We start from the raw sequence: 449,569 nt of genomic DNA, 5'->3' as shown, positions 1-449,569 counted from the left end.
TGTTTTCTGAATTTGATAGTGTAAAGATATTGCCTGAATAAGTGAACCAGTGTTTACACAGGAACATTTCCCAAAGTAAACATATAAAAAAATATATTCTTGAATTAAAAATAATGATTGGCATGATAGTACCTAATAAAATAAATATCGCTTCTTTATTTGTAAGGACATATTTATTTGTACGGTCGAGTTTGAACATGTATTCCTTTTTAACATCACGTAAAAGTGAGAAATATATTAACGTAATATTACTGTATATATTGTATTGTTATGTATTGAACTTTTTTTCTGGTGTAGCAGTAATAAGTTTGAAGTGGTGCTTGGGGAGGAAGTGGTTGATTTATGCTAATGAGGGAGTCGGACTTCAGTGGCTTCCAGTGGGAGCCGCCCTTCATTGAGCACATGCTCAAACCCGGAGCCTCTTTACTCGCGCCACTTTCGCAATCTTACTACCATTCACAAACACACGGCCAAGCGTCATAGTGGGAGCACATGGTCGTGCTTGGCTCCTTTTACCTTTCTCTCTATGTGGCGTCTTTTTCGTCACTTTTTCCTTTCTTCTTTTTTAATATCTATTACAGAAGAGTGTGAGTAAACGGTAAGTGTTCAAGGGATGTTTCCCCTCACCCCATGTAAGCTAGTAGTTGTGTGTCCACCACGCGTGTTATTACGTGAAGAAACCTGTTGTTAGCCTTGTTCTCTTGCAAACAAAGTCAATTGTTTGATGTCTAAACGACATTTTTATTTTGCTTAAACGGACCGAAATGTGCTTTATTGGCCACTTTCCACGTTTGGGGAAGGAGTGTTTTGTGCGTGCGCGGCGCATGGTTACCTCGCCTCCATGGGTGAGGGAGATTTGAAAAGCATGTGTTGCTTTTTGCTTTCGCTCCACCGCTCGCTAGCGCCGTCCTCGCGTGCTACCTGCGTCTTTCCCCCGTTCTGTAGCCTACCGAATCCCGCGGCTCGCTAAAAGCCGTAGTGGACGACCTGTTTGGTGGATAACGCTCAAAATTCTAGCGAGTTTGTCCGCCGGATACTTAAAAAGTAGCTCCGGAACAAAGCGGCAGCACATGGGGGGTTGAAGCAGGCCGCGCGCAAAGCTACGTTGTTAGCCAGCTAGCGGCTAATGCTAATGGGCAAACACGAAAACAGCGTTGAATTACTTCGCAGTTTTGTGTAAACAACTATTTAAACCATGATTATGTGAACTCCCCATGTCACTGAAAGCAACCGAGATTTACAGTCTTTATAAGTACGTGTTGTCTCTTAACCACCAAGTTAGCTCCTTAAATTTGAAGTATGTGATTAGAAGCTAACTGGCTAATTAGCCAGCTAATTTAGAGCGTCTTTTAGTCAGTCGCTCTTCTTTTACAGCTCACTTTCCCACCTAACAGCCCTGATAAGCTCCACCAAAATGGCACAAGTGTGGTTTAAATAACAACGACGTGTTTGGCTAAAACATGCCCGCATATTCGCGTGTTTTGGTGAGCATGGAGTGGAGACACCCGCAACGTGTGCGCGTGTGTGGAGGCGATTCCACTTTCCACGCAAGCACGTCGTAGTGGTTGGAGCCACGCCGAGTTTTAGTGTATTGTAGTCGCGCACTTGTTCTTATTGACTGCATCCAGCCGGTGGATGGATGTTGCTCCCTATGCGTACGCGTGGGCGCCATGTTAGTGCGTGGGGGAAGGGTGCAAAGTGTTGTTCTACCACCCGCTTGTTTTTGCAGTCAGCTTATCTCGTGGATTTGATTGAGGTTTCAAATGGTTAAAAATCTGTCAGAAGATTCGGTAGGCAATTTTCAAGAAACTACAACATTATGTAACAATTCTGAAGGTTGTTTTAGAAGCACTCAAATTATGCCTTTATTTATTCCACCACTGGTAGAATAAAGGTTTGGGTTTCAAGTTTACATATAAAGGATGCCATTAACTGCTAATATAAGTCAGGAACAAAATGTATAGTTAACAAAATAAGTAAAATCAAAATTGAAAAAACATTTTAACAACTTAAAATGAGTGTTTTGGGGAAAAATACATATTATATTACTGTTTTTTAGTATTACTGTAAGGCCATTCAGAAGAAAGATAAGAACAGTTGTTTGGGGGTTGTAGTTTACTATATTGCACCATTTGTTGTTCCTTTTTATCCACACTTTATTCGTACACTAGATAAATGAAACATTTTCAAATTAAACACCCACAAAACCTCCCTGAAAACTAAAACTGAATTTAAAAAAAATCTAATCAAATTAAAAGCTACCTAATGAACAATTAGGTAGCTTTGTCTCTGGGTAGAAAGGACATTGGGAAGGATGGTTCTGATGCATAATAAAGGCTGAAAAGTGATGACTGAATAAAACGAAAAAAGCTATTTCTTCTGTATTTAAAGGAAAGGGAGAAAGGATGTGTGAGTAAAATGGGACTGGGAGAAGGAAAGGAGGTAGTCATGAAGGAAAGATGACATGAAAAAAAAACAGGTCAGCGGGGGTGGAAGTCTGGAAAAAGTTCAGAAAAGGAGTGAGGGAAGACAAGGCAAAGGAAGGGTACAATTACACTTGCAGGAAGGAAGGAACAAAGGAGGTCACGTGCTGTTGGCTTGCGTAAAGTAGACCTCGATATCATAAATTAGTAAAGTTGAGTAAGTGCTTGAACACTTAGGTTGGTTTTTAATCACTCAAAATTTGCATTAGTTTTATCATTTATGGGAATGGAAGTTTTGTTTTACGAGTTCCGTTAATTTTAATGGCGTAAACTGCAGCAGTTTGTCTCTTGTGGATTGTAAATTGATGGATCAAATATTGATTTATTAATATATAGGCTTTTAAAAATTACCACATTTGGACCATGTCACAAAATGTAATTGAATAAAGCGCCAGGCAGTAGAATAGTAAATCTGTTCCATGTCATTTTTAAGCATGCCCATATTGTTTAGAACCAATTTACCAACGGTAAATCTTGTATTGTCACTTTCATGCTGAAGAAATGCCTGTCCACATCTCAAAAGTATTTTCCCCTTTTTAGTTGACATTTTACAGCTGTATTTAAATCTTAAGGTGGAGTCGTGTATGTAAACATTCAAAAGGCCTACAGTGGAAGAGCGAGAAGTTTGTTTGCTAGCTGTTTCGGTTCTGGCAGAGTTACATCTAGGCCCAGGTTGATTTGTTTTGGTTAATTATAACAACGTTTATTTTTATTTGACAGTCATCAATCTAAACGATGGCAACAAACTCTTGATTCTGTGACTCATTTTCTGCTTTCAGGCGACGGAACGCACCTGGACATCACCAGTAATCATTTCAGGCCGCTTTAGTGTCAAAGTGCTTACAGTGCAGGTAGTCTTGTGAAATCTACTGCAGTGGAGGCACTTTCGGCACTATTGTGGTGCATGGACAGAAAAACTTCCCCAGTGACGGAGAGAATCACTGTCTTCGTGGCCATTGTGATGTCACTCCACGCGCTAATGACCTCCACGTTATGCACCCGAATGTCGAGTGACGTCCCCAAGCGAGACTGCCTCGGGTGCTTATGCTAAGGTGCATCTAGTGCAGATAGTTAAGTCAACGTGCACCTACTGCCCTAAGTGCCCCTTCTGGCATGAGCGGCCCCGCACCGCTCCATGTTGTGCGTCTGTTTGTGCAAACACACCGGCGGCGGTGCTCTGTTAGCTTTGCGTGGTTGCGCTGCAAGAAGAACAAGAGTTGTGCAAATCTATGCAAAGCTGATGGCGTCCTGTGTTTTTACAACTAACTTGTACCTTTTGGTGGCGGCCAATCGAAGAGATGTGAGTTTCAGCGGTATTAAAGTGCTTATAGTGCAGGTAGTGTCTTGACCTTCTACTGCAGTGTGAGCACTTCAAGTACTTCTCGATGCCATTCCAGCCAGGACGTAAGCAAAGAACGGCCGTGTGAACGTGACTTTGTGGTTAGTTTTGCTGGTTTGCTTTCAGCTATTTTCTGCGACGCTGTGCAAATCCATGCAAAACTGACCACGGAGCCAACACCAATCTCGGCAGATTTGATCCCGGTCTGAGCAGGTTGGGAGAGGTGGCAATGCTCTGGATGTGCTCGGTATTGCACTTGTCCCGGCCTGTTGATGACACTGGGGGGGCTTCTCCTGAGGAACGGTCCACCATGTTCTGTTTCTGTTTACATGTTGTAACACTCAAGTACTCTGCTTGTGTTTTATGCCTTTTGTCATATTGTATGTTAGATGGGAAGGTTTTGTATTTTTGTGACTCCACTGCTGTCTCTTAATAAAAATAATTTTAACCATTGCGATGTCCAAATAGGTCCTACACAAACATGCTCTATTACATGGTATCAAATGAGAAGCACAGTGGTTAGCATGTGTGCCTCAGTTTTCCCAAAAGACTCCAGTCACCTTTGACCCCAATAAGAACAAAAGCTATAGAAAATCTTTGATCTAAAAAAAAAAAAAAACTTTCTCCCATAAAAGTTATATTTTTCATAAGAAATGTGAAGATATTACAGGTCCATGTCAAGGCAAATAATCCTGTTTGGATCATCAGCAAATGAGACTATAACTATGCAGCACTTGCAACCTTAATTATGTTGGAAGTTTGCAGTTAACACATCCTCACAGAAGAAGCAAATGTGCTTTATAATGGGTATTTACTTTTCGCTTCCAAATACATTACAACCTGATTGTAGGCAAAACTAGTGCAGTATATGAAACACCTTTGTCACTACGTTTACGGTACAAGTACAGCGCCGTTAAATTAGGTTAGTAGCTCTGAAGAAAAAGGAAAATCAATTTCACAAATGCAATGTACAAGTGTATAATCTACTTATGGCTGAGCTATATTACGCACAAATTGCGAATTACAACATCAAATAGGGCATGAAGCCGTTTCATAATGCATCTCAACCAGCATGAGAACCACTTGACCGTCATTGCTTTTGCAGTTACGAGGCTGTCCACCAGAGGGAAGCACTTGTACACATTACTGTATAAGGACAGCAAACCTGTAGATGGCAGTAGGGTAAAACTATTTAAATATTATTAAAGTCCTGACAACGACCACATAGCCATCATGAAAATGTAGCACAATAATGAAACTCTGGAAAAGCTCATCTTTTAGGGGGTAAAATGGGGAAGTCTGAAAGCCACCATTTTGATGATACTGACTCACTTAACTTTTTACACAAAATTCACCTATTTATTCCAATTGGAGTTTAACCAAAACTCAGGCACTATAAATAAAAAACATATCAGACATGTCCTTCCAAGCAAGCTCCTTTTGACCACGGAGCATGTGTTATTGTGGTGCCAGTGTGAGAGATGCTCACTAGGGTGTACACCTTTCATTATCATGTCCTCTTTCCTTTGACAGTCAAGATAAATGGTACGCGTCCAGGAAGGACACCGACTCAAAGGATGCATTTCCGCTTGTCACCTCGAGCTGATTGCTAGAACCTCTATTTATCCTGCAGTTTGTGTTGATGTTTTCCCTTTATTAGATGTTAAAAATGCATCTTTATCGTGAAGATGCCAGATGTGTCACTCGGTGCTTTCAAGCACCGTTCATGTGGCCACTGTGACTGTTTTAACCCAAGCTAGCAGAGGGTCTTTAATTTATTTATCTTATTTTATTTACATCTTAAAATAGTTCCCATGTCTTGTAATAATATGTTTGTGGCATGCTTTTCTCAAAATACCCAAAGAATTTGCCAGAAGCACTGGTTTGTGTGGTGGAGTTAGCAAAAAAAAAAATGGCGGCCCAAATTAAAGGAAGCTTTCAGTTCTTTGTCGGATTTATCGAACTAATTGAACGTTTTGACATTGCACACTTGTCAATGTTGCGGCGCGTTTGCGAGTTGATCTAAATGAGGCAGGAAACTCAAAATAAATAAATAAATAAGAGCGACCTGTCAGCCATCTTGCTGAGGCGGCACTTCAACCGCCGGCCTTCCCTGTGACAGAGGTCCCGGTCCATTAGCTGACCCCTGCCAGTTATCCGGCTCTATACCCGACCGCCGGGTGAACCGCGGCTTTAAGTATGCACGCGGTACAGCGCCGCCGTCAATTTATGCTAATGCATCTCTGAATTGGCTGCGGAAAACAATTAATTTTCCCGGGGCAGGTTGATGAGGAGTTTTCACAAGAAGCTTCTTCGTGATGGGGTCTGCCTCAACACTTTGCTGACTGCGAGGCTTGTCAGGCGAGCAGACGTAAATGTGTGTACACGCTTTGTTTGTTTGCACGCAGCAATTAAAATGTCAACTTTTCATTGTGGTTTATTTGCAATATTAATTAACTTTGATTCCCCATTAGAACTGCCCACAATTTAACCCCGACCGCCTGCCATGGTAACTTGCATGCTTGGCAATTCAACATCATCCATCTGTCTAAATAAACACTATACTGTTTGAATACGAAAGAGGTCCAATAATATTCGTATCACGCGAATGGTCGGCCAAAGCGAATCAAGTACGTCTACTTTATGTTTCTTGTGAAAATCCGAAACAAAAATGCAAATTGTTTTCAGTTTTATTAATATTAAACTGAGTAAGATTTTTAAAAAATTGTGCCTGTAAAGACAATAAAGTCATTTCACTTGAAAGGCCAAGAAGTTATTTTATTTATTTCATTTTTTAAATTAATTGGCCAATTAATCAGGTCTCAGAATTCAGTATTCTGCCCAGTATTACAATCGGCGTCGGCCTAAAATAAAAATCAATCTCAGCCGGGCCCTGTTTATCGTCGCTTGGGTCGATTTGATGGATGTTTGGATTTAGACCACGAGTACACAACACTTTTAGTCATCCTTGTGCTGGAAAATGAGCAAATGGAATTAACCCAGCACAGTTCTCAGTGGTGCAACTGGAGCACAACATTTCGTTGTTAGACCTTAAAAGCTTGCGTATCATATCTCCTCTTTTAATGGATTTGGAGCAGATGAATGGGGATTAAATTTGCACAATCTCATGTGTTTGGATCTGCAAAGGCCACACCAGGCAAACCACAGGGGGAAATATGTGTCCTCCAAAAATGTTATATGGTGTAAACAGTCCACAATGTACCATCTGCGCTTTTGGTGTTGCTTATGCACCAGGCGTGGATTACTGTACGGAGAGAGGCGTGGAAAAAAAACAAACAGGAAGTGGCATAGAAAACAAACACTGCAAATATTTTGTGAATGACAGATGGAGGATCAAGCCAAAGCCAACACAGCAATCCCTTCAAAGTGTTTATTCCAAATCCCAAAAGTAAATTGTTTTATGCGGTCTTACATTTGATGGAGTACTTCTATAATAACAACGAGTAGGCCACTCTTTCATATTTATTTACAGAACAAACCAAACAGATATTTTCTTCTCAGTTTTTGGTTGTTTGGAGCTACATTCGATCATCTGCAAAAGAGCATCAGGGTCGGATCAAAATGAAAAACAATATTAAAGAAAACAACGTCATGTTTGTTTGGGGGATTTGTTTTCCCGAGAAGAAAAAATAGCAACATTGATAAAAACAACCCTCATGATGTCATTATAACGACTTACAAATGTTACAAAAACAGTAATTATTTTCTCTTATTTGTTTGGCGATTTCAGGCAACATTCTCCTACTGTCTGCAAAACATGACGCAGCCAATTATCTTCGCATGAGAGAAGTCATAGTGCTTGCCGATCAAGTTATTTTGGAGATGTGGACCTTTTCACCTGCGGTTCTCAACGTGTGCAGTGCAGACTCTCTTCAAAGAAGTGGACTCACTTGATGAAGCTGCTAAAGTATGACTCACTCTGGTTTGCACCATGCTGCTAGAAAGCAAGAAGGAGACACTTCAGCTTTGTTGATTCCACAGGGGGTAACACCCTTTACTTTTGTGCCATGGGAAATGTTTGATGTGGAGTTCTGTGGGGGGATGAAACATTTTTGACGGGTGAAATGACACATCTGAGGAAGCCATCGAAGAAGAGTAAGACTCATTAGCGAGAAATGGAAGGTAATGAAGGGCTATCAAGTTGCCGGCCCATTTGTCGACTATCATTACGGGACAACGTGATGCTTTACGCTCTGCCATATATCTCAACTCGATGTTGAGTATTAAAAACAAACGCGTATTAATAGTGACGCGTCAGCCGTGAGATGTTTACATCCCCACTGTGGCAAATAAATCTTGCCATTTGTCGACACTGAATTATTGAAATGTGCCCCACTGTGCAGCTCGACAGCAGTCTGCAAACTCAACTGTGTAGCGGACCAAAAGCGTCAAAATGAAATAAAGAAATACACCATGAAATGATGAAATAACAATCACATTAATTAATGAAATGTTTCAAGAATTAAATCAATTATATAAAGAATTAAGGAAATCAAACAAATGAATGCACCAATAAATAATGAAATGCACCATTAAATGGAATGGATATCTTATTATTTAAATGTTTGCGTGCGTAATTGATTTGAATTGACTTGACAAGCGAACAACCAATCAGGTTTGAGGACCTGTCCATCAAACTTTGATGGGAGAGTTTGACATACAAAATCAATTCATCAAACACTGCAACACAGGACCATGAAAATTTTAATGAATGAGATATAATTATATATCTAATTAATTAATAATTAATAAATGAAACATTCGAATAAGACCTATTGAATCATTTTATGGCCATATTTAATTATTTAACGGCATATTAATTTATTGTTTGATTAATGTAATCCCGTATTAAATTAACAATTAACTATTTAAATAATTAATTTAAAAAAACTAATGAAACATTTCATGGTGTACTTATTTATTTAATTTTGGCACTTTCGATCCTCCGTCCCACTAATCCTTTAAGCATTACCATGATCCATCTTTGCATTATTCTAAGAGATGTCATGGGTTCTCTACAAACAGGTCCTTAGAACGCATCCACCTTGACAGAGGTAATCACTCACACTGTTGTAGTATAAGTTAAGTGGCATTTGTGTCGAAAACATTGATAGATGCCCGCGAGCCTTCTCATTCATCCCGCTTCTTGTGTTCTCAAGGCACCGAATCGATTTCTGGACTGCTGCAGTCGTCTTAGGAGACGTTTAGCCTCTCGTCGTGCCGGGCTTTATCGGGTCATGCTGAAGGGATGGCGAAGTCTTTATTCTCCAAGGCTGGGGGTCACGGACTTACGAGGTAAGGATAACAAAAGGGGTGAAGCACATTGAGTTGTAGATTGGAAATAAAACTTGCTTTTTTTGAATGTTTATTTTCATAGTTTTGGATTTTAGGAGACTGGGAAGGTGTTCTGCAGCCAATTGGAGACTGTGGCACATAATACAACAGCTCTGTATTTTAGTTCAGTGTAGGCTTTTGTGGCTTCAAGCAGTCATCTGTCAGTGTTTGATTCTTTGACCCCACTTGTGTGAACACGACATTTGACACGGCCGCAGGCAATGTCAAATGAGACGGTGTTGGCCATACATACAAATACACTTACATGCACGAACACACACACATACACACACTCGCCGCTAAACACGAACCATTTGTCAGAGAAACTACGACTTCCTCTCAGCGACGAGCCTCTGTTGCATTGCTTCTCATAAAGGCTGCAAGGCAGCTCAATGGGGTTGCGTCTCAGAGGTGTGCACGGCGACGCCCTCTTTGTCCTACATTTAACAAACACCACTCCTTGTACTGGACAAGAAGAATTAATTTATCTTTTTGCTTCCAATTTTCATGAGTTGAACTCAAGAAATCGAACGTTTTTTTTTTTTTTTAAATGGAATACTTATGTTACTTGCTTTTATTGTGTAGTCATTGTTTGCTCTCATTTCAGAAACTTTTCTTCCTGTTCTGATGACTGATTGTCCCAACCTGTGTTCCATTTCCTCATGTAGAAATAGTCCAGGTCTACCTGTGTCTTCTCGCAGACTTGTCTTGTCTTCTGTAGCATCCTCAGACCTGACCCAGCATTTCTCGTAAGCATTCTTGCTTCACTTGAGTCCATGTTTTTGTTCCAAGTGCTTCCTGTTTTGTCTTCAACTTTGCAAAACAATGTTGCTTCTATTTGTTGCACGTTTTTCTCATCTTGGCTGTGATTTTTCATTGGTCCTAAAATAATGTGCTTTGTTTTCTGCAATTTTGCTTGTACTTGTCTTTTGAGATCTGCATTTTTGTTTTTAATCTAAGAACCATGCTTCAGGGACCTGTTTTGCATTTTCTGTCACATCGTAGGCTTTCTTTTTTATTTTTTGGAACACCTGTTACAAAGGGTCCATCCAGAATCACGTTGTTCCGCCCCTCCCTCAATGTGTATGCGTTAATGAACACGTTTGTTTTGAAACGTTGCCTCGTTATACTACATCTGCATCAAGACCTTGATGCAACGATGTTGGTCAAAGGCGCATTTAATATTCCGTGCAGTCCCTCTGAGCTTTGGCCTCCCCCTCCTAGCAGGGGCGCCTAATGCAACATAATGAGTGGCGGGCGCTTACTCTTGAGCGCACCAAGGTCCTCACTGCGGATCTATCAAGCTATCACGAAGAAATAGATGTAAGATGCCCCCCCCCCCCCCCCCCCTTCAAAATGTCAAGCGTGTTTTCAAAAGATGTTTACTGACTAATTACAGAATGTCAATTGCCAGGAGCTTTAGGGGGAGAAAGAAAATAAATGCCAAATGCATAACAATAACAAGGCTAAAATGAGAGTTGTGTAATGGGGCAGTCAAATGTCAGGAAATGAACAGATCATCAATTATCTGCAGGGCCAGATCGTTTACTTGTTTTAATCACACACTTGTCAGGCTTCGGCCATGTATTGGAGGTAACATCTTGACGATGTTTGTGTTTCTATTGAAAGGAACCTATTAATACTTAATCAGGCATGTTCTAGCTTTTTTTTTTTTTTTTCTCCAGATGGAATGTTTATGTTGGAATTTCTCGGTACGTTCTGGCTTCTTCGCACATTTGAAACTCATGCATGCTAAATTTATTGAAATGTTAAAATCCAGAAGTTTTGTAACTTTTAGGACCACTAACTATTTTCAAGGACCTATATACCTTCATAATCCTAATGGCAATTACATGGGCATTATTTTTTGCCCCCCAAATGTTTCAATCTACAGTAAATATTCTTGACTTGTTTAATAGAAAGGAACCAGACTAAATGATTATCCCTAATACTGTATTTAGTTTTACATGTTAATATTTGACATGCTCACTGATCTAAAGTCTTCCACAATATGCTGTTTGTTTCACTTGAGTCCAAATTTTCAATGTCCCATTTGTATAGCTTTGCTAAAGAAATGTCTGTGAACCTTTCTGAAGTTCCAGTGAGTTTTTTTTTCTTTTTTTTTCCTTTTCTCGGCTTTAAGTGGCTTTCTATCAAAATAGTGAGGCACCGAGGATTCACTCTCCACCGTCATGAGTCCAGGGGACCTCTGAGCCTAATTTGCCTCAAACTGAAAAGGCAGATAATGGTGCGTTTCAGAGAGGCAGCCGAATTCCCCCGTTTCCCTCATCCAATATATATTCCATTTTGAAACATCAAACTGTGGGTAGCAAATATGAAAAGAGCCTTTGAATGAACTAAAATTGGGTGTGAGGGGAAACATTGATAGCGCTTGATAAGTGCGTATAGTCTCTCCATATCTTGTAGGCAGGGGAAGTGAATTTTCTTTGTCTTGTATTGAGTTTTTTTGCTTTTGGAGATTTCTGCAGACAGATAAATATGAATACAATTTAAAGATATCTACTATTAGTTTTGCAAATTTGTGAATCGAGCTTTCTGATACCTTTTTGTGCATCCTTGTCAGCATTCTCGACTTTTTACACTGCACCTTTTACACAGCTTAATTTGTCGAAAGTGACTTGAGAGAGCGAATGGACTCATTTCATTCTGTGGCTGTTAAATGCTGCTGCAAGGGGGAAAAAAAATGGAAGTAACCAAAGGGCAAAAATATAATGGAATTTTAAAAGCAAATCAGTTATATTGGAAGAAGTCTGTCTGTTCTTAACCTTTTATTGAGCCAAGGGACACATTTTGCATTAGAAAAATCTCACAGCAAGAAAAAATGTCACAAAATGTATGAATTCTTAAATGATGATATATTTGTTGGTATTCCCAGCTGGATGCAAAAAAAATAATAAAAATATAGCCAAGCCCATTCACGAACAATCAAAGGGGGCTTCTCATTTCCTTTAATTACAAAACGCACATTTTACATGTCAACGTGTTTGACTATTCTATAATAATTAATATCAATTTATCTCCTCTAATATGCAATCTTAGCTCGCAAAGTTGGCCCAGTCCCACTGATACCCTCACCTTTTTAGCTCAATCACATCTCGGCTCTCATTTAGTCACCGCTCCATTAGCGAGATGCTTCTATATGGAAGCTATGGCTCATTAACTAAGCACCTTCATTACACTTAATGGGCTAAAGGAGGCTCAGACGGGCACACTCTTCCTTTGCAGGACAATAAATAGCCCTCCAAAGACCACGTCCCGATAACTTGGAGGTAGCAGTGTAGCGTTGTGTGCGTAGAATGTAGTTCTACATTTTCTTTTCACAGATGTGTTATTATGATGACAGCAATGCCGGTCGTGAAATGGAACATTGAACTTTGGCAACAAGCTCTATTTCAACAATGTCCACGTTTACCATTATTTTGCTGCTACTGCTTTGAAAAAGAAAAAATCCTCTTTTACTAAATATTAATGTCTCGTTCTTTCTGGTGTGTTGGATAAGATGTGGCTTGCGCAAGTTAGGAATCATCATGCTTGTCCACACGTGAAAAAAGTAGTTATAAAGCAAGGACAGAGGCAATTGAGAGGGAAGGGTTGTAATTTCGAGTTTAGAAAGTAATACAAATAAATGGGGGATTCAAGTATATTTCAGTGGGGGCAGTGCCCCTTGTGACCCCCCCCCCCCCCCTTTAGCTACATTATGGAATATTATTCGAAATGTGTCTTTCTGCACAGGTTGTATTGACTCACAATGTAGTGTACCTAACAATTTGTCCAGCTTGCACAGAGCTTGAATTCGAACACCATCAGCATATGAGGCGACATACAAAATGGGAGAATCCATCTGGCAAGTTCCGCTCTAGTGACAGTACACTTACCTTTAGCTGTCAGTCGATCGTGCTTTATTGCTTTGTCCTTGTTGCATGCATGCATCTCCAGCTATTTTCGCTTTGCTGTGGTCCAAGCCGACATTGGACTTCAATCTAGTGTTGCGAGCATGCTAATTGCATGCCCCCGGGGGAACTCGGCGCTTGATTTGTACAGCAAATCACAACATTCGGAAAGCTTTGCACAAACGTCTTATTTTCAACCTTTTACGATTCATGAGGGAGAAACTTAGTTTTCTTGTTTTCTGTATTTGCATAGTCATAGTGTAAGCGTTGATTGCTGCTCACGCCGTAATGGTTTCATTCTTCACTGTCAGCCCCACGGACATGTTTGTTGGCAACGCAATCAACGGCCGAGGTGATGAAGCATGAGCGATGACATTATGTTTAGGCATTGCCTCGCTGCAGGCTGCAGGAGACTGCGCGACACCTCTCGTATCCAGTCGAGCTTTTGCTAATTACGTAGTTTGGTGGCGGGGAAGTAAAATTAGTGGCGACTAAAACACTGTTTCGACTAAGATTTTTTTTGGGGGGAGAATTTATTTATATGGACAATGCATGATGAGGATTGTTTGGGACACCCAAAATATTTTTATCAAACTCATCTTACAACTTTACCATGAAATGACTTACAGATGGGAGCGGAAAAATTCCTCATTAGTTAAGGATTGGTTTTAAAATGCCACGTCTTCTTGCATTCTAGTTTTACCAAAAGGTAATCACAGCCTATTTTTGTTTCATTTTGTATAAAGGAGGTGAGCGTTTTGATGTGCTCAAGTAACTGGGTCAAGGAATGCAGTATATTAGAACAAATGGCACAATTTGAGGATGTACGGCATTGAAAATGTTGACCTTTTTCGTTTAGGCCGTATTGAGTAGAAGTGATGACGTGACATTATAAACACCCTGCCTTCTAACTTATTCCCACTAGCCTTGGTGTATTTCATTGGTTTTAAAAGGCAATTTGGAACCCTGATGGATACATTTCATCCTTGAGCTGGCTGGCATTATTAAGGAGACAGGCATCTTCATTATGCTTTCATTTTTCTCCAGAGTATAATGAAGTTCTATTAAAAAAAAAAAAAAAGCAAACAAAACAAACTTTCTGTGTTAATTCCTTTGTGCTAAAGTGACCCTTTCAGATAGTGCAACAGGAGATAATTAGTGTCGCCTATAGAAGCAAATGAGCCTGCCAACAAATCCTATTTAATCTGCTTTAATTAGACCTACCTTTTAAGCACTTTCATTAAAAATGGCCAATGTTCATTCTGAGCATCATATAAATCAAATTTACTCAAATACATGATACAAAGCTTAAATATTTATACTATGAGCTTTTTTTTAGACCGTTTATGGTCCATATTAAGCACTAATCTTTTTTTTAATTTGATAATTCCCCTGATCATATATTCCCTTTAACATAGGTTATGTTAAATTAATGAGAATAATGCCAGCATAATTTTTATCCTCTTTGAATTGAATGCAACGTCCCTGTATGGACAGAATAAAAAGTCATTTACATCACATTGAGTGAGAGCAGATGGTAGGATGTTCAATTGAGAGCAAAGTGGGCTCAGGTGGAGGTCCAGGCAATAGCAATTTAAGAAGCCATGTGCTGGTTCTTTCATAAAAACCTCAGTGATCCTCCATCTGAAAGAAAAGTGTCTAGATCCATCCTTAGCAATGACTCACACTTTTTATTTTTTTTTGACTGGCCTGTCAATATAAAGCCTAGTTTTACTCATTTAGCACCGTCAGAGCCAATATTGCTTTATTATTTCCCCTGCTGTGGGTCAAGCCGCCGTGCTCTGACTGCGACACAGAGGTGGCTTCCGCGAAGAAGGGATTAAGAGTTCGCCTCAGTGCATTCCCAGATATCGCATTTCGACAAACACCAATATGCAAATTTGCAAGCAGCCAGAATGGGGGCACATTTGCTCGCAAAATAGACACAGCACACAGTCTTCAATGCCAGAGAACACTGATCAAAAAATAACTGACAAGAATAACGGTGTCATGAATTTCATATTTTCCAGTTTGTGTCCCACAGTGAGGATCTGGCAACCCTGTTATTGTTAATAATAATTGTAACAATAATAGTACTTGAGGCATTTCTTTTGTTAGCCTACTTTAAATTGTAATCGTTAAAGGGAATATCAACCTAAAATTTCCTTTACAATATGTTGTATGTGCCCCCACGAGTCTAATAATGGCATTCTGATTAATATTGCATTTGAGTTAAGCAGCAAAATCGAACCGTTTTCAAAAACTGGTGAAAAACTGGTGAAAAAACGGATTATATTTTCAACTGGTACCCTTCCAATGCTGCCCAACAAGGGGATACAAAGTTTTCAATGTAAAAAAAATATATATATACTTCCTCTTGATCAGTTCAATTTGTATTCCCAAGTCTTGAGTCAACTTCAGGTTAGATTTGTAATATTTTATCCTCTTAATATAACAGCAATACACCATAACTGAAGTGGATGGACATGTTTTTGGGTTGTTATATTTGCAACATGATGTATGCTGTGCATCATCATTGAAAATGCATGAGGGTTTCCTCTTTTGCATACTTCCACACTCGATCCGCAAAGTCGATAAATGTCAGGCTAGCTGTAAAATCACTTGGTGAATATCGGATGAGCAAACAAACCACACGTGATGTATAGATGGAGTTCACTACAACCGATTCCCACCAACCATCCATTTCCCATGTGGCAGAACATCTCTGCGTTCCTTCAATGAACGTTATCATCTAGGGGAAATGGTGGTTCTTTTTTATACCCTGAGGTATCATTTACGCAGCCATGTTAATCCACTGCTGATCTACCCATTTCGGATCAAGATGCCCTACAATCGATAATGTCATGGAGGCTTTGCCTTCTGCTCTTCATCACAGCCTTTCTCTCTATCTCTGACTTAATGCACTTTGATACTGCGTTAATGGGATTTCCTGTTTGAACATAGAAAATGGAAGAAAAAATGTTTACAAAAATAACCTCTCATTGCACAGACATAAACTGAGAAAATGCATTTGTTCGTTGCAATTGGATTTCCACGGTTGTATGTCAATATGCCCCTTAGTGGCAGTGATTAGCATATATGACGTCAGGATCATCTGATCTCAATAGTGACAGTTTTAAACATTTTATTAGTTACAATCATTGTTTCTTGGCACTCGTAGAATATTTAAAACTTATTTATAGTGAAATTCTACACAGCATATTGCACATTTTAACGATCGAGAGCACTTTATAAATGTTTTGCACAATTATTGAAAATGTGCCTTTAAAGATGAAGTCAACACCCAAACTATCATCGTAATATGTTCTGTGCAACCCAACTAGTTGAAATACAGCGTTGCGATTCCTGTTTTGGTTGTTGAATATGAATTAAACAGGCAAAATCCACTTGTTTGTCTCCGTCAAAAATGGCGGCCATTTTGCCTTTGCTGTCGACTAAATATGACATCACAGTTGCCTAGATCATGTGCGTCACAAAATATGCAAACGCAAAAGCTTTCACACTAATCACTCAATTAAAATATTGCACATTTTAACGACTGAGAGCACTTTATAAATGTTTTGCACAATTATAGAAAATGTGTCTTTAAAGATGAAGTCAACACCCAAACTATCATCGTAATATGTTCTGTGCAACCCAACTAGTTGAAATACAGCGTTGCGATTCCTGTTTTGGTTGTTGAATATGAATTAAACAGGCAAAATCCACCTGTTTGTCTCCATCAAAATGGCGGCCATTTTGCCATTTGCTGTCGACTAAATATGACATCACAGTTGCCCAGGTCACGTGCGTCACAAAATACGCAAACGCAAAAGCTTTCACACTAATCACTCAATTAAAAAAAAAAGTGGCATTCCCGCACTGTTTCTAGGCAGCTTCAATCACTAATGAGAATAATGTTTTAGTTTCTCAGCATTCCTTCAAATCAACAAATAATACACTTATGACGTTTTATGTCGCACAATATTTAAATTACAAGTTATTCCCCAGCTTCAGTCGCCTATACTTTGGTGTCTGCAGTGAACTCCAGTCCACATTTTGTGGGCTGCTTTGCATCGCCGGAGCATCTGATACGCAGCGCAGTCTCTCCTCTGCACCCACTCGCACAGCAGTTGTACTTGAACGCAGCACGCCGGGGCTCTCAGTCCGTACGTCTGTTGCACTGCTGCGGGGCTCGGACAAGTTACGCGCAAGCGGTGGGAAGAGCGCTTCTCTTCTCCGGATCCATGTGGCACTTTTATGCGCGCCATCTCTCCAGCGGTGCATGGTGGGGGCTCTTAATTAAGCACCCCTTGCTGCATTTCAAACACATCTCATCCTCAGGGACATGCACTTGCTTGGCTTTGCAGGCGCAAACTGAGTAAAAGATCCAAGTACCAGTGGATCTTGCTGTTGTCATTGTTGTATTTTTATTTTTTTAATTAGCAGAGGATACAGCAGGAAAGCTCCTGGATCTTTTATCCAAGTCCACAATGCTCAGACTGGAGATGCTCGTTTACACTTTTTCTGCGCTGTGCATCGCATCCAAAGCAGAATTGAAAGCAAGGAATTGCACCGAGGTGAGGGAAGCTTGTGTAGCCAGGGGCTTCAACTTCACGCATGTTCCCCTCCAGGAGATTCCAGGTAAGAATCCAATGCGACGTTATTACCAACAAGTGTTTGTTTATGGCCGGAAAAAAACAAAAATAGTTTAATAGAGCTCATTTTTTGATTTGATGTTGAGTTTGGATGGAGCAACATCCTATCCACTTGTTCAATTTCCAATAAGAGTTTTAAACGTCAGCATTCAAATCTAAACTTGAATAGGGACTGCCTGTGTACTATGGAAAATACAATAAGAGAATAAAGTTGGAATTTTAACAAATAAAATCCTAGTACAACCCAAGAAAACATAGGGGGTAAAGTTATCATATATTGAGGGGGATAATTAGAGAAAAAATAATTTAGTTTTATGAGACGCAGGTTCTGATATGTGAATTTGGACTCTAGAGAGGAAAAATGCATGGTGGAATCTCAGTTCAGCAAAGTCAATTTATTAACAAAATATCAGATAAATTGCTTTGGTTCTGTAAGCCACAGCGTTTAAGTAACTCAATTGTGAGTTCTCTCACATAGCGTAAATGTCACATTTGTTATTAATTTTTAAAAATCAATATCAACACTGGTGTTGGCTCCCAAGAAGGTGAAAAGCACAAGTGATTGTGCTATTAAGAAGCCCTGCAAAGTGTTAATGTTTGGGTGGGTCATCCGCAGACCCCGCCCTCGAACTCCCTTGACGACCTTTGCGTCTGGCACACGCAACGGTGACAGGCGGGGATGGATTCATTGTGTTTCCATTCAGGGGTTTGCTTCCGTCTCTTCGGTTTGAGAAGAGATTCAAATTCCTGAACTTATTGAAGCGAATAAATTTTAAGAAAAAGTACAAATAAAATCCTGATTTTTTTTTCAGAATTAACTTGTAATATGACAAAATTATTTTATCATTATAAAAAAGATCTATTAGAGAAAAATGCAATTAACGAAAAAAAATTGTGGTAGTACAAGAAAAAAACTTTTTGAAAAGACCTAAAAATTGTGACACTCATGTTAAATCACAATTATATTATCTGTCATCGATTGGTGAAGGCAAACATTGCCACATCTTTTCTTTTTGTTTTCAATTGAATTGTGTCCCTAGTACTCTTTCGCAGAGGTCAATGGTCAGTGCTGCTAGCTTTACTTCCTAGAAGCACGCCACCAGTTAATTCCGCGCAAACTGCTCGACATGACGATAACAATATTTAATCCTAATGTGAAGAGTCCCCACAGGCGACTGCAGTGTGATTGCCTGCTTGCTCCGTGCTGTAGCCAATCCTGCGTGCATAGATAATGGATAATGAATGGTCAGCCATAAGCAGATTAACTAACCCGTTCTCGCGTACATTTTAGCGCCAACGCCAGGCGGAACTGTGGCTTCCGCTTGCTTAAGTATCTCCGACCACAAGAGACTCTTTTTCCACATGATTAAAAATGCCATAAAAGGCAATTAAAGCGCGTCTCGCTTCCAATTATATCTTACAGCTGACTGACTGTAAAGCTTACCAACTGGTGATGTGAGACTCTCCCACACTTGTAAAAAATCGCTAGGAATAAATATACAATTAGACTGGAGCGTTTTGTCAATGGCAACAAACCAGTGGTGTAAAAATCCTTTCTCATGAATATCAATACTGATACTAATATCGAAATTGGGGCAGCAGCAGTATAAAATGATAGTCTGCTTGCTGGCTACTGCAGAGGTGCCATTGAGCAAAGCGCCATCCTCGCGTCTCGACTCAAGTGGTGCAGCATCGTTGAATCTCTCCTCACATGCCTGCATGAGTGTGATGTGGTCCTCCCTGATATAAATTTTGAGTTTTGTGAGCTAAATTTCCCCTTGAGAGATTATAATGGTTATATTATTATACAGTTATCAAGATTGTCATATGGTATCATTAAGAATCAGTCAGAAACATTCTAATATCACAAATTTGTTCCAGGAATCAATTTCAGGCAGGTATTGAGTGAACAGTATTTCAGTATTGATCCACCTGACACGACGGTTCATGTTCCTCTTAACTGGGAACAAAGTGTAATTAGTCTGAAATCAGCACATTTTAGCCATGACATGTTTGCATTAATCAGATGTCTGCTCATAAACATGATGTTTACGATTCAAGTCTGCCAGCACTTGGTTTATTAAAACAAAGTAACGGCAACTGGCTCATGTATGAAGGAAGTTTTGGAAGTTAGTGGAGATACTCTGAGATTATATAACAAGAAATGTTTACACTGGTTATATGTTAAATCAGAAAAAAAGGAAATCATTTTCACATTGCTTAAGGAAACAGAAGCAGTATGACCGATTTTGCACTAGCGGAACTAGAGAGGGGGGCCGCGGGGGCACTGCCCCCCTCTGTAATATGCTTGTGGTTAGAATGTCTGCCTCACAGTTCTGAGACTCTGCGTTTGAATCTCAGCTCTGGCCTTACTGAGAAGGCCAATATGCAGTTTTATATGTATAATATATATGTATATAGATTTTCCTTATGTTGCTTGACAATAGTCCAATTCAAAGGAATTTAGTTTTTCTACGATTTCTCGTGACGTTCCTCGGGGAACAGTTTGCATAGTGTGAATATGGGAAATGTAATAATTCAAATTACCTAGCATGACGGGCCACTTTCCAATTTTTGCGTTCATTGGCACGATGAAACTCTATAAGAAACAGCTGCTAAAGCACGACGGCATTACCGGCGTGGCTCAGTTATGCGTTCAAAGCAGAAACAGCTGTGTTTGGAGGAATTAAAGTCTTCAGTAAAGCGTAAAGGTGAGTTTGCAGGAGAAGTGATGGTTTCATCTAAAAATCTTGGCACGCGGTGCGCATAGCGTGAGCGTTTTTCATCCTGCATCAGCAGAAGTGTCTCATGGGGAGACATTTTGTAGAAAACAAGCTAAACGGGATGAGAAGTCAAGAGATAGCACTTGTTTCAAATTATATCCAACATGGGACGTGTTAGGTTCTCCTAAATTCATTTCAAAGCACTACTTCACTAACCGGACACTTAATTAGGAACACAATCTCAAGTGCTGAATCGAAACTTCTAGAAACTTCCTGAAATGCGTTATTTTATGCCAAGTTTATTCTTGTGGTTGTAGATTATGGTTCGGTCACATTGCACTGTGATTTGGTCTCTTCCGTCCAACCATTTTATCCTCGTTAGAGTCGCTGGTGGGCTGGAAACGAACTCGCACTCACATTCACACTTAGAAAATTTACAGTCTTCAAAAAACCTAACATGCTTGTTTTTTTGGAATGTGGGAGGATACAGTATTAAACGGTGTGTTCGGTAAAAAGCTGTGCCGCTCTCTATCAAGTAAGTCTATTTATAGATTATTCAATTATTCCATGACATTAACTGTAATTGGCTGGCAACTAGTGAAATCGAAATGGACGGCTATACTGTAATTATACCGGGAGCTGCTACCTGTTGCCTGACATTTTTTTTATTTCTGTAATCAGGCAAAAATGTGCAATGTAAGAATAAAGTGTGTTTAAAGATAAATAATGCCTGTATTCTGGAAAAACCAAGTGGAGACTTTTTTACGGATCATTGGTTACCTTGTGTTGTGGCTTCCGTGCAGGTGACATTTAAGCCTACATTAAAAAAAAAAAAAAAAAATCCATGTTTTTAAAGTACAGAACTTAAATAGAACTTGCATTGCCATTGCATGTAATGGAAACTGTGCATTAGCGATTGTGGCAACCATATGAAGGCTACTTTTTGCTCCACATGACTTAATCGAGTGTGACAGCAGCTCTGAGCCAAACTCCAATAGTGCTGATTAGTTGGTCAACAGATGCTGCCGAGAGACAACAATGTGCGATGGTCATTTTAAAAAATTCATTGATGTTTTTAATTTTTAACTTGAAGCTTCAGTGAGAAGCAAGCAGGTTGCACGCCTCAAGGGCACGACGACCATCTCGCGCAAATTTGCTGAGGTGCTCATATAGCCTCGCCTCTATATGACTCATTTAAAGGCGTTGATCAAAAGGTGTCTATTCAAGAGATGACATCATGCGGAGATGAGAGATGAAATTGTTTGCTCAATGTGTCGTCGGCACGGATGCAAAGGTGCGAGCGCGTAGGTTATTCTAGGCATTGGGGAACAGGTGGGCCTTTCATCAAATATGCAACCCGGCTTCTTAGACACGGCTATGATAGACGTGCCAGATGGGATTATTCATTGTTTTTTTTCTTTGTTTAATTTGTTGTGTGCGAAACAACAGGGCTGTCAGAAATGTTGACACTGATAGTTTCTCAACTACTCAAACTGAAAGAAAAACCTTGCAAACCTTTGTTTGCACCTGAGTGACAAGGCATTGTATATAAATAATAAATTCAATGATGAATTAAATCCACTTTCAAGAAATAAACATTGCTTTATTTTGAGTCACTTAATTGTCAGTTTTGTGTTAGGCAGTTGTCAGAATTTTCTGAATGTAATGAATAATCTAATTTGTAAATTAAAAACATCTTACTTTTATAATCAAGTCATCATTTAAGTAACTAACTTTGGAAGTCAAGGCAACTGGCGACACTGTTAGCATACTAGCTGAGATTGAATTCACACCAATTAGCGCTCTTGGCCTCAATTGCTTCAAGACACGATTTGAGTAGATTTGGTAGATTTATTTAGAATCAAATAAGTGTTGAGTGAACTGGGCTGTGTGATTTTTCTTTTTTTTTTTTTTTATATACAAACGGGCTTATTTATACCAAACTCCAAATATTGGTAGCAGAATGTCATGCTCAACTGTGACCTCAGCATAATTGCACTCAAGTCATGCTCGCAATCCCGGAGTTTTATTGTGGTCAACGCGATGCCTTGGAGTTCGGCGGAGTCAGGGTTAAAAGGCAAAATCTAACAGCTCCATCGGTATAAACTTTTTGTCAGAGCAAGGCCACGATTCCGCCTGCGGATGAGCTGGCTTGAGGCTGTTTGCAGATGCATGCTCAGAATTCAAATGCTATTCCGTTATCGAACCTTTTGTATAAGTACAAAAATACAATGGAACCTTGAAAATTCCTTTCAAAACTGACTTAGACTGTCTGAGATTGCTCAAAATAACTATTATGGATGGATGACCTCATAAAAAAATTAATTGAACCTTCAGCCTCCCATTGGTGGAATATCTTATTTTCGTTGTACAATGACAATAAAGTCATTCTATTCTCATTCTATTGAGGGGAAATATTAGGTGAAGATCGCAGAATGGGAATTTTGCCTCATTCGGTATAACACATCGCCTTTGATTTTATTATTATTTACAATAATAATAATTATTTATATTAACATTTATTGATATTGGTTATTTTGATTTTAGCCTGTGCCTGAATTTAGCTCATTAAAATGGATTAAATAAAATTCTTCCACAATGTGAAATTGACGCTTAAAACAATTTTTGTACTGATTAAAAAATATATATATATTGTGATGACAGTTTGACATAAGGAATGGATTATTTCTATTTCCATATTTCCCTACCGAAATATAAAAGTGGTTGCTAGCTATATAGACAGCTAGATAGATAATTTATTTATCAAGTGAAGAAACTCAAAATGTTATTATTACGTGCAGCATCCTGGAACAAATTGTGATCGACTGCAGCTCCACCAAAATAAGCAAACTCAGCATCACTGTCACTTCCTGGAGGTGACAAGGTCCCCTTTTGTCATACAAACAACGAGCACAATTTGTTACCTGTATTCATTTGAAAACATGTCACATCGACGGCCAATAACTATTGTCTGGATTGAGCTAGCGCCAGAGATAAAACGTTCCGATACACAGGAGGCCACATCACAATAAAGTCGCATTCGATGTCATCGTTTGTTTACACTCAGCCATGAGCTCCCACTGAAATACGAGCGCTTATATTATTTGATCCTTGGCCGCTTGCATAAGGGCATAAATGAGCTTCGCTGGAGTGTGTAATGTGCACAGGTTCTCCAGCATCATGTAATGGAATGGAGAGGATTAGAAAGGTTAAATGGGAGTACCTGCACGGTGGGGCTGGGGTGATCAGGATTGGCCGATGATGTATTACCAGACCAAAGTGACCTTCCTGTCTGTCACAGACACCAAGACTGATCCGTGAAGAGCTGTCAAGTTGATGCTTTACGATGACGTCTTTGGGTTTCTACGCTATCCTTCTGCTCCAATCGCAAATCACCTGCTGTTCATGCTCCTTTATGGCACCGTCATTGTGAATGGGGACGCATTATTGAAAAGTGTCTTCTTAATTGCTTGTATAAATATAGCCGGAATGCCTGCCCACCTGTCAAGTAGGGAATGATGTAACTCAATTTTCGGACACTAGGTGGTACAACATAAAATTTGAAAGATTAGAAAACAGGAAGTATCAGGCTCGTTCTTTGCAGATGAGCTTGTCCTCTTTACTCCTGCATTTAACTTCAACAGAAAGTAATGGCTGTAAGTTCATTTTACAATATATATCTTTGGAAATAGTTATTAATTTATATTCCCGGATTGTAAAAATGGGATTTATTTACTGGAAACAGTGACTGGACCTCTTCTTGCGCTCAATATTTATTTTTGAATGTGGTTGTATTATTTTAAAGTGTGTTTGAAGACCTTCAAGTGCCATTCATGCTATAAAAAACATGCTTAGGTAGTATTTAGGGTGTTTCTATATTGCATATTTTTCTTGCAGTATTGTGGGGCTGGTGTGCAATATGACCTAACCCCCCTCAGTGGAGCAGGACTTACAGGATAAGTTTCAGATTTGGCCTGTGTTTTGTCTGTCGAGACACATTCGAACCAATTACACGTTTAACCAACTCCAAAACCAGAGAGCTGGTCTACGGATCAAAAAACAAGCTGAGAGTAGATGGCCTACCATTCAGAAACACTAACCAAAATACAATACAACCATTTGGAATGTCCTGAAGAAGAAAGAAACCACTAACAGCTAGCAAGTAAACAACCTCAAACAGTTAGATCAAGGAAACAAAGAAGCTGTTGATGACAGAAACATCGTGAGAGCGGTAAAGAATGCCAACAGTTTGTGCCTTTAGCAAAACATCCAAAGGTCAGGACTGAAGGTATTACAAACAACTGTATGTGAAATGAGAAAAAGTATAATAAAAGCAATGCCATCATAATCCAGTGCAATATGTCTACTTCAAGGGCTGCTCCTCTTCAATGTCATCTGATGATGTCATCCAGGAGGAGGAATTCAAACAAATGATGGCATTTGGTGCTGCCGAGGGGATTTTTATTTGAGCGCTGACTCCAACTCGCATCTCATCCGTCGTGACGGCCCAAAACGGCCCCGTGATGCTCGCTCTCCACAATGCTATTCCCAGACATTGTTTAAATGCTTTGTGACGATACTGTTCACGTATAAAGCAGGAGGAAGGGAATACTTGAATTTTATAAGGAGAGATAAATGAGCAGAACTGGGAATTGTCTTCAGTTTGTTTAATGTTGCATTAGTAGTTAATGTCCCAGGGAAGTCATGCATGCACCGTTAGAAAAACAATCAGTCATGTTCCTGTGTGCCATGTTTTTTCACAGATAGCATGCATATTGTTGACATTATATATATTCTCTCATGAGTCATGATTTCACCTGTCACTTGGCACTTAGCAACAGGAGCTCAGGGTCTGCTCATTTAATCCGGTTTTATATAACATTAAATGTCATCGACAGGATGTGGTGCGAGCGATTAGCACGTCTGACTCACAACTCGGAAGATGGTTTTTAAATCTCAGCTGTGGTTTTCCTGGATGGATTTTGTTCCCCCTCTCAGCGATGGCGCAAATGGTTGTCGGTCTTTACACGTACTTTGTAATTGAGTGGCGACCAGTCCAAGGTGTAATCTGTCTTTCCCCCGATGTCAGCTGGCTCCAGCTCACCACGACTCTGAACAAGATAAGCACAATGAGCAGATGGTTTTGCAGATGCGAGGGATTTAAAAGGTTTATTAGGGGGAAAAAAAAACATGCCTCATATTCTGTTAATCCAAAATTATGCATACTGAGAATAAATGGAGCTCTAAACATTGACACAATGTGTCAAGACTACAAGAAGAGAATATCGCGATTTTTAATGCATGTTATCAGTCAAGGCAATGAGGTGACCTATTGGGTAAGCACATCTGCTAAATAACTTTTAATTTCTGGGTTTGAATCACTACTCTGGTTTTTCTGGGTGGATTTGGATTGTTACCCATATCCCCAAAACATAAATTACCTTTAATTCTAAATTGTTAAGAAGAGGCGTGAAGCCACTAATGAGGACAAGTACTAATATATAGACGATGGATGGCTGCCCAAGGTAAATTTTGTATGCTCTGTAAATAAATTGCCGATCTGACATTACAAGGTGGCTCAGATTTGTGAAACCCTGATGGTGAGAAGACCTTGTATTCAGCATCTGCTCTATATGCAACCTAATTGTTAATTGTTTTTCTATTCGGGTTCCAGATGCCCGAAGAAATCTACATTCACTGATTGATTTCAAACTCATTATTTCAGGTTCAATGTTTTTAAGCAGCAAAAGTATCTCGTTGATGATGCATCCCTGGAACTTATCTGCAATGGAAGATTTGACTTGATTCTTTTTGTGGCTTTTGGTTCTAATCCAGTGTTCCTTAGCTCCAAACCCCAAGGCAGTGAAAAAGAGTTGGGGTTTTTTTTCTACTGTGTCAGCTAGTTAGAATTATATTTTAAGTTATGAAAACATCTATATTTACCCACCTGAAACTTGCTTTTTTATGCAGTGTAAGATTTGGGAACGTTAGAGAGATGGTCATCAGAAAAAGTGCTTCGAAAGACGTGGTCCCAAACACAGGGCTCGGGGGCCATTTGTGGGCCACAGAACGATATGTTGCGGACCCCTAGCAGACATCAAAGTTTAAAGGGAAAGTCAAGTACAAAATGTTCTTACAGTAATATGCAGTATGCACCCCCACTAGTCTAATATCCATTTCATTTTCTGAGTTTGGTCATTTGATGTTCGCAAGCCGAGCTGTGATTTCTTGACCTGAGCCATTTCAAAACCTTCCATGAACAAAAATGTATGGAAAGGGGAGCTTTGAAAAACAATCAGTTGTTTACTCGCTCTCTTTTTTTAATTGAATTAATTTAAAACTGTAGGCTGCCTGCACCACATGAATCATTCAGATCACTACGGTTGGACTGTTTCTATCATAAAAATCAATTTTAATAAAACGAAATCTCTTTGGCCCAAATCATTTTGACTCAGGGGGAGATGATAATATTTGAGGCAGGGTCTTCCATTGAAAATTAGAAATTTGGTTTCTCGCTGAGAACACTAAACGAAACAAAATATCCACTTAGAGGCAACTGGGCTATGTTGTATTAAAAAATGATAGACATGCTTTTCAGTAAAAAAAGACTTTTTCCACAAAAGACTAGCATTCCTAACTTTTCTTGTAGTGTCAGAAACGTCTGCTTTCCTCAAGGCCTCACCTAGCCATCAAATCAAAATGAGACAAAGCCCTGTCTCGAAATGCCTCGTTGCAACCGTCTATCTTTAGCAACCGTCTGTTAACAGCGATGTTGGCCCCTCGTTTTGTTTTGAGGCCAGGGGAATGCGGCCTCCGAGTGGAGTGCTGACGAGCGGGAAGTCCTGGCACCATGGTAAGGTTTCAGCGCTAATGAGGAAACCGTTAAATGCTGAGTGAAAGGTAATAATCAGTAAAGTGCCACCGGCTGCTGCCCTGCGCTGCCGTCGCCTCCGCTAAATGGATGCAGAGCATGTTGGCATGCATGTCTAAGCAGCGTGTGGACTGGAAATCCATAGCAGCCTCCTCCTCCTCCTCTTTTGAGTCCATATTGTGGAAAAAAAACAGAAAAAAAAAGGCAGACACTGTGTTCCATATGCTGATCATGGTTCCTAAATGTGCTGAAGATGCATACACACATTAATCTTAACCGTATTGATATTGGTAGGCCTTGCAGCGCTATATTGCCCATGAATATTCCACAGCCATTAGCCTCCAGGTCAAGCACGTTGTACATTTTATTTGTCTATTTGTCTTCTTGACTTTTATTTATACAAGGACCTTTGCTTGGTTTGTTATTTTTCCTCCAATTTTAGCCTCATGATAATTTATATATTTACCTTCATAAAAATAACTTCAGTGCCGGGTAATGCTCTGACAATATTGGCACGGCTCTGACATCTTGTGAAAAAGCCAAAATGACTTTTTTTGGTTGCCTGAGATGACCTCATGACTGCTAGGCATAAAATATGTATGCACGCTGGGCGATGAGGCCAGCAGCATTGGCACCCTGCTTAATTTGAACTATTTGGTGGCAGATTTGTTTTTTTTTAATATATTTATAAATGTTGATCTGTTTGCCGTAAATGGAAAAGAGAGAGAGCTATGTGTTCATTCTGCTGCATGAATTGCTTTTGAGTTGAGTCTAACTAACTGATGGTGTTTTTATCCAAAATACAGAAGAAACAGCACATCAAAGCTCTTTTGGAAAAGACAAATAATAACCAAACACGACTGTTAACAAAAAAGTGAAGTTAAGCACTGATTACATATTTTTGATAGAGGAACTGAAAATATCGTACAGAAAATGACTATTCAATTACACAAATCTTCCTTACTCACGAGTCAGAAAACTAACTAACCCACTAACTAATATAAACCAAACAAAACAAGTGAAATTAAGCAACCATCATCCAAATCTTAAATATTACGCAGACTCCCGCTTTGTAGCTAGCAAGCTAAACAACTAGTAGCTAATGAGTCAATGAACAGAACCTAAAAAAACTACTGAATTTTCATTTTTCTGACAATACTTTTTTTCTGCATTTAGAAATGTTTTTACATTGAAAACACCCACTCATCGGTTCAACATTTTTTCTCCCATTTTATTTTTAACACCTACATGGTGCATGTTGTTGTGGGATACTTTGACATATACATAAAAAACCTGACACGTTTGCTTGGTGGATGAAACCCTTTTTCTCTATATTGTTTTCCCCATCATGCCGACTCTCCCGGGGATAAAAAGAAGACTCCCATCCTACAAACGTATCGCACCGCTTTCATTGTCGAATGTTTTATGTCGCCGGGAATTCATTTCTGTCTGGAATCTGTCCTTTTTTCACACTCAAGGACAACCACATGCCCCTCTGTCTCTACCTGCAGAAGCCGCCAGTTATTTAAAGCACATCATGTCTTTCATTATGACTTGTGACATGACCCAAAATGTGATATAGTGTCACTGGAATTGATTTGATGCAAGCTTGAACTTGAGGAGGGAGCTTGGCGATTCTATACACAACGCCTCTGGAGACATTATTAAAACTGGAAAAGGGAGGAGTGTGTGCGAATGCATTGGCTTTTGGATGCATACTGATCTTCATGGATATTCCTATTCACTCTCATTCGATTTATTTCACAATGTTGTGAGATCTATTCAAATGTTAAAAACAGGATTTCCATGGAAATGTTTGGTCATGTTATAGTGCGGAAGCGCAACAAGCAAAATAATCCAAATATTACTACCTTGTACAACATATTTTAATGGCTCAGTTATAAAAATGACACTTTGATGAAATCCTAAACTGAAAACAGTAACTCACTTGCCAAACTATCAAAGCAGAGTATGGAGTACTACACCGTACCTTAGAACAAGACAAAGACTTGTGACCCCAATTGAGAACCAATAAAATAGTGTTTGGGTAGCAGCAGATGCCAGACACATATGCTGCACATCTTTGTGATCAGGTCCATCTCTCTGGCTGCTTTTTAAAGTTGGCAGCTTCAAATGCCTCATAAAAGGACTAAGCATAATGGTACTCTACTTATGGTGCAATTAGAGATAAGTGACAGTGGTGTCTTAATTTAGACTCCCTGAACAAAGCAGTTGTATACGTATGTGAAGTAGAAGAAAAACGATGGGAGGACAATATAGATGAGTGCTGCCCATCACGTTGACAGGTCATGTGACAAAATTTATGGAATACTAATATTTGTGTATTCGGCATATAATAAATAGCTGCCTGATGTTTAAGCTCCTAGTAAATCAGGCCCCCAATGTTCATGCTCACATTTGATTGACAAGGACAAAGTTTGCTGAGGGCTGTTTCTAATATTTAGACCAATGAATAGAATAAATCAGCAAATATGGTTGACAGCGCATAGGATCGCTGACATGCAAGTGATGCAAAGTAATTGAGCCCCGTGATGGCAGTTTGTAAACACACCAAAAGTGACTCTGATTCCATGCTTAAACTATTTTGCTGTAATTAAAATGAGTCAAAGCTCATTAGAAAGCTGTGCACGCTCTTGTCACGACGATTGGCTCAATACAGGAAGGTTAAGCAGGGATACATCTCTGTGCTTCAAGCCTCTTCCTCTGTCTGACTAATAAACAAGGCTGGCTATTCATGTGAAATAATTCCCGCTGAGTGCCTTGCTCAGGGTCGTAGACAGCTTCCCACGGGAATCAAACTTTACATAATATCGGCCAGAACAGTCATTAGCTCAGAAACAAATGATGTCTTTGCTATCAAAGAAATCACACGCAGTGCACAACCCTGAAGACGTCTCAAGGAGTTGAGAAACTGTTAAATAAGTTAAATAACTATCGCAAAGTGAAATAACTAGCAAATAAAAACTCATTATAATACCAAAACGATAACAAATTAGCATAATGAAAACAAAACACTTATGAAAAACTCCCATTCATAAAAACAGACTAACAAAACCAATGCCTTAATAAACTACCCAACAATTGTCACTCAATTGCGAAACGATGAAAACCGAATTAATTGACATACAGTTACTTGCTCATGAACACCACTGCAATTAGATAATTATGTCACTTAATGCACACCATCTTGCCACTTGTAAATATAGGTGAACACTGGAATCCCTATTACAATCTGGAATAATATAGTGATGTAGTATTTTGTGAGTGACAGAAGTTGTGTGAACATCTGTATACTTCCAAATGTATGATTCAGTTTTTTGTTGTTGTTGTTGTTGTTGATAGCCACGTACTTGGCCTTTGTAAGCACAAATGCTCCAGTTGCTAAGCCCAAATAACTCCCTCAATGGTGCTCCAAGATGCAGCAAATGCCTATTTGAGTCCAACATTAAGTTCCATTTTTGTTGTTTCTTGCAAATTTTTTTTTTTACAAACCACAAAGTACAAGGAAGTTTTTGTTTGTTGGTTGGTTGGTAACCTCAGGCCATTAAGATTGGGAAGATTGTGCTGAAAGCATGGATTAAGGAATTTATGGCTGTGAAGAGTCTACTCACATTTGTTTGAGTGGATTGAGCTATGGTGGAAAAAAAACCTTGTGTGGCACATAAATGATGTCTTCCACATCGTTCTGCTGAATTATCTAGAGCAGTGGTTCTTAACCTGGGTTCGATCGAACCCTAGGCGTTCAGTGAGTCGGTCTCAGGGGTTCAGCAGAGCCTCCACTGGGGAGGTCCGAACAAACCTGATTTATTAACTCTAGCTCTAACCTTAACCCTAGCTCTAACCCTAACCCCATGGTTTTATGGAACCATATACTATTTATCATGTAAATTTGTGATGACGCATATCTGAACTGGACTCGCAAAAGGCAACAGAAGTCACACTGATTTGCAGGTGTGTAATTTGTTGTGAGTTCATGCATTGTGTTGGTTTTGTTCTTTGAACAAGGTGATGTTCATGCACGGCTCATTTTGTGCACCAGTAAAAGACATCTATGTCTTGAGTTTGAAAAAAATAATTTTATTTTTCACTAAAGAGGGGTTCGGTGGATGCGCATATGAAACTGGCGGGGTTCCGTACCTCCAACAAAATGTAATATAGTACATTGATATCTGTTGATGCATCTGTTCTTGTCAATCATCATCTTCTCTCGCCCATTGACAGTGCAGTATACCCAATAAATACACATCCATTTCATATGATTTAAAAAAAAACCTGTACTCTATAATAAGCTCTTTATTCCTCCATCTTAGATATGAGGTTGTCAGGCAGACAGATGATCCAGTGAGGCCAAGCTGTTTTAACCTTGACTAGGAAGGGCACAGTGCTCCTCTGAGTGTTGGTGTCCCTTGAAAACCCTTTCCCCAATGTGCAGTTCATTGATGTACAACGGGCTTAGTCATGTTGGAGACTACCAGAGAACAATGAAGAGATGTTATGTCAAGATGCCCCCCCCCCACACACACACACGTACTCTCCACCAGACACAACTGATGAAAAGGTCACAGTCACTATTTGTTTCACAGTGAGAGGGTGCACCACTAAGGTGATCCCTGAATCATTGTTCTTTATTCTTCTGCATTACATTACATACCATCACAATGTAATAAGGACATTTAGAAGAAAATGATTGCAATTTTGCTTTCAACTTTAATCCAGGTGACTAAATATCATGATGTCGTTGCATGATTTAGACATCTGCCATACCCTATACTTGTTTGAAAAAGTATATATATATATATATATATATATATGTATATATATATATATATATATATATATATATATATATATATATATATATATATATATATATATATACATATATATATATATATATAAAACCCAGGACGGCAAATTAAAATTGACAATATGAACAATAAATCTTAGTTCCTTAGACTTTATGACTTTTCTTGATCTTTTCTTGAGCGATGCAGCAGTGTGTATGCTGTAGCTCACTTTAAGACGAGTACTAAATTGTATCTTGAAATGAAAAGACCGAAAATGACTTGATGCTGAGAAAATTGGCCTTTGGAATCTCCGCTGAGAGCACTTAGAAAGTAAATGCTGCTTTGTGGAGTAGTTCAACTGACAGTCATTAGTCACATGTCAATTCAACAATATTTATATTTAGCACAGTGACACGGTTCTTATATCGTCAAATGAGTGGCAGGTACTAACTTTAAAAAAAAAAAAAAACTTTTACTTCAGTATTTGTGTCACAGTGAAACACTTATACTCCCTTCATTGAGCTACTTTCTGCTGGCTAGTTCAACCACCAGCATCTGCTACATATCTTATCTGAATGTACAAAGCTGCAAAAGACGTTATGACCCGGATTGATCGGGGCAATTTAAAATCCCAGCAGAGCCAATAAAAGCATTAAAATTGGATTCTAATCTACCGTATTTTCCGCACTTAAGGCGCACCTAAAAACCTCCAATTTTCTCAAAAGCCGACAGTGCGCCTTATAATCAGGTGCGCCTTATATATGGACCAATATTGAGCCACTACAGCAGGCGTGTCCAAAGTCCGGCCCGCGGGCAAAATGTATATATCTTATATATGGACAAAGTTTTAAAATGGGCCATTCATTGACGGTGCGCCTTATAACCCGGTGCGCCTTATAGTGCGGAAAATACGGTATGTGAAAGAGACTTGTCAATGAAGACGATATTGAAATCGATTCTGTTAGCAGTGAAAGTGTTCGTCAAGTTTAGAGATAGAGCAAACTTCCCAAGATTTCTGTTGCTCTTTCTAAATCACTGCTTGAGGGAAGAGAATGATGCGCATCATTAACTTCTCCCCAATGTCATTAATTATGTAACGTGCAGCCGAATCTTCTAAAAGATTGTAGCGTCTCAGCTCGCGCTGATTTATCTGTAAGTTAACTTTACCTCTTGCCATCAACAATACAATTTATTCTCAGCCCTATCATGACGGCAAGATTGTAGCCTACATTCTGTCACACATCTCACTGTGCTACCTCAGTGCCAAAAGTTAAGTACCAGTTAGGGAAGTTGAACTTCTCTATAATTTATTTTTTATATATGCCTCCATTCTTTAGTTTTCCTTTGATTAATTTTTCACTTTCATTACGTTGTCAAATGATGTGTTGTTCCATCATGATGTATGGAGATTATTCCTGAGAATAACGTGCAAGAGTGAAAAGGCTTCTTTGTGCCACATGCCAAGAATGTCAATGTAATTCTTTGTGCTTACTGCTTTAGCTAAAGCACATTCAGAAAGAAAAGATGACAGCCATGGGAAAACTCATCCAATAAAAAAAGCTCCAATGTTTTTGTGTGGTGGGTCTTTATACAAACAAGTTTTTAATTAGTTACGGGCCTCACCTTTTTTTTTTTGCTTTACAATAAATAACAAGAAATAAGTTGAGCCGAAGCTGTTGAGTATGACCTTCAATATCTAGGCTACAACTCTACAATTTTAGAATTTGATGCTGTTTGGTGATCAGCATACTTGCTCTTACCATGACCTATTTCTTAATTGGTGTTTCTTTTCACAGGTGAAAATCTGCGAGTGTGTCCGCATTCGAACACATGTTGTACCCAAGAAATGGAAGACGCCTTTGGCCAGCGGATTAAGCAAGAGTTTAGTGATCTGGTGGATGAGATGAGTCACACCTTGAGGAGCATGTTTGTGTCTCGACATCAGAAGTTTGATGGTAAGTCCTCTCGATGAGGTTTATTTTGATAGTTTGTGTTTTGGACGGGCTCTGAAAATTGGTAGGTCAAGTCGGAGACTCGCATTCCAGTAGACATCTTATCACTGTGTTTTTTTTTTTTTTTAATGTAAATTTTGTTTTAGTTGACGAGCAAAAATGAAAAGACTGTCAGCGTTAATTTGATATAAGGTTAACTGTTTGTAGCGCTTCACTCGCCCCCTCGTATGGAGATAGGAGAACCCCCTTGTTAATATGCATGCGTGCGGAGTAGCTCCCCTCATCGGATTAAACAAACTACGGCTCCTTGCTCAGCAGATTGAAAAGAGCAGCCCAGAGCAAAACTTTGCATTATTAAGCTTTGTTTCATTGTCTTGCGTGCCGTGCCGTGCCGTGAATGCTGGGAGTTGAAGCCCCCAAAGCGACTGCCTTGACCACTGGGCTAATGTTACCTCACCCTCATCTCTTAAAGGCTCCTCAATGGAGTCAGCTCCTCTTAATGAGATATAATAATCCCACTCGCTACCGACATGAGACTGTGTGGGAAGGGATATCTTATCATCACCTCACATGCAGAGGTAAAAAGAAGTCTGGGGGGAAAAATAGCCACCTGTCTTTTTGATGTCTAAGGTGATTTGAATGGCGCGCCCAGTGGATTGCAGCATATAAAACTTTCATTTCTTATTAAAGTTGTGCCTATTAAGTTTTAATTCCCGGTTGACTTTGAAGCTCTTGAGGTTTCCTTGGTAACAGGATGGTTTTAAAACCATACCTTACGCTCAAGCTGAGTATTTGCCTGACGAGACGGCCATTAAAAGCTGCTCTTGTGTTCATAGTCGGTATCAGAGGAAACCATGTCGTTATTATCAGTAATTGAGGTGGTTTTTTTCCTTCTTTGAAATGTGCTTTTTTCCCCCGTTATTTCAGAAAGGCATTCAAAGCATCACATGGAGCTTCCTCTAAGATACAAATGAACCACAAATTGATAAATAAGTACCAGACAACATCTTGCTTCCTGCAGAGATTTCTTGCTGTCAATGTATCGGTAATGTCACAAGGAAGCCAGCGGCTTTGTCCAGCCGCGCAGTTTGCTCTCGGGGTTTGCTGTCACTCTCTGTAATTTCATCAGCAACAAAGCAGATTTTGTTTTGGAACTTTCAGCTTTTCTCCTTTGTGCTTCCACAAGTATCGATTGCAAAGTGACTACTGATTGATTAATAAAGACATTGAGTGTGATTGTCAGGTTTGAACAAAAGCCAGCAAAGGTAGACGTGGTGTTTTCACCTCTAGGAGATAGGAAAGGATAGCATAAATCTAGATGCTGCATTATTCAGTAAGATTGTGCATTTGCGACTTCATGCATTTCTTAGCTAAGCAGCACAGACGCGAGCGATACGAGCATCGATGTTGAGCCGAAACTTGCCAAACACGAAACTTGCCAAACGCGCTTTCTATTAGTTTGTTTTGATGTTTCTTGCCATTAAAACCTACCGTTGGAGTCTCACCTACGGAGTTTGCGTCTTGAAAGAGACTTCATAATGTGATTGTATGTTTATTCGTATGTTTATTAGAATGTCAGCATGAGCATATGAAAAGAAAAGTTGATTGTGAGGAATTGAATGTAGATGAATCAACTTCGATGTAACTGGGTCAAAATGGAGAACAAAAGAAGAGGCGCTGCAAATGAAGTGTCATTTCTGAAGAAAGCTTTATTCTGTCTGATGCATTGACATGGAAACAGGAGTTTCGTAAGTTCAAAAATAATGTTCCTGTCCATCGATTTACCTAGCACACGCTGTGTTGGATTAACTGTCAAAGACCGGTTTACATGTTCTTATCAACGATAACCAGGAAGCATTTTTATCATCATGCGCACAAAATATTTAATGACGTCTCTCATTTCACCTCCAAGGTGGAAAATATTTTTTTTTCACCATTTTAGGCAAACTGACATTCCTATCAGAAGTCTACAGTACTATGTCTTTAAAAAAAAATGTTTTTTTCGTGAGATACTGCAGAGACATCTTGATTCGACACTGTACAATAGATCTGAAATGAATTTTGACAGACGTGATCTGGACAATACGGACTGCAAACATTAAACTTATTGCTTCCCAGAACTAGGCTTCATGTGGAGCTCTTGTTTGTACGCGAAAGAATCAACAATGATTAAAAGTTAAGATTCAAACTGAACTTCCATCTCAGTTAGATGGACAACCTGTGGGTAAAATTCACACCATCAGAGTTAATGAGTGTTTTCTTTGCAGAATTCTTCTTGGAGCTCCTGGAGAACACTGAGAGGTCCTTGAACGAGATGTTCGTGCGAACGTACGGCAAGCCTTACATGCAGAACGCCGAGGTGTTCGAGAACCTCTTCGCCGAGCTCAAGCGTTATTACACTGGGGGCAATGTCAACCTGGAGGAAATGCTCAACGACTTTTGGTCGCGGCTTCTGGAGCGTATGTTCACTCTGCTGAACTCCCAGTATGTCATCACTGAAGACTACCTGGAGTGCGTCAGCAAGTACACAGATCAGCTCAAGCCCTTTGGAGACGTGCCCAGGAAACTGAAGGCTCAGATCACCCGGGCGTTCATCGCTGCTCGCACTTTTGTCCAAGGACTCTCGGTCGGCCGCGAGGTGGCTCAGAGAGTCTCTAAGGTAAACGAAAGAACAGCTAAGAATCAACAACTTTTTTTTTTTTTTTGCACATCATCTGCAGTTTTTAACACGCCCGAGGGCATGTTTGCTGTTCTTGTAGCGAGCTGACTTTCCTCTGCTGTTTCACTGTAAACAACTTCCTCCTTACTCAGAATTTTTTTTGTCTGGGTCTTCAAACAGATTACATTGTGTAGAGTTTCCAGAGATGACATGCAAAGGAAAAGATAATCCCAAAATTGGTCAGTGTTGTTTGCAAAGTTCTCCCAAAGCATCAAGCAACTATAATTAAGCTGTATGTCCTTAATATTCCGTTTGATGTAATGCACTGATTTAATGCCTCTCCTGCTTCTATACCGTACCGCCCCAGGAGTGTTTGCACTTTTGATCATATACAGGGGCGAGATTAAAGCAAAAGGCACTGAGCTAAATCTTGGATTAATTTACAACAAGTGTCACCTTCCAAATGCGCAAACATAACTCTCGTGTATTCATTTTCCTCCAACCAGCACTTGTGGTGATGTTATCTCTCGAGCAATCTCAGAGGACCTGTTCTAAGTGTTCACTAAAACCAAACCCAAAAAGAGAGATCACGACTTTACCAAGTCAAAACAAGAATGCTTTGCGCTTTTGCTTTCTTTGCACATCCTACAACACAAACAGTGGTGGTGTAAAATTTTATAATGCCGCTTTCCATGTTTTACCTGATTTGAGACTTATAAGATTTTAAAGCAATAGTTGTATTTATGAGCTACAACTGAAGGAATACATACAAAAGGCTTTTTTTTTTTTTTTTAAAACGTACAAGTTTTGTTGTGAAAACAACACAGTCTAACATCTAAGAGGAGCAGGCAAACTGTTTTATAATTTATGACTGACTGTCCTTTCAGCAGACTTTCTCAAAGCACATAGAGGATTGCCCTTTGGGCAACAGACGTGATCATGGAAGTAAAACATGCTTAGGAGTCTGAACACTGAGCGCTTTGTAAACGAAAAAGCACATCTTCTCAGTTGAAACTAGCAATCAGACACATCAATTATAATTGCCTTTCTGGTTAGAATTTTAATGAGTTATGATTAATCATCGCTAGGATCTTTAGAATGTGTAAACAGACGTCTCTTTGCTCTCTTTGAAAGAAAAGAAATCCCATTTTGCCAAATGATCTGTTGATTGATTGACACTTTTAACATCCACAAACAGATCCATACAATTAAAAATAGAAATATCAGAAACTAATAAGGACCAAGGATGGAGCCCTGAGGAACCACACACATATTTAAGCTCAATAAAATGTCACCAAATTCAAATGAAACTCAAAATATCCTGTGATGCTCGCTGAACCTTGTGACATTTTACTTAAGAAGTCGGACCGTCCTTTCGTTCCATCTCTTGCTCAGTGGCCTCTTTGCACATGCACATTGTCTTTGTCAGTGCCGCTGCATGCTTGACCTGTGTGACCTAATGGAACACTAATGTAGCAGGGAGTCGAGGTGCAACACACGCATCACTCAATAGCAATCACTCACAGTGACTGAGTCACAGGATGGAGAAGCACGGAGCAGACCGAGAGGCCGCCTTGGCAAATGTCCCCCTTCGTCCCTTCCTCTTTATGAGCGGCATGGTCATTTTGCTGCCGCTGCCGCTGTTCCCTGGCATGTTGACGCCCTAAGAGATGGATGTATGTGTATGCGGGAAACAGCCGGAGGTGAGTGCATGCCGGCTGTGTCCAATTCATCCCTGAGATATATGACAAGCTGGGAGGAGAGAGGGGGGAGCTCATCTTCTCGTTTATTGTGAAGAAGCGAGCCCACGGGTGTCACACATTTAACTCCTAGGTGGAGAAGCATTCTCATATCTAGCACCGTGGCGCCGCTATCTCCACTCGTCTGGAAAGAGGCAGCAGAGGCAGGGACAAGCTGGGAAAACGCGCACGGCCGAGATGCAACGATAGAATGCACAAAGCTTCTGCCAAGTCTTGGCCACACGCCATCATTCTGCCGTGACGGTTAGCATGTGCGCACATGGAAAGCATATAGATTTATTGAGCAAAGCCAGAGCGACAACTGAACCTTCAATAGGATACTCCCAAGGGTGTTAAGGGTTCATCGGGCCAGTATTGTGCAGGAGGATTCCCAAAAAGGGCCATTTGTTAATAACAAAGTAGGGTTATTATTTTTTTATTCTTTAAAATACCTGGACCGCAAATATCAATATCGACATTTATAATGAATTGTTTTGCATGGGAGTAGACAAATGACGCAATGATAAGTACGTGTTTACAATTTATCACACAAAAAAATGAGCATAAAAAAAAAAGACTTTATAATGCCTTGTGTATCTGTGTACAATACGTAAACAGTTCAACACAACGTGAACATGAAATTATGGAGGAGAATCTAAAGAGTGCCTGGAAAGAGGGAAAAAAAAACACACACAGAAGATTCCATTTTGTGGAATGAACGAGAGTGCGACTTCTATTATTGCAGCAATAGTCCTGTACGTTCTCTTCAAAGGCGCTCACATCTCCTCTCTTTGTGTGCTCTTACAGGTAAGCAGCACTCCGGCATGCATGCGAGCGCTGACCAAGATGTCGTACTGCCCCTTTTGTCAAGGCATGCCAGCCATTAAACCCTGCAAGAACTACTGCCTCAATGTCATCAAAGGCTGCCTGGCCAATCAAGCCGACCTGGACCCCGAGTGGAACCATTACATCGGTTAGTGTGCTTCATTTCTCACAGCTCTATTCAAGTTGATTCTTCTCTTGTGCTGCTGAGTGCATCTGACTAATACTGCGTGTGATGGAATTGGATATTGAGGCCAAAGGAGAAAGCTTTGCAGGTAATTGTTGGACTGCGGGAAGCACTGATTGAAATAAGGCCCGGGAAAAACAAATGAAGCAATATGACCTTTGACACTGATAGCTATTGTGAAGTGTCAACTACTGTATGAATTGACAGCCGCGTTGTACATGACATACACGTGGAAGCTGAAAGCATTCGGGTTCAACTCTACATTCATTGTAATATTTTGACAGCTTGTTTACATATGACATACATATTTACATGACATTTTCCTCCCAACATGTAATTTTTTTCTGTATCAAAATGATATCATTATTCATTAAAAAAAAGAATAATTTGAGTATAAATTTGAAAAATTTGGTGTTGAGACATGATGATAATTAAAAGAGAACTTTCATAAATAATCCCATAATATTTCACATTTTTGCGCAATTCCAGTTTTTTTTTTTGGTGATGGAAATTCTGTTAATTTCACATGAAATTTTACCAATGTTGGACAAAAGCTGATATCTGCTGCAGAATACACGTTCCAAAAAAATATTTTTGAGGCAGAATACTAATTTTGATTTAACTTTTCATTAATCTTATTATTATTTTTACATTTTGACAATAATTCATGTCCGTCATATATTCAGACGATTTTGAGAAAAACACAAAAACTAAAACCCTGGTAGCTTCATACGCTTAGAACATTGAATATAAATACTTTTTGGACACTAATCGTTTCATCAACATGTCAAACAATTGTAAATAGCCATCGCAAAAACAACCCATTAGTGTTTTGCCATACCGCTCTAACAAATGAAATACATAAACAATCAGTAACTTAAAATGTGGCCATAACGTAGAAAAACAAAACCGTAAAAACTAACGAGATGATAGGTTGAACTCGCATGAAAAATATTGATGTTACATATGCCCATGTAGGCTCAAATAGTTGGTATGATCATGATGGTTCTGACTGGTGAGGTTTGTGACAGTAACTCAATATGGATAAAAACAGATGGTCCATACCGCGATGCTCATCTCGTCAATTTGACACTTTGCGTAGACTGAACTTGACTTGGAGGAGAGCTTTGCTTTTTGTTTTGACAACACGGGCTTTGCCTCGAGTGAGAAAATCTTATCCCTCCACCCCTTCCTACCCACGTTCCCTCATTGCAAACGATTTTCCTCACTGGATTCTTCTCTCCCGTCGAGCCTAATGGGGATTTGTAACGGGGCGGGGGCGCAGCACGTCAACTTTAACGCCAGGAACGTGTTCCGCTGCTGAGACAAAGAGCGCAAACATCAATGTAGCATTTTTTCGATTAATTTCATATTCCATGAAAGGCCTCGCTGGCGTGCATGACTCCAGTAGTTAGCAACTCATGTTAAGGTGGCACACTAAAAAAAAAGGGTGACTGCTGACAGCCCGTGGCAAAGAAAACACTTAAATCCGAGTAGAAGCTGTTTCCTTGAAGTCATACCTCGTCTGCTTGCTCTCTGGGGTTGCTTTAGGTCGTTTTAGAGGAGGACAAAGCATCAAAGTGTGCATGTTTTATCAGACTATCATTCACCGTTGTGCGCTTCCACGGCTAGATGACTTTTTACTCCTTTTTTTTTGTCCTTACCTTTAAATCATGTGTTTGCAAGTGTTTCAGCCTGGCTCTGCACTGGGTGGGAAATACATATTTTACTCACATTTGATCACATCTATCTTCTGTAAATGTTAAATGGTGAAGGTTTTTAGATACGATTAGCATAAAACAAGGTTCATGCGGAAGAATGGAGAGAATATCAATAGAGGGTAAACATGGCCTTGGCTTGGTAATTACCATTCAAAAAGTTGCAATAGCCTGGAACAACCCTAAATGCATAGACGCACAGTTTGCCGTAATATTGTCTTGTTAGTGACAAAGAAACACCCGACCATTTTATTGCATCGTCCCAATTAGTCGTGACTGAGCGGGTTGGTCAACTAGTCACTCAGATGTTGAACTAACAGACAGACAAACAAGTACAAACATGTCAATTTGACGTATTTGTTGATGTCAGATATTGAGCCTTGGCAACGAGGAACATCTACGCTTTGCTGGGTTATATCCACTTTCGCATTGGGCCTCATTAATGCTGGAGCAGCTCTTCGTCTGTCTTCATCAGGCGTTATTGTGGTCAATGAAACGGCGCTTTTATGAGTTTTGCCTGTGACATTTCAAGCTAGCTTTGATCGGAAAGATTTTCCAATTAGCATACAGTCTCACTGTACAAGCTCTTTTGAGCATGGACAGACAGAAATAGGTGTGGAATTAGTATAAATTCAGTCGAAGTATGCAAAGTTGACTTTATTTGCTCTCGGCTTTGGGCCGCTGCACAGTGTCGGCTAACCTAAGAAATTCATCTTGATGGTGCGCCGTTCACACCAATGTCATATGTCTGCTCCACTGAACACAGAAGACAAGCTATTGGAGGAGGTGAAAAATAATCCAAGCAAAGGGTGCGAAAGCCTTTAAACTCTGAAGCTGCACCCACTGATAGATACATTTTTTTTTCCCACCAGACAACAATCTCTCACTTCAAATAAAATATAGCACTTGACATTAACGAGACCTCGCCTCTTATCCATCGTGTGTGTGTGTAGTGTTGTTTGTGTACATTGTTGACACCATCTCTAAGCTCTAACAGATGAATTGCTTCTCTCTGTACTTGTTTTATATATATATATATGTATATATATATATATATATATATACAAAGTTGCAAGCGTGTTCATAATACAAATAAGTTTCTTAATCATTTCCTCCCACTGCATTTAGTCTCATCAGTCCCACGATTATTCATGAAGAGATTTTCTTTTTTCACAACAATATGAAATCACAGTCCTCATACACAAGCTTGTTTTTCTTACCCTCAAGCAAGAGAATAATTAGACAAACCGATTAAATATTTCATTTAATAAATGCGCCGACTGGACACTCCAAGGTTCCATCACATGTAAATGCATATTTATTGGGAGCCTTATGATTGAGGAAGAGTTTGTGCCAGAATGCTGGTTGGCCAAAGGGGAAATATGGAAATAGAATTCATCAGTTCCAGGGTCAAATTGTTTCCATCATCAAACCTTTATTATGCGTGCAGGGAATGTTTTAAATAATAACAATATTTGACATTATGAACTATTGTACTGGCAGGTATCACTTGTTTTAATTTACATTAGAGAATGATTTTATCCGCTATCTCGCTAACCCTAAATCCCTAACACTAAAGAACATGATGCATGCATACATATTTTCCTCGCTAGGTTATATTTTTGCACATTTTTCTCAAAAGTCATTTAATCCATGTGTTTGTGCCCTCATTGCGATGAATAAATCATATCCCAGTGAATCATACAAAAGATTAAATAGGTTCTGCTGCGTAGCCTCTCGTTAATCCATTTTTTCCCGCCGGACGGCAAAGCATCCTCGCCGACCTCTCCTGCTCTTGCAAGACAACAATTGCTTTGTGCGTTAATTATGATAACAGCTGCGTATTAGACAACGTGATGAATTTCTGGTGAAACCCTTTTTTTTTTTTACCCCTCCCCATAACCGTAATAACATCTGCCACAATTGGATGTGTGCTTTGCAAAAGATGAACATTTAATGAGAGCAGCATTACAATTCAATTATGTTAATTTGAGCAGTCTGAAGCTGCAGCTGTTTGTCTTTAGTCTGTACCTGAGTGACACAGGATATTTTGAATTACTCTATATGCATGCATTATTGGAATAAAGTATGAATTTAATACACAGCAATGCTTCAATTTTCAAACAAATGTATAGGGGTAAAATTTAGAATCCCTATAGTGCATTTTTTGGGTGTTTTCTAATGGTGCAAAATTGACAAAATCAAAAATGGATTAATTAAAATGAAAATAAATGTTAGTTACCTGAATGTTGTCAGTCACTTAAATTAGCTGAGATCAACCAGAGTCAAATTCCCTGTTTGGCATGCACAATAAAGCTGATTCTGATATTTCACCAGCGCTAAAACATTTTCAAGGCTGCTCGGGCTCTCAGACTTTTGAGCACACCGCAAGGCAAGGGTTAAACGGTGTTACTGGTCTCGGCCTTCCAGATCCAGCCTGGCTCGGTGACCCTCCTTCCCAGCAGACTTGACTAGGATCCAATTATCAGCTCTAGCGAACGAGCGGAGGTGGAAATGTAATTGTGTGTTATTAATATTTCAAATGGATTTAGCCAACTCCCACTTTTTGCTGATAAAGAAAGAATGACAGGAGCACACTGAAGCTTTTTCATTGCCATTATGTCAAGTATTGTACTTTTGCAACACTACTCATTACATTTGCAGCTTTTATTGTACATGAACCTGTGTTAGCAGGATTCATTTTAAACTTCATGGTTTTGAAAATTGATATGGGTGGGAATCATTGGTATGTTTTGTTGGTAACTACGATCATAAACATCACAAATTAAAAATATAAAACTACAAACCAGGCATGCAAATCAGATGTGCAGAATATTTAATATCAAAATACTGTTATGCGGTTGAGTTTCGGGGTGCAGGTTCGACTCCTGATTCATTGCGATTCTTGGCCGATCAGGTTTGCTTTCGGGGCTTCTGCTGGAATGTTCTCCTCTCAAAAGTTTTTCTTAGGTGACTTCACCGTGTTACTTAATTTCTCGCCCTCGCTGCCAGAGTTCACAATTTCAAAGTGCCTTACAATTGATTAGCAACGGCTTCTGCCCAAACCCAGCTGGAATTGAATCCAACTCATCCTCGGTGTAAGGAAAAGTACAGTAGAAAAATGACAGAATTGGAAAAAAAGGCCGATATAAAGTTGTCTATTGTTTGACAACGTTTGAGCGGAAAATAATGAAAACGGCTTTTATTGATCATTCCAAGTTATGGCAATACATCAAGAATACTGATATTCGCAATGTATTTATGGTCTAACACTGTGCAATCATAGTATCTATTCTATAGTAACTATATTTGATGCATGTGTATGTATCATGAAAAATATTTGACTGTATTTCAACGTGACTATTTTGTCTCAGTCATTCTTTTTTTTTCTTAGTTACTTCTTTTTTTTGTTTTTACTCTCGTGCGATACGATTCCGATGCTACAGCATGTGAAGAAAATGTGGCCACAGTTGAAATAATTGGACTAAAAGCCGGCATTCAAAAGTATTTCTTTGAATCTTTCATACAATAAAAGCACCTTTCCACAAATACCAAATAATGTATGTGCAAGTCGCAGATTCTAAACTCAAGAGGAACAAAAAGAAACTAACTAACCGAACAGTACTTGGAGCTGAATGGAAGAAACATTATTCATACATGTATCTCAATGTCACCATCCGAAATCGAATTGAAGAGCTTGAAAGAGGTCATACAGCACAAGTGAGAGACAAGCACTTATCAAGCCGCACTCTTTGTTCAAGCGCAGTGTGTCCTTCGAGTCTGAAGTCTTAAACGTCGTGCTGAATTTCAACAAAGGTGCTGAAAGCGCCTCTTGAGTTAAATGTCTCTTTGGAATGGAATATGTAAAACCACATAACTTAGATAAGAACAGTATGTTCATGGTCTGTATTTTATGAGTGTAATACATAATACGAGGCGGGCGTTTGATTGATTAATTTATCGGTGATCATTTAGTTTCACTTCCAACTCTAAGTCGTTTAATCAGTGGACTGGCAAAAGTGGGAACTGAATCCACGCTGTCTGGAAGAAGTCACATTAATCAACCACAACAGAGACAAATATGTGCATTCAACAAAACACAGTGCAGCTCTGCTTACCTTACCTGCAACGGAATGACACCTGCGGGAAGCTACGATAAGCTAATTTAGCCAAAAACAAAAGCCACATGTAAGCAAACTGCAAAATTTCTGTTATTCCGGGCTAACCCTGAATCCTAAATCTGCAGATACAAAATTTACCAAACATTTTCTGTCAAATTGTGGCTCTAATAATCAGAATAACTGCAGTTTTTACAAATGAACGCCCCTCACTAATCACTAGTGACTGACTAATCTCATTCCAGGACTTTTACAGTGCTTGTGTGAAAAAAAGTTAACTTCTTCTGACACTCGTAGGCAGTCCTCTTGTATAAATAAAATCTTATTATAAAACATGATGCGACACTGAAGCAAATTATTTCTATTTCCCGCATTGCCTCTGAATTATTTTCATTTGCAAGTGTTTGACCGTCATATGTTCTCGAATGGATAATTTATTACATTTTATATTGATGTTCTATATTATCAGGCTACATTGTGTTGCCAACCAAACCTTTACTGCTTGATAGTGAAGTGTTTCATCAGTTCCACAGTATGTGTTTCATTTGCTGCAGAGTGGGTGATCTTCGTCGCTGCTGTGCTGGCCGTAACTGTAATTCAAAGTAGATGAAGGCAATTTGCCCGCAGCTTGCTTGCCTGCCTCAGCGCAGGCTAGTTTGTTTCAACTCCATTTAATCCCAAAGTGGAGCGCAATGGCGTTTGTGGACGTAATGTTTCTCAAGGTTCCGGTAAAATCCTGAGGAGTGGCGTGAGGTGCAGTACAAAACCAGATTTACGTGATGTATAGAATTAATGATGTGAAACGACTGTTTGGTAGACTCGGTGCTTCGCAATTATTTTGTGTTATGGAAGAAGAAAATATTTGAAAACCCTGAAAGTCTCTTCGGTGTCTATAAATATCTTTTGTCTATAAACTCTGCACGATTTGAGAAGGACTGAGCTCGATTTGCCGTTTTATAATACCGATGCAAAACACCGGAACCTCGATGACCCTTGAAGTTATAACATTTATAATTCAATCGCAATTTTGGATGGGTGACGGGTGGTAATTGTTTTCTTTCTTTGTTGCTTTCTGTCTTTCTTTCTTAATTTTCTTTTCTGCTACCTGTGCTGATAGAATGCAAAGTACTCTCATGTCTTTCCCCACTACACCTCTTCCTCTCGCTCCCTTGCTTGTCACCTCCATCCTCATCACTATTTTGCCAACACACTTACCGTATTTTCCGCACTATAAGGTGCACCTAAAAACCTCAAATTTTCTCAAAAACCGACAGTGCGCCTTATAATCCGATGCGCCTTATATATGGACCAATATGGATTCGTGGATGAGGACTAATTAAGTAAGCTTTACGTGTTTATTTTGTGTGTTGCGTGATATTAACGTTTGAGCAACGTTGAGTTATTGATATATTGTTATTGTTTTCACTATTTTGAGTGTTACTATATTGTGATTGCATTAACGTTTGAGCAACGTTGATTATTTATTCTATGCGCTTTATAATCCGGTGCGCCTCATATATGGACAAAGTTTTAAAATGGGCCATTCATTGAAAGTGCGCTTTATAATCCGGTGTGCCTTATAGTGCGGAAATTACGGTACTATCTCTTCTCTGGATATACCCAAACCAACTGCTCCCTCCAAGTTTGTCCGCCAAAACATCAAACCTTGGCTGCCCCTCTGACGCAATGAGCTCATTTCTAATCCAATCCAACCTAGCAACCCTCCACATGTTCATTTCCGCCACCTCCAGCTCTGCTTCCTGTTGTCTCTTGAGTGCCATTGTCTCTTATCTGTGCATCATGTTGAAATAACCATGGTTGTTTGTATTGGGAGGTTTATTGAAAATGCATGGTCAAAGCCTCAGGAGTCAAGACACCTCCCATCCTAGTTTCCAGGTCCCAGACTGGCAACTTTACTCTCTTGTAATCACATCGCCCCCCCAAAATGCATTAAAACAATATAAGAAGCATGAACAAGATGACAATCTTAACCACAGCAATGGTTAACTATTTTTTTTATTTACTCATTTTATATGACAGGTTTCCAAAGCAAAAATACTTAATGGTTGTATGATAGGGAAAGTTCAACTCAAGAATGGAATATTTCCTCTGGGAAAACAAATTGTGTTTGACCGTAGAAAGCAGTGAAACGCGTATAATACTGACTCATTAGACAGATAGGAAATTACTTTTCAGAGGAGAAAAGGGAGTCTGAGGAGGAGTCTGATCCTATTCTAAACTCTTGTTTGTTTTTTCCTTCCCATTTTTAGTCCCATTAGTTGGGTGACGGATCCACAGATGAGGTGCACAAACTAAAATGATGCCACAGCTATTTTTCCATCCCGATGAAAATATGCTTTCATAAATAGGCTTTTCTTGACTTGTCGATGTCTTTTATCTCTCCTATTTAAGTGCACATCAATATTGATAAAGAGCACAGACTAAAAGTGTCTGCTGTGATGTTCAAATAGGTGATGTGCATATTGGTAAAACCGAAGGTCTATTGTGCCGCTTCGGCATGGTGCTTGTGCTCTACATGAGGTACGGCTTCTGATGTTGTCTATAAAAGCCCGGGGCTCAGAATAGGACCTGTCTATCTCTAAGGCTGTGTCTGTATGATAAAAAGATTTCCCACAGCTGGATGCTCGCCTATCTCTGCATTGATGCAAGGAACATTTGGCTGGAAGTGCCAACTATTCATTGTGGTCCCAATGCAGACTGGGCAATCACAACGATCCACAGAACACAGCTCTGACACTGTCCTGAATTCAATGATGACATTTTAGAATGTTTTTTGGGAAATAGCATTGCCCTTTTAAAATGCTCTGGGTATCTGTATATGCGACACGTTATGTTAATACGTGAGGAAAGTCTAAATTAGTATTGATAAGGATGTTAGGTGTCAAAATAATCCCTAAATAATCAATAGGAACAACTTTATTGCTTCCAGATAAGCAATGTATCTGTATTAATTGTAAAATAATAGTACGCTTGTTAGCTCTCTATGAAATGTTAAATAATGTAATGTATGCTGGCATCAAACGTAAGCTGCCATGTTTTAGCTTGTGGACCAAAAGTGTAATTTGATTTTGTTTCGTTGTTGTTGTTTTTTTGTCACATATAATTAAGTTAGTATCCATGACTAGCTAAATGCTCCTACTATTTGCTTTTGAATGATCGTAGTTAGCTAGCTTTATGGAAATGTTATATTTATCCTCCATCTTTAGCCTTCTGTCTAAAATGTTCTTTCTCCATAAATTGGATGATATTTCACCATGGAAGTGCAGGCAGTGGCAACTCGCGTTGAAAGCTTGTCAGACTTAGCAAAAGTAACGAAGGGTGTGTCATTTGTCACATGCCATAAGTTGCGGACCAATGGTCTCTACACATTCTCTTACTTTGAGGAGACGGTCTGATAAGTGTCATTGGGAATGACTGCCATTATCTCCGATGCTAGAGGCAACTCCGTTTACTATGAAAATGACTTTCTTCCCCTAGTCGGCTCCTTTGACCTAAATTGTCGTTGCATGCACTTGACAGCTCATGTATTCCTGCTCGATGTTTCTAATTTTTCTGTGCAGCAAGCAGGCGAGCACAACAAGCCGAGCATATTTACACGGTAAACAGATTAAACTGAATGCTGAATGACACGTCAACCGCCGTTAAAAACAAAGCAATGCAGCGCGTTCAGAGTCAGGAAACGCGCCAAGATGACTGATTATCATCGCTGCTCGAAGGCGAGTTCAAATTTTTACTTTCCAGATGAAAGTGTCATTTACACTTGGAGCCTCGGTGGAGCCAACCAGTGAAGTGCTACTTCACACGGCCATTTGGCACTGATGCGCTCGGCATATTAACACCTCACAGGTGCATCATGGCCTATTTCCTATCCGTAGTATCAACAAACATTTTTTTTTAAGAGGCATACACATCATTTGGGAGGAAAATGAGTAAATGGAACCCAAGCTGAGCTAATGGGTCTCAGCCATTAGTGACCTCAAGCCCCGTAATAAAATGACTGGCAGAACAGAATCTCATCAGGTCTCATCTCTTTCAAGTCTCAAGTTTTGTGTCTCATCCCATTAAACTCTTGGGTTTAATCTGGAAAGCTCTCCTCAAAGTTTTGGTGTTCGTGTTGGGCTTCACTTGGGCTCAAATTGCTTCAGTTTTGATATCATCTCCTAAAATTTGTGAAACCGTCTCGCAATACAACTTGATTTAGTCCAAACTGTTGTTTACTTATTATTGCATACTTTGGGGGGTAACGTAAGAATTAATGCCTAATAAGAATGGGAAAACTAAGACACAAAAAAAAAAAAATCCAAAGAGAAGACAGCTCATGGGAAAAGCAGTATTGTGCTACTTAGCCATTTGAAGTGGGAGAAATCTGGGAATTTCTCCATTATGATTTAGTTGTTCATCTCAAAACTGCCATTTAAAAGCCAGTTCTGCATTAACATACACACCCCGTGGGAATTGGAGCACATTCAATTATCCACATTTTTAGCTTGGCTTAGTATTTGTGCAACTGTGCAAGGGACAACGATGTTTTGATTGTGAATGTCATTTGAGTACTTTACATAATTTCAAATGAATGTGCTGGTTCTTAAAGGGTTAAAGGGGTGTAATTGATGGCAATTAAAACAAAAGTTATCCGCACAGACAACGCCGCAAGTGTCTTGAATTCAATGATACTCTGACCCTTGTCCACACAGTGACATTAATGAGGCGATGACCTTCCCGTCGCGCCCGCAGTCGGTAAGAATAGGTGCTTAGCGTTTCCATTAAATCAATGACTCATCAGCGAGTTTCATCGCATGGCGCCAAACCAAATCTGCTTGACGTGGTGGGGTCAATCAACATAAAAATTTAATTTACCCTGAAAGGCATTCATGCCTTTTAATTTGGTCAGACGACAGGAACTCACAAGATAATGTGTGATAATGAAAAAGACTGAAACACACAGTGTGAGCCTATCAGCCTTATTAATTCAGAAAATCAGGCTGTATTTTTTTCACATTCATTGTGGATTCAATCCAAGTGTAATTTTGTATGTAAAACATGAATTGTATTGTAGATAATGTGAGGTGTTAGATAATATGTTGGCGAAGTCCAACCATCTTTTGAAATAATTGTCCCAAAGAAAAAAAAAATCCAAAAGTCAGAGAAAAAGCAAAATACATACACAGTTAATCATTCTCCAGTGTTAAATGAGACTTAATTTTCCCTTTTCAGGAACATGCAGTCAGAGTGTGTGAGTGAGGCACATTATATCAAGCATTTATTAACTAATTAGTGTAACAAAAGCCTTTCAGCGCTGCATCAAAATGACTCCCCACACTATTATGTTACATTTTTTAATTAGTATTGCAATTTATGCACAGCTCATCTATCTTGAGTCTCGTAACAAATGGACTTGTATTTATTTATGTTGCAACTGCTTTTTGCACAGCACAAAAGGATTAACTATACCGCTGTGTGAAGAGTGACGAGACGTGACGTTATATAATTACACATCATAATTATGTCATTTGGATCATATCGTTCTTCATTATGTCAGTGCTCACTTTAACTCATTTTGCGGCAGATGCTATGCTGCTAGTGGCTCTGCGGCTGGAGGGACCTTTCAACATCGAATCCGTCATGGACCCCATTGATGTCAAGATCTCAGAAGCCATCATGAATATGCAAGACAACAGCGCCCAGGTCTCCTATAAGGTATCGTACACCTTGTCGCCTCCGCCGCGCCGGTATGGCAGCTGTGAATCACACACCGCTGCTCTGAGTCGTAGGTGTGTAATTCACATTCTAATTAAATCCAAGTTTAGGTGTCGCATGTAAATTACATGTCTGAGTCTGGTTAGGTAATCTTAGGGTAGGCTTTTCTGAAAACAAGTAAAAAACTGTGAAAAAAAAAAAGAAGTCCCATTTAGACCTTTTGCGGAAATGTATTGAAACCTGTGGAGGGAAGGCATAATGTGGTTAAATGTTTACGAGTTTAAATTAAACACATATAGATGTCAAAGGGGAGTAGCAGTGCTGATTAAAGTTCTTTTTTTTTGCTTACTATTTGTATCATTCAGTTCTTTGTGGTCTTAATTTGATATCATCCTTCAACTCACTTAAGACAACCTGAAATATTTCAATTTAGGGATTAAATTACTCTGAGAGCTGCAGACTAAATTAGTAGTTGATATGTTTAATTGCATTTTCTACCAGCCACAAAAGAAAGAAAATTTTGAAAAATGCAGCATGCTATTCTCATGTAATGTTGATGTCACTTGGGATTCAAGCACCCTGCAGGGCTTTCTGCAGGGCTTTCCCGTACAGCACATACAGTCACGGTACACGGTATATGTGGTGTTTTCCCAAAGGCTATAAAACTTAAATAAAGTCGGTCGCAGCCCAGCTGAATCACCGCCAGCGTCACCGTGGTTACCTCAGCATCCAGCCCGTTATATACCAGCAGCGTGTGGCGTTCAACCAATCACAAAATCCTGTTTCTTCTCATTCTCTCCTTCCCAAAAAGTCACTTCACATCCTGACCGTCGGTCGGGTGCCCGTGTTTTTTTTTTTTTTTTGTAATTGTAGGCTTTTCAAGGTTGCGGTCAGCCAAAACCCGCAGGAATGACACGGTCTGCCCGTGGCGTTGCGGATGTGTTCAACGCCCGCTTCAGGCCCTACAACCCAGACGAGCGTCCCACCACGGCAGCTGGCACAAGCCTCGACAGACTGGTAAGGGCATCGAGCGCTACTTGCTTTTCGAGGCATAAACACCATTTATCTTCCCTCACGCCTGACACCGTTGATTAAAGCCAGTGATTTGTCGGGCTCCCGCCAACGGCAATTCATTCCACGGAGTCTTCCCGTATCTATCGACCGGCGTTTGTTAACCTATCAACTGCCTCCCCCCCTCCCCCTGAAGAGTGAGGCGTGTCACGACGTGCCCTTCTGCTGCCTGTCTGTGTGCTTGGCAAACAGAACAGACCAGGCTGAAAGGTTTTTTTTTCTTTGACCACGACTATTGTTTGCTGGAAAGCCAGCTCTTGATTTCATATCAGATGGGCTGCGTGTTTGCGGGATTGGACGTTGATACGTGCATTTACCATCTCAAACAACCTTGAGGGCTAAAACGCTGCAGCCGAGGAAAAGGCTAACGCTGACAGCCAAAGGTAGCTCAGGGGCCGTTCTCATCATGCCGTGAATACTTTAGTGGCCGCAATGCCCTCCTTGTAATCAAGAGGCAAATGGTTGACAACGTTTCTAGATAAAAGTGGTTTAAATTGACTGATTCAGTCGCCAGTAAACTTACCCATGCTATTAAAAACCCAAGCCTTTTACATTTTGTCAGTTTAATGATGCGTATACCATGTTTTTATTTGCCTGATTCAAGACTAATTACATTTTCAATATGTCTATTTGGACATTTTTGATGCTTTGTTCCATGCCTCCTTTTCTTTTCACTCCTTCGTCCACCTACACAATTAATTAAGACTTTCCTTTTTCTCCCCCCTCTTTCTCTCTGCTGCAAACCAGAGGATTATTTGGAATACTATGCAACACAGCGTAAGCTTCAACATTTTTCTCCCTTTGTGCTTGTGGGTGGGCATTTGAAAGGCTACGGGGTAAATGAAAGGTCAAGTCATTGCTGTTTTTTTAATTAGACTAATCTTTTGCTGACTGGTCATGAGTCGTTTTTGAAGTCAGTGTCTTCTATCTATCCATTTTCCATAGTACGTGTGCTCACTCGGATCATTGGTGAACTGAATTCAATGGTGACCTTATTTGAATAATATTTTTCCAAGCAAGTCAACATACTCATATTTTTTTATATCCGAATCCAGCGGAGTAGTTCTACACCAGTCATGAATCTCACCACACATCACTGGTCTTCAATTAAACTAACATCCATGTTTTTGGAATGTGGAGAACATGCAAACTTTGCTCGGGAGGACCTGAACTATAATTACCGACTGGCTCACTGAGCCGATTGATGCATAAGTTTATGTAACGCAACTACAGTGGCTGAGTATGAACAAAATTGAGTTGAGTCGTAGGGTCAATAAATTACCCGGGACTAGGCTCCAGCACGCCCGCGACCCCCGTGGGGACTAAGCGGTTCAGAAAATGGATGGATGGATGGATAAATTTAGACCGGCAAAAACACGGTCCTAATGCACAACGGTCGCCCAAATATTGTTACTGACTACAGCTGTTATTCAAAATGGGTGCAATTTTGTCTCCTTGGCTTTCTAACACAATGAATCCATACAATTGGCATCGTTTTGTGACTGATGAAATAAATTCTTATGCCCATACAACCTACTTTTCCTACTTTTGTTTAGAACTCTACAAAACATTAATTAAACATAATTTCCAAACGCCTATGAAAAAGGATTTGGCTTTTATTACTAGCGGCAGCAGTTCATATGAACTTAAAGTACAGTGTCAGCCTTTAAACTTTATTCCATTACAACAAAGTCATTAACTCATCGCGGATGTGTCGACCATATGCCGGCGTGTCCTCAGGTGGTGACGATCCCTCAGCACACACCTTTCTCAATTAACCTATCTATTCTGGAAATATCCCCTGTCCAATGTTAGTAATAGCACGGACAACAAATCAGGAGGTGACCTGGTCTGACAAAGCGCTGCGGCCAGCATCTGCTCTAATGGTACAACGATGCGGGCCGGCGGCCAGGCAGGCACGCGGGGGCCGCTCATGAATAATCAGCCGGCATTCAGACAAGAAATTGCAGGAACAGACAAGGAATGTGTCATATACGCAAAGTACACCGCTGAACATGCAGAAAATAGCACAGCCAAGGCTGCCAACTATAGGTGACACATCAACACAGTGATGAAATCGGCCTAAAAGCCAGAGTGTTATCGTAGCATCATATCAGGGGCGACAGTTATGTTCACGCCATCAAACACGACCTTCATCTTTGTAGTGAGTCATATCGTGAAAAATATTGAAGTTCGTTAATGATGCCAGAATTGTTTTTAATGTTGGCGGAGGTGTTTGAGGTCATATTTGAAATACCATGCACATCTGCTGTGAACTCACTCCGGTGGCTTACCTCCAGCTGCTAAATATTAAACAGTGAAACGTTACCGCCAATAACAGCAAGGACGTTCATGCAAAGTTAGGATATACTTGAAACTGTCCCCAAAGTCACAGAGTGGACGACTTCACATTTATATTTCTATTGCTGCCACTTTGCCAAAACTACTTCCTGTCCAGGACCTATGTAGGTGTCAGTTTTGGTGACGCAACTCACTTCACAATTAGTGTCAATCTCGCAAATATAATTAGCATCTATGTAGCGGTGTTGGATGGATATTTGAACACAAATGGTGCTGCAGCACACAAAGACAATCAATATAAAAATACTCACAGGGACATATTTATTCTCTGTGAAAAACAACTAATAACATTGCCATAGTGAGAAGCTATCTTATTCATGAACCGGTGAATTTGACAAATAAAAGTTGTCATCAAGGAGAACTAGTCCCATGTAGTGACTGAAAGTACAATGACCTGTAACAAAAATTGAAAGGTACTCTGCAGCTTTCTTTTTCCATTGAATCTCTTTTCTATTAAAATACAGCATATTTTATTCAGTGTGCAACTGCTATGGTTGAAAGGTTTTACCGGGACATTCTTTTTTTCATGCGCGACATAAAAGGAAAAGAAGTTGAATTACAGTGCCAGTTGAGGCTCTTTGAAGACAATATGACATCCTGTTATTGTTTTGTGTGGCTTTTTCTCGGTTACAAATAGAATTACGTGTCACGCAGTGTAGCAGATGCTTTTTGTGCAATCATTAGCGTAGCAGAATTTGTACATCTTCCATTGCATCAGAGGTAGAAATGGATTCCATGTGTAAAGCTCATCTTTGTTTTCCCTCACGCTGTCCTCCTATACGCACCAACGCTCCATAATTACCCAGGACGGTGATGCTGTTCCGCCTTGTGAAATGTTGACAAGAGTTTAACTTGCCCTTTGATAAGAATGTCTTGTGTGGATGTACAGCCATATGTTTATTTATTTTTTTTAGTGAAGGGATGGGGAGGGGGAGCAGCGGTGTCCACCTCCAGCTCAATGAGCCACAATGCTTTAATTGCCTGACATTCTGTCAGAGCACACCCCCCTCCGAGCAATGGTGATCATGAAACTTCTAAGCTGCGATAAAGGCACAACAGACTGTTAAATTCAGAGCCACATTGTAGATAAGGAGAGAAGTGTTTAATTTAGCAATTGTTACAAGTTTTAAAAGACTTTTGTGTCCTTTTGTGCAATACACTGTCTGGCGTTAGACGGCTCTACAAGGGTGACACAAAAAGTCGATAGACTTCAGATTCTTTTTTTTTAATCAAATAAATTATTACCACTTTAGCCTTTAAATAATTTGCCCTCAATATATTCAAATAACTTTCACAAAGAAGGTGTCACGAATTTGAGATGCTGCTTGACCTCAAAGTTCAAATTCCCAAACACTTACCAAAATAAAAGCATGCGCCTTTAAAGATGATAAAACCTTTTTCATTTGTGGGGACAGCTTCATGTACAATGTCCTAAATTTACAGCTCTATTCATCATCACGCAATTTCTTTCTAATGATATTACAAAAAAGCCAAGAAGACAAAACATTGTTTAGATTCCCACAAAGTCTTACACTGACTCAATTTTGGAGGTTCCAGTATATTTGTAATGATAATAATAATAATCCATATTGGCATTATTCTCCCTTTGTAGTTTTTTTTTTTTAAGTGTTTACGAGAATGGTCCAGTGCTTGATTATTGTGGCCTCACACCAATTGTAAAAGCTATCATTGCAGATAAATTATAGCTCCTTTTTTTTGTAAAGATATAATTTACTGCTGACTTTCTGCACTCGCCTCCGTGCCATGCTTTGCCATGTTAAACATTTTTTGGATCGCTAGATGAGGCTCACATTGTCGGTAAACAATCAGCAGCGGGTATCCACCGTGTATTTAGGCACACACCACAAGGTTTGTCCAAGCTCGCCACCGCAATTTGAAACTCAAAACAGACAATTCAAAAGAGGCACATGCTGCCAGACAGTTTTGAAAAAAAAACAAAAAAAATGACGTGGGTTCACTCGGTAGATGTGAAGATTAACAAGACAAACACAGTGAGTCCCTTTTCTGCGTCTTTCCGTTTTTTCTTCTCAAGACCCGCATGGTTTTGCTTCCAGTAAATAGATAAAACTTTATCTCCGACCAAACTTCCTTCGCTGTTACTGCGTTTTTCTGCCAGGCCCAATTAAAACGAAGTTACTAACCCCTGATGCCACCGCCACCCACCCTCACCAGATGCTTTGTGTTGAAAAATAGAAAACACGTGTTACCCTCAGCATTATCCAACCATGCACATGAACCCCTGAGATTGCACTTTTACCTGGCCTCTAGTCAAAATAAATATTCAATATATACTTGTAATGTTCTGTAGTGTTGTACAAAATAAGGAGATTCAAGCCAAAGGGTGGTAAAGTCCAAAAACAGAAGTGTAAAAATATTTTTTATTGATTTATGATTTCTAGAAATCTGTCATCCCGCTTAAATGATACAATGATTTGAAGGAAAGTTTTTTTTTTTTTTTAATTAGCCGCTTATGAACTTAGATGCCAGACCTGAGAAACAAACTAGCTTAGCTAAATCAGGCTAGTCGCGTGATCTCGGAGGTTAAAGTAACTTATGTAAAGTAACACATCACGATGGCCTTAAGGAAGAACTCTGATGAATAGAACTTTCAAATCAAATTTGAACTTGGTTCCGCTTCGTTAAAAAAAATGTACACTGACCAAAACCTTTAGCATTTTGTTGACCCTACCGCAAACTGTCCCACTTCTGTCACCATTAGTCACAATACTTTTGGAACTGGGGCTTTTGGGTTTGGAAAAACCTGTTCACGAACCACGATGCAAAAAAAGGCCAGACTGTCTGGGCATGGTAGCCATAACCCTAACTCTAACCCTAACCCTAACCATAGAGACAGCACGCATCCTTTCAGAACCACAAAAACAAAAGTCAGCCACCTTTAATTTCCCTCAGGGATTAATAAAGTATGTTTTAGATTTGAGTCCAAAGGCGGAAGTTTTGTTGTTTAGCTCTCTCCATGCAATAAGGTGGCGGCACATTGAATCATTATCTTCCTCACGGCAACACTTGAGCTTTCGTCTCAGTTTTCTGCATGGTTTGCCTTTATTTTGTGCTACTATGGCCTTCCTAGCTAATAAATGATTTTTATGATGTGTACTTGTTTGGGCTCCGTTTTTGTTCTTACTGTATATAGTCATGATTTGGCTGTTGAGTTTTCTGTGCTGCATGCAACACTCCTGTTCAAAGCCCAAATGCAGCATGTGTTGATGTAGATAGCTTAACGTTGCGTTAAATTTGCTACTCCTCTCGCTTCTCGCTTTCTTTCTCCCCACCGTGCTCAGCGGGAAACACAGAATAAAACATCCGAATGTGGTTTGTGAAGTCAGGCTAGGAAAAAGAACCCAGCCACTCCTTTCCCAAACATCTTGAACCTGACATTATAAGCTGCAGCCCAGAAATATAATGCTGCGTCAAGCCACTGGGAAATTCTTGTACTGGATCCAGTTTAATGGAAGTGAAGTGAGCCCGTCGCTGTCCACAGCTCAGTTCTCGCCAAGTTGTTGCACCTAGCGAGCCGTGTAATTATGTAGATTCCAAAGATTCTAACATGCTTCTTCATAGACCACGTAAAATAACTCGTCTATGAGCGCACATGTGGCGAGTGCGGTGTTTAATGTTCGCAGTTTCCTCTGTTAGGAAGTTTTATTTCAAGGCATTGCCTCGGCTTCCATAGAAATGAGAAAGACTTTCCGAATGGGGGAAGTCATTGCTTCCTATTCTGGGCTAGCCACCTGCGAGTTGGTATTTTATTTACCACGTGAAGGATCAGACAGAGTCTGTTACATTTGAACATTTTCATAGAGCATTTTTGTTGTGGGACAAAGGTTGAAAGACATTTTTACTACGAGGGTGTAATATACTTTAATACAGTATGACCAATTTGGCTACAAAGCACCATCTTTACTAAGCATCCATAGGCAAATTATTTAGAAATTTAACATTAGCATGTTGTGCTGATTGCTACAATGCAAGTAAGCTCTTCAAAAAGTAAGATTGCACATGGCAGCATACTTAGGTTTAGAATTTACAAGCGAGTCAAATCAAAACGCACTAGTTTGAAGCAAAAAGCTTTCGGTGTATTTGAGTCAATCCAGCAACTCCCATCTGTTATTTTCTTTCCAAGTCTCCACTTTTACCTCCCAGCTAATGCACATTCAGTGCAAATACCAGTTGAGCAGGTCACTACAACAAAAGACCTGACCTGCCCATAGGGGTTCACATAAGAATCACATTGATTTTGAATGCTCGCCAACAAGGCAGTCAAGATAGAGAGCAAAATGGAATCAGCACATGTCCTTTGACCTCTAGCTGCCCTAGTCAATGTTTACTCAAAGTCTGGCAATATTTGAGATTAGGGTCCCTGAATCTAGCAGCAGTCAAATGCTTTGAATTCCTTTATCATTTAAAAAGAAAAAAAAAAAAAAAAAAAATGTGAACCTTTATCTTGTGCAAAAAAATCCCAATGAACAGAATTAAAAATAAATGGACAGAGATTCAGTTAAACACATTTATTACAGTTCCTGCCACGGAAATGGACGATAACCTGAAAGCATAAAAGTTTATGAAGTTAGCTTACAGCTTTCAACAGACTGACCAAACTTAAATTTATTACTCACTTGCTCAGCTATAGCGGAGCCTACCAAGAATTCCAACTACACCCACGCCGACAACAATTTGAAAGACAAGGGCAAGGACTAAAGATCGGCACACAGTGAGGACGAGGGCATGGGAGGGGGTCGCACGGCTGGCAAGCGCAACTCGGGCAACCGCTTTGCTCAGGGTCCGTTAACTCAAGTTGTTGACTGTATTGCTGTGGATCCCAATCGCTTACTTGGCTTCCAAGGGAATTCCCATCCAACACTGGAGGAGCAAAGCCTCCATGTGATGAACCACCTCCTACAGAGAGGAAATAAAAGTAACAATAGTTTTGTGGATACACAAATTCACAGGCACTTACCCTTGGCGTGCTGTGCAAACGCTGACAGCAAGAGCACAAGCACCCTGGGGACAGAAAATACAGAACAATATGTCATCAGAGGGGGAAAAAAAACATCAGAAAATAAAAAGTAACATTACATCACACACAAGTTGTAAGCCATGGTCGCTGGATTCTTTTTACTGAACTTGTGTTCTGCTGCTGTTGTCAATATGCTGCCTCTATTTAAGTGCTCTCCAATTAACCAATCAGATTGCTGCTCTTGATCATTGCACCCAGGTGTGCACGAGTTAGCAGCTTAGGGACCGAGAATCAATGAACCCACACTCAAAGCACATATAAATCTAACCAGAAGTTCTCAAACGGAGGTCAAAGTATCCTCAAAATAATTAGCCTCAATTGTGAAGCTTTTAATTTTGATGGCATTCAGAGGTATGCATGCAGAGGTGGTCCTTGGAAAAAAAAATCTCCCTTGTAAGGTGTCCCGGAGCCAAAAATGTTCCGAAACCCAACATAATAAAACCGTAGTTTATTGCTTCACAGCATTTACCCCCAAGGAATTTCATGATGTAATATAATTTCGATGATAGAGTGCCTTCCAGTAAAAAAAAGTCACTCAACTTTGTCCTTCCTATTCCAAAAGAGCTGTACACATCTTTCTTTTTGTAACTGCACAAACCTAATACCCAAACTTTTCCCAGTAAAAGGGTTTGTTAGATATTATTATTTGGAAACCCTCCAAAATTTTTAAATGATACGCAGCTCGTTCCTTATCACCCGCTCACAACAAAAGATTTTCAGCAAATTTCCCTTGATGATTCTCTTAAAAAAAAAAAAAAAAAAAGACTATTGATTTTGCATCATACCCAACACAATATAGCTGAGGTCAAAAAATACACTATATGTCCCTCCACCCATTCTGGGTCGCTATTTTTAAACAATTATGAGCTCCTAGTGTTCTATTGTCAAATCAATAACTCTATTGATTTGTCTTTATATTGAGCTTAGAACAGTTCAAGTTAGCATGTTTGACCTCAAATCAGGCTTTGGATGTTAGTAAAAATGTTTGGATGACTTTTGTGCACCTTCTAAAAACATTTTATGTGCAGCTAATTAAAAACTAAATTGTCTCGAGGTGTGAATATCACTGTGAATGGTTGTTTGATAAAATGTACTTTGTGTTTGTCTGGCGGCTAGTTCAGAATGTGCGCTGCTTTTCTCAACCTCGCTGGTCATTTCACTTAATCCATGCTGTATTGTTCTGCAATCCACACAGTGCCCTGACATTTAATGGAACTTTAGAAATGTGTTATACGTTCAAAGATGCATGAGAGATGAGCGTCGGTAAACACAATTCCTGCGGCTCTTCGAAAATGCGCTGTGACATTTAGTCAAGAATAGAGACACAGCAAGGCAAAAATCATTATGATGACACATGGGCAAAGACTGAAAATGCTTTTAGAACTATTCATTTCAGTCAAACTATGAAATACAGTAAGTACGAAGAGACTCAAGAATGTCAAATATGCACACACTTCCTTTTTCCTAGCCAACACATAGACAGGTATACACAGTTTTTGAGTGAAAAGATTTGCAGCTGAATCTTCGGTTGCTCAATTTTAAAAAACTTTATTCATAACAATAAAAAAAAAAGGACATTATGTGGTCGAGTAATGATACCAACCATATTTTGAGGTACTAGAATTTGTGGAGGGTGCCGATACCCGCCACTGATACTTGAAGCAAATAAAATGTTACATCAAGTACTCATCACCAGCAGATGGCGCTATTCTACAGCAGTTCAATACATTTGCAAATCTTCATCTGCTTTTTGAAAAGTCCCTGAGATATCCTTTGCCCCCCACCCCCCCCAAGGAAAAAATGATAGCTCCGCCAGTGCATAAGCAAACAACACCCGTCTTTGTAACTCAAACTGACCCGACTAAAAGATAATCTGATCATACAGGAAGGTGTGACTCAAACAAAAATGCACAGCCGAGCAAAACAATATTTGCCATTTGCAGAAATCCCAGTAGAACTCTTTTATAGGCCAAAGAAGTTGACATGGCAGCAATTGCATTATCGCTCATTGCTGAAAAATAGTCATTAGCATTAAAGCTAAAGTCAGGGTATCAAACTAGGGTTAAGGTTTCAAACTAGGGTTTCAAACTAGGGTTTGACTTTTAAGTAAGGCATCATTCATAAACGCTCAGTTCAGTTACAACGTGTGGTTAACACAAGTCATAGTGAGGTAGCACACATGGCGACTGTGAGGTTGGTCGTGCTATTGTCTCCATATTCTGCACCTACATTGTCCGCATGTAGCTCATTCATACTCGTCATTGTGCTAATGAGGCGCGTTGGCCCTTGAACACTCCAGGCTGGCTTCTTCACAGGGGAGCTCCCGCCACGTGGCCCCATTGATGACGGCTCCGTTCTCGGCGGAGCATCTCTTCCCTTTAATCATCCCTCTTGTTCAAACTTCCGCTGTCATAGCCCCAGGCGAGTCACAAGTGCGAACTCACCACCGTTTCATCAATATTCTGTCATTTTTATTTCCTCCCCGCAGGACGGGACCGTGATACATTTTTCTCACAGTGATGGACTGTTCCGGCCATACGGGCTCGCTGTCACGGGACTATGTAAAACACAATTCGGAATATGACCTACACTGACAGCATGTAATACAACATAAAGAGGGAAAAAACGCTTCATTTTGCCTTCCAAAACATGATCAATCGCACTATGATCATATTTTGAGGATGCTTGCTGAGGTTATGATGACAAAGTATTTGTCTGCTCTCTGAGTCTAACAACACTGCAGCTCTGCTTAAGATCCCTAACAGATTTTCAAGTGAGGACTAATTATTGACTTAAGAGTGGTTCTGACACATTTTCTTATTTTAATAAGAATAAATAGACTTGGTTGTGTATTTTCCACTTCTATAATAGTGTCCCGTTTTAAGCAAGTAGTCAGTATAGCGCTTTCTCCTAATCCAACGTGCAGTGTGCTAATCCCAATCAAATTCCAGACAGAGCAAAGATATGTTAGTAGCGTTAGTCGCCGTCTATTTTTGGAACCAACTTTTTTTTTTCTTCCTTTTTTGTGTGTTTCAACACAGAGCTTTGCCGTCGCATTAAATTAAGGGCACGGTGACTCATTTTCAGCAACGCACTTTAGAGTTGAAAATAATGTTATGTCTCAAGGGTGTGACAATACCGTTCAATATTATTATTGGATGGAGAACGGGTTTGACAGCGAAGTCGGTGACTGCGCGGCAGCTGATTTCATTCTGTGCGCACTTTCTTTGAGGCAGCAGTTTTTAATCACATTGTGTGACAAGTGATAAATATGCATTAGTTAAAAAAGCATCAATTGAATCTATCATTTACTTTTAGATGTTTTGCTGAGATGCAGACATGTTGGTTTGAAAAAAAACTCAGTCTACACTTAGTATGTAAAATAATGTAATAATAATGTAAAATAAGAAGAAAAAAAAAAAAAAAAAACTCAGTTTGTCAAGTGTCCATTCCCAGGAGGCGGAGCTCTAATAGTCCCACAAGACTGTCATTGTCACCACTGTCAGCAGGAGCTATTAGAAGGAGGAATGTCCTGCTTAGGCGGGAGCATTGTTGAGTTCTCCGTGTTAAATTGTGTTTGTAGTCTTTCACCGTGGCAGATTAGAAATGGCATGAAAAATGAGAGAGAAGTTTAAGGCTTGCAGCTAAGTGTTGTTGTGATATAGAGCAGAAGCCTTTGCGTCAAGATGGCATCTATAAAACGCAATTTCTTAATGGCGGCTTTCATGGTGTTCAAGCTGGTAAAGTCACACTGGGGAGTTGGTGTTGACTGATATTGATTGGCCAGCGTCTCTGTGCGGTCTACTTACCTGCTGAAGTCGCTTTAGAGAGGGAGGCCATTGAGAGCAAGGCCCCAAAAAGCAAGTAGAACATCATCACGAGGGATCGTTTCAGTCCATTCGCTTTCTACTCAGGTCGTGATCGCCGCAAACCATTTCATCCAGTACAAATTGAGATTTCTTCTTGGTGGAACCCCCGAAGCCCAACACAATCCATTCCGTGATGCTGGCCGACTTCCATCCATCCATCCATCCATCCATCCATCCATCCATCCATCCATCCATCCATCCATCCATCCATCCATCCATCCATCCATCCATCCATCCATCCATCCATCCATCCATCCATCCATCCATCCATCCATCCATCCATCCATCCATCCATCCATCCATTTGCTGTAGGGCTCGTAATTAGGGTCACGGATGAGCTGGATGCTATCCCAGCTGACTTATGTAAGAGGTGGGGTACAAACATATAGACAAATACGCATTCATACTCATATTTGCACCATTGGACAATTTCCGAATCATGTTGCGGTTAGCTGACTTCCAAATTAATCAGTTACACTGATTGTGACATGAAATGGAATCATAGTCGATTAGGAAGTGGCCTGAAGCTTGTGTCACTCGACACAAATAAAGGAGCAAATGATTGTGTTTGGGTAATGTATCTCACAAGTCATTCTTTGCAAAAAAAAAAAAACATGATTAGAGTTTGCAACTGAGTTGCCAAGAGAAGCTAAAAAGTAGCTTAACTTCTTTTCTTCCTCTACTAGTAGATTTTCTTTTTATAACTTACCAACTGAGCTGGAAACCGAGAACTAGATTTGAACCGCTGAAAAGTGGCACAAAATAACCAAAGATAGTATTATACCCAAAATAAGCCTGCTTTATTTGCATATCAGCTTACATATAAAATAGCAGCTCTGGCCTAGAAGCTGCTATTTTGTAGTCTTGCAACAACAAGGAGAACGAGATAATACAAGACTGGACGGCTGACAATCTCAAGGTCTCACAACACGTCAAAGTCAATTTGCGCTCGGAGATCTTATAGCCGAGAAGGAGATTCATTGTCTGGACCAAAATTGATCAGGAATCTGATGAGAAAGCAAAGCTATTCTGACCGTGGCCTGTGAGAAACTATTCCATCTCTCCTCAGAGCGGTCGCTGGTCAGCCTCGAGGCCTGGCCGGGGGTCTGGTATGAACTCCGCCTTACTCGCTGACCTCTGTAATTGAGACGCAGGAAGAACACTGCAAACGCGTATCAAAAGGAAAACTATTTTAACGCAGAATGCCGTAGCGGTTGCCAGTGAAAACAAGTCCATCGAGGAGTCGTCTGCCCCTCGTGGTTTTGGTGGAGAGGCCTGCTGCGGACTCTGTGATTAAAAGGAACACGCACTAATTTAGCTCCAACTGGCCGCGGCAGTAGAAAGTCAGTGTCAGGCAGGCAGGACATCCCTAGATAAATGGCTATTTAAGTAGACGCTGAAAGAGGCAGAATGCCAGATGGAGTCATTCTTTGAAGGAGAAACTCCAAGGGTCATGCGTCAAGTTTTCGTCAGATAGCCTTAAGTCCCGTTTCTACCAGTTCACTTCGGTTCACCGCAGTGCGGTTCAGATCCATAAATCCCGATCAGGCTACCACCGCGGGTTGCGTAGGTAGGAGGCACACAGCTGGGTCAACTACGTCAATAGTGTGACATCATAGCAGCAAGACAAGATGTAATTCGCCGATGAATTATGGCTAGACGATATACGTACTTACGCGGTATAGTCGACAAACAACTGCCTGTTTGGCTCAACGCAAGATTACTTCTGTCTGGTACCCCAGAAAAAAAGCCCAATTATCTTTGTGTACCAGGCAGAATCATGATCTAACCTTATTTTTCATCACTATCGTGAAAACGAAGGGGCTCAGAGCTGAGCCCTGATGCACTCCACCTTAAACTCCTGCCACTCATGACTTCCTCATGCAGTGCCACAGTTCCTCTCAGAGTACAACGATATAATGCAGCTCATTCTCTGTATTCCTTAGACCACGGGTGTCAAACTCAAGGCCCGGGGGCCAGATACGGCCCGCCACATCATTTTATGTGGCCCGCGAAGACAAATTGTGCACCAAATTTGTGTCATTACTAGAATTGAAAATTGTCTTCACTTTTAATAATATCTTTTTTTGTAAATATTTGACCAGTTTTTACTCGTCTGATTTGAAAACGAGTTATTTGACAGTTTGTTTACTGTATATAATATAAGGTGCTCATACATTTATTTGGGTTGATAGTCATAATGGCCCTCCGAAAGAAGCTATGACTACAATGCGGCCCGCGAAAATGCGACTTCAAGAAAAGGGCATCCCCCTCAAAGTGTTCCTACAAAACGGGACGCGTAGACTCTGATAATGCTTAATTGACTAGAAGATGTTTCTTAAAATACTTTTACTTGAGAGTCAGCTATCTGAAAAGGGCACAGGAAAGCTGTCGGGTATCAGTGCCGAGCTGTCGCCTCACACGCAGAAATCCACAATGACTGATGTGTGTACGTGTGTTTGTATGACAAATATTGGAAGAAAGGCTGTGGAGCATCTGCACACAACACGCCCACTCTAAGAATCCAAACACAATTATCTCATTGGCTCATGGTGTTTTTTTCCCCTCGTAATTAATTATTCTCCTCAAACACTTCCCCATGTGTAATACAGTATGTAAATAAATACTCTTCTGTACTTCCAGTACATTGAAGAGAATGACAGTTTGAATCGTGGCAAGCTTAAGCCACCTCAGCGCTAAAACTTATCAAGCAACTTTTAAGTTGTGTTTCCTGCTGAACGAATCTTTGGAGTGTGGTTTTGTAAACATCTTGTTTCCTATCGTTTGAGGAAAGAAGCCATGCTAAAGAACAGGCTACTTTTATTAGTGATGCAACACCCATGCCCCACTTTTCTGAGAGAGGCAGAGCGATACTTCTTAGAATAAGAAGCTTTTTAGTGGAAGATCACAGGCCGTGAAGCGGCGGTACTTTCGCCTTCACTTAGGACAAAAGGCTACAGAGAAAAGCAAAGAGAGAGAACGCTCACAAGACACAATGGAGTCGTAGATACTTTATGATGGGCTTGCTGCACTTTTTCTTCCCTCAAAGCGGTAGTGAGAGCTTGAATTGTATATAACTACCGTCAATCACTGCCTTTGAACTAAACTCCTAATAGCATTTATGATTTCAGTCTTTGTTTCAATGACGAAAACCTGTTCTTTTCAGTTTTTGAGCCTTGGGAACCCGAAATTTAGGGTTGCGGGTGAGCTGGAGCCGATTCCAGCTGACTTTGTACAAAACGTACAAAACAGAATTCTCTAATTTGATATGTTGCCATGTATTTTGAAGAGAAAAAGAAAGACTTCAGTACGTTCCTTCTTAAATAAGTCTTCCGCTAGCACACAGTGATATCTAGTGGACGTTGACAGTAGTTGCACCCAGTCAACCATATTTTACTTATTTATTTATGGGGAATGTGAACGCAAGAGGGAGAGGGTAGGCTGACCTTTCCCAGAAGCGGCTTTATTGTTGTGTGAAAATGTTTTCCCTCCCGTTTAAATGATCTCCATTAATCATCAAATGCATAAGCGTTTCCCCTCAGCACATGATTTATTTGCCACTTAATCTGACTTCAAATATGTAAAGAAGAGTGAGAAATTTGATTTTTTTTTTTGTAACAGAGTGCAAGAAGCAACATTAAAATAATGAGCTGCTGAAATACAATCAAATCTATCCTTTGCATGCTTTAACCTTTATAATTTTAGATAATTTGTGTGACTTTATTAAAAGCTTCCAACCTACTTATTTTCAGCAGCAAATTAAAACAGAATACATTAATAGTATTCCCATTAAGTATTTAGACTGTTTACGCTTCTGCAGATAGAGGCCCAATCATCAAAACGAAGCAACAATAAGCCAAGACATCCCAAGTCGAGTCTTAGTTCACATATTTCTGCATATTTGCATCATTAAAATATCACTTTTTCACTCTGGGTTCAATCCACATCTTTTTCACGGACCCTGCAGATGTCGAGTGACGTTAAGCTAATCTTGAACTTGCAAAGGTTTTTAGTCCAACATCGCCCCATCGTCAATCTGTGGCAGCACAGTGCGTCTGCGGTGACCCTCTGGGCAGCATCGGAGCGGCTGAGGTGCCTTGGCATCAGTGTGACAGGATTAACACATCAAAAGCGCCGCCGAGGCCCACAGCGGCGTGGCGCGCTCAGCACAGCACCTTTCATGTTCTGCTCAGGTTCACCGCAATTTCACAAGCCAACCTGTAAACCGGGCACACACACACATACACAAAAATGATGGGGCCAGCCCGCCTTTATCAGACACTCTCCTCAACTCTGGCGAAATATGTCACCATTTGCATGCTCGATGAAAGTTTGGAGTTGAACACGCTCAAGTCAGAAAGCGCATAATAAAGTGAGATCTGAAAGAGTATTGAGCCTTGGGGTTGGGGGCGTTGTCATTGCTGCTATCCTACCTGTTCTAATACAGAGGCTTAAAAAAAGACCCTGGACTGTTTGACGGTGGAATAGTAATCAGGTCTATTTTGGAGCTTTATGTGGTATTTGGGGTCTTCGTCTGAAAAAGTTGGGGCAGCCAATGATACCAAGCTTTAAAGGTTAACGGTGACCACAAATGCAACCCAAATTTTAGCATTATCGTACAAGCTCATTTAAGGTTCCAAAGGGGCGCATTAGGAAGACGTGACGATGTGTAATGTTCTCAAGGGCCTCACTAAATGCTTTACTTTTTATTCTTTCTGCTTAGGTTGTTGACATAAAAGAGAAACTCAAGCAGTCCAAGAGATTTTGGTCTAATCTGCCTGAGGAGATGTGTGTGGACACCAGGCTTGCTGTTGGGAATGCTTCTGATGATCAGTGCTGGAATGGACACACCAAGGGGAGGTAAAAATTCCAGTTGACTGACCTATCTGCTCTTTCCGAGGGGAACAAATGGTGTTCTGACAAGCAAAAAAAAAAAAAAAACAACAATCCTCTGCTGCTTTATCAAAGAAGCCAGTGTAGTGTGTCAGATGTTTGAAACCGTATTATTTTTCTTATTGACTGGACGGAATGTTGTGTCATCTCGAAATGCTTTGTCTTCATACTAAGAAAGAAGCAACTCATGAGATTGAGGGTGACTCATCAATGGCCTCATATTTTTTTCTAGGTCAAGTTTCACAAGATGTCTTTGTGTGTTAGAGAGCACAACATTCACATTTAAAATGACTACTGCGAAAGCTGACTTGCTTTGACAAAAAAACATCCTGAGTGTTTTATCCTCTTCAAAAGGTATTTCCCAGAAGTGGTAACGGATGGATTAACCAACCAGGTAAACAACCCCGAGGTCAATGTGGACATCACCCGTCCGGACACGTTCATCCGTCAGCAGATCATGGCTCTCCGAGTGATGACAAACAAGCTGAAAAATGCCTATAATGGCAACGATATCTACTTTCAGGACTCAAGTGAGTTTATACCTTGCGCCATTTCTCTTTTTTTTATGTCATTTAGACTCCACTTATTTTACAGTATAAGCAGAAAAACAAATAAAAGAGGAAAAAAATAATAGATTAAAAATAAAAAGACCACAAGACATTCTGCGGAACTTGGAGTCAGCTTGCAAGCTAGTGGTTAGCGCGAGACGCTAATTTAGCAGTGTATAGGTGACCTCAGTGTACCACTTTGTTATTTAGTGCAAATGCATGCATCCAATGAAGTCCTATTTATTATTTTTATGCACAAAATCATTTTCTGTTTAATTAAATATTGTTTTGTTCTCTAGATCGCCAGTTTTAATTATGAATCCATTTGTTTGTCTCGCCGTAGGCGACGAGGGCAGCGGTTCTGGCAGCGGAAGCGGCTGCACAGAGGCCTGCCCCACAGAGGCAGATGTGGCCCCTCCCGAAGCCCCGGGCGTGGAAGCCGACCGGAGGGGTCCGGTAGACGGCACTTGTTCATCCCACGCTCCCCCCTCAAGCCTCTTAACCATAGTGGCCCTCTTGGCTGTGCTACTCCAAATACATTGGAGATAATGCCGGGGGAAACAGGTGGGGACGAGTTTTTCCACACAGGATTCAGACTGAACAAGTCAAGTCAGTCATGCATCAATTTTCCCATTTTCCCAAAGAATGCACATTTTATTGACTTGATAGTTCACACGGTTCCTCTGTTGGACGCTGAAGCCGGCCCCATGATCTCCGCTTGAGAGATTAAAACTATTTTTTATTCAAGGAAAAAAAAAAAGGCAACAACTTTTTGCACATATATGTCAGGCAGCAATGTCTGCCCCCAAGTGGAAGAAAATAGCACGCACTTTGATTGTTTTGACTTTTTGTGTTAAGGAAAAAAATATATGTGTGTGTTTAAGATCATTTTTAAAAATGTGCTTATTGATGACTTCAAGTGGTACAGTTGTGTTCAATGTAACATTTAAATCAGATTCAAACGATTTAATGGCAGGAGTGACAGAGTTTAACTTGCAACTTTAATTTCCATGAAATCATCAGCACTACTAATGAATTTGCTTTCATTTTAAATAGTTTTTTTTATTCATCTATCATATTCTCAAAAGGATTTCAAGTATGTCTTAATAGTCTGTCCTCATGCCATACAAAAGGGAAAATTGTAATATACTTGCATTTGCCATTTGCCTTGCAACACATTCATTAACCTTCTGCAAAATATTCCAAATATTATTTGTTTGTTTGTTTGTTTCAATTAACCTGTCTTAAGAGAAGACAGTCTTGGCTGCCGTGCCTCCATTGCCATTTTGTATTTATCCACAAGGCTAATTGTTGTTAGCGCAGTACAGACATTCTGTCCATAAAAATATAAATGCTGAAAATTGTTTGCTCACTATTAGTGAAGCTCTCTTCAATAAAATGCCCCACCTCCTCAAAAAAAAAAAAAAAAAAAATGAAGGCCGGCAAAACATTATTTACCGTAAATGGATCTTGCTATTCAGTAATTTGTATGTTTGAAATTCCGAGCGATAAGAATAAGTTGAAGGCTATTTCTATTATGATTCTGGAAAATACACAGAAATATTTCAGTGACGAGACACTGAATGAATATGTTAAATTAGCATCAGATGCTCATTGGTTAGATGTTTTGAATTTGAAAATTCAAACGCCCATGTCGAGCATCTACTGATCTCTATTTGTGCCATTTCTTGAGCTGCACTAGCACAATAATGCAGAATCTAAGGGGATTATTAAAGAGAAAGTGCAACAAAATGCAAAGAAAAGGGGCCCCTGAACGTGTTTTGTGAAGCCTGAACGTTGGTGTGTGTGTGTGTGCAGCCCAGGCAGGCTGGATCCACAGTCACCTGTGAAATGAGAATCTGTGGAGAGTGCAGAGCGGACAGGCCTGAATGGGTCTAGTCACTAGAGCGGATTGTCGAAGGTGTCGAGGGGCCTGGCCGACCAAAAGCAGCCTCTGTGGGCGTCCATTTCAGAACATATCAGCGAGGACTTTTCAAGTGTACAGTTGTGTCATTCAAAAAAAAAAAAGATTCTTTATAATGAATAGTGCTCTCATGTTTTGTATCATCAAACCTTTAATGGTCATATTTTTGCAATAAAAGGTTGAGGGGAAAAAAATATATCCAGAGATGGAAATGCTTCAAGTCACTGTTTTTATTTCTCATCAGTGCATTGTTGTTATATGACGTTACATTCAAATGAACTCGGCTTGACTTTGATTTCAAGCGGATGAGCAAATATGCCTTACAATGCAATTAATTAAAGAGGATGATTGCATTCAGTGTTTTTGTACTGTTCTTAAGAATAAATATTTGTAAAAACATTCCTATAGGTTCTCATTTGTGATGACTCCGGAATGATAAAATGATTCATTTCTTTCTAAATAGGTGACATAAATTTGATGTGATTTTTTTTTATTATTATTATTTCAAGCATTATATTATTTATGGAAATGTTCATTTATTATATGATTTTAATTGTTTCTACAGCAGTAACTCCCCATCACGATGAAGTGTGCCGTGAGAGCTCATCAGGTCGTAAAAATGATTTACTACAAATAAATGTATCGCCGTTCATCAATTTATGCCGACCATGTAGTGACAATTAATTGTTTGTCCACTAGATGGCAGAAGGCACAGATCCAAATTTCACACTAAAGTAAATCAATTTGTATTAAATCAGTGGAATACATTTTTGTAAATATTCTTAATGTGACTACTTTTGGCGTTGCACTGTGAAATTTTCTCATTCAAAATATGTGACTTGACAACAGGGATTGAGAACCTTGTTCTTATGAGGGACCATTTCAGTTTTTGTGTTGGACAAGTTTGATCTTGATTTCAGGCTGGATGTTTATATGCCCTCGGACCGTACGTTCTCCACCCCGGCTCTACACGATTAATATGTTCCTCTTGTTTCATTTCCCTCTGCTACTGCAAAGTGATAGGGATCTACGCTTCGTCCGTGTACTTCCTGTGTGTGAAGTCCGCTTTTATCAGGGGTTCGAAGCCTGTGTTTCTGCGCTGGCGAAGGTAGAGCACAAAGATAAGGAGGAGCGCCAGGAGCCCGATGAAGACTCCCCCAAGAGTTGATCCCACCACAAACACTGGTGATCCTCCTGCGTCTGAAAGAATGCAAAAATTATCATTGGCAATCTAATGCAGAAATTATATTTTATTGTCTCTCTATTTCTATGTATATATATATTCATATATAAATACATATATATAAAAAAGAAAAAGTTTCCGGTTTACGTATGTGAAGCGTGGAATTGCGTCATAGAAAACGAACACCTTGACCAGGTACATACACATCGAACATGTTAACAGTTAAACATGTTTTTATTTTATTTTTTTCTTCATGTTAATCGCTCATTTTCATCTGTTTAGCCCCTTTAGTTTTCCCGTGAACAGTTTCTTACGGAATTCATATGCGGTTTGTTTACAGGTGCGCCTTCAATTGGCAAGGAGCTGTAACGCCAGCGAGTCTTTGGAGGAGCATGACGGAAATATATTTTCTTCTTCTTTGGAAGGACTAGTGGATACAACTGTGCGTGCATGTGGATCATCTTTGCAAACATTTTTACACGGTAGGAAGTGCTTCTTATTTCTAATATGGGATTGCTGTGACGTCATGTCTCTATGACTATTTGAAAAGAGAGTTGCATAGATGTGGGTTGCATATAAGAGACGATTCTTGATAGTATTGAACATTTTGTGGCGTTTGGTTTGTTGCAATGACTTGGCCTGCTCACACTGCAAAACTGGTTGCAAGTAAAAAATACTTCTCCATGCATTTGCTTATTATTTTTGTGGTTAGTTTGGAGCAGAAAAAAATGTGGCTAGCTTTTGCAGGATCTGTACTGCGGGCATGAAGTTTGACACCTGTCCACTAGAACATATACTCTTTTTTTTTTTTCATTTTCTTTTCTAACTTTGCACTGATTATTTTTATAGTTGTGTAGGTTTTTGTGTTAAAATGGATGATGAATGTTGTGTACTATTTTCATCTGCGTTTTAATTTCTCCAGTTTTATTTATTTATATTTATTTGTTTATATATATATATTTTTTTTTTTCTAGCGTTCCCGTTCTGTCATAGTGGCAGTAAGTGTGAGGTTTTATCGTATGGGCATAATTGATAAATAAACTGACATTGGCCACTTGCTTACCTTCAAAGTCAACAGCGTAGGAATATCCCAACTGCTCTGATGGTATGTAGATCTCTTCATTTGTGATCGGAGGGAAGAACGGAACCATGTTGTAGTCTCGGTTATGACCGATGGGGGCCATTTCATCCGGGAAGGTGGCATTGGAAGGGACAAACCTCCTCATCCACTCATCAAAAATGGCATCAGTGAAAGCGTGGAGAACCTAAAAGGCAAGCGGTCAGAATTTAACACCCCCTAGCGTTTGACTTCTGAGCACGCTGTGAAATTGGACTCTGACCAGGAAGATGGGGTCGTTGGCTGCAGAGTGGGGCAAAGAGCTGGTTCCGTTGAGCAAAGCGTGGACCAGGTTGTGGAGATTGTTGACAGTTTCATCCAGTTCGCCGTCGGGCTTGTCATACCCTTCCAGGGCGTTTCTGTGTATCAAAACATTTGATAACAGAGTGCAGTGTAATCGCGGGTGGCTGAAGCTCTAATTTGAAAGTCCACCTGAAGCTGAAGGAAGAGTTGGTGAAGTATGGAGGGCTGTCAAAGTCCCGGATACCCAGGCAGCTGCGAACGTCACTCATGGTGGGCATAGTTGCGTTAGCTCCTCTCATCACACCTCTCTGAATCAAACCCTCATTGGTGCCATTGCAAAGGGTCACCAGACGATTGTAGTCATCTAAACTGCAATGAGCGCAATACGTTGTTTCTCGGTGCAAATTTATAATAAAAGCATGTAGGATATTTAAAAAAAAAAAAAAAACAAGAATACAGATCTCAGTGCATACCTGTTACACACCACGCCCCAATTCGAGAATCTGGACTGGCTACTGATGAGGGAGGGGTTGTCGGGGTTTCGGCCTCCCAGCAGAGCGTCTGTGCACACGTCACAATCGTTTTGCCCGGTGGCAAAGTTCCAGAAAGGTACTGCAAAGTTCTCATTGCCAGTCAGCCTCTGTGGGGAAAACAGGGAATTAGGGGTTTATGGCTATTAGCATGCCCTTGCAAGACACTTGTGTGTGTGCTTTCATTAGGCAAATTTGGGAGATTGACACAACCCGAACCCTTTCTGCTTTATACGTTGCTTCCATTTCTTTATTTTTAAAATAAACATCTTGTATGTAATAAGGAAACCATCCAAACTTTTACGTCGGGTGTTTCCAGCAAAACTATGTTGTTGTACCTGTAGGTCTCTTTCCAAACTGAGGAGGTGATACCTATGCCAGGTGATGAATGCAGGTCCTTTGTGTGAGAAATCAATGGCTTTGAATGGCCGACCGGGACCTATGGGGAAATAGAGCAAAAAAGAAAAATCTGATTTTATTCATAGCAAAAAAATAGGTTCAAACTTTCAGATTACAGCTCCTAAAGTTCTGTCACCTTGAACGACACCTATATAAATATTGATAGCGGCTGAGGACAGGCTGATAGCAACAGTGGATTATTTGCAGTAATTTATGCATAATTCATTTAATTGTTTTATATAGCGTAAAGTCATTCAAAGCAAAAAAAAAGCAGTTGCCTTCTATTCAACTTTTGTAGATTCCCTTGTCTGACGCTCCTTTTAATTAATCAATGATTTGGAATGCGACGATGATAGTGACTACTCACCAAGCAGAGTATCTCGTACAGAGTAGTAGTGTTGCCACACAAAGAAATCGTAAATGGAGATGTTGGCAAACTGAGGCTCTGTTCCATTTGGCCCCAGAAGGCCCAGCCAGTGCTGAGTGGCAATCATGTAATCTGGGTGGATGGTGGTTTTAGCCAGTTGCAGGGCATCCAGGAATTCCTGGAGCTCTGCAGAGCTCAGCGTCAGGATGTCCTTGCGGATGACGGCAGCTTTCCTCTGGTCGCAGTTTGGTCCCGTCCAGCCGAATTTACACTGCCCACAGTTATAGCCTGCAAAGTTGCCTAAAACACCAAAAAAGTATTCATTTAATCATGAGTGATCTGATTACTGCAATAATCAATAAATACAATACAATAATTTGACTCACCATTACACCTGCAAGTCTGGTTGAAGAATTTGGTGGGCCATCTCTCCCGGTCATCGACATTCCTGAGCCTGTACGGACCTCCCCAGGGTTTGGTGTCAACTCGGACAGCGGTGCAGTTTCCTCTCCCCGTCAGGGTGCCGCATATGTTTTCAGAATCGGAGCCCAGAGCAGGGCAGCACCGCTTGGACACAATCCCCTCCACGGTGCAGCATGCTCGAGGGAACTGAGCCTCACCGGGTTGCAGAAATAAGCAAAAAAGGCTGAAAAGTAAAACAATCTTCATTTTCCACCCACTTGTTTATTCCGGTCCGTAGGGAAAAATCTGCTTGTCGATCAACTGGAGTCCGGCTTCCCTCCCTGGTTGTGTATCTTCAAATTAGATACGGAGAAAATTTGTGGAAATGGCACTTAAAGTCGAGTCATCTTGTGTTGCAATTGGTTTCACACACATTAAGGACCACGCTATTTTGTGTTGGGGCTTTAGTAGAAGCAGAGCTGGGTGGGATTAGACTAGTTGGTCTTGTGACCATCACCTGACTGGCGAGCTGAAAAGTGAGACTGAGAAACATGTTTGCCTGAAGGGCCCATTAGCCATAAGACTTTAATGAACTTTATCAAGACTGTATTCAATAAGTTCTCTGAAAAGGATGAATCAGATTAAAGTTTTAGAAACAATAAGTGGGTTAACTTAAGTGCACAAAATAACAGGATCATTCTCTTAGCAATTGTTGTCCTTTCAATCAAAGCTTTGTAATGATAACCCAAGGGCAAGAAAGGTTTTTCCAAGAATCTTTCAGTTTTCAGATAGGGTGTGCATGATGCAAAGCGTGCAATTCATGTGATCCTTGATGATGGTGGAACGTTAACGTGTAGCTTCCGAATGTGTTGGGAATCACACTCATTTGTTTGCCATATTTTGATACATCAATATGCTAATCAATACATTTGATGCAAATCAATCTTATTCTGGAATATATAAAAAAATATGTTTATGTTGAATTTGATTTTTAAAAGATTACTGGATGTTTTTTTTTTTCAATCTGGCATTTTGTTGACCATAATTTGACTAGATTTTAGACATGCTAAAAGCAGGTCCTAATTATGGCGCAGATGGTGTAATGTAATTTTTGTTCTGATTTTATTTATTTTTTTTTCAATCTGGCATTTTGTTGACCATAACTAGACTAGATTTTAGACATGCTAAAAGCAGGTCCTAATTATGGCGCAGGTGGCGTAATGTAATTTTTGTTCTCTCACAACGGCGCACAATGGCTCAAACGCCCTTTTCTATCTGCCCTTGTCCAGCAAAATACCAAAAGAAAAAAGACAACTCCCTCCCCAATTGGACTATGTCTCAAATTCAGAAGGATTTTCTCCAAACTATACATACCAGTGTATTTCAAACCCACTAACAGCCTCCGGCAAAAGCTGGTTCACCCCAAAGACAAAATCCCAAGACGAAAGCTCAGCAATGTTGTTTTTGTGGTACAGTGTAGCGAGAAACTGAGTAGCCGTTACACAAGTGCATGGCACAACATCCAGCTTCTTAGATTGCAGAATCAGACGCTCGTTTGCATCTCAAAAGGAGGCGACATTTCTTTAAGGAAATATCTATTGTGAAGTGTGTGTTTTATCTGCACGCTTGTTTTTGAACACCAGCCAATTGTATGTATGTGGATTCCCTTCCATTTCAAAGCATCGTATCCTGAATTTTTTTTATCCGGCAGTGTTCTGCATATGCTCATGTGACTCACAAGACTTTCTTGAGCATCCCTTCTGTCGCACTTGTGACTACGTTTCGGTGTATGTAAGCAGCAAAGTCTGGTCATAACTCAGATGTATGACCCCCGCGTTTGTCTCTCGGCAATCACACTCGTTGCATTTCAGCCACACGCCTTGTGATTGCTGACGCTCTCACGCAGAATTTGAAATTCAAAGCAAGAAAGGCAGACTAGACCGCGTGACAATTACAAACAAGGAAAGAATCATTAAGACGTTTGAGCTCATTGCTTTTATGTAAAGGCAATGGCACGTCCACCCACGTTTCATTGCGACTCATGTCATCATTTGTTTTTGTATGCATCTGTTGTACAACAATAGTGCAATAATTACCAATCTAATGTTAAGAAAAGGTTACGGTCACAGCTTCACTCCTGATTGTGTTTCCTATTCCTACTGACATTTTTTTTTTAACCATAAAAAATAATTGCAACATAAAATAGTCCATCATCTCAGGATATAGTAATACCAAAAGACGATGGCGCCTTGGGAAAAGCTCTTGTGACCGCTGAGTTTTTTACCCAAGAGGCCTCATGAGCTTCACTGGACTGATGGGGATTAGAAGAATTCCTGCCCGGAGTCAACTGGAATGTTGATTACGTTTTTTATAAGGTGTGTGGAAGAGCAAAGACACTCTCAAGGTGTTAAAATCAACCGTGATTGTGATATGATTCGGATTGGTCACGGTTTTGCGGCTCACCGTGCCACTGATAAAGGTGTGAGCCAATGTGCAGGTTTAAGGCAAATCAAATTAAATTAAAGATAAGCAGCATTTCAAGTTAGATGTTAAGGTGAAATACAAGAACAGAAAATCTTTGATGTGCATTTAGGATTTTGCAAAATTGAAGCTAAAGCGCGTGTGTGTGCGTGCGTAAAAACAAATAGCTAAAACAGATTTCCAAACACAAAATTATATCTTGTCTATTGAAAAATTACCACTAGGCATTTCAAAATGTTGCCGTCCACTCTTTCCATAGTATTTTGCATATACAAAATATCTTTTGAACGGTGATGGCATGTAGCGTCTACATTTGTTGCTTTGGAAGAAAAAAAATATAAATGTATGTATATATTTTTGTACTAGTATGCAAATATATAGTGCATTTTTCTCTCACAGATTGGTGCCAAAGAGCCATTTGAGACATAATAATGAAGGGTGTAAATATTGCCTATATTTTTAAAAAATAGCATTCATTTGGGATTAAATAAATTGAATTAAATACAAATTAAACAAACAATCTTGGACTACTAAAGTCCTTCACATTAAAAACCCGATGTAAATGTTACAGCCACATGCTATGAATACTAATACTCAAGTGTTCAGAAATATTCTGTCAGTGGAATTAAGACGACTATAGATAATATAGATAGGCAAATAAAAAATAAAAATCTGCCATTAAAAAATTAATTCTGTTTTGCTTGACACTATTTTAGATATTCCTTTATGTATTTATAATCATAGTGGTTCATAGACAGTACATGGTAGGGCTGAAATATGGAAGCACCTCTCAGGATAATGTTAAGTCTGCAATCACAACAAACACTGTTGAATTTGTATTCACAAATAAGTTTAATTCATTGCTCTTGTAAATATTTTTTTGCTTTTTATTTAGTGTGTCAGTCTGTCCCTGAAAGGATAGCAACAGTGTTTTGACTGGGGAAGGGCAGGAAAAGTGGTGCAGTACCATAGACAGTCGCAGGAGGGCAGTGTTGCCGTGTCTGGTGCATGGCCACTCGTTGGCAGTGGCAGGGACAAGCGACCCTGACAGTTTGAATTTCCTTCAGGATGCTCGGGCCAAATATGCCATGAAATAGTCTGGGATTGGACATCTTTGTACTTTAACTGTCACCATTTAAAATGTCCACCATGCCGAGCGACGTCTGGGAGCGCAACACAGTAGCCTGGGTGGTAGGCAGCCATGTGAAATGAGTAGCCTGTATAGAGTTTTAATCCTCTTTAAGACTCCTATCCATCTCCAAATTAATATCTAGGGGCCACACACTCCACCACGAGCAGCCTGCCTGACTGCGTGTGTGTGCACGCGGATATTTGCGAGAGAGCCGTTTCCCAAATTATCCACTGGAAAATAAGATTAATAGTTATGCTGGGAAACACGCTTGAGGTCAATTAGTTGAGAGATCCGGCGATAAAGTCATTACGCTACGAAGCCAATTCGAGGACATGAAGAACCGAGTTGTTAGAGGTCAATATGCGTTAAAATTCAATGTGAAGATGCTATCCCGGCTCAGCAGTAGAACAGAAACCTATAATACTCATTACATGCGTTTAAATGAGGCTGTCCTAATTACTAATCAGTCTCTTGTACCATTAGAGATGGAAATTACAAGTACAAAACAGAGCCTTGGGCCTCATTCACTAAGAATATATTCCAAGTTTTCCTCAGTTGGGTTGGGTGCAAGTGTCGTTTTAACAGACTTTGGGATAAATTTGTTTAACTGTTGTTGTGGGTGGGGTTTGTTTTTCCACAAATGTAGGGATACAAGAGTAATGCTATTAAAACTTATCAGTACTAACAATACATATTCTGAATGAAATCATTCCACAAACATTGTATTTAAAAAACAAGTGTTTATTTTAGATAGCACATTAACTGTTCATTCACTTTATTTCAAAAGTCAGAGTATTTACAGAAACCCAAAATACTATATTTTGTAGGCCATTAAATGAATCCGTTGAAATAGGAGTTTTCTTCTTTGGGTCAAACTCTAAGTGACATTGACTCAACAGCGCCTCTGCTGGTTACAGCCAAGTAGCTCACTCAGTTTGGCTTCAATGGCTCCTAGACAATCAAAAAACAAATCAATTTCATCAATTCATTGCTCGATTAATTGATGGATTTTGATCATCTCTAGTCACACACGTTATTTCAATGAAAGATCTCAATCAAGGACAAGATTATAACAGAACAGTGCTACTGTAAGTGGTGTCTTTAAAGATAGAAAATAAATAAAACCATACTGTGTGTTGCCTTTTTTTTTTTTTCTGTACTCCAATCGGAATATTGGCTAGACCCCTTGAGTGAGTCTTTCTTGAGTGATTCCCGCCCACCACTCTGGCAGCTTCACCCATTTACATTTGAGCATAATGCCGGCATTAGAGGAAGCACAAGGAGGCCCTGATAAGTTACAAAGTGCTGCAGGGGTAAACCTCGTAAGAGAGGGCTTGGGAGTTATTTACAGCGTTCAAATCCTTAAAAAAAAAAAAAAGTGCCGTGTCTGTCTGCGGGATGAGATTGGTTTTTGCAGTCGACACTGTGTACACAAAGCAAACACAATGCGATGTGGAGGGTGTTTAGCTGTAAATGACCAGATGACATTAATTCTAATTGACTGATCTCATCCCAATTCTTGGGACCTCTGTGTGTGTGTGTGTGTGATGTCGCTATGTGAGCACAATGTTGCACGTAAAGCCCTTGAACCGCAACACTAAGATTGCTGCTTCTTTTAAAGATGAGAATTCTAAAAGCAATTTAATTTTAATTGAAGCAATGCTTTTAGCTGTGTGGCATTTTCTATTCAAATTCTCTGTTTTGATTGCCTACTTTTTTACAATAAGAGCACTCCAAATTTGCAAAGGCATTACAAACGAGGTTAAAGGCAATGGAACACACGCTCCTCCTCCTCCTCCACCTTATCTGCAACGTGCTCTGTACAGTTGTTCCATGTGAAATGCATTTAATTGCAAATAGAAAAGAGCGCAGAGAGAAAGGCAACAATGCGGCCGACTCAAGCGCTTCTCTCGTCTGCTTTTGAGCGAGCGCATTCAAATCCAAGCGGGCAGACAATGAGGGAAAGAATCGTGCCCTGAATAGTTTCTCTCTGTCCTTTTTTCACTCTCCTCCCGGCCAATCCTCATCCTTGAAAGGGGCGGGGTTTGAAAGTCTGCCGCCGCCGGAGCACCTGATAGAAGACTCGGCGAGGTTATTCATCACAAGGACTCTGTCGGTCTATCCGCATGACATGTCCATGCCAGAGGGCTACACACACACGTGATAAGGCCCTTATTCTACAGCAGTGGTGGGAAACCAGTGGCCCTCGGGCCATGTGGGGTCCAATGACTGCTCAGAGTAACCCCAAAACATTTAATCCACAAATGCTAAGAATTATTCATTTTCTCACTACAACAGCCACATCCAAAGCTGAAACGGTGTCTGATAGGCAAAAGGGTCCCCACCCCAACCCCTCAGTCGCTCAGAGGGTATGTGATGCGAGGGGTGGGGGGTGGGGGGGATCACGATGCACAAAGTGCTCGAAGCCCCTCATGGCTCTTTGTTGGGGCAGAACACGCCCAGCGGGTCTGCTGACAGCGTCACGGCACCAAGAGGATGAAGTTGAGGCAAGAAAGTGCACCCTTGAAACTTTCTATTTCCTCCCCCCCCCCCCCCCCCTGCTTAACAAAGATTTATACATATTTATACATGCCCAACTATACTGATAGCAAAGTGGTGTGCTGTGTGTTCGAGGGGGGGTGAAAAATCTTGGAATTGCAGAGGTAAACTATATGTAAATGCCATAAAGTAATAGACTTGTAGTGCAAATCACACCATTTTATCTTTAATTTTGCTTTCGTACCCTCCCCTGCCACTGCCACCGCCGCCGCCGCCACACCCCCCCACGCCGCCCCATCCTCTTTCCTCTGGCTTAAAGGTGCATCAGAGATATGCATTTAAGCATATTCAGAACACGGGGCGTGAAATTAAATGTGTGGCAGAGTGAGAAAAATATACAGACGCCCCAGATGCCTTAAAAATAGTCATTTATGCAGATGGAGAGGAATGGGATGACCCTCTCTCCAAGCATTTCTCCCGTCACTGTTCTTCCCCAATCTTGCTCTGTATCTTCATTTTTCATTGAACTCGCCAGTTTGCTGCTAAGCAGCCTTGTAGATAAGGCAAAGTGCTAAAAGGAGACGACAGAAGGAGCTCAGTGGGCCCGTTTCTATTGCACTTTCACCCAAGGCAATGGGCAGAATTTAACGGATTCCTTCCAACATATGTTTTTGCCAGATAAGTAAACAGTGTGTGTCGGAAATGAAAAAAAAAGCATTTGCAATTTAATGACATTACAGCTCCCAGCTTAGCCCGCCGTGCTGCGAGGCGAGGAGCAGAGAAAGGGGAGAGTGGAAGAATGGAACTGGGTGTCATCAATGTTTTTTTTTTCTTTTTCCCCTCTTGCAAGAAGCAGCACTGAATTCTTTTTATTCTTTTCACACACACACACAAAAACATTTCCTTTCTCCATCCCTCCTGCTATTTTGTTCTCCCTGTCTGCCCATAGTTTGAAATGAAATTATCTAATATTTTATTCAAGGAAAACTTGCCGTCTGCTCTTCTCAGCTAAAACACATTGACAGCGCCTGTGAGCACCCAAATTCACTAAAACCTCTTTTGTTAGGCTTTATCAATGCACACTAAAAGAGGCCAATGTGAGGACTTAGTAGGTGAGGGGCAAAGGGAAGAACCTTCGACTGTTACATCGGACTGGCTGTAAATAATCCATCCATCCTATGTCAAAGTCAGTGATTTTCCTCTTAGCCCACCCCCACCCCGCCGGCTGTCAGTCTACCGCCTTCTTCAAGGAGACTAATTGTGCAGGAAAGCAGATTAGTGCTCGCATGTACTCCTTGACCATGTGCTAATGTGATGACAAATTTGGGGACCCTGAAAGCGAAAGGCGTCGCACGCCAGGGCACTTTTGGCACGGGCTGTAATCTGGCTTTGGTATTAGCTCAGCAAACCGGCTTGTTTGAGTATGGATCAATCGCTCGCTCATTATATTATTTTTTTTTTGTACAGGAAAGCTTTATATTCAAAGCGCTTTGCTGCTGTTGATCTCTCATTAAGCATGCTTGCATGTAAATGCACCGGCAATCCTTGTGTAAGGGATATGTCACCCCGAGGCCCCGAGCTTGCACAAGCACGTAAAGGAGAAGAAGGGGCCGGGAAATTTGGGTCAGCCGCCGTCGCCAGGAACTTGAATTTCAGGTTTCGCTCAGAGCCAACCTGCATGGCTTTTCTGCATTTAATGTGTGTGTGTTTGGCAATCTTGTGTTTTAAATGTCAGCCCCTAGAGCCGTTCAGCAATTTAGGAGGCACAATGAGCTTTGTCTCAGTATCCCTTCCAAGTATTCATGTTACTTTGTCAAGTGCCCGCCGGCTTTATGTTCACACATGAGCTTTTATCACCGCTCGGCAACAAAAAGGTGAGATCGGGTCAGACCCGGACGATAATATTACTCAGACGACAGAGACTTATTAGTGTCTCGCTAGTAAACTAACTTGCTGAAAAGGAAGTGACATGTGACACGTGATCTTAACGCTACCTGAATGGAATTAACTGTCAAGATGCATTGAGCATCAAATTAAGAGTGGGGAATATTTTCAACTTGTTTACAAACATCCAACAATCCCGACGTCTGTTTGCGTGACGAGAGATCACGGCGCGCGAGCTGCGCTAAATAGAGCCCTCTGCCATATTTGGCCTCACGGTACACCGCCACTGTTGAATGACGCAACACGGAAACCAGGCTGACAGCACCAGGCGTCGGCTGTGTCTCTTTTTTCGCGCCCTACATACATAAATCTCTTAGTGCTGTCTGTTAGCTATGTATATTTTTACACCTTCTTGCCTTGTTACTGACATTTGTACGCTTTTCCTCATTGAAGTCCATTTGTGTCTCTGTTGTGAGAGCGTAGCTTCCATCTCTTTGGAAGGGAAGAAAACATATGGTGCTGTAATATTTGCAATTTGTTCGCTTCCCAATTGCCCCACTTCACCTGCTAAAAATTCCTGAGCCGTCAACAGCAGCCCTCAAACGTCGTGCCCTTTTATTTGACACCCAAGTATTTATTTGTTTGGAAGCTAAATAATTAGGCTGTAGCTTACTCTGGATGTTTAGCAGTTAGGAAAATCTGTAAAAGTCTGCCATAAGAAGTAAAAAAAAATTGACTTGGAAGTGTTGTTCGAACGTACACACGTTTGAATGACTTTACCAAATAGGTCCGAACGACTTCACTAAGTCATCAGAACGACTTTGCAGTAAAGTCAAGTGATTGGCCCTTGGTTGTTAGAAACAAATATCTCTATTGAATTTAAGAGTATTTGACATTCGGCAATTTGACAATGATTCAAATACTTTAATAGACAAAATGATAGCACTGCACACTTTTTATATACACACACACACACAAGTGATGCTAAATTGACAATCAGGGCATGTCAGACCTTGTAAGCCCATCTTGTCTGACAACACAACATGGACAAGGTTCAGTGCGACACGTTGGCTGAAGGGAATGCGTAAACTGTCAAGGTAGCCTGCTTGTGTTGTCTACTCAGACCATTCGTAATAGATTGGTTCTGAGGACACTTTGCATTAGCTCCCAATCAAAGTATGAAGTCATGCTTGTTCATCAGTAGAACTAATGGCATATTTTATGAGGCTTGCTGTGCGATAATGTATTCGCTGGGTTTTCTTTCAAATTCAATGAATTGCGACTAAGAAATGTTTTTTTGCCAGCAGGATTTTTTTTATATTTAATAAAGCTTAGTTTAATTATATTTATATTATTATTACATTTCTTTCATAAAACTACAAAGTCGTTAATACATAATCTGTTATTATGTTAGTTGGTCTTTGGATTTGGAATTTGGATTTCCATTAAGATTAATTAGATTGGGATTAATTTGTTGCAGAGTCACAATTGTCATCACTGTGAAAATAATGTAAAGCTATATAATTTCTAATTTCTCATTTAACAGGTACTAGTTAAAAGCCAGTAAGGAATTAGCCAAAAAAACAAAACAATAAAACTCAATTTACCTTATTGTCCATATTAACTGTCACACAAGTAAAAGAATCAAAACAACCATTAATTTAAAGTGAAACATGAAGAGACACAACTTTAAGAGGTGTCACAAAATTCCAGGAATGGTATTCACTCCTGGAAAAAAAATCTTCTGCATCTCCATCCTTCCTCCCATCTTGAGCTCATCTACGTCTTTAAATGAATTTAAAAAATGGCACATCTCTTCTAATTGATTTCTGTACTGTAAGTGTGTGTCTACGACATTTAAAAGTGCTAAAGAATTCCAACATGAAGTTGAAAGTGGCTAACAACAATAAGTCCGGCCTCTCCAAAAGCTTATCCGTGCGCCAACATATCTTTTTGGCAAGCATCTATTCTGTTAATTACAACAAGTCTGCAAGCATTTGACTGCTAAACTGCGATATTACAATGCGTGCGCTGCACTCCTGTAATCCTGTTAAAAGCAAAGAAATAATCTCTGTGAATGAATGTTGGCAATAGTTCTTCTTTGAGGAGTGAGCAAGAGGAAGCCTACACAACCGCTGGCATGAAGGGCTCACTCGCTCGCACGCTCGTGGATGTGTTGTCATTAAAGGTGCAGTCTTGGAGCCCCCCAGATCTTTTTGCGGTAATGGGCAAAATAATCTCCCGCTTTGATAGGCACGCGTCGCCGAGAAGTACGCCAAGTGACAGGTACTTATCTTTTTGCCTGTGTCCTGTGTTAAAGAAAGATATAATTCTTTGCGACTGCTCCTCAGGGCATCGGCTCTTCAACTTCATTATTTCTTCTCATGATAAATATATATATATATATTTATACACCCCCTCCTCCCCCTCCTCCTTGAAAACCTGAGAATTAATACCAAAGCGGGCAATCTTTGCCAGCGGTCATTTGGAAATGGAACAAAAAAATGTCACATCTGTTTAAAAGAAGAATTTTTTTTAAGGCTTCTCACATGACATTATTCTAATTTATTGATGGATTCATGGAATAATGCTATGATTCTCTCTCTACCTCTTGTTTGGGTTTATTAACTAAATTATTTGAGTGGCTATCAAGAGGCTATACAATCTTTTCATAAACTCTTGTCAAAATATTCCATTGAGCCTCTCACAGTGGACTTTTTTCCCTCCTTTCGAGTTATTGCATTTAAGTCTATGTAGTACGAAATATCAAAAGGGCTTGGTGTCTTAATGAAGTGGAGATATTGGCTGAATACAAATATGAAGTTATTACTGTAGTGAGCCATTTTTGACAGCAGTGGGCGCTGTAAAGTCTTTGCACAGACTAAAGACCCTTCGAGGCCGGCTTTAACTGTCCTTTATTTTTTTATTGACAATTAGTGATGTTCTTTTAAAGCCTTAGAAATTGATCTGGATAATCGAAATAGAATATTTTGCTCTAGAAATTAAACTCCACTGTGCGTATTGTTTTAAGTTGCAAATGTGGGCAGGTTATTATCACATATTGAATTAAAATAAAATTACAAAAAAAATTTAGCATAAGATAATTAAAATAGCATATACTATATGGTCTAGATATATCTTATATCAGCATAGGATAAAGATAGCATTTGGTGGAACGAAAATCGTAATGCAGGGACACCTTCTGCGCTCAAATTCAAGAATTATCCTCTCTGAACTCCGTGCACTTATTGTATGAGCTACTTTTAAACCAACTTCTTGAAGGCAAACCCTGACTTCAGAGACTTTGTACCATATTTATTGGGGGGGAGGGGGTCCTGTAGAGTACGCAGACACTTTTCATTTCTACCTGTGACCTTGGGCACAGTGACATGTACCGTCGGCAGCCTTCGATTTGCCACGTTAGGCTGTCGTGGTAAGGTGCAATGCAAGATAATTTGCCCTTTTTTATTTTATTTATTTTTTTACCCCGGCTTCTCCTCCTTCCCTCCTTGAAGCACGAAAAAGTCTGAAATACAGCAGTTCACAGCGTGGAGATTACAGGTAATATGACACGCGGCCTTCATAAACATTCTTGACCTGAGCCGATGATGGTGAGAGATATTGCTGCAGGAGAGACTTTTCACACTTTGATTTGCCTAAAATGAGCTGGAAGAAGTCAGTGATCACACTCTTTGAGCTTCCTCACAGTGTGTACGCACACACACACACATGCGATGATAACCTGGTGAGCATGCACAAACAAATAGAAGAAATATCCTCAAAGAAACCATATTGATGTTTTATTCATGTATGTGGAGGTGAGAGGAAAAAAAAGTCAAATAATCTATCTGAAGCCATTGAAATCAGGTGATAATCCACATGCTCACGGCGCGGCCTTGGGGCGAATTAGGGAACGGGAAGCTATTGTACTTCCATCTGAGGTCAACACGCTTGAACCGCTGATACCGATGTATGTTAATTTCCCTAATCTTACTTATACAAATGTCTTAGAAGGCTTTGACGGCGAATCATATCAGGGCATCGGAATGGGATTTTTTTTTTTTTTTGCATTGCAGTGAACTGCATTGTGAAAAAAAATACATTTATGGGTATTATTTTTGCTAAGTATACTTGTCCTAAATTAATGGTGAGGACTTTTTCCTAACAAAGACAATTTTGATTTTTGAAATCCTCTGGAGGCCATGTTAAAACGCGAACGGTTGAACACATTATTATATAATCATGCAATTTTTTTTTTCTTTCTTTTTTTTAGAATTACATTCTAAGACAGCCCAAAGAACTCAACCACATCTTGCTGACAGCTCATGATTTCTTGCTTCTGCTGAATAAGGTATGGAATTATGATTTCCAGAAAGAAAGAAATGTCATTAATAGAATTAGTCAAACGTGGGCATAATTAGCTCTAAAAGCAGAGCTTTAACGACAGCTTTCATTTCAAAATGCTGTGGCCAGTGGGAAAGATGACACATATGAAACTCATTTTTCTATTTAAATAAAGACAAATGTAAAATGGAGTGCTTTTGGCCTTTTAACTGTTTTGTCCTTAATTAAATACAAATAGGCATCATAATAAAATTACCAATCCTTCTCAGGTGACTTGACTGAATGTGTTTGCCTGCTCTCCATTCAGCCTTGACGCTCTGCTCAATGCAAGAAAACTAAATGCACTCGTTGCTGTAAGGTTGGCCATAAAAACGTACTTTTAAGAGTAAAACTGAATCATTTCCTGCGCTATAGAGCAACCACTTGAGTTCTTCCAATGTTCACCATCTTCACATCAAGGCCAAACGCACATTTAGCGATTAAGTGTGCAAAGGAAATCAATTCCCATTCAAACGTTTATGTTGACTGCTGAGAAAGAAGGGGAAAATCTAAAAAAAAAAAAGATTCTGATAGGGCTCAAGGTGAGTGAAAAGAGATGATGTCAAAATCATTTAGGCTTTGCCTTTTTCTCACGTGCCGTAGTGTGATTTGAGCTCGCAATGACAAGGTAAAATAAAATGTGGAAAGAAAGTAACATTGAGATTAAATTCTCATAGATGTAAAATGGTCGTAGCTGCAATGAATTCCTGAGAATGTTTTTAAACTGCACTTGAAAATGTGATTTACTACTGTAATCCATCCTGATTTTTGTTACCTTGGGTCTTTTTTGGCGTAACCTTATGACTTTTCCAAACATTTTTTTTTTAACTGTATTCTAGGAACATTCTTACACCCCCCTCATTCGAAACTTAATACTGACATTGTGCCTTTTAAGAATTTATTTCCGTGAAATTGCATCTTTGGTTTCCTAACCACTTTTTATTTTTAATAGTTTGAGATCATTTTATTTTTGGGAGTATAAAACATTTTGACAAAATCCTGATCTTGTAGTCTATAGTCTGACTACAGTTTTTGGTCCCAAAAGACTGTGCTCTTGCAACGTTAAAACTATTTTCATTTTTTTAAGTTTTTCATGCCAAAGAGTGGCCTCCACCGTTTCTGAAAAGATTGACTTGTTTCTGGCTATATATTTTTTTGGTAAATATTACTTTCTTCATTCTTCCAACTTTTTCCCATCACATTATGACTTGTCTTCTTCTCTTCCTTATACTTCTTCACATACATTTTTTCACCTGACGTTATAATTATACTCAGCAGTCGAAGTTGCAACTTTAGTCTAAAGAGTATAAACAACATCATTACTTTATTATGTAAGCCTTATTCTCATACCTGCAAGGTCTCACTTAACAATATGCCATTGCTTGAAACATTATGATTTTATTCTTAAAAAAAAAGAAAAAAAAACCTATCCTTGCAATAGAACTTGTTTTTCTGCCCTTGCAAGTTTTTTCACTTGTGCGTGCAAGACTGGTGTCACAAAAGAAGCCAAACTACGTTTGCCCTTAAGTGTGGCTCTGATAGAATAACTTCTCAACTCCGCCGACATAGTTTACGTGTAGTTTTTATTCGACCTCCCCCAACACCAACAACGTCATCCCTCAGTGGGATCTCGTTTGAGGACATGGAGAACATCAAGAGGGCCGCAGCGGCGATGGTGCTGTGGATGATCCCGGAAGACTTCTTTCAGGAATGCATGGAGGTGTGTGAGAGAAGGCTGGGAAAGTTTCTTTGACTCCAGGGGGAAAACTTATAGTTTGGATTTGAAATATATCTTTTGTGACACCAAACGTGGAACAAACTTGTAACGTCGTGCCTCTATTTAATTTTCATGTAGTGTTGCAGTCTTTTATTTTATTTATTATTATTTTATTCATCAGGCTTTTTTCCGTTATTAATATTTTGTACTCATCAGCATACAACTTTTTATTCATAACATGATGGCTTTATGGTTGTAACCCCCCCAATATTTAACTTTTTACACATTTATGCTCAGCCACTTACAACTTCAATATTGTAACCTTTTTTAGTAAGACCATGTTAGTGTCTTTTTTTTTCTTTGCCACAAAATGCCATTATTCCTGTCATTCATTTCCATTAATAATTTTCTCATATGCATAACCTTGGTGAAATGCCGATGCCGACACACACACACACACCTTCTCTTTCCTCTTATTCACTTGAAGACCTTGGAGCCAAGGCTGCAAAACGTTTTAATAGAAGGCCTTTTCTTCTCCCACTTCTTTCCATAGTTGCATGTCCACCTTACCCCATTCAAGGCCTGTCTTAGACTGAGAAAACATAGGCCATCTATTCAAAAGGCATTTAGTCCATTTCTTTCTTGGCCGGTAAACCCATTCATCAATTGTTCTGCTTTGTAGATGGCATTCTAATGCTAATCTAGCGTGTTAAATATCGTTTTGCCCCCCCTCCCTTTTCCATCATCTTCTTTCACCGTTTTGTCATTCACTTTATCCAGTTTTGGCCACCCATTTTATTTATTTATGCGCCTGCTTCTATTCATCCGCTCATGTATTTTTTATTATGTTGTTTCACTGTCATGCAGTGTCAACTCACTCCATTCAGGGTGGGCTACTTGAAGGGCTTGCGGGGACAAAGCGTGTACACATTGCACCGCTATTCACTCCGTCCAGCTGGATCGCTTGAGAGAGAGAGGGAGAGAGAGAGGAGGGGAGAAGGGAGGGGGGGGGGGGGGGGGGGCACAAAAACCTTGTGAAAAGAAATCCTGCACAATGGACACAGAAGAAGTGCACAATGCTAACAGTTTTCCAAATACCACTGATTGCTTCCATCACAATGAGCGAGAGCGGCCGCTTTTCTCCGAACTCCACTTCAACAAACAACGCTCGCACAAAACCTCCCGACCCGGGTTTTGTGCGCAAACAAAACCTCCTCGACCGTCTAAACGCTCCCAGAGAAGAGAAAAGGAAAAAAAGGGCTTTCACATTTCCTCCCAGGGAAGAGAAAAGAAAAAAAAAAAAGGGAGGGGAGTGCTTTCTCATTTCTTGCAAGATAAAACGTCATTAAAAATGGCTAAAAAGCCGAATTTTAATAGAATTTGTAGGAGAAAGATTTGAACAATTACAGGTATGTCAATTATGTAACTGGTCTTAAATAAACATAATGATTTAAATATCATTTTAATACAATTAAATCTTTATATATTTTGTCTTGTAAACGCAACTCGAGGTCACCTTGCGCATTCTTTTTAAGTGGGTGGTGTTGGTGGGATGGGTGGGCTGTCCCCCCAAGGAGGAAGTTCCACGGGTGTTGCAAACGCGGAGCGCCACTCAAAGGGTTTAATTAACCGCGACGGAGATAATTATCCCTGGACTGTCCAAATTAGTTTTGCATAATCGCACCGATCCTTATGAATTAATCTCCCAGTGTAATCTAGTAAAAGGGGGCCTGGATTGAAATTCAACACACACAAACACGTAGTTGAGAACATCAGCAGGTTGTACGTCCGTTTTAATTCAGATTATATAAATGCACTTTTAAGGGTGCATGCACTTTAAATAAATACACCCTCATTGAGACCGTACAAAAGCGACCGTTTTACGAGGAGGGGGTATTTTACACTTTACCTGGACTTCACAGAACGAGGGGAAAAAAAGATGTTAATCACATCAAAAACCGATTCGTTTTTAATTCTATTCGGGTTTATTATTATGATTATTACTTTCTTGTGATTCGTTTCTCAACAGGTGACACAAAAGAAAACACAGAAATGTTGTACGAGTTAGTTATTTTTAAAAAACGATTTTCTTGCAATCCCTGCACATGACACAAGAGGAAAGTGTGTGGGTTTTTTTCGGAGCGGGGGGCGTTTAAATCGGGGTCTGAAGGGCCATAAAATAAATTACGTCCTCTTAAAACGTCTCATGTGCAAATTCAGTCTTGTCCTTTTTATTTGCTCACCATAGATTCCACTAAACAATAAATATTACAGACATCTAGAAAAGGGTTTAAAAACTCTAAATCAAGGGTGGGGAATCCAAGGCCCGTGGGCCACAAACGGCCCAAGCATTGGATCAGGGCGGCCATGCAATTGTAAAGGAACCGTTATAAAAAGTCCCAAAACCTTTAACTGCGCATAAACTGGAATAATGAACATTTGTTCCATTGTACTGTAAATTTTGTATGGCCCTGGAGGACTTCATCAAAACTGCAAAGATTCCCCACCCGTGCTCTACACGTACACATGATGCTAGTGAAATGTCCTTGCTTGGGTTTCTCGGAACACTAAATAAACTGACTTTTTTTGTACATGTTTTTTTTGTTTTGTTTTGCAAGTGTGTCACAATCCTCCCATGATGAACGCACGAACCAGTCCCAGCTCCAACAGGTGCAAATTATAGTGTCACCTTCCCCCCTCCCTCTTTCGTGAGTTATTTGGCAGAAGTTTGGCGAGTTCTCACGGAGACCTTAAATAAAGGCAATCATCCATATACATGTGATAAATGCACACGTCATCACATGTTCAAGTTTGTGCATGCGTAAATCAAACCAATCGATAGTTTGTTTTGTTTTAATCTCGCGCGGGGTCGATCATAACGCCTCTGCGTAGGCGGGGTAAGGTTCGAGCTGTGGCTTCCCCATCCCGGGGAGCAGGATGTACGCGAGGGGCGGCTGGAGTCCGGTGGAGGGCCACGCCGTGCAGTTGCAAGGGATCATGTAGCCAGGGTTCCCGGGGGACGGGTGCGAGTGAATGTGCGTCCCGGCGCCGCCGCTCCCCGCGAACGCACTGGCTGCGCTCGGCGGGTAGCCCAGCGGGGACGCGTAGGGGAACGAGTGCGGCGAGAGCTCGCTCATCTTGGAGCCCAGGTCGAAAAAGGAGTAAGGGTTCGTGGACATGGACGGGTTGAAGAAGACCCGGGCCGCCGCGGCCGCCGCTGCCGCCGCCGCCTTGTCCGGGTTGCCGATGATACTCTCGGGTAGCCCTCCGGCGGAGATGCCGCTGACTTTGAGCGCGTCGTGCTCCCCGAGGTTGTAGGGCACCGGGAAGGAAAACTTGTCCTTTTTCATGAGGGTCTTAGGCTTCCGCCGGGGTCGGTACTTGTAATCGGGGTGCTCCTTCATGTGCATGGCGCGCAGACGCTTGGCTTCGTCGATGAAGGGCCTCTTCTCAGACTCGGTCAGAAGTTTCCACTCAGCGCCCAGCCGCTTGCTGATCTCAGAGTTGTGCATTTTGGGGTTCTCCTGGGCCATTTTCCTCCGCTGGGCTCTGGACCACACCATGAAGGCGTTCATCGGGCGTTTGACGTGATCCATCGGTTTAGACATACTTGGCACGAACTCTCTAGAGGAATGAACGCGCGCGCACGTAAATAAATGCACTCACTCTTAATAATAAGCGCCACGAGTGGTTTACTTACTTAATTCTTTAATTCTTCATCCCGATTATCTTCTGCAACAAAAAGAGAACTCCTTAAAATAAGTGTTGTATTCTCCTATTCATCCTCGCGTCCACGTTAAAGCAAAACAACAGTGGGTAGAAAAACACGCAGTCTTGTCGCGTTGTCCTCCGCGTGTCGTCCAGCACCAGAAGCAGCGCGCACGCAAGTGGTTGACAAGTCTCCGTAGCCCCGTGTGAAATACTGCATGTGTGGCAGGTAGTGAAAGTGCCTAGTGGCGCATGCGCACCAGAACGCCACCAGCACGCGATCGACGCTCCTTTTTACCCCCCTCTTTTTCCTCCCTCTAAATTCCCATCCTTCTGTTTTAAAAGGATGCTCAAAAGGCGCAGTGTTACCCCGATCACTTTATCCCCTAATAAAAGCGTCCGTTTTTATTTCTATTAATGCGCGCGTAATAGTCCATTACGCACGAGCGCGCAAAATCTTTTGGCGTGCTTGTTCACCTCGCATGGCCTCACCTGCCTTTAGCCCCACCTCACCCACCACCAACACCTTTTAAGTACTAACCCACTCTTTAATATTGTCACATTTGGCAACAATTTTGAGCCACTGAGGAGGTCTGAAGTGTTTCTAATCGGGTTCGGTGAAATTAATTACTTTCCTCAAACCACCAAAGCCCCCCCCCCCCTCCTCCTTCTCCCTATTTCCCCTCTTTTCACTTCAAAAGACCCTCCCAAGGGCAGCCATCCGATTCACAACTTCGCAATTATTACACTTATCAGCTCGGACTTGTGGGGTAAATTGTTGGTTGGAGTGGGCTTTTTTTTTTTTCCCCTCTCTCACTTTCCGTCTCTGCTCTCCATTATTATTTGTCCCCCAAAAAATAATAATAAAGGAATAGCAGAGGCCTTGGAAAATATAAACGCCAAATTATCTCTGCAGGTAAAACATTTTAATTAAATTCACAGTTGTTTCTCTTTTAAAATATTAAAATTCATAGTACAATAAAGTATGTAACCATTATGCATAATTAGGCGTTTTTTTTTGTCATGAGTAAGTCATAAGTAATCCTCTTGTTTACTAGAAATTATTTTAAAGCTTGCTCTCAGAAGGTAATAGTTTTATTATTTATTGTGTTTCAATTGCTTGGTGGAAAGGATTATCAGCATCTTGGGCAAGTGCATGTGAGACACACACGCACGCACACACACACACACACACACACACACACACACTATATGCGCACACGCACGCACACTCACAAACACACACACACACACACACACACGCACACGCGCACACTGAATTCCTATGAATTTCTCTGCAGGATGACACAAAACGGGAAAAAATGTGAATTATTTTCACTTCGTATCAGATGAGAGTTAATACTTTGGACTGTTTTTGTATGCATGATCGAGCCATTTAATAATGTTTTATTTATTATTTTCCCCCCCTACAAAGGTTCAAATTCAATTTCTTAATTTCAGACAATTCATTTCAGCCTTAAATTTTATTTGGTTTTTAGGCCTTATCATCCAACACTTTGCACATATTGAATTTCTTCCAGTTTTGGTCAGTGTTTTTGTTTTGCACGCACACATAATGACAGACACACACACACACACACACACACACACGCACACGCACACACACAAATACATTTCAAGTTTTTTTTGTTTGTTTTTTTAGAATCTATCACAGACAAAAGGGGGGGGGAAATCACAATAATAACATAAACCCTCCTCTCACCTGCGGTCTTCCCATCCTTCCAAGCCCTTGTTGTCAGGCCGGAAATAACACTTCAATAATTCACGATGAGTTAGTGAGCGCGAGGAAAATTATACCTGCATGGCTCCAGCCTCTGAGACGGAGCCACCTCAGCGCACACAAGGCTTGAATAGAAGAAAAAAAAAAAATAGCCTGCAAATAAATAGAGGGAGACAGCAGTAACAACAAGCCCATGGGGACTTTCTCCTCTATTAAGAGAGAAGATCACACACACGTTTGATTCCCCCGTCACTCCCTCGAAATGAAACCAAAAATCTCGCTAAAGCAAAACATGAACTGACTTTCTATAATGATGAGATACACGCTTAAAAAAAATTCTCACTAGTTGTTTATTCTATGTAGCACAAAAATAATTGCAGTTTTTTTTTTTTTTTTAAATACCCGTTCATCTATTTGTAGAATATACGTGCAGTTAAATAAAGGAGAAAGATACTGGTGCTTAAAAGAGAGAGTAAGTCAAAAAAGAAAGTGAAGAACACATCTGTTGGAGGTTGAAGTTGAAGGAGGAGGAAGTACAAGATGCCTGCCCGCACTTGAAGGTGTGAGGAGGAAAATGAAGAGAGCTGGTAGGCAGGTCCTTCAACTACCTCCCTCATCCTCCTTTGACTTCAGGTGCAAGCTGAACAAGTTGAAGCTTCTTCCAATAGCTTCAACTTCTTCCGCTTTCCCTCCAACCGCCTTCTCACGTCATCTTCAGCTGCCCGCATCGTCGTCATTTAACCGCACGTATCGGTCCTCCGTCTCCTTCAACATCCCACTTCTTTAAATTCCCGTATCTTCTCCTTAAACGACATACATATTCCTCCAACTGCTTTCCCCTTCTTGAATCCTCAAAAAAAAAAAAAAACGTTTTTCTCTTTTAGTTACCGACATCTCTCCTGCCCGCGTCTTCCTCCTCCTTCTGCTGCCCCCTCGCAGGCCGAGCAATAAATAGCAGGTATGCAATATTTCTTCTTCAGCAACCTTTAAAATTGATGACCCACTTTTACATCAGATTTCCAGATCCAAACAGATTTTCTGTTGAAAGCGCGTGGCTAATATAATGAGACTAAAGCTGTGAGATTCTAAATCTGCTTTGAATTGTTTCAAACATTTAGGCCAGTCGTTATAATTAGTTGATGGAATAAATTGTATCATGAAGATAAGAGGGCCATAAATAAAGTGCGGATTTGATTTTTAAAAAAGGAAATAAAATGGGAACATTATAAATATTTTTCTTCCACCCCGAAAAGCCATACACGTTGGACAAAAGTGCTCTCGGCGTGATGTGATCGGTATTGACAGTCAATTAGTCACCAACACATCCTATTAGCTGCCGAATCTTATCTTAAGTGAGCCTGTGATAAAGTGCGGATGACAAACAGTTGAAATATGTAAAGGAGCCAATGGATTGCTATTTAAAGATGACGGCGTGCAGATTAGAAGCCATTTTGTCTCAGGAGGTTTCTTTTACACAATACGCAGAAAGCTCGCTAAGGAGCAGGGCAACATAATGACGGGATTGCAAAGCAGACAATGTCGACTTCGGCATCACCTCCAATGAGTCACCCGTCTGTAATACGTGTGAATAAAGTTAGTTCTTTTCCCGCGCTTTAAAGATGTGACCTATTTTGAATAGTTGTGTTCTCCAAACACATTCACCGGCTGCCAAATTAGTTGTGCAGCTCTTTAATCATTCTAATTATACAGTCTTTATTACTCCTCGGGGCAGACTTTCGTGCCTTTGTCTAGGTGGGAATCATTTTGGTGGAGAACCAAAATATTTACTCAACCACAGCCTAAATATTACGCATATCAGGAGGAATTGAGAAAATAATCCTCTCATAGACCGCGGTATTAACTTAATCACATTAGTGTAAATACTATTGATGGTGGTCATGATCCTGAGTGAGCGTGTGTGTATGTGTGTGTGTGCGCATCACAATGTAGCAACGAATGTTGTTGAAAAAGGCCCTGAGGACTGAGCGGTGTCAGTGCCTATGATGTGGCGCTAAAGAGGATTGATAGTCATTTCCTTCATGGAGGAGCTGAGCCGGCGCGTACAAGAAACTTTGAAAGCACATTATGGAAGGAGAATGGCTCCACAGAAGGATGCGCCGCTCGGGAGCTTGATAAGACCTTCGTCTTTAAACCGCCGCTTGTCATCGTATTAAATGTAATCTCACCTTGCTTGAATATCTCCACAGCCCCCGGGAAGGTGGGGGTGGGGGGGGGGGGGGGGGGGGGGCACGAGAAATAGTACAAACGTCCTGGATCGGTTCAAAAACAACTATTGATAAAAAGTCCGATATATTTTTTATTTTTTTTTGATCTGAGATTAAAAGGGCTTGCTTGCGATCCGCCCCCCTGCAGGCTCTGACTTTTCCCATGATAGACTGTTTGGAACCATTTAGCAGATATATTATCACCGGTCTTTTCTTCCTCATTATATTCACCCCCCCTTATCACCACGGCATCGCTGCAAAGCCCCCAAATAGAGAGTTGTAATTACCAGCGCTGCCACCTGATAGCGACCCCTCCTATCGGCTTTTATCGCTGCAGCTCTTGCTAACTCATCACGGGGACCCGGGGAAGAAAAGACCCGCTTGTGGCACACATCTCGCCGATACATGTGGAGTTGCAGTTGGCGGATCAGAGAAAAGTGATGCACTAAGGCCTTTTCTTCACCCAACACACACTTCTATCCACCTCGTTTCCCGCGACCCCACAAAGACTCTTCTTTCCCTTTATGCGGAGGCTGAATTGAGGCGGTGGCACAAACAAAACGTGATCCAATCTCCTTGAACCCGAGGCAGCGCCGCGGAACACGCCGCGCTGGCTTATACATTGGCCGTCGTCCTTCGGCGGGGGAACGCGCGGCGCATCAAAGACACCTGTGTAAAAGTTGCCGGGGAAAGCGCTCCCGCCTTATTACCCGCCTCCGACCTCCAGGTTTCCCTCGTGCCGCTGAATAGACGACAGAATACGGAGTCTGTGTGGGTTTTTTGGAATTGAAACTGTGCATCTGTTTCAAAAGCTCTGATGAGGGGTCAAGAATGCTTATGTCTACAAAAAGAAAAGAGTGAAAAGACCAAATAGGAGGCATAATCAGAAGAAATAAGAGACAGACATCATTTAATTCCAATTCTAACCTTGACTCGGGGTGACGCTTGCATAAATGAACAAAACAAAATTCTCAATAGCAAGCTGAATTATGTTGACTCGTCTTTGTCTTGCTTCTATGATTACGCTCGGAATTGTATCGCACCGGGTTACTTGGGATTCATCTGCTGCAGTGATTTCTGTAAATGCACCGCACTTTAATTTGCAACTTTTTGTGTGTTATTATCTCGGAACATAAAAATACAAGTGCACTCAAAGGTGCTACATCAATAATGGTTGTATGCCTTGGAAGTTGACTCTTTTGAGCCTTCAGCAGATTACTTCTATAACATTCCTCAAAATACTACGATCTATTTATCATGATCTGTACTGCGGCCGTTAATGTTTGTGGCATGTGCATGACAACTGTGTGATCAATGAAAGGCCAAGTGTCCTGTCAGCAGAAGCCTTTTTAGGCTAAGAGAGGTGGGAGGTGGCCGGGCGATGGCTGTCTGCGCTTATTTCATTATTTTGATGAACGCAGCCTCAGCATGGTTACGCTCATGCTAGCTTCTCCGGTGCGGCTCTCCCCAATCGGGCCATTACTCATTGGCGTGAGTGAGGGAGGTCCGAGGTGACGGCCGCCAGGGCGTATTGATCAAATGTCAAGAGAGTATTCCCACCTCGCTGTCATCAGCAACATCACCACGCCGATCCGGCGACAGTCCCGACGCTCCCGCCGACGACTTATCAGCAAAGCAGGCGCTCGGTGTGTTAAGATGTTTGTCTAATGATTTGAAGTAATCTGTTTATTCCCCCCCCCCCCCCCCCACACACACACACACACGCTTCTCCCCCTCCCCCGTCGTTTATCTAAGCAGAGCAAAGCGGGGAACATGCCCGCTCAAAATCACACTTCAAAGCGCTAATCAGCGGCGTGAAGATTAATAAATTTACTCGTGCGAAAAAAAGCCTCCTCCAGTTTGCACTTTTTTGTTGTTCTTTGGTGAAAGTCAATATCCAAGCAAAGGTATACACTCGCAATAGATCGCTGCACAAAGGGCCAGGACCCTGGAAGTGTCACATCATCCTCCCAGGGGATGAAGGCTAAAGACACTGCCCCCCCTCCCCGTCCGCCCCCCTTCTAATGCCCGGTCATCCCCGAGGGGGCTGTTTGCATCCCATAGCAAAATATCTTCTCTGCTCAAATTAACTCCTGCCAAGAGTCAAGTGAAATCAATATGGTTAATCCATAAATTGTCCTGAGTGATAATTGCAAAGAGGAAGTGTAATTACAAAAGACATTAATTCACCTCCTTAGATTTTGTGCCACACAAGTCCAGCCACGCTGACAATTCACAAAAAAGTATTTTATGTTTATTTGTGGGTTTTTTTTTTTGTATTATTTTATAGTTGTTGTTTTTTTAGGAGAATTTTCTCAAAGCCACCTACATTTTGAAAAATAAAAACAGAAAGTAAGTTACATTACTTAGGCTTGACTTTGCTATCCCTAGGTCAGATTTAAAAAAAAAAAAAAAGTAGCAACTTTCCCTGTATGTTTTTGTATCATTGCCTTCAACTTTGTCATTTTCATGTCAATGTACTCTTGAGGAAGGTTGAATGCCCTTAAATTCTCTTTGCAAGCACATTTGGCTCTGCCGCAGCTTTGTGAACCCCCCGCTTGCTCCACTCCACGGGTTCTTACACTGACCAGTCATCGATGACAAAGGTTTCACAAAATCTACACTTTTGTTCCCGCCGACAGTGTGTTCCGAGTATTAGCATGATAATAACATGAAAAATCTACACGGCTCAAACCCTTAAAGAGCGACCTGTGTACATTTGGCTTTCTTTTTTTTTTTTTAAATGCACAAACATTGTTGAGGCATTCTTGTGTGCAGCCCCAGGTTGCAGCTGGCCTGTCTCTCACTGTGCACTTGCCAAGTGCAAGAAAAGGGGTCTCTCTTTTATCAGGACGGAGCGAATCTGGGCTAATGTGTCTGCTCGAGAGTGTCCCAGGGAGCCCCGCTCTCCCATTCTTTGGCCATTCTTTCCACTTTTCTCCTCTCCTGCACTCGGGATAATTGCAGTTTAATTGGGTGACAAGAAATGAAAACTGTATCCACATTATCTGGGATTATCTCTTTTTCCTCCAGCTTGCCATCAATTCAAAAGGCCCATTTATCAGCACGGAGGAAGCTGATGCTTGGTCAGCTTCGAGCACCAGTTAGCAAAATGAAGAGCGAGGGAGGGGTGGCCGCAAAGGGAAGGGGGCCCCCCGACAGCTCGGGAAAAAAAATGTTCTTTGCATCTGATTGTGAGCGCGCATTCATCTTCAAGATGCATATCTTGAAGCCTGTGTAAATCAATAACAAAAACTACAATCCTATTCTTCCATGAAAAGTGTGTTTCTTTTTGAAACACACAAAAATAGCACCAGCTCAAGTTCTCCAGCGCATTCACCCCAACAATAAGGATGCTTGAGTTGTGATTATTCCAAAACATCTCACAAAAGCTATTCGCGCATCACTTTAGTGTCACGGACAAAACGAGAAATAATGAATGCAAATAAGTTTCAGGGGTGCACTTTAATGCCTGCGTCATTCATTTACTCGGCATTCTTAAATTGTCTATGGCAAGGTTATAAACATTGAGTCAGTGCGGCCTAAGCTCTCCTCGCTTTTTGTTTGCGCTACACTCCAAATTAAAAGCCTCTTTCAGGATGCATTTAATGACGATCCGCTCTGATGGCACAGAGAGGAAGGTTGTTTGGAGAAAGGAAGCTCTTCGAGAGAAAGCGTCCCCATTATGGGCTTTGCTTTTCTATACGTACTGTACATTTTCTCTCACAATAAATTCTCCTTTCATGTATTTGCCAAACACTCAAGCTCCATTGAAAGTGGGCCTTGCATCAGGGTTATGCCATTGTAATTGCGAGCCGAATAATGCTGAGCCGATTGGAGAAAGCAGATCAGAAAGCAGTTTAATTGATAGCATCGTATTACAAATGGGAACGACCAGGGGCGTAGCTAGGAATTTTTCAGTGGGGTGGCCAGGGTGTTAAAACATCTCATTGCTCGTGCTTTCCCTGTAACTAGGAAGTCGTTTATCATACTACCCTTGCATAATACAAACAAGATCAAGTCTAAATCAATCAAAACAACGCAAAATGCAATCATTTTTGCTCTCGCTTTGCTTTTGTGTACTGTCTCTTTGGCAACTTATTTCTCATGTACCAATTTGCTAGCTAACAGCCAATCAGAATGACACTATTTTACATACCGCAATTGCTGGCCATAAAGGTGGTTTCTTTTAGGTAGCATTCACATCAGTTGGAAATGTGTTCTTTTAGTATCAAGGCATCTACACATACCACATCCATGTAAAAATGAAAGGAAACTCACAGGTATCAGAATTTTCCTCTAGTTGTGGAGTGGCCATAGTGACCAGGGGTGGCCATGGTCACCCCTTGCCACCACGTAGCTCCGCCCCTGAGTGGGACCTTGTCATTAGACTTGATGTAAATGAAGTACACTTAAATGCGTAGCTGTTGAGACTCAAGTGCGTTGATGGAACATTGGAGATGGTCTGATCTTCTTGCTGCTATTAATGGTGAGGTGGGGGGGCAGGACCAAGAAAGCACTTTATAGTCTCTCTACAAAAGTGCAGCAAAACACTAGAAATGTACGTACATTAAATCAAAAACGTGCATCCAAGAGCACTTTTGTGTCTCATTCATTCTGTATTCAATGTTAGTGTTCAACAAAACAAAACAAAAATCAACTCTTTGGATTTTATATAGAAGACGCACTTTATTGAAGTAACTTTGATGGTAGCGATTCATAAATAGTTGTTGGATGCTTGTGTAAAATGTGAATCTTATTATGACCGTCTACAGATAGCGAGGTGAATTTATCGACGTCGTCTATTTCATTCACTCACTCATTCATTCAAGAAGCAATGAATTGATACCTGACTCAGGATGAGAGCAAAGCAGAGATTTATTTGTCACGTTCACGCTGAGATCATTTTTACACTACAGGACGATTGCTTAAGACCGGTCAGTGCATAATGGGTTGGGTGGGCTGGGGTGGTTGCATTTTGTCTCATCAGAGTGCAAATAAGTTCTCATCACTGTCCGGTGTAATCTGGCGCGCGGGCTGCATGCGCCGCTTTAAATCAAGTGTCAGGAAAGCTGCAGGTGCTACCTCACAGACAGGCAACCCCCCGGGGGGTCATGAGCGCAAGGATAAACGGCGAATAAACGGAGGTGCTGGCAGAGCAACTGACTGATTAACTCACTGCGGGGGCAGTTTCTCATCCCCCCCCAATCACGCCTTAGTGATGGCCGAGCCTGGTGTCACTTTCGCTAGTGCGTACGCGTGTGTGTATGCCAGCCGAACCCACGTCGTCAGGGTTACAGTCGTAGCCAGATAGAGTTGGTATGTTTAAAGTGTGTGTGTGTGTGTGTGGGGGGGGGGGGGGGAGCATCTCTTGGGACCGTGCTAATGTGTCAGCTCCATGGCTCATTTCTTTCAATTACAGCAGCTGGACCCAGCAAGAGAGCAAAAGAGCCCACCAGCGGTCGGCTGACAGCCCCATATGGGTCCCGTCACTGCTTATCAGCCACCCACTCGTAAGCAAAAAAAAAAAACATGAATGTGACATATTGCCATCAACAAAAGCGGTTACACAGAGCACAATTTGCTTTTGTCGTTTAATGAGCAGGTGACTGTGACAGTCTTGTGAAATTATTATCTATTCATTTACCCCTGCTTTCTAAGTCACCCTCAAACCATTTTCGAAACGACAAAAAATATTTCAAATGAAATCCTACTGTGACACTAACTGTCTAAATATTGAAATAATAAATAAAAGTCACCCTTAATCATCTCCTACTCTCCGGCTAAATTGTCCAATTGTAAAATGTTGATTTAGAACGCCGCATGAATACAGAGCATCCCTCGCTCACATTTTCAAACAAGCTGCGTTGTTTTCTATTCTTCCCTCACTCACTTCCCTCGTGGTTCCAACCCCAAATTAATTAACATGATACAGAAATAGGTAGAATGCAAATGTGGGAGCCCTCACTTTGTGCCTGCGTTGCTCCTTTGTTTGCCTTTATTGTACCAAATTATTTAATTGGGTCTCTCCGATTGTGCGCAGACACAGGAAGGAACACGGGCCATTGTGGGCCTCCATACAAGTCACAATACGCTATCAAATTCAATTCCCATCAAAACGTCAGGCTGCCGGAGAGCCTGCAGCGGCCCCCGAGATTAATGAAGATCTGCATCAAGGCAAAGCTCGAGTCTGAGATTGGAGATGTTTTTTTTTCTCCCCCCCAAATAAAAGACCCCTTCACCAAGAACAAAGGAGGCCCTGAAAAGCGCTGGGATGTTCTGAGAGGGTGAAATACAACAAAACAAAGAGTTTGGCGTGGGGATGGAGGGGGGGTGGCGTGCTACACTAGAAAGACACTTTTTTTTCCCCCCTCCTTTCCAGTCACCCCATGTGCCTGAGTCAGTCAATAAGTTGAAATATAAAAAATAAAAATACAATTTTGTTATATATATATATATATATATATATATATATATATATATATATATATATATATATATATATATATGTATATATATTATTTATTAATTTACAGTAGTCTTTAATAGACTATTTAATTTTTTAAATAATATTTCCAATATAAACTATGAAGAATGCAGCTAGTTCTAAATTGATTGTAAGTTTTTTTCAATATTTGGTCATATTTAAATTGGTAAGGACTTACTCAAAAGCAATTTATTTCAAAATGCAACACAATATGAGTTGTACCCCGCATTCAACTACTCAAGCAGGAGAAGTGAATAGACTTCATGTTGCGTGTGTGTTTAAATGAGGGGTAAAAGAGCAAAACGTCAGGGTTTACCTTGACGAGTGAAAAGCGTCAAATTAAAACACTCGTCGTGTTCTTTCAAGTCTTCTGCCGTACACAGTGAGAAGGAGAGACGCGCCTCGGCTGTATTCACAATGTGTGAATAGATTTTGTCTGACTGCTCTACAACTGTGTGAATTTGTTTCCATGAAGGCTGCATGTCGACAGGTGGCCTCTTTCAACTCGACTTAGCGCGCCGGTTCTTATTTTTGCTTTGTTTTGATTTTTTTGAGAGATGAAAAGACTCTTAATGTGTGATGGCTCCGGTGACTGTACGCAGCAAAGTGAGGAAAATAGTTTGAAAAGTTTTATTGTTCACTAGACACAATTCTGGCTAACCCTGTAAAAGTGTAGTACAAAAATGATCGGGTTTGATTGACATTAGGATTAATTGAAAGGTTTATTTCATGTAAAGGTGACAGAGATTTTTTTTTAATCCTCTTACCATTCGACCTCCCAATATAATGCAACACCAGTTTTCACGCAAAATTTCAAAATTCATTTTCACCATTTTTCTCCCTTTATAGAAGCGAAGCCTTGTTGATGAAATAGATCCATTTCCCGCCAACAAACGCGCTAGCAGTATTTGGGCATTTTAATATCATGCATTGAAGCATTTCTGATTTGGGATGCGATGCTGCTCTCCGCACAACAAAAGCAGAGCCATGAAAAAGAAATGATTCCGTCCGGTGCCACCAAAGCATTGGGCTCGTTCACATTCCACCCGTGTTGTGTCCCAGCTCGCCGTATTTACTTCATTTCCCGCCATTCATAGATGCTGCTCGCCGGACCGGAACATTCCAGCTGCCACCTCAACATCTCATTATTTGGGGGAAATATCAAGCTTGTATCGTCTTGATAAATAATTCGCGCTAGTATAATGTATCGGACTAAAACATATTTTCAGGAGGTGCCAATCTCAGCTCCTTTTATTTATTTAATTTTATTTTATTTCGCCCCCAAGACAGAGATTTCCATATATAGAGTGACCGCGGCTCGTGTCGGGACGCGAGCAATCGGGATGGAGCGTGCGTCGTCCGCCCATATTGCTGTCACAGATTGGAAATGAGGCCTGCTAACCTGTGGGCAGCCTCCCCCAATCGGCTTTACGCATTGCCAATGCATTTGTGGCCGCTGCCTCTGAGGGGAGGAATAAAAAAAAAAAAAAGAAAAAGAAAAAAGAATGGTGAAGTTTTTATCTGAGCCGCTGACAAACATTACTCTTTAATGCAGTTTTGTAGAAATGCATTCTTATCCCTCTTGGAAGGAATTTATCTACTTGAAAGCGGCAAAATGGTTGCCACAGGGAAGGATTTCTTTTAATGGACTACAATAGGCTCAGTATGGGACGCGTCCCGATTTTTGTGATGGCTCGATAGAGGAGGCCAGACGGATATTCATGGGAAATTGTTTATCTGGAGCCAAAGGCCGCGTGACAATGGCAGTTGAACTTTTGTCGGGAATGATTCTTTTCTCGCGCTTTGAGATTGTTGTGTGCAATTTCAGACAGGTGCTTCAGGAATATCAATCTGCAAATGGAGATGTCACAAAACATGAATGCAAACTTTGTGTGGATGTATAAATAAATGTATTTGGAGAAAAAAATATAGCTGTCCCCCCCTCGTGGGAGGTAAACGTCCCACAGAGTTTACTATTCACACGAGGCTACACTGTCATCGTCTCTCAGTCCGCGTTTGTCTTGTGAGGTCCCTTTATTCCCCCCCCCCCCTGCACTTTTCCTCATCCTGTAGCATGGGCCAGAATGTGGGGACACAGTGTCAGAACCCGAAGATGGGGTTCGGGGTGGTCTGTGCGCTCTTAACGCCACTTTCAGGAAGCGCGGACAATAAATCAATAGACTGTCCTCTCTGGTAGGGGCCAAATGTAAACAAATTGAAAAGGAGCGAGAACAAAACAGATTGGCCACAGAAACAGACAAACTCAGTAGGGGAGTGGGGGGGCTGCAAGAAGACCCCCCTCCCCATCACCAACCCTTTGGGGCACTTCTCTTGCATAAGTCCCTATGTACTAGTCATTTGCAGCTTTATACTTTATATTAAGTCTTCCTGTTTTTAGTTCCTATTCTTTAGCCCTATTCAGGGCTCTTTTATATTTAATACAGAGCTGTGAGTTATTTATTTGTATTGAATACAGAGGAGTGATTGTCTGCAAGTCCCTTCCAACTAGTATTTTCTATTCCATATAGAGGATTTTCTTTTTCTTCTCTTTCTTCCAGATATCCTTTTGCTGTCTGACTTTGACTTCCTTGTAACTGTTCTTGTTCCTTTTCCTGCCAGCCCTAAATTTGATACTTAAGCAGACTAGTGGGAGTGGCTGTCAGATGCAAATGCAAATTTTTTTTTTAAAGGTCTATATGGTTGAGCTCTATATGCCCACACAAATGTTAGTCGTGAGCAGGGAAAAGAACTGAGGAATCGGAATTAAGACATCAGACCGTTTTCCTGATGTGCAGCTTGTATACGTGCTTGAAAGCACACACTCCCGCAATAGTTATAAATCCCGTTGAAGGTTTTGACAAGCTTTTTTGACCTCCATAACCAGCTTTCAAAGTGAATATCTGCAGGTGTCGTCTGATTCGGCGGCGCGCTTGTTCTCGGCAGCCGTCTCGCAGCGTGCCGCATTGGGCGCTCTAGGCCAAAGAACTTGCTGCGTGCCACAAGTTGAATTAATGAACCCCTTAAAAGGTTTTGCATATTTTTTTTTTTTTTTTGCTTCTCAAATGAGAAGATCTGTTGTCGGCTTTTTATCAAACCTCTTCATATTTCACTGAGGTGGAATGGCGCGCGCGGCACATTTGCGAGGCAGAACTAATGCTATATAAATCTCAAGTAATGAGCGGGCCCCGGGGACGTCATCTAAATGAAGATTTTACAGCAATTTCAACATGGCTGCGATTTGACTCCTGCCTTTAAGTGCATTTGTTTAACAGGTGCTTGGAGACGGCGGGTTTCAAAGTGTCGCTATGTCTGCTTTATTAATTTCTGGCGCGCTAGTGGGCGGGAGAAAAAAGGGGGAGTTGACAAACACTAATCAAAAGGTTGAGAGTGGGATGATTCCGCCATTGAAGCCATGTACTCGCGCTTCATTTGCAAACTAATGATTCTGAACCCCCGCAATCTGTTTGAGGTCAGCTCCTGTGTATTTTGGATACGCTTTGGCTATTAGCATCACTGAAAGCTTCAGATGTGTCAAACCTGCCCCCCCTCCAGTGATAGTCACCTACTTTAATTTCCCCGCAGGCCTCCGAGGGGGGGACGAATTCAACTAAAATCACAAGCTGTTTTGTTGGCAATCCTTTGTGGCCTATAATGAATCTAATGAATATAAAGAGAGGCGAGCGGAGGGGGCGATTAGGGGGGGACGCTGGGGGTCAACGGGATAGAGGCGAATACATTTCAACCACCGCTGTGTTGCTTTTACTTGACGATTTGTGACCCTCCACAATGGGACAATGGCGAGTGTTTTTGTCCCCTTAATTTGCCTTTGTGTTTCGGCCTCATCTCTTTCAACGCCGAGCGCTCAAAGTCATCAGTCCAGAGGGGGCGAGAGAGAGAAGGAAGGGAAAAAAAAAAAAAAAAAAAGCGCTGACCGCACGGTCGGCCGGACAAAGGGGAGGTTTCAGATGAATCCTATCAGCCGGCCAGAGGAGCAAAAAAAGGGACTCAAAGACAACAAGTTAAGGGTTGGAATGAGCTTCTGAAGCACTTCCTCTCTGGTCTATCGCGCCCCAAACAGCACTTCCAGCGTGCTCGCGAGGTGTTTGGCACACGAATTAAAGCGGCTCATCAGATAAGAGCAAAAAGGTCGAGGAAGGTGGCGACCGCGGCCGCGGCGAGGGAGTCGTGCCAAAGCCCCTCCGTGTCCTCCCCTCAGGTGGCAGGATGGAATTAACGGGACTATTGTTCTCCAGTATGACCCACATTGGACTTGATGAATGGCCGCGACCTCCACTCTAAACTTTTAAGAGCTCTCGGATAGAAAAGTTCTGTCTCACTGGTCCGTGCTGGTACGCTCCCCAGTCGCCGTAATGATTCCCATTCATAAACATGCGCTGCGCTACCCTCCACCTGGCAGCTGCCTCTGTGCGCAGGAGATTACAATTATGAAGCCCTCCAATCCCGAGGATAAACATCTCTCCACTTTTGAAGTTTGCCAGCACGAGGCATATTTTAGTGCCGTGCGACTTAAGCATGGCTTCAAGGTATCACTTGCCACATCTTCTCTCATTTTACATATATTGTTCAACTTTAATGGGGATCTAATTTGTGTTATCAGCTTACAGGGCAGTAAGTAATAATTTGCATGGCTGCCCTAAGCGAATATGCCTCCATAAGCATCCCGTGGTATAGACACAAGAATGGATTAGCCTCCATATTGGCTATGCCCCGGCGGTCAGTGGTTCCAAGAAGCAGAACAGATAGTTTAGTTTGGTGACAATCGCTCTACCTTGAGATGCCGCCTCGGATAAAATGAAAATGACGCCGGAAGCTAGATGACATCGACTCGCAGGAACGCTTTAGCCGAGCCAAGAATAGCAAATGCGAGAGCCTTGACAGAGATAATAATAATAAGCAGTTTGGATTGATCAGATCTTAGTGGTTCTCATCTAGAATTGTTTTCTATTAAGTCGACCTGTTCAGCCGAGATGGTTTCTGTGAACTTGTGTTCACAACATCTCCAGAGGAGAGGCGCTTGATGTGCTTGCGTCAGGCATGTGTGTTCCGCCTGTTAGCTTAGTAGACATTTAATTGCCGTGGTGGGTGGTTGGAGCGCTAGGAGCCTGATCTTAGGAATATGTCATATTTGTTAATCGGACATGCAGATGCAAATCAAGTGTGACAGACTGTGACCAACACCGCGGGAGCATAAATACCGTTAACTTCAGAAATGTTCTTGGCGCCGGAATAACGCCGCATAAAGGCGGCAGCGACAGCCCATCCATGTATTTATTTTGTTTAGCTATTTCCGTGCATAGGTCCATGCGACAAAAGAGCCGTGGTAAAAATAAAAAATATTAAAAAATGGAATACTGGGGTGCCAGATTGTGTCTTTTTGTGCAAATGGCAGCCCCACGCTAGGTGGGAATTGTCGGTGTGATTGCCTTAACTGCAAGGAATTCCTGTTAAGTGAAATGTTCGCCGCCAAAGAATGGAAGCGGCGGTCGGGCTTGCGCGACCTAATTCATATTCCTGGAAGGCTTTTTAATTTGCAAAACACGCCAGCTATCTGACAGGAGGGCACAGCCTCTTCAGAAAAAAAAAGACAACGCCATTCAAAAGTTTGTAAAGCTCGTCCGCAGAGATTGATTAGAGTTGTAAAGATTTTGTCTCAAAAGCGGCGCTGATTACAGCTCGCTCGTTGCTCATTTGCATCTCGTGTACAATCTCTCGCTCTCGTGCTCGTCGCGTTGTTAATGCAGAAATAATATCAATGCAAACTATATTAATAACCGCGCGGCGAGGTGTCACTTAATCAATGAAAACAAATCATACGCCTCGCCGTGATTATCTGGAGGAGGGCGAATATTAATGCGCGAGTCTGAATCAATGTCGGGGAGGTTGAATATCTTGCCTCCTGTTTACTGGAGCTAAGACGATTCTTTCTTTTATACGTCCTCGCCATCCCAGAAATCGATGGCAATGTGACAAACAAGAATAAGTTATTAGAGCAATTCAACAACAACAACAACAACACAGCCGATTGTATTATTCTAAAGTCAAACGAGGGGATGCTCAAATTTCAATTAACTAGTTTGTCTGTGTTATTAATTAGGCGGGACGCAAAAGGCTTATTGTGTGCCATTATCCTCTCGCAAGCGGTATTAGTATGTAGCACCAGGCGAGCAAATTAACAGGCAAGGGAGGCGAGACACGAGACGGGAAGCCCTTTTCGGATTCGCCAGGTAATAGCGACGGGGCCCGGACGCAGATTCTTTATTTCATTATTTGATAAAGAGGCCTCTAATGAAAATATCAGCCGGCAGCAACACAAGTCAGCGGCGGACGTGAAAAGAAAAGTGGCTCAGAGGAGGACGGCAGCGGATGGCCAATTACCTCATGACTGCGCTCTATTAAATCAAATGTGAAACACAGCTGGTGGGCTAATGGAGGTCAAATGTAGCAGCGAGCGCTTATGAGCAATGAAAGACACTTTTAACTAAGGAAACACTGTCACATAGTTGATGTTGCGGTTGCTCCGGATCTTTTTTTGACGACATGAAACGAAAAAAAAAATCGAAGCATTTCTGTCTTGACTCAATCGTTGTTGTGTAAATGCACCCTGAGGCTCCACTAGCCTCACGGATGGATCTCTATGTCCCAACATTCTCCTTGTTGGCTGAAGGGTGCTGGAGGCCATCACGCACGTACACACGCCAAATCTCACAACAATAACGAGCCAACTATCAGTTACGTCTCGCCTGTAATCAGCCATGCATTAAGAGCGTCATTTCCCCCCCCCTGTCCCACCTCCTTGTGCATTCTTGACAGCTTTTTTGACACAAGTCATGTGTGCCGCCTTCAGCTTCTACTTTTTTGTGCGTTCATCTGAGGAGTGAATGGTGTGACCTATCGGTTACTTTCTGGAGGTGACGTGTGGATGGTTTAAAGAACAATGCTGCAAAGGTATCAAAGCTCTAAACGTTTATGTTTATATAAATTTTACCGCATGGAAGAGTATAGCTATGTCTGTAGTTCTGCTCATTTTTGCCAATATGGGAAATTATTCTTCAAAACTTGCCAATAATAATAAAAAATGTAATACGCATGCCAGGCCACTAGTTGGCAATGATAAGCAAAACCCTCATAATTGCAATCTGCCTTCCCAGCGCCAAAAAACAGAAAACTGACGGGACTACTGAGACGTAAACTTTCCATTGGATCATTTTTGACATTATCATCCAGATTAACACGTTTTTATTCTTCGATGGTGATGTGTGTCAGATTAGCGAAGCTAGCTGCTGAGCCGCGTTGCCATTTTCACACCGATGGTTTTGAGAATAAAGACACAGCGTTTAAATAAATCTAGCCACGGTGGAGACATTCCGCATCAGATGTGAGGTTGATAGCGTCACGTTAATCTTGCAGCAGCCGCATCAAACTTAACTATGGAGTTAGCGCAAGACGCACCGTGGCAGCTCGGGCTTTAATTGGAATTTCTAGGATTATGATGTTTGACAATTACACATTTTTAATTTACGAGTTTCTCCATGGTCTCCTACATGTTTCTCTTCTCTGTGTAATGGCCACCCAGAAGTGTTTGATACCTCATTTACTTAAAATGTCTTTCTTTATTCAATTTTCATTTGTTAATATGTGCAACGCGGTAAAACACATTTGAGAAACTTGCGTACAAGATGTTTAGTGTAGCTCAGAGTTTGTGGCGTTAAGTTTTTAACTTGAGTTTTGTGTTTTCTGGTGCGTCGTTCAAACTTTGCTGCCATGCTCCACCCACATACCTTGATGGAAAATCTTTTGGCTGAATTTGAGCATCTGAGCATCCCTCCGCATTCATGATTGAAGTCAGAAAAGTCCTGATTTCTGCATGTCTCTATAACTGTGATTCTTGTAATGTGGTCCGAGTGTTGCCGGTGGCACGCAGGCTCCATGCTGCCCCTCACAGGTTGTTATTGGTACTATATCAGCCATCTCACGGTGGCCGATGAAGGTGTGGTTATATGGGGTTGTGTCGTGTTGGTCGCTTTGAGTACACCTCGCAGTATAGTACTGGTCATGTCATGTGTGGGGTCTCGCCTTTTAAAAATCGATAGTCCGCTTAAGGAGAGCTGCAGTTTTGTTGGATGCACAGCTTAGCATTTAGTAGCAAATGATGAAAAAGATTTGCACGTATACATCCTGGGTTCCCTTAAAATAAAAAGGCCAAGAGGCAACTTTTTTAAAATCCTCTCCAACCCGATTGGAGTTGTCCAATTTGTAAAGGAACGTGAAAGCTCCTTGTTGTCTTTGCATGTTCCACTTTATCAAGCATCCAGCAGTATTGTCTCATGGAAGTTAACTTTTTAGTCTGTTTACCGGCATGCATGTGAAGCCACATGGGCTAGATTATGTCTCGGGAGGGGGGGGGGGGGGCTCAAAAGCAGGCAAATCACTGTGCATTAAGACCAGACGCACAATGGACAACAATGGCTTGCATAAACACTATTTAGAACTATTCACATGGCATTGAAGAGATGGGCGTCGACTGGCCATTGCCGCAAAGCCGGCGCATTGTGGCGAGGTGAAAAGAAGTCTAATGAACAGGAAGCCTTATTTGAGAGAGCTGACAGTAACCGTACAACAGGCGCATTGTGCGCTTGCCACCAAGCCTGTGGCTCTCTACATTAGGAGAAATGATGAGAACGTAACCTGAAAAGACACACTGGGCCTTTGGACCCACGTAAATGCAAGCGCACAATAATGGAGGCTACGGACGGAGGGACACACATGCACACACACATGCACACACAGACACCACCTTGACCCAAAGCTGCACGTTTACATGCACACACCATCGACCGCTCTCATGGCCTCCCTTGAGTAAAACGCCATCATACACACACACACACACATCAAACCCCCTCCAAGCCCAATGGAACTTTGAAGTGCATTCCGGTTAGTTTGCCACCAAGGAGTCTCAATTTAAAATGTCGCAGTTAAAATGTCATACATTTGAAATGATATCAAAGTCTGCAGGGGAGTTAGCAACTTTGGAGCTACTTTGGAGTACATACACACACACACATGCACACACATAGTTGAACACCCCCCCCCCCCCCCCCCATCCCCTGCCCAAGCTTCATCAAATTTGAACAAAGGGATGACATCACCAATAAGCAAAAGGCCTTGAAGCAATAAGCCTTATTTACTGATGAGCCGAGCCCCCCTCGGGGCATTGTCTCCACACTTTCCCTCTCAGGCAGGAGAATCAAATGGTACTTTTAGAAGGTGGCGGAGCATGGCTCGGGATTTAAGGCTCATATAAAGTGTTTTTTTTTTTTCTTTTACATCCGTTCGGAGGGGTTGGGAGGGCTTCCGAAAAGGGGTTACATGCACTGTGGAGTTTAAGTTTAGTCCAAGGCGGCAGGGACCACTTGGTTTGGTTCTGGTAAAAGCACTGGAGGACATCAACTGGCTAGAGTGATAATGTTCACAATAATAAGCAGAATATACATATTTTATATTGGCAAAGTCACATGAGACTTCAGCTCAGTGAGTCTAAAGCACTTTTGATGATTGTACAGTCGAGTCAGTCGCTTGAAAGTGGCTCTGCATCTTCACCTAGCCTAGCCTAGTAGATTATATCATTGGTGCCGAAACTAGTTGTGGGGTTGGGTTTTATGTTAGTCGCATTGTGGCAATACAAGCTGGCAAAATTCAGATCAGCTTGCTCATAGACACATTTTTAAAAATAAGTGAAAGAACAAAATGATGTTGATAGTTTGGAGTTAGTCATTTCAAAATGGAAAATTGAGTTTTACCATTGATCAATTTGACCAGATCATTAACTGCAGAGGCATCGTGGCTGATGCATGCCAGAGCTTTTACTGCAAATAATGTGCCCACTTGCATTTATACTCACCAAGTTAGAAACTGACAAACTACCATCAATACAAACCTATTTTAAATACTGGCATTTTCTAGTTGTTTGTTTAGCTTTGCCACACACACACACGCACGTTCGCAAACACGCAAGTCAAATCAGGCCTTGGGAACTTGTCACATATCCACTTTGTAGTCGCTTTTAGAAAGACACAGTATGGCAAAGTCTCTAGGGGGCGCGACGCTTCCCCGTCTAACAACCCCCCGTGTCACCAACCAGGAACAAAGCCGCCATAGTCGATTCTCCTAATTTCAGCGCAGCCTGTCGAAATCTCGCTCACTCACTCACTCACTCGCTCACTCTCGCTTTCCGTCTCCCCTCGACAAGTTCTTGACGTTCCCTAAAACTTGCCGCCATTCAGACGCTTGTGCAATTTGTTCCCATTTGTCAAACGGAAGAAGAAAAGCTATCACAAAAGAAAGTGCTGGCAAAGCGGAAAGTTAACGCCCGGGACAAACCCTTAAACAATCGGCAAGCGTGTTTGCGTTATCGTCCATTTATCGAGTGTACGTCAGTAAATAGAGTTTAAGTGACAATATTTGTCATTTTTATTCAGGCATTGTGCTGAGTGTATTCATTAAAAGCACGTGTGTTTGCACACCTATTCAGCCTTATAAATGACACCATTATTCCCAGGTATCCTTCCGCTTCATAATACTTATTGTGCAAACTTGTGTGTAGCGGCTATCAGGCGGAGAGCAGAAGGAATAATATGCTGACTGTGATGTAGATAGTGCCATTAGAAGCCCCCTCCCCATTGTGGAGCCCCCCGCCTCCTTGTCAATGCTGCGTCAGGTGCTCCAGCTGCCACGAGGTCCCCCTGGCCGCCATCCTGACACGGCGACACAAAGTAATCACCGATCACGCTGTTTAATCACTGAAACAAGCACTCCGGACCCCCCTGCCCCTCTCCACCCTCCCCTTCTGTCAATATCCCACTGTCTCATTATCTGTTTGGATTGCACATCCTCACTGTCAGATAAACAGAGTGGAAAATTAAGATTAAAAATATGGTAATTTCATTTGAGGCAGCAGGCAGCCACTTCTCACTAGCCCATTATGCTATTGATTAACACTCCCCCCCCCCCCTCCCAGTCCCTCCACCCCAATTCCATTTCTCTTTTTCAATGTAAACTTTAATCTATTTGCAAGGCAACAATTCAACTCCCGGGGGGCTCTTTGAGAGTAAGTAACCATTTAATATGACGCTGGCTCAACACTGACTGGCTTTAATGAATTGTCTAAATCTCCCTTGTGTGTGTAAGTGTGTGTGCGCGTATGTGTGTGTCTTGTACTTCACCAGCCAAATGCGTGGCTTTTTTTCTAAATGTGGCTCATCCATTCTCAGCTCTTCCTGCCATCCCCAGTTATGTGCAGCTCGCTTGCTAATTGAGCCGCTAATGACAAAATCACATTGTAATCGGGTCGTTGTCATGATTGTGCCACTGACACGTTAGATTAAGCAAAGCGCACTCAAACATTGTTGGAGTCACTCAATGAATGCGAGGCAGGAAAGACCAAAAAAAAAAAAAAAAAAAAGTCAAGGAAGGACATTTTTATTGCATGTCCATTATATTTCATGTCAAGCATTTATAAGAATAAGAATAATATTTAATAAATAAATAATCCCAAAACAAAAGTTGGATTTTTTTGTTATGTGTATGTCCCATTACAACTGGCATAAAGGTAATAGCATTTCAGAAAAAAACATTGTACAAATAGTCAGGTAGTGGTAATGTGATGGTCTGGGGCTGCTTTGCTAAATCAAGACCTGGACAACATGCTCTGCATGTAGGACAAAATCTCCACAGAGACGTAAAAAGTGGTTGAACAAACTCTTGATTTGAGTTGTTGTAGCACATTTCAAGCATCCTGTTGTTTCCTGACCTGAGGTTGACATACAGTATAGTGGTCATGTTCAAAGTGCAGGAAGATTGAAAATTAAATAAAAAGTGCTCACACAAGAAGTCAAAGGCACAATCATTCGCTAGCTCTCCTTTTCCAAATAATTCCAAGCTCACTTGAGTGTAGCCCAAACAGGGAGAATAAAAACTGTCAATGGAATTAATCAATTCAATATGTGCACTCTTTCAATCTCCGGCGCAGGTTTGAATTCCCGTCGAGAAGCCCGCCGTGCAACGTAGAGTAACATAGCGAGGTGTTATCGGTAAACAGTCACGCTATCAATAAAGGCACAGACACACACCAAAGTAGACAGTCCAGCCAAATAAAAAAATACTTCCGCTAGGGATCGGTCGCCGACGACGGTCAAAGCCGCTCTCCAAAGTGTCAGAGCGACGTCTCAAAGACGACGTCCTGGAGGTGGCGCGCCTCTCGCTTTTTGTTCTCGTACACCTGCAAGCATACGAGGGAAAGCGGCGTCACGGAATACGAACGCGCAATCGCCACGCCGATCTGGCGGCGCCCGTGTTTATGACAGCTGCAGTCGGCACTGGCTTGAAGGGATTTGTCAGCCGCTCAAGCATGCCAGAGTGGCTTATTTAACGGAGGAAACGTCCAATTCCGCTGATAGTATGGACGGATTTATCTGGGAAACCTTGAATTCTTCATATAAACAGTCGGGAGCTGCACAACTGCAATGAAGACGACATGACCTTACCTTGAATATGATTTTATATTTACAGACTGCTGGAAACAGGAAAAAAATAATAATTGGAACTAATTAATTGACATTACATTGATTTTCTATGAGAAAAACATAAAATATAACTTTGCCTGCCATATTCGTAGAGTAGGTTGCGTCAGAATCATGGAGGGGGGGAAAAAAGCATCCAGCTCTGAATTTAATCTGACGCTTCCATTTGTGTGTGCTTTTCTATTAAATTCTATTGAGAAAAGAATGGCATTCACCGGCGGAGGAAAGTTTGACGGAAATAAAAAAGAAGCTGCAAACAGGAAGTCCGCAACGCGCGGTATCCAGAGAGGCAGCGAGAGAGCCTCTTTCAAAGCGCACAAAGCCGAAAGAGCTTGATATCAGATTATTGAACGTGTAGAAACTTGAGTGACAACTATAGAAACTTGTCACACAACATTTCAGTATTTAATGTAAAAGTGGTGCTAGACAGTAATCTGATGAAAGGGGAAGCGTCGCACAATGCAGGAAAGGAAAAGGAAAAGGGCTCGGACAATACGTCGCCGCCGCCGGTGGAGCAGTGTGCAGGCACGCTAACAGCGCAGCAAATAATAGCGCAGTGTGCTGACTCTTTCAAATCACTATTTTACTCATTTCACTCCTCTGGCTGACGAGATGGACGGGAGCTGATAAAGTTGTGAGAAAATGAAATGATGCCCACTTTTTCTCATTGCACAAAGGCCCGTTTGAAGTTGCAATGCAATGCTATCTGCGGCCCCAGACAGATGCGGCGAGAATGGCGCCCAACAATAACGAACCCGCTGCTCTTATCGCCCGTCGCTGTCCGAGGGGGAAATACATCACAAATGAATTTCACAGGGAAAAATATGGACGTTCTCTATGACAGTAATCCCCATAGAAAGTTTATCCCCAATCACCGTGAAGTTGAACTCAATATTTCTTCAAGAATCATCTCTAAAATGATCTCAAAATTATGTGGAGGGGGAGGGGGATTATATGGACACATTTTGTGATCATATCTGAGGATGATAAATCTACAAAGGGATCGTTTCTCTTGAAATTAATGTTCTGCTGGCTGTAGTACTTTTGCTGAAAAGCGTTCTTACATTGTCAGGGCTCATTTTTTGCTTCACTCGATCAATGTCAAAATGGAGTGTCGGGCCAACGCTTCATTATCATTTCTGATGCAACACCAAAACACTCGCTTCAAAAGTTAGCATTTGGGTGATTCATGCTAGGTCATATATTTTGAAAAGGACAATATTTTGAAACATTTTCTGTTTATATCTTATCATGATGGTCCGGCTATCATATCGATAAGATTATTAAACTGGTTGACGAGGAAACAGATCATGGGCAATCTAGGGCATACAAAACCTGAAATATATTCTCGCTAATATGGGGAAATATTATGCCAAAGTCGAATTGTAACACAACGGAGGGGCAATATTTTGATTACCTGTTTGGCCACGTGCAGCAGTGAGGCCGCCTCAGCTTGTCCTGTCTGCTGGACCATTTGATAGAAAAGCCCTTGGTGGTTCTGGAGCAGCACGTAAGGTTCATCATATTCGTGAATTTTGCTGGCATCCAGGACCTGCAATCACGCAGGCAACGGTTACTGTTTTGCTCGTGCCAGGCCAGCACCCGCGTGTTTTACTTTTAACCGCCCAAGCTGTTCAATATTTGTCCATTTTATGGTGGCCGGACAAGCGTTTGGTGCTGCAGAGCTGCAGACTCTTGACAAACACGACCACAAATGGCACTAATTGGCACCTCTGCAGGCAGTTGTAGGAAAAGAGCCAAAGAGAAAGTGGCACGAGAGTCGGCTCAATGAGAGGAAACAACGTGAGGGAGGAAGGCGGCAGTGCTGTGACAAAATGTGGTGATTGAATTCAGTCTCTGCGGAGGTTTGTTGAAAGCCCTTCAAAAATAAAAGGTGCCTTATGACCTGAATGTGTCGTCTTTAAAGGGCGAGTACTTTGTTTCAATTGTATAGTTCCGGTAAAATTCTACTTGTTTAGCTTAAAAAAAAAACTTTTAAGAAAGCCACAGTTCGACCTTGCAGGAAATTGTGATATTGATGTTGGATTGTGTTGAATTTGATAGACTCCACTATAGTATGCGTAAAAATTAAATACATCCATTTGACTAACGTCAAAGAGCAGGAAAATGTTTTATTCCAAATACAAGCAGAGGTAAATCTGAATATGTCATGAGAACCTTGAGGACAATGGAAAGTTACCGCCTTGCAACCTACCAGTATTCTGTCACAGTCAATGATGGTGTTGAGCCTGTGAGCGATGGTGAGCACGGTACACTCTTGAAACTTGCCCCGGATTGTCTGCTGGATCAGGCTGTCGGTTCTAAAGTAGCACGGAACACAACACCTGAGAACAAAACACTCTTCCAAAAGCGCCCCGAGCGGGGATTTTACGCGGTGCACTACAATGCAGAGAGGTATGCGTGGCAGGAGACGTGACAAAGCAAAAGGGTTATCGGAGCTCCTTTTGCAAAGTGTTGTCAGGATGTTTAGTGAGGGGGTAGAAAATGTAAACACTAAATAGCATTAGCATTGTCTGTCTGACATCGGTGTTGATGAGCCCTGTTGGAGTGCGACTTCTAAACTCTATGGTGACCTCGGGTCCACATTGGCCGTGGCCTCGTCGATGACAAGGATGCGGTTTTTGCGCAGGATGGCTCTGGCCAAACACAGCAGCTGCCTCTGGCCCATGCTGAAGTTAGAGCCCGACTCAGTCAGCAGCGTCTCCATCTTACTGGGCAGTTCCTCCACCGCCGCCTTCATCTGCACCTGCAGAGAGGCAGAGCACGGCCCCCGGCCCTTCATTACTCCCTTCTAAAGGCTTCCCGCTGAGATGCCTTTAAAGAGCCATCCAAACACACCCATTAACCGCCTGGCACAAAGCAAGGCCAGGTCCGCCGATGACCTTGGCCAGTGCTCTCTTGTGGCCAGCCTGGAGCTTTAATCCAGGCCACCAAACCCATTCAGAGGCAGGACCAGGAGCCGAAGCCCTTCGCTGTGGGGGGAGCCTTCATCCTGATTGGCCTGACTGCCCAAACACATCTTTGAATGCTTCCCAGTTACAAGCCGCACATTGAGCGGGGCCCCATGGCCCTAATGGGATTTCCCCCCCATGACTTGTGGCGAGCAGGGAGGCTGAATGGCGGCATTGTACGGGGGGACAGAGGGATCCCCCCCTGGGCCGGCAAGGGGGAATCATTCAGAGATGGGCTGGAGTACCTCTCGGAGTGCATTCCACAGGTCCTCATCTGTGTGCTGGCTCAAAGGGTCCAGATTCTTCCTCATGGTGCCCGTGAAGAGAACCGGGTCCTGTGGATAGACGGATATAGAAAGAGAAGGCCGTGGCCAGTAAAGATAATGACTAGGGCTCGGATGCGTGAAAGGGTTAAGACGGGCCTTTATGGAGCGCATCTAGGAAATGTGTGTGTGTGTGTGTTTGGGGCGGGGGGGTCACAAAAGGCTCGATACACTCAGGAGTCTCATTCAATCCTTGGGCCGCTTCGCTATGTTGATCTTTTACTTGAAGGAAAAATATGGCAGAGAAGTGAATATTATACATTTTGTACAGTTGCCAAATTGGTATAGATTGGTAAAATAAAAGTCATGTGCGCGTGTGAAATGACTGTTGCGACAGGTGGGACTCCATCCAAGCCACACACACACACACACACACCTGTAGCACGGATGGGACATGTATAGCCTTCTATATATTTCTTGGTAAAAGGTAAGGAAAGAAGTAAAACGCATGCTAGGTTTGCTAACTTGACACAGAGTTCTTCCTACTTTGATTGTGAGTCCGCTTACTTCATTTAACTGATGTGCACTACTTCAAGTGATTGTCGTGTTTGTGTGATTTTTAAAGGTTTGACTGTATGTGAGTTAAAAGGCGAAACTTCTGTGTATCTGTCAAGCACGGTGATATAAAATCAGGCATCCTTGGTCTTTTTATAACTCCTCTCAACATTTTTCTACGTGAGGAGACAAGACCACACCATCTTCCTACAAAAAAAAAAAGCACTTTTTAGTTTACCTGTGCTTTAGATGCTCCACTGCTTTATTTCCAGCACTCTTTTTTTTTCCCCATCCCCACCCCTGACAGCCAAAATAGAAGCGTGCCATTAAGTCAGCTGAAGTCCCAATTCAAACTAGTTTTGTGACATGCTTTAATTGAGGATTTGCCGTTCTGTCGGATAAAAAAACGCTTTCAAGCACAACTTTCCATTCTGCGATTATCTGCTTCACTAATTCCTCTGTTTGCTGCACACCTCTCTATATATAAATAAATAAATATATATTTATATATATATATATATATATATATATATATATATATATATATATATATATAATTTTTTTTTAAAAAGTAATTTCTGGGTAATTCAGTAGAATCTGCAATGGCTCCTTTTTAATGCCATATGCTAATAGAAGCTTATCATAATCACATCTGCGGCTGGCAAATAATGAAACTCCTCACCGCAGCATGTATCTCATGCATATCGCACTCGACATTCTAGAAGGGAAAATGAGGAAACCTAAAATTACGTCCCAATCTTTTCCACGCGACAGGTTGACTGCATATCATGTCATCTTTGACATATAGCGAGTAAAAGGGTTTTCAGATGAATGCGTGCGGTTTGTAAAACTTAGTGCTCTGCAGAGAGACATCTCATAAAAGCGTGTCGTTACACTTGGGATTTTCCCCGCAGGAGCGAGTCAACACAGTCACATCGCATCCATCTCATTAGTTGGGACCAGGAGGGAAAAGTTTCTCCAAAGTGGTGGCGATGCCAGAAAACGATCAAAACCACATCGATTCGTTAATGAACGCGTTTTGGGCTTTTTGGCTGCGACGGCGAGCTAAGTGACGGCATACAAGGGGGCTCTGACTGCGAGGATGGGGAGACTTCGGTCTAAGCAGCTTTCCCATGTTTGGGGGGGTAGAGGGCTAATCCCCTGTCAGGGATGCGGAGCTGCTCTCTTCGCGGTGCGGGCCGTGGGAGTCTCCTCCCCTGCCTCCGCTCGGCTGACACTCACCCGCGGGCTGGCATTTTCCTAATGCCGTATCGCTTTCAACAAGCGGAAATAAAGTTAAACTGTCTTAAGGCGTCCGTTTGTCTCACTTGGAGAAATCCTCTGAGTGACGACTCTTACTTGTGTTCGATTTTAGGCAAGGTGTATAAAGCCGCCAAAAGCATGAGGGTTTATGTAAGCAGTGACACAGAATGGTTAGAAACTAACAAGCTCACAATATGGCTTCATTTCACTCTAAATGTCATTTAAAGCACCGTAAAGAAAAATAGGGGAGAAAGTTTAAGGGGATCATGTCATAAAATGAGAAGGAGGAAGAAAGTCATTGTTTTGTTTTTGGTGTTGTTCAATTAGCACTAGCTTCGAAAAAAATTGCTGTATGCATCAGGATGCATGCAAACATTTTAGAATTGTAAGTCATCCAAATACGGTGCAAGCAGTTGTATCTCGACTTATCTGTTGGTTTATGTTAATGATGAAAAGTAGTAAGTGGTGATAACAAGCTGACCTGCGGGATGATGGATATCTTCTGGCGGAGGGTGTGCAGACCGATGTCGGACGTGCGAAAGCCATCGATCGTGATCTTGCCCTCGGGTTCTGCCAGCCGGAACAAGGCCGAGATCAGAGAGCTCTTACCGGCGCCGGTGCGGCCCACAATGCCCACCTATCGAGGACGGATAGAAAACTGCATTTGCACAATCAGAAAAAAATATTTTGTAAAGCCCAGCGTTACATACTCTTTATATATATTACAACATTTTTTTTTTTAAATGCAAATCTCATCTTTCATTTTTCTGTTTACATAAAAACTGCTTACACAGAACCGAATAGTTTCAAAATCCGAAGAATCGTGATTGACTGCGTTATACTTTGCGTGTGATTGATGTTTGGTCCGCTCCATGAAAAGTTCTCTTAAGTGAAACGGATCTGCGTGACAAAGAAGTTTGCAGACCACTGTATTGTGAAACATGGAGGGTGGGGTTTGCGCAGACTTGGAAATCCCCTTGTGTTTTTGTTGCGGTGGAGCTGTGTGTTTTCACACGATTCTCCAGAGGATGCGGGATATCAATGGCGTATGATGGCATTTTTTTTATTTTTTTTTATCACCTTCCATTGGCAGTGTGGATAGCCACTGACCAAGTAATCTAGCTTGTTATGAAAATTTGTCATATTTGTGTCAAGGCGACTTGGAAAATCAGCTTATGTGACCTTGGTGAGGAATGTTGTGGTTTTATGGGTGACATGCAGCAGAGTTGCCCCCACCACCACCACCACTGCCCCCTCCTTCCCTTCCCTTCCCTCCCTATGTCAGAGCCAGAACCTCCACACTTATCAACCTATTCATTGTGAAATCAGCCGCCCTGCCCAAGCATAGCCATGCAAAAACACACCCCCTTGCATTAAACACAATCCCAATCATCCTCAACCATCTCTCTCCATATGCCTTCCTTCTTCCTCTCTCTCATAGTGAATAAACACTTGTCACCGGCAGGTAGCTCAAAATGCAAATGTGGATCCACTTCAACAGTCTTAATTACAAGATATGTATTCCATGAATCACAAATGGTATAGTCCTGGAGAATCAGCAGCACAATATGCTGTCCTTTAATAATTGATTGGGAAAGAATGCCACGTAACAATGAAGCACATCCCACCTTCTACGCCGGCTGCATATCAACCCGCGTCACGGGCCGTGCACACCGCTGAGGAAGATCTCGTCTTTGGAAACAAGGACTATGATTATTTAGAAGGAGCTTAACACAGAAAAGCCATTTGTGGCATTTGTGGACTCGACCATTACGATGATCACTGATCTGAAGTCTCGTGGAATTTGATGACATCATGCATGACTATGTGGGCGTGTACCTTTTCTTTGGATTTGAAGACCACAGTCAAGTCCTTGAGCACTAAAGGCTCACTGGCACTGTAGGAGAAGTTGACTGAGTCAAATGTGATGGAGCCTCTCTTCGGCCAATCAGGCGGCGGCTTTGTGTCCGTCTCCCAAGGTGCTTCGCTCTTCAGCTCGGCGTACTCTACCACCCTCTCCACCGATGTCATCTATGAAAACGACTCCATTAAAATTAATTCTTGTCCACACAATGCTGATCTGCCTTTAGACTTTTGAACACTTGTTTGAAAGTTGTGCTTGAAGTCATCTCACACCATATTCTCGATCTCCGCGCTTTGTCTGACGCCCCACTGGAACATGCCAATCAGTGTCACGGCGTATGACAGAGCCAGACCAATTTTACCGGGGTCCATATCTGAAACGAATACACACGTGGTCAGATGTCGAGAAGGCGTCACATGGCTACGGGAAGTCTATTCTGTACCGTCATTGAAATAAATGCAGCCGAATGTCGTAACGCTGATGAAAATAGAGCAAATCCCGTCGAGGCGCACGGCAAGCCAGCGAGACGTAGTCAGGAACAAGAACCAGGCCTCTGTTAGCAAACATGGAGATTTTGTTAAAAATCAGTAAACGTTGCTTAGTTGAGCGAATACGTTTTGTGACCTGAGTGGAGATCTTGACAGTCATCAAACATCTCCTGAAACCGCCACTGAACTTTAAACGCTCGGATGGTGCTCAGACCTTGCAAGGAAGTCGAGAGGTGGGAGAAAACGGGACTCCTTGCTGCGGGAAATGGACAGAGACGCATTTCAACGTACACATTTATAAAAATGCTCATTCTGCACTTTCATGTATAATAATGGACAGTGTTTTAATGGAGCTCAGTCAAGCAAAGACTTTAAATGTTAGCTTGTGATAGTCTCGGCGTCTATATGAAAGCGTTTTATGGAAATGTTGCAATTCAGCTGTCTTTTGTTTGCATTTGTCAGGCTCACAAAGCCGAAATGTTTCCGCTTAAAAGCTTAATTCTTGAAGATGACACAAGCTATTGGAGCAGTGCGTATTGGAGCCTTTTGCGACGCGGCATCCGAATAGATGAACTCAAGCCCGGTCATGCCCACTTGGCATTTTCCCTATTGTATGTGATGTCATGAACTCCCGTCTCTTGAGGAAATTGCGTGTGGCCGAGTCAGAGGCCAGCGACACCTTTAGCCTTTATGCTAATGACCGTGGAGCTCCTCAATAGTCTATTAGCATTCCTGTGGTTCAGCTTTGTCTACCACTGCCAATAGACATGGTGACCCCCCCCCCCCCAAAAAAAAAAAAAAATTTACTGGTCGCCTCCAAGCGCTTGATGTCCCTGGAGGTCTGAAGGTAGTAGTGTCGCAAACACAGGAAGACGACGAAAAGAGGAACAAACAGGTAGAGTATCCAAGGCATGACGATGGCGGACACTATGACCACACCAAGCACTTGCAGGAACACCTGAGGAGACAAAAAAAAAAAACTTTGTCTGTCTGCACGCCACCGTCGTATAATAAGTAGCAGCAGGTTAGCCGACTCACTGCACGCGTGGAAGGAAAACCACGGCAGTGCTCATTCTCACTTAGAAGCAGGTGAGAATTTAACACTTATCCTCAGCTCATTTCCGAGCAGCCCCCTACGGTGGAGCCTTCAACACCTTAAGTGGAGGTGGCAGGCATGAGGCCAGACCACGCTGACTGTCCGCTGGCCACCAAAAACCACACTCTGTTCGACCATGACAACACACTGACTCGCCAGCTGTGGCTTTAGATCTGACAGCACAGTCATTTAACGAAGGGTCAAAAAATTTTCATCCCCATTATCCCCCTGAATTTAGGTCACGGTACATCCCTGCTTTCAGCCATTTTAAAAATCAACATAAAAAAATGATCCTAAATATGTACATTTATACTATACATATATATACCATGATCACATTCAGATATTATATTTATTTTTTGTATGTGATGAAAAGCCTCTCCGGTTCATTCCGAGAGGGTATTACCAGTGGAAGCACCGGCGTGGTGGAGCCCACACAATCACGCGGGGAGTGGAAACTACGAAGCACATCCGATCCCGAGAATTTCACACTACATAAGTTTCAATCTGAGCCTTGATGGAAGGCCAGCAGACTGCGGCGAGAGATGGCGCACGGGCCATTACTGCGCGCTATCAGGCCTCCTTCCTTGAGGGCAACACACATGAAGTGAACAAATATCTCCCCGTACTCGTCTTTACATCATGCTAACTGGCTTAGTTCATTTCAATTCTAATTGGGCCCATTTCAGTCGGGCTCGCCAGGGCCCGAGCCGAGGCGCCTTATCTGACGGCAGGGGTCATCAAAGGGGACGCATGAGGAAAAGGAAGCCTCAGATAGCACCCCCCCTCCGGGCCTTTCTGTCGCCATGTCCACCCGTTTGATGTCATCCATTTTGCCCGGTCTGCCGCTTATCGTGTCAGGATCGGGAACACGGCGGCTCCCGCCCACCACTACACACAGATGACTCCGATAAGTCATCCTCACCCTCTCGGCCCACGAGCATATCTCGCCGGCGAAGCCACACAGGAACAGAAAACTCCCAAAGCCACATCCCGTCGCACATAAAAGTGGATGGATGGAAGAAAGGTTTCGTGTACAAATAAAGAATTAGCGTTAATTGCTCTATAGCGAGGAAAAGAAAGCCACCGCACGCATGCGATTGATTCATTCAAGCACAAGCGCTGTGCGCAAAGTCCATTCGGATCCCCGCGGACCCTAATTGCTTTATTTGCTTTGACGATAGCATCTCCCCTTTGATGTCACAATAAATGGGCAAAATTGAAGTTAATCGTCATATTTGTTTGGGGCAGCGATAGCGCGATGCAAAGTAAACGCTGGGCTTTTAATGAAACATCCCTCCGGATACGAGGAGTCGGCTCGCTCGCCGGCCGCAACCTCTTTCTGGCTCCTTTTTATTTACTGACAGCGCGCCGCGCTCGCCACTGGGAAAAAAGTGCAAACAAAACAGGAAATGAGGGGAAAGCACGGCAAAGAAAACTCCTCAAAAGAAGTCCTCTGTCATTGCCGGATTTTTTTTTTCTTCCCCTCCACACTTTCTGTGACAGGGCGGCACAATAAGCTGCAAGGGTCAGTGGTACTGAAACAAAACAGGGCTGTTCTTCTCGGGCTGCGGAACAATGGCGGTGACCCGATCCATTCTGCTGTGTCTTTGGGCTTTATTTTAGCATTAAATGCCCAGATGCGGATGCCTTTCTTTGACTGTGGACACCTCCTTCACATTTGCTCCTTGTGGGCCATATTCACTTCATAAAGCTGCAGTCGATGCGTTTTGTTGCGTGATGGGTTGAGGCTGACACATACTGCGGTGGTCTCGGTCGCCGTCTACATTGGTGGCTCAAGTAGTCCTCGGATTAGGGCCTTTGTGTGCTATGAAAAGGTAAAAGAAGTCACTTATTTGGGCTCAGTCAAGCTGCTGATTTCCAAGGCCATCGTGGAAATAAGAGAAAGGCTTTGAAATAGGCTCCAACTATAAATCATTTGTGCCCACCATTCAGTCATCCCCGCCCTTTTCTCCTCCTCGGCGACACAAAACACATTTCTAACGACACGGGAAAGCTGTGATTGGTGAATCGCGGAAAGCCCGGGATTCATCATTCTGACACATGGGGAGGTTTTGGGGGCGAGGCGGAGACGGCGTAAAAGGAAGTTCCCATGCTTGAAGGACCCCTCCCGGACTGGGGTAGTGTGAGTCACGCCGGCTGAGAACCGTAGGACCACAGCATCCTGGATGATGCTCTGCATCATGTGACCTTGTGTCACTGATCATACAGTCACCTTGATTTTTTTTTTTTTGCTCCATTTTTTCCATTATTTATCAGATGTCACTTTGTACTTTCAGTTAGGGCAATTTAGGTGAGGCGTTATTTACTACGACCTACTTTCCTAAATTTTCCAAGTCTTCATCCGACCTTTCCAACATCACAGCTTTCTCCAACTTACATTTGTTGTTTTTTTATGATCGTATGGAGATGTATAAGGCGACACGATGTAGACATTTCCAAACAGAAGCATCTGCTATTCTTTCCCAAAGTAACCTTAGCAGTGCCCGAAGCTTTGCAGCGCATTCTTGACTTGTTCTGTCACTGGGGCGGTGAAGAACCAGAGAAGAGCCGGTGAAATCCCATCCCACTACACTGACGGTTACGTCAGCACTTCTCATATCCCACAAAGCCGATGAAGAAGCCTGACACACAATGTGCCGCCGTATGGGCGCACACACATGAACAAAAAGAAACAAGATCCACCCGCCAGTGTTTTTTAAACAATAGCCATCTTCTGTCTGTGTTTTGCGAGTGTCCTCTGTGCTCTGTCGGTGTCTATAGCACGACGAACAAACCCCGGCGATCTTCTCTCTAATGACTACTGCGGGCGTTGCTGTTGTGATGCTTGAATTAGGAGGCAATTTGTATGCTTTTATTTGCCTTCAATGAAAAATTGCAGTCACGGGAGAATGAATTTGCAGGAATGACATTCCAAAACTATTCCTTAATTAATTATTCAATTAACAAGCGGGTTCAGAAGTATATATACTTATGTTCATAGCAAGTGTGACGTGGTCAAGAGCTCTCAGAGGAAGTTCTGAACTGACAGACCTCCCCCCCCCCTTCCCACAACCCCCCTTTTTGTCCTGCTCTGCCCCCTCTGTGAAAACAAAGCCAACTCAGGATTTAAAGGTCAAGTCCGCACAAAAGCTAATAGTCCACAAAGCCTGAGGTGTTTTTAATTGACATTTCTCTCTTTGTCGCCTGGCTGTGAAGAGGAGAGCGAAGAAGACTCTCCCTTTCAGTATACTAAATTACTGCAAAATAAGACCTGTTTGGGAAAAAAACAAAATGGCCGGTAGGGTGTAACCAGGTTTAGGGAATCCCCTTGTTAGGTGGGCATGAGGGTGGTGCTGCTAAAGTGCTTACTTCAGCATAAAAGGGAGGAGGCTCCGGTGCAAATCCCCTCACAGAAAACGGGCTCTCCCTATAGAGGGAGATAAACCAGTTAGGGCTTTGTTTATGAAGTTTCACTTTATTCCTGCCTGACAACCATTTAGACAAAGACTATGGGGGAAATGTTCTCCCAGGAATGAGCAACAATAGTCAGGATCAGCAGCTTTTCTGTGCAGCTAATGCTTTGATTTAAAAAAGGGTGGGGGGGGTACCCTTCCTTCCTAAAAGCATTAATGATCTGTGGTAACACCTGCAAACAAGAACTGAAAGTTACCCAAACAATACAGCTTTGTCCAAAACGGGGAGTACCGAACTTAAAAGGCACTCAAGACTCAAATTTTGGTGCCTCCCCTGGACCAAAAAAACCCCAAACCAGCAGACATGAATTTGATAAAAAAAAAAAAAAAATCAAAACTATGTCCCAGTGCAAAGATAAGTTGGTGACCCAACAAAAATTCACTTGGGATCTGTTACTAAAATATGGCACATTTATCACACATTTTTTTTGTTTCCTTCTTAACAAGACTAATGATAATAACCAGCGTAATTGTCCAGTAGGTCAGGTGCAACACGAACATGCGTTTTTACTTGCGGCCTTGTAAACTTTTCACTGCTTTCAGCATCGCCGGCGGGCTCTTCTCTCAACTTATTATTTTACTTTTGCCATTCTTCACCTTATCAAAATGAAGTGGACAAAAAAAAAGCTTTTGTGCGTGCCATCTTTTGTGCTTTGAGCATTTTAAGATGGCTTTTGTCTAGCGGGAGATGGGTATCTGCCACAAACATCACTCAGGCATTGTGGAGTGGGGGGGATTCGTTTTCAGCGCGCCTTTGTTCCATTCTTTGGCCCTAACCAAGGAGCCACGCCTGCTCCTCTACCTCCAATTGTGCTGCGAACATTCCCTTCTTTGTGGAGCGAGGCGCATGAGCTGGCGCATCTCCGCGGGCTTTCGTGGGAGATGGTGGGGGTAACTTAACCTGCTCTTGCATCGGGGTGGCCCTTGGCTAGCGAGACCTAAGATGAGCGCTGCATAAAGCCAATGAGGACAATTGGAATGGATGAATCATTTCAAATTGAAAATTGAGTCAAAATAAACAGAGGCGTTCAACCTGTCATTTCCAGCGAGCTAAACCACAGTGACATAAAAATACGTGTTTTTTTTACTGTGCGAATTTATCCTCAAGGGTGCCCCATTGCCCCGTGGCCATCTTTGCAGCTCCACCCCTGCAAACACGACCTGACTTCCTCTCAACACCTCATCCCCGTCATCCCCTCCCGACTGTTTCCCTCCATATCTAAGCCATCATCCTTTGTCCATTATTTCCTCTGTGCCACCTTTTTCCTCTCCCAATCACTTGCTTAGTCTGCGTGGACATTCTGCGAAAAGGCCGACTGTGTTGTGTCGCACTACGGGAGCCACGCCCCCCACCCCCCCCTCGCACCCCTAGCCCATGAGGCACTTTTATTAAATCTGCGAAGGCGCTGGGCCGCGCTGGCAGGTAATCCCACAGTAATTGTTTCCAGATTAGGGGACGCGCACCACAAAGCAGGTTTAGCCAGGCATGAAATGGCCTCCCCGCGCTGCAGCAAGCAGACCTGGCGAGGTGAGACTCACCTGGGTGAAGTCCACAAACGTGCATGGCAGCATCGAGTCTAGGAAGCCCATGTCTTTGGAAAACCTGTTGAGGATTCTTCCTGTGGAACCACGCCACACAAAAGAACACATAAAAAGAGATGTTGAACATAATTGGAGGCATTTCTATAATTTCCCTCACAGTAAGTAACCCAAACTAAATAACTTGACCTACCAGCAACTTTATTTACAGCACACTTTAAAAAACTATGACGGTATAAACAATATACATTATTCTAGCGGCAGCCATTTTAATTACTGCGTTTTGTTTGTATTGAGCCAACAGAGACGAGTGTATCACATCTGGAAGAAAAAAAATCAGTTTATCGCCTCAAAACAATGACTCGTTTGTTTCTCCGATGAATAAGTGCAGGAGGCTTTTGTTTGGCAACAAAAGGTGTCTGGTGGTGAGGGCAACGCAAACTGCCTGTCTGCCTTGTTGTTGTGACGTTAATTGAGCTGCCTACAATCTGCTCAGGTGTTCATTATTTCGAATATTTTTTGTTTGCTTGCTTTATATTGCCACAGAGAACATGGTCATATCCTCCAGTGGCTCTCACATACTGTTTACTGCAGGGTCACTGAAAGTGACAATCCCCACGCCACTCTGCTTTAAGACGTTCTTTATCGCACCGTGACTGAAGAAGAAAAAAAAAGTGGCGGTGCCACCTATTCCACTGTCACTCAACAATAAAAGTGGAGCAAAATAATAATATCGTTGTATATAAAATGTTCACTCCCGATTTAATTTTCAATACCCAATGTCGGATATCAATATTTTTTGCAGGTGATGAACCAAAGTGTTTATTTAAATTTTTCTTTTCATTTTCTTTAGTTTCATAGATAATGTATGATGATTGTGGCGCATGAAAAATTCATATCAGGAGTTACTCTGCAAATCCCACCCATGACTAAGCAAGCAAATATATTTTGATGTGACTATATGAATGCAAGCTTTAAGAAGGCGGAGAGAGGGAGGAGGATGCGGGAGCGTGTGGCCCGCCGGTGGAGCCGTGGCACCACTGACCTAAAAGTTGCCTCCCAGTCACTGCTATGGAGGTGGGCCCTGTAATCACCTCTCTCCACGGCTGTAAGCGGCTTACGGCTTTATCCAAAATAGCGCTCCCGCCTAAAAACATGCATGCGGACGGGGCCGGGCTCCCGCATAACAGCCATTGCATAAACCCCGCCAAAGCATTATTCCCCGCAACGAGCCAGCAATGCTCCAAATCAGCGCTGATTCAAAGTCAAGTGGCGTAAGCATGTTGTACACTCGGAGGCAGACTAATCGTATTCGCGGTGCGAGTGCCCCTTTAGCATACAGACATCCCGAGGGGAGGGTTCAAATAAGCGAGGTAAAGCTTCGCTTAGCTGCTGCTGCTACTATGCTAGTGAGCAATCTTGCCGGAGCCTGGAAAAAACGGCTTGTCAAAGCGTGTTTGTGCAGGTTCCGATATTTTTTTATGTAATGTTACCGTCTAAGCCACAGATGACCCAAATTCTCGCAAGCCTCGAACAAACAATGCCGATGAGAAAGGGATATGTTTCTGCCGGTTACATCATGCGACGCTCCAAGCTGCAGACATCAGTCAACTATCAGCTGTTTGACGTGACAAGCGGCTCGGTGAACTGAGAGGGAATGAGCTAGAGATCCGGATGCATTACGCTCGCCGCGCTTATGTGAATGCAAATGCCTGTGAGGTGAGATCAGTGCGGGACAATGGCTTCAATCACTGGGAGCTTGTCAACAATATCAGCTTTTGTGCCAAAATGGCGATCAGTGTTTCAGCGATACGCGCTGGTATCAAACCATTTCTCATGCTTTGAAGACACCGGTGGTGATTTGCGCCACTTTTCTAGGCTCAGGAAATATCAAGCCCTCCCAGCTTAGGTGGAGATAGCAGGTGAGCGGGCCCCCCATCACATTTAAAGAAGTGGAACAGTGGGGTCCGGCTCGAGCGAGGCGTGTGGCAAATCGCTGTTCCCTGTAAACATCGCGATAAGGAAGCAACTCCGCGTGTGGGCACCGGCACACTTAGAGAGGTCTTTTCAAACAGGCAAGTGCAATAATGTCGTCGAGGGGGGAGGGGGGGTGTTGCCAAGGCTGGAGGTGGCACAGCTCACCTGCACTTTCCATGAAGGGCCCAGGGGGCCTGGGGCAGCCTCCCACCGCCGGCACCTTGCTGCCAATACTAATACATTCTAAATCCATTCTCTTCGCTCTCACCGCCAGGCTTGTGCAATCTCCCTGCCTTCCCTTTCATGCAATTAAATAGTGCAAGTGCCGAGCGAGGGGGAGCTCTATCAGCCACGCTGCACACACACGCGCGCGCCGCTCCATCTCCACATTCAATTTACACACTTCGATATCATCATCCTGCTGTCTGCAATACTTCCCCCACTTTGCATCCTGGACCAGGAATTCAGACATTTTGAGAAAGAAGAAGAAAGAAAAAAAACAGTTTCTCTGTAGACACAATTAGAATCTCACATGGAGGAATTACAGAAGATTTAATGTTCGGCACTGAGATGGACCACTGTGTTGGTGTGAAAGGCGAGTATAGTGTATGTGTGTGTGTGTGTCTGTGTGTGATGTGTGTGTTGACTGCAACTCAGCTCCTTAAGTGTGCTGATGAGCCAAGGCTCTGGCCTGCAGTCTCTGAGGGGATTAAGCCACTCAATGACACTAAATTACAGGGATCAACATCAGGCTCAGCACATCCACTGTCTGTGCTGCTCCAACTGGATCACCTTTGGATGAATGGTTCTGTTTCAAGTATATCTTATGCTAAACTCCAAATATTAACTTTCAGTATAGGACGATTAATACAAAACAGGGACCCTGTTCCTAGCAACCATTTGTATGAGGTTATGAGTAGCCTGAGTTAACCTGATTAATTACAATTTATCCCATCGATCAACACTGACACAAATTGGTACTGAATGTCTTGAATTTCTGATACGGAAGACATACAAAGCCTTACCATCGGTTCCGAGTCGGTAGTGCTGTAGTGCATTGTTGCTCGGCACATTCAAACAGCGACAAGTAAGACCTTTGTGCAGTGATGCCTGAAAGGGTAACCTTTACCTCCGAGGCCCACACTCCAATGCTCAGCCTGTGCACAGTGGCAGTATCGCTAACTCGCGTCAACTGTTGTCAAATCTCGAACGAGATCTCATACAAAAGCTAGATTGCAAATTTTGCCTTTACGAAAAGATAGACCCCCGTCAAGGTTGAAATGCTAACTAAAGCAGTTTGTATCTACTGAGGTTAGCATGGTTAGCGGAATTAGGATAATTATTGCAAAAATGCTCCATTATAATCTGCATTTACAGTCAATTTTAAATATATTTATTTATTGCTTTTACGGCCAATGTGCGGCGCATTTACAGTTCATTTTAAATATATTTATTTCTTGCTTTTACGGCCAATGTGCGGTGCTATGGAAAAGTTCCATCATGACCCACATGGCAAAAAGAAAATAAATTGTATGTAATAAAACGGTTTTGTTCATTTACTTTGTCATCAGCGGATTGCTTTCTGGTTCGTGTTACAGACTGACAGTATTCTACCATTTCTTTTTGTGGCAGTCAAAAAACAATTTCTCTATCTGTATTTTCTTTTTGGATATCCATCAAAACTAGATTGGATGATGCCAGGAAAATATGCTTTACCTCCTTTACTGAAAAAAAAAAAAAAAAGAAAAAATCTGATGTGTTGCTTTTGTGTACTGACTGAAAGACAGGCATCAAAACAATATCTTCTGCGTTCAAGCTTTAGTCGGATTAAATACCACCCAGAATTATAAACTAAATCTATCAACTAATACCGCTCTGAACTGAGGATTCTTGTTGTGTAGGTGTCATTTTGCTAATTCTATGCTTGCATGAGATTATGCAGGTGTTCCTTAAATATGTCCCGGCTGCCGTTGTAAACTGGCGAAGCCACGGCGTCAAAGCATCACGCAGGATTTGATCAAGGTTTAAATTCCATTATGCAGACGTATAAATATGACAAATCAATTAATAATGACTATCTTGATCTCTGAAGCATTAGCTTGAAAATCCAGTGCTGCTTTGTTTGCCCTCCTGCAGGCCAAGCTGTAATAATAAACGGACCGGTCACACAATAGTCGCCGATAGCTCCAATCAGATAAGCGTGTGTGCTAAGCCTCTCCAGTGCGCCAATGTAACACACACGATTACATTATTTCAAAGTGTTTGTGAATAGATTAAGTCACACCCAGATAGTCCCGACACGCCGCACGGAAGCAACAGCAAACATATCGGTGACGGATTGAAAGACCAGCAGTGTTTGCTATAGGAACACACACGTCTTTGTAAAAGGCGAGCTTTGACGCTACGACCGCCTCAAACACCCTTAAATCATATTGAAGCAGTTGACGGTGACTCATTAGAGCGATACGAGCCGCTCTCCTGTTGCACATTCCCACCAGGGCCGATTGGGTTGTAAATGCATTGCCTCTATCAAGAGATTAGACTGAGTAATTGTCTCCTGACAGATAAACAATGGCCAGGAAAAATTATGTCTTCAATTTTTCCTGCGCACTTAGCCAGCTGACTTCAGCTTAAATGACAGATTGTTAAAAAAAAGCCGATAATGAGAAGTTACACAGTGATTAGCAAAAAAAATTTGAATTTGTTGTTCGCAGTTGACATGTGCTTGAAAGCAGAGTCAGGTTTGTTTTTTAAAAGCACCTATTTTTTAATATAAAAGATTGAAAATACTACAAATAATATGTGTACATTAAAAAATGTACATATTTTCCATCAATATCTATGGGCTAAAACACGCAAAAATAGGTGCCTTTATTTTCCCTGCTGTCACATAATTTTTGAATCTATTTAGGAGAAATGTTTTAATGTGTATAAAATATTTTTATATACATATTTATCAAAATACCCTCAAATCAACTTTGTACCTATCGCACTTGATTCGGTGTAATTTCAACCTCAAATTGTAAAGAATTTTTTTTTTCAAAATTCAAATGTATGCGTTCACTATTTATAATAAAATACTTTTTAATTGTAGTTTCATTAGTTATATTTGTTGGTAAACATATATTTATTAAAATCAGTTTGTTTTATAAGAATGGCTTCATCTAAGGTAAAAACTTAAATTGTACAGTGTAAGCATGTTTTAAAGAAGCAAAGCGCAGTCTGCTCTCTAGTGTTGACTTGTCAGAATAACCTCAGTGCTATTTGAAATAACAAGTTGATGAACAAAGTCAGCCCCTTACCAATTGGATTGTTTTGGAAAAAGTGCACCGGCGTCCGCAGGATGGTACCAAACATTCGGTTGTGAAGGGTCTGGGCCGAGTTCACCAGGACATTGAAGAAGACCAAGTTGCGAACGAAGCCGAACAGCACAGCCGCACCTGTTAAACCTTTCGCAGCAGAGGAAAAAAAAAATAATATCAGAAAACTCTGATGCCGTCCTCATGCTTTTTTTTCGAGGACAGTCAAGTTTAAAAGGTCTTCTGTGTGCGAAATGAATGTCGTCCACTTAAGTGCCTCTTTTTTTTATCCCCTGTATTTGTCTGTGAGTTTAAGTACACATTGGGAGGATCAACGTAACCTGAGCGTAGACAACACGTAAGGGGTCGCCATCTCTCAACACAACTGAGGCCCGTGTAGTCGCACTTGGCCTTGAAGGCCTTGGGTTACTGCTAAACAACCGCCAAATCCTTTTTCTGAAAGGATGCTGTATTGTATAGTACAGAGACGTACAGTACTTTTTTTTCTTCAAAGGTGAACAATTAACAAGATTGACCTGCGTAAACACTTAGGTAGAGGTCAAGGTCCAGCGGTACGGGGAAGCTTCCATTGTGGAACTGCGTTACGTTGACGTGCTGCTGCTCGGAGGCCCTGCCGGAGAAAAGAAAAAACAAGGATACATAAAAGAAAAGAAGCGGCACAAACAGGACATTTTTCCCACAGTGGTAAAGGAAAAGGGCCTTCAAAGGGCGTCACATGAAGTCATGGTTAACATTTCATCCCTAAGTTTTCACCTCAACACAAAAGTACCCTGTCAAGGGGCTCCTTTTTTTTCTGCAAACAATTGTATAATAAGAATCTTACCAATGAGCAAGCCACCAGTCCTGCAGCACAAACGCCACCTTAAAAACAAATCTTCATTTTTATTGAAACAGCCAATACACAATTCCATTTGGCAAATTATCATGGACTCACGTGTGCGAGAACGTTAAGGAGCATGAGGAGGAAGAGAACCAGGAAGTTCGCGCCTGCTCTGAAATATTTCACATATATTTGCAGGCCGATGGCTCCCTGCGTGCGCCTTTCCTCCTCCGTGGGCTGCGCTGCCTGCACATACACATACAATCCATCATTGAACAGCACGACGCAAGGGAAAGGTAAGCCTGTACTGCCCTCTAGAGGAAAAATGGAAACAGCATAGTTGCATGAATACTGGTCATTTAAGAACGATGCATAAATATTAGCAATCTATTTTAGGCACAATGAAATCAATAAACATGAGTTTTAGTAAAAATAAAGTTGTAATAATTGGTGAGAATAATTGGAATTTTACAAGGGTCGGGTATTAATTAGCAAGAATAAGGTCTTAATATGAATGTCAAAGGAAGAAAATGCTTGAACAATTTGTAATATATTTTACAAGAATCAAGTTGTCTTCCTAGTGGCATCTTATTAGACTGCCTGTCAAAAAACGTCTTTGAACAGCCGATCAAAATAAACGACATCCGTAACCCAGTTGCACGTACCGCCGTGCATGTCTCGTCCATCAGCGAGTAGCAGGAGGCGGACAAGGAGGACATGGAGGACATGGACTTGTCAGAGAGAGTCAAGGTTGTGCCGGGTCTTTCCTCCTGGCTGTCCTCCTCCTTGAGGAGTGAGGTGAAGTCAACTCCAGAGTTTTGCAACTCTCTGTAGCTCCCCTTGGCCACCATTTGACCCTGACGCCATGGAAAAGACCCATGAGACACTTTAGTTCAAATATGAATGATCGTTTGTCTAATGTGCCCTGTGATTGGCTGGCAACCAGTTCTGTGCGTGTCCACAGTCACCCTTTGACCCTAAGAAGGGAAAGAAAATGATTGAATGGAACTCTGAATATGACTCCCTCACCTCCTTCAAGACTACAATTTCATGGGCGGCCTTCAGATATTGCAACTGATGAGTGACGAGAACACGTGGCTTGTCCCTGAGGAGTCCACAAATGCACCTGGGGTGAAAAATATTCAAATTGTTCAAGGGGAAACAGCTGAACATGACACGGCGCCGCTGTTTTACTCTTCAAAGATGTGCTTGCCGACTTCAGCGTCCACAGCGCTGAGGGGGTCGTCCAGGAGGTAGATGTCAGCATCCCGGTACACTGCTCTGAAAAACACAGTCAGCGGTCAAGTCAAAAGAAAATGCCTTGTATCTTTTGTGCACACCTGGCCAAGCTGACTCTCGCCTTCTGTCCTCCACTCAAGTTGGCTCCTCTGTCTCCGACGGATGCCAAGTCGCCACCTGGCAGCAACTCCATGTCCTGGGCAGAGTCCAAACTCAGTCCTTAAAAGAGTCACTCCAAACTTGACTTACTGTAAGATGCAAGAACCTTCACGGGGGAACCGGAATAATTCTCACTCTCTTCAGGGCGCAGGCTTTCAGCACTCGGTCGTACTTGAAGCGGTTGAGCTCTTTGCCGAAAAGGATGTTGCTTCGGACGGTGCCGGGTAGAATCCAAGGCTGCTGGGAAGTGTAGGTCACGTCTCCTCGGATTTTGACGGCACCGCTTTGCTGACTCATCTCTCCCAGGATGGCGCTGAGGAGAGACGACTGATACAAATTTTCAAATGAGACAGCGCCAAGCCGACTTTACGAGTGCCTATCAATGGCGGCGCTACCTTTCCGGAGCCAACGGGACCGATCACAGCAAGCAGCTGATCAGGTCTCACTGTGAAGGACACATTCTGTAAAGTTGGAGCTTCTTGCATCTGGCAGGAAAACATGCAGTCACTTAAAATATTTCAGGTTGCTTTGGAAAACCTCATTTGTCCTCACCTTGTCCCAATAGCACACCAAATCCTGAATCTTCATCATACAGTCTTTCTTCTCTTCCGCCGGGAGTTCCAGATGCTGAGGAGCAACTTCATCCAGGTGGAGAAAATTCTAACAGGTATCATGCAACAGCTTTTGGGATTTTTTGGACAGAATCAATTTTTTTTCTCATCTGCATTCATACTTGAATTCTTTGAATGCTGATGAGGGCCTCCGAGACCTTCTCGATGGCGAAGGGAAAGAAGAGCGTGATGGTGAGTCTGACGGCGCTGTAGAGGGAAACGGCCATGAAGGCAATGCTTGAAGACAGCCGGTTGCCCGTCAGCACGTAGACGCAAACGGTGAGGAAGATGATGAGCTTGCTGGCCATGAAGAACGACGCCATGTTCAAACCACGTAAGTAGCTGCTCTTCATTATTTTGGAGATCTCCATTCTGTGCCATCACAAATGAGTTGTCGGGGGATGCAATGGGGGTGTATCGGCCGAACAGAACAAAGGCAAACCTTCGGACTTCATCCACGAGCGCGGCGAAGGCTTCCTCCCACCCGTACATCTTTATCACACGGATCCCAGCGATAACCTCGTTCATTGTGCGTATCCTATCATCAGTCAGGATTGCCGTGTCAGCCCTAAAACCACACACACTTGTGGCAGTAGCGAGACAACAGTTGGCTTTCTGGTCATTTTGATGAGTTCCAACCTCAGCCTGGAAAACACTCTTCCAAACATAGCCTGCACTGGTATAAGGACGAAAAAGACGGCCATCCCCGCGAGGCATGATGGACCGATCCAATACATCAATAAGATGATCACCAATGCTGCCTCCAGGGGGGCGATCCATAGAAAGTGCAGATAAAGTGTTACCTGGGAGAAAATGACCATCAATTAGAATATACAATACAATATTTTATTTATACAGCGCATTTAACAACATTACTGATTAAAAACCTGAAACTCGAACGTTAGTGACATATTTCAGTGTCTTATTTTGACGATTAAAGTTTACAGCTGATGGAAGTTCAAAAATCACTACCTCAAGTATATTACCAAAGAGACAATTACCTCATCAAATTTGTTGACGTCATTGGAAAGCAGATTGACAATCTGTCCTGTTGTCGTTTTAGTCAGCGCCATGTTGTTAAGACTGAGAGCCTTTGCAGAAAAAAAATAAAGTGTTTCATTGAGGGCCTAAAATGTGACTCAATAACGTCGCCCTTCCGTACCTTACGGTAGATCATGTGACACATGGCCACACGGATTTTCATGCCCGCTCTTTGGACATGATAGAAATAGAGATGGTGGAGGATGGCCATGGAGATGGTGGACAGACAGACGCCCGCTGCGTACCAGTAGGCCTTGTGGATGGCAGTTGGGCCCGTGGTATCGGGACTCTCAAAGTACTCGATGAGCTTACCGAGTAACACCGGCTGAATGACTTTAATGACTTCCTGATGGAAAAAAAAACCCAGACACGTTTTTAAACACCCAAAATATATCCTTGCCTTCTTTGACTTCACCTGTATGACGAGGTACACTCCAATACGAGCGTTGGATTTCCAGTAACACTTGACGATGACTCTGGTGAGTTCAGGCTGTCGTTGAGCTTTTGTCGCTAGCTTAACTTCTTGATCCCAGTACCTTTGAAAGTAGTACATATCAATATTACATCAGCGCTGTGTGATTGGTGCTTTAGCGACTTAATCATGTTTCCACTGGAGTGTGCATGAGTGAGGGTCCTCAGCTCAAAGAGCTGCTGACAGCACCATGTTGTTCCTTTATCTGAACCCTCTTGACATCCAAGCCTGTTGACCGGACAGCATGACACTAAACGTCATATGCGACTGTGTGAGCAAAGCAAGACTTGGTCCTAAATTGAGCTCTAATAGTCAAAGCGTCTTTGCAAAACAGACTTGGTTGGTGTCGGAGCTTCAGTAATAGTTTCTATATATAGGTAGGCCGAATGTCTCAAACACAATATCACATTTCCTGAAAGGGTGAGGGGAGGCGGCGGAGGGGGAGTCTGTACTTCATATGCATTATACATGCTGCACATTTGAGTAGTTTATTTACAGTTGTGTATTGGACTGGGGTATGATTTTGAATTGTTGAGCTATTATTTATGTAGCTCCAAGACTTTATTACAAATTAAATAATAATGAATAGAAATACGTTGAGTATTCTCACCACTGTAACTCCTCCCCAAGTCTGTCTGACGCATCCTCAGGAAGAACTTTGTACATGTCATCTTGTTCTAGCCTCCTCTTGTAGCCAGTTTTGAACAAGGGATTCAACCAACTAGGCAAAACAAACAAAAATCAATAAGCAGCAGTATTAGTAGTATGTGCATATTTTTTCCGGGATTAAATTAAACCAATGTGCATTACAATATCTTAATATCTTTGAATGCAAAATTCAAAAATAAAAGATCCACTTTTCAAAGAGCTTGAAGCAAAAAATAAAAATGATGACATGCATATTGCTGCGCTTTTGCGCCCTCGGAGTTTTTATTTGTTATTACACATGCGCACCCTTTTCAAATCTCAAATTGAAGTCGGTTTTTATCAATTGCATGATATTTTAGCATGACTGACAACACAAGCACTTGTGTCAATGTCGGCTGTCGCTGTTTTCTTACCAGAAGAAAAGCTTGGAGAAAAGATTAGCCTTTGAAAACGGATTATCCTTCACGTCTTGACGCAGAGCTTCCATGTCACTGGGAAAGTAACACGGGTACTTTCTCTGCCACCAGAATAGTTAAAGAAAAACAGGTCGAGTTTACGTCAACATTGCAATTGGTAACATTGAGGAGAATTAAGGACACTTGTTTCCAGTAGAAACGCCGGCCGGCAGCTGAGCGCGTGTGACGTATTCAAGTCCACCGCATGTTGTGGTTGGCCGGCAGAAGTGTCCATCTATCACTTACTACTGTTTCCTATTAATTAGATATATAAAATAAAGAGGATAAATTCTGTGTATACAAACAATAGGTTAAGTAGGTTTCTTAATTGGGACGTTAATACTTAAAATGTGTCAAGCAGAACACAAAAGAAACGACAGATAAAGTTTTGCGCCATCTAGTGGTATGTTTGATAATATACTTTTATTTGGGAGCGCATTTACAATTTTAGAAGTAGGTTCAGTGGTCCAGCAATAAAAGGGCCGAGTTTGCTCATTTGCATTAGACAGTGCATTTCCCTAGCGATTAATTAACATGAGCAAATAAATAAAAATAGAGTGTGATTTATGGAAAAAATCTTGATACTTCAGGTGTTTTGACAGAAGCATGCAACAGCACCCTAAGATGGAAATCATGAGTCATCCTCTTTCCCTAAAATAAATGACGAACTGTCGTGGACTTTGCTTACACCGAAACGTGACTTTTGCCATTTGCTGTGTTAATATGATGCCTGGTATTCCTTGTAGACCGAAACAGGGGCACACAAAGGAGGTGCTTTGGCATTGTGGAAAAATAACTAACCAACTTCTGCCTCAGACTGATTACTGTTTGACTTTGAGGCATTTGTGTCCATCCTTGACCATGACTGATGTCCTGTAAATCATCTCAGTGAAAACACATGTCCAAAGTGTAATTTACGTGTCCGGGGCAATTGCGTGTATTTCTTCCTGTAAAAAAGATCACATTCATTTGTAAAAGCCAGCAAATGTCCGGCTTGCAGATCCTGGCTTTCATCAGTGGCCTCGGTGGACTTGGGGCCACCATTGGCGCCACGGTGTCCAATGAATGGAAGGTCACCAGCCGGGCGTCCTCAGTCATCACAGCTACATGGGTGCTGCAGGGCCTGTGGAACAACTGCGCCGGGAATGCTCTCGGAGCTCTCCATTGTAGGCCACACCATACCATCTTGAACCTGGACGGTGAGTGCCTCATTCTACTGCTGCTTTCAAACTCTTTGTACAATAATAGAGGTTCTCAATGCACTTTTGCCTCATTTCATGGTGAAACATCAGTTTTGTAGTGCATGTGATGCAACTGTATGAAATGTCCCTTGTGTTCGATGGCCACTAGCATCCACTCAGCTGTCACAAAATTTGCTACACAATCTGAGACATTTTGTAGCTTACATGAGAGAAATGATGAAGTTCTATAGCACTGCAAATTGCAACCACAATGATGAACATTAAAGAGCGCTTAATCAAAACTGAATATTATCTTTGAAAAGTCCAAATATATAATACTTGTTTATTGATAAAACGGTATGCAAGTGCCCTTCGCCATTCACACTATTTACCACTGTCAATAACAAGCCAATATTTAAATACAATTATTTTACTCTGCCTGTTTTTTTCTTTTGCTTGTATTTTTCCCCCCATATATTATTATTTAGTTACTGTTAATCTTACTTGTTCTCTGTTCTTTTGTCTTTTCTGGATTTAGATTAGTCTAAAAGCACTCAACGTATTCCAATGATTATTTTTCAATCTGTGGTTTACAGAAATCAGAATTTATAGTGAGAAAATACCAACTGAATTTATTGTAGTTTTGTCCACTAATAGGAAGAAGTAATTATTTATTTTTAGGACTATAATTGAAACATAATTATGTGGTGGATAAACTGCAGATAAGTTCTTAACACAATTAAAGTGTATGTAAAATGTATTGAAAAATATTCTTTTTGCATCATTCTTTACCGGAGTTGAGTGAGATCTCATCAGAATACATTTTGTTCACTAGAATTTAAGTGTGATTTTTATCACACCGATCTTTAGTTGAATGGATGATGATGATGAGTCTGCCTACCCACTATTGAATGTAAATCTTTGTTTGCACAAAAGCTTGTTAAGCGTTAGAGGACATGCTGTCAATGAATTATTCAAGCACTGTTGTGAGAACAGTTGTGTATTTAAACATCAGCAAAAGGAAGCTGGTGACACATTCATGCGTCCTTCCACCATATGTTTGGGTTTGAGCTTGACAAATCCACTCCAGATTATACTGTATAATGTAAGACAGAAAATATTCAAGTTTTAGTAATATCAACTCAAAAGGAATAATCGTATAAAAGCAGCTAGGTGATTAGCATGTCGCCCTTGCCGTTGAGAGGTTCTGAGTACAAATCTTTACTAAAGCTTGACTAATTTGTAACGGTTCTAAAAATTACGTAAACAGTCTAATTTGCAACACAAGATTCTCAGTGGTTACTTATTAGTCAGTCTGAACATCCAAAGCCTCTTCTTTTAATCCTAAACTACATCGTCCATATGCGTGAAACGTTGGGAATGGCTCGGAGGACCACATGACAAAGCCTCATGTTGAAGTTCAGGTCCAAATTCCCTGTGGCAAAATAGAAAAATCTATGACATATTAACCAACTTAGCGTTGCACATCCTGGCAACTTTTCCAAGCGCCTGGGAACCATTAATCAATCGCAATCGACGGAGTCGGCGCAGAGTCATTCGGAGCAGCATGTATCAGGAGATTCTGGCCTTTGCGCTGGCCACCTCGGGATGGGTTCTCGTGTCGTCCACCCTGCCGACAGACTACTGGAAGGTGTCCTCGCTGGATGGGACGGTCATCACCACGGCAACTTACTGGGCCAACTTGTGGAAGACATGCGTCACCGATTCCACCGGGGTGTCCAACTGCAAAGATTTTCCCTCCATGCTGGCGCTGGATGGTCAGGCGCGCTTTTGCCCTCTCTGAGTTTTCTTATTTCCCAATTTCCTCACTTTGAAAAGCGCAAACGGAAGATCCAGATTTCCATCAGCACTGCGATCAACACCATTTACTGTAAAATGTGTCAATGTTTAGCCCCAGTTGACTGATCCTTTGAGCCTATCAAGGAGATTGAAACGGGGCCTTAGGCACTTTCGACCACGGCTGACTAGTTCTGAGCTAATATTTGCCTCTGAATAAAATCTTGTGACTAATTCCGCTGCATACTTAATGTGCGTATTTGTCAAAAGGTCGGGAAGTTGCTGATCTGTGGCTGATTGTTTATGTTTGCGCAGGTTACATCCAAGCTTGCAGAGGGCTGATGATTGCAGCGGTGTGTCTGGGCTTTTTTGGTACCGTCTTCGCCCTGGTGGGAATGAAGTGTACCAAAATTGGAGGAAGTGACAAGAGCAAAGCGAGGATCGCCTGCTTCGCCGGTGTCAGCTTTATCCTCAGCGGTAAGAAAGGTCGCCATCATACCCTCCTCTCGTAACAGTAAGAGGCCATCTTGAAACATGCAAGCCATTTTTATTTATTTTGTTATAAGTGCTATGTAAATGCAATGCATTACATTACTATTATTATATGTTTTTGTTTTATTATTTTTTATTATTATTTTTATTATTATTTTATTTTTTATTTTTACATTTTTTGTGTTTACCAAAATTTTCATTTATTCATTAATTGATTTAATAACAAAAGCATGTATGTTTCTTTCTGTAAAAAAAAAAAAAATGTGGGAGATGAAATTGTGATTCTGAAGAGTTTGACTTAATTTCGTGACTGTCCACCACGTTCTTCCTCAGGTCTGTGCTCACTCTCCGGTTGTTCCCTCTATGCACATCGCATAACATCGGAATTTTTCAACCCATTGTATGTTGCACAAAAGTAAGAAATATTTTTTATAGTGTTGAAATAATTTCGAACGGGTCACCTGGTTTAAAAGCTACTTTTTAATCCATTTTAGGTATGAACTGGGAGCAGCACTCTTCATTGGCTGGGCAGGTTCCGTGCTCTGTATTCTTGGCGGATGTGTGCTATGCTTCTCGGTGGCAGACTGTAAGAAAAGGTCAGTATGAACAAGTTACCTAAGGAAATTTTAATAGGTACACCTGCAGAAACTAATACAATGCATAATTTCCTGTACTGGATCGCATAAGATGGCTTGTGGATGGTAAATCAGCGTTATGTGTGTTTGTGCACCCGCAGCCAAACAAATTATGTCTACAAAGGCGCTGCCTCACAGTCGCATATCTCCTCCTACCAAAGAGGAAGAGGGCCGTCTGTGAGCCAGAGGCCACCTCCTGAATACAGCAGCTCCTCCAGGGCTCCTAACTTCGATAAGAACGTATACGTGTAAATGATGTGAATATTAAGAGACGCCGCGTGGTGGGTAAGATAGTGTGGAAGAAAAGATAACATTGCACCGGAGGAAAGGTTTTTGTTGAGCACTAGGTGAATTTATTACTACAGTCATAATGAAAGGTCATTGCGATCCAATGAAAAATAGGTGTGTCGAAGTTCTTTGCAGTTTTCAAACACTACAGCAAAAAATTATTTAGTGGGGAAATTACAGTTAATCAAGTTTTTTTTTTCCACAATTATCCCCGAATGTTACATTTCCCCCCCAAAATACTAAAAAGTGTTTTTTTTAACAAAAATCTCATTCGGATAATTCCAACATTTGTGATTGTTCATTTTATTTTTTAGGTGTTTTTGGTACGTTTTTGTAGCCTGTGCAGCAGAATTAGCATGTATGTATATATTTTTTTTACTTCAAACTAAACAAAATTGACTTTTATCTTCACTCAAACAACAAACTAAATATTTTCTTTCTCCAGATTAAAAAAAAACAGTAAAATTAGACATTAAGGCAGTCAAAACAATAAATTAAGAACATAAAAACACTAACCACCAGAAAACACTGAAATAATGCTGAGTCTTATGGTGAATAAATAAAAATATGTTGCGCTGATGTCTGTTGCTTTACCAGTCAGGGCCACTAGAGGGCACGTTTACACGATAGCTAACAGCTCTGACGTGATAATGTTCAACCAATGTTTTGAAGCGAATTTATTCACACTCTAATTCTAAGGGAAATATAATTTCTATTTATCTGACATTTTGCTTTAAACTGACTACATACTGTGCGTGTGACCATTAATGTTTTGTACTATGGCATTTTGATATAACAAAAGCACTTTGTGAATAAATGTTGAAAGTTGAGCGTATTGTGTATTGTGGTGTTGTGCTTTTTTGCTTCTTCTTTGTGTCATTCTGTCAGCATAGCATGTACATGTCGAAGTGAGACGGCATCATGGCACACTCTGGAATATTTACAGTAAATAGCCTTCCATCAGTAAGACGCCCTTATCAACACTGATGACACACCGCACAAACACACACACATGCTCCCACTTTACACACACTTCACAAATCAGCAACCAAAAAAAGCTCTTCAACTCATCTGTGTGGACTTTTGAAAATGCGTAAACGTCTGATCCAAGTGTTCGGCTTCCTGATTTCCACGCTGGGCTGGCTCTTTGTGCTGTGTACCGTGGCTATGGACTTCTGGAGGATCAGCCAGATCGGCGGCCAAGGCGGCTCGTTCATCATCAAGGTAGCCTGGTACTGGTCCAACTTGTGGAAGGACTGCTTCACCGACTCCACGGCCGTCACCAACTGTAGAGACTTCCCTGTGCTCTGGAGTGTCACACGTAAGACTGTGCTCATTGGTACTATTAAGCAAATAAGTTTTCATTTGTTTTTTGTTTTTCTGGTATCCTTAAGCGTACGTCCAGGGGGTGCGAGGCTTGCTGATGTGCGGCCTGACTTTGGGCTTCTTCGCCGCCATCTTGTGCTTCCTGGGTATGGAGTGCACCTACCTTGGCGGAGACGAGCTGAGTAAGGACAAGATGCTTTTCGCCGGTGCGGTCTTTCACTTTGCGGGTGGTGAGTAAAACATACGTGTCTCACTTGTGTTCCTACCAATGTTGTGCCCACACGTGTTGCTCTGCACGCAGGAGTGTCCGATATTGCGGCCTACTGCTTATACATCAACAGAGTTGCTAGGAACACCTTTGCTGTCAACTTAGCACCTGGACTCTTACGGTACAATTTTTATCTTTTGTGTTAGAAATGTCCAATGAAAAACATGTATTAAATTAATTCATTTTTTTTAGGTACTGTGGACAAATCCTCCAAAAATCACCAAATAATTGGTTTCCGTTATGTCTCTTTCCGAACTGATAGGTACGACTTAGGCCCGCCCATATTTCTCGGATTGGTCGGAAGTTTTTTGATCCTTTTAGGAGCTCTCTTTTATGCAGCCACTGTGTTAAGAGTACTCCTATCTAAAAGGTAGGCCAAAGTGACTTTTTTTCACTTGTTTAAAAAAAGTCTGTAATCAGAACGATCACATTTCTTGATGAATGTTTGTTCCCTGTACAGTCAAGTGGTCTATACCTACGGTGGGGGCACATACATGGACCCTCGCACGCGAGGAAGAAGCATGTACACCGGCTATTCCAGACCCAACAGGCTCTATGGAACTTACTACGGCTCGAGGAGATCCAGCGGCTCCAAAATAGCCAAACTCTCTGCAACAATACCAGAGAGGTTTTCTGAAAGGGATGCCTTTGTGTAATGTCTGTAAATGGATTTATTGTGTATGAATTTTTCAGGTCACATTGAAAGACAACAAGTCATATTATGCGGGGAAAATTGTTCATGTTGGGAGAAATAAATATCTTTAAAGAGATTATGAAATATATATAAATATATAAAAAGTACATAATATATAAAAATTTCTTGATTGAAGTTCATTGTTGCAATTAAGTTGTTGTTATTTTTCTTTTTAATTATTTTTAGTTATGTTATTATTGATTATTTTATGCTGTTGGTGAAATGATCTAACATTGTAAAAAACAATTATTCTTGTTTGCCCTTCACCGGCCATACATAAAAGTGATATAAAAAAGTATTACTATTTTTAATTATTTTTAGTTATGTTATTAATTATTTTATGCTGTTGGTGAAATGATCTAACACTGTAATAAAAACAATTATTCTTGTTTACCCTTCACTGGCCATACATAGAAGTGATAAAAAAGAATATTTAAAAATTGTCAACAAACTCTTTATGCAATTAAACAGATCGTTTTACCTCAATGATTTTTTTTTATCAGCTCGTTTTCTGACAGGACTGACAAGAAATCAACACCCCAAATTGGACCCATGCTGGTAAGCCATGCTGATTTCCTACGAACAACAAACACATCACAGTGACCCTCATTAAACACAGGAGAGGCATGACAAGAGGTGAAGCACACACAAACAGACTCGACATCATCATCATTACGAGAGCACACACTGACACACCGCACTCCGACCAACAAGTCTTCCTCTAATTGTTCATTTCAAAGCAAAGATGGGTTACAGGACAGTGGTGATGTACATGGAGATCGGCTGCTTTGTGACGTGCGTTTCAGGATGGATCCTGGTGTGCTCCACCATGCCCACAGAGATCTGGACCTGGTCTGAGGTGGGCAGCATTGTCTTGACCACCTCTAACTATTTCTCCAACTTGTGGAAGGATTGTGTTTCTGATTCCACCGGCGTGTCGGACTGCAAGGGCATCCCGTCCTTGCTTGCGCTCAACTGTAAGTATGCCACACTTGCATTAGGTAAGGCTTACACTGAGTGCCAAAAGTCCCAATGATCGTGAGCAGCAGGGGGGGGCCCCATTTCAACCCCTTACACTGAGTGCCAAGCAGGGAAGAAATGGGTACCATTGTTATAGTCACTGGTATGACTCGGCAGGGGTTTGAACCCACAACCTCCCAATCTCAGGGCGGACACTCTCCTCTTAGGCCACTGAGCTGGTAAACACTTGTATCGTAGTATAACACTTATAGTCGTTTTTAAATAACGTGCATACCTATATACGCCTAAATATTGTTATCCAATATATCTACTGCAATTTCACATTAGATTCCTGGTTTGAAATTTGCTTTTAATATTATTATTTTTAATAAACATTTATGTTAAAACTTGTCTGGCGTCTTATTCCTTGTTTTTATATTCGCCAATTAAAACATAAAAATCAGACATTTGGTTAACTGCTTTATATGACAATATGTGTAGGTACACCTTCAATAGGCACACTCCACAAGGTTTAAAAAAAAGAATAAATAAATAAAGGGTTAATTGCACAACAAAGGAACATCAAGGTAATTTCTCACACCTGGGATCGAATCAAGTTCTTACCCAGCAAGAGCTCAAGTCACTAACCAGTCGGATACTTCGACCAGCAGTCTACAATTGCTTCCACTGTTTTGTACTAGTGATGTGCATTCCAGTTCTCAAGTGAACTGAATCTTTAGAATCGGTTCACTCAAAATATTTGTTCAAAACAATCGTTCACCAAATCGTTCGCTACACTTTCTTATTTATTTATTTATTTATTTTTTACCTCGTGTAGTGTACCAAAATATCCCATAATTATCTGCCTAAATAATTGTGACTAATTTAAAACTATTCTACTTGTTAATACCTACAAAATAACATATTCTAACCGGAGATTGCATTGACCTAACTTTCACATGGTCCTTGTTTACATTTTGCATTTGACACTGACAGCTGTCAAGTGCCACGTTAGGGCTCTTCTTGTGTAAGTTTTATTTGTTATGGGTTTTATTTTTGTAAGTTTAACTTTGGGTACTTCGAAAGTGTCATTTTAAATTGTACTTTGCTAGGTGTTCGTGTACACAACGTGTTGTGATGACATCTGCTGTAGATTCTTCACTGATCTAGTCGCTTGTGAGCTGCTCCATAAAACCATACATGTTCCATGCACTGAGAGTAAGGCTTCCATAGGGTAGTGATTAGTGCTCTGGGCTTTCACCCCAGCGACCCGGGTTCGAATCTCAGTGGGACCAAAATAATTTTATCATAGAAAATTTGCAACACAGTTACTCATGTAACCATATAACTATACACTTCCTTAGAGGTAGGGTTAGGTTTAAAGTTAGGGTTAGAGCTAGTGTTAGGGTTAGAGCTAGGGTTAGAGTTAGGGTTAGAGCTTGGGTTAAGGTTAGAGCTAGGGTTAGGGTTAGAGCTAGGGTTAGGGCTAGTGTTAGGGTTAGAGTTAGGGTTAGAGCTAGTGTTAGAGTTAGGGTTAGAACTAGGGTTAGAGCTAGGGTTAGGGTTAGAGCTAGGGTTAGGGTTAGAGCTAGGGTTAGGGCTAGGTTTAGAGCTGGGGTTAGGGTAAGAGATAGGGTTAGGGTTAGAGCTAGGGTTTGGGTTAGAGCTAGGGTTAGAGCTAGGGTTAGGGTTAGAGCTAGGGTTAGAGCTAGGGTTAGGGTTAGAGCTAGGGTTAGGGCTAGGGTTAGAGCTAGGGTTAGGGTTAGAGCTAGGGTTAGAGCTAGGGTTAGGGTTAGGGCTAGGATTAGAGCTAGGGTTAAGGTTTAATGCTAGAGTTAGGGTTAGAGCTAGGGTTAGGATTAGAGCTAGGGTTAGAGTTAGGGTTAGGTTTAGGGTTAAAGCTAGGGTTAGAGCTTGGGTTAGGGTTAGGGCTAGGGTTAGAGCTAGGGTTAGAGCTAAGGTTAGGGTTAGAGCTAGGATTAGAGTTAGGGTTAGAGTTAGGGTTAGAGCTAGGGCTATGGTTAGGGTTAGAGCTAGGGTTAGGGTTAGAGCTAGGGTTAGGGTAGGGTTAGAGCTAGGGTTAGGGTTAGAGCTAGGGTTAGAACTAGGGTTGGGGTTAGGGTTAGAGCTAGGGTTAGGGTTAGAGCTAGGGTTAGGGTTAAAGATAGGGTTAGAGTTAGAGCTAGGGTTAGACTTAGGGTTGGAGCTAAGGTTAGTGTTAGGGATAGAGCTTGGGTTAGGGTTAGAGCTATGGTTAGGGTTAGGCTTAGAGCTAGGGTTAGGGTTAGAGCTAGGGTTAGAGCTAGGGTTAGGGTTAGAGCTAGGGTTAGGGCTAGGGTTAGAGCTAGGGTTAGAGCTAGGGTTAGGGTTAGAGCTAGGGTTAGAGCTAGGGTTAGGGTTAGGGTTAGGGCTAGGATTAGAGCTAGGGTTAAGGTTTAATGCTAGAGTTAGGGTTAGAGCTAGGGTTAGGATTAGAGCTAGGGTTAGAGTTAGGGTTAGGTTTAGGGTTAAAGCTAGGGTTAGAGCTTGGGTTAGGGTTAGGGCTAGGGTTAGAGCTAGGGTTAGGGTTAGAGCTAAGGTTAGGGTTAGAGCTAGGATTAGAGTTAGGGTTAGAGTTAGGGTTAGAGCTAGGGCTATGGTTACGGTTAGAGCTAGGGTTAGGGTTAGAGCTAGGGTTGGGGTTAGGGTTAGGGTAGGGTTAGAGCTAGGGTTAGGGTTAGAGCTAGGGTTAGGGTTAGAACTAGGGTTGGGGTTAGGGTTAGAGCTAGGGTTAGGGTTAGAGCTAGGGTTAGGGTTAAAGATAGGGTTAGAGTTAGAGCTAGGGTTAGACTTAGGGTTGGAGCTAAGGTTAGTGTTAGGGATAGAGCTTGGGTTAGGGTTAGAGCTATGGTTAGGGTTAGGCTTAGAGCTAGGGTTAGGGTTAGAGCTAGGGTTAGGGTTAGAACTAGGGTTGGGGTTAGAGCTAGGGTTAGGGTTAGAGCTAGGGTTAGGGTTAAAGATAGGGTTAGAGTTAGAGCTAGGGTTAGACTTAGGGTTGGAGCTAAGGTTAGTGTTAGGGATAGAGCTTGGGTTAGGGTTAGAGCTACGGTTAGGGTTAGGTTTAGGCTTAGAGCTAGGGTTAGAGCTAGGGTTAGGGTTACACCTAAGTTTATGGTTAGGGTTAGAGCTAGGGTTAGGGTTAGAGCTAGGGTTGGGGTTAGGGTTAGACCTAGGGTTAGGGTTAAACCTAGGGTTAGGGTTGGAGCTAGGGTTAGAGCTTGGGTTACCCTAACACTAGCTCTAACCCTAACCCTAGCGCTAACCCTAGCTCTAACCCTATCCCTAGCTCTAACCCTAGCTCTAACCCTAGCATTAAACCCTAACCCTAGCCCTAACCCTAGCTCCAACCCTAACCCTAGGTCTAACCCTAACCCTAGCTCTAACCCTAACCCCAAATTTAGCTCTAACCCTAACCCTAGCTCTAACCCTAACTCTAGCTCTAACCCTAACCTAGCGCTAACCCTAGCTCTAACCCTAACCCTAGCTCTAACCCTAATCCTAGCTCTAACCCTAGCTCTAACCCTAACCCTAGCTCTAACCCTATCATTAAAGCCTAACCCTAGATCTAATCCTAACTCTAACCCTAGCCCTAGCTCTATCCCTAGCTCTAACCCAAACCCTAGCTCTAACCCTAACCCTAGCTCTGACCCTAACCCTAGCTCTAACCCTAGCCTTAACCCTAGCTCTAACCCTAGCCCTAACCCTAGCTCTAACCCTAACCCTAGCTCTAACCCTAGTTCTAACCCTAACTCTAACCCTAACACTAGCTCTAACCCTAACTCTAACCCTAACACTAGCTCTAACCCTAACCATAACACTCGCTCTAACCCTAACCCTAGTACTAGCCCTAACCCTAGTTCTAAGCCTAACCCTAGCTCTAAGCCTAACACTAGCTCTAACCCTAACCATAACACTCGCTCTAACCCTAACCCTAGTACTAGCCCTAACCCTAGTTCTAAGCCTAACCCTAGCTCTAACCCTAACACTAGCTCTAACCCTAACCCTAACACTCGCTCTAACCCTAACCCTAGTTCTAGCTCTAACCCTAGCTCTAAGCCTAACTCTAGCTCTAACCCTAACCCTAGCCCGTGCTCTAACCTTAGCCCTAGCTCTAACCCTAGCTTTAACCCTAACCCTAGCTCTAACACTAACCCTAGCCCTAACCCTAGCTCTAACCCTATCTCTAACCCTAGCTCTAACCCTAACCCCAACCCTAGCTCTAACCCTAACCCCAACCCTAGCTCTAACCCTAACCCTAGCTCTAACCCTAACCCTAGCTCTAACCCTAACCCCAACCCTAGCTCTAACCCTAGCTCTAACCCTAACCGTAGCCCTAGCTCTAACCCTAACCCTAACTCTAACCCGAGCCCTAACCCTAGCTCTAACCCTAACCTTAGCTCTAACCCTAACCCTAGCTCTAACCCTAACCCAAGCTCTAACCCTAGCTCTAACCCTAAACCTAGCTCTAACCCTAGCTCTAACCCTAACCCTAGCTCTAACCCTATCATTAAAGCCTAACCCTAGATCTAATCCTAGCACTAACTCTAACCCTAGCTCTAACCCAAACCCTAGCTCTAACCCTAACCCTAGCTCTAACCCTACCCTAACCCTAACCCCAACCCTAGCTCTAACCCTAACCTTAGCTCTAACCCTAACCGTAGCCCTAGCTCTAACCCTAACTCTAACCCTAACCCGAGCTCTAACCCTAGCTCTAACCCTAACCTTAGCTCTAACCCTGACCCTAACCCTAGCTCTAACCCTAACCTTAGCTCTAACCCTAACATTAAACCCTAATCCTAGCTCTAATCCTAGCCCTAACCCTAACTCTAACCCTAGCTCTAAACCTAACCCTAGCTCTAACCCTAGCACTAACCCAAACCTTACCTCTAACCCTAACCCTAGCTCTGACCCTAACCCTAGCTCTAACCCTAGCCGTAACCCTAGCTCTAACTCTAGCCCTAACCCTAGCTCTAACCCAAACCCTAGCTCTGACCTAGCTCTAACCCTAGCTCTGACCCTAACTCTAGCTCTAACCCTAACTTTAAACCTAACCCTAGCTCGAAGGAAGTGTATCGTTATATGGTTACACTAGCAACTGTGTTGCAAATTTTTTATGATAAAATATTTTTGGTCCCACTGAGATTCGAACCCGGGTCGCTGGGGTGAAAGCCCAGAGCACTAACCACTACCCTATGGAAGCCTTGCTCCCAGTGTATGGAACATGTATGGTTTTATGGAGCAGCTCACAAGCGACTAGATCTGAAGACTCCACAGAAGATGTCATCACAACACGCTGTGTACACGAACACCTAGCAAAGTACAATTTAAGATGACACTTTCAAAGTACCCAAAGTTAAACTTACAAAAGAAAACCCATAACTAATAAAACTTACACAAGAAGAGCCCTAACGTGGCACTTGACAGCTGTCAGTGTCAAATGCAAAATGTAAACAAGGACCATGTGAAAATTAGGTCAATGCAATCTCCGGTTAGAATATGTTATTTTGTAGGTAATAACAAGTAGAATAGTTTTAAATTAGTCACAAGTATTTAGGCAGATAATTATGGGATATTTTGGTACACTACACGAGGTAAAAAAAAAATAAAATAAATAAGAAAGAAAACGACTATAAGTGTTATACTACGATACAAGTGTTTACCAGCTCAGTGGCCTAAGAGGAGAGTGTCCGCCCTGAGATTGGGAGGTTGTGGGTTCAAACCCCTGCCGAGTCATACCAGTGACTATAACAATGGTACCCATTTCTTCCCTGCTTGGCACTCAGTGTAAGGGGTTGAAATGGGCCCCCCCCCTGCTGCTCACGATCATTGGGACTTTTGGCACTCAGTGGTGAAGGCTAGAGGTAGGTTTAGGGCTACTGCTATCTGGTGGATATGGTGCGGCACTGTACTTCTCTGCCTCTTCTGTAAACTCACCACTAATTCCATTTGTTTGGTGTGTGGAAACTCTTCACAGGGGACATTCACATGTGTCGCGCCCTCATCATCACCGCCATCATCATGGCGTTCTTCGGCTCAGTCCTGGTTATGGTGGGAATGAAGTGCACTAAGATCGGCGGCTCCGAGTTAGCCAAGGCGAGAGTGACTTTTGCTGGGGGGATGAATTACCTCTTTGCTGGTAAGACTTAAATAGGGACAGCTAGAATCTAAAGACATGCATGCGCAGCTTCATGGGACTTGGGTTTTTATATTTATTCACTTTATGCAGTGAAGTTTTAGTACATGGTCACAAACTCAACCAACAACAACAAAGTTTTACATTTCTTGCATTCTTTGGTTTGTAAATGCCTTTAAATTTTGTCTTGTGTAAGTACACATTGAGGTATCTTGTGAATGAAACAGTATAAAAATAAAGCTTAAACATTTTAATAGTTTTGTGATACATCTCTGGTATTGGATATGATTATATTTTTGCAGCTGTGTCTAATATTGTGGCTGGTTTGTGTATATTTTACGATGTTTTTGTTTCAGGGTTGTGTTCAATGACTGCTTTCTCCTATTACGGCAATAAAATAAGATCAGAATTCCAAGATGATAATTATAAAGAACAAAAGTAAGGACATTTCTGAGGATTAATATTTGTTTTTGGTTTGTTTGTTTGTTTATGATGTAAACCCTTTATAAATGATTATGTTTTATCTCCTCTTCCATTTAGGTTTGAAATTGGTGTTGGCGTGTTCATCGGCTGGGGTGGCTCAACTTTACTGGTGGTTGGAGGTCTTCTTTACAGTATCTTTGCAGGGAGGGAAGGATGCCAATCAAGGTAGCCGACAAATACTAACTGCACCTTCCTTGTGCTAACAGCAACATATAAATTAATAATGCATTCATTTTAATTTCAGTTATGATGCAGACCCCGCCTACCTGTTCCCAGATCCCTACATGGTTCCGCCGATAAAGCAGATGGCTCTCTCAAATGTGAGTGGGAGCAGGAAAGCACAGAGTCGTCCAGCTAGTAGTGGTACTAGTAGTAGTGATACTCGTAGTAGTAGAAGCAGTAGTAGTAACGGCAGCAGCCTTTCTGCAGTGACCGGCACTACCAGAACAACTGCAACAAATGCATACGTCTGAGTTCATTTTTAAGAGGACAACAATTATTTTCAACCAACTAAACCATCAAATTTGAGAGAGGTTAAGTGAAAAGGGGAATGCAATGGTGGTATATGAAGTGGATTTATAAAGCAAATATATTGGAACACTTCTGCAACTCATTTTGATACAACAGTAGATTTTTTTCTGGAGTAAACCAGCTGAGCCACTATTCTAAAATTGCCCTAAATGAACATTGAATTTATTTTTGGGACTTTAATATGAAATACAATCCACAGCATGTAAAATATGTAAATTTAGTGTTTAGTCTCAGAAAAAGGGGCCACCTTGAGGCTCTAGTTTGTAGAAGGGGGGGGGGGGGGGGAAGCAACATCTTCCATACGCAGAACAAATTGTTATATAAATATATGAGTACAAATGGGGAAAATTAACGTAAATTGCTTCAAAAACTGGAAGGGTGTATCCGATAACGCCATTGTGTGATGCCGTGGCTCCACTCAGTTGAAGCATTTCGGATGGGCGTGGTTTTGTCAACCTGGCAGCCAATCAGCGTGTCCCACGACCGGTCCGCGGAGTTGTGTGTGGCTGCCAGTGAAGGAGACGAGGAAGGAGAGGAGAGCTTCCTTACAGCTCATCGCTTCATAGCTGTCAACACATGGGACTGGTTCGGACTTCAAACCCAAACACATTTGCAATAACGTCACTTTTGAACAATTGTCATCACGCCACGGACACCGAGAAGCATTCGAGTGGGATTTAACCATGGTTTCCGTGGAGCACGTGGCACACAAGCTACTAACTTACTTGCCATATGTTCTTGTTTTGATTGACATGCGATTCGAAGGTAAGTCGTGCAGTAGTAACCTAGAAATAGTTGCGTTAGGTTTTACGACAGTAGATGGCTACTTTTTGGTAATTTCATACAACGACGGACGAGCGTTAGCTAAATCGGTAACTGCTAACGTTAACGTAGCCTTATATGTCAATACATTAGCAGGCTAGCTAACCGTTTCCCATCTATTTTATACATTTGTAGCCTGTTGACACTTAAATTTATCCTTGCTTGTGTATTAGGGACCTACACTACCCATTTTTTTGTTATGTTTGAAGTGACTTAAAGTGACGTATCGTAATATTTAATTCTCAAATAAACAAGTACAGTCCCCACTGAAAAGTAAACTTGTTTTCATAATTTTGTCTATTTAGACCAGGAAGAAAGACACGTAGATTTTCGAGTGACCAATAAATTATTGCATTAAAAAGATCTACCTGATCAAAAATGAAAGTATTGAGTATTCTTTATACGTGCGATCGAAGTCTGTACCTTGCATGAGTGCACGAACCTATGATGCATAATGTTGCTGTATATTTTTGATCGTTCCTCGGCTCTGATGACTTGCATTGAATTTCAAATGTCATCAGTCAGGTTGGAACGGTGTCTGGGTGTAACTCATTCACTGCTATATATTTATAGATGTCAAAGATGCATGTTAACTCTCTCAATAATCTTCATGTTAGGAAAAGTCTGACTCATAAAATAGTGACCTGCCCTGGAGCCTAATCAAGTAACACACCAAAGAGGATGCACAGTTCCTCTTCCTTATAACATCCCCAAACTGTCCATTAACCCCAGATTTGAGGTCATTGTCATTGGCAGATAGTGTCAAACCCTTAACCCCTTGTTTTGTCAGGAGTCAAGTGTGGCAGGGAAGGGAGCGTAGACCATCACATGGAGATGGGCAAGAAACTGCTCGCAGCGGGACAACTAGCCGACGCCCTCTCTCACTTCCATGCCGCTGTGGGTAAGTAGCCTAAAAACGTCAATATCGTACATCCCATCTCGTTGCCTATGTATCTCCATGTAATGAAACATTGCTGTCCTCTGATCAGATGGAGATTCCAAAAACTACTTGGCCTATTACAGGAGAGCCACAGTGTATCTGGCCATGGGCAAGTCTAAGTCGGCGCTGCCAGATTTGAGCAGAGTCATTGAACTCAAACCTGACTTCACATCTGTGAGTGTTGCACTTCCAAACCATTGTACCTATAAAAATAACCTTCATACATTGTTTGGCACCTAACAAATTGTTATTCTAACCTTCATCAGGCACGTCTCCAGAGGGGAAACCTTCTTCTGAAGCAAGGCATGCTGGACGAAGCAGAGGATGACTTCCGGAAGGTGGTGAGTGGACCTAAATTTGGTTTGACCTGAAGGTGTCAGTGTTGCTCTGCTGCTACATTGCCAGTAGTTATTCAACTGGTGTCACACAGAGCCATCCAACTATTGAAATCCTCTGTACTAAAAACATTGTTGTACATAGAATACTTCTACATTCTATTTTGTACATTTTCTACAGCCAAAACTCCTAAATGGTGTCACTTGAAACATGTCTAACTGACTGCTGCATGTGATGCTTCAGTTGAAGGTCCACCCTACTGACAATGAGGCGACCGAGGCCCAGAATCAGCTGATAAAATCCGACGAGATCCAGCGTCTGGTTGCTGAAGCGCGGCACAGCTACAACAGTAAAGACTACGCTGGGGCGGCTGCCCTGTTTGACGCCATCATTGAGGCAAGACGCGTCAACTTATCTGCCATCCCCATAACTGCTTGCTCACGTTTATCCACAGCTTGAGTCAGCTATGTCCCACGTTACAGACTTGTGTTTGGGACGTGACGTCTCGCGAGATGCGCGCCGAGTGCTTCATTCAAATGGGCGAAATGGGGAAGGCCATCAGTGACCTAAAGGTCTCGTCCAAGTTGAGGAATGACAACACGCAAGCCTTCTACCAGCTCAGCACCATCTACTACAACATGGGCGACCATGAAATGTCCCTCAAGTAAGAACACGATAGGAACAATGCAAAGAGATGAAACAAGTTTATGTAACTATGGATTACAATTTATGCACTTTTCCCCCCTTTCTCCTCTGGTGTGATGCGCAGTGAGGTGCGCGAGTGCCTAAAGCTGGACCCCGATCACAAGCAGTGCTTCAGTCACTACAAGCGGGTCAAAAAGCTCAACAAACAAATCCTGTCTGCTGAGGAACTCATCCAAGAGCAGAGGTGTGTGTGTGTTGGCTCATAAGTCATGTGAGAATACATTACATCAGTAATTATGTGTTTACACTGGGCATCACCATTATGATCTACATTAGATTGGACAAGTAGGCCTAAGTGTCCATCAAAAGCACGGCAGGTTTTTATTGTTTGACATTATGCTTAAACTGTTCTTAAAATAGGCAGATAAGAAACTACCTAAAAGACATTCAATCAAAATATACTACACAAAGGTTCAATTAAATGGACTGTTAAAAACAATGTGTGACTATTGTACTCAAAAGTTAACGAATACACAAATGATTTGAAAAGATTTAACAAAAAAAGCTACTGTAACATGATTTTGTGCTAACCGCTAGAGGGAGCCCACATACTACTGGTGGTTTGAGAATTACATGGCTCTTGAATCATTTTAGCACCTCATCGTTTTTGCGTTTACCTTTCAGGTACGAGGAGGCTGTAAGTAAATTTGAGGCGGTGATGAAGACGGAGCCCAATGTGCCTCATTTCATAATGCTGGCGAATGAGCGCATCTGCCACGCGTTGACACATGTAAAAAAAACGACCCTCCCTACTGTATACTTATAAGTACTCTTGTTAAAAGTAGCGTGTTCACTCTCACAGGGCCAGCAGCAGCCCGACCGAGCCATTAAGGTGTGCGGCCAAGTCCTCCAGTCAGACCCGCACAACGTCGACGCGCTGAAGAACAGGGCCGAGGCCTACATCCAAAATGAACAATATGAGGAGGGTAAGCACTGTCATTTTATATCCTTTCTTATTTTTGTACGCTGTTCATCATCTGTGCAATGGTAGGTAGGCTCGGAGCTTTAGGCTATATATATATATTTTTTAATTATCTAGCCAGCGGCTCTAATAAGTGTCCCTTAAGCATCCCAACATCAAATGAGAGCAGATGGTGAATAATCTCCTTTCCCACCTGACAGCCGCTGTTGTCTTTGGCAAACCTCGGTTGCCGTTTGTCTGAACTTGTCACTTGAATGCGATCCTCAGACATTACAACCACGTATTGCAAAAACCACCCAATCGTGTCTGTTTAACGGGTTTAATAGCAGCATCCCTCCAGGCAGACGCAGACCCGACAACCTCTTTGAGCGTCTTGTCCAACTCTGTCACTCAGCTCAAATGCACAATGAACACGGCAGGAGCGCTCAGACGTGGTCGCGGTGGCTTTTAGTGTCATGGCCCGAAACCACTTAGTTCACCTTTTAGCACAAGCAGCCTGGAGCAGCTGCAATATGTGCTCAAAGTGAGGGATGATGCCACAATAAAAAAAAATATTGATAAGAGTATTACACAAAAATGTTTTTTTACAGTGTAGCTTATTGGAATAAAGGTATCATTTTGAATGCAGATAAAAATCAGTTCAAATCGGTGGCACTCAATATTTTTTGTATTCAGCAGGGCTTGTTTTAAAGTGCTCTACCAGTTAAACTCAGAAAGTAAAAAAAAAAAAATCTAATATAACATACATGTGGGAATGACATTAAATTCAAACTCAAAAACTTAAATACCATTTGGATTGGATGTTAACTTTTTTTCCCCCACCGATTGGCTGAGAATGAGTATGACTAAATGGTCTTTTCCTCCTGTGTTACAGCTATTAGGGATTACCAAAGTGCATCCGAACACAGCGAGAATGACCGTCAGATTCAAGAAGGTCTGGACAAAGCCCAGCGCCTTTTGAAGCAGTCTAAGAAGAGAGACTACTACAAAATCTTGGGAGTCAAGAGGTACAAACTTGCAAACATTCTTTACAAAATGTCAACATGTCATTGAGGTTGTTATGGTACACAACAGGACGGCCCAGAAGAAAGAGATCATCAAAGCGTACAGAAAACTGGCACAACAGTGGCACCCGGACAACTTCCAAGATCCAGAAGAAAAGAAGGCGGCCGAAAAGAAGTTCATAGACATTGCTCAGGCCAAGGAGGTCTTAACCGACCCGGGTAAGAACGACAATCAACTCAGCAAACCGGAAGAAAGTCAGGCACTGCGGTAATGGCCAATCAAGGCAATAACTGTGTTTTGCTCCACATCCTTCAGAAATGCGAACCAAGTTTGACCACGGCGAAGACCCCATGGACCCCGAGAGTCAGCAAGTTCACCGCGGAGGCCATCAATTCCACAACTTCAACCCGTTCGGATCGGGAAACTTCCACTTCAAATTTAACTTTAACTGAGGGTGCCGGAGCTCAAGATTAAGTTAGTTCTTTACCAATTCAAAAAGGAGAATGTGAACTTAATTAAAGCAATTTGTCAACATGTGGACTCCTCCAGTTGAATATGACACGTTGCTATGCAAACAAAGAGGAGCTTTTTTTAACCACAGTACTGGGAGCAAGGGGTTCATGTTTTCTATTTGATAAGCATCCATTCAGAAAATAATTTTGTGCCAGCAAACTGCTATTTTTATATGACTGGAAAGTGTCTTGACCTGTAAATAAAGAGCTTATTTATATAAAGTAAAGCACTTCACTTGTGTTTGATCACACTACTCATTTTGTTCAATTATCAGTTATTTTCACAGACACTTGAATGATGTGAACAGGTGACACGGCACAGCGAAATGTGGACCACTTGCGGTTTTATTTAAGACTTTGGCCAAGCTGAAAAACATTATTCATTCCTGAGAGCATAATACTGAGTAACAAAACCTTCTGAAATAATGGCATTCACATTTTTTTTTGCCTCTTGATCCTGAAGAGATCATTCAATTCAACCCCTTAAATGAAATGAATATCAGTATTTGGCTGTTTTGTTTTCTGACGAAATGACTTGGGCCATTATTTTAGCAAGACGACAATATGTAACAAAGATGCAATGTAATAAGTTAGAAAAGTACACACTGAACATGCTAAACCAGTAACCCTGTCAAGTTCTATTATGTGAGCTAGTTTTGCACATATTGGCTTTGCTTTGACATGAGCGCTGTGATTGGCTGGCGAAAAATGTACAAATAAAGGCCTCCTCTCGAACAGACGCCTCCTTCTAAAGGACTGCGTAAAAAAACTCCCAACTAGCCACTTTTTAAGGGAAATATGATAAAAAGCATGATAAGGACAAACACCAATGTGCCTTGATATCAATATCTATATCTTTAAAAGTCTTTATGTGGAGGGGCTGTTGCTAGGCAACGACTGGAAAGGACTTTTTAGTGTCGAATAGCAAACGGGTAAGTATGGTGATTCATTCTAAATAAAATAAAAATAATTATATCCCAAAAAATTTAAAAGCTAATTTTGTGATTTTTTTTCCTTTGGAAAACATCGACTACTTCTCATACTTGTTTTGTTTGTTACATGTTTTCTCGTAACATGCAGAAAATGTCAATCAAAAATATGCATATCCTTCTTTTTCTTGTAGTGGTTTTCTGTTGACGTACTTTGTAAGAACTATGGTGGTCAATATACCGGACGGTTTGATTGCGGATGAATGGACAAGCATGTTCCAGCATTTAATAATAATAATAATAAAAAAAAAAAAATTATGATAATTAGACAGGATTTCTGTGCAATGTATTCCAACACAATCCTGATTTCCTACCTTTCCTTCACTCTACTTCATGCTTCCAAGTGTCCCTCTTGGTTATTTGAACCTGTCAGGCGTGGATGGAGCTAATTGACTGCTGCAGCACACGTGGCAAATATCCCAAATAACATCGCCAGTGAGCGTGCACTCGTCAGGTGTCTCTCTTGATCTGTTTGCTAAAGTTCATCACGCTTGTGGCCTGCCAAGGAAAAAACAAGTTTTCGAAGTAATCATTTGGAAAAAATAGCATTAAAAACAAAAGAAATTAAGAGGCATGCAATGCAATTTTGGGAGGTTAGCAAGTATACTTCATAAGAAAAAAATATCTTATGAACAGCTTTCAAGTGTTAATGCTGTGCGCACCTCCGTTTTGTTGCGACCGCGTCCGTTTAGACGTCTTGACATTTTCCCGCTGTTGGATTCCCTTGAGCAATTGCTTGATTTCATTGTCATAGTCGACCCACTCGGGCACGATTCTCGCCGCTGCCGTCAGTTTGGGCTCTTTGGTTTTGGGATTATTGCACTGCGACACAAAAATAAAAATAAAAAATGGAGTCAGCCCACTACAGTTCTCACTCAGTGACTCAAATTTCTCTGTATGGCATGCATGTTAACAGCCGAATGTCCCTTTTCCCCTGTCATGGATGCGGCTCTCACCAGGTCGATGGTCTTGGCTGCCACTTTGGAGGCGTCATTACACCACGTTTCACACCACAGCCACTCCTGAGGGAGAGACTTGATGGCCACCTGATGAATCATGTTGTTGGGAAGGTCCTACAACAATAGCAGCTACACAGTCAGTCAAACAAGATCCAATGCAAGAACTAATTGTACCTTTACAAAGATAATAACACTGTGCCAGAGGTAGTCACTTAAAAAATATATTTTTTTGTACAAAAGTGATTCATTTAAAAAGCACTTTACCTGGTCCAAGTTTGACAAACTATTTGGGTCCTGGCTCAGAGCTTGGTACTGTCCTCGCAGTCTGTCGCCAGCCGCAACCTTGCGGAACTTCTTCAAATCGACCACATAGAGCGCGCTGCGGAGGAAATATGGCGAGAGAGAGGACACGAGGCAGCTGTGAGAAATCTCAGACTAAAAGCCCCATAAAAAAGCACTTAATAAAAGAAAAAAATGACTCGGAGGAGTTGATTCATAAAAGAAAAATACAATGGACACGCTCAGCAAGTGGTAGACACGTTTATAAACGTGAAGCCACAGTATAGCCTAACTATTAAAATTTTTCTGCAGCCAATGATCGTTTGAAACATCGATGAATCTGTAAATTTATTTTTGGTGATTAAATGATAAATCAGAAACCCCCGAAACACGTTCCATCCCTTTGTGTACAAATTGCACAAAAGATAAAAATCTGATATAATTCAGTGCTGTAGCGTAATTCAGTGGCTCAAGCGTACCTGATGTGGTACTTCCTGTGTCCCAGATGTGACGCCCAGTAGCCGCTTTTCCAAAATCGATAACCGTCCATCTCTGTACGGCTGTCGCAAAAAGGTGTGTAACCATATGGAGCGCCCTCCAGGTCCAGATCTCGCAACTCCTTTAGATCTGCTCGAACAATCTGTGAAGGGACCAAGACAGGAACATTGACTCCTACCATTGTCACCATCTTTATAGTATCGGCTTTCATGCTGACTTGATCGGCGTCCACGAAAATGATCTTATCCACAGCCAGGGGGAAGAGGACATCCAGGAAGAGGATCTTATAGCCCCAGATGATGCGTTGTTTCTCGGTCTGCTGGTGGAGCCAGCGTGGCCACTTGTACTGAACAAGTTCATACTGGAATCCATAGGACTCTGCCATGTGGGAGATGGTCTCCTAACAAGTCATCGTGACAGAAAACAAATTCGTATCCACCAATCACATCACAACTTGCAAACGTCAGTATGCAATAAAAACCTGTAGGCAGAAGTGCTATGACGTTATTTGAGAACGCGCGAGTTTGTTTACAGATGATGAAATAAAAGTGCATTTGGAGGCGCTGTGTTGTTTTCCAAGGTCAGAGACTTCAAAAGAATGATGATATCAAAAGGAATCTTCGAGAGGAATATGTTATTCAAAGTAGGGTTGAGGCAAAGAAACATCCAGTAGAAGTACCAGCGAGACTGTCATCTTCGTGCTTTGACCGAATCAAAAGGTAAAGTCGCACACACTTAAGTGGGGCACACACACCTAACAATTTTCATCACCGTTTTTGCCTTTTTTTTTTTTTTTACCATACTGCACCAAGAAAAGCTAAATGCAGGCCAAAGTGCTACCTTGAATGAAGGGGAGAGATAATTCTTGAGAAACCAGAACTTGACAGGCGTTTTGGTATGGCGGAGAACGGACAGCATCATGATCCTGAAATTGAGACGGAAAGGGGAGGGAGAACTCGCAGGATCAAGGATGAAAAGAAGATGATTTTTAGAGCCTGGAGCGTAACCGATGAGAGGCTCTGAGAAATAAGGGGCTCATACCGCAGAAAGCGCTCATACAGATGACCGGAGGCCACTGAAAATATGTTTAGAACATCCTCCTTCTTCTTTTCGCCAGAATCCTTCTTGGGGCTTCCTCCTGCGATGCTGTAGACGAGACAACAAATTGTCTTATTTTCCACATTGATGGATGTCTTTCATACAGTGAATCAAAAGTACGCCTGGAAATCGCCGGGCTTTTATGAAGCCGGGGACAACGAAAGAAAAACACTATGTATCACGGTGAGCGACTGTTTGAAGCCAATCTTAAGGGACACATTGGATCAATAACTCTATTACAAAATATAAACAAAACATATTTATAAACGTGGAGTCATTTGAGTGTGATTGGCAATCTTTGTGGGTGCAGAGCATCGTTAGGCTAAATGTCAAGATAGAAGAAGAAAAAAAAAACTATTTTTCAGAAACATGTCACTGCACTCGCAAAAGCTCAAAGCACATGGCATTCACAAAACAAAAAAAATTCAAACACAAAAATGTTGACATTCTTACTACTTGCATTCATTGACCATTTGGATCAACGAAGCAAGCACATCATGATTCTGAGTACCCGGTATGCTCAAAAAGGACCAAATCTAGCAGGCTGGTAAAAAAGTATCGATGTTGTAGTATCAGAGCATTTTTACCAGCACAAGTACTAACACACAATACCCACACTGGCATACCATATAAAAAGTGACAATTAACTTTTTAGTGAGAACAGACTTGTCTGCTCAACTAGCTTGGCGTATTGGACTTACTTTGATTTAATGTTATTTAAAACACATGAAACGTCTTGTGAGTAGGAAGTTCGCGGAGGGAATATTCTCAAAGCAACCGCAAGGAGTGATTTCGACAATCGAATCTATCTAAGCCATCCATCCCAAGCCAGGACTCCCCCTATTTGTAACATTCGCTCTCCATCCTGAAAACCTTCCATTCCACTTAACTCTCTACATCCAATAACCTCAGCTCTGCTTCAATCCGCACAACCGGATAAGACTAACAGGCAAAAAGTCCTTGGGAACAGAAATGTTTTCCCACAACGGAGATGTGAGTGTGTTGCAAATAATGCAAAGCGTGTGCTACTCCATGAGACTAAATGCTGGGATATTTCAAGTAATGAGGGAATCATTTGCGCAACATTTCCCTCGCATTCCGCACCATAAACCTATCGCAAATGTAATTTAGTTGCTCCACCGAGGCACGCGGTCACATTTAATCAATTGCAGGAGAAAACCCTCGTGGCAAATAAAAAAACTAGGCGATTTTAGATATCTCAGATATCGGGCATGAGATCAAATCAAACTCACGATATAAACTATCAGAAAGCAAAGGTGGAAAAAAAAAAAGACATTACATCTTGACACGAGATCAAGATTGCCATTTGTATGCACATTGCCAAGATGCACAGACTTGCCTGTGAGAGACCAACTCCTGTGAGAGTTTCAATCAATAAATGACCTTCCTTCCATCTTCTAGAACAAATCCCCTAAAGTGGACCCAAGATTACAAATGATTCACGGGAGCAAGAAAGTCTAAACTCAAGTGTCTATTATATTTTTGTTACATTCGGTAGGACAAGCAGAATAGAAAATGAATTGAGGGATTAATTCAGATTTATGGCCCGCCTTGTATGTGAACCTACGATTGCAGTTGTACGACCATTACATATGTTCAAATGTGACCAAAAACATAGTTTATTTTTTATTTTACGTTCCATTAAATAATGAGCGACATGCGTTTAAATACACAGTGCTGAAAAATGTTAAGGGCGTCATAGCCTGAAGGTCCAAAACCAACTTCAAAATAGATAAAATGGTGTTTCCCAGGCAGCCGGCAATTTGCTATGCCATCCACGCGGCTAAGGTCCACACCAAGGCCACAGTACCGCTATAACCTGTTCTGCTCAATGTATCCAGCTGGCATCTTAATGAGACAAGCCATCCACCCGAATTAACCTCCTTCTACCCTTCTACTACGAGACCACCAGGAGGACGCTTAAACTATTTTTTTTTTAATACAGAAACACAGCTTTCACTAAGCCAGACGAGGTGGTCTGGGTGTCACGGTGACCCCGACCTAACATTTGTTCACCTAATGAGATAAAATACACGTACAAGACACGAGATGAGAGAATATATTGCATAATATCTTATCTATATATAAGATCTAATGCAATCTGGTATCCCAAAAAAAAGATTCTTAGAGGATTTAATTTAACAATATGCTTATTGTGGTTTTAGATTGCAGTGGTATACAACTGTGTGTGTGTGTGTGTGCAAAATATATGTCTTGACATCAGTAGTTTTGTTGATTGTAAAATAATCATCACCTTTGACACGGATTCACCTCTGCGTTGAAGACAGATCAGCACAGCGGCATGAAGCACCAAATAAAAGAAGCACCGAAATATATACATATAAAAAAAAAAAAAGAGGAACAAAATGACTGAAGGTGTTAACTGTTGACTGATGGGTTGCAACCACACTGCCTAGCTTGTCAAAAATGTACTCCAGACACTTCACGCAGCAAGCGTTAGGGTGAGCAAACAAGATCACACAATTAGAGAGGGGTTGGGGGAGCACTCACACACAAAGGCTAGCATACACATACCTACAGAAGCACATATTTTTTGCAAGACTAGCTCTTACAGCATAATAATGTAGTCTGGAGCCCGGCGATGAATAAGATCTCCTGAAACCATAACGTGGCATTGACAAAGTTGTTCCTGCCAATCAACAGACAAAAGGAGGGAAGCACCTCATCCTATGTCAACTAACATATCACACATGCAGACCTTGCTATGGAGTCCCACAGGCCTTTGCTTTCGCTTGTTTCACTTAGAAGATCCTCATTCATCTTGTCTGCCTTTTTCTGCACCTATGACACAACAGAAAGTTTCAATTAGTTTTTGACCATCATCAACTTGCACCTCTGTTAGATATGCAAATGTTTATTTGTGTGACTGTTAATTCCCACGTCCGCCATTATCTTGCACAAGACTATTATACAGCCTTTTAAAGTTGTCCACAGTAAATTATCTTTGCAAGATAAACATTTATGCAACTGTTAATTCCCATGTTCACCATTATGGAATATAAGACTATTTTATAGCTTACCGTTTACAGTCCTGGCGTTGCTAATTAAAGTTTAACATTTAGTAGTGTTCTGCTTCTTTGCTCTGGATCGTATGCGGAGTATTAAAAGAATTTGTGTTTAGTATACAGTATATCCTGAGTATATTAATGTTATTACCTCCTACATCGGTTGGTTAGTAGGAGCGCCAAATATCTGAATGGTTTAGAATGATCTGGAATGAATTAATTCACTTTACATGATTCCTATGGGATGGCTTTTTTGGAATTAGAGCATCTTGCAAATCATATAGCATCACACAATTGACTGTTCAATTTTGGAAGTTCCACTGTATATCGTTAACTAATAATAATAATACAAAACAACAAGAAAAATACAACACACTCACCCTGACTTTAATAATCTTACTGTGGAAACTATTCAGCAAGACAACAACGTCACCGTCATCTCCTGGGGAATCGGTTCCATCGTGCCTATCATAAAAATAACAATTGTTACTATTGTTACTTCCGCAAGAAATGATAAGCATGTCATTAAATAGGTAGGTTGGATTGGGGACAAAACAATTATTTTCAAAGACTCCACCTCAATATTCTCAATAATGATCATAATCTGTAATATGCTACGTATATCGGTTCAGTAATTTAGCACAATTAATTCAATTCCAAATTGAAATGTGTTTTATCTTGATTGTGTTTGACGGCGGCCAACAGTGACACTCGGCAGCCGGGGTGACAGTAGAACCAACTTCATTACCCTCCGTCATTATTAAGGAAACACATATCTTGTGTTTTATCCATTACTACTTCCCATCTGCACTGTATAAGACGGCTGATTTAATGGAAACGTCTGTGCAGTATTGATCGGGTAACACTGGCCTTTCACAGCTATTGAGTTGAAGAGTGGCGACGAGCGTGTTTTGGCAGGTGCGATCTACTGAGTCTAATGGTGACTTATCGTCTACGATGCAGAGTAAGACATTGAGAAGCCTAATAGGTTACAAAATCGCCAAAAATTAAGGTTATCATTATGACAAATGGCTTTGTTTTGGTGAGAACTAATTGCACGCTCCAGTGCCACGGGCAGGAGAACCTATGGCTTTCGGGGTTGTGTAAAAAAGGGAGCAGAAATCAATCTGTATGCTTTCTGTGAGAAGTGGAGAGCAGGCCATCTCAATCACGGGTGTCAGGGCGAGGAGGTGCAGCAGCGGCAGAAAAGGGTGCACGGACACTCGGCTCTGATCAGCCACCAAAGCGGAGCCGAGTGCCCGCTAACCACAAGAATAATGACACTGCCAAGGTGAAAAATGACATCACCTTTTTGCTTCACCTGGAGGATTGGGGAATAAATCTTGGCTTGTCCTATATGATTTTCCACAAGACTAGAAACTGGTGCGTGTCCTAAATCTTCCGTGCCAGGGAGGACAGTACCTATGATCCTATAGGGTCATGTAGAAGGGAAGACCCTGTAGACTGTGCACGGATGAGTAGGATTTGGGCCATTATGGCCTTGACAGGAAAGGCTATGCGGTTCTTTGAGAAAGTCTGTCTTTTCAGAGCAAGCTCAAACTCTCTTTGCTCATAGAAATTAGAAGACGCAAGTGCGCTCTTGTCTCGTACACGCGTCCTTTCACACCTACGCGTTACCGGCTGAACCATTCTGCTGCACATTGCGGGTTGGTGGATGGCATGACGGGTGACCAGCTGAACCCCCTCTCCCCTCCTTCCCAATGTCTTTAACAGCAGCGTACTCCTCCTACATACCCCCCCCCCCCCCCCCTCTGTGTTGCACACAACTCCCCGCACTCATCAAAACCTGGAGCTCAGATAGTGTCAGCAGCTCGCCACGTTACCATAGCGATAGGCTTTCATAGCTACCGGTATATGGCAGCTAAAAAGAGCCTTTAATGCTGAGGGGGGTTCTGGTGAAGACACCTAATTAGTCTATTACCTGACCATCTTAAAACAGGTACATGGGTGGAAAAGACGAGATTGAAAAAAAAATGGAATACACGCTAGCATGAAACCGTGTCGAAATTTGTAGTGCTGGTGAAATCTTACGACAGAATCTGATAGATGTCCTCCGATCGTCCTTTACGCAGTCTGAGCAGCCAGGCGCCAGGATTGGCTTTCAGTTGGAAATAGCCCTATTGCAAAACAGCACAAATAGTGAACATCATGGTAACAGGTACGCAGCCATGGTAACCGCGTAAATCACTAACCAGGTTAGCCATGACGATAGTGTCATACATGATAGGGTCTCGACTCATGCCCAGTGTGAACTGTAATCCGCGGGGAGGCTGGCCGGTCGACAGGTCGAAACAGTGACCCTCGAGCAAGAGGTGCTCCAGCTCATACTCTGCCGTCACGATCCCGCTCACCTGGCGTGATGTCACCGTTTGAATTGTCAGCAAAATAAAAATGATCAACTGAAGGTCAAGGAGGGCCAGCGGCATACCTCCTGAAGGTGGATGTTATCCAAGTCATGGGGGCTACGGAGGGCCTGCACCATCCATCCCTCGGGTGTGATCATATTAAGGGTGAGAAGTGGAGATTCGGGAAGCTCAGTGAAGCGGGCCACCGGACCGGGAGATGCCGAGTCGTTGGCCAAAAAGATGACATCAGACTCCAATACATAAGAGTAAAAGCTGAGGACAGACATGAAATGTCAGCACAAAGAAACAAAGACAAAATATTTCTAAAAACAAACATAAGGGCTAGCAGACAGAATACTTTTGTTACACAATATATATATATGTACGATGTATTCCAGTCCTCAAATAATTTATTTTGCTCATGGAAATTTATTAGAAGAGGCTACTTTATTTTATCAGATAAAATCTGGTGCAAGCAGCATATGGCTCATTATTCAAGGTTATTTCGAACATTAATGCAAGTGAAAACAACTGCAAGTTTATGATCACCAGGTGGCTCATGTTTAGTGTAAAAGTGATAGCGGCATTGCCTCGTGCTGTGAATTTCAGTTTTTAGTTTTAAAGTGAACTAAAGTGTCAAGTGCGGACATACTGGCGTGACTCTTGAAAAACTCTATTGGAAATTGGGGCGATGGTATTGTGTTAAAAAAAAGAATAAAAATCACTGACTCACATTCACGGTGCTCGAAAAGTTACAAGACTGTGTCTGTTTGTTGTTGATTTGTTGGACCTTTTTTTTTTTTTTTTTTTTTGGTAACGCGGCAGTACAATTTGCTCCGAGATGCAAGAGCAGCCCCAGAGCAATAAGGCAGCGATATTAAGCAGATTGCATCGGTTTAATCTCGTGGAGTGGAGGAGTGAGGCAGAGATGCTCAGTGAACATTGCGACGACACTCAAACAAGCCTGACGGGAGCACCTAATTACGGCTGGAGCGCCGAGCCTACCTCTTGAGGGGCAACTCGGACAACTTGGCCCGGCAGTTGGTGAACAACCGCAGCCTTAAGTTGACCACTTGACTGAGAACCTGCGGAAGGCCACAAAGGAAAAGAGACTTTTAAAATTAAGAAGCGGAGGCAGTGAAGAGCAGGCAGTGGAGGGAAAAAAAGAGCTTCATCACGTTCCCGAAAGGATTATTCAATTCACATCTCACAGATGACCTGTACTTGGGTGGTGCTGGTTTGATATCTTCTTTTTCATCTAATACTATTCCTTTGAATTTATTAAGTCTTGTATTCTTAAAAGTTATTGAATTTCATTCGCACACATCATTACAATTTTGCCAGTTCAGCAGAAATTGTCTCATTAGCAGTTATGAAACTACAAATTCACCCTTTAGGACAATTAAACGCCTTTAATCTTTTCACCCTCAATTAGAAAATAATAATATTAGCCTACTGCATGTCTAATTATATCTCAGTTCATACGCGGACAATTAAGAACTCCCTCTCACAAAGAAAAGCAGCAACACAAATGAGGTAATGGATGTTTTATTTCACTCCAGCATCGCTTCAAATATTAACTGCCAGCCACTCAGACCTTCCAAATTTCTAGTCTGTGGCGCATATTGGACTTTTTTAGTCTGTGGCTATCAATCGATCCGATCTTCCGGTCCCCAAGCCAAACATTTCCAATCAAGCCCTTACAGCTTGAGCTACTGCTGTTGTGAAAATAATAAATAAACAATTGACTAGAAGAAAAACAAAACAAAGGGTCAGTGGTTTTGTGCACGGGGTCTGCCTCTAACACAACCACAAATCAATACAATATGCCGCCATCATGATTTCTCCTGAACACTGCATTGCTAGCCCGAGAGCACACAGCTAACAATGTCCGCTGACCGTAGCGGATTCATTCGCTGCCTGAACAGAGTGAGTCATATTTTCATATTAACCGGGCCATCTGTGGTGACGCTCTGCAAAATAAGCCCACTGCTCTCTGACAAAGCCTGACAAACACGTGCAAGCTCGATTTGACTTCATTTGTGGGAAAGTGAAGTTTGGAACACTAAACCCTGACTTTGTCATTTTTTATCTTGCAGATGAATATATAGTAATATTTGCAAGTTAGTACTTCATATGGTACAATATACTGGACAGCATCGGCTGTGAAAACATCAGGTGCTAAATCTATCTATCAGCGTTTGTTATGTGTTTTTATGAAATCACAGTAAATCTGTGGTTTATTGCTCCTGAGGAAAAAAAAAAAACGTGATATACACGGTTTTCATTTGACAGCGCCGATAACTTACAATCAGCAGGGGGGACATCTTCTGCGCTGCCCTGGTGAGTGGGTCAACGATGGCCACCACATCATAGAACACTTCGTTTTCACGGGGTGAGAGCTGCAACACGCTGAGGGCGGATAGAGCAAGGTTAGCCCCAAAGTCTTGTTCAACTTGAAAATACAGTTGGATGTTGCAATTTTATTTCAATTCCCAAGCACAATTGGCCACCTGTGGCTCTCTTTGAGAAAGTTGACATCCCTTCGGAGCTCTCTCTTGGGGGCTGCGGCCAACAACGCGTCAACCTTCATGACCAGGTCGCTGGCACTGAGACAGAAATAAGGAGTTGTATGTTTTGAAATCATGTTTGGACAATAAACAGCTCCGAGGCATACGGTTTATGGGATTCTCAAGCATCCGTCGCAAACATTCACAGGGCAAATAAAATGGAGGCGAGGGAGAGAAAGAAAAAAAAAAAACAACGTACTGCTTTGGCTTCATCCCCATCAGTTTAACTTGGGCTTTGACTTTCTCGGCAGAGCTGCTCCGTGTAATCTTCTCCAGCAATTGGAAATCCTCTGCAGTGAATTCCTCGTGCTCCTCGATTGGTCCGAGGATCTGACACACACCGCACACGAGAATAATGTCGCAACACAGCGTTGACAAGAGGCATTGTTTCCAACTCTGTCGGTTAGTTAGGAACAACACGAGGTGGAAATCGCATAAGAACAAAAATCAAGACATTGTATAATCTGCCCTCTGGTGGAAGAGCATTTAATCGTTCTGCCTGATGCTGACATGGACAAGAATAAAACATACATGATTTGTTGTCGATAAATAAGAACACTCAAACTCATGAAGTCAAATTGGATCATTTCCTGGCGAACTTCTTTCACAACACTCAAATGTGTGGCTGGAAATCACTCGAGTTAGTCTCCAGATTTCAAGCCAATAGAAAGCCTGTGAAGGGAGCTGAACCTTCGAGTTTGCAAGCGGCAGCCAAGAAACTTGAAAGATTTAGAGAGCAACACAAGAAGAGTGAGACAAAATCTCTCCTGAGATGTGTGTAAACGTGGTGACCAACTCCATAAAACGTCGCATCGCCGTGATTGCCAGCAAGGAATTTTCTGCCAAGTACTCAGTTATGTTTTGGACCAAATACTTATTGATTCAATAAAACCCGCAGCATTTTGTATGTTCTAAGTCTGCGTAATGCACATTTCCACTTTGTTTTATGCTGTTTTCATTTTCAAAAATTGTAACCTTTGACTTGACGTTCTTTGGTGAATTGTTTTGGCATCTTTCAGCATGGATAGCTAATGCAAAACCCAATTGAGAATTGCCACAGCATCTTGTCTCATTGCTTTGAATAAATGAACAAACTTTCCCCTTAACAATGTGACTAAAATAAATACTCGTTTTAAACAGTTGCTTTTGTGTTTATATGCAGACCGCAATCTCCTTCCCATCTATCCGCGCCTCGGAAGGTTGAGTCGAGGACATCTGGGCTTGTAATGTATTATTTACTACTTGCCTTGGGGGGATGTTCAATGTAATGTGATTGTAACGCAATGTTTTACCCACTTAAATCACCGTGTTCTGCGTGTTTTTTCCCGTCTGTTTTAAAATGACTCTTTCACCGCAGAATAACGTATGAATGATAATTTGAATTGTGCTTGCCGTCTATTGGCATGGCTACTCCTTACAAGAGAAAATATACAAATACAGTTGGTGACACTTACTATTAGGGTGAGCATTGATAAATAAATGAATGAATTATTCCTGGGCGTATATTCGATGTACTCACCCTGCCATTGCTGATGACTGCCCTCTGTCCCGGGCTCAGTTTTAGGACATCCCGGCAGAAGAGCCGCTGACTGCGGACAAAATCTATTTGTAGTGTGTTGAACTTCTTCTCAAAGGCGTCTGTGTCCATGCCCTAAGAGCAGACAAAGAAAAAAAAAAAAAAGGTTTGCTTGTATTGAGGTTGTACTGTACAATCCAATAGAGTAGCTCAAGGACTTTTTCCCTATTACAGCATGTCCAAAACAATATCGGAGCAATTTGCAGGGCTGGGGGAATGATAAATGAATGACAAGGAGGCCAACATTACATGTTTTTTTTTTCTTTTATTATTCACAATAGCCTTGGTGCCTTGCATCGATGTGGCTGTCAGATATTTCAAACACACCGACCAAGTTGTCGGGCCTGGCGTGCGTGTGCGCGCACGTGGAAGTGAGATGAATCAATTTCTAATTAATAAAAAACAACTTTTAATTAAATCTCTGCCATTTTTTGGTGTGTAACAAATTAGGCGTGGGAGTGAAAGGGGTGGTGTGGAGTCAGGTTATTAGTTTCTGCAACGTTCCTCTTCTCAGGAGAACAGGTAAATACCAATAATGTCAGCACAATCCAGTCAGCAAGACTGTCTGGCAGCCAATAATAAACTCATGTCCCCTGACTCCGGGTCTCAACTCACACATCCTCCCATTCCTTACATTGCTGTTTCCAGCCCACTCGCACTGCTTAAACTCGGCATAATTGAAGGGATGTTTGTTATCGTCAGTCCTGAATGTACACGGCGTGAGAGGACATTCTCCAGACGGGAGCTTCAAAGCCTCCCGTCACATGATTTGTTACAGTCAAAGCCGGCGCATAATGGCGGCGAAAATGCTAGGACCAGACGGCTTGTATCACTGTCCCGTATGACCAGAAAGGGCAATAAAAGCTTAATGAAATAATGCATTCTGCTGCTCATCCATTCCCGGACACGAGGTTATGCGCCACCGTGCGCCGGCCCCCGTGACAGATGGAGTGGAACTGACAGTGAGCGAGCCTCCCACCTCGACGTCCACGGGCTGCCGAGCATCACACGCACTTCTAAACGTATTCTAAGAGCTGATGTTCAGAAGGGGAATGAGAAGATGGGCTCATCAATCACCATTTAAGCAGACAGGGCACTTCAATCAAGAAAGTGATGTTGGACGAAATCTCTGCGAGCGGCCGCATCGGACTTTTATTATCCTCCCTTTTGCTGTTATGCTTGTCGGTTATGCCTAAAATGCTGTCACTTATTTCACTGATACAGTGCCCCCACGCTCAAGTCGTAAATACACACATTTCACTGACGCTGACTGATTGCATGTTTCACCTGCAAAAAAATATATATATTTCCTGAGGCGCTTCCCCCCTGTGCCAGGGAATTACATATTTGACGAGTAAATCAGTTTGCTTCAGGAACATCTCCAATTTCCTTCCTCATGCAGCAGAATAAACGAAACAAAACAAAACAAAAACCCAAGGACATGACGAAAATGAAACAAATGCTTTCATAACAGCTTTTGAAAACCTTCTGGACTCTAGATTCAATTTATATATATAAATATGATGGCAATAACGGCGGCATCAATATGAGGACCCGGAAGAATTTTGCAGGAAATAATACAAAAATGTTAAACACTGTGAGAGTTTTGGCTTTGTTGATGTGAAAATCACAATGATGATCTCACAACCCAGATTGAAATTATTACTACTAGCTATTTATTTATGCATGTATTTTTAATAATTTGCCGATTGTATGTTGGTTTCTGTCAGTTTTTCTAAATATTTCCAAAAGAGGCTTCATCGCAACATAGAAATTCAATTACACAATGGCGACACCTCTAACTTGTTCGCAACTGTTAAAAATAATAAACAGAATCACACAAACAAATTGCAGTGAAGTGAAAATGAAACGTGTTCCATTCTATAGAAGTGCGTACTGCCATAATTCAGAGCAGTGATCGATTTGCGCTGAAAGAAACGCCACTGCAGTCTGTGCTTTGTAAAAGCGAGGAAGCGCAGAGGACGGTGGTGCAGTCTGTCACAGTCAAGTGGGAATGTGTGAGGAAAAAGTCACCAGCAGAAAAGCTGCCAGTCAAAAACTCCTTCAGCTTGCACAGGGGGAGGGAAAGCTAAGTCGTTGAAAAGTTTGTTAGTACATCAGGTCCGTCATTGCCTCTCAACTATGACCTATCTGTCTTAAAGTGAGAAGCAGCTCCTTTGAATAACAGTAACGTCACCTCACTGCCAAAAATGGATACGGTTTCTCAAATAGACCGCAGGTACTTTTATTTTGTGTCTGCCCCTCAGCCTGCTGCTGTAAATGCTGGGCAAAATCGTGTCAAGCTGTTCTAGTACCTTAGCTCAAGATGTTTGGTGTTTGATGGAGGATAATTCTTTTGAATGTACTCATCAGAGCAAAAGAGCCAAATTATAAAAATATCACAGTAGAAGCAACACGAGTAACTGATGATAGGCCAAACTGTCAAATCATTCCCCATTAAAACAAATAGTGAACCTATTTGTGGTTTGCTTTTTTTTTTTTTTTTTGCTTTTCTGCAGGAGCCTACTACCTTCATCTATTTGCTGAAAAACGTATTTGCGTAATCTCGCAGTTTTTTTTAAAGAGCTCATTTTGTCACAAGATACCTCCGCTAACGAGAAATTGGTGTCAAGGAAGTATGTTGAAGTGCATCATCGCAACTGCTTGAATGAGCGTCAATCTTTTTGCATTTCTGCTGTATCCACATTTTTTGCTGCATTTGCAAGATCAATACCACTTGAGCATGCGTGACGATGTATTACACTTCAACTCAAGTTCAATAATTTAAGGACATATTTTCACACACCCCCCCTCAAATTTTTTTTACAATTTTCCCTCTCCATTATGTGTCTGTCAGGGTCTTCAAGGGGTGAGTATTTTTTTTTTTTTATTCTTATTAGACAGTGATGATCTAATGTTATACAATGCCTAATAATTTGTATATTGCGGGCTTAATTCAATTCAATTTATTCATGTCAAATATTAGTTAACCACCTTGAAAGCGGCCCTAAAATTTCCCATACAACCACATGTGACACCCCTCAGGCAGCTACTTAAAGCTTATAGTTAAAATCAAGTCAATTTTATATTTCTTCGGTCCCATCTAAAGTGTTGAAAACGGCTTGCTCTCTTTGATGAGACTTAATAGTTAAAACAAACCGTTTAGCCATTTTGGGGCTCTCCTGAAAAGTGATGAATTACAAGGACTCTGCCCGATAGCTGCGAATTATGCAAGACAGTTCAAATGTTTCTTCCTTTACCTGCAGCAGCAAGTCCTTCATCTTGGTCCCCTGCTGGAGTAGTTGGTGACTTTCCTCACTTGCAAGTTTTTGCACAAACTCAGCTGCAGCTTTATTCTTTTGGGTGAGGAGTGAAGCCCAGATAGCCCGGTACACGGCCGTGTTATCTTCGTTGGGCCTTTCGCCGGGATTATCCATCACCCCCACACGCACTCCGGGGCTGGTTTTCTGTTTGTGTGCGCGCACACACACACACACACACACACACACATATACAGTAAGTAATGCAGTGAAGTAACGCACACATCTATCGCACATTTTATTTCGAGCACGGGTGGTGTTATTCAGGCAGCACACAAGAAATAAGTGTTGATTGGTTGAATTCAACGTTTGCTTCCCGACATATTGGAAATGCCTGGTGGCTATTACATATAATTGAACTATAATCACTTATGAGAATATATAACTTGGCTTTTTATTTTGTACACTCAACACCGCAGCAGCCTCAACGGCTTAATTTAATTTAAAGACAAAATTCATCCATCCCCGTATGACTTGAATTCCTTTGAAGATTATGAATCAATATGTGTGATTTATACTTATTACAATATTTTCGATCAATGTGGGTGAAGTTACATACATACCAAATGTTTAAGAGCAGCGTGCAGCAATTTTCTTCCCGCGGGTTTCTGGAAATCTCCGACAATCCACATGGTCACGGCGCTCATGCCGTCCTCATCTGAGGGAAAAGACAAACATCAACAATGACAAGTGTAGGAATTTAACCTAATGATAATCAGTAATAGAACAGCTAAAGATTGTTTTGATTTGAACTGTAGACTTGCTTGGTGTTACATTTGCATTGAACTACTTTTCATGGTGATGTGAGTCCTATGTAACAAAAGATGTATAAAAAAATAAATGATCAAATATACTGTATGTCGGTGAAACCACGAATAAAAAGCCTCACCATTGTTAGTCAGGTATTTCATTCTCTTAGCCATCACAGCAGTCTTGTCTCTGGAGTCCAGGAATGAAAACATTGTTGCATCATCCCAGTCACTTACAACTGTAGAACAAAATAAAAACAATTCCAAAATTATCAGAAAAGCATCCAAATTAAACTTTTTGTGGCGGTGAGGTCACCTGGAGAAGAAGTGAAGTCTAAGTACTTCCGCTCTGTACTTAGAATGAGTGGATTCATTCTGGGTACCACATTGGCTTGCTCCATGAGATAATCCATCACATCTGTTCCCTCAGTCAAGTGACCCTACAAACAGTAGTTGATTCATTACGCCATACTGTAAGCTATTTAACCACGGCGCTCAGATATTAACTTTCCTGATTGTTTGGACAAATCATGATTTGCTTTATTTTCATTATGCCTGCAATTAAATTCATTTCTTTTCTTTCTATTTATTGTGAACTGCGAGAAAGCAACTCCCAAATGAAGAGTTCCGACTGTTTTTCTACCATGACTATAATAATAGTGTGTCTATGTTTATGATGGCCCTGACGTACAGTTCATTTGACAGTCGTCAAACTGTTTGCACAGCGCCGTAAGAACAATATTTTGTTGCGACACAGCACAATAAAGCTTTGTTACCACGGCCATATAAAATACAATTTTTATTTGATTTATTTATTCATGGTCTTGAAGTGTGTTTCAGACATTTACGACAGTAATTAAGCAGTATTATTACTGCCTTAGCATAGGCAAGTGACGCAAATTCAAATTACATCACCGCGGTAGGAACAGATCTCGTAAACCGAAATGCCCTTATAACAGTACATCAGTATTTTTGACTGATTCTTTGCGATTTTATGTGGCCATCCGCTGGGAGGCTGACCATGCGGTGGAGTCATACCATGAAAACAGCTTTCTGGAAAGCGCTGGTGGAGTCCATTATGTGTTGCAGGATGACGCTCTCCAGTTCATCCGGTTCCATCTCAACTGGGCTCAGGGGGACGCCGTTAAATAACGCCAGCGGAAGGGCACCTAGGCCACTCTTTCTGTAAAAGAGGGTGCCGTCCTGGGGCACATAAAAAACTGATTTTCAATACGTACTTTTCACGACTAATTTCTGACTATAAATGCGAATAAAAAGACGCCATTTATGTTCTTACCTTCCTTCCTTCATCATACTCCGATTTGGCACCTAGAATCCTTTCAGCGTTGGCTTTAGGGAATTTGCTCTTCAGGAAAGCAGTGATTGTGTCAGTCGTCAATGTGTCCCCGTCCTTGACTCTGTTGTACAACTGCATTGAAGTGACAAGTTGGATGAGATTTAATTGTAGACTCACTCCCCCCCCCGCCTCCGTCAACAATTTCCAAGAACTATTTGACAGAGCACTAACACAGGAAATCCCGATAACCCACAGAGTAAAAAAAATGACACGATGACCGAGGCTGCGAGAAAACAACTGAGCATACGGTGAGTAAAGTACTTAAGTTATTCCAAACTGCAGTGCGAACAACAGAGATTTATATTTGCGATACACTTACCGAGGCCATGGATATCAGCGCCTGGGATAAATCATACTCGTCCGCGATGTAATTCAGGAGTCGGTAAAAGCCAACCCCCGCATCCGAGAAGCCATCAATCTCATCTTGGGCGTTGACAACAAACACATATCCAATTCTGGCCATAGTGAGCAAAACAAGTATTCAATTTGCAGATGAAATGAGAAAGAGCGCCTTGGTGAGGATTATAAATGCACAAAGTGGAGTATGAAACAGCAGCAGATGCACCGACCTCAGGGGGATCTTGTGTTTGTAGAACAGCCCGGCAAGTTTCACCAGCTCGACACTTTTCGCCTCAACCGGATCGAGGAACAGAACCTACAAAATGTCCCAAGCGAGGTTAGGAAATGGTGGTGTCAGCCTTGATATAAAAATGGCAATCAACAAGTGCCTCTGAGGATTAAGTAACTAATGCGACATCACCAGGTTGAAGAAATTGCGTCTGATTTGTCGGATGACTCCTGGAAAAGTGGTTCTCAGCAGCTCCTGGAATCCCGCTGGCCAGCTGCTGTACATCGGGTCCTTCTCAATGTCGTTCATCCACTGAGAACAGAACATTGAAGGATGAAGTCGATCTAATGAGGATGGTAACATCCGGATATGCTTGGCGCATCCTGAAATGAAAGACTTCCAAGATTCTAATTTAAAACGATTTCTTGGCAGATGATTGATTCCCTATTGTTAGCCGCTATGCGGTCCAGGACTTATGAGTCACCGCAACGCACCATTATAGCTGGATGTCTGATATTTAAGGCATAGCTGTCTGCCGCATGGTCCACAGGCAATCTCAGCAGCGTGCTCTGACGCTCTACTTTTACACCCAGGCTGTGAAGACCTTCCAAGACCTTGGCCTCGCCTCTGAGGATCTCCAAAATGCTATCAATGAAAGATGACAAGGAAGGCGTTTTAAATGGCATCAAACTTTTGATCATGTGGCAACAGGAACACAAAGGGGAGGATAAGTAGAGGACTGTTTGGAATACTACCTAAAAGGGTCGTGAACATCCAGATCAATATGCAGACCATTTATGAAGAGCTCACTGTCTCCTGGGTTAACACCAATCGTCTCACTCAGATGCTAAGAGAAAAAGCACAAAGAGTTTGTTGATATTCAGAATGGGTTTTTTTTCCATTTTATCTCAGAAAGAAAAGCTACATAAAAGTCTGCACATAATCAAGGACCAAGGTCTGAAGAAAAAATGTTGATGTCACTGAAGTTATTTCAGATAGAGAACAGAGACTCCTCATCTAACTTGTGAAGCAGTATCAAATCAAAGTCTTTTTTTTTTTTTTTTTTGCAGTCATGTTTGGACACAGTTTAGGATAGCGCACCTTTTGGTTCTCCTCAATTTCTTTTCTCATCTCGTTCTTTACAGCCACTCTTGTCAGTGATCTGTGGGAATAGTAAAGCGGTACAGTAAAGCATACGCTCGCCATCAGCCTTTATCACACCCGCGGCCGGCAGTAAAATGACAGTTTTAATCTCTGAAAAACTTGCACGCCCCCAAGAGGGTAAATCTGTACGCAAATCCCCTGGAAAAAAATAAACAAGTCTAACTCATCACTTTTGCTGTTTTGTTTTTAACTAGAAGAGCAAATACAAGCCAGCATTTTAGCATTTAAATTAGAGGTCACGCTGTACAGCAAACACGTTGAGATAATTGTGGTAGAACCTCCAAAATTGAACACAATCTTGTCAATCACGCTAGCTCCATATTGTTTCAATTTCCATTTTTTTAAACCAGTTAATTTAAAACTAAAATAAAGTAAAACTACTCACCACCTGATAGAGTTGTGTGTTGAATTTTTGATTTTTTGGACATAAAAAAAAGTGTGTTGTGGGGTCCCAAACATAACATTGACTCAAATATGTTAACTTTTCACACAGTGATGTGTTTTCTAACCTTGCCTTGCGTGGAAAATTTTGACTGAGGTCTCGCATGACCTTCAAAGCATCAAACTTTGTTGCAGACAGCACTCTGGCAGCCGCTTGGAAGCTGAGATCTACAAGGATCAAGTAAGTTAGAGTTAGACAGCACAAATGTTCAAATAAAAGAAGACTCAAGTCAAAATGATTATTATGAACAACATATTCTGGGCCAGTATTATGTGGCTACCTTGCAGCTCCCACACTTTGAGAGGGGCCATATCGTTGGTACTATCAAGTAGATGTTTGCGAAGTTCGCCAAGTTGCTCCTTGAGTTCAGGATAAGATTTCCTTGACAGATTCAAAAGAAACATTACAATAGTGTGATTGAGACAACACTTGTATTGTATTGGTGTAGCATCTGTGTACCTAATAAAATGGCTCATAAAACAAAAGACAATCCTTACTTCAATGTTCCAAAAAAAAATCCTTGGACTTCATCATTATCATCTTCCTCCTCCTGTATGATTGTCTTTGTGTCTGCAAAAAAAAAAAAAAAAAAAAGTGTTGTTTGGGACACAAAAGGTTCAACAAAAAAAATGTGATCAACTGCAGCCCGACCATTGACTTGGGTGTCGTCCACTGCCTTATACTCTGTGCTTTTTATCGCCAACTCCACGCCGTAGCCCGATAAAAGGATCTTCTGTTGCTTTGGAGCCTGTTCAAATGAATATGGAGCAAATAATGATTGCAACAAAAATATAGAAGATTCTTTATGGCTATTTCAATGAAAGTTGCTGTATGGCAAAAAAATCCAGACACTTAAAACACATGCATTGTGCAATCGGGAACAGTAGGAATGCGTTTGGAAAAAATGATGCATACGTCTGACTTTCTTAGAAGTGCAACATAGGAACATTTAACATGTATTTGGCGGTTCATAGGAGACGGCAGCTACTCCAAGTGCAATGCCAAAGAGCAAACTCTATACTTTGGTGCAGGTGAATGATGCTCCTGTCCAACCAAGCGAACCATAACGCTCCACCGATCGGCCTTTCACAACCCTTTCAAGACCGGCCTTAATAAACGGTTGACCACACCTGAATGGGCGTGGCCTCTCGGATGCACTTACTTTGCCGTAATCTAGAAAGCAATTTCAACCCCTTCATTCCTGGCAGCAGCGCTCCAAAACTATTTCTCCACTCAGAACATGAAGTCTACATACAGGACACAGTTACCTTGACACCCGTGTCAGAGTCACATCCTTGGACCATTAAAAGACCCACTGTACACCCCAACCCCTGGCTTTTCTTCAGCATGGCTGAAAGAAATATTCCTTTTTATATTACTTTCTTTTTCCAAGGGGACGGCACAAGGCCAATACGGGTCAAAACAAATGGCTAAATCAATGGAAACAGCTGAGAGTGGGCATGAATGAGTTCACAGTCATGTTAACCTTACTCATATAACACAAAGTAAACATGTCTTTTTTCTAAACTGTTTGCGTCAAAGATTGGTGTGGCGGTCGAGAGAAACGAGGAGCAAGAAGAGGCCTCCTTTTTAAATAGACGCCAGACCCCAATTGTGTTGAATGGATCGCTCACTTGAAGAAGAAAAGAAAAAAAAAAAAACTCAAATAAACAACCACTGCTTAGGAAATGGATTTAAAAAAAATAAAGCAAAGAAATTATAACATTAAATTTGAACAAATAATAACCTCTCCTTTAATAAACAATTTACACTTGGTACTACAGGTACAACAACAAAAATTTTGAAAAGGAAAATCTGCTGTGTTAAAAGATGCAAATAGATCCAATCAAGCCAAATTAAATTGTTCCATTTGAAAATATATTGAGGCACGTATCGAGTATCATTTTATTGGACAAATATACCGTTAAAGGAAATGCACGTTTACAGCAGCCTACTGGCAATTCCGTTCCTACTGTAAAATAAAAACAAGAAACTCAATGAATCATTCGCTCTTAAAATTAGCCAGACCATATCGACACCAAGTGCAAATTATTTATTTTGCAGCAGGAAGGAACTAACAAGTGAAGAACGCTAGTAATCTTATGTACTCCATGACCAAGCAACTTACCGCCACAAAATGACGCAGCACATACGTGAGAGCGCCCCCGTCAGCCTTCTCTGATAGCACGGTATGAAAGGTGGTGAATTCCTTGGTACCGATCTCAGCATACAGGATCACGACTGGGACGTCTGTTTTATTAGCCCCGGGATATATGTGATCATTCTTGTACAAATACGGATGGGGCCTGCAAGCGTTTGAAAAAGCACCACAGAAAATTACATTTCATTCTTCCAAGGGCAAACATGAACTCGGAGGGAGTGTCAAAGATTTCCAATATCAAATTAACTTGGGGAAACTTTTCTGCTGTGGACTGCTGTGTAGAGCCGCACGGGGTTGGCGGTGTCACTTGGATTTACCTGCCTGCAGCTGCCTTCAGAAGCTTCTTGATGTTCTTTGTACTGCAACTATGTTGGCCGTGAATGGAGACAAAAGCTGGACAAGCCTCAGGTGGCGGTTCATCGCTGGCTATCTGTGGAGTACGAGACATGAACATAGAAACGGTACTAACAGTCTCTCGTGTCTTTTTGGATTGTATTAGATTGTAGTTTGTAGTAGTACATATTCAACAAAATTAGTGGTATTAAAAATAACTTAATTATGTTCACCAACATCTTTCCACACGCCATTAAGAGTGCACTAAAGACTGAAGTGATGTTAAGTGTTTATTTATCCACTTGATTACTTATTTATATTTATTGTATACAGTTAACTGTATGTAAAACTACTGTTAGTGTATAAAATGTATTTTAGTAAACATTTTGGGTGTCTGGAACGGATTCATTGAATTTGCATTATTTCCTATGGGAAATATTACTTTGTTCTTTGCACTGCAGTATTTAATTTTAGTCAGACTTCAGTCTTTAGTCAAAATAACATGCATGGAATGTAAAAGCTGCAATACCTGGAGAAACCCCACAGTCAGAACATGCAAACTGCACACACGCAAGAGGAAGAATTCGAAACAATTTTAAGTCGACTAATTGGTTATTAATCCCTTGCATGTGTATGCAGCTCATACAAATAGTTTATACTAGAGGCAAAATAAATTTGTACAACAAGCATACCTATGTATGAAATGCTGTTACAGACCAGGGGGTGTTTTGTTTTTTTTTACATTTTACATGGTGTGTGAGGCACTGAAAAGCCTGCGAGCATCAAGTAATATTGCAGCATCATTCAAGATAATAATCGCTGAACAGTTCAATTTCAAGGCAAATAATTCATCCAGTGTTTTTGAGAGTAATGACTTAGTGGTGCCAAAGCAATTGTAAGTAAAGAAGGCAGAGGGCCCAGGTCATGAATTCAAGGCCGCATACAAAAAGAAAAAGCTCATAAACTGTGTGCCATACCTGTCGTACAAATTGTGTGGGTATATTTATCTATGGCATGAATAATCATGCAATAATTTAAACGGCTCCCACTGCGCAAAGTCATATTACCAGGCTGCCAAAGAGACATCATTAAAATATTTTAGATTTCACGCAATTATAATTTGTGAACATACAGTACCTGCTGGAAGGCGTGAACAGCTGGCAAGTAGAAACGCAGCGAAAGAGCGAATTTCAGCAAGTTCACTTGAAGACCCGTGAGAAACTGGTTGGCTTTTTTAATGATAAGGTTGTAGTATGTGCGGACAGAATCTGGCATGGATGAGAATGTGATAAATTAGAAATGAAATATGATGTAAATGGAGGTCAATGATTCAAACTTGACCGCATACCTCCTTGCTTGAAAGCGGTGAGCTCTTTCACAGTGTCGACAAATTGCCAGAATTTCTCATTGCCATCCTCTCCAATAAACTCACTGAGAGAGGAGAGGGGCAAAAAGATTGAATACATGCAATATCAAATTGTCTTGGAGCAACATATTACAGAGTGAACCTTAGGACTTGTATACAGCAAGGTTTCATCAATAAAATACAGCGTAACCTCTGAGGTCAAATGCATCTTAAGCAACTGGAATTTGACCATCATTTACTGCAGGGGTGTCAAACAAATTTTTGTCGCGGGCCGCATCGTAGTCAGTTTCCTTTGGAGGGCCATTATGATTGTCAACGTCTTCTATATAGGCTACAAAACAAAGTGATGAAGAACTAGTTTTAAAATCAGAGACTAGTAAAAACTGTTCAAATATTTTAAAAAGACGAATTGCAAGTAATATCTTTATTTTTTAAATGTGAAGACAATTTGTAGTTTTAGTAATGACACAAAGTCGATGCAAAATCTGTCTTCGCGGGCCACATAAATGATACGGCGGGCCGCATCTGGCCCCCGGGCCTTGAGTTTGACATCTATGATTTACTGGGGGAAAAAAGTGCCTAGTCTTTTAACCATCGTTATATGAGTAAGTAAATTGTGGCAGATTAATTCTTAATTCAATTTTGCCATTTGCGTACTTAGTTCATAACGTAACATAATAGTAAGCATCAAACGAGCTAGTTCCGGGGAGCCTTTACCTGCCGGTTGATAAGACGCACCTGTAGCTGAAGTCAAACTGCAGCAGGACTTCTACTTTCTAGACCTCGACTTAACACCTCTCAATTTTACATAACTAAAGGTCTCAAGGGTCGAAGAAGATGTTTACCTTGTCTCCAAAAGGTAAGGAGTCGCATGCCACTTGGCTTTAAGACTTGCAGTGACGCCTTTGGATGCAGATGCCGTGTGTTGCATGATCATGAGTAGCAGCAGGGGCTGCAGGATAATAGTCCTCATCTTCATTGTGTCAACATCAAATTGTATAAAATTGCATAGAGGGCAAGCGGTCCAGTCCAGCACAGCTTCCACGTGTGTCGATCGGTAACAGTTAGTCGGTCTTGTGCCACGTAGTTACTGAAGTTACAGCCTCAACTCAGTTAGATGTCAAACACGTTCAGTCATTTTAGGGAAAGTGCCGAAAGAAATCACAACTGCAATTCGAGCGAAACAGCCTAAATAGACTCAGCACCGAACCAGGCAACTCATAGTATAGTTGACTAATTCCAACTTTAACCAATTGTAATGACGAAAATACAAAATCAGCAGTGATTAAAGTTGTCAACTACAAACACATTGTGACAAAGTTGGACGTTATAGCCATCATCCTACTGATCGCTGTATATCCGTCCCTCTCCACGTTATTGATCCTGACCGCTACCGTACGGAAGAGAATGACTTTCGCTGTCTATTTTTAGGCATCTATTAGCAACCATTGATGTATGCTAGCAACCGGTACAGCTGGCGAGATAGAGTTTGCCGGTTTAGGTCCGTTTAAATTAGTTTTAATAAAACATAATGAAGGATAATACGACCTTATGTGTAGTCTGCTTATAATTTAACTTTCGTATCCGACACGATTATGCCAATAAAGAATAAGATAGGTGTTGTTTTGAACTGTTGGTAGACGAATTCAACCAGGCACAGCAATGGTCAACTACTGGGGTCCTTGGAGTGCAACTCAAACATTTTCCCACCAAACCGCTTATTGGTTAATTCATCCATGTGAGGATTCGTGACAGCATTTGTGCATGTTTTTACCAAATAAATAGAATTGAGAGAGGTAAATTGTCCTTTAGTTGCAAAATATTTTCAATAATAATGAACATAACCAACAGGGCAAAATGAAAGAGACAGACAGACACTTGACAAACACTGAGCCAACAAGTTTACTGAGCAATCAAGAAAGTGCTCTTTCTATAAATGCCACCGGCCAAAATCCTCCATAAAACACAAACACACATTTAAAGGGAGTTCCCGTAGAGATTGCATTGCATAATCAAATATTGCACCAACATTTAATCACCAAGCATCTGAGATAAAACCAGTGTCTTGTGGGTCACATCGCCAAGCACGTTTTCAGAATTTGGCAGATAATTTAAAACAGAAGTCCCCCTCATTTGACAGAAAATAAGTACCAGGCTCTGTCGCAAATTCCGAGACAAGTTCTGCAGCAGTGCGGTCCTAAGCATTACCGTAAATAGAAGCAAGTGGGCTGCCTACATCTCAACATCTTGCCACACTCATGTAGTTAAGACAGCCAAAACAGGCCATAATTAGTGTCAATGAAAAATGACCAATTGTTAAGGCAGAAAGAATTAGCACAGCTTTTGTACCGGATCTCATTTGATTGTGCAGATGTATAATGACTGCAAGTAATGACGCTTCACATTTCCATCTGAAGGATGGTTAAAGCCTTTGCCCAGCGAGTCATTTTGAAATCTCACAAGTGCTATGTGCCCTGTAGCCATGCTCATTCAAATGGCGGACTCGTACCATTTTCACAATGTAAAGCTGCAGAAATTTAGAGGTAATGCTCACCCGAAATCAGAGACTAGTAAAAACTGTTCAAATATTTTAAAAGTATCGATGGAAATGAAAATTGATAGGAATATTTCTTAAAAGTGAAGATAGTTTGTAATTTTATTTTTGACACATGGAATCAATATGTCTTCGCGAGCCACATAAAGTGATGTGGCGGGCCGTATCTGGCCCCCAGGCCTTAAATTTGACATCTATGCTGTATCTGGTCGGACATACATAAATGCATGTATACTTACTACATATATGTATAGTATAGGTGGCTACATATGGCATGGATCGATTAATGATTGATTTGGTCAGTTTCTATGACTTTTTAGATATCGCATTGAACCTGTTTTAGAATGAGTGCGTGTGCTTGTATGTGCACGATGTCTCGACGCACCCTACTAAACGAGATAATGGGACGATGGCAGAGACTGTCAATGCGCGTAAATACGCACACACACACACGGGCGCGCACACACAAGCGGGCGATTAGTGGCCTCCCGTGCAGCCAGTCAGAGAGCCTCAGCAGCCGGGGGAGGCTGAGGGATGCTGTGGGTGGTTGGTGGAGGGTGGTGGCGGCGGCGGCGGCGGGGGGCGAGGCTACAACAACAGTCCCAGTCTTGCGACATCCTCTCTCGAGAGAGAGAGCACACGCGCGTTTCGGACCGGAATCAGCGGGACAAAGCATGGAAAGCATGGCTGTTTAGAACTTTGAACCTGCCATGCAGCTTAACTTTGGAACTTGGTGCGCTGTTTTTGAGAGGTGAACGACGTCCGATTGGCAACATGTGTCATCCGAAATATTAGGCAGCTCTCCCGGAGTGTCGAGTCCCCCCAACTCTTATTCCCTCCTCTCAGTGATGGAATGAAGACGAAGCCTATCATGGATGATAAATCCAGCAAGCTCATCCTGGTTCCTATCCTGGCTGTGCTTTTTGTCACGATAGGTTACCAGTACATATGTCCCGCCGGCAGTCATTCGTGTCCGCTGAAAAACGGAGATGCGCCGCGGGGAGTGAGCCTGCTCTCCGCCGGCTATCAGGACGGGGACGATTTCGCGGACCAGGACTTGGAGGACGACAGCCCTGCCAAGCTCCCGTCCCAGTTCAACTTCACGCAACGAGACCTGGACCGACGCGTGGAGTTCAACATGAAAGGGGACGACGTCATCGTGTTCCTGCACATCCAGAAGACCGGCGGCACCACGTTCGGCCGGCACCTGGTGAGGAATATCCGCCTGGAGCAGCCGTGCGACTGCAAGGCCGGCCAGAAGAAGTGCACCTGCCACCGGCCGGGCAAGGACGAGTCGTGGCTCTTCTCTCGCTTCTCGACGGGATGGAGCTGCGGGCTGCACGCCGACTGGACCGAGCTGACCAACTGCGTGCCTGTCATCATGGATAAGAAGGAGGTCCAGAGGAATAAAAGGTAAAGCAGAAAAGAACTACACGTGCACGCACATTTCCCAAAACGTCTTTGAGAGCACAGCTCAACATAAAAAAAAAAAAGTGCTTTATAAATTCAATATTTGGTATTTTATTACAGTCAAGTCAGGTACTGCCTGCACCATTCTTTACCTGGCCCAACAATTATTTACATTATCAAGAGTCTTGCATTAAAAATATAATCTCAAACAGATACTCGTTGAAAAATAAATGATCATATATATTATACATGTAAATATTTGTTAAGTGATTAAATTCATTTGCGAAAAGTAAGTCATTGGTCATTGACGACATAACTGTGTGATTGTGAATGAATGGTCATTTATGCAGATAAGCGGTGCATAAATTAGTTGAACAAACAATAACATTTCAAAAATATTTTAACTTTATTTTCATGAATGACCTGCCCCGTCTGCCTCGGTGAACACAAAAGTTTGCCCCTCCCTGATCTAGTAAAATCCTCCTTAATGGAAAACTTTCACATAAGACACCAATGTTCCAATAATTGCAACCAATCACTGTGCAATCAGGGATTTAAATATATATTTTTTTTCTTTGAGGGGGTGAATACCTGCAACCTGAGAGAAAAAGCAGCCTTTCACACTCAGCTTGCAACCTATAAATAGACGAAAGGTTCTGGTCCTTGTGTGCTCATCAGTCCCACACAATGAGGCTCTGTCTAGAGCTAGGCCCGCTAATGTTATTCCATTGCTGCTGCAGTCTGGCCCATTAACCAACTGTATACGGGATCCCCTCTCAGTGATGTTATTTGCCAAGATGTGTTTAAGCACCCCCAGTGTTTACTTTAATGGCCAATACATCCCCGCTCTCTGCTTGCACAATTGTTTTGAGAAGCTCTACATCCCCAACACACACAGACTCACTGAACTATGATACAAAAAAAATAATAGGTCCCTCTAATGTCTCCTTTAGCCTGGTATGAGGTGAAATGTGTCCATGTGTTTTTTTTTTTTTTATGTAATGCATTTTCTTCCAAAAATGGGCATGTTAGTTATTTTATTCAGCTCCAGAGTACCAGGAATTCATTACAGGTAAGTCTATTTATACTGATTCATTTTAAAACATTATTTCAAACCATTTTTACCTAAAATGATGTGTTCAATATAATCTACTGAAAATATATGCGTATTGAAATTTTATCACACAATATCAAAGCTGCAAACACGATTTAATGGGCAGCATGACAACTCCTTGTAAGAATCATCACAGTGTGACACTGCCACGCTTCGCCCACATAAGATAGCATAGACCTAAAAAAAAAAAAAAAATTCTCATTTGGGCTCATTTTGGCCAATCCCCAAGTGGAGTTTGTCAAAGTATGAGTCTCAGAATCCCCCTTGAAATGGTTGTTTCAAACCCAAATGGCCCACTTCATGTTCAATTTCTGCCATGGGTCCTTGAAACTATTTTGTTCTTTATGGTACACATGTCCATGCAATTTCGTGTGGATTGTTGAAATTGGTGCTTCAGAACATCAGAACTGTGAGGCAGACAAGAAACACATACTGCCACAATCAGTTGAAGTGCTTCTGTAAAGATTCATAAGCCCAAAAAGTTTGTAACAGTTTTTCTCTCAGCAGAACTGCAGTATGCTTTATTCAGTGGATCTGCAAGTCTTTAAAAAGCACTACACATTAGGCTAGTCATAAAACGACGCATTAAAGCTGCATCAGTCCGAGTTATCTCCTCAAAACGTAGCTACATGGGCGCATATCAGATTAGGAGTGGGTGGGGGTGGGAAAGCACTGCCGGAAATCTTTGCAAGGCAGCGAGAATTTCCCATCTCTTGTTTTGGAAGCTACAATCGCACGCTGATGTATTAAAAAAAAAAAAAAAGGGAAAGAAAGAAAGAAAGAAAGAAAACAGGCGGGCATGATTTATTTCTACTGCGCCAAGTGTGTTTCCTCCACTCAGAAAAGTGCTCAGTGGATGCGACAGCTCTTCATTTCACAGCTGCAGCATCCACTCTGCGCTCACAGTCCTCCCAGCCCCCGTGTACTCAAATCCCACCGCGTCCATTCTGAGGCCATCCTTCCTCCTCTTCCTCATCTGGGACACATTATGAGATGACTAATAGCTTTATGCACATATTACCTTTAGTACATCAGCATATTTTGCCGCAAAGCCTTAATTAAAGATTCTTCAATTATAATATTTCTTGCAAGGTGTTTTTATTTACTTAACAACAGAAAGTATGAGGCTGCTAATTGAGGGTTAAGTGTTTGTGTCAGCTTTATAGTGGCATGTTGTATCAGCTTAAATTCACAAGTGCGACGCTACTAAATTATTATTTTTTCCAGTGGGGGAAAAGATGGCTTCTATTAGAGGTGTTGTGTTTGATTCCGCAGTATTTATTAGCGCCGACACAAATAGTAAATCGCATTTTTTTAGAATTGACTATTCTATCGATTGATCTATGATTGGAAAAAAATATTTTTATTTAAGTGTATTACAAAACCATTTGTTTTATTCACTGAATTTTATTGTTCATTCGATTAGTGTTACAGGAAGAAAAAACAACAAATAAGGAAAATCACACAAGGGGGTTTGATGACCTTTTTTGACATTTTTAAATCTGATTCGGTCATTGTTTTCCAAAAGCAAATGTCTTTTTGGTTAGACAAAATCAAAATTGGTCTGCTTTCATGAATAATTACTGTTGGCCAAACGATTACTCGATTATTTAAAGTTCTCGATTAATTTGATACTCGATTAGCGGTCGATGAATCAATATATTTTGTCAGCTCTATAGGAAATACAGTCAAGGCTAAAATTTCCACTCGTTTTGTTTCACCTCGTAGACACATTTGCAACAACCACATTTTGATTCTGACCTCTCATATTGACACCTCTGCAACTAATGCCTCATGAGACGGAAGTGAGTCGGAGGTTGAGTGTGGGTGCAAAAAGGCACGTGAAAGTGCCTTCACCTTCACCGCACTGTATTGGCCTTTACTGCCCGGACACAGCCGAGTTGGCCGAGCTGGCGGCCCGGCCCGGAAAAGGTCAGGCGTGACACCAATGATCAGTGTGTGTGTCGTGGCTCCTCTTGAGTGGGCTGTCTATCAGCGGGGAATCAGAGCAGTAAGTTTCACTTCAAGTTTATTTGTTATTGGCCTTAAAAAAAAAAAGATGTAAAATGCTCATTAGACACGTTCTTGTTCCTTATACATAATGAATGCTTAACTCGAGAACAAAGCCACAACCTGAATCCAAGACATGACAGCAGTGCAGTGTGAATAGTAATGATGTCGTCCGCAGGTTCTGTAATTCCCCACGATATTTTCGTTTCTCCGTGCTGCTCTTTCCACGACTCCTGAAAATATCCATCACTTTAATGTTTACAAGGTTACCGCCGAAGTAAAGGACCGTTATTACTTACATGCCTCGGCAGTGATGCGTCCTAATCTTTTGCTAAATAAAATCTCTCCTAATATTTTATTCATAATAATTGATGCGGAGAGGAGCTCCATTTACTGTGTAGTAGTTTCAACTTACGACTCCCATTGTTAAATCATGCATGTCTGTTCGCCAGAGCTAACCGTGGCGTTCACTGTTGGCCTCCTTCCTCTCATCACGGCGGCGAATAAAGCTAGCATTGTTATTAAATCACTTTTAGTGCATTTAGCACAGTTCAATGCAAGTTCTCCGGTTAGCCATCCTGGGATGCGGGAAAAACCTAGTGTATGATTTATTGAAAAAATATTTGCGAAAATTTGTGTAGAGCAGCCAGCTATCCGATAAATTATCTGATAAACTAAAAATATAGACAATTTTTAGATGTATTGAAAACAATTCTTTTTCCATAACTTTTAAATTGATGATGCACTTATCCCAATAATGGGATTTTATGTTTATTACGTGTGGATGAACCTTCAAAGATCTTGTCATTCCGGGGACCGGAGATTGCTTTTTTTTGTGTGTGTGTGCGTCATTAATTGAACTCTTCATTGCTGGCACCTCTGAGCAGTAATCCAGTCTTGTTAATTAAGTGCTACCTTTATTAACAAGGCAACATTAAAAGTGTATGTCAAGTCCTCTTTCACGACAGAAGTGGCCTCATATTTATTTATTTAAAAAAGGACAATGCACCTTAATCAACTTTATACAATGTAAATGCGCCAGAGTTAGCTAAATTAAGCTAACACCCTGCTAATGGCCTGTTAAAATTTTGGGCGGTGGTTCTGCCTCATGCAAATGACTTTTGTTACCATGACAACCTGTTGTGGAACTCAAGCATGCAATAAAATTACCCTACTTTAACTTTGTGATACTCTCGCTAAATATTTAGTCAAATTCGCAACCCCTGATGTGACATTTTGGTTAAGGATGAGCAACAAATCCAGTGAGTTATTGGAGAGTCATTACCACTGCTGACTAATTGAACCTGTTATGTAACATTGAAGCAGAAAGCACTTATAAGTGGTTTAGACGTACCAACGTTGCCCTCCCAAAAAAACAAAAACAATTGAAGCAATTTAAATGAATAAAAATACTCAAGAAACAAGTGGGCTATAATCATTTTTTTTTTCCTTGGCTACATGCATAACATCCTCACATTTACTTGATTAAATTACTCCATCATCAGTTTGAGTATTCCCATAGCAACCAAAACAAGAAGTGCTCTTTCTTGAAAGAAATGTTGAGTGAGGTTAAACGCGAAGCTGTCCATCAATTTAGCTAAGAGGTGTTTAAAAACAGCCCACTTCCATCATTGTAGTTTCTCAACCTACATTAAAGTAGTTTGTCTAGCCATTTCTATTTTCTTTCCTTTCTTTCCACTTGAATTGAAAATGGGGAATTAGTGTCGCAGTTGTTCTGTTTGATACTTGAAGCACCCGAGAGCCCGGTGTGTCATCATCGCACAATATTGTTCAGTCTGATTTTGTGGAATAGTTTTTCTGGTCTGTGCATCACAGGTGTATAAAAGTTGTTACGCTTGTGCCCCGGTGTCCATTTCCCTCGGGATGTGGTGTGGTTGGCGCTCGGAGTCTTACTTTAAAAGCCACTCTGAGTAATGAAAGCCGAGCAGCTTGCCAGATCAGGCTTGGAGGTACTGCGAGGCTGCTGTCAAAAATATTTGCTGGTCAGGCAAATATGAATCTCCAGATGTCTGATTCAGCTCTTACGGCGTGATTAAAGGATGGCATTTGGGCGAGTGGCTGGCTCCAGTCACATTTTTCTCTTTCACTTCAGGTTTGTATACAGTTCCATGTAAATTATTATTTTATTTTTTTTATTAAACATAAAATAATCAAGGATCTTTTTTTTTTTATTCACACACAGATAATGAGTTGGCTTGTGAATTTCATTTCCATGTTGCTCTCATTTTTGACATTTTTCTGGTGGACATTGTGGTATGAACGTGCGGTATAAGATGTGAAGACGCATCTCTGGGGGCCGAATTAGTTCTGGCAGCACATGTATTTCTTCATGGAGGCCACATACAGTATTCAAAGGCGCCTTGTTAAAAGGGATGGGCAGGTCGTCGGGAGATTCTAATGTCAACATTTAGAACAGTAGAAGTATTTATTTATCAGGCAGTTCTTTGCTTTTCACCATTTTGTTAGGTGTTTAAAGTGTGTAGCAGCTCAACACCTGTATTTGTGCTTGCTTTTTTTTTTTTAATATTCAGACCCTAGGCTATTACCGTGGAGAAAAATAGAAGCGATGCCTCCAGCAATTAAAAAAAAAAAAAAAACAGGAATACAAGGCCACTTTAGTGCTCTCCATTTGAAAGCGCCTTCTTCCTTCTGATATGACATCATGAGCCTTCAAATGCATCATCTGAAGGATGCAGCCGCTAAACTGGGACTGCAATAGCTTCAAACAACAAGGACACTGATGAGGATCCATCAAAAATGGAAGTGAAGGAATTACAATTAGCTTATTCATGCAGACTAGCAGCAGCTGGTCCTAGACAAGGACAGGCAAGAAGATAATTGGCTGACATAGGACGGCTAGGGCAAGCCACAAACACCTGCTAAAGGTAATGACAGAGACAGAGTGACAGATGCAGGGGAGATAAACCCAAAGGGTTGGCAGAACGCGAGTGGCCGGGCACAAGAGGGCATGACTCCAACGACCCAACCAGCAGCCGACAGTGTGAAATCACACGTCGCAACTTTCCTGCTACTTTATATCTCTCTATTCTTTGAATTTGTGTTATTTCATCCAGCGTGAACCGCAAGCTCCCTCTGATAGCGTCTTTTGATCAGACATCACCCAGAAACGGAGCTAAAAGCAGACCATGCCAAGCCGCTCACATTGATCTAGTTAAATATAGTCATCAGTAGATGGGAATGAGTCAGCTAGTGCAGTGATTCAAACATTCGCTGGTTAATGTCCCCAAGAGTCCTGTTTGGTGGCTGAGCGGTTTAAATGCTCTTATTAACATGGGGGCAATTAACTTTGGCTCTGTTTGCCTCTAATTGGCAAAAGAACATTCTCGTTCCCTGCCTGAAATAGTCCATAAAAAGCTATCATGCAAAATTAGATTTATAAAGTAAATTCTCCCAATATTGCTGAGGTGGAGTGGCTTCATCAGCAAGTTCATTATTACGACCTCGCTGCCCTACCCTGCCTGATATGTGTGCTCTCCTGTGATCGCCGTCTTTTTAATCACAAAACTCAATCTAAAGGCGTAGTCGACTTCTTTTTCTTGCCATATTCAACAGAGACGACAAAAATGGCAGCAGAGCTTGGCGGTAATAGTGATACCTGCGAGGCTTGAAAAAGGCAAGAAGAAGTGACTGTGGATTTGATTTATTGTAACAACCCGGAGAAAGGTCATCTGTCCTTATCTGGGGCGGGCTGGTGACAGAAAGTGCGGAGAGGCGAGCCGGGGCTCACGCTATCCCGCCATTTGGATTCAGCGGTCGACTGAGCAGGAAACTCACTTTAAAGCCCAGCTCGAGTCACCTTCATACGGAGTCTAATCTCCCGTATGGGCTGTGCCGCTACGGTATCTTTTGACAGGATAAAGTCTCTTCATGCTGTAGGCTGCGGCGGCCGGAAATCTGTCGCCTTATGTAAACGCCGTCTGATTGGATGAAGGTCCCTTCGCCATATTGTGCATCAGAGATTCTAAGAACTGACCACAGCAGCTTTACCCTTGAATTTCATCCTGTTTTATGGCGCTTTTAATTCATCTGATTGCCCATCAATGGGCCATCCATTTTCTTTAGCACTTGTTCTCATTAGGGTCATGGCTGAGCTGGAGCCCGTCCCAGCAGACTTTGATGGAGGCGCACCCATTGATCCTCAGTCAGTTGCAGAGGATGACCATGATTATTGACTCGTTCAGTTCAAATTGAATTTTAACATCTATAGCCGTTTTTCATCACATTTGTACTTTTCACTGATCGTTTGTTAATTTTCTTCTTGTTAATGAGCTTTGTTTTTGTTGTTGTTGGTGGAAAAACGTGTCATTTCTCACTGGAGAACTATCATCCATCTCTGTGGATGCCTTTCATTGCATTCACACTTCAATTGACTAGTGTAAATTGGGTCCCAGGTCACAGTGTGATGAATTAAGTCAGGAAAGAAAACAAAAACATGTCTCAACAAGAAATGAAATTGAGGCGTGCTGATGTGGAACGCACAGCGCTTAAATATGTAAGTACGCGCTTCAGGACGACGATTTGAACATTTTCTTTTTAGCAAAGGCTCCATTCTCAGATCCTGAGTGATAGTGTGGGGTGTGTTGAGGGATTTTTACTTTGAGATTTGCTTGGAACATTTTGATAGGGATGTCTATTATTATTATTAATGATAATAATTATAATGTTTATAATTATAAATGTATCTTTGTGGTCAACGCGGAGGCAGGTTGAGCCACACTCTGCCATTGTAATGAAAAAAAAAAAAAAGGAAACAGCCAAAATTAGGACAATCACTGTCAACGTTTGCCGGGCACAAATAGAGCAACAAATGGAAAGAGACTTCTGGCAAAGTACGTTCAACTCCAAGGAGGGTTACTTTCAATTGGAAAACTTGTCATTTTTAGTTTCCATTTGGAATATATCTTTTGTGTCACCAGTCCTGGAGCTTCTCTGACACACTTGGTACGTGTTGCCATTCAGCACATCATAAGAGCACCGCCGAGCGTGCCGTGGCTCTCTTCAGGTGCCCGCGAGGTAGAGCTTTAAATCCCACTCACAAATCCAGGGATCAGTCGGGCTCTCATCATGCTCAAATGGATAGTCGCTTTGGCTTCATTCATCACGCCACGAGAGACGCCTCCTCCTCCGATGTTTTCCAGCCGCAACCGCCAGCCTGTTTACTCTCTCTCCGGGAGGCTGGTGGGAGGAAATTGTCCTCCCTTTGTAATGTCGGGCATGTCTGTGAATCCTAACAAGTTCCACAAAGAAGAACAATGCAAAGTTGTTACTTTTGCACACCGGCAGCAAATGGCCTTTCGCTCCTTGCAGGTGTCATCAAGAATGCAGATTGTTAAATATTTCAAGATGGAGAATGTAGCCATACATATTAACAGCAAGTGACATGAATTAGAATTGATTCACATTATGACGGGCCTATAAAGGGCAGCGTATAGCAAAAGGTAGTTAGAGTGCTTGCAGAAGGCGATGTGGGGTGCCAACATGACTAATGGGCCTAACCTGGATCTATCGACTTGCACACAAAAATACTGGAGGATTGATTGGGCTGCTTATGCCGCTGCCGCAATCTCACCATCAATGATATGCTTCCTCTTGTGTTTGTCAAGTCGCCGCTGCTCTTTTTTGGAAAAATATGGCTCTTATTATCAAGTCTGATCATGTCCGATGCTCACCTTCATATTCAACCTGCTTCATCACCTCTACATAGAGATAACAGATGGTTATTTACTTTCCTGTTATTGAACGTGCTTGTTCATATGTTTGATGATTTCATGCTGGTTGACCGGGTTAGTTGGGAGTAAGACACAAGGAGACAGTTGAATACCAGAACAGTTATAACTTAAAATTTCTTAAGATTTCCATCTCTGGGAGTAACTAGCTAAAAGCTAACGAGAAGCATGCAAGTGACTAGAGAGGTTACATTTGTATTTTTTTATTTCACAACCAAACACGTTAATGACTTAGAATATTCATGAAGCAACTACAAAACACCCCAGACGCTCCACAAACACCTGCTCGAGCTCCACCTCACGTGCAAACCTAATGAGAATAAGCGCCACTATATAGAAAACAAATAAATAGATACTTTAACTCCATAATCGACCGAGCAAGTCAAATGCCTTATTTAAAAGCAGCCTCGCGGTCATATCCGCTTCCCTCCAATCCTAACGGAGAGCGCTGAACATTGAACATCTGCTCTCACTCAAGACCATGCAGATGATTGATTCAGGCGCAGTGAGGAGGCGAAAAGAGGCGAGCCCGGAAGGTGAGGGTGGTGGTGAGCGGAGATATAGCGCTTGGGGCTATGTCCGTTAATCATACTGTATTACCACACAGTCGGCATTTATCACCAAACACCAAAGGCTCGTGCTCCACGGGGAACACTGGAACCAATCTCACCGCTTACACACAATCCATCCCGGCCTAAAGAAAAAGTAGCATTGTTGGTCGCAACCGCATCCATTAATTCTGTGACAAGGGGATGTTGCCAAAAAAGTAAAAGTTAAAGTCAAAGAGCAGAGTGGAGAAAGAGGAGTTTAGAGGCCTATTTTTACTTTATCCACCAGCGCACCAGCAGGGAGTGCAAACATTTGGAATTAACCCAGAGTTGTCGGAGATGAAGGAGCCCCTCTGGTCAAACAACGTAAACCTCGACGTGCTTGTTTAAGGTAGCAAAGAGACGATTGAAAGGAGTGTTCACATGACAAAGAGTCAATTGGAGCTTTCCCTTAAAGACAAATGGAGGCTTTGATTTACTTCTCACTCAAAGTGCAGCGATATGACTCGACTAAGCTCAAATGTGACAAAAAAATATTCATTCACTTCATCATTTAGTATTGGAAATTTACACATGTATTAATTAAGATGCTCTATTGTGCTTTGTATTTTGCCATCAGTTTATTTGTTTTTGTCAAAAAAAAAAAGTGGTGACACAAAAAAAACAGTCAAACAGTAACATCTGATGGATTTTTTTTTTTTTTGCAATATGCTGAAGAAAAGACAACATTTACTAAAATACATTTTAGTAAAATAGTGCTCACAATTCAAATTCCCCAGGATGACACAATTTGGAATTCTGCAAAAAATTCCAGCAAAAATATTTTTGTGGGGGTCATCATACGGCGCTAGTCCAATTTCTGTTCTGCTTATGGTACACACACAGCAGTTATAGTGACAGCAGGTATTCTTTTTTCTTTATTTATTTTCTTTCCAACTTTGGCTGACTGAGCACCAGCATGCCCAACCCTGCAGGTGGGCGAGTGCTGCTTGCGTGCTGGAAATGTGTTGTTAACGTTCACAAGGACTTGAAAAGCGTTCTGCCTTGTGATTTTTGCATCAATGGACCAGATGGTTTTGTCTCCTAGTTTGCTTTTGGGACAGATGGATCCACAACGGTTCAATATGAATCCAATTGAACCTTCAAAATCATATACAATCCATTCTGTGATCTTGGTCGACCTCTGGTTTGTTCGATTGACACATTGGGGTGAATTAGATTTTCAATCGTTCCTTTGTATTGTCAAAACTGCTGCCATCGTGAAATCAATACAACCCAGTTGAATGTGGATTTTCTCTTTGTCCACGTCAACTGCGAGTGACTTGAACATCCTACGTGCTTGTTCTTTTTCCTCACTGAGGTGTTTGTCATGTCATTAAATCAATGGACATGTGAAATAGCCCAATTTGAATGTGAGAGTGTTAAAACACCTCCGTAGAGACACATGACATTCATCCTGATTAGTAGCCGCGGGATTGGCGCGTACGAGCTTGCGCTCACAGCAACTTGTACGGTGAGCCTCCATAATGGCTTCCACAGCAGGACGGAGGCTTTAAAAAGCAGTGAAATAATGTTCCTCTGGTACATTTCGGCGAGGAATTGCCAAGTACTTGGATGGTTTTTGTCACCGTCATAATCCATTGTTGCTCAGATGTTTGTGTTCGCTGTTCATTTACACCCCGTTCTTTATTGGTGCCATATATTTGCTTAATTGCCATTTGTAATTTCTCTTACGCAAGCAGCAAACTGGCTTTATTGCGACTAGTGTTTTATTATGGTGCCCCTGTAGTTTATTAATTACAATCACCGCGTGACGTTTATTCTGCTAATATTTGGCTTCCGGGGCCTCGTGTGATGTGATTGCGCATGGATGTGCAATCAACAACAAGTTCGGCCCGCAGAGAGCCCGTGTTGGCCAGACCTTAATGCTGGGACGGAGGGAGGGGGCGGGGCATAGCGCATCTACCGACTCTGCCGCGAGACCCTCGTACAAAAAATGAGTTCTGTTTATCAACAGCTTTGATGAGTGTTTTATCACATTACAAAGACAAATAACACCCAGGCAAGGGAAACAACTTTAGTTTATTTTTTTTAATTTATGCGCACAATCACAACAATTAACGAATGCTCAAAGTCAAAGCTGTCCAACCAAGATCAAATCCAATCCATTCGGGGATGCTGGTCAGCCAATTAACATAAACCACAGGAAATAATGAAAATGGAAATAATCCACTCCAAGGTGAAATTGTCACTGACATCATACACATCTTATCCCCCCCCCCCCCCCCCCCCGCTTAAATTGATTCATTAATTTCTTCTCTTTTCATTTTCTAGCTATATGCACAGATCCAATCAACTGTGCCGCTTTTCACGTTGTCATTCTTCTCTGTTTTGGAGGCATATTTTCCTGAATCACATGACCGCTGTGTTCAATTATTCTGATTCCTCACACTGCCATGAGAGGCTTCAATTCCTTGCAGCATAATGAATCGCCCCTATTCTTGACATGTCAGACAGGCCATCCAGCAATATATATTCATGTCTGCTAGTGGACACGGAGCCACCAGGAGGGTGGTCCTGCCCTGTCACCACCAGCTGCTGATGTGCACTGGAGGGAAGAGAGTGACATTTAATCGTATGAGGTGGGCCGTCCCCGAAAGCTCCGCTCTGTAGAAATACGTGCCACGATGTCCTCAATAGTCACAATATTAGGTGCAGCCAAGGCAGATTTTTCTCCTATGGGATGGAGAGGTACGCTCAATGCGAGTCGAGCAAAGGGTTAAAGACATCAGCGAGCTTCTATCTCCCCCGACGCAGTCAGGGGAGACAAACAACAAAATCAATACTCCCACTCTCGACAGTTCACAACGAGGGTCTCCCCTGACGCTTCGCCTCGGTCTGTCACAGTCACTCCTTCAAGTGGGAAGTGCTGACAAGGTGGGTGTCGGAGGGGACGACGAGAATCTTGTTCAGCACCACAGACAGCTCCCCACAATTTCTTCGGCTGTGCACTGTGGAGTTCATACAGAGATTTTTTTTAAGTGACACAGTCGGGATATGCATCATGACAGTGCAAAAAGGGAGAAAAAACAGAATCTGATGTCTACAGATTAGAATCCCATGTTGAGAAAAAGATGATATTTAACAGATAGCTGCAAATGCCCTCTTTGAAGCAGCAGCATGGACAAGTTCCAAAAATGCTACATTTGTCCTTTAAATATGCAAACAATTCTTTTATTTTGACCATTTGAAGGCATTTTTCTATTGATATCAAATGGCAATCGTGATACACATCGATATTAAACCTCGCCTCAAATCCTCGTTGAAATAATCCCAAATCTGTGTTGTATTGACTAACAGTCAAATTTTACTGTAAATGGAAATAGACAGTCCCCAAAAATCTATTTGGTTGCAGGCCTTTTATTTGTTCAAATGTTAGATGTAATCCAAACAAGAAATGAGTCCTACAAGACTCGATTGAGCTCTTCGGAGTGTGTAAGCAACCGACAAATTATGTGTGAGGCACTTTTAGTATGGCATTAGCATTACACTGATTACTTTGTGAGCTATACTAATATGCACTTGCCTCAAAGATGTATGACCAGAATTACATGCTTTCCTTGTATAGCTTTTTAAACGACTGCATAAAATAAATGAGCCAGTTTCTCCATTTACATCTACTGTCAGAATTTTTTGACAGTGGAGGCCGGTTATATATTAGAACACATCTGGATTCTGTAGCGCATTACGGTCGCAGCTGCAGGTGAGTCATTTTAGAGTTCACAAAGAGCAAAAAATGCTTCATTTAAAATGCAATATTTCAAATTAGTCTTCAGGATTGAATTGTGTGAATTAACATGTATTTGCAGCTAGCGTCAGTTCTTCAGCTCAGAGTTTGTCGATTTAAGAGAGTAAAAGGAAGCGCAACATGGGGTATTTACAGTTGAATAATTAGAATCTGACAGCTGGAGGGCTGTCCAGGGATTTTCTTGTTTGTTTCCCATCCATTTTAAATAAACTTTGCTCTACTAGGAGTTCAGTAAAGTAGCTGCTGCTATAGGCCACATTGTTCATTTTAAATGTCCTGTTTTTTAAAGGATCGGGATTTGTTAAAAAAAAATTAAAAATAATAATTGAAACAATCGTTCAATGCAGCCCAAAACGGAACTCTGTTGTAAAGTAAAAGAATGAAATTCTGAACAGGCAATTAGGTGTCAATTGTGTGTAAATGAACCATTATTGTCTGGAAGCAGTTTTTCAAAAGTGGCATTCTCTAGAGTTGTGAACATCATGATGCAAGCCTTTATGCAGTAATGCATCCATCCATTTTCTATACTGCTGGTGCTCATCGAGGCATAGTGTCTATTATCAGAAGGCCACTATTGGAGGAATTGGGATACATTTCTCAAAGGAATGGTGAGTTTCAGCATGCGTCCACAAGTAATTGTTTGCAAGGAGTGGAGGAAATGGAGTTGCAACCATCCCCTTTCCTTGAGACCAAATTCTAATACTTTCCCTAAATCCATTCCGTTTCACTGCACTTTGTGAACCCAGCAGTCACAAAGGCCATATGGGCGGGCGGGGAATAAAAGCCCCAATCCTCAAACTCAGCAGCGTTTTTTGCCGCACTTCAGCAATGAAAGCCACAATGAAGCTGCCGGTGCTTTGCCACTTACAAAAGCAACAACAAACGGCACACGTGGCTGAGGTGTGACATCCACATTTGGGCCATGACGTTGGTAACGGCACCAGGGGCCACACGGGCACTAATTGCTTTTGTGTGGGGTAGAACGTGACTCGATCATGCTGCTGATGGGTCTCAAGTTGACCATGACCTTTACTAAATAGCACTAGCGTGACCTAATTACACACATTGTTATACAAATTAGCAATCGGATGGATGGATGGATGGATGGATGGATGGATGGATGGATGGATGGATGGATGGATGGATGGATGGATGGATGGATGGATGGATGGATGGATGGATGGATGGATGGATGGATGGATGGATGGATGGATGGATGGATGGATGGATGGATGGATGAGGGGGTGGGGGATGGATGGGTGGATGGATGGATGAGGGGGTGGGGGATGGATGGATGGATGGATGGATGGATGGATGGATGGATGGATGGATGGATGGATGGATGGATGGATGGATGGATGGATGGATGGATGGATTTGTAATGGTAGAGATCATGATGGCTTGGAACAGACCACTCACGACAAACATCTTGTTGACTCCATCCCTTGTCATCATGACGCAGTTGGTGGGTAGCTCGTCAGGAACACATCAACAGTTCCGTTTATCCATCTGAGCTCGTATAGTGGGAGGGTCATCGCTGTGCACTGCCAGTGGTAATGAAGCCACAGCTATAAATGGTCTAGTCATTCATGATTAAATGGCGTGCCATGCCTGAAGTAATTGCCTTAATTAGCTATTGAACAGGTTTCAGGGTTAATGGGACAGCAGGTTGGCACTCAACTTGATTTACAGTTGGACGTTAATGATTTTACTCTCATCCTCCCCTCATTCGCCGAGATGATTTGATTAACCGTTGGGAGGAAACAGATCCCCTTGTTTGTTAGTACAAAATCAATTTCACGCATGGGCGAGCTATCTCTGACAGTGTTTTTGTTGAGCAAGCCGGGCCGGGTCCCCAGTCAGCCGAGGCCGTGAGAGCTCAATCTAACGCTCAAAGTGGCGGCTCTTCCTTCCTTTGCTCACTAGAGTAGCTCGCCTCCTCTAAGCTCTTTCGTCATGACGGAGCAAACAGTCCCATGTGTTTGGCGGAATAAGCCAGTTGGAGTAATTAGGAAGTAGCCACCATCAGTCTGTTTGGAAAATAGTTTTATTTGAGAAAAAATGTTTTGAAAAACAATCATGAAATCCATTACATTTGTGGGATAACGATCAAACTAAAACCGTAGCCATTTTCTCTAAACTTCCATTTCACCAATTTTTTTTTTTTTATGGAGGACCGCACTTGCAGTTGTATTTTGGCAGTAGTTGAAATATAACACCTTTCTGTTTTCATTTCTCAATTTGCTCCAGGCTGGTTTTGCCGATAAACACTCTATTTTTTATTTTTTTTTAAGAATAAGTTGTTCCATCTTTTTCTATTACACTGCGGTCATTTTTTTAAAAGCGATTTTCACTTCACAAGCAGTGATCACCCACAGCTTTTCGTTTTGGCTCCCTCATATTGAAAAACAAACACCATCATCCTATCAGTTGTAATAAAGTTTTTTTTTATTCATCCATTTATCTTGTATTGGCTCTCATTAGATTGTATCTAAGGAAGTGTTTGGAAGCGTATGCGTTATCGAAAGGAGAATCTATGCAAACGAATCAGAAAAAACACCGTCCACGCTGGATATGATCTGCTGGGCTTCTTTATTGTGAGCTCCGATTAGACGATTTGCCTCTTGTGTGTCTGGCTTCCTGCCCTGCTCCATCTGCTCAGTGCAGATTGTTTGGAACATATCAGGGTCAATGACCAAACAACCATATTTGACAAGTGAACACGTTTGAGTTCTGATTATGGTGAAATCATAACACTTTCTTTAATTATAAGAATAATGAAGACTCCTTAATTTTGTCCATTTTTATTTGTCATATTTAAAGAGGAACAATTGTTCATATGATCAGTAGAGATTATTTTTCATTGAAGAAGCAAATCCCAAAAGGATTACTGGTTTTGGTTCAGTTTGTGATTTTGGTGATATACAGCTGACTTTGGGCGAAAGACAGGATACACTCTGGCTTGGTTGCCAGTCAATGGCAGGACACATTCACATATTTATTTTTAGAGCGTAGGAGGAAGCCAGACTCTTAAGAAATGACAGAGCTCTTTTTAAAATCACATACTGCTTCGCATTGATTGCTTGTTACAGTGTCGACAAACAATAATGGCATATAAAAAAGAAAAAAATCTATAGAGTTTGAGTAGTAAAATACAGGAAAGATTCTGCCAGGCTGCAAAATAACCTTGCTCAACCCCATCGGGGGCTCTTAAAAGTGCACCGTCGCATACGGTGAGTGCATAGCTTTACTTGGGCTGAAAGCTGAGTAAATCAAACTTCGACAGGAGGGAAAGTAAACAAGAGGGAAGGAGGAGAAAGATCGTCTCCGTGGAATTTGGAGTCGCTCTTTGTCCTGTGTGCAGAGTCAAAATAATGACTGCAAGGATGCTGTGGCTGTATTTTGCTGTAGTAAACACAAGGAAGCATGAGTTGAAAACAAAAGTTGCAGTTGTAAACAAATATTGAACTGTATGTAAACAAATATCGAACCACGTGCGTCATCGCTTCTTTTCAAAGTTTCGGCATTGAAGTGTTTTTCGTTCACGCTTTTTAAAAAAAAAAAAAAACGCTATTCTTTTTATGTCTCAATAGCAAAAATAAGGGCCAGCAAAGTGCGTAGTTGTTGGCTCCTCGGCCTCGCAGTCGAGAGGTGTCAGCTTCAAATCTTGGCTCAAGCCCTACTGTGTGGACCTTGTTATCCCTGCCCTTGTGAGATTTATTCCTGCCATTCCTCCATCACTTTCTTGAGCTCTTGTTCTCATTACAGCGATAGGTAAAATGGAGCCAATTCCAGCTGACTTTGGGCAAGAGGTGGGATACCCCCTGGACTGGTTGACAGCCAATCACAGTTCACTTTCAAGGGACCGTGATACATTTTTCAAAATGTGATCGGGAGCTTTTGTTATGAAGAAAGCTAGGTTGAAACTTCAGGAAAAGCCTACACTTGAAGTCTTGAAGTCATTAATCTCTTTTCTTTATGTTACCAAAACGTGGCATTTGAACAGGGGTGTGTAGACTTTTTCTATCCACTGTTAGTCAGTGAAGACTGAAATTGTACAAAGGTGGGATTTTATTTTCCTTTTTTTTAACTATATCAACTCTCATTGACTGGCAAACTATCCAGGTTGCACCTGACTTTTTGCCTAAAGTCAACAATCCAGCTACCTGACTGTAATGACGACAAGCGAAAATGGCGGGAAAAATCAACAGTGGTTAGTTGTACGTCGTGGTCATCAAAAAGAAGGAATTTCTTGTTTATCACTCCGGCTGTTTACTCTGTGCTCTGGAACTTCAGCGCTCCGTACGAAAAAGGGCTATAAAGTTGAGTGTCGTCTGATGCTTTTTCATCTCGGCTATATAGAGTGCCAGCGTTCCCCGGTGACGACAGCAAGTTCTGCATTAATTATGCCGGGGATGCTGAGACCTCATCATGAGAAGGCAGCAGGCAACAAAGATATTTGCCTGGCAAGTTGCTCGGTCTCCCTTTTTCCTCGCTTGCCTTCCTTATTGTCTGGTCTGATTTACCGTCGCCTTTCTCTTCTCGGCACTGCAGAGGCCCGCGGCTTTCTGAGGAGGCTTCGTCGCTCAGGTTGTCAATGAAACTTTGCGCTGGCCGGGCAGCTAATGCAGTCAGAGTCGTGTGTGTGTGTGTGTGTTGTCTCTGACGTTGTGACGATAGCGAGGCTGTGCGTGGGGAAGCCTTGGAGCGATTGAGGTTGAATGTTGTATAATGTGCAGGTAGAGCACGGTACAAACATCGGAGCTGAGCTTAAATCAAAGCATCCTTGTTGACTTTATGTTCCTGACATTTTGCCCGTGTTTGTTTTCCCTTGAGCGCAGAATACAAGTCAGAGCATTAAGTACCCCTGCAGATTCAATGGGACCCAATACTCAAATAGGATATTGTTTTTTCATTCTAGCGTAAACACAAAAATGATGTACTCAAATCAGTATGTCCGTTCTGTTTGACCGAAAAGTCCCAAAATGTTAATTAGGACACCAGTACTAATCTTTGAGTACGTACCAGTACCAATAAGTAAATATATTGTGTTTGCATGTTCTCCTTGGCTGCCCCTTTGCCGTGACCATAATGAACCCAAGCACTGTAGAAAATGGATGCATGGCAGTTTCCAAAGTATTTCAATAAGCCATCGACCAAAACCTTCTTTCATCGGGGTCTTCTGCTCGCTGACCTTTGGTGTAATTGTCATAAAACTTTGAGCAAACCTGCAGAACAACCTTTTGCGGTCAATCCATACGGGGTTGGCACAGATATTTTTCTTTCCAGCTTTTCCTCATTAGGACCTCAAGAAATTCGACGTCGCCCCTGGAACGGAATTCCGTTGTAAACCGAGGATCCCTTGTGTCCCTATTTTGTAGTTATTACGATACCCTGAAGATGATAACAGCAGAAGTCTCCCCTCCGTCTCGTAAGACAGCAAGACTCCAAGACGATAAATCGTGGATGTTATCGGGTTGAAGTCCAGAACTCCACTTTTCTGTTTTTCTGAACTCACTGTTCTTTACTCTCGAGGTGACCAAGAAGCTGAGCATCTGCGCTCCACTGCGATGAACCGATAAACTATAAATGCTGAAGAGCTATGATCTTAAAGTGGCGTATGTACCCTACATTTCCATCTGCTCCTACTCTTCTGTCTCTCGTTGGTCCATCTGAGCGGCTGCCAAAAGGTCCAAAGCACATGAGGAAAGGATGTTAAGAGTTGTATGAGAGGGACTGGCATCTCGTAAAAACCCAGACAAGCTCCGCAGCTGCCAGCTCTAATAAGCACTCGAAGGCTGGCCTCATATCGAAATTTATTTGGAGGTGTTATGCTGGTGAGCTTCATACTTCACTTTAAAGTACAGTAGATAACTCCAATTTACACGGAAACAAGAATCTAATTGAGTTTTTTGGGGCAGAGTGATGTGATAGACTCAAGCGTATGCTGGCTAATGTCTAGGCCATCTGGACGAAAGGACATTCTTGTGTCCATCTGTGCTCACGATGGATGGATGGATGGATGGATGGATGGATGGATGGATGGATGGATGGATGGATGGATGGATGGATGGATGGATGGATGGATGGATGGATGGATGGATGGATGGATGGATGGATGGATGGATGGATGGATGGATGGATGGATGGATGGATGGATAGATGGATGAAATAATTGATTTCAATGGGAATTTTTTTGTTTCCTGGTTGCCATGTATGGCGGATGTTGAAAGTATTAGATAAACAATCTCTAATGTCATCCGTACTTCTCCCAACTGCATCTCAGTGGATAATGTGTCCGTATTGATCGAACATTAGAGGTGAAGTCTCGTTTTTTTTTTCTTCCTTGTAATCTTAGCGTTGCATGATGATATTGATTATAACGCTGCATGTTATATTCATGAAGCACAAAGTTGATTTTCCCGCGGTATTGATTGTTTTTGCAACACAATATTGAAACAAACCAATAAGAATTTGTATATAAACGACATCTTACCCTAAAATCAATTTTAAAAAAATAGATTGATCTTAAACAGATGCTTCAGAATTGAGGATTTTATTTATTTATTTATTTATTTATTTATTTATTTATTTATTTATTTAATGTGCTCCACCGCATTGCACAAGAGAATGTTTTTGCCCTGATAACAATAATGTGCCAATTAGAGCGGTCCCCGCAAGTTCTGGTGAAAGGTCATTTTGACATACTCATATTTCCAGCCAGTACCCCTCCTGGGTAAAACATAATGATAGTTTTGGTTCATGAACTGATGACATCATGTCGGTCTAATGCCAAACCTGGCTTTTTATTTTATTTTATTTTTATTTCTCTGTGAGTTGCATGCACAGGACTGTATAAACCGGACCGCTTCTGTATGCTTTATAAATAATGCATGAAAATTGCAGAGCCTGCTTGATGGATTGCCCAAGTATGCCTGTGACATTAGCTGATATTAACACATTGTAGATGGTATTTATGTATATATACTCTGTCCTCTTGTTATACTTGGAAAGCAGTGTTATGCAACTGTTTTTTTAACCTTTAAAACTGGTTGAAACCTGTCCAATCCTCACGCCGGGTGGGATGAAAAGATGCCTGAGGATTGTTAAAACCCCTCGCACATATGGAAGCGGTGTGAGTCCAGTTTCTGGAATTATCCCGGAGACCGACCGATCTGCTCTAGCCACCTAGAGCCCTTAATTGAACCTTTTGTGAACTTTTTCACCACTCAGGGAAATGGCAAGTAGAATGTCAAATTTGAACCCAATGAGGTGATTAAAGTGCTTAGCCATTTTGGATTAGCATAATTGCCCTTTGCTATATGCTTTGACTTCTTACGTGAAATTTGAGAGGGGTTGTTTAATTTGCGATTTGGAGCGATAATAAGCCAGGGTAGCTCTTGGTCCAACTTTAGTCCAGTTTAAAGGACATTGTCTCATATAAACACAATCTAGCATGTATCCTGACTGAGATACAAAATATAAAATAGGTCACTTGTTAAATAAATTTTTTGATGCCTTTCGGGACATCTCAGCTGATATAAATATAACAAAGTAGACTCAAACCCCAAAACTGTCACCTGTGATGCATAAAATTAATATATTATGTGAAACCACAATAATCATTCAATAAGTAGAACGTACATTTAAATTTCTGTCAGGCTGCTGATGAGGTTGGTATAGCTTTACAGAAACCGGGGCAGTAAAATCATTAGCCCGTAGGCGGTAGAATAATTACATTTTCATCCACTTATTTCAATAAATTTCTTTTTCTTGTGGTTCTTATGAACCACTATTCTTTCAACTCCCTGTAAAAAAAAGTAATTAATTTGCAAAGATAGCACAGATAGACCCCAAGCCACTTTTCCAGAGGATGTCAGCCTCATTTAAAAAAAAAAAAAAAAAAAAAAAGACTTATGGGTGGGGCGGCTCGCAAACCTTCCAGAGAAATGCTTAATCAAACATTCCCAACCACTGTGCTGCAACGCATTAGTATGCTGATTTTGCATATTTAATTGCTCAGAAAATTTCTATTTGTTTATGACAATAAATAATATCATTCAACATAGAGCGGCAGTCCGAACATTTATATGTTGTTATTCTTGGTGGTAAAAAAAAAAAACCCAGTTAACTTGCCGCTATTCATGAAACAGAATATGCAATTTGTTTACAACTAAACCAGCCCAGATTTCACGCTGTGTTATTACACTTATGAGTCAACTGAGACCAGATCCTCATTATTGCAGTTTATACACTTCCTGAGACAATTCAATGCCAGAGATTTTTCAAACGTCAAACATGTGCCTCAATAAATTTCGAGAAAGGCTGGAATCACAAAGGCACAACAAACAGAATGTATTTTATTTATTAGGGAACCACAGCTGAGAAAAGCAAGAAAGTTGACATAATAAAAGGAGGCATGACCATCAATCAATAAGTCAATTCAAGAGACAAGATGTTACGTCCTTACCCGAACCTCTTTTAAAGGAATTTTAAAAGACCAAACTTGCTTGACCAAACTTTTAGCCCAGCTTTAATAGAAGTGAAGCTGTTTTCTATTCAGCATCAGGCGCTTGAACTATTAGTGCACCTTTTGTTGGTGCCGGCACCAGACGACACCTTTACTGCGCTTCAGGAAACCTGGCGGTCGCTTGGCAACATGGAGCAAGGACACCACCGCAGCGTTGTTGACAGAAATTCGCCTAGACCCAGACGCTTGATTTGTTCTCATGTAACGGGATTTTTATTGCAGACGCCCTTTCAGTGTGACGCTTTGTATGTTAAGACTGCTTGCTAATGTTTATGTGACCGATGTGTATATTAGTTAAAACCGCATTTTAAAAATTGTTGAGTTTCATTAAAAGATGGGTTATAATTTTAAGAGAAAAAAAATCGGTTTGTTAGTACCTGAATTCATTAGGGGAAAAAAAACAAAATGCCATTTTGCTGTACTCACTCATTTGTAAAGTAGAAAATACAATTAATTAAATATCATTATAATATCATAAAGATATTTATTTTAGTCTGACAATTCAAAAAGTGAACAGAATCAGACATTTAATTTTGACGATTGTATCTTATAAGCTAATACAAATCCAAAATCCATCATCTCAAGAAAAAGGAATATTACATACGTATAAAACAATAATTTTTTAAACGTAGAAATTTGGTAGGACTTTTGAAAAGTATTTTCCTCTTTAATGAACCTGTATAAAAAGTCAGACTTTTTAAATTTCATTCAGAATATAAAAATATAAATAAAGTTTTCTACGATTTTCAAATGTATTGAGCGTCATCTGTACTTTATGACAAGCTATGGCAAAAGATCCAGTCCAGGTAGAAATAGTTGCATCTGAAAATACCACCTCAAATATCTGCTTTGCGATGATCCCGGCCATTAATCTGCCTTTTGTTGCATTGTACTTTTGTGTTGTGTTCTCTAAACTCTGCAGTATCCAGTCTGTTGTCCTCAGTCGGGGGTTTCACAAGCTGGGCTGCCAAAACTGAATGTGAACCTTTTGGGTCAATCAGTATTGTTGAATCGGTGATCCCTTTTCACTACATTCGTGTCCCAAAGTCCAAGGCCTAGTTGGTGAAATCCTCGGCACAGAGATGTTCAATACAGACCCAATCAGCGGTGGAGGGGGTTCATGGCAGAAAGAAATCATCAGCGATGGCCGTTTGATATCGTCTCTGCAGAGCAAAGTCACATAATCCAGTTTGTGTCCAAAAAAAAATAAAAATATGAATTCAACTGCAGCCAAATAATCCCCTGAAATAACAGGCTTAAGCACTAAAACCCTTCTCTAATTTTATCTGGAATCTTCCAAACACTGACACCACAATGACATCAAAGCGGGACAGGAAATGCATGGCCAACAAATAAATAGACGGGCGAGTGGCATTAGGGCTTAATACGCAGCAGAGTGGATGGAGCTTTAGGAAAGCGGAGCTCGATATCGGCTTGGAGAGACGCTCGATGAGACGCATCCAGCTCGCTCTGCCAGGGTCGCCAAATTGCACTTTTTTTTTTACGCTTTCACTGGATGAAGCCATTTTTCAGAGTTGACTTTCTCGTCTGTCAAATCCTAAAGCTTGCAAAAGTTGAATTTAAAAAAACAGACATTTTTAATTAAACCGATTTTTGTGTGTTTTCTTACTTGTCTGAGCTGCATTGTGTGGGAAGGTTAGACATCTGACATTTTGTTCATTTTTACTTGGAAAATATTTTTTCACCCTTTCTGGGAGCTTCTTTGTGAGCCTTACCTCTGCAGGGAGGTTCCAAATATGAGACATTCCACCATAATGACTTCTCGCATGGCACATCACCAAGCGTGTTTGGTAATAACAAATTATTTCTACTAATAGACAATGTTTCCTAATTATCTTGACTGTTGGAACGCCGACTTAACGAGCACTTCTGACACCATCATGCGCTGTAATCGTTTGAAAGTGCATTATTGAAAAAAAGTATTTTTACCCGAGACCGTGTTGAGAACTTGGAATAATGTGTCAGACAGAGCCTCGTGTTCTCCACGCGATAATTAGCGGCTGGCGAGAAGTGTGCGAAACTCAAGGACACGGCACTAACACCTACCAGCTCTCTTCTCCACCTTCACCAAATGCTTCTATTGCTCTGAATATTGCCTTTCTCTTTTTTTTTTCTATCTCTTTGCTTCATCACTTCATATTCATCCCCACAGGCTTTTCAGTACAGAGGAAATGAATGACACACAAACTAGGCGGCGGTTTCATCTTCCACTTGAAGTCTCCTTCAGTCATTTTCGCTTCCATATGCTCAGTCAGAGATGACTTTTGAGGATGAAACCCAAAAAGGAAATGTGTTGTGTCTTTGTGTGAAGAACATCCATCACCTGAGGACTCTTCTGAGTTTTATCTCATTGTCTCATCTACAAGACAGCCACAGTGACATACGAGCCATTTCTTGTTTATCCGTGTCTCTTTAGCGGTGAGCCGCCACGGCTTTGCGAGAACCTCTTTCCCATCGTCCCAGAATGCAGTGCTACGCGTCCTAATTGGGGAAGGAGCCCAGATGCTAAATGGCAAAGTGAAAAGTGAGATTAATGTGGTATGAGGTCAAAGCTATTATGCAGTTTTCATTTATCACCTTAGCTGCAGAAAGGAGGATTCACTTTAAACGGACTCCGTTGTTGCTGAGTAGAAACAAGCACGAATGGAGACAATTAAAATTGAATCAAAGTTACTGAAGTGCAAATGGTGGGAAGCATCCGTTAAATTACAACACTTGTGTTCCAATTAATTAGGATATCATGGACTAGTTCATTTATTTCAGTTCATTACTACCTCCAAATTTTTTTTTTTTTGTCTAAAGTTTCATGCAAAAATTGATACATTGGAAACAGTTCTCCTAAAAAAAGAGGGCAAGTGCTTGTTTTGAGCGGTTTATTGCCACTCTTAGATGAAGTTTACTGTCAAACATAACATAAAACTAATATTATATGAAAGTCCGCCATTTTAATGCCGACACACAATACAAAAGAGAAACTAACATTGATGTCATGGCGGTATTAACTATAACAAATATTGGAACACAAATAGTGCAGCAACTCATGTAGACAAACAATATCCGACCATACTTATGTTTATCCTATATGTGAAAAACGACAAATATTACTGTAGCTTACTAGGCTGACCCACAATCCCAATGAGAACAAGCTGGAAAAAAAATGATTAAATAGTCGAGCTACTATGGCATGAGACAAAAACGTCAGCGCATAAACATGGACGCATACAACATTGGGAAATGATCATCTTGTGTAACCCGAACGCAAATCAATGTTAATGACGACATGGTCACATAACATAAGATCATCTGTAATACTTTTCTTCCACTTGAATTCATCCTGTGCACCCTTCAGTGCTGCTGTTCTGGGTTAGCCACAAATCCGATGGGTAGTTAACTTTTTAATATGCGCACAATAGAGACTGTGAACTGAAATCATAATAATTACTAGTCTATTCAAAGTTTATTTGTAGTCGCTGAGACAAGCAGCGACTAATTGGGTCACATTGTTTATTAAAATGAAGACTACTTTTAGAGGGAATGCGCGAAATGGCTTTTGACAAACAGAGGCTTTGCGTTTTTTTTCTAACCATCCTGATAGAAGTCAAACTGATTGCACATAACAACAGAAAACGAATGTTTACTCAAAAGCTTGCAAGCGTTCCATGAAATTGCACATTGGTGCTTGGAAAGAAAAAAACTGCCGTTGTCAACATAAGTGCATTCAATTGTGGGGTGATTGTGCTTTAATCTGAAGTGCTGTGTGTCTCCATTTTATGACGAACGCTAGAGCTTTTTTGGTTGGCCGGATCATGTGGAGAAACACGTTGGCCTTGTTTTTAAATAAAATCATGGAAATGCTCAATTCAAAGGTCATAGCATAATTTAATTGAATGTCTGGAAATCTGTCTATGTAAGAAAACACAGGCTCTTGAGTTAAAACCGCCGCCGAAAAGAATCTCTCACTGCTATTTCAAGCCATGCCGACAAGAATTCTTCAGACGATCTACTAAAAGGAATTAACAAAAAAAAACGTAAAACCGAGACGGAACAGTCTGGATTTTAGTTTTTCCTCGATGACAGACACGCGCTGATCCGCTGCCAGCCTTTTTCAGGAAGTCCGCTACCGTTGTAAATAATTGATCCTCCAATATCCAGGATCCAGATGAGGTGATTAAGCTGCTCCTCTGATGGACAGCTGGAATGTGCTTCAATGTCTCGTGGCCTTGGGTCGCTCCAATCCTACTTTTTCCAAGCCTGTCTTTTTCTTCAACCTTTATTTACCTAATTACCGCACGGCAATACGGGTCGAACGTATTAATTAAAAACAACAACACTCAATGATTCAAGACGTTAAAGGGCTCCTTCAATTACACTGCGACAATTAGAATTAAAAACAATACCATGTGCAGCTGGTTTCCAATAATGAGTTGTTAGAAAAGACATTTATGCTTAACTAACTGCCTAATTTGCAAATATGTTTTGCATAAGTCATTTACTCAGTGCTGCTGGAGACCTCTTGTTTGTTGATTTTCACTTAAGCTATAAAGCATTTTTAATTTTTTTTATTTATTCTCTTTTAGGAGTGTTAGTACTGTTCCATCAGAGCATTTAAGGAAATGATTATTTTGCAGTATGGTTCCGGCTAAAGCGATGTGCTTCCCGAATGACTAAACATGGCACAAAGTCTGTCATGGGTAGGCGGTTGGATTCCGGGGAAGTTGGTAAGGCAGGCAGTTGGTTATGGAGCTCGACAGCAGGTAGAGAGCGTGAAGGCAGACAGGTTGATTTTGTGTAGGCAGGCTGCAAGTCTTGACAGCTACTTCCATCATTAACTCTCTTGTTGCGCCTTTACACAAGTTAAAAAAAATGTGTGTGTGTGTGGGGGGGTTCTAGCTTTTATATCAGATCTACTTCCTTGCTTTTTTATGATTCTTCATAAGCCTGAGCAAATAATCAAATTCAAATCAATGTAGTCGAAGGCTTTTTACAAACAAAGTGTCCAATTTGGAGCCTTTTGGTTTGTTTAGAGATTTCAGTCCACTATCTTAATGCTTATGCTTAATAGTATGTTCTTCATCCTCTGCATAGAACGGTAATATTAGTGCCGCACTGATAAACTGAAAGAGGAGTTGGGACAATGAACAGTTTATGTTTTGTGTTTGATACTGCCCCCAGGTGGCCATTCAATTGATTCAATTGATGGAGGGGCTGTCACGGATTGATGGCATTACTATTCATTTCATTGGGAAAGGATGATTTGAGATATGAATGTATTATGAGCGCGGTTACAAAACAAATTATACTCATATCTCAAGAAATTACTGTACTTCTTGAAACTGATACTTTGTGAAACTGGTCCATGGTACAAGCATCCACACATCCAACCAACCATCGCTATGCATACATTTATTGTCTATATTTTTACTCACGTGGCATCGCAATGAGCCTCATTACCCTGGCACTCTGACATATAAAAACATATATGTAAATAATGTATAAATATGTAGAGTCACCCTTTCACACTCGCCATAGATAATTTATAATATTCAGTTACCTCAACATGCAAGCTCCTAATTGCAGACACCACAAACCAATGCTCTCGTTTAATATGGGTGATAGTTGCGTGTTTTATTTACTTCAGCGCACAGAATAAACAGTACAACAGATTCAATCTTTTTCTTGACAGTGATTGTACGAGAACAACTTAAGCGTGAACATCCGGCATAGTATAATCAAAACAGGTTATGTGTGTGGAGCACACGAACCTACGTACCGCTGCTTCTTCAGTCTGTCACCTGGTGTCTCTCCAGCACTCACGTGCTTTATGGAAACACTGACACAGTTAATCTCTACAAAGTTGCTTTTGTGCTGTCGAAATTGCAGTCTGGAGCCTTGGGAGTCTTGCGCTGTTATTTGTGACGATTGCTTTGGATTTCTTGTTCCTGCTGAAACGGAGAAGCTGCTGTGCAACCAAGTTCACTTCACACCGCATATTACAACCATTACTGTACTTCAAAGGTAGCATCAGTTTAATTGGAATAATGGCGTGATTTACAGTTTAAATGAAGTCTATTCTCCCCGCGAGTCGTTGGGATGATTGATGGCAAACGGAATGCCTACGTTCGGCCACATCCTACAAGCCACCTCTGACATTGTGAGAGCGTGCTTGATTACATGTCTTTGCTCTCCTCTTGGGCTCATAAGCGTGAGTGGCTGTGGGACTCTTGTAATTGGAAGGTAGAGCTTTTGGCCTCCAGTTTCTCTAGAGAATGTGACAAAGTGTCCTTGAGTCTAAACACCGGTCAGTTGCTTCGTACGTCTGAGTGCATTTACCGTTGCGCTGATTTTTTTCAAATGTATACTTCACCCGAGATGCAGTATAAGAAATTGAGGGGATTTTAGAAACTCTTTATTTATTTGTTTATTTATGTATTTATTTATTTATTTATTTATTTATTTATTATTATATTATCATATTCATATATGTATTATTTATATAATTTTAGAAACACACGTTTATTTTAATGCCTCCTGAATGCTACCAGTCCAGGATGTACCTTGCCTCTTGTCCAAGTCGGCTGTAATAGACTCACTCGTGTTCCAAGAAAATGGACAGAATACAACACCAAGCACAGTCTTTTGCTGAGACCAAACCATTTTCCACAGGCTCTAAATTTGTTTGTCAGATTCATGCATTATTCACTGAGAAACAAAAGAACATTTTCCCAAAATGGTCTCTATAATGTTTAAAAACATATATTTAAGAAGCTATAAAAGTTATAGGCTTATGGTTATTTAATTCTAGTGCCCGTTGGAATTATTGTAGTCATTTGTTGTGACTGTTCGTAATGCAACTCTGCTGCAGACAAAATCAACCAGTCCAAGAGGAACGGCCTTGGTATGACTCCAAATATTGTCAATCAATTCCACATAATCAACATGCAAAACATTAAACAATAGCGGTGTTTTCAGAAACAAGTACCCGGATACTCACCTTCACTTCTACCTTTAGCAACTGTCCCACTCTAATAGAAACAGAATTGAAAGTCATGTAGCACTTCAGTAAAACCAAATTTATTGCACTGTCCCTTCCACTGAGCTATTAAGTTCGCATCGGATTGGGCGCAGTCGAAATGACTGTCCATTCTTTCAGGATAAAATAGCTTAGTTATAAAATCAATACTAGCTCCATTGTTCTTGATTAAACCTATTTGTTATGTTGCGGTCTGGCGGGAAGTAAAAGCACTCGAGATATTTGGGATTATCTGGTCATGGTTCATCTAAAAACCATCGAGTAGTTCGTAATGATCCCCGCTGCGATTTTTTTTTGGGGGTCGACTGCATAATTCTCAGTCACGTAGCTATTTAATAATCTCGAAACACCGTGTGAGCAATAAAAGTGATTGATGGGGCAAGGTCACAGAGGATGAGAGGCCACTCAGTTAGCCAACTATTTTTTGCTGATAGCATCATGTACCGCGCATGGAATAATCCCTAAGTGGGCGAAAAGTACAAAAGTACACAAACAACAGATTTTTTTTTTTCCCCTTCGCATTAACTGCCGGTCGCTGTGGAAAATAGATGGATATATGTTTTGTTGTCTTCTATATTTAAACTTATCGATGGTTGGTCAGCATCTTGAACCAGACATGGTTCCACTTTATAGAATCAATTATTTGATGCTCCAAGACGTGCTACATTATTAAAGAAATGCATTTCAGACACTGGGTGACTTTTTGCCAAGTCGCTCATTTGGCCCAGCATGCCCCAAAATGCTTTTAAAAGCGGCTATCGTGTTGTGCTATCATAATTCCCCATTACCGTTTTGCTGGAAGTAGACCATTTTTGCCAGATTAATGATGATGATGGACCACGGAACTGGGACAAGTGTTGTCTGTACCCTCTTGGAACTGGGACGGCGTTTTTGGAAAAGGCTGAATGAAAACTGGGAATGTTGTGTGTCTGGGTAGGAGATTGATGGGATGTGAAGGTCCCATGGCAGCCTGCAATGCTCTCAGTGTCTTCAGCCTTGCCATTATATGATGTGATTGTGATGTTGATGCTGTGTGATCTTTCCACTGCCAGCTTGTGTACTCGCGTGGCTCTTCTGGTCGTATTATTAATTCAGAGATTCGCCTTCCCTCTTCAGCCGTCTCTCCAAGAGAAACGCGTGCAAGTGGTGGGATTACAAAAAGGAGAGTGTAATTAGAAGGGAGGATTTTTACCGTGGTGGTAAATGGAGTCTGCGCTGTCATATTACAATTTCTAATTGGTCTCAAATGACAAGAAGAGCAGTTAAAAAAGTGCCGAGTGACTCGCCAACAAAGCGGCTCATTCAAAATACCCGTCCGACCTATTCTCCTCATCCCAACCCAACTTGTCCAATTATTGTGCCGTTTTCTTATGCATGAGCCGTCACTTGCATTGAATTTTTGCCTCATCGAGCCACTCGGGTCCTGATTTGTCGCTTCAAAAGGGACTGCGGTATGTAACACGGTCAGCCATTAGCAATTAGCGCTGGAAGCTATTGTGATTCAAATGAGTTTGAATGGAGAGGAATAGAAAATACCCAATTGAAGCATTATCTGCATGTTAAAGAATAATAATTCATAGATCATCATGTAGATTTAAACTTATAAAAAGTCAACACACCCCTGTTCAAATGTTTTTTTGGGTGAAAATGAGATCAAGATGAATCGTTTCAAAACTGTTCCTGTTTATTTGAGCTATTATTTAAAGAGCCTCTTGTTAGTCCACCAAAGAAGTTTAGATGTTCTAGTAGTCATTTCCTGACATTTAGTGTTTTGCTTTGTAAAAAAAATCCTGAGGACTTACAGATATTTTTAAAGGGCTGCCTGAATACACAATCCAAAACCCTTCTGCTGCATCATTGTGCTTTGCATGCAGATCCGCCATCCCATAATCAAGTCATTTTAATCAGTGCTAAATGTGAAATCATTATTTTGTCATTTGACCCTGAGAAACTTTTTTGTGAGCAAATCGCATAATATACCTCCTTTATTGTCATATTTTTGTGAATTCAAGCTCAGAAGAATTTTTTGTTTTGTCTTCAGTTTCAGATTATTGGCGTCAACGCATTTGTTCGATGTCCCAGCCACGCTTTATTTCTTCAGCTGCGTGACATTGTTCGTCTTTCCTTTGTTTCCCACAATGAAGGATGAGATGTTTCTCCTTTGAAGGACAATTTCCCCTCCTGTTGTTATCTGCTCTGGGTACAAGCATGCTCTGTTTATGCGTCATGCGATGCGCAAGCGACGGCGGCGTCCTGACAACTAAATGAAAGGTCCCATCCTTCTTCAAGTTTGCTCCCGGATGACACTCCTCGCCCCCATTCCGTCACCATTAAAACGCCCCGACACGATGCGAGGAATCTCAAAAACGGTCCATTACGGGCTGCCACGGGGATCGCAGACACCATTAAGGGATGGTATCGGTTACAAATAATGCATGTCTGCAGTCTTATTCTTATCTATCTGGGAGGAACGGCACAGAGCGGGGCTGTGTGCGGATGCGGAGATGTGCCGCAGATACACCATAACGCCTGCCAAGGACATTTCCTCGCAGGAGAGACGCTAAAGTGAGGATTGGAGCCAGATGACCCTGATGTAAAGCATTTAAATACCTGCGTGAACAACCCACACAAACATTCAGAGCTGAGCAAAGCGCACTGCAGTCGGTGGCTCTGTATTGTTGCATCCTGGTCACCAATTGAAATACAGCGGTGCCTTGAGATACAAGTTTTATTCGTTCCTTGGTCCTGCTTGTAATTGAAAACAATATCTCAAATTATTATAGATCAGAGAATGACCCGGCGGATGGACAGCTATGGTTCAATAGCTGAAAGGATTTTAAAAAAGTACGGTGAGCTGTGATTGGTTGTGACCTGTGATGTCAATTTAAGTCGACAGTATCAAAATGGCCGCCACCTGAGATGGGTAGAAACAGGTGTTTTTTGCCTGTTTAATTCATATTCCACAAACAAATCATTCATCAGAACACCGTGTCTCGACTCGTCAGGCTACGTGGGCATTTATAAGAAAATTAACTTGCGAGAAAACAAAGTATATGAATTGTTGCAGAATCTGACATCCATCTAAAAGTGTTCGACACCTTCCATTGTACTGTTGGCTGTCAGACAAACGAGTTACGAACCCTTTCAAGCCTGCGACAATTTCTAAGATGCAATTTTAAAACTCGAAAGGCTCTACGTTTCATTTGGAAATGCCATTAAGTTCACAGGCAGTTATGTCTTTTTAATGAGAGCGCTAAATTGCCGTCATATGAAGCGATTTTTGTGCAAAATGAAAACGCCGCACACCATGAATGTCAAGCAGCGGAGCGGCCAAATGGTCCTGGATGCGGGGAGGCACGATTCACGCTCACCGGCACCGCCTGATGAGATAGAGCGGTGGGGCTCTCTCTCTCTCTCTCTCTCTCTCTCTCTCTCTCTCTCTCTCTCTCTCTCTCTCTCTCTTGTCTCCAGTGGAAAATAGTTAAAATGTAATGAAGCCAATTTGCCCGGCGCTTTCTGGGCTTTGACAGTTACATCAGTACTGATGCATGTGTAATGTGATGACAGCCAAGCACATCCGTGACGACTGATTGAACGCTCAGCTGTGGCTGCGGAGAATATCCGATTGTTGTTGTTTGTTTGTTTGTTTGTTTGTTTGTTTTTGTTTTGCAAAATCGAGAAGAACATTAATAGGAAGCTGTAAAAGAAAACAGCTTATTTTTTGGGCAGAGCTTTCGTGATTCTGGGTTTTTATTAGGGATGGGAATAATAACTGATCAATTGATTAGGTTTATTGACCAGCATGTCTGCCCCACAGTTCCTCAAATATTAGCCTTTCTGGAGATTCCATGCACCCGTGGTTATAAAGCAAAGAACTGTGAGTTTCTGTCACCAAAATGCATGGATGTATTTAGTAAATGGGACCATCGTTTATAAACAACAGCCTCTCGAAATATCCACGCTTGCTCCTTTAATCACACGACTCTTGTCTTTTTTGTGGCTGTTCTCTTCTTCCTTGATAATCAGGCCATTTTTTGTGGTTCAAAAATTTTAGATGTTCGCATTTTTCTTGTCTGTTGAGAATTTGTAGTAAATATTGCAACATGTGGCGTGTTTTCTTTTTTTTTTAAATAATGCACGAAAACACACTTTTAAAGGTGATTCTGATATAAGATGGATTTGTCACCATTGCCTTTACTGAATGTTTTTGAAGGTCAGACAAAATGCCTGATTTGTGGCACTTATCCAAACTATTTTTTTATTTCGTCTGTTGTGTCTAGTTTAAAAAAAAAAAAAGCCAACAAGTTTGACATCTTTTGTCCTTGGCGCTGCTTTGGACACGAAGTAACTAATATGCAATAAAGGATTTCATCCGCTGGCAGAACAAAGCAAAAAAAAAAAAAAGATTATTTCGTTCTTTCCCAGGGAGCTGTAAATTGAAACTTCCTCTGACTTTGAGAGCAGAGGAAGAAAGCTGTGAGCTGATTATTTTCTATGGTCTCACTGGCCTTGCTTCTTTGTATGGAATAAATGTGTCAAATCACATGAAATTGTTATACCCCTTGAAGAACAGACATATGAATGGGTTTATCTGATTAGATCATTTAAATGAAATTGACTGTTATTAGTATGACGGACGCCTGTGAGGTGGGACAGTCCACTTCCATGCTGGTTAAAATTGTCACATACTATCCCATAGCTGTTCTTACCTTTCACTTCCTCCAGCCTTTGCCTAAAGAAAAATAATGGAAATAGATTACAATCAACCCTCATTATTAAATTCAAATTATAATTATTAGGAGCTTCTGGGATATAATTTAAACTAAACGTAGCATTGTATGACTCACTTGGTACACTCCGCAGCAAGATCGGAGTAGCAAAGAAGAAAAGCAAATTGCAGATAGCATGAATAGTGACTGATTGTGCCATTTTGGTGCTCCATGTTGAAGTCATTGTATTTCTATTGGGTCCGGTGGAGGTGTGAGACTGCGCAGTACAAAAGTTGATCGACTGTGTTCTAATGTAATAATCTTCCCTCCTCCTTTTCCTTTCTTTCCTCTCTCAAAAAAATTAGACCTAATTTGTTACGGGACCCATGATTGTGTTCATTAGAGAATACGAGTATGTCAGCTCTGAGCTGACATGATCTGGTATCAGATGCTCCGTTCAGATCTTGTCTTGGGGCATCGGGTGCGCACAACCGGAACGACCCAGTGGTCATGTAGCTGACAAGTACATGTCTTCATGACAATCACGCTCACTAACCCCGGTGTTCCTATAGACTCAAAACCACCAAGTTTTTTTTTTCTTCTGGTTTCCTCGGGAGCGCCTTGCGGCAGTTAAGTTCCAAGTCTTTTGTGTCATGCTTTTAAAAATAGAACGCTATCTCAACCTGAAATTGTCGGCCAAGATAGAATCAGCTCTACCGCCGCGTCCCCTCGCGCTCTCATCAAGCTTCGTAACAGAACAAGCGAAGGAGAGTGATGGCTGTTATTACAGACTTCAGGTGGAGGGCCACCCGGAGAGAGCGAGAAAGACGGCGAGTAGAGATAAACAGCGTCCAAAGAGCAGATTGACAAGCGAATTCAGCGGCGTGATTAATGTGACAACCTTTGAGAAAAGGTTATGGATCCGTTGGGAACACTAATGTGTGCCGGACATGGAGGAGGAAGAGAAGAAGGGCAGGAGTCAAGCGAGGTTGGAGAAAGTCATTTCACTTGTCGGCTTTCCTTTGCCGCCCCCAGCGCCGATCCTCAACATTATCATGGCATCATTTTCATATTATCACTGGATGTCTCCTTCCATTAAATATATTTCAAAAAGCTGTCCTGCATACATTCTATGTGCATTTTTTTATATGCTCCACAATTCCAGATTTTAATTCATGCATGTTCATGTGTTAAGCAACTCAGGACAGAAAACATTTTGTGCAAAAGTATTGGAACTTGTGACTGATGTCTGTGGCTAAAGTGTAAATTGCTTAAACACAATTTCACACTGTTCTCACTCGTACTGCAAAGAACACAGTCATTCAGTCCTGCTGCTGAGCAAGGACATTCATTCCTCTGTTCATTAAGTTACAGTCGATGTGCCGCCATTATGATTATGTTGCTGCAATTGCTCGATGAGTGAACTCCTGCTTCTTCGCTTGCTTCGGCGACAGGCTGCCCGTTCTGTTCTCTTCGGCTGCTTGCAATCAAGCAGAAGCAGGGGGCAGCGCCATTATGGCTAATTATGGGCAAATAATAAGCAGTTGTCTGTTGCTTTGATGCTGACTGGGAATAAAACGTGGCGTCTCTTCTGGATTGTGCGTTTGTGATGCATGAGTCAGTTTCTGGAGCAAGGCTGTGTGTGTGTGTTTGTCTGTGTGTTTGTGTGTGTTGGCCAGTACACTAAATTGATCATGACAGTGAGAGTCCTCACTGCCATTTCGTGACATTACCCGCAGATTTCCCACAGATTTGAAATCCCTTTGGAATTTTGGATGCGTACAACAACAGGTGAAGTGTAATCATTAAAGTGGAAAATCCGATTGTTGTGGGAAATTGGTTGCTGATTAATCGTGTCTTGCAGCAAATGAGGCAAAATGGAAAGGAGATCCTGCGTTGTTGGTTAACTTGCGTTTTTAATTAACCAACTCGAGCAAGAGCGTAAACAAGCAGCCGTGACACGCTAGGTCACTTTCTAACCGTAGCTCCTCCCCAAAATACAAAGATGTTTATTTGCAAAATTCTTGAAGACCCCTAAAATTGTCTCCACAAAATGACGCAAATATAATCGTTAGAAACAGAACAGTGATGAGGCCAAAAAAAACCAACACTGCTGCCTCTCTTCTTGTTTTCTCGCTAGTATTCAGATTTTCTAGAAGCTCATGTTCAATGTGCTTTTGTGAGAAAAGAATCACACATGCAATTGTGTACTCATCTTAATTTAGCTGTTTTAAAGCTGAATATTGTGGTCAGGGTATCTCCTCTTGCTCTTCATTACTGATTTATGATTAACTTTTCAGCCACTCGTCAACACGCTGCCGGGAAATCTTGACTGTGACAATGTGACTGATTTTCTGGCTAACGTTGATGTAAAGCCCAGTCGTCGTCTTTCCAGCGCACGCTAGAGTGGCTCTAAAGAGGGGACGGGAAAGTGTACCGCGGCGTCACTCGAGACGGAAACGCCTGAGCCTGATGTGTGCTGACGCTGATGGTGCACACGGGTGACCTTTGGGCCGCAGAGTGCACTCAGACATCACCCTCTACATGACTTTCAAGTCCCAAACAGACGAGAAAACGTCTGTGAAACTTTGACAGCCGGCATCTGCCAACACGCACTCACTCACTTACTTGCTCATCAAATATGGAAAAAAAAAAAAAAAAATCCACAAGAGTGATGTTCAGCTGTGATTCAAAAATCTCACAGCATTGTTTTTGTCTCTGTTCCAGGAACTTCTACTACATCACCATGCTGCGTGACCCGGTGTCCCGTTACCTGAGTGAGTGGAAGCACGTCCAGCGCGGCGCCACCTGGAAGACGGCCTTGCATATGTGTGACGGGCGTTCGCCCACCCAAGATGAGCTGCCCACCTGCTACAACGGCGAGGACTGGTCGGGCGTCACCCTTTCCGACTTCATGCGCTGCCCCTCCAACCTGGCCAACAACCGGCAAGTGCGCATGTTGTCCGACCTGAGCCTGGTGGGCTGCTACAACCTGTCGTCCATGAACGAGAGCCAGCGCGACCACATCCTGCTGAGCAGCGCCATGAGCAACCTGAAGAACATGGCCTTCTACGGCCTGACCGAGTTCCAACGCAAGACGCAGTACCTGTTCGAGCGGACGTTCAGCCTGCGCTTCATCTCGCCCTTCACGCAGATCAACAGCACGCGCGCCGCCAACGTGGACCTGAGCGAGGCCGTGCGACGACGCATCGAGGAGCTCAACTTCCTGGACGTGCAGCTGTACGACTACGCCAAGGATCTGTTCCTTCAGCGTTTCCAGTTCACCCGGCAGAGGGAGCGCCGAGAGGTGCGCTTGAAGAGACGCGAGGAGCGCCGTTGGATACGCGAGCGGCAGCAAGCCGGGCCGTGGCCGCCCAAACGCAAAGCGCAAGCTCCGAAAAGCCTGGAGAAGGACCACAATGACTTTGCCAGCACCACTGAGGACTACACAAGTCAAGTGGCTCGCTGGTGATGCCATTCATTTAAATCACTGTCGTTATACACTACTCACAAAAAATTGGGATATTTGGCTTTAGGGTGAAATTTTAGGATGAATCGAAAATGCACTTTTAAAGTTCTACGTCGGTCTACGTTTACCTCTAAAGGTTTCAGTACATTTTAGGGTTAATCTAAAATGTCACCCCAACATCCCAAAGCATTTGTGAGTCGTGTATATTGTCATCATATCATCATTAATGTGTCGCTCAGCTTTTCAGTGTGCACTCGTCTTTCTTTCTAACAATGGTTCTCAAACTGGGGTCTGGAGTTAGGGGGTCCACAAATAACTTGCCCTAAATTATTCTAAGTTATAAAAAGTGCATATTTACTGTACAAATGAGAACAAATTGATGTGACAGTAAAACTAACTAACATACTTTGAGCCAATGTTGAGCCACTAAATGTCTACATGAATAAAGTCACATTTATTTGAACAAAAGGAATATTAGAATCCAATTTTTTATTATTTGATCACCATTAGGATCACGATGGTGTTCAATTGCCCCCATGTAAGAAGTCCCGAACCAAAATTATTTGAGAACCTCCACTTTACAAATATGGACACTGCCTCCAGGTGCCCTTTTTGGTGTCTTAAAAACTCTTCAAATGCTGTGTTTTTAATCATGTCATCGCTGCCTTGGTTCTTTTTCAAATGCAGCTCTTGCCAGAAAAAAAATAACAATCAGAAGCTGCTTTATTTAAAAATTACATAAAAAAAAAAAAGATGAATGTCATCAAAATCACATGAACATTTTTTAAAAAGTAGTCGTAGACGGTTGCATGCCACATTCACACTCATACAAGTAGTTTGTAAAGAAGAATGAGCTTTTGTTGTTATTATTTGAGCTCAATGAAAAGCTTTCCCTTGAGGGCCACTTTTGGTGCATGAGGACTGATTATATTTTTGAGTTGCAATGTTCTCTCTTATTTTCACAAGTGCAATAGCTTGCTCAACAAAACTCTCAATGTTGTTGGCATACAGTGGAACCTTTCAAGTTGAAAACATTCCAATGGCCTTTAAAGTTGCTCTGATTTGAAAAAATAATAATCATCTGAGTTTGCGGTGTTAAAATTGCGGGCGACCCCATTAATCAATAGTGAGTCCATAAATAATGAAGGATTTCAAGTGACAAATAATGACATTTTACAAAAATTAGGAATTTAAGTTTTTTCACTCTTTTTCTTCATTTAAGTGTCCATTGTGCTTATTTATTTGTATAGCCCTAAATCACAAGCAGCTTCCTCGTGGGTGCACTTTAGTCCAAACGTACAAATAGGCTACACATAGAAACGATGACTCCTCATTTGCCTAAGCCGCAGCAGTATTAAACGTATTTTCATAGGATACTGAATATGCTTTTGAGTATTGATTTTATTTGTCTTCATGTGTTCAAATTTCCGTTGCTTGAAGACACTGATGCTATTCGTCAGCTCGTCTGTGAGATTTTGCATGCATTGTGTATTAGCATTAAGCCAAACATACATGACTAAGGCAAAGCGATTACTTTTAAATACGCAATGTGCAGTTTTCTGCTTTGTTTGACAGTGGGCGTGGCAATAAATAGCTTGAAGATTTTTTTGTTGTTGTTCACCCGCTGTCAAACTGCTGCTAGTTAGAAAGTGAGTTGACGTATTAAGCCATATTGTACAAAGTCGCAATAAGCTCCATTTCCTGCGCCATGGTCGTAATTTGTCATCACACTTTTTCATCTTTGCATCAGTGGTAATCTTTTGTATAAACAGAAAAAAAAAGCCAAAGATTGACTAACCACCTTTACCCAGTTGACTCTTTAGCTAAGCTAAAATCGTTTCATTTTTGCACTTTTTGTCTGGAGTCAAATTCCAACGCGTTCCACTTTGGAGGTTCCACTGTATTTAAGATGAGACATGGAATAAAAGTGAATAAGTTGTTGCTTAAGAAACATATATGAAACGGTCCTGCATCCTAGGAAGTATACAAATGTCAAGTTTTGCCGTTATCGACACAACATGAACACACATGAAGATGAAACGGGAGTTTTTGTTTAATCTTGTCTGCTTTTATGCTTATCTTGTATCCCCTGAAAGGCCCGCCAACACACACACACACAAATGCTATCACATCCTTATCAGCATAACCACATTGTCATTATTATTTTTTTATTACCATTCTGAAATACCTAAATGCCTTGCGTTGCCCATCCATAAGATCATTTCCATTCATCGATTCACAACAGCGCTCAATTTCAGAGTTGGCGTCATCAGCCTGGTCTAAAACTCATTCTGAGGACGACCTTCCACTTTAGAGATGCCATCTTTAAAAATCACATTCATGAATATTTCATTTCCTAGTCGATGGTGTTGATTTTGCGGTTGAAATAAAGCTTTGGCTGCTGTGGAACAAGCAGCAGGAGTGAGAGGACGACAGATGGGAGCACAGTTATGTGCTATTGTCAGTACACTGGACCACTTGCCATACGCTACATGGACTGCTTACGTAAGGAGACCCTAATGAGATTCTCAAACTGATGTTATTATTTTGGATGGAGTTGCAATGGGGCAATAATGGTGTGATGGTTGGTTATTACATTATGTCAAAGCCTATAAGTGTGTGTGACACATGTCAATTACATGAACAGTGCATAAAAAAAAAAGAAAGTCTGCACACCCCATTGTTCAAATGCCAGGTTTTTGTATTGTAAAATACGCAGAGCAAGATGAGTCAATTCAAAACTTAATGTGCTCTATGACTTGTACACCTCAATCAAAAATAATAGTAAAAGTACAACGAGACTGAGATGTGGTTGCAAAAGTGTGCACACCATTATTAATGGGAATGATGCTTTTTTCGGAATTAACCAAATACATTAATTCAAATTTAAAGCGACGCCAAATAAAGTTCAAATGTTCTATTAGGCGTGTCTTCACTGTGTTCCATGCTATTGTATATATTTTTTTGTACCCTTCTCATGACTGATACCTTTGAACAATGAAATCCCTCTGATGCTGAGGAAGCTTTCTGCAGAGCATGATGTGTGCTGTAAAGTGTGGCTGCCAAAATGTCAGGAAACATCTACTAGAACATCTGAACTTTATTTGGAGTTAATTAGAAGTGCTTGAAATGGTGTCTGTGTGCGGATCCAATCTTTGATTGGTTTGTTCGGAACACAGCCATGTCATCAGTTTGTGCACGTTTGTGCAACCACAGGATCACCGTTGTTTTTTATTTACCTACTGGGAAAAAAATATATTTCATGTCAATTGTGTTGTGCAGGTTATGGGTTACATTAAGGTTGGAGTATGTACGTATGAATGTATGTATGTACAGTTGTACACTATGCGTGTATGGCCTTTTGAATTTATTTCAAACGTTGCTCAAGAACGGCTTGGCTGCCTCATGGAAAATGTCTCGCCAACAGGACATCGGGTTGGGAGGGAAATAAAGAGGGTACGTTTTCTTGTGTAACAATTTCTGTACATGTTCAAATGTCTCGTGATGAAATGAATTGCCTTTTTGGGGCGTGTGACATTTAATCTGCCATTTTTCTTGTCAGACCTGGAAAAATAAAAACTTATCAGTAGAAATAAATGCATTGAATGACAATGCGGATGTACTGTTTGAATAAGATACACACGAGCATCTTCTTACATTGTCACCAGTCAGCCACTAGTGGCCACACATGATGTGGTATGATTTGGATAATCAGCTTTTGTCTTGCTTTCCCATCAAGAGATCACTGAGGTGGAACATTTTATGTGGGCTCTATTTGAACATAGTTTTTATGCCATTACAAGTGAAAACGTCCCTTCAGGTTGCGCTGCACAGGCGGTTAGAGTTTTTCAGCCGGCAGTGGCACAGATGGTATGATTGTATTATCCCCAATGTTTTGACCGTAGGAAGCGTTTAATGACTTGGAGAAAGAAAGAAAAAAAACCTCATGGACTGCTTTTCTCTAAGACATTATTTTTAATTCCTGAGCTTTTCTAGTCAGCAGAAAAACCAAGTGCCTGATTCCATATGGTGCTCATTCTCCAAGGAACATTGATCTGTTCATATCACAACAAAGGGGAAAAAATGATTTATGAAATAATCATAAGGGTGAATGAATCTGCAGTCTCGTTCACAAATTTAAATGGCCTGGATCATGGCAAGAAAACAAAGCAAAATAAAATATATGCGTAATGAAATTACAAATCCTTTACAGGTACTAAACATGCATAAAGAAACAAAATTAACAAAAGGGTTACAATTATACTCTTCCACAATAAATTGTTAACTTCAATTGATTCTTGTACAAGTAACTGCTGCGAGAATCCAAGAATAATACAAAAGTAAGGCTACACTGATACTTAGTGGTCATTCTGGGAAATTGCAGCCTTCCTCCCTATCGCAGTATAAATCTCCATCAAATACTAGGAAAAGACAACAGTTTGAAGCAAGACCAGTGAAATTCAAAACATCTATTAAAATTAGACATTTTATTTACTGGCTATGGCCTTTCTATCTGACATTTCCCCAAGATTTTCAGGGGTTCCTCAATCTAAATTTTTTGAATGTTTGTATGTCTTTATGTGCCCTTCAAGTGACTGGCAACCAGTCGTGAGCTTAGTTCTAACCAAGGCTCACTCAGGATCTTAATGAGGACAAGCACTCCAGAAAAAGGATAGAGGGACGTTTTTACTTTATAATCCTGCCATACAGTGAGACTTGTCAGAAATTTGACACGGGAAGAGGTGTCACAAGAGGCTTGTCCTTGACACGGCTGTCAAAAAGTGTCTTTTCAGGAAAATGGATGACAGTTACACGCATCAAGCCGCATAAGCATGTCAAGTAAAGCAAGTAAGCATGAATCTTTAAAGGGATATTTTAGGGGGGCATTAATGGCCTGTACACTAATAGTTGGGTCCCTGGAGTGCCTGCCCACTCATTAAGTGTGAAATTAAAACAACCATGTAAATATTTTATCGGCCCATTTGGAAACTGTAAGCTAGCTGCTTGTAATGACTTCAAGGCTATCTTTCAAGTGTGCTAATGAGCACATGCCCGATTATCAAACATGGTCATTCATACAGTCGTTCCATCCAGTTATGAATGCGTGTTGTGTTAGTCACAGAAGCATCAACAAACTCTCATCGCTAGCAGCCACTAAGGTAGCATTAGCGCTGTGAACAAACTAACGTTAGCAAACATTTAACCTGTTGAACAGAAATGTTGCTAATTCTGTTACTTTTGAATCATCCCATCTGCCTGAGGTCCATTTGCTCTGTTTCTGTTTGCTAGTAGACATTGCGCAACAGCTTAAAACAAACTGTTTTCAACGTGATAAGAATAGGGTGTGTGAAGTTTGATGTAATACTTGATCCTTGGAGCTTATTGCTGAAAGCATGCGAGAGATTAAAGAAACCTGGGTAGTGTTTTAAATTGTGCAAAAGTAATTGCATTGTATACTTTAATAAAATTTAAAGACATGCAAGTGTCATATTCCATGAGTAAAGTCTAAAAATAATTTGCTATGTGGGCGGTAAAACAACAGGAGCAGCAATATAATGCATTGTTTTTGTTTCTCTTTTGGTCATATGACACATTCATTCACTCTGGGACTTTTTTCCTCACAGGGAGCAATGTGCTGACCTCGGCATGTGACACTGAATGCATGCTTCATTTCCTGTTTGCTGACAGATCATATACGTATGTATGTATGCATAAAACACACACACACACTAGTGAAGACTGTAATATTATTATGGTATTAGGTGTTTGTATAGTTTTGTTTTAATTTTGCATTTATTATTCATGTATTTGAAATGGCCTTTAAATGTTTTATATATTTTAGAATATTTGGGTATTTCATTTCTTAGTTATTCCATTATATATTACTTGTAATTACTTATGAATTAGTCAGTTGTAATTGACATTATTTACGATATTTCTTTTTCTTACCATTAATACAAATTTGAGACTGTAGGCAGGCGGCCCCCCTCCCTCGCAAAAAAAAAAATAAAAAAATAAATAAACAGCAAGCAACACACTGAATGGTAATGTCACACATTCTACTTCATCTAGTGTTGCATAGAGAGTGGGGGGGACATCATGTCACGTTTGAATTTGTATTCATAAAGTGCACCCTGTTGTTAAACATATCAGCAAAATCCTTCCTCGCCCGTGGTGTTAGCATCTGTCTGGTTTGACCTTGACAAGGTTCGTTAAACTAAGACACCGCGTGCATTGTCCTCACACATTATCCGCTCATCATATCTGCAATGCATAAATATGATCACGGTGTGCAGGTTTTACTGTGCAAAACAGAGATTTTAATGTAATTGAGTACTTAACAACGCATTCTGTTAGGAAGTGGGCACGTGGCAAAAGTCAGCAACTGAAATAAATATTAAAATAAGAGTCACGACGGTTTAAATGCTAATAATAATACAAAATAAAACAAATCTCACACGGATTTATTACTGTTCCCTTGGTAACAAGAAAACCCTTTGCCCTTCTAGCCTCCTGGCTTTCGTGTGGATCGAACCACTCTGCAGTTTCTGAGGGGTGTCAATACGTAAGCACTGTAGAACGTATCCAACTATTTCATGAAATACGCTCAATACGGTATATATTATCAATTCAAGTCTATGTTTGTCCGCTTTGGTTTATGTTAAACGATCTAAAGTGACAATGTCGCGTTTTTATAAGTTACGCGAGTCTTCCATACACCCCTTCGTGACATCACATCGACGACTGTACAGTAAGCTGTCAAAAGCTTGTTGCTCAAAGCTGTGTAATGTCACAAAGTAATGGCTGTTGAAAAATGAGGTCCCCGTAGTTGGTGAGATACTTCAGCTACCGTTTCGTTCGACATCAAACGGTTGTCGAGCGCTCGTTTTGGCCACACGGTTGGGGTTTGACTCGCCGCGTCCGAGCTGTGGTGCGTTGCCGCATGCCCCCCTCCCCTTATCCTGCTCCGACCAACCTCGCGGGCAGCGGTTCATCCGCGGCGATGAGGTAAGCAACTTCTCGCCCCTGGGCAACCCGAGTTAGCATCATGCTAACTGCTAATACGTCGTCATTACATATGCGGGGGGCCCAGCCCCAACGGTGCTAATGCTAAATACGTCAGAATGACAATTATATTGTCATCTGGAAAAATAACACCCACACTCAACGTTATAGTGCTGAAGTATATAAAATAGGCCAGTGACTCCATGAAAGTGTTCCTTTGACGTTGTAATGGTGACGATGCGTCGTTCGAGTGACATGTCGTCGAATGTCAACAGTTAATCATGAAATGAAAAGAATTCAATCAGTGCACCGTGAACGTGTGTTTTGAACTTGATGCGGTCCGTTGCAAAGCAGGGGGTTGTTTTCCACATTGCTTAAACAGTGTCCAGGTTGAGAGCTGTACATTAACCGGCCAGGCTTAGCAAATACTTTCTCTTCAGCATTTCATCAAAGGAAACGCCTCATGTGGTCATACTTGTGGTCATACTTAGTGGAAACAAACTCTTAGTATATTCTGTAAGGAAGCAAACTCTTGCTATGTTCTGCTAACAATTACATGTATTAAATGTACTTTTTTTAGCCATGGCTAAAAAGAACATTAATGCATTGAATTTTGATGATTTCCAGTGGCAGTGACATTCCCATCACCAGTTGAAAAGGAAAGTTTATATTCCAATAGCAGCAGTGTTTTGCAGACAGCTTTCCCACTGTATCCCTTTCTTGTTTCCAATTGGTCCATTCCAGACTGGGAGGGTCTTCCCGGCAGGAAGAGGGGGAGGCTGGGAATGTTGGACTCAGTCGCTCCAGTTTTCCTGTTGTCGTGGAGGAAATGTTTTGCCCACCGAGTTGTTTTTTCTTTTACATATGTTGATAATCATTTTAAATCTGTGCCTCAGTGCCTCTGAAGTTGTGGACGGGTGTGCTGCATATAAGCGAGGGGAGTCGGGTAGGTAAAGTTGGTTGGCCTGGCCCGTTTCCTGACTTGTGCCCCTAAAGGAATGTTCTCTTGTGTGCGCTGGGATTTCACGATGGCTTGCGACTGTTAGCTCCCGGTCAACCAATGCGAACGAAAACCTGCACGTTTGTCGAGCCTAATTTCTCAGCCTGCATATGCTAGCTAATTCAACCCCCCCAAACCTCAACTGTGTCACACAGCTAAGGTGTACAGTAGTACAGCGGTGTGTATCCTGTTCGGTGTTGACTAATCCTGAATGTGTGTGTAAAGTATTATCTACTTTATGTTCCTTATGAATGGAGGTCAACCTTAGCTAAGCAAGGTGTTGGGTGTCATAATAAATGTGACGCATCTTCCACATGACTTCATTTTCTCTAAGGCTGGATTTACACTGTACACATGGCCAATTTAGATGCAGTATCAGGTATCAGATTTGTTTTAAGTTATTTTTTTACTATTTCCAAGCACATTTCTAGAGACACGTAGCGAAACTCATGAACAACACACATTCACAGACAGCTAAATTGCACATAGTCAAAACTGGGCAGTCACAGCACGGAAATAAAGAGTTAAACATTCCGGAGTGTTAAGTTGGTCCTTTACAGCAGAGGATTAGGACCAGTGAAGAAGGGGAAAAAAAGTTGAGAGTGAGAATTCCCACTTTAAAGTCAGAATTGCGACATTAAAGTCAGAAACCTCTAACCTTAAAGTCAGAAAAGTCTGTATTCAAAGACAAGTGAAATGGGTGGTTGCGCCGTTGTGGGAGCAAACGCAGCTCACTTGCTTTCCAGCCAATGGCTCAAATACTTCAGTTATGGAATGACACTGGGTCATAAAATAAGAATACAACAGAACACGTAAAATATTGGCAGTAATATAAAGCTAACTATCTCTCCATTTGCCTTGTTTCAGTGGATCAGAGGCATCATGATCACAGCGCGTTTTACATCACAAATGTCTGCTACTGCTAAGTTGTCTGCTACTGCTAAGTTTCTCTGTGAATCATCCATCTGCCCAACAGGTGGTGAGTGTTGCTCTAAAGGAAACAGGATTTTTTTTTTTGTGTGTGTGAGAAAAGTTGTAAAGTGACTGATTCAATTTCATGAGTGTCTTTCTCTTTGGTAACACATTGAGCAATTTTTGATCAAGGATCATGACCCACTTCTTTATCTGGGTCATGTTCTCTCCGTGGACTTTTTTCAAAAAGTGTTTCTGTTACGACAGTTGCTGCTGCTGCAACAAGCGTGAAATCATATTCTTGACTTTATTACAAAGAAACTTGTCTTATTACACAATACGAAACCACTGCAATAGAGAAAGAGACATCGCATTTTGAATATGCGTATAGTATTTGAGCCATTTGCAGGTTACCTCAGTATTGCAAGGTTTCAAAAGTATTCAGGCATTTGCTCTCTTGGCCATGTAAGGTTGCCTTTTTACTTCACAAGTATATTTTTTCAGTGTGGCTTTGCCAAACTGGCACCAACATGCAAGTAATATTTGTGTTTTTATCTCTTTCAGCTCACCAATATAGGTGCCTTTAAGAAGATATCCACAGCTTGAAGTAGGAGGAAAGTCCGCTTTTTTTCTTTGGGGCCAGAAACAACATCCAAGGGCCGTTTCTTTGCACATCATCAAACAAGGATAAGGGTATAAAGAAGCACCTGGTCTCGCTTAGTTTCCAAAGCAAAGCCAGTGAGCGGTGGTGTACGATGGATGGGTGATCTCCGAGCTCAGCGACCCTCCTTCGGATCTTTCTAGCTCCAGCTCATGGAGGACTCATGTTTTAGGAGAGGAGTGTGATCGGCCTTCAGCTTTCTGCACCGTGATTGTCTTATAATAAAAACAGTTTATGATCAAAAACCTTTGGACATGGCGTCGGGGAGAGATACAAAATGGCTGACCCTGGAAGTGTGTCGACAGTTTCAGCGAGGAAACTGTTCACGTAGTGACGAGGAGTGCAAATTTGCTCACCCGCCAAAGAGCTGCCAAGTGGAAAACGGGAGGGTCATCGCCTGCTTCGACTCACTAAAAGTAAGAAAGATGACATTGTTCGGTTTTTGCCGCTTCTGCTGGTGCTAGAAAGTTGCGGTTCCGGTGGCATGTGATCGTGTAACAAGCGTCCCATGACTTACATTTCAAGAAAACATCCTGCACTCATGTCTTTAAGATCTTAGCCAATAGCACAACACGCCCAGGCCTTTATTTAGATAACTGCAGAGTACAGTGCTGATAATCAAAGTATATTTGTTAGCGAGGCCGCAACTTCAACACAAGGAACACTAGTTCTTTATTTTTTTTATCAGAGGTGATGCAATTATTTAATCCAATGCAGAGCATACCTGTCGTCTTTTCAGGGTAAGGCATTTAACTCTGGCGGTATTCCAACTAGTTGCTAAGGGAACATTTATAAGACGAGGCATCAGTTGTACAAATGCACTTTCCTCACATGGTGTGAAGCGCTAGCTTACGCAGTTAGCCCGCGAGAACTAGCCGCCACGTCATTGCGATGAAAACGCTGGTGACTCCGCTGCCGCTGTGGAGGAGTGTGGCGAAGATCCCTGATGGTCCATTCCGAAGATGGATCCTAGCCTGGAAGCTTGTGTTGAGATGGGAAAATTGAATAAAAGGAGCTTAATGTACTTTGTTTTGCCGCTCTTCAACCAATGCAGGGCCGATGCTCTAGAGAGAACTGCAAGTACCTCCATCCACCTTCCCACTTAAAGACTCAGCTGGAAATAAACGGGCGCAACAATCTCATTCAGCAGAAAACAGCAGCTGCTGTGCTCGCCCAGCAGATGCAGATCATGATCCCTACAGCCAGTCTGCCGTCTGTGGTGAGTCCACCACATTGAGCGAATGCAATCCCACCTCCCTCCGTCCTTATTATCTCACAGCCTTCATTTCCTGCGACACAGGGTCTTGGCACTAACTCTGGTCTCGGCTACGGTTCCTACTTGACGCCCCTAAGCCACGGGATGGGCCTTCTTCCCACAGACATCCTCCCCAACAGTCAGGTTCTCGTTTCAGGGAGCCCGCCTGTCACGGTTCAGAGCTCGCCTTCTTCCTCCTCCTCTTCGCCCTCCCAGAAGCTCCAGCGCACCGACAAACTGGAGGTATAGTTGAGCCGGTCCAATCTAACCTAATGAACCAATGTTACCAGGTCACCAAATGTGGTCACAAAGACTTTCTTACAGGTCTAACAAAATAATACGTTTGTGACTCTGATTGTAGGTGTGTCGCGAGTTTCAGCGAGGGACCTGCACTCGGGGAGAAACGGACTGCCGCTTTGCCCACCCCAGCGACAACCCCATGATCGATAGCGTCGACAATACCGTCACCGTTTGCATGGACTACATCAAGAGCCGCTGCAGCCGCGACAAGTGCAAGTATTTTCACCCGCCTGCGCACTTGCAGGCCAAAATTAAGTCCGGTCAACATCAGACAGCCATGGCGGCCCAGGCCACAGCTGCAGCCGTGGTAAGATAATCGATGTCTTTGTCTATCTTAAGAATGAGCTCATTTTAATTCATGCTTAAATGACAGCTAACAGTGACATAGTCTAGTTCAAACTCTATATGTTAAGTCTTAGTTGTATTTAGCTGTGTACTGAATTCAATTCAGAATGCAAGTCACGGGAGTTTAACCAAAATGTGCTCTTTATGTGTGCTCTATATGTTCTCCATAGACCATCTGTGTTGTTAAAAATGTTAAACCATTGTATTTGTTTCTCCCTTTCACTTATGTTATACTTTACTGCATGGCTCTTAATATTTACAGTCGCGGTAATTTTAGCTTTCTATCGTACTGTGTACCAAACAAATAGGAGTTAGCTGCTGTTGCACTCAAACTTATCTCTATTCGATATTCTGATAACACAGCTACAAACCTAGCGTCTGTTATGTCGTAATATTTTATTGCAGTTTGTTTTTGTCTTTTCAAATGTCATGGTGTTTGCATTGTAAGGAGGGGCATGTAACTAAATTCACCATAGAGGAAAGTAACGATTCACCTAAATGTTTTTTTTAAACATCAAGAATGTGTGAGGCCTAACTGTTTAAAACAGAATACTGTACAGCAATAATAGTGGTTATTGTTCAGAAATAGAAGAAACATGAATCTAGTGAATCAAACGATGCAGATACTGACATGCTAACTCTACTGGCAGGCCCTGCTAACTTCACTAGCCTGGGTAAACTCACTACTCTGTCTTTTTTTTTTTTTTTTTTCTCATTCTGATGGGCTGCAATCGAGAGATGGAAAAATCTTTCTCCCCCGCTCACTGAATGTTCTGAACGCCTGTTTCTGTGCCAGTGTCAGTAACCCTGTTTTTCTTCAGGCCACAGGCTAGTTGAGACCAAATGAACTGCTGGTTTCAGCCAAGTCATGCACCCCCATTTTGCCTCAATCGCTTTAAGACAAAATTAATAGACACTTGATTCCACACATTTAACAATCAATTAATGGACTAATCTGGTCTTATGCCCATCCCTAATGCATCGCTCCCATAAACAAATGCTGGTTGTGTTTACTCCATGTAGCCATAATCTTTAACAGCTATCATTAGCCTTTAACAAAGACTGCAAGGGTATCTCGAATGATGGATGTGTAGAATCATAAATCTACTGAACACTAAATGACACACAAGTGTTTATCTTTAGACATTGAGTGGTTACTGTGCATGCAAACTGTGTTTTATGTGGTATACTACATTCAGCTTATTTTTGTTTTCCCCCCTTCTCATCTATGCACAACGCTGTCCCCCATGATGCACCTGTGCTTGCTGTATGTTAATACGCTTGACCCCCCCATTGGCCCACTGCCATCATGTGCTCGCTGTCCGCTCTTAAAAGACTCAGTCGACTGCCAAAGCAATGAAGCGACCCCTCGAGGCAACTGTAGACCTGGTATTTTCACCTTTTGCTTTGCATGTAGCCAGTAAATGATACTGTGATATCATGTCGTTTCGTCACTGTGAGCTTTCTGTAATCTCATTTGTGTCAATCTCAGTAGAGTTAATGTGATACATTATTTCCATTCAGATTTGTATCCTGAAACCATGAGTGCATGCCTTGTAATTAACAGTTACATTTATTTGTGTAGTTTTTCTTTTTTTTTTTCTTAAATGACCACAAAATATTTAAGAATACGTGCTTAAATGAGTTATGTTTTTTTTGCTTTTCAGGGCTTCCCCCACAGCCTCCTGCAACCGCTACCAAAGAGGGCAGCTCTGGAGAAGAGCAACTGGGCCAGCTCATTGCTCAGCCCCAGTTTGTTGCACTACCAGCAGGCTCTGGCCAGCACGCAGTTGCAGCAGCCCACGGCTGCATTCTACCCCGCAGGTACGCACTGACTCACTCGCCAAGGAATTTTCTCTATTGAAATGTGCAAGTGGGCCGTTAACACTGACAGAATAGCGAAAGAAAATACACTGTCATAGCCATTAGGGATAGCACTTCTAATAAGTTCCAATTCAAAGAGAGTGCCTTTACAAAGACAAATTGTTAGGGTTACGATTGTGAAAAGGACCCACATGCAGGTATGAGAGCAGCAGCAGAGATATTTATTGTCACATGTGGACATTGTTGTGGCTGGAGGGAAAGGCTCCTGTTCAGAAAGGCTCGCAGGAATCCAGGTGCAGGGTCCAGGCAGGCAGGAAACAGGAGCCGAAGCAGGAGAGCAGAAGAGCACAAATCAGCCAGGCAGGGTGGAAACAGAGAGCAAAACAGGACACTGTAAGTATTGCACAATATCAAGTTTTCTAAATGGCCAAACACAACACAACCTTGGCAAAAGGCAAAATCTGCTGGCGTGGTGGAGTCCAAGATAGGTTAATGGTTGATAGGTTAATGATTGAGGAGCTGTTAATTGGATAGGTGAGGTGCATTGGTCAAGATAGGTTAATGATTGAGGAGCTGTTAATTGGATAGGTGAGGTGCATTGGTGGAGGACTCCAGTAAACCTGCAAAGAAAAAAGCCTTCAAAGTCACTTATGTAACCTCACATTGAATTGGAGCACTATTTCAGAGGTGTAACAAAACGGCTTTGTTCACCGCTAATGAACATAATCAGCCACGACTGCTCTTTAAACCAATGTGACATTGTAGTCATCTGACACGCACTGACACTCAGCGAGCAGGACCAACGGAGACAAGGTTGCTACCTAGCAACGTGGCTGTTGACATGACAACCGCTTATTTGATAAGCGTACTGTCATTTCTAATGTTTTCTTTTCATAAGCAACTCTTGAGCTAGTCCAGTTGACTCGGGAAACAAGCAGTCATTCTATCAACATTTCATCTCTTTCCATTATACCCACACAGGGTCTGTTTTCTGTATGACTCCTGCGAACAACGTCGGTAAGTACCTTGTCCATTTTGAGCTGAGTGACATTGGCTCAAAAAAATCATGTTGCAATCAAGATACACATGACATTTTATTTCAGTCTTGTCTTTGCAGTCTACGTCTTATATGGCATTAATATTTCCTTAGATATTACCTCAGCAAGTGCAATTTACAAATGAAAAAGCAATATTCACTGTGGTAGTATTAAAATTTCAAAGCTCGCAACATTTTGAAATGTCTGCTCTCTTTTGAAATATACACTCGTGAACATTTCATATTGATTGTTGATTTAACAACTGTTTCATTTTGCTGAATTAATTTCAAAATGCAGATGCATCTCATGAAATAAAAAAAATGAGTACATTTAAGCAATATTAACTTTCACCTTTTGAATTGAATTCCTGAAATCTCTGACTTTCTATAGCATATTAATGATGCATTGAAATCTTTTTAATTAGAATTTTTATTTTTTTAAATCTGGTGTGCCTAAAACGGCTGACGAGTGTAAGCATGACATTTCACAATAGTATTTATTTAGTAAATATTTCCCCATTAAAAAAAAAAAGCTTTGGTAATATTTAGTGGTGTTGCTTCTCTGGGTAAATGTCTTAATTGTCCCTGTGATCAGCCCTCTTCTTTATATTCCTCCCGCTGCCTCGCTCTGCTGTGTAATCTCACGCCAGCTGCAGCTCTAACCCAGTGACGCCTTGCTGCTAACGTCATTTTGTATTTGCCTGGCAAAAATTAGAGAGACACACGTCGCTATGGTTACCATAATGCTCCACCTGCCTTTTCATTGCTTCCATGGTTCCCCCCTTCCTGAGCCAGTCCCCATGATGTACAGTGCTACGCCTGCTAGTGTCTCTGCAGCAACTTCTCCCGCCACAAGTGTCCCCTACGCAGCAACAGCACCAGCCAATCAGGTTTGCTCAGTTGATTTTTTTTTTTTTTTTCAAAGCTTTTTGTCAAGACAACCTTGGGCTCTTTTAAAATTGGAGGAGTCGCTTTGTGTCCCCGCTTGCATCGGCTGTCATTGAGCTTCATGTTGCCCGTCGATCAGCTACTTCTGCTAAGACAGGCAACACTTGTAGTGACATCTGCAAACACTTGCCGTGTCAATTTTCACACTCCTTTTTGCTTTTTTCTCCGTTTTCACATGATCTAGATTGTTGAATTTAACAAATGTTCTCTCAGGTTTGGATGACATGCAGGGGAACCTCTTAATCTGAACCCCCTTCATACAGTTAAGACACCAAGCAACAAATCTGAGGAAAATATGGGGAAAAAATTGCCACGAGCCAATCGGGATTGGCTGAAAAAGATTTAACTCATTCACTGCCACTGACGATTATGACATTTCAGTTTTGATTTTAGTGACTGCAGCACAGCTGTCTTTAGGCAGAAATCTGTTCACCCGCAGCCATGCAAAGTGCTCTCTGTTGTGGGGGCGCCTCCAAAAAAGCGCCACTCCCCAGAGTGCGTGTGTATGCCTGAGGGAGAAAGAAATGGCCTCAAGCTTTTGTGCTCGTCTGCGTCTTAAGAAAAAAAGATGCACTTAACGAAATGCGGAAACAGTTCACACTAATGACAGGGAAGATCAAAAACAAAAAACTTGGAAGCGCTACAGATTAGAAAATGTGACACGTTTAAGCAATATATCTTCAAATAGCAGAACAAGCGAGTAATTTTTGAGAGACAAACTGGTTCCCTACTGGTTGCATTTGGTGTTTGTAAACTGGCAGAGTTGAGCACTCACCCAGCAACTATGCAGCAGCATTGCTTCTGATGTCTCAAAATACAGGAATCACGTAAAACACTTGTTAAATTTACATAATCCAGTTCATCTTCAAAGCCAAGGTATCTGATCGGAATCAGTACTGGCAGATACTCCAAACTCATCTTAAACTTTTGGTGTAGAACTTGGAGCATCTATTTGAATATTAAAACATTAGTTACTGTCATAGTTCCCTTTATGTCCCCTTAAAATGGTAACAAGCTCCAAATGCCCTTGTATGTCCCCAGCAAGAACACTTTGACTCATTTGTCTTGTTTCCACCCTCTTATCTGAAACAGATCATTCTCAAGTAACCGCCAGAAACAGGACTTGGTGCCACACAGATCCCGAGCAGACCGTCTGTACATACAGTGTTCACAGCGCACGTCACCTACAGCAAGCCGCATGCTGATCAAGGACCACCAGTGGAGTTCATGGCCACACACAGTCCGGTATCCCATTAAGGTCACACACAAGACCCTACTCATGGACATACCGTACATGCATTGTATTTACGGAAGAAGTAACATAGAAGCATCTAAACCGCGTTGTACTGGAAGATACTAACAGATAGACGTGTTAGCTGAAATTCTAACTATGTAAATAGTCACGTCAAATGTGCGTCATGGCAGCACCCGCTGTAGAAGGGGTCACAGCCATGTTAGAGATTGTTCACTTTCTTGAATGCGTTGTTTCAGTCATGATTGTTTGACCTTGTGCCAGATTCAATTGTTTTATTAGCAACTAGTGAAAAGCACTTATTTTAATTTATATCAATATAAAGAAGGCTCTGGGTGTACAGGCTTTTATTCACAGTGAGCAGTGCTCCTCCACCTGGTGTGCCTTTGCATTGCATTGAAAGTCTGTTTGCCGCTCTTGACCCAAACAAGTGTGCTAGTTAAGGCCACAGAGTTAACCGTTTTTTTTTTTTTTCTTTTCCTCCCCTCAAAAAAAAAAATTGGGTCAGAATGACAGGTATTTTACATAACCGTCGTAGAGTTTATCCAGTGTATATTCAAATAGAAAGTGATCCTGCAAGGACTGAACTAATTTGTAACCGTTCAGTTTTGAATGTTACAAGTGCCTAAAGAGTCGTCATATTTAAGGGGCTTCGAATGACATTGTCCTGTATTTAAAAAAAATCTGATCTAGAAGGTCGTGAACACATTTTAAATGCTTTGTGAAGACTTTAATGAATATTTATGTACCCTCGTTATTAATAAGAATTATCTACTCTTTATTTTATTTCATATTTAAGATGACTGTAGTCACCCTCTGCCCCCTCATAGCAATGTTTCTTAAGTAGCTGAATGTGCAAATGATTAGAAGAATTTAAAGAAGGATGTCCAGTGTAGGGTTTTTTTTGTACAAGATTGAGGACATTCTGTTAAATATGTCCATTATTACTTTTATTCCTCAATTTCATATTTTTTTAATTGTTTACTAGGGATGGGCATACGTGAATCAGCTTGAGTTCTCATTGCAAACACTCGCTGATTTTTTTTTTTTCTCCACAGGCGTGAGGCCTGCCACATTTTGAAAGTTGATTAAGATTATCGAAAATCGGTATGTGTGTTTAAAAAATATTCTTGACATCTGTAAATGGTAAAAACCTGGTGTACGCGTAACTCTCCTTAGACAGCACTTCAAAACACTTAAATAAATGACCAGTCAATTACATACAATTATTTAATTGAAGAATATGCTCATCCTTTGGGGTTATTTTTTTTAGCATGACTATGTTTGATTAATTCCGACAATCTATTAAAGCTGTTATATTATTTCCTCTTGATGACGTCATTTTTATTGCAGATGTATTTAATGTTAACACGCTAGAACTTACTCCGGGGTCATCCGTGAATGTAACTTCTTATAAGCTGACATTTGTTGAGATTCTTTGAATAATTAAAAAAAAAAAAAAATAAATGACACGACGAGATCTCATTTGCCTCTGACAAGTCGTCGTTTGGTGTTCAGGTTGGAGTGTCGGGAGTGAACGACCATAGAATTGTTGATGTAACAAAGTGCATTGTTAGGTGGTAGCGTAAATAAGCGTTCACCTTTCAACTTGTCACAAACTAAAAATGTTTGTCGTCGCCGTGATTGTACTGTCACATATTACATTTTAACTATCCAGTGCTTAATAACACTTTTTCAGTATGGTGGTGTGCATTTTAAACGTAGTGCAGTAAATAATCCACTGTTAGTGAATGCATCAAAACAAAACGTCAGTTTCATTTTGATTGAGAATTTCTGGTGTGAAACATTTCTTTGAAATGCTTCCACAGCAGTCAAGATAACAGAAAAGATACCTTTTTTTTCAATTGTGATTGTTGCCTTATTCATCGACTGATGTGTTTGCTTTACAACTCTGGGAAATGATGTCCGATGGAGACTAAAAACGTCGCTCAGTCCTCAGAAATGCTTTATGATGATGATGATGATGATGATGTCATACTGCTATTAATGGTTACATTAATATTGATTTGTTCCATCAGCGGGCCTAACTTTAAACTTGTCCTCATTTTCTCAAATAATAGTGGCGCTTATTTTACTGTGTATGATTATCCATTTCATGTGAATAGTGATTTCTAAAGTCTATGAAAAGTCTAAAATTGTCAATAAACACTGTTCAAGTAAAGGCAATGTTGTCTACTGTTTTTTGTATAACATTCTTACATTGTAATACTTTTAAAGAATGCATTGTACAGAGTGGGGCAACATTTGACATATTTTTATAATGTACTTTTTTCAAGATACCCACACCCAGACTTGTAAATGTAGGAAAGGAATTTGAAACCTCATCCCTAGCTATAAACCCAACTTTGTGAGTCTATAATCATATATTTTCAAGCACATAATTGAACGTACTATTAGTCCACCTTGTCAGGGTTATCAATACACCCAGTGAAAATTATATTAAATGTGCATTTGAATTTCAAATTGCAAATAATACTGAAGTGTTTGTATGCACAATTGAGTCATACATACAGGTGTACCAAATATTGTACATCTATAATAAATATTCCTGTGTGATGTCAACACATCACCCACACATGAATAGCAATAAATACAGACGACCATTCTCAGATTTAAACAGGCTGACGACGATGCAGCGTTACCATGGCAACAACATCCGGCGCATTCTCCTCTTGGATACACGTCTCTCAGCTGTTCGTGATTGGCCGTTCGCAGCTCGGGTGTCACTGGGGCAACCGAATGATGGAATTTAAAAATATATATATATATTTTAGCACATGAACGGAAAGGAGAACGGGAGAATCTTATTGGCGGTCCCCTCCGTGCTCCTCATTCAGGACCGCAGGCTTCACAAGGCGCCATTGGTCCGCCTTGATTGCCAATCAAATGGCGGAACGAGAGGTGGGTGGGATTTTGCTACGGAAAGTAGGAGGGGACTTGAGGGTGGGGGGGCGCTTACGCAGAGGTCGTGGGTCTCCGCCCGACACTATGGCGGCTGGCATCCTACTGGAAAGTAACCGGTAGACGCAAACATGCCTGAGACGTCAGAAAAGGTTTAATCAGATTTAAATTCGCTGTCAATTTAGCGTTCGTGGCTATTTCCGGGTTCCGGGTTTTAAACACGCGCGTGCGCTCATCTGTTCTTTTTTTTTTTTTTTTTTTTTAGGGGGCGGGGGGCAAGTCCAGGCATTTTACCCCCCTCAGCGTTCTCCATGGAGCAAGTTTGTTTTTTTATGTCAAAGACTGAGCGTAAGCACATGAAAAGCAAAACCGTTTTGGTCCCGTCACCTTCCACGTAACGGGCGGTCGTGTAGCCGTCGGCCTTGCGTTGTTTGTGGTGTGGGGGGGAGGAAGGAATTTCCACAATGAAGCCCGTGCCGGAGCACCGGGTCTTTGTGCTTTGATTCGCACCGACCGTGCTATTATTGTCAACAACCGACACAAAATGGTGAACGTTGTGATTTTGAGCCGCTTTTCGACTTAAATCCAACGATGCGCGAGTACAAAGTGGTGGTCCTGGGCAGCGGCGGGGTCGGCAAGTCCGCCCTCACGGTCCAGTTCGTCACCGGGACGTTCATTGAGAAGTACGACCCCACCATCGAGGACTTCTACCGCAAGGAGATCGAGGTGGACTCCTCGCCGTCGGTCCTGGAGATCCTGGACACCGCCGGTACCGAGCAGTTCGCCTCAATGCGGGACCTGTACATCAAGAACGGACAGGGCTTCATCCTCGTCTACAGTCTGGTCAACCAGCAGAGCTTTCAGGACATTAAGCCCATGAGAGACCAGATCATAAGAGTCAAAAGGTGGGTGGAATGTTGATGTCCAAGTGTAAAATGCATGTATTAATTAATGTCACATAGAGGCCATCGTGGTGGTGCAGGGGTGGGCCTATAGACACAATACAGTAGGCCTGTAGACACTAAACAACACATGTCTGCTCTATTTTAGTGAAGCCTTTAATAATAGCAGAAATCATGAACATCAACACCCAAAAAATATTGATACAGGAACATATTTGTAGTTTAAACCTATGCTCCCAAAACATATTTAAAAGTCATCCCACATTAAATAGCATGTGGCCAATTTGATTTTGAATGTGCAAAGACAGTTATATTTTTCACCACTTTGCATTATGACTTTTCACATAGCTGTTTTGTTAATTTTTTGACCTAGTGATAAACTACGACTCACCCATTTTTTTTAAACTGCTTACAAGTTTGAGTCAGAACAAAATTACTCCATATTTTTCAATTAGCCTATTTCCAGATGTGTGTTGGAACCTGTTCTGTTATTCACCTACTTGCTGTTTCTGTTTGCCATCTTGTGGCATCTTGATGCCAGGGAACTATGTTGAAGTGCATTGAAGAGCTTTATTTAGACAAAAGTAGTGCTTTGAAACTACAGCATTCCCTGAGTAGTGATGAGGGAAATCTAATAATTGTTATATCTAAGACTCCAGCATATCTATTCTCTGTAAGATCCTCAAGATAATGCACATTCGAAAGTACAGCTACAGAAATAGTGCTACAGCTTGATGTCTAAAATCTACACCAGGTTTCTGTACTTTTTCAAGTCGAGACCCAAATAAGAACTATGATTTCTCCCCAGGAGCCACACTAAGTATAATAAATTATGTCTCGCCCTAACAGTGATGTGTTCTGCACAGAATGCAATGATAAACAACTCGTGAATTTACAACAAAGTTGTTTGAGCTGCTTGATGAGGAGTAATGAAATAGCTTACAGCGTTTTACTCTCGACAGTTGGCAACCCTATAAAAATTGATTGATACGCATTAACATTCCCGTGGGGCTAATTATAGGGGGACGTTGGTTTACGACGCCACCAAGACACGATAAATAAGTGTTTTTCATGCAAATATTTACAGTGATTTTTGACTCCGTTAGTGTAGGTTAGCAATAGATGGAACATAAAAACAGTAAAACACAGAGTAGATTGATCTATTGTAATGTGCCCTGGAGGGCTAATTATTAGCCTCCAAGTAACTGTACCTTTTCAAATTTTAATTTTCCCCTTGAACAATCGACAAAATGTAATCTGGCGGCCATGCCCAATTTGTAGTTTAGTGCTTCACATAACTGACTTGGCGCTGCTAGCTATTGTGGGATTAAGCCTCACTCAATGACACATTGACTGGAATAGTCTGGTTTTTGAAAGGGCAGCAAAAAACAGACAAAGTAGCAACTGTGGAACATCAACGTATGATAAGGTGCATTTGGTTAGTAGTTGTTTTATTTTTCACATATTTGACTTCGTCTCCTCGGTGAGGTGACGAATGCGCTTGACCATTGAGCAACAAGCTGTGGTTCAACAGGCTGAATGCTTTTACCAATTTGCCGAGCATAATGTGATGAAATTATTCCATAGAGTTAGCCTGGATCCTCAAATTATTCTACATTTGGATTACGTTTGAACAATTTTGAGAAATAATCTAACAGTAATTTTATTTTTGTTTTATTGTTCCCCTCAATATCACAGTCCTAATTGAATAAGGATTTTTTTCCCCCAAGGTCCTCTTCCCATGCACTTTTAAATGAGCAATAAATTGATCTGTGTGACAATAATCAATATCAGATTTTTTTATAGTTAAACGGGTTGGTTTTGTATACGCTACTTTTTAAGCATTTTCTGAGCACTTGCGCAACAGTGAATGTAGTAATGAGGTTGGTCCGTTTCCTGCCGCTTGCGTTGATTCCTATAGCCTGTGTGTTTATATGCTAATTCATACATGAGCCTTCACACTCCAGCTGCAGCCCGGCTGTCGCGCGATTTTGCCCCACGCGCCGGGAGAGAGTCTGGTGTTGTTCTCTAATGTCACGGCACAAATGTATTTTCGCTTTTCACACGTTACTCCTACGCACGCTTCATTCTGATAGTTGGTGCGCATTTAAAAAAAGCCTATAGATGAACCAAGACCAGTTTAGAGGGAACATTCTATGGAAAATGTTACTAAATTGTGGTTTGCACGTCCATCTCACTCTTCTGAGGTCTGCGGTTCGAATCTTGGCTCCGGCATTCCTGTGTGGGGGTTTGCATTTCCTCCTCCCTGTCTTTGTGTGGGTTATCCCCTGGAACACGTTTGGTTCGTGGAAGACTCTAAATTGACCCGTGGTGTGAAAAAGTACACGGTTGTTTCTCTCCTCATTTTCAAAAAACTGTATGAATCTTTCACCTGAGCTCCACCCCTGTCGTCAAGATAACAAATGATATCAGACGTGATGGAATTTACAGTTGCGCAACCACAAAAGACCAAGCGCTTGTTAGAAATCCACATTGTGTTGTCACTGCGACTTGTCCGCCGTCAAAACAGAAGCGATCCGTCACTGCTACATTAGCTCAGGTCAGAGGAGTCGCTCTGTCAGCGTCCATCAGCGCCGGCTGTCACGGAGGCTACGGGCGGACATGATTACACCGCGGACCTTTGCAAGCCTGCCGTGGACCGCATCATTCCTCATGCCAGGGACGAGCGGTGATTGGTGACTTTGCCGGGCATGTAAATAACAGCGCCACGGTCAGAGAGTGACGAGGAAACACACTGAGATAAAGCGATCAACCTTGATGTTTACACAGACGTCAAGCTGCAGGGTCTACTAAATATGATGAAAAGTTGGAAACTCCCTCCATCCATCCTACACTTTCATTATCTAAGGGGCAGAGGATGGGTCGAGACATGGGATACACCCTGTGTTGATAGCCAGTCACTTACAGGGCCAACATAGAGATCCATCTACTGGAGTAATTGTGTTCCGGAAGATTAAGAAACCTGCGTCCACTGTCTATCCATCCGTTCACTCTCAGTCATGGCCACTTTTATTGGTTATCTTCAATGAAACTAGCTTGCTGGCTGGAGAAGGAAGCCGGAGGACCTGGAGGAATCCCGACACCTCCCACCACCACCACCACGCCCTCTCCCCTTCTAATTCAACTCAACTCACAAACTGCACACAAGAAGCCCCGGGCAGATATTTAAAGCTCCAACCTCAGAAATGTGAGGCAGACGTGCTAACCACGAGGCCCGCGAGCTGCTGTATTGGCTAAAATGTGAACGTTGCCAACTGGTGTCCTACCTATAGCATTTAAGGCTTTTTTTTTTTTGGGGGGGGGGGGGGGGGGTCATGGTGCCGTGAATTCCAGTAACAATATATTTTTTTTGCTATTAAGAATGAAGGGGAAAATCTCATTGGTTCACCCTAATGTCTTTCTTGGGCAGAGTCCACGTCATCTGTTAGTAGCATCAAGCATGGAAGGAAATGGGACGGGCCTTTTTTCAAAGACACAGGAGAATCCCAGTTTTCAAATACCATCCTTGATCTTCTCTCGAGTTGTTTACGAAAGACATAGCTCTGATCTCCACTGAATTATATCTTCCATGTGCCAAAATAGAGAGGCGCTTGTAATTCTCTGACTCAGACCCTTCCATAAATAGCCATCGTCAAAAATCCCGCCTCGTCTTGTTGGTTTGAGCCCCCAAAAAATGAGAGTCCCGATCCCATCGGCGGCTTGCGGCATCCGTCAGCAAGACGGGCGCGATTTGACGCGTCATGCATTATAGATGAGATGTGTCTGGCAATGGGGCAGTCACAGTAAACCCGTGCGGCCGCCTCGAGGCTCACCAGCTCAAGGCTAACATGTTGTTTACCGTGTCGGAGACGCTGCTTTAGCACAACCAACGTTTGGGATTTTACATTTCCATTCCATGTATTTTGTTTGCCATCTGCAAGAAGTCTGTCTAGACAGCCGCATGTAGTATCTGCTATTACTGGTCCAGACACAGGGTGGTCGATACCCTTGTATTTTTTTTTTTTTTTTTTTTTTTTTTTTGTCTCCTAAGCCCACTTGGAGCTTGGATATCTTTGGCAGCCACAGTCTCACACCTCCAGGGAGCACAAGTTTCCTCCTCTGTTATTATGACTATATATAGCCTCCCTCTCCTGTATGCCACATGTCTTTGTGGAGCAACGAGGCCCCAGTGAGCCACACAAGTTGAATAAGTGGCTCGATTCTATTAACACAGACTCAAGCGCCGTGAAATCCGGTGATGGCTATTAATGTTCCCTGATTTTAAGGAAGGATTTTAAGAGTTGGACCAAAAAACACTGCTGGATGCAGTTTAATAGCACTTTTGGGATTTTGAAGCAAGATCGGTGTGAATAAAAAAAAAAAAAATTGAAATTGAATAAAAGTATCTTAAAATGAACTTAAAAATGGTCAAGGAGGCCAGACGTGACAGAATTGTGACTGATCACTTAATCAAATGATATAGTATGGCCATCCTCTATTTTGTGCAACAATTAGGGAAGATGAGCTGTAGGGGGAACTTGCGATTAATCTTGTGATCCATCCTGAGTTCCTTTTTTTCTCACAGGTGTTGAACAGGGTAGTTCAGATTAAAGTCTACTTTGGGGTAATGTATTCATGAGTAGATGAAAATGAAACGGACTCTGCTTATTGAAAGCTGCCGTGCCAGAAATTGCACCTTTTAACAGACAGCGCGGTTTGTGTGCCTTTTTCAGGTACGAGAAGGTCCCCGTAATCCTGGTGGGCAATAAGGTGGACCTGGAGAGCGAGCGGGAGGTGTCATCCAGCGAGGGCCAGGCGCTGGCTGAGGAGTGGGGCTGTCCCTTCATGGAAACGTCGGCCAAAAGCAAAACCATGGTGGACGAACTGTTCGCCGAGATCGTGCGGCAGATGGACTACGCCGCCCAGCCCGACAAGGACGACCCCTGCTGCTCATCTTGCAATATACAATAGCCATCCGGGGGGGCAAGGTTGGCGCTTATGGCAGCGACACACAGGCGTGGACTTGGCACACTCACACACATGGGCGCCGCACACACGGCGATTAAACGATTGAACACGATGGATTCGTAAAATCAAAGTGACATTGTTCATGACGTGATAGGATATCGAGAACTTTAAAAAAAAAAAACATACCCTCGCCTTATGTTGCTCTCCACCTTTTTAGTCATCATCAGCAAAGACTTCCACTGCGGGACCTTTCTTTTTTTTTAATGTTCTTAAAATTTACTTTAATGTTGCATTTACTGTGACAACTGATTTTTCAGATGCCTTTGCTGCAAATATGAACAAAGGTTTGGATTTATGTACATTTTGTGCAGTGCTTTTTGGGAGTTTTTTTTTTTTTTTCCCTACTCATTGTTGGGCTGAACCAAAGAGGTGACCTGAAAGCATTTTAGCTAGTTTTTTCCAATATCGTAAATGGAGAGAAAAAGCATTTTCGTTTTAACACAGTAACGATAAACCACATCGTCTTCCACAATTTTTTTATTTTTTTTATTCTTATCGTCTTAATGAACCAACTGTCAGTGTTTGATAATCCCAACTAGGTACAATTGATTCAGTAATCATTCGGAATTATTTGTCTGTTCCAGGCAAAATAGAGTGCACTACCTGGTTTCAATCAGTGGGGGCGTTGTTGATCACACAACTAGTTTACTCTCTTGGGAAGAACAAGATGGCTTACATCCGTGTTGGGCATGTTCTGAACATCCACTGCAGTTATTTTTTTTAAATTAATCATTCTGTAAAGAAACATTGGTTCATAATTCTTCAACTGTATTTGTTTTGATTGTAAAAACAGTAGTTCAGAACATTCAGGGCTATCTTATTCCATTTATTGGTTGCAAAAAACAGAAGTTCAGAACATCCAATGATTATATTTGCAGATTTATTGGTTGTGGAAAAAAGGAGCTTTGAACATTCAGTGTTACTTTGCGTCAATGAAAATGGGATTTCAAAACATTCAGTACTGTGTTTTCTTTTAGTTTGGTTCTGAAAAGAGAACCATTCAGTGATCTTTAGATGGTCGCGGAAGGAGCTTTGATGATTCAGTGTTATTTTGTCTCAATCAATTGGTTGCAGGAACTGGAGTTCGAAACTTCCATTTTTTTTTTTTCCACGATCAATTGGTCATGAAAAAAAGAAGCTTACAACATTCAGTGTTATTTTTTTTATTCATTGGTTGTGAAAACAAGAGTTCAGAACAGTCGCTGATACTTATTTTTGATTGTGGAAAAAACATTTGACATTGAGAAATGTCATCTTCATTAATTAGTTTCAGCAACAGGGTTCCGGAACCTTCAATTTTGTCTATTAGTTGGTCTTGAAAAAAAAAAAACAACAACAACAACAGGAGTCCACAACATTCAGTGCCATTTTTTCAATAAAATGTCATGGAAATTAGTTCACAACATTTACTGTATGATTTTTTTTTCTTTAAAAGTCAACTAATGAATTACTTGTGGAAACAGGAGTTCAGAACATTCAGCACAACTGCTTGGGGCGGTTAAAGTCAAGATGCCAACACTTACCTGCATAATTTAGTTCAGAGTATCCATTAGTAACGACGATGATGCTAAACATTCAAATAGCGGTGTACGCATTTTGGATGCATTTTAATTTACATCAGGAAGCAGACGATTTTTGGTTCCCACCTTGTGTCACCATATTGGTTTTCTATTTTTTTTATTTTATTTTTTACATGTTTCTTCAATCCTCCTTCGATTCTGTTAACATTAGACACTCTGCGTAATAAAAGTGCTCAACACTTGGATTGACAGCTTCTTGTGCAAGGGGATGTGTTTAAGAATTTAATTGTCTGGTATTAACATTTAAAATGCGATCGGGGTTTTGGGGGGGGGGGAACAGCAAGCGACACCTTTGATGCTGCCTTCCTCTGTTTTGTATTGCACAGGTGCTTCCTCATTCCATCTGCTCTTGGCACACTGCTCCCATAATCCCCCTGCGAGACAACATTGACAACTACTATGAAGTGAACGCACACACCTTCTTCCAACACTTCTCTGCCCAATCCTGTGTTACTTCCAGATAAGTACATTGTTTTAGTACAATTTGCATTTTTACAATTTTTTTAAATCCGAGATGTAGAGCTGGCAAAAATTCATCGATTAATCGACAACTAATCGATTATCGAAATTACCATTGATTATTTTAATCACTCAACAAACAGCAATTGGTTAATAAATAGTAATTGAGGAAAATGGAATTGTACTGCTGATTCACATTGGTCTTTGTTTTTCCCCAGCACATCAGGGTTTTATAATAATGATGATAATAGTAATATCTTTGTGCATTACAGAAATTGTGAGTATAAAATTAAGCATATTTCTATTTTTCAAGTTCCAGCAACTTTTAATGAAGACTAAAAGTATCTTTTGGTAGTTATTTTTGTTTTATTTATAGTCAAACAGAGTAGGAGGCACATTGAGGCTGCAGCAGCAGGAAGGAGGTAATTTCTTGTTTTTAGAGGATGACACAATGGGAGCAACACACATATTCCCAATGGATGTTTAAGCTGGCTCTGAATGAGTTTTGGTCATTCCGCTAAAAAGAGACAACTCAGGGGCTTAAAGGGAACACAAACAATCCAAGCGTAGCAAAAATGGATGCCTTTCTTTCCATTTTCCTGTGTACTTTGTTGACTTGAACTGCGGCCGGCTTAGGGAGACACGCTCTGTTGCTTTGAATAGCCGCCGTTTTTACGTGCGGCAGTGAAAGTACGGCATAATAACTACTGTGCTGCATTCCAACTTTGACAATTATATCCCAGATGAAGCATTGCTGGCCACAATGACTTTTAAACTACTTCTCGTCCTTTCCTCAAAGACTCGAGAGCAAACGAGGGACACGGCCATCACTTTGGGTGTTTTGAATGAGCTTTGTTCTTAATGAGTATTTAATATGCCTTTGAATATTGCTTGCTTTCATTTTAGAGATAAACCACCATGTGTGAATGTCCAAGGTTGATAATAGACCTTGAAAATCTGTTTGACTTGAATCTTTTGGATGTTTTACAACATCCAAAGTTAAACACAATCCATTGGGTTGTTTTTGTTTCTCTTCACATGGGAATGAAATGGAAGTGACATTAAAGCTTAACTCAATAACAGCTTTTTGAGTGGGCACCATGCAGTGAAATGAATGAGCTCAATGTCCTTAATTCACCTCATTTTGCTGTTCTTATGAACGCGTGTCTGTAAACAAGGCATGTGCTGCGCCTTCAGGCGCTTCATTTGTTCTAATGAGACAGGCCAGAGCACTGAAAGGCTTCGACCGAGGGTCTCGGTGGGCTTCATTACGGACAAGGACCGGTCTGTTGCATCATTTGCGATGATGTATTCAGTATATTGTTTTAAGTGCAGAGTTGCAGGGTGCTAATGAGAAAATAAATCACACCACAGTCACTGTTTTTTTTAAATATCCTTGTGAAGGCAGGAGTAACTTTCACGGAAGACTTCATGCAGCGATGGAGACACTGAATGAGAAAAGCTAAATTCTGTTTGAACATGTCTCACAGGACCTTCATGACGCAGGTGTGCGAATTAAAAAGCTGCCGACACCTTGTTTCCTTCTCTGAGCTCCCCCAGCGTTCCATCTGTGAAAACGGCACGCTGCGCTTCCTCCAGCTGGGATCCTCCACATCATTTCTTGTCAAAATGACAAGGGAAGTGCAGCCTTAGTCACGACTAAAACTCACTGTTATGCAGGGGGCATCAGCATTTTTGAAATTGAGAACTACTTTTCGCTACTGATTAATGCGAAGTCTACCTGTTTGATACTTGTGAAATTTATTAGACCTGTGAAAATACGGAGCATGTTAATGAATGGTTATATTCAGCAGTTTAACAAACTTTTGAAGCAATAAATATCCATCTCACACTTAAAGTGTAAGGCAAGTCAAACATTGACTAAGTATATCCGTATTTTTTTATATGAATGAACATTGAAAAATCAAAACATTCTACACACTGTCCCTTTAAGGTTGGCCCCCTTTTTGTTGGCAGCCAAACATTTGTCTTCTCAGATACAGCGCCCGCTAGAGTGCGTCAGCGCACCACACATCTGGTAATCGTTTGCCTTTCGTTATTATTGTTATTATTATTAAGTATTTCCTGTTAGGATTTCTTAAAGAATGCGTTACCGTAGTCTACGGTGCAAATACGTACAAATTCACGTTACAACGCCAATGCGTCGTAAAACGAGAATCCTCTGCGTCGCGCACGCTGTACGCATGCGCAAAGAAGCCACCACCTCTCTTGCTGAGCCAGCTCAGCTGACGCCAGGCAAGCAGTCGCGGCGCATCAGCGACATCTCGGCGGAAGGTGATGGCAGACTCTGGAAGTCCCGAAGATCAGGTGGCGGTGATCGGCAACACCGACATCACGCCCACTGAGTCGGAGAACAACATCATCAACACGGTAGTGCTATTTTTTTGCTTCAACGTGACGTTGAACTCTAAGTTGTCGTTGTTGTTAGCCTACTAGCTAGCGGGGGGGGGGGGGGTTCTTTCGAACGCCATTATTGACATTTCTGAGTTGAGGCAAAGCTTTTGGAGTTTTACCAAACTTTTGAAGCTATTGCACCTATGTGCACTGTTAGATGTAAAATAATATGTCGCTTTCGACACGTTGTTCTACTACAAACTTCACTCATGAAGCTAGCTTGCTAATTACAGTGGCTTCTACACTCGTAGTTGGCAGTTTTCCTTCTGGTTCTTCTCTAAATTCAGTGTTCTGTAGTCTGTGGTTTCATTATTTGTTCAAGAGTTTTGTAATGCTGCCATACGGGCTTGAAAGAGGAAGTCTCGTGACTTGCTAAATATTGTCTCGACTTGGCACCTTTGGCTGCAGGGTGTCAAATGGTCGCGCCTGCCTCACAGTCAGAGGTTCCGGTTTAGAGTTTGTGGAGTTTCTTCAGGTACCCCAACTTCCTCCAACGTTAAAAAAACAACAACAAAACAACAACAACACAAGCCGTGGATGCTGGACTTGAACTTCTGTGTCCACCATACCTTATTGTTTGATGGTTCAGCACGTTTGACACTGAATGTATTGTATGCTGTGCAGATGGTGGAAAAGGAAACATTGCTTTTCAAGAAGCTGGAGATCAATGTGGCGGAGGCTGAGAAGAGAACGGGCAAGAACACGGTCAACATGCAGGAAACCTATACCGTCTACCTCGTAGAAACAAGGTAGGGCAAACTGGCTGCCTCCTGAGATGGGGGAAAAATTAGTAGAATTTGCTACTTAATTCATATTCCTTAAACACAATGTTAATCAAAATACCGTGGTTGTGAAAAGTCCTTTTGCACTAATTCAGCAAAATCGTCACAATGTGTGCAGACCATCTGAAACAGTTCCCAACGTTTCTCCACCCACCACACCTGACACGCTGTGGAGACGCTACAGTGAGTTTGAGCTACTCCGGACGTACCTGTTGGTCGCCTACCCGTACATCATCATCCCTCCACTGCCAGAGAAAAGGGTGAATAGTAACAGAAATGCGCACTTGTTCTTTTTTGTCTATTAATGCACAATTCTTTCAACTTTAGGCGGAGTTTGTGTGGCACAAGCTGTCAGCTGACAACCTCGACCCTGACTTTGTGGAGCGGAGGAGAGTCGGCCTGGAAAACTTCCTTCTGCGCGTGATGTCACATCCTGTCCTCTGTAAAGACAAGATAGTTTTCCTTTTCCTTACTGAGGTTTGTACCACTCGGACATTCTGACTTTTATTTTCATACACCGCATATTTCATGTTTTGAAAGGAAATACATAGGTGAAAATGCTTCCATTTTGGGCAACCTGGATCTTTGCTGGACCACAAATGTCAACTGAAAAACTCTCACCATTTGTATTCAGGAGAAAGGGTGGAGGGATGCTGTTTTGGAGACGGGTTTCCAAGACAAGGTATTGTCTTTCTGTTCAGTAGTGCTGGGTCCCACGCTCAGTTGCATCATAATTAGAGAATCATTAGGAGACCAGTACAAATTCATGAAACACATAAATCTGTATGATATGAGTTTAAGTTAACGAAGCTTTAACTTTTCCTAGATATTCTATTTCCTAGACATTCATTTAGATGCACCCGTGTGACAAAATTCTACTTGAGCTGTTCTGGGAATAATGTCCAAAAGCAAATTGAAAATGATCTCTTTTGGTAGGCGGACTCCAGACTGAAGTCGCTGAGTGCCATGTTCAGAGTTAAGAGCCCTGACAAGTTGGTGTCATTTTCTTCAGTGTTTTATTTTTGTTTACGTCCATATTGCGGCATTAAAAACAAGAGATGCTGAGTTGGATTTTCTCTTGCATTTCCCAGGCGCTTTACAGCACTCAAACAGTATAGCGATGAATTGAACACGGCCATCTCTCAACTTCTCAGGGTGAGAGCGGTGAGTATTTGCACGTGTAGGCACACAAAACACACATTTCGGTAACACTATTCTAAACTGTTGACGGAGTTAGAAATTGTGCTTACCTGTCTTCAGGGTATTTTGTATTTCATGGTAGTTATCTGTGTTTCTTGCAGAGAGTAGCAGACAGACTGTATGGCGTCTACAAAGTCCATGGAAATTATGGACGAGTCTTCAGGTGAGTGCCATGCATTACTTGTTAGCGCCACTAAGGGGCGCCACACTAACGTTCTAAATATGCTGGTTAACAGCAGTGAATTATGTGCTCCACAAGATGCCGTGTTGCTGTCATTTAACTTGACAATTAACAGCAGGCAGGTTGTGATTGTGTACCGTTATCGCTGTTGTCCATCCAGTGAATGGAGCGCCATAGAGAAAGAGATGGGAGATGGACTACAGAGTGCCGGTCACCACATGGACACGTGAGTACCAGCTGACATTCAGCCATTCATTTTTCTAAAGCACTTGGCTGGTGATCTTGTACTTAAACTGGGTATATTTTTGGTTGTTACATTTTCTCTGTGTATGGCCAGGTATGCTGCCTCAATAGATGACATTTTAGAGGAAGAAGAGCACTATGCTGACCAGCTGAAGGAATATCTCTTCTACACTGAGGCTGTGCGGTAAGTTTTCAACATTTTCAAAAAAATTATCTAATCGTGATATTTTCCCTCAATATTGAGATGTTTTCATCCTATAAACTTGACTGCATTGTGATGACGATTTGAATTTGAGGAATCGTTGCCACTTCCTTCATTATGTCGCTGTTCTGTATTCTATGTATGCTCAGGTCGGTGTGTCGGAAACATGAGCTGATCCAATATGAGTTAGAAGTGGCAGCTCAGGATCTGGCCTCCAAGAAGCAGCAGAGAGAAGAGCTTGCCACCGGGGTGGGTAATTCACGGATGAGACCGTTTCAGCATCTGGAGCGAACCCATTTCTTTGCTTGACTTGCATACTGTGTGTGTTTTTATGTGTAGATGGTGCGTGTCTTCTCCCTGAAGGGGATGACCAGTAAACTGTTTGGCCAGGAGAGCCAGGAGCAAAGGGAGGGCAGACTGGCGGCCTTGGAGCAGAGCATCCAGGAGGGAGAGCAGATGCTCAAGGAGAAAAATGCAGAGTGCCAGTGAGCTCATATCCTCTACATTGTTTGCTCGGCGTTATCTTTAGTGGTTGTCCGTGGGAAAAAAAAGTGATCCGGGGCCTTCTATTATTGAGAGCTGGCATCTGTCATTCTTTACAGAGAGTTTGTGCAAACAGCCTGGGAAGACATTGAGCGTTTTAAGGAGCAGAAGGACAGAGATCTACGCGAGGCACTCATCAGCTATGCTATTATGCAAATTAGCATGTGTAAGAAGGTAGGTTTGGTGGGACACAATTTTTGTAGGCAGAGATGTATCATTTTGTCCCTCATATACTATGCTGGTGCATTTGAAGAAATGAAATCAAATTTAGAATTCTACCTTTATGAAAATCTTATTGTTCCATTTAGCTAATGGTTATCCTATGAAAGTGAATGAGCTCAACTCTGAACTGGGTTAGTTAGAGTTACTAGCTTTTTGTTTTTGCTTGAGGGGTATATTTATTAAGTTTTTGTCGTAATTTTGACGTGCCGCAGGGAATCCAGGTGTGGTCCAATGCCAAGGAGTGTTTCAACAAAATGTGAGCCACTTTCCAGCCAATCAGCACCCCAGCCAAAAATCAATACCTCAAACTTTGGTACCACGCTGGTCAGTTGATGTCTGGCTAGTCTGTTGGAGATAAACTCTCATTGTGAATCATTTGGTCCAATCCTCCGCGCTCCAAATCCAGGTTTGTCAACAACTTCTCTCAGCATGATGTGGAATAATTTCATCCACTGAGAAAGTACATGTGACGCTCAAGACTGAAGTACGTTCCATTTGGGGTTTTTCCTAGTTCAAATCAAGGGTGGGGAACCAACAGCTCATGGGCTATATGCGACCTGCGAGAGAGCATTTGATCTGACGTAAACTTCTCAAATCAAATAAAGCTTCAAAATAATTGAAGTCGGGTTGGGGCGAATCGTGTTCCCCACCCCTGATCGAAATAAACTGCAATTCATTGTCTCAAATACATAACCTTGATAAGAAATGTTTCATTACTCAGCCAAAGCCTTTAAAGTTTTGACGTGTTCTGATAAGGAGTAAATAATTAATTTAGAGTAATTTATTACGATATGTTCTAATGTGCAAATAAACCGCAGAGAGTGAGAGGTCCTGTTTGGTGTATTGTATACTTTTTTTTTTTTTTTTTGAATGACTGAAATTTGCCACGCCTACCAATTGTCTCATCAAGCAGGTTACCAAAGCATGCATGCGCTGTACATATTGGCCTTTAACAATCAATTGAAGACATCACAAAAATTGCACACACAAAATTCTGATCAAATTGTGGATCAGAAACGTACTGCTAAAGCTTTCTGTGTTATTTGTTTTTTACCGAAATTGGTTTGTTTCTTGGGAGATCATTTTTGTATGTTATTGTAATCATTGTGTTAAAACACTAATAATAAACATTTCTGTAAAAAACGTGTTTTATGTTTTATTTTCAGACTATTGCTTACAAGGAAGATGGTGTTTTAGGAAATAATAAACTTAATGAGTTCCTGTTCTGCATCTGTAAGAATGATTTCGTTGGACGTATAAAATAAATGTGTACACAATGCAGGACCATGAAAAATTAATGAAATAAACACATGTATAAATTTCCTATAATCAATTAATTGATGCCACGTTTCAGAATACATTGATTTTAATTCCACATTTAATAAGACATATATTTTATTATTTAACGGTGCATTCATTTGTGTGATGTAATTCTACATTTAATGAATGACATTTTAAATTTTTTTCTTTTTATAAATGATGCTTCCATTGAGAATCTGTTCAAAGGTATGTGTGTGTGACATTTCTGTCACCACACTCAATTGAATGCGTAATTTATGGGCTACAAAACGGCCAGGGGTCTTAATAACATTAACTAACATGGGTGAGGGGGGCGCGGGGAGCCGGCCGGCTCGTGCGGTGTCTTCCTCCCGGTGTGCCTGATTTTGAGAAGGGGGAAAAACTAAGCCCCGCCTACCCTAATAAAGCCCGGAACCTTCCTCCTTCCAATCGAGACAAAAGGAGAAAGGCGAGGGGAGAAGCTCATCGCAGAATTTTTGGAAACGGCTACCAGAACACAGACGCACACGCACACACCCTTCCGAACCTCTGCATCTCATTGTCTACCAAAACCCGGTGCATTCGAACCGCTGGAAGCTGCGTTCCAATGATGTCATACCTGTGGATCCTGCTGATCTCTGGAGCCTTGTTGGCTGGACTTGCTAACACACAAGGTATTTTATTTATCATTTCTATCTATCTATCTATCTATCTATCTATCTATCTATCTATCTATCTATCTATCTATCTATCTATCTATCTATCTATCTATCTATCTATCTATCTATCTTTGAATGACAGTCAACCTCAATATGGGGCACACAGACTGTTAATGGGACTAAGTGATAATGATGGTGATGAATTAATGGGGAATGTGGTGGACCTGCTGTGATTTACTTTATGGCTCGATTTTTAGAAGGGTCAAAGGGTCACAAAGGGACATATTTGCACATGTAAGCATAATTATTAATATGTACGTGAAAATACTGAAATGTGGAGCCTCTATGGCATCACCAAGCTTTGCATTTTCTCCCCAGAGATATCTTTTGCCAAGTATTCAATTTCTTTGCAATTTGTGACGCATCGGCCACTTCAATAGGCGACACCCATAGGTTAGAATCAGATCGAATTCTGTCACTACAAATATGTTCACAGTTTGAATGACAATGGTATTTCTTTAAGTGTATAATGTGGATCTATGTACTGTATAGTGGTGTACCTGTATAAGCTGTTTAAGGTAAGTATATTATTGTAAAATTGTTCAAAACCTACTTCAATATTTAAAGATGAACTTTTATTAGATTATGAATCCAACTAAAATAGGCTCATTTGAAGACAAAAAAAAACTCACTGCAGGCCTCACTATTTTTTTTTTTTTTTTAGTTTAAATATGTGTCCCCAAAAAAGAAATGATAGCAAGCCTTATGTGTGGTGGGCTTGGATAGTTGATGAGATGTTGGGCACTGGTTGATGCAGCTCTACCAGTTCCCTTTGGCTTAACCGCCAAACCACCAGACAGACACACACGATGACGCTTATATGCGTTCCGTCACACCATTTTCTCAACCGCCGATGTGTGTTGACCCCAAAACAACAGAAGTGCTTGCTCATCTGTTTGTGTGTATTAGTTAGCCTTTTATCCCTTATGTAAAGTTCTAAAAATGACGTAGGTGCAGGGAGTGTCTGTGTAATCAGAGCAGCTGGAGAAAACACCCCACGACTTTACTTCCTCTCCCCTCGGGGTCCCCGGTTCAACATATGCGTGTGTGTGGACGATGTACAGAACATGTTTTAAAAGTGAAATGGAGGGTTGCCCTCCCAGCCCTCGATGTAAGCTTGCATGGTGTGTGCCAGGTGTGTGTTTACACAATTGCCCTCTGGTGACATTTGTGTGCTTCGGGAAAAGTACACTTTGTGTCTCACAAACAAACAATAATGTGACATACTTGGCACAAAAATATGCGTGGTTGTATCGCCTGAGAACCTTGAGGTGTGATATTACTCACACTATTCTACACTCGTTTATTTTTTCCACCCAGATCATCGGATTATGATTATCAACATTATTTTTGAATAGCTGATTTTAAGCATCTGTACTGAAAACTAAAGAACGTACTGAGTAGTTCAACATTTTATTAGTTTCCTTTTTTTTCAGCAAATGTCACATGATCAAAAACTGGCTGAGCCAGGTCATTTGCAATGCGAGCTTAAAGGCACTTTGATGTCAATTAAAGTTGGCAGCAGAGGGCAGTATAGGACAAAATCATCAATAACGATCAAAATAGATGCCCCTAACGCAATATTGATCCGAATATTGGAATTTTTTTGTTTTGCCTTGAGTTCCCCTTTAATTAAAATCTCACCTGTGGTTTCAAGACGGCAAAAGTTTGACTAAAGGATTATTTCCGCTTCCTATGGCAACAGAACAAAACATTTAGGGACAATAACCCCCATGGTGGTGCCATGGTGAAACGTTCCATATTGGGATCATATCGCCTTCATCAAATAGCCGAAAAGAGGAGTGTGAAATGTGCTTTACTTTGTTCGCTTTTCTGCTTTCTCCATTGCCCTTAGCACAGGGTTGCACCCAAATAATGCAAGCCATATGTACATGTAATGGAAGAAATAAACATACAGGATGTCACTATAAAAGAGTCTGGCCGTGTTGCGTACTTAAGTTTGACTGCAACTGGCTCATAAATCATTGTCCTTTTTTTTTTTTTGTCAAGGCAAATGAGGGTTTAGGTTTTGATGAGTTTGTTTCTTAGATTGTATCAACGGAAGTCCTTTCCCCTCTCAGCCCAAATAGTTTATCCTTGATGTCATAATTGCGCTCAAAATTATTATCAGAATATAGAAATGCATTATGTTATTCATTAACCTTGAACTAACACATTACGGTTCTAAGGTCAGAGGGCTTTGTTGGCTTTCGTTTGACACCGCCATGTGGTTTGGACTGAGAGGATCGCGTGCGACCACGCAGAGACGTAGATGAGTCAGAATCCTCCAGGGGAAAGCTGTGGCGAGGAAAACACCAGAACTCGGGAGACAAAAGCAAAGAAAAAGAAGCAGGGAGAAGTCTTCGGATGCAAAACAGAATCAAGAAGAAAGGGTTACACAACAATTTCCCTTTAAGGCTGGGCCTGTGGATGTATATGTTGGCAGCAGTGAGAGGGAGGGAGGGAGGGAGGGAGGGAGGGAGAGGTGTTAATGGAACACCCCCCTTCTTTTTTTTTTTTTTTGGGCAGTGAGGGTAGTTAGCAAGGGAAATGATAAATGGGAACACAATGTTCTTAAAAGTGCCACCACAAACAGATTTTGCTTTTATGTAGAGTTGTTAAATCATCAACTCTGTCATACATCTTAATAAGATCGAATGAAGTTTTTTTAGATTAATTTGTATTTTGAAACAAATTTCCCTTAGGACATCATGGAAAGTCCGTTCAGTCGGCAAATTCTTTATTAATTGCACAGGGAGTATTGTAAGTAACACAAATAAAATGGTAAAACGGAATATAATTGTAAAATCCCAAACTTGCTGACATTTGTCAAAAATGTCATCAAGCTTACATATTTTGCTGCTTGCATGTAAATTTTCATTTATATTTGACAGGGCATGTTGCCCATAACAACGTATCATCTGCATAATAAAATTATTTTGAAGTTTAATCAAAAATATCCCAAACGTACCTTCTGGCGGTATTGACTCAGTTGTCTCCGTACTTCATGGACAAACACAGTAGCTGCTGTCACTAAACATGATCAAAACATTCAATTTCATGACAGTTAGTCTCACCACAGAGCCCAAAGTAACCTTGGGCATGAACCACGTGCTGCTTCACCAAATCTAAAGCGAAAGACTGTCTGCTGACGTGTCGCAACCTGTTCTGGAAAAGTTCCATTACAACCTTGTACGCATCTGCCACCTCTTGACTCTTCAAATAAACTATTGAGCGCTTGTGTTCACGTTAGAGTGGGCACTGTGCCGACAGGTAGGGAAAGGAAAAAAAAATACACCAACGTCGCTCTTATCACGTTTGCTCAGCATGCAGGCGGGTGTGCTTTTTGCCTCTTTGTGTGTGTTTTTAAACACATGAACGCACAGGTGTGTTTGTGCCTGTTAGGTAGGTTTGTTTATGCCTAACTTTTGATGGGCGGGTTGATCCGTGAAGGTGTGTTTGTAATTGGAGCACGCCAGGTTATCTCATTGGGAGCTTCGGGCTTCAACTGATGCACTTGGCAAATTGAGATGTTGTGTTGCAAAACTATAATGAATAGAAGATGAAGAACCATTTTCCTTGACAAATATGACAAATGGTATTGGGACTAAATCAAAATATTCCGTACATCTGTTTTATGTAGCGGCCTGCTTGTCCTCCGCTGCAATGTGGTCTAGATTACTTTGGGAGAGAAGTGAGCTACACCCAGGATTGGTCGCCAGTCAAATTACATGTTCACAAAGAACCTCGCTCACGGTTACACAATTTAAAATGTTTAAGCAAGATAGCATGGATGTTTTTGTAAAATGGCAGTACCTGGAGAAAACACTGGAGACTTGCAAACCACTTGGACACTGCGCTGCCATATATATATATATATATATATATATATATATATATATATATATATATATATATATATATATATATTTTTTTTTTTTTTGGACAAAGTTTATCTTTCCCAACGGCATTGGCCAATGTTTCCAAGCCCATCAGGCTTGCTCGCTTTGCTGTCTCAGCTCCTCACACACATCAGGGGAATGTCACAGTGCAGTCTCAAAGACGCACAGGCGTGCGCCAAACAAAGACAAGGTCTTCTTATTTTCTCATTAGTGCACACTCGCAATGCCAGCGTGGATGCAGGCTTTTTTTTTTTTTTTTGGTGTGGAGGCAGGTTGGCTATGATTGATGTCATCCCATTGTGGCTGCAGCAGGAACACATTAGTACAGGGTGCGGCTGTGTGTGTGTGTGTGTGTGTCACTGAGGTTATGCGTGTTACAAAATGTGGCCAAACTGTTTTTTACCTTTCAGGCAAAAGTTTCAAGTAACAGATGGACAACAAATGCAACGGTTATACAAATCCCAAGCTGTCTTGTTTTGTTTGAAATACACGCAGTGGAAATTCTAATGTTGAACACAATTCAGTTTTTCTTCCTACTGGGCAATCATATCTTTGCCAACATCATGAAACTTTTGTTTACTGTAACTACAAATAATACATCACAATTTAAAATTGCTAACTCTCACACAATTATATTATATTATATTATATTATATTATATTATATTATATTATATTATATTATATTATGTAAATTAGCCACATTGTCGCCATCTGCCATTTATTTTGGCTTTTTTCTTACCTTCTATTAGATGACGTGGCTCCAACAGAGGATGCTGACGTCCATTCAACCTTGCTGCCCGAAATTGTAGAGCATTTAGACCCCGAGGCTGTTGAGGTGAGGACATGTTGGGATATTGAAACAGACTAAACAGACACACCAGTAATTGTCATTTACACCCGACAAATATTTTACAATATATTATTTTGGATAACTTGTCCCAAATACATTATATGGATGTGATTATTATATCAATTAGTCTATTGATTGCTCAGGTAATGAGAATTTGGCTGTCCATTACATATAGGAACCAGTACCAGAAAGAGAACCGGAGCCAACTGAAGCTGGACCACATGAAGAAGGAACTCCAGCTGAAGGGGAAGCACAGCCGGACGCTGAATCCCAGGCAGAACCGGAACCAGAGGATCTCGCAGAAGAAGAATCACAAGCAGATCCTACTGCCGATGAAGAACCAGAAGCAACTACCGAAGGAGAAGCGGAGGTGGCTCCGGAAGTGGAAGAACCAGCAGCTCCAGAAGAGGACCAAGAGGCGACAGCTCAATCAGAACAAGAGGCTGACGCAGAAGAAGAACCGGAGGCTGCAGAGGAGCCAGAACCTGTAGTAGAACCAGCAGCTGAGCCAGAACCAGATGCAGGCGCAGAACCTACAGACGAACCAGAAACAAAGACTCCAGTAGAACCAGCTGCTGAACCAGAACCAGAGGCTGCAGCAGAACCAGCAGAGGAACCAGAAGCTACTGAAGAAGTAACTCCATCACCTCAAGGTCATTAGGAATGTGAATGGTTTTTATATTTGCTTTGTAACTGACTGGCGAGCCTGACGTTCCTCAAGACCCTTCGACAAATTCAGCGTTGTCGGAAATAGATGGATGGAAGTAACAATTTGATTCTTATAAATCAAGCCAATCAAAAAATCTTCCTCCGCTATCTGCTCTTGAAGGTCCTGCGGCTGGTCCAGATGAGCCAGAATCTGCACATGACATTCCCGATGTGGATGAAGAACCTAGCGCCGGCGCTGATGTAACTCATGCCCACGATGAGGTCAGTTAGTGGCAGTCTTGGTAGTTTTTCCGCAACTGCAAATTACAAACATGCGTCAAAACTTTATTTTCTGAATTTGATGACGATTTTGCAGAACATGCCTGATTTTCCCATACAGTGATTCATTATTTTATTCTTGGTGCATAAACACATTATTAGTGATTGTGAGACGGCGTTTTGACTATTGCTGGCACATACAATGTACTCTTGCAAATCCGGTGGGTTTAGTTCCCCTTTAACAGCCCTCCGAGAGTCCGCACGATAAATAAAACATTTTCACAGCACGGCTCCGAAGATGAAGGCACAGCAGGAGCCGATGCAGCTGTGCCACATGACGAGTCAGCTCACGCGGGTGTGGAGGTGTACGCTGGCACCGATATAAAGCCCCAAGTCCCTTCAGGTGAGAATATTGTTTAGTACTAATATTTTGTTTTCCAAGATTTTCAAATCGTGGGACTGTATCATACACAAGTACAGAGGAAAAACTGCTTTTAAGTCTTCAATGAATCTAACATGCACGTTTTTTGGAATGTGGGAGGAAGCCATCGTGCTTGCAAATGTTCCTGCAAAGTCCACACAGGAAAGCCGCAGCCCAGACTTGAAACCAGAACCTCTGAATTGTGAGGCAGACGCGCTAAGCACTATTTCACCCCGTGACCGCAAAATATGGTATCTTAGCTGAAAACTAATGAAAAAGAACTTTTTATGTTGATTGCATATGAGCTGTGAATAAGTACTGCATTTTTGCATCACAGCGTAACGTGAATATCCGTGGAATAAGTCAAAAATGTTGCGCAATCGTTCATTTTGACACATCCCGTTCCCGTGCAATCTCCCGTTTCATATTGGACGGCAACTCCCTGTTGTGTCAGCACATTAATTTGAAACATAATTTTGGGAGGTTTTGTCTGTAACACAAATTACCTTGACAGGTTGTGAGGTGGGCGGCTTGTGGTTTAATTTACCTTGAATTCTGAGTGGTTATGTTGCAAGCATGAAACCTTCCAAATGACCTCAGTACGTCTTAATCACGTTTGAGGTATCGCCCTTCATTTTTCGGGACGAGTGTGTTTTTCCTGCCCATTTTTCATCTGCTGCTTTTTTTTTTTTTATTCCACACCTTGTCTTCTCTTCAGCCATTATTCATCTGTTAAATATTAGCTCAGTGCTTTTTGCTCCCTGATTGAATCTTCCTTTCTGTCAATCATGAATGACAATATTGTGGAGCTGCTTGATCCTCTATTTGTGCATAATTTAGAATGATTAATTATCTCGCCTAAGAAATAACCAACAGTAGAACTTTTTTCCAAGGTCGAAACTTTTTCCCACTACTGTCAGATCATGCTGTTTTTTTAACAAATGCCATTTTTTTTTAATTGCAAACTATTTTTACCAGAAATCTTTATCTGTAACTCATGAGATTGAGAATATCTGTTATAACAGTTATCCCCCAAAGCAAGTCGTCTTTCATTCACAATCGGGATTCACTGCATGAAACCGAAACTAAATAAACACAAACCGTAAATAATATAGCCGACGCTACCCTGACCTTCCCTGAGCAAGCTGTATAAATCTTGCAGGGTTTTCCCCAAAGAGCATCGAGCGGAGCGCATAAAGTATTGTTGCTGTCAGATAATCTCCTAAAATCCATGTCATCACCAGTTCACACAATCACGCCCTTTGCTGCGAGGCTTTTACTTAAAGCCATGGGGGGAAATGACATGATGACGGACGGGTGAGGTTGCTATGGGAACGGTGGGAAGATACGCCATCGTCTTGTCTGGGTCGGGGAGAACATCTGGATGATATCCCACTTGGGTGGAGATGGATGAAAAGTGACCTGCGGGGATTAATTTGGCCTTTCGCTCACCATTTATTTGTCTTTTGTCAGATGGAGGCTTGAACTTGGAAGATGCTTTGTCACAAAGCGACGCGCAGGACACGCCAGCCCATTCGGGGAGGAGCAAGAGTGCCGGATCAGTGGGTTAGTATCTTAAATCTTGAGCATGTGGGAAGAGAAAGATGTTAAAATGACTTGAGGCATATTTGTCCGTTTCAAAAAGTTCCTATCGGGCATCACACTGTATAGTCCGTCTTTGTAATGGTTTCCACACAGTGCTTTTACTTTGTTTTGACAATAATGTGAGAGCAAAATGTTTTTTTTTTTCCTTTTATTCTCCACCTGAAAGCTGAGTCATCCAGGTCAGTTTAATCATTATAATCGAGTGGAAGGCACTCCTTACGTGTACTCTGTCATTAGTGGCTTTGTGGGACAAGTTGAAGCAGTTACGAAGGCAGTCATGACGACACATGTATACACAAGGACAAAACCAGCTCTTGAATTTTTCGCTTTAAGCCTCCCACTAACATTTTTTTTTTCCCTTCTCCGTAGCACATGTTGCTGAAGCCACAGGAGGAGGTAAGCAGTCCCCCATCATTTGAAGTGTAGGGACAAAAGTATTGGGTCCCCCCCGAATCATTACTTTGACTTATGAGTGGCCCAACTTCCGTTTTTTTAGCTACAAGTTGTCACACAGACCTTTTTTTTTCTTCAGTTGCAAGCAAAAAAAAGTTAAATTATGAGTAATGTGATTTTTTTTTCTATTCTTTTTGGTGCACGGGAACGAATTAATGATTTTTCCATTCATTTGAATGGCAAAAGATGATTCTCATTGTGCCCACTATATGGGGAAAATGTTCATTACCTTTTATTTTTATTCATTTCTAGCCACTACCAACATTTTAAGCACCATTTTAAAACCACTAACTTCCATTCTAATGTTCTAAATTTTTTCTCTTTTCTTTCCATTATTTCCGTCAGCTGCTGATGCTGAAGGTAAGTTCCCTTCTTTTGTGTACCTGTGAACATAACCAACCACCTGTATACCGACACTTCCTCATTTTTCTAATTTCCTGTTTTTTTTAATTGTCAGACAACAACGTTGAGCAATCTCAGTCAGAGCCCAACAAAATCACCATCTGATTTACTGATTTTAATCAATCTTTCCAATAATAAATCAGCAAGATGTTTTTCCCAGATAGATCAAATACCTGCGTGCAAATTGTGCAACCCACAGTCTCGCTTATCACTAAAGAAATTTAAGCCTACACTTTCCCTTAAGCATGTTGAAGCAAGCACAGAAACTAGAGCTAGCGTAAACCATTTCGGTACCAGCGTGGTGAGCTTGTCTGAAAGAAGAGAAGAAATTTCTTCCGGCTATGATGTTTGTCGTTTTGCTACACAATGTCTCTGCGAAAGGGATAGCGAGATAGACGTTGTTGTCATGTACCTAAGTTTGTCATGTTTTGTAAATGGCTTTTAGAAACGGCTTTTTTCAATCGGGCCATAAGGTTTTAAAAGAAAATAGGCACGCCTACACCTTCAATATCGCTCTGTATCAGAGATGTGTCATCCGTGGGTTGTGACTCATAGCACTCCCACATGAATTTACAACTTAATATCTGACTCGTCATGTCAAACTGTTTGAATGGGCGGTTTTTTTATTCCTTTGTTTCATTCCCTCACTTCCCCCACCTTCCACCCGGCCGACATCCTTCCTCGCCATCATGGCGGCACGACATCCTGCCATTATATCGACTTAGCAACAAAAATCACTTATTTAAAACAATAAGCCAAATTAATATCGTTTTAATATTGAGTGTGTTGCATAGACTCTGCGAGGTATTAAATAAAGGCTGTGTATGACTCGGCATGAAAATCATTCGGATCAGGGTTGTCATGGTAACCAGGTCAATGCTGTTTTGATGAGTGATAATTACATCATAAGCGAGGTAATGGACTGTTAGCGTTTTAATTTTTAAAAATATCAGCAAACATATTCAGTTCTATTTTTTTTAGAACATTTGGTTTTCTTCTGCACAAATGACTACACAGACAAACCGGAAAGACTGCAATGATTGTTTTTTGAATGTATTTGTTTGTGGCTTTTAGAATCCGGCTCGGGCTCCTTGGCGGCAATTCTGTGTGCGGTGGGTGTTGCCGTTGCGGGAGCGGGCACTGCATACTATACCTACCACAGGAAGAAACTCTGCTTCAAGAATATGAATGGTACGGATATTCTTGACTGCAATTATCACCCAATAGATACTGGCCTCAACATTCGGAACACCTGAGCTACAATGTAAAATTCCACATTTACAAAAAAATATGAGTGTGTTTTGATTGGCAACAAGGTATTTTCTGCATGGTCAGGTGGAAAAAAATCAGTTCCCACCGTCAGTACAGAGACAAACATTGATTAAATAATGTCAATTCAGCAACCTTATTTACTGTCAACATGAACAAAGCATCCAGTATGGTAGCAAAGGTTACTAGCATACACACAACAAAAGAAAGACAAAATGACATTTCTCACACAGTTGGTGTGTCCAAGAAAAAATACCAAATTGACCATATTTGGACTTGTAAGATTTTTGTCTAACATTCATGACATGCACAATTGATCAGAATTAAGGCAATTGCAAGTGGAGTAAATATTTCATTTCAGAAATCAAACGTTCATTTGGAAGTGATGTGTCCCAATGAGAAGGCATTTGATTGGCTAACAGTTTTTTTCAATGACATGTGACATCATTCAGAGGAAGACCCCGAGGCCGCACGCGAGGCCGCACGCAAGGCCGACGCAGGCGAGGCTCAGTCGGACCCTCAAGGTACGACAGATGCTCACACACACATACACACACACACCTAATTATTTATTATTACATTTTCTATGGGTTCTTTTTGCAGTCCTTAGCAACCTGCTGAAATCTTCGTAGAGCAGAGCTGATCACGTGACACGACTAGGACCAACCAGTCAAGCAAAGTGGCAAGCTCACTGATCTGAGGCTTTATCCACTGTGGAGGCGCATTACTGTGAGGCCCCCATTTGGGGCTGTGTGTGCGTGTGCGTGTGTGTTTGTGCGTGCATACGTGTGTATTCATTAGCATAGTATGTGGGTAAAGCAACAAAGCAATTTGATTAGCAATGACAATTGGCCAGACATTTGTTTGTCCAAACTTCTCATGGCTGAAATACTTTTTCTAACTTAACTGACACATCCATTCATTTATAGGAATTGAAAAAAAACAACAACACTGTGACTAATCTCTTTTTTCATGTCAAATTTATTATTGTATGTTGACAGGGTTTAACTATTTATAACCAGCCACGATTTACACACAGTTGAAATGACATAATAATTAATAATTTAAATACAACCCCAACAAATTGATTTAAAAAAAAAAAAAAGTTAAGTGGCGTGCGTGTGCTTTCTACCACATAAAGATCAGTGATTGGGGTGCAAAAAAAAAATCTAAATATTATCAGTATGTGTGTGCAGAGTGGACTTGCATCCGTATAGCAATTGAAGTCGTCAGTGAATGGAAAGTGGGAAGTTCTCATGATGCGTGGGAATCTGGTAAAGAGATTAGAATAAGCAATTAAGTCAGGAAATTCTTGTCTTGAGGTATAAAATACTGTAAATAAACTAATGATAAAAAACAAAAACATGAATTAATCCCTTTGCTGCAAAACAGCGTGCCTCTATCAAAAATAAATTTTAATCTGGGTCTTGTTTAACAACTATTCACGACCCTTATTTAGCTGACTTTGGGAACCGTGCCTACAAGGAGCATCAGTATCAAGGCTGATTTAAGTTCTAACCAAGATGCTTGGCACAAGTGATTGAGGATTTTGGATTGATGGCCAATAAAAAAAAAGCGGCTGTCATCATTGAAACACTTTCCATTGCGTGGATTTGTGTCCCGATACATTTACTCACTTAGGTGTACTGTAGGAGCTATTCAAAAGTCCATATCACATTTTAGTGGCTGAAGCCAAGTGTCACTGTGAGATTTGTACTTAGATGCTGTCAGTTGAGTGCCTTTCACTGTCCCAGTCTGGCTTGTCCCATGTACAGACGCACTGAATGTCTCCAGAACATCCACTCTTTATCGAGATGTTAATTTTAATGGCTCAAAGTATCCTTTTATGTTCTCACAAGCCACAATTTAAAAAGTTCACCAACACAGTGGAGTCTTCAGCGTGAGAAATATTTAATTTAATTGTCATTTAAAATCAACGTTGTACCATTTTGAGCAGGAAAGAAGAATTTCAAATTAAAGTCACATTTTTATACCCACATTTAAATCACATCCAGCTAATCTTGTGGCTTGTGAGTGCATTGTACAATGTCTGCTACCTATAACACATATGTGGCTCTTTATTCTGTTCAAGCCAGCTGTCTTTTTCTCTAATAATCACCTTTCTTTCTATGTAAATCCTCTCCGTTGTGTTTAGTGAGGTGCCTCAGACTGATTGTTTTTGAATAGCGTGTAGCATCTTTAGTGATTGTTATTGTGGAAACTTGCCTAAAAATGAGGTGCTGCGATGTTAATGATTTACTTCGTATCGTAGCACAAACTGCTAACACCTGAATGTCTTTTTTTTTTTTCTGTTGCCTTACAGTTGCTGTGTTCCCTTTAAATCTTGTTTGCTGCTTAATGGTTGAATAGAAATGAAAAAAAATAATAATGCCACACAGCTCAAATGCTGTACATGACAGAGGCTGTGACTAACAGTCTAGCCACAATTATCTGTAGTATCGGAAGAATATTAATGACGATGAATGAGCTGGACGGCTGCAGATTGCCCTGTCAAAGTGTAAAATACCTTGATTAAAATTGCAATAACAAGGGATGGGCTAATTTCAGTACATTTCCTAATCATCGGATGAGTAACACATCTAATTGTGTTTATTTTATTTAAATTATTTTCAAACTGACTTAAACTGAGATATACTGTATAATGTTGTGTTGAAAAAAAATACACCAGTCTTGCAACACTCCATCCTACACAAGTCACGCTATCAATGTAGCAGCCGCGGCTACTTGTTTACAGTGCAGGTTAGTATGTACGGTGGCATGTCTCATGCTCGAGGCTCGATCATAGATTCGAAAGGGCAAAGGGAGAAGTAACTTAAGAAAGGTTATCTTTGAATCTTACTGCATTATAGCAAATTCCTCCTTTAATTTTCAATTCCCAATGATCAGTGAATTGATTAAGCCCATCCCTACATTCCAATGATACATTTTGAACAAAACTACAGGCATAAATGTTCTTTTCAAGCTGTCAAGCAAAAACATTTGGCTTTAGTATTACATCATCAGTGGACCGCTCCTGCCTTATAAGCACATCTTGATTATCTTGATTATGAGAAGCAACAAGGTTATAAACACAAATCTCAAATTTCCTTTAAAAATATTGAGACATATCATTTCTTTTCTATGGCTATTCAGTGTGTTTTTTTATTGTAGAAATTGTAGACTTCATGTTCGTCATCAAGCACTTGTGGTGTAAATAATGTTGAAAAGTTGAATTAAACAAGCAGTTTCGGTGGGAGTTGGCCTGTCAGTCTTTCTTTATTCATTCAGCTGCATGTGTCAATTACTTTGTCAGTATCTGTTGGATGTTAGGTAAGTCATAAATTGCAGGGAGGAAGTGAGAAAAAAATGACAAGTGGGTTAGTAATGTGTGACATGAAATGTTCAACATGTCAGGTATTTAGAGAGGCATCTGCACACTGACTGATTGATGATGACAACTTCATGGCCTTCCAAATAAAATACTATTTGCTCGACCGACCCCACCCTCATGTAAGTTATGCCATTTAAAAAAATAAATAAAACAATATTTGCGTGTCTGAAACAAAAACATTAAATGTAACAATTGTATTTCACAACTACTTTTGAAGATATATTTGATTGCCTTAATATTCCAATTTTGGCAAAAACAAGCCCTCTACTGCATTTTCAGTTGCATTCTATTGTTAATTTGCGATGAATGTACATTTAGTACACGGCAAGTGAAAAGGTCCTTAAGTATAGCTGCCAATTTTTATGAAGCATTTTATAGATTAAATTATACCGGTGAAATCAAACCTTAATCAAAGATAGATACATGTCACCTTAAATGTATTTTTGATTAGATATTGATGTATTTTTTTATATTATTGTTATATTGGAATACTATTTAAACCTAATGCATAAGAGAAAAAACGAAGGTAGGATCAGCACAAAAAGAAAAGTTGACTTGCATTCCTGATTTAAATTGGTATATATATATTTTTTACCAGTGTTTTGAATCTACTATTTAAAGTTAGCAGATTCCACGCCTCCGTTCGTGCCGCGCACGTCCGCTTTTATAGTTACGGCAGATAAATTTGCTTTACGGCAGTGCTTGTTTCAGAGTCTGCAGAGATCACCTGACTTTCACAGCGATGTGGTAAGTTAATAAAAAATAGTAGTAGAATGGAACGCACATTGTCGCTCTCTCTTTTCAACATCAACATTTATTTGCATTTACATTCGTTATGAGTGCATCAACCTTAAGATCGTAAAGTCAATTTATATTTAAAGTCTAAATATGCTACATGTATTGATTTGTTCGTGATAATATTGGTATTTAAAACATTTTTTTTAACCAAAGATTAAATTAGCAATGAATTATCCCATAAAGGTCCTCCTTGCTTGCTGTCCTATTCCTGATCCTCGCGAGTGACGTCATAGGGCAGGAGAGCATCAGGAAGCCCAACATAATTTTAGTGATGGTGGATGACTTGGGAATTGGTGACGTGGGTTGCTATGGTAACAACACCATCAGGTCAGTACAAATTGGTGCACATCTGTGGATAAGTATGTGTTACCAGCTTCCTGTTGTTATCCCTTGTGTGCCCCTGCAGGACCCCCAATATAGACAGGCTGGCCTCTGAGGGGGTGAAGCTGACTCAGCACATTGCAGCCGCTCCACTGTGCACACCGAGCCGGGCGGCATTCATGACGGGGCGCTACGCTGTCCGCTCAGGTCTCTTAATGACTTAATAACTTGACTTGTGCTGTTTGTCTTCACGCAGCTTCTTTTCAGGGATGGCGGGGGCAGGTGCGGTACGGGTTAACTTGTTCCTGGGGGGTTCGGGCGGGCTGCCACCCGGGGAGACAACTTTTGCCAAGAGGCTGCAGCAACAAGGATATACCACTGGCCTAGTTGGTGAGGACTTATTTATTTGGCCTACTTCCTCTCAAATCTACTCTATGAGCAAGCCCTAGTGGTCTATGAGTGCATTGCTTCCAGTGAAGAACTATTTATTCAAGTGAAAAACTATGTACTTTGGTTTTCAAATAGTGGACTGCACGCATGCTAAATTTGAACATCATTTTTTCTTGTTCTTTTTACTCGATCACTGTCATTTACTCTGCATCCAATACAGGTAAATGGCACCTCGGCCTGAGCTGTGAGCAAAGAGGGGATCACTGTCATCACCCCAATCAGCACAGTTTCAGTTTCTTCTACGGCTTGCCTTTAACCTTCTTGAATGACTGCGCTCCTGGCATGGGGACGGACATTTTGAAACACCTGCAACACACGTTCCAAAAGATCTCTGTGTTGCTCATGGTTGGTCTTTTCACACTGGTGAGGAGGTTTGGATTCAAAGAATCACTTTAATTGCAATTGTGTCAACTCAAAGTAATGACTTGTGTCTGAACACAGATGTGTGTTCGAGCTTGCGGCCTTATCGACATCAATCCGTGGCTCTCGGTGGCGCTCCTCTTGGTTAGCTTCCTTCTGATTGCGATGTGGTACACTGTCTTCGGACTACTGCCCAGGTGGAACTGCATCATTATGAGGGACCAGGAGGTGGTGGAACAGCCCATGACGCTGGAGACTCTGCCTCACAGGTTGCTGACTGAAGCGCAGAACTTCATCGAGAGGTTAGAACACTGGAAAGCCATTCTAGTACACAATTTGGGAACATAGATAAGCTGGTGGGAATGTCTCAATCACATTTATTTTAAACCAAAGTCCAAGTCTTTCATTTTAATTGGCTCTCGACTCAGACTCCTTATCTGATACAAAGCATCATGGGAATAAAAAAAAAAAGAAAGTATAACTATGTCTATGCAGTAATACATTAGTATCCTCATCTACAAACAGCACTATCAATTAATTGCCTTGTTAAGTGCGAGAGATGCGTAACAAGTTTGCTTGTCTCAAAATAATTCACACTCATTAGAGTTCAGTTTCAGGTTGAGTCGTTAGTGTAATCAGAATCAGAAAACCTTTATTGTCATTCTACATAGTACAATGAAATTGGAGATGTTATTTATTAACTTGCTAAAGCTTCTCTTAACAAAGGGGAGATTCAACGACAATCAGTTTTTATTATCAGTGCGGATTGTCCAACGATATCGTATCTCCTTTTCTCCTCTTCAGAAATACCGATCATCCGTTCCTTCTGTTTTTCTCCTTGGCTCACGTCCACACGCCGCTTTTCAACTCGCCGGCTTTCGCGGGCAGAAGCCGCCACGGTCGCTACGGTGACGATGTGGAAGAGATGGACTGGCTCGTCGGTAAGCGAGTTTCAATGAAACAGTTGCAAAATTTGGAATTTGACCAAATAATATTCTGAAAAGATTATCTACAAAATAATATCTTAGATCAAGAGCTGCATTTTATGCTTTTGTGAAACAAATTCCAAAAGAAGGAAAAGCCCCAACAAGTGGAGTTAAGAAAGCCATATCTAATTTTAGCAGCTAACTTGCCTTAATTGGTACACCGTGTTTATGTATATTGACTCAGGAAAAATTGTTGTGAAATCATAAGGTCATGAAACATAAATAATAACTAGTACTGTTGTGTTTATGCAGGTGAGCTAACCAAAACGGTGGACTCGTTGGGCCTGGCTAACGACACTCTGATGTACTTTACGTCAGACCACGGAGGGCACATTGAGAGTTCTCATCCTCTGATTGGCCAAGGAGGAGGTTGGAACGGCATTTTTCGAGGTATTTGGCACCTCTCACATGCCTTACATCAACTGTAAATGCAACATAAGGCTCCTATTTTTTTTTATTTGTATTTTTTTATCCAATAAGATTTTATTAAGATGTTTTAAGTACAATTTTTACACTTTAATGGTCACCCCCAGTTAATGCTTAATGAAAAAAAATATTTTACAGTTAGTACAAGAATAAAATCAATTGAAGAAAAAAATGTCCCCTTCCGTTTAACCTTTCTGAATTTCAACCTGTCAAGGTGGGAAATTCATGGGGGGCTGGGAAGGCGGCATCAGGGTTCCCGGCATCTTCCGCTGGCCGGGCAGACTGGCAGCTGGGAGAGTGGTGGACGAGCCCACTAGCCTCATGGATCTCTACCCCACCCTGAAACATCTGGCTGGAGACACCCAACCCGAGAGGTCTTGCTGATCTTTTTTTTAATCCATAACTTGATGATTCACTTAACCAAAACTACACTCATGTGAGTTTCAATTAAAGGCCGTTAGATGGTCACAACCTCATGCCGCTGTTGGAGGGCAAGGTGACTCGATCGGCGCATGAGTTTATGTTCCATTACTGTGGCAGCCACTTACACGCAGCACGCTGGCACCCACCAGACAGTACGTTCAAAAAGAATTACTATTCTCATCACCGTACAAATCTTGCATATTGCCACATTCTGATATGTGTGTATTTTACTCAGGCGACTCCATCTTCAAGGTGCACTTTATCACACCAAAGTTTTCCCCCCCGGGAGCTGTGGGATGCTATGACCCGGGCATGTGCTCGTGTCACGGAGAACACGTGACACGACATGACCCTCCGCTGCTCTATGATCTTCTCCGAGACCCCTCAGAGTCGCACCCGCTGGGCCCCGAAACAGAGCCTCGCTACGCAGAAGTCCTCCATCGAATAACCGAAGCGATGCACACTCATCAGCTCTCCTTGGTGGACAAACAACCAAACCAGATGACTTGGGACAAGATTCTGTGGAGACCTTGGCTTCAGCCATGTTGTGGGACATTCCCTTTCTGTGGCTGCAAAGAAGACGCAAGGTAGGGGGAAAAAAAAAATCACTAGTGGACTTTTTTATTTGGAACCGGAAGAATGTTGTAGTTGACACTGTGTGCCTCAAGAGGGCAGAGTCTGATTGTTTTTGGAGCGATCAGGTCCATGTCATCATAGGGATACTTGACTGTATAATTAATAATTAAACATATATTTAGGTTTTGTCCTTGTTTATCCCAGGTCTCAATTCTAACCTAATTTAAAAGTCAATTGATTTTGTCTTTTTTCCTCACATGTGCATGGCAGAAGGTCATACCAGGATTTGTGAGATCCATGTTAAGTTTGAAGGCAATCAAGCCCAGTATGATTAAGGTAGCTCTGTTCAAAGGTCACATTTTCCTTGTCAGAGCTCTCCCAAGAACAATTTGCACCGTGCATTACTGGGATTATTTCTCAAAGGCAAGAAAGGCCTATTTCAAGAGTGTTCAGCACAAGGTCGCCTTAGTAACCGACGTACGTGTTTATCGTCATGTTCATCCACCAGTTCCCCTTTTGAACCTTGTTGATTCCACTTGATTGCTTGCGAGTGCAATACATTGTATTCTGTGATTTTCTTGTATTTTGTTTCCCAGTACATAACAAGTAACACGTCACCAATAACGCACACTGACAAAACATGTTAGATAACTACAAATTGCACATAAATAATATGTAGTGTTAACACCGGACAGTGTTAGCATTAATGTAAACTATAATAATAATAAAAACGCATTTTAGTTAAGGTAAAAAAAAAAAAAAAATACCATGGATTAAAAGGTTAAATGGGCCGTATTTATAACTACATGCTTCATTCTTATGTTTGTATTGGAAAATTTTAAATGTTAATATTTATTTTTTAAATTCAGTCTTTCATGCACCATTAGTGCTACTTGGACCACACTTTGACAATCACTGGTCTATGACGTTCAAGTTATTTGTCCTGCCTAGCAACAAGTGCACAATAACCAGGAAAAAAAAAAAAGAATTATTGCAGGGATACTTGTAATGGGTATATGCAGTGTGATTTCTTTTGTGTTGATTTATGATGAATTATAGAGATTTATTTGCAAAAGTTTTTTGGGCCCTTTCTAAACTATTTAGACACAGAAGCGCATATACATATATGATGTGTAGATGTCACTGCACTTTGCTTTGCAACATGCTCCTGCTCTCCCTCCTCTTTTTTCCCATATTTTGGCTTATCCCAACATGAAAATTTGCTTAGTTCAGACTCTCAAGAAGTCAAAAGCGAGGCTATATGGAATCCCGATGGGCCTGTAAGGATACCCTGTGGCTCTCCATACTGTATCTTCACCAATAAAAGACTGTAAAGACTGTGTGAACCTCTCCAGCCTCAGTGTCATCATTCATCATCATCAGCACTTGGCCCGTCTCCCTCCAGCAGTGGCTGACTGTCAAAACATCAGAGTTGGCTGCAGCAGAAGCCAATAATTGCTCTCCTTCCCTTCCCATCCTCTACCTCCTCGTCTCTTTCTCCTCCATCTCCTCAAACTGCTCTCTTCATCTTCTCTCCTCCTCTTCCTCCTCCGTCCGTCGTGCCTGCGGATATTCCGCTTGCATCTGCAAGTGAGTCGGGGAAACGTCACGTACATCATTACATTAATCGTTGCAGTTCCGAGCGTAGTATTTACCTCCTCTGCCCCCGCAGCAGAGAGACGTGCCTCGGATCCACTTGAAGTTCATTACGGTAGCTCCTCTGTTCTCTTTGCGATAAGTAAATCACGCGGCCGAGCGTACCTAATAACGTCCGCCTGTGCATCAAAGTTAATGATCGCTGGTGGGATAGAATGTTGCTGCCCGTTCATCATGGCAGTCACATGTGAGCAAAACACGAGCGCCATGGACACACACGTCTCTATGCACGACCAGTATATCATCTTAAGAGCGGGTGAGCCCGCTTGCTGCAAAGGTCAATGTTGCAAGAGAAGCCATAAAGCATTTCTGCAACACCCGCTTTGACACACACAAACACAGATCTGGAGAGAAAAGCGGAATAATAAAGGGAGCCTTGAAAGAGCTGCTCTGCATCGGGGATGTGAGGAGATGGTAGATGTGGCCTGAGGGAAACAGCCCACATAACTTAGTGTGCACCAATTGAGTATTACCTTGTGAGCTTATTTCAAGCGCGGTACAATACAAAAAATGGGATATGAATATTTAATCGGCTATATCTGGCTTACTCTATGATTAATGAGGTGTTTGCCAGAATGAGACGGTATTGAATTTGGTTGGGTTATTATTATCATTATTTATTTTTTTTTACTTTGAGGCTTGTTTGGATATACAAGTGGGTATGAAAAATCAAAACACCCCTGGTCAAATGTCAGATTTGAGGAATGAGACCAAAATTATTTCCAAAATTAGCCTCTAATTATGTGATCTATAACCTGTACAACTCGAATGAATCATAAATACTACAATAAACAAAACTCAGATGTGGTTGCACAAGCGTGCACACCCTCTGACTATTGTAAAGACTACAAATCCCAGAATGCATTGCGCAGAGTCCTGCGGCTGTCCCGGACGTATTTCAATTAGGTAGGACCAAGTTCAAAAGGTATTACGCTGTGCTACATACACGATTAAAACAAATAATACGCTCTGTAATCTTCTATTAATTTTTAAAAAGTTTTTATCTTGTGCAGGCTAAGCGTTACAAGCAGAGCAAATGTTAAAAACTTACCATAACTCATGCAAACATTTACTTCATGCTGAATTTGCAGGATTTGGCTTCACGTGCAAAATGTCCACCATATAATGCATCTTAGAAATTTAATGCCGCGTAAAAGTTTTGTCTCTCCCAGCATCTCAATATCATGCTTGAGGTTTAATATAAATAAATAAATAGACCACAAGGTACCTTTCAACACATGAAATGAGCCTCTCACTTTTAATGGCGAATTCATTAATAATCGAAAACAAGTATTTAAATATTAATATATCAACTATAAAATAATAATATGGCTTTACATTCGCCTTGACAGTGGTGCGCTCATCACTTAGTGAGGATGTGCGCTTTAAATGCTAACCTATGACATATATGGACATGACTGATTTTCATGTATTGATACAAATAAATCTTTGGATAGATTCACAAGTCCCCAGTTCAGATTTAACGCCTGTAACCTTTTTTTTTTTTTCTTGTAGATTTCAACTGACACACATCTGATATGTTCGTGTTCATGCTGGCAAACCATGAGAAACACGTAAGTAATTCCAAAAGCAGTGACACGGAAGTTAATATTAATACATAAATAATAGAAATTATGTTACATAACATTTAGTCTGCCTGCCCTTCTCTTCTCCCATTGATTTCATGGAGGAAACCTCCACAGTACTCCACTGGCTACCATCTGCAATTATTTTCCTTTTTTTAATCACTGTTTTGAAACAATTCTATTGATGCACATTTATTGTTGCACGATTATTAAAGCGCACATGTGCTGCTGTACACTGTTCAAATGCAAGAACACCCATTATCCTTGTTGCTATAAACATACTTCTTTTGTCGGTTGCAGGAAATGTTTAGAGAGGTGGGGTTTGATGAGAAACAGATAGCTTAATAAGCAAGCTAATGGGACAATTACTTTTCAACCCCCCTCAAACACACACATGCACACACACACAGGCATGCACAGGCTTAGCTTATCTCCCAGAACTTTTTATCAAACAGAATTTGGCTGGGAGCGTGAGCTCATAAAGCTCTTCTGGGTGCACTCCTTTTCCACGTTAGCGGTAAGAGTCCATTGCCGCAGAAATGATGAATGACTCTCGCTTATTGCGAAGGGGTCAGAGCAGCCATTTTAATTTGGGCAAATTGCAGGTTTTCATCAAGCAAACCACCTCATATATTGGACACCTAATCTAGTACACAGACACACACACACAAGCTGTATTACATCTCATGCTGCAGATGTTCTGGTAATGTCAGTCACCTTTTTTTTTTTTTTTTTTTTAACAAAAGGGTGTTTAATGCGTGATGTACGGCCCGCATCTGTTCCTTGCTAGTGATGGAAAACCCATGAGTCAACGATTTAGACAGCACGCATTTTATTGTACCAGACTTCCTTTTGTTAAAGCAAAACACTCCTTTTTTGTCCCAAATAAAGTAGGTCAGCTCATCCTGTAGCACATGTTTGGTAGGACACTATGGAATTGAATTGTCATGTTAAGAATACTTCAAAATCAATTGAATGCACTTTTATGGCTTTACGTATTTAGTACTATTTCCAAACTGTTGGGAAATACAAAATAAGAAGTGGAAATTACTTGACCGATTGGGTAAAAAAATAATATCTGTGTGTAAGCCCCCTTTTTTTAGGTTCACATACTACTATAGACAAAGAGCGATCATTTCCAGTAACTGATTCCATTGCGCAATTCTATTTCAATTCCCTCGGGTTCTGAATGTATTGGCACAAAGGCCAATATGAGCTCCACATTTCTGGTTGCCATTATTGAAATGGACGATGACGCTAAACCGAGTGGCCGCCAGCCAGTGTCCCCCCCCGTTGATGTAATTGCAAAGCAAAGCAGTCACGTTATAATAATTGCTCGTTGCAACGTTTGGCTCTCTTGTCATTAATGGCGCCCTCCATTCCGAGCCAAAGTATAAACGAGCACAATAACGGCGTCCGGGTGCACGACCATACAATTTGAAGGCTGATTTGCTGAATGTCAACCAAAATGTTTACGCCTTCGATGGCAGGATGCGCTGTTAAGTGAAGTGATAGATGTTTGGGGGCGGACATCTTATCTGGAAGGGGAAAAGACGGATGACACTAAACACTGAAGGGGCAGGAAGTACGGACGACTGATGGAAGTGTTTGTCATCGCAGGATGGGTTAGCGCCACGGAGGAGAGTCGGGGAGGGCATAATAATGACAAAATGCCAAGAGGGTAATCGAAGCGTTGGTCATGTTTACCCACAGATGTGAGAGCCACGACGAAGAGGCTGAAGCCAGAGGGGCTGACAGAGGACTGAAGGGTCACTCTGTTTGCTGGGGGAAAGAATGAGATTGAAAGCTATTGATGTGGAGACGGAGGAGAAAAGATGAAGCGAGACAGCCCGAGATAGAGAGGGAGGCCTCCGGCTTGGAAAAGACAGGAGTGTGATGGGGCAAAGGGGAAGCAGAAATAATCAGAACCCGAGAGCAGCAAAGACTCGGGAGCAAGGGGTCACGTGAGCCCAAATTTAAAGTCCGCACATGCAGAAAACATAAAGTCACTCTGCGGCCTTATTGAGAAGAGTTATTCTTCGGGGACAAGTGCCAGAACGCACCGGATGATTTATCTGTTCTCGGCAAAGGGAGATGCACTCTGAGGGGGAAGTTAGAGATGACTCCACAAGGAATCGATAGCGAGCAAGAGAGAGAGAGAGAGAGAGAGAGAGAGAGAGAGAGAGAGAGAGAGAGAGAGAGAGAGAGAGAGAATCATATCATCCGTAAAACCTCGGTCAGCCCGGGCCTGTCTATCGCTGACATATGGACTTCAACCACAGTGACTCATGTCCCTCTTCTAATGTTCTGCACCTTTAGCTGAGCACCAAATATCACGAGCTTAGTGGAAACATGAATGATTTTGCTAAACAGGAAACTGTCAGCATTTTTCTATTTCGTTTTGCGTCATCGTTGTGTAAAGACATTTTTAGCCTCGGTCAAGGCTAATTTCCAAGTTCGTCTCCTGTACGTTGATGCGAGTATTTTGGCAGAAATAAGGAGCAATTGCAGTCTGTTTGTTCAACTGTGTTCAAGCGAGCGCTAAAATCTGAAAGAACCTTGACATGACCAACACAACACACACGCATTCATCTGATGCGTGTGCACTGTGAGAGATATTTCTTTTCTCCCACCTGTAGTATTTTTACTTGGATGGGATTTTCCATTCCTGAATGTTCCAAACGACTTGCTTCCGTTCTTAGGTTTGACATAGAGGTATTAATCAAAGAATGTTTATTTTTTATGGTTCCAGTGCGAATAACTGCACTGTGCCATACCGGGAAAATAAAAGTGTCAGAATATTAGCAACTAAGCATCATTTATTTTATCAAGGCATAATTTGGGCGCATCTTTTTAGATTTTCCAAGTGCTCAGTAAGTGTATATTACCCGCGCTCATCACGTATTATTATTGATGGTTTGTTGACTCCTAGGTTCTTGCTGATGGCCGTGTCAGAGAGGTGACATCTTCCTCCGGGGTTGAGAACATGACGAGCTGAGCTGGAACTGTGGAGGAGAATACGCTGAGTCATGTCGGTTGAAAGGAACACGGGAGGTGAGAGGTGGGTGAATGCAACCATCAAAGGGGTGAGGTGAAGGCTGGAGCAGAGTGATAGATTAAGAGAGGAAGGGAGATGAAGTGTAGACATGGGAAGGGAGGGAGGCCTTATAACAAATCCGTACTGTATGTGTCACAGTGACGCTTGTTAGTGGTGTTAAATTTCAAAAGTTCTCTGACAACTCAAGACAGTGCCTGGCTTTTTTTTTTTTTTTTTTTGCGAAGCTGACGATAATTGTTAGCGGGCTGAATTCATCGTTGCTCTTCCCCTTTTAAAGATTTATTGACAATAGTCAAGGTGAGCACATTTATTCACGTTGTGCGTAGCAATCCAAAGTTCTAAAACAGAAGAAGAACAAAAGCAGAGAAGCCTAATAAGGTGAACAAAAGAAACGAGAGCTAACGGAATAGAAAATGATAAAATCATCAGCGAGCTTCACAAAGCTGCAGCATTCGGTTTGAACTGAAAAGGTTTTCCTTTTTTGGAATGAGTTCTTCGAGGTTTGACAACATTTGTGGTCATAATGTTTTCTTGTGATGAATATTAGAAGACACGGCTCTCATTATTATGCAGTACACTTCTTTTTTCCTCTTCAAACCGAGTGATGCGGCCAAACAAGAACCAAATTGACATCAAATTAGTAAGACACAATCGATTAATCGGCAGGGCAAGTAAATGAGTCGATTATGCGTATCTACTTCCGCATGCGCATACCTCGTGGGATTCAGGAGGAAAAAATGCAGAATATAAATAATGCATTACAGATATAATAAAACCATAAAAGAATTTTACTTATTTTCTGACCACATTGGTATAATGTAGGCCGAATGCTTCTAAGAAAATAGCTTTTTGTATTTCGTATTTGTTAGTACAATGGAATGTGTTAGCGAGCCTGTTGTTTCCCCGCACTCCAGAATATACTTAAAAAAAACTTTGGTGTATTAAAATGACTCACCGAGCTTATTTACTGCAATTCAAGCAAGTTGAGCCGCTGTCTGCAGTTGCAAAGTTGACATTGATTTTCTCCGGCTTGGAACAGTACCAATCACATTCGGCTTCAAAAAGTGACTGGACCACCAACAAATGATGGTGAACACCTGCTGCCTTAACCTCCCCGACGTGTATTCAATTTGTTGGTTGGTGATTCATCAAAAGAACTTTACAGCTAGAAATACGAAAAAAACAAAAACAACTATTTAGCAGATGCAAGCACTCATTGCTCGACAAACGTTAGATTGAATCGTAACTGCACTAAAGGACAAAGTCTTATTGACGTGAATTGTTTTATATTCTTCCCTATTAATGTGCTTGTTTTGAATATTTGTTTTTAGCTGTTTATATTTTTATCAGTGGAGAACATGTAAACTCTTCAAGGGGAAGTTTGTTTTATCTCAAAATGTCAACAAAAATAAATATTGGGGGCGATTTAGGAATATGACTCAGCTGTTAGAAGTAGTCCTTTAATCACTGCTCACAGCATAAATGGCACTTTTTGATTTTAAAACCTTTCATTCTCGGCCAAGAAAAAGCAGTGATTATGCGGTTTACCTTTCTCAACTTGTGCCAGAAATATTTTTTTGCTCTTCACCTCTCCCAAAACCAAAGCAGCACTTAACAAAGTTAACAGAGCTTTTAGTTTTGTCATCTCTTGCTAAAGCTAATTGGCAGCTGGAACTTGCCAGAGAGTGGATAGTGATGATCTTTTTTTGTCTTCACAGTATCAGGCTGCAGAAAAAAGCCACTCTTGCGCTTTCATAAATAATAAATAACGTTGACTGTTGTCCTCAGAGGTGTTGGGTGTTGTTGTACATCACGCAGCCCAACTGATGGTGTGGTTGAAAATGGCAAAAGATAAACACACCAGGCTGTGTTGTTTTAAAGGCTAAAGGCTCAATTTTTGTGAGTGGCGTAAATCCTGCCCGGGGCACAAGCCGAGGGATCTGCAAGAGGGTGGTTGCGCTGCTGTGGGAGTGCTCGCAGCCGATTTCATTCATGGCTAATCTAAGCAGCTCCTTCCTTTTCTTTAAATGTAATGTCATAGTTGAGCAATTGCACAGTCGATAAAAATAGACCCCACAAAATGTTAAATGAAATCACAAATGGTATTAAAATGTCAATGAGCCTGTCACTCAAACGCTGACATGACCGGGTTATATCAAAACCCGAAGGAATACGTTGACATATTTAACAACGTATTCGAATTGTGTGTAGCATATCGAATTTTGTTTCAGCCACTCGAGGCTGACTGAGTTTGGTCAGTCGAGTTGGCGGGCAGATGCTTCTGTTTGTCTGTCCAAATATGTACCGAGGGTCTCGGGGGATATTTCCTCTCCTTGCTCTTCTGACTCTGTTTGCATTTGTGGGTCGCGCTTCCCTCACCCCTCCACTCTCAAACGACTAATCCACTGGGCTATAGAGAGCATGATAGAAAGTCTGTGTCAATACTAAAGTCTTTCTATATCCATCCATCCATTTTCTGTACCGCTTAGTCCCCACGGGGGTCGCGGGTGTGCCGGAGCCTATCCCAGACGTCATCGGGCAGTAGGCGGGGGACACCCTGAACCGGTTGCCAGCCAATCGGAGGGCACACAGAGACAAACACTCATTCGCACTCACACCTAGGGACAATTTGGAGTGCGCAATCGGCCTACCAAGCATGTTTTGGGGATGTGGGAGGAAACCGGAGTGCCCGGAGAAAACCCATGCGGGCCTGGGGAGAACATGCAAACTCCACACAGGGAGGGCCGGAGCTGGAATCGAACCCGCGCCCTCTTAACTGTGAGGCGGCCGTGCTAACCAGTGCTTCACCGAGCCGCCTTCTTTCTATTAATTTCTCTTCTATTTTCTTGGTTTGCTTTCGTCTGTCATGACGGCTTAAACTCCTCTCACAAGCCTTTAGCAGGGGTTTGAAAAAGCACGTCTGAAATGAATCCTGTTCATGGACAACAACTATATTTGGTAAGAAAAGTGGATGCGAGAATGAAGAATGAGTATGTTATGTGTGTTCCATTTATTTAAAATAGTCTAAGAACTTCACAGATTCTCACTCAAATTATATCTAAAAATAATCTGATTGGTTAAAACTGAAGTTTAATGTAGGTCTGAATTGAAGTGTACAGTTTAAAATAATATTGAAACATAAAATTGACTGCATTTTCTAGAAAAATTCCAGAAAATAAAAATACTATAGTAACTGATAGCAGGTTAAAAAAAAATGCGGGGATCTAACCACATGAAATATTTGTAGTGCTTTGTAAGGTTATTTACATAAAATCCATTTTGTGATACGTTGTTTACATGACCTCCATTTTACATGGCAAGGCAAGGCCACTTTGTTTTTATAGCGCATTTCACACACAAGGTAACAGTGTGCTTCATATAATTACAAAGCTACAATTTGAAGGCAAAACAAATTAAGATATTTTAAAAAACCTGAAAAATTTAAGACACGTAAAAGAAAAGTATAGAATAAAAAAAGACCTGATAAAAATGCCCCCACCACTCCATCAACTGATGGCGGCTCCTAATTCTGAGACAAAATAAACTCTGGTGGTCATTCAACTTGCACATCATCATCGTCCACATTATCACCCTTTGCCATCAGATCTGAAGCTGACATGTGGCCCCTCTCGCTCACTCACACACACACGCCATTGGTGGGCACATGCACAACGAGCACACAAGAGACACCAAGCACCAGTCGCGAGTTGACTCAGATCCCCTCCAGTTTGCTGACTCAGAACGCCATCCCGTTAAATTTCTGATGGTGTTGCCTGCGCTCCCGGCAGCCTGTCATCCACGTACAAACACACACACTAGCGTTGATTTGCCCGGATTCATCTCCTTGTGCGCCGCATCACGCTGACATGCACACAGATCATTAAGGACGCTTGAATACGTCCACGCCAGTGTCTGCTTAACGCTCATAAATTCATGCAGGAGCAGAGGCAAATATTAAATCTATGCAGAACAGACTTTTCGATCACACTTGACTTCTCATCAAAATCCTTGCCAAAACAGCCGTGCGGTGGTTTTCACTCTTTACTTGGTTGCTATGGACACAACACTGACATCCTGTTGCAGTGTTTATTTAAAAAAAAAAAAAAAATAGTCATTTAATTTATTACAATGCAAACTACGACCACAGTAAACATGCAGTATTTATCGACGGTGTCAAAACTGGAAAAAAAAAAAAATCTTAAATTAAACTTCCCTAGGTCGTGCAGGTGTACCTAATAATGTGACTAGCGAGACGAGAGATTCTTGTATATGCAACCAGCTACATATTTAATGAAGTGCAGCAAATGTTTCCACTCTTGAGACCACTTTCAATAGTTGTTTAATTTAACAACTCCCCGCAGAGTAAAGTTCTCGCTAAACAGAAAATGGTAATCCTTGCTACTTATACATACGCTTCCTCAGCAAAATAGAGCTCAGAACTAATGATATAGTATATATATGATGTGTTTAAAAAGTATTCACAGGTCAGGGAAACACTGCAGAATGAAGCGATTCATTGTGCGTTAGCAAGGTGACACAGAGGCGCTCAAATCAATATTTTAAAACGCTGCTGATGACTAAACCGCTCGCCAGTGTCCTTGATCAATATATTCTGTACGGACACATTGTAAGGAAACACAAAGTGTATTTTCATTTCGGAGAAACAAAGTGAGCTGTATTGATGTTTTTTTTTTTCCCTCGGGCAATAAATAACCTAAATGGTTTTCTTTCACCAAATGGCCGCACTAATCACCTTCCACCGTACCTAAAAAAGCAACAAAAGATTCAGGATTTAGTATTACGATCAGGGTTTGGGAGTTAGGATTGAGACTGGTGTTGAAGGTTAAGATTAAGTGTTAGGATACAATTTGGGGGGTTGGAGTTAGTTGAAAACTGCAACATGAGTCAGCTAATCTTTTAAAAAACAGATGTTTGGAAAATGCTTCATTAACTTCCACAAAAACATAGCCTGTGTGACAAGACCCATCGCTGGGGAGTCTAAAATGCATCTCCTTGTCGTTCCCTCAAATGAATCTCTTCTTTTTATTCCCTCCCTCCCTCCCTCTATCCACCTTTTATGCTGTTAGAAACCTTTTAGCACTTGCACGAAACCTAATTTTCCCTACGATAAAGAATTAAGATGGCACAGCTGTGCTGTCACAAAGTCCTACAAATTTAATCTTGTGGAGAAATTATAGGGAAGCAAGCATCTGACTGCAGTTTAATCAGAAAGGGGATTCAATGTTAGCTGGCGAGCTCCGTTGAGGCTTCTCACTAAAGCAGCTCAGATTCTATCATGTGTTAAACTTGAAGCCCCTGGGCCAAAACTGTATCACTATTTTAAAATACCATATTGTACATTTCTATTACTTCTATTGGATCGCCATTAGAGGTTCTTTATCAGGACCTGAGTATTGTGTGTATGACCCAGAAAGATTTGTTGGCATATAATTTACAGCATGGTATCAAACCCGAGGCCCGGGGGCCGGATCCGGTCCGCTCCACCATTTTTTCTGGCAAACCATGTGCTGCGGATTCAGCTTTCTTAATTAAATAACAAAAATTGTGCTCACTTAATAACATTGAGATTGAAAAGTTTTACTAGCTTCTAATTTTTAATTACTTAATTTTCCATCAATGTATTATGTAAATTTTAATTGGCTCTCCAAGGGAAAGCAAGGTAGCCTATGATAAAAAAAAAAAATACTGAATCAATCGCTCCCATCTCAATAAATGTTTGTGTTTGTTTTTGTGGTCAAAGCAGAGGAGAAGATGGAAGTTGAGTAGATGTGTGTCAGTGAAAGTGCAAGGACATCTATACATCCTCTTTTGTAAAAGGTTCGCTAATGCTAAGCAGCTTTCTGCGTCCCTGCATCAAGTGCTCTGCTCTTTCATGTGATGCTTAAGTTTCCTTGTGGGTCGTATTTTCTTCGTCTTTTGCTTATCTATCTGGGTTTATCTGTGCAATGTAGCCTCTGTCTGAGAGACAAACTTCACAAGATATACCATTACTTTTTTGCAGCCAATAATGTCTGTGTCCTCCAATTAGGCACCTCTATCCATGTAATGTTTTCCACACCGGCTGTAGCCCCGTTCTCCTTTGTCGGCTTCATTTTTTGTCTTCTTCCCAAACGTCCCAGTCTCCAGGTCTTGCTATCAGGCTTTAACCTGTGTCTGACATGAAACAGATGTCTGCAGATCCCGCACTTTATCTTGTACTGCTCCTGGTCTGCAGCTATGTTCTTGCTGTGTTATCGCCTCATTGCAGTTCTCAGCACTGATACGTTGCAGAACCTCGAGATACTTAAGAAAAAAAAATTCCCTCCTTTCCAGAAGCTTGAGAAGGCCATTCGGTTGGCATTTTAGGGCATGACAAATTTTTTCATCAACTATCCCTTCTTTTTTATTTTTTATTCATGTGCCTTAGTCTTGTGTTTTGTTTTCATCGTTATTCCAAAGGTGAACTTAATTGGCTGGAGAGCCTTGACGATTTCTTAATATCGTACCCCTCCTTTCTCTGCTCTGAGCTCATCGCACTATCCAGTTGTCCACATTCATCATCGTTCCATTCACATTGCTCAAACAAGATTTTTTTTTTCATTCAACTCTCGAGAGGACTCCCATAAATCAAGCGCCATTGTTTCACATATAGCACTCTTGCATCTGCCGATTTATTGCTTTTTTCCCTCTTCTCCTCCCTCATACTTGTCTATCTCGTCATGCATTCCTTTATGCACTCCTTAAATCCCGTTATCCACCGCTAATCTTTCCGATCCTAATTCACTTCTGGCAAGCTCACCTGCTGCAGGATTGTTGTCATGAGTCATTATCTCAGCCACCTGTAGCGTGTGCGACTGTGTCAACGCGTGTGCACTTTCCATGCATTTGACGCGTGTGTGTCTATATATGCGAAACAACTCATTCTAGGAATAAGAATTTTGAAATCCACGTGATATCATCAACAACATTTTCTCATGGCAGCATCTGTGAAAACAGTCAATCCAAGATGCTGGCTCCATATTTATTCCATCTCGCTGCCTCATAGCCAGCAAGATGTTAGTCATGGTAGTGGATATGTCTTTCCCGCCCGCCCGCCCGCCTCTGCCGTTTACAAGGAACACAAAGTCTGCATGGCCTTGCACGTATGCACAGCTCGCCATCATCAAAATGACCTTCAACGTTTTGCCTTCAGGCGCTTTTTGATGGTTCCTTTTGAGTCACATATGGCAGTCACGTATCGTTAATTATTGCTCCAACCAGGAGATTGCAGCGCTGTATCTTAGCAGGAGACTGACTGACCATATTTCATAACCCTAAACCCTTGTTCATTTTGGTTTGAGGCTTTCGTTTTTCCGCTGTACTTATAACTTGAGTTACTCCGCAATTCCCACCTCCAGGAAAGGGTCAGCTACAAATTAGACGCTTGCAGATTGGGTTTCCCTCAGCCCCAGAGGCAGATGGTGAAAAGGCATGTTAGTAGTTTTTGTAAAAATAAGCCAAATGTGAGTTATCTCATAAATACATTCATTTTATTTTTGAATTTTTCATCATGAATCAAGCATGTCAATGCTGCGGTCTGTTTACCGTTGACCATTGTGTCCTGACCTCTCATGGGACATGTCACGTGGTGGTGGACTTTGGAGAGGAAATCTACCGGAATACAAATGGCATCATTGTGAGAGCTCCTTAGTTTTGTGATAGCCGGGTTCACGCCTGGTGCTATCTTTGCACCGGCTCTGCTCTTGCGGTAATCTTTGTCCCTGTGTGAGCACGACTTGAATGGTTAATCCACCAAGCATTGTGTTCCCGAAATGCTCTTTTGTTGCTTCCTATATCTCAGTCATGGCATATTTTAAAAGAAATGGAAACTCACACAGCTCAAAGCTAGCCATCTAAGCTTTCTGGTCAAATTTTGATCTCTCCATGGAATGCCGTATGTTTTTTTTTTTTTTTTTTTTTTTAAACGATTGCACTTCTTTGATTGCATACTGGGTTGTCTTCCGGCGTTGTGGTCCAGGTTCCAGTTAATGTAGGCCATCCACTAATGTAGCTCATGAGTCATTTTTGTTTTTTTCCTCCTGAGAACGGTGACTGCCCTGACATGAGAGCATCACTCACCATCTGTCCGACACACCCTGCACAGTAGACACTCAATAAATCTTGAGAATACCTAAAACTAGTGAAACACAACAGCAAATTACAGTGACATTTTCCACGTAAAATATTTTACACATCAAACTTGGGCAAAACAAAAGGAAGTCAAGTTTAGTACAAATATATTATGTGCATGTATGAAAGGAAAGACTCATTTACTTACAGGTATGTAGTACTATGTAGGCAGTTATCTGTTTTAGTGTAGTCATGGATTTGCAAAAAATATATATTTTCTGTGGAATTGTTTTTACTGTGTTCTGTCTTTTATTTCAATTTTAGCTGTTACATTATTTTTATTTATTTATCTATTTATTTATTATTGTTTATTTATTTAGCAGGACCCCGTTACGCCGAGATGTAAGTTTTTGCTTAGCTTTTTTTTTTTTTTTTTTAGAACTCTGGAGAAATTGACGGGCATCAGGGGCTGGGTAGATGTACTAATATGCTGCGTTTTGTATCAAAAGTCCTAAAAATGTCCAGATTTGCTTTAAGGCTCAAGGATGTGATGTCACCAAATCTAGTTTCGACCCTGGCTCGACTGCGGAGAATGAGTTGTGCCTGCGGTTTGTTAATCAGACTGAGGCTCTTTGCTGTGACTGCTGTCACTTTGTCTCGGGGTGATCATTTTGCATGAATACCAGAGGCATTAGCATCCAGGCTGAGCTGATGCATGGATTTTCTCTCTGGCCTGCCGGAGATGACACATTGGCAGTGACTGATAAGATTCATGATTTCCTTTTCGTTTAATGCTTCAATTTAATGATGTGATTTAGAGGGGGCATCAGTGGAGGAGCGTCATGATGTTGTTGTGATGGACTTGAAGTTTCAGTTCGAAGTTGTCGTCTCTGACTGAAACGCTTTCACGAGCAGGTAATTCTCATCTCTATGGCAGCAGAGTAACACACACGCACACAGCTGCGTGCGCCGTAACACACCCATCTGAGTGTGCGCTCAGCAGTGACCAGTTGTCTCCCCTGGTGTAAAATATGATGCCTGGCGGTGAGGTCACTGACTCTCAGCTGAATTCATTTTAAGACAGACTTAAACCGTGTTGAACTCCTTCTTTAGTTTTCTTTCTTCTGTTATCAGTCCTTAAGAAACATTTTAAGCGCCAAAATAATACGTGATAATTTGTTGTAACTGTGAGGGTCACCAATTTAAAATAAAATACCTAATTGACAATTCAAGACAAATATTACAAGTTGATATCGAAAACAAAAATAATATCAAGAAGTCTATCTGGATACTAGTGAGTCTCCAAATATTTCGTATTCTTGCGCGGTGTGTACATATTTTGTATTTTACATGTATTCCATGCAAACTTCTCTTTGCATGGATGAAAAACTGTCCGAGTGTTGGTTTGGGGTCCATTATGGGTTGCCTGATGAAATAATTTATCAATAGAGAATAGATTAAACTTTTGGTGAGGTATTATGATAATCGAGACTGTGTCAAGTTCAATACCAACAAGATAACAGTTATTCAGGCATAACTGATTTAGTGCTGAGTTACTTGATTAAACTGCCTCAAATAACCAAACGAGGTCAGAACAGTGACCCCGCCTCCCTTCTTGTAGCCTAAAGTCCTCTTCATTCTATTAGTTTGACGTAGCGACTGATGGATATCACACTAACAGGCAATGATGATGGTTTAAGTTCAAGTGTAAACACAGCCGGTTTGAGAGGGGTGATATCACTGTGCGAAGTATGCGCAATGGGGTGCGTTGAAAGGGCGAGCTGCTGACAGGGCAGCCTTGACTCGAGGCTTTTCTTCTTTTGCACAGATGGGGAAACCACTGAATAAAACAAAAGAGATGAATGACAGAAATAAAAGTTCTTCCAAATGTGGCACATGGAGCTTTAGGAATATTCTAATAATATATTTGAATGAATGGGTTTTTTTTGCAATCAATACAAAATTCTAACTGAAAGGCATTGGAAGATAACTCTTTTTATTTTGGTCGATTTGTAGACACGTGAGGAAGTGAAGTGAAAAAGCCCGGCGTGTTCATTTATACGCTGGTGTGATGTTAATGAGGCGTAAAGGGAAATGTATTGGTTTCCAAATGAACATTAAAAGAACCGGAGACGTCTCAATGGGAAATACACTCATCATGATCACTGATAGCAATTATAGCAGATAATCAGGAACAAAATGTGTGTGGAAACAATTCATCCAATATGATGAGCTTGTTTCTGTGCACTAGGAAATCACGTTGCTTCTCAGAGCAGGAAAGCTCGGTTATGTAAAAAAAAAAAAAACATAGCCTGGTTTCCATTTAATTACACAAATGATAGTTCCCCTTAGAAAGATATGAAATGATGGGTAATTTGCGTGTTGTTGGGAACCAGTGCGCACTATGCTTCATGCTGCTCAACATGCATATGTAATTCATTTCAATGTCTGTGGCATTATGATTTTCTGAGCCCTATTTCTCCTTTCTAACAAAAATCCCCCCCCTCAAAAAAAAATCAGGTTTCCTTTAACATATAGTTGAATACAACAAACTTGTTTTCCTTTTTTTTTTTTTTTTTGTCGTACTCACTTGCCATGATTGTCCATATCAAGTTTGTATTATCTGCCATAGCTATGTGCCCCAATTATTCGTCAGGAGTCATTACATTGGTGGGCCACAAGGAAAGGAATCACAAGAGTTAATCGAAAACATGTTTGGTCTCTTTAGAAAAAAAAGTGAAACATGCTTACTACTGGGTGGTAGATGCTAACTAATGCTTTCAATTAGCACTGCCGCTGATGTGGCTACAGATGTGATGTTTACGTGACTCATCGCAAAACAGCATCGATGAATACAACCGGTGTTTATGTATGTTTAGTAATCTTTTTAAAGTCGGTTGATCGTTAATTGTGTCATCATGATATAATGTATAATTTGGAAAAAATTGAGATATTTGGTAGGTATGTGAGAACAGACAAGGAGGCAGTTGGAGTCTTTCCGTTGGCACTGTGGACTCATGAGAGTTTTATTGCAGTTTCCAGTGCAAAGAATCTGATGTCATCATCATGTGTTGCGCCTGCAGTACAAAATCTCACTCCCGGTTCCACAGCTGAGTTTGAAACACGAAAATAAACTCAAGGGGAAAAATAAGGCATATTCTGTATTATTTTTCAATTTATTAATAAAATGATACTGTTAAAACTATAAGACTATCTTGTTGCTCGACAAATACAACATACTTTCTCTTTAAAGAAGCAAACTCAAAAAGTCTTAAGATCAATAACTTAAAATGAAAGTAAAATAAGATTGCTGAGCTCCTATTCTTGTGCACAGACATGGAATAAAACCATTTTTATCATCACAATAATACAAACATGCACTTTTTCTGGCTAACATATTTTTAAATGCCTTTCAATCATATCACACTGCTGCATTAATTCTGAGAAGACGCAGGCAAGCATTATCTTTAAAAATCAAATTGAAAAGATGAGCAGTCCCCGAGAAAAGCAGTTTTAGGTTATAAATTTTTACTGCATTTGAATTACAAATTAAGAACTAATATTTGTCCAAAGCATATACTAGAATTTTAAACCAATGAAGCATTGTGTTTGATCTTTTGCATTGTTAAATTTGGCAGTTACCGAGTTAGAAACTGTGCAAAATGTAATTAATCCTAGAGTGGCAGGTATCAAATGTATTTATATGTAATCACAAAAAAAAGAACAACAGTGTTGCGCATCATACAGTCGCAATTATTGTAACTTGAGCACCATTTTGAAATGAGTTTTAGTCAGATCATAAAGACAAGGCACAACGTTTAAATGATTGTATGTGTGTCAACAAAAACCTTGAACACACTGATACAAAGATCTTCAACATCAACAATATCTAGACAAAGCTTTGCAGTTCCTTTGGGCATGGGGGAAACATTGAAAAATTAAGTCAGTAACAGACTTGCCGCGCACATGTTCTTTACCTCATTATATAACATGAAGGTATGTCGTCTTAGTGTCGACCCCTATCACATTTTTGGCCGTGCACCTGTAAAATCCTGTGTCCCGACTCGACGGTTTCTGTATCACCAGAGAACCTCGAGGACTCAGATAACGGTTACCATAGATACGAGCCTGGCCCAGCACCCTTAGCTGTGTCATGTCTGGTGTTTCCCAGGTAACCATCGCCTGGGGAGTTGCTATGGTGAGACAGGGCAGCTCCACTGCGACGCCAGGTCGTGTGTAGGTCACAGGTGGGGGTCCCGATGTGATCCGAGGGGGATAGGCGATGATGATGACCGGAACTGTGACAACTGAAACCGAGGAACTATCTGGGCTAGTGGACCTACAAGTATAAGTGCCCCGGTCAAACACAGATGTTTGCTGGATCACCAGCGTCCCGTCATCTTGGACCAAGTAACGGCCGGAGTCCCCGCTATCACCTCTGGATAAGACCTTGCCGCTGGGAAAAGTCCAAGAAAGTGAGCCCGGGGTGTGTTTTGGGGCTTGAGAAGAAGAGCAGGGTAGGCGAAGAGTTTCTCCATTTGTAATGCTCATCAAAGAAGCTGTTTGAGTGCTCACTACTGGTGCTGAGATGGCGGAGGGTGAGAGAGGACCTACTGGATCAGGGGCCACAAGCGAAGACGGCCCACGTTGCGGCGATTTTGGAGAAGCAGGAAGTAGGGGATGAGGCACCACAGGCAACGCCCGCCCCGATTGAAATACTTGTGTGGCTCGTGAGTGAGGTGCCACAGAGGAAAGTGGCCGGGATGCTTCTTGCGGTTCTGAGACCTCCAGCTCGACCTGAATTCTTGTCTCTCCTTTGTCGCCACTCACCACGCACACCAAAGTACCGCTGTCGGTCACCCGAGCAGCCCGCAGTTCCAGTGAGCCGTTTCGATGCACCGTGAGCCGACTGCCGTAGTAAGGGGCTGGTAGCACACCATTACTTGGCAAATACCAGGTCAAGCGAAGGGATCCATGAGCCGGACATGGCAAAAGAACAGTTTGGCCTTTGGTTATGCGCCGCTTCCCTGTTGTTACCACGCCAACAAGTTTGTTAGCCGTGCTTCCTGCGCCTGTGTTGCCAACACTACTCCTGCTTTTGTCATTGGTTACTCCCGAGTTGCCGCTGACCCAACTTGCTCTACCGTTGTTAGTAGAACTGCTTGTAAATGCGCCATTTCTAGAAATGCCACTTCTGATGCCAGTATCTCTACTGGGGTTTGCATCACTGTTAGTGTTTTCTGCCGCGACTTCATTGCTTCTTGCCCCGAGATTGATTGCATCATTTGCTTCTCTAACTGAAGTGGCTCCATTTGTCACCCTACTATTCAAAGTTTCATGTCCATTTCTATTCATAATTCCACTGTCACTTGCTTTTATGCCAATATTTCCACCCCTGTTCACACCGACGATGACACCACGGCCAAGCTGGGTTGTGATTCCACTTGTAGGCAGTTTGAATCCGGGGACTGGTCTACTAGCTGCTTTGTTCACTTCCGTGAGTGTCCTTATCCGAGAATTAATATCAGTATAGCCACTGTTTCCGTTATTGGGAACGTCCACCTCGAGGCCTACGACCATGCTGCGTTCCCCGCCTGAGTTGCTTGCTCGGCATGTATAGTTTCCGGCATCTATTTTCTGGGCTTGACGCACCTCCAGAGTTCCAGGAGAAGCCACCGTAACTCGGTCAGAGTAAAAACCAGAACTGGCTTTAATGACACGGTGTGCTGGGGAGAACCAGGTCACTATTGGAGGGGGATCCCCACTGGCCTGGCAGCGAATAACTGCTGTAGACCCCTGACGTACTTTAATAACTTGGAAACTTTTGTCATCATTGAAGATAGGCGGAGATGTCATCATGACCTTGACATGAACCTGAAGGGAAATATTTTGAAGGAAAACGTCTTTAATTATGAAAAGGTGATTCTCAAATTTGGGAGGATGCAATTTCTTTTAAAATTCAACTTCAACTTTACCTTCATGGTATCTTGACCTCCTTGATTCTCAGCATAACAAGTGTACTCGCCTTCTTCCCCCCTGCCCACTGCCGGAACCAGCAATGTTCCATTTTTGAAAACAATAAGCCTGCGTCCTCGCCCTGTTCTTTCTCCTCCTTGCAACACACTGTTCACCATAGTTCCATCCGGTAGACTCCAACTGACTGCCGGGTCCGGTAATCCCGATGCCAAGCAATCCACCTGCAATGACCCAAATCACACTTTTAAAGGTGAATTTAAATGTAATCAATTCTTACACTCCAAAGTGGGTAATCGATTGCTTGGAGGTGTCATAAATCATTTGTAGAACACTGTCACTCGACTCAGTCCGTACAATTCAATGCACACGAAAACAGAATAAAAAATTAATTGAAACAAGTTGCTGTCAGTATTTTGGTGTCTTCTCTTGTATATGTCACTTCCTCTTTTTCAGTAAGCTGCTAAATAGCTGTTAAAATATTCATCATCAACCATGAAGGCTGACTGATGAAGCAGTGCAGCATATTACATGGCTGAGAAACTCAGCAGTACCCGAAAATGAAATATGCTCCAAATCATCATGTACCAGAAAATAAACATTTCACAGAACAGTCACAAAACCATCCTAGTAATCAGCCGCTGACTTCGCAGTCTGACCCAAGATATCTAAAGCATCTTAAATCTGAAACAACTATAACTGAATAAAGTTCTTGTTTCCCAATCCTGGAAAGTGTGAAGATTAGTTTAAGACGATACTTTTTAGATTACTGACCTCAGTCACCTGGGACTTTTTATGTCATAAATCTAATCACTGGATGTCTTAGTTTGACACTGAAATAATCCCTCTAATGTTGAGGCAGTTAATTTGAGCAGACTGAATCTTGCGTAATGCTTAATATTTTTTAAAAAATGTTAAGGTACCTTCAGTGCTTTTCCAAATGTCACCATCTGATTGAAAGGCTGCTTAGGATCAATCTTTGCAGGCTTGATAACCACAGACACACGTAGGAGGCGATAATCATCAGCGACTTTGTTGCGTGCAATGCAAAGGTAGTCTCCAACATCCCGCTCTGTCACTGACTGGACGGACAGTGTGCCGTTTTGATGCACTTTCAGACGTCGGTCGAAACTTCAGTATGAACAAACGTGGGAAAAACAGACAGATATTGAGTGACATACAATGAAAATGCAATAATATTACCATCATGTCACATCGTGTCTGCTCTCATACCTAAAATTCATATCGACCAGTTTTCTGCTGGGGGTCCTCCAAATGATGACGGGGGTTGGGTTGCCTGTCACAGAGCAGTGGAGCTGCAAATTCTCACCATAGGACACAGTGGTGACAGGGGGTGAGGTTGAGACAATTTTGGCTTTACTCAATGGAGAGACTGGCAAGGCGTGTAAAATAACTGATGCTTTGTCAGAGGTGTGTGAGGTGAGAGTGGAATTATGTGCGGCCATGGATGTTTTTGTCAAGTTAGTCGGCTGTGAGGGAGAGGTGATGAGTGTTGTATTGATTTTAGAGGCTGAGTCAGCATTAGCGGACTGATGAGGGTAAGATGGGGATTTGGGACTGAGAGGGGTCACTCTGGCAGAGTCAAGTGGCTTTGAATGGAAAACAGGATGAGGCGAAGATCTGTTTTTCAGAAAAGGAGATGAAAGTGGTGTGTTTTTCGTATCATTGGTCACTTCTGCTTGTTGTGTCGCCTCTTTAATTTCCACTCTCACTGTCCTCTTATCAGTTCCAACTGCATTAAAAGAGGTGCACTCATAAATTCCAACATCTTTAGGTCCAATCTTTCGAATATGCAGGGTCCCGTTTGGCAACACAAAAAGGTTGCCATGGAGAAACTGGGATGGACGAACTACAGCTCCGTCTGGGGTACGCCATCGCAAAGTTGGTAGAGGGGCGCCTCTGGCAGTGCAGTCAGCATAAAAAGGTCCTCCTGAAGCCAAAAGTAAGTTTTCCTCTCGGGTTTGCTGCATCACCGGAGGCAACGATGACACGTGCAAGCGCACCGAAGCACTGGCGGCACCGGCTGAGTTGGACGCCACACATCGATACGCCCCCCGATCACTTAGTAATGTTGATGAAATATGGAGGGTTCCATTTGGATCCATGCTGATTCGATTGCTGGAGTTAGCCGTGGAGGTCAGGACAGAGCGGTCGGGAAGAACCCAAGAGAGCAGAGGGGTCGGAACACCGCTGGCCTGACACTCCAGGTGGACCTCCCCGCCCTGATGGATCGTGGTTTCTCTATAGCTAGCAATCTGCATTCGAGGCGGGCGTGTCCACACTTCCAGGGTGGTTAGCAGCCTTGTTATGTAAAAACAAAGCAGATGTAGAAAACATTTCTTATCAAGTGTGTGGTGCATTGATATTCATAGTTTGAGTCGCCTCACCTGTCGCGACCCAGGAAACTCTGTGCACTGCAAATGTATGTGCCCCTGTCGTGTAGCTGAACGTTTTGGATAACAAGGGTACCATTTGACAAAACCTCAAAACGTTGAGCCCTGGAATGGGCAGACATCACCACTCCTGAGACACAGAGACCCAGACAAACCATCAGAAAGGGCAGCGGTTGGTAGAAAAACGAGTAGACAGTAAATTTGGAAACCTTTTGGGTTATCGGTCAATTGTGTAATGATGATGGAATCAATACTGTGCAAGTCTTACGCCATCATTTTTTTTTTTTTTTAAAGCAATGGCCTTTTCGAGTGACAGTCACTCACTAGCACACAGGCCTAAAAGGTAATTTGTGGACTCTGTATTTCCTGTATTTCTGCTTCATGGAGACTGACGTTCATACAGACAGTTCAATTAAAATTGAGGGAAACTGTTCCACTCGCAATCGAATGACTTAAATGATGGTAAATTATATATTGGCCAGTCCGTGCTGTTTGGTTGGAGTAAGTATATTGCTTTCAATGTGTGACTGCAGAAAGTCTTTATTTTTCCTGCTCCGGTTAAAAAATAAAATAAAAAATGTAGCTGTGTACATGACATTTAAATTACTTTCTGTTTCTGGAAATGGAAAACATAGGTTTGTCTGTTCCGAGGAGGTCCACACTGTATTTGCTGAGGTAATAAATCGGCACAGAAATCAGATTCAACAAGTCTGCAGAGAGATGTTGGACATGAATGTAATATGAAGATAAGACTGACCTCATTTCCATATAAATTAATTGTGTATTTTGTCGATATACGTACGTATGCTGGGACAAATGTGTGGATATCTGTTATACTGCACACACCTGTGGCGACCTTGGTCCATGTGATGGAAGGCTTCGGCTCTCCTTGAGCTTCACAAGTCAGCCTGGCAACATTTCCTGCTGGGTATGACACCGTTCTGATATGTGGATCTGCAATCCTTGGCCTGGATCGGAAAGCTGGAAACTGCGGGGACAGATTGCTAAACGCTTGAGTTCAATATTGATATTGCAAAAATTTCATTGGAATATTTTAACAAAGGTTATCACAGATTGATAGTTCATCAGCGACAGGCTCATCACATTGGATTGTACAGATTTGTAAATGAATTAACGTCTGATTGCTATAAATCCAGAGGGATTAAACGCCCAAACACATAATGCTGTTGTAATAGAGCATGTGTTTTTCATCTCTGCTTTCGAAATGACTCTGACGGAGCTCAGAAAAATCCCTAAAATTGGAGAAATGCCATAAACATCCCTAAGGTTTAACAACAGGCCATGTGATCATAGATTAGACTATTTTCAGATCTATTATACGTTTTCTCCTCATCTTTTTACCCTAGGGCTTGCACATTTGAATGAGTGTGTGAATGCAAATAAGTTTGATGGGAATGCACCACCCCTGTAAATTACATCTTAAGAATACCCTAAAAGAAATATCCAGCTTTCTAAATGACTCAAAATGAAGTCTAAAAAGGTTTGTGAATAAATTAGCATTCAAATACAAAATTGTGAGTAAAGTGATTTCGGCTTTCTACTTGGTCTTATAATCGTGTGTGTTGGCGTAAAGACTTTTTGTAATCTATTAAGACTCACCCGAGGGGCGGCAGGAAGAGGAGATGGAGACCACTGTGGCCTGCTGCTGTGTGAATCTGGAATGAAATTAGCTCCAGGGTTTCTCCAGTCAGTTGGGGGTCGACTCTGGTGTGGTGCGCCAGACACAGGCCTCCCTTTGGGGCCGACCTGGCCGATATTTGGCCTTTCTCTGGGTGACGCAGCGGTATTTGATTCTGTTGTTGATGTGGTAGTTGAAATAGAAGATGCACTAGATGTACTGTCAGTCTTTGGAATTTCGGTGGAGATGGCACTGTTTATAAAAGTAGGCGTGCTAGTTTCTACAGTAGAAAGCTCAGCGATGGTAGTTGAGGGAATGTCTTTGAATGGATCTTTATTATCCGTCCTAATGGAACCAGTAATGGGTAAGAGAGTAGTTGATGAATACGTAACAGTTGTAGAAGCAGTCGATGTAAGAGTTGAATATGTTGGGGTACTTTCAATAGTTTCGTACATGGGGGTGATTATGGGGGGTAATGTTAAAGGAATTGGGTTGGCAGTCATCGGAGTAACTGTAGTCGATGTTGGAGGACTGTCGTGAAAAGTTACAACAGATACGTCACCTGTAGAGGCAGTGACAGGATTATTTGTAAGACTGATTGAAGGAGTTGTTGCCAAGGAAACAGTGGAAGAGAGGGTGGCCACACGAGGGGTGGAGAATTGAGATTCATTTAGGATGTCCAACAAATTACTTTCTAGCCCTTCACCCTTTTCGCCTGAAGGTCCATCATCATTTTGGCTCAAGGCTGTTTGTGTGTTTGGGTAGACGTCGTCAGAGTCTGTTTGTGATTTGGAAACAGCCGACTCGGCGCTGTCTGGTATGTTGCCTGAATGAGTCATCAGTGAAGTAAGGGAGGAAGGAGTTGGTCCTGGCAAGTCAGATGTTGAAGTGGTAATACCAATTGTGGTAGGAAGAGAAGGAGGTGAAGGATAATCAGTCTCAACATTTGGCGTTGAAAAAGGAGTTTTATTACGATCCGTATTTTCAGATAGAGTTGGTGAAGTTGTCGTTGTCACCATTTGAATAATGGAAGTGTCAGGCATCACAGTATTTGGCGTTTGGTTGAGAGGATCGGGTAGCGGTCGACGTGATGTCAAAGGTCGCCCCCTTGTCCTACCGTTGACCCGTCGCCGCTGGCCGATCCTTCTGCGGGAGTTCCAAGGGCTTTGTGGCCGTGTGTTTGGCAAATTCGGCATTTGTACCTTTTGTGGTTTTGACGGTCGGATTTTTGCGGTGGGCTTTGTTTCCTGCTCCTCTGGGTCAATTTCATTAGTTCCGAATGTTGGCTTTGAGTTAACAAGCTCTGTCTGTGTTGTTGTTTGGGGTGATGTCACATTCTCATTCTCATGTGTTTGTGTTTCTGAGGACTCTTCACTCTCACTGCCTGTTGTTAACTCAGTTTTCGCATTTGTTGTGACTACTAGTGTGTGAGTGGGGTAAATGGGCTGTAGACTTTCCTCTCGCAGAACAGCATCATCAACTGAGGAGCCCTCCATTTCCGATCCATCTGCTCCTTCTGTGTTATCACCATCCTCATGTCTCTCTCTGTCTTCATCATATCTCAGTGATTTTGCTGTGGGCTTTTCTGTTATGATGTCCTCGCTATTGTTCGCGGCTGTCGTCTTTTGACGAATCTTTGCCAGTAGGTCGGCCCATTTTAGCGGGTCAATTTTTTGTTTGTTTGCGGTGTAACGATTTCTCCTCTGCTCTGGTGATAGAGGTCTTCCCCCTCTCCTCAAGGGACCCTCTCTTAACGGCCCTCGTCTTATGGGCTTCTTCACTTGATTTTGCCTATTTGGAGATTGTTGAGTATGACTTTGATGTTTCCCATGAACTGCAATTCTCCCTTCTTCCTCTACTTCCTCCCCTGAGCCTTCCTCTATTTGACGTAGTAACGGTGCCCGTATCTTTGTTGATCGCCCAGAGGCTGATTGTGGCCCCCGTGGAGCATCTCCAAGTGACAGCGTCTTCCTTGGGTTTATTTCTACATTCATGGACAACGAGGCACTACCATACTGGTTGACAGCGACACAACGATAATGGCCAGCATCTCTCAGTAAAGCGTTAGGGACAAAGAGACTCCCATTTGATTGCACACTAAGTCCACCCGATACTGCGAATCCCTTACTAACTATATTCCTGTCTGGTAACACCCAAAATATGTGTGGTTCTGGTGAACCAGAAGCCTTGCAGGACAGGCTGACAGGCTGTCCTACTGCCCCTGTAACAGGACGTCCGACTTGCTCACCTGTTGGTGGGGCAGAGGACCCCTCTACCGCCAGACGCAGCGGTAGAACATCTAAATCCCTGCCAGTCCGCGCGACACAGTAGTAAGTCCCTGCATCTGAGTGCTCGACATTCTCTAACACTATCCCAGAACCAGAGACCTGAATCCTAGCATCTTGACTACTGGAGTCAAGTTTGGATCCATCTGGCAGAATCCATTGTACTTTGGGCTCACTCGAACTTAGAAGAGGACAGGTGAGCTCCAGCTTAGTGCCGGGGGCTACTGTTACTGCTGTAGTGGTATGGTTAGTCAAAATGAGTACCCATGGGTGAGAAGCAGTGGTAGATGTGATAGGTTCAGTATTGGGGTCAGGATGAGCAGAAACTCTGGTTGAATATATAAGGCTGACTGTGTCTCGGCCGGACTGTGCTCTGTTAAGTCGAATACCAATCGCTGGCTGCATTAACCAATGCGGTCCTGTTGAGATAGCGGCTTTGACTCCGGTATTATAATACCCTTCTGACTCTGCTGTCTGCCTGTAGCGGTAGGCCAGCTTTGGGCGTTTGTTCAGCATGAGTTCCCTCTCAAGGTGTACTGCAGTCTCACTATAGTAAGCCAGAATCCTCCAAAGACTGTCATAACTCTCTCTCTCTACAGGGCACTCAAGAGAGAATGACAGAGCCATGGCAATAGGTGAAGAGGAGAGTAGGGAGAGATCTGGAACAGGAGACGCATTCTTAGAGTCCGCCGAATGAGTGATGTTACAGCGCAGTTCAACACTGTTCCCCTGTTGATCCGACAGGCTGAGTGAAGCAACGCCTAAAGGCTCTCTGAAGGTTTCACTTGGTGTGATTTCTCCTAGTTCCGTCCCGGCTGGTGTCTCTTCTCCCCGCAGGGTAATGACAGGGGAGGTGCAGGTCAGATCTTTCTGATCCATCAAGCCTTGACCTTGAAGCCCACTTGGTGACTCACATATTGGACACTGAGGACCTTCGGAACATTTCATTAAATCTGGTTGAAAAGACAGACAAAGAAAAATGAGAGAAAGTGATCCCTTATCCCGAATGTGACGATGTGTACGTCAGAGCTGTCTGCCGCGTCGCTAATGCCAAATTTAGCATGCACGCTCTTCTGTACTATTAATTACACTTCATATCACTTACTAATTAGATACGGTTACTTAATCTGCTCATAAATCGTAAATATGCAAAACCTAATTATTCCGTGGCAAGCATTACCCTTTGTTTCAACGGCCTGCACGCAATGCTGCCAATATGTATTAGTCATGGGAGGTTAAGTCTGGCATGTCAATGAGAACCATTTGATATTCCTGTCTTCTTTAGTGTCTTTGTGAGAATTCCTAAATAGACTAAGAGAGATTCTGAGTGTGAAAGGCAAAGGGGAGCATGTGATTAAAAACAGTTGGGAAAGGGGATGTCAAAGCTACACAAAAACACAACCAGATGTATTTAAATGTAAATGTACTCGTATATCAACCATCAAGCTTTATTTGACGTTTTGAAGTTACAAGACACATTACAGGCTCATCAATCAGTCGGAAATAGCGTCTTTACGTTTTCATTAATAATGCTAACCCTCACCTTCACTCTTTGCCCTCTCCTTTAGTTACATTAATATTAAAGGACAATTAAAAAAAACGAACCTGGGTGAAGAAAACTCCAAGCGGGAAACCAACTCATCCTGCAGTCGCAGCTCCAGGGATTATCCTGAAGCGCTAGTGTTTCCAGCATCGGTGCCGTCTGTAAGGTGGCCTGGGGCAGGGTGCTTAAACTGTTGTTGGACACGTCAAGGTGTCTACAGAAGGGAGAGTTTTTGGAAGGCTGTCAGCAAAGAGCAAATACAGTAATAGTGCATCTGAAAATCCTGCATTTAGTGGCTAGCAGCAAATCCTTACTCAGTAAAACATTTCTTCCCTTCCTTTGATATTGATTGAAATTAGTTGTGATCGCTTCCGTGATATGCTGATGACACTTGATGGGGGTTCAAACTCTCAAACTTGTTTAAATTTTGGGGCATATTTTATACTAAAATTTGATAACTGGGATGAATCCAGTCCTGGAGACTACACCTACCGCAGTGTTGAAAAGTAGTACGTGTTCAGTAGTGAAAGTGTACAGAGAGCCTGGGGATGCAGCTGATGCAGCTTGTTTCCTTGTAGACGGAGCAGACGGAGGCTTGGCAGCTGGAGCAAGGCCCGAGGGTGGATGTACTGGAGGTGGTTGTGATCCAAGTACAGGCGCAGTAGCGAGGTCAGGCCAGAGAAAGTCTGAGTTGAAGAGATCTCTGTCAGCTTGTTGTAGCTCAGCTTTAGTATCTGTGGTGGAGGAGATGAAAATCAAATGATTAATATTAAAACATTAAAAACAGAAGAGATTGGAAATTTTTCTTATCGTACTTCTTTAAGTAGCACATTTCTAACAATTTGAATCATCAACTTTTTGAATCACAATATGCTTTCTAGTATTCTCTGCTGACTCTTTGCTCGCTCTTCCGGTCGTAGAGCAAGCCTCGACAATACTTCAAGAGGGCGCATGATGATAAAAACAACGTTGCGGAAGGCTTAGACTAAATCGGCTCTCCAGGGAGGATACTTCCACAAGTGGGAAAGATCCAGCTGCTGACAATTCAGGCACATGGAAATATGGATCCCATTATCACAGTATGGCAAATACAGTAGAGGCACTCAGTTGGCTGAGAGATGAAAAGAAAGGGCGGCTTGGTGAGTCACGACGAGGCACTCGGGTGCCTGTTAAAATGTCCACTTAGTGGTGTCATTGTGGGTTGACTTATGTAATTACTGCATTTGATTCCAGCATGCATCCACTTTAATAGCTAAATGTAACAAAAATAAATACAATTTTAATGATAATAAAACTTCACAAAAATTAAATAAAATTCAAATGAAATGCCCCAAAACTAATGGAAACTACATCTCACGTTTACAAAAGTGAATGTTTCCTTTGTTTCGGTCACTTTGGACTCTCAAAAAAGTCAGCAGTGAGACACAAGATGCTGAAAGTAAGAAATATTAGTACCTTTTTATTCCTATTTTTTTTTCACATTTGTATTTTATACCTCTCTGACTTCAATCACCCTCAGTTGATGGCCATGCATATATTTGAACTAAGGTGCTGTTCTTTATTTTCATCCTAATTCAAAGAATGATAATTGGCTCAGTGAAAAGTGCCATTTTCCCCCTCCCAGTTTACCTGTAGTGATTTCAGGTCTCGAAACAGTGCGTCCGCCAGCTGGTGGATGTCATTGCTATGCAACATCAAAAGCTCTAACCTCTGTAGCCCGGCCAACGATCGATCATGAATCCTCTGGATGCTATTGAACCTGTATGGTGGAAAAACACAATCCAGTTTAGTGGCAGTGGTTGACTTCCATATTGTTCTAATGTCAAAACAAAAAGGAAATATTGCAAAATGAATTAATTTGTGCTTGCCTCAAGATCACCATTTTTTTTTTTTTTTTTTTGTAATATTATAGCATTCAGTAGTTTCGGCCCCCTTTTGCATTTAGGCCAAACTGGGATTTTGGAGGATAAGCTATAGTCTGCAGTTGCCTTGACACCTACAGTCAAACTCTGCATGTGTGCTTGCACAGTCAACAAAAGCTGCATCTGACAAACAGCTTGTGTACGGTACAGTATACGTCTATGAGACGTGTAAACTTTGTGCCCGGCAGCCATTACCCCAAGTTGATGCGCCGCGTATGTGCAGGCAATCCAGAAGGGACGTTGAGCAGGGAGCGGAAAGTGCAGTGGACTTCATTGGCCTGGTAGCAGTTGCAGCTCCTGGGGCAAGCCTGGCCCCCGGGAAGCACGAGGGCCCACAGTGCCAGCAGCAAACCCACACTTGGAAACATCTTCAGGGTTATCACTGGCTGACAGACCAATTATAAAAAAAAAATGAAATAAAAGTATTGCAGTGTATCCCCCCCAAAGTAATGAAAAGCTTACCTTAGTCGTTCAGTCAGATGGAATATCCAGCACAGAATCTTTCATTGTCCCAATTAAATGTGTTTTTGTAGTCCAACAACCGGAGTGGTTCCCAATTTTCTGGAACCTGATTACTTGCTTCGGTTATCCATTTACCCCGTGAATTCCAAATCGAACCAAAGTTATCACCGTCATAAAAGGATAGGGGAAGAAAAAAAACTTGATAAAAGTTTAAATTAGAGACATCCACAAGTTCTTTCAAGTTGCATCCAGCCGGCTTCTGTGTTTGCGTGTGTCGGGGGATGAAATGGAAACGAATGCGTGTGTGCGTGGGCGAGTGTGAATGACAGTGGGTGTGTGTGGATGTTTGAGTGCAAGAGAAGAGAGTGGGCTAAAGTAAACTTGCAGAGAAGCAAAGGAGGGGCTTGCCTGCACTTTTTTACTGTATCACGTCAGTGGGAGTCCCTCTCTGTGCTGGAAAAGGCATGGGAGGAAAAGTTAGCAACTTAATCACAAGGAATGCCTTGTTTGGATTTTTTTAAAACATTCATTCTTTTTCTCGAAGCATTATGCACACGAGGGCTTATGTAATCATTTTGTGAAAAAAAAAAAGTATCAAGTAAAAAATTGTCATGTCGTATTACGTGAGCTTTCAAAAAAATTAAACGTTTGGCTATGATGCCAGATTTGTGTGTATCACAAAAACTTGGCCTTTGAACGGGGGTGTGTAGACTTTTTATATACACTCTTAGCAAATCATCCTATCGAGAATCCAGTCAACTTCTTCTTAACAATCTGCGGGTATTTTTAGAAATGTATTAAAAGATTTTTAATTAGTGCCAAAATGTATGCTCACATGCATTTTCATTAATTGCCAAAGTTGCTTTCAGGCTCAACCAGTGTAAATTGAAGCTAAAGTCGAAACCTCTGACGCTTTTAGGTTTGTGAATGCGCCACAGTCCCTAAAATAACTGCCACATTCCTTTATGCAGAATTTTTGGAATAAAACTAGTGCCCAAGTTTGAGTTCAACTGGTGAGACACAAGTCATTACCGGAGTGCAGTGTTGCTCCCTGGGAAGAATTTTAAGTGCAGGATATAGTAGTTGTGGCTGATCCATATCGCTTAAAAGTTTGTGAGATCATTTTGTCCCAGATTGTGAGTGAATTTATAATGATCCAAACTCCTTGTGAGACTCTACAGGGGGAGAACAAAAATAGCCCGATGTCACTCAGCTGTTGTCTCCCGTGTAGGCATCGTAACGCCCCGTCCTCCCACCCACCCACTTTGCCACCGAACTTATTTTATACAAGAGAGCTTTTTAGTCACGGCGGGTCAAATATTATACCAAAACGGTCATTGAGAGGTAAACCATGCTAGAAAGCAGATGCAAGCGCAAGGTCAGAGCCACGCCAGGCCTTTTTTTGATTGTGGTTATAAAAGTGGGAGGGCTCAATCATCTCCCGACATCTGCAAACATCTTTAAACATGAGATGTAATGTTGTGCTTTTACTAGATTACTCCCAGATGAATCTGTTTTTATTTTCAAACTTCTCCCCTTGTGTCTTTGCAGGCAAGATTATTGCAAGATAACTTGACATGATGCTCTGCAGCGACGTGATCTACAGTACCGTAATTTCCGGACTATAAGCCGCACCGGACTATAAGCCGCACCAGCTAAAATTCAGGGATATTTTAGTTTTTTTCTTACATAAGCCGCACCGGACTATAAGCCGCACGTGCACATGAGTTTTTTACAAAGAAAGGCAGTACACAGAAAGCCGTAAAAATCCATAAATACGCCACGCCGCCATTTAAGCCTCAGGGTTCAAAGTAACCTTCTGAATAAAATGCATTAAAAGTTCACATTCATTACAACTTGTTTTTGGTGAGCAAAATGTCAGAAGAATTGAATTTAAATGCTGATTGATTGGGTTTTAATACAATGCAGATGGTCCAAACAGTGCCACTGCTTTGGGTAATCTCTGAGTCACATGGCAGAGTATGAAAAAGGGTTTAGAGCCCTTTGACGCAGGTCACCTAGCGTGCATTCCTACTAAAGCTCATAATAGTCACAAGCAACACAGCCAGAATAAGCAGCAGCCATAGTAGTGTTTCAAAATAGTATTTTTGTTGTTTTTTTCTTTAAGATACCGCACAACAGTGGTCCACAGCCTTTTTACGAGTGTATAAAAGTGATCAAGTCATCACAAAAATCACGAAACAAAATCTTATATAAGCCGCACCTGACTATAAGCCGCAGGGTTCAAAATTTTGGAAAAAAGTCGCGGCTTATAGTCCGAAAATTACGGTAAGTAGATCATACTGTACAAGTTCATGACTAAAATCATCTTTCTACTCACTGTAATGTAAGCTGTAAGTTTTTTGTTTTTTTTTTGGGGGGGGGGTGTACTAGTGTGACAATGCCACAGTATACAAAGCAATGTCCATAAAGGCATGCTTGGTCTGTGTGGAAGAACGTGACCTCAACCCATCAAACTGCATTGGCATGTAGTAGAGCTCAGATTAGGCTCACAGGGCACATAAAGTAAAACAACAGGCCGCAAAGTTGACCTTGGAGAGCACCATACAAAAATCCAGTTAGTCTGTGTTTATAATAATTTGCTACGGCAATTTACCTACAGCAAATAATGGGCTTGATACAGTGAGCAGGATTTTAAAAAAAAAAAAAAGAAAAGGAATGTTTGGTTCTCGATTGGAACTACCAATCGGATGTGTTCAGTACTGATTTCTGGACCTCTCCAAAGTACTACTCCGCTAGCAGGGTGTTCTTTCCGCCCCGCTAAATTACCCACAAACTAAATGTGGACAATATTTCTTGTGATCCAAACACATAATCATACTCTAAATATTCTCCTGCTGTCAAAACCACTGAATGGAAATGTTTCAGTTATACTAGAAAACACACATTTTCTCACTTTTGTTGACATTGAGAGACATTCTGGTAAAAAAAAAAAAAAAAATTAGCTCTTTAAGCCTCATTGAAACCTGTTGAATAGAGTTGAGAAACACTAGTCTTATATATTTAATGACCTTTTTTATTTTTTTTCTTGTAAGTACATCTGCTCTCATTCTGTCACTAAAGCTGCATGCAATAAAGAAGTTGGCGAGCAAGGTGCTGATGGCGCTATGTCATCCCTGGCTGTATTAAAATACACGCTGCCATAAAACATGACGATTGTGTCATCAATTACCACGTGTGTGTTTTAATCCACGTAAAAACATCATTTGATCACACAACGCGTTATAAGACCCCAACCAACTCCTCTCTTGCTCTCTCTCTTTCTTTGTCTCCCAATTTATTTCAAGGTCATTTTGCAAAAAAGCGAAAACAAGAATAGAAGGAGCACAGGCAGCCGCAGCTATCCCTAGAAAAAAAAAAAGCGAGAGCTAGAATTACTCATGACCTCCAGGCTACAAGCACTTTGAGGATGCATGCTCATGAATGGCTGCTTAAACCTACCGGACACAGCTTGCGCTCCAAAAACTGGTTGTTCAATACACAATTCTCATGAATACCATTGTTTTCGTCTGAAATGCAGTACAGTTTAGTGGGAATGTCCTGTAGTTAATTTTTTTTTTTTACATCTTACCAGCCTCTCTCATTCATTGTATTTAAAATTCCAGTCAGCTAACATTAGCTAAATAACAGACCTAACCTTTCAAGATTTACGGCCTTAATGACAACCAGCCCTCTTGAAGTCTGCGGTGTTCCCGCTGTGCCTCTGCGGGTGCCGAGGGTCGTGACCTCACGTTTTCTCGGAGATCCTTTGGGAAGATTTTGTGGCTAACTTTAAAGAAATTTACTTAACCTTGCCGATAAGCGACCTATGCACTGCATTTAAAATAGATAAATAAAAAAGTACAGCACAAAGATGAGGCCCTATTTTTGTGTCTTGTACACGTTCATATTTTGTACCTTTTTGTAACTTTTCATGGATCTTCTCCAGGGAAATATCTTCAAAGGGACAGATTTTCTATCCCTGTTTTTTTTATTCTAAGCTTGGAAAGAAACCTGTTCATATTAGGCCTTGGAAAAGGTACAAGAGCGACCTTGGAGTACAGTAAAGTGCACTACCATTCCTGACAGCGTTGCGTGATTTACAATTGATGACATTTCAAGCTTTATGAGACGAGATATTGTACATACATGTATTTAAACAAAAGCTGGAACTCAACCAGTTCAATTCATGTTTTTGTGAGATCTGCAGAACACATTAAGGCAAAGGCAAGGGGGACCTTGCAAGTCTGGATCTTGCCGCCATAGAAGGACTTAGATCTGTGGTCATGCTGCGCCGGATCATCATGCGCTACATGCTTGGATGATTTGCACAAGATTTAAAAAGGATTTGTGAGATTTTTAGAGACATCCAATAGAGGAGAGATCAAAACTACTTGTATTAAAATTCTCGGCTTGTCTGCATAATTGAATAAACATAACCTGACAGTGTTCCGCGGATGATGTAATCCACACAGACACAGTGAGGATATAGTTGTCGTCTTATTTGTCAACTGTCCAACCAATAAAGCTAACGTTATTTTCCAGCCACAAAACTTTTGGCTTTAAGTTTTTGGACGGTTAGAAGCCCCAAAGCACTCTTTCCTCCTCCATTAAGTAAACTAGCCTTTAGGTGAGAACACACCCTTAAGTGAAACAATGGCCTCTTTATGGCCATTGACTACAAAAACAAATTTCTTTTTGGAAGCCCAAGACACCTGTGATGGGATGACATCAGCCGTTCACATGAAATACATGAAGCCAAGTATTTTGAGCAGCATCAGGTGTCATTTGGTGATTAACTTTGACTTATACGCAGGAGCACAGATTAGTCGAGACGCCAATCAGTGTGCGGACAATCATTTCATGCATCTCAGCTCCAGTAAACAAAATTCATATTCTATTATTGTCAATAATAAAATAGCTAACGTTTGAGACAGTGAAAAAGTACTTGACCCAGATTCGAGCCTAGAACGTTTTTGTGAGCCAGCTGTGCGAAGCACTCAACCACTGCGTCTATTCCGCTAAATAACTTAAGAGGCACGTCTTGCAGTGTCTAAGCTAAACATTGCTAACTAATTAAACCCCGCGAGACATACAATGAAGAGGAAATGTTTTGGGGGATTGCTGGTCAATGGCACCAGAGTTCTATCAAGCTAGCTAGAATGTTTAGTGGTGAGCGGAGATGGAATTGTACCCACAAACGATGCAAGCATTCCACACACTCTACATTTGACCTCAATGAGAACCTTAAGCCCCGATCGGGGATTTCATTTCTTTCCAACCAAAAGGACTCATCGCTAAAGAAAAAAACTTTGCAGTCATTTGTGATTGCATTGTTCTCAATGTGGGAAACTTGGAAACGTTCTCCTCGGATCATCGTTGTGCAAACTGTTGTTTACAGACAAAACAAAAACATTTGCAATGTTATGCAAAACTTTGTAGCGTGGTTGAAAACGAGCCAAGTCATTTTGATGCGATCAAAGAAATAATTTTCACTTTGACTGTTAGTCTGTTTGCTTTGGGACTTGCTTTGGGAGCAGTGAACGTGCAGAGACTGTTGTGTAAAACGCTCGCTGTGCGTGGGACTTGGCTAAAGACCTCTGATGTGAACAAAGGTGCTAAAGTTCATGTTTTCAGTCATTATCTATCAATGTGTGTCATGTAATTAGAAACAAATCTCTGGTCTTTAAAAATCATTTAAAGATTAAAGTCACCATTTATTATTATTTTTATTATGTTTGAGTAAGCCCGTAAGTTTGAGCGTTAAGGGTCTGATGCCTTTCAGATGCTGTAAATTGAAGTGTAGATGAGCCGTGGATGGGAAAGAGGAGATGCCGACGTGATGAAAGGGGACACACACTGCTAAAGGAGGGAGCGAGATTTATGAGTTGTGGCTAGGTAGGCAGAAGGGGTCAAAGGCACAGAGGAAGTGGAGTCAAAAGAGGGTTTGTGGCGGGGCTGCCTAGCCTGGGGGCGGAACATGCGATGTCCTGTGGTGGTCCACAGGACAAGCTTTAAATCACGAAAATGACACATGGAAAACGACAACATTCCTTTCTTTTCCCCCCCACCCCCGATGAAACCCCCTCTGCGCCTCTTCTCGATGCTCTCCTTCATGACTATTTCAGCAGCGACAACTCATTAGCAGCGTTACATATGATATCATTCGGCGATAGACACAAACAACATCAATAATTGAACACTGCGCTAGCTTGCCACGTAGCCGCAATAAATCCACTTTAATTCCACACTATACTTTTCAAGTCTACATCGAAACGTGATATTCATGTATGCAACATTGACTCATATTGGTGTCACTGTGTGTCCCGGTAGTCCAACTAAAGACAGCGGAGCCAAAATTTATTCAGTGACTCTTGTTTATTTCCAAAGCGATTCCAATTTTAAAACATTGAATAGGGAATAATGACCGCTTCTTCTTCTTCTCAGTCTGGTTGGTTCCAATATGTTTACAATGTGTTGCATGGAAAAGCTTTGAAAGACCTTAATCAGTAATTCTGCATAGTTTTTAAAAGCCTTTATGCTTCATCATGTTTGGAATCTTTATTCATTCATAGGATTCACTCCGATAATAATAATGCAGCAAAATGGGGGACCGTACTATCCACGAGTACTCAGAAAAAAGGCTTGGGTGATTTTGGGTCGGCGTATTACGTACGTAATGAGCACTCTAAAATAAAATACTCTCCCATTGAAGAAGATGTCGAATGGACACTTCCAAGTTCCATTTGCTGTTCTCTCATCCTGCATTTCCTCCTTTCCCTCTTTTGTAGCATTACAAAAATCCCTAAAAACCAACAAAATAGAAAAACATCTCTTTATCCTTCCGATGCTCACTTAGTCTGAGGGGACTTGATGTATCAATGAATTTCATCATTAACAGTCACTGGTTAAACTAATTTTCCTTCTCCTTCTTTGAGGATTGTTCAGTTGCCAAACAAAGTGGACATCCTCGAAATGTTAATCGCGCTGCATTTCCCCACTTAAACTTTACGCGGCATTCATTGACTTCACAGCGGTGTTTCCTTAATAGGGACCCTGAGTACCTGCAGGTTCTGGTCTTCCTGCATCCGCTGTGGCCCCTCACAGCCAGTGCTTAATAGTTTTTATTGAATGTGGCTCCCGGAGTGAGGCAACAAAATTCCCCAGTTTGCCTTTAAATAGGTGAGAAACGCCCGGTCGAAACAAATGGTGTGTTTTTTATCCTCGGCAGTGATTCCCTGTGAACTGTAACTACTTAGCCCTCGTCTTACTTCAATTGGTGCGGCTCAGCACTTTAGCACATAAAGTCCATTCACTTGAAGCAGGCTATTCCGTTCAAACACTTTGAGAGTTTCTTAGGTTTCCTTGGGTCCCCTCGAGTCCCTCAGGCCTTGTTTCAGACGGTGCACATGGCTCAAAACGGGACGGCAACCGCCGCGTTCACTTTTGAACTAATTTAATTTGAAAGTTGACATTCAAGACTCGGGGAAAACATCTGAGGAAAATGCTAAAAGAAATGTCAGGTTGACTGTAATTGGCACTGGCATGTCTTAATTGGGACTACATAAAATTTGGTAGGTGAGCTAACGTCACGTTTTGTTTACTTCCCAGCCAAGCCCTTCCTTCCACTATGAAGAGCATTTGAGCTTCCTCTAGCCGGTTAGAAAATAGATATTTTTGAAATCTGTTTTGTTGATCCGCTTAAGCCAAGCACACTTATATTGATTTTGAACATCATAACCAATTTCCACACAGGAAAAGGAAAACAAATTACCAAAATGCCCTAAAAATGAAATTCCATCAGCTTCAAAAATGTCGGTCACCGATCCAAAGTATCGGATTTATTTATTTATTTTTTTCTCCTGGTCTTGACTGTTATCAGTGTTTTGCAGCTTGTTGCAAAACTCACTTGCATTCATGAAGGCATCCCCCTGGTTGTAGATTTTGGAAATGATCATATATAGCCACCTTCCCCACACTGACTTGTGTTGATGTTGTTTTTCCATTTTTTGAAACGATTGTAATTCCAGGCAAACATCTGCTAAATATCTTTCGATACGTGATAGCAACACCAGACTTCCATCTGCTTCCTTTCGGTTGCGGTAACAAGAGAATACACTGCACTCGACCAATTCACCTCTTGTCAATTAATTAAACAAACATTTTAATGAACTAAGCATGAATATACAGAAATGCCTAAATGGTAAATGGAATATTTTTGCCATTCTTTAGTCTGGTCGACTCAACATTGAAATGATTAAATGTCCCGTAATATTTCTTGCATTATTTAGCCACAAATTAAAATATATCTATCATTTATCAATTCTTATAAAATGCTAGCAAAAATATGCAGTTAGGCAGCTTTGCATGCATGCTGTCATTGAAATGCACATAGTGAATTCTCACTCTTATAAATAGTTAACGGCCCAAAAAAAAAAAAAAAAAAGCTTTTACCACCAAATGACATTCACACTAAAACGAGCACCGCGATCACACACGCGCACGTGAACCTGCAGATAGACTCACAATGACATCCTTCCTGCACCCGAAGACATGCAGCAAGGCACCAGAAAAAGAGGCACACTCGCCATCCCACACGTCAGACAGACACAACGTGTTATTATCTCCGCGGAGCACCCTGACTTTTGCATTGACCCCTCACACGAGCATCTCGACCTTCTTATGTAATGGCTCGCTTTGCTTTGCAACACGAGAGGGGGGGATGCTAATTAAATATATTTGCGAGTGTCACATGGATGTAGCTCACCTATTAGCCTCCTCAGTGAGTTTATTGTATAATCAAGGCTTAGCACGAGAGCCGCCGCAACGTTTAGCTTGTACTCATGAAGAGGCAAATAAGATATCATGCTGATTAACACATAATTTCCTCAATGGTTCCGACTACATCCTGGTTTGTTTAAAGAGGACCAGAATACTTTGGGCATGCAGCGCACAGCTGAGATTTAAACCCGGAACCAAGGCAGGGGTGAAATTTATAAGCTCTGCTAAAAAGTAAATGTACAGTTGTGTTTGCCCCAGTTTAGTGGAGGTTAGCATTTGAGGTAGTTAACTATTTGGGCTTTACTTGCACAGGATTTTGAAGGCCATTTTGATTTCCATTTTCATGAGATAAGATTCTTAATAATGGCAGGCACAATTATTTTCAGCTGTTAAGACCTTTTCTTTGGGTCTACTCCACCCTCGTCGCTTATCTGGTCTCTCTTCCAGTGTCCAAATGTGTCCAGATGTTCAGAGGGCAGGGAGGCTACGGATGGTTGTCATTCCCCTTTAAGAATGCCAGCAAGAAGGAGGCAGCGAGATCGAGTTGTCCCAACAGTGATGACGCTTAGCTCACACTGCCTGAAGGGACGTTTATGGAAATGACAGCGTGTCAACTTATCTTTATCCTCATAGGCATACTGCAGAAAAAGTGCATTTGCATCGCTTGGGAGCAACTTAAGTTTATTTTTTTGCACCTATCAAAAATATCAACTATGTTGACAATGAAGCCTTGAAATCTTCAGTGAATGTCGTGAGCTTTTATCTCGGAGCTAGCTTTTATATCACAGCAGTTTTAGCCTTTTGCTGCATAAAAGCGGACGTCCTTGGCTGATCGCCATAAAACACTTGTTGGCTTTCTTTCAATTCCTCTCCCACACTACTGTGCCAATGGGTCAGCAGTAACTACATCCTCTGTTTACAATTTGTTATCCACCCATCCAGTTTCCTTGCTTGATTTCAGGATGTGAGTGAGGTAGAGCCCATCCCAGCTGATTTTGGGCGGGGTACACTCCGGTCCAGTTTGGTTGTTAGTAAGTCGCAGGGAAAATATAGACAAGCAACCTTGCCTTCGCACACCTATGGACAATATTTACAGTTTTAAATTAAGACACAAGCACAGGGAGAGCATGCAAACTCCAAACCAGCGATTTCAATCCCAAACATCAGAACTGTGAGGCAGATCAGATAATCACTATCCTACCCATGACCTGTTTTTTTTTTTGTTGTTGTTGATTTTATGCTGAAGAGGAAGTTAATTTAAATTATATTTTGTCAAGTCATACACTATTGACTGCATTTTTTGTCAAGTAAAGTTAGTTTAAGATTTAGCATTTTAAAGCTGGCTGTAATTTCAAATTGGGAGCCTCCATCCTGGCTTAGCTACTTAATTTAGCATCAGTTTGAGTCTTGGAAAGAAATTGCTCCAACACAGGATCATACAAGGGCCCGGTGACAGAATCTCTGTAAATATTCCTCCGAAGAATGTTGTCTTTGTTTCTTCATGCCAAAGATGGCAGTGAATCAAAACTCTTCCTTCTGTTGCTTGTATACGCTTTAATCATGTGCGTCAATTTCAATCGGCCTGATCTCTCCCTTTGAGCACCACGTGTAGTGTATTAAACTCAAAGCAGACGTAAACCAGTGTCAATGAAATTTATTAAATGTGAGCAAATGACGAGTGTCCCATTCTTTAATGCCAAGTTTCACAACTTGCACAACGACCAAATCATTACATCACAAGACAGGTGCTTACCTGAAACTTGCATTTATTATCGGTACTTTTTTTTTTTTTGCACAAAATACCCTGTTAATTATTAAAAGAATCATTGACTTTTATAGTGGACAACTTGAGGTCCTTAACTTTTCAAGGTCAAATACATTGTTAAAAAACAAGCACACAAAAAAGATGGAGAGGGTTAACGAGGAGTCTCCTGCACATATATTATTAGCACATGTAAACACGCTGGTAAAAGCCCAGTAAAAACTTAGCTTACATCTTAGCTTGTCAACACAGCGGCAACACAGGAAGGCTGCGTCATTAACACGCTTAAATATAAGTCAGTAAAAAGACAACAAGTACTTGTGTAACATAAAAACAGGCCAAGAAATCAAGTTTACAAGACAGCTCTGTTGCATGGAGATCGAACATTACACAAACAATTCCCGAGAGTTCCGGAACAAAAAAGCCAGAAAATATCATTAAGTGTCATTATTTGAGTCGACCTATTCCACTGTGATCAGGAATATATTAGCTTTCATATTAACTCTTTGAAAACATTACTCCACTGCAGGCAGTTATTATGCACAAATCTGTGTATTAAAACAAACTGCCTTCAAGCGCTTTAATTTTATTAAACAATAATGAGCACACTGTGTGTTAATATTCCCCTCGTATTTTTCAGAGAGCACACCCTGAAAAATGAAGATTAATAGAGGAATCTATTAACCTACTCCAGCATTTTTCTGGCATGGGGGCGGAGTTTTCGCCTTTGTTGTGTGTTGGTCATCTGCAGTGTACAACATGTGTGTGACATTAATATTTCGTCAGATGTCTCCTGTTTGAAGGAATTGGTTATGATGTTAAGTATCTCCCCTGCTTTTTCTCCATTTTTGTGGTGTGGTGAGATGAGCAAACAAAACTCTTTTTAAATCCTTATTTGCCTCCATTTCCTCGAGCTCACTGAAATTCTCACACTTGACTGTGGAAGCATTTGCAATATTTCCAGAGACTATTAGGGCCACACTCGGTGGACCTTTTTTTTTTTTGGTCAGTAGAATGTGCCTGTGTAATTGACCTCATCCTAGTTGACTGTCGTACATCTCATGCAATCGTATCACAAAGAGCGCGCGCCATCATCGCTTTGTAGTCAAGCGATGCGAAATGAATTTTCCACATACGCTGCAAATGTCCTGCGGACTTGAAGAGACCTTTGATCAGTACTGATTGTCTCCACCTTTCTGTCATCAGCTCTACCCAGCAAGCGTCTAATGATGATTTCACTCGTCTGCGACTTACAATCACCTACACTAAACGGGTGTGTGCATGTGTGTGCGTGCGCCTGTATATATAAGTCTGAGTATATGTCTGGCAGAGAAGCCAAATGTTTGAATTTTATATTAGTCAAAGAAAACAAAGCTACCTTTTCCAATAAGATGAAAGAAAAATCAATCCACACGCATGAGTTAAATGAGGTTAGACGGTATCATAATTCTTTTTGCGGGAAACAAAACTTTTCTGGATAGTCTCATAAGAGTTTTGCTGTCAAATTTATTGCATTTCTATTTTAAATTCCCCATCTCTGCAAATTCATTTTCTCCCCAGTTGAACATAGGAGGGCCTCAGATGGCTCCATTAAACAAGCCTCGTTTTGCCTCACAAAAATCTTTTTTCGTCCTCAAAACTAGTTGCTATAATAATTGCTATTCATTGGTTCCCTTGAGTGCTTTGGATGTTGTTTTTCTAAGGCTTCCTGTCACCGTGTGGTGTAGTGAGTGTCTGTGCCGAATCATCAAATGTCAGGATTTGGCAGAGCCTGCAGAGATCCCGAGATTGTTAGATGTTGTCATGTAGGAGGGGAAGTAGTGCCGGATGACAAAAATGACCAAGGACACAGACGGCGGGAGGGTGGGATAAAGAAATGGAGAAAGCTGAAAAGATTAGAAGGCTGAAAATGAAGATCTGTGTAATTCATTGGAAGGATTACTGTTACATTTCTCGTGTTTCATGATGTCATGCACTTTAACATGATCATTTGTGTGCATGCCTGAGCATGCACACACACTCACAAAAATCAGGATTATCCTGTAATAATCACTTCATTTGATGCTGTGTTCCTGTGTGCGCACTCTGCTATTTGTGCCTTGGTGGGGATAAAAGTCTGTTTATACAGTTGGATGGATGTTTGGCATGGATCCTTTGGGAAACAAAAATCAGGAAATCCCCTAATATGAATTCAAGAGCTGTTCTACTGAATGTGGTGCTTTGTATTCAGAAATTAACTGGGTTGTGTATTATTATTGATAATAATATATAATAATAATATAAAAATAAATATTATTATTAATAATTATTATTATTAATTATAATATTGTTGTTGTTGTTAAAAAATATATATTTTAGTGTGTGTGTCTATTAGGCTTTGATCAAATCAATTATTTTTGTAGTTGACTAGCAGTCTGATCTTATGTTCCTTAGTGTAGTATGTTGTAAGACTAAAAAACACAATATTACATTTCTCTCTGTCACATATGTTTTGATTGTATTTATGAATTGACACAGATGTGATTTTTGGTGTACAAGTCGTCAGCCTTGGTCCAATAGACATTTTTTAATGTCTGTGGTTGGGGACAAAATCTGTTTACACTTATGAGGACATTCAGCTGTGTGGGGACCCAAAATCAAGACAAGCCATAATAAGAAGGCAGGAGCTATTCTGAAGTTTTCACATTGGCCCAACAGACATGTTTTTTTTTTTTTTTTTTTGTAAGTTTGTGTGTGTGAGGGATGATACTAATCCTAACGGAATGGAACATCTTTTATGTTTCGTCTCACCCTTCTTTCCGTCTTCCGTTCTCTGCAGACTTAAGGAGCACATAAAGCTCCATCAGGAGAAGGAAATAGAGGAGATGAAGCAAAATAGGGCAATAAAAGGTGACAAAGATGAAGAGATTAAGAACAAAAGCTAGACGAGATTTAGCAGAGAAGAATGTCACTTGCAAGTACCTCATCTCTCTTTCTCTCTCGCTTTTTTGAGATTTCATTCTAGCGTGTAGAAATAGAAAAATTAAATGGTTATGCATAATACATCAAGAACAAGACTGCCGTGTTTGACTGTGAGAAAAGGAAGATGGTGGTTAGTCGCTAACACAAGTTACACGTCCACTAAGGTTGAAGCCCTGATAAAAGTAACAAGTGTTCATTTAGTGAGACACTTTCTGATTCATTGCGAACATTACAATAGGGAAAGAGAAAACATTGTGGAGTGCCTCAGTTGTTTGGCTGTTAGCTAAGCGGCCATTATGGAGAGCCTGACGGGCATTTTTTTTCTCCATGATATCCATCCGGTCTATGTAGTCAGATGTAAAATGTTATTTTAATGATATTTTCTCTTAGCTCAAACAATTAGAGGATGCAGAGTTAGAAATACAATTTGATCCATGCATTTGTAGATCTTGTTTAAGATGTCTGTCAAATCCTTCTTTGGATCCCAACACCACCTACTTTTTCGGTGTCTGTCTCTTCTCCGACGGGTAATTTGGGTGGTGTCGACTGTGATGGCTTTACCCAAGCTGCCAACTTGGCTTTGCGGGATCACACGTGTATCAAGTTACTTGCCTAGACTTTACACTGGGCCAAGTGGTGAATAAAATGAAACGGAAAACAAATGTGAACATACACAAACAGTGGATAAACTTACACATTTGAAAATGTTGACATTCGGTGACAAACAGGCATACACGTTAAGATGTTAGACATGAAGACAGACGCCCAGGCTTTAAAAAAAAAAAAAAAAAGGCATACCACAAACTGAAAGCTCAACACGACTTCCCACAGTGTTCCTCTGTGTCATGTGGCAGATCCTTGGTAGTCATGACTTGGCCACAAACATCTAAACACAGGTTTCTTTAGTGGCAAGCATACAGGAAATGCAAAGTACAGGGAGTTCCTCCGTGTACAAAATGAAGAGTGTAAATATTTAATCAGATTCTCTCATAAAGATAAAAATATTATCTTGTAGGTTATGTGCAAAACCTTCCTAAAAATACCCCCAACCAGCTTTTAAACAATTAAACAAGCAGTGAAATAAAGTGAAAGAAACAAAGAAAGGCTTTTCTTTCTATTCAATGCGCAAGATACCCCGTCGTGCATCATGTAGACCCGCTATTAGCTACGTGTTTGTGCCAATTTTAAGGTGTGCGACCCAAAACACATTAATTAAAGCCCACGCATTAATCTAGCGCAGATTTGGCTCTGGCTTTTATGAGCTCATCAAAGCGTTCCGTCCACTGAGTCACCATCTCCTGCCCCCCACCTCCCCACCTTTGATAAAGAGCACACTTCCCTCCAATCTGTTCTCAAAGAATGACCTTTGAGGAGGCAGTGGAAAAGTCCCTGTAGCAAAAGTGTGTTTATACCCCACTGCAACCTCCCGTCGGTATGTCAGCTCTGACAAACAAGCAGGAGATTCACAACGATACCTCACATTTTGATGCTAATCTCCACCAATGCTGCTCCACCTCCAATATGAAATAATGGCAATTTGTCACCATGGTAAAAACTTTATTAACAGTGCAAGCAACATTTGAATGTCAGAAAGTGAACTGTTGAAGGCGAGTAGTCTAACTTTGAAATTTCACGCATCACACTTGAATAGTTTTGAGTGTCGTACGAGAGCAAATGAGTTGGAGTGGAGTAGTCAAATATTTGATAGCACCTGAAGGGCGCGTCAGGAAGATGAATGTCCTTCAGAGGTGACCCACTTCACATAAAGAACTCTTTGCAGTCTACACTTTTTATTTTTATTATTGGCTTAATATTGCTTTCGACATATTGTACTGAGCAGTATGAACACAAATCTGCAACTGAGCCTAACCGTGACCCTACGTGAACCTCACCCTAATTTCATTATGCAATACTTAGAATTGAGGTTTTAAATGTAGGTCATTTCTTTGGAGAGTATTTAGGCCATCGGGGAAGGCTTTCCTGGCCCTGACCGTTAACCACAACCTCTGTGCTCAATTCCCAGTCCTCCAGTCATCATATTTCTTCTCTTCGACACCACAAACAAATGCAAAGACAAAGCACTCGTGAAGTTCAACAGAAAAATAAATGCGCACACGGGCGTTCATGAAGTCATAGAAATTGTCGATTTCCAGCTGCAGAAAAGATCGCAGCTGTTCTCCAGCTGCACATCATCAAATTAGGCACACAAGCGTGCAGTTAGGTCTTCGAACGGCAAAATCATTTAAGACGCCTCGCCGTCGTTAATATCATGTTGCCACGGCGACCGCCAAAGAGCTGATGGGTAACACTCTGGATTGTGGGCATGCTTATGTAATCGCTCGCTCAGCATGTCTGTTAGTCAGACCAGCTCACATCTGCCAGGCTGAAAGGATCAGCTGACAAATCTGGACTTCCATTCAAGATCGGATCAGTTCTGGCACACATCTGATGATCACTTGATTGGATTTTTTAGACTCGATTACAATAATGCTAAACTATTTGTGACATATAGAATGTCATCCAGCAAAACTATTACCAGATAGTCTGCCCGTCCCTCCATGCATCCATTTTCAATTTTCACGGTTGCAGGTGGCTGGGTCCAATTTCAGCTGATTTGGCGAAAGGCAGATTAAAACCTCGATTCATTGTCAATCAATCACATTTTAGAGACGGATAACCATTCTCTCTGTTGCTGAGTGACGACAGAACCATAATAAGTAACACCTAAGCATCATCAACATTACTTCCAAGCAAATAAGGAAAGACAACTTTAGTCCTATTTCTAGCGAAACCACACAGCCACAACAAGGTTGAGTTATTCCTGTTTCTTATTTCTGCGTAAACAAAAGGACAAAGAACAGACACAACTCAAGACTCCTTGGTAGAGGAAACAATTACAAGTGAGTTACTGTAAATGATGACCTGATTAACCAACACACACACACACACAGATAAACAGAAAAGCAAACAAATATTAATCATTCCATTTGGGTCGAGAGTAGCAATAATTTCTTTCAGATGGAAGCACTTTTTTTTTTTTAGACAGGAGCATCCAGGGATTGGATGAACACACACTGGAGCAAATGTATAAATGCACATATGTAAACACTTATTCACTCATACATACTAATATGCTGTATTTCTTACACGCAATATGCACAAATACAAGTTGATTCTGTTTACTGTCTCCCAGTACGGCTTGAGTGGATCTGATTAGATGCCATGAGACACGTCGAGGTACGTTCACTGATTCATTTTTTTTTCCTACTCACTGCCCTTTCTCACATGAACCCAAGATGAAAAAGAGCTGAGTTTCCAAAGGAGACGACACACCCGTCGCCATGTGAATCAAATTGCAGTCGAAATTTCTTGGACTCGGTGTCAGTATGACGTGTGAGCCGCCGAGCCAAGTATTCAACGCGTGTACACGCTTCTTTTTTCTCTAACTTATTTTTCTGGGGCTTGGGAATGAGGTCAAAGATTTCATGCACTTTGAGTCATCTGTTGAAAATGAGGCCTGTGAGATTCAAGACAGTGTGAATTTGGGGACAACATTATATAAAATCCCCCAAAAACATGGAAATTTGAAGACAATGCACAGTGCCTTGACACTTCTGGAATGAGTTGACGGAAAATGTAGGACACGGCACTGTTCCTTTTTTTTTTCTCCTCCCCATACTTTAATCCTTTCCAGTATTCAAATGTATGGTTACGTTTAAAGTGATGTCACTTGTCACCTCTGACCCCGCAAAAAAAAGCACAATATGAAAATCATTGGAAATAAAAACATGTCTTAGGCATGTCTTAATACTCTTGTCCAAGTAATGCTTCAAGGGAGCCGAGATAGTTATACGAGTTATACGCCATTCCACCAATAATCTGTTTAGGCGTCCAACTAATATTAGATGTAAGTGCAGCAAATGATAATTTATGTATGTCTGACTGCTTGGCTGAGTTTGTGAGTTAAATCCAATGTGCAAACTCTCAATCTTGCTGTCAGCAGTGTTTGATGCTTCCTGTGTTCCTCAAGGGCCCTTCCACTGAGAAGGCCACCTGGAGGGAAATTGACAGAGAACAGGCTGAGCGGGCCAAGGTAACAGTCAGTTCTTCCATAAATCGCGACTCAAGGAGATGACATCGGAATAAAATAGGATGTGGCTCGGTGCTGCCAGAGGTGTCAAAGTCAAGAAAGCCATATGAGCAAATTCATTTCAGTATATCGGGATTATAAAGAGTTTGTAACTTGGAGTAACGGTCTCTATGGAATGATTAAAACAGCTACCACTATTTTCCATGACTTGATGCCACATTCTATTCAAAGTTATTCTGTGATGATTCGTCCATTTCATCTGCAGTCAAATGATACAATTTGGACGACTTTAGCTATAGAGTTGTAAATATTAACGTCACACGAAAAGCATGCAAGATGTCAAGAGGCTTGAGACTTTGGCAAACCGTGCAAGACTTACGAGAAGGGTTTATATATTACGGCTTCAAGGAAGTATTATACTGTAGTTCCTTTCACATTGCTGATGGTGTTTCGGGCCGTAACTATGGTTACCATTGTTGTGTTCGGTGAGCTGTTGGTTTTTCCCGGCTCTATTTTTGTGACCGGCGCAAGTCTTGAGCAAAGTGTAGTTAAACTGTAGGCAAGGGTGAAGGTTCACTTTAGTTTGGTATTTTCATAAGGGGTGTTTGCGCCATGGTGGGAGTGAACACAGCTGACCCGCTTCAGGTGTAGTTGATCCTAATGAGGAAAATGCAATTACATTAGAATTCTTTTTAAATCACAAAAAGGACTTGGTTGCTTTTGCAAGTACCAGTATGCTATCTTTTATGTCTGTGCTCCTCCCCAAAGGAATTTTTGATCAATTTGACCTAAAATATTGCAGCCGCAGTTTTCCTGACAGAGCCTAGCTCACGATTAAACTGCATTGAAGATGAAACTCAGACCCAGAGAGAATTGGGATCAGTTTGCGAAGCAGCGAACATGTTTGTGTTCTTTCCCCAGCCAGCCAGTGGGCATAAAACTCAAAACACAAAAAAGAATGCAAAAGTCACACACAAAAAGAACCAAATGTCACAATTGCTTGAATTGTCACTTGCTTGAATGTTTGCACGAACATGCACACTCTTCAAGTAAAAATAGAGCTTGTGGAGGGAGTTTAATTGTTGTCAGTGAGGATATTGAAAGTGTCATACGTAGTACGTTAAAAGATTTTAACAAGGCTATATGAACGCACGCTAGGCTGTTAGCGCACACGGGAGATAGTTGGGGGTTTATTGGCAGCAAAGGTGCTGTTTTGTACTTTGTGGGGCACTTTGAGCACCACTAATGTCAGAGCTGGAACTAAAACATAGCCTTTAGTCAAAACATACCCCTTGACACCTGCAATGTGTCGGGGCTGCTCGCACGATGCTTCCCGGTGGGAATCCATCGGGGACGTTCGTGGCAACAGGAGAGGATATTTTTCTTGCTCACCCGTGTTATTTAAAACTCAGTTTAACTATGATTCATTTTAGACTCCAAGACTGCACGTATTTGGATCTGATTAGATCCCCCCCCCCCCCCCCCCCCCCAAATTTCATTTCAAGCAAGCCTCAACTTTGAGCTGAGCAGGATGGAGGAAATAAAGCAGGCGGGCGCAGAAGAGCCGCAGTCATGAGGGGCCATGAGGCCAGCACAGACGGGAGATGAGAAAATTAGGCATTCTGCTCGTGTGCTGCAGGAGGGGAAAAGCATCCTAACATCAAAGAGGAAAGTGATATGGCTTTAACCTTTCCACGGGAGGCCGTATGGCTTTGACACCTGACCTCAATAAAGATATCATTTCCCTAGCTGCACACACAATCCCAAAGAGAGTTTAACCTAAAACGATATATTTGTTGCATGTTTCATCTTTGGACTGGGCTTTCTTGAAGTGAGATTCTTTTCCTTTGCCAGCTAATGTGCTTGGCGTATAGCGTCAAAGTTGAATGATTATTTCAAGACTTCATCATAAAAAAAAAAAAAGGGGGGATGCGGGAGTTGCCTGTTTACTTATTTTCACTACCGCATACATGATGAACTCTCTTAAATCAATCATTTCCACACACTTATTTTAAACATTAACCCTGCTGTTAGCGTCTTGGCATAAGTTTTTATTACACCGGCTGTAGCTCACAACTCTCGGTTTGTTCTTCAGCTCACACGGACCACACAGGCGGTGGCAAATGTATGCAGATACATGCAGCCACGGTCTTCTGGCGCAGGGTTATGATGCTGCAGGGTGACTACTTAATCGTGCATCGTGTCAAAATATTTGCCATGCTTTTTTATGATTTGCATATATCTAAGGATGCCCCATATGGTTTGAGGGGCAATTACAAGGCACAGACTGCATAATGTCTCAAAGGCTTTTTTTCTTTTAGTTGAGATGTATTGTAGTGTCACGTGCCGGGCAGCAGTCTTAGCAAATCTTTTTTCATATGCTTTGTCATCTTAACAAAAGAGAAATAAAACACTGGCGTCACGAAAATCAATAGATGGAACAATCGGCATCACGGAATGATTTGTGTTCCACTTTCTATTGTGTCTTGTTAGCAAAGCAATTTGCGTTTTTTTTCTCTTATCCCCCAACCACTGTAAGCAGCATCGGGACGAGGGAGCATGAAAGATATGATGGAAGATATGACAGCACATATTAACATCTGTTTCCTTTCAAGTCGCCCTTTAGGTGGCTTAGGAGTTGACAGAATGCATCAATTGTAACTTCCCTGATAGCATCGTGTTTGCATTAGCTCGTCCACCTTCGATTTCGAGATAATTTGGAACATTTGCGAGCACGATGGCAATCTAAAATGAAGATTTGTCGACTTCAGTGTTGCTACCACTACCGCTGAGACTCAGATTTTTGCTTCTTTCTTCTTCAGCTGCTTCTCAGTATGGGGTGGAGGATTTCGCTCGAATACAACCATTTGTCTCGTGTCCAACGACAATGCCGCTCAATCATCATGTTAGGAGCACGGTGAGAGGCGCTGGTTATCTAACTGCGGGTCCGCCGACCCTAATTACATCACCGCCTGAAGAGACACCTGGCTATACTTTATGTAACGCAACGGCTTTTGCAGATCTACTCGTACAAAACATGTACGAGCACGTTCACCAGACACCAGACAACACTTGAACATAGAAATCTGTAGATAGAACGAGGACGACTGGAGTCTCAGTGGAAGGCAATCTTGCATCTGTCAAGTGAGTCAGCGTACAAAAAAGTGCTCAGACCGGACTAGCGGCTTAAGTGCTTGCGTTTGTCTCATCTTCGCGCCTCCATGGTCAGACTAGTCTCAGCCATTTGTCCCAAAATAGAGGTGGTGCCGTTAGATGCACTCTCAGTGCTTTTCCCCCATTTTGCACAGCGAACAAAGGCATAGTTTTGGTCAAAAGAGCTGGTTTTTTGTTTTGTTTTTTACACTTTGATCTAAAACCGAAAAGAACTTTTTACACAGGGACCTTGAAGGTAAAAGGCACCAATTTTGAGCCCACACTTTTCTGTTAGTGATGCTGGGTGACAATGAGATATTCTAAAGCAGGAAAAATCAAAGTTCTACAAAGTTCTAATCCGCGTCGGAAATTTTCACGCTGGAACAATGAGGCGCTCTAGTCCCTATTTACGTCCAAATGAAATAATGCAGTGGAGTTTTACCACGGCGATAATCAATATACTGATAAATTAATTGTTTGGACATGTTGCAGATAACCTGGAAAAAAATCACAAGTCAGAACGCCATGGCAGTATGCACTAAAATGAACGGGAACGATTAGATGTGCTCTGAATTCATGTGCTCCGCCCAGTGGGTCCTCCTCATCCTAACATAGCTCGTATACTATAAAATGTCTAAATGAGGCCCACCGGGGATACGCAGATGAGCTGCATTCCTAAATAAACACCAGAAGCCTGAATAAATGCAGTGTAGTGGCGCTACTAGGATGCGCTGGGTGACAGCTCAGCACCTGCTCGACTGCTTTCAAGGCTATTTGGGGACACACGCCTGCAAATGAGCAGAGTGAGAACCTGTGTGAGTAATTGGACTGACTTGGATGTAAATACAAACAGGCCGTGAGGCTGCAGGGTGTCACATTATCTGATTTGATCTTCACACAATCACAGCCTGTTCACACCTTAGTAATGGGCTCACTTTGCACTTGTGTGTGTGTGGGGGGGGGGGGATCATCTCTATTGTGAAGAGTCTCCAAATGACATCCTCTTGTTTTGATTTTTGGGACGTAAGAGTAAAGACTACGAATGTGTGTAACAAACAACAAGAGCCAGACAGCCGAGGATGAGGACAGTGGAATTATTTTCATCATTTTATCATTGCGAGTCTTGTCTGTTTACATGTGTTGCCCCACCATTTGTGTACAAATATCCATTGCTTAATGGTGTTGAACCTTTATTCGTCTGTATATATATCCTATATACAAACTACAAGCTGATTTGTATCTTTTTTCTCCTTTATTGTGTAATTTGCAGCTAAAAGGCAATTCTTTAACGGACACAAAAATCTCTTTAATTATAAATTTGCCCCAGGTATGAAACATTTGGGGCTCAAGTGTTTGATGTTGATTATTTACACACCAATAAGAAATTAAAGCAACACACGTTTGCTACTCCATGAATCTCCTGTTGTGTTAAGCAGTCAGTGCTACTCCATCGCAGTTTAGCAACAGGCGTACATTGGGATCATTGCTAAGTGAACATTTGCATGAACCGACCCCCCCTAAAGGAGTCCTGCGCCTTTAGGATTATTAGAAACAATGCTGACCTCAGCTGGACCAGCAGAGTTACTGCTTTAATGACAAGACTCAGAATCAACGCCCCAGAGGAGATGTTAGCTCATTTGTTAGTTGTCTAAATGAACAGGTGGACGCCCATCGAAACAAAGCAAATAAGGCAACGAAGCAGCAAGCGAGGAGAACTAACGAGGCAGCTGCTTTGCAAGACATTGTGTCTGCGACGAGCGGGCCCACGCTGCTGAAAGCGCAAACAAGCACGCATATAGAGACAACCTTGCATAACCTCTTCTGCGGGGGGAAAAAGACTGAAGGATGGAAAAAGCAGGCAGGAAAGTAAATGAGATTGTGGGGATGGGGGAGGGCAGGGGAGACAGCACGGAGAGGATGAAGAGTGGGGGGGGGGTAAGAAATGCAGTGCAGAACAAAAAAGGAGAAGGTCACAGAGGGCAGGAGAACGACAAGGACCAAATTTTTCGAGCAGTGGAGTGGAGAGAGGAGCGTGGAGACCTGATGAGAACGGGGGGGGGGGGGGTGACCTCGCACGTGGCCACAGCGTGAAGATCATCTCAAGGTTGTTGGAAAAGACGGCGGAGGGGAGGAAGGGATGCGTGGAATAAATGGTGGAGGAATACGAGGGCAGCATAACAGAGAGGGAGAAAAGGAGAGTGACACAGGCCACTGGAAATGATTCAAGCACCCTTGCCGCTCTGAGGCATGTGTGTGTGTGTGTTTGTGTATAGAAATATGTGCGCGTGTATGCGAGGGCGAGACAGACTCGAACAGGAGTGATTAAGTACAAGGAGGCGGCCAGCCAATAAACAAGCAGGCTGTGTTCCATTCCTTAATGAGTTCCCTATCTATGCTCTCGCTTTCCTCCTAGCATACATCCTTTATTTACTGTCCTTTACATTATCTCATTTGCCCCCCCCCCCTCCTCCCACATCCCGTTATCATTCCTCTTGCATTTTCCACTTGTCCTCCCTTTTCAATATTTTCTGCCTCAATTCCTTTTTTATTTGTGGCTTTACTATCCCACCTCTTTTGTTTTCGTTTCTCTTAAGCTACCCCCTCTGGCGAGTTGGAAAGCAGGAGAGGACACAATGTCACACTTTGTTATGTGGAACACTAGCATGGCTAATTTTCACATATTTAGAAGGCTCATCTTCACAGTGTTTCTTGTTCTCTTTAAGGCGAGTGGGGGGGAAAAAAAACTCAAAGGCACAGGCGCTACTCAAGGATGGGGTGGGGTTATATTTGGCACACCACATTATTTCACGTGGCCCCCAAAGTTAATTAAGAGTTCATGTTTGATGCTAACTATCTTGATACAAACTCTCTTTAAAAATGAATGTCGCCACTTCAACTAGCTTTACAACCTTAAGCACCTTAAAAATACTCCTTAAACATGAACTTGGCTATTTAGCGCAGTTGCGAGTTACTTTATAATCACTTGGCGAATTTCTACTACCTTTATTAAGATAGCCATGGCCACTCCCCGAAAAAATGCATTCATTGGTGTGTGACGGTATCACCTGAACTTGACTCCAATTGAACTGTCGCCTTGTGTGAATCAAATTAACGCCGGTTTGATGGAGTTAATGGGATTAGCGTCAAGCGCACAATGCCGAAGAGGTCTGTTGATCTGGAAGTGGGCCATGGTTTTGGTTCTTTCAACGTCTCGCTGGGTCTCCTCAGCCAGCTGGCAGGAGCTGCTGTGCTTCCATTATTCGCAGCAACCTCTACCGCATTTGGTGGATTTTATTTGCTTTTTTTTATATGAGTGGAAGTTATGTGAGAGCTATGAGGCCTTTTTAAATAATTAGTCCGATTTATAGCGGATGATAGGCTGAATAATTCACCTTTTTGTGCACGTCAGCACTTCTTTTTTTCAGTATTGTGCCATCAATAGTGTTGACATCCCTTGCAACTCTTGCAGGCCAAACAGCATGCATAGATCAACGGTAGAGTGTAAAACAGACGAACCGGAAAGATTTTTACAATTCGAATCATGACATAAGAGACATTTGAATTGCTCATAAATTGTAAAATATTGATATTTTTATTTTTCAAAAATGCAGCAGAAATGTTTTATGCTTTGACACAATCTAGCCAACCACGTGGTCAATATGAAAAAGAATATTCTCTCAATCACCCGTTTCACTGTTGATTCAATGAGATTTTGTATTTATTTTTATTTTTTTTGCAAAAGCTCTTATTTTGCAATCCACAATTTTACTTTTTTTTTTTGCGGTGGTTCAGATGCCAGTTAACTAAAGTCTGTTTTTAGGATGAAACATTGTGGCAAAGTGGCCGAGTCGGAACAATGGAGGTTTGAGGGAGCGTACGGAAAACACAAGATGGGCGTTGAAAGGGTTAGTGAAGTGAAAATGCAGATTGGCAAACTTTCCAATGTGCAACAGCGACGTGACTGGCCCTTTGTCAATTCTTGTGGCAGCTATGAGAGCAGCGTCATTTTAGCGACGTGACTGCTTAATATGAATGGACTGATATTTATTTATTTGAAATGCAACGCGGTGACGCAAAGTGACAAAAGAGCCCTTAAGCATTCTGTGTGAATCCAGCTGGATAAGATCCAAAATCTGTTCAAATTAGAGCAAGAAGATGAGGCCTGACTAAAAGAACAACAATGTCATTCAGAAACATCACTTGCAAGGGTGTTTTAAATGTTATGAATGCATTTTACGACATGAGATTACGTTGTCTTTAACGACACATTTCTTTTTTCCAAAATGAACGTGAAATGAATTGGAGCCTTTATAGAGCACTTGTTGAAACATTTGGAAGTTTAAAATTCAAATCCCAGGAAATTATTGAGGACATTAGAAAACGTTTTTATTACTATCATATTAAAAATGATGATATACCAGTATAAGATACATTTCTGTCATTAAATTTAATTATAGTTCAGCATAACCATCATCTAATTTTCAGATTTGCTGGAAATTGTACGGTTACAGTTCCTTGCCCTATATACGGCCACATAACAATTATCAATAATAATTATGAGGGGGGAAAACATAGTGACTAGTGTGTCAAATGGATGAATGGCTTTAGTTATTTTCCTTTTTTTTCTTATCAGAATGATAAGATCATATTTTAAATTTAATGCAAATATTTTTTATAATGTTGGATAAACACACAAGTTAATTGAACAAACTACAATCGTGTCAAAGTGGTTACTAAGAAAATATGAATTTAAGAAAAAAATGTCTCACAACACCCCTCTTATTATTATTATTTTTTTAGTAATTATTCTTCTAAGGGATATTTTTGATCATTTATTATTGGTGTGAGCAGTGGAGGTAGAATCTTGGATTGCTCGTCTTTTTTTCCACAACACCTCTGGATCCAAACAACCAGCCTTGAAAATAACTGCATTGAACATTTTAGGAATTTCGGGGCGGACGAAGGGGAAGGAGGGCAAGCGTCGTTAATGGTTGGCTGGTGCTCAGTCATCTTAGCAATGTTGCATTATCTACACAATACCATCTCGTCACCCGGTGGTCGACGACAAAACAAATATACCGAGACGATTACAATGAGACTCGAAATGATATCGGAGAGCAAATGAAGCCTTTTAAATACTAAAATAGGTGAGCGAGCGAGACATATAACCAGCCTTGCTTCGGGACATCTATACAATAATAGAGTAATATCGGAAATGAAAGCAATAATGTGGTTAAATAAGTCAATGCAAGATCAAGTAAATGCTATAAATCATAATAGATCATCTCTCCATTCTATTTACAGTAGTTGAACAAATAGCTGGTAAGATTGACGCTCGCTCGAGCGGAGCATCTTGGAGGGCCGGTACGATATACCCCTCTCGGTAAAGTCGAAATCTCACATTGCCTTCAGCTAAGGTTGTTTTCTTTTAAATATAGATTCCCTCTTGCTCTCCCGCTGATGTTCTCTTCAGCTCAGCTTGTTCCGCGGCAGATCTCTTTTTGTTGAAAAACAGAAAAAGAGTGCTACATTCACATTTTACAGGTTGTTCAGTTGGACAGCCTTTGGACGTCTTGCGGTCTCTCGCTCGTTTTTACAACTTAAGTCGCTCCCAGTCAGAGAGATAGATACAAGTCGCAGAACCAGGAGGCGGAGTCATATCCAAAGTTTTTGTTTGCTCGATCGCTCCCTAAGCTGCACGACCTAAAAGTTAGTCCACCGCTGACCGTTCCTGATAGAACAAACGTTTCCAAAGCTGCCGTGCATCTCTACTCCTTCATCAGCTCTCACACAGCTGTTGTCTCCTCCTACTGCTATGTCTCTCCATCTGGAACAATCCTGCAGGGTCATTAGTAGAGGTATTTGCGTCCTATCGTTTTGTGTGTATGTGTGCGTGTGATGTGTGTTTGTATATAAGCATGTGTGTTGTAATTATGTCCCGCTCGGGGCAAGATTCTCGCTGCGGTTATACACGCGTGGTGGAGTGCGTGTGCGTGGAGATGTGAGTATGCGGCAAGTGCGTATTACTATACGGGCTGTGGTGCGTGTAGCCCTGGTGGGGATGGCCCATCCTCATTCCCACCACCGACCCGGGCGTCATGGGGGTCATGGGGGTGGCGGGGGTAACGGGGTGCGAGCCCGGCGTCACGGGGAGCGAGCCCGGGGTGAGCGAGGTCATGAGGGGGACGTCGTCGGGTGAGCGGCGAAGGGTGAGGGTGTAGTCGGGCGGACAGGTGAGGCGCACCGTGTCCAGGGTGCTGTAAATGTCCTGCGTGTCCAAGCCGTCCAGAGCGTCCAGCGTGTCCAGGGTGTGATGGTGGTGCGTGTTGTTCCGCTCGTCCGCCGACGCCGCGTCCGACTCCAGCTGCTTTACCTGCAACGAGCGATCCGAACGTTAAACCCGAAGCGGTCGAAGCAGAGTTACGACAGAGAGCCATGAAATCTCAAATCGTCTGTTCCCATTCAAATGAATAAGAATGCCACTAATGCAGTCAAGCTGATCACAGGCCTCAGAAAAAAAACAGTCTTCAATAAACCTAATAGCAATCAGGGAAGAAAATGCAAAGTCTACAAATGTAGTGTTCGTCTCCTGCCATTTTCCTCCCGCAGTCACGATTATGAATAACACAAACATCACATCGATAATGTGCTCATGGATAAAAAGAGACTGTGCGAGATTTTAATTTGTCACACTAGACGTACCCGTGGGGAATATAATAGACGCGGGATAAAAGCGGATATTCCAAATAAAGAGGACACAAAAGCAGTCGAGCCGCAATGTCAGTTCCAAAGGAAATGTGGCATTTAGCATTCGCTAACACCACGTGTGAGCCAACAAACAGAGCAAACAACGGGCCAAATAGTCCACAGATGACTTGGAATGGGAACTGAGTGAGGCACCTGGACACAACTCACACGTGCACATGTGCCCAAACACACACACGCACACACTCATTCTCGCTCCAATGGCAAGCTATGTTTTGCAGATGCGCTCTGATGGCAGCTGATCCGCTTGCGAGAGGACCATAAAGATCCTCATGCACCAAAAACCCTCACATGGCTTTGTGTTGGTTCCAATGAAATTGTCTAATTAATCACATTTCTGAAAGTTTTTTTATCTGGCCACTGGCTCCAGATTGTTGCAAGTTTCTTTTGTCAAGCCTGACAGCAGCGGATCTATTTTTGGTAATCTTGAGGTACCAACCGCAGTGGTTAAAGGACGGAGCTGCAGTCTTATGACTGAGTGACAGAAATTTGTCACTTCAATGCAAAAGCAGATTAGAAGAAGAGCAGAAACAAATCAGAATCAAATGTGACTTTTCTCCCAGACAGCTTGTCTCCTTGTGACAAACAGCCCGAAGCAGAGACGAACGATGACAGAAAGCCAAGCCGAGATCAAGGTTAAATCGTTCCACTGAACACAGACATGAACTTTTCACGTGGTGTTAAAAAAAATGACAAAAACGCCGACTCACCTGTAATGACATGAGTCCTTCACCCTGAAGGTGAGCGGCGACATCCGCGGCCGTGATATCTCGTCGCGGGGGAGGGAGCGGACGTGGTCGGCGATGCTCCAGGCGTCGCTTGTCTTTCTTGTAGAGTAGAGCGGCGAACGCCAAGATGTTAAGAAACAACAGCGACGCTCCCACCGCGATAGTCACGGAGAGTTCCGTCGAATAGTCCTCGTTGGCGACGTGGACTTCGTTTCCACCTCCGCCCTGTCCCAAAGCGGATTCCGGAGGCTGTTGCGTACCTCCTTGAGACCCCGGGTGACGGGTGCTACTCGGAGGCCATCCTTTGGAGAGGCGCTTGGTGTATGAATAAGGGGTGTCGTCTTGCGGGGAGGGGCTGTGCGTAAACGAGGACACCGACTGGAGGAGCTCGTTGACGTGATGAAGGTGAGGAACCAGTTGGAGCCAGAAAGAGATCTTAGTTGCTCGATAGTGGTCTCTGACACGGGGCTTCAGACCAATGTGGAGGTAGAGCTGCTCTTTCGGGGTGTACTTGGACCAAGCCACCTCCTCAAAACGGTTCGGTTTCGTGTGGATGAACTTGGTGTCTTGAGGAACAGGCTGGTTGGGGTCTCTGGAAAGGGAGACATTGCGTATTAGCTGTATTTTGGTTCCATTACAGAGTATGTGCAACAAATGAATGATCAAGCAAAATATCGACTTTATTTCTTTTTAGGAGAAAAAAAATTGAAAATGGAGAAAGCCCAACATATTGAAAATGAGACACGTCACAGTCTCGCAAGAAAGATTAGTATTATTATCAGTGCTCTATTCCAAGCCTCAACCAAGTCACCCTTGGACAACTCTTGAAAGATGCCACTGATGATTCACTCAAAGTGGAGCAGACAAAAAGAGTTGCCATTGATTCATGTAATTACAGAGCAAATGATGAGAATGACAAACCTCCGCATCAAAAATGCTTGGTCGACTTTCAAAAGCCTCAGAAAGTTGCATTCTGGTCCTGTTTCTTTCAGAAATGACATTATCATCTGAACCGATTATCCTCACCATGGACTGTAGAATTAAAATAGACCTTCATTTCACTTTCCTGTCCTGACCGCACGTCCGTGCTCCTTTCAATAACAAAGATCTTGTTAATTGAAATGACCGAGGAAAAATGTCAACTCAAAAGGAAGCACTGCATAATTATATAATGACAATTAAGAAAAGATGAAAGAAAAATTGCGTTCCAAATAATAGCCCAGCAAATAAAAATCCAAACATGCTTCTTTAATACTTGAATAACCACGCTCTCCATTAAAATTCCACCAAGGCATGGCAAATATCCACTTAACACCCCAGTCAAACAACACGTGCGTGATCAAACGGCTCCAAATATTATTCATTCATATGTTTTCACATTAGCAAATGCCAGGAGAGCCGCCAAAGACTTTTTCTGCCTGAGCTTGTCCACACCCTCTTAGGACTTTCCTCTCATCATTTACAATCAATAGAGCGACTGCATATCTTTTCAGTCAATAGTCAAGTAACACGACAATGATCATACTCGTAAGAAGGAAAAAAAAAAAAAACTGTCAGCGAAGGAATCTGTGTGATTCGGTCTGCATGCAACTGTGAATGTCAACACTGTTCTAATTGTGTATGTCCTGACTTAGCAACGTGCCACTGAGATTTAGATGAAGGCTCGCTCGGCAACGCTCTGTGTAAAGCGCAAGAGGGTCTCAATGGAGCGAGCCTCCGATGGATTAATTACTGGGAAGGAGCACTGAAAGAGGGTCCATTCTCAACAAATGCTTTTATCTCCTATGTGGTGTCAGAGCAAAGAGATAAAAGGTCTTCTTATCAGGCCCTCTTGTCACCTTTTGAACGTTTTCATGTGGAGTCTTTCTGGAGTTTCCTCGGCCACTAATACGCTTTTATTTTGAGTTGATTGAATTGGATCTAGAGAAGCATTTTTTAGCAAGTGGCAGTTCATTTTGATGTTATAAAGGAGGCGGGAATGACGGCATCTCATTTCATTCATCAGTGAAATCTTAAGGTGGTTTGAGAAGGCGGCTCGGATACCCCCACTCCAAAGAAAAGATTCAAGGTGCTGTGGTGACAGCGGATTTAAATCACTGCGTACATTTCGAGAGTCCTTTGTTTCCTTTCCGGATGACTTTACGTTCAGATTTACGAGGCTTGACGAGAAAGAAGATGATGATAATGTATTTTTGCTTATGCAGTGGAACCATTCGGAGTTCAACCTAAGCTTCCTGGAAAAATAACCGTAAAAAGGCAAAATAAACTTGAAAATGCAATCATGCGTCAACATGGATTTATGAACATAAACTAAATCTAAGCAGACTCATCTGCCAATATAACGAGAAATTTTGCTTCTTGGAAAATGTGATATTGATAAAAATGTGAAACCGATTGTTTTCAGCTTTGGAGGTTCCATTGTAATGATTGTGAGAACAGGCTGTTCATTGAACTTCCCTGACGCACGTCCCGGTGTGTTTATGAAGGACCTCGTCCCGACGGGAGAGTGCGTCTTTTCGTTTGGAGGCTTTAGCGTTGTCGTACGTGAAGTGTGAGGGCAGCAGAATCGACAACGTATTGTTACGCACTGTGCAAGGACAAAAGGCGTGGCGTTTTATTGTACAATGAAAAGTGTGCACATTGTGGGCCAGTGTGTGCGCTGGCTCCTGCCTGACGTGCAACAAAGAAAATGTGACTTCATGTGAGGAGGTGTTTGGGTTTTATGAGCAAAGGCAGCAGGAAACTTGGCTGTTATTTGTCTCATGGAAGAAATTTGCTCTTGTGCCGCCCACACAACCAGCGTGATCACAACGCTAAATCATTTTCAATTTACTTTTTGATGATTATGCTTTTTCTTTTTATCTTTATTGGCTGGGCATAGTTTCAATTCTATGGTAGACATTTTAGGGCTGTTCATCTTTTAATCTGAATATCACATCAGGACATTCCAATTAGAATACATCCATTGAGATCCAAATGATCCAGTTGTGAGCGTGGATCATGGTTTATGTGCCCTGTAAACTAGTCCAGGGTGTACCTGGCCTCTCACCCTAAAATCAGCTGAGATATGCTCCAGCTCACCTGCAACCCTAAGGAGGACAAGCACTATAGAAAATGGATGCATAGTTAATAAGAGAACACGTTCACAGACTATTGTTTTGCTCGTGCAAGCTGAGACTCACCAGGAAGTCAATATTACACATTATTATCCACTATTGACTGGACTGGCCATGTTAACGTGTTCAATTACCTACAATAACATGAATGTCTTTGGGATGTAGGAGGAAGCTCGAGTGCCAGGGGAAAATCTAGAATTGAATTTAGTATGTCGCAACGATGAGGCAGACATGCTAACCAGTAAAATTCTACGCTGCCCTATTGAATATCCGCTCAAAATAAAAGTGCACCGTACTTTGATTTTCAGTCATGCTAAGATGGGGAAATGGTTTCTAGTGAACATGCCCATGCGTGGTAGCAACAGTGGTCTGGCCAAACGGGGCTAGCAAAGTTCCGCACTGCAGCTTTAAAAAAAGAAAACAAATTACAAATGGGTGCGTGTGTCTTGGAGGGCTGATATGAATAGACGTGAGGAATGCTGAAGCTGTGCTTTTTGTCTTTTGGCTTCTTGCTGTAGTCAGTTAAAAGGCAGAACATCTCCTCTGAGAGCTAATCAATGCTCCCCCCCCCCCAATACACGAACGGGCTTTTGTAACCACTCACCCCGTCTTGGCAAAGTTGGTCCAGTAGGTCATCACCACGGCGCTAAGCATCACGTCATTCTTGGAGAAGTTACAGTTGAATAGATCGGTTGGACCCACCATGGGCACGCCAAACACGTACGGCACCTAGGCAAACACACAAAGAGCGAGTTTAGTGCGACAGGTTACATGGGTTCTCTTGACAGGAAACCGAAGCTTAAATGACTCATAGCAAAATGTGATGTCACAGTGTCAGCGGAGGCAGACACGTCTTCATGCTTCAGGGAGCTGAAAGTCATTTCGCTAAACTCATCTTCAGCTTGACAGGTCGCCTCCAATCATTTTGGGCCACTGTGGCCGTGTCCTACTATTCCGAAAGCCCCACATGCGCAGAAGTACACATACTGTGTACTGACACGGAGTATTTCAGTGTATATAGATATAATATATGGAATATAGTTATAATAGTTTGGGATTTATGAGTAGAGTTAGTTTTGACCCTCTTTTTTAAAATTCCATTTCATTTTAATTTATTTTAAAAGCAGGTTTGTTTGTTTTTATAGGTATTGATTTCTTTACATTTCTTTGATTTTTGAAATTCTTTGTTTAGTTTAAATTTTGTGTACCTTTATAATTTGTGGGGTTTTTGTCAACCATTTATATGCCTTCCTGTTATTTTTCTATTACATGTATCCCATGTGTCATCAAAGGATGAGTAGTTCTACTTGATTTTAATTTTATGATAGAATTTTAACGTGTTACTTAAAATATTGTACGGTTAACGTAGGTTGTAACAAATTAATTATTTAAGGACTTCAAATCAAATCAACCGTGAAGTTCAACTATGGACTTTCCACGTTATATTATTAATTAATACTATGAGTCAGCCCCTCTTAAAGTGAAGTTGGTTTTATCATATCATTCATTCAAGTTAGGTATAATAGTAGCACTTCAAAAGTCTCCAATAGTTCTCTGCATCTTTTAAATCGCTTTAACCGTTAATCTTTTACACATCCTCAGTCTGGTGTCGACAATAAAAAAATCCAATCTCCACGTTGTGGGTTGAGCGTGGCTGACAGTGTGCTACTGCTCACAAGAGATTTGCGGTTTGCCAGTTTTATTATCACTGTAATATATAAAATTTTCCACAAGCGTGATTATTACCGCAGGCAACCGCCAGCGCAGCACCTCTCCTCTGTTGCTAGATTTATGTTGATCAACCCCAGAAAGCAGTCAAGCACACATCAGAACCCGTTAGCTGCAGCTATGCTAACATTAGCGTGTCCGCCTCCGTGAAGCGCAGTCCATTTTAATGGAGTCGTAAAAGAGCGACGAAACAAAGAGCTACATTTTTATGAAGGACGAGGAGAAAGCTGTGTGTGCGCAGGGTCGGCCTTATCGGCACGCTTTCAGGATTGCGGCCTGCAGGTGGGCGGGAGGAGATGCTGCCGCAGTCCATCTCCATTAGCTACTAACATTCTGCCTTCTAGCTACTAACACCCAGCCGGAAAGTCTTGCAGAAAGATAGTTAAAGCATATAGTCCTCAATTATTGTTCAGTTAAACTTTGATTTCCAAAAAGTGCCGGGGTTTCTCCCTCAGATATGGCTGGTATCAATCATCGGACCATCTCACATGTCAATCATTATAGCAGAACTTCTTATAAATTCTCATAAGAATCAATTAGAAACAATAACATTTGACATGACAAGTGAGTAGCGGCAATAAATGTTGCTGATGCACCTTTCACATCGACTCTGACACAATACCAAACATCAAAACACAATCCACAGGAGCATATGGAAGCTAACCGATTTACCCCGTGAAGCTAACGTCGCTGTCTACAACTTCACTCAGTGCTCCACATCACATACAGAAGAACTCAAAAGCATGACAAAGTCATACATATGTTCACAGACAATTGATCAGTTCTTCCATGATCATGACAATCATAAACCCTAACATTGGACAAATTAGTTTGACAACTGACTTCACATCATTCCCCTGAACAACTAGGACTCCTGGGTAAGCATATTTTCTCTAGAAGCAGTTGCAAGGTCATACTGCCACTGATGAAGCAACCTGACAAATAGTGAGTTGAAATGACACAGACTGGCAGGCTTTTCGGAACGGCTTTTAGCTCATCCCCAGCCTCAAACAAATTTCAATCATACCGTCCTCGTCCGTTGTAAAGCTTTTATTCTGGCCACAGATGGTGTACTTGATTAGCTGATCCAACTGTCCACAGTTTTTCTACTGCAACAAATTAATATTTTGTACTCTCATTATTCCTACAATATTTTGTGACCGCAATAAAAAAAATGCTACCCCCATGTCATGCATATCGGTGAAAATCTGTTCCATTTAAGGACACCGTTTAATTAACAGTATTATCTTACCTCATCGCCGTGTGCGGAATCTGCCCAGGGCGGCGTGGCTTCACTCTGGCAGTGGTGGTAAAAAGAGTAGAAGTAGGTGGGTGAGCCGTACTGAGCGTGGAGATCCGCCGTGGCGATGGCCGGAGCCACCCACTGGTGGTCCGTGAAGAGCGCCACCAGAGTCTTCCGTCGGGTCTCCGCGTTGTCCCTGTCGGCCCAGTCCGTGTACATGAACCTTTGGATTTGAAACACCAAAGGCATGTCATGTTAGCCAATCAATTCAGGACATCATCAATCACCAATAACTACATGACATTTTGGCGTCTGCCAATTGACAGCTAGAAAATTTGATGGCTTCAAGTCATCACAAACAAATGTAAACTTGCTGCCGTGTCACATGTTGCAGGAAACGGAAGGACCAAGTGCACTTCTGAATCATTTTCCAACAGTTGCTTGGCAACGTGATTGTAACAAACTACCGTTGGAAAAACATCCATTAGCTCTCAAGCAAAACAGACATGACGTGTTAATGTGGTTCCTTTTTAAGCCTCTATAATAAGATAATAAAACAGAAAGATATCAAGAAAACATCAGAACTTGGACAGGTTGATAGACCTAGATGAATCAAAGTGGAATCCTAATTTATGATACGAGAAGACTCATTTATCAGAATCTGAATCATTAAGATCAAATAATAGTCATTGGGGTAGTGGTTCAAATGCCAAAATCTAGATTTGTTTGAAGTTAAGAGCTCCATCAAGACACTGCGGGACAATTCATTTACCTTTTTTATGCATACATTACTGCTTTACAGCCAAATCCTATATTTACCGTAATTGCACTGTAGTGCGTGACTTCAGAAACTGTTCACGTATCTAATTGGGGATAGAATCATGCCCTGCAGAATTGCCGTGAGGGAAATCAGGGTGCTATTTTTAATGCATTTTAAATGTGTCTTGTCATTGGACATCAATTGCCCCGATCACATGGACTTTGTGGTTAATTAGCAAAATAGAGGTGTAACAGTGTTCAGATTGTGTTCAGATTGTAAGGCTGAATTGTCTAATAAGTTTCAACATCTTCACCTTATACTCTCTCTGAGCGTGTCGCGCCCCTCCGGGTATCCGTACAGACTATCCACAAAGTCCGACACGGCAAAGTCAAAGTCCTCAGCCGTGACGCCGTCCTCTGAGTCCACGATGCCTTCCACGAACTTCACCCCCTCGCCCTGATTCACCCCCAGCATCACGTCGTAGTTGAGGAATTCCCCCTGCTCCATCAGGATCTGCGGGTCGTCCGGTATCACGTCACCGTCGATCACCGGGGCGAAAGCCGTGTGGTATTTGGCCGGCGTGATGTGCTGCTCCACCAGCTCTCGGTAGCTGCGGCCCTGGAGGCAGGCCACTAGTTGGGTGCTGTCGTCGATGCCGCAGCCCACCCGCTCCCCCAGCTGTCGGGCGTACTTGCTGGGCTGGTAGTTGACGGCCCAGCTGGCTAAAGCGCTGCCGCTCTGGATGATGGCCCTGTGGAACAAATCTGAGGCGGACAGCAAGACAAATTAGAAGTGAGAAGAATGCATGTATTGCAGTCACAGTTCAAACTGAGGGTGGGGGGCTCAAGGAGGGCCGCTTGGAATCTACCTAGCATGTGTCCCTCACAGCTCCAAGGCTCAGTTTGATATCGGCTCGGATTTCCTGTGTGAGGTTTACATGTTGAAACCCTCACCCCTAATTCTAATCCAGGAGTGAATTTGAAATTTAAGAACCCCAATCTATTTTGAAATGCATACCCAGTTTTGAAACCCCAACTTTAAGCCCATACCCTTGACTTGTAGTAAGTTCTTGCCCCATAGGAGTGAAGGATACATTCATGCACGGAGGATAAGTGCCCTCCTGTAGTAAGTAAATGGAGAACACTCAGACAATACAGCTTTGCATCTGACAAACAGGTTAATAATTAAACGAGTGGAATAATGCGGCTCTTCAGATTGAGCCACCCGAAGGGTTTGTGATTCAAACTCAAGGCGCAATGATTCTCTCCTTCCATAGAGCTTATAGGGTGCCGTATACAGATAATGTATACCAGGCCGTCCCCTCGCTACGTGCTTTGGTTGGCCCAGCGCAATATATACGGGGACTTGTCGCTATGCCAACAGTAGCGACAACCTAGATTGAAGGCTCCAAACGTAAAGTGAAGATCATGTTTTCTAAGTTTGCCGCTCAAAGAAGAGTAGAGTGAAAATCAGGACTCTGTACCGATTATCAACTATTAATTTACACCTAAATGGAAATGACGTTTAATTTTTGTTTGACTATTACAGAATCAATAGAGAGAAAAAAAATCTAATTTGAGTACCACTAGTAAAAAATATTGTCTAACATGGTGAAAACAGTAGTGACCGCAACTTTAGTTTCTTCCTTACCCTCGGAGTAGTGAGACAAAGTCAGGAGACTGACGCAAGAAGCTCCAGCTCCGGACCCGAACACAGTCACCCTGTTTGGGTCTCCTCCGAAAGCCGCGATGTTCTCCTTGACCCAGCGCAGAGCTTGGATCTGGTCCAGCAGGCCGTAGTTCCCCTTGGCCGCTTGGTCCCCTGTACTCAGAAATCCTGCAGAGGCACACACAAGGTGAATACAGTAATCATATTCAAAAATGTGTTTATACAGTAAAGCCACAAATCAATAGCTGCTCGAAATGTAACTCTGGTTTGAAACCTTTTTTCTAATTTGCTTTCAACTCATCCCTGGGCAAGTTTAAAGAGTGCACTAGATATCTCATCATCTCAGAAGCTCTTTGAGTGTAATGCGAGAGGAACGAAAGCAAAAGAAAAAAAAAATGTAAACCTCATTCATTTTCTATCCCACCAGTAATCCTCTCAAACAAGAAGCATACTAATGGCCAATTAAAACCCGTTTCCAATTTTAGGTCGCTTTGAATATTCTCTGTGTGTTCACGGCAAGATCTAGGTCAGCAGTGGAATTTTGTAAGAGTGTTCAAGACGTGCTCAAGTTCCAGCTAAATACGATTAGGAGGAGGAAAAAGAAACTGCGTGTTTTTGCATCCGCCCGCTCACCTCACGCATCCAACAAGAACGAGTGAGGACGGACGCTTCCGCCCGCCATGATGGATGATGATGATGCAGGTGAGCTTAATAAAGGCGGCGTAAACACAGAAGATGGAGATGATTAAAACAAACACATGACTATTTTGGTAGCCCTGAAAAGTCATTAAAATTCAAGCCATTCAACAAACAAAAGGTTTTGCACAAGAAAAATGGCTGGGGCCACTTGCCAAGCTTTTGGAAAAACTTGTCATCTAATATGTGCAGAGCCTGGGATCAACGCTTAATAATCATTCATCATTCATCGCTACTTGTCACTTTCATTTTATTTTTCAGTTTTTGTTGTTGAATATTTTAACCGTACGAGCACGAGCATTGGACTTGTACATCTTGGCAAAGACATGCGCTTTTCGCACTAGAGGAAATTATCTTAATGATTTGCATTCCGAACTGCACTCAGAGCGTGAATATAAAATATGCTTTTAATTATTTAAGGAAACTGAGCACATAAATGCGAGTCGCATACATTTTTTTAATTACAATTTTAATACCGCTTCATGAGAACGTGGTTATGAGTCAGGATAAAACATGCTGTGTCAGCACGTGTTCACTTGGTGAACACATTGTGGAGGTAGCGGGCGGAAATTACCGTAATTTCCGGACTATAAGTCGCGCTTTTTTTCATAGTTTGGGTGGGGGGGCGACTTATACTCAGGAGCGACTTATATATGTTTTATTTCACAAATTTTTACTTGAGCATTAAGTCCACTTACTTACAAGTATAGTTGACCACTTCCCATGTTATTTTTAGTATAGTTGATCACTTCACATGCTTTTATATCTTTATCTTGAACATATTCAAAACATAAAAAATAGAGAAAACATCAAATAAAGCAATTAACACTTTAAAGCACCATATCCAAGTCCACTGTCTGCTGTATGTACACTTGCTCTATTTTTGCTCCTTATATTTATTATTATTATTTATTATTATTTGGCCCATTCTCAGCTCTTTGTTTGTGTTTGTCACGTTAGCATACCTATCGTTTAGCCTGTTGTTGCTATTTAATGAATTGGAGTGACACCGATGGTTTTATAAACATGTTATTCATGTAATAGTTGTCCTTAATCACTCTATATGTTACGTCAGGCCCGTTCTCAGCTCTTTGTTTGTATTTGTCACGTTAGCATACCTATCGTTTAGCCTGTTGTTGCTATTGTTTAGCCTGTTGTTGCTCGTTCATGACTGTTTTTGGTGTGGGATTTTGTCGAATAAATTGCCCCCCAAAGTGCGATTTATACTCCGGAGCGACTTATATATGTTTTTTTCACTTTTTGGGGCATTTTATGGCTGGTGCGACTTATACTCCGGAGCGACTTATAGTCCGGAAAATACGGTATGTCATAATTATTAGTGTAAGTCAAGGTGTCACTTTTGGAAAATAAATCAACTGCTCACACTAAAAGTATATAAAGTAAACCCCAAAAAGCGAGTGCCCGTCATCCTGTTAATTCTAATTCAGCGAGTGTGCAATGTTATTAGCAGAGCAAAAATAGTATCATGGGTAATTGCACCGCTGTTGCTCCTCTCTAAAGGGCAGCGTGGTAAATAAGGAGGAAAAATTGGCAAAGTTCAACATGCATTGTTTGCATACAAACAAATGTGTTATGCAGATACAGACAGTATGCCCATTTAGAAAAAAATAGCACAGGGTGTGGGTGCACAGATCTAAATTTTCTCAAAAGTCCTCAGCTTTCAAAGATGCCCCCGGACCCAAACTAATCGATACGCGATTAAACTAATGCCGCACTTCACAGTGCACATATAGACAAACATTACCAAATATTACCAAGAGGGAACCCGAACAAGCATGAGAACAAAATCCACACAAACTGAGATTCATATCTAAACCGCTCTTATTTAATGCTATTGGGTACTCGTGGAAACTGCCAATATCAAACACTAATACCCAAAAAATATCTGATTCAGTCCTCCTCGGCAGTAGTTAATGCTATAGTGCATTGGCAATTCATCAGCTGCACTACGAAATTTTAAATGAAATTTTGCGCATCAAAAATGCGAGTATTAACACTCGTGAGTATTCAGAGTGAATATTCAAATTTGTGTCGGTCCGACAAAAAGCGGTGTTGAACATCTAAAATAGAAATGCTCTGGTCACACGAATTTGATTCTAAATCCACACATACCATTTCACTCGTCATTTCTGAGTAGCGTGTTATTTTACCGAGCACGCCCAAGCGGTAGTTGAGCGTGATGACAATGACGTTGCCGTAGCTCGCCAGCACGCTGCCGTCCATCATGTTGCCCGTGCCTTCTGTGTACGACCCGCCGTGGACATAGACCATCACGGGCCTCTGTCCGCCCTCCTCGTGGATGTCTGGCAGGAGAAGAAAGAGGATGAAGTTTATGTATGCTAGTGAGGGACAGGCCTCTCGTCCGTTTGTATTAGTCTAATCAATCGGCGCGCAGGTGGATGCCAACCTGCTTACCCTTAATCCATCCGCAAGTGGGTATAAATGGAGGCATGTGAGAGTGTTCCTGCTGGTTATGGAGAAAACGCAGTGTGTGCGTGTGTAAGTGCTCACCATGTATGAGCTACTATGCATGCATGAGTTGCCTTTGTCCTTCTCACTTGCCTCCACAAGTAGAGGCGCAAAGCCCACAGCAACTGGCGCAGGTGTCTGCATTTTAAGCTCCAACCCGTGCATGCCGAGCGAAGAATTACAGTGGAAGCACTACAGTTGGGCACAATCTGACCCAGCACGCTCATTTCCAAAATTAAAAAAAATCAAAAAAACAAAAAAAAAACACAGGAAATAGAAGGAATTAAAATGATCTGTTTCAAGGTCAAACTGGGGTTGTCTTAAAACCTTCAATTACGGAACAGGCAAGGTGACTTATTTGCAGCATGCCTAATAATCATAAAAGTGAAAATAGAAAGGCACGCTTGCTGAAGTAATTTATTTGCCATTTCATATTTGCTACTGTAATTTTTTGGACCAGTGACATCTCAACCCCAGCACATGTTGCCTCTCCTTTATACGTGCAGTCAGCTATGCCTCTACTGCCGAAATACAGGGTGTCCCAAAACATTTGACATCATTTCAAAAGTTGTTTTTTTTTTTTTTTAAAACCACCACACTTGACACCAATTCACATCAGGCATGGCGTTGGCGGCATTTAAATACATTAATTACCTTCCTCTGTGGGCACGTAGATGTTGAGGTAGAGACAATCCTCACTCTGGTGGGTCAGGTAGGTGGCCGCTATGTCCAGGTTGGCCGTGAGCCACGAGGGCATCATATCTCCTAGCATGCTCCTCTCGTCCAGCGATTGGGGACACACGGGCGCAAACTGGGTCACGTTCCGGATTCCGGGCCAGAGTAAGGGCGGCTCGGGCGCCTGGAAGCGCCGGTCGCCGGTGGGGGGTCTGGCGTAGGGCACCCCCAGGTACTGGATGACGGGGCCCAGGAGGTCGGAAGGCAGCGGGGTCAGGATGCCTCGGATGCGCCCCTGCGCTGTTGACACAACGGGCACCGTCTGCTGGGCCCACGAGTAGGCGGCACACAGGGTGAGGTGGAGGAGGCAGATGGCGGGCAGCGAGGAGACGAGCCCGAGGAGAGAGGAGACATGCCGAGGAGATCGTCTTCTCCTTTTCGGCTCGGGCATGGCGACGGGAGATTGGGCAATATCCGTTTTATGCTGCTTTACGAGCCTTCAGTGGTATCCGGAACTCTCATGCAGCTTGGCCCATAAACACATCGCACACACACCCCGACCCTTGCAAATAACTTTTCCCTCCTATGTATGTGTGTGTGTTTGTGTGTGTGTCATTCAGTGCCTCTGAGTGTGCGGTGAGTCACTTGGCGTCATTCCCTTTGCGTCTGTATGTGTGTTTAAATGATTGTGTGTCCTGTACTGGCGATTCCAGTGTGTGTTCATTTGTGTGTGTGTGCGTGTGTATGTGAGTGTGAATGTCTTGTTATGTAAACAGTAGCATCACTGTTCCTCTGTCACTCTCTCCTTCCGCTCAGCCCCATGACAAGCCCAAACTGCCTCCTGCAAGAGAAGAAGAGGAGGAGGAGGGAAAGGAGGGAGCAACGACGAGGAAAGGAAAGGACAGAATGACATCATTAGTCTTCGTCAATGGAATCGAGGTGTGAATCAAGCCAAAATGTCGCGCGCACACACATACACACACTGCTTTGGAAAAAAATGAAAAGAAAATTGTCCGTTTCTCAGATTTTTTGGGAGTTTATATGTAGCTTTTTGTTATAGTCAAAGGAACACTATTCACTAATTATTATTATTATGATCAACCAACAACATAAATCCTAAATTCCAATACAGCACAGCAGTGTCTTCAGGCACAACTTAATTTGTTCCTTGACCAGGCTCATAACTCAAAACAAGTATATATATATATATATATATATATATATATATATATATATATATATATATCAAAGCATCTATTCCTATCAAAATGACTAGGAAAGCCATTAATCTGTTCCAGCCTCCTCCAAACAAGCAAATAATTTTTAATGCATTTTTTATGTAAAAAATTGCCCTTGACTATATTATACTTTACAAAAATATGAAGTCTACATGTGTTGCAGCACTGTTTGTAGCCATTGCTTATACAGTAACAAACACACTGCTACGGAGATGCTAGTTGACCTTTTCCACTGTTTGGTAGCATTAAGGGAGCATACTGTATATACTACACTCCCCACAGCCGTAATGGACTTACATATGCAAAAGAAAACGCCGCCGTTCATGCTGACTGCTCAGCTTCAACTGGTGTGTCAACGTGTCGGGTCTGATGTGTGTGAGCTGCAGACATATGTCACTCCCCTGCTACGCCGCTGCACGCATCCCAAGACCCTGTGGAGAGCAAAGTGGTGGTGGGGGAGTTAGTGTTGAGAGGGTGGAGAGTCACGTCACACGCTTAATTAAACCATGAACACACATGAGCTCCTGACCCCGGTGGTGTTCGGAAGCCTGCATACACACACACTCACACACACACACACACACACACACACACATGCGTTGTACGCTATCTCTGTCCCACACATGCACACGGTGTTTATATCCCCAGTACTGTACAGTTCTAATTACAGATACACTGACTTAATTTTATCATACACAGACACGTAGTCAGTAGAAGGTCAAACAAAGGTTGGGATTTCCAAACCTTTCCCCATAGGAAATTATGGGAATTGAATTACTCTCCACCAGGGTCAGGCTGGCACCAGAATAAAACTCGTAATAGCTGTACAGGCAATTTTTTAAGTCATGCTAAAGGCGACTCAGCAAAGTTTTATTCTGAAAATCAGCTGCATCCGCCTGTGCCACTAGATACACTGTTCGCACCAGACACGTTTTTTAAATCCACGTTTAGAACTTTTTTCATTCTTATGATTGAATGATTTTAAATCACTAAAGAAAGAGATTTTATTTACACCCTATGCTGTTTCAGTAATATAAGAAAGCTGCCTTTTTTTCCCCTTTACTTTGTTTATAAATGTTATTTATTCCTTGCTTTTAAATTTAATTTTAATTGTGTAAACCGCATTGATGTAACGTGCAGGAACATAAACAAAATTGCCTTGCCTAAAATAACTAAACACACACGCTAGCAAAAATGAGTCGAAAAAACAAAAGTCCTTTGGGAGTTTCTTTGGAAAGGGAAAAAGCCAAAAACTGGAGACCAGATCCTAAAACACAATCAGCAGTCCCACTTCAAATGTGCTTTTATCACTGCAGGTGATTCTTACCAAAGCCATTCTGCATACAAGTCCGGCAAATGAGGCCTTTAAAACGGTAGCAAAATGCTTCCAATTCCAAAACCTCAAAAAAATACTTGGCTCCCCAAATACCAACATGATGGCCAACACTGAAATACAGTCATATAGTAGGCCCAAGTCTTCATACTGTTTGTACGGAATGAACTCGAATTGGTTACTTAATGTACTTTTGAAGAAAATGCTTCACAGTCCAACAAATTAAAAACCCAATCTTCTCAAAATGGTAAATGGAGTGAACTTATGCAGCTTTAGCTACAGCATAGTGTCCAAAGCCCTTTATAAAGCTAAGCTAACCTGTCATCTCCCATCCAAGTGTCCAAAGCTCCTATCCGGTTAAGGTTACAATGACATGCAACACCAATGATAAAATTATAATATTTAAGTCAGTGAAAAAATAGTGCCCAAAGTATTGTCATGTAAAGGTCCCATACCATCAAATTTCATTTTCTCTACTCTTTGAAACACATGACTAAAGAGTCTCTCCATATTCAAATTAAGAACAGTCAGAGCAAAGCTTATTTATTTTTGAATATTCATGACAAGTCCACCCATTTCACTTTGCCAAGCAATTTTGACCAACTAGAATAGCTTCAAAAAGGCTACCTCAGGCATTTCCAGCATAAATTATCTCGCAAACCTGATAAAAGCACACCAAAGATTTAAAAATAAAATAAGAGGGGCGTAGGACCTAACACTCTCTAAGATGGATGGGGCATAATGCAGCTTACACATTATTTGAAATGAAACACACGTGCAAAAATAAGTCAACCGCTATCAAAATTAAAGTGAAACAAGCGACGATAGGAGGCAGAAATAAAAGCAGTTTAAAATGTTGAGCAAATTACCCTCCATAATATGTGTGTAGAAGTCATCAAGTTAGCATTTACCCTAACCTACTGTTCGTCTCCATCTTTACTATACGCTCATTCGCCCACGTGGCAACCGACAATCATGCCTGGATCAGCGTTGCAGCATCTCCAGCAGACATGCCACTGAGAATGCTGAACAAAAGTACTGGGACATGCTGAACTGAGTATGCGGGCAAGATTTGCATGATGTCATGAGAGATCATTTATTCCGATTTTTTAAAGTTGGGAGCCATGGTTTGGTTTTTCTTTTTCCTGAATGAATTAATTTCCTGCCTTGAAATTCTATTCACAGCTTGCAACAATGTCAAGGTGAAAAAGAAGATGATTAGAATATTTATTCATTTGTTAAAAATAAAAGTGTATTCACAGTCAGTACTTTTTTGAAGCCCCTTTGGCAGCAATTAGGCTCTTATCAGGCTGCAGGCTATTTATAGAGACATCTTACTTTTTTTCTGTACTTCATTGTTTAAAACATGTACAAAAAAATCAAAAATAACATTTTGGACTTGGCATGTTGTGGTGTTTTGTGTACAATTATGTACAACAAAATTAATGTTAACGCATTTGGAATACATTCTGACTACTTCCCAAAATATACTGCACATAAATTTCAAGCATTCAGCAATGCGCACATCTTATAATTTGGATACACACTCTCACACTCACACACTTGAGTTCCATCTCTGTCCCACATGGGGGCTATCCATAAGCCCCCGAGCACAAGTGCAGGTTTTCCTCTCTTCTCTTCCAATGGCGAAAACAAACTCCTTCTCCATTTCGTTACACACACACACGTATGCATGCATACAGCTGCTATCACTCTTTCCAGACCTTAAGGCAGAATTATAACACACGCAGACGCCCAGACAGTGCAACATCAATTCAGTCTAATCACACACACACACACGCACGCACGGACATGACAGTGTGGAGGTGATCCGCCTCGCTCCTCCCACCAGCACACCACCACGGCGGAGGAGTGCGCGCGCGCGCGCGCGCGCGCGGGCGTGCGCTGTCCAAGGTGCTAGTTAACATTCCAGTGGTGATCACACGCACGCACGCTGCTGAATAACGCTCCATTTATCAGGACAAACCCCTGCAGCCTGCCACCGTGCAAACAGCGGGGCGTCCTCGCACGCCGCATTCCCGCAACAAAAATACCAATACTGATTACCATAAAGGGATTCAAAATAAGCAATGAGTAGCTGGATTAATATTTTGATGAGATAAAATGCACAAACCTGCAACCGGCGCTCGTTGCAGAGCTGCCCGGAATGTGTGCGCACGTCCGCGTTGTTGCACCGCGTGTCACCACCGCGGCTGAAGCGCGACGCGGCCGGGGATGGGATATTTGGAGATGTGACTTCTAATGCTGATGCTGCCTGCTGGCTCGTCGTCCCCTATGAGTGCAAACCTGCTCACCCCGCAGCACACACAAACAAAAACACCAAATCATAAAAAACTACTCAAAAGAGACCCTCCAAAAATCACCGCAATCCTCGCAACCTGTAATCCAAACGGAATCGTGGCTGTTGAGAAATGAAGTGCTTCTCCGATGGGATGTGAGAGGCCCAGGACGAACGATCAATCTCCCCCTCTCTCTATTCCTTGCTGACTCCCCCCCCCCCCCCCCTCCCTTTCCCTCTCTCTCCCTCTCTCTGGTGCTCCCCCTAAATGCGATTGGACAGTGATGCAGCGTGCAGCCACGGATCCAATGATGCTCACCTATGAAGGAGAGTATGTGCATGCCATTTTGTGAGGGCTACATATGCACTTGTTGTGGGGCATAGGTGTAAGTGCAGTTTATTAAAAAAATAATAATAATTAGCTCCTGATCACTTTGACTAATGATGCCAAGGTGCATAGTGACCTCTTCAGGAACAGAAAAGGAGAGTCTGTCTTATTTCTATTTAGCCTTTTTCCTCCCTCAGAGCAGAGAGAGGGAGAGAGAGAATGAGCTTTTATGCCCCCCCCCCCCTCTTCCATACAAGTCCCCCTGTTGTTCCCTGCAGGTATGTTAAGTTTAGAAGTTCAGAGTTTATGACTAGGTCGCCGCATGGCAGCAAAAAAAAAAGGAAATCCCAAAACAAAATGACTGAGGTTCTTGCTAAAATGTCATGCAATTTGAAACTCATAGAAAAGATTGTTGTTACCAACCCTGCCATATTTGAATGACTGAAAAAAAAGAGGTTTCAAAAGAATGAACCGATATTATTCCACTTCAATTTTTATTTTTGATGACAGAATGAGACAACTTTCTTTGTTGTCCCCTTTTTCTCTTTCGATACACAAATTGAAGGCAGGGGTGGGGGCGTCTTCTTTCAGGATCTCAATTTCCTGCAAACCCTCCTGACACGAGCTCTTATTTAAGTCATGAGCAGGCCAATTAAATTTCAGTCATCCTGCAACAGGGCTGTCTGAGAGCTTCTCCTCCTCTTGCCTATTTTCCTGCCCACGCTTCACCGGCCCAGCGACACTTTTGGAGTATTTTCATTCCCCTTATCATAGGATATGGCTGAGCGCTCACATCTATTTACTTTTATTTACAAATCACTTGTCACAGAATGATTTGTCAACAGGGGCAAAAAGAGACCACAGCAAATGAGGTTAAGTGTCAATCAAAAAACACAAATAGTTAATACTGGTTTGAGGGTTTCCAAGCACCTGCAAATAAGTAACTGTAATTTTTAATTCATTAACCTTAAAGCGACACGTACTAACTATTGCCATCTACTGGCCTGGCATGCATATTGCAGCATTTTGAGTCCCTTTCACAAGTCGTTGTTGTTTAAGCAACCCTCCACTAGGGGCACTGTTTAATTGTCATAGGTGAGCTTGGCGTGATGGATTTGTGCGATTATGAACCTGCGTTGTTGCAGATGCATCAGCTTTTTATGAAATCAAGTGTATAACAATAGATTCTGTGCTTGGATAGGATGGATTTTGCATTAATAGTAAGTGGTACATCACTGATACCAAAACATTAAATCAGCGTTAATTGTTATTGAATCCGCCGTAATGAAAACAAAACAAAGAGGACACAAATGTGCTCTCGGCTTCTGAGTTGTGGCTTCTTAAGTGTTTCTGTAGATTGGCTGGGAAGATTTTGCTGTATCAGCTGTAATTAGTCACTGCGGCTATAGTGACTGCTAGTTGAAGGCAGAACGTTGAGTTTTCAAATGTTTTTGTCTCCATAGCGCCAAAGTTGAACACCATCCATTTCTTGGCACTGATTGATTTTTACTCTTTGTTCACATTCACATTTTCCCCATCAAATGCTCAAAGGGAGAAATCAATAAACTAGTGCGATTCATAAATTTCTCAAGTTCTACTACGATTTGGTACACGATAAATGCTGTTTTTAAGAAATGCTGAAGAAAGGTTACATTTGAAATGATTCAACCGGCACAGCTTGTACTCTTTTCCAAAACGCTATAAATCCTTATTTTATTATTCTGAGTAAAAAAAGGACACGTTGACTCTGCCAGATATGCCGATCTTACAAACGTTCATTTTATCCCGTTAGGAACATTCAATGTGAATCTGAACATGTTCGATAAATGAATGGCTTGGAAAGAGATTGCTATCAAATCCACACTTTGTTTCCTCAAAGAAATCGTCACGTGTTTTGGAATTGTGAGAAAGAACCTGCAAAAAGCAGAACGACGCAAACCACGTGCACCACTATGCCGCCCCGGTTCATTCCGGTTATGATGCTTCTGTTTGACTACGTTGGAGCATAAATTGAAGGTTTCTTGTTAGTTTTCACACAATGACCAACGGAACCTGTGGCTGGAGTAGGAAGGCAATTATTCTTGCTGCCAGTGTCCTTAATAGCAGCGGGGCAGAGCTTGTAAATGTATGAGTCTTGTCCAGATTGACTTTCTTCTTGATAAATCTAAAATGGAAGAAAAAAAAAATGCTGGGCTTACCACAGTTCTACAATAAAACCTGTACGGACCATGCAATTACTAATAATGGTGGGAAATTGAAGTATAAAAGCAGTGCATCTGAGGAATTATTTTTCTGATGACGTCTTTCTAACTCACTACATATTAAAAAAAAAGTGGAATATGTCGAAATGGGCTTGTTACTTTTTTCAACTGTCGTGGTTGACGACATATTGTTGAAAAAAAAAGCAGTAATGGAGCATTACAACAGCAATATTGTTGATGTTGTCATTTCTGAGAAAATGTGTTGAGTCCTGTCTCAACCTAAACAATACCATCTTCTGGGTTTTCTAAAAATGGTCCAGCTCATCTGAAAAAACCCCACACACACTTACAAGTAAATCTAATTTACTATCAAAATAAATCAGGGATGTCTACATGCTGAAAAACTCTTTCTTTATTTTCCATCTTTGGGGCTCTCATCTCAATGAGGTCAAATGATTTGAAACACGATTCATTGAATTTCTACACCACTGCAAATGATTTACCTTTTACTGCCTCCTTTATCACAAACCTGTCATTTCTGTATTGCCCTATTCATTCATTCATATTGCTCGAAATGGAGGGATGGAGTTTTAAAACCCCACTCTGCATGCACTAACAATTCTGTAGTGGCGTGTGTGTGTGTGAGCGAGGGAGCTTTCACACAAGCATGGCTCAAATCTCATTTCTCCTGCAGTTCAGCATTGGCGTAGTTGCTGCAGCTATGCAGGTTGCAGGAGCTTATGAGGCTGTGGTGCAGACAGCCTTCACACATAGACCTCGGTGCTTTGGGAGCTCTCTCTCTCTCACACACGCACACACACACACAAACACACACAAACAGCAGCGGTGCTTATTGGTATTTCTTACAACATCAGCGGGGGAGGAGAGGACACCGAGATTGGAAAGTAAAGGACAGGCCAATATGAGGGCGAAGGAGCAATAGAATGGAGGGATGCGCAAGATAGGAACAAGGGAGAGGGGGATATTCCAAATTGAGCTCAGATAAATATGGAGAGCGTGAGATTGTTGTAAAAGATGAGGAGGGGGAGGGGCGAGCGAGTTAATAGAGGGAAGCAAATGGCGTGAAGAAAAGCAATTAAGAGAGGTGAGTGAGGGCCAGTCATAGGAAACAAGTTGTTAGTTTTATGCCATTTTGGACGTAGTTTGGGTGCACATGCTGTGATCACACTTGAAGCTAAATAGATATTAAGGCCAGTGGAGAGGCGTATCGATCGTCAGCACCTGGAGGCTGTGAGAATGTTGGAGCCTCACTGGAGAAAATAAAAAGGGTGTTATCAGAGCTTCTCTGCAGGCTTGTTGAGCAAATTAAGATTACAACACAACAAGAGCGTCCAAAGGATTTTACTCTCAGTCAAAACGGAAACAAGCCGAGCATAATACAATCGCGCTTTACCTGACGCGAGACGAAATAACAGCGCTCATCTATAATTGGGATGTTTTTTCATTTCAAGGTCATTAAATATGCATGAAAGGAGGAACTTGTCTTGGTAATGTTTTATCAGTCTCAGCCAGTGTTGAACAATCAATCAAATTACAATGTAGTGGAATACAATTTAATTCATTTGTTTGTTGTCTTTATGTAATGTATCATTTGTGACGGCCCAGTGGACGACAGGTTAACACGTCTGTGTTTAGAGTTCTGAAATTGGGGGTAGTTATGTGGCGTTTGGAAGCTGAGCCATTTTTCAACAAGTGGCAAAATGGCCACCACTCATATTCCATAAACGCAATATTAAGCAGAATTGTGTGGGACCTCATAGAACATGTTACTCTATTGCAATAAAAATTTGGGGGGTGACCTCCCTAGCAAACATTTTCACTTCACAGCTGCGTCCCTTCTGAGTCTCCAGACAACTTTTTTTTGTTGTTGTTTTAAGTTCCCTGACATTGCAAGACATCCAAGAAATGGACGTTTTCGCCCGCTGCGTCATGCATTAGTAATGGGCGGCATGCAAAATAGATCACGTGCAACTTCAATGAGTGGCAAAGCAGGTTGCGGCTCAAAAAAAAAAAAAACAGATTTGTAGATAAAACACGTGCCTCTGAGTTAACACTATCAACACACACACACACAGGACAGAACGACTGGTGTGTCATTGGTGTGTTTATCTTTCCCCTTTTTCCTGTAGGGAATGTTTGACTTTGATAAGACAGAAATTGTCTGTTAGCTCATCCCTTAAAATGTGGGTCTTCTTCTGCTGTTTCTGTTGGTTTGATAGACAGATTGCTAAATAGACAGATGGAGGAATAGAAAATGGATGGATGGACGGACGAACGGATGGAAAGACAGATAGCCTCTGATGGATTCCTCCACCTCCTCCTCTTCATTGAAGTATTCCGAGTGTGCATGCATAACAAAGTGCGGCCTGTATATCAGGTCTGTGACTTAATCCATACAGGGAATAATTGAATGGCCGCGCCAGCCTCCGGCTGGCTGGGAGTCAGTCTTACTGTAGTTGCCAAAGTTCACTATATGTAGGACTTCTTTGTACTTCATGATTGTAACAATTATGTACAGTCGTCAATTTTGGCGCCAAAGGCTGACCTTGTCGTGGGGCTCTCCACCAACCCACTTTGTTTTGTGTTCAACATTATTATTAGCTGACATCTTAAAAGCCCCATTAGAGAATTCAGAATTTGAAAATTTTTCTTTTTTAGTTCTATAGTTGTCCTAAAAATAACTGCTTGTGCATCTGAGTGTGTCTTTAGGCATGAACTATCCAGCCCCCCCCCCCCCCCTCCCCCACTATGTGTCAGCCAAAGAACATGCCACATGTAGAGAGAGCTACTCCATCTACATGCATTTTGCATACGTGGAAATCGACTTTAAATGTGCTCACAAGAGGAAGCGGGCGTGCTTGAGATGACGATTTTCACCTGGCATTAAGGAGAGGGCTTCTATACATGCAACGCTCGTTCGTCCATGGAGTGGCGGCTGTCCTTTGAGGGGAAAAAAGAAATAGATGGTGGGTGGTGCTATGTGGAAAGAAAGGCACGAATGAAGTCAAAGATTATTGATGCTTTTTAGTTGTTTTGTTGTTGTCTACACATTTTGGAGGAAATATTTTGGAATCAAATATACAGGGATAAACAATGAAAATAGTGCAAAGGCTGCAAATTGGTTGATTTTATTTTTAAATGTATTATTTATTCATTTAGTTATTTGTTTTTTATTTATTTATTTATTTATTTATTTATTTATTTATTTATTTATTTATTTAAATTTCGTTTCCCTCTTATTAATTTGTGATTCATCAACCTTAGCCTAAGATGAAGGACATCAGGATTGGATTTTTTGTTGTTTTGTTCAGCACTGCATGGTAGTAATAAAAGATCACGTGTAGCATGCCACAATAGACAGGTAGCTACAAAGCAAGAGCCTCTTCAATAATGCCCATTTATTTAATGGTTATAGTGTTATATTTTCTCTTTAGATTTCCCAAGCCGGAGCCGCACAACAAAAGCGCTGAAGTGAAGCAATTGCCTTGCTCTGACATACTGAGAGGGTCCTGAAACGCTAAATAACTCAAATTTAACCAATTTTAGCTTGTACTTAATTCATTTGTGATTTTTTTTTTAATAGTAATAAAAAATGCACTTTACATAGCAAATAATATAGAAAAAATTCTTGACTTGTTTTGACGTATACTGTCCTTATATATAGATAATTTCATTTTCTAGTCATTATAGTGTGTACGCATGTTGCATTATTCATCACATGGGTATTATGAAAAAGTCACTTTTTAATGACTTGTATAATCATATTTTGGTCTCTGAGTACCTGGGCCACCAATCAAGTTTGACATCACATGTCCCAGTAAAATTTATCTCCCCATTTCTTAATATGCGCCTGTGAGCTTCTCTGTCCGTGATTGACAGTTTTGCCTGTAAATGAATGATTTGCCGGTTTCAAAACTATACTGTCAGAAATGTCAACACCAAAAGCTAAGCAAGTCTGATGTGAGTTTTGCAAGATGGACACATATTAGCATGAGCTGACATTAACTCCTGATAAGTGGTACATTTTGGATGTTTTTATTTTTTTCTTACTTTATACTCTTTGGCTTTGTTTTGCTATGATCAACCTCCTAGCTCTTGCTATGGGGCCGCACGGAACAAATAGTCACAACTGTGCATGCGTTCTGACTGATTTGACAAACTGGAATGGAATTGAGTGCCTTCCTCAAGCAGCAGCTCATGCACAGTCTCAACTCTACGCAGGGTGAGCTGACAAGTGAAACAGACAGGATGAAGAGCGCGCATGGATTTTCCAGCTTGGGGGTTGGGGGTATTTGCTGGAACTGGGAGAGTCATTGTGCCCGAGATGTGCCTGCAGATGATTTACCAGCTGCCATATCCATTCAGGGGGGGAAAAAAGCAGAGGTTGTTTTGTTGCTCGGCCATCCATCTCCTGACACAGATAACGAGGGAGACGTGCAACACTCATGTCCACACACAACAAAACTCTTGTGGTATATAAATGCACATACACTTACACTGGCAGGAGTGCCTTGAGATAAGAGTTGAAGATGTTGAATTTTAAAATAGCGCTCCATGATATGATAAAAAGATTACAGTTATGACATAATCAGATAGAATTAAAAAATATATATTTTGAATATTATTACAGTAAAAAACATTACCATCTAGTTGGCCTGGGCTGACCCATGATTTATAGGAGGGAAACGGAAAGGATTTTCTCCTTAGTTTAATATTCTAGTGCACTTCAAAATTTCTAACAAAAGACGGTTCCCCCGCCAAAGACAAAATCCCTCGAAGCAAACACAGCAAAGTTTATGCAACACTGTGTAGCGAGGAGTGCCGTGACCTCAGCCTCTTCACGTCCAGCATCTGCACTTCATTTGCATCTCAGAGAGAAGAGGCATTCGTTGAGGACAACAATGTCAAAATCTTAAACAGAGCAAATCGATAGTTCGAGAGGTAAGATGGAAACGGAACTTCTAAAACATCATCAATAAACAATAAAAAAAAGTACTCTGGTATAGAGTCAATCCAAAATGATTGCTCTATTTGTAAAATATTCATTTTGTATTGGATCGACCTAAATTGTGTACATGTCCCCAATGTTGTGGCCAGCGTGCGTGTTTTTACCAGCTTAAATCAAACACGTTCCAGCTATGGAATGAACGAGTTCAGTCGATTTAACAGACAGTCAATTAGCCAATAAGGAGGCCAAGAGGCAAGTGTGGGCCATAATATTGATTGCACACTTCCTCTTGCAAAAACAATGATTAACTGGCAGGATATAATTATCTAAAAGACATTTAATTTCATTCCTTTGAACCATTGTTAGACAAACAAAATGAATGTATCAAGGTATGTTAGTATCTGCTTGAACATATTTTCACATCTATTTATTGACTATTTTTGTTCCCTCACAAACATTACACAGCAACAACAACTTTAAATGAGTCGGCAACAAGGATTGGAGCTGAAATTAAAATGCCTCTCAGGTTTTGTGCCAGGAATAGAAAAAGCTGCCATGTCTCAGTAAGGGGGCCACTCTGCTAACCCATTTGGGCACCTTGAAGCCTTGTGGCAACTATGAATGTTTAATTAGCGCATTGCAGGTTTTAATATTTGATTACCACGTTACAGGTAGGATAGAGTAAAACACTGTTGAGTATTCCTGTTGATGCCCCGCAAAGACAACTGCGGTTCAGGGCCAAGAACTGCGTTTCGGACAAATAAAATCACAAGCACACACACTGCCGAAATCCTTTCAATGCACTCGAGCAAAAGCCCTGAGCTGAATCTGAAGTGGCAAGTGTACACAACAACAAACATCTTGTTGTGTCATGACCTTACAAGTCGGGTCAGCGCGACCTATTCTTCAACTTGAGTCAGCACGGCGATAATAGAGTGGCACATCTGTACCTCAATCATACAAACACCTCAGGGCATCGTGGGGGGGGGGGTCTTCAGGTACTGTACAGCGGCCCTAACCCTAACAGAGGAAATGGTCTGAAAAGAGTTGGGGGGGGAAAAATGAATATTATTTTGAAATGTCAACTTATCAGCTTCTTGCATGGCAGCAAGATGGATTAATCATTTTTCATCCTTGGAGTCATTTGTCACAGACATGTTCTTAAAATACCTGGGAACTTTTTCAGGTTGGGGAAAAAATACAAACTGTTTCGTTTAAGGGAGATAAAGAAAGGCACAGTATTGCCTGTTAGTCACCCTCAGTAGAGTGCATTGCCTGTGGAGGCCTTACGTGGCACCAAATGATGGAGGGCAGGAGGGGCATTGCTAACAACCTTGATATTCTTTGGGAACACCATGTTGACTCCTCTCCTTTTTTTCTTGTGAAAGACAGCCCACACACACACGAACACGGTAGCAAACCGCAACTCTTATTCTCACGCAATGGACTGGAACTAACTCACCCATTCCTGCGGCTGTCTCTCTCACATTCACACACAATAGTCCCCACAAGGTCCCTATCATATTTGACCCACAAAATTCCTTTTAGCCCGACAAATGAATCAATTGGGGTGCTTTTGCGAATCTGCGCAGGCCTAGCAGCCAGCAAGTCACATTGCTCAAGTGGCAACACAACACATCAACACATTCTATAAATATTAGTCATCTCAAGTCAGACTGGCATATTTTTCTTTAATCTGAAACAACAAAAAGTCTTCCAAGTGTAAAAAGACCTTAAATGCATCGTAATAAAATATAAACGTATATATTTTTTATTTTAGTTTTTTTGAACTCAGTTTTTTTTAAGCACGCTGCAAGAGCAATGACGTCACATATCGGCAGGTTTTAATGTTGTGTGCTAAGGATGCTTTATGCTTAGATGTCATCTCCATCACTGCTGTGGAATTTTCTCCTGCCTTTAAACTGATTTGGCTGGTAATGATAGCACAGAGGACGCCGAAAAACTAACACACATAGTGTTGTTTAAAACACACCCCCACACACAAACACTTTTGACGGTCCAGTGAACTGACAACCCAAACCGTGCATTTCTTTCCATGGCCGTGAGATGGATGATCACATCTCGTCCTTGTATTTTTGTGAGTGGCAATCTCTCCCGGTCAAATCTTCTTCTCTCATCTCGATTTCCTTTTCCTGTGCTCGGTTCTTAACTGCGAGAGGAACTCATTTTCCCACAAATCCTTGTGGGGGGTTTTCCCCCCTTTGCTGCCTCTGTTGTCTTCATTAGCCTGTCTCAGATTTTGGAGAAAGAAGAAAGAGAAAGAAGCAAGCGCCAGTGCGTGTGTGCGTGCGTGTTTGGACAGTTGATTGGAAAGCAAAAATGGGATGTGCAAAAGGAGGATTGAGGAGAAATGAGTCCATGTGACCTCCTTTTAGTGGTAGCTTGCACAACAGAGTGCTCGTTCCAAAGCACTCAGGCGTCTATCGACCGCCAGCCATTGATCCGCCAATGACTCACTCGGTGCTCAGTATGCAAGTTGGATCTCACATACTATGTAATACATGCAGACACTGCGAACATGCACTCGTGCATTTTCCAAGAGAAGCATGTGAGGATTCTATAGTGTAGTGCGGTGTTTCCCAACCTTTTTTCATTCACGGCGCACCTTTTCATTGGAAAAAATGTCGAGGCACACCACCAACAAAAATCTGTTAAATGTTACACCAGCTTCTATATTAAAATTAGTCATATTACAACAAAAGACATAAAGTTCTATTCCTATATATGTATGGAGAGACAACTAATTGAATAAAAATAAATACTAAATATTCTTTGAATTGTATTTCTTTTGTAAATGAAAGTGACAGTTTTTGAAAAAAGGTTTTAGACAGTGTAAGGCAGGGGTGTCCAAGTCCAGTCCTCGAGGGCCGCATTCCTCCATGTTTTCCAAGTTTCCCTCGTTAAACACACCTGATTCAATGATCAGGCTCCTGCAGAACGTGAGGATGAACTGATCATTTGAATCAGGTGTGTTTAACGAGGGAAACTCGGAAAACATGGAAGAATGCGGCCCTCGAGGACTGGACTTGGACACCCCTGCCGGCACTGAGTGCCAAAAGTCCCAATGATTGTGAGCAGCAGGGGGGGGGGGGGGGCCCATTTCAACCCCTTACACTGAGTGCCAAGCAGGGAAGAAATGGGTACCATTGTTATAGTCACTGGTATAACTCGGCAGGGGTTTGAACCCACAACCTCCCAATCTCAGGGCGGACACTCTCCTCTTCGGCCACTGAGCTGGTAAACACTTGTATCGTAGTATAACACTTATAGTCGTTTTTAAATAACGTGCATACCTATGTACGCCTAAATATTGTTATCCAATATATCTACTGCAATTTCACATTAGATTGCTGGTTTGAAATTTGCTTTTAATATTATTATTCAGTGTCAAATGCAAAATGTAAACAAGGACCATGTGAAAATTAGGTCAATGCAATCTTCGGTTAGAATAAGTTATTTTGTAGGTATTAACAAGTAGAATAGTTTTAAATTAGTCACAATTATTTAGGCAGATAATTATGGGATATTTTGGTACACTACACGAGGTAAAAAAAAATAATAAAATGCATGATTAAGCTGATTTTTATGTTTTAATTGGCGAATAAAGAAACAAGGAATAAAACACCAGACAAGTTTTAACATAAATGTTTATTAAAAATAATAATATTAACGGGAAGGAAGGCAGTTCACCCATGAACTCGTTCGCGAACGAGAAAGTCAGGATTCGTTCCCCCACTGATCCGCTCTCGCGATGAACTGAAAATGCAAATCACTGACTCGTTCACTCACAGATCCGTTCGTTGGTGAACGGGAATGCAATTCACGACTCGTTCGTGAACGGGAAGAGACGTCATTTTCTTCTTCGTTTTGATTTACGGCGAGGTGGCACCAGCTTCAATGCGCATTACCGACATCTACTGGTTGAAGTCATATGAACTGAAAAAAGAACGAAACACTTTAGGAAGTGATTCGTTCACTCTCATTCACTGAAAAAAGTAACCGTTCTTATGAACGAATCGTTCACTCACGAGCCAACACTAACAGCAACACACACATAAACTGCGATGCCACAACATGAAATCTCAAGATTCTCCGATTTGCCACGCATGCACGATTAGCAAGTGGCTGACCAGGCCTTGAGCTAACTGACCTGTGGTTTGGCGATCCTGTTTACAATGCGCTCGATATTTAATGTTGGACAATTTCCCACGGCACAGCCGAACATCTCTCACGGCACACTGCTGGGAAACACTGCTCTATACTGTAGTGCTGAACACAAAGTAAAGCAGCACAGAAAAGTGGTAGTAGTTCATGTGTGCTCATGTGTATGGTGGGGCTCTTTGCGGTGACACGGTAAAAAAATGTGGCTCGAAGTCTATGACTGGTTGACCACCCCTGCCCAAGTAGTTCACCATTCATCTTTCTGCGGCACACACTGCCAATAAGAAGGTCGTGACAGCTGTTAAATCTTGCCGCCAGGTTCTACTTATGGGCTCTGACTTCATCAGGCGATCTGGACCTGGGCGCTCAAGGCTGCGCAACCTCTCAACGTCACTTTGGGTTTTAGTTGACATTTATGATGCGGGGCCCTTTTATACCTGCAGCCTGGGCCTGATTGTCACATTGGACAATCGAAATCTGCACCAGCTGGCTGTGCAAGAGGAGCCCCGTTTGTTTCTGCCTGATGAAAGTTGGCATCCCTTTAATTGCAAAGTGTCAATGTGGTCGTCAGAAAAATGCAAATACCGAAAGGGCTGTCAGGACAAGTGCCACTTAGAATTAGTTAAGCAGCTCCTCTAAATAAATGCAGGAATTACCCCTTGGCGGCAAAGGATTATTATTCCCCCCCCCCCCCCCCCCCCCCTTTACTCTTTAAAAAAAAAACGTTTTAGGGGCTGGTATTGTCTCTTGCGAGTGAGACAGTCAACTCGCCATATAATGCTAAATCAATGGCAGGATGCTGCGAGGACAGAGGCCTTGCTATATGCCCGAGGGGTGGACACTGGACACGCATTCTCCAATTTGACCACCAGATGGCAGTAAAAATGACTGTCAGTCAAGCCAAATGGTTGCTGACATTACAGGCTCAGATTAAACTTTTTATTTAATGGTAACATTTTGTACTTTTTAAAATTGTTGTGGTCTATTATTTTATTATAATGCATTTTTTTTAATTATTCATTTGAGATGGGGTTAAAAACACAATGTTAAATGTGCAGTCACATGCTGAGAACATAATACACAAGGACAAGAATATGTACAGATCAATGAGCTTTTTAATAATCATTATCACATTTATATACAGAGCAAGCAATGTTTTATTTCATATGACACCCCCCCATACACAAAAAAATCCTAAAATGCATGTTCCTCTTTTCCCCCCCTCCTGTCTTTAAACTAGCAAAAAGGAGATTCATGTGTTGATAGAGAAGCGAGAAGCAGACAATAGGAAGGAAAAAAAAAATCTCTGCATTATCTTCAACAGTTAAGACAGCCTTGGTCATGAGAGGATTGCAGCTTACACATTTTAAACTGCAATAAATTGACTTGGATAAAAGTTTGATGGTTATGGGCGACATTAATAGGTCGCCAAAAAATAAAAGGAAGTGATTGTCTGATCCACTGTTGAAAGAAATCAAAGCTGGCGGTGTTTCAAGCTTTTCAAATGCAAATCACTCCGAATTAGTCCTGCAGTTTGTAAAACGATGAATTATTTCCTCTGTGCGTGCATCTCCGAGTTAAATTTAGCTGCCACTTTAAAAGAAATATAAATCACAAACAGGGCAGAACTAATTGAATTTTGATGTTTTTTTTGACAGGGAGATGTCACGCCGTGCGATCCGCTTCTCTCAGTTATCCCGCAATTTTTGCAACTGAACAATACCCAAACTGGTGTCAACAAATCACACATGAAAATCAATTGAAATAAAGTTTTAAAAAAAGCAAACGCAAAAACTAAGGAATACAGCAGAACAAGGAAGCAGTGTCCACTATACACGGTTCTTTAAGAAAGCTTAAGTAAAACCAATTTAGACGAACTAAGCTTTTACAAAAACGACAAAAAAGGCGCCACTAGGTAAGTTTGGTTTCAGTCTTTACAACAGTGACTGCTTGAGCAAGCAAGCAGCAACACTGAGGGGATGTTGGTGAAAATCCCTATATACACACACTCACACGATAGCTTTACAATCATGCACACAAGAAGTTATTGTGTCCAGTTTCTTGAGTGGTATCACATGATCCAGCCACGCAAGCGGAAACAACGTGGGGAAAAGTTGAAAGCAACTAGGATGCTCGTCTTTTGCCCGAGGCTCCGTCACGGCACGTGACTTTGAATGAGAACTACAGTGGGCATGTTGTCCTGGAAAAAAAAAATCCTTTTTTGTTGTTAAGATTTTCCTGTGCAGGTCCTAAGAAGTGGGGGGGGATGCATCAAAATTAGAACATTTTACAAAGCATTACAACTCATTTGTAGTCTAGAGAGCCATTTTTTGGTAACAGCAATTATTCAGGGGGAATCTGCCTTTTTTTTTTTTTTTTTGCAACAATTAATTTTCCCATTATCTTTCAATGAATAAAGTGAGAAGTTTGTCTCAAAAGGTAGAATAAAAAGTCTTTACCTTGAAGAAATTAGTATTCGTCATCGGAGACATGAGGTTTAGCTACGGCCATCTCCTCCTTACTATTGGCAATCATCTTACATTTCTAGACAAAAACAGAAAAACAGATTATGAGTGCTCGAACGCAACGCGCATAAAAAGCAGCATCCTTTACCTCCGTCAGCTCCTTTATGGTGTGGATGTTTGCTTGCTGAGTGACCTTCCTTTTTGCTTCCTCGATGTGGTCCAGGTTCAGGGATGGGGTTGGTGGCGCGAGACATGGAGGAGGTTTGTTTGTGATGGTGGGGAGAGGGGCAAGAGGGGGCATGGCCGCCAAGGCCCCCATGTTGGTGAGGGCGGCCGTCATGGTGGCCGCCGTCATACTTGCCATGGCGGCACTCATGGTGATGTTGGACATGTTGGGCATTCCTGGAATACCCGGCAGCCCCATTGGACCCATGCTGGGCATATTTGGCATCCCCATGCCCATGGGGAGGGGTAAGGGCAGCGGGAGGGAGAGCGGGCCGGCGGAAGGCGTTGGCAGGGGAAGTTGGAGGATCGCTTTTGGCCGCAGACTTTCGGGGATGGGGACGCCCGCTTTGGCACACATGGCAGCTGCGTTGGCCTTGGCTATCTCCAGCAGCTGGTCTTTATCTGGGCGGTAATGAGATGACAAAACAAATCACATAAGCACTCGCCTATATTGTCACGAACCTGTGATGTAAGCGTGTAAAAACGTTTACCCAGGTCAGTGAGCCTCGGAGGCGACTTGCTGGCGCTGCGTCGTGTGCGCGACCCTGAGCGGCGCTGTTTGCGGAGAATCAGAACGGGAGAGTGGCTGGGCTCCCTTTTCCACCTATCCCTTCTATCAAATGAGCGACTGCGAAATACCGGACGCTTCCCTCGACCTCTGGATCTTGACCGGCGTCTTCGGTCGGAGGAACGAGACCTGGACCTGCGACCTCGGTCTCCTGACCTCGACCTTTTCTTGCGGCCGGCGGATCGGCTCCGAGATCGTTTGTTCCTGTCGACGGACTTGGATCTTTTCCTCCCCCTGGCGTTGGGCGAGCGGGAGCGCCTCTTGCGAACTGGAGAACGGGACTTGGATCGGCGCGCCCTGGTCCGAGACTTGGAACGGGATCGCTTGCGTCGTGTGCTCGAACGAGAAGGGCTGGATTTTCTGCGGCGGCCGGGACTGCGAGACTTTGAACGGCGCTTCTTTTTTTCAGATGGTGAGACAGATTCTCTTTTCCTTGCTGGAGACCTGAAGACAACGATGAGAGTGATAACATACATTATGATGTGGTTCCTGCTTATAACATGATTCAAGTCATGCAAATTACCAAATATATCAACTCTACATGGAAAAAAAGAAAGGATTTTTTTTTCTTCTCAAAATTGCAATCAGTTCAAATTATTCAAAAGTATATTCCCAGGGGTTCACAGTATTCACAAAGTAATGTTAGTGGTTCCTTGTATGCACAAAGTACAAACCTCTTTCGGGGTGAAGCTGAGCGGGAAGGTTCCCTGTGATCTGCGAGTGCGGGCGAGCACTCTAAGCTCCGCCTTCCTGGAGACGCCGAGTGCGAGGGGCTTTTCTGGGATTCTTCTAGCGTGTTCACAGGTGGGGAAGCATTTTGCATTTCTTGATCTAAGCCTGCAGAACATTCCGATCCCTCTGGTTCATCGGCAGGTTCTTGGGAGCCAGGCCCTGTCCCCGAAACATCCTGTTCATGCCACGTGCTGTCCTCCTCCCTCTGTTCGTCTTCCTCTTCTTCAGGGAGGGTATCAGGGGCTTGAGGCAGCTCCTGAACTTCAGCCACAGAAGTAACAGCTGGAAAACTGGACGCAACCAGTGCGGGCACAGGCCTCCAGCCACCTGTAATATAGACAAGGTATTCAAACCCCAATACACCTAAATCATCAAAGTTGAAAAAAAATAAAATAAACTACTCTCACCTGAGATTGGGAGGGTTTCAGCTACTGGAGCCATCCTTTCTGGGGAGGCCATCTTTTCTGGGGATGCCATCCTTTCGGGGGATGCCATCCTTTCGGGGGATGCCATCCTTTCGGGGGATGCCATCCTTTCTGGGGATGCCATCCTTTCTGGGGAGGCCATCTTTTCTGGGGATGCCATCCTTTCGGGGAATGCCATCCTTTCGAGGGACGCCATCTTTTCTGGTGACGCCATCCTTTCTGGAGAAGCCATAATTTCTGGAGGTGCCATCCTTTCTGGAGATGTCATCTTTTCGGGGGATGCCATGTTGTCGGGGGATGCCATCTTTTCGGGAGAGGCTTGCTCCGCCTGGGGAGAAGAAGTTGCCTTCTCAGGAGGGGGTGAGGCGGATCTGGCATGGGATGACCTATCAGACGGTCTATTACTTGACTCAGACCGGGATCTGGACTTGGATCTGCGCAAGCCAACAGAGACAGATTTTGACTTTGACCTTCTGACGCTGATCCTGGGCGATTTGGACTTCTTTCTGCTCAGTAATGGCGAAGGTGACTTTGACCTGTGCCTTCTCGGCAATGAGCGGGATCTCGAGCGTTTGCTAGACCGCGGCGGAGAGCGCTTTCTCCTGGCAGGGGAACGAGAGCGCCTTCTGACCAGGGAACGAGAACGCCTTCGGACCGGAGACCTGGATTTGGAGCGCCAGCGAGAAATGGGCGTTCGGGATTTGGTCCGTTTGCGGCGACTCCTCGATCGAGAGCGCCGCTGCCGTTTGTAGGTTGTGACGGAGCGTGATCGAGTCCGCCGGCTTCTGCGGAGCGATCTGGAGCGTGTGCGGCGCGCTCTGGGAGGCGGCGACCTCCTGTGACGCGACAAAGATCGACTCCTTGAGCGCCTGCCACCGGTCCGTTTTGCCAAGGAGCGTGACCTGGATCGGCGGTAAGGGCGCCTGGATCTGGAGCGACGGGCCCTGGCAAAAGAGCGAGACCGCGACCGTCTCCCGCTTGCTCCACCACGTCTGGGCGAGCGCGTGCGGGAGCGTCTTAAGCGCCCTCGTGAGCGGGACTTTGATCTCCGGCTTCTCCTTGGAGACCGAGATAAAGAGCGCGACCTGCGTGCCACGCGTTTTGGCGATCTCGAGGATCTTCTTTTTGTGGATGGGGAACTGCGGCGGCGCCTCGGAGACAAAGACGAGCTTCTCCGACGTTTTGGTGTCTTTGACCTCCGCGGTGACCGTAACGACTTCCGCCTCGGTGTACGTGAGCGAGAACCGGACCACGACCGACGGCGAACTCTCTTGGGAGACTTGGAGCGTGGGGAGACGGACTTCTTCCTAGGTTTAGGAGACTGAGAGCGAGAGATGGAGCGCGAGAGCTGACGATTTTTTTGAGGGGTGGGAGATGACTTGTCCTTTGAGGCTGATCTCGAATGATTCTCTGGCGGTTCTTCCGCTGCCACTACCGTTTGCTCATCATTCTGTTGCTTTGGGGGGCTTGGTGATGGTGACCGACTATGTCTTGACCCAGGCTGCTTAATATCAGGACCCATCATAGGGAGCGGAGATGCTGGCTTGGGTGAATCTGGCTCTTTTACTGTCGCCTGCTGCATTAAGCTGGATTCGTCTTTTTGCACTGGCTCATCTTTAGGTGCATTATTTTCCTGTTTAGGAATAATGTCAGGAAGTTCATTGGCGTGACCCAATGTACCATCTCCTAGACTGGCTTCCTCTTTCATCTGAACTGGTGCTGTCTGTGTGACCTCATCCAAGCTAGGCAACGAGGATTTAATATCTTTTTCTGGTCCGTTGGTTTGACTATCGGTTGTGGTCTTCTCTGCACTTTGCGGAACATCCATTTTGGGTATGCACTGCTTGTTCTCTTCAAGTGCTTCGGGATTCAGCAGATTGGGAACATCCTTCTGATCCCCTTTGTCGTTATGTGTTGACATTAGTGACACTGGCTCATGCTGGATAGCTGCTACCGCCGGAGAAGATTTGCCATCACCCATCCCTGCACGGCCTTCCGTTTCAGATTCAGAACCTGAGCCGGAGCTGCTATCGGATGAGGAGCGAGATTGTGATTTCTTTTCATCCTTCTTCTTCTTCTTTTTCTTCTTCTTAGCAGCGTGTCTTTTGTGTTTTTTAGATTTTGCGTCTCCCTCCTTGTCCACACAATCTGACAAGACAATTAATGATCTATTTTCATTCTATTCTTCTTTTATTGTTGGTTTTGCATTAGAGAATGAATATATATATATATATATATATATATATATATATATATATATATATATATATATATATATATATATATATATAATCATTATTACAAGTGTCCTACCTGTTTTAGTCTCTTCCTTCTGCTCAGCAAGATCTCCAGTTTTTGCCGCCAGCCTTGCACTGCAAAATCAAGGGCAAATGGGTTCAGAAATTGCTCACAAAATGAGCAACACACTAATGTTAACTTGGTTAACTAATTAATATAGGAGGTACAACTTTGAGTTGGATACCAGGAGCAATAATTTTTGGAGCTGCATCTCAACCTTGTAATTGGCAGCACCTAAAAATTAATTCATTAAGTTGTTTTTTTATCTTCATGTATGCATTTGACTTTCTTCCCAATGCATTATGCTTTTAACTGATGGGTGGAAAAGGGTGTGTTTGCAAAGAATAAGTACAACTTCTTCTGACCTGGCTCTAGTAGTCCGGACAGGTTTCTGAGGAGAAGTCTCGGCATCAGAGTCACCACCAGACTCCGAGCTGCTTTCCTTTTCATTCTTCCTTTTCTTTTTCTTCTTCTTGTTCTTGTGCTTTTTGTGCTTCTTGTTTTTCTTATGGGGCTGTTCAGTCCCATCAGTGCAATTCAGGTCATCTTTTTCCTTTGTCTCATCTTCGCCTGAACATGACAACCGGAATTTCACGTCATGCAAACAAAGTATACTCAATATTTACACAATGTAATTTTATGAACAAACGTGGAAAAAAAGCAGCGCGGGAATGATTGTACCCTCACAACCACTTACCGGCTGGAATGTCCACTGCACACTCCATTTTGATCTGATGCGAGTGCTGTCGTAAAGGATCCTCTTAATGTAGAGTGGTAGCGTCACTGGGGAAGAATCAACAAACTATCACTTAAGATTTAATCAAACAATTTTAGCCCCAAAACCAAGTAAAAAGTTCATTTTTGTCTGGACCTGCACCACATGTAGTAATTCTACAGTCCCATCTTGATTGTTGAAGATGTTTCACCTTTGATCATTTTGGATTTAATGTGAAATGTCTCCAACATCCAAGAAGAATTCTACTGTCTTCACTCAACTCATATAATGTACATAAATTAATGACAGAGAAAAATGTTTTGGGGTAACCCAAAATTCTTGACAAATGTCAAGAATTATTCCGTCACATCATATAATGGCTAAACTATGGCTAAACTATTTCATATTTACCGCAGCGTGTACATTTACAAGTCTGTAAAAATAACACAACTTTATTCAAATTAAGATTAAAAATGAAAAAAGCAACTACGAGAACGGATTTATGAACAGTATCCATCCCACCCTGATCCGCTAATCGAGTTACTGCAAAACTCTATTTTAACCGTACGCTTTTGTTACGGTAAGAACTCTTCAAAATTACCAAAGTGGCACTTGATCACACCCACTTAAAAGAAATCTGTCTGACCGATTTAAGATATACTGTTTTCCGTTTAGCCGAAGACAAAAACGTCAAGTTAACGTTGCCGCGCTCCCAGCCAAACCACGACGTGCAATTTAGACGCTGATTTTGTGTCATAAGCCAGACATATCAGCACACATTTTGTTGATTAGGAGTGCTAACATATGCACAGGTCGAGCAAAGTTTGCTGAGAAAACGACAATTCTCACTAAGTTTACAAAAGCAACTCAGTTCATAAGTTACTAATCGCCAGCGGGCCTGCGTGGCTGTATGCTAGCTTTAACATCCATTCAAAAATCATCGGAGGTCACGCTGCTATCGAATCTATAAAAGAGTTATGAACATATATTTTCCACAAAATTGCGACTTGTTTGCTTACGTGGCTTATAATTATTTTTTCATATTTAGTTATAATGAAATAAATGGGATGCTACACAACCGCGGCCTCCGGTGCCATTCACAACCTACCCGTCCAGCTAAACCAGCTATCTTGATTAGCATGCTCGTAGTTGTTTAACATCCTAGCGCTAAGTCCATTTTCGCTAGTAGCTATGACTCGTTTCAACAAAGCGAGTTGGTTACTTAATCACATTTGCCACGTTTTTGTAACGCATATTTACCCTGTGTAAGTTTGGAGGCACAAGCGGAAGAGTAGATTTTTTTCCAAGGGCTGCGGTCGTAGTTTCCAAAACGTGCGAAGCCGAACAATCGCGTACCGACAACGTTAGCCAGCTAACTCTTCCGCCATGATAGGAAGGTATCCCAGCATGCAATGCTGCGCGCGTTGAGTGGCAGCGTCACAGTTACCGGGGCAACTCCCGGTGCTAACGAGAGATGGATGGACGGATGGACGGATGGATGGATGGATGGATGGATGGATGGATGGATGGATGGATGGATGGATGGATGGATGGATGGATGAATGAATGAATGAATGAATGAATGAATGAATGAATGAATGAATGAACGGACGGACGGATGGATGGATTACTTTCACAACATGTGTTAGCGATGATAGGTACTGCTAGCCTCCACCAAATCCAATACAAGCGCATTGACAATGAAATAGCACTACATCACCCAGAAGCTCCGTAGAGGGGAGGAGCTATTTGGAACAAGGAAGTGCATGTGTGTCCGACGAAGTAATTTGAGTTGAATAAAAGCCGTCTGCATTGCAAATCCCTGTGGAATATATGTAGTTTTTCCTTACTTGAAACGCTAGAACATGCACCTAATGGAAGCTTCCAATCGTCAGTACAGTGCATATCGTCTGCTGTTGCATGTATTCTTACAGTTTGAGACTCCGACTGTTGTCTGCTAGTTTAAAGGATTTTTGCGAACTTATTTTTGTTCGTGCATTGTTCAAACATCCCTCGCTGAGTCATGAAGAAGAGGTTTAATATCGATTTGGACGATTCTGCCTTTACTAAAGAGAGAACACCCGTAAGCGATTATATCAGATTGTTTGTCTATATTTGGTTAATCATTTAAAATAAGACATGTTTGTTTTTCAGCCAAAGCCTCACTTTCAACCATCAGTAACAGTGGGACAAAGCAAAAGCAATGCAAGCGCACCCCCAGGAAAGGAGACCCAGCCTTTGTCGTATGCACAATATATAATCAAAGCTAAAGCTCAAGGGTCAACAGTTCCTCGACGTGATGGGTCCTCTGAAATGCCTACATCTAAAATTGGTGGAGCTACCACCACTGCCTGTCTAAGGCAAAGCGAGCCTGACCCACTGCCGCCCGTGGTAGGACCAAGTGGCGGTGATGAGGTGACAAAGAACGAGGAGACTTTGGGGTCCGGACCCAGTGGTCAGAGAGAAATCAATTGTCCAAGCCTCGGTCCAAAACCCGCAGGATCCGGGAGTAGCATCATTGTCAGTTCCAGACAGGTAAGCACCGGAAGGAATATCAAATTCATCTCTACATCGCAATCAAATAATTGCCGCTTATGAGAAGTTAACACTAAACACTATTTTCCATTGTGTGTCACTTTAAAGGCATATTTTTTCAAGTTGAAGTTTGCATTTCAATACCCTGCGTGGGGCGCATTTGTTCCCAAACATACTGTAATTCGTTTCATGCTTACAGAGGGGGAATCCCATTTTGAAGTTTGTGAGGAGTGTCCCATGGGAGTTTGGAGAAGTGGTGCCAGACTATGTCTTAGGCCAGACAACTTGTGCTCTCTTTCTCAGGTAGAAGTTTGCGTCCACCTAGTAAATTCTGTGAAATAGCTGCTATACACCTGACTTTCTTCCTTTTTTTTTTTTTTTTTTCCCAACTGGCGTAAAGTTTGAGATATCACAATCTGAATCCAAACTATATCCATGAGCGACTTAAACAGCTTGGACAAAGCTTCACCCTTCGAGTTTTACTTGTTCAAGTGGATGTGGTGAGTATAAAGTGTCATCATTTTCAATGGAAACATTTTGAAGCATCCATTGTATTTTTGTAACGTGTATTGTTGGGGCTGTCCCTGACAGAAAGACCCCCATCATGCATTGAAGGAGCTGGCTCGAATCTGCATCATGGCTGACTGCACTCTTATTTTGGCATGGAGGCAAGTTCTGCGATTGATTGCCTGGAAGACAAATAATACAAGCAATGTTATCCGTGTCGACGTGACAGTGTGAACAGTGCAACCTTTACAGTCAGACATAAGACGTGGGTTGAAAACTTTTAAAAAGCTATGACGAACAAAATAAACACCAGCGTGGTCTTAGACATCAACATACTTTATATTTTGACATTTATTATATACATTTAATATTATTTATTTATTTTTGATGAACTGACAGTCCAGAGGAGGCGGGACGTTATCTGGAAACATACAAGTCATATGAGAAGAAACCAGCAGATCTTTTGAAGGAGCAAGTTGAAAAAAATTATTTGTCAAAGGTAATCTTGTCAATGAAGTTTTAAGGTGTGATGTGCTTTGTGTCAATTTTATAGCAATAACCCATCTCAGCTTTGTGCCATATAGTCACATCGTTGTTGTTTTTTTGTTTTTTTAAGAATGTCACCAAATATACATTTGTTTGATGTTTTGAAGGTGACTGACTGCCTGACCACTGTGAAGTCCATAAACAAGACAGATGCTATGACGTTACTTTCAACCTTCTCTGTAAGTCCCTCTTAATCTTTGTCACTATAACTGAAATGTTGACTTTTGTCTTTTAGTAATTCTTTTATATCTATTTTTTCCCATTACAGTCTTTGGAAGGAATCATCAGTGCTTCGAAAGAAGACCTGGTTCTCTGTCCAGGCCTTGGTCCACAAAAGGTGAAGGGAAACATGCATATTACCAGATCATTCCGAAAAAAATAATTAATGCCAATTTAGTTACTGTTGTCATTTTGTGTTTGCAGGCAAGACGTCTTCATGATGTGCTTCATAAACCTTTCCTAAAATCCAAGACAAAGTCTAACAGTTGAGGATTCTGAATCTGCAGTATGTGGCATCACGAGACGGTTAACTTGAAAAGACACTGACATTTTTTTCCTTCACAGTGCTGTTTATAATTAATAAATATTGTCATGTGATAATATTATTGAATCATTCTTGAAATGACAATAAATATTGTAAAATGTTCCTGAAACTGTGATTTTAAGTGTAGAGGAATCATGGTACTTGCCCCTCATTGTTAAGTTAAATGCTCACCTCAATTTGCCATTTTGGACGTGTTTTTTTATTTTTCTACAAGTATTTACTGTAATTATAAGTTTTCTATTGCGTTTGGTTATATAAGCAATAGACTACCGCTTGTTTCGATTCACCCGTCCCCCCCAAAAAAAAAAAAAAAAAATATATATATATATATATATATATATATATATATATATATATATATATATATATATATATATATATATATATATATATATATATATATATGTGTGTTTGTGTTGAAAACTTTTGAATCCTAGCGCCATTGTTAAATGTAAAATGACGTGGAGTTATTTCCGATTGTCTATGAACGCAACATGCGTGACGTAACCGGCAGGAAGTGCTCGCAAAAGTTGTGTTTTTCAGTCATTTTTCCATTGACGCTGGTTCCAGCTCAACTGATGAACTACGTTACTACATGTTGTAACCAAAATGTAATTAAACATGCATAGCTTCTGAGAGCAGCATTAACATTTGCTTTGTAAAGATGGAGGATCGACTGGAGGATCTAGTGCCGCCTGAGGAGTATGTTGTTCTTTGGAGCTTTCCTGGGCGCTGCAGTGAAGAGGTTATCTATCTGAATGTCCCAACGTCTTAATATTTGCAATTTACTATCTTGTGTTTTTTAATTATATCCTAGAGCAAACTACGAGTACAAAAAGTGCAGAATGGATTTGGATTCCACCCCCCAATTATTAGTCATGCCACTATGTGCAAATAGAGTTCAGAGTTGTATTATACACAAACATATGCAGTAATGATGGGCTAAACTACAGTGTGTCACGTGACGATGTGCGTAACCTCAAATTTCGAACGTCGTAAACTGAGGACTGCATAATAAGACTTGAAAAAAAAAAACGTTAAAATACTTTCCCAAGTACAGCTCTAAACTTTCCATAGCCGTGAGTGTCGATTTTTTTTATCTGCACCCCGCCTTTCACTGGGATAAGCTCCAGCTCACCCCAATCGTAATAATGATCAGAGGCTATAGAAAATGGATGTGAAAGTTTAGAATCACATTCAGTTTTAAACTTGTATCCCTAATGTTCAGCAGCTTAGTATCAGCAAAGGAGATCGAGTGATTGTCCATGCTAAGATTACCCCAGAGTGGTGGTGGGCTGAGCAACGAGGGGTCTTCGGTTACGTCCCTGCCAGCTACCTCCGCCAGGGAACCAGTGAAGAAGAAGAGGAAGAGGATGCCTGGCAGGATGAGGAGTACTATTTTACTTACGGAGCACTGGTTAGCCTTTTTGATTTACTTCAGTGTTATTAGATCAATTTATATGCACAATAATTGGATTCAAAATATTTTGAAATATATTCTACAATACCAGAATCTTCACTTGGAGATGTTGTCAGACAAGAGCCGCACAGAGACGTACAGGCGGGTCATCGTCAACAACAGCACTTCTCTGCACAGGAAGGTGGTGATGGACCTCGGCTGCGGGACGGGCATCATGAGTCTTTTCTGCGCTCAGCTGGCACAACCGGCAGTGGTGAGAGAACACAGCACCCCTGTAGACACTTGACAAGTAGAAGGACGGACGGGACCTGTCGTGAATTGCAAAAATTGAATTTTTCCGGCAAACACCAGAAGCATTCATGGCCGTTTACACTGTTGAAGGTGTATGCTGTGGAGGCCAGCTCAATGGTGGAGCACACCAAGACGTTGGTGAAGCAGAATGAGTGTGAGGAGGTGATCACGGTGCTCCAGGGGCGAGCCGAAGAGATCCAGCTACCTGAGCAGGTGGACGTCCTGGTGTCTGAGTGGATGGGCAACTGTTTGCTCGTAAGAATCCCCCTACCCGAATGACTTAGACGAACGCGAATACCGCCAACCGGGCTGAATCTCAGCATTTACCTTATCTCCTTTCTTTTTGGTCTAGTTTGAGTTCATGGTGGAGTCCGTCCTGCTGGCCAGGGACCGCTGGCTGAGGGAAGGTGGCACGATGTGGCCCTCGTCCGCAGCTCTCACCTTGGTGCCTTGCCAAGCGCACAGATACTACGCCGAGAAAATGGCCTTCTGGGAAAAACCCTACGGCTTGGACTTCACCCCGCTTCAGTGAGACATCAGATATAACCTCACAACGTGGGAAGAAACCTGTGTAGGCCGAGATAAGCCAAGCTGACACAGAATGTTTGGTGACACCAGTTGTGGAACCTATTTTTAGGCACCTCATACATTGACTCAATTTTGAGCAGAAACTGTAAATGCATGCACCATAACATTTTCTTCTCTTCCTGATCTTCAGTGCAATGTTTATTTGAATAGCACAACTTACAAATGACGTCGCGCCTTCTTTCCGCAGGCCTCTCGCACTGCAGGAGTTCTTCAGCAAGCCCAAGTTCAGCCACTTGATGGAGCCGGGCGATCGCCTCGCCTCTCCTGCCGATGTCCTCTGCTTGGACATGCACACACTGCAGGTGGCAGACCTGGAGGTAAATCATCCAGCCAGCCATCTTTTATTCCTACAGTAGTCCCAACCGAAACGCCTTTTGTAACGCGCAGGACCGCTTTATCATTTCTAAGGAAATGCAAGGCGAGTTTCAATTTCAAGTGGAAAAGTCTGGCGTGTTCCACGGCTTCACTGCCTGGTTTAGTGTTTACTTCAAGAGCTTGGAGGAAGGCGGTGCAACGGTGGAACTAAACACCGGACCTGACTCAGAGTAGGACACATCCATCTATTTACTGTTGACATTTAAAGTGGAACTGTCAAATGCAAAATTTCAATCCATTATTGGGTGGGAGGAAATCAAACAAAACTTGGGAGCCAATAAGCATTTAAAGCGGGGGTGAACAAACTACATAAGAGGTGTCAAAAGTCATCGATTAATCGACAACAAATCGATTAATTATCTCGCATTTAGTAATTGAGTCATTATTTTGTTTTGTTGCTGTTGTTTTGTTGCATTTTTTAAATCACTAAATAATACCAGATCAAAAATGATTGGTTAATAAACAGTAAACGGGAAAAAATGTTTAAAATACACCAATGCTAATATTCGATTCTAAAAATATTCAATAGTGACAACCCTACAATGTATAAGCAGAAACTGCTATTAAATATTTATTTTAAGAACATGTCTGGCTGATCAGTTTAAGCAATACTTTAATTTTTTTTAAATATCAATTACATTGCACAATCTAATTTTACCAAGCAGTCATGTTAAACAAAGTGCAATATGTGTTTTATCTTACCCGTTAACAAACGATACTTCCAGCAAAAGCAAACACTGATAAGTGACTTTTAAGTGACCTTACTTCTTCAATTACGTCTTGGCTCCAGGCCGACGCATTGGAAGCAGACTCTGTTCATGCTGGACGAGCCCATCAGTGTGCATGCCGCGAGCCGCATTAGCGGAACCATTACTCTCCGAAGAAACCCCGTGTGGAGGCGCCACTTGACTGTCACCCTCCACTGGGACATCAGCTGCCTCGCGCAGGAGGCGGCCACCTGCCAGGTAAATTTGTCTTCTACAATGTAGGATCGTTACAATATGACAGTGGGGCTATACGCTAATACGATGATGTGCTTCCCTTTTTATGACCTGCAGGCCGGTACGAAGAGCTTCCCTATGTGGCGCTGAGAGCTTCTCGGCATCTGGCACAATGCTTGCCTGCTGAGTTTCTGGGGCTTTGGAATCAGCATTCATTAAGTGGAAGAGTTTCCCAACACACAGAGTATCTTGGACTTTTTCAGTGACAATCTGGTTTCTACCACAAGCATGAATGACAAAATCTTCGAAGTCCATTTTTAAACACATCTGAAGAGTCTTTCAAACACCTACGACTGGAATAGCCAAGCCTGAAAAGGTGAACACAATCCCTTCAGTCCAATCAATCTCAATAATTTATTTCTAAGTGGAACAATTCAGTTCAATACTAATTCAACATGCATCTTGGGGGTTGCTTGCAATTAGCATGTCTGCCTTACTCTTCTAATGTTCAAGATTCGAGTCTTGGCTCAGGCCTTCCCGAGTGGAGTTTTCATGTTCTTCTTCTGCTTGTGTGGGTTTTCCTCAGGTATTCCTCCCAGCATCCCACAAACATGTAAGAGGAAATTGTCCATAGGTGTCAATGAGCATTGGGAATGGTTGACAACATTTGCATCTCAATTAACCCAAATATCACAGAAAAAAATCATTTATTTCTGTCGTCAATTAAAAAAAAAAAAAAAAAAACCTGCAAATTTTTGACTTTGTGAATTGAACTACAGAAATAAATGAAGCTTTCCACGATATTCCAATTTTTAGAGATGCACATACAGTGACCTCCTGATCAAAAATCAGTTTTGACCTCAGAGCCCATGGTGATCTCGGTGGATGCCGCCTGAGCGGCCTCCGGGTGTCGCGGCGGCTTTGAGAGCGGGATGAACAATGGAGGTTTCACCACACTGTCATCGTCACTTTTTTCCCCTTTCTGCCTCAAATGTTTATCGCAGTGATTGATAAACGTATCCATCTTGGCAAAGGTCTTGTTGCACACTTTGCAGTGATAAGGCCGCAGCCCCTTTTTGAGGCGGACGTGCAGTCTGATGTAAGACGACCTTATGAAGGTGCGGCAGCAGACGCCACACTTAAGGTCCACTCCACGGGGGTCGGGCTGAGGCGGGGGAGTGAACACAGGTGCCGCTTTCCCCCGCTGAGCCGATTCTTCGGCCTTGTGAGAAAGCAGCAGCGGCAGAGAGCTGAAAGTCTCGCCGCGCTCATCACACTTGTGTGCCCGCTCGGCCGTGTGCATGCGGATGTGCGAGAGCAGGCCTGACTTCTGCGTGAAGGCTTTGTCACAGTAGGAACATTTGAAGGGTTTCTCGCCGGTGTGGATTCGCTGGTGAGTCTTGAGATGCGCGGCCCGCCCGAATTTCTTGCCACAGTCGGGGCATTTAAAAGGCTTATTGCCGCTGTGGATGGCTTCGTGGGCCATCAGGTGGGAGTTCTGGTGAAAGTACTTGCCGCAGGTGGCGCACTGGAACCTCCGCTCCTTGTTGTGGGAGGCCAGGTGGAGGGTCAAGTGGGCAGAAGAGATGAAGGTTTTGCCACACAGTGAGCAGCTGTGAGGGTCCATGCGGACGTTGCCTTGAGAATGTCCTTCGCCAGGGGGGCTGCCGCCTTCCCGGCAGGACGGACACCCAAATGCACCGTCAAGATTATCCATCTGCGTGGTTTGGTCTGATTGGGGGAGAGGTAACCTGCTTCCACACTCGGAGCATTGCTGCTCTTGCTGCTGCTGCTGATGATCTTCTGGGCTGCATTTCTCCTGCATGATGCTGTCTACAAACAGCAGACACACTTTTGGGTCACACTCAAAAACCACCCACACTACAGTACAGACTGAATCTGCTCTAAAAAGTTCCTATTGAAACCATCGCCTGGTGACGAGTCCAGAGTAAACACCACCTCATACACCAGAAGTTAGCTTGGTTAGGTTCTATCTCACTGCTGACCTAAATTAGGGCAAAGGATTAGTAGCAAATCACTGCAGAATACTTCAACCACTACTGTCATATACACACTCAATAAAAACGTGTTCTATTATTAAAACTTAAAAATGCGGCATCGTTAGCTTAGTAAAGGCCTTTGGGTCTAATTTTGATTACGTGGGTGTACCTAATTAAGTGACCCGCGACTGAGCATGGATACACCCTGTATAATTCATGCACCGTGTCCTCATCTCAAGAACAGGGTGTAATCAATATAAGGCCCTAAGAAACAGCAAAAAAAAAAAGACTTGCTAGCTCGTGCTAAAAGCTATCATCTTAACATCAATAAGTGTTTAAACGAGTATTGTCTTTACATACCAGTATCAAAGAACGACAGGGAAGTGTCGTGCTGTCTTGCGACACCAGAGGGAGATAGAGTGAGTCACGTGGTATGTAACACATATATACACCCACGGAAAGAGCACCATCTGCAGGTTGGAGGTAAACGAGTCTGTGTAATTGGCGAGTCCGTTCTTCTGTTCAACAATCTTTAATGAAAAGGTCAACTCATTGATTGATCGATCGATCGATCGATTGATTGATCTTTTCAAACATATTCCAAACATGAAAAATAGGGACAAAAATAAATAAAACAATTAACACTTTAAAGTAAATCTATGTTAAAGTGCCATATCTAAATCCATGAGAAACGGACACAAAAAGTTATTGTATTGCAAAGAGAAAAAAAAACATTAAAGATGAGGAGGAACTGATCATCAATGTGTAGCTTGCTTGATCTCGCAAAGTCTTTGTCATTTCCATACACAACGGTTTTGTTTTTGCATAAAACGAAAGTTAGCTGACTGAAAGTAAGCAGACGGACGGACGGACAGACGGATAGACAGACAGAGAGAGAGAAAGAGAGAGAGAGAGAGAGAGAGAGAGAGAGAGAGAGAGAGAGAGAGAGAGAGAGAGAGAGAGAGAGAGAGAGAGATAGATAGATAGATAGATAGATAGATAGATAGATGGATGGATGGATGGATGGATGGATGGATGGATGGATGGATGGATGGATGGATGGATGGATGGATAGATAGATAGATAGATAGATAGATAGATAGATAGATAGATAGATAGATAGATAGATAGATAGATAGATAGATAGATAGATAGATAGATAGATAGATAGATAGATAATACAGAAAACGAAACTTAGATAATCCAGAAAACGAAACTTAGCCGGCTCGTGAAAAGGAGGCTGGAACAAAACAGCCAGTACTGCGTCACTACTCCAGGAGCCTTTAAATATGACAGCGTAGCGGACCCAAAAAAAGACAAGAGTTGCGGACCACAGAAGCAGCATGTCTTGCTTTCTTTGTAGCTTTGTTTAATTGTCTCTAGCCACAGTTTTTGGCAGACAGTTTTGGAATAAAGACGTGTTCCTCCATTCTGCCACAACAGCAGCGAGAAAAGCATCAGATTATCAATCAGGAAAAAGAGCACGACTGAGGTAATGACTACAGTATTGTTTCTTCTTCAAACTATCATTATGACATTAATTATTAGAAATGACAGCGGAAATTTAACAGAAAATTAAAATTTAATGAAATGTTCTAGCCGCATTCCATTTTATCCTAACTATAACCATTAAAAGGCAATATTTATAGAAAAAGTCAACGTCGAGTTGTAGGCCACTCAATTTCAAGATTTATAAAACATGTTGTGTACCATAGTTTTTATACTTTAACCGTGAACTGGACATTTTCTCATTTAGATTAGTTTTTTGGCACAGACCAGCACAAACAAAAATGACAATTTTCCCATATTTTTTGCGTGGGGTCGGAAAATAATTCACACGGGTGCAACAATCTAATTTCTATAATGACGGAGGAATAACGTACCACAAGATACAACCTAGCTCAGTGTTGAAGAACTGTGACGATTTATTATTCCTTTAATGCTCAGCAAAGATTCTTCTTATTAGAATGTGTGATTGTTTGCTCCGGGTGTTTATCTGTCCCATTTGCCAAAGTACGAGTTTCGTTTCTCTTGAAATGGGAACGTTCATTCTGGCATAACAGCGCTACCCGTGGGTACCTGGAGTACTACATGGGTTGCTTGTGAAATCACGTGACTTGTTTGTTCAAGTTACCCATTCATCATTATCCGAACCGCTTTAACGTGTTAAAAATACAATTGTTGAATTTGAATTTTGACTGCACTGAATTGTAATAAAAATAAAAATAAAAGTGTAAACGTCATCAAATGAACAAATAAGTAAAGCTTTTGAGCCTCCCTGTCTTCTTTTAAATTTTCAGACACCTCATTCATTTCATGAAATTCTGCAAAGCTTTTGCTTGATGGCAATGGAGTGAAAACTTTGATTCGTGGGTGAGTCTACAATGCATTTATTCAACGTTTCCCTCTTGTGCACCTTCATGCCTTCACTGAAGACAGCGACACTACTTCCCTGTTATTATTTCCGTTTCCTCTGTTATCATTCTTCCTGCTTCTCCCCTTTCCATAACCATTTCCCACACCACAAAAGTTTCCAAGTTTCTCCAACACAATACTCTGCCTTTCTTACAGATACCCACTCAAAGGAGGATGAGTATGAGCGCCAAGAAAAAAACACGGTAAGTGCTTGAGCACGACTCAGGTTTGTGCTGATGCCTTTCCTGTGCTGCTCTACTTGAAATGAAGACTTATTAGTAGTATTTTTTTTTAAATATAAGTATATTGAAGATAAATTTTCACACAATGTTCGACAGGGACCACATGTTTACTTGACACTTCAAATGGGGAAGAACACATTTCCATTTTTTGTGAATTGTATTAAAAAAAAAAAATCTTGATTTCGGGAGCCTTTGAGGTATGTGCTGTAACATGCAAAACTCTCTTGATGAGCATTGGCTGTTTACATGAGACAGGGCAACTCCCCAAATGTGGGTCCTGTGAACGAATTATAGGGAGGCAAAAGTCTTCTGCAATTCCTGGGGCAGACATTTCCCCCCTGGATGTCTGATTTGATTCTTATTCTGTTCGGTGAAGGACTTCCTTCGGGGCCACAGCGCCACCCTTCATTGACTATCTGAAAGACATCTTACGTCGGTATCCAGATGGTGGACAAATTTTGAAGGTGGGTATTCAATTGATCTAATGACATTATTAGAAACAAACAATGGATGACTTTTTTTCCATTATGCAAAAGACATGTTCTCATATTTTCCTAAATCGTCAACGCAAATGGAATGCAGCGCTTTTTTTTTCAAACTTGGTCCTCAACCGATAAGAGAATAATTTGATGAAGTTTAAACAAACCGCAAAATGATGAATTTTTTTTGCAAACCTTCCATTTATGCCAGATTTCTGTCGTTTTTCATTGTGTTGACTATTTTGCATAATCTGAGATAAACATAAATTGCACAATAATTTGAATGCCTGCATAATTGAGATACTATATGTGAGGTTTCACTGATGTGTTTGCTTATTTATTTATTTATTTATTTATTTATTTATTTATTTATTTATTTATTTATTTATTTATTTATTTATTTAACTAGGAGCTAATTCAAAATGCAGATGATGCTCAAGCCACCAATGTGACTTTTATTCATGATGAAAGAAGCTACGGAACTAAAAATCTTTGGACAGACGGTCTGGGACAATTTCAAGGTAACCATGCTGAAGATGCTCTCGGGTCACGGCGGTTCACACTTTGTATGACGCTATTGTAGATTTTTCTCCATTTGACTCTCTAAATGGGCCTAACAAAACTCCAGAGTTTACATAGAGACTTTCAGGCACAGGCCTTTTACCAAATATGTCATTGTTTACTGAAAAATCAGTTGTTATTTCTGTAAAGGGCCTGCCCTGTACAGCTACAACAATGCACCATTTAATGATGAAGACTGGGAAGGAATTCAGGCTGTTGGGAGGAGCGTCAAGCGCAATGACCCCACCACAGTCGGGAGGTTTGGCATTGGTTTCAACTCCGTTTACCACATAACAGGTAATGCCCTTCTCAAATGTTCTGCACAGTATCTAGGTGACAATTTTGTGGCAAGTTTATTGACAAAGGAGCATATCTTTGTTCACATGAACAGATGTTCCAAGTATATTCAGCTCTGGCTACCTTGGCATTTTGGATCCACAAGAAAAAATATTTGGAGAGAGGCAAGGCGGTTTCCGTTGGTCGCTGGATGATGCCGAGCACCAAGAAGCTCTGATGAATACTGGCGATCAGTTCCAACCATTCCGAGACATCGTTACTCTCCTCAGCGGACAAGATTGGTCCAAAGTCATTGCAGAAGACCAGCACTTTGACGGGACAATTTTCAGATTCCCTTTGCGTGCGGAGGCATCGGACATCTCAGATAATTTGTACAACACGGATAAGGTTGTCATGCTTTTTGATAGCTTCATCGCTGATGCAGAATTGAGCCTGCTGTTTTTGAAAAATGTCACCACGGTGACCTTGATGCACATTGACGTCCATGGCTTTGTGAGCACAAGACTTGAAGTCAAGTCGTCAGCCTTCACCAAAGTCATTTTGGAAACCCAAGACGAGACGGTCATCGAGGGTTCCACCAGACTCAAAGTACTGACCATCAAATCCGAGCAGTGCAAAGAAACAAAGTGGCTTGTGACGACATGTACCATGAAGGAAGGAAATGTGACAGAGTTGGACAGCCTTGCACAAAAGTTGAGCTTTCTCCCACAAGTTGACTTGGCGTTCCCTTGGGGTGAGACGAGGGCCGCCAGTAGGAGCCGTCTGAGCTGCTTTCTCCCGCTACCCAACAACGAAGGCAACAAGACAGGACTGCCGGTCCACATCAACGCCTGCTTTGGGCTCACAGACAACAGGAGACACATCAAATGGCAGGAGGAAGATCAGCAACACGACGAACACGCCATATGGAATGAATTGCTGATGAAGGAGGTGCTGCCACAAGCATACCGCCTGATCATTCAAGACGCCGTCACACTCGCTCAAAAGGCAATTCTCCCCGTGTCTTCTGTGTATGATCTGTGGCCGGATCTCGATCAGATTCAAGACAAGGACAAATGGTATGCCATCGCCGTAGATGTCCTTCTGCAGTTGTTCCAAGAAAATGTGGCTGTGCTCTCGCTCGCCAGAGATGAAAGAGAGTTCATCGGTCCGTTAGAAGCAGTGCTCACCTGTACTGACCCAATGAGCCCTGACACACTGGCTGCCATTGGAAGAACGTTGCTTTCCTGTGGAGAGAATTTTGTTACGCTTCCATGCAATGTAGCGAGAGCCATAAAAATGATTCACCCACTTGCCAGCAGCCTAACATATTCCACTCCAGCATTCCTCAGGGAGGTCCTCCATCGCGTCGACATGCGGAATCTATCCAGAGATGACAAACTCTGTCTCCTGGAGTATATTCTGAGTGATGGAAAATTCAGGGATCTCCAGAATCTTGCGCTTCTCCCACTCAGTGATGGCTCTTTTAGAGCTTTCACAAACAAAGAGGAGGACACTGCCTTGATTGACAGCAAGGAATTTCCAAGGTAATTCAAGACTACGCTTCGGATCCTTGCTGCCTCGTTAGTTATGGCTGTTTTTCTCAAATGTTCATAGTATGAATGGGAGATTAATTAATAAGGCAGCTAAGAACGCAAAATATAAAATAAAATATTTAAAATAGAAAAATTGGTCATTCTCCATTGTCGATCCTTCATGAGTCAGTAAATGCCTGCACGGCAGTAGAAAAATAATAATTTGCATTCGCTTGGATAGTTTGTAGTTTGCTGTGGTGTGAAAATACATTGCATCAAATTTTCTTTACCGTAATGTGAGATATGATGACAAGTCCATTTGTTCTACATGAATACCGTAGCGAACAAAAATTCTCTATTCTCTGCAGAACCTTGCTGCCATTTTGCAAACACCTCTTCATCCCGGATAATTTGAGCCCGGACTCCACTGCTCACTTGAAGCAACTGGCTTGTGAAAGTAAGACATTTAATCTTATTTTCATCTTTCCAATGTCTATATTTATATTTTTGTTGTCCTTCCACAGATTTATTCCAGATAAAGAACATTGATGCAGATCAGGTGGCACAGTACACCAGAAGGTATTTGCCCGAGGACTGGAAGGACTTGAACGCAGCACTCGTGAGCTGGGACGTCAACAATCATCTGCATCCCCCTTTGGATTGGCTCCAAGAATTCTGGAGGTTTCTCAACATTCACTTTACAGAGTTAAGCAATTTCATTGACATTCCACTGATACCCGTGGACCCGCTCTCTTCCAATCAGTCTGTATTACTCGCTAAACTGAATCCAAAGACAAGGCTTGTTTTTCACCAAAGGAGGCAGATCAGCTTGCCGGATAAAATAGCTGAGTTGGTGAAAAATGTTGGTGGTACAGTGGTGAGGGGAAATGAATGGCTCAAGCATGATGACCTTGATTCTTTTGTGCTGTGTCCATCTCCAAGAAGTGTTATGACTATCTTGATGAATGTCGAGTATCCGCATCTCATCAAAGAACTCCAGACCACATGTCCCGGCACTCGAGAAGAATTGAAGGGATACCTCTCGGGTCTGGATTCGCTCTCAAATTACGAGAAGGATCTCCTCTCTAAGGTGCCTCTGTTTGAAAATACTAAAGGGGTGCCTCTCCCAGCACACTCCAAAAAAGCCGTGCTTTTAGGTTGCCACCCAAACCTACCCATGGATCTACCGATGCCTGAATCAATACTCCAATGTAAAACTGAAACTGATCGCAGACTCTTGCATTTGCTCAACGTTAATCTTTTGGACACAGCTCAAGCAGCTCTTCTTCTGATTGATAACATTAAAGTCAAAGCATGCAGCAAAAAGGACACTGAAAAGATCATGACTTGGATTTTACAACACGGCAGTATCCTTTTCTCCCAAAATGAGAACTTAAAACACAGCTGTAAAGAATTGAGTTTCATGGAAGTCAACGGAGTGCTAAAAAAGGCCTCACACTTCCTTCATCCAGGACTTCAAAATTCCCAAATGCTTTTTGACAGAGATTTCTTCCCCCCTTCTCCATACGTGAAAACAGCCCAGATGCTCGAGACCCTAACACATCTTGGTATGATAAACAGAGAAGCGGATGTGCCCCCTGAGCACTTACTGCACGCTGCTGAGCTGATCAGCAAGCAGCAAGCTAACCCGCAGACTTTCAGCAGAGCTCAGGCGCTCTTAACCATGCTCGATGCTCACAGTCTCCTGGATAGGTTTTCTGATGAGCAGCTTAACAGCCTTAAAATGCTGAAATGGATTCCATGTGCTAATCCTAGTAACAGCACAGGCAAGATTTCACTCTTCTACCCTCACGAAATAAGGCACTCTCAGTTTGAGAATATTGTCGGTCGTGTCATGCCTCTCATTGGAAGCCTGAGTGACAGAGGCAGCCACAAACTTGGTCTCAAAAGCCTGCCCCCACCAGAGAAAGTGAGAAACAATTTGTTTGTCTTGATTGGAGATACAGACAAAATGGATGATCCCGACACAAATGGAGATTTCAAAAGGAGGTTGCACAGTATTTACCAACACATGCAAGATCACATTTCTGACTTTGCAGCTTTAATTGATCAAAACGAGTCTTGGCTGTGGTGCGGTGGCCAGTTTGTTTCCCCACAGGATTTGGTTATAGACTACCCAGACAATCTAGATTTGAGCTCGTGGGTGAGGAAATTACCCAAGGAGTTCCTACCATACAAGATGCTCCTGAAGAACTTTGGTCTGAGATCATTGCTTTCACAGCGTGACATTGTTGACATTCTCCATTCAATCATGAAAAGCATTGAATTAAGAGAGACGCCAACTGCAAGGCCCTCTGAGATTAAAGTCTCTATAGAAATTATCAAATGGATATGGAAGGAAAAGATAGTGATTCAGGAGGACATCCCAGTGCCAGTTATCACACAAGAGGGTCAGCGTACCCTTAAACCACTCTCGACGGCTGCTTTCTGTGATTTGAGCAAAAAAAGTTTGGAGGGGATTCAATACAGCAAAGATCAAGTGCATGTCCTACACGAGGAGATTCCAAAAGCTGCTGCTGAATGGTTCAACATCCAGTTCCTTAGTACGCACATCCTCGATCCCGAGCTTATCGGGATTGAGCAGTGTGGACAATCTGAGCCCATCACAATGAGGATCAAAAACATTCTCAAAGAGTATGATGAAGAAGGCGATCTCTTCAAAGAGCTCATTCAAAATGCAGAAGATGCCGGAGCAGACGCTTGCAAATTCTTGGTGGATTTCAGAGTACACAAGAGTCCCCCTGAACATCTCATAGATCCCGGCATGGCCCTTTGTCAGGGCCCTTGCCTTTGGTCATTCAATAATGAGACATTCACAGATGAGGATTGGGAAAATATTGTGAGAGTGGGCTCTGCTTCAAAAGAACACAAGGTGGGAAAGATTGGCAAGTTCGGACTAGGATTCAACACTGTGTATCATGTGACAGATATTCCTTCAATCCTAAGTGGAAACAAACTCCTTATACTTGATCCAAATGTGACTCACCTGAAAAAGATCATCAGAAACAAATCAAATCCTGGAATCAAGCTGGACCTCTCTCATAAACAACAGTTCCGTTGTTTCCCTGGTCAGTTTGGACCATATGAAAACATTTTTGACTGTACTTTCAGCGCATATGGTCCTCCACAGCCTTATGAAGGTACCCTCATCAAACTTCCTTTCCGAACCAAGGAAGAGGCACGCGAGTCCGAGATAAGCACCAAAGTCTATGACGAGCACAGTATTGTCTCTTTTCAGCAAGAGTTCACAAACTATTCTCAAACACATATCCTGTTCCTGAAGCACATTAACACGTTGTCTTTGCAAAACATCTCAAACCATGCAGCGACTCCTCCAAGAGATGAGGAAATACAAACCGTCCTCACTGTCACCAAAACTACTCTGAGTGCAATACAAATTCCCGACAAGAGTCGTCGGTCAGTGCAGATTAAAGCTGAAAATAAATTGCTGGAACGTGGTGAGGATTGCAAAAACGTTATCGACTGCTGTACCGTCTACATTGTCCAACTAAGCAGTGAGAAATCTGGTAGAAAGCAAAGTCAGGCTTGGCTGGTGCACAACTGCTTTGGGACAAAGGAGTCTTTAAAAATGGCCCTCCAACAGGACAAGCAAGTCAAGTTCTCCTTGCCGATTGGAGGAATCGCCGTGCCTTTGCAAAAAGATCCAGGAAGCGGAACGTTTTCCGCACCGGAAACCAAACTAGATGGTCAGGCATTTTGCTTCCTCCCACTTGCCATTCACACAGGACTTCCAGTCAATCTGAATGGAACATTTGCGGTAACAAGTAATCGTAAAGGTCTCTGGGAAAGTGGGGTGAAGTCTGCCTGGAACAAAGCTCTTCTTCAGGATCCCACCGTGACCGCATATGTTACAGCACTTTTGGTATTAAAGGACATGTGGAAAAACGGCCAACTGAAAAGGTACTCTTATCACACCTTCTGGCCTGATAGGGAAAAAGTCAACAACACATTCAAACCTTTGGTTGATGGCTTTTACGCCACCATCACCCAGAAGCAAATTGCTCCAGAGGTCTTCTGTGATGGCAAAAAATGGTGTTCGGTGAACGGTGCCATATTTTTACATGAAAGTATCGAAGAAGATCAAAAGATCCACAAACTTGTAATGCGGGTCTGTCAAAAACATATCAAAGAACCAAACTGTGTCGTTTCTCTTCCACTCTGGTTGAGAAATAGCTTTAACCAGAGTGGCCTTCAGAACGTTTTGCAGGAGAAAACATGGAAGTGGGAGAGGTTTTATCAAGATGTGGTATTTAAGAACCTTGCCACCCTGGACACTGAGAGTAGAGATACTCTTTTGTTACATGCCATTGACCTTAACTCAAAGGAAATTGACCATCTATTGATCAAGTATCCATGCATCCCTACAATGGATGGACGCCTCCAGCATATCAAGAAACTTGTGAATCCATCAGGCAAACTGTCTTGTCTTTTTGAAAACGAACAGGGGAGATTGCTTGGAGGCACAGAGACTGATTTCCGCTTCCCAAGGAGGATTCAACGTCTGCTGCAGCTTGGAATGGCAAACGACCATCTTCCACTGGAGGCTATTGTTGAGAAAGCAGAAACAATCCAAACATTTTGGAAGACTGACCAAAAAAAAGCATACGGTCGTTTGAAGTGCCTTCTTGAACTCATCAAGGATCACATGAATGACAAAGACTCCTGCCACTGGCAAACTTTAAGAACGATCCCATTTCTCCCAGCATTTCACCACTGTGGTCCAAATTCAGTCCTAAAAAGGCCAGTTGATATTTTCAATGAAAAATGCTCACTGCTCGTTAACAAAACACAACCCGTGCTGGATCATTCTGGCCTGAACATACATGTTGACGATCCTATCCTACAAATACTAGGGATCCGTGACACCCCAGTACCTGAAATGGTGCTCCAGCAGCTGCAGAAAGCACAGAAGCAATCACAAACCACCGACAAATCCAAGCTTCACGCGATTGTCAATGAATGCTACACATTTCTGGATAGATACCTCTATATGTCAAAGGCATCAGCATTCATTTCTGAGAGGGCTAATTCATTTCCATTCATTTTTGATGGCAATACTTTTGTCAACGTGAACCGTGTGGCTGTCAAAGGGCAATTTGATGCAAAGCCCTATCTCCACGTACTTCCTCCTGCCTTTGCCCGTTTGCGCAATCTCTGGGAGAGTGTTGGTGTTGCAGATACATTCACTCTCCATCAATTTCTTACTGTGCTTCAGGAAGTTCATTCGAAACATGGAGACAAACCCTTGCCAAAGAATGATCTCAAGATTTGTCTTACAATTTTACAACAAGGCATTTACTATGCCAACGAGAAGACCACAAGCGATTGTCTCATACCCAATGAAAATGGCGTTTTGGTACCTGCCAAACAGCTCTTTTTTAATGACAGCCCATGGATGCCAGTTACCACGGATATTACGCTCTGCCACAAACATATCCCACGTGAAATGGCACTCCATTTTGGAATCAAAACTACCAGACATCACACTCTGGATAACAAGGCAGTATCCCTCAATAACTCTCAATATCCCTCACAACATTCTTTTCCATTTGCGCAGAAAGAGGAACTCACTGTTCGAATTAAAAACATCATTTCGGCCTATCCAGCAAAGAAAGATATCCTCAAAGAGCTCATCCAAAATGCCGATGATGCAGAGGCTACGGAAATTCATTTTGTTTTGGACAGACGACAGCATGGCACTGAAAAAACCTTTGGAGAGAAATGGAACAAGCTACAGGGCCCAGCGCTGTGCGTCTTCAACAACAGGGTGTTTTCAAATGCTGACCTGGCTGGCATTCAGCAGCTGGGAACTGGAGGAAAGCGCCACCATCCAGGGAAAATTGGAAAATATGGACTTGGATTCAATTCTGTCTATCATCTGACTGATTGCCCGTCAATCCTCACTGGAGATCACTTCCTAGGCATTTTCGATCCCAATGAATATTACATCGAAAGCCAAAATGAGCATGTGCGTCAGGGCATTGGCTATAATTTTGATGACGAGCTCAAGGAAACGTTCAAAGATGTTTACAATTCCTATCTTCCAGACAAATTTCCTCTAAAAGGCGGAACCATGATTCGGTGTCCTCTAAGGACTCCTTCCATGGCAGGGGTCTCGAAAATATCACATCAGGAAGTGACTGAGGAGGACTTGAAAGAGCTGTGTGATGCCCTCGCCGCGGACCCTGAAGGGCTCATTCTGTTTCTGAAAAATATCCGCAGAGTTGAGCTCCATAAAATCGATGCTCGTTCAAAGGAATTCCAAACAATCTATGCAGTTGAAAAGAATACACCGCAAAGAGAACAAGAGGCTGGCGTGAGGTCCCTTCAAAATGCTGGAGTTTCAGTCCCATGCAAGGCAATTTATGAAACAATGATTTCAACCTCAAACAAAAGACAAAGTAAATGGGTAATTGCTGAGCAAATTAGTACATTGCAGTCCTCTGATGGAGAAGGAAAATATGCACGGGCAACAGTCGCGGCACGTATGAGCCCAAGAGGACCGCACAATGATTTCAAAGGAGGAGCCTTTTGTTTACTTCCTCTGCCAGGCACCACTGGTCTACCGGTGCACATCAACGGAGACTTTGAGGTCGATTCTGCCAGGAAAAACCTTTGGAAAGAAGATGCAGCGAGTCTGAAAACAGATTGGAATGAATCTTTGAAAAACAATGTCATTGCGCCACTGTATGCAGATCTCCTTCATTACATCAGCCAAACCATTTTAGTGAAGACAGTTAGTCGTGACAAAATGAAGGCATGTTTTTCAGAGTCATACTTGTGTTTCTGGCCGACAGTGTCTGAAGATGTTAGTCAGGAATGGCATGAAATGATACATGAGGTGTACAGATCAATTAGCAAACGAGGCCTTGATGTCATTCCAGTGTTGCAGTGCACAGAACAAGTAACTGTCCATCCACCCAACCATCATCTTCCGCTTATCCAGGGTCGGGTCGCGGGGGCACCAGCTTTAGGAGAGACTCCCAGACTTCCCTCTCTCACTGAATATTCTATCAAGTGGACGCATGTAAGAGAAACCACACCAACGACTGTACCCTACTTGGAATCCTCCACTAAGGCGATACTAAATGAAATTTTGAGGGACCTTGGCATGGCTTTGGTTCCGTTCTTCAGTGAAATGAAGAGGATATGGGACGGTTTCAGAACTGCTGGCATTCCCGTACAAGATGCAAACCCTTCAAATGTGCGGACCTTCTTGAGATCAAAGTCTGTTCATAATCCAAAGCAAACAAGCAAGGAGTTACCACTGCCTGTGAAAGACACGCTGATCCTTAATCCGGAAAGATGCACAGAGCTCCTTCGTTTCTGCCTAAGCGATATCCGCCAGGAAACGATCGTCGATGAGAATCTTTCTCTTCTCAACGGGCTTCCTCTTCTCCTCACAGCAGATGAGATTTTGAGGGTGTTTGACAACACATCACCAAAGAAGATCTCCCCGTACAGCAGTCTGTTCTCTGGCTACGAGCACAATTTTGTACATTATAAGACAAACCATGAGTTTCTGGAGGTGCTAAAAGCCCTGAGCCTTGCCAGCAAGTTGACGGTTCCTGATGCTTTCCCATGGTTGAAGGGCTTGATTGAACAGAATCTCGACAAGTGTAAGCTTGACCCACAACGAGGTCTTTTTGTTCCAGGGAAGAAAATGCTGGCCTGGCTGAAATTGCTGTGGAAGTTCCTGTTAAGCAACATGGAAACTGAAAGTTCAAGCGACAATCAACATTGCTCATTACAAACTGTGAAGGACCTCTTGGGTGACTTCTGCATTTTAGTTGTTGTGTGCCCAAGATCAAACAAGCACCTCCTTCTAAAAATGAAAGACATGCCCAGTGTCATTTTATTCAGACCGGAGAATTACATAATGAAAATCCTGTTCAAACTCGGTTTCATGAAGCTTGACCTTTCCTTTTTTATCGATGTTGACCGTAGCAAATTTTCACTTCTGCTACCCGAACTAATGAATGTGGATGACAAAAGTTCTGTACTGAGCCAAGTCGTGAGTATAAGCCGCTCAGAATTTGACCAGCTTTCTTCGGATGACATGAGAGAACTTCAAACTTTCCTGCAGGCCGGTCAGACCATAAATTGTCCGGAGTTTCAGAACAAGCTCCGGTCGCTGCCACTATTTGAAACAATACACGGCAATCGAGTGAGGATCGATGGCCATAAGGTGGTTTACATTCTCGACATGAGACTGTCACTGACTCGATTCCCTGACTTGTTGAAATCTGCCAAGAGCATTTTACTCAAAAACAATCCTGAGAACAACAGTCTGTCTCAAAGTTTGAAGATTGAGATCTTGAATGAGCTGCAATATTTCATGAGGATCATTCTGCCTGACGTGGATAGTCTCTCGGAGCATCAAAAGCTTCAGTGCCTCAAACTGTTACTCTCACTGGAAAATCTTGATCACGGTCAGCACAAGTCCACCATAATTTCCCAGCTGAAGGTGGTACCAATGATTGTCAACGCTGAGGGACAAATGGTACTAGTCTCATACTTCTTTGATGACAGAGTTGCCTTGTATAAGGCAATGTTACCTCAAGAAAGATTTGTGCCTGAGAGTACTTTGGCCGAGTTGTGCCAAGGAAACGAATCCCGTAATGAAGCAGCACGGCAGCTACTCAAGGATCTTGGAATGAAGCACGTTGTGTCCAAAGCCGAGATCGTACGCTTTGCAGAGTGCATAGAGTCGAAAGCTGAGACACAGGGTTACTCTCAGGAGCTGCGAGAGAAATCCATCCTAGTTCTCAAAGAGGCTTTGAGGCTTGCAAGAGTTGAGAAAACATTGCTGGACAGCATAACCAACATCAAGTTCATTTTTCCTGTCAAAGTAAAAACAGAACTGTGTGATTATCATTTGCCATTTGCCCCAGAGACCGCCACTGTTCAAATCAACGGCTCTTTAGTTGATCGGTATGACACAAAACAAGAACTGATTTGGTCTTCAATGCCAATCATACAGCTACCAATAATTTTGTCAACGTCAGACCTGGAAAATATCACAAAGGCAGGAGCTCATGGACAACCGCCTGCAAATTGTGTAACCAGAAACATGTTAAATATCTGCCAGTCACCTTGTGAAACAGACGCTCAGATCAAAACCCGTGCAACTGTCTTTCGATGTTGCTATGGCTACTTGCAAAACATCAACTTTGACATCCGATCACTGAATGGTGTCCCGCTCGTGTTGGTCGAAAACGATACAAAAGTGGTGAGACCGGAAATTGTTGCCCTTTCCCTCCCCTATGAACCTGACTTTAGGCCATATTTGTACAAAATTCCTACAAATGACTTTGGGTTTTGGCCATTCTTCAGGAAGGTTGGTGTGAAGGAGGAACCAACAATAGTGCAGTACTGTAATGTTCTGGCAGCAGTCAACGCTGATTCCAGTGCGAAAAGTCGTTTGAACCATAACCAAAAAAAATCGGCTGAACGAGCTGTGGAGCAGTTGTTTCTGATACTTCTAAAGAAGCCCAACCAATCGATGGACACTGTAAAGACGTTGTACCTGCCAGCTCTAAATGGAAAACTCTACCCATCACATGCATTGTACTTCAACGACACGGCGATTGACCCCCAACGGTTGGAAGCATCACTGGAGGAAGACTTCCTTTTGCTTGACAATCTCAGTACATGTCATTTGGGCACCGACATCTACGAGCATTGTCGACTGCTGCAATTGCTGCCCCAAAGGCTCCAACCTAAAAAGTTGTCAGAGGTCACAGATGAAAAAGCGGTGGAATCGCACATGCAACTTTGTGAGCTTAATCAGGCCTGCGAGTTTCGTGGCTGGTTTGACAAACACCTGACGTCGAGTGCATTCACACACGGACTGATATGTCTTATGAGAGAGAAGTCAAAAGGAAAAACAACCCAAGAGGAGGCTGAGGACATTTGTAAGAATATCTTCGGCAGCATTCAGATTGTGTGTTGCACGAGCCTGAAGAAGGAGCTGTGGCTGAAAGACCGAGCTCTGAAGAACACGGAATGCGAGACCGACGTTTTTTCCCAAAAAGTTCAAAGAGGTTACATCTTTTACATCAAACACAATGACGACATGCTCCCAAAAACCTTAAATGGGGTGAATATGATTTTGACGTCGGTAATCAACTCTTTGTTAGGAAACAGAATTTCATCAGAGCACCTCCTGGTCCTCGGCCAGCTCCTCCTGTGCGACAACCTGCAAGATGTCCGTGACACTCTGTCCAAGAATGGGATCCCCGACAGTGTTGATGCCAAAGGTTTTCTCGCCAGCCAGCAGGCCCCGAAAGGAGAGATTTCAGAAGAGTGGCACGATTCCTTAGACATGAACGTCTTGAACAACTTTGAAGAAGGAGAGTGTGTCGCTTACCACATTGACGACAAGTACATTTATGCAGTCATTGTGGAAGTACTACCTCCACAATCCGGACCTTACTCACAGAGGTACAAAATAAGAACTGGCGAAGACGACGAGATCATTGAAGTCAGCATTGTCGACCTGTACCGGTTTAAATCCGACGACCCACAGCCAGAGTTCGATGAACCCAGCGAAGCCACCGATATGAATTTGCAAGTAGCGACATACCACCACTCAACACATCCCTCGTCCTCAAATCGTTTACCGGTAACTTTTGACGAAGCAGTAGAGGAAATTGAGCAAAGTTTGCCCATGATCCGGAATCTTACAGAGGAGGAGCAGATAAAACACGGCAAACGACTGTACCTCAAATGGCACCCGAGCAAAAACCGTCATTGCCACTATGTTTTGACGGCTGCCAATTATGTGAAAACAAGAACTTACGTCACATTCCAACACTTCTACCAGCAATGGGATGAGGAGGCTAGGCACCACACTAGTGGCAGAGAACGGATCCTCCTACGATACAATTCCTACAACTTTTGGGGGCTTAACAAAAATATTCCGAGACCAAACAAAGGCGAGGCCCAACGGTGGTGTCGGCAGGCCCGCTGCGACCTCAATGCCGCGTACAGTGAAAGCACTGAGACGGGTGCAGAGTGGTGTCTGTTCAAAGTCCACCAGGCTGTGAAAAAGTCCCTCATCGCTGTCGAGTACAAAACAAACGGCCAGTGTCTTGATGGCACAATTTCAGCCATGGCTGAAAAAGTCTCACACTACAACGCCGTGCTAAGCGACCTGCCCCACAACGTGGCCCAGTTGTGGGCTTTTGGTGTGGATGCTAAAAGGACACAATATCCCAACCGCCATCCTTTCCCTCGGATTCCAAATGAAAGCTTCCGTTCGGCCAATGTGATTGCGGCACTGAACACAGCAACTGAGCTTCTGGCTGCTGTGGAATCGTATGTGAAATAAAACTCCACAATGAACATGCATCATATATTCTACACCTTCCTTTGTTTACGTTTTCCAATTTGGTGGACCAATCCCATTTACTAGTGTTAACTCACTCAGAATTAGTCAACTGTTTTGTATAACTGCAGTCATGATATATATGTCTTTGTCACATTGCCATTTTCTGTCACATTTATATGTTATTGAGTTAAACGGATTTTTAGCTAGATTGTAATTCTTGTAAAAAAAAAAAAAAAATTACCTCGCCGACTTCTTTAATTAATGGACCATCTGACAAATGTGTTTTGGAGTCTAATATTCAATATTTGCAAAACCCAAATCCACCACACTTGTTCATGTGGCAAAATGTTAACAGTATAATGAGACATACAACATAATAAATGTAATTAATACTGCCTTCATCTGGTAAAAATCTTTTGTCATTACAGGTGCTCACTTAGTTTTTTTTTTTTTTTAAACACAAAGTGAGACGTGGACCAGTGTCCTTTAAGACTGTATTCAACCACAACAAGGTTAAGTTAAAATTGTTATTTTATTCATTAAGAAATCCTGTTATGAAAATAATGACACCTTACCGTATACTGGAGGAAATGTATTTCCACGTTATACAACACGTGACATCTCGCAGTCACCTCAGCAGAACGCTCCTCTGCTAGTTTGCTTGCTTCCTATTCATTTGTCCTATAAAAAGATGCACTTTGTATCCTTTCCTCGCCATCTTGAGTCCATCTCAGATTGTTTGCGAGGGACAATTTTCACATATTTTGCAGATTCAGTCTTTGTTATGTCGCCCCACGTCTATTAGTCATTTTTGTTAAACCTGTACATACTTGCAGCATGCTCAAGGCCTGTTTGAGGCAAAGAAGCAAAAAAAAATCATGGGAATCCTGACAAAGAGGGGAAGCACATGCAATCATTACTTAATGTTATGGCACCGAAAACAAAGGCTGTGAACATTTTACATCAAATTGCCATTTGCGCAATAAACTTTATCAAATAATTTATCAAAGTTAGTAGTATGGACAAAGTACACTCTCCGCAAAAAGTTCAGAATTAACCCAAAAAACACACGAACCTTTACAGATGAACTTAACTTGACCTTCTCAAAACTTGTTTTCGTTGGGTAGATTTTGCACAATAACTCTAACAAGGCGCAGATCAGCAAAATTGATCCAAAAAGTCTGTCAGCCATAAACTGATTAACTAACTGATTAACTAATTTTTTTTTCTCAATTAGAATTGGTATTTAAACTTTATTATGCTGTTTAACTTTTGACGTCGTAGATAGGTCACAAAGAAGAGTTTTTGGTACTTCAGCGCTTGCAACAGGGACTAGATGAGTCACAGAAAGGCGTAGCGATGGACAGCTTCTTGATAGAGTTGGATAAAAAAGTACTGACGATTGATCAGTGGGACAGTTAGAGAAAGTCAATTGAACTTAATCTGTAAGGTCATGGCATATTTGAGATTCAGCCTGAAATTTGACACTTTTTGTGTGTAGTGTTTCCATTTGTTATATTTTCCAGCATGTTGGTTGAGTGGCTCTGCCTAACAGCTCGAATGCAGCGTTGTAATCTCGTTTCTGGCTATTCCAAAAGGATGATAGGTTCAAGCAGATGTGGGATAAAAACAACACTTAAGGCATAATCACCGCATCATTCTTTAAATCAGTCGTATTGCATTGAGTTGACATAAAAAAGGGAACACACAAAACTATATCACAAGTTTTAAATGGAGTGCACAACCTGGCTGCAACCTGCAGGGGCGCTGTTGATACAGTCTCAACTCTGTGTCCTGAAGATGTAAATGGCAACGCTACCAATGTCACTCGCGGTTTGCAGCAGCAAACAACACGTCAATATGACGTCCCACGGCCGAGCCCTCACATGTTATACGCCACATATATGGGGTCCAGTTGGTCGGCCAGGAAACCGTCTCGCAGGTGCATGCGTTGCTTCTCGCCTCTGGAGTTGATGGGGATGACGCCAGGGTCGACCACCACCACCACGCCGACAATCAGGTAATGCTCCTCCAGCACCACGTTGGTGACCAGGGCCACCAGGTCCAGGGCCTCTTGCTCGGAGCCCTCCAGCTCCACCACCACCACAAGCAGGTTGGTCCAAGTGAACACGGCGCTTCACATAAAACAGGCAAGCAAGTTAGTACATATTACAAGGGGAAATGTGGACAGATTATTTTTTTTGCCTCACCATTCAGCTATGCTCTTATGGGAGCGGATGACGGAGGTCTCGATGTCAATCGGGTGGTACCTCATTCCCCTCAGCTCGAGGGTCTCATCTACAGAACCCACCACGTAGAGGGCGTCATGGCGTTCTGAGACGTGTGCGGGTACACACACAAACGCACACAAAAATGATTACGAGAGTTCCTTTCCTATGGCAGCGACGCAACTCAGATTTGTCATTACAGTACACTAGCAAGTGCAATAATAAGGTCATAATTAAATTACTTGGAAATGGAAAAAAAACTGATGGATGATATAGTAAAGTGAAGTCAATATACATATTTGTTTATATATTCAAAATAATAAATAAAATAGATTTGTGCACAAGATGCGTTTAATTTTTGGAAGGACAATTTGGTCAGGCTGCTACAGCAGTTTGTAAATACCGGCATGGAAAAATATGCATTTCTTTGTACATTTATAATTGTTAAATTCTGCTTTATGATGGAAATAATTTTTGGTCTACCTCAGGTTTCATACATCTATGAATTTTATTATCATAAAGGTCTTGTTCAAATATCAACGTTGGGAGAATAAATTGGGGATATCGCATTACACAGAGATCATAAATAATTGGTTAACCAATTATAGTAAGTAAAATTGAGCAATTTCCCAGCGCAGAGTGTTTGAGAGTCACCGATATTGGGTGGGTCATTCTCACCTCCGCTGGCATCGGTCAGTTCGGTGCGTCGCAGGAAGCCCAGGTAGCCCGTCCTTGCCCACACTGTGTGTGTGTCACCGAAGCTGAGCTTAGTGTTAAAGTGGTCCGCGTGCAGTGCTTCCTCCCCGTAGACAGTGTAGTAGCCCGTCGCATTGTGAGGACTGCTCACCCACACCTGATAAACAAACGCACACTCTTTGTAGTTTTAATCAGTCCACCTCTCAGACGTCAGTTTTGGTACTACAGCAGCCATCTGGTTTGAGCGTTGGTACCCCCGCCATAGTGATGTTGCAGCTCACCTCTCCGAGATGAGAATCTCCCAAGGGGCCTTTCGTCTCTGTGTTGGCAATAATCACCTTGACTCCAGGAAGTATCTGCAATCACAGCAGGATGATTGAGTCTTCTCAAGCACGTTATTATTGTTTAGGTTTTTTTTTTGTGGCGCTGTACCTTGCCAGACTCCATCAAGGGCAAACTATGTGGAGACCCCCTCTCAACCAGCCGAACTCTGAATGAGAGCCCAAAACAGAAAGGACACGTCTGCATTTGCGTGACACGTTTATAATACATCAATATAATAAAAGGCCGCCGCGTCTCACCTGTCGTGTCGCAAAGCCCTCATGTCTACGTAAACCGTTGTGGGGTCTGGTCCGGATGTGCCCTGAAAAACAACAAAGACGCACAAATGAGGGACATTGCAGCCGAGGTGAACGCGTCCTACTGGTTTGCAATTTACACTTTAAAGCGCACCCATTTAAATGATTAGACTTTGACATTTATAACCGCTGCTATCCCATTCTTCTAGTTAATAACTTAACTTTTAAGAGGTTTAATTATTTTTTAAATATTCTCATTCGGATATATTTCTCTTTCAGTATTTTTAACAGTTGTTTTTTTTTTTAACTGTTATTGTTATCAAACTGCTGATTGGGAGAAATCACTACTGCCTAATTGTGAGGTGTAAGGGGTCCATTTTGACCCCTAACAAGGTTCCTTGCACTCATCAAGGGCTACATGAGAACTATTGAATACAAGTAATGACCAACCATATATATATATATATATATATATATATATATATATATATATAAATTTAATGTGGCAACAAGACCATTCACACCCAAATTCAGTGACTTTGATATTGACTTTGGATTTGTTGTCGTTCTTACGCCAAGTGTTAATGCAAAAGCACCAGCTAGCCATGAGGGTGAGTGACACGCACGCACGCACCCACCCACGCACGCACGCACACACACACACGCGCACACGCACACACACACACACGAAGGGAGCTTGGCATAAAGCTGAGCTTTTTTATCCAGCATGCCATCACCTATCCAAAGATTACGCAAAGTTGTCAAATAAAGCCATCAGACAAATATCAAACATTTGTTATTATAATCAACCAAAAAGTCCAGTGTGTGCAAGGTGCTAATGGGGAACTTGCAAATTGTTATCAAAAATCACAAGTTCAGATGTTACTTAAAACATAACATTAAGATTCGACTATAGCAGAATTGTAACTTTTTTTTAAAAATGTAAGTAATGTGTGAAGTTCCACAGAGTCACCAGTTTCGATTAACAAACAAATATTTACAAACATTACATTTGCCTTGGTGTCACGTGTGTGATCAGCACAATTTTTGCAGAAGAAACTCCTCGTCAGGCATGCGCTGATTACTTGCTCGAATGTAAAGCAGCGCAGGCGGCATGAAAGCATCCGAGAGGCAGCAGATGCAGAGACAATAGCACACCTGGCCGCAAACAGCTTTTTGGCAAGATGGGGCTGAATTCGCAATCAACACAAACCGTGAAGGCAGAAACAAACACAGACACACACACATGGAAAAACAGCAACAGCCCCCCGAAAGAGCAAGCAACCACTCTTGTCTCACAGTACCTGCTCGACCAGTTTCCCTAACCTGTTGGGCTGACGGGACACATAAAATAAAAGACAATTTTATGTCTTTACACACGGACGCACAGTCCAGCACAATACACGCACACAAAAATGAAGGAACCCAGATAGGAAACGAAATACGCACCTAAAATAATCACGTTTGGAAATTGGCACAGTCACAACATTAGGTACACTTGTACAATCTACAGGATGGTGCTTGAGATTTTTTTTTTTTTTTTTTTTACAATGTCCTAATATACGATGTCTACAATTTTGCCTTTGATTGACACAGCTTGCTTGCGAAACGGTAAATGCAAAAACATTCGTCAAAATAACAGATTACAAATTTCAATTCTATTCATCATACATTTCTTCCGTTTCATTTCAGACTGCGCAAGTGGAATTAATGTTGTCACCAGTGTATAAATGATACATCCAAACATTGTATACCGTGTACCCCCAACGCACGTGGTTAAGAAACAGGTCAAATCCTGCCTGTTGAATACTCACCTGCAAACAGATGGCTACGTTCACCCTGCAGCCGAAGGTGGTGCTGACGGCACGTGGCGAAAGTCCCAGGTCCTTGAAGATCTTGGAGAAGGACTGCGTGAGGGCTATGCGAGGCCTCTCCTCCGCCACCACCATGCACGTGCGCACACACGATAGGTTGACGTTCCGCAGCTGTACACGGGACAATTTATACAATATTTCCATACTTAAAAATCAAGTCCAAAAAATTCTCAACAATAAAATGTTTTATACCGCCCAACTTGTCCCCACTCAATGTTAATGATAGCATTTTTTGAAACCATCAAGTACACATTTTATTTGACTTCTATCTGTACAACTAATACATTTCATGACTTAAGTTGTTTTGGGTTTTTTTCTTTTCCTAGATTTGTGCAGTGTTAATCTTTCAAACAGTCAGACTCACTCGTAGCGCTTCCGTCTGCGAGCCTAGGCCTTTGGTGCACATTTCCATGACTGAGTAGGAGCAAAAAGTGACACGCACTTTGTACTGGCTGACAGCAGCCAACCATACACACACATTGCTTTCCAGCTCCAGAGGGGGAACCAGGATGGACTGGTGGCCGGAGTACACACTGCGACAACCCAAGAGAAAACCAGAATATATTAGGAGCTGCGCGTGAACCTGGTGGGCCACTACAAATTAGGTGTGTTCTTCTTAACTAAGTCACATTTAGTGGATAAAATGGATGGATGTTTGTGAAATTATGACTCACCTGCACAGGCACCAGAGAGCAAAGCCCAGGCCACAGTACGGGTCAAGACAGATGGCGATCTGGCGAGAAGGGTAGAGCTCACACTGCAGCTTGATGGAGCGGCACAAGGCGCCAGTAGCTGCATGGGACATCTATGACAAAGGGCATTTTAAAAGATACATCCAACATCCCATAAAGACATTCAAACAAGCGTTTGTATTTGCAGTACCCACCTTGACTCCAGCCAGGATGCCTGTGGTGGAAACGCTAAAGTCAAGGTAGGCTAACATCTCCGGGGTTGGGGGCTTGTAAATCTGCGGGCTTTTCTTTCTGGGGAGGTCATCTGAATCAATAAAAAAAAAAATGTTAGCACGTGTGAGAGCATGAAATAAAGGTGTCCGTACGCATGCATGGTAGCTCACCTGTGTCCAGCACCATCGGCCAACTCTTAATGTCCACTGCAGCGGCAGCCTCTTTGGATTTCAACAGCTTCATTATTGCTTGAGTGGTGAGGATGCACACCGATTTGCTGACCTGTAAGCCACAGATGATACTCTGACTGTAAAGGCATCAATTTCTAGTAGCCTCCAATAAATAGTTTTCCCATGCCTGGTCAACAAGTTACCTCAACAATCATCTTGACAGTGGGAAGGGTGGTGGCCAGGTTCTGCGGGTGCGGAGGTCTGACCGTCACCGGGACACAGCCAGCGTACAAGCAGCCATAGAAGGTGGCAATCAAGTCGATTCCTGCGCGTAAACAAAAACACTTACTGTTGTTTCACCATTCGCAGGACGCTGGAGTGCCTCATGGCTCCGTTGCGAGTACCTGGCATGTAGACGAGTGCGACGTGGTCCCCGGTGTTGAGGCGTCCCATCAGAGCTGCAGCCACGCGCTCGGCCCGCTTGTGGAGCTGCAGACAGGACGCCGCACTGGCCACCGTGCCCTAAAGAACCACATGGCAAATGAATCCATGCAGGAATCTGTAAATCTCTATATATGTATAGTAGAGTGGAACACCCAAAGTCGTGTGTTTACTCCAATGTAAAATGTTTCCCCCATTGTAGCCATCATCTAATCTTTACAAAGGCCACCCAATGGGTTAATATAAAATACAATAAAACTCACCTGTAAGGAAAACAAAAGTAAAATAATTTACTGCCGAACCTTTGAAGTTAAACATGTTTTGCACGTAAAACAATGTGTGTGCGCAGGGTGGATGCGCTGAGGTACCTTGGCATTGAGAACAAGGAACAGCTGATGGTCTGGAGTGGCCTGCGCTCTCCACTGTAGCACATCTTGAATGTAGAGAAACTAACACATACATAGATTGGGGTAAGAGAGAAGTTTCAAATTGTTTGAACCCTTTTCTTTCATGCATGCATGAGACAACCTGTATTTACTCGCTGGTGGTAAGTGAGTGGTTAACAAGGCTGGCCCACATTAGCGAGATTTGAGTTTTAAATCCCAAGTGAGACTTTCCTGTGCGGTGAGTACCTGCTCATTGTCTTCCAACTGGGTCACGTCTCTCCCACAGGCCTGCGCTATCCTCTTGCCTGCCACCAGGTTGCCTACGATCATCGAAGCGGGGCCGACCTCTGCGCGCACATACACACCCATCCATCACTCAGTTAGTCACACGATCGTCCTCCACCGGGCATGATACGGCTCCATACCCGGCTGCTTCTGCCTCGGCTTGGGTAGGTTGGTGACGCACGTGTGAGGGCACATGAGGACATTGCAGGGATGCAAGGCGCCCTCCAGGAAGCGCTGTTTGGTCTCTGATATGTGGATGCCACCGAGGGGAGCTTTGGGAAGCGTGTTGGCGGGGACCAGGGCCAGGCAGTACACACCTACTTGGTGGATGCTGTCTATGGCCTGGAAGAAACATTTATTTGAATATACTACGCCTAGAACAACATATAGTAATATCCATTGCAAGAGTTTTGCAAAGATAATAATGTCGACTGACTGTAGGAGAGATATTAAATATTTACGGTAAAGTATAGATACATCAATGTCTCATGTGAACCTTGTGTAGAGTTCAAATAAAGCCCTTTTCATCGTCCGCATCGGTACCTGAAGGACCCGGCTCATCCACTGGAAGCTGTCTTCCTCAGAGGCATCCGGTCTCTGTTCCGCCACCACGACGATCCTCTCATCATGCAGCACCGACACAGAAAATACAGCTATCCTGCAATGCACCAGGCAATGCACCACCTCAGAATTTTAAAACTTACCAGCCACAGTAAAAGTAAGCTCTGCAAAATCTATCGAGATCCACACAGGCTCGTCCGCATTTCGCTGCATATTGGATCTCATTAGGTGGACATGTTGTTGTGGTTCGGTGGACTGACTGATCAATTGTGTCACGTCTTCCTACCTCCCCCTGTAAACAAACTTCATGGGCTCCACCGCAAGAGCCGTAGCAACCACGTCGTCAGCGTTGTGCCGCCGCCCACTGACCACCATCAATCCGTCCATCTTCCCGACAATAAACACGAGGCTGTCCTGGAGGCAGAACACAAAGCACGCATTTGGGGATCATTTTTTATTATACTTAAAAAGTCCCCTCCAAAGTCAATTCCTTCAGAAACCCAAATGTTAATGGAATTGACCTTTCCTGTTCCAATACTTTTGGAGGGGACTGTACATCTGAGACCTGGCCCCAGATCAATGCGACAGATGTCAGGGAGCTGCACAAATTCTGATTGTTGGCTTCACTGACTCGGAAAAAGCCAAACAGCTCATTAATTCTCCTGAGCAATTTGCATATTCCATCTCGGAAAATTTCAGGAGCGCAACAAAGCGATGAGTGTGCTGTTAGCACTGCCCAACTCAATTTCAGGTGTTATTTAAGTCAGCGGAACCATTAAAGAGGCCCTTTTTGGAATCAAGATGTAAATCTAGCATTTGACTTGTTTTGGGAATTCATTTCCAATCACTATTGCTTCACCTCTGATGAAAAACATGTTAGAGTCCCATACAATTATTACGAATTGATGTTACTGAGAAGTCATAGAAGCGGATAGAATACTTACTGGTCCCACAAAACCCAGCAGAGAGGTCCTGGTGAAAGTTCGGTCACTGACTGGAATTCCTGTCGACGTGACTGGAGTGGTCTGCAATAAAAGTAGAAGTGGGAGATCTCAGATTTGATTCCAATATTTTGCCAAGAATAATAAAAGTATCCAAACACTGCAATTAATTCTGTTTAATATAATATAATATGATAAAATAATATGTAAAAATATATAATATAATATCCAAATATAAATAATATTTAGATATCTACAGTATATAAAGATATAATTTTCTGAATTCGAAATAGAACAATTGCTTAAAACACAGCATAAGTAAATGTTTCCAGTAAAACTTGAAATCAAAAACTAACCTCAAATATGTTCTTGGTCATGCCCTGAAGGCCGTAATAAGCCGAACCTGTGCACCTTGAGCTCACGCAGATTTCTCCCACCTCGTCAGTCTGACACAAGTACGGCGTGCCCTCGGCTCGCACCACACACACCAAAGCTGCAAAATACCAATAAATCAAACATCAGGACATTTTATTTTATTTTATTTTTTTTACCGGATGGAGATAACATGCGACTGTGTTCGGCACCTCCGGGCATGACCTGTCCCACGTCCTGCACGGTGAGGACAGAGAGCTTCTCTTCGGTGTCCACGCGGATGACACTATGGCTCAGCCCGCCCATGGACAGCACCGCCTTGCCCGGTGAAGGGACGCCCATCTCTGGAGGTCTAAAAGGACAAACTTGTCTTCACATCTTTGCAACATATCCAAAAGAACAATAATACAAAAAAGCTGCAGTAACATCATCTGACCTCCGGATGGCGACAGTCATGGCTTCTGAAGAGCTGGCACATGGACAGATCACCTCAGGTCGCAGCCCACGTGCCTGGAACACGTTGAGAAAGGCATCGCAGGAAGATATTGACCCTGAAGAGTGGCATCAAGTCAGCATGAGGGCAAACAAGTGATCTTGTGCTGTTTCTTTTTTTTTTTTTTTTTGCAGCAGACTCACATGGGTTGGCTCCATCGGCAACAATCAGCATGCGCAGCGAGCCCAAGCTGATGTCTCGCTGGTCTCTTTGAGCCAGCAGAGACCAATGCATGTCCCTCGATTTCACCACAGCCACCCGCGCTGGGCAGTGGACAAACAAACACAAACAAAATCAAACAAACTTCATCTCAAGATGGCTCACATGCAGGCCGGGCCGACCCTCACCTTTGTACGTGTGAACCTTTTGTATCCACGAGAGAGGGTTGACTTTCATTAGCGAGTAAGGAATGCTGATTACATGCATCCGATTCATGACGCTCTGCAATGAGAAGGTAAGGTTGGAAAGAATCAAGCATTATGTCACTTTCAAATGTATTGTGTGTTTAAAAAGTGTACAAGAGGTTTTAAAGAACTCACGGTAAGAACCCCATGCCATAAACCCGCTTCTCTCTTGAAGTCCAGCACGTTAGTTACGGTCTCAGCTGTGAATCACAATGGGACATTTTTAGTTTCATGCAAACAAAGACTCATTTCGTATTAAATGGTAAACACTGCAAACGTAGTTGACCTAAAAAGAAATATTTAGAACAAAACTCGGACAAGCACAGAGGATGAAAAGGTTCATTACAGTTTTTTGTAAAAGACCAAATCCATGCAAACAAATCATAGTGGCAACTGAGAAACCAAAAAGGACTTGTGTGTGTGTGGGGGGGTGACGTCATCACTCACCTTCAGTGTAAGCGCAGGCTTGTGTGAGAGCGTGACAGTGAGCAAGCATGGCTGAATGGCTCACTGTGATCCCCATGGTGCTTCCCTCCTTGCTGGTTTTATACTGCACGAGGAATAAAAACAGAAAAAAAACACCACGGCAGCCGTCATTCAAAGCATCACATTGGCACCTCATTATTATTGATGATTGAATTTCTATGTGGCCCAAATACAATGTGTGTTTGTAATACAAGTTAGAGATGATATACATAGTTGATCTTAAGCTACAAAATTTCAACTCCCTCACTTCGATGTAGGCTATGTCATTGCTTGCTTCACGTATCGGAGGATGCCAGTCTTTGGGAGGCTTCACAACGTGTTTTCCGTCAGTCACAAACCACAGCAACCGGGGCCAGCCTAAAGGGGCAGACGGGTGAAATCGGTTGAAAGCCCAAATCATGCCACGGTGAAATTGAAAGAAGGCTTTACCTTTAAATGTGGCTACCTCCCCAGTTTGTGCTTTGGGTAAACCTTTCTGACAAGCATCAGTGGTAAGGGCCAAAGTCACCCCGCAACTGCCAAGCAGAAAGCCAATTTGTTGACTTCCAGCATCCTGTAGGACAGAAAGTAAAAAAAAAAGGTGGAGACACACAGTCAAATGTGCTTTACAGCAACAAGAGAATTGTAATTGGGGACTAAAGCAGAAGAGCGGCGGCGAATCGGGCACACTACAAAAACTAAAATCTAACCTATACATTTATTATCTCATCAGGGTGAAATATATGTAACTATTCTTTCCCTTATATTTCATCATATTGGACAGTTATTGCGTCAGAGCATATCACTTTGCTTCAAGCATTTTTTTGGGGGGGCGGGGGTTACACAAGTCTTAAGACAATGCTTTCATTCAAACAATTTTAACTTTTAAGAAGGCTTACCAAATAGGATTTTCATTTAGCACAAAATTTCTTATTTCATGACCTCTTTTTCGAGATGAGATGGCCGTTAATAAAGTCGTCTCAAGAACAGTGCGGGCTTCTGATGTAATAATTGAAGTAGAACTATAATCTGTTCACAATCTCATTTGTTAGTAAACAGCTTCCGCAAACAGCATGCTAATAAAGGGCAATCAAGTACATTAATATTCAGCGAGTACAACTCATGATGGTGAATTTGTTTGCGATTGCCGACTCTTGATGCATAATAACGCTCTTGAAATAGAACACGAAAGAGTTGACGCTGCTGCGGCAAAGAACAGCGATGTGGCCGCTGAAAAAAATGATGTTCTTGGCAACAAATAAATGTGCATGGAAATTAGAATAGACACCTGAATAACAATAAGGGAAGTCAGGGAGGGAAGAATTGGTTACCTGCAAAAAAATAAAATAAAAATCAACACTATAAGAAAGGATCTCAAATTGATTCTGAATGAGCTGAATCTCTTTGATTATTTCTATTATTTTATTATTTTACTTAAATGCTCTCAATTCTGCTTTCCTGTGCTGTATTGAGCACAACAATCCCGTCAATCAATACAAGTTAGCACGGCGGATGTCCGAGCCCACTTGGTAAATATCCAAACCGAGTCCTTCCTGCTCTTCAAGTGTCATGTAGAGGAGAAGAAAACTAAATCAATAAGTGCATCGCCAGCCATTACCTTTCTGGTTAGCGGCACTTCAATAGGTACGGGGACCAGCTCTGCCAGCAGACAGCCGTAGAACGCCACCATGAACATGACGGGGTCATTGTTGGGGAATACAAGTGCAACCTGTGAAACAGATCCAGGGGGACGGTCACATTTTTTTTTTCTCATCACAGGCCCCATCATGATTGACTTCAGGTAACATGGTTCTAATGATGAAAGCACGCAAATGTTCTAAGCACCTGGGGTGTCGTGGTATGCCAAATATCATAACTCTGTACATATTTAGGTTTTACGGGCAAGGCTGGTTTGATTGAAAAAGAAAATGATCAGCCAAAGAAACAGGTTTTGAAACGTACCCTATCTCCAGGCATAAGCAAAGGTTCATTCCTGGTGCTTAACTTGTTGAGGAGTGTGTAGGCCAGTTTCTGACTCCGGGTCCATAATTTACCTGCAATGGCAACACAATTACTGTATTCAAGTATTTATTCTCCGACGTCTTGGCGTGTATTTTACAATGTCTGGGCCAACAGTCCCCGTCAAACCTACCATAGGTGAGAGTGTAGACAGGCTTGCCAGCGTTATCAAGTGCCGTCAGACAAGGGCTCTTGGGTTGAGTGGTCCCCCATCGTTGCAAGGCTGCCGTCAACGAGGGAGGCCAGTTGGTGGCCACTCCGAGAGGATCTCCCTCAAGGGGACGCATGAGTTGGCCTTCTGGCTTTGGCTGGTTTGGATTGGGTTGCTGAACTAAATACACACAGAAGAAAATGACATGAACGGATGGATGGATGGATGGATGGATGGATGGATGGATGGATGGATGGATGGATGGATGGATGGATGGATGGATGGATGGATGGATGGATGGATGGATGGATGGATGGATGGATGGATGGATGGATGGATGGATGGATGGATGGATGGATGGATGGATGGATGGATGGATGGATGGATGGATGGATGGATGGATGGATGGATGGATGGATGGATGGATGGATGGATGGATGGATGGATGGATGGATGGATGGATGGATGGATGGATGGATGGATGGATGGATGGATGGATGGATGGATGGATGGATGGATGGATGGATGGATGGATGGATGGATGGATGGATGGATGGATGGATGGATGGATGGATGGATGGATGGATGGATGGATGGATGGATGGATGGATGGATGGATGGAATCCATGTCTCTTATAGCCACAGCCGCTTGGTGGCAACAGTACTGCAGTGCCGCAGTACTCCCAGCGTCACCCCTGAGGAGCCATTCAGCTGGAGTGTTTTACAAGGTAGTGTTGAATCAGTGATTTATACATCTTTTGCAGAGGGAGGCTCACAAGTACGAAAAGAGGGACTCTTTGATGGCGAGATAGTGGGGATTGAGAAAAGGCTAGGGGATTAAAGTCGTATATTGTGTTCTTAACAGTTTTTTGCCTGCCCAACTTCTGCTTTGGAATTCCATCTCATTTGTGCGCTGTCCAGTTAAAACACTTGAGTCAGGAAAAGGACTCTCCGCATACACACACCACGTAGTCTCCAGACGCTCGCTCCACTCTGGCAGAGTTAGGAGAGCTTTACAATGACCTGCTGGTGTGTTACTAATCCTGCTGCGTTTTCATTTGCACAGTGTTTACTCAGCCTGGCAAGAGTACCACCCAAAAGCCACGATGGACTGGTAAGGAATGAAGGAATTTGAAGAGAAAAAAAAAGACTGGTCCACAATGTGGGTCTGTGTTTCTGCGGCCCAGCTCTGCCTTACCACTCCCTGAGCACACCTGGTGGTCTCTGATCCACAGGAGGGAGGAAACAACAAAGAAAAACAATCACCTATCTAAAAGTGTACTTGGACTGTTTATTTAGGAGGTGTGGAAAAGGGCTCGGTTCAGCAACAAGAAGAATCGCACACAGGGAAGCGTAAATCCCGGACAGGGTTGAAGCCACTGTTCCCTGTGCATGGACTGAGTGCCCGGGGATTTTGGAGTAACTCACCATCCATGAGATCCTCAAAGTCATCCACAAAAAACTCTCGCAAAGGCGGTCGCTTCGGTCTTTTCAGTGTGTTGAGAAGCTGCTGGATTTTGGAGGAGACGCGGCTGTTGACTGGAACACCTACACAAAGGCGTTGCCGAAAAGGATGGGATGATGAGAAATATGGTTCAAGTAAAAAAACAAGCACAACAAAGACATCGAAAGAGACGTGAATGACAAACGGAGATAATACACAGCGGTTAAAAATGACAAAAAGGATTAGGAAAATATGTGGCCAGATTCATAATGAGGAGAAGTGAGAGGAGAACACACAAGGTCAGCAGATTGCTTCAGCACAACTGTCACTCAACCAAACAACAAAAAATCAAATAGATCTCCTAAGTCAGTATTTTAGCTCAGCAAACTCTTCAATAACCCTCCACCATGACTAATCAGGTTGCCTAGCAACACGTCTGTCTCTTCACCAGCTTCTGAGACGTGAGGCCTCTCATTAAGTGTATGCTCACTTCACATAAAGTTGTACCTACATTTCACAACATTTACCGATCGGAACCGAGCCCTAACTAAACAAGCCAGCCTGCATGGACTTCCCGAGCATGGTTTTGTCCATGTGAGTCCATTCTAGGCTAGGGAGGGACAAGTGTCAGACATTCCAGCCACAGGAGACAGAGGGCACAGCTGCACACAGCTTGCCGGATGCGTTTCTGTTCTATAATAAGGCCGGCGGCTCAGACAGCCTCGGTGTGTTCGGATCGAAGCTCGCACACACATCGGGACGGGGCATGCGAAGGGCAGTGCGGCGGCACCTGATGGGCCAATTAGACACAGACGACAACATCTGATGGCCCCCGAGTGCCATCCACTCAAAAGCTTTGATATATTAATGTACTCTAGAAGCAGATGAGAACTTGCAAATGATGCTAATTAACATATTAGTGTTCGCCACCTTTTTCAAACAACCAAAAGGTCTCCCCCGTGCATTAGAGGTCATCACTCGGTTTTGCAATATTTTGGGACTAGAAAGCTCATTTCTTCCGGATATTGTGTTTTTTATCAAGTTAATGATTTGTTATTCTTATAATAATGCTATAATAATGTTATTATTTTTGAAAATGTGTTCATTTATATATCAGGTACATTATGCCAGAATGTGCAAAGCTCACATTTGATTTCAAGAATATTTTTTAATCGAGATTGATCATAATAATGTAAAAAAAAAACTTCACACAAATAGTTAATCCATCTACTGTATTGGTGCACACGTTTCCCTATCTAAACAAAATGTGTCCTGTTGGCCTAACCCTTGTTCAAACATTGAGATGGCGCAAAAAAACAACAACATGCTAATAAAGACATGCCAAGAACCACTTTTCACACCAAGAATGTACAGTCCATAATTTAAGTAGGAATCGATTTCCAACGCCGCAACTGCAAACGCATTCGTCTTGTCGGCAAGACCATCAACAACACAAACAACATCAACACAGATGGATTGAAGGAGTGAATTCCCTTTTTTTTGGGGGGGGTGGAGGGCAAATGGTTGGGGGAGGAGTGCGACACCTGACAGTAGTCACATGCACAATTGATGCCAAAGCTCCGAAGCAACCGTAGCGATAATAAATACCATTCATCAAACTGAGGGATCCCTCACCTCTCCATTCACAGCCTGGAGGAGAAACAAATGAGGACGTCAATGAACATAATCCTTCGCAAATGTCGACATTGCACCAAGCTGAGACGGAAACTCCACCGCGGTTTTACTCAGTTGCTTTGACACACCATGACTCAACAAACAATCCCACACAAAATTCTGAATGAATTACACAACGATTACGAAGTTGACTTTTGTTATTGTTTCATCCAGGGTTTGATTGCTTTCTGCTTTGGTGACCAGAGAACTCTAGATAGTAGTTGGCTGCATTTGGCCCATGTGTAAATTCTCCGAAACAACTCCTAGATAACACCGTAGACTCACCACATATTTGAGACTCAAGAATCTAAAAGAAGAGTGACCATTATAATGATGAGAAGAACTACTGCGTATCACAAAACAGCCATTAGGAATTGGAGTGTTATTTCCAGGGTGCAAAGGAGGACAGGTGTTACCATAGCAACACAAAGAGGGTCAGCCGACAGCTTGCGCCAGACTGAAATGAAGACTGACTAAAGAGGGAAAACAGAGGGACAAACAGCAGGGGGGGCAAACCGGAAGAAACCATGTAACGGTGTGCGTGCATGCATACAGGACACTCACCATCTGCTGTCTCCATGATGCTGGTGTGGTGGTTGTAGCCACGAGATACGCCTCGCACCGAGGCAACGTGGGAATGCTCCGCATGAAGTGAGGAGCGCTCCGAGAGGCCCGTCACGTCTGGGGGAGCTATGTGGTTATCTGTGGTAGAAGGGGATAGATTGAAATGACTGGTCGGCTATACGTCTTGCTGGACAAGCTGGACTGGTCAACAGCCAATCACAGCGCAAATAGCAGACACACATTCACACCTATGGATAAATTAGAGTCGGTTTTGGAATGAGGGACAGCTACTTTAGTTGAGCATTTACTTGCTATAAAACAATTATGTGGTTAAATTGTTTAATAAAATAATTTCAGCGGCAACATGTCACCCCTAAAAATTAACAGATGATATGAATAGAGTAGCTTTGACAATAGAGTGGCCAAAGCCTTTTTTACATGACTGAATGACAGGAAGATGTCACATAGAGATTACTTAGTCCAAAGACGTAATTGGTCTTTCCTTGTTAAGTGGCTGTGTGTGACAAAAGCAAGTCGTGTGGGACATTGCTTTCTGTCTGGGACACATAGGAATAAATCTGATTGGCTGGAGATAATTGAATGTTTCTGCTGGATTCAGCAAATGCAAAACAATGAGAAGTGTGCTTACGAAGCGTGCTGACGCACCACGTCAAATATACTTGACCTATCCCTTAAAGGAGACATGCGCATTTTAATTTCTAAAAACGAATTGCTCTCAGGTGTCTTAATCAGCCAGCCTGATACGACAACTGGAGACCGAGATCATTCGGAACTTTGAAAAATGACAAAAGGAGCTCTCACCTAGGTGTGTGTGTGACATAAGATCAGCCAGCACAGTAGCTTTGGTGTTGGCGTTGAGAGCGCCGCTGTTAGCGTTGGTGCTGGTGGCGACAGACCTCACTCCCGGGTGAGACGAGGTGGACGAAGCGGAAGATGAGGTGGACGAACCCTGGATGACCCGGTTAAACCAGTGCTCGACGGCCGGGTGGCTGTGGCTTTGATTGGGAGTGGAATTGGCCAGACGGCCCTTTCGCCGCAGAGAGCCCTCGTCTTCCGACGCAGAGGAGGTGTCTGTGTTGGACAGGTCAGAGTAGCGTGGTGTCATGCTAAGAGGACAGCAACATGGGTGGGGTGGGGTGGGAGTGATTTGTGGATGACTTGTGTGGTTGCAACACTTTCTGTCTCTATGCTGGTTGCGCTTTCATTTAGTTTGACACCAAAGCTCTCATTAAGTCGCTTGTACTCGACAGATAAAAACAGCAGGATATAATTGCCAGGCAATGCTTAATGAGCTATACATTAATGACTTGGCAGATCTGCTAATTACTGCAATGTACTATGTAACAGTGATTAAGACAGCAACTTTACACACTTGTCACAAAAAGATGGCGATATCTGGCGCAAATTTGATAAAAAGCACCACTGTTGATTTGGGATAAAATTGGACCTTCCCTATATAGACCTAATTAAGTAAACCTAATGATTACGCCGCTTGTGGGGTTTAAAAGCGCTTTGTCGAGCCTCGCTATGGCAACTTTACTGACATCAAACTGTTCCAGAAAATAGGTAAAATGTTGACATTCTGAGACAATGCGAACAATGTCATCCAAGTATGCAACATGTGGGAAGGCCTGCTGGGAACACGCTTGTGACAACAAGGTCCTTTATAATCCCAAACAATAGATACAGTCATCAAACAGAACGCCCCTTTTTTTTATTTGGCAATAGAATCTCAGATTAGGGAATGTTAGCATCCTACAATGTCTTGCTTAGTGGGGAGTGAGGGAATCGGTAGTGTAAATATATGATTGTCTAAGATTGGCAAACCACAACGCGCTAAATATAGATCCAAAAGTCTGACCTGGCGGAGTGCACGCCTCAACGGAGGACTGGACTAGCACGGATCGTCTCTTGGACGGCATTGGCATCTTCCTTTCTTTGTATTTGGCCAAAGCTGCTTGGACGGCTTCTGTGTGCAGATCTAGGCCATTGAATTAAAAAAAAAAAAAGAACACAGCTTAGGCGCACCCTTACAAAGCACAAGTAGGAATTTAAAACTCTCACACAAAGTATGACGATGCGATTACCTGAGCGGAAGCGTTCATCTCGAGTGTTGGCTGCTCGAGATTTGTTGTGTTTGGACGCGGGAAGAACAGCCTGGGAGGAGGCCTGGATCCGGCTGTCTATCTGCAGAGCGGGATCTACACCTGTGGGGGGGGAAAAAACTAAATAAGGGAACTGTTCATCCGGTGGATCTAAAAAAAAAATCGATTATTTTTCTTATTTAAATTTAGTGGGTGCGACTTACATTCGTTTGAGCTCTGGAAATTACGGTAAAATGAAAATGAACCTATTAAGCGCATCCAGTATGCGGATGCGATTAATTGTCAGCCATCAGCCTGCCCGGCCGGCCTTTCCGTTGTATCAGCTTAATAAGGATCATTGAGCTCCGTGCCGTCAGCAACTTTTAGACAGCAATATAACTCCGACGCTAAAACACTAAGCAATAGTCTCACACACATTCACCCAATCTGCTAAACAACCCAAGATGCATTTAGCGCATCAAGTTCAAGATTGTCTGAGGACATTCCAGGACACTCAAGAGTGAGCATCCTGCGAGTAAAGACGAGCACTTCAATTTAAAATAACAAATATTCTTACCTTGGATCTGCGGGATGTACGGTGCCAACAGTTTACTTCTTTTCTTCTCGTAGCCCTTCTGAGTGATGTCCCCTGCACAGAGACGAACAAGCGAGGGTTGGGGAGGGAAGAGGGGCAGAGAGATGAGTCATTAGCTTAGATGAGCCCTTTGTGCAAGTGTGTGTTGTTGTTTTTGGTGCTCGACTCTGGGCCACCTGCACGTTACAAGAGATTTTATTTTAAAATTGGGCTTCAGGAGCAGGCGGCATGATGAGCACCGGTTAGCACGTCCGCCTCACAGTTCAGCGTGTGCGGGTTTGATTCCACCTCCGGCTCTCCCTGTGTGGAGTTTGCATGTTCTCCTCGTGCCTGGGTGGGTTTTCTACGGTTTCCTTCCACTTCCCCAAAAAACATGCATGGAAGGCCAATTGAGCATTCCAAATTGCCCCTAGGTGTGAATGCGAGTGCGGATGATTGTTTGTCTCTGTGTGCCCTGCGATTGGCTGGCAACCGGTTCAGGGTGTTCCACCACCTACTAACTGCTGGGATAGGCTCCAGCCCGCCCGCGACCGAAAATAGACAGATGGAATGGATGGATTGGCTTAAGGATGTATGGCTGTATAAACCAGCCTCAGAATCTCAAACTATAGTCTATGACTGGATTTGTTTTCTGCATCAGAACTTTCCTGACCTGTCCAATCCGAGCACGATGACCCAGCAATATTTGATGAAAGGAACTTATTACCCCTAATCTTTTACGACAGCAGGAGATCACCAATAAAGTCCGACGGTCATGTAGATACCAAACGGTTTCAATTGCCAAGTTTACCGAGAATAGTGTTGTGTTGATATCGTTGCCGATGCTCGGGCACTCGAGCATAGAGCGCAACAATGCGGTAGTGTGGAGGCAGGTGTTGTTGTTGTCACACTTCTTCTGAGTCACCCCTGACAGCTGAATGGCTGCACTGTTTAATGTCTAACAATACCCAGCTCTCCATCGGCTGCGCCTCCTGACCCAACACTGACTCTTCTGTCGTCACGCGTCTCTATCTTCGTGTGTCCGTGCACACCGGCTCATGTGTATGTGCATACCAGGGGCGGCATGACGTCTCGGCAAGCACACAACGGGAGTGTTTTTCCCCTCTAATTGTAGCTCGTGGAGCGTCCACGCCGAGGGCATCCTGATCCATGAAGTTATGTCTCAGTGGAAGCTAATCTTTTGAGCCGGGAACAAACAGCTAAGTCTTTCGATGACCCTTTGCCTGAATCACAATTCAGAGCAAAAGGTTTGGTTCAAGTGTGTCAATGGGACCAATGTCGAGACTGGCTGACTTATTTTAACATCCAATCATAGTAGCCCATCCCATCTAGTGCTTAACACTTCCATCAAATTAGAACATTTTGAGGGATACCCTGCAGTCAATAGAGTGCTACAATATGGGAGGAAAACCTTTGTTTGACCTCCTTGCTCCCTTCATGCCGACCGTCGGCTTTATGATGTCATTGAGCTGTTAGAAAATGTAAGCTCAGTGGTGGCAAAGCTAGAGTGAGTTTTAGAAAATCATGAGGGGGGCTCAGCTGGATGATGTCTTTTGCTAATCAAAAACATGGTCACGTGACCATCCCCTGTGCCGTTAACATTTCCACTTTCCTGTCCACACAACCTAATTGTAATGTTCTTCACTGGTCAGATGGTCGGTCTTTGTTTAAACACATTCAAAGGGTCTTTCAATGAGAAAGAAAAATAGCAGGAGTGGGGTGATGTCATGTCCACATTTTTGGCTCAGGGTCAACTGAGCACAGAGACGATGCATTTTATATTCTGGGAGACTAAAAGCAGTTTGGTCTGGTGCTTTTCTGAAGTTGTTACCGTAAACATTCCTCTGGCCCGGTATTCAATCTTAATTTCCCCCAAGTGCTCTGTAAAGAATGGCAGCAAGAGAGTCACTATCCTCCACTTTGTCGTATTGACGAATAGCTATTGAGTCAAAGTGACTGACGACATTTTGGGCGAATTACTCTTCATCAGCACAGATGGAGCTCTTTTTCAGTCCAGTGTCCAAACCTCTTCTCAATCCAGTCATTCGCAATGACAGCCACGTCACATGGCCAGTTACGTATATTCGGGAGTGATAGAAAAAAAGTGTGCTAGCAAAGTACTGCATAAAAATCCAGCACGTGAATCCATTGCTAACGTGTGTCCCTCATGGACAAATAGTAAAGTCTGGGAATGCGAAAATACTTCATCCAGACATTGTATGGAAAAGGTTTTAGGACGTCGCCTGTGAAGTGAAATTTAAAGATCATTCGGAGGTTGTGCTCCCTTTGCAGCGATGACAACTGTCCTAGTTGTTTTAAACATTGATACACGGTTTCTACAAATGGATGGATGTAGAAAATTGCTCGAGAACAGTGACTCTTTTTTTTTTTAAAACCTGAGATTACATTGAAGCCCATCCACAGAGTCAGTTCTTGTGCCAGGCTGACTCTCAATCTGCCAACACAGCTGCCAGGGCAGCATGCAAGGCTGCCTGCTCTTTTGCGCTCAGAAAAATCAGCGTCTCATATTTAGACAGAAGAGTGAACAAGACGGACATGTGTGCCAACAAAGACAGATGTGTTCAGCTGTCACCGCATGAACTCCACCAACAATTCAAATGTTGATTTTATGCAAACATGCATCTGATTGATAAGTCAAACATTGGCGTTGACCTATTTTAATTCTGCATGGTGAGAAAAGTTAAACGATCTTCTCACACTTGGACCGCTTTTTGGTCACGGAACAAAACAAACCAAAAAAATGCTGATCTGGAAGTAAACGACTGACAGAAGGGAGATCCGCACTAGCGATGCAACCACATGTCAAGATGATAAAATCAATAAGAGAGCAGCTGCCGGCTAAGTCGGTGACAAATATAGACATGCACAAACTGAATGACTCACGTGTTAAGGAGGAAGCAGAGGATGCATCACAAACAGAGAAAGAGGGAGGGAAGAGGAAGAGGAGAATAAACAGCAAAGGCGAACCTGCTAACAGGCAAAGTCGAAGGAGGTGCCCCTGTCATAAGTCAGACCCTTCAGCATCCCTTTGTTTCCTTTGCTGTTGTCTGAATGAACCCCATCTCTCTCACTCTCCCTTCCCTCACTCCCTTCTTTAATTGCAACTGCTCCCCCCCCTTTTTTTTTTTTTTTTTTACTCAAACACTTTCCATCCCTCCCTCTCCAATACAAAGCTTGGCAAGGCTTTAGGATTAGGGTGTCAAAGCAGGCCCCTGACCCCCCTTTAACACATGCCAATTCGAAACACACACACAGGTGAACTTAGACATGACACATGAACTTGATTTGTTTCAGAAAAAAATCCCCCTTGTTGCTTAACCCAACATGTATAAATATTACTAATCATATTACGATAATACATATTAAATTATTTGTTTTGCTGGTTTTAATTTGATAGTGTGGGCATCATTGTTAACTTGTGGTTTGCACGTCTGACACATGCCTGGTCTTTTTATGCATTCACAAAATGATCAAATGTACTAAAATCTCGTTTTTCATGTATATTTTATACCATCATGTCCCATGGTTCTTTTCCTAACAAAGGACTATGGGAGTCTAAGACTAAATTATAGTCCAGTCATGAGGGGTTAATGTTGTAGGAGGTGCAGCCCCAGCTGGTATGTCACCCTTTTTGTGTGTGTGTGTGTGTGTGTTTGTATTTCATGCCTGAGATGACTTGCCTATTCACCCTTTGGCATTACGTTCCTATGAAGAGCTTGATATAATTGGGCTCAATTATTGCTATAGTAAGCAGAATAATGAGTCAGACCGATTGCACACACTCCAAAACAGAAAAACACAGCGGATATCCTCCCGTTTCTTCCTGCTCATTGAAACTAAATGTCTTAAAACCTAAACACGATTAGACACTAAATAGCCACCATTGCAAAACATGCCCAGTGTCATTAGACACGTTTGACAATTTTACAAAGTGTACAAAATCCATTTAAATCCACCAGATGTGGTTTAACCTCAAGGATAAATCCAATATGACTCTTAAGATCTTTTAAATAGCTGAAATCATTTTGAATGACTACTGAAAAGTTTGGGAGAGGAAAGACGGATGCAACATCTACGGGGAAATCAGGTTGATTGATGATGACGACCAACATCTGAGGAGGATGGAGAAAAAAATAAGTTGACATAAGGGATGATATGATTATAAGGCCGTATTAGTTTTTTACTCTTGTCGCATACTCTCACGAAGGACTCCTCTAAAATCACCATCCGTCAACGGTTTAAACCACTCGGTGGCATCCTTTATAATTAAGTGGCGGTAACAAATTAGGAGGCTTAACGAACCCTCCATTACCAATTTGCTAATACATAACTTGCTCATCACATTATGCACACACACACAACCACAAAAAAATCCCTCCCAGTCCCCCCAGGCTTGTGTGCAGACAGACAGTGTGAATAATGAGTCATTAGACGCAGCACTGCCTGGGAGGTGAGGCAGCTGCACATTGGTTTGCAAAAGAGACGGAGGGGGGGGTCATAATTAAGAAATAGCAACGCACACATTTGATACTGTAAGCACATGACACCAAACGACACGCTCACATGCATGTCTGATGCCTGCACAGATGTCAGATTATGTCAGGAGCAAAAAAAAAAATTCATGATTTCAGGCGAATAGGTTCAAATGCAGGGAAACAATAATAAATGAACATTCTTCTGATTTTGCAGAATAAGACTTTGATTGATAAGACACAGATCAATGCAGCTCTTTTGACCGACTATGTGACTGCTTGTGCTATTGATAAAAACAAACATCTTCTTAGGGGAGGAACGTTGTGGCAAGCTACACACTGTTCCTGGTGTATGAGATACGAGCGGCCCCGTGGGTCTTAGAGGCTACGGACAGATTTATTGTCTTCTTTGCGTCGTCATTAGCATATGAATGTGGATGTTTTCCACTGGCCTAACATAGGCTTAGCCATTAAGTGTCTTGCATATAAACACCTTGGTTATAGCGAGAGATCGCAGGGTGAAAGGGGAGTCAGAATTTTCTTTGCACAAAACACACCAAAAAAGCTTAACATCCCCACATGGACAGCGTGGTGAATCCATTTAAGGGTGAACAAACAGATACTCACTCGTTTAAGACTGAGCCAGTCACCCACCACAAATGTGTTTGTGTGAGTAGGCAGGCGTGACGTTCTGATTTAGTTTACATATTAACCAAACCCAAACCATGATCCAAGCAATTAGACTGGGCTAAAAATCAAGATCCATAGTTCATACGGCACTATCTGAACTATTTATTTCATGCAGAAACTGCCACACCCCTACTTTCGCCTCAAAGCAAAAAGGTAAGCAGAGCTGCACAGGATTTGTCGGGTATGCAGATTAGCGTTGGCTAGCTGCTAAGTAACACATTCTCGACTGACTGTACAATAAAGATTTAAATGTCGTAGTTATGTATTTGAGTATAGTAACAAAGAGACAACGTTCACTAATGAGTACCTATGAAAAAAATGTTAAATCATTTCCAAGAAAGAAACATTCACGTCTTCCATTCATATGGCACAGTGCAGTTGTAAAGATTGGATTGGATGGAATGATGGAATAGAGGCATGTATTTAAATTCCTTAAATTACATTCAACAAAAAGCTTTGACCGAAAAAGAAATTGCCACTGTGTCTTTTTCATGACCACACCATACGCTGTCAAGGCATGAAACGATGTATTCCACTTATTTCAGCCAGTGTTGCTAACAATTATGTGAAGCGTGAGAAGAGCCAAATCCAAGTAGAAAAATCTGCTAATGGAAGCGCGTCATTAAATGGTCAAATCTGTGACACAATTACACTTGAAGGGAAATAAGCAATCCAGTAGTTTAGCTTTGGCTTATATAGCTTTTAATGTCTGCCTTTCATAGTTGACTATTTCTGGCAGATAGTTTCCAAGACTTTCTTCAAAAGTAGGAGGCTCCTCTAAAAATAGGATGGATGAAGACAAAAAAAAGTTCCAAAACAGACCATATAGTCATTCTGAGATTATAGCCTCTCACATCTTATTTTCTTCATCCCAACCAAACAAGGCAGCGAATGCATTCCACAATGTTATGACCTCAACGATTAAAAAAAAAAAAAAAAAAGAAGGCCTTTACTTTTTCCACTCTTACTTTTGTTAGATACGCCGCAGAGTACTTCCACACGGTTCGGCATTCCCCCTGAGGGTACCTGGCCTTGGCGTGGAACCTGACTGCGGCAGCATGGGGGAGACGTTTGAAATTCTTTTGAAGTGCAGTGAGACGATATGATGGTGGTTGAAGGGGGGGGGGGGGGGGGGGGGGCAGGAGGGGGGGAGCAGAAAGCTCGCTAGAGGTGAGATATATTGATTGAGCAATGGGAAACAAGGCAGACAATACAAATAAAGGAAGGGATCCGAGACAGGAAAAAGAGGGCGAGGCAATGCACTTTGAAGTAAATCAGCCTGCCCACATGCAATGTCCGCAAATGTCCAGCGAGGGAGGACGAGGCAAATCTTCATACTCGTGTTCGTTTTCTGTCAGATGTTCTGTGTAAAAATTATTCAAACCATACCACTAAAATTTCCATAAGGCCACGGCTCTTTAGCATTGTGCAACCGTAAAAAAAAAAAAAAAAAAAAACGATTCCACTTAAGACGCAATGGAAAATAATTGTGATTTTAAACCTTTTAAATTAGACAAGCTGTCAGCTATCTTTCCTTCACACTGGTGCACTTGCTTACAATTGCCACTCGCTTCCTGCTCTATTGTGCAGATTGCTGGCTCCAAGTTCAGGAAGTGGCCTTTTTGTTTCCCCTTTGTCTTTCCTGTGAAGGTAGGAAGGAATGTGTGTAGGGAGGGCTGGTGGAGGGCCACACACACACACACATACACACACACACACACACAGTGTTTGTGAGTTATTTGCACATTTATCACGCACAATGACGTGAAAAGCAGTCGTGGCAACAGAAAGATGACACCAAAAAGATGCAATCTAATCTAATCGTGGACTTCAGATTTAAATGTGCAATTTTTTTTTTAAAAAGTTAAAATGAGTCAAATGAAGTACATAATGCTCTGCCAACACCCACAAAGACAAGTTTCACCTGACGGACGGGTTTCTAGTTAAGAAGATGGTGGAAACAAGAAAGGAGGCAAGGAAGTGCCAGGGCTGAAAAGGTTGATTTGTCCAAAAGTGAATTCTTTGAGGTGAAGGAAATTCATCAAACGTCAGTGTTGCGTTTCCCGTCATCCGTGTTCCACACAGGAAACAGCTGCCCTGGTAGTTGTTGTTTTGCAGGTGTCACGTCTACCATGAGTTGATGGATGTGCTGCTGCAGATCACATCATCAACAGCCAAATAAGAGAAACGCTTTGCCCAAATATTTGTGCGTTTGTTGTGGGCTGTGTGTGTGTGTTTTCTGTGCGCTGCGTGCACAGCTGCTGCCGGTGTGGCTCATGCAGGCGCGGTCACAACTACTTGTAACATTTAAAGGCGCCCATTGGCGTTTTTAAATCCAAACTATTCCACCCGGTTTGCCTGTGCGTGAAGGAGCGGTTAGAAGACGTTGGATCTTGCCCATTTCCCAACTGCCAGCTGTCACTCAACAACTGCTTCCAAACACTATGCAAAACATTTACAAATATTGTACCCTGGGAGGTTGTTTTGCTTTTATTTGTGCCACATTTACTCCAAATATTTTAATTTAAAATCTTTTTTGTAGGTTAAATTCAGATTTTACACTCAATTGAATTGGTTTAATACTGGATTGCTTTTACTGGACCAATTCTAAAAAGTGGCTACCACATGTTTACAGTTTAGGAATTGTCTGTTGAGTTGTTAAAAGTTTTATGATGAGGGATTTCCAAGGGGAAAAACTGTATTTGAAGAAACCACAATCTACACATGTACAGTATGAGTGTTGTGCTGTAAGGGGGGGGTGGGGGGTTGGGGTTGGGGGGTTTTCTTGGTTCTCTAAAACCATCAGCCAGCAGGCAAGCAGGGACTCCGGATAACAATGTAGGTTGTGTTTGTTTTGTGAACCTGCAAAGCCGGTTGTGTGTTTGTTCTGGAGCCCCCCCCTCCTCCTGCATCTCCCCCTCAACGAGCAAAGTGGGACCACAGGATCTCGCTGTTGAATCAGCGTTCCCTTCATGGAGGACTTCATATCACATATCCACATATACATGCTGTGGCTTTCCCTTCTTTTCAGTTGATCATGTAAATAATAGCAGATATGAGTGACCTAATTTAAATAACAAAGACGGATTGAACCTACTTTCTAATCCCCAGCCCCTAATCTAAATTGATTCTCTAGATTACAGTATATACATAACCTAAATAGCATGCATCTTACTTAACAAATCCCTTTCAAACCAGAATTGTTGTCACTCAGTTGGTATTATCGCCTTCCCAATACACGGTTAATGTCTGATGACACACATGGATGACATACTGTAGCTATCGTCCGATAAGGATTAATATTGTCAGCATGCACACTTTACTTTAAACCTAACCCTAACCCAGTCTAGCCTTTTCAATCGTAACTGGGATTGTATTTAAAAAAGTGGAATATTATCCAAATGTCACTCAATTTATGGAGCGTTTGCCAGCCAATCACATGGCACATATTGATGTTCCAAGCTTCTCTATAGATTTTCTTTAAGTGACCTGATCGTGTTCATCCAATGTCAAATCACTGCTCAGTACTAACAGCGCTGATAAAGATGGAGAAATTAAGATTACCCGGTATTTTCCACCTTGGTAAATAGACTCCACGCCATACCGGAGTTGGGATGACACTTAGGTGCAAGGGAATTCCGTAATCCTGGGGCAGTGGTGTGAAATTTAACGCCCGACACTCATTTCTCCAGTCTTGTCGTGTTGGAAGCAACTGAAAGAAATATTTAATGTAGCCGAATATTTGGGTATTTGCCAGCGACAGTGTTTCCAAGTGGAGAGCTATTGTCGTGTCATTTATTGAGCACAACAGGAAATGTGAATGGAACAGGACCGTACAGAAGGCAGGAAGAACATCGGCCGGGGGGGTGGGGTGTGACGTTGGAAGGAAAAAAGCCGAGGGAAACGAGGAGCACTGGGACACAATGCTAAAGCAACAAACACTCAGTTCCCATCTACATTGCATTGCAGGGAACCACTTAGAAAAAAAAGAAATTTTAAAATAACACAAATATTTCCTTGTACGGTGAATGCGCACAGTGATGTTACACGGTCGAGAAAAAAAATATGCTCATCTGGCGGCCATATCGTTGGCTGCGAGTCGAGGTCAGAGACATGTTAGATGACATCAGAGTCAAAGCAGGCTGGCGATCTGCCATGTTTGACTCCACACTAATTGACGAGAAACAGTTTTCCTTCTTTTACTGTAAATCAGGCTTAGTTCAAAGTTTCCAGGACAGCTTTTGGTTCAATCCAAACGTTCAAACACGTACTCACTTCCAGAATAACCACTTTGTAATGAAAGTTACAGTAAAATATAGATAGCGAAACTTCACGCCCCACTCCTGATATGGTGGAACGCAAAGGTGTCATCTCCCATCTTTTACAGCGCTAATACGACTAAAAATGGCAGATACCGTTGATCCTAATGATAACATTGTTCCATTAAGCTTTCCCCTCAAAGTTATTCATGGGCTCATCTGCTTGATACACAAGCTGCTAATGGATGTCATGAAGCCAGCCTGCCTTTGAGGTGAAACCTTGTGGACCCTTAACTTCGCTTGGTATTGCCAAAGCTAGAGACGTCCATCCCTGGAAGATTATGTGCCCCCAGTGGCCTCCAGTTCACCCGCTATGAGCTAGCATCAGGCTTAGAGATCTAATGTGTAGGCGAGCCATAAAAGGTCAAGCCTTAGGCCAAAAGCTCTTTTTTTTTTTTTTTTTTTTTTGAAGCCACAGAGTGCTGTTAAATAGGCCCGCGGCTCTTTTCGGGTTACAGCTGACCTTAGCACGTGGACGCGGGCAGCAAGATACAAAGTAGCTGCTGAACCAACTAACACGTGACTGCAAATGGCATAGGAGGAGATTGATAGATCCACAATATTAAGAACACTTGCAAATGTACCTAACAAATAGCTCGGAGTATGTAGAGAATAAAAAAAGATGGGATTTATATTTTATAGGAAAACATCCCCTAAGGGTCCAGCATCCAGTAGTCGGAAATAGCAACCCACAAAGAGCCAAGGTTTGATAGTTTAGTAGCGGAGCGACGCTTCCTCCTGCAGCGGGTCTGAGAACGTTGTTTACTGTACTTTGGTTACCTCAAGGCAATTGCCACCTGCAATATGACTTCAAGTCGATTACAGATTAAAAATGGCCTGAATGATTAGTTAATCAGTAACTAATCTCCATTCCGTTTCTAAAACTGCTGTCTCAGATGAGAATCACTAAAGATGACATCATCACAAATAACGTCACTGAACTCTCACATGCACGTTCACACTCATTGAGTTATAGGTCGCCAGTGTTACTTGAGGATCAACTTTCTCGTCTTTTCACCTTTAGCACTGTACCTGAGCTGACATTGAGACTTTACCAGGCCTATCCCATAGCGGTCGTAGCCCGAAGGCTGCTTCATACAAATATTTACTGGTATGATTGACCATGGTACATTTCTACATGAAATTTAAAAATCTTCAATACAATTTAAAATATGTGGCACTCTACTAATTACAGTGCATCACAAGCTCAGGTATGAGGTGAGTTCAGGTAAATGTTGGCTGTCAGCATAAGAAACATTTGAAACAATGCTCGGGTAACATCTGCAGCGTAAAAAAAGCGAGCAGGAATGTACCTCTAGGGCAACCAACATTTCCTGCAGCTCAATAACTCTTGATGGAGTACTTCGCAGCTTCGGGACCTGTACGAGCACTTCTTACACTGTCGTGGGGAGTTTTTACAACATGCAAATACACAAGTCACAGCTGTCAAACGGACAATAACATGCCAGAAGTGAGTCTGCTGCAGGAGCCGCTGGAGATATTTAAAGCTCCACAATGATTAGTATTTCAAAAATAATGCCTATGAGTCGACAAACATTCCCAGGCATTTACATAAACTGCCAATTCTACACGTGGACACAAAACTGTGGACTAACAACTGATTTTTTTTTTTTTTTTCTTTTCAGCATGATGCCTCATAGCCTATTTGTGTGCCACCTCTGGAGCCACCAAAATTCCATACAGGGAAAAAGACTGCAAACCTGATCGACTGGTCAGTTGCAGTGTCTGCTTTTGCACTTATCCTGTCACTCACGAGCCAAAAGCTGCAGTCTCAATTTAATTAACAGGCTTCAACCAGGAAGTAGAGTTATGCGTGCGTTTGGGCGGTCGATGCGTATGATCACACCAACACATACAGCATGTGCAGCCGAGCGGTGCCAAAGAACACAAAGCTGAGCATGGGGTCCATGATGATGCTTTGAGCAGACAGAGGAAGCTATACATTAGAAACACAAAAATATTGACATATACGTTCGTTAAGTCATCAAATAGGACTAGGGCTTGACGACTTGAATCTGATCTTATCAGGACATTTTGTTCGGAACTTTGCGCGTACTAATAGATCAGCAAAAACAGCCTTGTACAAAATTTGGAAGTTGCCTGGTTTGCTGGAGGACAACATCAAAAACTAGGAGGATTGGCTTAGATTTTATAATTTTGCCCAGCCCCCAACAATCACATGCCTTCCCAATGTTGGTTGAATATTTAAGGCCTGCTCTGGGGAAAAGGACACTGCAAAGAATGAGCAAGGGATTCAACAGCTGAAATCAAAGCCAAAGAATGGCTCACAGACATGTTACGTGGAACGCGGCCATGCGAGTGAGAGCTGGCACATCTATGTCAAGAATGTTGGCGGTCTGAGCATGAAGGTGTTGTCGCACGTGTTTGTTTTAGATGACATGATGACCCTTTAACACTGTGTTACGTTTTCTCACAGGGTGCTCAAGATTGCATAGTTGAAGCATGGTGCACAGAAAAAAATGTAAATTATAATTCTGCCCTGCCCAATCTGCTAAAAAAAACCTGCCAAAGCTGACTGTCGGTTCTATATTTGGGATTTCAAAAAAAAAAAACTGTAATTGTCACTAGATCACTTAAAAAATGGAGGAGCAAATCATCCCCAAGTCTTAACAAGCAGACCACACAGAACAAACATTTTTTTTTCATGTTCAGCAAGGGCATATGTAGTTCATTAAGATTATCAGTGTCTGGATAGCCCACGTGATCTTTGCCACATGGCTATGACCTCACCATGTATGAAGAGGACCAAGCGTGCAAACAGCATTTGTTAATGTTCATCCGTCAGATGCCATTTTAGGGAAAAGTTCACCTGTTGTCAGATTCAAACGCCTTGACAACCACTTACCTCTCTCTGAACTCCTTATCAGTAAAACATGTGTTCTGCTGGAAGTGCCAGAGAAAACATACTTGAACAGGGATTTGGCACGACACAGGATTCATAGTATGAGCCAGGAAAGGACTAGAGGAAATCTCTTTCTCGGCTCCAAATGATACTAGGTGCATTGTGTATTGAGTTGATCATAATTCAGAGAACTAGACTACGATGTTTTCTCAAATTTAGAAAAAAAAAAAGCCTTAAATAACCAATAGGGGAAAACCATCAAGGCTTATTGCAAAGAATGTAAATAATTGTAGGGTGGGTTAATGTTTCACCAGGACGCTGGACTGTTGACTCTGATTTATACTTAATGGCAGCTATATATGTTGTATGACGGAGTTAGCATTTTTTTAAAACCTGACTTGGTAGCTACTGAGATATAAGGGTTGAAAAAGTAGGCAGCCATGCCCATTTTTACCAAAAATGTCAAAGTTTGCTTGGCAGTAGCTCTTAGCCGCCTGGTTCGATTGACGGAAAATTTTGAGATTAGTGTTGCGTCTTCACTATCAACAAATACACCAAGTTTGATTACAGTCAAAAACTGCTTAGTCAAATTCACTGGCTTATTTGGCAAGTAACGACCCCAATCGATGTCTTAAATGAACATTTGTAAGCAACTACCAGAGTTAGCATCGCTACAATTAGTGAAATAAATACTTCAGACTTGCCGCAGACTTGGCAGAAAACATCATTAACTAGCATCGCTAACATTATCATAGTTCTGCTCTCACAATATTTCACACAGATAAGTCGCTACTCATTTTCTGAGAAGGTTAGGGTTAGGGTTTTATTTTTTTGGGAAAAATTAAATTGTTTATTTTATTTCTATAATTAGTAATGCACCAAACATTCTGTACTATGGATATTTAAAAATAACCTGGATTGTATTCAATAGAGAAAACATTTCAAAATGATCCCGCCAAGGTTACACATACTGACACCGGCCCAAGACTTATTGCAATATTTTGTGCAGTTAAGAGGTTAAATGTAAATTCAAACTTTTTTTCCAGTGGGGTCCTGACTTGCCTTGACGTGTAGCATACTAGAAAGTCTCAGGAGACAAGGAGGAGCTCAGATAAGCACACTTTTCCCGGGCGCAAACATCAGTTTTACATCTTTAAAAGGGCCGACGATCACACACAAAAAAATCCATTCTTTCACTCCCACATTCTACTGGGAGACCAAAAGCCATGAGGTAAGGGGGAGTGGAAAAACTTGGCCATAAGTTGTTCTTCGAAAATACTGAGCTAGCCCAGTTTGAACTATTTGCCTGAGTGTTCCGTGTGTCGTTTTGCCTTCCAGCAGCGCTTGGGCTTTGGAAGCCCCTTTCCTCACGCTTTAGGTGACAGCTCCAATCACATTCCGCACATTTTTGAACTCTGTTTATTTTCCACCATGGTTGCTCACAATACGGCCCGCTGCACTCCAAGAGGCCCTCGCTCGCCTTTGATCAGCACGTCACACCTGAGTAACTTGGACATAGCAACAATGAGCGAGACAAAAAAAGAATCTGTTTTTTCTTATTTTTCCACCCGACATCAAATATACACTTTTATCTTTTGTTGAGATATTCACTGAGTAACAAAATTAGCTGAAGGTATTTAAACACTCAATTTCTAACAAAAAAAAAAGTGGACATGTGGCTTTTCCGATTGAGGTCATGGTCCTGAGATGTTATGCACGCTGACACTTGTAGCGGTTGCCTGCTCAAGGTCCACAGAGGCTAATTAACTGTTGTTGGCACCAGTCAGTGTACAATCACACGCGCTCTGGAATTAATTAATAAAACCACTGACGCTTTTAATTAAACATTGATAAACTGCTAGTCAAAACGGATTCTAGTCCAGATTCATCACCCCTTCTGTCAGGCAATATTATAAAATGCCATAAGGATCCACTAAGGGTTAAGAATCGATTCTTGAAGGACTTACAAGTGAAAGAATTAGATAATGTAAGGTAAGCACATCGTCGGTTTGCTGAATTTCCCTGCAAATGAGCGTGTGATTCATAAAACGTCACTAAGTGTGAAAGGCAAGGATGACATTGTCTGCGTATAAAAGTAGAAATATGAGATGTGAACAGCTCAGCACCAACAGTTGCTGATAGGAGGACAAAGTCATTGTGACAATATTTTGCCTACAGAGGAAGTATCAGATCCAGGAAGTCAACTGTGTGTAAAGATATTCCATACAAAGCCCAAACTAAGTTGTCAAAAATCGTCAGACACTCAAAATTAAGTGACTCAGGCTCAGGTGCAAAAAAAAAAAAATCATTAAGGAAATCAATACTATTTACCCCATCTTATTGTGTAGAAATTAATTGTCCCTATCTGAGAAGATTTTTATATGTCACAGCAGAACATAGGCACCATCCAATTTCCATGCTACTCTCAACCAGATGGACACAGGGAGGGGTCAGGGATCAAAGACGTGGACTCAGCTATGTAACGAGACAGCGGGGAGTTAGCCGAGGCCAAAACAAAAAGCCACGCCGATGACAAAGGATTGTGATTTTGATGTCCTTGAGAGGGCTAACGTGGGGTGTTTAGTCAGCATCTCTCACAGCAAGGACACACGCAGTGTCATCACTGGCAGAAGACCAGGCGCAGTACCTGGTCAACTAAAAATATGACAAACCTGAAAAGTCGCTGCAGAGTTTCTCTGTTTTTAAGCAGCTCATGTGGAGCGTGACTAAAACCCTGATGGTTGCTGGAAAGCTCATGCTTGCGGAGCAGGAAGAACAGAATGGTGGCCTGGCTGGAGACTGGCAAGTGTTTCTTTGTCAGAACGTTTGGTTTAAAAAAAAAAAAAATAAAAGGATAGAAAATACAGTAGTATTCTTTTATAAATTTTAATGCGCAACAAAGCACAACTTATTCCAATTTCAAACAAATTTGATGTGCAGTGTTCCCAGTGCATTTGCAAGTATAGAAATTTACTCAGAAGACAACTGCCCCCAGATGATTACCTGCTGTATCTTTCTAAAGTCTTCATGCTTGATTAAAAACTAAAGTGAAACAAAGAGTTGAAATGCGAAGGGATAAAAATAACATGCGTCATTCTCTCTAGCAGTACAAAAAAGCAAAGCATACAAAGCGTACAGCCCAAGAATTTGAAGTTGTGCTCTGCTCAGAGGCACACCCTTGAAATATGCATCAGTCTCCAGTAACACTCACCACTGTTACAGACACAATGGCATCTGCCAACTGGACTTCAAGGCAGCAAAAGGAGAACGCTCACTCCAGGGCTCAACATTCTTTCCTTCTTGGATCCCTGGATGTTATCCCCCTAACAAGTAGCAGCGAAAATTTTTCATGCTCTCGAAACTTTGAATGGAGATTCATCAAATGCTTGAATTAGCTCATTAATAGGATGAATTCTGAAGCGGGTCCTAGACTTCATTTTACGATATTGCTTCGCCCTCCATTCAAATTTTGAGTGTCATGCCATTAGGACGCCTGAGAAGTTTCAAACTGAGGAAAAAAATTGTATTATAAAAATAGTTTGTGATCAGAGGGTGCAGCAAACCAACAGAAATGGGAAGATACCATTTAAGGAATGAGCGAGGGAGAGACTATGAATTTCCCAGCAGACAAGACAAACCTCCTCCTTCATCCCACCAGGAGATAATGGGGTTCATCTGTCTTCTTGCCCTCCTTTCCACCCCGGTCTTTGGATCACTCATCCACATCAGCTGAGAAGTCCACTATGGTGTGTAGTATTTTGGGCTTTGGGAAAACCGACAACCAAACGATTTGGTCATTTTGGTGACGGCCAATCAAAAATAAATTCAAGAGCAGTTTAGCTTTGAATTGTTTGTACTTTTTTGCCAAGTCATTTCAATGGGCCAGTCCAATAGCAGAGGTTTACTGAAAGTTGTTTACATAGATTAGATAGATTGATCCAATTTACAATCAGGGTGCAATACATAACAGCTAGCTTCCTAGTTAAGTGCAGCTCTATCATGGAGGCCATTAAAAGTTCCATATTTTCCAAAAGCCCCTTTAATACCAATCAGGATAAACAACAGAGATCAACTTGCGCGATACAGCCTATAAAACTCAAAAGAACACTGGAAAATGACATTTAATGCCCACCACTGTATTTCATCAACCCATTGAGAGTGCACAGATTGTTTATTTCACACATCGGCAGGTCTCGCCTGCTGACGCCTGAAATATTATCGAGCTAAGCTGCCGAATGGGTTCAGCCCCGCCGCTGCGGCTGCTTCCGCCGTTAGACTGCTTAGCAAAACATATGAGACACATTCATTCCGCCACATGAATAATACAGCGTTCCTGCGCTGTTACAAAGGTTAGCCGCACACACTCAGGCATACTAAACAGACGCAACGCTACACGTCAAACGTCCCTGTGAGAGGCGCTCATTGACAAGGCCGGGAAATCAATGAGCTGCTTTCTGACACAACGCTGTCTATTCCATGTGACGGTGAAGCGTAGCAACGAGAGGAGAATGGGCAGAGGGAAGTCGGAGCTCGAGTAAGGCAGGATGTGTCATGCGGAGAGCAGGAAGAGGAAGCTGGACAGATATAGATTTTGCTAGGCACTCGTCGGTTCCATTTGCGGCCTCTGTGGCACCTTGTTTTGTTTTACTATTCGTGAAGAGTTAGCTTGTTTTTAAAATTGCAAATGACAGTTAAGAATGTCAACGTTATTTTCGGTAAGGTAAGCAGAGCTGCATCGAGTATTGTCCAATTCCTAAATCTGAAATAACTAGCAGCGTAGGTTTCTGATAAGCTGCATTTACAGTGCAGCAGTGTAATTTGATGTCAATTAATGCTACAATTGTGCAACAATTTTGACATTTTTATGGGGATTTTGTTATTAATGTCCCACAAGAAGGGTAACAAGACTTTTTTGTAATTTTTTTTTTTTAAATTTAACAAAACAATTTACTGTATTTCTTTTGATCGCTTTGGTTGAATGGTACAGCCTGACAGTTCTGAGATTTGGGGTTTGAATCTCAGCTTTGGCCATTCTGTTTTCTCATGGTTCCATGGCTTCCTCCCACTTCTCCAAAATCATGCATGTTGCTTTTTTATGTTGAGAGTTTGAATGGTTGTATGTCTCAGTGTGGTGAACTAGTGGTTGGCATGTTTGCCTTACAGTTCTGGGGTTCAATTCTTGGCTCTGAAGAGACTATAGAACTTTAGCCACTGGAGACATGGAACCTATCATTTAAGTGAGGACCCAGTGTGTGAGTGGTAGGGAGAGAACATACTGTTTCAAAAGCTGTAATGGAAAAGAACAATATTTTCAAAGCCTTTGTGATAATACAAAGCCTGAGTCAATCTTTATCTTTGTTTTCTTGAAGTTAGCTGCCGTCTGTCTAAATAAAACCCACATGGACAGACATGCCTGCCTGCTTGCAAGAACTTAGGAGCAGCAATCATGGGTGTGTCGACAAAAACTTATTGCCGATTCCCAACCACTTTGTTTATTTATATAGGTCAGCAACATAAAGTGATTAAACAATTAAGTGCTATCAAGTGTTGTACAATTTCTAAGAAATTGCTGTTTGATCACATGCCTTGGGCTTTTTATGATTTAACTTAGGTGTGCCTTGGCTCAATAAAAGTTAGGAAACACTTTTGAGTGTGTCAAGCATTTCAGCTTTGGGAACTGTCACGCTATATATTAAATTAGTGAATCCCAACCTTTAAAATTCATTGATTAGTTGTAAATTTATGAAATACTTCCTACAAATTTATCATCAATGACAGTGACGTAAACTTGACAGCAAAACAATTAAATGCCCTTCAACTGGACGTGTTACAGTATTCATCATTATTTAAGTCATTTCAGTACTAAGACTTGGTGACATTTCTGTTTTTACAGTGTGCCGTGAGCTTTGTATTAAGTAAAATACGTACCAACAAATAAATGTTGGGTAACAAACTTATAGTGTGCCACTTAAGATCATCAGGTGGGGGGGCGGGGGGGATAATCCAATATCTTTAACACAAAAAGAATGTACAGTAACATTTGTTCATCAATCATGCATCAGAAATGTTCTTCCATGAGAAGGCTGGAGGTATGTGTATCCACATTTTGTGACATTTATGTAGCGCAGTGTGCCGTGATCTTGCAGTATTTGCAAATTGACATTGAAAAGACAAAATATATGACAGCGATCGAGTTACCTTCGGACAGCTCCAACTCCAGCTCGGCCAACTTAGCGCGGACCTCCGCCGGGAGTGTCATTGCGACAGCCGGCGTGGGTTCCAGAGTCACGGTCAGCATCCCAGTAGAGGTTCTCTCGGCCATCCCGGCCCCCCCAAAAAAAGCACAAATATATCCACTGTCTTGCTTTCTAGAGAGAGAGATAATAAAGCCAAGATCCTCCAGGAAAATACGGTTTCGGTCACCGGTGTGGCGAGAAAACAGGGTGCGTCTCGAAGTAGCAGCGGACAGATGTGGACGAAATCTCCGGCAGCGTCATGACATGGCTCGGCTAGCCGTGACGCTAGCCCACGCGTGGCGGCGACGTGTTGCCACTGAACGCATAAGAGGTAACAATCGTCTGGTCGTGATTGCGAGGTTGCTGTCTTTCCCCCGCGGCGCCACGGGCTGCGTCCCGCAGTGACGTCTGCCTCACTTCACTGTGGTGAGAACTCATTCAACTCAATGATCGGCTCGCCTACTGCGCAGCCGCTTTTGGGTCTTAGCAACAGCAAGCACCTGCTTCAAACTGGTGGGACGTCATTGCCCCCTACAAGACTGCTTTGGGAACTGCAGAAACAACCTGTCTTAGAATCTGATCTCCAAGATGGTACTTAAAACACGATTTATCGTCGGTGCGTCTTTGGGGGCACTTTGGACCACGCACTTCCTAACCAGATCATGACATATGGACAAAATAAAATTTTGTTGAACGTATACAACACAGGTGTCAAACTCAAGGCCCGGGGGCCAGATTCGGCGCGCCACATCATGTGGCCTGCAAAATTAAAAGTGTCAACTCAATGTTTCTTGTTAAACTACCCAAATTCTAAATTGTCTTTCCTTTTAATAACAATGAGATATTGCAACATTTTTTTTTTTTTTTGCTATAATCCCAATTCCAAAATAAATACAATTCTGTGATAATATCCACACACATTCATTTCTATTTAAGTCAGTAATGGCCCCACGTGGGAATCCATAACTCCGATGTGACCTGCAAAAAAAAAAAAAAAAGTTTGACACCTTTGGTATACAAGATTTGGCGTTCTATATGCACATACAGGTTTATTGCATTGTTGCTTTAACTGCAAGGGATGTGTTTCTCAATTCCTACGCTCAGAAACCAAATTGTCCTAATTTTGAACGGCATCACGCTTGCACACCTGCTGAGTGCAATTATGAAAAGCAGCTTGTGATTGGCGCAGAGGACAGTGCCTAAATTGAGCCCGTGTGTTAAAAGCATCAGCAACAGCCAGACGCAAGAACAGGCCCAAGCCCAAGTCGCAACGCAGGCAGGACCCAGACAGCAAACACATTCACCAATGGCGAGTGACTTGTGTGTGAGGTAATGATATTTTTCCGCCCCCCCACTTACTGACTTTATCTATGGTGTTATTTTGCTCAGTGGCATTTTGTTTCTCCAGGGTGCTTGTGTTCTGGCTGATAGCCTTTGGACACCACGCTATGGGTAAGTTCCTGTTAATATGTGTGCCTCGAGAACAGCTGTAACTCTGTTTACATCCTTTTTAGGAGGTGGTCCTCACCATAGAAGTTATGCTCGTCCTAGAAGCCAGGAACCTAGTTGGGATCCGCAGCAATATAGTCAACTTCAGTCACAGTTTTTTGCTCCTCCTCAAATCCAGCAGCACAGTGCAAGTTCCCCTCAGGATCGTGCGGTTCTTGATTCTAGTGGAGTGCTGTTTCCTCAAGTGGAAACAATTTGCCCAATCTGTCCTCCTTGCCGTAAGCCACGCCCTTGCCCTTTACCTGACTTTTGTCCTCCTCCATACTGCAAGCGTGGCTATCGTCCTTGCCCTTGCTCACCATCTTGCTGTAAGCGCAGCCGTCAGTGTCGCCCCTTGCAACCTTGGTAGGCTCCTCTCCGTCTAAGCAGGTAAGATGAGCTGTAGTAAATTTGTCAACTTGTTCAAAGGTCTAAATTTAGTTGCCTTTCTTGTCTCCAGGTTGACAATTAATGGTGTGCACTTCTTGGCAGTAATGATTAAAGCTGTGAAATGGAATTTATTTTTGTCTTTCTTTGCTCGCTGGACCACAACATACAACTACTTAAATAACACAAAAAGATGGAGTTAGAATGAAAACCAAACAAAAAAATGAGCGTGCAATTATACATCCTCGCCTGCAGGTGGCAATAACGCTATAGATTTCAGTAAGTGTCTACCGGAAGTAAATATTTCCCTTTTCCGCTTGTCTTCAATGAAGACAAGGAAAGAACCATGAAGACACCGCTGTCTTTAAGCTCGCGTTCATGTTCACATTTGTTTAGTACAAGAAACTGAATCATTATTGGTAGTGCTTTGTGGCTGCTCGTGGAATTTCGAGACAGATCTGAGATCAAGAGTGTCGAGCGTTGTGGTTGTGTGAAAATGTGTGCAAAAAGTGTAATGGAAGATTTCGAGGAAGAACTTGATGGAACAAAAGACGAGAAGCGACATGTGGATGCTGTTTTCAATGAAGCTCAAACTGTGTCACACAGGCCAGGTTTGTTTAAGTTTCAATCTCAGTCATCTTGATTTTTCTCTCTCCATTTGCTGTCTTCATAAATATTTGCAGCGTGGTAATCTACATAGCTTTCTGCTCGATTCCAGTTTAACAGTTTTCTATGATTGACCGGTGATAGCGCAGTTCTTGTTCCTGGCCAAAATTATTGCCCCACCCCTTGCCTCTGTCAGATAATGCTTATCTTAATTTAGAAAATTCTTCAAAACCTCAATTCACACCACATGTTTTTATTCAAAAACTGTCTGGTTGCAAATTCAAATCATCTGTCTTGTTTCCTGCTGGTGTCTGAAAAGATGTTCATCCTGAGCAGCAAGAATCCAATGTCGAGCAGGAGGCGCCAGAGCCCCCCAGCGTTAAAGAGCAGAGTCCTCCCATTAAAGAGGAAGAGGAAGAACACAGCATCAGTCTGGAGGAAGAGAACATTGATGAGGACCTTGTCACCAAATTGACACTGACTGGTGACCATGTGAAGAGTGAAGATGATTATGAAGGAGATGAAGACCACGGTGGAATATCCAAAGCAGATGCCCTCCTTGCTCCTAACGATGACAGTTCAAGGTCTGATACTGATCGCGATGAACAATCTCAAGGTGATTTGACATGCACCACTAACAAGAAACCATGCAGATGCTCTCATTGCAACACAACCTTTTTCAACAAGTCAAATCTAAAAAAACACATGAGGGAACACACTGCGGAGAAACCTTTTGCCTGCTCAGTTTGCGATAAAACCTTCAAGCAAAAAGGACATTTGGAAAAACATACAAAAATACACACTGTGGAGAAAAACTTTACCTGCTTAGTTTGTGGTAAAAGATTCTCTTTAAAGGGAAACTTGGTACGACACTCAAGAACACACACTGTGACACATTTAGGAACACAAAAAAGAACACACACTGTGGAGGATTCTTTTGCTTGCTCAGTTTGTGGTCAAATATTTGCCCGAAAAACAAGTTTATTGAGACACATAAGAACACACACTGGGGAAAGACCTTTTTCCTGCTCGGTTTGCGGTAAATGCTTCACAATGAATTCCGATTTAACGAGACACAGAAAAACCCACACAGGAGCAAAACCGTTTGCCTGCTCAGTTTGCGGTAAAAGATACACTTGGAATAAAGATTTAATAAGGCACACAAGAACACATACTGGGGAGAAACCTTTTGCCTGCACAGTTTGTGGTAAAAGTTTCTCTATGAAGATAGATTTAATACAACACTCAAAAACACACACTGGAGAGAAACCTTTTGCTTGCTTAGTTTGTGGAAAAAGATTCACTATGAAGTCTGATTTAATAAGGCACAAAAGAACACACACTAGGAAAAAAAACTTGATGGGTTCAGTTTGCAGCATGAATTCTGAAATGGAAGCGCTCTGTCCTGAGAAACAGGAGAAAATGTTTTCCCATGTAAAGGAGAAGTCAGAGCCTGCAAACATTCAAGAGGAGACTGAGAAGCCACCCCACATTAAAGAGGAAGAGGAGGAGGATGATATCACCAAGTTGCTAATTACCGTTGTCCCTTTGAAGAGCGAAGGTGACGAAGACAGTGGTCAAAGTGAGGAAAACAGAGAATCAGAGACTCCGGGCTGCAGTTCAGGTCAACGCGTTACAACAGAAGGTGATGGAGACCATCGTGGAGGATCACAAGCAAACAACCACTTGGCTCCGCTATCAGAGAGTGACGACATAACGTCACGCTCCTCTGACACTGATGATGATAAACACACCAAAAGTCACGCCGACACCAAACGCTCCAAATGTTCTCAATGTGACAAAACCTTTGCCACCAAATCAACGTTGAAAAGACACATGAGAACACACACTGGGGAGAAACCTTTTGCCTGTGCATTTTGTGGTAAAAGATTTACTGGCAAGACAAATTTAATAACACACACAAGTAAGCATACTGGGGAGAAACCTTTTGCCTGCTCAGTTTGTGATGAAAGATTTACTTATAAAGAACAATTAGGAAGACACACTATAACACACACTGGAGAGAAACCTTTCGCTTGTTCTGTTTGTGGCAAAATATTCACGTGGAAGGTCGATTTTAGAAGGCACACAAGAGCACACACTGGTGAGAGACCTTTTGCCTGCTCGGTTTGTGATAAAACATTCTCGAGGAAGTCGAGTTTAATCAGACACACAAGAACACACACTGGGGAGAGACCTTTTGCCTGCTCAGTTTGTGGTCAAAGGTTCACTCAGAAGGCACATTTAGTAACGCATGCAAGTACACACGCAGGTTCTCCAAAGCGTCAGCTTTTGCCTGCACTTAAATTGACTATACAGCATTAGTTGAACACATTCATACTCAGTGTGTGTGATAAAATATTTTTCAAAGACACAATTGATGAGAAATTTGTGCTGTTAAGAAGAGTAGCTGTAAATGAGCTCTAAATGTTGATCTTTGGGTCTTTGTGGTACAATGGAAAAGTGTATGTTGTCCTGAATAAAATAATGTGCAACTCTTCAAACAGTGATAGTCTTGGGTGTTGTTCGATCTTCTAATTCTGTTTGTCCCCCCTTTTTTTACTAAAACATTTGAAGTCGATCAGTATGAAAATATCACTAGACAACAATGCCGAGTCTCATGCTGAGTCAAAAGTCATTGAATAAATTGTGTTTTAAGAGGACGTCTAAAACAAAACGTTTTACTTTTTCATTTTTTCTATTCGTTAATTTATCTATTAAATAAAGTATTTGTATGTGATATCATTAAATTATGAAAATATTAGAAATGTTATATTTTATTTACAGGTTATGATTTTTAACACTCCTCCTTGCCTACAGGTGGCAGTAATCCGCTAAATTATAAAATTACTTTCCGTTTGTCTCCCGGAAGTAAACAAGAGAAAATTGAACTTGTTGTCGGTACACATTTGCAGCTTCACGTAAGAAATATCGGCACTTAAAATGTGTGCAAAAGGTGTTAAAGAAGATTACGAGGAAGAACTTTGTGAAGCAAATCAACTACCGGATGCTCTTTTCAAGAAGCCTCAAGTTTTAGCACACGGAACAGGTTTGTTCTTATTACACTTTCACTAATCTATTGTTAGCATCATTCCTAATTGATGTGTAACACTTCATACAGTTCAGTTTTATGAGGCCTAAATGCATTTTGATTATTCTATGAAAGAAATAGAGACTACGGAGTATTAGTGAGTGAATGACACTCAAACATTTATTCACAAAAATGTAATTTTGAACAAGACTTAACATCTTGGTTAAGTCGTTACTCAAAAGTAGACATTAAATCTGCACTTTAATATTACAATTTTATTTATTTTTGTTCGAAATGTTCTCTCCTTTCATTTGTCATTTTCTGAACTTTGCCCATCTTTAACTCATCTTACTTTCCACTTTTTGACCATAGGTTACGGTCCGCATGCTACTGCTTCCATCATAACATGACTTGTCCGAGCAAGGGTTGACTTTTCCCAACATTGTTTGTTTGTCTTTATGATGTCTTGCAAATGTCAAAGGAGATCCTCATCCTCAGCTGCAGGAATGGAGCTCCAGAGTGCTGGAGGAGGAGTTGGAGCCAACTCACATTAAAGAAGAGTGTCGTCCCATTAAAGAAGAAGAGGAGGAATGCGGGATCTGTCAGGAGGGAGAGACGATTCAAGAGTTGGAGGATGCCAATACCACTAAGTTGCCAGTGAAGCGTGAAGATGATAATGAAGGTGAGGGAGACCAATGTGGAGAAGGGTCACAAGCAGACAACCTCTTAGCTCCACTATCAGATAGTGAGGCCATAACCTCACACTCCTCTGACACTGATGAACACACTAATGGTGATACGACATGTCCCCCTGACAACAAATATGTGACATGTTCCCAGTGTGACAAAACCTTTCCCAACAAGTCAATGTTGAAAAGACACATGAGAACACACAGTGGAGAGAAACCTTTTGCCTGCTCAATTTGCAGTAAAACATTCACATGGAAGACAGGTATGATAAGACACATAAGAACACACACTGGTGAGAAACCTTTTGTCTGCTCCGTTTGCGACGAAAGATTCGCTCATAAGGAGCAACTGGGAAGGCACATGACAACACACACGGGAGAAAAACATTTCGCATGTTCACTTTGTGGGAAAATATTCACATGGAAGACCGGTTTGATGAGACACACAAGATCTCACACTGGGGAGAGACCCTTCGCCTGCTCAGTTTGTGGTAAAACATTTAATCAGAAGACAACTTTAATAAGGCATATAAGAACACACACTGGGGAGAAACCTTTTGTCTGCTCAGTGTGTGGCCAAAGATTCACCCAAAAGGGAAATTTAGAAAAACACACAAGAAGTCACACTTTGATTCTCCCCAGTGTCAACTTTCGCCTGCTTAATCTGCCGCCTGACTTTCAATAATCGTACAGGATTGGTTCAACTCAACACACAAAAACCAGTTTCATATTCATATTGTGGGAAACCACTGTGATAGACACACTGACAGCACACACAACAGTAGTAATATTCTGCTTGATGATTGATTTTTGTTTGGTTTTTGTTAGTTTTAATATTATTTTTTCTGTTATTAACATATGGAGTATTTGTGAAATACAAGATGGAAAAAGGCTGTTTAATATTGTGTAATAAATTAAAATACAATTCCCACTGTTTGATTGCTTCTGTATATAAATTCTCCAGAGCAGACCCCTCTGCTAAAATTGTTCAGAAATACCTGTCATGATAGTTTAAAGCAACAATAAATAGATACCACAAAGTATGACCCAAAAACAAACAAATCTTAACAATACCTTTTTAATGTATCACTTCAATCTACTTCATCGAGACAAATACATATTCCTACTTGACGGGGATTTGGCGCCGTCTCGTGGCATGTTCTGGTATATAAAATCATATACAATGGAAAACGCCAAGAAGGAAACCCTTCAAATGATTTTAGCTGCACTGAGTATGTGGCAAGAAAAGTGGCATACTGAATAAATAAAAGTCATTGTAATAACTGTGATGCAGGCTCATCTAGGTATCAAAGTGTCTGTGATATAAAACATATTAGTTCAAGTGCAAGCTGTGAAACATGGAAAAGATACACAGAACATGAAACAAAATAAAACAGAACATATACAATGAAATCGGATTGTAGTCCTAAGACATTCCTGGTGATGATGAAATGATGCAGTAATTGTAACATAAGTCTACAAATAAAGATCTTTTCTCAAAGTGGTTTTCAGGTCTATGTGGTATTCCTGATCAGGATGCCTCTTGTTATGCTCAAAGATGGCTTTATTCACATCCTTGTGGAGATCAAGCACATGTCTGCGCCTGTCACAAGAACACATAAAACATTTTATTCAGCACTATAAAATAAACAGAACAGAAAATAAATGGCTACTATCAGGGATGTCTCCATACCTTTCTTGGTTCCTGCCTAAGGAGTCAGTCAAAGCCCGGAGGTAAACTGAGCGATGTTGACCTTGTAGTTGTTGTTCTGAAGTCCAGGAGTGACTCCAGAGCACATCGGCAGTTACCGGCGTACTATCTGAAGCCATCGCTCCAGCATCCGTCTCCAAGATTTCATCATCGTGGTTCTCTCTGGTAGAGGGTTGGGAATTGTGCTTCTCTCCGGCATTGGTTTCAACGGCCACTACACTGTAGCTCTGGATGAAGAACAGTTTTGGCTTGCCGACCAGTGCTGCACACACATTCCCGGTGAAAAGACGGCGGACGTCTTTGAAACGGAGCCCTTCGAATTGCGTGTCCGTGGCCAGGAGGTGAGTTTCGGTACCGCGGCTGATGATGCAGCAAACAAAGCTGTCTCCTCTGTAGTCCTGACTTCCTTGGAAAACCCCCTTAAGTGCTGAAACGGTCTCGACCAGGCTGAGCCATTTGTGCAGGGTCACGTTGAAGTGGAGCGACTGAAACCTGTGCTTCAGCATCTCTGAGGAAGGCAAAAAGTTATGTATCAACAAATCACTCATCTATGGACAATTTAGAGAACAGATTGATTCACTATTTGATTATTTTACAAGCATGGTCATGGAATGAATTCCAGTTAAGGGGAATGAGAGAAGAAAGGGAAATAGCAAATCTAGTGGTGGACTGGGGAATTGCAGCTACATTGAATTATACTGCAGTGCCGAGCTCCAAATTGTGCACAGCACATAGTTTTCCTAAATGTACAGTACATGGAAAGTCTGATTGTGGGTGCTTGTTGTCTCACCTCCATCGTTACCGACGCAGTCTATGATGAGGCACACTCCTCTGGTATTACTGGTAAATGTATACCGATCTACTGAACTCTGGTTCACAAAAGCAAGCAGAGCCATGTTTGAAATTCACCATTAGTTAAAACACAGCACTAGAAAGAGGACAAAAGCCACGGGACACACCTCCTGATCAACTGATGAACATATAACACTTTTTCTGAATATCAATTTGTCACCTTGAAAAGACTTTTAAATTTAGTGGGAATAGTTTTCCAGGTGTCCCGATACTTTTGTCCATAAATTGTATTCGTATGACTCTTACCTGACAGGGATGGTGCACCATTTCTTCAGGAACTGGTAAGTTTACTGAAATTAGATGTAAAGATCAATGACACAGTGAGAGGGGGCCGGTTACTAGTACCAGTACAACTATTACTAATTTAGCAACAATTCTCCCAACAGAGCATGTGAGATTTATTGTATGGGTTTTTGTACGAGCTACATTTTTTTAAACTCTAAAATTATCACTCCAATCTGTGCATTTCATCAGTGTATACTGTATGACGCTTAAATTGGAAATATACTTAATACATGCAAAATGTCACAAGCATTATTGGTTTAAGAACTTTGAGGAATTTACTGCACCACTCACATGACATCTTGTACACCGCCAGTTTTTTGGCCAGGTCAACCCTGCCAACTTGTTTTAAACATTGCTCCAGAAAGTCCACTCTTTCAGGAGAAATCTTATCTTGGTGCTCTAGTTCTATAATCAGGTCCAGGAAGTTCTGCGAGAGTTAGAAATGTTCAGAATGAAAAGTGAGTGTTTGATGTGGCAACAATAAATGTACCAGCCAAAGCAGGAATTCACCATGGCAGTTACCGTTTTCTCACGTGGTAGTATGTTACCAAGCAGGAACTTCAGACTGTTCACATCCTTGGTATCTACGTCGTCGCTTAAATGAGTCATCAGTACTCTGCGAGAAGGCGGGACGACGTGAACATATTTGACAAATGCGATTATATTAAGAGGACATTTTTTATAAGAATTGCTTAAAACTGTGAGAAGAAAATGCTAGTCTTTTACCTGAATCTGGGCAGAACCTCTCTGGATCTTAAAGTTCTCTCCACCTCATCCTTGCTGTATCCAAAAACCTGCCTAAGGATGTCATATCTTCTTAAATGCAGCATGAGCTCCACCAAAAACAGTCGTCCTGTGGCAGAACTCGTGACTTTGGACTTTAGCGTCTCCTTCATACGATCTGCTGAGTTATCTGCGTCCAAAGTCTCACATAAGTAGAAAACCTTCAAGCGTTCATTGCTGCCGAGAGACTCTGCGATTTGATGAATAGCAAGAAGCACTTCTGATTCACAAACAGCCATCGATGCAGGAAGTGGATTGTTGCGAGGATTTTGACGAGAAGCATACAGTAATCCTGGGAACTGACAAATAAAACATAAGTTTGCGTTTTCTAAACTAGGAATAAGAAACGTCCAAAGAAACACTTACTTTGAAAGTTGTAGCGTCAGTGTCCATCATGACGAGGGGAATTTCCAGACACTAGTTACGAAAACGAAACAGAAAAAACGTACTCTTCGGTGAGTTAACGACGCGCTACTGCTCCACATACTTCGCAATAAGTTATCTCACACACATTTTATTGTAACTGACTTTCACACTGCGCAGAATATTGCGAAATGCAGAAAGAGATGAAAGAGGGGGCGGAGAGAGAGAAGACGAAGAGAAAGTAAAGCCGAGCAAAACCTTTTAATCACCGCATATATCGCAACAAAACGTTTGGAAACTTACCAATTCCGTTTAATGGTTGCATTTGGCATGTCTCTCTTCTTTTTTCTTTTAAATGTTTCCTTTCAATGTACTAAACTGTTGAAAGTCAAAACAGATACCAGAATGTACGGAAGTCCACTTCGTACATCAGCTACACTGATGACGTCACACCCAACGGCTTTACACTAATCCTCGAAGCATTTCGCGATGATTGCGTGAATTTTTTTTTTATTTGGATTTGTATTTTACAAGTATTTTACCGTATATTGTACAAGATTTGGGCTGAATTTTATGTTGGATAATTGTGTCTAGAAACTTTCCCATTGGAACAGGCCTCTCACTATAGAGGTAGATTGGTGTAAGACGTTTTGCACTTGAAAAAAACAAAACTCGTACTTGGAAAAAATAAAATTTGAAACTGAAAATAAGTGTGTTGAGCTTGAAACTTGAAAA

The 449,569-nt window shown here is 41.9% G+C and overlaps 26 protein-coding genes and 4 long non-coding RNA genes across 50 annotated transcripts; 18 read left to right on the top strand and 12 right to left on the bottom strand.

Moving 5' to 3' along the window:
* The first annotated feature begins 17,192 nt into the window (after nucleotides 1-17,192).
* On the top strand, nucleotides 17,193-71,184 carry gpc6b (glypican 6b). Of its 2 annotated transcripts, XM_049728699.2 has the most exons (10): nucleotides 17,193-17,732; nucleotides 33,945-34,103; nucleotides 36,368-36,759; nucleotides 39,306-39,471; nucleotides 50,931-51,061; nucleotides 51,935-52,078; nucleotides 52,880-52,909; nucleotides 68,142-68,278; nucleotides 68,666-68,841; nucleotides 69,203-71,184. In XM_049728699.2, the coding sequence occupies exons 1-10, from the start codon at nucleotides 17,582-17,584 to the stop codon at nucleotides 69,406-69,408; spliced, it is 1,692 nt and encodes a 563-aa protein (XP_049584656.1). In that variant the 5' UTR covers nucleotides 17,193-17,581; the 3' UTR covers nucleotides 69,409-71,184. The 2 variants fall into 2 exon arrangements, with proteins under 2 accessions (XP_049584656.1, XP_049584657.1); XM_049728700.2 differs by lacking the exon at nucleotides 52,880-52,909 and having other exon boundaries at nucleotides 17,195-17,732.
* Nucleotides 59,026-59,728, bottom strand: LOC137840527 (uncharacterized). The gene is made up of 4 exons (XR_011087232.1): nucleotides 59,618-59,728; nucleotides 59,490-59,533; nucleotides 59,149-59,428; nucleotides 59,026-59,075 (listed from the first exon to the last, which is right to left on the bottom strand). It is a non-coding gene; the product is annotated as an uncharacterized lncRNA (long non-coding RNA).
* Nucleotides 70,996-75,487, bottom strand: dct (dopachrome tautomerase). The gene is made up of 8 exons (XM_049728701.1): nucleotides 75,009-75,487; nucleotides 74,623-74,922; nucleotides 74,195-74,295; nucleotides 73,800-73,966; nucleotides 73,516-73,695; nucleotides 73,307-73,442; nucleotides 73,030-73,231; nucleotides 70,996-71,983 (listed from the first exon to the last, which is right to left on the bottom strand). Exons 1-8 carry the CDS (start codon nucleotides 75,289-75,291, stop codon nucleotides 71,811-71,813), a joined length of 1,542 nt encoding a protein of 513 aa, XP_049584658.1. The 5' UTR covers nucleotides 75,292-75,487; the 3' UTR covers nucleotides 70,996-71,810.
* Nucleotides 75,488-90,883: 15,396 nt separating this feature from the next.
* On the bottom strand, nucleotides 90,884-93,080 carry sox21b (SRY-box transcription factor 21b). The gene is made up of 2 exons (XM_049728711.2): nucleotides 92,821-93,080; nucleotides 90,884-92,744 (listed from the first exon to the last, which is right to left on the bottom strand). The coding sequence occupies exon 2, from the start codon at nucleotides 92,726-92,728 to the stop codon at nucleotides 91,994-91,996; it is 735 nt and encodes a 244-aa protein (XP_049584668.1). The 5' UTR covers nucleotides 92,729-92,744; nucleotides 92,821-93,080; the 3' UTR covers nucleotides 90,884-91,993.
* A 21,681-nt stretch (nucleotides 93,081-114,761) lies between these two features.
* LOC125973960 (ATP-binding cassette sub-family C member 4) lies at nucleotides 114,762-140,346 on the bottom strand. Of its 4 annotated transcripts, none has more exons than XM_049728691.2 (31): nucleotides 140,094-140,345; nucleotides 139,643-139,753; nucleotides 138,976-139,096; nucleotides 138,682-138,906; nucleotides 138,521-138,610; nucleotides 138,159-138,322; nucleotides 137,962-138,087; nucleotides 137,642-137,891; nucleotides 137,461-137,568; nucleotides 137,304-137,393; nucleotides 137,015-137,221; nucleotides 136,851-136,945; nucleotides 136,705-136,791; nucleotides 136,540-136,636; nucleotides 136,176-136,367; nucleotides 135,625-135,756; nucleotides 135,514-135,551; nucleotides 135,206-135,300; nucleotides 134,673-134,819; nucleotides 129,394-129,473; nucleotides 124,090-124,240; nucleotides 123,419-123,538; nucleotides 123,237-123,347; nucleotides 123,067-123,167; nucleotides 122,770-122,961; nucleotides 121,412-121,567; nucleotides 119,095-119,184; nucleotides 118,472-118,644; nucleotides 118,093-118,198; nucleotides 117,295-117,429; nucleotides 114,762-115,576 (listed from the first exon to the last, which is right to left on the bottom strand). In XM_049728691.2, the coding sequence occupies exons 1-31, from the start codon at nucleotides 140,165-140,167 to the stop codon at nucleotides 115,511-115,513; spliced, it is 3,930 nt and encodes a 1,309-aa protein (XP_049584648.1). In that variant the 5' UTR covers nucleotides 140,168-140,345; the 3' UTR covers nucleotides 114,762-115,510. The 4 variants fall into 4 exon arrangements, with proteins under 4 accessions (XP_049584648.1, XP_049584649.1, XP_049584650.1 ...); XM_049728692.2 differs by having other exon boundaries at nucleotides 136,851-136,968; nucleotides 137,044-137,221; XM_049728693.2 differs by having other exon boundaries at nucleotides 137,044-137,235; nucleotides 140,094-140,344.
* Nucleotides 140,347-140,999: 653 nt separating this feature from the next.
* On the top strand, nucleotides 141,000-145,363 carry LOC125973972 (claudin-10-like). 2 transcript variants are annotated; one of them, XM_049728713.2, is made up of 5 exons: nucleotides 141,000-141,334; nucleotides 143,429-143,590; nucleotides 143,939-144,020; nucleotides 144,100-144,201; nucleotides 144,342-145,363. In XM_049728713.2, exons 1-5 carry the CDS (start codon nucleotides 141,121-141,123, stop codon nucleotides 144,490-144,492), a joined length of 711 nt encoding a protein of 236 aa, XP_049584670.1. In that variant the 5' UTR covers nucleotides 141,000-141,120; the 3' UTR covers nucleotides 144,493-145,363. The 2 variants fall into 2 exon arrangements, with proteins under 2 accessions (XP_049584670.1, XP_049584671.1); XM_049728714.2 differs by lacking the exon at nucleotides 141,000-141,334 and adding an exon at nucleotides 142,707-143,094.
* Nucleotides 144,894-186,505, bottom strand: uggt2 (UDP-glucose glycoprotein glucosyltransferase 2). 5 transcript variants are annotated; one of them, XR_007483342.2, is made up of 42 exons: nucleotides 185,892-186,504; nucleotides 185,029-185,111; nucleotides 184,818-184,948; nucleotides 183,665-183,777; nucleotides 183,315-183,492; nucleotides 181,838-181,934; nucleotides 181,684-181,756; nucleotides 181,467-181,567; nucleotides 181,254-181,353; nucleotides 180,682-180,742; nucleotides 180,336-180,427; nucleotides 180,075-180,225; nucleotides 179,773-179,892; nucleotides 179,582-179,667; nucleotides 179,332-179,467; nucleotides 178,953-179,084; nucleotides 178,694-178,858; nucleotides 177,972-178,095; nucleotides 177,796-177,894; nucleotides 177,470-177,564; nucleotides 176,847-177,053; nucleotides 173,530-173,661; nucleotides 172,210-172,340; nucleotides 171,954-172,049; nucleotides 171,750-171,852; nucleotides 170,446-170,525; nucleotides 169,524-169,713; nucleotides 169,288-169,446; nucleotides 169,127-169,212; nucleotides 167,455-167,539; nucleotides 166,768-166,850; nucleotides 163,971-164,075; nucleotides 163,770-163,854; nucleotides 163,147-163,329; nucleotides 162,911-163,071; nucleotides 162,417-162,531; nucleotides 162,150-162,266; nucleotides 161,856-162,015; nucleotides 161,508-161,691; nucleotides 154,698-154,881; nucleotides 146,018-147,392; nucleotides 144,894-145,835 (listed from the first exon to the last, which is right to left on the bottom strand). XR_007483342.2 is itself a non-coding variant. In XM_049728690.2 (40 exons), the coding sequence occupies exons 1-40, from the start codon at nucleotides 186,023-186,025 to the stop codon at nucleotides 161,669-161,671; spliced, it is 4,653 nt and encodes a 1,550-aa protein (XP_049584647.1). In that variant the 5' UTR covers nucleotides 186,026-186,505; the 3' UTR covers nucleotides 161,449-161,668. The 5 variants fall into 5 exon arrangements, 2 of the variants coding, with proteins under 2 accessions (XP_049584647.1, XP_049584646.1); XR_007483341.2 differs by having other exon boundaries at nucleotides 144,894-147,392; XR_007483340.2 differs by lacking the exons at nucleotides 144,894-145,835; nucleotides 146,018-147,392 and adding an exon at nucleotides 154,001-154,630.
* Nucleotides 145,618-147,214, top strand: cldn10l2 (claudin 10-like 2). Its single transcript, XM_049728710.1, has 5 exons — nucleotides 145,618-145,849; nucleotides 145,923-146,084; nucleotides 146,156-146,243; nucleotides 146,385-146,492; nucleotides 146,583-147,214. The coding sequence occupies exons 1-5, from the start codon at nucleotides 145,618-145,620 to the stop codon at nucleotides 146,776-146,778; spliced, it is 786 nt and encodes a 261-aa protein (XP_049584667.1). The 3' UTR covers nucleotides 146,779-147,214.
* On the top strand, nucleotides 147,409-155,044 carry LOC125973969 (claudin-10-like). The gene is made up of 5 exons (XM_049728709.2): nucleotides 147,409-147,793; nucleotides 153,790-153,951; nucleotides 154,305-154,386; nucleotides 154,489-154,596; nucleotides 154,676-155,044. Exons 1-5 carry the CDS (start codon nucleotides 147,562-147,564, stop codon nucleotides 154,902-154,904), a joined length of 813 nt encoding a protein of 270 aa, XP_049584666.1. The 5' UTR covers nucleotides 147,409-147,561; the 3' UTR covers nucleotides 154,905-155,044.
* dnajc3a (DnaJ (Hsp40) homolog, subfamily C, member 3a) lies at nucleotides 155,438-160,431 on the top strand. The gene is made up of 12 exons (XM_049728702.2): nucleotides 155,438-155,727; nucleotides 156,575-156,685; nucleotides 156,774-156,898; nucleotides 156,991-157,065; nucleotides 157,304-157,456; nucleotides 157,543-157,724; nucleotides 157,830-157,949; nucleotides 158,390-158,495; nucleotides 158,568-158,691; nucleotides 159,562-159,694; nucleotides 159,762-159,910; nucleotides 160,008-160,431. Exons 1-12 carry the CDS (start codon nucleotides 155,646-155,648, stop codon nucleotides 160,142-160,144), a joined length of 1,497 nt encoding a protein of 498 aa, XP_049584659.1. The 5' UTR covers nucleotides 155,438-155,645; the 3' UTR covers nucleotides 160,145-160,431.
* Nucleotides 185,738-229,629, top strand: hs6st3b (heparan sulfate 6-O-sulfotransferase 3b). Of its 2 annotated transcripts, XM_049728706.2 has the most exons (3): nucleotides 185,738-185,905; nucleotides 188,536-189,013; nucleotides 225,276-229,629. In XM_049728706.2, the coding sequence occupies exons 1-3, from the start codon at nucleotides 185,884-185,886 to the stop codon at nucleotides 226,018-226,020; spliced, it is 1,245 nt and encodes a 414-aa protein (XP_049584663.1). In that variant the 5' UTR covers nucleotides 185,738-185,883; the 3' UTR covers nucleotides 226,021-229,629. The 2 variants fall into 2 exon arrangements, with proteins under 2 accessions (XP_049584663.1, XP_049584662.1); XM_049728705.1 differs by lacking the exon at nucleotides 185,738-185,905 and having other exon boundaries at nucleotides 188,182-189,013.
* Nucleotides 229,630-232,759: 3,130 nt separating this feature from the next.
* LOC125973967 (muscleblind-like protein 2a) lies at nucleotides 232,760-244,742 on the top strand. Its single transcript, XM_049728707.2, has 10 exons — nucleotides 232,760-233,025; nucleotides 235,499-236,011; nucleotides 236,650-236,814; nucleotides 236,896-237,093; nucleotides 237,212-237,457; nucleotides 238,831-238,884; nucleotides 239,163-239,319; nucleotides 239,575-239,712; nucleotides 240,301-240,336; nucleotides 242,396-244,742. Exons 2-10 carry the CDS (start codon nucleotides 235,850-235,852, stop codon nucleotides 242,506-242,508), a joined length of 1,269 nt encoding a protein of 422 aa, XP_049584664.1. The 5' UTR covers nucleotides 232,760-233,025; nucleotides 235,499-235,849; the 3' UTR covers nucleotides 242,509-244,742.
* A 784-nt stretch (nucleotides 244,743-245,526) lies between these two features.
* On the top strand, nucleotides 245,527-251,647 carry LOC125973973 (ras-related protein Rap-2a). Of its 2 annotated transcripts, XM_049728716.2 has the most exons (3): nucleotides 245,551-245,629; nucleotides 245,743-246,382; nucleotides 251,113-251,647. In XM_049728716.2, exons 2-3 carry the CDS (start codon nucleotides 246,069-246,071, stop codon nucleotides 251,348-251,350), a joined length of 552 nt encoding a protein of 183 aa, XP_049584673.1. In that variant the 5' UTR covers nucleotides 245,551-245,629; nucleotides 245,743-246,068; the 3' UTR covers nucleotides 251,351-251,647. The 2 variants fall into 2 exon arrangements, with proteins under 2 accessions (XP_049584672.1, XP_049584673.1); XM_049728715.1 differs by having other exon boundaries at nucleotides 245,527-246,382.
* A 4,017-nt stretch (nucleotides 251,648-255,664) lies between these two features.
* On the top strand, nucleotides 255,665-260,272 carry snx4 (sorting nexin 4). Its single transcript, XM_049728703.2, has 14 exons — nucleotides 255,665-255,837; nucleotides 256,486-256,610; nucleotides 256,762-256,903; nucleotides 256,971-257,120; nucleotides 257,278-257,325; nucleotides 257,580-257,635; nucleotides 257,735-257,807; nucleotides 257,945-258,006; nucleotides 258,185-258,250; nucleotides 258,362-258,451; nucleotides 258,619-258,718; nucleotides 258,809-258,954; nucleotides 259,072-259,186; nucleotides 259,447-260,272. Exons 1-14 carry the CDS (start codon nucleotides 255,745-255,747, stop codon nucleotides 259,492-259,494), a joined length of 1,314 nt encoding a protein of 437 aa, XP_049584660.1. The 5' UTR covers nucleotides 255,665-255,744; the 3' UTR covers nucleotides 259,495-260,272.
* Nucleotides 260,273-260,945: 673 nt separating this feature from the next.
* LOC125973968 (brain acid soluble protein 1) lies at nucleotides 260,946-274,318 on the top strand. The gene is made up of 11 exons (XM_049728708.1): nucleotides 260,946-261,186; nucleotides 265,885-265,970; nucleotides 266,161-266,638; nucleotides 266,815-266,915; nucleotides 267,198-267,315; nucleotides 268,807-268,899; nucleotides 269,308-269,334; nucleotides 269,737-269,751; nucleotides 270,868-270,984; nucleotides 271,515-271,586; nucleotides 271,666-274,318. Exons 1-11 carry the CDS (start codon nucleotides 261,120-261,122, stop codon nucleotides 271,692-271,694), a joined length of 1,203 nt encoding a protein of 400 aa, XP_049584665.1. The 5' UTR covers nucleotides 260,946-261,119; the 3' UTR covers nucleotides 271,695-274,318.
* LOC125973974 (uncharacterized) lies at nucleotides 261,007-265,038 on the bottom strand. The gene is made up of 2 exons (XR_007483343.2): nucleotides 264,203-265,038; nucleotides 261,007-263,592 (listed from the first exon to the last, which is right to left on the bottom strand). It is a non-coding gene; the product is annotated as an uncharacterized lncRNA (long non-coding RNA).
* A 772-nt stretch (nucleotides 274,319-275,090) lies between the features above and the next one.
* On the top strand, nucleotides 275,091-280,143 carry arsh (arylsulfatase H). Of its 3 annotated transcripts, none has more exons than XM_049728697.1 (11): nucleotides 275,091-275,200; nucleotides 275,435-275,578; nucleotides 275,658-275,779; nucleotides 275,840-275,962; nucleotides 276,183-276,367; nucleotides 276,464-276,684; nucleotides 277,187-277,323; nucleotides 277,621-277,758; nucleotides 278,009-278,168; nucleotides 278,248-278,369; nucleotides 278,453-280,143. In XM_049728697.1, the coding sequence occupies exons 1-11, from the start codon at nucleotides 275,196-275,198 to the stop codon at nucleotides 278,806-278,808; spliced, it is 1,713 nt and encodes a 570-aa protein (XP_049584654.1). In that variant the 5' UTR covers nucleotides 275,091-275,195; the 3' UTR covers nucleotides 278,809-280,143. The 3 variants fall into 3 exon arrangements, with proteins under 3 accessions (XP_049584654.1, XP_049584655.1, XP_049584652.1); XM_049728698.1 differs by having other exon boundaries at nucleotides 276,183-276,385; nucleotides 277,271-277,323; XM_049728695.1 differs by having other exon boundaries at nucleotides 276,183-276,385.
* A 1,132-nt stretch (nucleotides 280,144-281,275) lies between these two features.
* LOC125973993 (uncharacterized) lies at nucleotides 281,276-351,096 on the top strand. Of its 2 annotated transcripts, none has more exons than XR_007483355.2 (5): nucleotides 281,276-281,374; nucleotides 281,965-282,023; nucleotides 284,968-285,089; nucleotides 310,992-311,045; nucleotides 350,873-351,096. It is a non-coding gene; the product is annotated as an uncharacterized lncRNA (long non-coding RNA). The 2 variants fall into 2 exon arrangements; XR_007483354.2 differs by having other exon boundaries at nucleotides 284,968-285,096; nucleotides 350,873-351,095.
* On the bottom strand, nucleotides 296,198-309,803 carry LOC125973985 (matrix-remodeling-associated protein 5). Of its 2 annotated transcripts, none has more exons than XM_049728727.1 (12): nucleotides 309,441-309,803; nucleotides 309,174-309,364; nucleotides 308,686-308,815; nucleotides 307,549-307,790; nucleotides 307,119-307,270; nucleotides 303,210-306,466; nucleotides 302,436-302,577; nucleotides 301,584-301,719; nucleotides 300,409-301,497; nucleotides 300,099-300,306; nucleotides 299,178-299,399; nucleotides 296,198-299,076 (listed from the first exon to the last, which is right to left on the bottom strand). In XM_049728727.1, exons 2-12 carry the CDS (start codon nucleotides 309,344-309,346, stop codon nucleotides 297,184-297,186), a joined length of 7,644 nt encoding a protein of 2,547 aa, XP_049584684.1. In that variant the 5' UTR covers nucleotides 309,347-309,364; nucleotides 309,441-309,803; the 3' UTR covers nucleotides 296,198-297,183. The 2 variants fall into 2 exon arrangements, with proteins under 2 accessions (XP_049584684.1, XP_049584685.1); XM_049728728.1 differs by having other exon boundaries at nucleotides 309,174-309,360.
* On the bottom strand, nucleotides 333,757-355,143 carry LOC125973989 (neuroligin-4, X-linked). The gene is made up of 11 exons (XM_049728734.1): nucleotides 355,027-355,143; nucleotides 354,762-354,934; nucleotides 351,592-351,725; nucleotides 350,036-350,897; nucleotides 349,063-349,215; nucleotides 346,178-346,363; nucleotides 344,841-345,291; nucleotides 343,777-343,990; nucleotides 341,401-341,525; nucleotides 337,663-338,272; nucleotides 333,757-336,560 (listed from the first exon to the last, which is right to left on the bottom strand). The coding sequence occupies exons 4-11, from the start codon at nucleotides 350,505-350,507 to the stop codon at nucleotides 336,153-336,155; spliced, it is 2,619 nt and encodes an 872-aa protein (XP_049584691.1). The 5' UTR covers nucleotides 350,508-350,897; nucleotides 351,592-351,725; nucleotides 354,762-354,934; nucleotides 355,027-355,143; the 3' UTR covers nucleotides 333,757-336,152.
* A 12,560-nt stretch (nucleotides 355,144-367,703) lies between these two features.
* Nucleotides 367,704-375,461, bottom strand: sona (SON DNA and RNA binding protein a). 2 transcript variants are annotated; one of them, XM_049728731.1, is made up of 10 exons: nucleotides 375,295-375,461; nucleotides 374,017-374,102; nucleotides 373,685-373,889; nucleotides 373,335-373,393; nucleotides 371,004-373,169; nucleotides 370,539-370,923; nucleotides 369,788-370,308; nucleotides 369,220-369,698; nucleotides 369,066-369,150; nucleotides 367,704-368,855 (listed from the first exon to the last, which is right to left on the bottom strand). In XM_049728731.1, exons 2-9 carry the CDS (start codon nucleotides 374,042-374,044, stop codon nucleotides 369,076-369,078), a joined length of 3,918 nt encoding a protein of 1,305 aa, XP_049584688.1. In that variant the 5' UTR covers nucleotides 374,045-374,102; nucleotides 375,295-375,461; the 3' UTR covers nucleotides 367,704-368,855; nucleotides 369,066-369,075. The 2 variants fall into 2 exon arrangements, with proteins under 2 accessions (XP_049584688.1, XP_049584689.1); XM_049728732.1 differs by having other exon boundaries at nucleotides 367,704-368,806.
* A 300-nt stretch (nucleotides 375,462-375,761) lies between these two features.
* Nucleotides 375,762-378,268, top strand: ercc1 (excision repair cross-complementation group 1). The gene is made up of 9 exons (XM_049728737.2): nucleotides 375,762-376,117; nucleotides 376,189-376,569; nucleotides 376,769-376,872; nucleotides 376,970-377,069; nucleotides 377,161-377,237; nucleotides 377,476-377,575; nucleotides 377,730-377,801; nucleotides 377,891-377,959; nucleotides 378,046-378,268. Exons 1-9 carry the CDS (start codon nucleotides 376,058-376,060, stop codon nucleotides 378,109-378,111), a joined length of 1,029 nt encoding a protein of 342 aa, XP_049584694.1. The 5' UTR covers nucleotides 375,762-376,057; the 3' UTR covers nucleotides 378,112-378,268.
* Nucleotides 378,269-378,603: 335 nt separating this feature from the next.
* On the top strand, nucleotides 378,604-382,544 carry prmt2 (protein arginine methyltransferase 2). Of its 2 annotated transcripts, none has more exons than XM_049728735.2 (9): nucleotides 378,604-378,911; nucleotides 379,395-379,583; nucleotides 379,678-379,839; nucleotides 379,968-380,132; nucleotides 380,230-380,405; nucleotides 380,653-380,782; nucleotides 380,874-381,010; nucleotides 381,631-381,805; nucleotides 381,899-382,544. In XM_049728735.2, the coding sequence occupies exons 1-9, from the start codon at nucleotides 378,831-378,833 to the stop codon at nucleotides 381,929-381,931; spliced, it is 1,248 nt and encodes a 415-aa protein (XP_049584692.1). In that variant the 5' UTR covers nucleotides 378,604-378,830; the 3' UTR covers nucleotides 381,932-382,544. The 2 variants fall into 2 exon arrangements, with proteins under 2 accessions (XP_049584692.1, XP_049584693.1); XM_049728736.2 differs by having other exon boundaries at nucleotides 378,607-378,911; nucleotides 379,398-379,583.
* LOC125973992 (zinc finger protein 436) lies at nucleotides 381,437-384,413 on the bottom strand. Its single transcript, XM_049728739.2, has 2 exons — nucleotides 384,142-384,413; nucleotides 381,437-383,614 (listed from the first exon to the last, which is right to left on the bottom strand). The coding sequence occupies exon 2, from the start codon at nucleotides 383,604-383,606 to the stop codon at nucleotides 382,623-382,625; it is 984 nt and encodes a 327-aa protein (XP_049584696.1). The 5' UTR covers nucleotides 383,607-383,614; nucleotides 384,142-384,413; the 3' UTR covers nucleotides 381,437-382,622.
* A 424-nt stretch (nucleotides 384,414-384,837) lies between these two features.
* sacs2 (sacsin molecular chaperone 2) lies at nucleotides 384,838-401,063 on the top strand. Its single transcript, XM_049728726.2, has 9 exons — nucleotides 384,838-385,273; nucleotides 386,082-386,154; nucleotides 386,353-386,399; nucleotides 386,815-386,902; nucleotides 387,327-387,438; nucleotides 387,629-387,775; nucleotides 387,870-389,301; nucleotides 389,658-389,746; nucleotides 389,814-401,063. Exons 3-9 carry the CDS (start codon nucleotides 386,371-386,373, stop codon nucleotides 400,664-400,666), a joined length of 12,750 nt encoding a protein of 4,249 aa, XP_049584683.1. The 5' UTR covers nucleotides 384,838-385,273; nucleotides 386,082-386,154; nucleotides 386,353-386,370; the 3' UTR covers nucleotides 400,667-401,063.
* Nucleotides 401,064-401,179: 116 nt separating this feature from the next.
* Nucleotides 401,180-439,091, bottom strand: LOC125973986 (disco-interacting protein 2 homolog A). 2 transcript variants are annotated; one of them, XM_049728729.2, is made up of 39 exons: nucleotides 438,602-439,091; nucleotides 420,000-420,071; nucleotides 419,426-419,545; nucleotides 419,200-419,319; nucleotides 418,140-418,409; nucleotides 417,318-417,455; nucleotides 415,064-415,183; nucleotides 413,618-413,815; nucleotides 413,428-413,519; nucleotides 413,084-413,194; nucleotides 411,916-412,039; nucleotides 411,734-411,843; nucleotides 411,448-411,550; nucleotides 411,136-411,200; nucleotides 410,944-411,037; nucleotides 410,740-410,859; nucleotides 410,540-410,654; nucleotides 410,316-410,455; nucleotides 410,088-410,224; nucleotides 409,735-409,815; nucleotides 409,077-409,204; nucleotides 408,773-408,887; nucleotides 408,370-408,571; nucleotides 408,191-408,291; nucleotides 407,927-408,007; nucleotides 407,522-407,639; nucleotides 407,321-407,442; nucleotides 407,118-407,229; nucleotides 406,929-407,038; nucleotides 406,717-406,847; nucleotides 406,407-406,575; nucleotides 405,983-406,153; nucleotides 405,473-405,502; nucleotides 404,172-404,233; nucleotides 404,023-404,080; nucleotides 403,872-403,946; nucleotides 403,573-403,747; nucleotides 402,877-403,000; nucleotides 401,180-402,801 (listed from the first exon to the last, which is right to left on the bottom strand). In XM_049728729.2, exons 1-39 carry the CDS (start codon nucleotides 438,723-438,725, stop codon nucleotides 402,549-402,551), a joined length of 4,791 nt encoding a protein of 1,596 aa, XP_049584686.1. In that variant the 5' UTR covers nucleotides 438,726-439,091; the 3' UTR covers nucleotides 401,180-402,548. The 2 variants fall into 2 exon arrangements, with proteins under 2 accessions (XP_049584686.1, XP_049584687.1); XM_049728730.2 differs by lacking the exon at nucleotides 405,473-405,502.
* A 736-nt stretch (nucleotides 439,092-439,827) lies between these two features.
* Nucleotides 439,828-440,644, top strand: LOC137840531 (uncharacterized). Its single transcript, XR_011087250.1, has 4 exons — nucleotides 439,828-439,968; nucleotides 440,048-440,091; nucleotides 440,154-440,517; nucleotides 440,588-440,644. It is a non-coding gene; the product is annotated as an uncharacterized lncRNA (long non-coding RNA).
* Nucleotides 440,645-440,827: 183 nt separating this feature from the next.
* On the top strand, nucleotides 440,828-443,624 carry LOC125973290 (oocyte zinc finger protein XlCOF6.1). Of its 2 annotated transcripts, XM_049727289.1 has the most exons (3): nucleotides 440,828-441,125; nucleotides 441,440-441,736; nucleotides 442,675-443,624. In XM_049727289.1, exons 2-3 carry the CDS (start codon nucleotides 441,626-441,628, stop codon nucleotides 443,443-443,445), a joined length of 882 nt encoding a protein of 293 aa, XP_049583246.1. In that variant the 5' UTR covers nucleotides 440,828-441,125; nucleotides 441,440-441,625; the 3' UTR covers nucleotides 443,446-443,624. The 2 variants fall into 2 exon arrangements, with proteins under 2 accessions (XP_049583246.1, XP_049583244.1); XM_049727287.1 differs by having other exon boundaries at nucleotides 441,440-443,624.
* A 357-nt stretch (nucleotides 443,625-443,981) lies between these two features.
* LOC125973294 (gastrula zinc finger protein XlCGF64.1) lies at nucleotides 443,982-445,774 on the top strand. Its single transcript, XM_049727302.2, has 2 exons — nucleotides 443,982-444,169; nucleotides 444,633-445,774. The coding sequence occupies exons 1-2, from the start codon at nucleotides 444,064-444,066 to the stop codon at nucleotides 445,523-445,525; spliced, it is 999 nt and encodes a 332-aa protein (XP_049583259.1). The 5' UTR covers nucleotides 443,982-444,063; the 3' UTR covers nucleotides 445,526-445,774.
* A 128-nt stretch (nucleotides 445,775-445,902) lies between these two features.
* LOC125973293 (CASP8 and FADD-like apoptosis regulator) lies at nucleotides 445,903-449,313 on the bottom strand. Of its 2 annotated transcripts, XM_049727300.2 has the most exons (9): nucleotides 449,138-449,313; nucleotides 448,838-448,888; nucleotides 448,415-448,770; nucleotides 448,211-448,304; nucleotides 447,980-448,115; nucleotides 447,650-447,693; nucleotides 447,342-447,420; nucleotides 446,534-447,059; nucleotides 445,903-446,443 (listed from the first exon to the last, which is right to left on the bottom strand). In XM_049727300.2, the coding sequence occupies exons 2-9, from the start codon at nucleotides 448,865-448,867 to the stop codon at nucleotides 446,317-446,319; spliced, it is 1,392 nt and encodes a 463-aa protein (XP_049583257.1). In that variant the 5' UTR covers nucleotides 448,868-448,888; nucleotides 449,138-449,313; the 3' UTR covers nucleotides 445,903-446,316. The 2 variants fall into 2 exon arrangements, with proteins under 2 accessions (XP_049583257.1, XP_049583258.1); XM_049727301.2 differs by lacking the exon at nucleotides 449,138-449,313 and having other exon boundaries at nucleotides 448,838-449,125.
* Between the last annotated feature and the right edge of the window lie 256 nt (nucleotides 449,314-449,569).

This window comes from Syngnathus scovelli, chromosome 8 (genome assembly GCF_024217435.2).
Source record: "Syngnathus scovelli strain Florida chromosome 8, RoL_Ssco_1.2, whole genome shotgun sequence".
NCBI lineage: Eukaryota > Metazoa > Chordata > Actinopteri > Syngnathiformes > Syngnathidae > Syngnathus > Syngnathus scovelli.
The sequence above is the reverse complement of the archived record's forward strand: the minus strand, read 5'-3'. Positions and strand labels throughout refer to the sequence as shown.

Excerpts from the sequence above, each read along its gene's own strand:
- gpc6b (XM_049728699.2), top strand. The coding sequence starts at position 17,582 with ATGCTCAGACTGGAGATGCTCGTTTACACTTTTTCTGCGCTGTGCATC. Across the intron at positions 17,733-33,944 it reads TCCCCTCCAGGAGATTCCAG|GTGAAAATCTGCGAGTGTGT; the intron begins GTAAGAATCCAA and ends TTCTTTTCACAG. Across the intron at positions 39,472-50,930 it reads CGAGTGGAACCATTACATCG|ATGCTATGCTGCTAGTGGCT; the intron begins GTTAGTGTGCTT and ends ATTTTGCGGCAG.
- dct (XM_049728701.1), bottom strand. The coding sequence starts at position 75,291 with ATGAAGATTGTTTTACTTTTCAGCCTTTTTTGCTTATTTCTGCAACCC. Across the intron at positions 73,232-73,306 it reads CCAACGACCCCATCTTCCTG|GTTCTCCACGCTTTCACTGA; the intron begins GTCAGAGTCCAA and ends CTTGCCTTTTAG. Across the intron at positions 71,984-73,029 it reads CTACGCTGTTGACTTTGAAG|ACGCAGGAGGATCACCAGTG; the intron begins GTAAGCAAGTGG and ends GCATTCTTTCAG.
- sox21b (XM_049728711.2), bottom strand. The coding sequence starts at position 92,728 with ATGTCTAAACCGATGGATCACGTCAAACGCCCGATGAACGCCTTCATG.
- LOC125973960 (XM_049728691.2), bottom strand. The coding sequence starts at position 140,167 with ATGGAAGCTCTGCGTCAAGACGTGAAGGATAATCCGTTTTCAAAGGCT. Across the intron at positions 138,088-138,158 it reads AGAGTGTTTTCCAGGCTGAG|GGCTGACACGGCAATCCTGA; the intron begins GTTGGAACTCAT and ends GTGTGGTTTTAG. Across the intron at positions 123,348-123,418 it reads CTGTCAAGATCTCCACTCAG|AGGCCTGGTTCTTGTTCCTG; the intron begins GTCACAAAACGT and ends GTTTGCTAACAG.
- LOC125973972 (XM_049728713.2), top strand. The coding sequence starts at position 141,121 with ATGTCCGGCTTGCAGATCCTGGCTTTCATCAGTGGCCTCGGTGGACTT. Across the intron at positions 141,335-143,428 it reads TACCATCTTGAACCTGGACG|GTTACATCCAAGCTTGCAGA; the intron begins GTGAGTGCCTCA and ends ATGTTTGCGCAG. Across the intron at positions 143,591-143,938 it reads TGTCAGCTTTATCCTCAGCG|GTCTGTGCTCACTCTCCGGT; the intron begins GTAAGAAAGGTC and ends GTTCTTCCTCAG.
- cldn10l2 (XM_049728710.1), top strand. The coding sequence starts at position 145,618 with ATGCGTAAACGTCTGATCCAAGTGTTCGGCTTCCTGATTTCCACGCTG. Across the intron at positions 145,850-145,922 it reads TGTGCTCTGGAGTGTCACAC|CGTACGTCCAGGGGGTGCGA; the intron begins GTAAGACTGTGC and ends GGTATCCTTAAG. Across the intron at positions 146,244-146,384 it reads TTAGCACCTGGACTCTTACG|GTACGACTTAGGCCCGCCCA; the intron begins GTACAATTTTTA and ends CCGAACTGATAG.
- LOC125973969 (XM_049728709.2), top strand. The coding sequence starts at position 147,562 with ATGGGTTACAGGACAGTGGTGATGTACATGGAGATCGGCTGCTTTGTG. Across the intron at positions 147,794-153,789 it reads GTCCTTGCTTGCGCTCAACT|GGGACATTCACATGTGTCGC; the intron begins GTAAGTATGCCA and ends AACTCTTCACAG. Across the intron at positions 153,952-154,304 it reads GATGAATTACCTCTTTGCTG|GGTTGTGTTCAATGACTGCT; the intron begins GTAAGACTTAAA and ends TTTTTGTTTCAG.
- dnajc3a (XM_049728702.2), top strand. The coding sequence starts at position 155,646 with ATGGTTTCCGTGGAGCACGTGGCACACAAGCTACTAACTTACTTGCCA. Across the intron at positions 155,728-156,574 it reads GATTGACATGCGATTCGAAG|GAGTCAAGTGTGGCAGGGAA; the intron begins GTAAGTCGTGCA and ends TTGTTTTGTCAG. Across the intron at positions 159,695-159,761 it reads AAAATCTTGGGAGTCAAGAG|GACGGCCCAGAAGAAAGAGA; the intron begins GTACAAACTTGC and ends GGTACACAACAG.
- uggt2 (XM_049728690.2), bottom strand. The coding sequence starts at position 186,025 with ATGAAGATGAGGACTATTATCCTGCAGCCCCTGCTGCTACTCATGATC. Across the intron at positions 163,855-163,970 it reads CTGTATGAGCGCTTTCTGCG|GATCATGATGCTGTCCGTTC; the intron begins GTATGAGCCCCT and ends TCTCAATTTCAG. Across the intron at positions 162,016-162,149 it reads CAGCCAAGACCATCGACCTG|TGCAATAATCCCAAAACCAA; the intron begins GTGAGAGCCGCA and ends TTTGTGTCGCAG.
- hs6st3b (XM_049728705.1), top strand. The coding sequence starts at position 188,454 with ATGAAGACGAAGCCTATCATGGATGATAAATCCAGCAAGCTCATCCTG. Across the intron at positions 189,014-225,275 it reads GAGGTCCAGAGGAATAAAAG|GAACTTCTACTACATCACCA; the intron begins GTAAAGCAGAAA and ends TCTCTGTTCCAG.
- LOC125973967 (XM_049728707.2), top strand. The coding sequence starts at position 235,850 with ATGGCGTCGGGGAGAGATACAAAATGGCTGACCCTGGAAGTGTGTCGA. Across the intron at positions 236,012-236,649 it reads CCTGCTTCGACTCACTAAAA|GGCCGATGCTCTAGAGAGAA; the intron begins GTAAGAAAGATG and ends CAACCAATGCAG. Across the intron at positions 240,337-242,395 it reads GACTCCTGCGAACAACGTCG|ATCATTCTCAAGTAACCGCC; the intron begins GTAAGTACCTTG and ends TATCTGAAACAG.
- LOC125973973 (XM_049728715.1), top strand. The coding sequence starts at position 246,069 with ATGCGCGAGTACAAAGTGGTGGTCCTGGGCAGCGGCGGGGTCGGCAAG. Across the intron at positions 246,383-251,112 it reads CAGATCATAAGAGTCAAAAG|GTACGAGAAGGTCCCCGTAA; the intron begins GTGGGTGGAATG and ends TGCCTTTTTCAG.
- snx4 (XM_049728703.2), top strand. The coding sequence starts at position 255,745 with ATGGCAGACTCTGGAAGTCCCGAAGATCAGGTGGCGGTGATCGGCAAC. Across the intron at positions 257,326-257,579 it reads AGACGGGTTTCCAAGACAAG|GCGGACTCCAGACTGAAGTC; the intron begins GTATTGTCTTTC and ends CTCTTTTGGTAG. Across the intron at positions 258,955-259,071 it reads GAGAAAAATGCAGAGTGCCA|AGAGTTTGTGCAAACAGCCT; the intron begins GTGAGCTCATAT and ends CATTCTTTACAG.
- LOC125973968 (XM_049728708.1), top strand. The coding sequence starts at position 261,120 with ATGATGTCATACCTGTGGATCCTGCTGATCTCTGGAGCCTTGTTGGCT. Across the intron at positions 266,639-266,814 it reads AGTAACTCCATCACCTCAAG|GTCCTGCGGCTGGTCCAGAT; the intron begins GTCATTAGGAAT and ends CTGCTCTTGAAG. Across the intron at positions 268,900-269,307 it reads CAAGAGTGCCGGATCAGTGG|CACATGTTGCTGAAGCCACA; the intron begins GTTAGTATCTTA and ends CCTTCTCCGTAG.
- arsh (XM_049728695.1), top strand. Across the intron at positions 276,386-276,463 it reads TGGTTGGTCTTTTCACACTG|ATGTGTGTTCGAGCTTGCGG; the intron begins GTGAGGAGGTTT and ends GTCTGAACACAG. Across the intron at positions 277,324-277,620 it reads AGAGATGGACTGGCTCGTCG|GTGAGCTAACCAAAACGGTG; the intron begins GTAAGCGAGTTT and ends GTGTTTATGCAG.
- LOC125973985 (XM_049728727.1), bottom strand. The coding sequence starts at position 309,346 with ATGTTTCCAAGTGTGGGTTTGCTGCTGGCACTGTGGGCCCTCGTGCTT. Across the intron at positions 308,816-309,173 it reads ACGCGGCGCATCAACTTGGG|GTTCAATAGCATCCAGAGGA; the intron begins GTAATGGCTGCC and ends TCCACCATACAG. Across the intron at positions 301,720-302,435 it reads ATGGACCAAGGTCGCCACAG|GAGTGGTGATGTCTGCCCAT; the intron begins GTGTGTGCAGTA and ends TCTGTGTCTCAG.
- LOC125973989 (XM_049728734.1), bottom strand. The coding sequence starts at position 350,507 with ATGCCCGAGCCGAAAAGGAGAAGACGATCTCCTCGGCATGTCTCCTCT. Across the intron at positions 345,292-346,177 it reads TTTGTCTCACTACTCCGAGG|ATTTGTTCCACAGGGCCATC; the intron begins GTAAGGAAGAAA and ends TGTCCGCCTCAG. Across the intron at positions 341,526-343,776 it reads ATTCCGCACACGGCGATGAG|GTGCCGTACGTGTTTGGCGT; the intron begins GTAAGATAATAC and ends GTGTTTGCCTAG.
- sona (XM_049728731.1), bottom strand. The coding sequence starts at position 374,044 with ATGGAGTGTGCAGTGGACATTCCAGCCG. Across the intron at positions 370,924-371,003 it reads TGAAACCCTCCCAATCTCAG|GTGGCTGGAGGCCTGTGCCC; the intron begins GTGAGAGTAGTT and ends TCTATATTACAG. Across the intron at positions 369,699-369,787 it reads TCCGAGGCTCACTGACCTGG|ATAAAGACCAGCTGCTGGAG; the intron begins GTAAACGTTTTT and ends ATTACCGCCCAG.
- ercc1 (XM_049728737.2), top strand. The coding sequence starts at position 376,058 with ATGAAGAAGAGGTTTAATATCGATTTGGACGATTCTGCCTTTACTAAA. Across the intron at positions 376,873-376,969 it reads ACTTGTGCTCTCTTTCTCAG|TTTGAGATATCACAATCTGA; the intron begins GTAGAAGTTTGC and ends ACTGGCGTAAAG. Across the intron at positions 377,802-377,890 it reads CGTTACTTTCAACCTTCTCT|TCTTTGGAAGGAATCATCAG; the intron begins GTAAGTCCCTCT and ends TTCCCATTACAG.
- prmt2 (XM_049728735.2), top strand. The coding sequence starts at position 378,831 with ATGGAGGATCGACTGGAGGATCTAGTGCCGCCTGAGGAGTATGTTGTT. Across the intron at positions 380,133-380,229 it reads GGATGGGCAACTGTTTGCTC|TTTGAGTTCATGGTGGAGTC; the intron begins GTAAGAATCCCC and ends TTTTTGGTCTAG. Across the intron at positions 381,011-381,630 it reads AACACCGGACCTGACTCAGA|GCCGACGCATTGGAAGCAGA; the intron begins GTAGGACACATC and ends TCTTGGCTCCAG.
- LOC125973992 (XM_049728739.2), bottom strand. The coding sequence starts at position 383,606 with ATGCAGGAGAAATGCAGCCCAGAAGATCATCAGCAGCAGCAGCAAGAG.
- sacs2 (XM_049728726.2), top strand. The coding sequence starts at position 386,371 with ATGAGTATGAGCGCCAAGAAAAAAACACG. Across the intron at positions 389,302-389,657 it reads GACAGCAAGGAATTTCCAAG|AACCTTGCTGCCATTTTGCA; the intron begins GTAATTCAAGAC and ends TATTCTCTGCAG. Across the intron at positions 389,747-389,813 it reads GAAGCAACTGGCTTGTGAAA|ATTTATTCCAGATAAAGAAC; the intron begins GTAAGACATTTA and ends GTCCTTCCACAG.
- LOC125973986 (XM_049728729.2), bottom strand. The coding sequence starts at position 438,725 with ATGGCCGAGAGAACCTCTACTGGGATGCTGACCGTGACTCTGGAACCC. Across the intron at positions 404,234-405,472 it reads TAGGGAAACTGGTCGAGCAG|GGCACATCCGGACCAGACCC; the intron begins GTACTGTGAGAC and ends GTTGTTTTTCAG. Across the intron at positions 404,081-404,171 it reads AGGGCTTTGCGACACGACAG|AGTTCGGCTGGTTGAGAGGG; the intron begins GTGAGACGCGGC and ends GCTCTCATTCAG.
- LOC125973290 (XM_049727287.1), top strand. The coding sequence starts at position 441,011 with ATGTGTGCAAAAAGTGTAATGGAAGATTTCGAGGAAGAACTTGATGGA. Across the intron at positions 441,126-441,439 it reads AACTGTGTCACACAGGCCAG|ATGTTCATCCTGAGCAGCAA; the intron begins GTTTGTTTAAGT and ends GTGTCTGAAAAG.
- LOC125973294 (XM_049727302.2), top strand. The coding sequence starts at position 444,064 with ATGTGTGCAAAAGGTGTTAAAGAAGATTACGAGGAAGAACTTTGTGAA. Across the intron at positions 444,170-444,632 it reads AGTTTTAGCACACGGAACAG|GAGATCCTCATCCTCAGCTG; the intron begins GTTTGTTCTTAT and ends CAAATGTCAAAG.
- LOC125973293 (XM_049727300.2), bottom strand. The coding sequence starts at position 448,867 with ATGATGGACACTGACGCTACAACTTTCAAA. Across the intron at positions 447,421-447,649 it reads TGGTGCACCATCCCTGTCAG|AGTTCAGTAGATCGGTATAC; the intron begins GTAAGAGTCATA and ends TTTGTGAACCAG. Across the intron at positions 447,060-447,341 it reads CTGCGTCGGTAACGATGGAG|AGATGCTGAAGCACAGGTTT; the intron begins GTGAGACAACAA and ends TGCCTTCCTCAG.